General features: G+C 44.4%; 1 protein-coding gene and 1 long non-coding RNA gene across 3 annotated transcripts; both read left to right on the top strand.

The window, feature by feature from the left end:
• Positions 1–146,459: 146,459 nt before the first annotated feature.
• On the top strand, positions 146,460–160,156 carry LOC123407129 (serine/threonine-protein kinase STY13-like). Of its 2 annotated transcripts, none has more exons than XM_045100194.1 (3): positions 146,460–146,675; positions 147,025–148,017; positions 159,567–160,156. In XM_045100194.1, the coding sequence occupies exons 2-3, from the start codon at positions 147,107–147,109 to the stop codon at positions 159,904–159,906; spliced, it is 1,251 nt and encodes a 416-aa protein (XP_044956129.1). In that variant the 5' UTR covers positions 146,460–146,675; positions 147,025–147,106; the 3' UTR covers positions 159,907–160,156. The 2 variants fall into 2 exon arrangements, with proteins under 2 accessions (XP_044956129.1, XP_044956130.1); XM_045100195.1 differs by having other exon boundaries at positions 146,465–146,680.
• Positions 160,157–535,274: 375,118 nt separating this feature from the next.
• LOC123411134 lies at positions 535,275–539,792 on the top strand. Its single transcript, XR_006613193.1, has 2 exons — positions 535,275–535,590; positions 539,338–539,792. It is a non-coding gene; the product is annotated as an uncharacterized LOC123411134 (long non-coding RNA).
• Positions 539,793–576,716: the final 36,924 nt, after the last annotated feature.

The raw sequence follows: 576,716 nt of genomic DNA, 5'->3' as shown, positions 1-576,716 counted from the left end.
AATAGTGTGCATGGTTACGAAGGTTATTTGGAGTACCGGATGAGATCCCGGACGTCACGAGGAGTTTCGGAATGGTCCGGAGGTAAAGAATTATATATAGGAAGTGAGGATTTGGTCACCGAAATAGTTTCGGGCGACACCGGTAATGTACCGGGACCACCGGAAGGGTTCCGGGGGTCCACCGGCAAGGGCCACCAGCCCCAAGTTGCTAGATGGGCTAAGAGTGGGTGGGAACCAGCCCATATGTGGGCTGGTGCGCCTCCACAACCAGCCCAAGGCGCACAAGGGGTGGAGAGAGGGGAAACCCTAGGCGTGGGAGGCCACCTTGGGCCTCAAAGGCCCACCCTAGGGCCCTCCACCCTTAGCCGCCGCCCTCCTTGGCCTCTAGGGCTGCCGCACCCTTTAGGGTGGGAAACCCTAAAAGGTGGGCACCTCCTCCCTCTCCTCCTATAAATAGTGGAGGGTTTGGGGGTGATTTGAGACAACAATTGCCTCTCTCTCGGCGCAGCCCTACACCTCCTCCTCCTCGTCCTCCATAGTGCTTGGCGAAGCTCTCTCGGAGTATCACGTAGATCCACTGTCACCACGTCGTCGTGCTGCCGAAGCTCTCCCACAACCTCTCCTCCATCCTTGTTGGATCAAGGCGTTGGAGACATCACCGTGCTGCACGTGTGTTGAACACGGAGGCGCCGACGTTCGGCGCATAGATCAGAATCCACCGCGATCTGAATCGCTGCGAGTACGACTCCATCAACCGCGTTCTAGCAACGCTTCCGCTTAGCGATCTTCAAAGGTATGAAGATGATGTACAACCTCTCTTGTTTCTTGTTTCTCCATAGATAGATCCTTGTATGGCGTAGGAAATTTTTTGAAATTACTACGATCCCGAACAGTGGCATCCGAGCCAAGGTTCTATGCGTAGATTCTATGCACAAGTAGAACACAAAAGTTTTGGGTGCTGATTTTGTCAATTTCTTGTCGTTACTAGTATTATCTTGATTCGGCGGCATCGTGGGATGAAGCGTCCCGGACCGACTTCACACGTACACTTACGTGAGACTGGTTCCACCGACCGACATGCACTAGTTGCATCAGGTGGCTAGCGGGTGTTTGTCTCTCCCACTTTAGTCGGATCGGATTCGATGAAGAGGGTCCTTATGAAGGGTAAATAGCATTGGTATATCAACATTGTGGCTGTCACGTAGGTAAGAAGCGTTCTTGCTAGAAACCCTAATTAGCCACGTAAAACTTGCAACAACAGTTAGAGGACGTCTAACTTGTTTTTGTAGGGTATACTATGTGATGTGATATGGCCAAAAGGATGTGATGTTACATATGTGATGTATGAGATTGATCATGTTCTTGTAATAGGATTCACTACTTCCATGTCGATGAGTATGACAACCGGCAAGAACCATAGGAGTTGTCTTAATTTATTGTATGAGATGCAACGCCATGTTGATTACTTTACTTTATCGCTAACGGTTATCTATAGTAGTAGAAGTAATAGTTGGCGTGACGACTTCACGGAGACACAATGATGGAGATCGTGATGATGGAGTTCATGGTGTCATGCCGGTGACAATGATGATCATGGTGCCCCGAAGATGGAGATCAAAGGAGCAAGATGATATTGGACATATCATGTCACTATATGATTGCATGTGATGTTTATCATGTTTTTAATCTTATTGCTTAGAATGACGGTAGAAAAGATAAGATGATCCCTCATTAAAATTTTGAGATAAGTATTCCCCTAAGTGTGCACCGTTGCAAAGATTCGTTGTCTCGAAGCACCACGACATGATCGGGTGTGATAGATTCTAACGTTCGCATACAATGGGTGTAAGCCGGTTTACACACGCAAAACACTTAGGTTGACTCGACGAGCCTAGCATGTACAGACATGGCCTCGAATACTGGAGACCGAAAGGTCAAACATGAGTCGTATGGTTGATACGATGAGCATGGAGATGCTCACCATTGATGACTAGTCCGTCTCACGTGATGATCGGACACGGGCTAGTCGACGTGGATCATGTAACACTTGGATGACTAGAGGGATGTCAATCTAAGTGGGAGTTCATTAGTAATTTGATTAGATGAACTTAATTATCATGACCTTAGTCTAAAATTCTCTTTACAAATATTGTACATCCAATGGACAACGCAAATATCACATTCAACTTCAACGCGTTCCTAGAGAAAACCAAGCTGAAAGACGATGGGAGCAATTATGCGGACTAGACTTGTAACTTAAAGCTCATACTCATGGATTCCAACAAGGCATATGTCTTTGATGCACCGCTAGGTTATCCTCCTGTTCCCGCAGCAGACCAGGATGCCAGGAACGCCTGGCAGTCGCGGAGTGATGACTACTCTCTCGTTCAGTGCGCCATGCTTTACAATTAAGAACTAGGGCACCAAAGGCATTTTGAGCAACACGGGCCATATGAGATGTTCGAGGAGCTGAAACCGTTTTTTCAAGCTCATGCCCGGTCGAGAGGTATGAAGTCTCTGATAAGTTCTTTAGCTGTAAGATGGAGGATAATAGTTTTGTCAATGAGCACATACTCGGAATTTCAGGGTTGCACAACCGCTTGACTCAGCTAGGAGTTGAACTTTTGGATGATTCGGTCATTGAAAGAATCCTCCAGTCGCTTCCACCTAGCTATAAAGGCTTTGTGATGAATTGCAACATGCAAGGGATGGAAAAGACTATTACCTAGTTGTATTCAATGCTGAAATATGCGGAGGTAGAAATCAAGAAAGAGCATCAAGTGTTGATGGTCAATAAGACCACCAGTTTCAAGAACGGCAAGGGTAAGAAAAGCTTCAAGAAAGACGGCAAAGTAGTTGCCGCACCCGGTAAGCCAGTTGCCGGGAAGAAGTCAAAGAAAAGACCCAAGCCTGAGACTGAGTGCTATTACTACAAGGGAACTGGCCACTGGAAGCGGAATTGCCCCAAGTACTTAGCGGACAAGAAGGCCGGCAACGTCAAAGGTATATGTGATATACTTGTTATTGATGTGTACCTTACCAGCGCTCGTAGTAGCTCTTGTGTATTTGATACTGGTGTTGTTGCTCATGTTTGCAACTCTAAGCAGGAAATGCAGAACAAGCGTAGGCTGGCTAAGGACGAGGTGACGACGCGCGTCAGGAATGGTTCCAAGGTCGATGTGACCGCCGTCGGCAAGCTACCTCTACATCTTCCTTCGGGATTAGTTTTAAACCTTAATAATTGTTATTTTGTACCAGCTTTGAGCATTAACATTGTATAGGGATCTTGCTTGATGCAAGATAGCTACTCATTTAAATCTGAGAATAATGGTTGTTCTATTTATATGAGTGTTATGTTTTATGGCCATGCCCTGCTGGTCAATGGTTTATTCTTGATGAATCTCGATCGTGATGTTACACATATTTTCATAGTGTGAGTACCAATAGATGTAAGATTGACAATGATAGTCCCACATACTTGTGGCACTGCCGCCTTGGTCATATCGATGTAAAGCACATGAAGAAACTCCATACAGATGGACTTTTGGAGTTACTTGATTTTGAATCATTTGACACATGCGAACCGTGCCTCATAGGCAAGATGACCAAGACTCTGTTCTCCGAAACAATGCAGCGAGCAACCAAATTGTTGGAGATAATACATACTGATGTATGCGGTCCAATGAGTGTTGAAGCTCGCGGTGGCTATCGTTATGTTCTCACCCTCACTGATGATTTAAATAGATATGGGTATGTCTACTTAATGAACCACAAGTCTGAAACCTTTGAAAAGTTCAAGGAATTTCAGAGTGAGGTGGAGAATCAACGTGACAAGAAAATGAAGTTTCTATGATCTGATCGTGGAGGAGAATATTTGAGTCACGAGTTTGGCACACACCTAAGCAAATGTGGAATTGTTTCATAACTCAGGCCGCGTGGCACACCGTAGCGTAATGGTGTGTCTGAATGTCGTAATCGCACTATATTGGATATGGTGCGATCTATGATTTCTCTTACCGATTTACCGCTATCATTTTGGGGATATGCTTTGGAAACCGCCGCATTCCCTTTAAATAGGGCTCCGTCCAAATCCGTTGAGACGACATCGTATGAATTATGGTTTGGCAAGAAACCTAAGTCATCGTTTCTTAAAGTTTGGGGCTACGATGCTTATGTGAAGAAACTTCAACCAGAGAAGCTCGAACCCAAAGCAAAAAATGCGTCTTCATAGGATACCCTAAGGAATCTATTGGGTACACCTTCTATCTAAGATCCGGCAAGATCTTTGTTGCCAAGAACGGATCCTTTCTAGATAAAGAGTTTCTCTCGAAAGAAGTAAGTGGGTGGAAAATAGAACTTGATGAGGTAATTGTACCTCCTCTCGAAATGGAGAGTAGCGCAACGCAAGAAAATGTTTCTGAGACGCGTGCACCAGCTAGAGATGAAGTTAATGATGATGATCATGAAACTTTGGATCAAGTTACTATTGAACCTTGAAGGTTGACAAGGGTACGTTACGCACCAGGGTGGTATGGCAACCCTATCATGGAAATCATGTTGTTCGACAACAGTGAACCTTCAAACTATGAAGAAGCGATGGCGGGCCCGGATTCCAACAAATGGCTTGAGGCCATGAAATCCGAGATAAAATCCATGTATGACAACAAATTATGGACTTTGGTGGAATTACCCGATGATCGGTGAGCCATAGCAAATAAATGGATTTTTAAGAAGAAGGCTGACGCGGATGGTAATGTGACCATCTATAAGGCTCGACTTGTCGCTAAGGGTTATCGATAAGTTCAAGGGATTGACTACGATGAGACCTTCTCAGCCGTAGAGATGCTAAAGTCGGTCTGAATTATGCTAGCAATTACCGCATTTTATGATTATGAAATGTGGCAAATGGACGTCAAAACAGCATTCCTGAATGGCTTTCTTAAAGAAGAATTGTATATGAGACATAAGGAAGGTTTTGTCGATCCTAGCAATGCTAACAAGGTATGCAAGATCCAGCGCTCCATCTATGGGTTGGTGCGAGCATCTTGGAGTTGGAACATTCGCTTTGATGAGGTGATCAAAGCGTTTGGGTTTGGACAGACTTACGGAGAAGCCTGTATTTACAAGAAAGTGAGTGGGAGCTCTTTAGCATTTCTCATATTATACGTGGATGACATATTGTTGATGGGAAATGATATGGAACTATTGGAAAGCATCAAGGCCTATTTGAATAATAGTTTTTCAATGAAGGACCTTTGAGAAGCTGCTTACATATTAGGCATCAAGATCCATAAAGATAGATTGAGATGCCTCATAGGTCTTTCACAAAGCACATACCTTGACAAGATATTGAAGAAGTTCAATATGGATAAGGCTAAGAAGGGGTTCTTGCCTGTATTACAAGGTGTGAGGTTGCGTACGACTCAACGCCCGACCCCTGCGGAAGATAGAGAAAAGATGAGTACCGTCCCCTATTCTTCAGCCATAGGCTCTATCATGTATGCCATGTTGTGTACCATACCTGATGTGAACCTTGCCATAAGTTTGGTAGGGAGGTACTAGAGTGATCCAGGAGTGGATCGCTGGACAGCGGTCAACAATATCCTAAAGTACCTGAAAAGGACTAAAGATTTGTTTCTTGTTTATGGAGGTGCCGAAGAGCTCGTCGTAAAGGATTACATCGATGCTAGCTTCCACACTGATCCGGATGACTCTAAGTCACAAACCGGATACGTGTATCTTTTGAATAATGGGCAGTTAGCTAGTGCAGTTGCAAGCAAAGCGTCGTGGCGGCATCTACATGTGAAGCGGAATACATAGCTGCTTCGGAAGCAGCACAGGAAGGAGTCTGGATGAAGGATTTAATCACTGACCTAGGAGTGTTTCCAAGTGTGTCACGTCCGATGACTCTGTTCTGTGACAACACTGGAGCTATTGACATTGCAAAGGAGCCCAAGATTCACAAGAAGACCAAGCACATCAAGCGCCGCTTCAACTCCATTTGTGGATACATCCAGGATGGAGATATAGATATTTGTAAAGTACATACGGATCTGAATGTCGCAGACATGTTGACTAAACCACTTCCACAGGCAAAGCATGATGAGCACCAGAACTCTATGGGATTCGATTCATCACAATATAACTAGATTATTGACTCTAGTGCAAGTGGGAGACTGTTGGAAATATGCCCTAGAGGCAATTATAAAGTTGTTATTATTATATTTCCTGTTAATGATAATTGTCTATTATTCATGCTATAATTGTATAAACAAAAAACCGTAATACATGTGTGAATATATAGATCACAATGTATCCCTAGTGAGACTCTAGTTGGCTATCTCATTGATCAATAGATGATCATGGTTTCTTGATCATGGACATTGGATGTCATTGGTAACGGGGTCACATCATTGGGAATGATGTGATGGACAAGACCCAATCCTAAGCATAGCACTAGATCGTGTTGTTCGTCTACTAAAGCTTTTCTAATGTCAAGTATCATTTCCTTAGACCATGAGATTGTGCAACTCCCGGATACCGTAGGAGCGCTTTGGGTGTATCAAACATCACAACGTAACTGGGTGATTATAAAGGTGCACTACAGGTATCGCTGAAAGTGTCTGTTCGGTTGTACGAATGGAGACTGGGATTTATCACTCAATGTGACGGAGAGGTATCTCTAGGCCCACTTGGTAATCCATCATCACATTGAGCTCAGTGCGACTAAGGAGTTAGCCCCGGGATGATGTATTACAGAACGAGTAAAGAGACTTGCCAGTAACGAGATTGAACAAGGTATAGGGATACCGACGATTGAATCTCGGGCAAGTATCATACGGTAGACAAAGGGAATTGCATACGGGGTTGATTCAATCCCCGACATCGTGGTTCATACGATGAGATCATCGAGGAACATGTGGGAACCAACATGGATATCCATACCCCACTGTTTATTATTGACTAGAGAGGTGTCTCGGTCATGTCTGCATGTCTCCCGAACCCATAGGGTCTACACACTTAAGGTTTGATGACGCTAGGGTTATAGGGAATTAGTGTATGTGGTTACCGAATGTTGTTCGGAGTCCCGGATGAGATCCCGGACGTCACAAGGAGATCTGGAATGGTTCGGAGGTAAATAATTATATATAGGAAGTGAGGATTTGGTCACCGAAATTGTTTTGGGCGACACCGGTAATGTACCGGGACCACCAGAAGCGTTTCGGGGGTCCACCGGCAAGGGCCACCAGCCCCAAGTTGCTACATGGTCTAAGAGTGGGTGGGAACCAGCCCATATGTGGGCTGGTGTGCCTCCACAATCAGCCCAAGGCGCACAAGGGGTTGAGAGAGGGGAAACCCTAGGCGTGGGAGGCCACCTTGGGCCTCAAAGGCCCACCCTAGGGCCCTCCACCCTTGGCCGCCACCCTCCTTGGCCTCTAGGGCTGCCGCATCCTTTAGGGTGGGAAACCCTAAAGGGTGGGCACCTCCTCCCTCTCCTCCTATAAATAGTGGAGGGTTTGGGGCTGATTTGAGACAACAATTGCCTCTCTCTCGGCACAGACCTACACCACCTCCTCTTCGTCCTACATTGTGCTTGGGAAGCTCTGTCCGAGTACCACGTAGCTCCACCGTCACCATGTCGTTGTGCTGCTGGAGCTCTCCCTCAACCTCTCCTCCATCCTTGTTGTATCAAGTCGTTGGATACGTTACCGGGCTGCACGTGTGTTGAACGCGGAGGCACCGACGTTCGGCGCATAGATTGGAATCCACCGCGATCTGAATCGCTGCAAATACGACTCCATCAACCGCGTTCTAGCAACGCTTCCGCTTAGTGCTCTTCAAAGGTATGAAGATTCTCAAAAACCTCTCTTGTTGCTTGTTTTTCCATAGATAGATCCTTCTATGGCGTAGGAATTTTTTTGAAATTACTATGATCCCCAACACTTCTTCCTCGACGTCCGTGACAACCGGTGCTTGGGCCACCTCCAGCGACTCTTGTGCAAAGAACCTTGACGTCATCGCTGCAATTTCTCTCCTGTGTGTCGGGATCTTTCTCCTCTGCCCCTCGGTGAGTGCCTCCTCCGCTTCCCCTTGCCCTGTCTCCCTGCGTAGTGTGCTCATCGTCGCCCATGCTACCTCGAGCGTTGCATCATCGTAGTTGCACAAGCGCTGCTGCACTGGTGCACCCCGTCGTGTTCATGCATCCATGGGCTTGCAGTTCCCCCTGCATCGTAGACGCGTGCACCCCTGCGTAGCGCCCCGTTCGGCCGATGCAAGGGTGCACCGACGAGGTTCATCGTCGGCGCCTCTCTGTTGAACACACAAGGTGCCCTCCCCTTTCTTTGCATGTCGTCTAGAGTGGATCCCCTCTCTGAGCAGATCCACCACCCCTAGCCCAGTGGCAACTGATACGTGCAAAACGTATCTATAATTTCTGATTGTTCCATGATCTTTTGGGTGACATTGTTATATGTTTTGCTACACTTCTATATCATTTTACACATATTTGGACTAACCTACTAACTCAGTGCACCCAGTGCCAGTTTCTGTCTACTGACGTCTATTTTGCAAGGGCTTTTACCCAATTTTCCGAAGCTCGAAAAATCCCGAGAAAAATATATAAAAAATCACCGTAACGAAAGCTTCCAGATCATCGAAGATGGGCCAGAGGGGGGCCAAGGGCCGCCCAGGCGACCTGTGGGCGCGGCCTACCCCCTGGCCGCGCCAAGAGGCCGCCTGGGTGGGTCCCACATCCTCTGGTGCCCTCCTTCGGCCTATATTTACTCCTCCGAGAGAAAACCCTTCCATTGGATACAGAATCGCGAATTTCTCCATCGTTCCGCCGCCACAGCGCTTCCAAGATTGGGAGCGTCAGGAGACCTATTCCCGACACCCTGTCGGAGGGAGGATTGACCTCCGGGAACTTCTCCACCGCCATGGATGCTTCCCGGACCTGCCGTGAGTATTCCTCCTTGGACCATGAGTCCATGACCAGTAGTTATGTGATGTCTTCTCTCTAATTTTGTGCTTCAATGGTTAGTCCTTGTGAGCTGCCCTACATGATCAAGGCATCTATGTAATTCTCTTGCTATTGCTATGCTCGGTTTGTTGGGATCCGATGGGTTATGAGATTATGTTCAGATTGTTATGAGTTGTATGTTTGATTATCCTTTTATATTATGTTCCTTAGTGATTCATGCATGTTCTCCCTTTCTCTTTATTGCTTTGGCCGAGTAGTAGATTGTAACTCCAAGAGGGAGCGTTATGCATGATTGTGGGTTCATGCCCCTCGATGTCTAGCTTGAGTGACAGAAACATGAGACTAGGGGATGTGCTGTTGCCACAGGGAGAAAACAACGGTGCTTGTGACCACGGTTAAAAGGATCTTTTTACCTTACGCATATCTTGTTAATGCAGTTGTCCGTTGCTTTGAGTTTACACTTTGGGTGGGGCTCGCAACTTAATACCGGCAAGATGTTCTGGATAGATATCTCAAGGTGGATAATTAGTAAGTAGATGCTGATGAATAAACGGTCTACTTTTCTTGGCGTATTGCCCATTACTATTGAACCTCTAACTATCAAGTAGCATAATTAGCATTGCGGTGCGTCCATAATTTTGTCAATTGCCCAACTGCAATTTATTTACCCAAGCATAGTTATTTTTCGTCTTCTGGGAGAGAGACATCACTAGTGAACATCATGTTACTCCGGTCCATATCACCATCATTGTTTACACCTCCATCATTTACCGCTTTCATTTACTTTTCCGTTGAAATCACTATTACATTCCCGCTTGTGTTTTGATCCTTCGCAAACTACAAGGCCGGAGAGATTGACAACCGATTTGTATTCGTTGGGAGCAAAGTTATTTGTTGTGTGTGCAGGTCCACGTCTTCTGCTAGTGCCAGGGTAGGAGACACCTACTTGTTGAGCCTAGGAGTCCTCCTAGTTCGATAAACCTTACAGTCTCCGTGTAAGGGAAAACTTGCTGCTGACTACATCTCAACCATCCACTTGGGGTAACCAACGAGGTGCGAGAAGTATATACATCATCTTGTCATCAAGCAAAGTTTTCTGGCGCCATTACCAGGGAACTCAAGTCTTCAAGATCGGGGAGTTGCACTCTATCCTATACCTTTGCTTTTTAGTCTTGTTAGTTTGCTTTTTAGTTTTTTGCTTTAGAGTATTATAGCAAAAAAACCACCCAAAAAATAGTTACTTTGCTTTTAGTTGTCAAAGATTGTTAGGATTTGGTGCTTTGAGGGAATCTAAGGTCCTATATTTCCATCAAAGGGTTGGAGAAGATGTGAAGGAAGCTTGGGATAGATTTTCTGAAGCACATAAAAGAATTATGCCTTGGATCCCTATCAAAATTGTGCTTAGAAATTTTTAGCATGGTCTTTTTAGGTGGTGTCAACACTCTGTTGATATTAAAGATGAAGGAAAAAATATACAGAGTGATGAGGCTAGAGCTCTTGATATTATGCATGGTCAACCCAATTACTTTGTTTATGACCATGTATTTGACACTATTATAGACAAACTTGCTATCATTGAAAGAAGAATAGATGCTATAGACTTAAGAGAAAGAGAGAAACCCATGGTTGATAAGGAAATAATTCTGAAAATAGCTGATGACTCGGAGCCTTTTGTTAGAATTAGCATCTCTAACCAAGACTTCCTTGCTTATTGTGATATTGGATCCATGGTTTCTACAATGCCAAAAATTGGGACATGCTCTCGAGAAACAGATTCGGTCTACCTGACAGAAAAATTCGCCAAAAATCACCAGATCCTCTTTTTGATCTGAATTGTTTTGACACCAAGATTTATATAATTGTCTTCGTGGCATATGTTCTGAGTTTTTTGATTTGGGTTGCACAAGTGGCCCGAATGAATTAATTACCACCTGTTGTTCTGTTTTTCACAGATTCTGCCAAGTTTTGCGTTTTCATCATTTTCCAAATCTTAATTCCAGTAGATTTTCATGAAAATCATTAATTCCAGTAGGAAATGAATTATTTTATTAAGGGCACTAACCACTCTAATCAGCTTATGATGAGTTTCGTATGAAGGGAGTTTTCAAGTATGCGATGGGAGATCATGAAATAAGATACATGAGTGTCAAGCGCTAAAGCTTGGGGATGCCCCCATGCACCCCAAGAAATATTCAAGGAGACTCAAGCGTCTAAGCTTGGGGATGCCCCCGTTCATCCCCTTCTCTATCAACAATCATCAGTTCGTCCATCTCCATGTTATATTTTTATCACTTCATATGTTATGTGCTATGCTTGAAGCGTCCCGCTCTTTAATTTTTAGTTTGTTTTAGTTTTGCTTGCTGTTCATAACATGTCGGAACCTAGCCTACCTTGTTTGGGAGAGAAACACGCTCTATTCCACTCTAGAACACAACATAGGTTTTCATGCTTACCTTTTTTGTGTGTTCTCTATCTCTACATAGCTATTGTCATGCTTAGCTCTTAGTTTTAGTGCTATATCTTTTTAAGAGCTTTTATTTAGGTTGCTTTTGGAACTCTCTTGAGTTATCTTGCTTATCTTGTCTAGAGAGTTGGCTCGTTGCACTGAGTTGTGTGTCTTGCATGAGTAGGTAATTGAGGTTGCTATTTAAGTATAGTGGTAACTTGCAATAGTTTTGAGGTATTGATTTGAGTAATGTTTGGACTATCGGTGCCAAGAGCTTGAGCCTATTAGTGATAGGTGTTGTATTTTGGGAAATCCATGTGTTTTTCAAAAACTAAAAAATAGTTGAGAACTCTAGCTACTAAGTTCATCGCTAACCTCTGGAGGATGCGCAAGGATAGCCAAACCCCCAAACACTCCTCCTCAGGGTACTTGTCTCTTTGTGAATTTCCTAAAAGATAGAGAGTTACCGATAATAAGTGTATGAGTTCTTCGTACTAATGTGAGTATTAGATTGTTGGCACTTCCACCATTCATATTTTGCTAGCCTCTTCGGTACCGTGCATTGCCCTTTCTCACATTGAGAGTTCGTGCAAACTCCACCGGTGCATCCAAACCCATGACATTATACACTCTGTCATACATAAGCCTCATTATATCTTTCCTCAAAACAGCCACGATACCTACCTATTAAGGAATTCCATAGCCTTTCCAAGATACATTGCCATGCAACATCCACCATCAACAGATCAGCGCTGGTCAAGCTGAATTCATTCATCCATGGCTTAAACGCATTGAACGTGAAACTGCTAATTCTACACCAGAATCATCAAATGCTTCAATTGCTACAAATTCTTCAACTGCTCCTGTAGTGTCAAATTCCTCACTTGAGGAAAACACAAAGGTCACCAATGAAAATGCAGGGCTGAAGGAATTGTATGTGACAGGCATATAAAAAAGCCTCAAAGGACATCAAATCCTTTGTGATGTGCTCAAAAAGCAGATCTTGAACAGGAACCCGAGGAAAGAAGGAATTGCCTTTGAGAGGAAATTGAATGCTGATGGATCTTATTGGAACCTGAGCAGTATCCCAAAACCTCATGGGTTGCTGCTACTGGGCCTCCTTTTGATCCATCCAATCTAACTGGCTTTTCATGTGAATTATCCTATTCCTCAGATGAGTCATTTGACTCCAACTATAAACTGTTCAAAAAAATATGGTGAAGTATTTGCTCGATATGTTGGAACTAACTGCAAGAATGGCCCTCCCTTGAGGAAAATCTGGGTTCCCAAAAGTTTTCTTGGAAATCTTCAGGTCAATGTCCTCATGACATCACCGATGAAGAATTTGAACCCCAGATCAAATTCCTCAGGAGGACCAAAATCCTCAACTGGTCAAAATTATGCTCGTACCCATGCTAATGCTTCTAACATGCAGGGAAACTACAAGGAATATGAATATGAGTGTTACTCTTCAAATCATTATGTTCATAAATCCTCAAACCAGTTCTCTGCATATTCATATGAGTACTTTAACCCCCCTACTGCTAAGAGAAGTTCATTAGCTTCAATGCCTCATTTCTCATATGGTGCTTGCGGGATGATGAATGCTTTACCACCCCTTCAGATGTGGGTGGTGAAGAAATTGAACTAATCACTTGTGCAGGTCAGGTCTCCAGATGAAAATCATCATCTGAAGAATTTGCTGGAGACCTGAGGAAATGCTTGATAGGACGCAAGCTAATATTGATGAAATAGAAATATTTCACACGTCCTTATAGTTCTGTTATGATGAAATTGATATCATATTCTTCAAATCTGAAATATATGAGATGGTAAGCTGTACTAATTCATCTGCAGGATGACAAACCCAAGAGTACTGAGTGGGTTCTTGATAGTGGCGGCACATATCACATGACTGGTGATAAAAGCTTGCTGATGAATATGCCACTAATTTCATAACCTCTGAAGCAAATCACATATGCTGACAAAGGTAAAAGCAAGGTATTGGGACTTGGCAAAGTGGCTATTTCCAAGGATAGGCATACGGACAAAGTGATGCTTGTTGAATCCCTTGGATTTAACCTCATGTCAGTCTCGATGCTTTGTGATCTTGATATGATTGTTATCTTTGGTAGATATATATGTGTTGTGATCATGGAATCTGACAAATCCAAAGTCTTCGAAGGTGTCAGAAGAGGGGATTTGTACATTGTTGATTTCTCTACAGGTCCTCAACCAGCCACTTGCTTACTAGCAAAAACCTCAGAAGGGTGGATGTGGCATAGAAGACTCGGTCATGCAGGCATGAGGAATTTGCACACGCTCGCGAAGAAGAAGCATGTCATCGGTATCGAATCAGTCAAATTCCTCAAGGATCATCTCTGCGGTGCATGTGAATCTGGGAAAATGACCAGATCCAAGCATCCCTCGAAGATTATCATGACCACTACTCGTCCATTCGAATTGCTTCACATGGATCTATTTGGACCTACTCACTATGCCACACTAACAAATGCAACATATTTATATGGCTTCGTCATAGTTGATGATTACTCCAGATATACATGGGTGCATATCATCTTATATAAAACTGAAGTGCAGGAAATATTCAAACGATTTTCTTCAAGGGCCTCGACGAACTTCGGCATCAAGATCAAACATATCAGGAGTGATAACGGAACAGAGTTCAAAAACACTGGTCTTGATGATTATCTTGATCAACTTGGTATTACTCACGAATTATCTGCTCTGTATACTCCTCAACAGAATGGTGTCATCGAAAGGAAGAACATGACTCTGGTTGAGATGGCAAGAACCATGCTTGAATAATATCAGACTCCTCGTCGCTTTTGGCCTGAAGCAATCAACACTGCATACCATATCATCAACAGGGTATATCTTCACAAATTCCTCAAGAAAACCTCATATGAACTCCTGACTGATAAGAAACCCAATGTAAGTTATTTCAAAGTCTTCGGTGCAAAATGTTGGATTAGAGATCCTCACCATAGCTCAAAGTTTGCACCTATGGCACATGAGGGTTTTATGCTCGGTTATGGAAAGGACTCGCACACCTACAGAGTCTTCAACAACTATCACAATAAAGTTGTTGAGACTGTAGATGTGTGGTTTGATGAAACTAATGGCTCGGAAAGAGAGCAATTGCCTTCTGATCCAGATAAGTTGTCTCCTGAGGAAGCAATAAATCTCAAACCTACTGAAAACATTGTTCCCACTGAGGAAATTGATGAAGAAATCATCCCCATCACTGATGAAAATCAAGAAGGTGCTCCTGAGGAAATTGCTCCAGAACCAATTCGTCAGCCCAGCCGAAATCCTCAACCTGCTCATCCGAGGATTGCAAATGAAGTCGAACTTCACAAAATCCTCAATGACATCAATGCGCCAGGTCCTCTCACTCGCTCAAAAGCTTCACACTTAGTTAACTTTTGTGGGCATTTCTCCTTTGTATCTGTCACAGAACCCTCAAAAGTTGCTGAGGCTTTCCTAGAACCGGAGTGGATCCAAGCTATGCAAGACAAACTTCTTCAATTCAAGCTGAATGACGTATGGGAGCTCGTCAAACAACCAGATCCTCGCAAGCACAATATCATCGGAACCAAGTGGATTTTCCGAAACAAGCAAGATGAGGATGGTCAAGTGGTGAGGAATAAGGAACGACTTGTAGCCCAAGGCTACACCAAGTTGAAGGAATAGATTTTGATGAAACTTTTGCACCTCTTGCTAGACTTGAAGCTATTCGAATACTACTTGCTTATGCTAATCATCATAACATCATCTTATATCAAATGGATGTGAAAAGTGCATTCCTCAGTGGTAAGCTTGAGGAAGAAGTATATGTTGCTCAGCCCCGAGGTTTTGAGGATGCAAAGAATCCAGACAAAGTCTTCAGACTCAAAAAGGTGCTCTATGGTCTCAAGCAAGCCCCTCGGGCATGGTATGATACATTGAAGGAATTCCTCATGAAGAAAGGCTTCAAACCTGGTTCACTCGATCCAACTCTTTTCACTAAATCCTATGATAATGAGCTATTTGTGTGCCAGATATATGTCGATGACATTATATTTGGATGTACTCACAAACGATACAGTGATGAATTTGCTTACATGATGAGTGAAGAATATCAGATGTCTATGATGGGGGAGCTAAAATTTGTCAACAACGCAATGGCATCTTCATATCACAGGAGAAATACCTCAAGGATGTTCTGAGGAAATACCTCAAGGATGTTCTGAGAAATTCGACATGCATGAATGCAAAGGTGCGAATACTCCAATACCTACCAACGGCCATCTCTGCATTGACTAAAATGGTAAAGAATTCGATCAGCAGGTATATCGCTCTATGATTGGCTCTTTATTGTATTTATGTGCATCTAGGCCATATATAATGCTTAGTGTTTGCATGTGTGCATGTTTTCAAGCAAAACCGAAGGAATCACACCATAAGGCTGTGAAACATATTCTTCAATACTTAGCTCACACACCAACACTAGGATTATGGTACCCCAAGGGCTCAAATCTTCATCTCGTAGGCTATTCTGATTCTGACTATGCTGGTGACCGTGTGGATCGCAAGTCAACCTCTGGCACATGTCATTTCCTCGGAAGATCACTAGTTTGCTGGTCCTCAAAGAAGCAGAATTGCGTATCACTCTCCACTGCTGAAGCTGAGTACATTGCTGCTGGTTCATGCTGTGCTCAGTTGCTATGGATGAAGCAAACCCTCAAGGACTACGGCATCAACATGAAGAATGTGCCTCTCTACTGCGACAGTGAGAGTGCAATCAAGATTGCATACAACCCAGTACAGCACTCGAAGACCATGCACATCCAGATTCGTCATCATTTTCTTCGGGACCATTTCCTCAAGGGAAATATCCTCATCGACCATGTGAAGACTGATGATCAACTGGCAGATATCTTCACTAAGCCCTTGGATGAGAAAAGGTTTTGCAAGTTGCGATGTGAGCTAAATATCTTAGAGTCTTCAAATGTTTTGTAAAAACATGCACACATCCTAACACTTATCCAGAATTGATGACTTAGATGTGCAACACATGATGAATCGATTTTCTTCAACTAATGAAGAATATCACTCTGAGTGTGAAGAAATCAACGAAGAAATTGATTGTTAGGGCCCTACGACAATTGTATGCGGCGTCTGTAATCAACATTCTTATATGGTGGGTCACGCCACCGCCAACGTGAAATTCCTCAAGTTGAATTTCTTCAAAGTTTCATTTCTTCAAAATTTGATTTTCTTCAAAACAGTTGTTCCTCAAAAAAATCATTTTTCTTCAAAACTGAAATTCATCATAGTGATGATTTTCGTTTACCTAGATAGACTCAGATCTTAAGTCCGCAACAACATTCACTTATAGCTATTTCTTCAAGTTTATATTTCATCTAAGTGAATGTGATTAGACCCTACTTTCCCTCTATGCTATTCTCATCCAGTCTATTCAATTCTTCTTATGCGTTCTACTTGAAAGTTTGTTCAAAATCCTCACTGCATCCTTGTCAGCTGATGATTTTGTAGCAAAATCCTCAAATCTTCCAAAATGTTTTTTTAATGCATAGTAACTGAACCCCACTTTCCTCGTTCGGATAACCACGATCTCCACCACTTCTCTCGTGAGCTACACGTGTCCCGCGGAGTCGTATAGGCAGGGGCTATTTGGTCCGATATTTCCGTGCCAACAGTTACCACATGGCTATAAATATGTCCCCATCTCCCTCGGTAAAATCTTCTTCGTTCCATCGCCCTCCTGCTACAGCAAAGCTCCGAACCCTAGCGCCACCGTTGGAAGTCTCGACGCCGGTGAAGAAGAGCTTCACTGCCTCGACTTTTCCGTCGCTGAAACCACGCCGGAGTCGGACCATCCTCATCCGCCGCCGCCGTAGACGTCCTCTGCTGCCGAGTTAGGGCACATTGGACATGCACCGAAAGAGCTTCTACTGCTACTCTTCTCTGTTCTTCGTGCGTGCCATCTAGGGTAAATAAAAACCCTATTTTTACAGCAAGTTTGATCTACTATTTTACCTCTGAGATGTGAAATCTGTTTTTCCTCAAGAATCCATCCGTTACTTTCCCTCAAACACTGCCTATCACCAAACTATTGATGAACTTCACTAAGCATCTAAGATTTTCATGAGATTCCTCAGTTGTGCGAATTTTCGGATATGTACAACTCTGGAAGCCAAGAACAGTATGCTTAGGAAAATTCCTCAACCACTGGTCAAATTCCTCAACTGTCAAAATCTTTCATTTTCTTCAAATCTGAGAACGCATATGACCTCTCCAAATTCCTCGCAACTATACTCTGTTCACAGGTACACACATGTCAGCTGATGAATCTCTTGGTTCTCATCAAATTAACTCATTTGCCGCATTTCTTGAAGAAAATCTTCAAGTCTCATCAGAATCCTCAAGAGTTCAATCTCATCAGCAAAATCCTCAGCTGAAGGAAATGGAGGATGAAAGGAAGCAAAAGGGAGGCAAGAAACTTGAGCAAAACACTATCATAGATATCCCTGAGGATATATACCTGGATTACTGCACTCTTGATGAAAATGAAACTATGCCCAAGAGAAAAATCAGGCTTCAGAAGATAGAACGCCGATGGGCTAAGGAGTGGAAGGAGTACAGATTCGTCACTCCCAAATATGCGAAGAAATTCGCTCTGAAGCCTCCTGGCAAATGGGCTCCACTTGAGGACTTTCAAGCAGCAGATCCCTCAAGCCTCAAAACACTTGATGATTATCCTGATGAAAAGGCAAAACACTTGTCAAAGCTCAAGAAGCAGGCATAGGCTGCTGTGAGGAAATTCAACGAATCATCTGCTGCTGCTTCAACTGCCGCTACTTCCTCTGCTGCTGAGACTTCTGGTACGACAATTCCTCAACAGAAGTTTGTGCCACCAAAACCAAAGGCTTCAAAGCATCAAGAGAAAACAGCTCCAGCATCAGCACCAACACCATCAGCGCCAAAACCCTCAGCACCACCACAGGCTTCAAAGCCTGAACAGAAGCCGATAGTGAAGCCACTGCCCGCTGCCTCCAGCTCCTCACTCCCATCTGCAACAAGCTCGGAGACAAAGTGTTCACCAACTCCTCTGAAGACTAAGGTGACTGCTCGGAGAGGAACAAGATCGAGCCCAAGAAAAATCATCACGGTCCCTTCTGCATCAGAAGGTAGTGATGAATTTGATGATGAAACTCTGCAAGCAATGATCAGAAACAAGCAAGAGAGGATAGCTCAAGCTTCTGGCAGCTCCATTCCTCTGGCCATGGACCCAAAAGTCCTCTTCGACTACATCAACATCTGGTATGAGGACCCCAACACTCCACTTGATGATTTGAAACTTCCCCCACGCATCAGCCACATGGTGGCCACATTCATCAACGAGGCCAAGTGGAAGGAGCAGCAAGCCAAGCCGGCCAAGGTTGCCAAGCTCAAAAAGGAGAAATTCCTCAGGAAGAATCTCCTGAACCTGACGCCAGATGCCCTTGTGTCAACACAGGCTGAGTTGAAGACTTTGACAGACAAGTACTCCAAGCTTTCTGACTGTCCAAGTCTCAAAAGCAGTTTCATCAAACTTGCCACTGAAGCTATTGACAACTGCAACAAGAAGGCTGCCCCTCCAGTACCAACTCCTCAGCCTCTGATTGAAGAACCAGTTGATGAAACTGCTCATGCTGAGGAAATCCCTCAAGGAAGCCGTGTGGATGAACCAGCAATTGAGGAAATTACCACGGAAAATCCAGCTGATGAATGTGCTACAGCTGGTGAGACTAACTCTGCTCCAGCTGCTGCTTCAAAGGTAGCTGATGAATTTGTTCCAGCTGCTGCTTCAAAGCCAGCTGATGACTCTGCTCCAGCTGATTCCTCAAAGCGAGCTGATGAAAATGTCTCTGCTGAGAAAACACCTTCACCAAAAGCTTCAAAGGTGAAGAAGATGACTCCGTCTACATCAGACGTGAAAAAGACAAGGGCTGCTGAAAAGGAAGCCACGAAGAGAAAAGCCTCTTCAGCAGAAGAACACACTGAGGCCAAGCGCCTCAAAGCACTTGAAGAAAATGCTCCTCTGGATCATGTGCCTCTTAACAGCACTCCTTACCAAATGGTTACCTTCGCAAGCGAAGACCAGGAGCAAGGGCCAAACGAGGAAATGAAGGATGATGAATCTGAGGAACATACTGACGAGGAGATTCGCATTGACGATAGTCCTCAGCCTTCCATTCCTCATGAGGAAACTGCACAAGGATTAGCTGCACCAACTGATGAATCTGGCTCTGTCACCAAGCAAGCTGAGGAAGAACAAAGTGAAAATCCTCAGCCTGATGAAAGTCACGGTCCTGAGCAAAATCCTCAACCTGAGGATCAGGTTGACCCAACTCCTCCTCCTCGTGAGAAAAATCCTCAAGCTGAGGCTCAGGATGAACCCATTCCTCCTCCGGAGCAAAACCCTCAACAGGATGCTCCAATTGACGACATTCCTCAACGTGAAGTCCTCAACGTCCTTCATGAAGCTGGACTCTCCCCAATGTGCTCAGATATCTGTGATTGGAACAGTGAGCTCATTCTTCAATTTTATGTCACTCTTCACATATCAGGAGATCCCACAGACATCAACACATGGGTGTTTGACTGGATGACGCAAACAACACACTACAAGGCTCCTGCCATTGAGCTATTGCGTGAACTACCAGTGTCAATTCCCTCAGAGCAGGCCGTGAAGCTTTATGATGAGCGTGAGCTGCCTAACAAGATGATGGAAGTCCTCATGAAGCATTTGGCTAAGGGGCAACCACCAAGAACAACTTTCCTCATCCATGAGCTCAAATATGAACCAAGGACTGTTTACAGAATCCTCTGCAGTGTTCTTGCGCCGATCAAGGGCCATGATGATGACGACGATGTCGTAGGCATCATGAAGAATATCCTCTTCAACATTATCCATGGTATTCCCATCAACATTCATGATTTCTTCTTGAGGACTTTGGCCGACAATGCAATGTGTCCTTTTGACCACAAGACATATGCTCCATGGATCATGAGATTCATCAGAACAAGGTCAGGCATCAACTATCACGCTGATTTCAACAACCATCTTGGTTATATGCCTCCTATCAGGGTCAACAAGAAGACTTTTGAGCCTGTTGAAGGAAAAGGCAAGTCTGTCATCGATGAAGGCCGTAGGCCCCTTGATGGCCAGTTCAGAGAGCCCGAAGCATATTCTTCATGGGATGACACTGAGACTCATGTTCCAAGTCATGTTTCTCCTCGGGTGTTGAATACCAGAGAGCTTCTTCTCAGTCTTCACCGGAAGGTGGATCGGAATCACAAGTGGGTCAAACACCAATTTGGGACCATTGTGAAAACCCTCAATGAAACGCAGAATGCTATGAAGCTTAACCATCATTATCTTCATGAGGTTTTTGATCGCACCTGGGCCACACTTGCTCATCTGAAGACTCCGGCAGAACATGAAGAATTGGAGTTTGTGCGAGCCTTTGACTGGTCGTGGCCACCAAAGAAGAAATTCAGGCCAATTCCAGTTCCAGACCTTGAGGACAGTTCTTTTTCTTCATTCCGCACTGCTAAATCTGATGAAGAACAACAAGACACTGCCACCGGTCCAAGGAAGAAGACTGCTCCCAAAAATCCTCACGCATCTTCATCAACTGCCAAGGAGTGAAAGTCTTCACGGGCGTTAGTCCTCAGTTTGTCCCTTTTTGTCACTTGATGACAAAGGGGGAGAAACTTGAGAGTTAGTCTTCATGCGGGATATTTTGGGGCTTATGAACTATATTTAAGTTACAAACTCTTGGCTCTTCTGAAGTGTTTATGTAATGAGTTGTAACTTAAGCCCGATGGTACTCTAACGCTTTTGAACGTTTTTCTTCGCATGCTTATTCCTCAAAATTTTAATGCACGCATGCTGGAATTCGTCAGATACCATTTGTCATCATGCATCCTCAATTTCTCCATACTATATGTCGTATGTATGCATGGTTTACAAGACTTAGGGGGAGATCTCCATGATATAAATCATCAATGTGCATTTGCTGTGAAAAGAAAAATCCTCAAGATATGCACATCTTCAGGGGGAGTCTCTCTGAATCTTGATTTACACTTCCTATTTTTATCCCTGTTGAAGACTTAACCTAATTGTCATCAACCACCAAAAAGGGGGAGATTGTAAGTGCATCTAGTGCCCCTTAGTGATTTTGGTGGTTTGAAGACTTATAGGTTAAGTATCTAATGTGTTCTTGAGTGTACACAGGATCTATTTGAGGAGGTTGAAATATTTGATGAATATCAACCCCTAAAAATGTATATCTTCGGTTGAAGAAATTGGTCTGAAGCTGAAGATTTGAATCGTGAATAATTTGTGATGAAATTGATATTCCTCATAAAGGTATTGAAATTGAGGAATTCAGTGTGTCCTGAAGAAAATCATTCTGAAGACTTTGAAGCATGAAGATTTACTCTTTCTGTTTTGTTTTCTTCACACTTGAGTAATAGGAACACCGTACTGTTAAAGGGGGTCAAGGTAACACATTGGAATGAATTTCCTCATGATGCTTAATCCAAGCCTAATCCTACCAAAAGCCTCAAGTGAGGAATATGAGTGACATGAGGACTCTCACAGTTGAGGGTCCCGACCGTTTCGATAGCCACGCCACATCATTGGTCTTATCCACACCAACGGTCATATTAGTTAAGGGCATTAATGTCAAATCATGTCGGGATGCTCCCAGGCTATAAATAGCCGCCCCCCACAACCATTAGCTGGTTGGCTGCTCCGTTAGAAACTGACACTTGTCATAAGAGCAACCCAAATTCCTCAGAGTCGTCGAGAGTAATTCATCAGTGAGGAAATACCCCAAACACCAAACCACAAACCGAAAACCAAGTGATTGAGCATCACTGAAGAAGTTGTTCCTGTGTGGGACTGAAGCCTTTTACCTTTGAGGACTGTGCATCCTCCAGACGGTTAGGTGTCATGGTCTAGAGCAATCCAGCAGTCAATTGTGGATCGCCGGGTGACCAAGTTTGTGAGGGTTTGGAAGTCTGCCCTGAAGACTTACCACGAGTGTTGGGCGAGGACTGTGTGTTCTTAGCCCAAGGAGAATACGGTAGGGACTGTGTGTCCCGGGACTGTGTGTCTTTTGGTTTCAATACCAAGCTGCTCCAAACCAGATGTACAACTGTCACAGCAGTTGGAACTGGGTCATCAACTACTGTCTTCGCTATGAAACGGGTTCTAATTCCTCAACTCTTTGTATTCCTTAGATTATGTGTTGATGATTTTCACTGTCACTGTTTGAAGAATTTGCTGAAGACTTTCTCTGAAATTCCTCAACCCCAAATTCTTCACGCAAGTTAATCCTCATCTGTTTTCTGCATGCCTGCTTACTGTGCAAACTGTTTTCATATTCCTCATCCTGAAAAACTGTTGTAGTGAAACTTTGCACTCCTGATCCTTTGTTGTTTCCACTGTAAGTTAGTCATCCGTGAGGAATTTCCTCAAAAGGAATTTCCTCGGTCATGAAATTCTAAAAATCTCCTATTCACCCCCCCCCCTCTAGTCGATATAACGCACTTTCAGTACCGCTCCCTCGGAGATCCTCGGGGCGATAGTACCGCTCTGAGCAATGGTAGTACCGCTCTAGTCGGGCTGTGAGTGGGGGTAACGATTGGATTCGTTCCCCCACTATATAAAGGAGGTCTTCTTCCCCATTGGACCTTATCTATCCGTTGAGCTCGTGTTCTTCCCCCATTGTTGACCTTGTTAGAGCTTGCTAACTCTCAATCCCTTCAGTGATTCTTGCTAGTTCTTGAGGGGAAAGAGAGAGGAGATCTAGATACACATCTCCACCAATCACTTTCTCCTGTATGTGAGGGGAACCCCCTGGATCTTGATCTTGGAGTTCTTTGTGAGCTCCTTGTTCTTCCTCTCATATTTGTCCATAGCTTTTGTTGTTGTGGAGGGATTTGAGTGTGATGGACTTGACCACTTCATGTGTTCTTGTCATTGCATTAGTTGCATCGGTTTGAGTTCTCCATGGTGATACGTGGAAGTGAGAAGTTCATAAGCTTATTACCCTTGGGTACTTGGTACCCCTAGAAGCTTGGTGGTGCCTCGGAGCTCAATCATTGTGGTGTAAAGCTCCGAGCAAGTGTCGGGGTCTCCAATTAAGTTGTGGAGATTGCCCCAAGCATTTGTGGTCACCTCGAAGCCATATGCCATTTTGGTGAAGCTTCTTGGTGTTATTGGGAGCCTCCAATTGAGTTGTGGAGATTTCCCCAGCCTTGTTTGTACGGGTTCGGTGACCGCCCTCAAGGGTCCCTTAGTGGACTCATGGCATCTTGCATTATGCGAAGGCGTGAGGAGATTACTGTGGCCTTAGTGGCATCTTGGGGAGCATTGTGCCTCCACACCACTCCAAACGGAGATTAGCATCTGCAAGGGTGTGAACTTCGTCATACATCGTCGTCTCCGCGTGCCTCGGTTATCTCTTACACTAACCCTTTACTTATGCACTTTACTTTGTGATAGCCATATTGTTTCTTGTCATATATCTTGCTATCACTTAGTTGTTTATCTTGCTTAGCATAAGTTGTTGGTGCACATAGGTGAGCCTAGTTGTTTTAGGTTTTGTGCTTGACAAATAAAACGTTAGTTTTGTTCCGCATTTGTTCAAGCCTAAACCGTAATTATTTTAAAGCGCCTATTCACCCCCCCTCTAGGCGACATCCACGTCCTTTCAATTGGTATCAGAGCTAGGTCTCTCTTTATTAGGTTTAACCACCTAGAGAGTAAGGATGTCAACTAGGGGTTTAGGATTCTCTGACACTCTTAGTTTTGATGGCACAAATTTTGATGTTTGGGTAATTCACATGCTTAATCACTTTAGGGCCATGGACCCAAATTTGGAGCAAATTGTAGATATGGGTTTTTCTCCTCCAAAGGATTCTCAAAATATATCTTCAGAGGATGAGAAAAATTCTGATCTCAATGCTCAAGCTTCTAATGTGATTTTTGAGTGCTTGCAGATTTTACCTTGTTGGAAACCACTTGTCAGATCCTTCTGCTCCTCGTTGGGTTCGACACTCTTACTTATCGAAAGGACTACGATAGATCCCCTATACTTGTGGGTCATCATGAGCCTTCCCGCGATATCGGCAAGGCATTCAGTCCAGATCTTCATGCCTACCACATAGTCATCATGAGCACCGGAGGCACTCTCGAGCAGGGCCTTCTCATCATGGAGATCTTTGGTCAAGGCCCTTTCACGAGCCTTGCCATTCTTGAGGGCCTCTTCTAGTGTGGTCAGCTTCAGCTACAGATCGGCAATGGAGGTATTGCCTAAGTTGAGTTGCGTGGTCTTGTCAGATACCGCGGTTTGCATCTCCACCAAGCTAATGAGAGTCATCTCTCTTTCGGCCGTGAGCGTCGAGATCTCCTTGCCTAACCTTCAAGATCCATATCTAGCCTCTTCACCTTGTCAGCAAACTCGTTCTTGGTGGCATCAACGGCTTTGTTCAGCTTGCCAGCATGATCAGTAGCCTGAGCCGCAAGGATCTCCTTATGGTTTTGCTCCAGCTCTTCAATCCATTGCGCGACAAGTCTTTGGATTTCTTCCTCCTTGATGCGAAGCTTGTCGGTGAGCGCCTTCTCGCGAGCGGCAAGATCCTCTTCTTGAGCATCAAGTCCGACGCAGAGCTGCGTTAGGCGGGCTTCCTCTGCCGCAGCCAGTTGTGAGGCCTCCTGTTGCGCCTAATGTCAGATGCTTCAAGAGGAGCTCCTTCCGGTCTTCATTTAGCTGTTCCCGACCAGATTTTAGATCTTGGAAGGCTTCGGCGAACCAGGCTTGTGCTTCCTCGACCCGCTTCTGGAAATCCGCCTCCGCTGCTTCCACGACTGCTGCCCTAGAGTCCAAGTTCTCTTTCTCGGCATACTGGAGTGCCTAGAGATGATTGAAGTTCTTGATCATGGCTTGGAGTAGCTGTTCTTCCTTGGATTTGCTGCCGCCAGCTGTTGGTTCGCCAATGATCTTGAGCCATGCATTAGTAGTGATCTCATCGTCAAAGGTTTCTCCTTTGATGGGCGCCCTAGAACTTGTCGCTCCTGGCATGTTGATGAACATATTCTTGCCAGCTTTGAGGTAAATGCTGGGAGAGGGGGCTTCGGATTTTTACGGAGGATCCTCAGCATCCGCCCCACCAGCAACTCAGGGCTTTGTGGCTGGCGTAGCGCATGGCGCTCCTGCGACAGGAATGTTGTTAGTACGGTCACTGGACTCCTTCTCGGCCCTCTTCGCGGACCCCTTGGCGGCCTCCTCCCGTACATCCTTGTCTGCCCTCTTCGCGGACCCCTTGGAGGCCTCCTCCCATACATCCTTGGCGGCCTCATCAGCGGCAACACTATTGGCCTCGGCGGCACCATCCCTAGCGATCTCCTCGATGACAGCATCGACATCCATGTGTTCCATGAGAGGGGGATCTGAAAACCAAAAGAAGGGGAGCAAGGTGAGACCAGGATAGAAGTTCCAGAAGACAAAAAAGACATAGAGACATAATAACAAGTACTTTGGGGCAAACGGGTTACCTAAGCCAAGCTGTTGAGAGGCTGCTGCTCCTTTCCCAGCAACATCGGTTGCCGATGTAGGAATGTCGGCCCTACGCTTGTCGGATCATCCTCAATAAGGATGGGTTCGCTGGCGGAAGCCCTTGCCGAAGATCCGTCTCTAGGCAGCACGGTTGATGGAGGTGGCACGTCAGGGGCAGCCTCTGATGGCTCTCCTTGTCTCCGATCTTCTCCTACAATTCCGGCGATGTCAGTGGAGAAGAGAGGCACCCCCAACACTCAGTAGTGGTAAATGAGTAGTGGACCCACACTTGGGGCTGCGTTGAGGACTTCGTCATGGGCAGAGCACCGGGCTGATGGAAGTTGCCTCTGGCGCACCTGTGGTGCTCGCCGAGGGCTCATTGCTCGTCGAGGTCTTTGCCTTCTTCGCCATCCTCTGCACCAATGTTTCCTATCCCTGCGGAGACAAACCGAAGCAAGATAAGCAAACTAATCAAAACCGGAGACTCGTAAGTTAAAAGACGCGACAGGGCTCTTACTCTTGTTCTTCCGAGCTGAAGGAAGAGAGGTCGAGGTCAACTTCCGCCATGGTATCCATGTGAGGAGGTGGAGGGGTAGCTCTGGGACGCTTGGCTGAGCGGAAGGTTGCTGGACCAGGACACCAGAGGTGGCTTTCCGGAGAACACACTTCTTCTTCGGAGCTGGGGGCTCCTCGTGCAGCTCCTCCTCGGTTGTGTCTTCGGTAGAAGGACCCCCGCAGCTGCGCCACTATGCTCCCCGGCAACCTCCTCCTGTCTGGCAGGTGTTCCCTCTGACACCGTTTACTCTTCACTAGATTCTCCTCCCATGAAGCCAATGCTGCCAGGCTCCGCGGCAAGAGTCACCTTCTCGACCCTCCTCGCGATGTACGCCACTTCTTCCTCAGTGGTGGGGCAGATGAGGTTCGTTTCTTCCCGGAAGGCTTTCTCCCACAAGTTGTCAAAGAACTAGTGTACCTGCTCTGCGGGTGGCTCATCCCAAGTGTTGTCGAGGCCATGGGTGTTACACATCGGCATCATTTCGACGATTGAGCTCATGGCATTGTTGTTGCACAAGGGAACTATTCCTCCCGGCAGCTTGAATTTCCCATCAGTCCTGAACAACTTGTGGCAGAGGGTTGTGTGTTGCACGACCTTCAGGTTGCTGTTCAGCCCAGGGCGCAGCCTCATGATATCTGCCGCATTCTTGAATTCTCGAGCTGGCCTCCCTTTGTTCTGTAGAGGGGCAATGCGTCGGCGAAGGAAATCGGCGCCCACCATCTCTATCGTGAGCCCGTCACCCTTGAGGAGCGTGATTCTGGTAATTGCGGTTGTGAGCTTCTCATTTGAGGATCGAAAGCGCTCCAGTCATTGTCGCGCATCATCTTGGTTGTCCGGGGCAAGCAGAAAGGTTGGGGTTCCTCCTCCCGAATCCAGCACCACTTTCCTCGCCATTCTTCCCACTTCTCGCAGAAGACCCCGTCTCGGTATATCTCCTTGTTCCATGCCCTTGGGATCCGGGTGATAGAACCAGAAAGGGCATCTCCCATTTGGATGGGGTGAAGGAAGTAATGGCAGAAGAGGGCTGTGTTGGGGGTGACTCCGGCAAAATTCTCCCAAAGGTGGGTGAAGACTGACATGCATGTTACCGCATTCGGCGTAAAATCCAAGAGTTGGAAGTCGTATGTGTACATGACGTCGACAAAGAAATCGGAGAAAGGGGGACAATGACCACAGTAAAAATAGTCAGCAAAGAAAAGGTATTTGTCCGGACCACCACCGGCAGAACCTGGATTCACGCGGGTAGCGGGGTGCACCTTCGTCCCCCTCGCCCACATGAACAGATACCGATCCCTCAGAGTTGTCGCATCAATCCGTGGGGGGAAGACAGCAAGCTTCTTCCGCGTCTTCACCAGCTCGTTTTCCGTGACGACACCCTTCCCCTCCTTGCCCTTGCTTTCCTTTGGCGGCACGGCGACGATGGGAGCAGAGGCCGAAGATGGCGAGGGATTGGAAGCAGTGGATGGATAGGGAGGCTCTATCTCGCGCTTGAGGAAGAAGACGACGGTGGTTCCAAGATTGGAAAGGGGCACGAGGTAATAGGTAAGCGCCTCTGCAGTTTCCTCTTTATGGGGAGAATGCGGGGCCGCCTCTTGGCTAGCCAGAAAACGCATGTGCATGCAGGCAGTCATTTCAGCCGCTCCGCGCACGTCTCCCATGTCGCTCATTCAATGTGTGTCGTGGGGGAAGGGGTGAAGTAACTGAAATGATTGCAACCGCAGACTCCTGCCATGTGTGCCCGTTCACTGTTTGGGCCTAGCCCAACAACGCCTCGCATCCATGTATGGCCTAGGACCGGGGGCTCCTGTCGGTGTACTGAACTTTGGGCCTTTAGTACCCCTTACTTGTGCATGGGCAGTTGTAGCCACAACCGTGGCAAGGCCTGTCGGGGGACAGCTGAAGGCAGATACTAAGATGTCAAGAAGATGTTCAAGCCCACAACCATAAGACCGAAGACTGAAGACTCGGATCCCGGCAAGATCCTTGTCAGGGTAGCCAGCGGAAAACCGGCAAGACGTGCACCTGGCAAGATCCCACCAACCTGCCACCGCTCCAGCGCAACGACCAGCTATCGATCCTCGTGGATACGTGTCGAACAATGGTGGGGATCGAGCAGTGTCGATGGGACGCTTCCCTATCCCATGTCACAAAGGGTCAGGGACGCCTAACAGAGCATTCAATGCGTCTGTCTTAAGACGCCAATAAACACGGTAAGTTGTGCACCCCGTGTGTGCCCTGCTTACTGCGTTTGTCTTAAGATGTCAGTAAAAACTGTAAACTGTGCACCCCGTGTGTGCACATTTCGCCACTGTTGGTGACCGCTTTGACATATAAAAGCTGGCCCAAGGTGTAGCTACAAAGGATCGGAGTTTTAGACTTTCATACTCAAGGGTTTTAGACTCTCTCTGCGTAGCTGTTGTGTACTACATAGCGCTCATGTATCTAGAGCCGTAGAACACACATAATACACCTAAAGCAGGAGTAGGGTTTTACGCTTCTCAGCGGCCTGAACTTGGGTAAAAACTCCCCTCGCACTGGTCGTTGGTTCTGCTCTTGGTGCAATCCTCTGTCCCCGCCGAACCATAAAGGGATCCTTGCGGTCCCATAGGTGTTCGTTTCCCCGGAAAAACGACATGAGGCACTACACTCATTTCTTGGGACAAAGTATGCCTGCCAAAAGATAGGAGATGTTTGGTTGTTCTAAACTTGGCATCACACAACAAATGTTTACTCATGAAATATCTTCACAACTTCTTTAACACTGAGGATCTTCCTTGGGCTAAGCTCATTTGGAACACATACTACTCTGATGGACCGGTGGTCCCAAAACCTAGAGGATCTTTCAGGTGGAAAAGTATTGCTAGATTTTAAAACAATGTCATAAGGAGTCATTGGATAGGGAACCACTATTCTCCTATGGCAAGATGATTCGGGACAAGGCAATCTCATAAACAAATACCCCGAGCTTGTCTCCTTTTTCTCCAAAGAGCACATTTCGATCCTAGATTTCTGTCAAATCTCTGAGATTAGACAACACTTTCATACACCACTCTTTGTGCAAGCCTTTCAGCAGCTTCTGGAGCTACAACAAATTACCCAAAACATATAGTTCTCCAACAGTATGGTTAATGGATGTATCCCTCGGGAGGATTTAATTTTTCTTCTATGAAACTATACAAGAGATTAACAGTTGAGCAATGGCAGACCAACTATTCAAAGCACTATGGAAGAGTTCAGTTATTCTCAGATATAAGATTTTTTTTCTCGCTCATCCTTCATGGCATAGCGAGCACAAGAAATATTCTTCATAGTAAATCCTTAAACCTACCTTCATACAATTGCGAAATGTGCCATGAAATCATAGAAGAAACATTCCTTCATCTCTTTTGGGACTACCCATTTGCTTTAAACTAATGAGGTTCCATTTGGGGACTCAAGAATAGAGTAATTTCAGTCTTTGATGAGATCAATATGGCCATACAAACACTTCCCAATGGAATTGCAAATGAAATCATAATTATGGGGTGTTGGCATATTTGGATGCAAAGAATAGTAAGATTTTTAGAGTTATCAACCCATCAATCAACTCCTGGAGGTCCGTGTTAAAGTCGGCTTGTTGCTATTTCAACACAGAATCAAGAACAAGTTCAAAAATCTATTGCTTAGCTAGATTGAACAACACTTATAGCCTATCACTTTAATCATGAATTTTCCTAGAGTTGGCATTGTATGAATGTACAAATGGACTGATAGACTATTTTTTCGTTTTCTCTCTATATATGTGCCTTTTATTAATATATTTGTCGTAGAAAATTTGTTCTATGGTTTCTCTTCAAAACATTAATAAACAACAAGAGCTGCCTCATCTCCTCGTCTTCGTGCTCCTACTTGGTGGCACTCTACTGCAACTGGGATGCAGCAAACTTGACAATACTTGCATCAACATGGGCCTCCATTAGCATTGTAAAACTACACCTTGGGGACGACGCCCGCATCTTTAGCAGTTATCCTGACTCGGAACCTAAACTTCCAAGCAAGCCAACTACAAAACCGTTCAGATCTAAGTCGCTAGATAGGAAGTAGTGCCCCCACCTTTGATGCATGTGATGTCGAAGGACAATGCCGACAATGGCATGCATCGTTCGCCGAAAGGTTGATTAGACACTAGGGCCTATTGACTTCGGCGGGGAGTATCCCTTGCTAGCGGCGATCATGTGCATCCTGGCCGGCATCAATGCACAGATCTCTTCCTCCTCTCTATACAGATAAATAGAAGAGTATAAGAATCATGAAGGTTGTTGTGAAGATTTATTGATGGAAGATGAAGTGAACTATCATACGATCAATGAGGCCACAAGTAGAATAGCCAGAAGAGACACAACGCCTCAGAAACAAAATGATAAAGGGTAAAAAATCATTATTCTTCTAAAAAATTGGAACAGATTAATTTGCTGTTGTGGAATGCTAAATTTTAAAAAGGGTTTGATCAATGTTCACGGCTCGAAACTAAATGTAGCATGACGCGACAACATGCATGTAAAGAGGTGTTGATTTGGCTGAATTGATAATGCGAAGGGATTACATGTTAAGATAAATTAAAATAGTAGGGGTCATCTCTTAGGTACTACTATATAGAATGTATGCAACATCAAGTATATAGTGGTTGAATTGCATATGTGTTAGTTGTGAATCGTTTTCTGTGCAACGTGGTCATTTACCTATAAATGTATATAGTACTTCTTTACGATGAATAAGCGTATAAATAAATTCACTTAGGCCCGAGAGGCATTACACACAATTTACAGCTAAATCTACTATATCACAATTATTTTTTTAGAAAAATAGCGTTCACTAGGGACATTGAGTTTGTGCTCCCGAGATCAAATGCTCCCACATGAACACCAAAATCGAGAAAAAAAATAGTACAAATATTTAAAACACTCTGATTTTTTGTGGTAAACTTTAACAAATGTTTTGTATGCTTGCAAAATTTCAGCACGAAATGACATTAGTGGAAGTCATGGAAAAATATCGATGCTCCAAAAATGCTAGTTTTAATGCATTTTGGACTACCAATTTTGTTTTTTCCGTCACGACTTCCATGCATGTTATCTGATGATGAATTTTGATATGGGCAACGCTCTGCGCGAGCACGCTGGCCCAATACTTCGGCCAGTCAGCCTGGATCCGTTTGATTTGCATGCGCATAGCCGTCAGATATCCCCCTCCTCTTCCACATCCTATCTTAAACCTCCCACACGGAAGAAAGAGAGAAAAAGGTGGACGCCGCCCCTACACGCACTGCACCCCACACCTAGCCTCCTCATCTTATCTCACCATCGGTCATCCCTGGTCGCCGCCCCTCGTCGTCAATCGCGGCCCTCGTCATCGGTCCCAGCTCCGCCATGATGCATGTAGAAAAATACCTCTTTGGTTGTAGCAAATCCGAGGGGATAGTTGCAACAAAAAAAGGCATCACTGTAGTAGGTCGCAGCTCTGTCGTGACGGATGTAGCAAAGTCCATCATCGGTAGTAACAAAATTAGACGACGGCTGCAGCTTTTGGATTAGCTGGTTGCAGCTTTCAGGGTGGAGGTTGAGGGATCGATAGAAGATGTGTCTAGAGGGGGTGAATAGACTACTTTTCAAGATAAAATTCCTAGCCTAACCCAATTTCACAGAAGGCAGAAATCTAGCGGTTCTAACAAGTCTAGTACACCTTACACATGCTAGTCAACATACATGGCAGTAGAAAAGTAAAGACTTTACACATGTAAAGGAGTAGAGTTTACAAGATCAAACGCCAAGAGGTGGACACAACGAATTTTAGGCATGGTTCCGATAGTGGTGCTATCATTCGTCCATGTTAATGGAGATCTAAACACACGAAGGGTAATGGTTGTGAGAGTCCACGGAGGGCTCCACCCACGGAGGGTCGACAAAGGAGAGGCCTTGTCTATTCCACCACGGCTTATGTCCATGGAGTACTAGCCTTACTCACGGTAGATCTTCACGAAGTAGGCGATCTCCTTGCACATACAAACATCTTGGTTCAACTCCACAACCCGAAGTAGGAGGCTGCCAAGCGACACCTAACCAATCTAGGAGGCACCAGCCTTCAAAAGGTAATAGATGTGGTAGATCAATGAACTCCTTGCTCTTGTGCTTCTAAAGATAGTCTCCTCAACACAAAATCACTCTATCACAGAATATGCATGGGTAGGAGAGATTGATTTGGTGGAAAGCTGTTTGGGGAGGCTAGAGATCAAGTTTCAAATGATTGGATTGGAATATCTTGGTCTCAACACATGAGTAGGTGGTTCTCTCTCAGAAAATGGATTTGGCAATGAAGTGTGTATTATGAGTGCTTCTCCCAGGAATGAGAGGTGGGTGAAGGGGTACATATAGGCAGCACGCAAAATCCAACCATTACACACAAAGTGGCAAACTCGGTGACACCAAAGTGAAAAACTCGGTGGTACCGATTAGCACAAAGGTAGCAACTTTTGAATCTCGGTGAGACCGATATATGAAACTCGGTGGCACCGAAAATATGGCTAATGTTCAGATGGCCAAACTCGGTAACACCAATAATCAAACTCAGAAATTCTGATTTTGTGTACCGAGGCACCCAAAAGTCGGTCACCCAAACTCGGTAGCACCGATATGGATTCGGTTGCACCGATTTGGTGGGAATGGCTAGGTTTCCTGTCTAAGGTCAAACTCGGTGGGTCCGAAATATGGAAGTTGGTGACACCGAATTTGTGTATATGGAATTGGACAGAATGGATATGTGGGAAAATGACTGAGTATTTTTGTGGCTAATTTTGTGCACTTTGAGCAATCAGTTCATTTAACTACCTCACCCCCTTTTAATAGTATTGGCTTTCCTATGGACTCAAAAGTGATTTCTCACAAATGTAAAATGAAGAGTCTTCTAGCTTCAAGCTTGAGCCAATCCTATTCATTTTCTTGCATCAAGGGGCATCTCCACATGTAACGCCTGAACACACCCGCCGGCGGTCGTTACTCCTGGCGGGATCTAGACTGGCCCCAAATATCAATACTAGTCTTTTATGCGCACTTTGTACTCACTCATGCGCACCCGGGATCAACTTCCCGGGTCGGTCACCCATCCTAGAACTACTCCAAGCCGAGCACGCTTAACCTGGGAGTTCTCTTCGAATGGGGTCCCGGAATAGAAGGAATTCCTTATTGATATGAGTAGTCTATCATCCCTAATAAGCTAGGCTATAACATACACCACCACTGAGAGGAACCGACGTCCTCGTCAGGCCACGAGAGCATTCCCTCTTGGCACAAACGTCTCTGTTTCTAGTCCATTACATGTGTTATGTCGTGTGCCACGATAGGTCACAAACATCATGAACAACATGACCGCACACGTGACCGCAAACATCCACGTAACCGTGAGGGTCGGCTCTAATACTAACTTGTAACGCCAAGATGTGATCCTATCCTTATTTTTGGCACGATGGCCTCGACACGGATAAAAGCGCATCTCGTCGTTTCGCAAGAATGGATATTGTTACAAGTACATATACAGAAGAGGTGAGTTTATGGAATTGTCTTACACTCGCCACAAGCTACAACAATATCACATCAATTCAACAACATAATCAATCATCGTGAAGAAGATGTGATATTGTTGTAGGTTGTGGCGAGTGTAAGCCAATTCCAGATACTCACCTCTTCTGTACATGTACTTGTAACGATATCCATTCTTGCGAAACGACGAGATGCGCTTCTATCCCTGTCGAGGACCTCGTGCCAAAAATAAGGATAGGATCGCATCTTGGATGTTACACCACATAAACCTTTAGCCAAAGCTCTCCATGGTCTATTCCTGAAATATCTAGGTAAAAGTGTTAGTCCAAGAGACAATATATGTTGTCATGAATTATCAAAATCACCAAGGGAGCATCTGTGCTTTCAATCTCCCCCTTTTTTGTAATTGTTGACAACATACAATCAAAGCTTCAAATAAAGATAAGCATAAGAATATGACAGCTTTGAAAGAAACATGACTAGTACACCCCCTAAATGTGTGCAATTCCTTTAAAGGATAGTTGCTTTAGAATGCATGGGCACACACAAGGTAGAAGGACAAGACAAGTCAAATACATCCTGGCTATATGCATCAAACATATGTGAATGAAAGACTTTCATGTTCATGACTCCCTCTTGTAAACAATATGTGCAAGAAACAAGAGGTCATCATGAATAAGGATATGATGCATATACTTACCTTGAGAATCTTGAGCGTCTTAACATAGGAGTACACTTGGGAAAACAAATGTTAGATAACACAAGAGTATCCTATTGTAAATATGCAAAGAACTTCAAAAGTACCAAGATATTGAAGACATATTGAAGATAAGATTTGATGAAAGGATATGTATCCAAAGGAACAAGAATTTTTCTCCCCTAAGGATGAATATGTAAGATTTCATCTCCCCCTGAATCAGAGCATGTAGATATTGGGAGTAGATTGGGTAAGATAAGTTCAAAGCAGTAACAGAATTTTATCTCTCTCCCCCTTAATTTAAGGTTTGATATATCTCCTTTCAGGTAGATTTACCTTGAGGTAGACCTTCCTTTAGGAGCATACATCTTCCCGATTGATATTTCTCCCCTTTTGTGTAAGCTTCTAGGTGGTATCTCTCCCCATATAAATAGGTTCATTGAATGGAAGCTTTGATAATAATATCCCCCCTTTGGCACTAATTTCCAAAAAGGTCAGAGGGTAAGGGCTCGCTGAGAGAAAGGAATCGTGGATACGTCTCTCTTTTATAAGGGTTCCTTGAATTGGTTTTTTTCTCTCCCTTAGATAGTCTGTAGGGTTCATCAAAGGTTCTCCCCCTTTCATATGGATAAGAGTTCCTTGAACTATCTCCCCCTATGATAGGGATCCTAGATGATTCCCCCCTATTATATTGTATGGGATCCCTGAGATTTTTCACCTACAATGGTTAGTCACCCAAGCAAGACTAACCATGTAGCATATTTTCCCCCTTTCATATGAATGATGTTGATGACGTAGCATGTAGGTGAACTTGTTGTGGATGCTCAAAGTTTATGAAGATCATCTTGAGTTGGGAGCTATCCATGTCATTTTGGTTCACTTTTCACCTACAATGGTTAGTCACCCAAGGAAGAACATAATATATCCAAATGAAATGAGAGAAATTCAATATCATAGAATTGTCAAGGATATGATTTTGTTGTCTTCTTCCTCCATCTTCGAAGAAAAGGTTGTTGATACTTGGCCATGTCAAGATTGCTTTTGATGTGAGTTGATTGCAATCTTGTGGAGTGTATTTCTTCTAAGTGCCTACAAAAGTGTTAGATGCAATACAAGGGAGCATAGTTTCCAAGATATAGGATAGTCTTATCAATGGCATCATGGAATGGGCAATCAAGCTCATGCCCTTGCATGCATCCGAGTGGGTCTAGCTTAGGTTTGAAGCATCACTGATGTTCAACTCACTCCTCAAATGACAGAACACTTTCTCATCAAGAGCTTTGGTAAAGATATCAGCTAGTTGTTTGTCAGTACGAACATGCTTAAGATCTATATCTCCTTTACCAACATGATCACAAATGAAATGATGTCACACTTGGATGTGTTTAGTTCTACAATGTTGCACATGATTATAGGAAATCTTAATAGCACTTTCATTGTCACATAACAATGGAACTTTTCTAACATGGATGCCATAATCCTCAAGAGTTTGAGTCATTCAAAGTAATTGGGCACAACACGGTCTAGCGGAAATGTATTCAGCTACGCAGTAGATAAGGATACCGAGTTTTGTTTCTTAGACGACCAAGACACAAGAGATCTCTTAAGAAATTGTCATGTACCCGAGGTGGATTTTCGATCAACCTTGTCTCCAGCATAGTCCGACTCGGAATAGCGAACAAGATCACAAGAACATCCCTTGGGATACCATATGCCAAAGTTGGTTTATGTATAAGGTATCTCACTATCCTTGTCACGGCCAATAGATGACACTCTTTTGGTGCTGCTTGTTATCGGGCACACATGCAAATGCTCAACATGATGTCAGGACGGGAGGCACATAAATATAGCAATGAACCAACCATTGATCGATAAACCTTTTGATCAACTGATTTGTCCTCCTTAATGAGGTCAAGATGTCCACTAGTAGGCATGGGGGTTGTCATACCTTTGTATTCTTGCATGTTGAACTTTCTGATTAAGTCCTTGGTGTACTTGGTTTGAGAGATAAACATACCTTCTCTCGATTGTCTGATTTGCAATCCAAGGAAGAACTTCTGTTCACACATCATGTGTGTCAAATATGCCCTAGAGGCAATAATAAATTAGTTATTCTTATATTTCCTTGTTCATGATAATCATTTATTATCCATGCTATAATAGTATTGATTGGAAACTCAAATACATGTGTGGGTACATAGACAACACACTATCCCTAGTGAATCTCTAAAGGACTAGCTCGTTGATCAAAGATGGTCATGGTTTCGTGACCATAGACATGAGTTGTCATTTGATAATGGGATCACATCATTAGGAGAATGATGTGATGGACAAGACCCAAACTATGAACGTAGCATGTGATCGTGTCAGTTTATTGCTACTGTTTTCTGCATGTCAAGTATCTGTTCCTATGACCATGAGATAATGCAACTTCCGAGCACCGGAGGAGTGCCTTGTGTGTATCAAATGTCACAACGTAATTGGGTGACTATAAAGGTGCTCTATAGGTATCTCCGAAAGTGTCTGTTGGGTTGGCATGAATCGATATTGGGATTTGTCACTCCCTTTGACAGAGAGGTATCTCTAGGGCCCACTCAGTAATATAACATAACAATGAGCTTGCAATGAATGTGGCTAAGGAGTTAGTCACGGGATCTTGTATTTCGGAACGAGTAAAGAGACTTGCCGGTAACGAGAATTAACTAGGTATGGAGATACCGACGATCGAATCTCGGGAAAGTAACATACCGATGGACAAAGGGAATTGTATATGGGATTGATTTAATCCTTGACGTCGTGGTTCGACCGATAAACATCTTCGTAGAATATGTAGGAACCGATATGGGCATCCAGGTCCCGCTATTGGTTATTGGCCTGGGAGTGTATCAGGTCATGTTTGCGCACTTAAGGTTCGGTAACATTTCGGTATAGTTCAGTTATGTATGTTGGTGACTGAAGGTTGTTAGGAATCCCGGATGAGATCCCGGACGTCACGAGGAGCTCCATAATGGTCTGGAGGTAAATATTTATATATGGGAAGTCATATTTTGGCTACAAGAAAAGTTTCGGGTTTTTTCGATATTGTACCGGGAAGTTTCTAGAAGGTTCCAGAAAGTTCCGGAGGAGTCCGGAAGTCCACCAAGGGTTCTACCGCATCCCAAGGGTTTGCATGGGCTGAGGGGAGACATTTTGTCCTTATTAGTCCAAGCGCACAAGTCCCTCAACGCCCATGCAATTGGGAAAGGTGGAAATTCCACCTTTGTATGGAAGGGAAGGAAGGGGACTAGGATTTCACCTCCTCCCCCCTTGGCTGCGCCCTAACGCTTGGAGGGGATGTTCTCCATGCCCCTCCACCTATATATTGAGGGGAGGGCACCCCAAGAGGACACGCGAAGCCCTTGGCGCCCCTCTCTCTCCCTATATCATTTTCTCCTCCGTTCGCGGTTTCGATAGCGCTAGGCGTAGCCTTGCCGGGAGAGCAACACCACCAACACCGTCACGTCATCGCTCTGCCAGAGAACTCATCAACCTCTCCATCCTCGCTTGTTGGATCAAGGAGGCGGATAACATCGTCGAGTTGTACGTGTGCTGAACATGGAGGTGCCATCCGTTCGGCACTAGATCGGGACGGATCGTGATGCGATCGGAGGGACGGATTCCAATTTTGATCGCGGAGACGTTCGACTACATCAACCGCATTATATATGCTTCCGCTTAGATATCTACAAGGGGATGTATATGCACTCCCCCTCTCATAGATGTTAGTCTCCATAGATTGATCTTGGTGTGCGTAGGAATTTTTTTGTTGCTAATGCGACGTTCCCCAATAGTGGCATCATGAGCTAGGTCTATGCATGGATGACATCTCGAGTAGAACACAAAGGAGTTTGCGGGCGTTGATATTCAGATTGCCTCCCTCCTTAGTCTTTTCTTGATTCGGTGGTATTGTTGGATGAAGCGTGCCGGACCAACCTTACTCGTACGCTTACGAGAGACCGGTTCCATCGACTAACATGCAACTTGTTGCATAAAGATGGCTGGCGGGTGTCTGTTTCTCCTACTATAGTTGAATCGGATTTGACAGAGGTTGTCCTTGGAGAAGGTTAAATAGCAACTTGTATATCACCCTTGTGGTTTTGCGTAGGTAAGAATTGTTCTTGCTAGATACCCATAGCAGCCACGTAAAACATGCAACAACAAATTAGAGGACGTCTAACTTGTTTTGCAGGGTATGATGTGATATGATATGGCCAAGTACATGATATTATATATTTGGTGTATGAGATGATCATGTTGTAATAGTTAAATATCAACTTGCATGTCAATGCTACGGCAACCCACAGGAGCCATAGGGTTGTCTTTAAGTTACTTTGGCGCTCGGTGATGCTTTACTTTATCGCTAGTTCGGTAGCTTTAGTAGTAACATCATAGTTGGCGCGACAACCTCGATGGAAGAACAATGATGGAGATCATGGTGCGGCGCCGGTGACAATGGAGATCATGTCGGTGCTTTGGAGATGGAGATCAAAAGCACAAGATCATGTCACTTATGATTTGCATGTGATGTTAATCCTTTTATGCACCTTATTTTTCTTAGGACGACGGTAGCATTATAAGGTGATCCCTCACTAAAATTTCAAGATAAAATTGTGTCCCCCCCAAGTGTGCACTGTTGCGACAGTTCGTAGTTTTGAGACACCACGTGATGATTGGGTGTGATAGACTCTACGTTCACATACAACGGGTGCAAGACAGTTTTGCACATGCCGAACACTCGGGTTAAACTTGATGAGCCTAGCATGTACAAACATGGCCTCGGAACACGAGAGACCGAAAGGTCGAACATGAGTCATATATTGATATGATAAACATGAAGATGTTCACCACTGAAACCAGCTCATCTCACGTGATGATCATACTTGGGTTGGTGAATTTGGATCATGTACCATTCGAATGACCAGAGGGATGTCAATTTGAGTGCGAGTTCTCAAGTAATATGATTAATTGAACTCATTATCGTGAACATAGTCAAATTATCTTTGCAAATTATGTTGTAGATGATTAGCTTGCGCTTTAGCTCCCCTGTTTTTGATATGTTCCTAGAGAAAACTAAGTTGAAAGATAATAGTAGCAATTATACAGACTAGGTCCGTAAACTCGGGATTGTCCTCATTGATGCGCAGAAGGCATATGTAACGACTATGATGCGGCCCTTTCCTTATTTGGGGGCGAGGCCTCTAAAGGGAAAGGGGCACATCTAAACATTTCGCAAGCGAGATAATCATAACATTACATAATTGAAAGAGTGACAAGTACGGCATACACTTGCCATCTGATAAGAGTATAGCATAAAGCTTACAGGCACACATTATTCAGAGCATAGTTTAATCCAGCTACGGACAATCATGAAAACAGATAAAGCTATGAAATCCCGCATGTTGGCCCCAAGATCAGGACCACGGCCTCTAGTCCTCCGATTAAGTCACGTACAGTCTGCTAGAGTCCTCATCAAACTCCCACTTCAACTGGCTGTCATCAGGATCTCCTGCGTCAGGCGTACCTGTACCTGTGGGTGTTTGTTGTAAAATGTGAGCCACAAGAACTCAGCAATCGAATGACCTTGGTATTGGATCTAGACAAGTTAATGGGTGAGGAAGGTTAAGTGTATGGATTTGCAGCAAACTAAGCATAATTGGTGGCTACCTTACAGTGATCAGAGTAAACATATGGTGGTCTACGCAAGTCGGTCGAAAACTAGACTGATCACTAAGTGATCCTGAACACCTACTTACGTCAGACATAACCCCACCATGTTCTTGATCAGAAAACGATCTCCGAAAGAGACAGTCACGGTTACGCACACCGTTGGCAGTTTTATTAGAATTACTTTAAGTTGTCTAGAATCGGTTGTTAACAAAATATCCATATTTGCCACATAACCACGGGCACGGCTTTCGAAAGATTAAAACCCTGCATGGGTGCTCCAACTAGTGCATCACAAACTGCCACAGGCTGCAAAGTAATCCTCTATCACGAAACTCGTGATCTCGTTAGATTCCTTAGAGGAAAACCTCAACTTTCAGGCGACCCAAAGTTTCACCGGAATCCCTATGCGCAAGATACCTCGTAAAGGTAAAACTAATCCAGCAAGGCCGCCCGTCGTGTCGACGAACCAGATAGGAGCCGCGTATCTCGTTCTCAGGACACGACGGATGAGCTAGACGTTGGGTTGGCTAAACCCTGGGTGACCACGGGGCGCCGGACATCACTTAGTTTGGACCAACACTGAAGAGGAGTATTGGCTCGGGTTGTTGATTAATTCCTCGGGGTAGTTATTCCCTATGCAGTTTTATTAGTTATTAGCAGATTAAAACCAAGGTTGAGCCTGGCTGGAAAAGTTTTAATCTAGAACGAGTTATCAAGGGGGTCCCCATAACAACCCCGAACGTGTTAAGGGCGCTCAGTTATGGAATAAAACACCGGTAGCCGAAACTAAGACGGCAACAACGAAACAAATCACCCGGCAAAAGGCTAGGCCTTCTGTTATTTACCAAGTATATAGGTGCATTAAATAAATAGCATACAATCATAATGATATCAAAATGCCCATGTTATCACATGGACCAACTGGCACGTGCAACTAACAAAGCTATCCATTAGAGGTTGACCAAGCCTACTTAGCCAAACTATATTTGCTAGGAGAGGGAAGTGTTTGGGGTTCATGGCAAAGATAGGTGGAATTTATATCAAGTGGTAGGCAGCGAGCATGTAATGAAGGAAACATGATTCTAAGCATAACAAAGCTAGAAACGGTGTCAAGATCGCGGTCATCTTGCGTGTGATTTCTTCAGCCTGGAACTGCTCTTGTTCTTCCTGCACGAACACCCCAGAATCCACGTACTCACTCTCCGTTCCCGAAGCTACCCAAGATAAGATAACAGCAAATAAAAGCAGCACAACAACAATGCAACACCCAATATGATGCATGTGTGAAGAAGGAAGCTTGTATCACTATGCTAGTCACTTTCATATGCATTAGTTGAGTTAATTAAATTCTGTACAGAACCTCATATTAAGTTATCTTGACATGCATGACCATGTGCAACACGAGAAAACGATGCAAAATCATATAAAGAACTTTGTGAACGGAGTCACGGATCAACCAGAAACTACGAAACAAGTTACAAAGGCCTATGGGTTCAAAACTGCCATAAACACAAACATATGGGCACTCACTGGTGTACCCAGGTTGTCAAATGAACAATCATCAAAATACAAGTGAAATGGTGCTTAAGAACACACCACACCATCAACATAGGCTCACACAAGCTCTAAAACCATATAAGCATATAATCTGTTTTTTAGCAGCAACATAGCAGTTTGACTACGAGATCTACAGCAGCTACAACCCTCTAAATAAATCAACCAAGACATGAAACTGAAGCCACCCAAAAGCATTACAAACTATAACAAGAATCTACGGCAAAGGAATCGCCCATGAGAAGATAAACATCCTCTAACTTGGACAAAAATATCACAAATTGGGACTTAGTGAAAATTACAAATTTTCACCAGCTGCTTATGCTCTGAAGCATTTTGGCAGACTCCAAAATGGTGTCTACGCGAGGTGTATAAGCATGAAAATTTACAGGGAGCTATACAAACATAACAGCTAACAAATATTAGTTTGTTGCATGGGCTAATTCCCAACACAGGAACAAAGACACACAAGACAACACGGGAAGAAAAAAACTCCAGATTCCCAGACTTAGTGAAATTCTCAGGGTTTCTCAGGGAACAAATACACACAAGACAACACGGGAAGATTCAGTCAAGTGCCCACTTTGGCAGGGCACAATAGGTGCATACAAAAACCTAAGAACAAAATGAATGCCCCATGTTGTAGAAGGGTTCACCCACTACCATTCCATCAAGGAATCATCCACAAACGATGAAAGCACCACCTGATATAAAGCTCTAAACAGGGCATCACAGCAGAAAATAGCAGTTTTATGAAGTTACCCTAAAGTGAAATCTGATTGCACCAATAGATTCTTGGGATGATTCTACCATAAAACCATATATCATAGTGCCAACTTTGTGTACCAGAAAACTCCACAACAACTAAACTTAGAACAGATAAGAATCAAACTACAGAACCTAATCTAGAACACAGGTTGTTCTTGATCCAGCCCAAAATGGCAAGTCCAGAATGGGCACTTCCCTTTTTGGGCATATTCCAAAACTGGCATCAACACACTCATGCTTAACAAAAAAAATTGCATGCCCTCTGACAGAAGGACCCCACTGGTCATAGACACCAGGGCCCTAGAGCATGACAGGTGGACCCTGTGGCCCACTTGTCAGTGCCTCACTACCACGAGCAAGGAAAATAAATGGGAGTAGCGGGGTTCGAACCCACCACCTGCCCCTACACGTGAGGTGCTCTGGCCACTAGGCTATGCGTGTGTGCCTGATCCACTATAGGCGTCAAACGAGGTGAACCACGTGTCAAGACGGCGACTAATCCAACGGAGAAAAACAAAAGGGGCGCCCGGGGGGGTCAAACCCGTGACCTCAGGGTCACCGTGCGATCGTTGAACTAGTCCGGCTAGGTGGGTGATCTGTCCCAGGCATGGATCCTTACCTAGGCGACAAGGACAGAAGTGGTGCCTTCTCTTTTAACCAGAGAAACGCCAGCGACGAGCTCGTCGGTGCACAAGCACATGAACACACACTCCCTACACGGGCACGCAGCGGGGAAAACCCTGCGGCTGTCGCTACTTGCCCAACTGCTGCCGCTATAGCTAGCTACTGGCACTGCACGCACTGCCGCTGCAAGCTACTGCTGCACCCGGTAGCCAAAGACCCATGAGCATGGGGCACGTCCTGTCGCCGGCCACGCTAAGCAGGAACACGAGAGGGATGGAGGCATGCTCACCACTACAGAGGTGAGGTGGCCGTTGCCGGAGAGGAGGAGGTCGTCGGTCGTCGAGGAGGACACCGGAAGCAAAGGAGTAGTCAAACATCGAGGAGGGCGTCGGGAGCAGACTCCACGCTAGCTCTCAATGGGAATGGAGTCCCACCATGCTCTGCATCCGCCTGGACCGGTCGGGGAAGGAGAGGAGGCGATGATCTGCCGGCGACGCCTCACCAGCTGCCAGCCATGGCGACGAAGCAGCTCGGGATCGCCCCCGACGGTGCCAGGGAGAGAGAGGAGGGGAAAAATGGAAAGCCTAGGGTTGGAGGGGAGCGTTGGGCTGCTTAAATGGCCTCGGGGCATGCGCTTCGAACCACTAGATCAAAGAGGAGATGGAATCAGCGGCTGCAGAGACGTCGTACAGCGTGACATAGTGAGGAGGAAGAAGAGGGACGCGACGCAGGCCTCACTATCGGCAGGGAGAGACGGGCCAAGGAGGGAAGGAGGGAGCCGACCCACCTGGCTCTCTCTTGCACACGGCCAACTCAGCAGGGAAAGGTTTGCTTTTATTTTAAATAAGACTAGCAACAAAATCCCAAACAGAGGCAAGCAAAAGGTTTTGGTAAAAATAAAAATAGGTAGGGCATGAGGGAATTATGCCCTATTTATCAAAAATAAATACCAGATTTTTAGGGCAAGATAATTCACACCTAGAACAGAAACTAAACGTTGTTTTGTTTTAAAACCCTCATTAAACCAAAGTCTAAAATAACAATGAGAGCAAGTCCTACATTCAAAAATAATTCCTCTAAAGCCTCAACATTTTTATAACAGGTTCAAACAAGGTAAAAACACAAGTTAAAATAAATGATGGGATGAGGTTTTTTGCAATATTTTGAAAACACCACACTCATCCCAAACACTCATATGCACACTAGCACTTCCAAGATGGACCAAGCACTAGCAACACAAGAAGGGGAATTCAATGAATGCAAAAGAATGCCATGATGCAAGATGATGACATGGAATGATGGCGACATGAAATGATAGCCTCCTTATAACATCCATACATGATTCAACAATGTCTCCACAAACAAGGAAAGGAGTACAAATATGGAAAGGGAAACATCTGGGCTATTACAACTCTCCCACATTACAAGAGGATCTTGACCCGAGATCTAGGACTGAAAGAACTCTGGAAATTCAGAACGGAGGTGATCCTCGCGCTCCCAAGTGGCCTCTTTGTCGGAATAATGTGACCACTCCACTTTGAGAAACTTGATTGACTTATTGCGGGTCTTGTGCTCAGTCGTTTCAAGAACTGCCATTGGATGCTCACCGTATGACAGATCAGGTTGGAGGTCGATGTCATGAAGATAAACTATGCGCTCGGGAGTCTTGAAGCATCTCCGGAGTTGTGAGACATGAAACACGTCATGCACATTTGAGAAGTTGGAAGGGACCTCTAACTGATAACCAAGGTCGCCTCTCTTGCCAACAATTCTGAAAGGCCCAACAAAACGAGGAGCAAGCTTTCCTTCGATGCCGAAGCGTTGAGTGCCCTTCATGGGAGACACTTTGAGATAGAAGAAATCATCGAGCTGAAAAGTCATGTCACGATGCTTGCTATCGTAGTAGCTCTTCTGACGGGACTGCGCTGCTTTGAGATTATCCCGAATGACACGACACATTTCTTCTGCTTCAGCAATCATGTCATTCCCAAGAATCTGACGCTCACCAGTCTCTGACCAATTGAGCGGGGTACGGCACTTCCTGCCATAAACAATCTCGAACGGATCCTTGCCTGAGCTAGCCTGATAGCTATTGTTGTATAAAAACTCAGCACAAGGTAGCCAGTCTTCCCACTTCATGCCAAAGGAAATCACATAGGCTCATAGCATATCCTCGAGGACATGATTGACTCTCTCAACTTGCCCACTAGTCCAAGGATGGAAGGTTGTACGAAATCGAATCTTAGTACCCATCACAGATTGAAATGAATCCCAGAACATGGAAGTAAAGATGCTTCCGCGATCCGAAGATATCAGCAATGGAACACCATGCAATGAGACTATCCTTGACGTATATGATGACCCACAAGTGTAGGGGATCTATGGTAGTCCTTTCGATAAGTAAGAGTGTCGAACCCAACGAGGAGCAGAAGGATCTGACAAGTAGTTTTCAGCAAGGTATTCTCTGCAAGCACTGAAATTATCGGTAACAGATAGTTGTGTGGTAAGATGATTCGTAGCAAGTAGCAAGTAACAATAGTAACAAAGGTGCAGCGAAGTGGCCCAATCCCTTTTGTAGCAAGAAACAAGCCTGGACGAACTCTTATAGGAGGTAAAGCGCTCCCAAGGACACATGGGAATTTCTGTCAAGCTAGTTTTCATCATGTTCATTTGATTCGCGTTCGCTACTTTGATAGTTTGATATGTGGGTGGACCGGTGCTTGGGTGCTGCCCTTACTTGGACAAACCTCCCACTTATGATTAACACCTCCCGCAAGAATCCGCAACTACGAAAGAAGAATTAAGACAAAGTCTAACCATAGCATTAAACTAGTGGATCCAAATCAGCCCCTTACGAAGCAACGCATAAACTAGGGTTTAAGCTTCTGTCACTCTAGCAACCCATCATCTACTTATTACTTCCCAATGCCTTCCTCTAGGCCCAAATAATGGTGAAGTGTTATGTAGTCGATGTTCACATAACACCACTAGAGGAAAAACAACATACAACGCATCAAAATATCGAACAAATACCAAATTCACATGACTACTTATAGCATGACTTATCCCATGTCCTCAGGAACAAAAGTAACTACTCACAAAGCATAATTATGTTCATGACCAGAGAGGTATTGAATAGCATCAAGGATCTGAACATATAATCTTCCACCAAGTAATCCAACTAGCATCAACTACAAAGAGTAATTAACACTACTAGCAACCTTACAAGTACCAATCGGAGTCGCGAGACGGAGATTGGTTACAAGAGATGAACTAGGGTTTGGAGATGAGATGGTGCTGATGAAGATGTTGATGGTGATGAGTCCCCTCCGATGAGAGGAGTGTTTGTGATGACGATGGCGACGATTTCCCCCTCCGGGAGGGAAGTTTCCCTGGCAGGACGACCGTGTCGGAGCTCTAGACTGGTTCTGCTCAAGTTCCACCTCGTGGCGGCGGCGATTCCTCCCGAAAGCATCCTCTTGATTTTTTCTGGAACGAAACCCTCCTAATAGAAAAAGAGGGGAGCCAGAGGGCCAACAGGGACCCCACAAGCCCCCTAGGCGCGGCCAGGGGGGTAGGCTGCGCCTAGCAGGCTTGTGGCCTCCTGGTGGCTCCCCTGTGGTACTTCTTCCACCCAATATTTTTTATAAATTCTAAAATAATTTCTCGTTGATTTTCACGGCTTTTGGAGTTGCGCATAATAGGTATCTCAAACTTGCTCCCATTTCAGGCCAGAATTCAAGCTGCCGGCATTCTCCCTCTTCATGTAAACCTTCTAAAATAAGAGAGAAAAGGCATAAGTTGAAAGGACGTGGATGTCGCCTAGAGGGGGGTGAATAGGCGCTTTAAAATAATTAAGGTTTAGGCTAGAACAAATGCAGAATAAAACTAACATTTAATTTGTCAAGCACAAATCCTACAAACAACTAGGCTCACCTATGTGCACCAACAACTTATGCTAAGCAAGATAAACAACTAAGTGATAGCAAGATATATTACAATAAACAATATGTCTATCACAAAATAAAGTGCATAAGTAAAGGGTTCGTATAAGAGATAACCGAGGCACGGGGAGACGATGATGTATCCCGAAGTTCACACCCTTGCGGATGCTAATCTCCGTTGGAGCGGTGTGGAGGCACAATGCTCCCTAAGATGCCACTAAGGCCACCGTAATCTCCTCACGCCCTCGCACAATGCAAGATGCCGTGATTCCACAAAGGGACCCTTGAGGGCGGTCACCTAACCCGTACAAATGGCAAACCCTGGGGGCGGTCACCGAAGCCGTACACGTGGCAACCCTTGGGGGCGGTTACCGGTACCCGTACAAATTGCTCGGGGCAATCTCCACAACCTAATTGGAGACCCCGACGCTTGCCCGGAGCTTCACACCACAATGATTGAGCTCCGAGACACCACCAAGCTTCTAGGACGCCAAAGCATCCACGAAGAACAATATCTAGGGTACTAAGTACCAAAGGTAATAAGCTTCTCAACTTCTCACTTCCATGTATCACCGCGGAGAACTCAAACCGATGCAATTAATGCAATGTCAAGAACACACGAAGTGGTCAAGTCCCTCACACTCAAATCCCTCCACAACAACGAAAGCTATGGAGAAATATGAGAGGAAGAACAAGGAGCTCACAAAGAACTCCAAGATCTCGATCCAAGGGGTTCCCCTCACATAGAGGAGAAAGTTGGTGGAGATGTGGATCTAGATCTCCTCTCTATTTTCCCTCGAGAACAAGCAGGAATCATTGGAGGGATTGAGAGTAAGCAAGCTCTAAGAATGTCAACAATGGAGGTACAACAAGAGCTCAACGGATGGATAAGACCAAGGGGGAGAAGACCCCCTTTATATAGTGGGGGAAGGAATCAGACCGTTACCCCCACTTACAGCCCGAGCCGAGCGGTACTACCGCTCGCTCCAGCGTTACTACCGCTGACCCTCCGGCGGTTCTACCGCTGGCTGCAGCGGTACTACCGCTGGCTCCAGCGGTACTACCGCTGAGCCCATGGTAGTGCAAAGATACTACCGGGCCAACCACCGCCAAGAAAGTCTTCGCAAAAAGTCCGACGCAGTACAACCGCAAAGATGACGGTACTAAAGTCCTAGAGCGGTACTACCGCTGACCAGAGGCGACACTACCGCTAGGTCCAGCGGTACTACCGCTCGCCACTGAAACAGCCATAACTTTCGCATACGAGCTCCGAATCGAGCAAACCCAAGCTTGTTGGATTCAGGACGACAAGAGCTATCCAAACAGCGATGTGAGTCCATGCAGATATGAAAATGCCAATGATATAGAGATGTGAGTCCTCTATGAATGAAGAACCGGTAGAAACTCCAACATCGAAAACATCATAGTAGATGCATATGGACTCCGTTTTCGATGAACTCGAGCTTGTCATGAAGATGACCATAAGCTCTAAAACTCACAAAGAGAAACACCAAACAAGAACCAAGAAGTATGATGCAAGGATGCAAATGGTTTGAGCTCTCAACGAACGATACGATCAAGCTACTCACTTGAGAGCCCCCCTTAACAGTACATCAATCTATCCTAAACAGAAAACTTATCAAGGGCAAACCTATACCTTGCACCTCGTCCTCTTGAGCTAGATGATGATGATCTTGGCTTCCTCAAGATGGACCACCTTTCTTGATTGCGTTGGCTTGATGAAGACTAGTTGATTGCTCCCCCATACTTACTATGGGTGAGCCACTCTTCAGCATATCTTCACAAGTCCATTGCCACCACAATGGACGGCAAGCTTCAAGCATGATATCTTCGTGTTGATCCACTTGAACTTGCACACCGCAATCTTGATGACGATCACCACTTGACATCATCCTTCATGGGTTTTATGAGATCTTCCTTTTGATGCAAGCCCATGGAAACACACCTAACCCACACATAGAACTCTCACGAAGACCATGGGCTAGTACACAAACATGTAATGGACAATGCTTACCATACCATGGGATCACTTGATCCCTCTCGGTACATCTTGTACGCTTTGTGTGTTGATCATCTTGATTTACTCTTTGTCTAAGATCTTGATCAACCTTGTATCTCTATGACCATTCTTTGGATAATACCTTGAATACCATCTTGGTCATCATATAAACTCCTTGAACCCAATAGATGGACTTCAAGAAGTGCCTATGGACAAATCCTATAAATATAACTTAAGGCAACCATTAGTCCATAGGAATTGTCATCAATTACCAAAACCACATATGGAGATATATGCTCTAACATAAGTGTTGTACCATGAAGTGTAATATCAGCCCATAAAGCGATAAATATCAACATAAAACCATGATGCAAAATGGACGTATCAGTATACAGCTCTGCAAACTGAGCTGCCGAGATAGACTCCTTGACTGGAAGGAAATGAGCGACTTTGCTCAACTTGTCGATGACGACGAAGATGGCATCGTTACCTTTCTTGGACTTCAGAAACCCGGTGACGAAATCCATCTCAACATGGTCGAATTTCCACTCGGGAATGAGCAAGCGATGCAAAAGACCTGTTGGGCGTTGATGCTCTGCTTTCACTCTTTGACAGACATCACATTCATTTACGAACTGAGCAATTTCACGCTTCATGCGAGTCCACCAGAATGTGTGTTTCAGATCCTGATACATCTTGGAACTTCCTGGATGTATCGAGAGAAGAGAGTTATGAGCTTCTTCCATGATAACCTTCCTGAGATCCCCTTTCGGAACGACAAGGCGATCCTCAAAGAACAATGTATCTCTGTCATCAATGATGAAGCACTTATATTTGGAAATGCTCTTTGCCAAGCCAATCTTGACTTTCTTCACCATTGCATCAAGAAGTTGAGCTTGCCGGACTTGGTCTTCCAAGGTAGGAGAAATCTGGAGATTAGCAAGAAATCCCTGAGGTACTAACTGAAGGTTGAGCTTTCTGAAAGATTCACAAAGATCAGGCTAGAGAGGCTTCAAAATGAGACTGTTGTAGTAAGCCTTTATGCTCAAAGCATCTGCAATGACATTAGCTTTGCATGGAGTGTAGTCGATGCTCGGATTGTAATCTTAGAGCATTTCCACCCAACGAGTTTGCCGAAGATTGAGGTTAGGCTGGGTGAAGATGTATTTGAGACTCTTGTGATCGGTGTAGACCTCAACTCGTCTGCCCAATAAGAGATGTCTCCAAGTCATCAAAGCATATACCACCGCCGCCAACTCAAGATCATGAGTGGGGTAATTCTTCTCACTTGGCTTCAACTGCCTCGAGGTATAAGCTACCACTTTCTTCTCTTGCATCAGAACTGCACCAAGACCTTGAAGAGAGGCATTGCGTAACACTTGATAAGGTTTGGAATCATCAGGAGAAATCAAGACTGGAGTATAAGTGAGCTTCTCTTTGAGTGTGTCGAAGGCCAACTGACACTCTGGAGACCAGACATACTTCACACCCTTCTGAAGAAGACTTGAGAGAGGCTTAGAAATATTTTAGAAATTCTCAACGAATCTTCTGCAATAGCTTGCAAGCCCGAGAAAGTTTCGAAGCTGCTTCACATTCTACGGAGGTTCCCACTCAACAATGGCCTGCACCTTTGATGGATCAACTTTGATGCCCTCGGCAGAGATGATATGCCCAAGGTACAGAACTTCCTTCAACCAGAACTCACATTTGGAAACCTTAGCATAGAAGTTATGCTCTCTTAGCTTATCAAGCACAAGCCTGAGATATTCTTCATGCTCTTCCTCAGTTTCCGAAAAGACCAGAATGTCATCAAGATACAACAAGACAAACTCATTCTTGAATGGGGAGAAGATATAATTCATCATCCGACAGAAGGTCGGTGGAGCATTGGCTAGACCGAAAGACATCACCGTGTACTCATATGAGCCAAAGCTTGTCTTGAAAGCAGTCTTGGGAATGTCCTCTTCGCGAATGCGAATCTGATGATAACCCATCCTGAGATCAAGCTTCGAGAAGATCTTAGCCCCTTTCAATTGCTCAAACAACTCATTGACGTTGGGAAGTGGATACTTGTTTTTTATCGTCTTCTTATTCAATGGACGGTAATCAACACAGAGTCGGTCCGTGCCATCCTTCTTCTTGACGAAAAGAACTCCACAACCCCAAGGAGATGAGCTTGGTCTGATCAGACCCAGACGATCTTGCTCATAAAGTTGTTTCTTCAGCTCCTTCAGCTCTTTTGGACCCAGTTTGTACGGACGCTTGCACACTGGTTCAGTACCCGGTTCAAGCTCAATTACGAACTCAACTGCCCGGTGCGGAGGCATTCCTGACAGTTCTTCTGAAAAGACATCTTCATACTCGCTGTCCACTGGGACTTGAAAAATGGGAGAGATCTCACCCTTCTCATTCAAGGAAAACAGACGGACTGTGTCATCACGCGCCGCGAAGATAATCACTTCCTCCAAAGAATGAGTTAGCTTCACTTCTTTAGCTTCACAATCAATAGACGCCTTGTTCATAGCCAACCAATCCATTACAAGGATCAAATCAATATCAGACTTGCCAAGGACAATTGGAGAAGCCAGAAAGGCATAATCGCCCATCTTGACAGAGACATCTGGGCTCGAGTACTTGCATGCATGAACTTGCCCGGAGATACTACTGACAACGGTCTAGGCAGCTCCTCTACATGAAAATTATGCTTGGATGCAAATGGAATGGAGAGGAACGAATGCGAAGCACCAGAATCAAACAAAACCTTTGCAGGAAAATCATTAACCAGGAGATTACCCATAATCACGTCTGAGGAGTTGTCTGCTTCAGCTGCATTCACCATATTGACTCTCACAAAGCTGGGGTTGAACTTCACCATAGCATTGCGTTGAGGCTTCCTAGGAGGAGGGGGCGGAAGATGCTACTGAGAGGTGCACTTGTTGGAGTAGTGACCCTTCTGCCCACACTTGTGACAAGTAACATCAAACAGCGGACGGAATTGCACCTGAGGATTCCCTTGCTTCTACTGTGGAAACCTCTGCTGGAAAGTTCGGTTGGGTGGGTGGGAAGAACCACGACCACCTAACTTCTTGAACTATTGAGTCTGCCGAGAGGAGGAGGAGGCACCCAATATTTGTGCTGCTTCTGGACCACCTGAGTTGAGGGCGATGAGATGGAATCTCTGAAACGCTTCCTCGAATTCTCCACTCTGAGCAAAACTGCCTCAGCCCTGAGAGCCAAGTTATAGAACTTATCAAACTCATCGGGATCGTGCAAGGCAAGGGCCAGCTGCAAGTCCTCTCTGAGACCACCTGTGAACTGATAGATCTTGCTCTTCTAATCTGGAATGTCCTACAAGGCATATCAAGCCAGCTCATGGAACTCGGCGTTGTACTTGTACACAGAGGATACTCCTTGCTTCAAGCGTCTGAACTTCTCATGCATCTCTTCCACAAAGCTAGAAGGGATATAGTGAGACCTGAAATCTTTGCAGAAATCATCCCAACTGATCATTCTGCCTCCCCTGGAGTCCTTCAACTGCTGCCACCAAACTGTTGCCTGCCCCTTGAGGTGAAACGTTGCAAACTTGACGAAGTCCTCTGGACAGACATTGTTGCACTCAAAGTGTTTAATCATGTCCCGAATCCAGTCCTCAACGTCGAATGGCTGGTCACAAGATGTGAAGGACTTCGGCTGGTTCGCCAGGAATTGATTCAGAGATACAAACTAATGAGCACCATGGTTGAAATTGCCCTCCTGCTGATTGGTCCTCTCTTGCAATAGCTGAATTAACATTTGGGTGTTAGCATTTGTTGCAGCCATCACCGCTTTCCATGCCTCTGCAGGAGGAGGCGGAGGAGGCGGTGGTGGAGCATCAGCACCCTCGCGACCCGGATTCTGGCGAGTTGGTGCAGCCATCCTGAAGACGGACAACACATTAGCCCAGAGAATAACATTCAAGGTAAAGCTGAATCAGTAGGCAAAAATATCTGAACAAGAATATTTAGCAATTGCACTCAAACAAAATAGTAAGAATGCTTCCTCAAAGTGACTGTCGACAACATCTGATTAAAGACCACTTCAAACCAAGTCTGAGCTAGAACTGCTCAGAACAAACGTATGACTGATACGTCCATTTTGCATCATGCATTCATGTTGATATTTATCGCTTCTTGGGCTGTTATTACACTTCACGATACAATACTTATGCCTTTTCTCTCTTATTTTGCAAGGTTTACATGAAGAGGGAGAATGCCGGCAGCTGGAATTCTTGTCTGAAAAAGGAGCAAGTTTGAGATACCTATTCTACGCAACTACGAAAGCCGTGAAAATCAACGAGGATTTATTTTGGAATTTATAAAAAAAATACTGGGCCGAAGAAGTACCAGAGGGGTGTTTAGCAGATCTCTGGCAATGGCTAGACAAATGCTATTCTAGATTTCTCAACAATTAGAAATTGTCTTGCAATGACCCACCAGCGCGTGGGATCGAGGCAATTTTCGAGGGTAGAGTATTCAACCCAAATTTGTTGATTCGCCAGTCAGGAAGTGAGAGGATACTCTCAAGTATTAGCAGTTGAATGTGTCAGATTCAACCACACCTGAAAGATTAGTATCAGCAAGCAAAGTATCAACGGAAAAGTAATATGATAACAACGGTGCCAGAAATGATCTGTTGACGGTAGACTATTCCTAACGATTGTATCAATGGCACCAGAACTTGTCGGTAGACACGAAATATTCTTTCCCGTCAACAACGTGCGAACCAGTATTGTAGCAGGTAGCAGCAGTGTAACGAGTAGCAGCAGTGGCAAGGAACAACAGTAGTGACATCAGTAGCAAGTAGCAACAGTAGCAAGTAACAGTAGAGCAAATAACAGCAGCAGCAACAGTAGTAACAGCAGCAAAGCAAAACAAGTAACAGCAGCAGCAACAGTAGTAACAGCAGCAGAGCAAAACAAGTAACAGCAATAGTGGGACAAACTCGTAGGCAATGGGTCGGTGATTTGTTTGGATGATATTCATCATGCAACGGTTATAACACGGAGAGATATGTGGCTAGCTCCCGTTCGTCAATATGATGTAGGCATGCATTCCGTGTGTCGTCATACGTGCTTAGGGAAAAGAACTTGCATGACTTCTATTGTCCATCCCTCCCGTGGCAGCGGGATCCAAAAGGAAACTACGGGATATTAAGGTTCTCCTTTTAATAAAGAACCGGACCAAAGCATTAGCACTTGGTGAACACATGAACTCCTCAAACTATGGTCATCACCGGGAGTGGTTCCGGTTATTGTCACTCCGGGGTTGCCGGGTCATAACACATAGTAGGTAACTACAACTTGCAAGATCGGATCTAAAACACACATATATTGGTGACAACATAATAATTTCAGATCTGAAATCATGGCACTCGGGCCCTAGTGACAAGCATTAAGCATGGCAAAGTAGTAGCAACATCAATCTCAGAACATAGTGGATACTAGCGATCAATCCCCGTCAAAACTAACTCGATTACATGATAGATCTCATCCTACTCATCACCGCCCAGCGAGCCTACGAATAGATTACTCACGAACGATGAAGAGCTTCATGGAATTGGAGAGGGAAGAAGGTTGATCATGACGATGGCGACGATTTCCCCTCTCCGGAGCCCAAATCGGACTCCAAATCTGCCCTCCAAATGAAGAACAGGATGTGGCGGCGCCTCCGTATCGCAAACGCGATGAAATCTTCTCTCTTTATTTTTTCGGGGACGAAAGTGAATTTATAGAGCTCAGTTTGGGGGCGGCAGGGCCACGTGGGCCCCACAAGCTTGCTAGCCGCCACCAGGGGGTGGAGGCTACAGGGCTTGTGGCCCACTGGCCCATCCCCTCCGATGGACCTTTGCGTAGGTATTTTTCATATTTTCCAGAAATATTCTCCGCAAATTTTCAGGACGTTCCGAAAACTTTCATTTCTGCACAAAAACAACACCAAGGCAATTCTGCTGAAAACAACGTCAGTCCAGGTTAGTTCCATTCAAATCATGCAAATTAGAGTCCAAAACAAGAGCAAAAGAGTTTGGAAAAGTAGATACGATGGAGATGTATCAACTCCCCCAAGCTTAAAACCTTGCTTGTCCTCAAGCAACTCAGTTGACAAATGAGAGAGAAAGGAAAACTTTGACAAACTCGGTTTGATCTTGTTGTTGCAACTATGTCTAACTCATAACCAGAACTTCAGCAAGATCACAAGTTAACCACATAAGCAAGTGACACAAAGGTTTCACGGTAAACTAATATCGATGGCATAATCAGCTAAAGAGCAAATAATAATGAGTATTAAATACCAACAATTCAATAGAACAAGCATGAAGCAATATGAATAGGTGGTATCTCGCTAGCTCTTTCTGAGACCGCAAAACATAAATGAGAGCACTTTCAAAGATCAAGGGCTGACTAAACATTGTAATTCATAGCAACGAAGATCTAGTCATAGTCATACTCAATATCAATCAAAAGCAAAGCATAAAAATGACAGAGGTGCTCTCTAATTGGTGCTTAAATAAGAAGAGGATGACTCAATGGGAAAATAAATAGACAGGCCCTTCGCAGAGGGAAGCATTGATTTGTAGAGGTGCTAGAGCTCAAGCTTTGAAAACAGAGATAATAATTTTGGGTGGCATGCTTTCATTGTCAATGCAATGACCAAGAGTTCTCAATATCTTCCATGCTACTCATGCTATAGGCGGTTCCCAAATAGAAAAGTAAAGTTTTAACTCCCCCACCACCAATCTATCACACTCCACGGCTAGCCGAATCCTTGGGTACAGTTCGTACTAACATCATTCCGGGGGGAGTCTTGTTTTACAGTTATGTTTTCGATTTAAGCATGGAATTGGGCATTCCAATTACTAGCCCCTTTCTCATGAATGATAGTGATTAAACACATGTCGAGGATAACACGCCTAACATGGAAGATACCAATAGCCCCTTGTCACCACATGAGCGGTTCGGGCATGCAAAATAGATTATTTCTTGAAGGTTTAGAGAATGGCACATGCAAATTTACTTGGAACGGCAGGTAGATTCCGCAAATAGGTGGGTATGGTGGACTCTCATGGAAAAACTTTTGGGTTTATGGAAGTGGATGCACAAGCAGTATTCCGCTTAGTAGAAGTGAAGGCTAGCAAAAGACTCGGAAGTGACCAACTAGAGAGCGACAACAGTCATCAGGGTGCAAGAGTTTGACTAACATGGAATGCAAGCATGAACAAGATATAAATCACGATGAACACGAACATCATAGAGGCTATGTTGATTTTGTTTCAACTACATGCATGAACATGTGCCAAGTCAAGCCACTTGAATCATTCAAAGGAGAATACCATCTTGTCATACTACATCATAGTCATCTCAAAATCTATGTTGGCATTCAAGACAAACCATTATAAGCTCTCAGCTAATTAAGCATGGCATCAGAAACTATGATCTCTAAGTTGTCATTGCAAACATGGTTCTCTCACAACAAAGCTGAATCTGGCATGACAAGCTAGTCATATTTACAAAAACAAAATAGATAGAGTTCATACCAGCTTTTCCAGTCTCAGTCACTTCATCATATATCATCATTATTGCCTTTCACTTGCACGATCGAACGATCTGAACAATAATAAGAGTGCTCGTGCATTGGACTAAGCTGAATCCGCATGCAAACACAAAGGAGAAGACAAAGTAATATGGCTCTTTGAAAGCTAAACAGGTATGCATGCAAGAGCCACTAAACATTGTAACCAAAATCTTCTACCTTGACCCAAAGAAAAAGAAAACTATATACACGGGAAAGCTCCCAACAGGCAAAATAAGAAAGGAAAATCTTTTTTGGTTTTCTCAAAAGGACACAAAACAAGAAAATAAGAAAACGAAAATAAACTAGCATGGATAATACAGTGGCAAAGTGTAAGCACCGACTAACAAAGTGAAAGCATAAGCATGAATGTAGGGTCGATGAGAACACGTACTCCCCCAAGCTTAGGCTTTTGGCCTAGCTTGGTCTACTCCCAAGGATGGTCCTGGCGAAACCCAAAATCATAATGGGTGCTATATGGGAGTGCTGCAGCCACTGCCTGAATAGCTGCCTCACGAAGTCTTGCAGCCGTCGCCTCCCTCTCATACTCCTCTGCCTCTCCTATGGTTATGTAGTATCTTCGTTTTACCTGAAAGTCAAAGAAAGCAGGAGCAGGAAGGGTAATATGGAAAACACGCTACCGGTTAAATATCAAACGGTATAGGAGGGATCCATCGTCCCTCTCAAGGAACTGGTAGCGTGTTAGAGCGACACGATCAAGGTAGGTTGTATGGAGAGGGGGGTCTCCTGAACGGATGAATACTCCAAGAAAATTTGCTAAGCATGTAGCATAAATTCCACCAAAGAAATCTCCCTCAATGGCATTATTATTCAGCCTCCTTGTTATTATAGCTCCCATGTTGAAGCTCCTGTCACCTGTTACTGTGCTCTTAAGGATACTAAGGTCGGAAGCGCATAGGTGACAATGTGCACCCTTGCCGTTAATGCACCTACCTATGAAGAGTGCAAAGTAGTGCAAGGCAGGGAAATGAATGCTTCCTATGGTAGCTTGCGTGATATCTCTAGTTTCTCCAACAGTTATACTGGAGACAAAGTCTCTGACTGAAGACTTAGAAGGATCATTAATACTACCCCCATCGGGTATCTTGCAAATCCTATTGAAATCCTCCAAATCCATGGTGTAGGATTTATCATACAGATCAAACAGTATGGATGAGTCACGACCAACTGAAAGTTTAAATCTATGCACGAAAGAGGCAGTGAGCATAGCATACTGTTCACATTTATCTGAGAGGAATTCTTCTAACCCGGCATTGCGAACAAGTGTATCAAACTCATCCTTGAAGCCTGCTTCGATCATGAACTCATCGGAAGGCCATTCACATGGTTGTACTTGTGCGTCCCTTAGTTGATAAGGTTCGGGCTCCCGAAAAGAAAGACGGGGACTCTTCTTACTTGAGGAACCACCATCAAACTTCCTCCTGGACATAATTTCTCTTTGCTGAAATTTTGAAGTTCAAGAGAAAAGTGAATAAAGACCAACCACACCTTGTAGCAATTACTCCTACTAGTGTCTAGAGACCGTATCACACGCTAAAACTACTTGGGACCAGCTAAAATCAACATTTCAAGCTCAAGAATAGGATCACCAAGGTAGCAAGAATATGTGAAGGATAAAGCAGTAGAGCAAAAACTAATTGGACCAATGGAGGAGTCACTTACCAAGGAGTAATTTCCCCAAAACGGTTCGGAGAATGGTGCTTTGAGCAAGGAGATCGAAAATCATAGCCAAATGAGCAAGAACACGGGTTTGAGCTGCGAAACAATTTTTTCTAGAGGTGGAAGAAGAGGATGGGAGCTGGAATGAGTGGAGGGGGTCCCTGTGGGCCCCACAAGCTTGCTAGCCGCCACCAGGGGGCGGCGGCTGCAGGGCTTGTGGCCCACTGATTTGGCCCCTAGGCCAGCTCTGAGGCCCAGTATTTTTTAAATATTCCAGAAAAAATCATAATAGATTTTCAGGACCATAGGAGAACTTTTATTTTCAGGGTATTTTTCTCCAGGACGCTAAAACAGAAAACAGGAAAAGCTAAACTAAATCTATCATTTTTCTTCTAAGCAACAGAAAGTGAAAGCTTAAAACAGAGGTATGTGACTCTTTGATTCATCCATTTCATGGTCATCGAAAGAAATCCATCAATGGGGTTGATCAAACCCTCATGACAAAACCTTTTCGAATCGCAAGAAGAAACGGAGAATTGTCGAATAGCCACTAAGTCACCTCAATGGGGATATGTATCTCCCCAACAAGCAAATCATACTTCATCTTGACACGAGGAATAGGGCATTCAAAGCTCCCAATAAGAATCGATGAAGTCTTTTCGATAGCATTGATGCAATGTACTTGATATCGTTTCTTCGGAAAGTGCACTTTATGCTCATTACCGTTGACATGGAAAGTGACATTGCCTTTGTTGAAATCTATAACAGCCCCTGTCGTGTTTAAAAAGGGTCTTCCAAGGATGACAGCCATGGCATCATCCTCGGGAATATCTAAGATAACAAATTCTGTTAAGATAGTGGTGTTAGCAACCACATCAGGCACGTCCTCACAAATGCCGATAGGGAAAGCAGTTGATTTGTAGGCCATTTGTAGAAAAAATTCAGTGGGTGTCAACTTATCCAATTCAAGTCTACGATAAAGAGAGAGCGGCATAACACTAACACCGGCTCCAAGGTCAGATAAGGCAGTTCTTACGTAGTTTCCTTTAATGGAGCAAGGTATAGTGGGCACTCCGGGATCACCCAGTTTCTTAGGAGTTCCACCTTTGAAAGTGTAATTGGCAAGCATGATGGAGATCTCAAGATCTGGTATCTTCCGTTTATTGGTCGCGATATCTCTCATGTACTTGGCATACGGAGACATTTTGAGCATATCAGTTAATCGCATCTGCAGAAAGACGGGTCTTATCATCTCAACGAAGCGCTCAAAATCCTCATCATCCTTTTTCTTGGAAGGCTTAGGAGGAAAGGGCATAGGTCTCTGAACCCATGGCTCCCTTTCTTTACCATGCTTCCTAGCAGTGAAGTCATTCTTATCGTATCTCTTAGGTTGTGGGTTATCAGGATTAACCGTAGGTTCAATCTCCACATCCTCATCATTGCTAGGTTGAGCATTATTATGAACATCGTTGTCCATATTATCACCAGGTTCATGTTCATCACCAGATTGTGTTTCTGCATTAGACGCAGAAATATCATTAGGTTCTTCAGGTGTGACAGTATTTGGTGAACTGGCATGTAGATTTCTATCATCCTTCTTCTTCTCCTTAGGATGACTGGGTGTATCAGCATTAATTCCTTGAGAATCTTGATCAATTCTCTTAGGATGGCCTTCAGGATACAAAGGTTCCTAGGTCATTTTGCCTCCTCTAGTAATGACTCTGTCAGAGTTGTCATTTAATTCATTGAGCAAGTCATTCTGAGCTTTATGTACTTGTTCTACCTGAGTGGAATCATAGAGGCATGTTTACTCAGAAGCTTCAGATCATTGACATTTATGTCTACACAAGCACTTAAATGGCTAAGCATAAGAGTACTTTGTTGCAAATGTCTGCTAACATAATCATTGAAACTCTGTTGTTTGGCAACAAAGTTGTCAAATTCATCAAAGCATAGGCTAGCAGGTTTGTCAAAGGGATATCACTCTCATCAAACCTACACAGAGAATTCACTTCTACTACTTGTATCGGGTTATCGAGACCATGGATCTCTTCGATAGGTGGTAGAATTTTGACATCTTCAGATCTAATGCCTTTATCTTGCATAGATTTCTTGGCTTCTTACATATCTTCGGGACTGAGGAATAGAATACCTCTTTTCTTAGGAGTTGGCTTAGGAGGTGGTTTGGGAATAGTCCAAGCATTATCGTTGATCAAGATGTTATTTAGAAGGATCTCAGCTTGTTCGATAGTTCGTTCCCTAAAAACACAACCGGCACAACTATCTAGGTGGTCTCTAGAGGCATCGGTAAGTACGTTATAGAAGATATCAAGTATCTAGTTCTTCTTAAGAGGGTCATCAGGCAAAGCATTCTATAGCTGGATGAGCCTCCCCCAAGCTTGTGGGAGACTCTCTTCTTGGAGTTGAGCAAAGTTGTATATTTCCTGCAAGGCAGCTTGCTTCCTATGGGCAGGGAAATATTTCTCACAGAAGTAATAGACCATATCCTGGGGACTACTCACACATCCAAGAGAAAGAGAGGTGAACCAGGCTTTAGCGTCATCCTTTAGAGAGAAAGGAAACAACTTGAGGATGTAGTAGTAGCGGATCTTCTCCTCACTAGTGAAAAGGGTGGCTATATCGTGTAGTTTGGTAAGATGGGCTACGACCGTCTCAGACTCATAACCGTGGAAAGGATCAGATTCGACTAGAGAGATTATCTCAGGGTCGACAGAGAATTCATAATCCTTATCGGTGATAAAGATAGGTGAAGTGGCAAACTTTGGGTCGTATTTCATCCTAGCTTTCAGAGATTTTTCCTTCCACTTGAGAAGTAATTTCTCAGTGTCATAGGCATCCTTACACGCAAGAAAATCCTTAGCTATCTGTCCCTCCATAACATAACCCTCAGGTATATCAGGCAATTCATATCTAGGAGAGCTAGATCTAGCAGGAGCAAAAGCAGGTTCTATCTCAATAGTATCGGCAGTTTCAGAAGCATCACGAGCATTGGCAGTAACTCTAGCAATATGAGCATCAAGGAACACCCCTAGTGGCACATCAGGCAAAGTAGTATCTCTAGCAGTATCAAGCATAGCATCATTAGGCAAGGCAGTATCAGGCATAGCATCTCTAGCAGTATCAGGCATAGCATCTCTAGCATTATCACGCATAGCATCTCTAGCACTATCAGGCATAGCATCTCTAGCAGTATCATAAGCATCATCAAGCACAGGAGACATATCAAGATTTCTAGCAGGAGGTGATGTCGCAAACTTACTCATAACTGAAGGTGAATCAAGTGCAGAGCTAGATGGCAATTCCTTACCTCCCCTCATAGTTGAGGGCAAAACTTTGGTTTTTGGATCTTTCAGATTCTTCATAGTGATCAGCAGATATAAATCCCAAGTGACTCACAGAATATAGCAATCGCTTCCTCGGCAACGGCGCCAGAAAAATGTTGTTTAGCAGATCTCTAACAATGGCTAGACAAATGCTATTCTCGATTGCTCAACAATTAGAAATGGTCTTGCAATGACCCACCAGCGCGTGGGATCGAGGCAGTTTTCGAGGGTAGAGTATTCAACCCAAATTTGTTGATTCGCCAGTCAGGAAGTGAGAGGATACTCTCAAGTATTAGCAGCTGAATATGTCAGATTCAACCACACCTGAAAGATTAGTATCAGCAAGCAAAGTATCAACAGCAAAGTAATATGATAACAACGGTACCAGAAACGATCTATTGACGCAGACTATTCCTAACGATTGTATCAATGGCGCCAGAAGTTGCCGGTAGACGGGAAATATTCTTTCCCATCAACGACGTGCGAACCAGTATTGTAGCAGGTAGCAGCAGTGTAACGAGTAGCAGCAGTGGCAAGGAACAGTAGTAGTGACAGCAGTAGCAAGTACCAACAGTAGCAAGTAACAGCAGAGCAAGTAACAGCAACAGCAATAGTAGTAATAGCAGTAGAGCAAAACAAGTAACAGCAGCAGCAACAGTAGTAACAGCAGCGGAGCAAAACAAGTAACAGCAATAGTGGGACAAACTCGTAGGCAATGGGTCGGTGATTTGTTTGGATGATATTCATCATGCAACAGTTATAACACGGAGAGATATGTGGCTAGCTCCCGTTTGTCAATATGATGTAGGCATGCATTCCGTGTGTCGTCATACGTGCTTAGGGAAAAGAACTTGCATGACATCTATTGTCCATCCCTCCCGTGGCAGCGGGGTCCAAAAGGAAACTACGGGATATTAAGGTTCTCCTTTTAATAAAGAACCGGACCGACGCATTAGCACTTGGTGAACACATGAACTCCTCAAACTATGGTCATCACCGGGAGTGGTTCCGGTTATTGTCACTCCGGGGTTGCCGGGTCATAACACATAGTAGGTAACTACAACTTGCAAGATCGGATCTAAAACACACATATATTGGTGACAACATAATAATTTCAGATCTGAAATCATGGCACTCGGGCCCTAGTGATCTGAAATCATGGCACTCGGGCCCAAGTGACAAGCATTAAGCATGGCAAAGTAGTAGCAACATCAATCTCAGAACATAATGGATACTAGGGATCAATCCCCATAAAAACTAACTCGATTACATGATAGATCTCATCCTACTCATCACCACCCAGCGAGCCTACGAATAGATTACTCATGAACGATGAAGAGTTTCATGGAATTGGAGAGGGAAGAAGGATGATGATGACAATGGCGACGATTTCCCCTCTCCGGAGCCCAAAAGGGACTCCAAATCTGCCTTCCAGATGAAGAACAGGATGTGGTGGCGGCTACAAGGCTTGTGGCCAACTGGCCCATCCCCTCTGGTGGATCTTTGCGCAGGTATTTTTCATATTTTCCAGAAATATTTTCCGTAAATTTTTAGGACGTTCCAAGGACTTTCATTTCTGCATAAAAACAACACCAAGGCAATTCTGCTGATAACAGCGTCAGTGCAGGTTAGTTCCATTTAAATCATGCAAATTAGAGTCCAAAACAAGAGCAAAATAGTTTGGAAAAGTAGATACGATGGAGACGTATCAAGGGGCGCCAGTAGGAAGCCACAAGCCTGCTAGGCGCGGCCTCCCCCCTGGTCGTGCCTAGGGGGCTTGTGGGCTCCCAGATGGCCCTCGGGCCCCACTCTTTTGCTACAAGAAGGGTTTCATTCCAGAAAAAATGGAGAAGAGGCTTTCGGGAGGAATCGCCACCGCCACGAGGCGGAACTTGAGCAGAACCAATCTAGAGCTCCGGCAGGACGATCCTGCCGGGGAAACTTCCCTCCCGAAGGGGGAAATCGTCGCCATCGTCATCACCAACACTCCTCTCATCGGAGGGGACTCATCACCATCAACATCATCATCAGCACCATCTCATCTGCAAACCCTAGTTCATCTCTTGTAACCAATCTCCGTCTCGCGACTCCGATTGGTACTTGTAAGGTTGCTAGTAGTGTTAATTACTCTTTGTAGTTGATGCTAGTTGGATTACTTGGTGGAAGATTATATGTTCAGATCTTTGATGCTACTCATTACCTCTATGGTCATGAATATGATTATGCTTTGTGAGTAGTCACTTTTGTTCCTGAGGACATGGGATAAGTCATGCTATAAGTAGTCATGTGAATTTGGTATTCGTTCGATATTTTGATGAGTTGTATGTTGTCTCTCCTCTAGTGGTGTTATGTGAACGTCGACTACATAACACTTCACCATTATTTGGGCCTAGAGGAAGGCATTGGGAAGTAGTAAGTAGATGATGGGTTGCTAGAGTGACAGAAGCTTAAACCCTAGTTTATGCATTGCTTCGTAAGGGGCTGATTTGGATCCACTAGTTTAATGTTATGGTTAGACTTTGTCTTAATTCTTCTTTTGCAGTTGCCGATGCTTGCGAGAGGGGTTAATCATAAGTGGGATGCTTGTCCAAGTAAGGGTAGTACCCAAGCACCGTTCCACCCACATATCAAACTATCAAAGTAGCGAACGTGAATCATATGAACATGATGAAAACTAGCTTGACAGAATTTCCCATGTGTCCTAGGGAGCGCTTTACCTCCTATAAGAGTTTGTCCAGGCTTGTCCCTTACTACAAAAGGGATTGGGACACTTTGCTGCACCGTTGTTACTTTTCTTACTTGCTACTTGCTACGAATCATCTCACCACAGAACTACTTGTTACCGATAATTTCAGTGCTTGCAGAGATTACCTTGCTGAAAACCACTTGCCAGATCCTTCTGCTCCTCGTTGGGTTCGACACTCTTACTTATCGAAAGGACTATGATAGATACCCTACACTTGTGGGTCATCAAGACTCGTTTCTGGCTCCGTTTCCGGGGAGTGAAGCGCCTTTGGTAAGTGGAATTTGGTAAGGAAACATTTATATAGTGTACTGAAATTTATTGTCACTTGTTGCTATGGAAACTAATCCTTTGAGGGGCTTGTTCGGGGTATCTTCACCTCGAACGAAAGCACAAAGAGTTGCTCCTCAACCTTCTGCACCTACTGAAAATATTTGCTATGAATTTCCTTCGGGTATGCTTGAGAAACTGCTGGCTAATCCTTTTAGAGGAGATGGGACATCACATCCAGACTTGCATCTAATCTATGTAGATGAAGTTTGTGGTTTATTTAAGCTTGCAGGTTTGCCCGAGGATGAGGTCAAGAAGAAGGTCTTGCCCTTATCTTTTAGGGATAAGGCGTTGACATGGTATAGGCTATGTGATGATACTGGATCATGGAACTACAACCGGTTGAAATTGGAATTTCATCAAAAGTTTTATCCTATGCATCTAGTACATCGTGATCGGAATTATATTTACAATTTTTGGCCTCGTGACAAAGAAAGCATCGCTCAAGCTTGGGGGAGGCTTAAATCAATGTTATATTCATGCCCCAACCATGAGCTCTCGAGAGAAATTATCATTAATAACTTCTATGCTCGGCTTTCTCATGATGATCGCACCATGCTTGACACTTCTTGTACCGGTTCTTTTATGAAGAGAGATATTGACTTCAGATGGAATTTATTGGAAAGAATTAAACGCAACTCTGAAGACTGGGAGATTGATGAAGGTAAGGAGTCAGGTATGAATTTCAAGTTTGATTGCGTTAAATCCTTTGTGGAAACAAATACCTTTTGTGATTTTAGCGCTAAGTATGGACTTGACTCTGAGATAGTAGCTTCATTGTGTGAATCATTTGCTGCTCATATAGATCTCCCCAAAGAGAAGTGGTTTAAATATCATCCTCCCTTAGAAGTCAATGTAGTTAAACCCAATCCAGTTGAAGAGAGAGTCATTACCTATAATGATCCTATTGTTCCCAGTGCTTACATTGAGAAACCACCTTTCCCTATTAGGATAAAGGATCATTCTAAAGCTTCAACTGTGATACGTAGGGGCTACATTAGAACACCTACACCCCGTGGGCAAATTAGAGTTGAACCTAGCATTGCTATTATCAAAGACCTCCTGTCCGACAATGTTGATGGCCATGATATTCACTTTTGTGAAGATGCTGCTAGAATTGCTAAACCACATGCTAGAGACAAACATAGGCATGTTGTTGGCACGCATGTTGTTTCCGTTAAGATAGGAGATCATTGTTATCATGGTTTATGTGACGTGGGTGCTAGTGTTAGTACAATACCTCAATACTTATATGATGAAATCAAAGACGAGATTGGACCTGTTGAAATAGAACCTATTGATGTCACTATTCAGCTTGCCAATAGAGATACTATCTGCCTTGTGGGAATTGTCAGAGATGTTGAAGTCTTGTGTGGTAAAAGGAAGTATCCTGTTGATTTCCTCGTTCTTGCTACCACACAAGATAGCTTTTGTCCCATCATATTTGGTAGACCTTTTCTCAGTACTGTCAATGCTCATATTGACTGTGAGAAGCAAACTGTCACTGTTAGCTTTGAAGGAGTGTCACATGAGTTCAATTTCTCCAAGTTTGGTAGACAACCTCATGAAAAAGAGTTGCCTAGTAAGGATGAAATTATTGCATGTTGGCTTCTATTGTTGTGCCTCCTACTGATCCCTTAGAGCAATACTTGCTTGAGCATGAAAATGATATGCATATGGATGAAAGGGATGAGATAGATAGAGTTGTCTTAGAACAATATCATATCCTTAAGAATAATTTGCATGCTGAATTGCTTGGAGAACCACCCCCACCAAAGGGTGATCCTGTGTTCAGTCTTAAACAGTTGCCTGATACTCTTAAGTATGTTTATCTCGATGAAAAATAGATATATGTTGTTATTATTAGTGCTAGCCTCTCAGAGCATGAAGAAAAGAAGTTACTAAAAACTCTGAGGAAGCATCGTGCTGCTATTGGATATACTCTTGATGATCTTAAGGGCATTAGTCCCACTCTATGCCAGCACAAGATTAAAACTGATCATGATTCCAAACGAGTTGTTGATCATCAAAGGAGATTAATCCTAAGATGAAAGAGGTAGTAAGAAAAGAAATACTAAAGCTCCTGGAAGCAGGTATTATCTATCCTGTTGCTCATAGTGATTGGGTGAATCCGGTGCATTGCGTCCCTAGAAGGGAGATATTACCATAGTCCCTAATGATAAGGATGAATTGATCCCACAGAGGATTATTACCGGCTATAGGATGGTGATCGATTTTAGGAAATTGAATAAAGCCACTAGGAAAGATCATTATCCTCTGCCTTTTATCGACCAAATGCTAGAAAGACTATCTAAACATACACACTTCTACTTTCTAGATGGTTATTCTGGTTTCTCCCAAATACCTGTTGCACAATATGATCAGGAGAAAACCACTTTCACCTGCCCTTTCGGTACCTTTGCTTACAGACGTGTGCCTTTTGGCTTATGTAATGCACCTGCCACCTTTCAAAGATGTATGATGGATGTATTATATGACTTTTGTGAAAATATTGTTGAGGTTTTCATGGATGACTTCTCCGTTTACGGGTCTTCTTTTGATGATTGCCTCAGCAACCTTGATCGAGTCTTGTAGGGATTTAAAGATACCAATCTTGTCTTGAATTGGGAGAAGTGCCACTTTATGGTTAATGAAGGCATCATCTTAGGACATAAAATTTCTAAAAGAGGTATTGAAATCGATAAGGCTAAGGTTGATGCGATCGAGAAAATGCCATGCCCCACAGATACCAAAGGATAAGAAGTTTCCTTGGTCATGCTGGTTTCTATAGAAGGTTCATTAAGGACTTCTCTAAGATTTCTAGGCCTCTTACCAATCTCTTGCAAAAGGATATTCCTTTTGTTTTTGACAATGATTGTGAGGAAGCCTTTGAAATACTTAAGAAGGCTTTGATAACTGCACCTATTGTTCAACCACCTGATTGGAACTTACCTTTTGAAATCATGTGTGATGCTAGTGATTATGTTGTTGGTGCTGTCCTAGGACAAAGAGTTGATAAGAAGTTGAATGTTATTCACTATGCTAGTAAAACTCTAGACAGTGCCCAAAGAAACTATGCTACTATGGAAAAAGAGTTTTTAGCAGTCGTGTTTGCATGTGAAAAGTTTAGATCTTACATAGTTGATTCCAAAGTCACTATTCACACTGATCATGTTGCTATTAAGTACCTCATGGAAAAGAAAGACGCTAAACCTAGACTTAGCAGATGGGTTCTCTTGCTACAAGGATTTGATTTGCATGTTGTCGACAGAAAGGGTGCTGATAACCCAGTAGCAGATAACTTGTCTAGGTTGGAGAATGTTCTTGATGACCCACAACCTATTGATGATAGCTTCCCTGATGAGCTATTGAATGTCATCAATACTTCACGTAGTGCACCGTGGTATGTTGATTATACAAATTATATCGTTGCCAAATATATACCACCTAGTTTCACATACCAGCAAAAGAAGAAATTCTTCTTTGAATTGAGACATTACTTCTGGGATGATCCTCGCCTTTATAAGGAAGGAGTAGATGGTGTTATTAGACGCTGTGTACCTGAACATGAACAGGGACTGATCCTACAGAAGTGTCACTCCGAGGATTACGGAGGACACCATGCGGGAGATAGAACTGCACACAAGGTATTGCGATCAGGTTTCTATTGGCCCACTCTCTTCAAGGACGTCTGTAAGTTTGTCTTGTCTTGTGACGAATGTCAAAGAATAGGTAATATCCATAAACGTCGGGAAATGCCTATGAACTATTCACTCGTCATTGAACCATTTGATGTTTGGGGCTTTGATTATATGGGACCTTTTCCAAAATCCAACGGGTATACTCATATCCTAGTTGTTGTTGATTACGTCACTAAGTGGGTAGAAGCTATCCCAACTAGTAGTGCTGATCACAACACCTCTATCAGGATGCTTAAAGAAGTTATTTTCCTAGATTTGGAGTCCCTAGATATCTAATGACCGATGGTGGTTCACATTTCATTCATGGTGCTTTCCGTAAAATGCTTGCTAAGTACGATGTCAATCATAGAATTGCATCTCCCTATCACCCTCAGTCCAGTGGTCAAGTAGAGTTAAGCAATAGAGAGATTAAACTAATTCTGCAAAAGATTGTCAATAGGTTTAGAAAGAATTGGTCTAAGAAGCTCGATGATGCACTGTGGGCTTATAGAACTGCCTATAAGAATCCTATGGGCATGTCCCCGTACAAAATGGTTTATGGCAAAGCATGTCATTTACCTCTTGAGCTAGAGCACAAGGCTTATTGGGCAATCAAAGAGCTCAACTTTGATTTCAAACTTGCTGGTGAGAAGAGGTTATTTGATATTAGCTCACTTGATGAATGGAGAGCTCACGCATATGAAAATGCCAAGTTGTTCGAAGAAAAGGTTAAGAGGTGGCATGATAAAAGGATACAAAAGCGTGAGTTCAATGTAGGTGATTATGTCTTGCTATATAATTCTCGTTTAAGATTTTTTGCAGGCAAGCTTCTCTCTAAATGGGAAGGTCCTTACGTTGTTGAGAAAGTATATCGTTCCGGTGCCATCAAAATCAAGAACACGGAAGGTAATTTTACGAGAGTGGTAAATGGGCAAAGAATCAAGCATTATATCTGAGGTACTCCCATAAATGTTGAAAGCAATATTATCAATACCATAACTCCGGAGGAGTACATAAGGGATATTTATCACCCTGTTTCAGACTCCGAAAACGAAGAGGTATGTGATTCGGTAAGTAAACAAACTCCAAAACTTTTCCAGTAGGAATTTTTCTCCGTTTTGGAATTTTTGAAAAAATAGAAAAATTTAAAGCAGTCCGAAAAGCGCACGAGGAGGCGACAAGCCTGCCAGGCGTGGGCCACACCCCTGGCCGCGCTTGGGGGGCTTGTGACCACCTCGTGTGCCTCCCGGACTCCGTTTTCTTGCGGAGTACTCCTTCTGGTCAGAAAAAATCATTATATATTCTCCCGAAAGGTTTGACCCTCGTATCACGCAAATTTCCTTTGTTTTCGTTTCGAGCTTGTTTCTGCTGCAGATCTAGATCTCTATGACACCCCCAAAAGCTCTGAAGGACAAGATCTTCGAGAAGATCATCAATCCCTACCTCGCGGGAGTGCTGCAACACCCTCAATCAATCGAGATGCGTGCGGGGATGTTGCACATCTGTGATGTTGAGTGGCCCAAGAAGACCGGAAGCGTGGAGGTGAGGCTCGAAGCAATGGAGCAACAAGTCTTCAAGTGCCAAGGGATGGTGGAGCGTGGACTCAACGCCAACCACATGATGATCACGGAGTTAACCAACAAGCACAAGATCGATGCTAATGACATCGGGAAGCACCTTTCCAAGCTCTATGACAGAATTGATCACCTCCAAGCCCAGATCTATGACCTGTAGAATCAAAACATTGAGTATGAGTACAGATTTAAATCAATACGGTTGGCTGCAGATTTGAGGATTTTGGAGACTCGTTCATCTTTCCATGATGGAGCACCTATGCCTTGGAAGACGGAGGATCAAACCCATGTTGCAACAACCCCACCACCATCACCTCCAAAGGAAGACAACTAAGCACGGGTATGGGCAATCCCCTTGGCTTGTGCCAAGCTTGGGGGAGTTGCCCCGGTATCGTATCATCATCACATATTTTGCCTTTACCTTTCTTAGTTCGTTCCTTTTTAGTTTTCTCTTTCTCAAGTAGATTAAAGTTCTTAGTGTTTTAGGCTTGAGTTTTGCTTTGTGTCACCCTCGACGTATTCGAGCTCGTGAGCCATATAATAAAGAATGTCTTAGCTAAGGGCCTTGCCTCATGCCATGATCAAGAGAATGATAAAAGAACAAAAGCATGAAAGATCATGTAATGATCTTATGGAAAGTGATGGCTTCACATATAAAAATAATGTTGATTGAAACTTGCTAAAGGTGGACAAACGTACACCTTAGTCATTGTTGCAATTAATAGGAAGTGATAAAGAAGGAGAGGTTCACATACAAATATATCATCTTTGATACCATCTATGATTGTGAGCACTCACTAAACTATTACATGCTTAGAAGTAGATGTTGGACAAGGAAGACAACATAATGAATTGTGTTTGCTTGGTTCCGAACAATGTTATATGACTAGAGATCCCTTAGCATGTGATGCTTGCTTCCACCTCATATCAGCCAAAACTCCCGCACCAAGTAGAGATACTACTTGTGCATCCATAAACCTTCAACCCAGTTTTGCCATGAGAGTCCACCATACCTACCTATGGATTAAACAAGATCTCTCAAGTAAGTTGTCATCGGTGCAAGCAATAAAAATTTCTCCCTAAATATGTATGATCTATTAGTGTGTGGAAAATAAGCTTTGTACGAACCTGTGATGAGGAAGACATAAAAGCGACAGACTGCATAATAAAGTTCATTATCACAGGAAGCAATATAAAGTGGCGTTCCTTCACACTAAGAGGACACACATCCAAACCTCAAAAGCGCATGACAACCTCTGCTTCCCTCTGCGAAGGGCCTTTCTTGTACCTTTACTTTTTGCCCTTGAAAGAGTCATGGTGATCTACACCAATTCCTTATTTCGCCTTTATCTTGGCTAACGCCATATGCTAGGGAAAGATCTATATTCATATGTCAACTTGGAAGTAAGTATTCATGAACTATTATTGTTGACATTACCCTTGAGGTAAATAGTTGGGAGGCGAGACTATAAGCCCCTATCTTTCTCTGTGTCCGACTAAAACTTTGATCTCATGAGTACCACGTGAGTTGTAGCAATTGTAGAAGACAAAAGGATGATTGAGTATGTGGATTTGCTTTACAAGCTCTTATTTGACTCTTTCTGATGCTATGATAAATTGCAATTGCTTCAATGACTAAAGGATATCGGTTGTTAATTCTCGGTAAGGTTCTTGATCCATACTTTACTTTGTGAAGGAATTGTCACTTTAACATAAGAGATGATATGATGATATTGTTGTTCTGAATATGATCATGATGCATGCATGTCCGTATCTTGTTTTGTCAGCACCTCTCTTTCTAAACATGTGGGCATATTTATTGATCTCGGCTTTCGCTTGAGGACAAGCGAGGTCTAAGCTTGGGGGAGTTGATACGTCCATTTTGCATCATGCTTTCATGTTGATATTTATCTCTTTTTGGGCTACTATTACACTTCACGGTACAATACTTATGCCTTTTCTCTCTTATTTTGCAAGGTTTACATGAAGAGGGAGAATGTCGGCAGTTGGAATTCTGGTCTGAAAAAGGACCAAGTTTGAGATACCTATTCTGCGCAAATCCAAAAGCCGTGAAAATCAAAGAGGATTTATTTTGGGATTTATTAAAAATACTGGGCCGAAGAAGTACCAGAGGGGCGCCAGCAGGAAGCCACAAGCCTGCTAGGCGCGGCCCCCCCTGGCCGCGCCTAGGGGGCTTGTGGGCTCCCAGCTGGCCCTCTGGCCCCCCTCTTTTGCTACAAGAAAGATTTCGTTCCAGGAAAAATGGAGAAGAGGCTTTCGGGAGGAATCACCGCCGCCACGAGGCGGAACTTGAGCAGAACCAAACTAGAGCTCCGGCACGACGATCCTGCCGGGGAAACTTCCCTCCCGAAGGGGAAATCGTCGCCATCGTCATCACCAACACTCCTCTCATCGGAGGGGACTCATCAACATCAACATCTTTATCAGCACCATCTCATCTCCAAACCCTAGTTCATCTCTTGTAACCAATCTCCATCTCGCGACTCCGATTGGTACTCGTAAGGTTGCTAGTAGTGTTAATTACTCTTTGTAGTTGATGCTAGTTGGATTACTTGGTGGAAGATTATATGTTCGGATCTTTGATGCTACTCATTACCTCTCTGGTCATGAATATGATTATGCTTTGTGAGTAGTCACTTTTGTTCCTGAGGACATGGGATAAGTCATGCTATAAGTAGTCATGTGAATTTGGTATTTGTTCGATATTTTGATGTGTTGTATGTTGTCTCCCCTCTAGTGGTGTTATGTGAACGTCGACTACATAACACTTCACCAATATTTGGGCCTAGAGGAAAGCATTGGGAAGTAGTAAGTAGATGATGGGTTGCTAGAGTGAAAGAAGCTTAAACCATAGTTTCTGTGTTGCTTCGTAAGGGGCTGATTTGGATCCACTATTTTAATACTATGGTTAGACTTTGTCCTAATTCTTCTTTCGTAGTTGCGGATGCTTGCGAGAGGGGTTAATCATAAGTGGGATGCTTGCCCAAGTAAGGGAAGTACCCAAGCGCCGGCCCACCCACATATCAAACTATAAAAGTAGCGAACGTGAATCATATGAACATGATGAAAACTAGCTTGACAGAATTTCCCATGTGTCCTCGGGAGCGCTTTACCTCCTATAAGAGTTTGTCCAGGCTGGTCCCTTCCTACAAAAGGGATTGGGCCACTTTGCTGCACCGTTGTTACTTTTGTTACTTGCTACGAATCATCTCACCACACAACTACTTGTTATAGATAATTTCAGTGCTTGTAGAGACTACCTTGCTGAAAACCACTTGTCAGATCCTTCTGCTCCTCGTTGGGTTCGACACTCTTACTTATCGAAAGGACTACGATAGATCCTCTACACTTGTGGGTCATCAATGACAGAGATTCCATCTGATATCTTCGTGGATATGATCGCACAGGCTCGAATTTACAGTAGCCATCCTGTGCAAGACAGTGCACACGATATACGAAGCGTCCCTGAGTCATAGCAAGCTACAAGGACTCATAAGACAGAACGAGAACCGATGTAAGACGACCGTGAACAAACGTGCCCACTGAATGTTGAATCCCAACCTCACACCATGCATTTGTAGGAAGATTGCCCTATAAGTCACTACGTGATATCCCACCTATGAATTCCCGAAATATCTGGTCATGCAATCTGGTCCACGGATAAAAGGAGTAATATGTCACACAACTCCTATACTAACAACGTCCAGTGTATCACATCCGTCAACACATAACCAGAATCTCGTAACTTCATCTAACACAGACCCTCGTATTCACAACGATATAAAGTGTGGCGATACATCCGGAACTCTCTGCACCAGTACTGGGGAAGCCGGACTCCTCTCGTCATAACTAGTATTGAAGCAATTACGAACATCCTCCGTCCTGAGATACGAAGAAATCTGAATGATAGCGATGTGCTCAAGAATCCTCGGAGCTTAACTCCCCGGAAGAAATCAAGTCAGACAGGAGGCACCAAGACAGAACTCTGTCACATCGACATCATATAGATTCCAAAATATCTGCATGATCCTAAAAAAATTGAGCGAGAAGAGGAGTAGAATTAAGATTTCCTAAGTCGTGAACCTCACAAGATCATAGAAGAGGAGAAAAAGAAACCTACTCTCCGATATAACTAAGACTCAAATAGTTTTACTAGACTCGACTCGGCCAAGTTCGATCACACAAAGGATCCTATGGTCGTAAGGCTCTGATTACCAACTTGTAACGACTAAGATGCGTCCCTTCCCTTATTTGGGGCGAGGCCTCTAAAGGGAAAGGGGTGCATCTAAACATTTCACAAGCGATATAATCATAACATTACATAACTAAAAGAGTGACAAGTAGGGAATACACTTGCCATCTGATAAGAGTATAGCATAAAGCTTACAGGCACACATTATTCAGAGCATAGTTTAGTCCAGCTACGGACAATCATGAAGACAGATAAAGCTATGAAATCCCGCATGTTGGCCCCACGATCACGACCATGGCCTCTAGTCCTCCGGGTAAGTCACGTACGGTCTGCCAGAGTCATCATCGAACTCCCACTTCAGCTGGGTGTCATCAGGATCTCCTGCGTCACGCGTACCTGTATGTGTGGGTGTTTGTAGTAAACCATGAGCCACGAGGACTCGGCAATCGAATGACCTTGGTATCGAATCTAGCCGAGTTAATGGGTGAGGAAGGTAAAATGTATGGATTTGCAGCAAACTAAGCATATTTGGTGGCTACCTTACGGTGATCAGAGTAAACATATGGTGGTCTACGCAAGTCGGTCGAACACTAGATTGATCACTAAGTGATCCTGAACACCTACTTACGTCAGACATAACCCTGCCGTGTTCTTGATCAGAGAATGATCTCTGAAAGAGACAGTCACGGTTACGCACACCGTTGGCAGTTTTATTAGAATTACTGTAAGTTGTCTAGAACCGGATGTTAACAAAATATCCATATTTGCCACATAACCGCGAGCACGGCTTTTCGAAAGATTAAAACCCTGCAGGGGTGCTCCAACTAGTCCATCACAAACGGCCATAGACCGCAAAGTAATCCTCTATCACGAAACTCGTGATCTCGTCGGATTCCTTAGAGGAAAACCTCAACTTTGAGGCGACCCTATGCGCAAGATATCTCGTAAAGGTAAAACTAATCCAGCAAGGCCACCCGTCGTGTCGACGAACCCGATAGGAGTCGCGTATCTCGTTCTCAGGACACGAGGATGAGCTAGACGTTGGGTTGGCTAAACCCTGGGTGACCACGGGGTGCCGGACATCACTCAATTTGGACCAACACTCAAGAGGAGTATTGGCTCGAGTTGTTGATTAATTCCTCGGGGTAGCTATTCCCTATGCAGTTTTATTAGTTATTAGCAGATTAAAACCAAGGTTGGGCCTGGCTAGAAAAGTTTTAATCTAGAACGAGTTATCAAGGGGGTCCCCATAATAACCCCGAACGTGTTAGGAGCTCTCAGTTATGGAATAAAACACCGGTAGCCGAAACTAAGGCGGCAACAACGGAACAAATCACCCGGCAAAAGGCTAGGCCTTCCGTTATTTACCAAGTATATAGGTGCATTAATTAAATAGCATCTAATCATAATGATATCAAAATGCCCATGTTATCACATGGACCAACTAGCACCTGCAACTAACAAAGCTATCCATTAGAGGTTGAGCAAGCCTACTTAGCCAAACAATATTTGCTAGGAGAGGGAAGTGTTTGGGGTTCATGGGAAAGATAGGTGGCATTTATATCAAGTGGTAGGCAGCGAGCGTGTAACGAAGGAAACATGATTCTAAGCATAACAAACCTAGGAACGGTGTCAAGGTCATGGTCATCTTGCCTGTGATTTCTTCAGCCTGGAACTGCTCTTGTTCTTCCTGCACGAACTCTCCAGAATCCACGTACTCACTCTCTGTTCCTGAAGCTACCCAAGATAAGATAACAACAAATAAACACCAGCACAACAACAATGCAACACCCAATATGATGCATGTGTGAAGAAGGAAGCTTGTATCATTATGCTAGTCACTTTCATATGCATTAGTTGAGTTAATTAACTTCTGAACAGAACCTCATATTAAGTTATGTTGACATGCATGAACATGGCATGAACATGTGCAACACGAGAAAACGATGCAAAAGCATATAAAGAACATTGTGAACGGAGTCACGGATCAACCGGAAACTACGAAACAAGTTACAAAGGCCTACGGGTTCAAAACTGCCACAAACACAAACATGGGCACTCACTGGTGTAACCAGGTTGTCAAATGAACAATCATCAAAATACAAGTGAAATGGTGCTTAAGAACACACCACACCATCAACCAAGGCTCACACAAGCTCTAAAACCATATAAGCATACAATATGTTTTTTTAACAGCAACATAGCAGTTTGACTACGAGATCTACGGCAGCTACAGCCCTCTAAATAAATCAACCAAGACATGAAACTGAAGCCACCCAAAAGCATTACAAACTATAACAAGAAGCTAAGGCTAAGGAATAACCCATGAGCAGATAAACAGCCTCTAACTTGGACAAAAATATAACAGATTGGGACTTAGTGAAAATTACAGATTTTCACCACCTGCTTATGCTCTCAAGCATTTTGGAAGCCACCAAAATTGTATCTACATGAGGTGTATAGGCATGAAATTTTACAGGGAGCTAAACAAACATAATAGCTAACAAACATTAGTTCGTTTCATGGGCTAATTCCCAACACAGGAGCAAATACACACAAGACAACAGGGGAAGAAAAAAACTCGAGATTCCCAAATTCTCAGGGTTTCACAAATCTGACAGATTCAGTCAAGTGCCCACTTTGACAGGGCACAATAGGTGCATACAAACACCTAAGGAAAAAATGAATGCCCCATGTTGTAGAGGGGTTCACCCACTACCATTACATCAAGGAATCATCCTCAAAGGATCGAAGCACCACGTGATATAAAGCTCTAAACAGGGCATCACAACAGAAAATAGTAGTTTTATTAAGTTACTCTAAAGTGAAATATGATTGCACCAATGGATTCCTGGGGTGATTCTACCCCAAAACCATATATCATAGTGCCAACTTTGTGTACAGGAAAACTCCACAACAACTAAACTTAGAACAGATAAGAATCAAACTACAAAACCTAATCTAGAACACAGGTTGTTCTTGATCTAGCCCAAAATGGCAAGTCCAAAATGGGCACTTCCCTTTTTGGGCATATTCCAAAAATCTCATCAACATACTCATGCTTCACAAAAAAATATGCATGCCCTCTGACAGGGGTACCCTAGTGGTCATAGACACCAGGGCCCTAGAGCATGACAGGTGGACCTTGTGGCCCACTTGTCAGTGGCTCACTACCTTCCCCTACACGCGAGGTGCTCTGGCCACTGGATTATGCGCGTGTGTCTGATCCACTATAGGCGTCAAACGAGATGAACCACGTGTCACGACGCCGAATAATCCAACGGAGAAAAACAAAAGGGACGCCCGGGGGGTCAAACCCGTGACCTCAGGGTCACCGTGCGATCGTTGAACTAGTCCGGCTAGGTGGGTGATCTGTCCCAGGCATGGATCCTTACCTAGGCGACAAGGACAAAAGTGGTGCCTTCTCTTTTAACCAGAGAAACGCCAGCGACGAGCTCGTCGGTGCACAAGCACATGAACACACACTCCCTACACGGGCACGCAGCGGGCAAAACCCTGCGGCTGTCGCTACTCGCCCAACTGCTGCCGCTATAGCTAGCTACTGGCACTGCACGCACTGCCGCTGCAAGCTACTGCTGCACCCGGTAGCCAAAGACCCATGAGCATGGGGCACGTCCTGTCTCCGGCCACGCTAAGCAGGAACACGAGAGGGATGGAGGCATGCTCACCACTACAGAGGTGAGGTGGCCGTTGCCGGAGAGGAGAAGGTCGTCGGTTGTCGAGGAGGACACCGGAAGCAGAGGAGTAGTCAAACATCGAGGAGGGCGTCGGGAGCAGACTCCACGCTAGCTCTCAACGGGAATGGAGTCCCACCATGCTCTGCATGCGCCTGGACCGGTCGGGGAAGGAGAGGAGGCGATGATCTGCCGGCGACGCCCTCACCAGCTGCCAGCCATGGCGACGAAGCAGCTCGGGATCGCCCCCGACGGTGCCAGGGAGAGAGAGGAGGGGAAAAATGGAAAGCCTAGGGTTGGAGGGGGGCGTTGGGCTGCTTAAATGGCCTCGGGGCATGTGCTTCGAACCACTGGATCAAAGAGGAGATGGAATCGGCGGCTGCAGAGACGTCGTACAGCGTGACATAGCGAGGAGGAAGAAGAGGGACGCGACGCAGGCCTCACTATCGGCAGGGAGAGACGGGCCAAGGAGGCAAGGAGGGAGCCGACCCACCTGGCTCTCTCTTGCACACGGCCAACTCAGCAGGGAAAGGTTTGCTTTTATTTTAAATAAGACTAGCAACAAAATCCCAAACAGAGGCAAGCAAAAGGTTTTGGTAAAAATAAAAATAGGTAGGGCATGAGGGAATTATGCCCTATTTATCAAAAATAAATACCAGATTTTTAGGGCAAGATAATTCACACCTAGAACAGAAACTAAACGTTGTTTTGTTTTAAAACCCTCATTAAACCAAAGTCTAAAATAACAATGAGAGCAACTCCTACATTCAAAAATAATTCCTCTAAAGCCTCAACATTTTTATAACAGGTTCAAACAAGGTAAAAACACAAGTTAAAATAAATGATGGGATGAGGTTTTTTGCAATGTTTTGAAAACACCACACTCATCCCAAACACTCATATGCACACTATCACTTCCAAGATGGACCAAGCACTAGCAACACAAGAAGGGGAATGCAATGAATGCAAAAGAATGCCATGATGCAAGATGATGACATGGAATGATGGCCACATGAAATGATAGCCTCCTTATAACATCCATACATGATTCAACAATGTCTCCACAAACAAGGAAAGGAGTACAAATATAGAAAGGGAAACATCTGGGATGTTACAGCTTATGTCCTTAATGCACCGCTCGTTGAACTACCCCAAGCATCATCTATAGATGTTGCGAACATCTGACATACATGTTTTGATGACTACATGATAGTTCAGTGTGTGTTGCTTTACAACTTAGAATTGAGGCTCCAAAATCTTTTGAACGTCATGGAACATATGAGATGTTCGAACAGCTGAAATTAGGATTTCAGGCTCGTGCCCGTGTTGAGAGGTGTAAGACCTCCAATTAGATTCTTTGTCCGTAAAGTAAAGGAGAAAAACTCAATCATTGAGTATCTGCTCTGATAGTCTGGGTGCTGCAATTACTTGAATCAAGTGGGAGTTGATCTTCCAGATAGGAAAGTGATTGACATAGTTCTCCAAAGTCACTGCCACTAAGCTACTGAGCTTCGTGATGAACTATAGCATACTAGGGATGGAGAAGATGATCCTTGAGTTATTCGTGATATTTGACACCGCGAAGGTAGAAATCAAGAAGGAGCATCAAGTGTTGATGGTTAGTAAAACCACTAGTTTCAAGAAGGGCAAGGGAAAGAAGGGAAACTTCGAGAATGACAAGTTGACAAGAATGGCAAGGGAAAGAAGGGGCAGTGAGCTGGTGCAGCAGCAAGCAAGAAGTCGTGGCAGCATCTACATGTGAAGCAGAGTACATAGTTGCTTCAGAAGCGGCTCATGGAGGAATTTGGATGAAGGAGCTCATCACCGACCTTGGAGTGGTTCCAAGCGCGTGGGTCCAATGACACTCTTCTGTGATAACACTGGGGCCATTTCCATAGCCAAGGATGTAACGACCAAACCTCGAAGGATTTGAGTCTCTGTGCTTTACTGTGCTAGTCCCTGGATCGACTCGCTAGCACACACAGTATAGATGAAAACCAGATATAGCAAGTGCATCATTTATAATAACGTATGATCCAGAATTTATAAAATATAACAATCTGCATAGCACTTAGCTAGCTTTATACTAATAAACAGCGGAAAAGTAGCAGAATAATAACGATGAGTCCCATCATAGCCCACTGGCGATGTTGAGTGAAGACTCGCGACCCTACCGGTACCTTACTCCTCGTCTGAATATCCTGCAACATGATACGTTGCAGCCATATAGGTCAATACTTTGAATGTATTGGCAAGTTACACAAGAAAAGATAATATAACAGACCTACATGTATGCATAGTATAACAAAAGAAAGGCTGATGGTTATTTTGCAGAAAGCTGATTTTATCCTCATAGCTACCTAATAGTCAAGTTTTAATTTGTTTGCTACAATACTTATATATGGTTGAATTGGCATCTCCAACTCCAACCTATTACCATCATTAAGTTTCCCATCAAGTTTTATTAAGTGTGTCATCTGTCAAGATCATCCAACAACTGTAATGGCCTAGCTGCTCAAAATTGTCCATAACCGGGGACACGGCTAATCATGATTAGTTTATACACTCTGCAGAGGTTAGTACGTTGTACCCAATGGACCCAACCCGAAGATTGAGACGAAGTCTTTCAGAAGCAGTCACCTAGTCCCACAGGAGGCCCATCCCACCTATCATAGCTACATCAGCTGGCACATCCGGGTAAGGTTTCCACGACTGATCAACTAAGCCAGAGCCCATAATAGCCAGTGGTCGCACAAGGAAGCTACTAGTCACTAAGTCTGTTTGATCTTTTTGAACCTGGGCGGCATCCACTTACATTCAGAGGGTAGAAACCATGATGTTCTTGAAACCACCCAGCAATACCATATCCGCCCAGAGGTGTATTATATCCTGAATTACTACTCAATTTATTTTGTAGTAATCCTCACATAAACTCAATGAATACAGAAACCAATCCCCGTCTACATAGCATAGCAAAATATATCTAACACGATCTTCAACGACGAGGGGATATAGCTCAATAGCATAGCAATAATAATATTCCTATACATGCATAACTTTCATAGGGTGGTATAATACTACATGCATAGAAAAATAATAGGTAAAGGATGATCAACATGTAACTTGCCTTGATTCTGATTCAGAAGGTCACACTCCTGACAATAGTTTGCGTCGCACTCCGCACAATCTACACGTTGCAAACAATCACACCAATCAATCACCACAATCACATAACACCAAATAAAACGATCGGCGATAAAACAACTTGTTTAAAACCAAAGCATAAATAGCATGGCAGCAGGTGTAAAATTATCTACACGCTGATACGATGACAATGCAAAAAGAATCAACTAAACCGGGTGATCGGTTTGCAAAATATGGCCTCCGATAGGTTAAAATAATCTGTTTTAACAAAAAAAAATCGTAAAACTGAAAACTACTGGTTCTAACATGTTCTACTCATCAATACGAGATCACAGGAAAAAGAATTTCCTGAACCGGAGTTACGAGTAAAAAGATAAACGCGTTTCAAAATTATACCGAGAATCTGACAGAGTTAAAAACAGATTAAAAACAGATTGAATTTCGTCCTGAAGCTGCTCATCAGGACTTGATGAATCGCTCGTGCGTGCGTCCTCACCACGAACAGCGGGGAAAAACGGAACCGTCTCGGTGTGGCTCCTCCGATGGTGCTCCGGTGGTGGTCGAACGGACTCCCGTGACGGCGGCTCCGCAAACTCCGACGAACACGGATGAGCTCCGGCAACACGGGCGAACTCCGACGTGACGACGTGCTGCTGCAGGGTGCTTCGGTGATGGTCGAAATTGGAGCAGCAAGAGATTGGGATTGTGGAGAAAACGAATCTAAACAGAGACTTTCCGATCACGTGGAGAAATAAAAAGCCCTTGCAAAGCAAAGCTCGTTCCTGGCTCGGTTTAGTTCCTCAAGCACAAGAAGGACTCGGTATAAAATCCTCTGGCGCTGGAACGGTGGGGCCTGGGGCTGCTCGTGAGAAGTCCTGCTCGTGCACGGTCTCGGGAAAGATCGCGTGAGCTGCAGGCCCCCCGTGGTGGCAGTGCTCCTGGCGCTAGGAGCAGGGGCCGGCTCGGTCCTAGAGCAAGGGGCTGTGGGTCCCTGGAGCCTAGCTCGGTTTAGGGCAGCTCACGTGCCTCCTTGCAACCGTGATGTGAGGCTGAGCCTCCTGGCTTTGTTTGGTGCGTTGGGGCTGGCGTGCCAGCTCGGTGCTGGTGGGTTGGCCCCTGATGGTTCTTTTTTTTTAAGTCAAGAAGAAAGGAAAAAAAACACATAAATATATATTTTCTAGTAAAATAAATACCAGAAAATATATAAAAAATAAATACTAAAAGAAACAGAAAACAATACACTACTAATATACATTAAAAGATATATATATATAATACATACACACATATACAAATAATATACGCATATAGTAATATATATATACACATATAAATATATATAAATATAAAATAAATCCACCTAATAACTAATAAAGGAACCTAGTTCCACCTAATGCAAATATTTTGAAAATAGTTTTAATGCAATAGGCCACACAAATAGCATTTAAAAACTTAACTAAAAATAATTTCGGGCATTATAAAAACTTGCAAAATCAAATTGGATAACCCCAAACGACATTTTAAATATCACAAACTTTTTATTTCCCACGGGAGAAGTCATATTATCTCCACTCAAATAAATTGCCCGAAGTTGCAAAATGAATAAAATTCTCAGAAGAGCAAATAATGCATAAAAATATGAGATGCATATGAATGATCTATTAACATCCGAATTTAGGAAAATTGGGATGTTACAAACCTACCCCCCTAGGATGAATCTCGCCCTCGAGATTCGGGTTGGCTAGCAAATAGGTGTGGGTGCTCCTGCTTGAGATCCTCCTCTCGTTCCCAAGTAGCCTCTTCTTCGGTATGATGATCCCACTGAACTTTGCATAACCTGATTGTCTTGGTGCGAGTAACTCTCTCTGCTGTCTCCAGAATCTTAACAGGCTTCTCCTCATATGTCAAGTCAGTCTCCAACTGAATTGCCTCAAGTGGCACTGTATCTCTCAAAGGAACATCTGCCATCTCGGCATGACACTTCTTTAGCTGGGATACGTGAAACACATTATGAACTCCTGACAAAGCTTCTGGCAACTCCAGCTGATAAGCTACTTCTCCTCGACGCTCCAAGATCCTGTAAGGCCCCACAAAGCGTGGTGCTAACTTACCTTTGATTCCAAACCTCTTAATTCCACGAAGTGGTGAAACTCTAAGGTATGCACGGTCTCCTACCTCATATGTCACCTCCTTGCGCTTTGCATCGGCATAACTCTTTTGTCTGGACTGTGCTATCTTTAGCCTGTCACTGACCAACTTGACTTTCTCCTCAGCATCTCTAATCAAGTCTGGTCCAAAGAACTGACGCTCTCCAACCTCATCCCACATCAATGGTGTCCTGCACTTCCTACCATACAAAAACTCAAACGGTGCCATCTGCAAACTAGCCTGATAACTGTTATTATATGAGAACTCTGCATATGGTAAATTATCATCCCAACTGGACCCGTAGTCCAAAGCACAAGCTCTCAACATATCCTCCAATATCTGATTCACCCTCTCAGTCTGCCCATCTGTCTGTGGATGGAATGCTGTACTGAACTCCAGTCTAGTACCCAATGATTCATGCAACTGACGCCAAAATTTAGAAGTGAACTGAGTACCTCTATCAGACACTACCTTCTTTGGAACTCCATGCAGACAGACAATTCTGGACATATAAATCTTAGCTAGCTTAGCACTGGTATAGGTAGTCTTTACCGGGATGAAGTGAGCGACTTTAGTCAAACGATCAACAACTACCCAACTAGAATCATAACCTGATCGAGTCCTGGGTAATCCAGTGATGAAATCCATTCCAATCTGATCCCACTTCCAATCAGGTATAGGCAATGGTTGTAACAAACCTGCTGGTTTCTGATGTTCTGCTTTAACTCTCTGGCACACATCACATACCGCAATATACTCAGCAATTTCCCTCTTCAGGCTAGGCCACCAAAATCTCTCCCTCAAATCCAAATACATCTTAGTATTACCTGGGTGGATAGAATAAGGTGAATCATGCGCCTCCTGAAGAATCAACTTCCTTATATCTGCATCCTGAGGTACACAAATACGCTTCTCAAACCATATGGTTCCATGTTCATCCTCATGGAAATCCTTTGCTTTCCCTTTTAGCATATTCTCCCTTATCTCAGCAATATACTTATCACCCTTTTGAGCTTCTCTAATTCTATCAAGCAAAGTAGGCCTTACCTCAAGTGTAGCCAAATAGCCTCTAGGGACCATATCCAATCTCAGATTTCTGAACTGCTCACATAACTCTGGTGGCATATCCTCAATATCAATTGCATTAGCATGGCTCCTACGACTCAATGCATCAGCAACAACATTAGCCTTACCAGGATGATACTGTACATTCAAATCATAATCCTTAAAAAGCTCCAACCATCTCCTCTGTCTAAGGTTCAACTCCCTCTGAGTAAATATGTACTTCAGGCTCTTATGATCAGTAAATATATCACAATGATTACCAACAAGATAATGCCTCCAAGTTTTCAATGCATGCACAACTGAGGCTAACTCCAAATCATGTGTAGGATAATTATGCTCATGATTCTTAAGCTGGCGTGAAGCATAAGAAACAACTTTACCTTCCTGCATCAAAACACTCCCAAGTCCCTGACGAGAAGCATCACAATATACCTGGAAGTCTTTATGTATGTCTGGCAGAGTTAAAACTGGTGCTATGACTAAACGTTGCTTCAACTCCTGAAAGCTAGCTTCACAATCATCAGTCCAAACAAACTTACTTCCCTTCTTCAACAATTCAGTCATAGGCTTTGCAATCTTTGAAAAATTCTCAATAGACCTCCTGTAATAACCTGCTAAGCCCAAGAAACTGCGAATCTCACCAACTGACGTGGGTGTCTCCCACTCTGTAACAGTAGCAACCTTGGATGGATCAACTGCAACTCCATTACCTGATATAACATGGCCAAGGAATGCTACCTCATCCAGCCAAAACTCACACTTGCTGAACTTGGCATACAACTGGTGCTCCCTCAGTTTCTCCAACACCAAACGCAAATGCACTTCATGCTCTTGCTTATTCTTGGAGAACACCAATATATCATCAATGAAAACAACCACAAATTTATCCAAGAACTCCATAAACACCTTGTTCATCATATTCATGAAGTATGCTGGGGCATTAGTCAATCCAAATGACATAACAGTATACTCATACAGCCCATACCTCATAGTGAAAGCAGTCTTTGGAATATCTTGCTCACGAATCTTTAATTGATGATAACCAGAACGAAGATCAATCTTAGAAAACACAGTAGCTCCCTCCAACTGGTCAAACAGATCATTTATCATAGGCAAAGGATACTTATTCTTAATGGTTACCTCATTCAGAGAACGATAATCAATACACATCCTCAAGGTTCCATCCTTCTTCTCCACAAACAAAACAGGGGCTCCCCAAGGTGATGAACTTGGGCGAATAAATCCTTGTGCCTGTAACTCCCTCAACTGCTTCTTCAATTCCTCCAACTCTTGAGGAGGCATTCTGTATGGTCTCTTTGCAATAGGCCCAGTACCAGGAATCAAATCAATGAGAAACTCAATATCTCTATCTGGTGGCATACCTGGCAACTCCTCCGGAAACACATCTGGATAATCCTTCACAATTGGCACCTCCTCCAGGCTACCCCCCTTAAGAGCGTTCACTTGCATCCTCTTATGCTGGTACTTACATATATATTTGATTCTTTTCCCTCCTGGTGCACTGAGAGAAATAGATCGACTAGCACAATCGATAACTCCTTCATATAATTGTAACCAGTCCATACCCAAAATAATATCCAGACCTTGTGACTTCAATATGATCAAATCTGTAGGGAACTCATGCTTCCCAATAGACAAGTTTAACTGATGACAACCAACACCTGCTATCATCTCAGCTCCTGGGGAACTCACTCTAATAGGCATACTAAGGGTTTTGGTTGGCAATCCATGTTTATCAACGAATACCCTCGAAATAAATGAATGCGATGCACCAGTATCAAAAAGAACAAGAGCGGGTACTGAATTGATCAAAAACTTACCAATCACTGCCTCTGGCTCATTATAGACCTCCTCCACATTAACGTGGTTGACATGACCCTTTTGAAAGGGGTTTGGCTTGATGACTCTAGAATTCCCATTACCATTATTGCTCTCTGGGCATGCATTGGAGTAGTGGCCCATCTTTCTGCACTTGAAGCACTGGACCTGATTAAGGTCTCTCTGCACTGGCACATTCTGGCGGTTCTGGTTATTGTTACCTCCATTACCATTACCACTACCGTTGCCATTGTTGCCCTTGTGTCCATTATGATGATGGTGGCCATTATGATTGTGGCCATTACCTCCATGATGATGATGCCCATTACCTCCATGGTGATGATGTCCATTACCTCCATGATTATGATATGAAGTGCGTGGCTTCTGCTGTGGTCCTGAATTAAACTTGTTGTTGCTATACTTCCTCTTGCGGTTCTCTATTGCCTGATGCTTTCCCTCAAGCACAATAGCCTTATCAACAAGCTCCTGATAATTGCCAAAAGTGGCCACAGTCAACTGAACTCCCAAATCATCATTCAGGCCCTCCAAGAACTTCTCTTGTCTAGCTGCATCCGTGTTAACATCATTAGGAGCATAACGTGCAAGTTTGTTGAACTCCTCCACATACTCATTAACTGAGCGACCTCCCTGACGCAAGCTGCGAAACTCCTTCTTCTTTAGACTCATAGCGCCAGCAGACACATGTGCGGCGCGGAAAGCTGCCTCAAACTGCGCCCATGTGATAGTATCAATGGGATAGGTGACCAAGTAGTTGTCCCACCAAGCTGCGGCAGGACCCTCCAATAGATGTGAGGCAAACCTCACCCTCTCTGCATCTGTGCATCCAACGGTCTGCAGGTTCCTACCAATAGATCGAAGCCAATCATCCGCCATAATAGGTTCAGGGCTGCTGGAGAACCTCTGAGGATTCAACCTCAAGAACCTAGTGAGCATATCCATAGGTGGCGGAGGCGGTGGGTTGTTGTTGTTATTGTTGGCCAAACTCTGTGCAAGCAACTGGATCAACTGGCCTTGTCCCTCAAGTATCTGCCGCACATATTGCGGTGCATCATTGCCATTGCCATCATTGTTGCCTGCTCCTGCATTCCCGTCCCTAGGCTCACGTCTCGGCCGCATCTGGTGGGCAAGAATAGATAAGAAAATAGATAGAATAGGTCTAAAGGAATATAGATATTCTACCCATATGCATATTATGATCAAGGTAATATATATGAGGCAACAAAACATCATAACAAATAACACAAACAAGTATAACAATAATCAAGCATATCTATATATATAGTCGAATAATTCCAACAAGATCCTAATTTAACAAACAAGTAAGATAACAATCAAGCAAGCAACCTAGTATCGTCATGCCACAAAGCGGGCATAATCAGATACGCTAACACGTTAATAGCGCAAATAAAACAAGATAAGTGGTGGTCTCAACACTAGTTCCTACTTAAGCTGGTCAAGATACTAGGGTGGTTGTTTAATGAAAGAGTAAGATGTAGACAGAGTGTATAGAATAAATTTAGACTCCTATGGCTTTTCTAATCCATTTTCTAGGGTCACGACCTACAGTCAACGCATTGCTCTGATGCCATCTGTAACGACCAAACCTCGAAGGATTTGAGTCTCTGTGCTTTACTGTGCTAGTCCCTGGATCGACTCGCTAGCACACACAGTATAGATGAAAACCAGATATAGCAAGTGCATCATTTATAATAACGTATGATCCAGAATTTATAAAATATAACAATCTGCATAGCACTTAGCTAGCTTTATACTAATAAACAGCGGAAAAGTAGCAGAATAATAACGATGAGTCCCATCATAGCCCACTGGCGATGTTGAGTGAAGACTCGCGACCCTACCGGTACCTTACTCCTCGTCTGAATATCCTGCAACATGATACGTTGCAGCCATATAGGTCAATACTTTGAATGTATTGGCAAGTTACACAAGAAAAGATAATATAACAGACCTACATGTATGCATAGTATAACAAAAGAAAGGCTGATGGTTATTTTGCAGAAAGCTGATTTTATCCTCATAGCTACCTAATAGTCAAGTTTTAATTTGTTTGCTACAATACTTATATATGGTTGAATTGGCATCTCCAACTCCAACCTATTACCATCATTAAGTTTCCCATCAAGTTTTATTAAGTGTGTCATCTGTCAAGATCATCCAACAACTGTAATGGCCTAGCTGCTCAAAATTGTCCATAACCGGGGACACGGCTAATCATGATTAGTTTATACACTCTGCAGAGGTTAGTACGCTGTACCCACTGGACCCAACCCGAAGATTGAGACGAAGTCTTTCAGAAGCAGTCACCTAGTCCCACAGGAGGCCCATCCCACCTATCATAGCTACATCAGCTGGCACATCCGGGTAAGGTTTCCACAACTGATCAACTAAGACAGAGCCCATAATAGCCAGTGGTTGCACAAGGAAGCTACTAGTCACTAAGTCTGTTTGATCTTTTTGAACCTGGGCGGCATCCACTTACATTCAGAGGGTAGAAACCATGATGTTCTTGAAACCACCCAGCAATACCATATCCGCCCAGAGGTGTATTATATCCTGAATTACTACTCAATTTATTTTGTAGTAATCCTCACATAAACTCAATGAATACAGAAACCAATCCCCGTCTACATAGCATAGCAAAATATATCTAACACGATCTTCAACGACGAGGGGATATAGCTCAATAGCATAGCAATAATAATATTCCTATACATGCATAACTTTCATAGGGTGGTATAATACTACATGCATAGAAAAATAATAGGTAAAGGATGATCAACATGTAACTTGCCTTGATTCTGATTCAGAAGGTCACACTCCTGACAATAGTTTGCGTCGCACTCCGCACAATCTACACGTTGCAAACAATCACACCAATCAATCACCACAATCACATAACACCAAATAAAACGATCGGCGATAAAACAACTTGTTTAAAACCAAAGCATAAATAGCATGGCAGCAGGTGTAAAATTATCTACACGCTGATACGATGACAATGCAAAAAGAATCAACTAAACCGGGTGATCGGTTTGCAAAATATGGCCTCCGATAGGTTAAAATAATCTGTTTTAACAAAAAAAAAATTCGTAAAACTGAAAACTACTGGTTCTAACATGTTCTACTCATCAATACGAGATCACAGGAAAAAGAATTTCCTGAATCGGAGTTACGAGTAAAAAGATAAACGCGTTTCAAAATTATACCGAGAATCTGACAGAGTTAAAAACAGATTAAAAACAGATTGAATTTCGTCCTGAAGCTGTTCATCAGGACTTGATGAATCGCTCGTGCGTGCGTCCTCACCACGAACAGCGGGGGAAAACGGAACCGTCTCGGTGTGGCTCCTCCGATGGTGCTCCGGTGGTGGTCGAACGGACTCCCGTGACGGCGGCTCCGCAAACTCCGACGAACACGGATGAGCTCCGGCAACACGGGCGAACTCCGACGTGACGACGTGCTGCTGCAGGGTGCTTCGGTGATGGTCGAAATTGGAGCAGCAAAGCAAAGCTCGTTCCTGGCTCGGTTTAGTTCCTCAAGCACAAGAAGGACTCGGTATAAAATCCTCTGGCGCTGGAACAGTGGGGCCTGGGGCTGCTCGTGAGAAGTCTTGCTCGTGCACGGTCTCGGGAAAGATCGCGTGAGCTGCAGGCCCCCCGTGGTGGCAGTGCTCCTGGCGCTAGGAGCAGGGGCCGGCTCGGTCCTAGAGCAAGGGGCTGTGGGTCCCTGGAGCCTAGCTCGGTTTAGGGCAGCTCACGTGCCTCCTTGCAACCGTGATGTGAGGCTGAGCCTCCTGGCTTTGTTTGGTGCGTTGGGGCTGGCCTGCCAGCTCGGTGCTGGTGGGTTGGCCCCTGATGGTTCTTTTTTTTTAAGTCAAGAAGAAAGGAAAAAAAACACATAAATATATATTTTCTAGTAAAATAAATACCAGAAAATATATAAAAAATAAATACTAAAAGAAACAGAAAACAATACACTACTAATATACATTAAAAGATATATATATATATAATACATACACACATATACAAATAATATACGCATATAGTAATATATATATACACATATAGATATATATAAATATAAAATAAATCCTCCTAATAACTAATAAAGGAACCTAGTTCCACCTAATGCAAATATTTTGAAAATAGTTTTAATGCAATAGGCCACACAAATAGCATTTAAAAACTTAACTAAAAATAATTTCGGGCATTATAAAAACTTGCAAAATCAAATTGGATAACCCCAAACGACATTTTAAATATCACAAACTTTTTATTTCCCACGGGAGAAGTCATATTATCTCCACTCAAATAAATTGCCCGAAGTTGCAAAATGAATAAAATTCTCAGAAGAGCAAATAATGCATAAAAATATGAGATGCATATGAATGATCTATTAACATCCGAATTTAGGAAAATTGGGATGTTACAAAGGAGCCCAGGTTTCACCGGAAGACCAAGAACATCAAACGCCGCTACAACTCCATCCAGGACCATGTCCAGAGTGGAGTAATAGATATTTGTAAAGTACACACGGATCTAAATGTTGCAGACCCGTTGACTAAACCTCTTCCTCGAGCAAAACATGATCAACACCATAATGTTATGGGTGTTCTATACATCACAATGTAACTAGATTATTGACTCTAGTGCAAGTGGGAGACTGTTGGAAATATGCCCTAGAGGCAATAATAAAATGGTTATTATCATATTCCCTTGTTCATGATAATCGTCTATTGTTGATGCTATAACTATATTAACACGAAACAATAATATATGTGTGAATAAATAGATCACAATGTGTCCCTAGCAAGACTCTAGTTGGCTAGCTCGTTGATCAATAGATGATCATGGCTTCCTGATCATGGGCATTAGATGTCATTGATAATGGGATCACATCATTGGGAGAATGATGTGATGGACAAAACCCAATCCTAAGCATAGCACTAGATAGTATTGTTCGTATGCTAAAGCTTTTCTAATGTCAAGTGTCTTTTCCTTCGACCGTGAGATTGTGCAACTCCCGGTTACCGTAGGAGTGCTTTGGGTGTATCAAACGTCACAACGTAACTGGGTCACTATAAAGGTGCACTACGGGTACCTCTGAAAGTGTCTGTTGGGTTGGTACGAATCGAGATCGGGATTTTTCACTCCATGTGACGGAGAGGTATCTCTGGGCCCACTCGGTAGAACATCATCATGAGCTCAATGTGACTAAGGAGTTAGTCATAGGACGACGTGCTACAGAACGAGTAAAGAGACTTACCGGTAACGAGATTGAACAAGGTATAGGTATACCGACGATCGAATCTCACGCAAGTTCTATACCGACAGACAAAGGGAATTGTATACGGGATTGATTGAATCCTTGACATCATGGTTCATCCGATGAGATCATCATGGAACATGTGGGATCCACAATGGGTATCCAAATCCCGCTGATGGTTATTGGCCAGAGAGTGTCTCGGTCATGTGTGCATGCCTCCCAAACCGTAGGGTCTACACACTTAAGGTTCGATGACGCTAGGGTTATAGGGAATTGTTATACGAGGTTACCGAAGGATGTTCGGAGTCCTGGATGAGATCCCGGACGTCACGAGGAGCTCCGGAATGGTCCGGAGGTAAAGATTGATATATAGGATGGATGGGTTTGGACGTCGGAAATGTTTCGGGCGTCACCGGTAGCGTACCGGGACCACCGGGACCATCGGAAATGGTTTCCGGGGTCCACCGGGAGGGGCCACCAGCCCCAAGAGGTAGCATGGGCCAAAAGGTGGAGGGAAACCAGCCCAAAGTGGGCTGGTGCTCCTCCCACATAGGGGCCCAAGGCGTAGGAGGTGGAGAGGGGGGAAACCCTATGCGCTGGTGGGCCTAAGGCCCACCTAGGGGTGCGCCACCCCCTCCCCCTCCCCTGGCCGACGCACCTCCCATCTGGGGGGGCTTCCGCACCACCTAGGGTGGGAACCCTAGGGGTGGCATACCCCCTCCCCTCTTCCTATATATAGAGAGGGTTTTGGGGCTATTTTGCACACAGTTTTCCCTCTCCCTCGGCGCAGCCCTGCTCCCCTCCTTCCTCCTCTCCCACGATGCTTGGCGAAGCCCTGCCGGGAGACCTTGTCTCTCCATTGACACCACGCCCTCGTGCTGCTGGAGATCTTCCCGAACCTCTCCCTCCTCCTTGGTGGATCAAGGTGTGGGAGACGTCACCGGGTTGCACGTGTGTTGAACGCGGAGGTGTCGTGGTTCGGCACTAGATCGGAATCACACCACGATCTGAATCGCCACGAGTACGACTCCATCAACCGCGTTCTAGCAACGCTTCTGCTTCGCGATCTTCAAAGGTATGAAGATGCACTCACACCTCTCTCGTTGCTGGTCTCTCCATAGGAAGATCTGAATATGGCGTAGGAAAATTTTGAATTTATGCTACGTTACCCAACAGTGGCATCCGAGCCAGGTTTTCTATGCGTAGATTCTATGCACGAGTAGAACACAAAAGGTTGTGGGCGATGATCTGTCAATTGCTTGCCGCTACTAGTCTTATTCTTTTCCGGTGGTATTGTGGGATGAAGCGGCCCAGACCGACCTTACACGTACGCTTACGTGAGACTGGTTCCACCGACAGGCATGCACACCGTGCATAAAGGTGGCTAGCGGGTGTGTGTCTCTCCCACTCTAGTCGGATTGGATTTGATGAAAAGGATCCTTATGAAGGGTAAATATCTTTGGCATATCATCGTTGTGGCTGTCATGTAGGTAAGAAGGCGTTCTTGCTAGAAACCCAAATCAGCCACTAAAACTTGCAACAACAATTAGAGGACGTCTAACTTGTTTTGCAGGGTTTGACATGTGATGTGATATGGCCAAAGTTGTGATGTTGCATGTGTGATGTATGAGATGATCATGTTATTGTAATAGGATTCACGACTTGCATGTCGATGAGTATGACAACTGGCAGGAGCCATAGGAGTTGTCTTACTTTATTGTATGAGATGCAACGCCATGTGTTTACTACCTTTTACTTCATTGCTAACGGTTAGCTATAGTAGTAGTGGTAGTAATAGTTGGGGTGACGACTTCACGGATACACGATGATGGGGATCATGGTGTCACGCCGGTGACAATGATGATCATGCGATGCCTGAAGATGGAGATCGAAAGAGCAAAGATGATAATGGACATATCATGTCACTATATGGTTGCATGTGATGTTTATCATGTTTTTCATCTTATTGCTTAGAACGACGGTAGCATAATAAGATGATCCCTCTTAAAAATTTCAAGAACGTATTCCCCTAAGTGTGCACCGTTGCGAAGGATCGTTGTCTCGAAGCACCACGTGATGATCGGGTGTGATAGATTCTAACGTTCGCATACAACGGGTGTAAGCCAGATTTACACACGGGAAACACTTAGGTTGACTCGACGAGCTTAGCATGTACAAACATGACCTCGAATACAAGAGACCGAAAGGTCGAACATGAGTCGTATGGTTGAATACGATCAGCATGAAGTTGCTCGCCATGATGACTAGTCTGTCTCACATGATGATCGGACACGGGTTAGTCAACATGGATCATGTATCACTTAGATGACTAGAGGGATGTCGATTTAAGTGGCAGTTCATACCTAATTTGATTAAATGAACTTAATTGTCATGAACTTAGTCTAAAAGTTGTCTTTATAAATATTGTAGATGGCCAACGTCAACCTCAATTTCAACGCATTCCTAGAGAAAAACAAGCTGAAAGATGATGGTAGCAACTATGCGGACTGGGTCCGCAACTTGAAGCTCATCCTTGAAGCAGCTAAAAAGGCTTATGTCGTTGATGCGCCGCTAGGTGACCCTCCTGCTCCTGCAGCAGCCCAAGACATTCTGAACGTCTGGCAAACACGGAGTGATGACTACTCTCTGGTTAGGTGTGGCATGTTATACAGTCTGGAAACGGGGCTCCAAAGGTGTTTTGAGCAACACGGTGCATATGAGATGTTCCAAGAGCTGAAACTAGTTTTTCAAGCTCATGCCCGTGTCGAGAGATATGAAGTCACTGAAAAGTTCTTTAGGTGTAAGATGGAGGAGAACAGTTCTGTCAGTGAGCACAAACTCAAAATATCTGCGTTACACGGTCGTCTGACTTCACTTGGAGTCGAACTTCCAGATGACGCTATAATTGACAGAATCCTCCACTCTCTCCCACCAAACTACAAAGGTTTTGTCCTGAACTACAACATGCAAGGGATGGAGAAGACCATTCCCGAGTTGTACTCGATGCTCAAGTCTGCAGACGTAGAAATCAAGAAAGAGCATCAAGTGTTGATGGTCAATAAGACCACCAGTTTCAAGAAGGGCAAGGGTAAGAAGAACTTCAAGAAAGACGGCAAAGCCGTTGCCGCGCCCGGTAAGCCAGATACCGGGAAGAAGAAAAAGAATGGACCCAAGCCTGAGACTGAGTGCTTCTATTGCAAGGGAAAAGGTCACTGGAAGTGGAACTGCCCCAAGTACTTAGCGGACAAGAAGGCCGGCAACGTTAAAGGTATATGTGATATACATGTTATTGATGTGTACCTTACCAGCGCTCGTAGTAGCTCGTGGGTATATGATACCGGTGATGTCGCTCACATTTGCAACTCAAAGCAGGAACTGCGGAATAAGCGGAGACTGGCCAAGGACGAGGTGACGATGCGCGTCGGGAATGGCTCCAAGGTCGATGTGATCGCCGTCGGCACACTACCTCTACATATACCGTCAGGATTAGTTTTAAACCTTAATAATAGTTATTTAGTACCAGCTTTGAGCATGAATATTGTATCAGGGTCTTGCTTAATGCGAGACGGCTACTCATTTAAGTCAGAGAATATGCCCTAGAAGCAATAATAAATTAGTTATTATTATATTTCTTTGTTCATGATAATCGTTTATTATCCATGCTATAATTGTATTGATTGGAAACACAATGCATGTGTGGATAAATAGACAAAACACTGTCCCTAGTAAGCCTCTAGTTGACTAGCTCGTTGATCAAAGATGGCCAAGGTTTCCTGGCCATAGGCAAGTGTTGTTACTTGATAACGGGATCACATCATTAGGAGAATCATGTGATGGACTAGACCCAAACTAATAGACGTAGCATGTTGATCGTGTCATTTTGTTGCTATTGTTTTCTGCGTGTCAAGTATTTGTTCCTATGACCATGAGATCATATAACTCACTCACACCGGAGGAATGCTTTGTGTGTATCAAACGTCGCAACGTAACTGGGTGACTATAAAGATGCTCTACAAGTGTCTCCGAAGGTGTTAGTTGAGTTAATATGGATGGAGACTGGGATTTGTCACTCCGTGTGACGGAGAGGTATCTCGGGGCCCACTCGGTAATACAACATCACACACAAGCCTTGCAAGCAATGTGACTTAGTGTAAGTTGCGGGATCTTGTATTACGGAACGAGTAAAGAGACTTGCCGGTAAACGAGATTGAAATAGGTATGCGGATACTGACGATCGAATCTCGGGCAAGTAACATACCGAAGGACAAAGGGAATGACATACGGGATTATATGAATCCTTGGCACTGAGGTTCAAACGATAAGATCTTCGTAGAATATGTAGGATACAATATGGGCATCCAGGTCCCGCTATTGGATATTGACCGAGGAGTCTCTCGGGTCATGTCTACATAGTTCTCGAACCCGCAGGGTGTGCACACTTAAGGTTCGACGTTGTTTTATGCGTATTTGAGTTATATGGTTGGTTACCGAATATTGTTCGGTGTCCCGGATGAGATCACAGACGTCACGAGGGTTTTCGAAATGGTCCGGAAACGAATATTGATATATAGGATGACCTCATTTGATTACCGGAAGGTTTTCGGAGTTACCGGGAATGTACCGGGAATGACGAATGGGTTCCGGGTGTTCACCGGGGGGGCAACCCACCCCGGGGAAGCCCATAGGCCTTGGGGTGGTGCACCAGCCCTTAGTGGGCTGGTGGGACAGCCCAAGAAGGCCCTATGCGCCATAGGAAGAAAATCAAAGAGAAAAAAAAAGGAGGAGGTGGGAAAGGGAAGAAGGACTCCACCTTCCAAACCAAGTTGGATTCGGTTTGGAAGGGGAGACCTTCCCCCCTTGGCTCGGCCGAAGTCCTTGGGGGTCCTTGGACCCCAAGGCAAGGCTCCCCCTCTTCCCCCTATATATACGGAGGTTTTAGGGCTGATTTGAGACGACTTTTGCCACGGCAGCCCGACCACATACCTCCACGGTTTTTCCTCTAGATCGCGTTTCTGCGGAGCTCGGGCGGAGCCCTGCTGAGATAAGATCATCACCAACCTCTGGAGCGCCGTCACGCTGCCGGAGAACTCTTATACCTCTCCGTCTCTCTTGCTGGATCAAGAAGGCCAAGATCATCGTCAAGCTGTACGTGTGCTGAACGCGGAGGTGCCGTCCGTTCGGCACTAGATCATGGGACTGATCGTGGGACGGTTCGCGGGGTGGATCGAGGGACGTGAGGACGTTCCACTACATCAACCGCGTTCACTAACGCTTCTGCTGTACGGTCTATAGGGGTACGTAGATCACACATCCCCTCTCGTAGATGGACATCACCATGATAGGTCTTCGTGCGCGTAGGAAAATTTTTGTTTCCCATGCGACGTTCCCCAACAGTGGCATCATGAGCTAGGTTCATGCGTAGATGTCTTCTCGAGTGGAACACAAAAGTTTTTGTGGGAGGTGATGTGCGTTTTGCTGCCCTCCTTATTCTTTTCTTGATTCCGCGGTATTGTTGGATCGAAGCGGCTCGGACCGACATTACTCGTACGCTTATGAGAGACTGGTTTCATCGCTACGAGTAACTCCGTTGCTCAAAGATGACTGGCGGGTGTCAGTTTCTCCAACTTTAGTTGAATCGGAATTGACCGAGGAGGTCCTTGGATGAGGTTAAATAGCAATTCATATATCTCCGTTGTGGTGTTTGCGTAAGTAAGATGCGATCCTACTAGATACCCATGGTCACCACGTAAAACATGCAACAACAATTAGAGGACGTCTAACTTGTTTTTGCAGAGTATGCTTGTGATGTGATATGGCCAACGATGTGATGTGATATATTGGATGTATGAGATGATCATGTTGTAATAGTTAAAATCGACTTGCATGTCGATGGTACGGCAACCGGCAGGAGCCATAGGGTTGTCTTTAAACTAACGTTTGTGCTTGCAGATGCGTTTACTATATTGCTAGGACATAGCTTTAGTAGTAATAGCATGAGTAGCACGACAACCCCGATGGCGACATGTTGATGGAGATCATGATGATGGAGATCATGGTGTGACGCCGGTGACAAGAAGGTCGTGCCAGTGCTTTGGTGATGGAGATCAAGAAGCGCATGATGATGGCCATATCATGTCACTTATGAATTGCATGTGATGTTAATCCTTTATGCACCTTATCTTGCTTAGAACGACGGTAGCATTATGAGGTGATCTCTCACTAAAATTTCAAGACGAAATTGTGTTCTCCCCGACTGTGCACCGTTGCGACAGTTCTTCGTTTCGAGACACCACGTGATGATCGGGTGTGATAGACTCAACGTTCACATACAACGGGTGCAAAACAGTTGCACACGCGAAACACTCGGGTTAAGCTTGACGAGCCTAGCATGTGCAGACATGGCCTCGGAACACATGAGACCGAAAGGTCGAGCATGAATCATATAGTTGATATGATTAGCATAGAGATGCTTACCACTGAAACTATTCTCGACTCACGTGATGATCGGACTTGAGATAGTGGATTTGGATCATGTACCACTCAAATGACTAGAAAGATGTACTTTTTGAGTGGGGGTTCTTAAGTAATATGATTAATTGAACTAATTGTCATGAACATAGTCTAATGGTCTTTGCGAATTACGATGTAGCTTGCGCTATAGCTCTACTGTTTTTATATGTTCCTAGAGAAAATTTAGTTGAAAGTTGATAGTAGCAAACTTTGCAGAGGATTGTCCTCGTTGCTGCGCAGAAGGCTTATGTCCTTAATGCACCACTCGGTGTGCTGCACCTCGAGCGTCGTCTGTGGATGCTGTGAACATCCGACATACACGTTTCTGATGACTACACGATAGTTCAGTGCAAAATACTTAATGGCTTAGAAGCAAGGCACCGAAGACGTTTTGAAACGTCACGGAACATAAGTGATGTTCTAAAGAGATGAAATTGTAATTTCATGCCCGTGCCCTTGTTGAGAGGTACGAGACCTCCGACAAGATTCTTTGCCCACAAAGTAAAGGAGAAAATCTCAATCATTGAGCGTGTGCTCAGATTGTCTGAGTACGACAATCACTTGAATCAAGTGGGAGTTAATCTTCCAGATGAGATAGTGATGGTTCTCTAAAGTCACTGCCACCAAGCTGTGAGAGCTTCGTGATGAACTATAATATATCAAGGATAGATACAATGATCCTTGAGCAATTCGCGATGTTTGACACTGCGAAAGTAGAAATCAAGAAGGAGCATCAATAGTTGATGGTTTGTAAAACCACTGAGTTTCAAGAAAGGCAAGGGCTAGAAGGGATACTTCGTGAAACAGCAAAATAGTTGCTGCACTAATGAAGAGACCCAAGATTAAACCCAAACCCGAGACTAAGTGCTTCTGTAATGAGGGGAACAGTCGCTGAGGCGGAGCAACTCTAGATACTTGGTAGATAAGAAGGCTGGCAAAAGTCGAAAGAAGTATATTTGATATACATGATGTTGATGTGTACTTTACTAGTACTCCTAGTAGCATGAGGGTATCGGATACCGGTTCGGTTGCTAAGTGATTAGTAACACGAAATGAAAGCTACGGCATAAACGGAGACTAGCTAAAGGTGAGGTGACGATACGTGTTGGAAGTGTTTCCAAGGTTGATATGATCAAACGTCGCACGCTCCCTCTACCATCGGGATTGGTGTTAAACCTAATTAATTGTTATTTGGTGCTTGCGTTAAGCATGAACATGATTGGATCGTGTTTATTGCAATACGATTATTCATTTAAAGAGAATAATGGTTACTCTATTTTCTTGAATAATCACCTGTTGGAATTATGCCCTAGAGGCAATAATAAATATAGTTGTTATTATAATTCCTGTATCAAGATAATCATTTATTATCCATGCTATAATTGTATTGAATGAAGACTCATTTACATGTGTGGATACATAGACAAAACACTGTCCCTAGCAAGCCTCTAGTTGGCTGGCCAGTTGATCAAAGATGGTCAGTGTTTTCTGATTATGAACAAGGTGTTGTTGCTTGATAACTGGATCACGTCATTAGGAGAATCACGTGATGGACTAGACCCAAACTAATAGACGTAGCATGTTGATCGTGTCATTTTGTTGCTACTGTTTTCTGCGTGTCAAGTATTTGTTCCTATGACCATGAGATCATATAACTCACTAACACCGGAGGAATACTTTGTGTGTATCAAACGTCGCAACGTAACTGGGTGACTATAAAGATGCTCTACAGGTATCTCCGAAGGTGTTCGTTGAGTTAGTATGGATCAAGACTGGGATTTGTCACTCCGTGTGACAGAGTGGTATCTCGGGGCCCACTCGGTAATACAACATCACACACAAGCCTTGCAAGCGATGTAACTTAGTGTAAGTTACGGGATCTTGTATTACGGAACGAGTAAAGAGACTTGCCGGTAAACGAGATTGAAATAGGTATGCGGATACTAACGATCGAATCTCGGGCAAGTAACATACCGAAGGACAAAGGGAATGACATACGGGATTATATGAATCCTTGGCACTGAGGTTCTGTAATGCCCCAAGTGTAGGACTTTCCCTTTTTGTAACCTTCCATGTGGGGCCACCTTGTCAGAGTTTGTGATGATATCATTTTGTGCCATGATTTCATGTGTGTTCCTTAGTACTTACTTCCCTTGCATCCATGCACAACATAGCATTCCTTGCCTTACCTTATGATTGCATGCCATGATCATGTTGCATTTGTTCTTACTAGGAGTAGTGTTGTGGTGTTGTGAGTGCATGTGTTCTTGCTAGGGTTAAGTGGTGGTATTGCACTATCTTGTGATGCATGTGATAATGGTGTGTGTAATGTAGGAGTGAGTGCTAGTCATTTTAAGCTCTTGCTTTTTAAACTCCTTTTCCCTCCTATTTTTCCATGTCAAAATTCCTTCTTCCCAAAAATGATTCTAAAATGTCTGGTGATTAGATAAAAATGTGTTTATGAGGAGGTGCAATTTTTCTGGCTTGTTCTTTGATTTTTAGAGGTGCAAATAAACTCAAAACAGTAAATTAATTACTGTTTTGCATTTATTTCAAACAGCTCCAAATTTTGCTTTCCTATTTTTCCCTATTGGGCCATAATTCCTTATGTCCAGCAGGTATTTCCTTTTGAATTTTTGCCACAGTAGATTATATGTGGGTTATTTTTTCCTCTGTGTGTGTTTAAAACTAAATAGGAATTCCCTCCCCAGCATTTTTCTTTTTCCTGGACAGCATGGGCCTCCTTCCTTCCTTCTGGCCCAGCTGCTCCCTCCAGAGAGAGCCCACGCGAGAGCCCCCTCCTTTCCTTTCTTTCCTGACGGCGTCCTTCTCCTTCCCCCGCTTTCTTCTTTCCGTCAGCACGTGTGAGAGAGACAAAATTGACGGCGCCGTGAGCAGCACGTCGAGGACCCCTATAAGATGTGTTGGCGTCTGTGCCAGAAGCCTAGGGTTCCTCTTCTCCCCTCAGCCGCCGCCGCCACCTCTCCCAACCCCATCTCCATCTCTCCCTTCCTCCCCAGGTAACTTCTGTAGGAGGATCCGAAGAGAGGACAGCAGCTTCTCGCCGGCGTCCGCTGCGTCTCCATCGCCGTTCGTCGCCGTCGTCATGCCCGGGAGCTCGGGGTGGATCCCCGCGATCCATTCCCAGCGCTAGGGGCCCCGGAGGCCGACCACGTCGTCGGGACCGAGATCGTCTAGGGCGTGCCCGCGGTGTCCTCCAGCTCTCCTTCGGTTCTGCAGTCGGGGCCTTCTTCTTCGGCGTCTTCTTCCCCGGTCCGGCGCTCCTCCTCCCCGTTCGGCGCCCCATCTTCCCCCAAGGTGAGGCAGCGCTTCCCCCTTCCTTCTTCCACCACGGATCGGCTCGGTCCCGTCGGGTGCGTGCTTTCTCTGTTCTTGAGCAGCAGCATGGAAGGGTGCGGTAGTATCGGTTGTTCTGCGTAGTGTAGCGTTCATGGGGGTGCCGCGCAGAGGAGGGCTTCCTCCCCCCCCTCGCGACAGCCTCGCCGTGGCCAGAGAGACCTCCTCGCCGCCGGTAGCTGTGGCTCCCTGTCGCCTCGTTCCCGGTAGAAGCACGGCAGTAGCGTAGAGTTTGTGCGGTTCCTCCGTCAGTCTAGGGCGCCATGCGGGCGTGCTCTAGCAGCAGCGGGGATTCCTTCCCGCGTAGATAGTTGTTCTTCGGGTGCGGTTCCTCCTCGTCGTTGGTTGCGCAGCGCGGCAACACCGGCTAGGGAAGCCGTCAGGTTCCCTGTCGCTGTCGTTCCCAGTAGACAGACAGAGGGCGATTTCAGATAACTATCCCTGTATGGGCATCCCTCTCTGACAGATCTCTCTTCGTAGCCCGGTGGTCGATCTTATGCATGCGCCTGTGGGAGGGCGTGGGTTCGAGTCCCCCCCTCGGCGCCTTTTTGCTAAGTTTGTTCGGATTATTTCGGTTCAGTGGCTTGCAGACGACTTACCTTACAGTTTCTCTTCTCGTGGCAACAACTAGTGCAGTAGCGCAGTGGAGTGTTGCTGTTGCTGGACACCAGGGGTCTGGGTTCGAATCCCAGCAGCCCCTGTTTCTATTTTTGCTTTCTTTTCTTTTTCTGCCTATTTAAATTCTGTTTTCCTAACTCCTATACACAAGTGGCTTGTTAGTTTGATTATTTCTGTTGTTTTTTTAACCCCTTCACACAGTGGTGTTGGTCCTGTTCCTGCTAGCATAGTGGAGTAGATATAATGGTGTGTGTGTTTTGCACACTAAGAGGTGGTGAATGATCTTGCTATACTTGTGATGTTTATGGTGGTTGCACCTTAGTGAAGTGGAGTTAACCTTGATAAGTGGATGATGCTAGATGCCTTGACAATTGTGTGTGTTGTGCCTTGAGGTGATAAGATGCACTAGCTACTCTTGTGGAGCCCATCTTTGGAGTTTTAGTGTGTTCTAAGTTGATCTTGTAGTTTCTCTTGCTAGCATGGGTGTAGTGGGGTAGAAGCCTCCCCCCTCTCCACATGTACTTGAGGTGATGAGTTGCACTAGGTAGCTACCTATGTTAGCATTGTGAGGGTGTGTATTGTTGTGGTGGTTGCATATTGAGGATGACATGATTCCTAGGGTGTTCCTAGAATGCATGTGAGATAGTGTACCATCACATGCCCATATGTGGGGGTGCATACTCTCTTGATAGCCTAGGGTCCCATTGTGATGTGCTTGATCTAATAATATTGTGATATGGGTGTGGGTGTTGTTGATGTGCATGACACAAACATGGGGTTCAAACCCCCATGTCACTTTGTCATTGTGCACATAAGATTCACCTATGTATTTTTCATCTTAGAAGCATACCTTGTGGAATTGCATTTGCACTTTGTTGAAAGTTTGGGCTTTGTTTCCATGGTATAGTTGGAGCCCAAGGGCATGGATCTTTGTGTGTTAGTAGTAGGGGTTTGTGCTCAACACCATAGTGGTGTCAATCACCTCTTGGTGACATGTGTGTGCAAACTATGCCTAGACAAAGTGGGCATGTGGCTCGAAAATTCCAGATTTTTGAACTCTAAAAATTTCACAAAATCTGGAATGCTGGAAACATTTTCTTCCCCTGTAGATGAGGATGTCTGGTCATTCTGTTAAGAACTGGACTTAGTTCAGTGCTAGTGTTTTGAACCTGGTATGTTTTTGAAGCTTCCTGTCAATTTTAAAGTTATTTGGAGTCCAGTATCTTGTGTTTTGATTGCTGTCAAAAGGCTTCAGAACAGAAACAGAAACTCAGGTGCAGGAATTTTCACTAAGTCCCTGAGAACTGATGGTTTTGGGAAAGTTTGTGGCCTTGTATCTTCTAGAGTTTAATTCCTTTTGCTGTGATTCTTGCTGGAGCTTGTAGTGTTCTTGGTTGGCAACAGCCACATATATTATTTGTCATATTTGAAGACCTGTAGCTATGTTGCATGTTGCTCACAAACAGCTAAGATGCAAAAACTGGCAGATTATGTAGTTTTGCCATTTTGTTCAAAGTTTGTGTTTAATTGTTGTTGGGGTGTTCTACCTTGCTCCATTTCATTCATGTTGGGTTAATATATGTCTTGGCAACCTGGGAACACCAGATTTGTGCCAAATGTGTGTGAGGTGTTGAATCTTCCACGTAGGGCTTCATATCGTGTTTCGTCGATTCCCGTTGATCCGTAGCTCCGGTTGCAAAGTTCTTTATATGGTTTTGCACCGTTTTTACGAGATGCATCTGTTCATATCATTCCCGTGCATGTCCAAATAAGTTAGTGCAAAGTTCTGTCCAGAAACTTGCTGTAGTTTATTTTGCTTGTGCTAGTGATAGAAATAGTGATGCATGCTCAACTTTCATCTCATGCATCATGTGATTGTTGCATTTTGTGGTGCTGCTGTTCATTGGTTGTTATTCTTGTGTTGGGTAGCACCGGGAGCGGAGAACGAATACGTGGAGTCAGGAGAGTACGTGCAGGACGATCCAGAACCATTCCAAGCTGAGGATATCACAGGCAAGATGACATGACCTTGATCCCATATCTAGACTTGTTATGTTAGTTTCGATTCCACGTCTTATTGCTTGCTGCCTACCATTGAAAATATATTGCCTCTTCATATGCCATGAGCCTAAACACCTTACTCTTTCCTAGCAAACTTGCATGGCTAGGTAGGCTTGCTCAACTACTAATGTTAGCGTTGTTAGTTGCAGGTGTTTTTTTATCTCATGTGATGACATGAGCTTGATACCATCATATTAATTTATGTTATTTAATTAATGTATCTATATACTTGGTAAATGACGGAAGGCCCAGCCTTTGCCGGGTGTCTTGTTCCGTTATTGCCGCCTTAGTTATCGGTTACCGGTGTTTGATTCCATAATGATCGCTCCTAACACGTTCGGGGTTGTTATGGGGACCCCCTTGATAAATCGCGTAGTGCTAAGGCTTGTCCGGCAGGACCCAACTTTGGTTTTAATCTGCTAATCACAAAATAATCTGCATAGGGAATAGCTACCCCGAGGAATTTAATCAACAACCCGGGCCAGTGCTCCTCATGAGTGTTGGCCCCACCTGAGCGATGTCCGGGGCCCCACAGGTCACCCAGAGGTTTAGCCATCCCGACGTCTAGCTCATCTGTCGTGTCCTGAGACTGAGATACGCGGCTCTTATCAGGGTCGTCGACACGACGGGAGGTCCTGCTGGTCGTGTCTTACCTTAGCGGTATATCTTGCGTATAGGAATCCCGGTGAGGCTTTGGTATTCCCCAGAGTTGAGGTTTTCCTCCAAGGAATCCGACGAGATCACGAGATTCGTGATAGAGGATGCCTTTGCGGCCTGTGTTCGTTTGTGATGGACTAGTTGGAGCACCCCTGCAGGGTTTAATCTTTCGGAAAGCCGTGCCCGCGGTTATGTGGCAACTTGTAATATTTTGTTAACATCCGGTATTAGAGAACTTAAACATAAACTAATAAAATATGCCAACTGTGTGCGTAACCGTGACTGTCCCCTCGAAGACCTCTCTTCGATCGGGAACACGGTGGGGTTATGATTGCCGTAGGTAGGTGTTCAGGATCACTTTCTGATCGAGTATTCACGATCGTTAGTGTAGACCACTATCACTTCTCCTTCGCGTAAGCTAGCCACTTATTCAATCATAGGTTGCAGCAGCCTAAAACACTTCACCCCTCCTTACCCATTAACATGACTACTTCTGGCACCAAGGTCTTAGACTGCTGAGTCCCCGTGGCTCACGGATTCCTCCGAAACTTCCAGCAGGTATAGGTACCCCAGAGTCAGATGATCCCGACGGCACCCAGCTGGCGTGGCAGTACGACAAGGAGACAGATCGCCTTTACGTGAACTATCCAGAGGACTGAGCCGTGGTCGTGATCGTGGGCCTGCAGCGGGTAGCATAGCATTTTCCTTGTTTTGTAGTCCGTACCAGAACTACCTTGTTTGAATCTGCGTTGTACTTTGTATTATTAATAAGAAGACAGTTGAATCCCAGATTGTCTACTGTAATTATTATTATGTGCTATGTTTACTTGCTTGCGAAACACTTAGATGCGCTTCTTTCCTATTCGGGGGCCTCGACCCCCAGATCGGAAAGGACCGCATCTTGGTCGTTACAGGTTCAAACGATAAGATTTTCGTAGAATATGTAGGATCCAATATGGGCATCCAGGTCCCGCTATTGGATATTAACCGAGGGGTCTCTCGGGTCATGTCTACATAGTTCTCGAACCCGCAGGGTCTGCACACTTAAGGTTCGACGTTGTTTTATGCGTATTTGAGTTATATGGTTGGTTACCGAATGTTGTTCGGAGTCCCGGATGAGATCACGGACGTCACGAGGGTTTCCGAAATGGTCCGAAAACGAAGATTGATATATAGGATGACCTCATTTGATTACCGGAAGGTTTTCGGAGTTACCGGGAATGACGAATGGGTTCCGGGAGTTCACCGGGGGCAACCCACCCCGGGGAAGCCCATAGGCCTTGAGGGTGGCGCATCACCCCTTAGTGGGCTGGTGGGACAGCCCAAAAGGTCCCTATGCGCATTGGAAGAAAAATCAAAGAGAAAAGAAAAAAAAAAAGGAGGAGGTGGGAAAGGAAAGAAGGACTCCACCCACCAAACCAAGTAGGACTCGGTTTGGGGGGGAGTCCTTCCCCCCTTTGGCTCGGCCGTCCCCCTTGGGGCTCCTTGAGCCCCAAGGCAAGGTCCCCCCTCTCCCACCTATATATACGGAGGTTTTAGGGCTGATTTGAGACGACTTTTCCACGGCAGCCCGACCACATACCTCCACGGTTTTTCCTCTAGATCGCGTTTTTGCGGAGCTCGGGCGGAGCCCTGCTGAGACGAGATCATCACCAACCTCCGGAACGCCGTCACGCTGTCGGAGAACTCTTCTACCTCTCCGTCTCTCTTGCTGGATAAAGAAGGCCGAGATCATCGTCGAGCTGTACGTGTGCTGAACGCGGAGGTGTCGTCCGTTCGGCACTAGATCGTGGGACTGATCGCGGGACGGTTCGCGGGGCGGATCGAGGGACGTGAGGACGTTCCACTACATCAACCGCGTTCACTAACGCTTCTGCTGTACGGTCTACAAGGGTACGTAGATCACACATCCCCTCTCGTAGATGGACATCACCATGATAGGTCTTCGTGCGCGTAGGAAAATATTTGTTTCCCATGCGACGTTCCCCAACATCACCTTCAATGGTTTATTGAATCTCGATCGTAGTGTTACACATGTTCATGATATTGGTGCCAAAAGATACGAGGTAATGATGATAGTACCACTTACTTGTGGCACTGCCGCTTGAGTCATGTTGGTATAAATTGCATGAAGAGGCTCCATGTTGATGGATCTTTATACTCACTTGATTTTGAATCATTAGTGACATGCAAATCATACCACATGAGCAAGGCCTTGTTTTCATTGAGATGAAATAAGATAGTAACTTGTTGGAAGTGATACATTTTGATGTATGCAGTCCAATGGGTGCTGAGGCACGCAGTGGATATCATTGTGTTCTTACTTCAATGACGATTTGAGTAGATACTAGAGTATTTTGCTTAATGAATCACAAGTCTGAAATATTGAAAAGTTCAATTCTGTTTCGGAGTGAAGTTCGTCATAACAATAGGATAAACTATCTACGATATGATCATAGAAATGAATATCTGAGTTACGAGTTTTGGTACGCAGTTAAGACAATGTGGAAATTGTTTCGCAGTTCATGCCACCTAGAACATCATAGTGTGATGATGTGTCTGAACGTCATAGCCACACACTATTTGGTATGGTGCATGCTATGATGTCTCTTATCGAATTACCACTATCGTTTATGGGTTAAGCATTAGAGACAACTGCATTCACTTTAAATAGGGCACCACGTATTTCCGTTGAGATGACACAGTATAGACTAAGGTTTAGAGAAATTTAAACTATCGTTTCTTGAAAGTTTGGGGTTTCGACACTTATGTGAAAAAGTTTCAGTCTGATAAGCTCGAACCCAAAGCGGATAAATGCATCTTCATAGGATATCCAAAACAGTTGGGTACATCTCCTATCTCAGATCCGAAAGCAAAGTGTTTGTTTCTAGAAACGGATCCTTTCTCGAGGAAAGGTTTCTCTCGAAAGAATTGAGTGGGAGGGTGGTAGAACTTGATGAGGTTATTGAACCATCACTTCAACCAGTGTGTAGTAGGGCACAGGAAGCTGTTCCTGTGGCGCCTACACCAATTGAAGTGAAAGCTGATGATGGTGATCATCGAGCATCGGATCAAGTTACTACAAGCCTCGTAGGTTGACAAGGTCGCATACTACTACAGAGTGGTACGGTAACCCTGTCTTGGAGGTCATGTTGTTGAGCAACATGAACCTACGAGTTATGGAGAAAGCAATGGTGGGCCCAGATTCCGACAAATGGCTGGAAGCCATGAAATCCGAGAGAGGATCCATGTATGAAAACAAAGTGTAGACTTTGGAAGAACTACTTGATGGTCATAGGACTATTGAGTAAAGATGGATCTTTAAAAGGAATACAGACGATGATAGTGATAAGTCACTATTAAGAAAAGCTCGACTTGTCGCAAAGATGTTTCCGACAAGATCAAACAGTTGACTATGATGAGACTTTCTCACTCGTAGCGATGCTAAAAGTCTGTTAGAATTATGTTAGTAGTTGCTGCATTATTTATGAAATATTGCATGTAGGATGTCAAAACATTGTTTCCTCGACGGTTTCCTTGAGCAAACATTGTATGAGATACAACCATGAGGTTTTGTCGATCCTAAAGATACTAGCAAGTATGCAAGCTCCAGTGATCCTTAAATGGACTAGTGCAAGCATCTCGGAGTTGGAATATACACTTTGATGAGATGATCAAGGATTTTAGGTTTGTACAAGGTTTATGAGAAACTTGTATTTCCAAAGAAGTGAGTGGGAGCACTATAGAATTTCTGATAAGTATATGTGGTTGACATATTGTGGATCAGAAGTGATGTAGAATTTCTGTAAAGCATACAAGGTTGTTTGAAAGGAGTTTTCAAAGGAATGCCTGGATTGAGCTACTTGAACGTTGAGCATCGAAGATCTATGGAGATAGATCGAAAGCGCTTAATGGAAGTTTCAACAAGATGCATGCCTTGACAAGTTTTGAAGGAGTTCAAAATAGATCAGCAAAGAAGGAGTTCTTGGTTGCGTTGTAAGGTGTGAATTTGAGTAAGACTCAAAACCCGACCACGGCAGAATAAAGAGAATAGACGAAGGTAGTCTTCTATGCCTTAGCCGTAGACTCTAAAGTATGCCATGCTGAGTACCGCACCTAATGTGTGCCTTGCAGCAAGTCTATTAAGAGGTACACACAGTGATCCAGGATTGAATCACTGATCAGCGGTCAAAGTTATCCTTAGTAACTAAATAGACTAAGGAATTTTTCTCGATTATGGAGGTGGTTAAAGAGTTCGTCGTAAAGGGTTACATCGATGCAAGCTTTGACACTAATCCGAATAACTATGAGTAGTGAAACGGATTCGTATAGTAGAGTAGATATTTGGAGTATTTCCGAATAGCACATAGTAGCAGCATCTATAAGATGACATAAAGATTTGTAAAGAACACACGGATCTGAAAGTTTCAGAACCATTGACTAAAACCTCTCTCATGAGCAAGACGTGATCAGACCCCATGACTATATGGGTGTTGGATTCGTTGGAATCACATGGTGATGTGAACTAGATTATTGACTCTAGTGCAAGTGGGAGACTGTTGGAAATATGCCCTAGAGGCAATAATAAATTAGTTATTATTATATTTCTTTGTTCATGCTAATCGTTTATTATCCATGCTATAATTGTATTGATTGGAAACACAATGCATGTGTGGATACATAGACAAAACACTGTCCCTAGTAAGCCTCTAGTTGACTAGCTCGTTGATCAAAGATGGCCAAGGTTTCCTGGCCATAGGCAAGTGTTGTTACTTGATAACGGGATCACATCATTAGGAGAATCATGTGATGGACTAGACCCAAACTAATAGACGTAGCATGTTGATCGTGTCATTTTGTTGCTACTGTTTTCTGCGTGTCAAGTATTTGTTCCTATGACCATGAGATCATATAACTCACTGACACTGGAGGAATGCTTTGTGTGTATAAAACGTCGCAACGTAACTGGGTGACTATAAAGATGCTCTACAGGTATCTCCGAAGGTGCTAGTTGAGTTAATATGGATCGAGACTGGGATTTCTCACTCCGTGTGACGGAGAGGTATCTCGGGGCCCACTCGGTAATACAACATCACACACAAGCCTTGCAAGCAATGTGACTTAGTGTAAGTTGCGAGATCTTGTATTACGGAACGAGTAAAGAGACTTTCCGGTAAACGAGATTGAAATAGGTATGCGGATACTGACGATCGAATCTCGGGCAAGTAACATACCGAAGGACAAAGGGAATGACATATGGGATTATATGAATCCTTGGCACTGAGGTTCAAACGATAAGATCTTCGTAGAATATGTAGGATCCAATATGGGCATCCAGGTCCCGCTATTCAATATTGACCGAGGAGTCTCTCGGGTCATGTCTACATAGTTCTCGAACCCGCAGGGTCTGCACACTTAAGGTTCGACGTTGTTTTATGCGTATTTGAGTTATATGGTTGGTTACCGAATGTTGTTAGGAGTCCCGGATGAGATCACGGACGTCGCGAGGGTTTCCGGAATGGTCCGAAAACGAAGATTGATATATAGGATGACCTCATTTGATTACCTGAAGGTTTTCGGAGTTACCGGGAATGTACCGGGAATGACGAATGGGTTCCGGGTGTTCACCGGGGGGGCAACCCACCCCGGGGAAGCCCATAGGCCTTGGGGTGGCTCACCAGCCCTTAGTGGGCTGGTGGGACAGCCCAAGAAGGCCCTATGCGCCATAGGAAGAAAATCAAAGAGAAAAAAAAGGAGGAGGTGGGAAAGGGAAGAAGGACTCCACCTTCCAAACCAAGTTGGATTCGGTTTGGAAGGGGAGACCTTCCCCCCTTGGCTCGGCCGAAGTCCTTGGGGGTCCTTGGACCCCAAGGCAAGGCTCCCCCTCTTCCCCCTATATATACGGAGGTTTTAGGGCTGATTTGAGACGACTTTTGCCACGGCAGCCCGACCACATACCTCCACGGTTTTTCCTCTAGATCGCGTTTCTGCGGAGCTCGGGCGGAGCCCTGCTGAGATAAGATCACCACCAACCTCCGGAGCGCCGTCACGCTGCCGGAGAACTCTTCTACCTCTCCGTCTCTCTTGCTGGATCAAGAAGGCCGAGATCATCGTCGAGCTGTACGTGTGCTGAACGCGGAGGTGCCGTCCGTTCGGCACTAGATCGTGGGACTGATCGCGGGACGGTTCGCGGGGCGGATCGAGGGACGTGAGGACGTTCCACTACATCAACCGCGTTCACTAACGCTTCTTCTGTACGGTCTACAAGGGTACGTAGATGACACATCCCCTCTCGTAGATGGACATCACCATGATAGGTCTTCGTGCGCGTAGGAAAATTTTTGTTTCCCATGCGACGTTCCCCAACAAGTGGATCGGTGATGGATGAGTGTGACGGATGTGATTCATCATGTAATAGCTATAACACGGAGATATATGTGGCTAGCTCCCGTTCATCAATCTAATGTAGGCATGTATTCCGTATGTAGTCATACATGCTTAGGGAAAAGAACTTGCATGACATGTATTGTCCATCCCTCCCGTGGCAGTGGGGTCCTAATGGAAACTACGGGATATTAAGTTTCTCCTTTTAATAAATAACCGGACCAACGCATTAACATGCGGTGAATACATGAACTACTCATACTATGGTCATCTCCGGGAGTGGTTCTCGCTATTGTTACTCCGGGGTTGCCGGGTCATAACACATAGTAGGTGACTACAACTTGCAAGATAGGATCTAAAACACACATATATTGGCGACAACATAATAGATTCAGATCTGAAATCATGGCACTCGGGCCCTAGTGACAAGCATTAAGCATAGCCAAGTAGTAGCAACATCAATCTAGAACATAGTGGATACTAGGGATCAATCCCCGTCAAGAACTAACTCGATTACATGATAGATCTCATCCAACTCATTACCGTCCAGCAAGCCTACGATGAGATTACTCATGAACGATGAAGAGCATCGTGGAATTGTCGATGGAGAAAGGTTGATGATGACGATGGCGATGATTTCCCCTCTCCGGAGCCTGAAACGGACTCCAGATCTGCCCTCCAGATTAAGAACAGGATGTGGTGGCGCCTCCGTATCGCAAAACGCGATGAAACCTTCTCTCTGATTTTTTTCTAGGCGAAACGGAAGATAGAGATTGGGGCGGTGGTGCCACGTGGGCCCCACAAGCCTCCATGGCGCGGCCATAGGGGGTGGATGCGGCCTGTGGGCTTGTGGCCCACTGGCACGCCCCCTCCGGTGGATCTTTGCGTAGGTATTTTTATTTTATTCCAGAAAAAGTCTCCGTAAATTTTCAGGACGTTCCGAGAACTTTCATTTCTGCACAAAAACAACACCATGGCAATTCTGGTGAAAACAGCGTCAGTTCGGGTTAGTTCCATTCAAATCATGCAAATTAGAGTCCAAAACAAGGGCAAAAGAGTTCGGAAAAGTAGACACGACGAAGACGTATCAACTCCCCCAAGCTTAAAGCCTTGCTTGTCCTCAAGCAACTCAGTTGACAAACTGAGAGAGACAAAAGAAAAACTTTGACGAACTCTGTTTGATCTTGTTGTTGCAACTATGTCTAACTCACAACCAGAATTTCAGCAACATCACAAGCAAACCACATAAGCAAATGACATCTAGGTCTCACGATAAACTCATATCAATGGCATAATCAACTAGCGAGCAAATAATAATAAGCCTCAATGTCAACACTTCAATCAAAACAACATGAAGCAGTACGAATAGATGGTATCTCGCTAGCTCTTTTTGAGACCGCAAAACATAAATGCGGAGCACCTTAAAAGACCAAGGGCTGACTAAACATTGTAATCCACGGCAATGAAGATCCAGTCATAGTCACACTCAACACAGTTAAAAGCAAAGCATAAAAATGACAGAGGTGCTCTCTAATTGGTGCTCTTGTAAGAAGAGGATGACTCAACAGGAATATAAATAGACAGGCCCTTCGCACACGGAACCAGTGATTTGCACAGGTGCCAAAGCTCAAGCTTTGAAAACAGAGATAATAATTTTGGGTGGCATGCTTTCATTGTCAATGCAATGACCAAGAGTTCTCAACATCTTCCACGCTACACATGCTATAGGCGGTTCCCAAACAGAAAAGTAAAGTTTTGACTCCCCCACCACCAATCAATCACACTCCACAGCTAGCCAAATCCTCGGGTACCATCCAAACCAACATCAATCCTGGGGGAGTCTTGTTTGCAATTATCTTTTCGATTTGAGCATGGAACTGGGAATTCCAATTACCGGCCCCTTTCTTGTGAATGATAGTGAATAAACACATATCGAGGATAACACCCCTAGCATGGAAGATACCAATAGCCCCCTGTCACCACATGAGCGGTTCGGGCATGCAAAATAGATTATTTCTTGAAGATTTAGAGAGTGGCACATGCAAATTTACTTCGAACGGCAGGTAGATACCGCACATAGGTAGGTATGGTGGACTCATATGGAACAACTTTGGGTTTATGGGAGTGGATGCACAAGCAGTATTCCCGCTTAGTACAAGTGAAGGCTAGCAAAGACTAGGAAGCGACCAACTAGAGAGCGACCACGGTCATAAAAATGCATTGAGATTAACTAGCATTGAGTGCAAGCATGAGTAGGACATAAATCACCATGAACATGAACATCATAGAGGCCATGTTGATTTTGTTTCAACTACATGCGTGAACATGCGCCAGGTCAAGCCACTTGAAACATTCAAAGGAGGATACCATCCTATCATACTACATCATAGTCATCTCAACATTCATGTGGGCATCCAAGACAAACCATTATAAGCTCCTGGCTAAGTAAGCATGGCATAAGCAACTATGATCTCTAAGTTGTCATTGCAAACATGTTTCCCTCACAACAAAGCTGAATCAGGCATGATGAGCTAGTCATATTTACAAAAACAAAATAGATCGAGTTCATACCAACTTTTCCAGGCTCAGTCACTTCATCATATATCATCATTATTGCCTTTCACTTGCACGTAAGCGTGCTCGTGCATTGGACTACGCTGGAATCTGTAGGCAGACACAAAGGAGAAGACAAAGTAATATGGCTCTTTGAAAGCTAAACAGGTATGCATGCAAGAGGCACTAAACATTGTAACCAATATCTTCTACCTTGACCCAAAGAAAAAGAAAACTATTTACACGGGAAAGCTCCCAACAAGCAAAAGAAGAAAAAGAAAATCTTTTTGGGTTTTCTCAAACTAGACAGACACACGAAAGGAAAACGAGAAAATGAAAATAAAACTAGCATGGATGATACAGTGGCAAAGTGTGAACACCGGCTAACAAAGTGAAAGCATAAGCAAGAATGTAAAGTCGGTGAGAACACGTACTCCCCCAAGCTTAGGCTTTTGGCCTAACTTGGTCTACTCCCAAGGATGGTCCCGGTGAAACCCAAAATCATAATCGGGGTTATACGGGAGCGCTGCAGCCACTTCCTGAATAGCTACCTCATGGAGATGAGCAGCCGTCGCCTCCCTCTCATACTCCTCTGCCTCTCCTCTGGTTATGTAATATCTCTGCTTTACCTGGAAGTCAAAGAAAGCAGGAGCAGGAAGGGTAATATGGAAAACATGCTGCCGGTTAAATATCAATCCGTACAGGAGGGATTCATCATCCCTCTCAAGGAACTGGTAGCGTGTCATAGCGACGCGATCAAGGAAAGCTGTATGGAGCGGGGGATCTCCTTCATGGATGGGTACTCCAAGAAAATTTGCTATGCGAGTGGCATAGATCCCACCAAAGAAATCCCCATCAATAGCATTCTTATTCAGCCTCCTTGCTATAATAGCTCCCATGTTGAAGCTTTTGTCACCTGTCACTGCGCTCTTAAGGATACTAAGGTCGGGTGCGCAGAGGTGACAATGCTCAATCTTGCCATTAATGCATCTTCCTATGAATAGGGCAAAGTAATACAAGGCAGGAAAATGAATACTCCCCGTGGTAGCTTGTGTAATGTCTCAAGTTTCTCCAAACGTAATACCAGCGCAAAAATCTCTAACCGAAGATTTAGGAGGATCACTCAGGTTACCCCAAATAGGTATTTTGCAAATTCTACTGAAATCCTCTAAATCCATGGTATACGATTTATCATAGAGATCAAACAGTACCGATGTCTCACAGCCAGCTGAAAATTTGACTCTACGAACAAAAGAGGCAGTGAGAGCAACATACTGTTCACATTTATCGGAGATGAATTCTTCGAGTCCGACGTTGCGAACAAATGCATCAAACTCATCTTTGAAACCTGCCTCAATCATAAATTCATGAGAAGGCCATTCACATGGTTGTACCTGCGCGTCCCTAGGTTGGTAAGGATCAGGCTCCCGAATCGCAAGACGGGGACCTCTCTTGCTTGAAGAACCACCATGATAGTTTCTCCTGAACATCTTCCTTTTCTGAAATTTTCAGTGACCCAAAGGAAAGGTGAACAAGGTTCAACTAAACTTGTAGCAACTACTCCCACAAGTGCCTAGAGACCATATTACGCATCAAAACTACTTGGGACCAGCTAGAATCAGCATGCAAAGCTCAAGAACATGGTCACCAAGGCAGCAAAAATACGCGGAGTATAAGGCACTAGAGCAAAAACTAATTGGACCAATGGAGGAGTCACTTACCAGGGAGTAATTTCCCCAAAACAGTTCGAAGAACGGTGATTTGAGCAAAGAGATCGAAAATCCCAACAAGAGGAGCAAGAACATGGGTTTGAGCTGTGAAACGGTTTTTTTGGAGGTAGGAGAAGCGGATGAGAGCAAGAATGAGTGGAGGGGGTGCCTGTGGGCCCCACAAGCCTGGGTGGTGCGGCCAAGGGGATGCCCGCGCCCCTAGGGCTTGTGGCCCACTGGTGTGGCCCCCAGACAGACTCTTTGTCCCAGTATTCTTCAAATATTCCAGAAAAAATCATACTAGATTTCACAGCGTTCGGAGAACTTTTATTTTCATGGTATTTTTCTACCGGACGCTAAGACACGAAACATGGAAAACTAAACTAAATCTATCATTTTTCTTCTAAGCAACCTAAAGTGAAAGCTTGGAACAGAGATTTGTGACTCCTTGATTCATCCATCTCATGGTCATCGAAAGAAATCCATCAATGGGGTTGATCAAATCCCCTCGACAAAACTTCCTCGAATCGCAAAAGAAGACGGAGAATTTTCGAATCATCACTAGGTCACCTCAATGGGGATGTGTATCTCCCCAACAAGCAAATCATACTTCATCTTGACACGAGGAATAGGGCATTCAAAGCTCCCAATAAGAATCGATGAAGTTTTTTTGATAGCATTGATGCAATTTACTCGATATTGTTTCTTCGGAAAGTGCACCGTATGCTTATTACCGTTGACATGGAAAGTGACATTGCCTTTGTTGCAATCTATAACAGCCCATGCAGTGTTTAAAAAGGGTCTCCCGAGGATGACAGCCATGGCATCGTCCACGGGAATATCCAAGATAACAAAGTCTGCTAAGATAGTGGTGTTAGCAACCACAACAGGCACATCCTCGCAAATGCCGATAGGGAAAGCGGTTGATTTGTCGGCCATTTGCAGAGAGATTTCAGTGGGTGTCAACTTATCCAGTTCAAGTCTATGATAAAGAGAGAGAGGCTTAACACTAACACCGGCTCCAAGGTCGCATAAAGCAGTTCTAACATAGTTACCTTTAATGAAGCAAGGTATAGTGGGCACACCGGGGTCACCTAGTTTCTTAGGAGTTCCACCCTTGAAAGTGTAATTGGCAAGCATGGCGGAGATCTCAAGATCAGGTATCCTCCTCTTATTAGTCACAATATATTTCATGTACTTAGCATACGGAGACATTTTGCGCATATCTGTCAAACGCATCTGCAGAAAGACAGGTTTGATCATTTCAACAAAGCGCTCAAAATCCTCATCATTATTTTTCTTGGATGGTTTGGGAGGAAAGGGCATGGGTTTCTGAACCCATGGCTCCCTTTCTTTACCATGCTTCCTAGCAGCGAAGTCATTCTTATCGTATCTCTTAGTCTTAGGTTGTGGGTTATGAAGATCAACAGTTTCAATCTCCACATCCTTTTCATTGCTAGGTTGAGCATCAACATGAACATCACTATTGATATTATCATTAGGCTCATGTTCATCACCAGATTGTGTTTCAGCATCAGAGATAGAGGCATCGTTTGGACTCTCACGGGTAGCAGCATCAGGGTTGCTAGCGTGCAGGTTCCTATCATCTTTCTTCTTTTTTCTAGGATGACTAGGTGCATCAGTGCTAACTCCTTGAGACTCTTGTTCAACTCTCTTCGGATGACCCTCGGGATACAGAGGTTCCTGGGTCATTCTATCGCCTCTAGTAACGACTCTGACGGCATTGTCATTCAACTCATTGAGCAAGTCATTCTGAGCTTTAAGTACTTGTTCTACCTGAGTAGTAACCATAGAGGCATGTTTACTCAGAAGCTTAAGATCATTGACATTTCTGTCCACACAAGCACTTAAATGACTGAGCATACGAGCATTCTTTTCCAATTGTCTGCTAACACAATCATTGAAACTCTGTTGTTTGGCAACAAAGTTATCAAATTCATCCATGCATAAGCTAGCACGTTTATCAAAAGGAATATCACTCTCGTCAAACCTACGCAGAGAATTTACTTCTACTACCTATATCGGGTTATCAAGACCATGGATCTCTTCGATAGGTGGTAGATTTTTGACATCTTCAGATTTAATGCCTTTCTCTCGTATAGATTTCTTGGCTTCTTGCATATCTTCAGGACTGAGGAATAGAATACCTCTTTTCTTCGGAGTTGGCTTAGGAGGTGGTTCGGGAATAGTCCAAGCATTCTCATTGCACAAGATGTTGTTCAATAGAATCTCAGCTTGTTCTACGGTTCGTTCCCTAAAAACACTACCGGCACAACTATCTAGGTGGTCTTTGGAAGTATCGGTAAGTCCATTATAGAAGATATCAAGTATCTCATTCTTATCAAGAGGGTGATCACGCAAAGCATTCAGTAGCTGGATGAGCCTCCCCCAAGCTTGTGGGAGACTCTCTTCTTCTGCTTGAGCAAAGTTGTATATTTCCTGCAAGGCAGCTTGCTTCTTATGGGCAGGGAAATATTTTTCAGAGAAGTAGTAGACCATATCCTGGGGGCTACGCACACATCCAGGAGCAAGAGAAGTGAACCAGGTCTTAGCATCATCCCTTAGCAAGAAAGGAAACAGCTTGAGAATGTAGTAGTGGCGGATCTTTTCCTCACTAGTGAATAGGGTGGCTATATCATGCAGTTTGGTAAGATGGGCTACAACCATTTCAGATTCATAACCGTGAAAAGGATCAGATTCGACAAGAGTGATTAACTCAGGGTCGACAGAGAATTCATAATCCTTATCGATCACAAAGATAGGCGAAGTAGCAAACTTCGGGTCGTATTTCATCCTAGCGTTCAGAGATTTTTCTTTCCACTTGCGCAGAAGTTTCGCAACATCATAGCTATCCTTACATGCAAGAAAGTCCTCAGCTATCTCTCCCTCCATAACATAGCGTGTATCAGGCATAGCTGGCAATTCAGGCATAGTAGCAGGTTCTACTTCAGTAGCATCAGCAGTTTCAGAAGCATCATCACATCTAGCAGCAACTCTAGCAATATGTGCATCAAGGAATGCACCAAGTGGCAAAGCAGTAGCAGGCATAGTATCAAGCATAGCATCATCATGCATAGTATCAAGCATAACATCATCAGGCATAGTATCAAGCATAGCATCATCAGGCATAGTATCAAGCATAGCATCATCAGGCATAGTATCAAGCATAGCATCATAAGCATCATGGGCAGCAGAAGTAGCATCATCAAGCACAGGTGACATATCAAGATTACTAGCAGGAGGCGAAGTCGCAAACTTACTCAAAACTGAAGGTGAATCAAGTGCAGAGCTAGATGGCAGTTCCTTACCTCTCCTCGTAGTGGAAGGCAAGATTTTAGTTCTTGGATCTTTCGGATTCCTCATAGTGATCAGTAGACGTCAATCCCAAGTGACTCAGAGAATATAGTTGTGCTTCCCCAGCAACGGCGCCAGAAAAAGTCTTGATGTCCCACAAGCGTATGGGATCACAGCAGTTTTCGAGGGTAGAGTATTCAACCCAAATTTATTGATTCGACTCAAGGGGAAGCGAAAGAATATTCTCAAGTATTAGCAGTTGAGTTGTCAATTCAACCACACCTGAAATATTAGTGTCTGCAAGCAAAATATCAGTAGAAAGGTAGTATGATAGCAACGGTGCCAGAAAAAAGCCTTGGTTGACGGGATGTTAGTACCGCTTACCTAGCCCCGGCAAAGGCGCCAACAAAGTCTTGCAACAAGTAACAAGGGAGTAGCAAGGAACAGTAGTAGCAGCAGCAACAAAGTAACAAGTAACAGCAGTAGTAACAGTAGCAACAAAGTAACAAGTAACAGCAGTAGCAACAGTAGCAGCAAAGTGACAACAGCAACAAAGTGGCTCAATCCCTCTTGTAGCAAGGGACAAGCCTAGGCAAAGTAACGTAGCAAGGACCAGTAGTAAAAGACTCGTAGGCAGTGGATCGGTGATGGATGAGTGTGACGATGTGATTCATCATGTAACAGCTATAACACGGAGAGATATGTGGCTAGCTCCCGTTCATCAATCTAATGTAGGCATGTATTCCGTATGTAGTCATACGTGCTTAGGGAAAAGAACTTGCATGACATCTATTTTCCATCCCTCCCATGGCAGCGGGTCCTAATGGAAACTACGGGATATTAAGGTTCTCCTTTTAATAAAGAACCGGACCAACGCATTAACACGCGGTGAATACATGAACTCCTCATACTATGGTCATCTCCGGGAGTGGTTCCGGCTATTGTCACTCCGGGGTTGTCGGGTCATAACACATAGTAGGTGACTACAACTTGCAAGATAGGATCTAAAACACACATATATTGGTGACAACATAATAGGTTCAGATCTGAAACCATGGCACTCGGGCCCTAGTGACAAGCATTAAGCATAGCCAAGTAGTAGCAACATCAATCTAGAACATAGTGGATATTAGGGATCAATCCCCGTCAAGAACTAACTCGATTACATGATATTTCTCATCCAACTCATCACCGTCCAGCAAGCCTACGATGAGATTACTCACGAACGATGAAGAGCATCATGGAATTGTCGATGGAGAAAGGTTGATGATGACGATGGCGACAATTTCCCCTCTCCGGAGCCCGAAACGGACTCCAGATCTGCCCTCCAGATGAAGAACAGGATGTGGCGGCGCCTCCGTATCGCAAAATGCGATGAAACTTCTCTCTGATTTTTTTTTCCGGGCGAAACAGAAGATATAGAGCTGAGATTGGGGGCGGTGGTGCCACGTGGGCCCCACAAGCCTGCATGGCGCGGCCATAGGGGGTGGCCGCCGCCTGTGGGCTTGTGGCCCACTGGCACGCCCCCTCCGGTGGATCTTTGCACAGGTATTTTTCTTTTATTCCAGAAAAAATCTCCGTAAATTTTTAGGACGTTCCGAGAACTTTCATTTCTGCACAAAAACAACACCATGGCAATTCTGCTGAAAACAGCGTCAGTCTGGGTTAGTTCCATTCAAATCATGCAAATTAGAGTCCAACACAAGGGCAAAAGAGTTCGGAAAAGTAGATACGACGGATACGTATCAGGGAGGTACCAAAGTGATCCCGGTATGGAACACTGGACAGCGGTCAAGAATATCCTTAAGTACCTGAAGAGGACTAAGGAGATGTTTCTCGTTTATGGAGGTGACGAAGAGCTCGTCGTAAAGGGTTATGTCGATGCTAGGTTCGACACAGATCCAGATGACTCTAAGTCACAGACCGGATACGTGTATGTTTTGAATGGTGGGGCAGTGAGCTGGTGCAGCAGCAAGCATGAAGTCGTGGCAGCATCTACATGTGAAGCAGAGTACATAGTTGCTTCAGAAGCGGCTCATCAAGGAATTTGGATGAAGGAGCTCATCACCGACCTTGGAGTGGTTCCAAGCGCGTGGGTCCAATGACACTCTTCTGTGATAACACTTGGGCCATTTCCATAGCCAAGGAGCCCAGGTTTCACCGGAAGACCAAGAACATCAAACGCCGCTACAACTCCATCCAGGACCATGTCCAGAGTGGAGTAATAGATATTTGTAAAGTACACACGGATCTAAATGTTGCAGACCCGTTGACTAAACCTCTTCCTCGAGCAAAACATGATCAACACCATAATGTTATGGGTGTTCGATACATCACAATGTAACTATATTATTGACTCTAGTGCAAGTGGGAGACTGTTGGAAATATGCCCTAGAGGCAATAATAAAATGGTTATTATCATATTCTCTTGTTCATGATAATCGTCTATTGTTCATGCTATAATTGTATTAACACGAAACAATAATACATGTGTGAATAAATAGATCACAATGTGTCCCTAGCAAGCCTCTAGTTGGCTAGCTCGTTGATCAATAGATGATCATGGTTTCCCGATCATGGGCATTATATGTCATTGATAACGGGATCACATCATTGGGAGAATGATGTGATGGACAAGACCCAATCCTAAGCATAGCACTAGATCGTATTGTTCGTATGCTAAAGCTTTTCTAATGTCAAGTGTCTTTTCCTTCGACCGTGAGATTGTGCAACTCCCGGATACCGTAGGAGTGCTTTGGGTGTATCAAACGTCACAACATAACTGGGTGACTATAAAGGTGCACTACGGGTACCTCTAAAAGTGTCTGTTGGGTTGGTACGAATCGAGATCGGGATTTGTCACTCCGTGTGACGAAGAGGTATCTCTAGGCCCACTCGGTAGAACATCATCATGAGCTCAATGTGACTAAGGAGTTAGTCATAGGACTATGTGCTACGGAACGAGTAAAGAGACTTACCGGTAACAAGATTGAACAAGGTATAGGTATATCAACGATCGAATCTCACGCAAGTTCTATACCAACAAACAAGGGGAATTGTATGGGATTGATTGAATCCTTGACATCCTGGTTCATCCGATGAGATCATCGTGGAACATGTGGGAGCCACCATGGGTATCCAGATCCCGCTGATGGTTATTGGCCGGAGAGTGTCTCGGTCATGTCTCCATGCCTCCCGAACCCGTAGGGTCTACACACTTAAGGTTCGATGACGCTAGGGTTATAGGGAATTGTTATACGAGGTTACCGAAGGATGTTCGGAGTCTTGGATGAGATCCCGGACGTCACGAGGAGCTCCGGAATGGTCCGGAGGTAAAGATTTATATATAGGATGGATGGGTTTGGACGCCGGAAATGTTTCGCGCGTCACCGGTAGCGTACCGGGACCACCGAAAATTGTTCCGGGGGTCCACCGAGAGGGGCCACCAGCCCCAAGAGGTAGCATGGGCCAAAAGGTGGAGGGCAACCATCCCAAAGTGGGCTGGTGCGCCTCCCACATAGGGGCCCAAGGCGCAGGAGGTATAGAGGGGGGGGGGAAACCCTAGGCGCTGGTGGGCCTAAGGCCCACCTAGGGGTGCGCCACCCCCTCCCCCTGCCCTGGCCGCCGCACCTCCCATCTGAGGGGCTGCCGCACCCCTCCACTCTTCCTATATATAGAGAGGGTTTTGGGGCTGTTTTGCACATAGTTTTCCCTCTCCCTCGGCGCAGCCCTGCTCCCCTCCTTCCTCCTCTCCCACGGTGCTTGGCGAAGCCGTGCCGGGAGACCTCGTCTCTCCATCGACACCACACCGTCGTGCTGCCGGAGATCTTCCCCAACCTCTCCCTCCTCCTTGCTGGATCAAGGTGCGGGAGATGTCACCGGGCTGCACGTGTGTTGAACACGGAGGTGTCGTGGTTCGGCACTAGATTGGAATCACACCACGATCTGAATCGTCACGAGTACGACTCCATCAACCGCATTCTAGCAACGCTTCCGCTTAGCGATCTTCAAAGGTATGAAGATGCACTCACACCTCTCTCGTTGATGGTCTCTCCATAGGAAGAGCTGAATATGGCATAGGAAAATTTTGAATTTATGCTACGTTACCCAACAGTTTGTCTATCTAAATTACGCAAGGGGTGCTTAAATAGGACTAGGGGTTAGGGTTAGGGGGATTTACACCGTTTTTGGACCCTCCGATCATGATCGGACGACACCGATCACGGGAATAGTTAGGTGGGCTTAGTGGTTGTGTAGAGGGGGTGTTGGGTAAGATGATAGGGAGATTTGTGGCCCGGCAACGAGATTTTTTAAACACTGAAAAACGTCCGACGATAAACCGATGACCGTGCAGCTATGGTCGAGCGTTCGGGTATCAAACGGACTCCCATTGCGACGAAATTTGGCAGGCGGCCTACCTACATTAAAATAAGACCGCATACCAAGTTTCAATCCAATCCGAGAATATTTTATACACACTTTTAAAAACATTTTTTTATTGATGACGCGGACGCGTGTGTGTGTGGTTGGTCTCAGAACGGTCAACGACATAAATGGGGAGAACCAGGAACTAATTATGGATGCGGGCTTTGAAATCTGATGGCAATGGAGTGTCGATGCAATGCAGATGATGAGCATGATGCAATGATGAATGCGACAAACAATCTAATCACACGGCAACAACTGAATAAGAGGGGAATCTTCTAGAGCGTCAGTCTCGGCTGTCACAACTCTCCTACACTAACAAGAGATCTTGCCCCGATATCTAAGAATGAAAAGGGGGAGGAAGAGCAAGAGCAATAGGTAAAACTTAGTCGCTTCTTTGACAAACGAGTGAAACGAATGAATCTTGAAGGTTGCAAAGAGATGAAGAATGATATGAGAAACAAGCAAGAATTCAAACAAAATTTCGGCAGCACTTCGGTCAGAAAAGAGGGCAAAATTTGATAAGATGGAAAGATCTTGAGAAGATTCACAGCAAACTAACTAATTTGAATAAGCAAGGAGAGAACATGAACTTGAAAGAACAAGATGATAGAATGAAGAGAGCAACATCACAACAACTCCAGAAAAATAGAATAGAGACTAGATCATTGGGAAGAAAGAATGAAGAAGAAAATGAAAACTAATATCACAATTGAATTTGACAAGCATCCTTGCAAGAAGAATTGAACAGAGTTGTTGGCAAACCAACAATGAAGAGAACAAGCTTGTTGTGGACTTATGAAACCATCTCAAATAATGAGTTGGCAACCAGCCACTAACGAAACAGGGATTGCTTGGCAGCAACAAGAGATGCAAAACTTCTTTCACCAAGAGGAAACATTGAGAACTTGGATCCACGATAATCACCATAAAGCAACAATCCTTAGAAAAAATATTTAGGTGAAATCTAATCCAAGATAACTCAATGAGTAAACCATTCATTGAAAATATCTCAAGATTGAAGGAATTGGTGGGTTTAAGTATCTCATTCTTGAAGCAAATTTTCTTCGAGACTCCTCCACTAACAAGAATGATATAACACCACCTCAAAGTATAAAGGAGGAAGAATTGCACTTTGAAATGCAAGACTAAAAATACTTGATGTTCTCCCACAAGAATCTTGAAGGACACCTTGAGAATGAATAGATCATGATACACCTAGAAGAAACTTGAACAAGGCACCGAAATAATTGAGAGACGAACAAAGAGACACAATTGAGAAGAATTTGAGAATGAAAGCTGAAAGCTAAGAACGAATAAATCTTCTCAAATTATGGCCTTCGGAGGATCAAGAATGAAAACAAATATGAAATTCACCGGATAGCAAGAAAGGGACTACTCATGATAGGAAATAATTAAGAAGATAACACGAAGCTGAGATGATAATCATCAAAAGAATGGACCAAGATTTGAGAGAAACATTCCTTCGGTCTTCCAAGATGAAAATGATGAGGAGAACACCACCAAGAATAACTAAGACACTACGAAATAAGAGTATCAAAAGTTGAGTCAATGATGAAATAATTCAGATTGACCTTGAGGAAGGAATATGACTGATGGAATCCATTCTTACGTCACACTTGAAAGGATTAAGAGATCTCCGGAAAAGATTAGAAGAGCCAGGTAAGATCCTGGGAAACCTGTGGGTTATGGGCCCGCTAAAGGAAAACACCGTTGGAACAATTGATTAGAAAGAGAGATTGCACCAGTAGAAGTTAAGAATTTGATGAGGTCGAGAGCCTTGAGACAATTGAAAGGTTGAAAACAAGAAACTTCTAAGATATCTTGAACACTCCGGATAGAACAGAGAGGGATGAATGAATACGAAAAAATTGAATGAGAATTGCCAACATAGAAATCATATAGGAAGGAAAGGATATGATGAACACAGATAGCTTGAATTGAATTCACCGGAGAAGAAAACAAGAATTAAGAAATGATGAATTTGAAACTCGTGAGAATTCTTCACAATCAGTCACCGGAACAAAAGAAAAGAAAAGATAGCAGAAGCAATAATGAAAGGAAAATATTGGATGATAATTGAAACATTAAAGAAAAAGGGTGGGAGGGCGAGGAAAAAACAAGACAACTTGGAACAGATGAAACAAACTCCAGAAGAAATGAGAGATTGATCTAGCAAGCATTGGAAAGGATTAAATTCACTTGAAGAGAAGCACACAGTTTGAAAGGAATTAACATGACAACTCCGGTTAAGAAGAATTGAAAACACAACTTGATTTAGCAAAAGAATTTACATTCCCACAAAAATATGAGAACACCTCTTGGCAAGATATGAATTCACCACTTGACGTCGAAGCAACTCAAATTACCATACCCCAACAAAACGAAGGATGTGGCTTGCAAATTAGCTAGAACCAACATATGATAGAGATTTCGTCCGATATTTTTGTGGATAGGATCGCACGGTCTCTATCCAACAGTAGCCATCATGTACAAGGCAGTGCACATGACATACGAAGCATCTCCGAGTCGTAGCAAGCTACAAGGACTCTTTAAGACACAACAAGAACCGCTATAAGACGACCGTGAACAAACGAATCCACTAGATGTCGAACCCCAACCTCACATCATGCATCTGTTGGAAGATTTTCCTATAAGTAACTACTTGAATTCCCACCTAAGAACTCCCGAAATTTTTGGTCATGCAATCGGGTCCACGGATACAAGGAGAAATTCATCACTCAACTCCTATCAATAACACTAATCCGTCCAGTGTATCACATCCGTCAACACATAACTAGAGATCTCGGAAACTCATCTATCTCAGATCCTCGAAAACACAATGATACTAAGTATGGAAGTACCCCCGAACTCTCTGCACCGGTACTGAGAATGCCGGGGTTATCTCGCCACTACTAGTATTGAAGCAATTTCGACCATCCTCCATCCTGAGATACTAAGAAATCTGAATGATAACGATGTGCTCAAGAATACCTTGGAGCTCAACTCCTCGGAATAAAATCAACACAGCAGGAGGCACCAAGTCAGAACTCTGTCACATCGGCATCATATAGATTCCAAAAATATCCGCGTGATCTTAAAAAAACGAGTGAGAAGAGGAGTAGAATTAAAATTATTACGTCAAGATTCCTCACCACAGCATACAAGACGAGAAAAAAGAATCCTACTCTCCGATATATAACTAGACTCAAAGTAGTTTTTCACTAGATTCGACTCGGCCAAGTTCGATCAATTAAGGAGGCTCCTAGGTCGGTATTGCTATGATACCAACTTGTAACGCCCAAGATGAGGTCCTATCCTTATTTTGGTGCGAGGGCCTCGACAGGGATAGAAACGCATCTCGTTGTTTCGCAAGAATGGATATCGTTACAAGTACATGTACTGAAAAGTTGAGTATAAAAGGTTGGCTTATCCTCGTCACAAGATACATCAAGATCACATCAATACAACAATATACAGTCATCATGAAGAAGAGGAGGGTCCGACTACGGACGAAAACAAACTATAAAAGAATGACGTACATCCTTTCTATCCCAGGTTGCCGGCCTGGAATCTATCCTAGATCGATGAAGAAGAAGAAGAAACTCCAAATAGCACAATTAGCGCGCTCACGTCAAAGTAACTCTTTACTTGGACCTGCAACTGGTGTTGTAGTAATCTGTGAGCCACAGGGACTCAACAATCTCATTTCCAAAGGTATGAAGACTAGCAAAGTTTAATGGGTGAGGTATGGTTAAGTGGTGAGGCTGCAGCAAGCGACTAAGCATTTATTTGAGGTGGCTAACTTACGAGCACAAGAAATAAAGGGGGATGATCTACACACAGCGAATGTGAACTATTGATGATCAAATGAATGATCCTGAACACCTACTTACGTCGGACGTAACTACACCGTGTCCTCGGTCGGAGAAGGAGCTCACGAAAGAGACAGTCACGGTTACGCACTAACTTGGCAAGTTTTAGTTAAGTTTACTTCAAGTTATCTAGAACCAGATGTTAAACAAAGTTTTCCACGTCGCCACATAACCGCGGGCATGACTTTCTGAAAGATTTAACCCTGCAGGGGTGCTCCAACTAGTCCATCACAAACTATCACACGCTGCGACGGAATAACCTCGATTAGGGAAAACTCGTGATCTCCTCAGGTTCCTATTGGAAAACCTCAACCTGGAGATACCCAAAGTATCCTCGGAATCCCTCGCATGAGATGCTCGAGAAAGGTAAAACAAATCCAGCAAGGCCGCCCGGCGTGTCGACGATCCCGATATGAGCCGTGTATCTCGTTCTCACGACATGACAGATAAGTACAACGTACGATGGCCTGATAGAAATCTCCCGAGTTGCCCCGGGTTGGCCCCGCAAATGGCTCTATTTTGGACCAGCAGCACTGGCCCCCTGTATAATGTTGAATTACTCCTCGGGTTCATGACGCCCTATGTTTTCAGTATTAACAGAATAATTATGTTGGGCAAATTTAGTACCATTGTTGGGCCTTGCCAGACGAGCTTTATCCCAAAACGTAAGTCAAGGGGGTCCCCATAACAACCCCAAGCATGTTAGGAGCGCTCATTTATGGAACATAACACTGGTAGCCAAAACTAAGGCAGCAAAGGTGGAACAAATCATCAGGCTAGAAGGCCAAGCCTTCCACCTTTTACCAAGTATATAGGTGCATTAAATTAATTAGCAATAATATGGTGATATAACAAGGAACCCATGTTATCACATGGAAGCAAATGCACCTGCAACTAGCAACGCTAACACATGGTTAAGCAAGCGGTAACATAGCCAATCAGTGGTTTGCTAGGTTGTAGGAAGGTTGAAGGTTTCATGGCAATGTTGAGAGTCTGACATTTAACAGGTGGTAGGCAACGAGACATAACGAAATAAATGAGACAACTAGCATGGCATTGATAGTAATGGTATCTAGGTAAATGTTCATCTTGCATGTGATCCCGCTTGGAAGAAGAACGACTCTGTGAAGGAGACGAACCGACGTAGTCGAACGGATCCTCACATTCTGACACACTTGCGGAACTCTCTCGAGTCGAAGCAAACCGGAAACAAGAATCAATACACGATATTCACCACGGCACATGCACAACACATATGATGCATGAACGGTTTAATTATGCAAGGCATGGCATGGCAATTCACAACAATCGAACATTACACATTAAGTGAAGATCAATATGGAATGAGTTGCATATTGGTGAAACTCCACAGTTGAATTACTTAGTTCACTCCCGTTTAGGTACACGTCAATATAAAATGTTGTTAAACATGGCAAGGGATGAAGCGTAATTAAACTACCTATCTAGGCATTTTAAATGAGACCGGAAACGACATATAGCATCTCCGAAATGATCCCACGCATTAACTTCGTAACCTGTCCAGATCTGTCCTAACCGCATTTTATGTTTGTTAAACGGCAAAACAAAGTGGTTCACGTGATTCTACTCGTCGTTCTAGTCCGTTTACATATATGTCTCATCTCCAACAGAACTACGAACAATTAACTACGAACTAAACCGTTTCTATCACGTTGACACGTAAACCAATGCAAACAACATGGCAAACAACTTTAAATATGCATGGGAGTTGGAAAATATTAATGTGTGCGAAATTCTACATGTTTTACATATACAACTTGTTGTGATCCGACACACGGTTTAAAAGTTACGCGGGTTTCTAAAATCATGCAATTTTCTGAAAATAACAAATTCGCATGACCTAAAAAAAACTATTCGGGCCAGAATCTGCTACAAGCCTAAATAGAGGCATGTGCAGGATAACTATAACACTCACATGCACTAGATAGGGCAGCGGGGGGTGTCGGCTCACCTTGGGCCTTCGGGCCGGCTGGAGAGGAGGCCGGTGAAGTGGAGCGGGCCGGTATCGGCTCGAGGAGGCCACACAGATGGGCCAGCTCATGGGCTGGGTGAGGCCCACCACACCGACGCAAGCGGTGGCCCACATGGCATGAGGCGGGGAGCGGGCGACGTGCTCCTCCCACCCCGATTGGGAGCAGGCAGGACCACCGGCAGTGACGGATAAAGGTGCCGACGGGGAGGCCGTCGGTGGCTGGGACAAGGGACGGATCTAGGGCGGGGCGACTCCGGGGCACGGGATCTAACCGGAGTTGGCCGGAGCATGGGCTCTACGTGGCTCGTCGGCAGGGCTGGCAGGAGCTGAGTTGTTGTGGCTCCGACAACGGGAGCTGCTCGGGGAGGAGCGGGTGCAGCTGGCACGTCGTGCTCGAGCGAGGGGGCATGGCAGTTGCTGGCGGCTGCAGCTCCGATGGCCGGCCAATGAGGTCCCACGGGAGGCGAGGCAGCTGGATCGGGGCTCCTCCCGATCTGGCTGCAAGGGGGCGCTGCAGCTCGGGCCTCGCGGGCCCCGAGCGGGTGTGGGCGGGCCGCGACGGCCCGAGGGAGGAAAGGGTGCGCTGCGGCGGCTGGCTAGGTTTTGGGGGCGCGGATCCCGAGGAAGGGTGGTTTGGATGTCTAAATTAGGCATGCGGTGCTTAAATAGGCTTAGTGGCTATGTAGATGGGGTGTTGGGCTAAGATGAGAGGGGTATTTGCGGCCCGGCAATGAGATTTTTTTAAACACCAAAAAATGTCCGACGATAAACCGATGACGGTGCCGCTACGGTCGACCGTTCGGGTATCAAACGGACTCCGATTGCGATGAAATTTGGCAGGTGGACTACCTACATTAAAATAAGACCGCACACCAAGTTTCAACCCAATCCTAAAACATTTTATACACACTTTTCAAAATAATATTTTATCGATGTTGTGGGCGCATGCGTGTGTGGTTGGTCTCAAAACGGTCAACAACATAAATGGGGAGAACCGAGAACTAATTACGGATGCAGGTTTTGAAAACTGACGGAAATGGAGTGTTGATGCAATGCAGATGATGAGCATGATGCGGTGATGAATGCGACAAACAATCCAATCACACGGCGGCAACGAAATAAGAGGGGAATCTCCTAGAGCATTGGTCTCGGGCTGATACAGCTTATGTCAAAAGGCTTTAGCCTGATAAGCTCGAACCCAAAGCGGAAATTGCATATTCATAGGATACTCAAAGCAATCACTTGGGTATACCTCCTATCTCGGATCCAAAAGCAAAGTGTTTGTTGATGAAAAACGGGTCCTTTCTCGAGAAAGAGTTTCTCTCGAAAGAATTGAGTGGGACGATGGTGAAACTTGATGAGGTTTTTGAACCGTCACTTCAACCAAAAAGTAGAAGGGCGCAGGAAATTGTTCTTGTGGTGCCTACACTAGTTGAAGTGGAAGGTGATGATGGTGATCATGAAAGCTTCACATCAAGTCACAACCAAAGCTCGTAGGTCGACGAGGACATGTACTGCTCCAGAGTGGTACGGTAATCTTGTCTTGGAGGTCATGTTGCTGGCAACAATGAACCTACGAGCTATGAAGAAGCGATGGTGGGCCCGGATTACGACAAATGGCTGGAGGCCATGAAATCCGAGATAGGATCCATGTATGAAAACAAAGTGTGGACTTTGGAAGAACTACTTGATGGTTGTAAGGCTATTAAGTACAAATGGATCTTTAAAAGGAAGACATGTGATGATGGTAAATGTCACCATTTAGAAAAGCTTGCCTTGTCGCAAAGAGGTTTCTGATAAGTTCAAGGGGTTGACTACGATGAGACTTTCTCACCCGTAGCGATGCTAAAGTCTGTTGGAATTAGATTAGGAATTGCTGCATTTTCAATTATGAAATCTTGCATATGGATGTCAAAACATTGTTTCCTTGACGGTTTCTTTGAGAAAAGGTTGTATGGGATAGAACCAAAAGGTTTTGTCGATCCTAAGGATGCTAACAAGTATGCAAGCTCCAGCGATCCTTCTATGGAATGGAGCAAGCAACTCATAGTTGGAATATACGCTTTGATGAGATGATCAAAGCTTTTTGGATTATACAAAATTTATGAGAAACTTGTATTTCCAAGAAAGTGAGTGGGAGCACTATAGAATTTCTGATATGTATATGTGGTTGACATATTGTTGATCGAAAATAATGTAGAATACTGTAAAGCATATGGGGTTGTTTTAAAGGAGTTTTTCAAAGGAAAACATGCATTAAGCTACTTGAACACTAAGCATCAAGATCTATAGAGATAGATCAAAACGCCTGATAAAAACTTTCAATGAATACCTACCGTAACAATATTTTAAAGGAGTTCAAAATAGATCGGTAAAAGAAGGAGTTCTTGACTATATTGTAAGCTGTAAATTTAAGTAAATACTCAAAGATTGACCACGACAGAAGAAAGAGAAAGGACGATGGTCGTCCCCTATGCCTTAGCCGTAGGCTGTATAGTATGCTATGTTGTGTACCGCACCTGATGTGTGCCTTGCCATGAATTTGTCATGGGGTACAAGAGTGATCCAGAATGGATTACTAGACAGCGGTCAAAATTATCCTTAGTAACTTGAGGACTAAGGAAATACTTCTCGATTATGGAGGTGATAAAAGAGTTCATCATAAACGGTTACGTCGATGTAAGCTTTGACACCAATCCGGATGTCTGTGAGTAGCAAACTGGATTCGTATAGTGGAGCAGTCATTTGGAATAGTTCCAAGTGGAGCATGGTAGTGGCATCTACAGTATGAGATCGAAATTTGTAAAGCACACACGGATCTGAAAGGTTCAAACCCGTCGACTAAAATCTCTCTCACAAGCAAAACATAATAAACCCGGGAACTTATTGAGTGTGAATCACATAGTGATGTGAACTACATTTTTGACTCTAGTGCATGTGGGAGGCTGTTGAAAATATGCCCTAGAGGCAATAATAAATTAGTTATTATTATATTTCCTTGTTCATGATAATCGTTTATTATCCATGCTATAATTGTATTGATTGGAAACTGAAATACATGTGTGGGTACATAGACAACACGTTGTCCCTAGTGAACCTCTAAAGGACGAGCTCGTTGACCAAAGATGGTCAAGGTTTCCTGACCATAGACATGAGTTGTCATTTGATAACGGGATCACATCATTAGGAGAATGATGTGATAGACAAGACCCAAACTATGAATGCAGCATGTCATCGTATCAGTTTATTGTTACTGTTTTCTACATGTCAAGTATCTGTTTCTATGACCATGAGATCATGCAACTTCCGGGCACTAGAGGAGTGCCTTGTGTGTATCAAACTTCACAACGTAACTGGGTGACTATAAAGGTTCTCTACATGTATCTCCGAAGGTGTCTGTTGGGTTGGCATGAATCGTTATTGGGATTGGTCACTCCGTATGACAGAGAGGTGTCTCTAGGGCCCACTCGGTAATACAACATCAGAATGAGCTTGCAAGCAGTGTGACTAAGGAGTTATTCATGATTTTTTTTATTACGAAATGAGTAAAGGGACTTGCCGGTAATGAGAATGAACTACGTATGGAGATACCAACAATCGAATCTCAGGCAAGTAACATACCGATGGACAAAGGGAACGGTGTACGGGTTGATTGAATCCTTGACATCGTGGTTCGATCAATAAAGAGCTTCGTAGAATATGTAGGAGCCAATATGGGCATCCAGGTCCCGCTATTGGTTATTGGCCGGAGAATGACCCACATCATGTCTGCATAGTTCTCGAACCCGCGGGATCTGCACACTTAAGGTTTGATGACATTTCGGTATAGTTGAGTTATGTATGTTGGTGACCGAAGGTTGTTCGGAGTCCCGGGTGAGATCCCAGACGTCAAGAGGAACTCCAGAATGGTCTGGAGGTAAATAATTATATATGGTAAGTCATATTTTGGCTACCGGAAAAGTTTCGGATTTTTTCGGTATTGTACCGGGAAGTTTTTAGAAGGTTCCGGAAATTTTCGGAGAAGTCCGGAAGTCCACCAAGGGTTCTACCACATCCCAAGGGTTTGCATGGGCTGAGGGGAGACATTGTGGCCTTATTGGGCCAAGCGCACAAGTCCCTCAAGGCCCATGCAGTTGGGAAAGGTGGAAAGTCCACCTTTGTATGGAAGGGAAGGAAGGGGACTAGGATTTCACCTCCTCCCCCCTTGGCTGCACCCTAAGGCTTGGAGGGGCTGTTCCCCACGCCCCTCCACCTATATATAGAGGGGAGGAGCGTCCCAAGAGGACAGACGAAGCCCCTGGCACCCCTCTCTCTCCCTAGATCGTTTTCTCCTCCGTTCACGGTTTCGGTAGCGCTAGGTGTGGCCTTGCTGGGACAACAACACCACCACCACTGCCACGCTGCCGGATAACTAATCAACCTCTTCGTCCTTGCTTCCTGGATCAAGGAGGCGGAGAACGTCATCAAGTTGTACGTGTGCTGAACACGGAGGTGTCATCCGTTCGGCACTAGATCAGGATGGATCGTGATGGGATCGCAGGGACGGATTGCGATTTGGATCACGAAGATGTTTGACTACATCAACCATGTTATATATGCTTCCGCTTAGCGATCTACAAGGGTATGTAGATGCACTCCTCCTCTCGTAGATGTTAGTCTCCATAGATTCATCTTGGTGTGCGTAGGAATTTTTTTGATTCCCATGCGACTTTCCCCAACATCATGGACATCTCATACTTCTACGACATCAAATTTCCAAAGTTTTCACTAAAATGTGGGTTCTCCATTAAGTCTTTCAGTGAATAAGGTTGCATCAATTTTACCAATCTCAAAACCCTTTTCAATGAGAAACTTTGTTAGGCATTTGTACCAAGCTCTAAGAGCTTGTTTAAGACCATATAAAGCTTCACGAAGTTTGTAGACATGATTAGGTTTCTTAGGGTTCACAAATCCAGTAGTTTGTTTAACATAAACTTCCTCCTCAATTTCTCCATTGAGAAAGTCACTTTTGATATCCATTTGGTAAAGAGTTATATCATGGTGATTGACATAAGCTAGAAGAATGTGAATGGTTTCAAGTCTAGCAACAGGATCATGAGTCTCACCATAGTCCATACCTTCGACTTGCATGTATCCTTGGGCTAGGAGACGTGCCTTGTTCCGTACAACTTGTCCATCTTCATCTTGCTTGTTTCAAAACACGCATATTGTACCAATGATGTTCTGCTCGCCTTCAGGCTTTTCAACAAGTGTCCATACTTGGTTCCTCTCGAAGTTGTGTATATCTTCATGCATGGAATTCACCCAATCTGTATCTTGAAGGGATTCTTCAACCTTCAAAGGTTCAATGCTAGAGATGAAAGAATAATGCTCACAAAAGTTAGCTAAACGAGATTTAGAGTGAGTGATTCTCCCGGTTTTTATGTCACCGTAGATTTGATTCACGGATGATCTCTATCCACTCTTGCTCTAACTCTTGGCACCTTCTTCTTGTTGGATGGTGGAGCTTCTTCTTCATCATCACCATCTTGAACGTTGTCGTTGACGTCATCATCTCCTTGAGGTGGTGGTGAGGAAGGTTGAGGTGGATCATCACGATGTTCTTCTTCCTCTTCTTCATCATGTCGTGTACCGCTTGTGGATGCTTCCATGTCGTTTTGTGGTTCACCTTGACGCAAAGTAGGAGCTTCCACTGGAGTTGATGAAGTGCTTTCCTTCACCTTCATGGGACGAATCTTGCCAATGGACAAGTCTTTGATAGCTTTCGAAGGTTCCTTATCTCCTACATCAATTGGCAATTTTTCGACTTGCGAACCGTTAGTCTCATCAAACTTCACATCTACCATCTCTTCAACTTTTCGAGTGAAGTTGTTGTAGACACGATAAGTGTGAGAGTTCGATCTGTAACCGAGTAGGAAACCTTCATAAGATTTAGGTGCAAATTTAGATCGACGATGCTTATCAAGAATATAGCACTTAGAGCCGAATACCCGAAAGTATCCAACTTGGGGTTTGTTACCGGTGAGTAGCTCGTATGTTGTTTTATCGAGAAGTTTGTGCGGGTAGAGTCGGTTTATCACATGGCAAGTTGTTTCCACGACTTCTTCCCAAAAGTGTCTTGGAGTCTTGTATTCGTCAAGCATCGTTCTCGCCATTTCTATGAGAGTTTGGTTCTTCCTCTCAACAACTCCATTTTGTTGAGGTGTGTACGTTGCTGAGAACTCATGTGAGATACCTTATTCGTCGAAAACAATATCCACATTAGTGTTCTTGAACTCTGTTCCATTGTTGCTCCGGACCTTCTTGATCTTCACTTCAAACTGATTTTGAGCTTTTCGAGCAAAGTTCTTGAAGATCATTTGTACCTGCGATTTATCATTAAGAAATAATACCCACGTAAATCTGAACAAATCATCAACAATGACTAAAACATAAGAATTTCCACCGAGGCCCTTGTAAGTATTGGGACAAAGAGATCCATGTGAAGCAGCTCGAGGGGTCTTCTGGTAGTCATGATGTTCTTCATGGGATGACTTTCACCAACTTGCTTTCCTGCTTGACAAGCACTACAAAGTCTATCTTTGTCAAAGATAACATCTTTAACACCAATAATATGATCACCTTTGATAAGTTTGTCAAGGTTACACATACCTACATGTCCTAACCTTCTATGCCATAACCAACCTTTAGAAGATTTTGCAATAAGACATGTACGGGGTTTGGATATTTCAGAGAAGTCAACAATGTATAGATCACCTCTACGGAAACCAGTAAAGAGAATTTTATGGTTGTCGCTGCGAAACACTCGGCATTCAACTTTCGTAAATAGCACATCGAAACCAAAGTTTGCTAGTCTATATACAGAAAGAAGATTGTAGCCAAGGGATTCAACAATCATGACATTTTGAATGGAACTATCATGAGATACGACCACCTTATCAAGACCAAGTACCTTACCCTTGGAGTTATCTCCAAAAGTAACATACCTTTGAGGTCCATGGTTTGGTGTGATCTCATGGAACATGTCTTTATCTCCGGTCATGTGATTGTTGCATCCAATGTCGAGAACCCACTCCTTACCACCGACCACGTAGTCTCTAAGGTTCGCCATAATACTAAGTCTCCTCATGGTCTTCTCATACTCGATTTCAAAGTCCTCATCTTCATCGTAGTAGCCATTCTCCACATAATCATCATCGGATGAAGTTCCCTCATAAGAAACAAGAGTTTCATCAGAATTTTGACTATGACAATTTTCATGTTTATGCATTCTAATGGCTTCAACAATGATATTGTTAATACTAATGACATCTCCTTTGGCACGCATGAGGTCACGAAGCTCAAATAGGCATTTATCAAAATTAGGACCGGTTGACTTCATTTTGTTAAAGGCAATGAATTTGTGGACAATGATATCAAGATTTTTCAAGGAATAATTTGGGTATCTTTTCTCTAAGTCTTTCCACAAGGTATGAGCACACTCAAAGTTTTGTAACTAATTAAGCATATTTCTTGGTAATCCTTTAATGATTAGATTGACAGTGTTAAGATTACCAAGCATTTCAATTTCATCATCATGAGAAGGGTGTATGGGATCAATGAGAGGTGCATAGGGATATTCAACATACTTGCGCAAATGGAACTCATCAAGTATATCAAGCATTTCATCTTTCCATTGTCTAAAGTACTCCCCATAAAGAATAGACACTCTACAACTAAAAATCCCGGAACTAGTCACACTCATCTTCCTCCAATGGTGATTAAACCAAGGTTTTGGAGACCTTGATCTGATACCAATCGAGGGATCGATAGAAGATGTGTCTAGAGGGGGTGAATAGACAACTTGTCGAGATAAAATTCCTAGCCTAACCCAATTTCAGGGAAGGTAGAAATCTAGCAGTTCTAACAAGTCTAGTACACCCTACACATACTAGTCAACATATATGGCAGCGGAAAAGTAAAGACTTTGCACATGTAAAGGAGTAGAGTTTAGAAGATCAAATGCCAAGAGGTTGACAAACGGTTTTTGGCATGGTTTCAATATGTGGTGCTATCTTACGTCCATGTTAGTGGAGACTTCAACCCACAAAGGGTAACGACTGCGAGAGTTCACAGAGGGCTCCACCCACGGAGGGTCCATAAAGAAGCGACCTTGTCTATTCCACCACGGCTTCCGTTCATGGAGGACTAGCCTAACTCTTGCGAGAGTTCACGAAGTAGGCGATCTCCTTGCCCTTACAAACATATTGGTTCAACTCCATGACGCGAAGTAGGAGGCTCCCAAGCGACACCTAACCAATCTAGGAGGCACCACCCTCCAAAAGGTAATAGATGTGGTAGATCAATAAACTCCTTGCTCTTGTGCTTCTAAAGATAGTCTCCTCAACATAAAATCACTCTCTCACAGAATATGCATGTGTAGGAGAGATTGATTTGGTGGAAAGCTGTTTGGGGAGGCTAGAGATCAAGTTTCAAATGATTGGATTGGAATATCTTGGTCTCAACACATGAGTAGGTGGTTCTCTCTCAGAAAATGAATTTGGCAATGAAGTGTGTGTTTTGAGTGCTTCTCCCACAAATGAGAGGTGGGTGAAGGGGTATATATAGGCAGCACGCAAATTCCAACCATTACACACAAAGTGGCAAATTCGGTGACATCAAAGTGAAAAACTCGGTGGTACCGATTAGCACAAAGGTAGCAACTTTTGAATCTCGGTGAGACCGATATATGAAATTCGATGGCACCAAAAAGGTGGCTAACGGTCAGATGGCCAAACTCGGTGGCACCGATACTCAAACTCGGAAATTCTGATTTTGTGTACTTAAGCACCCGAAAGTTGGTCACCCAAACTCAGTAGCACCGATATGGATTCGGTTGCACCGATTTGGTGGGAATGACTGGGATTTCTGTCTGAGGTCAAACTCAGTGGGTTCGAAATATGGAAGTTGGTGACATCGAATTTGTGTATATGGAATTGGACAGAATGGATATGTGGGAAAATGACTGATTATTTTGGTGGCTAACTTTGAGCACTTTGAGCAATCAATTCATTTAACTACATCACTCCCTTTTAATAGTATCGGCTTTCCTATAGACTCAAAAGTGATTTCTCATAAATATAAAATGAAGAGTCTTCTAGATTGAAGCTTGAGCTAATCCTATTTCTTGCTTGCATCAAGGGGCATCTCCACATAAACCTTTAGCCAAAGCTCTCCATGGACTATTCCTGAAATATCTAGGTAAAAGTGTTAGTCCAAGAGACAATGTATATTGTCATGAATTATCAAAATCACCAAGAGAGCATATGTGCTTTCACAGGCTCGGCTCGTCGGAGCGGAGTTAAATTGATGGACGAAGTGCCTGGTTGAAGCTTCCTCTATTGCCGGTTGAAACATTTTTCATATACCGTTGAAGCTTTGTGTGTCAACGGTTGCAACAAACGCGAGCATGGTTCCCCAGCTGGCCATGGTGACCATCAAAGCTCTCCGCTCTACGAGATGCAACTACGTCAGCACCAAGCTGGATGCAGCTTGGCACCATGTCGCACGCCCCCTTGCAACACTGCGCCCACTTGCCGCCTCGTATGTGGTCAGCCAGCCTTGCGGCAGCTCCCTCGTGAGTCAAGACAAAGCTGGACTAGGTCAACGCAAGCTCTACTTTGCGTGTTGTGAGTAAGAAGGAACAAATGAGGACGAACAACGAAAACATAAGGTCACATTTAAAAAAAATGATTTGCATGGACCTACATATGTCCAGCATGAAGGATGCAAGGTGCACGATCCAAAGAATCCCATGGCCTACGAGCGTCCAGCGCGAGTTTCGGCGGGCACACCGACGATAAATGTTTACCTTTTGATATGCATGTAAAACATTTGTCAAAGTTTATCATAAATAAATATAGTTATTTTATGTTTTTACTATTTTTTCTATGGTATGTTGACGAGGGAGTATTTGAGGTCGGGAGCATAATAAGACTTGGGCAATGCTAGGCGCGGCGCGCCGGCCCAACAGTTGGGCCGGTGTAGTCCTAGCCACTCGATGCAACGATTAAATACCGTCAAATCTGTTCCATCGCTTCGTCCTTCTTGCGAGTCAACGCCGGGAGCGACAGCGACACTCCGCACTGCGCTTGAAGCACCATCGTAGCGTCCTCGTCGCCGGTCGGTGCCTCGCCAGCTGTCCTCCTCGTCTGTCGTCCCCATCCCTGGCTCTACCCATGCAACAGCCGCACCCTCTCGATTGCAGCTCCGCGTGTTGCTTGAAGTTTTTTTCCCTCTCCGATCCAGCATCGCCATGCCGTTGGCTTGCAGATCCCGAATGTCATCGCTCCCACAATCGCCGGCATGCCGTATCGGTTGAAGCTTTTTTTACATGTCGCTTGAAGCTTTTTTCACGACAGTTGAAGCTATTTTCACAAGTTGAAGTTTTTTTGCTGCAATTTGAATCTTTTTCCATCAACGAATGTAGCAATTCTATGTGCTGGTTGTAACATGGCGTGTCAACGGTTGTAGCAATTTTTGACACTGGTTGTAGCAAAATTGGTGAATGACTGTGGTGATCGGCGAGCCATGATGCTCCGCCGGCATGAGGTTGTAGCTTTTTTCGTTGCTGCTTGTAGCAAAATTGACAGCCCATGATAGCTTTTTCTGCTGCCGGTTGCAACAAAAATCGCAGCACCATCGTCGCACCATAAACTTCGTCGTGGCCGTTGGAGTAAATCACGTCATCAGATGTAGCTTTTTTCGTTGCCGGTTGAAGCAAAAACCGCAAAGCCATGTGCGATGTAGCAAAATGCGATACCGGTGGTAGCACATAGTGAAAGGACGTGGATGTCACTTAGAGGGGGTTGAATAGGCGCTTTAAAATAATTACGGTTTAGGCTTGAAAAATGCGGAATAAAACTAACGTTTAATTTATCAAGCACAAAACCTAAAACAACTAGGCTCACCTATGTGCACCAACAACTTATGCTAAGCAAGATAAACAACTAACTGATAGCAAGATATATAACAAGAAACAATATAGCTATCACAAAGTAAAGTGCATAAGTAAAGGGCTCGGGTAAGAGATAACCGAGGCACGCAGAGACGATGATGTATCCCGAAGTTCACACCCTTGCAGATGCTAACCTCCGTTTGGAGCAGTGTGGAGGCACAATGCCCCCCCAAGAAGCCACTAAGGCCACTGTTATCTCCTCACGCCCTCGCACAACGCAAGATGTCGTGATTCCACTAAGGGTGTGACGCCCTCGGCTTAATCGTACGCTAATCATACACGCAAATGCGTACGATCAAACCCAAGGACTCACGGGGAGATATCACAACACAACTCTAGACACAAATAAAATAACATCAGCTTCATATTACAAGCCAGGGGCCTCGAGGGCTAGAATACGAAAGCTCGATAAACACACGAGTCAGCGGAAGCAACAAATATCTGAGTACAGACATAAAACATGGGGTGCCTTAGAGAAGGCTAGCACAAAAGATACAACGATCGAACGAGGCGAGGCCTCCTGCCTGGGAACCTCCTAACTACTCCTGATCATCAGCGGCCTCCACGTAGTAGTAGGCACCGTCGGGGTAGCAGTCGTCGGCGACGGGGACCTCCATCTCCTGGGCTTCATCATCTGGTCGCAGCAAACGGATCAAGGGAACAAGGGGGGAGCAAAGCAGCGGTGAGTACTCATCCAAAGTACTCGCAAGTCTTACATCAGAACTATTCTAATAATGCATCAGTATCAAAGAAGGGGGTTATATGTGGACTGACTGCAGCAATGCGAGAATAGAGAGAGAAGGCCTAGTCCTATCGAAGACTAGCATCTTCAGGGTCTTGCAGCAATAGACGAGAGTAGAACAGGGGTAACACAATAATAGTCATATTGTTGCAGCAATATTAAAGTGAGGTCACGCCTAAAGATCCTCCCTCGACTCCTACGAGGAAGCAATCCCGAGGCAAACTAATTCCAGTTAAGTAACAATTGTAGTTGTAAAAGATCGGGGCACAACTCCAAGTCGTCCTGTAACCGTGGACACGGCTATCCGAATAGTTAATTTTCATCCCTGCAGGGGTGCACCACATGTCCCGTCACGCTCGATAACACTCTGGCCGGACATACTTTTCTGGGTCCTGCCCGGCCTCGGAATATCGACACGTCGCAGCCCCACCTAAGACTAATCAGAGAGGTCAGCCCGCCGGTCTAAATCCTAAGCACAAAGGGTTCATGGGCCCAGTTCCCCTTCACGCTCCTGCACGTGGCGTGGGCGGCCGACGTCAGTCCTAGCATCCCTTAATCACAAGCACGATGCATCTCGGGACCACTCGGGCGCGCGCCGCTACACTGTTGGCATCTGAAAAGCTTCGGCTGATACCGCGACGCCGAGTACCCATAATTCTTCCCGCGTAGCCGGTTAGTGCGAAAAGGTCTCCGACCAACCCAGATCAAATACCCAAATCCATTAGCATTTTAATTAGGCCAACAACACAGTCTCACGGGAATCCACCCGGCTTACAACTAATCACCAATGAACCCAGTAACATGGTCGAGTAACTGTGTGGTTGTAACATCGGGGGGAATCCGAGGAATCACCCTCGTTGGATCCCGAACGATGTACCCGTCAAGGTGGGCTTAGAGGAATCACCCTCGGGGGTCCCACACTCGCGGGGTTGCACGACAGAGGCGTCATCGGGAATGGTGAAAGAGGAATCACCCTCGATAACCACGACCGACTAGCTATACTACAGAGATATCATCAGGAGTACTTAGCGAGGTGTCACCCTCGGTACCCGACAGTATCCCTGTAGCGTCGTACAACGAAGGGGGGTGAACGTGCTGTGTCGGGTCTGGCTCGTCGATCGGAGATTGAGATTGAAAAACAAGCGGGGCAACTGAACTACGGGGTCAGAGGGGATGACTGCTCCACCTATACTAAGCAGGTTAAAAGTACAGGACTGAAAGTAACAGTTCATCAAAAACAGGCTATGCATCAGATATAGGAGCTAACTACAACAGTAGCAAAATACTAATGCAAGCAGTAGAAAGAAAGACATAGGCGATATAGGAATGATCAAGGGGAGTTTGCTTGCCTTGCTGCTCTACGGCAAAGGACTGATCGGCAGGGTCGTAGATGTACCCGGCAGCAGCGTCAGTCTCGGGGTCTACCGGTAAGAAGAGAGGGAAGAAACAATAAATAATAGCACCGATGCAACACAAAGCATGACATGGAAATATGCAGGCTAGACATGAGCTAACGCAGCAACATCCGTCATAGACGGGTCGGAAGAATATCTGACGATATTTTCCGGGTCTCGGGCTACTACCAGTTACACTGGAAACGATGGAAAAGTTCCATGTTTACTATGCTAGGGACGCGTGACAGACGAACGGGCCGTGTATCCGGGTTCGTCTCGCTTTGCTGATCAACTTTCATGTTGAAATTATTTCGATCTGACTTACGGATTATTTAATATTAATTTTTAAAGTTTTATTAATTATTTAAGAATTAAAAACAGATTTAAAAGATTTAGTAAAATCCTATTATGACATCATCGCGATGTCAGGCTGACATCAACGTTTGACCGGTCAACTGACCAGCGGGTCCCGAACGTCATAGGCACAAGTTTTATTAAGATTAATTATTTATTAATCAGATTAATTCAACGAGGGACCCACGTGTCATACTCTAATTATGTTAATTAATTATTTTTAACTAATATATCTATTTCTTTATTTAATAAAACATTATTATTATTATTATTATTTACATTAACTACCGCGTGGGGCCTCCCTGTCATAGACAGCGGGTGCACTGGCCCCACCGGTAAGTGACCTAAGGCCAAATTCACATTTTAATCACAAATAAATAGACATACAAATGTCGTATCCCTCCACATGCCTATATACGCAAATACATACATAATAGGGTATCGAATACATACATACATACATACATACATACATACATACGGCATCTAATACATCTCTTATTTTTATTCATTTTTCTTTAACTCTCATCTCTGCCCTCTCTGTTCATCTGTTCATCTCTCAACAGAGAGGAATGGGGCAAAACTCCACCACCCTACGAGACCTCAACGGCGTCGGAAAAGGGAACTAATCTCCGGAACGGATCCGGGGCGGAAAACTGAAGGAGAGGGTGGGAGGAGCCCGTAAAAGGGCTCACCGACGGTGACGTGACGGCCCGGTGAAGCCGGAGTTCGCACGAAGGTGACGGTGGAGACGGCGTGGTTGCGGTGACGGTGACGGTGACGATGGTGGTGACGTGCCGGCGAGGGGGAGACGGTCGGATCCGGTCGGATCCGGTGAGTTGGTGATGTCTCCCTGCCCGGTCCCTCCCGGACCGAGCGGAAGATGGCCGACGGGGGCCGGGGCTCGCCGCGGGGAGGAGGAGGCCGAGGGGCGGCCGGGGCTCACCGCGGGAGGAGGTGGCCGAGGGGAAGGAGGCCGGCGGGGGGGAGGCGAGGAGGCAGTGAGGGGCGGGGCCGCCGGGGGAGGAGAGGAGCCGTGGGGGGGCGGCTCGCCGACGTGGTGGGGTGGCTCGGTGGAGAAGCTCGCCAGCGGGAGACAGGGGAGGGGCCGCCCGGGGGTGAGGGGGATGAGGGGCCGCCGGGGTAGGGGCGGTGGAGGGAGAAGGCCGGCGGGGGAGGATCTGGGAGGGGAGGCGAGGTGGAGAGGAGGGGGCGACGGGGGGGAGAGGGAGTCGCCATGGGAGAGGAGGGAGATCGTGGGGGTGGGGGCTGTCTCTCGTGGGGTGGGAGGACCGAGAGAGAGAGGGAGTGTCGGTGGGGGGGTGGGGCCCCCCACGAGGGGGGGGGGGGGGTGGCTGGCGGCGGCGTGGGAAAGGGAGGGAGTAGCGAGGGGAGGGGGCGGCGGCTCCCAGGGGGATTAGGGTTGCGGGATGGAGGTGGGGGCCGGCTGGGCCTTGAGCCCAGTTGGGTCAGGGGGGGTGGGTTGCTTTCCCTTTTTTTTGATTTGTTTTTATTTTGTTTTACCTTTTCCCTTTTTTATTATTTCTTTCTTTCAGTTTTCTTTCTTTCTTTTATCATTATTATTTCTTTAATACTTTCCTTTTATATATATATCCTTTTAATACTTGTAATGAACCGATAAAGTGCTTCCCTTTGCTTTCAAATCATCGATCCGGACAGACGCGAATCCACGCGGGTCTGAGATGGGAATTCGATGACGTGGCATCATTAGCGGTTGATCACTGTAGCTTAATTACAATCACTACTGTAGCAAAAGTCGAGGATGTCACAAAGGGACCCTTGAAGGTGGTCACCGAGCCCATACAAACAAGGTTGGGACAATCTCCACAACTTAATTGGAGGCTCCCAACAACACCACGAAGCTTCACCACAATGGACTGTTGCTCCGGGATGACCTCAAATGCTCGGGGTAATCTCCACAACCTAATTGGAGATCCCGACGCTTGCCCGGACTTTTACACCACAATGATTGATCTCCAAGGCACCACCAAGCTTCTAGGATTCCAAAGAACCCAAGAAGAACAAGTATAGGGTACCAAGCACCCAAGAGTAATAAGTTTCTCAACCTTGTCTCTTTATGACCAATCTTTGGATAAAACCTTGAATGCCACCTTGGTCATCATATAAACTCCTTGAAACCAACGAGTGGACTTCAAGAAGTGCCTATGGACAAATCCTACAAATATAACTTAAGGCAAACATTAGTCCATAGTGATTGTCATCAATTACCAAAACTACATATGGAGAAATATGCTCTAACAGATAGCGATACCGGTTGTAGCAAATTTGTGATGCCGGTTGAAGCATGTAGCAAAAATCAATGTTGGTTCCAGCATCCCTGTGTCATGGGTGTGCCTCGCCATCGCAGTTATGTAGCTTGTCCGCCAGAGCTGGGAAAAGAGGTGGTCATGCTCGTGGGGACGGGCGAAACGACAACCTCGCCGGGGCTGGGCGCCGTTCACCGGGGCCGGTGGCTATCGCCGCTCGCCGGGTTTGTGCGCCCGTCGCAGCTCGCCGGTGCTATTCGCCGTCGCAGCTCGCCGTCGATGTGGGGTAGACGGCGTCCTCGCCGGGGTCGTGCGTCGTTGCCGCTCGCTCTCCCGTACTGCTCGCCGCCGTAGTGGTGGAATCGAAAAAGGCAGGAGCGCGCGGTAGGAGGAGGTCCGTCGAGAGAGAGTTGGGAGCTCACGTGTGACCACAAATTTGTGCGATGGGATAAGGGTGCGAGACGAGATACGAGCCGCTTGATCTAGTCGCATGAGACGACGCGAGATGGACCGACCGAAGCGTTCGACCGACGCGCCGACTGTAAACGATTCCCATAACCCTCTTTTGGGTGTAGGAAAAACTAGCTCGAAATTGAATTGGACTGGAATACCAAATCCAAGATGGAAAGGAAATGGCCTCTAATTTAAATTCTGTTGTTTGGATGTGCTTGATATTTGTTGTTGGAATCAAAGGCTAGCACCTAATTCCAGATCATGTTTGGATGTGCAAACCATGGAATTGCTCACGGAGCAGCCGAATACGGGGGCGGAGGTGGTCGGATGCGGCGGCTATGAAAGTGGCCAGAAGGCGGTGGCGGCGGCGGGGCTTCAGGTCTCGCTCGAGGCAGAGCAGCTGTGGCGGCTCAGGGCGGAGCAGTCGGATGGAGGGTGGAGGTGGTCGGATGCGGGGGTACAGGTGGCCGGATGCGGCGGCCACGGAGGACGCCGGATGCGGGGGCGGAGGTGACCGAATGCGACGGCGACGACGGTGGTCGGATGGCAGCGGCGGCGGCCGGATGGCAGCGACGGCGGCTGGGGGGCTTCGGGTCTCGCACGTCAGCGAAGGGGTGCGCGGGGTAGAAAGCGTTTCCGTGCGATTCCGATGTGCGAGGCTCGGAAACTTGTCGCACCGGACGGACACGCGCGAGGGCTGGTTTGGAATTCAACTGCGTTTCTATAGGTCAATTCTGTAACCATCCTAAACAACAAAATCGATCCATAAATTCTAAATTTCCAATTTCAAGCCAATTTTTCATTCAAAGAGGGTGTAAGACTTTCGGTTCAGCAGCTTTTCCTACAGAATCGCACCCTGTGTTCGGCGACTCACTACTCTCTCGCTTTTGATAATTTCTATCTTCTCTCTCCGTCATAATCCCCCCCCCCCCCCCCCCCCCCCCGCCCCACCCTGCCCCTCATCCCGACGCCGCGGCTCCGGGGGCTCCCGATCGAGGCCCTGATCGCCGGAATCCGTGCGGCGCCGAGAAGCAGCGAGTTGTACTTCCGGGCCCGAAAAGCGGGCAGTTTCGGGGTAAGGTTTGGCTCGCCATCTCGTGTTTCGTTTGGGAGCTTGATTTGGTCCTGGATGCGGTTTGGTGCTCCGGGTTCCTTTGGTTTAGGTCGCTGTTGGGGGTTCGATCTGGTCTGGGCAAGGGTCTATTCGGAGCGAAGTCTGATGCTGTAAGGATTATTTTGGGTGTTATTTCAGGGATCAGGGTGTTCCTCGTCGTGGATTTTGTGCGTTTCTTGCTGTATCATATCGTTTTTAGTTGATTTTATGCTTGTGTGCTGGCAGTTGTGACAATTGTATGCTTGCAGGATGAAGACGAAACTTTAGCTTGTTGTTGCTTTTGATCTCCGTTGCGTTCTCTCTGTTGCAGGTAAATAGCCTTTGGGTGGACTGTGTGAGGGAGAAAGGAAGAGCGGAAAGGTTGCCGGAGCTCAGGCTTTGGTTATCTGAGAATGATGGAATCGGCCAAGTTCCCCGGGATCATTAGTGCCGTAAGCGGCCAGGACGGTGGCGTCAACTTCTGTGACATGGCATACTACCAGAAGCTAGGGGAGGGCTCCACCATGTCCATTGATAGCCTTAACAGCATGCAAACCAGCATGCACGGTGGTTCCATAATGTCTGTGGACAACAGTAGTGTTGGTTCTACTGACTCGCGTACTGGGATGCTTAACCATCCTAGCCACAGGGGACCTGTTGCTGTGGTCAGCTACTCGGTTGGGAACAGCATTTTCCGTCCTGGGCGTGTGTCTCATGCTTTGAGTGATGATGCGTTGGCACAGGCTTTGATGGACACTAGATTCCCGACTGAGACACTCAAGGATTATGAGGAGTGGACCATTGATTTGGGGAAGCTCCACATGGGATTGCCCTTTGCACAAGGCGCATTTGGGAAGCTATACAGGGGGACCTACAATGGGATGGATGTTGCCATTAAGCTTTTGGAGAGGCCCGAGGCCGACCCCCCACAAGCTCAGCTGCTGGAGCAACAGTTTGTGCAAGAAGTTAGGATGCTTGCAGAGTTAAGGCATCCAAATATAGTTAAGTTTGTTGGCGCATGCAGGAAGCCAATAGTTTGGTGCATTGTCACAGGGTATGCAAAGGGTGGATCTGTTAGGAATTTCCTGAATAGGAGGCAGAACAGGTCTGTTCCACTGAAGCTGGCAGTGAAGCAGGCACTAGATGTTGCACGTGGCATGGCTTATGTTCATGGCCTTGGGTTCATCCACAGAGATCTCAAGTCAGATAACCTCTTGATTTCTGGTGATAAATCGATCAAGATTGCTGACTTCGGAGTTGCTAGGATTGAAGTGAAGACCGAGGGGATGACACCTGAAACAGGAACATATCGTTGGATGGCTCCGTAAGTTGAAGAAACTGCTCTTTATCTTACTTATTTCTGTTAGTAATGATGTTACTCTAAATAGGCAATTATGCTTCATTTCCTGACATTGCCATCACTCAAGACCATAGTTTGGATTTAATTATACCTTCTTTTGATACTGAAACATCTGCAGGTTCTTCTTGCTCTTATTGTTCTAATAGAATTATGTTCTTAATTTAGTTCTGGTGGTTAGTTGGTTACCATTAGTTTCATAGCTCCTGAGCTGCATACTATACATGTACTCTAGCTATATGGAGTGTTGTTATGGTAGCCAGAACTGCTTACTTTATCATAATCTGTAATAACTGAATTGCTATTTCAGTTTGTTACATGTTTCTCCAAATAAATAAATTATGTAAGCACTCCCTGATATGCATGTACTAATTGAGTTGCACAAAAAATGTGGTAGTATGAATGTAAAATTCCCTAATGTTGCTGTTCAGAATTGCCATTTTAGCATTGAACATTTTTATTTCGAAATTCTCCACCGTAAGCTGACTTGGTGGATCAAGTATTTGTTTATGTAAAATAAGCATTCTGCTGCTGGAGATGTTATGACAATTGCCAGTATTGCTTATTATGTGGACATAGCCCCCCCCCCCCCCCCTCCCACCCACCACACACACAACACATGCACAGAACCAAATGCAAGTGATATGTGAAGTGTAACAATGTTGACAGTATTTACAGGGTACAGAGGATGTACCTGCAACTTGCTAAGTGCATGTAGAAGATATAGAGGCTAATTGATTTGATTCCAACATTTGGCAAAACCAAAAGCTGCCAAAAATTGGCAACTTTTTGTGAGATGAGCAAGAACCAATTGATAGCCAATTTTCTAGACTTGCCAATAATTGGCATGCCAAAATTGGCATCAAACCAATTAGGCTTATATTACCTGCTGGTATATCTCAGCCAGGAATATTTGGTTGGTCTTGACTAGAGGATATTTCAAACTGATTTTGTTCATAATATTCTACTACTATGAGATGAATAGAATGTTACTATGGTTTGCTTTAGGTCATTCTCTTATTGCTTTGACCTTATCATTCTCTCATTAGCTCTTGATGCAAAACTAAGCTATCATTCTAATCCACTTTTAGGGAGGGGAAATGGCCATTGCAGGGCCATTTTATCTTTACATCTGAATTTAGTCACTAGACATGTAAAACTTATTTGCTAGATATGTAGGACTTATTTGGCTTTCTTGCAATAAGCGATTATCTCTTGTTTGGTTGACCAGCTATGCTTGTTCAATCTTGTACACTCTTGCTGTTATTACCCAGTTTTTTTAGTTTTTCCAAGAGTGGAGATCCATTTCTGGAAGACACTAAAAAGTTAAATGCAGGTCCTGTGTAAAAAGGGGAGTTGGCAGTATCTGATCAAATAACTCAACTCTTTAGACTTAGGTTTTTCTGTGATCAAAATTTTCTCTTTTGGGTCTTTCAGAAGTCACCTTAACGTGTGTATTACCATGCTTGTTTTGTTCGCACAAATATGACCACTATCTTCTCCTAACAATGGAACAAAAATCTTGTGAAACTTTCTTTGTTTCCCTTTGCATGTTCCCATAGTTTCAGACTGAAAATCTGTACGACCCCGTGACCATTAGAATCTAGCACAGGAAATCATATGGGAAGGCGAGATTGGCGCTTGGAACCAACCACATTGCCAACTGCCATCTCCTCTCAAAGAGCCTGGAATCATTGGTTCATCAATCCCCATCAGGAACCACATCCGACAAGGGAATCACGATCCCCACACAACTTCTAGAGGATATGGGCGATGGAATCCCATACAATAGAATGAGTTGCTCCACTCGGTAATTTGGATAACCTGCGTAACGGTATGAAGAATCTACCCACAGCGTACACTTCATAACATAGACGCTCTGCCCACGTTGTGGGGTATGAATAAAGTCGGTATCACAACATTACCGCTGCCGCCAAGATATTATTATAGCAAAAGCTCATACGTGGAGGAAGATAGCAAATTTATTACATATAGAGATCACATGACCTAGCATCTCATCATACATTAGCGGAAAGGAAGTAGTGTCTAAGTACAGCCAAATTTAATTGCATTTGCGTAAGAGGCTGAAAGATAAACAAGATCTCATCCATGTTACTAACAAGTCATTAATGATTAGTTGAAGTTCTATGATCGAGTACAAAATCTCCAAGCCGTCCATAACCGCGGACATTGTTTATAAGGCGTCTCACCTTGGATACTTAGGCAGTAAGGCGCCTTGCCGACGCCTTACAGTATGCCCTCTTTAAGCGCTTAGGTGCCAGAGCACTTGGTGCTCGCCTTAGGCTGCCTTCCTGCCTTGTAAACAATGACCGCATACATGGCTATTCGAATAAATTTATCCCTTTAGGGGTGTATCAAGTTATTCATACGTTCAATCATCCCTTGATGCCTACGGGTAGCACACCTCACGTTGTGAGCCAACGGAGGTGATTGACTCGACACTTTCCCTTCATTGCAGGCAAATTAAGGAGGCCACCCAAACTGAGTTGTACCCGAACCGAGAGTCCGACCGTAGCTATGAGTCGGATCCAGACGGTGTGAGCGGGAACCGCATGTCGTGCCACGTTCCTATATGTATGTATTGTACCATTCACCATCTTCAGCGTAACAAAGATAAAAAACATGCAAATGCAACTATGTGTGTGCCAAATGGATATCTCGAACTAGGTGTGGCCTCTAGATAGGTCTGGTAAGGTAGTGGGCCGAGTGTCAGCGTCCAAGGGGACGTGGTCCATGTTAACATGGGATGACCTCAACGTTGTGGCAGCCCAAGGGGTGCGGATGACTCAGTAGGTTGGGGCCTGGGGTAAGCTCACGTAGGGGTGGGCGTTTGGTTCCCCCGAACAGTTCGGTTCGGTGCTTCAGTACTTTTTTATTTTCGGTTCTCAAAAAATATGGACCGATCGGTCTCTACCAATTAAAGTAACCGAGAGTTCGGTCCCTGGATCGTTCGGTTCGGTCCTTGGTTCTGCACCGAATATACGATATGGGATAGCTGACCTGCTACTGGAAAGATGGGCGTTGGGCCTGGTTGGGATGGTCGGCTAGAATATATTATATATATAGCTGCTATGGATAGCTGTAATAGAGACAGGCACGGATGCACAACTTCCTCTCATAAAAAAAGTTCAGACAACCACAAACTGCACCAACAGAACATGCAGGCTTACAGACGATCAACTACAAATTTTTACAGCAAGCGATCATCTGCAAATTATGTACAGAAAATCAGGTAAAAAAATTATGTACAGAAAATATTGTGAACATACAAACTGTACCTTCTCTAACAAAACATGAATGACAGTAAAAAAGTGATAGGGAGTAACTTTGAGATGATTAACACAAACTGGGCATGAACATAGCAGATTTGACTAAACAAATTGTATGCAACAGCCACCTATAGATTAACACAAACGACACATTGACAAGTGTAACTTAACACTTAAGTTCGATAAAACGAAATAGAAGCAGTCAATCAGAGGAAGCCTTTTGGACAGGATCGATATTTCCTCACCGGTCGCCGCTGCCATCTGCTAGTCTCCCATATTATAAACTTCAAGCTTTATTGCTTATTCTTCAACCTTCATCTGTCCCGAAAGACATCTATAACATAAAGCAAAAGGTTGGTTCAGACAGGAATAGTACGCATCAGAACTAGGATCAAATCATGAACTTGGATCTGGATTGAATCAAGAATATGACCGAATGGAATCAACTACTTACATCGTAACCTCACAGGCAAGCAGCAGCAAATCCATGCATAATTCATACAGCCGTTTGATGTGGCTTGCAGCTGCCAAATTTCTTCTTCCCGTGCGGAGATCGACCAGACGTCGTGGCCCGAGGCCAGGGATTTAGGAGGGCGAACGGGCAACATAGATGAGATGCATCCGGCTGCGGCAATTCACCACTCAAATAGGGTGCTCGAGAGACAAGAAATCAAGCGCAAATGAAGGTATAAATCATGCACGAGTCTCGAGGAGGGCAAGGATCGATTTCTGCCACGAATTTGGGAGGAGGAGATTTGGGACGAGCACCCTTTTGGGACAGGGCAGCGCAAGTTCTGCAGACTGCGGGTGGCCGTGTGTGGGACTAGGGGATGCGGCTTGCGGGAGTTGGAAGAGAGTAATTAAGGGGGTAGGGCGTCATCAGTGCTTCGGTTAGTTCGGTGCACCGAGGGTACATACCGAAATCACCGAAGTTAATTCGGTTTCTTAGAAATGCTAACCGAGCTTAATACAGAAAGTTTCGGTTTTGGTCACTTTGGCTTCGGTCCAGGTTAAATCGGTTCGGTAAATCAGTGTTCGGGTTATATGCCCACTCCTAAGCTCACATGCCCCGAGCGCTTGGGTGGTCGAGCACCCAAGCGTCTTGCCATGTCCGGCAAGCCGTTGTAGCATGTGAATAGTTTTGCTTCCCTGCTGCAACCCATGTTGCGTAGGGACCATGATGACGAGCACATGATGGCTGGTGATGCTCCAACATTTGGACTTGCCACCTCTCGGACATGTCCGTCAACTCCTTCTGGCTTCAGTCGACCCCAAGGACGACATGACCCATCCAGCCCGTCCTCGATGTTGGAGTGAATCCAGCGACATAGTAGGCGGTATGGCAATACGTCACTACAGGGCGATGCCACCAACTGCTGCCAATTACGCCGAGTCCATGCTGATGGGACCCGGTCAAGTGGCTGGAGGACCCTGGTCTGGGCACGCCCCGTGCATTGAGTGGAAGGGCGTTGTTGTCTCCCCAAGGAAAATATAAGGGATGAGCCGAAGTCAAGAAAAGGGGAGGACTCATCCTGTAATACACACATATTAGCAAGAATATACACACAAGATGTAGGGTGTTACACCTTCTTGGTGGTTTGAATGTAGATAAACAAAGCCTCCCTCTCTGAAGTGATTTGAAGTGTTTTGAGCCTGGCCGAACATATAAAAGGGGATCTCTCTGATATCGACGATCACTCATCTACACCTATGCCCCCCATTAAACCTCTCACGAGTGGTTATCGCCCTCGGTCTTGGATCAAGATAACAAGAACTCAGGTCCTACTGTCGGCCCAAGTGGAACAAACTACCGATGCATATTGAATGGCCTCCCACCTTTGCCTTATTATGTTTGAGCCCTGGCCGAACATAATCATCTCCAGAAGCACATCATAACATGTATCAAGGTCAGGTTACAACTACCCATAAGCAACATAGCTAGAAGATAACATGATTCAAGCATAAGCCCTTAGCATGCATACTATGATACAACAAAGATATCATGGCATAACACAAGCAGGTAACATGGCTAGAGCAACATAGCTAGAAGATAACATGACTCAAGCATAAGCCCTTAACATGCATACTATGACAAAACAAATATATCATGGCATAACACCAACATGTAATATGGCTTGCTAGGAATAGAACAAAGGCATTAAAATGGTGATAAGTCAGGCTATGCATCAGATAGGCATCGAAAGACTACTATAACATCGTTAACCCTAATGAAAGCAACAAAGGGAAGCATGGGTGAAGATATGATCAAGGGGTCTTGCTTCCTTTTTGGCTCAACAACCTGGTCCTCAGAAGTGGGGTCACAATTGTCGCCAACAACTTAGGCACCCGAGTCTATCGTGAAGAAGCAAATACCGTCATAGAAGGAAAATAAAACAACCAAAAGCTGCAATGCAATGCCCAAGCAATTATGACGCGTGACATTTGGAAAAAGTTGTACCGGCCTACAACTACACTACTCAAATTAAAAAGAGGTGCAAATCATAATGCAATTGTTTTCCAGAACAACCCCATATGCAATTCAAAGTTTAATTGTATTAATACTAAACAAGAGGTTAAAGTTTTTTTAATAATGCATGAAAATGGTATAAATAGTTACTATGCATTTTCTGACCAAAAAATATTTTTCTGAGTTATAATTATTTTGTTAGGATTCATGCTAGTTATTAATGCATTGATGACATTATTAAATGCATGCATTTTGAAGTGCTCATATCCGCAAACAAGTGACAAACAGTTGACGGATTTGAGATCTAACATTTTTCTGATGCAAATGAACCTATCATTTGTATTGAATTTTTTTTTATATGGATTTGATTTGATTTTGAAAAAAATTGAATTGCAAAAGAACAAAACAAAAGGAACCGCCATTAATGACCTCTGGTGGATAAGAAAAACTTACATGTGAGTAAATTAAAGTCGATAAAAGGATGTCTCGATGGCTTGGCACTTTGAGCTTCAAATCACAATTTAGTTTGGTGTCACCAAAAAATAACTAAGACCTAGAGGCAGCCCAATTCCAGCAAGATCTAGACATCCACTAGACCTATGGGTACGACGATGAGTTTAGGCCCAAAATGGACAAGTCTTTTTGCTAGCTCAACCTGGGCCTAGCCTAATAAAAAAGGCAGCCCGGTGCATGTAGCTCCCGCTTGCGCATGGTCCGGGGAAGGGTCCAACCTTGACCTAGGCTAGCCTTCCTATCTACTCCCTTCGGTCCTAAATATAAGTCTTTTTAAAGGTTTCATTAGTGGACTACATATGTATGTATATAAACATACTTTAGAGTGTAGATTCACTTATTTTGCTCCGTATGTAGTCCCCTAGTGAAATCTCTAAAAAGACTTATATTTAGGAACAGAAGGAGTAAGTGGAAAAGTTATTGAGCAACGTAGAAGGAAATTAATTATACTTCACGCAAAGCACTCGACAAATCGCAATCATCAAATACTCCTTTACCAAGTCAACCCATTGTTATCTACACCTACAACATATGGTCCCCTAAGTTGGTTTTGCTATTGTTACTTACGGATGATATGGTGATGATGACTCCATAAGTAAGTAATAGATTTTGCATCTTATTATAACTATTTTCATTGTTTAGGGATTTAAATAAGCACTTGATCAAAGTTCAGGGGTAATATACTACCATAGGAACATGTACTTCTTCCAAAGCAAAGCTGAGCTATTGGTGGAATTTGTATCTCGTTTCACCTAACCAGATGTCTTAAGCTTCGCTGTAGTCTACGAAATGATCGTAGCTAACACCCTCTTTAAAGAGAGAATCACCAATAGAGAATCACATCTAGTGACTTTTAGTAGTGGTTAACACTCTAGCCAGATTGATTTCGTTCTTTCTAGAAGAGAAGATGGGCGTGCTTGCCTAGATTGTAAGATGATACTTGGAGAAAGTTTTGTCCCTCAACATAAGTTGTGGTGGCTGACTTTCGCTTCCGGATTCGTGTCCGGCGGGATAAACGTGCCAAAGTCGCTAGAACGAAGTGGTGGAAATTCAAGGGGGAGGCAGCTCAGGCTTTCGAGGCGATGGTCTTTAAGGAGGGTCCTTGGGAGGAAGGAGGTGATTCAAACAATATGTGGATGAAGACGGCGACCTGAATTCATAATGTGGCTTTAGAGGAGTTGAAGTGACCAGGGGAAGTAGAAGCGAAGCTAAAGATACTTGGTGGTGAAACGATGGTGTCCAGAAGGCTATTAAGGAGAAGATAGACTGTTTTAGACAACTACACCTGGATAGGAGTGTAGACAACATAGAGAAGTACAAGGTGGCAGAGAAGTTCACAAAGCGAGCTGTGAGTAAATCAAGGGATCAGGCATATGAGGACTTCTCACATCGCTTAGATGCGAAGGAAGGGGAAAGGGACATCTATAAGATGGTCAAGATCCAAGAGAGGAAGACGAGGGATGTCAACCAAGTCAAATGCATCAAGGACAGAGCAGACCGGCTCCTGGTGAAGGACGAGGATATTAAGCATAGATGGTGGGAATACTTTGACAAGTTGGTCAGTGGAGAAAATGGGAGCTCTACCATTGAGTTGGACGACTCCTTCGACGATACTAGCAGGCGTTTTGTGTGATGAATCCAGGAGTCTGAGATAAAGGAGGCTTTAAAAAGGACGAAAGGAGGCAAGGCGATGGGCCTTGACTATATCCCCATTGAGGCGTGGAGAGGCCTCAGAGACAACAATAGTATGGCAAACTAAGCTTTTCAACCTAATTTTTCAGGCAAACAAGATACCAGAATGGAGCGGAGTATACAACAACAACAACAACAAAGCCTTTAGTCCCAAACAAGTTGGGGTAGGCTAGAGGTGAAACCCACAAGATCTCGCGACCAACTCATGGTTCTGGCACATGGATAGCAAGCTTCCACACACCCCTGTCCATGGCTAGTTTTTTGGTGATGCTTCAATCCTTCAGAATGGAGCAGCGTATATTAGTACCAATTTTCAAGAACAAGGGGTATGTTTAAAGTTGTACTAATTGTTAAGCTTCATGCACTAGCCAATGCAACCAAAAGTCCAAACTGATGGAAAGGGCTAGTGCAATTCACATATACTGTAACACCCCCTCTCACGTGTGACGGGGAAGACAAGTCAACACGTGCAACCGATAGAGAGCGACGGCGCGCGAAACTCAAGTATGACTCAAGAGGCCTCTCCGTGGACATAAAGGGGGGCTACCAGCAATTTTTTAAATAAATTGCGAAAGCCAGGACTTGAACTCAAGACCTTGGCTCCGATACCATGTTAAGCTTCATGCACTAGCCAATGCAACCAAAAGTCTTAACTGATGGAGAGGGCTAGTGCAATTCACATATACTGTAACACTAATTACCGTGGAATTAAGCTGATGAGCCATACAATGAAGCTATGTGGGAGTCATTGAGCACCGCTCAAGAAGAATGACAAGTGTGACCAAAAATCAATTTGGTTTCATGCTTGGGAGGTCGACCATGGAAGCCATTTTGTTGGAACGACAACTTATGGAGAGATACAGGGAGCAAAAGAAGGTCCTGCATATCAATTTGGTTTCATGCTTGGGAGTTGGGAGGTCGATCATGGAAGCCATTTTGTTGGAACGACAACTTATGGAGAGATACATGAAGCAAAAGGACCTCCATATCGTGTTCATTAACTTGGGGAAAGCCTGCGATAAGATACCATGAAATGTCATATGGTGGGCCTTGGAGAAACACAAAGTCCCAACAAAGTACATTACCCTCATCAAGGACATGTACGATAATGTTATGACAGGTGTTCGGACAAGTGATGGCGACACTCATGACTTCCCAATTAAAATAGGAATGCACCAATGGTTAGCTTTGAGCCCTTATCTTTTTGCTTCGCGATGGATGAGGTGACAAGGGGTATACAAGGAGATAGCCCATGGTGTATGTTCCATGTAGATGATGCGGTGCTAGTCGAATAGAAAGTTAGAGCTATGGAGACAAACATTGGAATCAAAAGTTTAGGCTTAGTAGAACTAAAACTGAGTATATGAGGTGTGGTTTGAGTACTACTAGGCACAAGGAGGTAAGCCTTGATGGGTAGGTGGTACCTCAGAAGAACACCTTCTGATAGTTGGGGTCAATGCTGTAGATGGATGGTAATATTGATGAAGATGTGAGCCATTGAATCAAAGCCGGATGGATGAAATGACCAGAGAATGCCACAAAGCTAAAAGGCAGGTTTTATAGGACAACGATTCGACCCGCAATGTTGTATGGTGCTGAGTGTTGGCCGACTAAAAGGTGACATGTTCAACAGTTAGGTGTAGTAGCGGAGATGCGCATGCTGAGATGGATGTGGGGCCATATAAGAAAGTTCGGACCCGGGATGATGATACCTGAAAGACTGGAATATCACCAAAGAACTAGCCATAGAAGGGCGCGTGGAACTTAGCTATCCACGTGCCAGAACCATGAGCTGGTTTCGAGATCTTATGGGTTACAGCTCTAGTATACCCCAACTTGTTTGGGACTGAAGGCTTGGTTGTTGTTGTTGTTGATTACCATACCAGAGCAGCTATGGATGCAAACAAGTCAAGTTTGAGCAAATTTGACTTGGCTCTGCTCTTGTTTGCACTGAAAACCTACCTAGATCTAGTTGGGTCGGGTCAGTCGTCACGCTAGGGAGCGGGCTTATGCTCAGCTCGTACCATTCTCAAGCTGAATTCAAATTATAATAAATAAATGAAGATCCATAGAAACATTTCGATATGAGTTGAATTATGGGGGTAGTATCCGTACATAGTTGGGTACATGGAAGCGATAAATTATTGTAACGGCCAAGCTGGTAAAACCAATAAAACTAATCCATGAACTGCCCGAAAAGATTATTGATTAGTTCTTTCATAGTGCTAACATATTTCTTCTAAAGAAAATTATACTCCCTCCGTCCCAAAATAAGTGTCGCAGATTTAATACTAAATTAGTACAAATTTTGTACTAGATCAACAGTATTTATTTTGGGACAGAGGGAGTAGGTCTTAACTAGGTTTCCATTTATTGAACAAGAAAAGATTGCATAACTGGGAACTGAGACAACCATGCATGCTAAAATTAGATGCTTATTTCATATGTGCAAAAATGTCAAGTTTTCCTTGACAGACTCCGCTGTCCAGCCTAGGCTCAATCTTAGCTTGCTTTTAAACCAATACCAAGTTGGAGAAGTGCTCAAGCTTGTTATTTTGCGTGTCTCTTGCTGGCAAGCCCTTTTTTTTCAGATCTAAGTATATGAAAGTGGGCATCCTGATATACCAGAACTCCGGTGGCAACATGTTTCTGATAATAAATTGCATAAATGGCAAGAGACTGACTACGGTACATATGTATGTAATTAGACTTTAAATGCATTTTCACAGTACCCTTTAAGTATCCTACAAATATGAGCGACGGGGAGTGGGGGAAACAGTGAGAAAAACTTACTAAAAGTTGTATGTACCATAGCCATGTCCAAAATCAACCATGCATTAGTTTGCTGTATACAATAATCTGACTATGTAGCTCAGCTAAGTTCTTTGAGCAAACTACCTGGGAACTCCTGAACTGGTATAAAAAGTAAACATCGTGCATTTAGTAGTGATAATATGTCTATGCAGGTGCACTTTTTTTTGCATCTCATACTAAAATCATGTTTGTCTGTAGATTGAAATTCTCTTGTTCGTTAGAACTTGTCTTGAATTTTGAGAAGCTTTTAAGTACTCCATGCTTGAAAAGAAGGCCTGCAAGTTTTTTCTGAAGTCAAACAGTGCAAAGTTTAACCAAGTTTATAGGAAAACTATCAAGAACTACACGCAGGGAGGTAGTAGCATTTTTACTAATCACTATTGCAGTGCTAGTCTGATGTCGATGAAACAGCGTGTTAGTGGTTTTTATCCTTAGCATCAAATTCGTTCCTCTAATGTTCATGTGGAAATTTAGCAATGTGTTAAGTTGAAACAAGGAACACCTTGAGCATATTCGTTTTTTTGTGGACCCATCCCATTGGACCATTGTATTCCCGAGGAAATGTAAAATTAATATGTATGGTGTTGCTGTGATTCTGCATGATCTGGCTCCAACTATATAGCTTTGTGCAATACTGCAATTGGATGAACTATTTCTTATTGTGTTTTATTTTGCTAATTTGGATGTGCTAACTTATTCTGGATGAACTGTTTCTTATTGTTCTTATTTTGGGGTTGCAGTGAGATGATCCAGCACAGACCATACAATCAGAAAGTAGATGTCTACAGTTTTGGCATCGTCCTGTGGGAGCTAATAACTGGGACCCTTCCTTTTCCAAACATGACAGCAGTGCAAGCTGCATTTGCTGTGGTGAACAAGGGTGTCCGCCCAGCCATACCCCATGACTGCCTCCCTGCCCTTGGGGAGATCATGACGAGGTGCTGGGATGCAAACCCCGATGTCCGCCCCCCTTTCACTGATGTTGTGAGGATGCTGGAGCGTGTGGAGATTGAGGTCCTGAACAATGTTCGCAAGGCCAGATTCCGGTGTTGCATCTCCCAACCCATGACCTTAGACTAAGGCAGGCAGAATTCAAAAGAAAAGAAAGCAATTTGGAGAGAAGTTAAATCCCATGTATTTATTATATTAATACTTTTGATACAGAAGCAGAAAAGCCCGCCTGAGCATACGTGTGTGCTCGGGCTTCACATATTTATCTTAGACCATACCATAGTCCCCGTCCTCGTCTTAAAACTGTCATTGTACTAGAAACAGTTTTATCCTTAACATTGCCAAAACATCGTCATGAGGTTTCCTCTGGTTGCACCGACGGCATGCTCCTGCTGCTCTGTTCATGTGTTTTATATAATCATCACCCTGCAGGGCATATGCAAGCTTGAACGCTTGTTTGTACTCCTACCCTAACCTATAACCTATAAGGAGGGTAGCCGACCCCTCCACGGAGCTCCCCTGATTTTGTGCATTTTGGACCGCTAGATTTGGTCCATCTGGTCTTCAAACTGTCCTGGGTACCTGTGGATACCATACTTGCATGGACAGGGTATGATTCCTGGGTACCCGTGGAAGTTGATGGCTCCGGGATGTTCCTCATCTCAACATGATCTGATTATCTCTGCTCGGCTGATGGAAACAAGGAGATTGTTGTCAAAGCTGGAATTTTCTTTTCTCCGTCTCTTCCTTTGTTCCTTAGGACATGCTGTTCAGTAAGGATCTGGGTCCTTGCTCTCTCATATGTCTATATTCAGCTCTTTTTTTCGTTACATGTGTAGTTCTTCTTTTCTCTATTTTCTGGCAGATGGTGTAATCTTGTATGTACAATGGTCTGTGGGCTGAATATATTGGCACCTTCAGGTGCCTTTCTCTGTTCAAAAAAAAAAAACCCATACGCATGGGTTCATATACACGTGCATACATTCATGCCTATGAACGTACACACACATCCTATCTTTATGAGCACCTTCGAAAGACTGAATCGGTATATGATCTTGAGATTTACGAGGTCACCGTAGGCGCTTTGTCGTTGATGGAGACGTCTCCTCCAATTGAAAATGTATCACTAAAAATTCTAAAATAAATTTAGGAATAATGCAAGCATCAGGACTTGAACCCTGATGGGCTCACACACACATCCTATCCTTATGAACACCTTCGAGAGATTGAACCACCATATGATCTTGAGATTTATGAGGTCACTGTAGGTGTCTCATCGTCGGCGGGAACGTCTCCTTCCACTGAAAGTGTATCGTCGGAAATTCTGAAATAAATCCAGGAATAATGCAAGCACCAGGACTTGAACCCTCGTGGGTTGGAGATAGCCCTAGCCCTTTAACCATTCAATCGCATGTTGGTTTGCCATGTATACCATACTTGGATGGATAGGGTATGGATGTAATTTTATACCTATGGATAGTATTCGTATCCTGTTAAGTCATGGATAGGGGTCATGGATAGGGCATTGGCAGGGGCGGACCCGGAACCAAAATCACCCGGTGTCCAAATGTACATCAAACTCAACAACCTATAATCTTCCACGATAAAAATTCTTATACAACAAAGTGTTTCACTTCAAATTGTAGTTGATTATGTAAAGTTGTACAGTAAAACATAGAAGCTCCAAACAGTAGAAACAAACATAATAATGATGATCAACTATGGCAATATGAGTTTGCTATTATTTTTTGATTATTATATATCACAAGTGCAAAATGAGTTATATTATGTTTGTGGATTCAAGGAAATAAATAATAAGTAAAGCATATTAATGTACTACTGTGGAATTAAACTTGATTGACAGCGTGCCTTACGGTCGAGAATTAATCGAAAATTCCAAGTAGGTGTGAATCATTAAGGGAAAAATATCAAATCATAGAAATCCGATTATCGGTTGTGATACCCTTAAATTTGAAAACGTTAAACATATAATTTAGGCTACAAAAAGTTGAGATATATACAGTTGTTGAGTTGTTGAGGGAGAGTCGTACATATTTCCTTCCAAATATTTAGCGGTCTATAGCGGCCAGCAGACGAAGTCACGCGGATGATGTCATTCTGGGCGTCGACGCGTTGGCTAGGCAGCTGGGATAGCTACCAATCCACCGGGGTTCGAGCCTCGGCTCTAACTCGCGGCGTTCGTGGAGTTTTTTCTATAAATAAAAACCAACAAGGGTTAGCTCTTGGGCTGGTCTCATTTTTTTAACCAAAAACGGGCTCGTGACTAGCGAGTGCCGAGTAGTCGAGGGGCAAGCATGCAACAACACAATTAGTGCATGTACAAAGGGCATCAAACATCGTCAGAAAGAGACGATCTGATCCATCGTTACAAGTGCTCCACAACCTAGATGACTCACTGCTATTAGATGGGTCATGCCTGTGCGCATTCTCGTTATGTCTCTCGTTTCAAGTTCCAAAAGGTGTCTACGTATAATTTTTACCGGTGTCCAGGTCCAAAATACGGAGTATATATAACGCAAGTTGAGTTTCTACCCGGCGTGCAGTGACACCGACCGAGTCAATGTAGGTCCGTCCTTGGCCATTGGTATAGCCTTGTATCTATAGATATACCCATACCCTACCTATTTATAGTGACATGTGGACTTTACCTGTGGAGCTTCAACATATGTGCAAGGATCGGTGGCATGATAGGACTTGGGCGACCCAACTACTTCCGTAATTAAGCCTCACGCCTATGTTAAAGTTATTATCAATTGTTGATTTCAATTGAGATAATTGTCATGTACTCATCTATCTGTTATTGCGTTGATATAATTAATTATTTTGTTAAATATGCTATTGATGATGTAAAATTGTCAAAATTTTGTGTACCATTTGATCTATCAGTTTAGTATCCAATGGGTATGGGAATCCATCGGGTATGAATACGGGTAAAGTTTCACACCCGTGGGTACCAATATGATAGAAATTTGTATACATTGATTACACGGGTATGGTATGATATTTTATGTGCCCCATACCCTACCATTGCCATCCTTAATCATAACTATGCGCTTTTCCATCGATTGTTCAACAGTAATTTGTCTATCCACCGTATTATGCTTATACGAGAGATGCCTCTAGTGAACTCTATGACCCATGGATCCACTTTTCATCTTAAATACCAAAAATACAAATTACTTACTCATATAATTTACTTTCAGATTATTTTATTGTTTACCTATCACTATCAGATTTAATCCTTGCAATTAGCGGGTGAAAGGTCGTGGGTGTCGCCTAGGGGGGAGGGGGTGAATAGGCGCTTTAAAGAAATTATGGTTTAGGCTTGAACAAATATGGAATAGAACTAACGTTTAATTTGTCAAGCACAAAACCTTAAAAAACTAGGCTCACCTATGTGCACAAACAACTTATGCTAAGAAAGATAAACAACTAAGTGATAGCAAGATATATAACAAGAAATAATATGGCTATCACAAAGTAAAGTGCATAAGTAAAGAGCTCGAGTAAGAGATAACCGAGGCGCGCAGAGACGACGATGTATCCTGAAGTTCACACCCTTGCGGATGCTAATCTCCAGTTGGGGCGGTGTGGAGGCACAATGCTCACCAAGATGCCACTAAGGCCACCATAATCTCCTCACGCCCCCGCACAAGGCAAGATGCCGTGATTCCACCAAGGGACCCTTAAGGGCGGCCACCAAACCCGTACAAACAAGGTTGGGGCAATCTCCACAACTGAATTGGAGGCTCACAACAACACCACGAAGCTTCACCACAATGGAATATAGCTTCGAGGTGACCTCAAATGCTCGGGGAAATCTCCACAACTCAATTGGAGACCCCGACGCTTGCCCGGAGCTTTACACCACAATGATTGAGCTCCAAGGCACCACCAAGCGTCTAAGATGCCAAAGCATCCACGAAGAACAATCTCTAGGGGTACCAAGCACCCAAGGGTAATAAGCTTCTCAACTTTTCACTTCCACGTATCACCGTGGAGAATTCAAACCGATGCAACTAATGCAATGGCAGGAACGCACGAAGTGGTCAAGTCCCTCACACTCAAATCCCTACACAACAAGAAAAACTATGGAGGAATATGAGAGGGAGAACAAGGAGCTCACAAAGAACTTCAAGATCAAGATCCAAGGGGTTCCCCTCACATAGAGGAGAAAGTGATTGGTGGAGATGTGGATCTAGATCTCCTCTCTCTTTGCCCACAAGAACTAGCAAGAATCATTGGAGGGATTGAGAGTTAGCAAGCTCTAAGAAGGTCAACAATGGGGGGGGGGAACTCGAGCTAGAAAGATGGGGAACCATTGGGGAAGAAGACCCCTTGAAATAGGTCCCCACGAATGTGATCGTTACAACCGTTTTTACACGGCACCGGTACAACCGGTTGCCAGGGAGGTTGTGACAGCCCGATGCCGACGTTCCCGAAGATTCCCCTCTCTTTCCGTTTTCGTCGTGTGTCTATTTTTATTTGTCGCATCATCATCGCATCATGCACATCATCTGCATTGCATCGGCGTCTCCGTTGCCGCCAGTTTTCAAAACTGCATCCGTTATTAGTTGTCGGTTATGTCCGTTATCGTCGTTGCCCGTTTGAGACCAATCACACACACGCGCGCCCGCGACATCGTTAACTCTGTCGTCGGGTTGCCGTTTCCCTCTCATCCCTTCCTAGCCCCTCTGCACAGTGCACCGACCCTACGCGCAGCCTAGTCCGAAAACCTCCTGGAACCCGAACCCTATGATCATGACCGTTGGGTCCGGATCAACACCGTTTTACCGCAAAACGTCATCAGTTTGTCCATTGGACTCCCTAACCTCATTATATCGACCATCCGATCTAAATCGGAGGGTCCAGATAAACCTAGCCCCAACCCAGCTATATAAATAGCATCCAACCCTAAATCATAGGCAGTTTGTCCCTCCACCGCCGCCACCTGCTATCTCCCACCTCGGGATTCCCCATATCCAACCCCAGCGTTTGACCCTGCGCCTCATCCGCCTGAGCCTGAGCGCTCGTGCACCAGCCTCGCGCCTCCCCTGTACCACCACGTCCGAGCCCGTCCTCCCGGGCGACCAGCTCCCATCGCCCGCGGCCAGCCCCGAGTGCCGCCCGAGTCCGCTCCTGCTCCTCGCGCCCAAAGCTGGACGCCGTTGGACGCCCCTCGCCAGAGCACTCGACGCCGGCAACGACCTCCAGCAGGCCCGGCCGCCCCTCTCCTTCCCCCATGCTCTCCCCCTCCCTCCAGTTCTCTCTCTCCTCGTCTCTGCAGGAGCAGCAGGAGACCACCATGAGCCCGAGATCGAGCTTCTCTCCGCCGTTGGACCAGCCATGGCGACCTAGCGCCCGAGCATCTCGGACTCGTGCCTCCCGACGGGCCTCCCTTGCGCTGCCCGCCCTCGCCGTCCTCTCAACGGTGAGCCGTCGTCGCCTCTTTCCCGTCTCCCCTCTTTCTCTCCTCTGAATCTTTAGTGACTCCCATTTACAGAGACTCCCCATGGCCGCCTCTGTCAGCCATCGTCCCGTCGCTGGATGGAGCTCCTGTCGCTGTGAACGGATCAACCCCGACGCCGTCTCTAGACACCACCGCAGCCTCGTGCCTCCCGCGACCCACGCCAGGGCGGCAGGGCCCTTCTCTGCATTTTTTTGCCATGGCCGCAACCTCTTCTTCTCCTCTGTAAGAAAACCCCCTCCGTAACTGAACCTCTGTTCTTATTTCCAGATCTGTTTGGGCACGTTAGCTTATTCTGTATAGCCTCAATTTGTTCCACGAGCACGTTAGTAGCCCAGTTGGCTAGCGCAATAGTTCTGCACCCTAGAGATGCAGGGTTCGAGTCCTAGCCGAGCCCCATTATTTTGCTTATGATTTTCGTTTTCAAGCGCGTGGGCCGAAAGCTCCCAGTGTCTGCAGCCCAGTGCACAGATTTGGCCCATACGTATTTTTTTATTAACCTGCGATTTTATTAATTTCAGAAAAATTGCATGTTTTAAAAGGCCCGTATCTTTTAATCCGTGTGTCGGATTGTGACAAGTTATATATGTAACTTGGCTAGAATTTCGCGTAGAATAATATTTTGTAACTCTCATACATATTTAAAACTGTTTAGCATGCCGTGTGCATCGGTTTGTGTGTCATCGTGTTAAACGGTTTAGGTCGTAGCTAATTTTCCATAGCTCCGTTGGAGATGTGCCATATATGTAAATGGACCAGAACGACGAGTAGAATCACGTGAACCACTTTGTTTTTCCGTTTAACAAACCTAAAATGTGATTAGGACAAATCTGGACAGAATTGTAAATTAACTTGTGAGGTCGTTTCGGAGATGCTATATGTCGTTTCCGGTCTCATTTAAAATGCCTAGATAGGTGGTTTAATTTGTGCTTCACCCCTTGCAATGTTAACAACATTTTAAATATTGCCGTGTACCTAATCGGGATAGAACTAAATAATTAACGTGGAGTTTCGTCAATATGCAACACTTAATGTGTAGTGTTTGATTGTGTGGATTGTCATGCCGTGACTTGCATGTTTTCAGCTGTTCATGCATCATATGTGTTATGCATCATGTGGTGAAAATCGTGTGTTGATTTGTGTTTCTGGTTCGCTTCGCCTCGATAGAGTTCCGCAAGCGTGTCGGAAAGTGAGGATCCGTTCGACCATGTCGGTTCGTCTGCTTCACGGAGTCATTCTTCTTCCACGCGGGATCTCAGGCAAGATGATCATTTCCCCAGATACCATTACTATCATTGCCATGCTAGTTTCACCGCTTCTATCGTTTATGTCTCGTTGCCTACCACTTGTTAATATCAACCTCTCAACAATGCCATGAAACCTTCAACCTGTTCGACCTAGCAAAGCACTGATTGGCTATGTTACCGCTTGCTTAACCATGTTGTTAGCGTTGCTAGTTGCAGGTGCAGTTGCTTCCATGTGATAACATGGGTTCCTTGTCATATCACCATATTTAATGCTTTTTAATTTAATGCACCTATATACTTGGTAAAAGGTGGAAGGCTCGGCCTTTCTAGCCTGGTGTTTTGTTCCACCTTTGCCCCCTTAGTTTCGGCTACCGGTGTGATGTGCCATAAACGAGCGCTCCTAACACGATCGGGGTTGTTATGGGGACCCCCTTGATAATTCGTTTTAGATTAAAGCTAGTCCGGCAAGGCCCAACATTGGTTCTACATTTTCCCAACATAATAATTTTGTTAATATTGAAATGCATAGGGCGTCATGAACCCGAGGAGTAATTTTACATAAACAGGGGGGCCAGTGCTGATGGTGTTGGTCCCAAACAGTCTTCCTGCGGGGCCACCACGGGGAAACTCGAGGTTTGGCACCCGTAGCTAGTTCCATCCGTCGTGTCCTGAGAACGAGATACGCGGCTCCTATCGGGATCGTCGACACGTCGGGCGGCCTTGCTGGATTAGTTTTACCTTTGACGAGATATCTTGTGCATCGGGATTCCGGTGATGCTTTGGGTAATCTCAGAGTTGAGGTTTTCCACTAGGGAATCCGACGAGATCGCGAGCTTCGTGATTGAGGATTTCTATGCGGCTTGTGGTAATTAGTGATGGACTAGTTGGAGCACCCCTGCAGGGTTAAATCTTTCGGAAAGCCGTGCCCGCGGTTATGTGGTAACGTGGAAACTTTGTTTAACACTGGTTCTAGATAACTTGAAGTTAACTTAATTAAAACTTGCCGACTGTGTGCGTAACCGTGACTGTCTCTTTCGTGAGTTCCTTCTCCGATTGAGGACACGGTGGGGTTATGTCTGATGTAGGTAGGTGTTCAGGATCATTTATTTGATCAACACTAGTTCACATCCGCTATGTGTAGATCTTCCCCCTCTTATTTCTGGTACTCGTAAGTTTAGCCACCAAATATATGCTTAGCCGCTGCTGCAACCTCACCACTTAACCATGCCTCACCCATTAAGCTTTGCTAGTCTTGATACCTTTGGAAATGAGATTGCTGAGTCCCCTATGGCTCACAGATTACTACAACACCAGTTGCAGGTACAGGTAAAGGTTACTTGACGCGAGCGCGTTGATTGTTCATTTGGAGTTGCTTCTTCTTCTTCTTATTCTTCTTCTTCTTCATCGATCTAGGATGGGTTCCAGGCCGGCAGCCTGGGATAGCAATGATGGACGTCGTTCTTCTTTTGTCGTTTGTTTTCGTCTGTAGTCGGACCCTGCTCTTACTTTTGATGATTATGTAATGTACTGATGTGACTCTGATGTAGCTTGTGGCGAGTGTAAGCCAACTCTATATATATCTCTTCTTTTCAGTGCATGTACTTGTAACGATATCCATTCTTGCGACACGACGAGATGCGCTTCTATCCCTGACGAGGCCCTCGTGCCAAATTGAGGATAGGGTCGCATCTTGGGCGTGACAAGTTGGTATCAGAGCAGTACCGACCTAGGAGCCCCCTTGATTGATCGAACTTGGCCGGGTCGAGTCTAGTGAAAAACTATTTGAGTTTAGTTATATATCGGAGAGTAGGATTCTTTTTTCTCCTCTTCTATGCTCTCGTGAGGAATCTTGACGTAATAATTTAATTCTACTCCTCTTATCAATCAATTTTTTTTAGGATCACGCGGATATTTTTGAGATCTATATGATGCCGATGTGACAGAGTTCTGTCTTGGTGCCTCCTATCTGCTTTGAGTTTCAGGGGAGTTGAGCTCCAGGGGATTCTTGAGCACATCGTTATCATTCAGATTTCTTAGTATCTCAGGACGAAGGATGTTCGTAATTGCTTCAATACTAGTAGTGGCGAGATAACCCCGATGCCCCCAGTACTGGTGCAGATTGTTCGGGGGTACTGCCATACTTTGTATAATTGTGATCACGAGGGTCTGTTGTAGATGAAGGTCCGAGATTCTGGTTGTGTGTTGACGGATGTGATACAGGTGACGGGTTAGTATAGGAGTTGTGTGATATTACTCCTTGTATCCGTGTACCAGATTGCATGACGAGATATTTCGGGAATTCATAGGTGGGAATTCTAGTAGTTACTTATAGGACAATCTTCCAACAAATGCATGATGTTAGGTTGGGGTTCGACATCTAGTGGATACGTTTGTTCATGGTCGACTTACAGCGGTACACGTTGTGTCTTAAAGAGTCCTTGTAGCTTGCTACGGCTCGGGGACGCTTCGTATGTCGGGTGCACTGCCTTGCACTTGATGGCTACTGTAAAATCGAGCTTGTGCGATCCTGTCCACGAAAATATCGGACGAAATCTTTCTCATGAGTTTGTTCTGGCTTGTTTCATAAGCCTCTTTGTTTTGTTGAATATGGTAATTCAAGTTGCTTCGATGTCAAGTGGTGATTTCAGATCTTTCCTAAGAGGTGTTCTCATATTTTTATGAGAGTATTAATTCTTTTGCTCTATCAATTCTCTTATCAATTCCTTTCAACCGGAGTCATCGTATCAATTCCATTCAACCGGTGTGCTTCTCTTCAACTGAATTCAATCTTATCTAATTTTGCAAGATCATTCTCTCTTTTATGCCGGAGTTCATCTCATCTGTTCCAAGTCGTCTTGTTTTCCCCCACCCTCCCGCCCTTTTCTTCAGTGATTCAATTTTCATCCAAGAATTTTCATTTCATTGTTGCTCCCGCTATCTTTTCTTCCGTGTCCTATCCGGTGTTCCATTGTGAAGATTCTCAGGAGATTCGTGTCATATTTGTTCATTCTTGTCTTCCTTACCGGTGATTTTAATTCAGTATCCGTGTCATCATGTCCTTTTCATCTTTGTAATTCTTTCCTATTTGGGAATTTTTATCAGCCTATCTTGTTATTAATTCCTCTCTCTTTCTATCCGGAGTGTTAAAGATATTTCAGAAATTCTTGTTTTCAATTCTTTCATTTCTTTCAAGGTGCTCAGCCTCATCTAGTTGTCATTTATACCGGTGCAATATCTCTCTTCTAAGCAATCTTTTCAACGGTGTTTTCTTTTCAGTGGGCCCATAACCCACAGGTTCTTTCCCAGGATCTTTTCTGGCTCTTTTAATCTTTTCTCGGAGATCATTAATTCTTTTCAACTATGACGTAAGTATGAATTTCATCAGTCATATTCCTTATCCAAGGCCTATTTGAATTAATTCTCATATTTGGCTGAACCTTTCATTCTTCATGATTCCGGAGTGTCTCAGTATTCTTGGTGTTGTTCTCATCATCATTCTCAGCTTGCAATCCGAAGGAGTGTTTCTCTCAAAACGAATGTGATCGTTACAACCGTTTTTACACGGCACCGGTACAACCGGTTGCCAGGGCGGTACAATCGGTCATCCTAATTTAGCGGAACAACCGGCCAGCCACCGCCCAACAACCGGTCCAAAACAAAGACTTGGCCCGATGTTCCACCTGCCATGGCCACTGGGCGTGGCTAAGTCCCAAGCGGTACAACTGCTTGGAACACCGATAGTACCGACTATACTTAATATAGTGGTGCAACTGGGCCACCACCGCTGAACCACCGCATCACAACAGAACCGTGTCCGATTGTGGACTGGTGCTAGGCCAGTTCAACTGCCTAGGGGTTGGGCGGTACAACCGCCCTAGGCAGCGGTACAACCGGTCAGTCAGGAAGAAAACAGGAAAACCAGAACTGCCATAACTTTCACATACGAGCTCTGAATTGACCAAACTCAAGCTTGTTGGATAGCACACTACAAGTACTACCCAAACAACGTATGGTTATCTTAAGAACATGCAGTTATGAAAGTGCCAATGATATAGAGACGTGAAATGTAACGACTAAGATGCGACCCTTTCCTATTTTGGGGGCGTGGCCTCAAAAGGGAAAGGGTCGCATCTAAACGTTTCGCAAGCGAGATAATCATAACATTACATAACTCAAGGGGTGACAAGTAGGGCATACACTTGCCATCTTATAAGAGTATAACATTAAGCTTACAGACACACATTATTCAGAGCATAGTTTAGTCCCACTACAGACAACATGAAACAAGTAAAACTATGAAATCCCGCATGCTGGCCCCACGAACACGACCACGACCTTAGTCCTCCTGGTAGTTCACGTACAGTCTGCCAGAGTCCTCATCGAACTCCCACTTCAGCTGGCTGTCATCAGGATCTCCTACGTCAGGCGTACCTGTACCTGTTGGTGTTTGCAGTAATCTGTGAGCCACGGGGACTCATCAATCGAATGACCTTGGTATCGAGTCTAGCCAAGTTAATGGGTGAGGAAGGTTAAGTGTATGAGTTTGCAGCAACCTAAGCATGTATGGTGGCTACCTTACGGTGATCAAAGTAACATATGGTGGTCTACGCAAGCGATCGAAGACTAGATTGATCACTAAGTGATCCTGAACACCTACTTACGGCAGACATAACCCCACCGTGTTCTTGATCAGAGAACGATCTCCGAAAGAGACAGTCACGGTTACGCACACAGTTGGCAGTTTTTATTAGAGTTACTTTAAGTTGTCTAGAACCGGATGTTAACAAAATATCGACATCTGCCACATAAGCGCGGGTACGGCTTTCCAAAAGATTAAACCCTGCAGGGGTGCTCCAACTAGTCCATCACAAACTGCCATAGGCCGCAAAGTAATCCCCTATCACGAAACTCGTGATCTCGTCGGATTCCTTAGAGGGAAACCTCAACTTTGAGGAGACCCAAAGTTTCACCGGAATTCCAATGCGCAGGATATATCGCTAAGGTAAGACAAATCTAGTAGGACCGCCCGATGTGTCGACAACCCCGATAAGAGCCGCGTATCTCAGTCTCAGGACACGCCGGATAAGCGAAGCATACGGTGGCGTGATAGAGATCACCCGAGTTTCCCTGGATTGGCCCCACACGGTGCTCTAGTTGGACCAACACTCATGAGGAGCACTGACCCGAGTTGTTGATTAATTCATCGGGGTAGCTATTCCCTATGCAAATTATTATTAGGTTATTAGCAGATTAACACCAATGTTGGGTCCTGCCAGACAAGCCTTAACACTACACGATTTATCAAGGGGGTCCCATAACAACCTCGAACGTGTTAGGAGCGATCAGTTATGGAATCAAACACCGGTAGCCGAAACTAAGGCGACAACAACGGAACAAAGCACCCGACAAAAGGCTAGGCCTCCCGTATTTTACCAAATATATAGGTGCATTAGTTAAATAGCAGTTAAACATAATGATATCAAAATACCCATGTTATCACATGGGACAGCTGGCACGTGCAACTAGCAAAGCTATCCATTAGAGGTGGAGCAAGCCTACTTAGCCAAACAACATTTTCTAGGAGAGGGAAGTGTTTGGGGTTCGTGGCAAAGACAGGTGGCATATATATCATGTGGTAGGCAGCGAGCATGTAACAAAGGGAACATATCTCTAAGAATAAGAAAGCTAGAAACGGTGTCAAGGTCACGGTCATCTTGCGTGTGATGTCTTCAGTTTGGAACTGCTCTTGTTCTTCCTGCAAGTACTCTCCAGAATCCACGTACGCGCTCTCCGTTCCCGATGCTACCCAAGATAAGATAACAACCAATGAACACCTGCAAAACATAATGCAACAATCAATATGATGCATGTGTGAAGAAGGAAGCATGCATCACTATTCTAGTCACTTTCATATGCATTACTTGAGTTAATTGTATTCTAGACAGATACTCATATTAAGTTATCTTGACATGCATGAACATGGCATGAACATGTGCATCACTAGAACACGATGCAAAAACATATAAAGAACGTAATGAACGGAGTCACGGACCAACCGGAAACTACAAAACAAGTTACAAAGGCCTACGGGTCAAAACAGCCACAAACACACACTAATGGTACTCACTGGTGTAACCAGGTTGCCACATAATCAAGCAACAAGCTATAAGTGGAATGGTGCTTGGGATCACACCACACCAACAATCAATACCCACCCAAGCTCTAAAATCACATAAGCATACAATCTGTTTTCAACAGCAACATAACAGTTTGTCTCCAAGATCTAGAGTAGCTACAACACTCTAAATAAATCAAACAATGCATGAAACTGAAGCCATCCAAAATCACTACAACCCTGGACAAGAAGCTAAGGTAAAGGAATCATCCATGAGTAGATCTATAGCCACTAACTTCAACAAAATATCACAGATTGGGACTTAGTGAAAATTACATATTTTCACGAGCTGCTTATGCTCTGAAGCATTTTGGCAGCCTCCAAAATGATATCTACAGGTGGTGTATAAGCATGAAATTTAACAGGGAGATAAACAAACATAAAATCTCACAAATATTAGTGTGTTGCATGGGTTAATTCACAACACAGGAGCAAATACACCCAAGACAACAGGGGAAGAAATTAACTCCAGATTCTCGGACTTAGTGAAATTATTAGGGTTTCACAAATATGACAGATTCAGCCAAGTACCCACTTTGACAGGGCACAATAGGTTCATACAAGAACCTAAGAACTAAATAAATGTCCCATGCTGTAGAGGGGTTCACCCACTACCACTCCATCAAGGGATCATCCCCAAAGGATCAAAGCAACACCTAATGTAAAGCTCTAAACATGGCATCACTTCAGAAAGTAACAGATTTATAAAGTTGCTCTAAAGTGAAATCTGATGGCACCAATGGATTCCTGGGATGATTTTACCCCAAAACTCATATGAATACATAGTACTTGCATGTAACAACAAAGCACAAAGCTAGCTAGAAAATATCACAAAGATTCCTATAAGCTACAAGTGACTTATTGTCACATGTATAAGCCATGCTATTTGGGAACATCTACACATGCACACTCACTAAGACAAGTTCAACCTATCTAGGCAAAGCATGGAACCATCAACAAGGTTACACTAACATGGAGAAATGTGTTCATCCACACACACACACACATGTGCACACACGTACACATGCACATGTATATGTGGACTCACACCACACCACATTCACCTACACATGAACACACACAAGGAATTACTCACCCACATACACACATAGAAGAATCACCCATCCCACTATATGTGGAGATGCACACATGTATGCGTTTGTGCACACTTGCACGAGTGTGTGTGTGTGCAAACACATACACACATCCACACACATCTCCATCTAGACACACGTACACACATTACAATCTCTAGGCATCAGGAGAAAGGACAAACAACAAGAAAAAACCCCTGGCAGTAAAATGAAACAAATCAAAATAAAAGCAAAAAGGAAAAAAAATAAAAGGGGGGATGTGGGATCGAACTCACAACCTGTCGGTTGCACCCCGAGAGCTACACCACTACGCTATGCGCTCGAAGCTTAACAGAGAGGGGCTACAGAGAAGGTAAGCCACCTCTCTCGCGCTGCACAGGAAAAACAAGGAAAAGAAAAGAGCGCCAGGGGGGATCGAACCCGCGTCGCTGAGATGGAACGAGGCTCGGTTGCCACTGCTCTAGTCGATCGGATCTGAACGGAGAGGGGGGTGTTGCTCTTTTGAGCAGCCCCCTCTACTCTACCTGCAACTACGCGGCCGGAATAGAGGAACCGCTCCGGTGACCTACTCGTCGCGGCGATACTTGGCGCTTGACCCGGGATCCGTGGGGAATCCATTCCCCGGCCCAGATCGGCGGGAGGGAGCCCACAACGATGGATGGCCAGCGCAGCCTCTTCCTGTCACGGCGGCGACAACAAGGCGGTGAGTTCGCCTATGGCGCTACTACGGGAGAAGGAAGAGGGGAAAAGAGACGGCGTGCTCACCGTGGACTCACACGTAGTCGTCGGAGGGGGAAGAAGGGTTGGGGAAGATGCCGGAGCCGAAGCAGGTCTACCACGGGCGGAGCAGCACGAAGGCGACGTTCGCGAGGATGTAGCCGTCTCCGTGAAGGATCTCCGGGGCTCCTAGCGCCAGGAACGGAACGTTAGGAGCCTCCACGAGCCCCTGGACATGCTTGCCCACGCCAAAGACGACGACAATGCGGAGGGAGACGGGGCAAACTACTCTCTTTCTAGGGACTGCTCTCTGTAACCTACAAAGACTTACCTAGGAGGGAGAGAGATGGAGGAGGAGGAGGAAGAGAGTGGCGGCGCAATGGGGAATAGGGGGAAACCCTATCGGGCACGCATGCCGAGGGGGAACTAAATAGGGGAAGGAAGGGACGGCAGACGACGTTGCACGACCTCCCTCTCTCTGTGAACTCTGACGGAAAGCAACGCGAGGGAGACGACGTTAGAAGGAGGAAGAAGGAAAGGGGAAAGGGCCATGCGAGAGAGAAAGGAGATATGGGCCTAGGTGGAGAGGAGGGAGCCGGCCCACCTAGGCTTCTCTAGCGCCGGTTAAGCAGGGGAAAGAAAAGTTTTTTTTAATAAAGTTCAAACCTAAAATTTAAACAGAGGCAAACAAAAGGGATTTGGAAAAAAATAAAAATAGATAGGGCATGAGGGAATTATGCCCTATTTAATAAAAATATAAACCAGATTTTTGGACAAAAATAAAATACACCTAAAACAGGAATTTAAATGCTGTTTGTTTTTAAAATTCTCATTAACCAAAGCCCAATCTAACATTGAAAGTAACCCCCTCAACCACAAATAAAACCTCTACTTGATTAACATTTTTAAAACATGACCAAGCAAAGTCTAACACACAAGTTAAAATAATCAAAGGGGGAGGTTTTTTAGCATTGTTTTGAAAATACCATTGTTTATAAAAACCACATAAAACACACACACTTATATTCACACTAGCACACCCATGGTGGACCAACCACTAGCAACACAAGAATGGAATGCCAAGAATGCAAATGAATGTCATGATGCAAAATGATGACATAAAATGAAGCCACATGAAATGATAAACTCTATATAGCATCCACACATGAACAACCATGTCTCCACAAAATAGGAAAGGAGTACAAATATGGAAAGGAATGCATCTGGGCTGTTACAACTCTCCCACACCACAAGAAGATCTCGACCCGAGATCTAGGACTGAAAGAACTCTCGAAATTCGAAACAGAGGTGATCCTCATGCTCCCAAGTGGCCTCTTTGTCGGAATGATGTGACCATTGCACCTTGAGAAACTTGATTGACTTATTGCGGGTCTTGCGCTCAGTCACCTCAAGAACTGCAACTGGATTCTCAAGGTAGGACAAATCGGGTTGAAGGTCGATATCCTAAAGATCAACTGTGCTCTCGGGAGTCTTGAAGCATCTCCGGAGTTGAGAGACATGAAACACGTCATGCACATTTGAGAAGTTTGAAGGGAGCTCTAGTTGATATGCAAGGTCGCCTCTCTTGCCAACAATTCTGAAAGGCCCAACAAAACGAGGAGCAAGCTTTCCGTTGATGCCGAAACGCTGAGTGCCCTTCATGGGAGACACTTTAAGATAGACGAAATCATCGAGCTGATAAGCCATGTCATGATGCTTGCTATCGTAGTAGCTCTTCTGACGGGACTACACTGCTTTGAGATTATCCCGAATGACACAACACATTTCTTCTGCTTCAGCAATCATGTCATTCCCAAGAATTTGACACTCACCGGTCTCTGACCAATTGAGCAGGGTACGACACTTCCTGCAATAAAGAATCTCGAACGGAGCTTTGCCTGAACTTTCCTGATAGCTGTTGTTATATGAAAACTTAGCAAAAGGTAGGCAGTCTTCCCACTTCATGCCAAAGGAAATGACACAGGCTCTTAGCATATCCTCGAGGACCTGATTGACTCTCTCAACTTGCCCACTAGTCTGAGGATGGAAGGCTGTACTGAATCGAATCTTACTACCCATCGCAGACTGAAATGAATCCCAGAACTTGGAAGTAAATATGCTTCCTCGATCCAAAGGAATCAACATTGGAACACCATGCAATGAGACTACCCTTGATGTATAGAGCTCTGCAAGCTGAGCTGCCGAGATAGACTCCTTGACTGGAAGGAAATGAGCGACTTTGCTCAACTTGTCGATGACGACGAAGATGGCATCGTTACCTTTCTTGGACTTCGGAAACCCGATGACGAAATCCATCTTAACATGGTCAAATTTCCACTCGGGAATGGGCAAGGGATGCAAAAGACCTTCTGGACGTTGATGCTCTGCTTTCACTCTTCGACATACATCACATTCATTTACGAACTGAGCAATTTCACGCTTCATGCGAGTCCACCAGAAGGTCTGTTTCAGATCCTGATACATCTTGGAACTTCCTGGATGTATCAAGAGAAAAGAGTTATGAGCTTCTTCCGTGATAACCTTCCTGAGATTCCCTTTCGGAACGACAAGGCGATCCTCAAAGAACAATGTATCTTTGTGATCAACACTGAAGCACTTATATTTGGGGACTCCCTTTGCCAAGACAATCTTAACTTTCTTCACCATTGCATCAAGAAGTTGAGCTTGTCGGACTTGGTCTTCCAAGGTAGGAGAAATCTGAAGATTAGCAAGAAATCCCTGAGGTACTAAGTGAAGGTTGAGCTTTCTGAAAGAATCACAAAGATCAGGCTGGATAGGATTCAGAATGAGATTGTTGTAGTAAGCCTTTCTGCTCAAAGCATCTGCAACGACATTATCTTTGCCTGGAGTGTACTCAACGCTCGGATTAAAATCTTGGAGAATTTCCACCCAACGAGTTTGCGAAGATTGAGGTTAGGCTGGGTGAAGATGTATTTGAGACTCTTGTGATCGGTGAACACTTCAACCTTTCTTTCCAACAAGAGGTGTCTCCAAGTCATCAGAGCATGTACCACTACCGCCAACTCAAGATCATGAGTGGGGTAATTGTTCTCACTTGGCTTCAACTGCCTCGAGGTATAAGCTACCACTTTCTTGTCTTGCATCAGAACTGCACCAAGACCTTGAAGAGAGGCATCACAGAACACTTGATAAGGTTTGGAGTCATCAGGAGGAACCAAGACTGGAGTAGAAGTGAGCTTCCCTTTGAGTGTGTTGAAAGCCAAGTGACACTCTGGAGACGAGACATACTTCACACCCTTCTGAAGAAGACTTGAGAGAGGCTTAACAATCTTGGAGAAATTCTCAACGAATCTTTTGCAATAGCTTGCAAGCCCGAGAAAGCTTTGAAGCCGCTTCACATTTTGCGGAGGTTCCCACTCAACAATGGCCTGCACCTTCGACGGATCAACTTTGATGCCCTCGGCAGAGATGATGTGCCCAATGTACACAACTTCCTTCAACCAGAACTCACATTTGGAAAACTTGGCATATAACTTATGCTCTCTTAGCTTATCAAGCACAAGCCCGAGATGTTCTTCATGCTCTTCCTCGGTTTTCGAAAAGACTAGAATATCATCAAGATACAACAAGGCGAATTCATTCTTGAATGGGGAGAAGATATAATTCATCATCCGACAGAAGGTCGGTGGAGCATTGGCGAGACCGAAAGACATCACCGTGTACTCATACGAGCCAAAGCTTGTTCTGAATGCAGTCTTTGGTATGTCCTCTTCGCGAATGCGAATCTGATGATAACACATCCCGATATCAAGCTTCGAGAAGATCTTAGCCCCTTTCAATTGCTCAAACAACTCATTGATGCTGGGAAGTGGATACTTGTTTTTGATCGTCTTCTTGTTCAATGGACGGTAATCGACAAAGAGTCGTTCCGTGCCATCCTTCTTCTTGAGGAAAAGCACTCCACAACCCCAAGGAGATGAGCTTGGTCTGATCAGACCCAGATGCTCTTGCTCATCAAGTTGTTTCTTCAGCTCCTTCAGCTCTTATGGACCCAGTTTGTACGATCGCTTGCACACTGGCTTAGTACCCGGTTCAAGCTCAATTACAAACTCAACTGCTCGGTGCGGAGGCATTCCTGGCAGTTCTTTCGGAAAAACATCTTCATACTCGCAGACCACTGGGACTTGAAAAATTGGAGAGATCTCACCCTTCTCATTCAGGGAAAACAGACGGACCATGTCATCACGCGCTGCGAAGATAATCACGTCCTCCGAAGAATGAGTTAGCTTCACTTCTTTAGCTTCACAATCAATAGACGCCTTGTTCATCGCCAACCAATCCATCCCAAGGATCAAATCAATATCAGAGTTGCCTAGGACATAAGGAGATGCCAGAAAGGCATAATCGTCCATCTTGACAGAGACATCAGGAACCACAGAATTTGACCTCATCTGCGCACCTAGAGAAACAACACCCAAAGGTCTATCCAAATTTGCAGAGGGGAAATCATGCTTGATGAAAAATGATTTTGACATAAAGCAATGCGAAGCACCAGAATCAAATAAGACCTTTGCAGGAAAATCATTAATCAAGAGATTACCCAATATCATGTCTGAGGAGTTGTCTCCTTCAGCTGCATTCACCATATTGACTCTCGCACCTGGGGTTGAACTTCACCATAGCATTGCCTAGAGGCTTCCCTGGAGGAGGGGGCGGAAGACGCAGCTGAGAGGTGCACTTGTTGGAGTAGTGACCCTTCTGCCCACACTTGTGACAAGTAACATCTGACAGCGGAAGGAACTGCACCTGAGGATCCCCTTGCTTTTGCTGCTGAAACCTCTGCTGGAAAGATGGGTTGGGTGGGTAGGAAGAACCACGACCACCTGATTGCTTGAATTGCTGAGTTTGCCGAGGAGGAGGAGGAGACACCGAGTATTTCTGCTGCTTCTGGACCACCTGAGTTGAGAGCGATGAGCTGGAATCCCTCAAACACTTCCTAGAATTCTCCACCTTGAGCAAAGCTTCCTCAGCCCTGAGAGCCAAGTTATAGAACTTATCAAACTCATCGGGATCGTTCAAGGCAAGGGCGAGCTGCAAGTCCTCTCTCAGACCACCTCTGAACTGATAGATCTTGCTCTTATGATCTGGAATGTCCTGCAAGGCATATCGAGCCAGCTCATGGAACTCGACGTTGTACTTGTACACAGAGGATCATCCTTGCTTCAAGCGTCTGAACTTCTCACGCATCTCTTCCACAAAGCTAGACGGGATATAGTGAGACCTGAAATCTCTGCAGAAATCATCCCAACTGATCATTCTGCCTCCCCTGGAGCCCTTCAACTGCTGCCACCAAACTGCTGCCTGCCCCTTGAGCTGAAACGTTGCAAACTTGACGAAGTCCTGTGGACGGACATTGCTGCACTCAAAGTGTTTGATCATGTCCCGAATCCAGTCCTTAGCGTCGAACGGCTGGTCACAAGACGTGAAAGACCTCGACTGATTCGCCAGGAATTGATTCAGAGATGCAAACTGATTACCACCATGGTTGAAATTGCCCTGCTGCTAATTGCTCCTCTCTTGCAACATCTGAATCAACATATGGGTGTTAGCATTTGTTGCAGCCATTACCGCTTGCCAAGCCTCTGCACGAGGAGGCGGCGGTGGAGGAGGAGGCGGAGGAGGTGGCGGCGGAGCATCAGCACCCTCCCGACCCGGATTCTGACGAGTTGGTGGAGCCATCCTGAAGACGGACAACACATTAGCCCAGAGAATAACATTCAAGGTAAAGCTGAATCAATAGGCAGAAATATGTGAACAAGAATATTTAGCTATTGCACTCGAACAAAATAGTAAGAGTGCTTCCTCAAAGTGACTGCCGACAACATCTGATTGAAGACCAATTGCAAACCAAGTATGAGCTAGAACTGCTCGGAACAAACGTATGACATAGATTACATCCAATATCTTCGTGGATATGATCGCATGGCTCGAATTTACAGTAGCCATCCTGTGCAAGGCAGTGCACACGACTTACGAAGCGTTCACCAGTCGTAGCAAGCTACAAGGACTCTTTAAGACACAACGAGAACCGCTGTAAGACGACCGTGAACAAACGTACCCACTGAATGTCGAATCCCAACCTCACATCATGCATTTGTAGGAAGATTGCCCTATAAGTCACTACCTGATATCCCACCTATGAATTCTCGAAATATCTGGTCACGCAATCTGGTACACGGATACAAGGAGTAATATGTCACAGAACTCCTATACTAACCCGTCCAATGTATCACATCCGTCAACACATAACCAGAATCTCGGACCTTCATCTAACATAGACCCTCGTAATCACCACGATACCAAGTGTGGCGATACATCCGGAACTCTGTGCACCAGTGCTGGGGAAGCCGAACTCCTCTCGTCACTACTAGTATTGAAGCAATTATGAACATCCCCCGTCCCGAGATACCAAGAAATCTGAATGATAGCGATGTCCACAAGAATCCCCTAGAGCTCAACTCCCCGGAAGAAATCAAGTCACACAGGAGGCACCAAGACAGAACTCTGCCACATCGATATCATATAGATTCCAAAATATCCGCGTGATCCTAATTTTTTTTGAGCGAGAAGAGGAGTAGAATTAAGATTTCCTAAGTCGAGAACCTCACCAGAGCAGAGAAGAGGAGAAAAAAGAAACCTACTCTCCGATATAACTAAGACTCAAGTAGTTTTACTAGACTCGACTCGGCCAAGTTCGATCACACAAAGGCTCCTATGGTCGTAAGGCTCTGATTACCAACTTGTAACGACTAAGATGCGGCCCTTTCCTATTTTGGGGGCGAGGCCTCAAAAGGGAAAGGGGCTCATCTAAACTTTCGCAAGCGAGATAATCATAACATTACATAACTAAAAGAGTGACAAGTAGGGCATACACTTGCCATCTGATAAGAGTATAACATTAAGCTCACAGACACACATTATTCAGAGCATAGTTTAGTCCTGCTACAGACAACATGAAACAAGTAAAACTATGAAATACCGCATGCTGGCCCCACGATCACGACCACAGCCTCAGTCCTCCGGGTAGTTCACGTATAGTCTGCCAGAGTCCTCATCGAACTCCCACTTCAGCTGGCTGTCATCATGATCTCCTGCGTTAGGCGTACGTGTACCTGTTGGTGTTCGCAGTAATCTGTGAGCCACGGGGACTCAACAATCGAATGACCTTGGTATCGAGTCTAGCCAAGTTAATGGGTGAGGAAGGTTAAGTGTATGAGTTTGCAGCAACCTAAGCATGTATGGTGGCTACCTTACGATGATCAGAGTAACATATGGTGGTCTACGCAAGCGATCGAAGACTTGATTGATCACTAAGTGATCTTGAACACCTACTTACGGCTGACATATCCCCACCGTGTTTTTGATCAAAGAACGATCTCCGAAAGAGACAGTCACGGTTACGCACACAGTTGGCAGTTTTTATTAGAGTCACTTTAAGTTGTCTAGAACCGGATGTTAACAAAATATTCACACCTGCCACATAACCGCGGGAACGTATCTCTAAGAATAACAAAGCTAGAAACCGTGTCAAGGTCACGGTCATCTTGCGTGTGATGTCTTCATCTTGGAACTGCTCTTGTTCTTCCTGCACGTACTCTCCAGAATCCATGTACTCGCTCTCTGTTCCCGATGCTACCCAAGATAAGATAACAGCCAATGAACACTGACAAAACATAATGCAACAATCAATATGATGCATGTGTGAAGAAGAAGCATGCATCACTATTCTAGTCACTTTCATATACATTAGTGGAGTTAATTGAATTCCGGACATAACCTCATATTAATTTATCCCGACATGCATGAACATGGCATGAACATGTGCATAACGAGAAAACAGTGCAAAAATAATATAAAGAACGTAATGAACGGAGTCACGGACCAACCGAAAACTACAAAACAAGTTACAAAGGCCTACGGGTCAAAACAACCACAAACACACACTAATGGCACTCACTGGTGTAACCAGGTTGCCACATACTCAAGCAACAAGCTATAAGTGAAATGGTGCTTGGGATCACACCACACCAACAACCAATACTCACCCAAGCTCTAAAATCACATAAGCATACAATCTGTTTTCCACAACAACATAGCAGTTTGTCTCCAAGATCTACAGTAGCTACAACACTCTAAATAAATCAAACAAGGCATGAATCTGAAGCCATCCAAAAGCAGTACAACCCTGGACAAGAAGCTAAGGTAAAGGAATCATCCATGAGAAGATCTATAGCCACTAACTTGCACAAAATATCACAGATTGGGACTTACTGAAAATTACAGATTTTCACCAGTTGCTTATGTTGTGAAGCATTTTGGCAGCCTCCAAAATAATATCTACAGGAGGTGTATAAGCATGAAATTTAACAGGGAGCTAAACAAACATAAAATATCAAAAACATTACTTTTTTGCATGGGATAATTCTCAACAGAGGAGCAAATACACCCAAGACAACAGGGGAAGAAATTAACTCCAGATTCCCAGACTTAGTGAAATTATCAAGGTTTCACAAATCTGTCAGATTCAGCCAAGTACCCACTTTGATAGGGCACAATAGGTTCATACAAGAACCTAAGAACTAAATAAATGTCCCATGCTGTAGAGGGGTTCACCCACTACCACTCCATCAAGGGATCATCCCCAAAGGATCAAAGCAACACCTAATGTAAAGCTCTAAACATGGCATCACTTCAGAAAGTAACAGATTTATAAAGTTGCTCTAAAGTGAAATCTGATGGCACCAATGGATTCCTGGGATGATTCTACCCCAAAACTCATATGAATACATAGGTACTTGCATTTAACAATAAAACACAAAGCTAGCTCAAAAATATCACAAAGATTCCTATAAGCTACAAGTGTCTTATTGTCACATTTAGAAGCCATGCTATTTGGTAACATCTACACATGCACACTCACTAAGACAAGTTCAACCTATCTAGGCAAAGCATGGAACCATCAACAAGGTTACACTAACATGGAGAAATGTGTTCATCCACAGACACACACATGTGCACACACGTACACATGCACATGCATATGTGGACTCACACCACACCACCTTCACCTACACATGCACACACACAAGGAATTACTCACCCACATACACACATAGAAGAATCACCCATCCCACTATATGTGGAGATGCACACATGTATGCGATTGTGCACACTTGCACGAGTGTGTGTGTGTGCAAACACATACACACATCCACACACATCTCCATCTAGACACACGTACACACGTACACACACTACAATCCCTAGGCATCAGGAGAAAAGACAAACAACAAGCAAAAACCCCTGGCAGTAAAATGAAACAAATCAAAATAAAAGAAAAACGGAAAAATAAAATAAAGGGGGGGGGGATGTGGGATCGAACCCACAACCTGTCGGTTGCACCCCCAAAGCTACACCACTACGCTATGCGCTCGAAGCTTAACAGAGAGGGCCTACAGAGAAGGTAACCCACCTCTCTGGCGCTGCACAGGAAAAACAAGGAAAAGAAAAGAGCGCCAGGGGGGATCGAACCCGCGTTGCTAAGATGGAACGCGGCTCGGTTGCCACTTCGCTAGTCGATCGGATCTGAATGGAGAGATTGGTGTTGCTCTTTTGACCAGCCCCCTCTGCTCTACCTGCAACTACGCGGCCGGAACAAAGGAACCGCTCCGGTGAAGCTCCGGTGACATGCTCGTCGCGACAATACTTGGCGCTTGACGCGGGATCCCTGGGGAACTCATTCCCCGGCCCAGATCGGCGGGAGGGAGCCCGCAACGATGGATGGCCGGCGCAGCCTCTTTCTGTCACGGCTGTGACAACAAGGCGGCCAGTTCACCTATGGCGCTACTATGGGAGAAGGAAGAGGGGAAAAGAGACTGCGTGCTCACCCTGGGCTCACACGTAGTCGTCGCAGGGGGAAGAAGGGTTGGGGAAGATGCCGGAGCCGAAGCAGGTTGACCACGGGCGGAGCAGCACGACGGCGACGTTCGCGAGGATGTAGCCGTCTCCGTGGAGGATCTCCGAGGCTCCTAGCGCCGGGAAGGGAACGGGGGGAGCCTCCATGAGCCGCTGGACATGCTTGCCGACGCCGGAGACGACGGCAACACGGAGGGAGACGACGGCGAACTACTCTCTTTCTCGGGACAACTCTCTGTAACCTACAGAGACTTACCTGGGAGGGAGAGAGATGGAGGAGGAGGAGGAAGAGAGTGGCGGCGCGATGGCGAATAGGGGGAAACCCTATCGGGCACGCACGCGAGGGGTAACTAAATAGGGGAAGGAAGGGACGGTAGACGGCGTTGCGCGACCTCCCTCTCTCTCTGAACTCTGACGGAAAGCAACGCGAGGGAGACGACGTCAGAAGGAGGAAGAAGGAAAGTGGAAAGGGCCGCGCGAGAGAGAAAATAGAGATGGGCCTAGGTGGAGAGGAGGGAGCCGACCCACCTAGGCTTCTCTAGCGCCGGTTAAGGAGGGGAAAGAAAAGGTTTTCTTTTTTAATAAAGTTCAAACCTAAAATTTAAACAGAGGCAAACAAAAGGGATTTGAAAAAATAAAAATAGATAGGGCATGAGGGAATTATGCCCTATTTAATAAAAATATAGACCAAAGTTTTGGACAAAAATAAAATACACCTAAAACAGGAATTTAAATGCTGTTTGTTTTTAAAATTCTCATTAACCAAAGCCCAATCTAACATTGAGAGTAACCCCCTCAACCACAAATAAAATCTCTAATTGATTAACAATTTTAAAACAGGACCAAGCAAAGTCTAACACACAAGTTAAAATAATCAAAGGGGGAAGGGTTTTTAGCATTGTTTCGAAAATACCATTGTTTGCAAAAACCACATACAACACACACACTTATATTCACACTAGCACTCCCATGGTGGATCAACCACTAGCAACACAATAATGGAATGCCAAGAATGCAAATGAATATCATCATGCAAAATGATGACATAAAATGAAGCCACATGAAATGATAAACTCTATATAGCATCCACACATGAACAACCATGTCTCCACAAAATAGGAAAGGAGTACAAATATGGAAAGGAATACATCTGGACTGTTACATGAAACCTCTATGAATGAAGAACCGACAAAAAATCCAACATCTAAAAGATCATAGAAGATGCACATGAACTCCGTTTTCGATGAACTCAAGCTTGTCATAAAGATGACCATATGCTCTAAAACTCACAAAGAGAAACACCAAACAAGAACCAAGAAATATGATGCAAGGATGCAAATGGTTTGAGCTTTCAATGAATGATACAATCAAGCTACTCACTTGAGAGCCCCCCGTGACAGTACGACAATCTATCCTAAAATAGAAAACCTATCAAGGGTAAACCTATACCTTGCACATAGTCCACTTTAGCTAGATTATGAAGATCTCGACTTCTCAAGATGTACCACCTTTATTGATTGCGTTGCCTTGATTAAGACTAGTTGATTTCTCCCCCATGACATCTTCACAAGTCAATTGACACCACAATGGACGGCAAGCTTCAAGCATGATATCTTCGTGATGCTCCTCTTAAACTTGCACACCACAATCTTGATGGCGATCACCACTTGACGTCATCCTCCATGGGTTGTATGAGATCCTCCTCTGGACTCAAGCCCATGGAAATACACCTAACCCCACATAGGACTCTCACGAAGACCATGGGTTAGTACACAAAGCGTAATGGACAATGCTTACCATACCATGGGATCACTTGATCCCTCTCGGTATATCTTGTACGCTTTGTGTGTTGATCAACTTCATTCACTCTTTGACTTAGTCTTGATCAACCTTGTGTATTTATGACCATTCTTTGGATAATACCTTGAGTACCACCTTGGTCATCATCTAAACTCCTCGAAACCAACAGATGGACTTAAAGAAGTGCCTATGGACAAATCCGTCGAATATAGCTTAAGGCAACCATTAGTCCATATGGATTGTCATCAATTACCAAAACCGCATACAGAGAAATATGCTCTAACAATCTCCACCATTTTGGTAATTGATGACAATCACTACAAGAGAGTTTATATAAAGAAATAAGCATAACCAAACGTACACATACAAAGCAATAATGCATGCGTACAAGATGTAAATGCTTAAGCAATAAAAGCAAAACCATCTAAACATCTCCAAACTAAACTCTCTAAACTTCTCCCCATTGCCATCCATTATCGAAATGGACGAAAAGTTTAGAAAGCATATATAGTAGGTGGACCTTCAAAAACTGTGTACTTCTCAACAAATGAGTGCAAAGAAATACACATATACAATGATAAGTAGTTGGAGGAAAGCGAACTATATCGAGGACCCAAATATTGCAAAAAGGAACGTATGGCACAAAGACATACAAAATAGAGAGGCAAGAAATCAAAAGATACCAATAGAAACAAACAATCACATGGTCCTTTGAACCACATGAATAAAAGATATTATGATATGGGCAAATGAGTGTTTTATCAAAACTAGAGAAGCTCCCCATGATTTGTGCACTAATAATATATTTTTTGTATTGGATACAAGTGCACAAAATAGGATCATTGCTCCCCCAAAATTAAAAAAAAACACAACAAGTGCAAGCAAGTAGATAAGACAATAAGCATATCACTTGCACAAAACATATGGTTGAGCAACATGTAAAAGAGGCAACTTAAGAATTGGCTCAACCAAAATGATGTGTGTGAGTCATGGCAAAGCACTTGAGAAGACTAAGATAAGGATGAGCATTACTCATCAACATAGTCTTGATGAAATGAGACACAAAGTGCAAGACATATCCTTCCCACACACACACTACTAGCAAATGGGTTCACAAGCTTAGTAATAAACAAATTAAGGACCAATGCTCATGAAAATCCATGGTGAATATAGGAAATAATAACCTTGTCAAGAGGAGGGCTACCAATTGAAATGGCAAAACCCTCGTCAAGATAAGCATGAGGAAAAATAATCTTCGCAACCAAAGGGTGCATCAAGATGCAAGGATATAAGATCCGCACTCAAGACAAATCCTTCCACGAAACCACAAAAAACTAAAAAAGGAAAATGGAACGGTGGACGTGAAAGAAAAGAGGATATCAATTAGAGATGTAACTTCTCTTATGTGTAAAAGATTCTAGGTAGAAGAAAATCATGATGATATATATCCACAAATAAGGATGTACACACAAAATTTTTACAAGAAGGAATGAAAAAGATATCCTAAAGGAAGTCATAAACATATGTAGGATCGAAAATATGTCTAGAGGGGGAGGAGGGTGATTAGACTACATGACAAGATAAAAATTTAGCATTTTCCCAATTTTAGTTGAGAGGCAGCTTTGGCAGTTATAACAAGTCAAATACACCTAAACATGCAGTTCTAAGAGTGTAGCATCGGAATGTAAAACATGCAAGTGTAAAGTAAAGGAGTAAGGTAGGTAGATCAAACCCATGAGGTTGACACGACGATTTTTCACATGGTTTCGATATGTGGCGCTATCGTACGTTCATGTTAGTGGAGACTTCAACCCACGGAGGGTAACGAATGCGAGAGTCCACGGAGGGCTCTACCCACAAGGGGTCCACGAAGAAGCGGCCTTGTCTATTCCACCATGGTTTTTGTCCATGAAGGACTAGCCTTACTCACAGTAGATCTTTAGGAAGTAGGCAATCTCCTTGCCCTTACAAACATCTTGGTTCAATTCCACAACACGAAGTAGGAGGCTCACAAGCGACACCTAACCAATCTAGGAGGCACCACCCTCCAAAAGGTAATAGATGTGGTAGATCAATGAACTCCTTGCTCTTGTGCTTCTAAAGATAGTCTCCTCAACACGAAATCACTCTCTCACAGAATATGCATGGGTAGGAGAGATTGATTTGGTGGAAAGCTGTTTGGGGAGGCTAGAGATCAAGTTTCAAATGGCTTGATTGGAAATCTTGGTCTCAACACATGAGTAGGTGGTTCTCTCTCAGAAAATGGATTTGGCAATGAAGTGTGTGTTCTGAGTGCTTATCCCATGACTGAGGGGTGGGTGAAGGGGTATCTATAGGCAGCACACAAAATCCAACCGTTACACCTAAAGTGGCAAACTTGGTGACACCAATGTCATAAACTCGATGGTATCGATTCACACAAAGGCAGTAACTTTTGAATCTCGGTGGGATTGATATACACAACTCGATAGCACCGAAAAGGTGGCTAACAGTTAGATGGCCCTCAATGGCACCGATACTCAAACTCGGAAATTCCGATTTTGTGTACCGAGGCAATAGAAAGTTGGTCACACCAAACTCGGTAGCACCGATATGAATTCGGTTGCATCGATTTGGTGGGAATGGCTAGGGTTTCAGTCTAAGATCAAACTCGGTGGGTCCGAAGTGTGAAAGTTGGTGACACCGAACTTGAGTATGTGGAGTTGGATAGAATGATTATGTGGGAAAAATGACTCAGTATTTTGGTGGCTAACTTTGAGCACTTGAGAAATCGATTCATTTTACTACCTCACCCCCTTTTAATAGTATTGGCTTTCCTATGGACTCGAAAGTGATTTCTCACAAATATAAAAAGAAGAGTCTTCTAGCTTGAAGCTTAAGCCAATCTTATTCCTTTCTTGCATCGAGGGACATCTCCACATAAGCCTTTAGTCATAACATCGTTTGAACTTTTCTGAAATATACTTGGGAACCATATTGGTCCAAGGATACATATGTTGTGATCAATTATCAAAACCACCCTAGGGAGCAAATGTGCTTTCAATATCCCCCTTTTTGGGAATTTATGAGAACATATAAATCAAAGCTTCGACAAAAGATATAATCAATGGTTAGCATCGACGCTTTGTGAAGTATGTGAGAAGCAAGAGCTCCGCCTAAATTTGTGCATTATTTAAAATTTGCATTTGAATGCAAATGCACAATCGATTAGGAGCATGGGTCACTCTTCCATGTCACATACATCTTGGTGGTGCGCATACAAGATAACAATGAATAGCAATGCAGGTGACACCAACAAGATAAGTGAACGATCATCACATAGATAGCTAAAAGGGTAATAACGTAGCATCAACCAAGCAAAGCGTATGATCAAACACATATAACAGTATAAAGTCATCCAAAAGACCAAAGTTTTAAAACCAAATGATAGCAAATAAAGTCAAAAGCTCTCTATCTCTCAAAGTCTATGATCTATACATTTCTCCCTCTTTGTCAACAAGTTACCAAAAATATCAAAAAGTATAGAACTACTCGTCTCTTTGGGCAGTTGATGACGGAGTCGATAGAAGAGCGTCCATGAAGGCATCTGTTGAGTGTCCTAGAGCTGGAGGAGTGGATAGTGGAGGTGATTGAGCTGGAGATGGTGCTGAAGGTGGTGATGCTTGAGCTGAAGATGTCTGTCTTGTCTCTTGAGCAGGAACAACAGCTGATCTAGACTGAGTGTTGAACTGTGTGGTAGTGAGAGGAGGTGACTCTTCTTCATCATCATATTCATCATCATCATCATCATTTGAGTGTGGGATTTCCAATGAGTCAACTTCATGTTGAAGCTATTTGACTATAGTGGTCAACTGAGTTACCTTCACATCCATGTCTTGAAACCTAGTTTCCACGACTCTCTCAAGGATTTTCTGACTTTGTAGTATCTCCTGGATGTTCTTCTCAATACCTTGGAGAGTGCTATCTAGAAATGCCATTTGCTCAGCTTGAGTTTTGAGTTGTGGAACTGGTGGTAACTCATTCCTAGCAGCCTCAACTTCTGCTGCCTCTGCTGCCATTCTTGCTGCAGCTGAGCTGGGATCATTTTCATCCATCACCATAATATTGTCTTCAAATTCTGGTTGAAGGGGTAGATGGGGACGATCAAGGAGATATGCATGCTTTTCTAACTTGGCATTGATAAGCATCTGAATTTAAGGGGCATATCCACATGATCTTTTCTGATCAGCAACAGTCCTCAGATAGTCTCTACTATCAAGTTCATCACTCTGAATCTAGTGTAGGAGTCCAAATGGTGCAGTAGATTTATGGAGTGTCCTCGAATCATCCTATCATCACCTAATTTAGGCATCAAGGTGTGTCTCAGAATGGTTTTAGTGGTGGGTATCCCTACATCCAAAAAGTATATTGAGCCCATCTTGTGTCTAGCCAAATACTCATGAGGAATTGGCTTGTACATATTTGCGATGGTGTTGTGGCTCATCTTTGCTTCAGAATACACATCCACATCACTCTCTTTCTACTTGGGGACACCAATGATAGTGGCCCACTCATCAATTGTAGACTCATATTTGTGACCATCAGTCATCCAGACCAAAGAACCATCTCTATAGAAATGAACAGTTTAGTAAAATTGCATGATCAGCTCATCATTCCATGGGGCCATCTCTTTTCCAACAAAGTCTTCAGTGTCCACTAGCTCGAAATTTTCTTGGACATGGGGAAAGAAATTTTGTTTTTCTTTGATGTAAGCCGAGTCAACATATCTCATATCACTGACAGCTGGACTCTTGTCATACATGACAGTCTCATAGAAATCTTGTTGTTCCTTGGTGTGAAACCTTGGATCAACAACAGTGCTTCTTCTCACATTATATGGGTCTGCAACTCTCCATTTCCTCAAACCTGCATCTTTCCTCTTCCTCATATCTTCTGTTACTGGGTGAGAAACATTGTGTACTGGCAGGGTTGGTCGGAGATTTCTGGGAATAGATGCATTCTCATCTCCTTCGTCCTCTACAGCAAAGGCACTGGAAGCTGGGCCTTTCTCCTTGGTAGCTACAGGAATATCCTTTGTAGTCTTCCTATGAGCTACAACCTTCTTTGCGTGGGATGGAGGCTTAGGGGCAGATTTCATGGCATCAGCCATGAGCTTCTTCTTCTTAGGAGGAACCGGGATCTCGTGTTCATCAGCATCTTCTTCACGATCCTCATACATGGAAGTCTGTCTCCCAACAACACGAACTACCCTCTTCCTTGCTCTCTTCACACTAGCCTTCTTGGCAAGTTTGTCAGTGGAAAGTGCTGTGCTCTGCCTTGCAGATTCAGGTGCTCTACGATGAGCAGGTCTAGCGTATTCTTTCCTGACAGTCTTCTTAGGAGCCTTAGGAGGAGCTGAAGTTTCCTCCGGCACCAAGTCTGAGTCTTCTTCATCCGAGTTCAGTTTCTTCCTCTACTTGGTGGCTGCCTTGGGCAAGCCATGGGAGCTGTAGGATCCAGTGTCAGAGTCAGTCTTCTCGGGACTAGTGTCTGGGTCCATCTCAACACTTGGTTGTCTCAAATCATTCTCACTATCTTGTGATCCACACATCTTGGCACACAAGCAGAAACCCAGCAGCAAACCAACAAACATGTGAAGTTGATATAGAAAGGCACAAGGGTTGAGCATCACAAAGTTCAGATATTTTCGAAAATTTGAACAAAGAAATCCTAAGTTTTAGCTTTCTGCAGATCACATTTCAGTAGCAACGAGTTTGAATTTTTGGAGTCACCGAGACAAATGAACTTATTTACAGAAACTTGGTCATAACTTCGGTGGCACCGGAAGTGACAACTCGATCTCATCGAGTTCATTCTCAGTAGCCCTAGATTCAAATCGGTGTAAACGATTTTTGCAAATCGGTGGAACCGACATGAGTTATGCGGATGGCTAAACCTAGAAAATTTCTCGTTCGCTGATCTACAAGAACATTTAGTGGAAGGATAGGTTTGCACACGGTGGCTTGTAGATAAAAATTATAATGCACAAGAGATTGACCAAGGGAGCGCAAGAGAAAAGCGGACCTGTACCCTAACTTGGCGACGGTCTGGCTACGGTGGCGACGACCGCCTTTCCCAATGGCGGAGGCGCTCGGGGAGGCAAAGGCGACGACCAGGGGTCCAGGGGCAGCTTAGGGCTTTGAGGCAAAACGGTTTTGACGATCTGAATTAAAGAACCTGTCCGCTGGAATATATACCGATTCACTACCGGTGTCACCGAGATTACGAAATCGGTGTCACCTAGTTCCTCTACTGTCAGTTGACAGGGAAACTTGGTGTAACCGAGTTGGTGATTTCGGTGGTACCGAGATTGAAAACCAGATCAACTTTGGAAATTCGGTGGAACCGATTTTGTGAAGTTGGTCTCACCGAAATTTCAAAGAGGTTTTGGAAGACAGCCTTTGACGATACGGAACTCCGAGTGCACCTTCACACAGAGGGATCGACAAGTGCTTGTTCTAGTTTTGTGATGAAGCATGAATAGAACTTGAGATGAGATAGCATAGATATCTAGAGAAGGTCCTAGGCATTATTGTCCATCAAATTGGAAAAAGATGAATCAAGAGCCAAATAACAACAGTTGGATGTCCTCGAATGAGCAAACACATGCAGACCAACATGCTCAGACAATAAAAATGATAGATAAAACATGGTGAACATGCACAAACATCGTAGCAGCTATCAAGTAGTTGGTTGCTGACAAAGTCATCTATATATGAGCATATTGACTTAGTATCCAAGTAAGAATACTTGATCATAGGTCATACTCATCGTCCAACACAAGTGGGGTTACCACTTTTACATAAGCATTAATGTGTTCATATCCTTAGGAGATGCTTATACTCAAGATTTAGAGTAAAGCCCCCCCTTCATATGACATCCCCCCTAAGGGCTTGTTTGGTTAATCCCCATCACAAGGGATTGGAGAGGATTGGAGGGGATTGTGGTGGATTTTGACTTAGAGGGGATTTAATCCTCCCCAATCCCCTTCAAATCCGTTGCAACTGAACAAAGGTTAAGAGGAATAAACTAACCTTGTGTTTTGTCATAGAAGACTTCAAGTAGGTGAATTAGTGGTGGATGCTCAATGTTGATGAACATCATCTTGAGTTGGGAGCAATCATTATTGTTTCTTACTCTTCTCACCTACATGGGTTAGTCCCAAAGCAAAAGGAGCATATGCAAGAATATCTATGGACATGGAGTGAAACACACATGGGATGATGTCCAAGGATGTATTAATTACCTTGTTCCTTGCTTACCTTAAGGGAATGTGTGACTCCTTGAGCTAATGCATATGGTTGAGGTTGATTGCATATAATTATTGCCAAAGTGGATAATAGTGAATTTCATTGGCGGAGTCACCCCTCAAGAACTTTCTTGTTCTTCCTCTTGGGGATACACATCAAATTGATGGGAATCCTTGGAGTTGGGGTAGCGCTAGATGAGGTAGAGATAGTAGTGTCCTTGGGAATCCAGTTGACCTTGACTTGGGGCTCTTCTTCAAATAGGTCAATGTCATCTTGAAGCTTTCCCTTGCCCTTGTGGTCTTGTGGTAGAAGGCCATCTTGTGAGATTGTTCCTTCGGTAGGAGTAGGATCATACTTCTCCTCTTGGGGAAGAAACATAGGAGTGGGGTATGGAGCTTCTTCCCAATCATATCCGTTGATGTTGAAGTATCCAACACCTTATTTCTTCGGATGTCCTCCTTGCTTGCGCACAATTTCCTCAAATTTCTTACTTCCAACAAGACTCTTGAAGACACCTCTCACTATAATCCCTTTCAATAAATCATTTTCTTGCTCAAGTGTAACTTGGCTAAGAGAATCATTAGTGTTAGAGCATATATCTCCATATGTGGTTTTGGTAATTGATGACAATTCCTATGGACTACTGGTTGCCTTAAGTTATATTTATAGGATTTGTCCATAGGCACTTCTTGAAGTCCATCTGTTGGGTTCAAGGAGTTTATATGATGACCAAGGTGGTATTCAAGGTATTATCCAAAGAATGGGCATAGAGACACAAGGTTGATCAAGATCTCAGACAAAGAGTAAATCAAGATGATCAACACACAAAGCGTACAAGATGTACCGAGAGGGATCAAGTGATCCCATGGTATGGTAAGCATTGTCCATTACGTGTTTGTGTACTAACCCATGGTCTTCGTGAGAGTTCTATGTGGGGGTTAGGTGTGTTTCCATGGGCTTGCGTCAAAGAGAAGATCTCATACAACCCATGAAGTATGACGTCAAGTTGTGATCGTCATCAAGATTGCGATGTGCAAGTTCAAGTGGATCAACACGAAAATATCATGCTTGAAGCTTGCCGTCCATTGTGGTGGCAATGGACTTGTGAAGATATGCTAAAGAGTGGCTCACCCATAGTGAGTATGGGGGAGCAATCAACTAGTCTTCATCAAGCCAACGCAATCAAGAAAGGTGGTCCATCTTGAGGAAGCCAAGATCATCATCATCTAGCTCAAGAGGACGAGGTGCAAGGTATAGGTTTGCCCTTGATAGGTTTTCCATTTAGGATAGATTGTTGTACTATCAAGGGGGGCTCTCAAGTGAGTAGCTTGATCGTATCGTTCGTTGAGAGCTCAAACCATTTGCATCCTTGCATCATACTTCTTGGTTCTTGTTTGGTGTTTCTCTTTGTGAGTTTTAGAGCTTATGGTCATCTTCGTGACAAGCTCGAGTTCATCGAAAACGGAGTCCATATGCATCTACTATGATGTTTTCGATGTTGGAGTTTTTCCCGGTTCTTCATTCATAGATGACTCACATCTCTATATCATTGGCATTTTCATATCTGCATGGTCTTAAGATTTCCAACAAGCTTGGGTTTGCTCGATTCGGAGCTCGTATGCGAAAGTTATGGCTGTTTCAGTGGCAAGCGGTAGTACCGCTGGACCTAGCGGTAGTACCGCTAGAGTTGGCGGTAGTATCACTGGCCCTAGCGGTAGTACCGCTGTCCAGCGGTAGTACCGCCCCTGGCCAGCGGTAGTACCGCTCCAAGTTTTTAGTACCGTCATCTTTGCGGTTGTACTGCGTCGGACCTTTTTGCGAAGACTTTCTTGGCGGTGGTATTGCCTTTGCACTACCAGGGGCCCAGCGGTAGTACCGCTGGGACGAGCGGTAGTACCGCTGGAGTGCGAGCGGTAGTACCGCTAGCTGGCGGTAGTACCGCCCCTGGTCAGCGGTAGTACCGCTGCAGCCAGCGGTAGTACCGCTGGGCTCGGGCTGTAAGTGGGGGTAACGGTCTGATTCCTTCCCCCACTATATAAAGGGGGTCTTCTTCCCCCTTGGCCTCACCTATCCGTTGAGCTCTTGTTCTACCTCCATTGTTGACATTCTTAGAGCTTGCTTACTCTCAATCCCTCCAATAATTCTTGCTTGTTCTTGAGGGAGAAGAGAGAGGAGATCTAGATCCACATCTCCACCAATCACTTTCTCCTCTATGTGAGGGGAACCCCTTGGATCTTGATCTTGGAGTTCTTTGTGAGCTCCTTGTTCTTCCTCTCATATTTCTCCATAGCTTTTGTTGTTGTGGAGGGATTTGAGTGTGAGGGACTTGACCACTTCGTGTGTTCTTGCCATTGCATTAGTTGCATCGGTTTGAGTTCTCCACGGTGATACGTGGAAGTGAAGTTTGAGAAGCTTATTACCTTTGGTACTTAGTACCCTACATATTGTTCTTCGCGGATGCTTTGGCGTCCTAGAAGCTTGGTGCTGTCTCGGAGCTCAATCATTGTGGTGTGAAGCTCCGGGCAAGCGTCGGGGTCTCCAATTAGGTTGTGGAGATTGCACCGAGCAATTTGTACGGGTTCGGTAACCGCCCCCAAGGGTTGCCACGTGTACGGGTTCGGTGACCACCCCCAAGGTTTGCCATTTGTACGGGTTCAGTGACCGCCCTTAAGGGTCCCTTAGTGGAATCACGACATCTTGCATTGTGCGAGGGTGTGAGGAGATTACGGTGGCCTTAGTGGCATCTTGGGGAGCATTGTGCCTCCACACCGCTCTAACGGAGATTAGCATCCGCAAGGGTGTGAACTTTGGGATACATCATCGTCTCCCCGTGCCTCGGTTATCTCTTACCCGAACCCTTTACTTATGCACTTTACTTTGTGATAGACATATGGTTTATTGTAATATATCTTGCTATCACTTAGTTGTTTATCTTGCTTAGCATAAGTTGTTGGTGCACATAGGTGAGCCTAGTTGTTTGTTGGTTTTGTGCTTGACATATTAAACGTTAGTTTTATTCCGCATTTGTTCAAGCCTAAACCTTAATTATTTTAAAACGCCTATTCACCCCCCCTCTAGGCGACATCCACGTCCTTTCAATTAGTGGAATCAAGAGAGCTACTAGCAACAATATTATTGGACTTAGATTTAGCATTGTTGTTACTAGATGAAGAAGCTTTCTTTCCTTTGTTACTAGTGTTCCTAGATTGAACTTGTGGAACAAAGTTAGACAAGAGTAATCGTTTGGCTAGATAATAAGAACTCTTCTTTCGAAGATCATCATTGATCGCTTTTAGGAACTCATGCTTTTGCTCCAAATTAAGCTTCTCAAAGTGTATCCTCTCATGGGTTCTTGCAAGCTCTCTATGATCTTCCAGAGTAGTCTCATGAGCTAACTTAAGAGTTTTTAATACTTGAGTTAGTCATTCAATTTATTTCTTATCATCATCACTCAATTTCTCTTGACTAGCATGATAATTAGCAAGTTCATTTTCATTGCAATCACTAGTTTTATCAAAGATCAAGTTATCTTCTCCTAACAAGTCATCCTCATCACTATTAAAATCAAGATCCTCGGGGTGTGATACCTTGGGGCCTTTAGCCAGGAAGCAGTTTCCGAACCCCTCATTTGGTGAATCAAATAGGTCGTATGGGTTGGAGGAAACAAGTGCACTGCCAGCAACACCTTCATCTTGACTATAGTCGGAGTTGGAGTGATAACTTCTCTCGGAGTGGTGGTCAGACTCGGAGCCAAAAACCCATTCACCAACATGAGCTTGATGTCTTCTTCTTGAGATGCTCTTGGTGTATTTGTCCTTCTTCTCCGATTCCTTGCCTCTGTGTGAGTCTCTTCGTTCATAACGATCTTCTCTACTGCTTCTCTCTGTGTGAGGTGACTCATCTTTTGAGCTTCGTCTTCTAGGTGACTATTCTCTTCATTTGTAGGGAGCCGAGCACTCATTGGAGTAGTGTCCGGGCTTCCCACAATTGTAGCAGTTTCTGTCATGACTGGACGAACGCTTCTAATCATGTCTTGTCCTTGAGCTTCTCTCTTTGCCTCTACTCTTGGAGAACTTATTGAATTTTCTGACCATGAGGCTTATCTCTTCATGAGTGACAAGATTGTCCTTTGAAGTAGCGGGAGCATCACATGAAGCTTTGTAAGCACCGCTTGACTTGTTGTGCAGCTCCTCTTTGTCCTTGAGTGACATATCATGAGCAACAATCCTACCAATGACTTCAGTTGGCTTGAGATCTTTGTAGTTTGGCATCATTTGGATCAATGTGCACACGGTGTCATACTTTCCATCAAGAGCTGTAAGTATCTTCTTGATGATGAATTTTTTGGTCATCGCTTCACTTCCTAAGCCGGTAATCTCATTAGTGATGAGAGCTAGCCTAGAGTACATTTCAGCGACACCTTCACCATCCTTCATCTTGGACATGTCAAGCTGACTTTGAAGCACATCCAACTTAGATTCTTTGAAAAAAACAGTACCTTCGTGCATATCGATCAAAGTATCCGAAATTTCTTTTGAATTATCAAGACGACTGATTTTGTTGAATTCCTCGGGGCATAGATAGTTGAAGATGATTTCGTAGGTTTGAGCATTGAGTTGCAACATCTTTCAGTTCATCAGTTGGCGCATCACGATCAGGTGCATGCCCTTCTCCAAAGAAGTTACCTTGCACACCAACAAGAATAACAACCCAAACATGAGGATTAAAACCAAGAATATGCATTTTCATCTCATTCTTCCAACTAGCAAAATTAGTGCCATCGAAATATGGACCTCTACGGTGATAATTTCCCTCACTAGACGCCATACTCTCCTAGGTTGTGAAACCAATGCAATGGAAACCTGTCTCTAATACCACTTGTAGGATCGTAAGTATGTCTAGAGGGGGGGGGGGTGATTAGACTACTTGAAAAGATAAAAATTTAGCCTTTTCCCAATTTTAGTTGAGAGGCAGCTTTCGCAGTTATAGCAAGTCAAGTATACCCTAGACATGCAGTTCTAAGAGTGTAGCAGCGGAATGTAAAACATGCAAGTGTAAAGTAAAGATGTAAGGTAGGGAGATCAAATGCATGAGGTTGACACGTCGATTTTTCGCATGGTTCCGACAGGTGGCGCTATTGTACGTCCATGTTAGTGGAGACATCAACCCACGATGGGTAACGACTGCGAGAGTCCACGGAAGGCTCCACCCACAAGGGGTCCAAGAAGACGAGACCTTGTGTATTCCACCATGGCTTCCGCCCACGAAGGAATAGCCTTACTCAAGGTACATCTTCACGAAGTAGGCGATCTCCTTGCCCTTACAAACATCTTGGTTCAACTCCACAACACGAAGTAGGAGGCTCACAAGCGACACCTAACCAATCTAGGAGGCACCACCCTCCAAAAGGTAATAGATTTGGTAGATCAATGAACTCCTTGCTCTTGTGCTTCTAAAGATAGTCTCCTCAACACAAAATCACTCTCTCACAGAATATGCGTGGGTAGGAGAGATTGATTTGGTGGAAAGCTGTTTGGGGAGGCTAGAGATCAAGTTTCAAATGGTTGGATTGGAATATCTTGGTCTCAACACATGAGTAGGTGGTTCTCTCTTAGAAAATGGATTTGGTAATGAAGTGTGTGTTCTGAGTGTTTCTCCCACGAGTGAGAGGTGGGTGAAGGGGTATATATAGGCAGCACACAAAATCCAACCGTTACACCTAAAGTGGCAAACTCGGTGACACCGAAGTCATAAACTCGGTGGTACCGACTCACACAAAGGCAGTAACTTTTGAATATCGGTGGGACCAATATACACAACTCGGTGGCACCGAAAAGGTGGCTAACGGTCAGATGGCCAAACTCGATGGCATCGACACTCAAATCGGAAATTACGATTTTGTGTACCGGGCCAACATAAAGTTGGTCACATTGAACTCGTAGCACCTACATGAATGCGGTTACACCGATTTTGTGGGAATGGCTAGGGTTTTTGTGTGAGGTCAAACTCGGTGGGTCCGAAGTGTGAAAGTTGGTGACACCGATTTTGAGTATGTGGAATTGGACGGAATGATTATGTGGGAAAAATGACTCAATATTTTGGTGGCTAACTTTGAGCACTTGAGTAATCAGTTCATTTTACTACATCACCCCCTTTTAATAGTATTGGCTTTCCTATGGACTCAAAAGTGATTTCTCACAAATATAAAATGAAGAGTCTTCTAGCTTGAAGCTTGAGCCAATTTATTCCTTTCTTGCATCAAGGGGCATCTCCACATAAGCCTTTAGCCATAACACCTTTTGAACTTTTCTGAAATATACTTGGAAAACCATATTAGTCCAATGATGGATATGTTGTGATAAATTATCAATACCACCCTGGGGAGCATTTGTGCTTTCAACATACCAACAAGATCTTTGCTTGAAAGCATAAAACATGACCTAATGTTTTCTTATTGTACATAAATGAACTTCCAACTCATGATCATCAAAGAAATCACAATTAGCAATAAGACATCATCGTTGGGATGCTTTGAGAATGGAAACAAGTACCACAAGAACGAATCAAGGAATTCATGCCATGATGCAACCTACAAAAGGTTGAATGCAAGAAATGCACGCATGAAGTAGATAATTGTTACCGAGAAAACATTCGATTGATGTAGTAGATAATTGTTCATTGATCATCCTAATTTGGCTCCAATAAGCACATGGTGTCAACACCTTTCTTATAGGTTAGCCAAACATCCGATGCATCTACAATTGTTCCTAGAACAACAACACAAAAACTGGTGCCCAAACTCATTGCGACCAAAGAGTTAGATAACAAGCAATACATAGGACAAATTCCACATGAATATGTGCATATGGATATGAAATTGAATTTCATGCACACTTTAGCCAATTTATGACAAGGTGGAGTTTCCCCTATATATCGGGTCAAAGAAAGCAAGCATGCAAAAGAAACTATATATAGTAAATATGAATACTCAAGGATTTCAAAAATCAAATCAACACATAGTTGAGAGGACACCAAAAGACGAGGTATCAATTTAGAATAAAATACCAAACGAAAAATTATCACTTTAAGGATACCAACTAAAAGATACAACAAGGAATGAGATATCCATTGGCACATGCATAAAAGGAAACAAGATACCAATTGAAGGAAAACAAACACGTGGTATCTAGTTTCCAAAAGAGATCTAGGTTCCAAACAAACCGAACCCTCGACAAATTTTCATGATGGCACAAAGCACCATAAAGAGAAATACTTTCCTCCCACCAACACACGCTTGATGGGGATCAAAAGATTTTATGATAAACGCATAACGAGGGTGTTCTAAAGGAAATAGGATAGCTCCCCCAAGAGATGTGCATTATATAGAATTTGCATTTAAATACAAAGTGCACAAGATGGGATCATCACTTTATCTATATCAATAGAAACACTTGACATGTTCAAAAATATCCACAAGAGGCAAGGAAGACAAATGCTACATAAAATCCAATGTAAAGATGACTGACAATTTGTACCACATGAGGGGAATACCAATTGTCAAAGGACAAGAAGTATTTGAAAATAATTACCATTGGTAGATTGAAAATATATCCAACATGATCTTTACTCCTAAAACACAAGCATATGACACTTGTAGAGCTAGCATGCCACCTAGGAACAAGATAATTTACAATATCAACACTAAGTGGCAATATCTCAAATATACACATTTTCTAGGATTTTAATATGCACATAACATATTACTCCCCCATAATGTGATAACATCAACATTATTAACAAGTGGAAAATGAAAACCAACAAGATATTATGAATGGACCATTTAGAATTTGAATTTCTCATGAGTAAGACATGCCACATAGAGACTGGATAATCTTGAAATATCAACACTAAGCGGTATTCCTCATGTACACACATATTTAGGATCATGAAGTCAACTAAGCACATCACTCCCCCAAAATGGGATAATCCATTAATCTCCCACGAGAGCCAACAAAGATACAAACAAGATGCAAAAAGGCTCAACACACGATTCACAAGTACATGATGTGCAAACCAATATACACATTCTTGATTACTCAAGATAAGCAAGTTGAAAGCACAACATATACAGACACATGCAAGGTACAAAACCACAACATGCAAAGGGGCAAGTAACTAACAATGTAAATAGTTTAAGTACAAGTTACCGTAAGGAGGCACATTGGATATAAGATAGAAACTCGATAATACAAATGACTTGGCTTGAGATAATATGAATGATGAAGGTCCCCTAATTCTTCATGATGTAGCCAAATCTCCAATGTCCTCCAACATCACCTATTTATAAAGTTTGAGCTTGTTGGTCCCCAACCAAGTTGGGTCCTAAGAGGTTAGTCACAATAGGCTTGGCAACCCAAATGGTAATTTTCTTGACACCACTTTGAGTCCCAACAAACTTGGAAAACACATTGCCAACCTTATCCTTCACAAGAGAATAGATATCATCAATAATGATTGGGTTGGATAAGTTAGCTCTCATGCAAGAAGAAGCGGAGTGACCCTTCTCACGACATAAGTAGCAACATCAATCCTTTACTTTCTTCCCAATTGATTTCTCAACTTGAGGAGTGTCGACTTGCATCATATTGGGAAGAGGACTTTCTTCAACTTGTAGCCGAGTATGTGATTGAACTTGTGGCCGCTTCCCTTGTTGCTTGTGACTATGGGGCTTCTTCTTTAATGGACAAGATCTAACATGGTGCCCTTCAATTTTGCGCTTGAAGCAAACAATCTTGGCCAAGTTCTTGACTTGTTATTGGCCCTTCTTCTTGAAGCTTTTGGATTTCTTCTTCTTGTTGGAGTTGAATCCAAGTCCACCTTTGTCATTTGGAGATTTTTTGCCCACACAAGTTATTGTTTAGTGTGGACATCCCTTGATGACTCTTTTCCAAGTCTTTCTTTAAGGAAGTGACTTGGGCCTTGAGCTCTTCGATTTACTCTACATGGTTAGTATCAACACAAGTACTAGAGGAACTATAAGCATCATTGTTAGAGCAACAAGGCAAGGAAACTAATTCATCACAAGATGTAGCAACATTATGTGTAGATGAATTATGAGGACTAGCACATGGCAAGATAGCATTTTGACTAGAAGTAGTGCTAATGTCCACATGAGACTCACTTGATATTACCTTGGTAGTAATAACCTCATTAGCTAGCTTTAGCACATTATGGGATACTAGAAGATCACCATGAGGGCTTGTGAGCATTACATGACTTTCTTCCATTTTCCCATAATTGCTAGATAGCAACTCAAGTTGAGCCCTTAGCTCAGCATTGTCCTTTAATATGGATGCTTCGCAAGCAATAGAGTTAGTAGCACAAGCATCATCATTAACAACAAGAGGAGAAGGCAACTTGGCAAGCTCTTTAGCATATGAAGCTTCAAGTTCAGCATGAGACTCGGTGAGTTCGATGAGCGAACTCTTAATAGCCCTTGAGCCATTTTCGAGGTGCTCATAGTCCTCAAGGAGTTTAGCATGTGCAACTTCAAGCTTATCAATTTTAGTTCTAAAATCATTAACCACCTCGAGAGTTCTATCATGGGATTCCTTTAATCTAGATAATTCGAGAGCAAAGGTCCCCTCAAGAGATTCCTTGGTGGCATGTTAATTTTCAAGAGCTTGAGATAGCTCCGCGATCTCATTAGCATAATCACGTCCATGACCTTCCATTGTCTCAATGGTGGCCTCATGCTCCTCGAGATGAGCTTCCAACTCCTCAATATATTTCCTGCCCTCGATGGCAATAGACATGATTTCCATGAAGTTGGAACTAGCAATATTATTCTTCTCAAGAGCTTTAAAAATCATTTCAACCTTAATTTTTAAGGATGCAATATTATCACTCTCTTCATCATTATCCTCATCCTCATTATCATCATCATCATCATCATCAAGATATATATTGGGATTCAAGGTAGGGGAAACCTTAGAAGCCTTATCCATAAGACAAAAGTGAGAAACAATAGATGATGATGAAGGATCCCTTGAAGCGTCATTCGAGGCCACATCTTGTGTCACACCCTGTTTTCACTATCACTTTTTCTGTAATTCAAAAATCCGAGTTGATTAAAACTTCTTCAAAACTAATGTTGTGAGTGCCATGATTGTCATTGTTTGCTTGTATGCTTGGTTGTGTGATAGCAAAAACCATATTTCTCCTAACCTAATTATTTTCAAAACCCCTTTTCTTAATTATGCTTAAATTCAAACCCTGCTTTGGGTTGCGCTACAAGTCTTTGATTGCAATAAGTGCTCTTACCGAAAGTTGGTGATTTGGGTCTAACACCATTTTAGTTCACCAAAACCATCAACTAATTATTTTATGAATTATTTTCCTATTTTATTTGCATGTCCATGGAAAAATACTTTTCTGCCTTAGAAAAATCTAACAAAATTTGGAGATACTCACAAGGACTTATATTTTCCATACATAAGATTTTCAACCCCTATTTATATTATAAATGTTTGAGTAAAACCCTGAAAACCTATTCTGTCTGTTTTGACCTTTTGAAATATTTCCAAAGGAAATATTCACAATAAATTCCTAGAAAATTCGAGTGGTCTCCCTAAGTCATATTTGGTGCCCATATAAAGTTTCACCTTGATCCAAGGTGGTTAAGGTCACCAAATAATTCCAAAACCCCTTCTGCTTAGTATGAAGTTAGAGCAACTCTACATAGCAAAGTTTATCCAATGGAGCAGAAACTCTGCAGGAGTGCCTAATACCTCAAATGAGGCCTCCATGCCAAAAAATGGGATTTGTGGGACTTGAGTTTCCCACACTCCCTGTGGAAGGAACAGATCTGGTCATTTAGGGAAGTTTTCAAGTTTACAAAGCTAAACTTGTCCAATGGAGCTCAAACTTGGTGGAGCCCCATATTTTAGCACCAAACCCACTCCTGTTAAGTTGCATAGCCAGTGGTGGGGTGCAACCACCCCAAACCAGTGTGGAGCACGTTATGACAGTTGGGTAAAACCCCTCCTAACCCCAGCTAAACCCAATCACTTTCCCCCAAACTCATAGATTAGGTGGCTGACATCAGTGCCTAACTCGAGTCAAGTGGCCCCTCTCTGGTTCAGAGTAGATAATCCAAAATCTTCAATTTGAGCTTCAGCCCAAGGCTGACAGCACCTGTTTCCCTCTCTTCCATTGACCAGTCGAAGCTCCCATGAGACTCCAACACCTAGGCATCGCCAAGCTAGTGCCCAGGACACGCTAGCCATGTCCAAGGGAGCTCGGAGCGCGCCAGCATGCCGTGGCATGCCAAAGCTGCGCTCTGGGCGCACTACAGAGAGCAACCGAGGTGGGGGCGACCTCCCACGGCCAGATCAAGCCTCCCCACGGTGCCTCTCCTCTCCCCCGTCAGCCCCTCTGCATCAGGAAGCCCTCAGGGCCCCTCCTTTCCAGCGCTAAGATCCGGTGTGATGCGTGCTCGCGTGCACCAGAAGCGGCCAGAGGAGGGTGGCCACGAATGCGCGCCACTCCTCTCTCCCTCTCTCTCGAAGTGAGTCCTGGAGGTCCAAAACCACGCCCTGACACCGTGGTTTCGACCCCATCCACTCTCTATACCCCCATGCACGCCACGGTGGACCACCGGCGCTCCTGAGTCGGCTCACCGTCGCGGGCCTATATATAGCCTCTCCCCTCACTCGAGAACCCCTCACCCCACCTCATCGAGACCTCAATCACCTCCCTAGCCGCCCCATTGAGCAACCAGAACCCTGGTGGTTGAGACCAACCGAGGCCCCTCCGCCTCAGAGCTCCGGTCGATCTCCGGCTACAAGCCGGTTCTCGTGTCCCTCTGCCCACCAGAGCACTCCCTGTGACCCTCGGAAGCTTTCCCCTCTCTTCCCCAAGCGAATCCGTGCCCGTAGCTGCCACCTCCACCTTCACCCGAATCCCCTCCGTCGTGACAACCTCGTCACCGGTGAACCAGAGCTCCTCCATCGTCAACTTGACCACCAGCACATAGGCGATGACGAGCCGGACCCATTCCTGCTGTTGTTAGGGCCCGAGGACGTCGGTAGCCACACCGGCGTGCTCCTCCTCTGGCCAGAGGTAGGAGACGACCCCAACAGGTGTGCCCCACCTGTCGGTGGCCCATCTCTCTCTCCCTCGCTGCCCACAGCCACTGACCGCAGGGGCCCGCACGTCAGGTTCAAATCTTACGGCGCGCGCTTGGGCACGCTGTTTGGCTGGCCACTGGGTCGGCCCACTCCGAGTACAAGCCAGGTCGGAGATGTAGCCCCTTTTCTTTTTTATTTAAACCCTGGTTTTAAATGATTTTTGTAAAAAGATTTATCTAGTGAAAAATTGTAATTCTTCCACTGATATTTTTCTAAAAATGTGTAGTATTTAACAGAACCCTTGGATGAATTTTTGCAACAACTATTCTGTTTTATAATAATAAAAAGGGATAATTTGGAATAGTTTTGCTTCTGTTAAATTGATTTTAAAAATATTCTTTCACCAAAACCAGAGACAAATATTTTTAAAATAAAAAGGTGGATTTATCAGAATTAAACAACATTTTTAAAGTGACTTTGTGAACTATTTTGGAGTGAGCTATTTATTGCTTTTTATTTAAAATGACGATAGAAAACCCGTGTGACGAAGGAGTTGGACTTGAAGACCCCGAAGACCCTGGATACCTAGTAGACCAAGGCAAGCAGCCCTTTGACCATGTCTGAGCATATGTTATGTTGCATGCTAGTTAAGCAAATATTTCTGTTGCATGTGATCATAAGTATCGGTAAATCATTGAAGTGATATTATCGATGGCTCCTCCGGAGCACTTGCATTTTGAGCATGATCCTACTACCTACGAGGGTCACGCTAATATCACGTTGACAAGTAGAGCTAAGCATAGTAGTATGAGCATGATGATGGTATAAATCGAAAGTTTCTGAAAACCCCGTCGGCTGGCACTAATGCCCGAGGGTGATGATGAGTTAGGTGGCCACTTTTGGTGAAGTGGTGCACCGGGTATTTTGTGTGAGTGGTTTCGGAAATGGGGTTATATTTATGATGTGTCGACCGTCCCAACCTTACATGTACGACCATGTTACCCCTTTATGGGACAGGGCTTTGTTGATTACTCTGGTCGGTGCTAGCAAAGAGCCACATTACTAGTGGCGGGAGTGATGTGTGGTCACTCTCGTGATGGGGTCATGCCAGGTAGGGCGTCTATGTCGTTTTTACGTGTTCCAGGAACACTGTTGGTCCCCGCATGGTTGATACTGTCCAGAGTCGGTGCTCGTAAGACGTACAACATGTGGGCTGGGTACCAATCGAGTGGACCTCTTTGTCTAGTATCGTCAGGGGAAAGGCATTGATCGAGTACTTACCTCGGGTATGTTATATACCGTGAGTCGTGGATGAGACGGAAGTTTCCCGGATCTCGTGGTTCTAGCGTACTACCTCTGCAGAGTGTAAAATTATTCGAAGAGCCGTGTCCACGGTCAAGGACAGTTGGGTGCTGCTGCTTAAACTACGTCAAGTTGTTTCCGCATAAACCAAGTGTGAGTGTGTGGTAAATAATGTTAATATGAAACAATTGATATGACCAAGTTTGATGACTTGGCATATAGGGTGAACCCGGAGTGTTCATCCCTTGACAAATATGTTGATATCTGTAACCTGTTCTTCAAATCAACATTTAGCTTATGTTGCACATCCACGATCATGTTTATTTACAACCGAGATGTTATCCACCAAAGATGCATATTACCTGTTATCCTATCCATTGCATTGTTCATATCATGGGCTGTTTGCGAGTACATTCAAAAGTACTCATTGGCTTGCCACTAGTTATATTATTGACCAGACATGGAAGGACTGGAGTTTGGAGAAGAGTACGTCTTCGGAGACGGCCCTGCGAGCTAGGACGCTTCCCAGTCAGAATGTCTGTTGGTATAGGCTGATGGCATGGGCACCCGCTTAGCCCTAAGATTTCCGCTACTAGTTGTATCAGTGTGATTTGGCCTTATAGGCTCTACCTTGTTAACTTGACCATTCGGTCATGTGTTGTAATAATTCGGTACTTGGATGTAAGACTCTTAATATTCAGTATTTGTGTGTTCGGTGAGCATTGATCTCTGGGATCTCTGATCACGTTCATTCGGCGATCTCGACTCGTAAGTCGGGATCCCCACAGAGCTAGTATAAGAGCCATCCTGACTATAGGAAGCCTTAGGTAGCATGGACTATAGCCGAGACGATTAGTACACCTAGCCCTTACCCCTGAGATTTTCTGCACACCAAACTTTCTAACCTTCTCTCCTACATGTTTGTAGATGGACATCGTACCTGAGTTGCTTCTGGAGACGGGCTTTCCCCTACTTTTAGGAGATAGCCTAGAGAAGTGTCAAGTACGCCGCACACCCATCTTCTGCTACTACGAGCACTGGGTCAACGCCGACACCAAGGAATATCACGTGGACGTGATAGTGAAGGCTAATGACTCCCCAACTAGTTGGTTCTTTGAAGGACCACATATGGAGGATCTGATGTTGGCAGTGGAGACAACCGCATGAGAGGCACTCGTCATCTCCGCGACATCCTTCCCGAGATGGCAAACGAGCCAGCTACTCGTCACCTACCTTTTATTAAGGATGGGATTGACAGGAGTTGGACACTCAACCCATCTTTAGAGGACGGGACACCACTCAGGTTTCAGACCTACTTCAGTCTCTCCTCCAACACTTTGACTCACCTTTTCATCAAGGATTCGACGAAGATTCGCCAAGAACTGCACCAAGTCAAGGACCTACTTCGCCTGGAGAAGGTGAAGACCCTCAAGGTCAAGAAGGAAGGAGCACCCGGAGGGCGATCAACCATTGCCTTCTGAGGAGGAGTACCACCGCTTCAGGCAACTCCTATTCCGAGTCGCCGCCCGACCGCGAAAGAGTACACTGAGCTCCTCACTGCTTCGCCAACTAAGAGACGCCGTGATGGACCACTTCCCTCTCCTACTCCTCTGAAGGGGGAAAGCACCGATGAAGATGAAGACGAAGACCCTGCAGAACCCGCCTACGAGACCGAGCAGTCCGTCGCATAGGATTACGGCTTAGGCAATTAGGAGTCTCCCCAAGCGTAGTGAGTTCATGTATCGGTTCATGTGAACCATGAGTGTTGTGTGCGCATGTATGATGCAAACCGCATTTCTGCCTTAGGTAGCTTGTAAGCGACTACATCACTTGTTTTTAAATCTAATGCATTAGCTTTTTCCCACAAACCTTTGGTTTAAAAATCTCACACTAGCACGACACCAAACCCCCTTCATAGAGCATCATCCCTTATGATTCCGGCCAATTCCGCATATTGACCTATCTACTCCCCTGACAGGATGGTGATTTCAACTTGCACCAGCACCTTCGGCAACCCCGGCTCTGCCTATTCAGGCCAGCAGCAGGGAACTGGAGGTGACGCTCAAGCTGGAGATCACCACGAGCAGCAGCAAGGCGATATTGCACCGCCACCGCCTCCTCCAGAAAGCTTGACTATGGCCCAGTTCCTTCAATCTCTCCGAGAGGAACGTCATGCCAGTAATGTCGCTATCCACCAGCTGGCTCAAGTCTTGGTGAACAACCCGCCACAGAATGGGAATGGCAACAGTCGCTCTACTCTATCTGAGTTTATGCGGACTACGCCACCCATATTCACGGAGATGACTGAACAACTGGATGCCGATGACTGGATCCGTACTATCGAAGACCTCCTCGCACTGGTCAAGTGCACTAATGATCGCGAGAAAGTCCTTTATGCTTCTCACTATCTCGGAGGCATGGCCAAAGCTTGGTGGGATGGGTTCCAGATCATGCGAGCAGGACAAGTCTTCACTTGGGCGATGTTCAAGGAAGGATTCCGCGCTACTCACATTCCTCCCAGAATGATGACCATTAAGAAGGGGGAATTCCGAGCCTTAAGGCAAGGCAGTGGAACCGTCAAGGAGTATTTACAGAAGTTTAACCTCCTGTCAAGATATGCACCAGAGGATGTCAACAGCGAGGCCGCAAAACTGGAACGCTTTATGGAAGGAATGCATCAGTCACTCCAGTATCAACTGGTTGATTGTGAGTGTCGAACCTTCCGCGATCTAGTTAATAAGGCCCTTATGTTGGAAGATAAGCGCCTTGCAATGGACGACACCCGTAAGCGCAAGCTGATGGGTAGTGGAGGACCCAATAATCCAAAGCCACGTCCATGGCAGTTAGCTCCAGCAAGACCCAATTATTAGCAGGAGCAGTATAAGGCTCCAAATTTCGCTAGAACTACGAGCCTCAACAGCAAGTCAACACCAAGCCAGCATTCAACCCACCGAACAATAGTGGAGTCAAGACCAACCTTCCAGGACAAATTACCTGTTTTGGATGTGGACAGACTAGGCACTATTCCAGGCAGTATCCTAACAAGAAGCCTACCCTACTTAACGGGCAAATGGCAGTACATACCCTGGGAGTAGTGTTAAGGACTAACCTAGGGTGTAGAGGAGTCGGGATTGTTATCAATGGGATAAGCTTCTCAGCAGATCTCATCGTCATTAAGTCGCAAAGCTTAGAAGTAATCCTTGGAATGGATTGGTTGGCCAAACACCAGAGCATCTTGGACTGTGCCAACAGGGCTATTACCATGACAAGCGACCAAGGGGTCAAAGTCAAGTATGTCTCTGAGCCTATATCCACTCGGGTACCGTAGGTTAATAGCGTGTCGGGAGATGGGTTGGACCGAGTGCTGATAGTCTGTGAGTACCCGGACATCTTTCCTGATGAGCTACCAGGGATGCCTCCCGACCGAGACATCGGGTTCATCATTGAGCTCATGCCCGGATCGAGGCCTATCTATAAGAAGCCTTATAGGATGGGATCCGAAGAGCTAGCATAGCTTAAGAAGCAGCTGGATGAGCAATTCAGGAAGGGGTTCATTCGTCCGAGTGCATTACCTTGGGGATCACCTGTTCTGTTCGTGTCTAAGAAGGATGGGACTATCAGACTCTGCGTTGATTACCGTTCTCTCAATGAAGTCACGATCAAGAACAAGTACCCACTCCCCAAGATTGAAGACTTGTTTGACCAGTTAAATGGAGCCAAGGTATTTTCCAAGATCGATCACCGATCTAGATATTACCAGCTGAAGATCCAACCTGAAGACATACCCAAGACTGCGTTTGTGACTCGGTACGGTCTGTACGAGTACACTGTCATGTATTTCGGGTTGACAAATGCCCCAGCTTACTTCATGTACCTCATGAACAAGGTCTTCATGGAATACCTAGATAAGTTTGTCGTCGTATTTCTCGATGACATATTAATCTTCTCCGAGTCTGAAGAAGAACATGAGCAACACTTGAGGTTAGTGTTAGAGAAGCTTCGAGAGCACCAACTGTATGCCAAATTCAGCAAATGCCAATTCTGGCTGAACGAAGTTGGATTCTTGGGTCATACAATGACGGCAAGCGGATTGGCGGTCGATCCTTCCAAGATTACTACGGTAACCAACTAGGAGTCTCCAATCGATGTGAAGGAAGTCAGGAGCTTCCTCGGACTCGCAGGATATTACCGAAAGTTCGTAGAAGGATTCCCCCGCATCGCACGACCCATGAGTCAGCTCTTCAAGAAAGGCAAGAAGTTAGAATGGACGCCGGAGTGTGAAGCAAGCCTCCAGGAGTTGAAGAAGAGATTGACTACCGCCCCGGTATTGGCTACTCCAAATATCAGGAAGGAGTTTGTGATATATTGTGATGCCTCCAGAACCGGGCTCGGTGGAGTCCTAATGCAAGACGGCAGGGTCATGGCGTATTTGTCACGGCAAGTGCACCCACATGAGGAGAATTATGCCACCCATGATCTCGAGTTGGAAGCAGTAGTGCATGCCCTGAAGACATGGCGACATTACCTTCTGGGGAAGCAATGTGAAATATAGACCGACCACAAAAGTCTGAAGTATATCTTTACTTAGCGGAATTGAATATGAGGCAGAGAAGATGGTTAGAGTTAATCAAAGACTATGACCTCAACATTCAATACCACCCCGGTAAGGCCAATGTAGTGGTTGATGCCTTAAGTCGGAAGGCCAACACCTTGAATATTATCCTCAAGGAAAGGCTACCCGCCTTGTATGAAGAAATGGAAAGCTTCGGGTTGGAGCTAGTTGAACCAGGATTACTGGCTAACCTCGAAGTCAAACCAACGCTCGCAGACGACATCAAGGAAGCTCGGAAGGGGCACAAGAGCATTGAAGGCATCAAGAAGAAGATCCAGGAAGGCAAGGCCCCAGAATTCTCGGTGGATGAGAAGAGAGTAGTGTGGTTTGGGAAACATTTATGCATACCCAACAAGGCAGAACTCAAGGACTTGATCCTACAGGAAGCACATGACACACCCTACTCTATTCACCCTGGTGGTACCAAGATGTATCAAGATCTCCGAGAAAGATTATGGTGGCATGGCATGAAGAGGGAAATAGTGTCTTATGTTGCCAAGTGCGACGTGTGCCAGCGAGTTAAGGATGAGCATCAACGACCTGCTGGACTGCTACAACCTCTCCAAGTGCCTAAATGGAAGTGCGACAAAGTCGGCATGGACTTCATCACTGGATTGCCCAGGTCAAGCAAGGGGCATAACTACATATGGGTCATTGTAGACCATCTGACCAAGGTAGCCCATTTCATTCGAGTCAACACCACTTATGATGGAAGCCAGTTGGCTAGTCTGTACATCCATCGTATGGTGAGTCTCCGCGGAGTTCCCAAAGAGATTGTATCTGAATGAGGCACGCAGTTCACCTCAAGATTCTGGAAGAAGTTCCAAGAAGCCCTCGGAACCAAGCTCTCTTTCAGCACCGCCTTCCACCCACAGACGGGCGGATAGATGGAAAGAGTGAATCATATACTCGAAGATATGCTCCGCGCTTGTGTCTTGGCACATGGTGCCAAATGGGAAGACTGTCTGCTGTTCGCTGAGTTCTCATTCAACAACAGCCACCAGTCCAGTCTCCAGATGGCCCCATTTGAAGTGTTGTACGGACGAAAGTGACGCACCCCGCTCAACTGGTCCGAAACTGGTGAAGGGTTGATTTTCGGGCCGGATGTTCGCAAGAGGCAGAAAGTAAGGTGCAGCTTGTGCGAGAAAACCTGAAGGCAGCCAAGTCGGACAGAAGAGCTATGCGGGTTCTCACCGCAGAGAATTGGAGTTCAACCTCGTATACCAGGTGTACCTCCATGTCACACCTCTCAAGGGAACCAAGCGTTTCCACGTCAAGGGGAAACTTGCTGCAAGGTTCATTGGACCTTTTAAGATCACGACAAGGTGTGGAGAAGTTGCTTACCAGTTGGAGCTACCTCTAGAACTTTCAGGTGTGCACAACGTCTTCCACGTGTCACAACTCTGGAAGTGTCTCCAAGCGCCAAACCGTCCAGATCTTTATAAGGACATTGACCATCACGCCATCGACCTTCAGCCAGATCTCACTTATCGTGAGAGGCTGATTCACATCTTGGATGAAGCAGAGCGTTGCACCAGAAGCCGCACCACCAAGTATTTCAAGGTTGAGTGGAGCAACCACACCGAAGCAGAAGCAGCATGGGAGCATGAAGACTATCTCTTATCTGAGTTTTCGTACCTTTTTAGCACCTAGCTTAGGAATCTCGGGGACGAGATTCTTGTAAGGGGGATAGGTCTGTCACACCCTGTTTTCACTATCACTTCTTCTGTAATTAAAAAATCTGAGTTTATTAAAACTTCTTCAAAACTAATGTTGTGAATGCCATGATTGTCATTGTATGCTTGTATGATTGTATGCTTGGTTGTGTGATAGCAAAAACCATATTTCTCCTAACCTAATTATTTTCAAAACCCTTTTTCTTAATTATGGTTAAATTCAAACCCTCCTTTGGGTTGCACTACTTGATGGCAATAAGTGCTCTTACCCAAAGTTGTTGATTTGGTTCTAACACCATTTTAGTTCACCAAAACCATAAAATAATTATTTTATGAATTATTTTCCTATTTTATTTGCATGTCCATTTCTAAGGCCACAAATGACATTCCTATATGGAAAAACACTTTTCTGCCTTAGAAAAATCTGAGAAAATTTGGAGATACTCAGAAGGACATATATTTTCCATACATAAGATTTTCATCCCCTATTTATAGTATAAATATTTGAATAAAACCCTGAAAACCTATTCTGTCTGTTTTGACCTTTTGAAATATTTCCAAAGGAAATATTCACAATATATTCCTAGAAAATTCCAGTGGTCTCCCTAAGCCATATTTGGTGCCCCTATAAAGTATCACCTTGATCCAAGGTGGTTAAGGTCACATAATTATTCCAAAACCCCTTCTGTCCACTATGAAGTTAGAGCAACTCTACATAACAAAGTTTATCCAATGGAGCTGAAACTTTGCAGGAGTGCCTAATACCTCGAATGAGGCCTCCATGCCAAAAATGGGATTTATGGGACCTGATTTGCCCACACTCCCTTTGGAAGGAACAAATCTGGTCATTTAGGGATGTTTTGAAGTTTACAAAGCTAAACTTGTCCAATGGAGCTCAAACTTGGTGTAGCCCCATGTTTTAGCACCAAACCCAGTCCTGTTAAGTTGCATAGCCAGTGGTGGGGTGCAACCACCCCAAACCACTGTCGAGCACCTTTTGACAGTCGGGTAAAACCCCTCCTAACCCCAGCTAAACCCAATCGCTTTCTCCCAAACTCATAGATTAGGTGGCTGACATCACTGCCTAACTCTAGTCAAGTGGCCCCTCCCTTGTTCAGAGTAGATAAGCCAAAATCTTCAATTTGAGCTTTAGCCCAAGGCCGACAACACCTGTTTCCCTCTCTTCCTTTAACCAGACGAGGCTCCCACAGGACTCCAACGACCAGGCATCACCAAGCCAGTGCCTAGGACACGCTAGACTTGTACAAGGCACCTCAGAGCGCGCCAGCATGCCGTGGCATGCCAAAGCTGCGCTCTGGGCGTGCAACAGAGAGCAACCGAGGTGGGGGCGGCCTCCCACGGCCAGATCAAGCCTTCCCACGGTGCCTCTCCTCTCCCCCGTCAGCCCCTCTGCATCAGGCAACCCTTAGGGCCCCTCCTTTCCCGCGCTAAGAGCCGGTGCGACGTGTGCCCGCGTGCACCAGAAGCGACCAGAGAATGCGCGCCACCCCTCTCTCCCTCTCTCTCGCAGTGAGTCCTGGAGGTCCAAAACCACGTCTTGAGACTGTGGTTTCGACCCTAGCCTCTCTCTGCACCCCCATGCACGCCACGGTGGATCACCGGCTCTCCCGAGTCGGCTCACCATCGCGGGCCTATATATAGCCCCTCCCCTCGCTCCAAAACCCCTGATGCCACCTCACCGAGACCTCAATCACCTCCCTAGCCGCGCCATTGAGCAAGCAGAGCCCTGGTGCTCGAGATCGATAGAGGCCCCTCCGTCTCGGAGCTCCGGTCGATCTCCGACTACACGTCGGTTCTCGCGTCCCACTGCCCACCAGAGCACTCCCCATGACCCCAGGAAGCTTTCCCCTCCCTTCCACGAGCGAATCCGTGCCCGTAGATGCCACCTCCACCTTCACCCGAAACCCCTCTACCGCGGCAACCTCATCGCCGGTGAACTAGAGCCCTTCCATCGTCAACCTCACCCGAAATGGCCCTAACAACGGCAGGCGACGATGAGCCGGACCCATTCCTGCCGTTGTTAGGGCCTATGGACGTTTGTAGCCATGCCGGCGTGCTCCTCCTCCTCTCTGGCCAGAGGTAGGAGACGACCCCGACACGTGTGCCCCACCCGTCGGTGGCCCATCTCTCTCTCCCTCGCTGCCCGTAGCCAATGACCACAGGGCCCCCCGCGTGAGGTTCAAACCTGACGGTGCGCGTCCTTGGGCAGGCTGTTTGGCTGGCCACTGGGCCGGGCCAGTCCCAGGCCAAGCCAGGCCGGGGCTGTAGCCCTTTTTCTTTTTTATTTAAAACCTGGTTTTAAATGATTTTTGTAAAAATATTTATCGAGTGAAAAATTATGATTCTTCCACTGATATTTTTCTAAAACTGTGTAGTATTTAACAAAACCCTTGGATGAATTTTTGCAACAACTATTCTGTTTTATAATAATAAAAAGGGTTAATTTGGAATAGTTTTGCTTTTGTTAAATTGATTTTAAAAATATTCTTTCACCAAAACCAGAGACAAATATTTTTAAAATAACAAGGTGGATTAATCAAAATTAAACAACATTTTTAAAGTGACTTTGTGAACTCTTTTGGAGTGAGCTACTTATTGCTTTTTATTTAAAATGACGATAGAAAACCCGTGTGACGAAGGAGTTGGACTTGAAGACCCCGAAGACCCCGGATACCTAGCACACCAAGGCAAGCAACCATTTGACCATGTGTGAGCATATGTTATGTTGCATGCTAGTTAAGCAAATATTTCCGTTGCATGTCATCGTAAGTATTGGTAAATCATTGAAGTTGAAAGTGCAGTCATGCCCTTAATCGAATTTTGGTGTTAATGACAACACATACATAGGAAACTAGTCTTATTTGTTGAGTGTATCTCAGGATGGCAAGTACTTTTAGTAGATTGAGAATTATGTGCCAAGGTGGTCTGAGAAGATCAGGACTTATATGTCAAGAAGGCTCGGGATTGAGAAAAGATGATGTAGCCTATCCTTTAAATTTACTATTCTTGAGTATAGGGATCCCACACTATTAAGAGGGGATCACAGGTTTTGCAATGAACTTGCACATACTACATCTCTACTTTTCTGCTCATACCACATCTCCACTACTCTGCTTTTATCTCAAAACAGAACCAATGCCTCGGACATCCGGCCTCCTCCGGACGTTTGAGGGCCAGACGTCCGACCTCCTTCGGAAATCCGGAACCTTGCACCAGAGAAACTTGAGCCATATAACTCGGACTTCCGGCTCCTTCCGGACGTCCGAGGGCCGGACGTCCGACCAACTTCGGAAATCCGGAACTTTGCACTAGAGAAAGTTGAGCCATATAACTCGGACTTCCGGCTCCCTCCGGACGTCCGAGGGCCGGACGTCCGACCTTCTTCGGAAATCCGGAATCTTGCACCAGAGAAGTTTGAGTCGAATAACTCGGACTTCCGGCTTCCTCCGGACGTCCGGTTCCTGTTCAACTACACAGTGGTTCCAGATATATTTACATCCCTCGGACGACCGACCCCTGTCGGACGTCCGACCCCTTGTCATTGCAATTATTAGGCTCACGCTCATATTCCGCACCTTTGCCTAAAATTGCTAAGTAGTTATTAAAATTTGGAACTGTACCTATTCACCCCCCCTCTAGGTCCATCTCGATCCTTTTCAATTGGTATCAGAGCCTCGTGCTCTATTCTTGTGGCTTAACCGCCCTAGAGTGAGATGGACGGGATTGCCACTACTGTAGCTCCAGTGGAGAGGGACGGGACTTCCACGGAAGTCAGGTCCTTCACCTCTGAGGACCTGGAACGGGCCCTTGCCAAGAAAAAAGAGGAGCATGATGCTTCTCTTGAGGCCTTGGTCTAACTAAGACTGGCATCATTAACCACGGGGACAGCCACGTCCCCGAGGGCCTCAGGGCAAAATGTGCACGGTTCTTCATTTGGCCAACAACCTCCAAGCAATAACCAAACCAGTGTTCCATGGCTTTATGCTAGATCTCAAGTTGATAAACCTAAGTACAATCCTGGAGGAAAACCTCCTTTGCTTGATGACAATTCCGATTTTGCTTTGTGGAGAGTTGGTATGCAGGATCATCTTAGGTACGCCAATGATGAGATGTTGGACATCCTCGAGCATGGCTACAATCATGTAGATCCAAGGTGCCTCACTCCCAGAGAAACTTATGACAAGCATCTCAACGACACTGCGATTATGTGCATAAGAAAAGGAATGAATGACAAGCAAGGGAGACCTTACATTCACATCACAAGCGCCAAGGAACTGTGGGATAGCATTATAAGGACCAAGACCGGTACCTCCACTCTTTGGCTTGCTCAATATGAAATTGCCAAGGGGCAATTGCAGAATTTCTGTATGGAAAAAGGTGAATCTCCCAAGCAACTGCTAGAACGGCTCATGACTCTCGCCGCAGACATTGAGTCATGTGACTGTGACAAGACGCAAGATGGTTTCAACCTGACCAAGAGATTTCTCGTGGACAAGTTACTTCATGCTCTTGCTCCGTACCACCATCAAATGGTATGGGACATGAGGCAGCACCATGGGTTCAAAGAAATGACTCCAGATGACATCATATCCACTTTCCAATTATTTGAAGAGTCAAAGGCAAATGCAACAAAGCACCTTGCCATGCATGGCACTTCAACATCAAAGATCAATCTTGCTTTGAAAGCCAAGCATGAATGTGACGAAGAAGAAAGTGAAGAAGAAGAGGATGATGATGCCTGCGAAGATGGTGATGATGTTGACTCTGATGAAAGCCCATCTTATGAGGACATTGTTCTCTTTGTAAAGAAGTTTAGTGCAGGAAAATTCAAGGGAAGTTTCCCAAAGAAGAAAGTAAGGAAATGCTATAACTGTGAGGAAACCAACCACTTCTCAAATGACCGCCCCTATGAGAAGAGAGAAGATAAACCAAGGTTTCCAAAGACCTTTGTAAATAAGAAATTGCCAAACCCTATGAACTCCAAGCTCAAGATAAAGAGATGGAAGAGCAATGGTTGCACAAGAAGAATCAGATCCAGAAGACGTTGGTGGGGTTGTTGGAGTAGCTCAGGATACACAAAACACCTTGAGGCTAGTCAAGATAAGTGGTGATGTTGTTCACTACAACTATATGAAAGACTACAAGGGCAACGCCCACAAGTGTTTGATGGCAAAGACTGCCATAGAAGACGAGGAAGACCAAAGCTCCCATGATAAGGTTAAGGTAACTCCACGGTTAAACTCCTTCAGTCTAGCTTCTACCTCACCTGATGAGTACCTTGATGCGGAAGATCACTATGAGGATAATGACTTAGATCATCCTATGTTTGCCAAAAATAAACAAATTTATGTGCTCTCTTAAAGGAAAGAAGCTCACTATGTTTCGCATACTTATGGAAATGGTGAGTAAGCACACCAATACCATCAAGGAACTCGAAATCCTCGTCACTAAGGAGAAGGTAAGAAATGAGATCCTTGAGCAGAAAGTCCTGTATGAGGAAGCACAAAATGATGCATTATGCTCAAAAGTTGGTGAAAACCTTGATAAACATGCTAACGATCTTGCCTCCTTGAAAAAGGCTGAATCTGTGTGCAAAGAGTTATTAAATGATAAAAACCGACTAGTGAACTCTCATGCTTCTCTTTCTAAGGACTGTGAGCGCCTATCCTTGTCTCTCAAGGACAAGGAAGAGAAACTCACTGTTCTTACAAAGAGCTTTGAGGCACTCAAGGTTACTTATCTTGACACTCTAGCTAAGGCTTACTCCTCACCTATTATTAATGTTGATACCTGCACTACTAACTCTAGTAGTGAACTATCATCTATCCTTGAGGAAAACTGTGCGCTAAAGGCACAGCTAGATAGAGGTCTCATGACATGTGCACAAGGACAAAAGACTCTCAATGAGATCTTAAGTCAACACAATGGAGTCTTTGCCAAGGAAGGGCTTGGGTTCAATCCAAGCACCGCCAAGAAAAGTGCATCTCCTCTCAAGTCTACCACTCCGCTTAAAGAAATATTTGTACGAGAGGGACACAAGGAGAAAGGTAAGGTTGTGAGTGGGTCGGCCACTAGGGGTTTGCCCACTCTCAACAAGACAACTGAATCCATGCCACCATCCTATGTACTTCGCAAATCAAAGGAAGGAGAGGTTTATGCTAAATTCGTTGCTCCCCGTAATGCATTCCGGTTTTATGCTATTTGGGTCCCTAAGACTCTTGTAACTAATGTGAGAGGCCCCATGACGAAATGGGCACCTCAAACCAAGTCTTAATTCATTACAGGCTGTTTTCTCCGGAGGAGTCAAATGGGTGATCGACAGTGGATGCACCAATCATATGACCGGAGATAGTAACTTGCTCTATGATTTCATGCAAGCCATTCGACCATACATGAGAATTGTATTTGGTGGAGGGTCGAAAGGGCAGGTAATTGGGTTGGGCAAGGTGGCAATCACTAATGACATGTCTCTTGCAAATGTCATGCTTGTCCAATCTCTTCAATATCATTTACTTTCAGTTCGCCAATTGGCTTCCATTGGTTATGACACACTATTCGGACTAACGGATGTGAAAGTCTTTAAGAGAGACACTCTCGAAGTGGCCTTTGTTGGAGAGTTGGATGGCAACCTTTACACGGTTGATTTCTCGAAAGAGAGCACCTTCCATACAACTTGTCTAATGGCCAAGGCTGCCATGGGATGGCTGTGGCATCGCCGGCTCGCCCATGTCGGCATGAGAAATCTTCAAAACCTCTTAAACGGCAATCACATCCTTGGACTAACCAATGTATCTTTTAAGAAAGATCGTGTGTGCAGTGCATGCATAGCTGGGAAGCAACATCAATCAAAACATGCACCCAAGAACATTGTATCCACTTCAAGGCCGTTAGAGCTCCTTCATGTGGATCTGTTTGGGCCTCCTTCATGGGCAAGTCTTGGTGTAAAAAAGTATGGCCTAGTCATTGTTGATGATTACTCAAGATACACATGGGTATTCTTTCTCAAGTCCAAGGACGAGACGAAGATCACCTTCATTGATTTTGCCAAACAAGTCCAACGGAAGTTTGACAAGGACATAAAGGCAATAAGAAGTGATAATGGCTCCGAGTTCAAGAATTACACCCTAGAAGAATTTCTTAGTGATGAGGGAATTGAACATCAGTACTCCGCACCTTACACCCCTCAGCAAAATGGTGTAGCAGAGAGGAAGAACCGGACACTTGTGGAAATGGCAAGGTCCATGTTAGACGAATACAAGTCACCACATAGTTTTTGGGCTGAGGCTGTCAACACAGCATGTCATCCATCAAACCGGCTCTTCCTTCGATCAATATTGGAGAAGACTCCATATGAGCTCCTAACCGGGAACAAGCCCAATGTTAAGTACTTTCGTGTATTTGGATGCAAGTGCTTCATCCTCAACAAACGGGAACGGTTAGGAAAATTTCAATCCAAAACAACTGAAGGGATTTTTGTTGGCTATGGATCAAACTCTCACGCCTACAGAGTCTACAACAAATCCACCGGATGTGTTATAGAAACATGTGACGTGACGATTGATGAATTTAACCGCTCCCATGGGGAGCAAGTTGATCTAAGTGATGCAGGTGAAGAAGATTCCTCGCAAGATATCTTGAACATGGGTGTAGGTGCACTTCTTCCCATGGAACAAAGACCCCATGATGATGATGAAGATGATGAGAGTATTTCTCATCCTCAAGACAGTTCACTACCCGTACCTCCACAAGATACTAGCACACATATCATGCCAGTTGTTGAGGATCAAGTGGGAGAACATGTCTCTCACCCTGATCACACTCAAGAACAAGTTGATCTTCAAGACCTAGACCAAAGTATGGATATGGTTGATGATGAACCTCAACCGGTGCAACGCGAAGAGGAATATCTTCCACCGCACATTAATGATCCATATGTTGAGGACGTTGATGATGGAAACGAAGTCGAACCTCGTGAAACCCTGACCTCCGTCATGCCACGTGTGGCCGGTCGTGTTGATATTGATCAAATCTTCACCGGCGTGTCGGAAGGTAGAGTGACTCGTAAACAATTAACAAACTTTTGTGCTCACTTTTCGTTTGTCTCTAGTACTGTGCCACATAGGGTTCAGGATGCATTGTGTGACAATGACTGGCTCCTTGCTATGCAAGAAGAGTTAAACAGTTTTACATGCAACGAAGTATGGTCATTGGTAGAACGACCAACTGAGGAACACAATGTCATTGGAACTAAATGGATCTTCGAGAACAAGGAAGATGAGAAAGGGACTGTCCTCCGCAACATGGCAAGGTTAGTAGCACAGGGGTACTCCCAAGTTGAAGGTTTGGATTTCGATGAGACTTTCGCCCCTGTTGCTCGTCTTGAATCCATTCGCATTTATTGGCCTATGCTGCTTTCAATGGTTTTACTTTGCATCAAATGGATGTGAAAAGTGCTTTTCTTAACGGTCCTCTACAAGAAGAGGTATATGTATCACAACCACTTGGGTTTGTTGACCCCCACCACAAAGACCATGTGTACAAACTTCACAAGGCTCTGTATGGCCTCAAACAAGCACCCCGTGCTTGGTATGATCATCTTAAGAAGTTCTTACTCGATGATGGCTTTGTGGTAGGAGTGATCGGTCCCACTCTTTTTACTAAGAGGGAAAATGGTGATTTGATCTTATGCCAAATTTATGTAGATGCCATCATTTTTGGTTCTCCTAACGTCCATTTATGCAAGAAGTTTGCGGCCTCCATGACCAAGACCTTTGAGATGTCACTCAACACGGACTTGAAGTTCTTTCTTGGGTTTCAAATACAACAATTTCAAGAAGGAATTTTCTTGTCTCAAACTAAGTACCTCAAGGACATTCTTGAAAAAATTGATATGACAAATGCTAAACCAATGAAGACACCCATGGCCAAAGATGTCGTTCTAAATGAAGACACCAACGGTATTCCTTTTGACCCATCTACTTACCGCTCTATGATTGGTTCGTTACTTTGTCTTTGCGCATCTAGACTGGACATCATGTTAAGTGTAGGCATATGTGTTAGATTTCAAGATTCACCTAGGGAAATCCATCATATGGCGGTTAAGCATATTCTTAGATACCTTGTTCACACCTCAAAGTTAGGCCTATGGTACCCTAAGGATGCAAAGTTCGATCTTATTGGGTACTCCGATGCGGATTGGGCCGGTGACAAAGTGGGACGGAAATCCACTTCCGGTGCATTTCAGTTTCTTGGACGCTCCTTGGTAAGTTGGTCCTCGAAAAAGCAGAATTGTGTTTCTCTCTCCACGGCCGAGGCCAAATATATTGGAGCCGCAAGCTATGCAACCCAACTGCTCTGGATGAGGCAAACCCTAAAGGATTATGGTATCACGTATCGACATGTGCCTCTTCTCTGTGATAATGAAAGTGCCATAAAGATCTCCGAGAACCCCATTGATCACCCTCGCACAAAACATATTGATATTAGGTATCATTTCTTGAGAGACCATGTGCAGAAGGGTGACATTGATATTGCCCATGTGGGTACCGACATGCAGCTCACTGACATTTTCACCAAGCCACTTAGCGTAGCAAGATTATGTCAACTTAGGCGTGAACTTGGTATCTTGGAGCTTGATAACATAACTTGAAATCCTGTACACATGCACATACTCACATTATGTTCTTGTCTTGATGTCGGCATGCATTTAGGGGGAGTCACTAGGACTTACATCATAATTTTGTGTTTCAATCCTACAAATATGCATAAATCAACTACTTTCCACAAGTAGTATATATAATTCTTGTAGGCAACTATGTTCGGTGTCCCTTGTGATAAACCATGTCCAATCACCTCATCATCCATATCCCAGAATTTGCCTCTGCCTACTCCTCTCTCGGTCGTCCGACGAGTCTCGGACGTTCAACGGCTAAACACACTCCGGACGTCCGACCCATGTCGGTCGTCCGACGGCTAAATACTCTCCGGACGTCCGACGCCTGTCGGACGTCCGACACATCGGGAGCTCTATAAATAGAAGGGCACGGGATGGGCCTTGCCCTAGCCCCCACGCGCCTCCTTTTCTCCCAGCCGCCACCACAGTCGCCGCCGCCAGCGCCAGAGGAGCTCGCCCGCGCCGCCACCGGGGGCCCTACTCCGGGATCTGACTGGTCTCCTCCGCGGGATCCCCTTCCCTTCCTCTCCTCTCTCGATCTGCAGGTATCTACTCTATCCTTTTCGGTCTCTCTCGCGCTTGGTTCCTCTTTCTCACAAGTTCATACGTCGTTCATGTGGCTTGACCGTGACCATTCCCTATTGGGTTTCCAATCGTGTAGGCCTTGTTCATCATGCCCAAGATTAAGCACACTGCCCGGAAGAACTCTGCTGGCTCATCCGCTCGTGCCCCTACTGGCACGGGGTCGGATGACTCCGCGGGGCAACGCCGTCCCTTCAAACGGATCGCCCGGCATCCTCCTCGACAGCTCCACTCCTCGTCTGATGGCTCTGACTTCGAGGATGAGCTTGCAGCTGAGGACCGTGATGCACAGTCCGCCGTTTGGAAGACTATGCCGAAGCCTGGGACTCGCAGGCCCTCCTATATGCCACGGCCTCCTCCTGAACAGCCCGAAGGTGAAGCTCGTCGCATTTCTCTTGAACCTCCTCCTACTCTAGGTCGTGAAGTCAAGGACTTCACCATGGTTCCTAAGTCTTCATACTTCACTTTCCGCCGCGACGTTGACCAATTTTCTGCTGTACGTGACTCTATGGACTCACGTTTCCGCACAAACATCCAAGCGGACATCTTTACTACTGTCATTGTTCCTAAGGGTCTCTCTGTCCATCACTATATTGATCTTGAGCATATTCGCACGCACCCAGCGAAATACCCGGGTGCCATTGAGCTCATTGAGTCATCGGGTCTCGCTGCCCCCTTTGCTTTTAGGTACGATTTTAACGGTGCTGCTATTCATCAATTCTATGGCACATGTTTCTTTGGCTCAAACAACACTGTTAGCTGGATGACTTCTGATGTTCAGTTCACAACCTCTTATGATGAGTTTGTTGCCGCACTCGGTTTCCCCGACTCCGGCTTCAAAATCCATAAGAATGATCCTAACCATGCACATAAGCCAATTGAGGCGTGTGGGTTTCTTCTCAAACCACTTCATGAACTTGATGCAGACGAACGGATGAAGGATCTTAACCAAGTATCCATCTGGCGCTCTCCCTACTTTATCATCTTTCAGTGTCTTATCCGCACCATCTACCCAAGATGGGTGATAGGGGATCCTGCAGTGGCTATTGTATTGACATCATGTCACATTTACACGAGAACCCCAAGCGCAAAATTAATGTGCCTCACTTTCTATGGCATGAGATTCGGCTCGCTAGTTTTCAATACAAGCGAGCCTTCCCTCATGCCCCCTTCATCCAGGCTTTTATTCACCGTGTTGCTGAATTCACTGTTGCTCCTACTCACACGCATCACAAGTGGGTCATTCCCGCCCACATGGCGGATAACTATGCTCCCAAGAAAACCCCACCATCCACCTCCACTCGCCACACTGCTGCGAGGACAACAACCCTTTCATCCAGCTCGCTCGGTCGCTTTGCCAAATTCATTGGCAAGGCACATTCTGCTATGATGAAGGCCTTCTCTTTCCAGTGCGGTCAAACTCATGATGTGGTTTCTCGCCTCGTCTCCTCCAAGAATGCCCTCAAGGCTCGTCTGAGAGACTCGGGCGCTCTTGATGTGAGTGACGATGAGGCCCTTCCTGCTGCTCCTCCTTCTGACTTTGGCTTCCCATCTGGTCCTTAGTGGGCAGATTTTCTTGATGAGGCTGGTGGCACTGGCTTGCCTGACGAGGAGGATGATGATGATGATGATGATGATGATGATGATGATGATGATGCTCTCTGAGCTTAGTTGATGTTGTTGGTGCCTCCCTTTTTGGTACTTGGTGCCAAAGGGGGAGTAATGTATCTCCTAGTTTTTTTAGTCTTTTGGAGTTTACTCTCAATTTGCATGTTTGTGTTAATGTAATGGATAAACGACTGTGATGCACTATGTATGGCTACCTATGAATGTCATGATTGCTATGTATTGCTATGATATCATCGTATGCTATTATGTTTTGCTCCACTACTTCATATGATGATCTATTATCTTTACTAAGTCACATGATATATTTTCGATACACACATTAAAGGGGAGCTCCGATATTCTATCATTCACATACTAAGGGGGAGCTCCGTACTAAACCTCTCCAAAGCTAAAATGTATGTTAAATCTTTTGAGAGCTATGTATATGTTGTCATCAACTACCAAAAAGGGGGAGACTGAAAGTGCAGTCATGCCCTTAATCGAGTTTTGGTGTTAATGACAACACATACATAGGAAACTAATCTTATTTGTTGAGTGTATCTCAGGATGGCAAGTACTTTTAGTAGATTGAGAATTATGTGCCAAGGTGGTCTGAGAAGATCGGGACTTATATGTCAAGAAGGCTCGGGATTGAGAAAAGATGATGTAGCCTATCCTTTAAATTTACTATTCTTGAGTATAGGGATCCCGCACTATTAAGAGGGGATCACAGGTTTTGCAATGAACTTGCTCATACTACATCTCTACTCTTCTGCTCATACCACATCTCCACTACTCTGCTTTTATCTCAAAACAGAACCAATGCCGCGGACATCCGGCCTCCTCCGGACGTCCGAGGGCCGGACATCCGACCTCCTTCGGAAATCCAGAACCTTGCACCAGAGAAACTTGAGCCATATAACTCGGACTTCTGGCTCCCTCCGGACGTCCGAGGGCCAGACGTCCGACCAACTTCGGAAATCTGGAACTTTGCACCAGAGAAAGTTGAGCCATATAACTCGGACTTCCGGCTCCCTCCGGACGTCCGACCTCCTTCGGAAATCCGGAATCTTGCACCAGAGAAGTTTGAGTCGAATAACTCGGACTTCCGACTTCCTCCGGACGTCCGGTCCCTGTTCAACTACACAGTGGTTCCAGATATATTTACATCCCTCAGACGACCGACCCCTGTCGGACGTCCGACCCCTTGTGGGAGTCCGGACATCCGAGAACTGCCGGATGTCCGACCACTGTCAGACTTAAGTGACTCCAACGGCTGTTTTACTCTCCCCACTATATATACCCCCTCCCACTTCGTGAGAGGGTGTTCAGCACAGCTAGAACACTTACAAGAACACCTTTCTCCTCACTCACTCTTGCCTACACCGAATCTTAGATCCCAAGAGCATTTGTGAGTCCCTTTGAGTGTTGTTCCAATCAAAAGATAGATCGTCTCCTTCTGCTCCTCTTTACCAAAGTGATTTGTGATTTGAGCAAGTTTTGAGCAATGCACGTGATCTTGTTACTCTTGGAGGTTGGAGACTCATGGGCGGTAGGAGTGTTCGGAGAGGAATCAAACCATTGTGATTACCCCCGGAAAGTTTGTGAAGGTTTGGAAGCCACCTCAAGGCTTACCACTAGTGGTTGAGGAACGCCTTCGTGGAGTTAGCTCAAAGGGAGAATAGGGTGAGCCTTCATGGTGTTGGTGTGCCTTCGTGTTAACATCCGCCCCTCTAACGGTGATGTAGCTTCCCTCCAAGGAAGTGAACATCGGGATACATCCTCGTCTCTCTTGGAGTTTCGGTTATCCCTAACCCTAACTCTCTACTTGTGTTAATCCTTATTACGTACTTGCATTTGATTATTGTTTACCGATTGCCTTACTTCACTCTAAATAGCTTACTCCTTGTCATTGCAATTAGTAGGCTCACACTCATATTCCGCACCTTTGCCTAAAATTGCTAAGTAGTTATTAAAATTTGGAACTGTACCTATTCACCCCCCCCTCTAGGTCCATCTTGATCCTTTTCAGAAGTGATATTATTGATGGCTCCTCCGGAGCACTTGCATGGTGTAGGCTGATGGCATGGGCACCCACTTAGCCCTAAGATTTCTGCTACTAGTTGTATCAGTGTGATTTGGCCTTCTAGGCCCTACCTTGTGAACTCTTAATATTCAGTAGTTGGATGTAAGACTCTTAATATTCAGTATCCGTGTATTCGGTGAGCATTGATCTCTGGGATCACTGAGCACGTTCATTCGGCGGTCTCGACTCGTAAGTTGGTGTCCCCACATCTTGTTCCATGGAGAGATGGATTTCCTCTACATTGTTAGCACAACAACTCGAGGAAATAGATACATTTTTATCATGGTAACAAGATATAGAAAGCATATCATCATGAGATTTAGTCAAGCAATTTTTACATGATATGCAATGACTATCAAGACAAGCATGTAAAACATTTAGAGTGCTCGAAGTGTTAATGCCCAAAGATGAAGCATTACAATAAGATAGTGATGAAGGATCATCAACAATAAGCCCACTATCATCACTGCAATGATCACCACTATTCACCATATCATTACCTTGTGGCAATCGACATGTAGGTGAAGTAGATGAGGTTGAGAAGACCACACGACCGGAAGTGGAGGGAGAACAATCATCCCTACAAATCTTGTACACACCATATTTATCTTGAAGCTTTGTCCACAACTCACGAACTTCCTGGAATGGCACGAGTTCAAATATATTTACATTGCTCAAAGCATCAAAAAACACATTAGAAGCTTGAGCATTGAGATAATAGTTTTTATCATCCTCTAAAGATATGTTTTGAGAATCCTTCGGAGGAGAAAAACCCAATCATGCGATTAAGCACTCTAAATTTGGGTCCATGACCCTAAAGAGATTAAGCATGCGAATTACCCAATCATCAGAATTTGTGCCATTCAAACTAAGAGTGTTAGTGAATCCCAATCCACTAGTAGACATCCTTAGTCTCTAGGTGGTAAAACCTAATAATGAGAGACCTATCTCTGATACCAGTTGAAAGGACGTGGATGTCGCCTAGAGGGGGGGTGAATAGGTGCTTTAAAGTAATTACGGTTTAAGCTTGAACAAATGCGGAATAAAACTAAAGTTTGATTTGTCAAACAAAAAAATTAAAATAACTAGGCTCACCTATGTGCACCAACAACTTATGCTAAGCAAGATAAACAAGATATATAATAAGAAACAATATGTCTATCACAAAGTAAAGTGCATAAGTAAAGAGCTTGGGTAATAGATAACTGAGGCCCGCAGAGACGACGATGTATCCCAAAGTTCATACCCTTGGGGATGCTAATCTTCGTTTGGAGTGGTGTGGAGGCACAATGCTCCCCAAGATGCCACTAAGGCCACCGTAATCTCCTCACGCCCTTGCATAATGCAAGATGTCGTGATTTCACTAAGGGACCCTTGAGGGCGGTCACCAAACCCGTACAAACAAGGTTGGGGCAATCTCCACAACTTAATTGGAGGCTCCCACAATGGAATATGGCTTCAAGGTGACCGCAAATGCTCGAGGCAATCTCCACAACTTAATTGGAGACCCCGATGCTTGCCCGGAGCTTTGCACCACAATGATTGAGCTCCAAGGCACCACCAAGCTTCTAGGATGCCAAAGCATCCACGAAGAACAATCTCTAGGGGTACCAAGCACCCAAGGGTAATAAGCTTCTCAACTTCTTACTTCCACATGTACGACTGTTTTTACACGATACGGGTACAACGGGTTGCCAGGGCGGTACAACCGGTCAGCCTAATTTAGCGGAACAACCAGCCAACCACTACCCAATAACCGGTCCAAAATAGAGACTTGGCCCGAGGTTCCACCTGCCATGGCCGCTGGGCGTGGCTAAGTCCCAAGCGGTACAACCGTTTGGAACACTGGTAGTACTGGCTATACTTAATATAGTGGTACAACCGGGCCACCATCGCTGAAGCACCGCAGCACAACAGAACCGTGTTCGGTTGTGGACCGGTGTTGGGCCGGTTCAACCACCCAGGGGTTGGGCAATACAATCGCCCTAGGCAGCGGTACAACCGGCCCGTCAGGAAGAACCAGAACTTCCATAACTTTCGCATACAAGCCCCGAATTGAGAAAACTCAAGCTTGTTGGTTAGCACACACTAAGTACTATCCAAACAACATGTGGTTATCTTAAGAACATGCAGTTATGAAAGTGCCAATGATATATAGATGTGAAACCTCTATGAATGAAGAAGCGACAAAAACTCCACCATCGAAAACATCATAGAAGATGCACATGAACTTCATTTTCGATGAACTCGAGCTTGTCATAAAGATGACCATAAGCTCTAAAACTCACAAACAGAAACAAAAAACAAGAACCAAGAAAGATGATGCAAGGATGCAAATGGTTTGAGCTCTCAACGAATGATATGATCAAGCTACTCACTTGAGAGCCCCCTTGACAGTACGACAATCTATCCTAAAATAGAAAACCTATCAAGGGTAAACCTATATCTTGCACACAGTCTACTTGAGATAGATTATGACGATCTTGACTTCCTCAAGATGGATCACCTTTCTTGATTGCGTTGCCTTGATAAATACTAGTTGATTGCTCCCCCATACTCACTATGGGTGAGCCACTCTTCATTACATCTTGACAAGTCCATTGACACCACAATGGATGGCAAGCTTCAAGCATGATATCTTTGTGATGCTCCACTTGAACTTGCACACCGCAATCTTGATGACGATCACCACTTGACGTCATCCTCCAAGGGTTGTATGAGATCTTGCTCTTGACGCAAGCCCATGGAAAGACACCTAACCCCACATAGAACTCTCACGAAGACCATGGGTTAGTACACAAAGCGTAATGGACAATGCTTACCATTCCATGGGGTCACTGGATCCCTCTCGGTACATCTTGTATGCTTTGTGTGTTGATCAACTTCATTCACTCTTTGACTTAGTCTTGATCAACCTTGTGTCTTTATGACCATTCTTTGGTTAATACCTTGAGTTCCACCTTGGTCATCATAAAAACTCCTTGAAACCAACATATGGACTTCAAGTTTCTATGGACAAATCCTTTGAATATAGCTTAAGGCAACCATTAGTGCATAGGGATTGTCATTAATTACCAAAACCACATACGGAGAAATATGCTCTAATAGTGGGAACAAGGGGATTAACAATCCTCTCGCCATTATTGGATGCGAGCATTTGTTTTGTGTGTGTGCAAGTGTTGTTGATGTTGTCTGTGTGGTGTTTCCATTTGGTTCGATAACTTCGGCTTTTAACCAAGCGAAATACTATTTTCTACTACACTACTTCATCCTTTCCTCTTCAGGGAAAACCCAACGCCTACACCAAGTAGGAGAAGTATTAATGGCGTTGTTTTCGGGAGGCTTTACCAAATAACCTAGGTGCCTTCGCACATATTTACCAATTTGTTTGTTTTTATTTTCCATGCTTTTTTTCTTTGTTAGTTTACTTTATAAAAAATAAAAATAGCAAAAGTATTTGTGTTACTATCTTACTTGCTATTATGTCTTGTTCTTCACTTGTTTCCTCCACTCCTGAAAATGAAGCGCTTAATTATAAACATAGGGGTGGAGAGAGTTTAAAATATGCTTGGTATAGAATTTGCGATGCTTAAAATAGATCTATTCATAAGGAATCCCCCACTGTTCTCCTCCAAAAGTTTTATGTGGTTGTTACTACTTGGTATAGATTCGTGACTAACACTATTACTGGATGAATTTTTTTGAGTAGTCTCCCTTTCGATGTTTTAATTCTACGAGGAATTTAGTGGGACCACCACTTATTATTATTAGTGAAACGCCATTAACTCTGGAACACCTTATGCAAATGCTAGATATCATTGAGAAAAAAATGCCAACTATGGAACAATTTGAAAATTTGGATAAAAGGTGCATAATCAAGTGATTAAGTTAGGCTCTTCGGTCGAAAACGCTTTAAAACTACTAAAGGAAAAGGAACCAATTACTGATAAAGTATAACAAAGTCCTGCTAGAATCGATAAGATAGAAAAAGTTGTTAATGCTTTGGGTTCTGGTTTTTTCCTCCATAGAAATACATAGGGAACCTCCTACACACAAAAATATGAACCATGTTTATGTGCGAAAGGTTCCTAAGCCTAATAAGAGTGACACTTCTAGTGAAGGGAAAGAAGATTTGAAAATGATAAGTGTCACCCCAATTTTATGAAGATAAAGAAGGAACCTATCTTTGATACTCACATTTTGAACTAGGTACCCAGGAGAGTTTCCCTCAATGGTATGCTTGCTAAACATCCTAGGAAGTCAAGCCTTATTGAGGAATTGAAGGATAACAAAATGTGAAACTACGCATTATGCCTAGCCAGGGGCACTAAACAATAATGCTTGTCATGTGGCAACTCAATATATATCCTTTATTATCTCTATTTTGTGTTTCAACACAATTATTGAAACTTTAGTAATTATGTTTTTATCTTTTCTTTTGATTTGTGTGCTAAATAAAGCCTTTGGGATAGTTTGAACATGTATTGATTTGTTCTTGTGTAGAAACAGAAATTTTGCGTCCAATATTTGAATTTTTTGTTTTTAAATAGAGCGTGATAAATTTCTGAAATTTTTACATCAGATTGGCTATAAAAGTTTTATGGTTTCCTAAATTTTTTGAATTTCTAAAGTTACAGAAATAAGGTCAAAAAGTACATCCTTACGTATTATTTTGGTTAGAGAGATTCTTTTTTTTATTGCATATTGTGCTTGTTTTGGAGTTTCTACAGATTGTATCGGGGGTAGATATGCTTTTGCCCGCTTCTGCTACTATAAATAGGCGAGTGGGTAAATTTCGGGAAGCTTACCAGCAACACCCATTGTTGGACCGTGCTACTTCTAATTGTTTACGAGTAGCAGCGTTTATTTGCCCACGCTACAACTAAGTAGCGGTAGGGCGCTTGTTTGGGCCGCACTGCTATTAAGCCTCCACCTATAGGCTTTTCCCTAGTAGTGATAAGTCACGGAGATGATAAAATACATTATTTATTATCTAAGAACAATTATGGATCTATTTACGATAGTACCCAAGTCAATGACTTATTTTCTTATAGTAATGTATCACACGAGGTTTTGTTGAGTTTTGTATGATTGAAGTTTTCATGTTTTGGGTGAGATAATGATGGAGAAAATAATAAGGAGCGGAAATACCCTAAGCTTGGGGATTCCCAAGGAACCCCAAGGTAATATGTGACGCCCAAGATGCGGTCCTATCCTTATTTCGGCGCGAGGGCCTCGACAGGAATAGAAACGCATCTCGTCGTTTCGCAAGAATGGATATCGTTACAAGTACATGTACTGAAAATATGAGTATAAGGAGTTGGCTTACACTCGCCACAAGCTACATCAAGTTCACATCAGTACAAAAACATAATCAGTCATCATGAAGAAGAGGAGGGTCCGACTACAGACGAAAACAAATGATAAAAGAACGACATCCATTCTTGCTATCCCAGGCTGCCAGCTTGGAACCCATCCTAGATCAAAGAAGAAGAAGAACTCCAATAGCACAATCATCGCGCTCACGTCGTATTATCACTTTACATGTATCCGCAACTCGTGTTGTAATAATCTGTGAGCCACGAGGACTCAACAATCTCATTTCTAGAGGTATCAAGACTAGCAAAGCTTAATGGCTGAGGTATGGATAAGTGGTTAGGCTGCAACAAGCGAATAAGCATTTATTTAAGGTGGATAACTTATGAGTACAAGAAGAAGAGGGGGATGATCTACGCACATCAGACTTGAACTAATAACGATCAAATGAATGATTCTGAACACCTACTTACGTCAAACATAACTCCACCGTGTCCTCAATCGGAGAAGGCGATCACGAAAGAGACAGTCATGGTTACACACAGAGTTGGCATATTTGAATTAAGCTTACTTCAAGTTATCTAGAACCGGATGTTAAACAAAGTTTCCATGTTGCCACATAACTGCGAGCACGACTTTCTGGAAGATTTAACTCTGCAGGGGTGCTCCAACTAGTCCATCACAAACTACCACATGCTGCAACGGAATGACCTTGATCAGGGAAAACCCGTGATCTCCTCGGGTTCCTATTGCAAAACCTCAACCTCAAGATAACCCAAAGCATCCCCGAAATCCCTCGGACAAGATGCTCGACAAAGGTAAAACAAGTCCAGCAAGGCCACCCAACTTGTCGATGATCCCGATAGGAGCCGTGTTTTTCGTTCTCAGGACACGACAGATGAACGACACGTACAATGGCCTGATAGAAATTTCCCAAGTTGCCCAGGTTTGGCCCCGCACAGTGCTTTATTTTGGACCATCATCATCAGCACTGGCCCTCCCTGTATTATGTTGACTTACTCCTCGGGTTCATGACGCCCTATCTTTTTCAGTATTAACAGAATTATTATGTTGGGAAAATATAGTTCCAATATTGGGCCTTGCCAGACAAGCTTTATCCAAAAACGGAAGTCAAGGGGGTCCCATAACAACCCCAAGAATGTTAGGAGCCCTCATTTATGGAACATAACACTAGTAGCCGAAACTAAGGCGGCAAAGGTGGAACTAAGGCGGCCAAGCCTTCCACCTTTTACCAAGTATATAGGTGCATTAAATTAATTAGCAATAATATGGTGATATAACAAGGAACCCATGTTGGCACATGGAAGCAACTGCACCTGCAACTAGCAACGCTATCCAATAGTTAAGCAAGCGGTAACATAGCCAATCAGTGGTTTGCTAGGTTGTAGAAAGGTTGAAGGTTCTCATGGCAATGTTGGGAGGCTGATATTTAACAGGTGGTAGGTAGCAAGACATAACGAAAGAAACGATACAACTAGCATGGCAATGATAGTAATGCTATCTAGGGAAATGATCATCTTGCCTGACACCCCGCTTGGAAGAAGAACGACTCCGTGAAGTAGACGAACCAACGTAGTCGAAAGGATCCTCGCATTTTGACAGTCTTGCGGAACTCTATTGAGACGAAGCAAACTGGAAACAAGAATCAACACACGATATCCACCACGGCACATGCACGATATGATGCACAACCAAATATGATGCATGACTGGTTTGAATATGCAAGGCATGGCATGGCAATTCACATAGTTAAACACTACACATAAAGTGAAGCTAAATATGCAATTGCATATTGACATAATTCCACATTTAATTATTTAGTAAACTCCCATTTATTTACACGGCAATATTAAATGTTTTTATACATGACACGAGGTGAAGCACAATTAAACTACCTATCTAGGTATTTTAAATGAGGTTGGAAGCGACTTATAGAATCTCCGAACTGACCGCACGTGTTAACTTTGTAATCTGTCCAGATTTGTCCTATCCACATTTTATGTTTGTTAAAAGGCAAAATAAAGTGGTTCATGTGATTCTACTCGTCGTTCTAGTCCATTTATATATATGGGTCATCTCCAACGGAGCTACGGTTAATTAACTACGACCTAGACCATTATTAACATGTTGTCATGCAAACCAATGCAAACTGCATAGCTAACAGTTTTAAATATGCATGAGAGTTGAAAAATATTATTCTACGCGAAAATCTACACGTTTTACATATATAATTTTTCGTGGTCCAACGCACGATTTAAGAACTACGGGCGTTTTAAAATCAATGCCTTTTCTGAAATTAATAAATTCGCAGGTCCTAAAAAACTACACGAGACGACTGTGCAGCTTGTGGGAGAACAACGATGAGCGTAATTTAGCAAAGACCCGCGCGGGCGAAGAATAAGCAGGGCCGCTCACCTCGGGACGGATCTGGCTGCTGGGCCTGGCGGGGCAGAGATGGGCCGGTGGGGTGGAGCTGGGACATGCATGGCCTCGGCTAGAGAGGCCAGCGAAGGCACGGTCAACGACCGAGCGAGGCTCCTCCCGCTGCTCGATCCTGAGCGAAGTACAGGCCGGCGGCTGGATCCATCGGTGCAAGGGGCGAGGGCGGCGAGGGATCCGGTGGCCGGCTTAGCGACGGTGATGGCAAGGGCGTTGAGGCGGCGGCCACCAACGAGGGTTCGGACGGATCCACAGGCTAGACAGCGGCAAGAAAAAGGAGGAGGCCGGAGTAGGCAACCTCCATAGCGGCGACGACGTGGTCGAGCCGCGGCTGCGGGGCTTGCGGCGCGGTGACCTCCGACGGCGGCCGACGGGGCTCCGACGAACCTGCACGGGCGGCGATGCGCGGCTACGAGAGGTTGCGGGGATGGCTCGGGGTGTGTCTGGTCACCCGAGCATGTCCGAGTTGGCCGTGGACATGTCCAGTAGGTGGGGTTTGGTGTGATTTTGGGCCATTGGATGGGGATCCAATGGTCCAGATCTGACCCAGAGATGAATTTCGGGAGAGAGAGGAGGTGGAGCTAGTAGGTGGGATTTTTGTAGGGGGTGGATGCAAAATGGCTAGGGGGAAGCTCTAGTGGAGTGAGAGAGCTCCTTCATGGGGTGAATCTCATATTGGGTTGGGCAATGGTGGGTTGGACATCGTCCGTCCGATCGCAATCAACGATCACGAACGGAGGAAGTGGCTAGATGGCTCTAATGGCTGTGTAGTTGGGATATGTAGGGGTGAGAGGGAAATGGTGCAGCCCGTGACAAAGCTTTTTAAACACCGAAACATCCGATAACTAAACCGGCTATAGTGCCGCTATATATTTGATGGTACGAGTATCAAACAAACTCCGATTGCAACGAAATTTGGCAGGGGCCTACCTACACTATATTAAGACCGCGCGCCAAGTTTCAACCCAATCCGAGAAATTTTTATATACACTTATAAAAACAACATTTTATCGATGTCATGGGCGTGTGTGTGTGTGTGGTCGGGCTCAAAATGGTCAAGGACAAAAACGGAGAGAACCGACAACTAATAACGGATGCAGTTTTGAAAATTGGCGGCAACGGAGTGTCGATGCAATGCAGACGATGCGCATGATGCAATGATGAATGCGACCGACAATCTAACAACACGGCGACAACGAAATAGAAGGGGAATATTTTCTAGAGCGTCGGTCTCGGGCTGTCACAACTCTCCTACAATAACAAGAGATATCGCCCCGATATCTAAGAATGAGAGGGGAATAGGATAAGAAAGCAAGAGGTAAAATTTAGTTGCTTCTTTGGCAAACGAGTGAAACCAATGATCCTTGTAGGTTGGAAGAGATGAAGAATGATAAGAGAAACAAACAAGAATTCAAAAAAAAAAATCGACAGCACTTCGGTAAGAAATTGAGGCAAAAATTTGATAAGATGGAAGATCTTGAGAAGATTCACAACAAACTAACTAAATTGAAAAGGAAGGAAAGAATATGATCTTGACAGAACAAGATGATGGATTGAAGAGAGCAACATCACCACAACTCTAGAACAAGAGAGTAGAAACTAGATCTTTGAGAAGAATAGAATGAAGAAGAAAATGACAATTACTACCACAATTGAATTGAAGAGCAGTTTGACAGGAAGAATTGAATGGAGTTGCTGGAAATCAACAATGAAAGAACAAGCTTGTTGTGGGCTTATGGAAACCCATGTCAATTAATGAGGTGACAACCAACCACTAACAGGAACAAGGATTGACTGGGAGCAACAAGAAAGGCAAACCTTCTTACACCAAGAGGATACATTGAAAACTTGGATTAATGACAAGCACCACGATAGCAACAATCCATAGAAAAAGCTTTAGGCAAAATCTAATCCAAGATAACTCAATGAAGAAACCATGGGTTGAAATATCCCATGATTGAAGGAATTGGTGTATTTAAATATTTCATTGTTGAAGCAACTTCTCTTCGAAACTCCTCCACTAACAAGAATGCTACAATACAACCTCAAGGATAACATATGAAGAGTTGCACTTGAAATGCAAGATAAAGAATATTTGAGCTCTCAACAACAATCTTGAAGAACACATTGAGAATGAATGAAATCTTGAAGAACCAGCATGACAAACCTCCGTCTACAAAAGAATGATGCAAATATATGAAGGATGAAAAGAATAAGATTCACACCCTCCAGGACTTAGATGAAGCTTCATGAATAGATACTTAACAAAACTTGGAACTCCGGAAAAGAAAAGATGAGCACCTTGAGAATGAAGATCCTGAGACGCCTAACAGAAACTTGAATGAGGCACTTGAATAATTGAGAGCCGAACGAAGGGACAACAAATCAGAAGAATTTGAGAACGAAAGCTGAAAGCTGAGAACGAAGAAATCTTCTGAAATGATGGCCTTCAGAGGATCAAGAAAAGAAAACAACACGGAACTGCACCAACTAGATATGGAAGGAATTCTCATGATTGGGAACAATTGACAAGATAACGCGAAGCTGAGATAACAATCTTCACAAGAATGGAGCAAGATTTGAGAGAAACATTTCTTCGGTCTTCCAAGCTGAAAACTACGAGGAGAACACCACCAAGAATTACTGAAACATTCCGGAATGGTGAATAAGGAAAAAGTTGAGCCAATGATGATAATTAGTTTTTGAAGCAATGTTGGAGAAGGAATATGACTGATGAAATTCATACTTACGTCCTAATTGAAAATAATTAGGGATCTCCGGGAAAGATTAGAAGAGCCAGATAAGATCCTAGGAAAAACCTGTGGGTTATGGGCCGAGTCAAAAGAAACACCATTGAAAGATTGCTCAGAAAGAGAGATACTGCACCGGTATAACTGAAAACTTGATGAGTTTGGGAGTCTCAAAATATTTGAAAGGATTGAGAACAAGAAACTCTAAGATATCTTCAGGACTCCGGATAGAACAAAGATGGATGAATAACAAGAGATGCTTGACAAGAATTCCCAACACGGGAATCATTGAACAAAAGAAAAGGATATGATGAACGCCGATACCTTGAATGGAATCCACCAGAAAACAGAACAAGAATGAAAACTGATGAACTTAGAACTCGTGAGAATCTTCACGGTGAATCACCGGGAACAAAAGAAAAGAAAAGATAGCGGAAGCAACACTGAAAAGGAAGGTACTAGGATGATAATCCAATCACTAAAGAAAAGGGTGGGAGGGCAGGGAAAACAAAGACAACTTGGGACAAATGAGATGAACTCCAGAAAGAAATGAGATATTGATCTTGCAAGAATTGGAGAAGATTGAATTCACTTGAAGAGAAGCACACTAGTAAGAATTGATAAGACAACTTGATTGAGAAAAATAATCAGCATTCCCATAAAAATATGAGAACACCTCTTGGAAATTTATGAATTCACCACTTGACATCGAAGCAACTCGAATGACAACACTCCAACAAAACAAAGGATGAGGCTTACGAAACAAGCCGAAACAAATTCATGACAAAGATTTCGTCCGATATTTTCGTGGATAGGATCTCACAGGCTCTATCCTACCGTAGCCATCATGTACAAGGCAGTGCACACGACATACGAAGCGTCCTCAAGTCATAGCAAGCTACAAGGACTCTTTAAGACACAACGAGAACCGCTATAAGACGACCGTGAACAAAGGAATCCACTAGATGTCGAACCCCAAACTCACATCATGCATGTATTGGAAGATTGTCCTATAACTTACTACTTGAATTCCCACCTAAGAACTCTCGAAATTTTCTGGTCATGCAATCGGGTCCATGGATACAAGGAGTAAAATCCATCAATCAACTCCTAGCAATAACACTAAACCATCTAGTGTATCACATCCGTCAACACATAACCAGAGTTCTCACAAACTTATCTACCTCAGATCCTTGTAATCACAACGATACCAAGTATGGCGGTACCCCCAAACTCTCTACACCAGTACTGGGGATGCCGGGCTTATCTCGCCACTACTAGTATTGAAGCAATTTCGAAGATCCTCCGTCCTAAGATACTAAGAAATCTGAATGATAATGATGTGCTCAAGAATCCCCTGGAGCTCAAGTCGTCGGAATAAAATCAACACGGCACGAGGCACCAAGTCACAATTCCGACACATCGGCATCATATCGATTCCAGAAATATCCGCGTGATCCTAATTTTTTTGAGTGAGAAGAGGAGTAGTATTCAAACTATTACGTCAATATTCCTCACCAGAGCGTAGAAGAGGAGAAAAAAGAATCCTACTCTCCTGTGACGCCCTCGGCTTAATCGTACGCTAATCATACACGCAAATGCGTATGATAAAACCCAAGGACTCACGGGAAGATATCACAACACAACTCTAGACACAAATAAAATAACATCAGCTTCATATTACAAGCCAGGGGCCTCGAGGGCTAGAATACGAAAGCTCGATAAACACACGAGTCAGCGGAAGCAACAGATATCTGAGTACAGACATAAAACATGGGGTGCCTTAGAGAAGGCTAGCACAAAAGATACAACGATCGAACGAGGCGAGGCCTCCTGCCTGGGAACCTCCTAACTACTCCTGATCATCAGCGGCCTCCACGTAGTAGTAGGCACCGTCAGGGTAGCAGTCGTCGGCGGCGGGGACCTCCATCTCCTGGGCTCCATCATCTGGTCGCAGCAAACGGATCAAGGGGACAAGGGGGGAGCAAAGCAGCGGTGAGTACTCATCCAAAGTACTCGCAAGTCTTACATTAGAACTATTCTAATTATGCATCAGTATCAAAGAAGGGGGGGTATATGTGGACTGACTGCAGCAATGCGAGAATAGAGAGAGAAGGCCTAGTCCTATCGAAGACTAGCATCTTCAGGGTCTTACAGCAATAGACGAGAGTAGAACAGGGGTAAAACATAAATAGTCATATTGTTGCAGCAAAATTAAAGTGAGGTCACGCCTAAAGATCCTCCCTCGACTCCCTGCGAGGAAGCAACCCCGAGGCAAACTAATTCCAGTTAAGTAACAATTGTAGTTGTAAAAGATCGGGGCATAACTCCAAGTCGTCCTGTAACCGTGGACACGGCTATCCGAATAGTTAATTTTCATCCCTGCAGGGGTGCACCACATGTCCCGTCACGCTCGATAACACTCTGGCCGGACATACTTTTCTGGGTCCTCCCGGCCTCGGAATATCGACACGTCACAGCCCCACCTAAGACTAATCAGAGAGGCCAGCCCGCCGGTCTAAATCCTAAGCACAAAGGGTTCGTGGGCCCAGTTCCCCTTCATGCTCATGCACGTGGCGTGGGCGGCCGACGTCAGTCCTAGCATCCCTTAGTCACAAGCGCGATGCATCTCGGGACCACTCGGGCGCGCGCCGCTACATTGCTGGCATCTGAAAAGCTTCGGCTGATCATTGACGCCGAGTACCCATAATTCTTCCCACGTAGCCGGTTAGTGCGTAAAGGTCTCCGACCAACCCAGATCTAATACCCAAATCCATTAGCATTTTAATTAGGCCAGCAACACAATCTCACGGGAATCCACCCGTCTTACAACTAATCACCAATGATCCCAGTAACATGGTCGAGTAACTGTGTGGTTGTAACATCGGGGGGAATCCAAGGTATCACCCTCGTTGGATTCCGAATGATATACCCGTCAAGGTGGGCTTAGAGGAATCACCCTCGGGGGTCCCACACTCGCGGGGTCGCATGACAGCGGCGTCATCGGGAATGGTGAAAGAGGAATCACCCTCGATAACCACGACCGACTAGCTATACTACAGAGATATCATCAGGAGTACTTAGTGAGGTGTCACCCTCGGTACCCGATAGTATCTCTGTAGCGTCGTACAACAAAGGGGGGTGAATGTGCTGTGTCGGGTCTGGCTCGTCGATCAGAGATCGAGATTTGAAAACAAGCGGGGCAACTGAACTACGGGGTCAGAGGGGATGACTGCTCCACCTATACTAAGCAGATTAAAGGTACAGGACTGAAAGTAGCAGTTCATCAAAAACAGGCTATGCATCAGATATAGGAGCTAACTACAACAGTAGCAAAATACTAATGCAAGCAGTAGAAAGAAACACATAGGCGATATAGGAATGAATAAGGTGGGTTTGCTTGCCTTGCTGCTCTGCGGCAAAGGACTGATCGGCAGGGTCGTAGATGTACCCGGCAGCAGCGTCAGTCTCGGGGTCTACCGGTAGGAAGAGGGGGAAGAAACAATAAATAATAGCACCGATGCAACACAAAGCATGACATGGAAAGATGCAGGCTAGACATGAGCTAACGCAGCAACATCCGTCATAGACGGGTCGGAAGAATATCTCACGATATTTTCCGGTCTCGGGCTACTACCGGTTATACTGGAAACGAAGGAAAAGTTCCAAGTTTGCTATGCTAGGGACGCGTGACAGACGAACGGGCCGTGTATCCGGGTTCGTCTCGATCTGCTGATCAACTTTCATGTTGAAATTAGTTTGATCTGACTTACGGATTATTTTATATTAATTTTCAAAGTTTTATTAATTATTTAGGAATTAAAAACAGATTTAGCTATTTTAATAAAATCCCATTATGACATCATCACGATGTCATGCTGATATCAACATTTGACTAGTCAACTGACCAGCGGGTCCCGAACGTCATAGGCACAATTTATTATTAAGATTAATTATTGGTTTATCAGATTAATTTAATGAGGGACCCGCGTGTCATACTCTAATTATTCTAATTAATTAATTTAACTAATATATCTATTTATTTGTTTATTTAATAAAAACATTATTTTTAATTTTATTTTAACTATCGCGTGGGGCCTCCCTGTCATAGACAGCAGGTGCATTGGCCCCACCGGTAAGTGGCCTAAGGCTATTTACTCATTTTTTTAATCATAAATACGTAACCATACAAATGTCGTATTCCTCTAAATATCCATATGCGCAAATACATACATCGCATCTCATACATACATACATACATACGCATCTAATACATCATTTATTTTTATTCATTTTCTCTCAAAACTCTCATCTCCCTCTCTCTGTTAACAAATAAACAGAGAGGTTCTTTGCTAACTCCACCTAGAAGAACCAAAAGTTCAATCCTTCCCACCGGAGTCTACCGTCGACGGATCGAGGTCCCGTTTGCCGGAACGGAACCGGGGCGGCGAGGAGAACGACATGGTGGGAGGAGGCCGAGGAGGGGCTCACCGACGTTGACGGGAGGGGCCGGTGAAGCCGGAGTTCGCACGAAGGTGAAGGTGACGACGGTGACGCGGTTCCGGTGAAGACGGGCGTGCCGGCGAGGAGGAGCCGGCCGGAGGTTCGCCGAGAGGGGCCCCGGTGAGGAGGGGGCCCCGGAGATGGAGCCGGCCGGAGTGGGTGAGGCCGGCAAGAGGGACCTCAAGGAGGCCGGGGCCCCTGCCGGCGGGGTGGAGGCCGAGGGGGGGCGGCTCGCCGACGGTGGAGGGGGGGCTCGCCGGCCGGGAGAGGGGAGGGGCCGTCGAGGGAGGAGGAGGCCGTGAGGGGGGGCGCCGGGGGAGGAGGAGGCCGTGAGGGGGGGCGCCGGGGGAGGAGGAGGCCGTGAGGGGGGGCGCCGGGGGACGAGGAGGCCGTGAGGGGGGGGGCGCCGGGGGAGGAGGGTCGTGGGGGGAGAGGGGCTCTGGGAGAGGAGGCCACGGGAGGAGAGGAGGGCTCGGTGGGAGAGAGGGAGATTGTGGGGCAGGGGGGTTACGAGAGGTGGAGCGTGGGGGTGCTGTCGGTGGGGGTGGGTAGATCGCGAGGGGGGGTTGGTGGCGATGTGGGGGGGCTGCTGCCCTGGTGGCGGCGCTGGGAAAAGGGGGAGTAGCGAGGGGGGGCTAGGGTTCGGGTGGGGGGCGATTTGGGGCCTGGCCGGTTGGGCCTCTTGGCCCAGCCAGGCCAGGGGGTGGGGGTTGCTTTTTTTCTTTTTCTTTTTTTTGTTGTTGTTTTGTTTTGTTTTGTTTTATTTTGCCTTTTCTTATTATTTCTTTCTTTCCTATTTTATTTTCTTTCTTTTACTTTCTGACATTCTATCATTATTATTTTCTTATATATTTATACCTTTCTGTTCTAACTATATAGGACTTTTAATACAATTAAAAATGTCCGATTCGTTTTTATAAGATATTAGGGAATTTCAACAACTCTCCCGACATTTTTACTTAACATCACGAAACGTTTCTCGTTCGACTTTATTCGTAAATTTCGAACTCGACTGGTTTTTCGACTAACACGAGATCCACGATAGAATTTATGATGACGTGGCTTCACTAGCGTGGGATTACTGTCGCTTGACTACAGGAGTTACTGTAGCACCAAACCGAGGATGTCACAACTCTCCCCCACTAACAAGAATTCTCGTCCCGAGAATTAAGGGGTAGAAGGCAAGAGTTCGGGGTATTCATCACGAAGATGATTCTCGCGTTCCCAAGTGGCTTCAGCTCTAGAATGATTTGACCACTGCACCTTAAGGAACTTGGTGACTTTGCGACGAGTCTTACGTTCGGCTTGGTCGAGAATGCGGACCGGATGCTTCTTATAAGAGATGTCTTGTTGCAGCTCAAGCATACCATGATCCACTGCTCGAATAGGGTCCTTGAAGCAGCGACGGAGCTGAGAAACATGGAAGACATCGTGAACCTGAGAAAGGTTCGCCGGCAGTTCCAAATTGATAAGCCACTTTTTCCTGCCTTTCGAAAACACTGAAAGGACCAATATAGCGAGAAGCTAACTTGCTCTTGATCTTAAAACAATGTGCACCTCTCATTGGTGTGACGTGAAGATCAGCCTTTACGCCAGGTTGATATACCATATCTTGATGATGACGGTCATACCGACTCATCTGACGAGACTGAGCAACCTTCAGATTGTCATGAAAAATGTGGACTTGATCTTTAGTATGTTGGATAATATCCAGACCGAAGGGTGATCGGTACATTGAACGGTGGCTCGAGAATTTCGTACGAAGCCAAGTGTAAAGGATACTTTGGAGTCAAAGATGTACAGGAGAGTCAGGTTTCAATCCTGTGGAACTTTGGGTTATGGGTCCACCATGTGGGCCGAGAGTACACAGAGGGGTGACATATTACATGGTCTTGGTAACAAGTCATGTCAGAGGATAACCTGTCAGTTATGTTGGCAACATCATCGATACCAAGGGCGGGGGACGAATAGAACCATTTTCCTGCTCGTTGAAACGAGGCGGGCCAATAGGCAAGGTTCTGTCCACCAGCGGCTACCGGAATGTTATCCACAATAGTAACACGGTCTTACTGACAGAGTTGTACACCAAGAATTTTACCTAAGCAGGGAATTAACACTGCTTAGATAAGTTATGCCACAATAAAAATCAAACATACCAATGGGAGGGAAAATGTGTTCACACACACACAAGTATTAGAGTATACCATTCCCAAGGAAATCATAGAGTATGGTATACATGATAGGTCATTCAGCACATAACCATCTTGGTAAAGAGACAAGAAGAATCAACATGTTTATCCATACCATGTGGTTTGGATAATTGATCAGGAACAATTTAGCATCGCGCTTCCAATGTTCCTGTTGAAATTTAAATTACCACATTCATGCTTTGGGGTAGTATCTACATGGTCATCAGATAAACGTTGGACTTATGGGTATACAAGAGGAACCAGGAGGGACAACTTACAAAGCTAAGGCATACAATTTCCTCATGGTAGAATGGCGAACCTTACATATGGAAGGATTTATAACAATAGGTCCTCCGACCCAGTGTGCCAGACAAGACATCACTGTACCGGTTTTCCTAAAGACCAAAGTTATAATTATTGGGAAATGTTCCAACCATCATATCTGCCAGAGAATTAGATCTGATTGGTGCCGGGACACCTCACACTCAAGATGACTGAGAAGAAAAATGAAGACGCAAGATTCTCATGATATGAACTACACAAGCAATTCTTGAATCAAGAGTTTGATTTAATACATATGAACACAATGTCAAGACATTCGTGCCCACATAGAATTTGTATGTCAAAATGCAACTCGGTTCTCATTTGGACACCATCATCGAGGATAACAAGGCTCCGTGTGTAAGTATGGATTAGCTCTTATGAAAGAACTCGTTTTCCTTGATCAAATCAGTCAGTAGCTTGACGTGCTAAGAGGAATTATATGGAGTGAGGATAGCAAATCATCAAAACATATAACACTTCGCACATGCGTGAATGATTTGGTATTTCACGAGAGGAAGCGAAACAAAACTTTCCATATTCACGGCGGAAAGAGTGCACGTGAACTTTGGGAAATACACTCCTACTATCCACATATTCTTCATGAGCTAGGCACAAGGATAATGATTTCAAGAGCTTCATCACGAACCATGGAGAACTTGAGGGTGCGGCCGATGGGCTCAACAACAATCCCATAAGATTTAGATAGGGATGAATTTCCAAATTTTATAATATCAAGGAGATAGCATTTGTCAAATCAAATGGTATAATGTCGTATGTTCAAGGGAACAACAACAATTAAACATTGGTTGAATGGTGCGCTCGGAAATACGGACGGAGCAGCACAACCAATGTCAAAAATGATGAGCCTACACCCAACACACTAAGAATGAAACAATCAATTCTTAACCTCAAGGAAAAAGGGTTGCCAGAAGTATTGGAATCACACATCAGGGTTCACTTGTTGGTATTCCGGTCTGAAACAACACGGCACCAAGAAATGAATCGTGATGGTGAGAAGTATTACTATATCAAGAATTCTTAAGAGGTGCACAATTCTCACGACATCCTCGACATAAAGATGGTAATACTCCAAGGTAGAAGATATCATAAGCTGAATAGCAAGGAACTTAAGGGACAACACCAAATACGAACATGTTTGTGTTGGAGGGAAGGCAAAAGGTTGTTGATGAAAACAGAAATCATCGAGGGGCAAGGATGGCATTTCTCATCATGCATCCGATCGGTGCCCTGGAAGAGCTCAGAATGCTAATGATGATCACGACACAATTTTCGAGAACTTCATGAAGATGTAATCAATCAACGACGACATCAAGCAAGGGAAATGGTGAAGCAAGAGGTTGTCGGAATCACAGATAAGACTGCTAGCTTAGAATTGAGATTGCCTTTCAGGACAACCAACATGATGTGGAAAGCTCGATGCAAGCTTAACACACAGTTGGAATTGTGTTCGAGGGATGAAGGGTATAGATAGCATGGTCGAGCTCCAACATGACGATGATGATGTAGCTTAGCAACTTGGAATGACATGATCGAGTACAAACTCGTAAACAAGGAATACTACTAAAAATTGTTGAATTGTAATGCGTACTCGATTCAGTTATCGATGTACTCACGTGTCCAACAACTCAAACACGAGGCAACTGGAATTAAGGAAAATATCATAGTTGATGAGGAGCTCACAAGAAGTTCCATAGCTCCGCGATATCCTCGAGCTACAAGGAATAATACTCGGAGGTAGATCAACTTTACGGTTTGGACCGGCGTGTCGATCTGAAGAAGACAAGTACTTTAACTCGTCCGAGAATGAAATCAAGGTACGAAAACATGGTCGGAACCATGACTGCAAAGGATAAGATCACAGATCCCATATTTAAACTACATAATGAATTGATTATTTATACGAGAAGTTTCTATGATAGGATCAACGTCGTTTCCATGGGCATGAACACAAAGTTCAAGGTCGACTCCCACTTCATCAATGCATCACCTGCCATTTATACCTCGTCTTTGATCAGGTTGTAGCTTTGAAAGAAGATCCGGCATAACACCAGAAGAGTAAGACTCATGAAAACTTTTCGAGTCATATTGATTTAGGAAGGCATAGGTTCAACCCATCGGGGCATCTTAGGAACATATACCATACACCCCAAGAGCAATTAACACATGCTTGAAGGGCATGGCTAACAAATCGTATGGTACAACTTATAAAAGGGAGAAGACACAATTTACCAATGGCATCATGTGTCAGGGGAAGCAATCACAAGAATTTTCTAAAGCAAAGGATGTCGTCGGATAATAACTCGGAATGAGTCTGACAATCCACAAATGATCTGATGTGAGTAACGGTACTCAATCAGAGGGACATAGGATGCAATGCATCGTGTTAATAGAACATCTGAAAAATATCGATACTTAATTACCAAAGGAATTATGATTTCCAGGTTGGCGTATCATAATCAGATGCTCCAATCAAATACAAGTAGGTTGAATGGACTTAGATGGACAACCCACCAAAATTTGATTTGTCGAGAACCAACTCGGTCTGGGAGGACGTTTGAGCCGGTAGATAATTTATGAGCCACAACAGATGATCGTGTGCATTCACAAAAAGGAAGAATCAATAAAATCACAGGAAAATCACAAAGGATTTTAATGAATGCTGCTAGACATATGGATTTAACCATAATGCAAGCGGGTGAGAAAGGTCATGAACATGTGGCTACGGAGGATTTTGGAAGACCGAATAGTAATTCAGAGAGCTATCGGAACCCATGACAACTGATGACGGACAAATCCCCGATAAGGTAATTCGTTGCATCTCGTAATAACAAGAACAATTGGGGAAGATAGTATGAACGACATATGTATGTAGTCATCCATAGTGGTAGTCGGAGGAAAGGAAATCGCAAGAGCGATAGGCACTAGTTCTCGAGATAACATCAGAGAGTAACTTCGGAGTCTTCTGATAGGTCAAGCCATCGTCTGAAATACGAGACTCCCTGGGAGGAAATATTTACACGAACCTAATGTTAGAGTTAGTAAAATCTTTGACCCGAAAGAGAAGAGAAAGTAGAGCCCGGAGTATAGGAAAGGAGTAAAAGATACTAATACCACCCAATTGAGATGTGGGCCCGTAACCCACAGGTCCCAGGATCGAAACCTGGCTCTGATACCAACTTGTGACGCCCTCGGCTTAATCGTACGCTAATCATACACGCAAATGCGTACGATAAAACCCAAGGACTCACGGGAAGATATCACAACACAACTCTAGACACAAATAAAATAACATCAGCTTCATATTACAAGCCAGGGGCCTCGAGGGCTAGAATACTAAAGCTCGATAAACACACGAGTCAGCAGAAGCAACAGATATCTGAGTACAGACATAAAACATGGGGTGCCTTAGAGAAGGCTAGCACAAAAGATACAACGATCGAACGAGGCGAGGCCTCCTGCCTGGGAACCTCCTAACTACTCCTGATAATCAGCGGCCTCCACGTAGTAGTAGGCACCGTCGAGGTAGCAGTCGTCGGCGGCGGGGACCTCCATCTCCTGGGCTCCATCATCTGGTCGCAGCAAACGGATCAAGGGGACAAGGGGGGAGCAAAGCAGCGGTGAGTACTCATCCAAAGTACTCGCAAGTCTTACATTAGAACTATTCTAATTATGCATCAGTATCAAAGAAGGGGGGGTATATGTGGACTGACTGCAGCAATGCGAGAATAGAGAGAGAAGGCCTAGTCCTATCGAAGACTAGCATCTTCAGGGTCTTGCAGCAATAGACGAGAGTAGAACAGGGGTAAAACATAAATAGTCATATTGTTGCAGCAAAATTAAAGTGAGGTCACGCCTAAAGATCCTCCCTCGACTCCCTGCGAGGAAGCAACCCTGAGGCAAACTAATTCCAGTTAAGTAACAATTGTAGTTGTAAAAGATCGGGGCACAACTCCAAGTCGTCCTGTAACCGTGGACACGGCTATCCGAATAGTTAATTTTCATCCCTGCAGGGGTGCACCACATGTCCCGTCACGCTCGATAACACTCTGGCCGGACATACTTTTCTGGGTCCTGCCCGGCCTCGGAATATCGACACGTCGCAGCCCCACCTAAGACTAATCAGAGAGGCGAGCCCGCCGGTCTAAATCCTAAGCACAAAGGGTTCGTGGGCCCAGTTCCCCTTCACGCTCCTGCACGTGGCATGGGCAGCCGACGTCAGTCCTAGCATCCCTTAATCACAAGCGCGATGCATCTCGGGACCACTCGGGCGCGCGCCGCTACATTGCTGGCATCTGAAAAGCTTCGGCTGATACCGCGACGCCGAGTACCCATAATTGTTCCCGCGTAGCCGGTTAGTGCGAAAAGGTCTCCGACCAACCCAGATCAAATACCCAAATCCATTAGCATTTTAATTAGGCCAGCAACACAATCTCACGGGAATCCACCCGTCTGACAACTAATCACCAATGATCCGAGTAACATGATCGAGTAATTGTGTGGTTGTAACATCGGGGGGAATCCGAGGTATCACCCTCGTTGGATTCCGAACGATGTACCCGTCAAGGTGGGCTTAGAGGAATCACCCTCGGGGGTCCCACACTCGCGGGGTGGCACGACAGCGGCGTCATCGGGAATGGTGAAAGAGGAATCACCCTCGATAACCACGACCGACTAGCTATACTACAGAGATATCATCAGGAGTACTTAGTGAGGTGTCACCCTCGGTACCCGATAGTATCTCTGTAGCGTCGTACAACAAAGGGGGGTGCATGTGCTATGTCGGGTCTGGCTCGTCGATCAGAGATCGAGATTTGAAAACAAGCGGGGCAACTGAACTACGGGGTCAGAGGGGATGACTGCTCCACCTATACTAAGCAGATTAAAGGTACAGGACTGAAAGTAGCAGTTCATCAAAAACAGGCTATGCATCAGATATAGGAGCTAACTACAACAGTAGCAAAATACTAATGCAAGCAGTAGAAAGAAAGACATAGGCGATATAGGAATGATCAAGGGGGGTTTGCTTGCCTTGCTGCTTTGCGGCAAAGGACTGATCGGCAGGGTCGTAGATGTACCCGGCAGCAGCGTCAGTCTCGGGGTCTATGGTAAGAAGAGGGGGAAGAAACAATAAATAATAGCACCGATGCAACACAAAGCATGACATGGAAAGATGCAGGCTAGACATGAGCTAACGCAGCAACATCCGTCATAGACGGGTCGGAAGAATATCTCACGATATTTTCCGGTCTCGGGCTACTACCGGTTATACTGGAAACGAAGGAAAAGTTCCAAGTTTGCTATGCTAGGGACGCGTGACAGACGAACGGGCCGTGTATCCGGGTTCGTCTCGATCTGCTGATCAACTTTCATGTTGAAATTAGTTTGATCTGACTTACGGATTATTTTATATTAATTTTCAAAGTTTTATTAATTATTTAGGAATTAAAAACAGATTTAGCTATTTTAATAAAATCCCATTATGACATCATCACGATGTCATGCTGATATCAACATTTGACTAGTCAACTGACCAGCGGGTCCCGAACGTCATAGGCACAATTTATTATTAAGATTAATTATTGGTTTATCAGATTAATTTAATGAGGGACCCGCGTGTCATACTCTAATTATTCTAATTAATTAATTTAACTAATATATCTATTTATTTGTTTATTTAATAAAAACATTATTTTTAATTTTATTTTAACTATCGCGTGGGGCCTCCCTGTCATAGACAGCAGGTGCATTGGCCCCACCGGTAAGTGGCCTAAGGCTATTTACTCATTTTTTTAATCATAAATACGTAACCATACAAATGTCGTATTCCTCTAAATATCCATATGCGCAAATACATACATCGCATCTCATACATACATACATACGCATCTAATACATCATTTATTTTTATTCATTTTCTCTCAAAACTCTCATCTCCCTCTCTGTGTTAACAAATAAACAAAGAGGTTCTTTGCTAACTCCACCTAGAAGAACCAAAAGTTCAATCCTTCCCGCCGGAGTCTACTGTCGACGGATCGAGGTCCCGTTTGCCGGAACGGAACCGGGGTGGCGAGGAGAACGACATGGTGGGAGGAGCCCGAGGAGGGGCTCACCGACGTTGACGGGAGGGGCCGGTGAAGCCGGAGTTCGCATGAAGGTGAAGGTGACGACGGTGACGCGGTTCCGGTGAAGACGGGCGTGCCGGCGAGGAGGAGCCGACCGGAGGTTCGCCGAGAGGGGCCCCGGTGAGGAGGGACCCCGGTGAGGAGGGGCCCCCGGAGATGGAGCCGGCCGGAGTGGGTGAGGCCGGCAAGAGGGACCTCAAGGAGGCAGGGGCCCCTGCCGGCGGGGTGGAGGCCGAGGGGGGGCGGCTCACCGGTGGTGGAGGGGGGGGCTCGCCGGCCGGGAGAGGGGAGGGGCCGCCGGGGGGGAGGAGGCCGTGAGGGGGGGGTGCCGAGGGAGGAGGAGGCCGTGAGGGGGGGGCGGAGGAGGAGGAGGCCGTGAGGGGGGGGCGCCGGGGGAGGAGGGTCGTGGGGGGAGAGGGGCTCTGGGAGAGGAGGCCACGGGAGGCGAGGAGGGCTCGGTGGGAGAGAGGGAGATCGTGGGGAAGGGGGGGTTACGAGAGGTGGAGCGTGGGGGTGCTGTCGGTGGGGGTGGGTAGATCGCCAGGGGGGTTGGTGGCGATGTGGGGGGGCTGCTGCCCTAGCGGCGGCGCTGGGAAAAGGGGGAGTAGCGAGGGGGGGCTAGGGTTCGGATTGGGGTGATTTGGGGCCTGGCCGGTTGGGCCTCTTGGCCCAGCCAGGCCAGGGGGTGGGGGTTGTTTTTTTTCCTTTTTTTGTTGTTGTTTTGTTTTGTTTTGTTTTGTTTTGCCTTTTCTTATTATTTCTTTCTTTCCTATTTTATTTTCTTTCTTTTACTTTCTGACATTCTATCATTATTATTTTCTTATATATTTATACCTTTCTGTTCTAACTATATAGGACTTTTAATACAATTAAAAATGTCCGATTCGTTTTTATAACATATTAGGGAATTTCAACAACTCTCCCGACATTTTTACTTAACATCACGAAACGTTTCTCGTTCGACTTTATTCGTAAATTTCGAACTCGACTGGTTTTTCGACTAACACGAGATCCACGATAGAATTTATGATGACGTGGCTTCACTAGCGTGGGATTACTGTCGCTTGACTACAGGAGTTACTGTAGCACCAAACCGAGGATGTCACATCTCCGATATGTAACTAGACTCAACGTAGTTTTTCACTAGACTCAACTCGGCCAATTTCGATCAATCAAGGGGGCTCCTAGGTCGGTACTGCCGTGATACCAACTTGTAACGCCCAAGATGCAGTCCTATCCTTATTTCGGCACGAGGGCCTCGACAGGGATAGGAACACATATTGTCCTTTTGCAAGAATGGATATCGTTACAAGTACATGTAATGAAAAGATGAGTATAAGGAGTTGGCTTGCACTCTCCATAAGCTACATCAAGTTCACATCAGTACAACAACATAATGAGTCATCATGAAGAAGAGCAGGGTCTGACTCCGGACGAAAACAAACGATAAAAGAATGACATCCATTCTTTCTATTCCAGGCTGCTGGCCTGGAACTCATCCTAGATCAAAGAAGAAGAAGAACTCCAAATAGCACATTTATCGCACACATATCGTTATGTACGTGTACCTGCAACTGCTGTTGTAATAATCTATGAGCCACGGGGAATCAACAGTCTCATTTCCAAAGGTATCAAGACTAGCAAAGCTTAATGGGTGAGGTATTGATAAGTGGTGAGGCTGCAGCAAGCGACTAAGTATTTATTTAAGGTGGCTAACTTACGAGTACAAGAATAAGAGGGGGATGATCTAGTACGCACATCAACCATGAACTAATAACGATCAAACGAATGATCCTGAACACCTACTTACGTCACACATAACCCCACTGTGTCCTCAATTGGAGAAGGAGCTCATGAAAGAGACAATCACGGTTATGCACACAGTTGGCATATTTTAATTAAGCTTACTTGAAGTTATTTAGAACCAGATGTTAAACAAAGTTTCCATGTTGCCACATAACCACGGGCATGGCTTTCCAAAAGATTGACCCTGCAGGGGTGCTCCAACTTGTCCATCACAAACTACCACACGCTGCGACAGAATGACCTCGATCAGGGAAAACCCATGATCTCCTTGGGTTCCTATTGGAAAACCTCAACCTCGAGATAAACCAAAGAATCCTAGGAATCCCTCACACAAGACGCTCGAGAAAGGTAAAACAAGTCCAGCAAGGCCACCCAGCGTGTTGATGATCCCGATAGGAGCCGCGTATCTCGTTCTCAGGACACAACGGATGAGCGACGCGTACAGTGGCCTGATAGAAATCTCCCTAGTTGCCCCGGGTTGGCCCTACACAGTGCTATGTTTTGGACCAACACCATCGGCACTGGCCCTCCCTGTATTATGTTGAATTACTCCTCGGGTTCATGACGCCCTATGTTTTTGAATATTAACATAATTATTATGTTGGGAAATATAGTACCAATATTGGGCCTTGCCAGACAAGCTTTATCCCAAAACGAAAGTCAAGGGGGTCCCCATAACAACCCCAAGCATGTTAGGAGTGCTCATTTATGGAACATAACACCGATAGCCGGAACTAAGGCGACAAAGGTGGAATAAAACATCAGACTAGAAGGCCAAGCCTTCCACCTTTTACCAAGTATATAGGTGCATTAAATTAATTAGCAATAATATGGTGATATAACAAGGAACCCATGTTGGCACATGGAAGCAACTGTACCTGCAACTAGCAACGCTATCCAATAGTTAAGCAAAAGGTAACATAGCCAATCCGTGGTTTGCTAGGTTGTAGAAAGGTTAAAGGTTTTCATGGCAATGTTGGGAGGCTGATATGAAACAGGTGGTAGGCAGCGAGACATAAAGAAAGAAACGAAACAACTAGCATGGCAAAGACAATACTTTTATCTAGGCAAATGATCATCTTGCCTAAGATCCCGCTTGGAAGAAGAACGACTCCGTGAAGCAGACGAACCAACGTAGTCAAATGGATCCTCACATTCCTACACGCTTGCGGAACTCTATTGAGACAAAGCACACCACACACAAGAATCAATACACGATATTCACCACAACATGTGCATGATATGATGCATGACCGGTTTGAATTATGCATGGCATGTCATGGAAATTCAGACAGTCAAACGCTACACATTAAGTGAAGCTCAATATGCAATGAGTTGCATATTGACGGAACTCCACATTTAATTATTTAGTTCGCTCCTATTTATTTACACGGCCATATTAAATGTTGTTAAACATGACACGAGGTGAAGCACAATTAAACTACCTATCTAGGCATTTTAAATGAGGTCGAACACGACTTATAGCATCTCCGAACTGACCCCACGTGTTAACTTTGTAATCTGTCCAGATTTGTCCTAACCACATTTTATGTTTGTTAAACGGCAAAAGGAAGTGGTTCACGTGATTCTACTCATCGTTCTAGTCCATTTATATATATGGCTCACCTCCAACGAAGCTATGGTTAATTAACTACGACCTAAACCATTTTTAACACGTTGTCACGCAAACCAATGCAAATTGCACACCTAATAGTTTTAGATATGCATGAGAGGTGGAAAATATTATTCTACGCAAAAATCTACACGTTTTACATATATAATTTGTTGCGATCCAACGCACGGTTTCAAAACTACGCGTTTTAAAATCAATGCCTCTTGTGAAATTAATAAATCCGCAGGTCCTAAAAAAAACTGGACGGGCGGACTCTGCACCTAGTGGGCCAACAAGGGTGAGCGCAATTTAGCAAAAAACCCGCGCAAGCGAAGAATAAGTAGGGGCGCTCACCTCGGGCCGTATTTGTCTGCTAGGCCTAGCGTGACAGAGATTGGCCGACAAGGCAGAGCTGGGCCGGGCGAGGCCTCGGCTGGAGAGGCCCAATGACGGCGCGGTCAACGATCGAGCGGGGTTCCTCCCGCTGCTCGAACATGAGCGAAGCAAGGGTAGGCGGCTGGCTCCATCGGTGCAAGCGGTGAGGGCGTCGAGGGCTCCAGTGACCGGCTTGTTAGCGGGGATGGCAAGGGCGTCGAGGCGGCAGCCATCAGCGAGGGATTGGCCGGACCCACGGGCTGGACGGCGACGTGGTCGAGCCGTGGTTGCGCGGCTCCGGCCGGCGAGGGCGGCGGTTGCGGGGCTGGCGGCGTGGTGATCTTCGATGGCGGCCGAAGGGGCTCCGGCGAACCTGAACAGGCAGTGGCGCACGGCTACGAGAGGTTGCAGGCATGGCTCGGGGTGCCTGTGGTCGCCGGGACATGTCCAAGTTGGCCGCGAACTTGTCCGGTAGGTGGGGTTTGGGGCGATTTTGGGCCATTGGATGGGGATCCACTGGTCCCGATCTGACGAGAGATGGATTTCGGGAGAGAGAGGAGGTGGTGCTAGGAGGTGGGGTTTTTCTTGGGGGTGGCTGCAAAATGGCTAGGGAAAATCCTAGTGGAGTGAGAGAGCTCCTCTATGGGGTGGTTCTTATATAGGGTTGGCCTATGGTGGGGTGGACCTCGTCCGTACGATCGCGATCCGACGACCACGAACGGAGGAAGTGGCTAGATGGCTCTAATGGCTGTGTAGTTGGGCTATGTAGGGGTGAGAGGGAAATGGTGCGGCCCATGACAAAGTTTTTTAAACACCGAAACGTCCCATAACTAAACCGGCTATAGTGCTGCTATATATTTGACGGTAGGAGTATCAAACGAACTCTGATTGCGATGAAATTTCACAGGCGGCCTACCTACACCATATTAAGACCGCACGCCAAGTTTCGACAGCATCCGATAAAGTTTTATACACACTTTTAAAAACAATATTTTATCAATGCCGCGGGCGCGTGTGTTTGTGGTCGTGCTGAAGACGGTCAACAACAATAATGGAGAGAACCGGCAACTAATAACGGATGCAGTTTTGAAAGCTGGCGGCAACGGAGTGCCGATGCAATGCGGATGATACGCATGATGCGATGATTAATGCGACAGGCAATCTAACAACACAACAATAATGGAATAAGAGGGGAATCTTCTGGATCGTCGGTCTCGGGCTGTCACATAATACTCTAGGTGGATCCAAGCATCTAAGCTTGGGGATGCCTCGGAAGGCATCCCCTCTTTCATCTTTAGTCTATCGGTAACATCACTTTCAGCTATATATTTATTCTTCACATTATATGTGTTTTGCTTAGAGCATTGTGTGTTTTTGTTTTGTTTGTTAGTTTCCATAATAATTGTTTCCTGATCACACCAATTATGAGAGACATATATTCATCGTAATTTATAGAATGCTCATTAAGATTCACTTATATCTTTTGAGTTAAGGCAATTTACTCATGTGCTTCATTAATATCCTTAGAGCACGGTGATAGATATATTTTATTAAAATCATTTTCACTATCATGAGTCACTTATATTTTTTGAGAGTTTACTAGGAAGTGGTAATTTGTATGAGTTATAAGTTTGGTCCAAAAACAATAGGTATAGAAGAGTGGTATGATAAAAACATGCATGTAGATCATTGAATAGGTTACGGTTGATCAACGATACTGAAGTTATAATATGAAGGCTTACTAGTAAACAATCTTGGTGTAGTAAAAATACCTATGGCAAGGTTTGCAATGTCCTGCTCATTAAAATATCGGTCGTGGCATGGCCAAAAAGTTGGAGCATAACTTATCCTTGATTGATATCCCTTGTGTTGTCTGAAGTGATGGTGGACATGGTTAACTCCTCCCAACATCCCTTTCTAGGGGCATGAAAGATTACTTTGCTTCAAGGTCTAATAAAACTTTCACAATAAATACTAGAGTTCTTTATGACTAATGTGTGTTTCTAGACTATAACCTTTCCATATTTTGCTAGCCTCTTCGGTACCATGCATTGTGTGTTCTCACCTCGAGACTTAGTGCAAACTTCGCCAGTGCATCCAAATCCCGTGATATGATACACTCTATCACACATAACCTCATTATATCTTTCCTAAAAAGGGCCACCATACCTACTGCTACTTGTGAGCTGCATTTGGTTTTTCCCCGAAGAGGAAGGGTGAAGCAATATAGTAGCTGATAAGTATTTCCCTTGGTGAGAACCAAGGTTATCGAACCAATAGGAGAACCACGCAAATTCCTTTCTTCAACGGCTACACACACACAAAAGCAAGCACTTGCACCCAACGCGGACAATATAGTTATCAATCCCCTTGAACTCATTACTTGCAAGGATTAATTCAAGATAGTGATAGATTTATTAAATAAAAGTAAAAACAAAGTAACAAAATTATAAAATGGTATTTAGGTTTTTAGCAGTATGATTAAGTAGACCCGACGACCATAGTTTTCACTAGAGTCTTATCTCTCGAACACATATCATACAATGGGTAGACAAATTACTGTTGGGCAACTGACAGAAAAGCGCATAGTTATGATGTTATTCACAACAATGATCATGTATATAAGAATCACGTCCATAAACAAGTCGACAAAAACGATTCTGCATCTACCACTATTACTCCACTTCGAGAGCGCTTTTATGCTTGCCTCTCTAGGTATTAAGTTCATGACAAACAAAGTAATGCTTGAAGAAAGATGACATGATGTAGACAAAGTAAACCCAATCAATATGAATAAACCCCATTGTTGTATCATTAATGGCAACAATACAAATACATGACTTGTCCACTTATGTCACTGGGATAGAAAGCACCGCAAGATTGAACCCATTACAACACACCACCCCAAGTGAAGATATAAATCAATCTAATTGGCCAAACCAAACAGATAGATTGAAGAGAAGTCCGAACTATAAAAATCATGCATAATAAAGTTGAGAAAAGACTCAACTACTTTCAATGAATAATCTGGTCATAAACCCACAGTTCATTGGATCCCAACAAACACATCGCAAAAGAAGATTACATCGGATAGAACTCCAAGGAGATCGAGGAGAACATGGTATTGAAGATCAAAGAGAGATAAGAAAACATCTATATACTAACTATGGACCCATAGGCCCGTGGTGAACTACTCACACATTATCATGGAGGCAACGGGGTTGATGTAGACGACCTCCGTGATCAATTCCCCTCCGGCAGATTACCAGGAAAGGCCTCTCGATGGGATCGCGGTGGAAGAGAGGCTTGTCGCAGCGGAAAAAGATTTTCGGGTGTCTCTCTATTGGTTTTGGCGTATATGGGAATATATACAAGTGTAATTAGGCCGGAGGGCGGCCGAGGGAGCCACGAGCCTTTGTGGCGCGCCCTATCACCCAAGGCGCGCCATGCAAGCTTGTGGCTCTCTCGTGTCTCGTCTGGCCTCCTCCGGAAGCTTCTAGGGTCTCTATATGCCCAAAAATAACCCTCATAATGTTTCATCATGTTTGTACTTTGTTGGTACCGTTTCTCTAAAAGTCCAAACACACGCAAAAAAGAGTAACTAGCACTAGTTTAATAGGCTAGTCCTAGAAAATGATATAAAATAACATATAATTGCATATAAAGTATCCAAGACTGATAGTATAATAGCATGAAAGAATCAAAAATTATAGATACGTTGGAGACGTATCAATTATTTCCAAGCTTAATTCGTGCTTGTCCTCAAGTAGGTAAATGATAAAAACAGAATTTTCGATGTTGAATGCTACCCAACATGTAATCTTAATCATGGTATAGAAATTTAGAACGATGAAGTAATTGACATCAACATAATAATATTAAGAAATATAAGAACATAATCATTACTTATTCAAAAATACGGTCACTAAAGAATGTTTATCCCTACACACTTTATCATATTAGCATGGCATGACTCCATCTTCACCACATAATAATAAATCATGAGAACCCCGGTGTTACATCAGATAATTAGATCAGACTTATAACGCACTTCAACATTTTCAGGTTCATGCAATACATGAGCATGATCCATATACATAGCACTAAAGGTAGAATCACTACTGGAAAAACCTAATTTGCCAACAGCTTTTGGCTTTGCCGTCAGCATTTTGACGGGGCTGACACCATAGAGGCTTTACCCTCAGCCGAAAATAATGCTGACGGCATAGAAACTCTATGCCGTCCGCTCTATCTAAGCCGTCAGCCAGCTGACGGCAAAGGAGCAAAAGACTGACGGCAAAGGGCGGCTAACGGCATAGGGAGGTTCTCGGTCCCACGTTCGACCACGGCATAACGGTAGCCGTCTATGCCTACAGCCAGCTGACGGCAAAGCCTAACGGCTGTCTTTGCCGACAGCCAGCTGCCGGCATAGTTGGGTGGTTATCCCCCTCGTGCCACGACCTAACCCCTCTTCTCTCTCACCTCTCCCACCCTGCTCTCCTGACCCGCCGCCGTCGTCGACCCTACTCGCCCTGTGCCGCCCCGCGCTAGCCCCGCCATCGCCCCGCCCCGAGGCATCGGCCCCCGCGCCGCCTCGCGCCCGCCCGTACTCGCCGGCGCCGCCCCGCGCCGCCTCTGCCCCGCGCCGCCCCTACTCGCCTCTGCCCCGCGCCGCCGCCGCCCCACGCCAGCCCCGCCCCGACTCGCCGGTGAGCTCCTCCTCCCCCTTTTTTATTTTTTTAGTTTATTTTTTCTATGTTAGGGCCTCTTAGATTTACAGGATCGCAAAAACATGGGAATAGGAAAAATGTAGGAAAACTATCGGAACTAGTGATTTGGCAGTCGTTGCATGCTTAGGAAAATACATGTTTTGTTGGTGTGGAAGTCGTTGCATGCTTAGGAAAATACTTTGTGGGTTGCAACTATTTAAGAATAGAAAAGGGTTGCATGCATAGACAATATATTTAGTGGGATTGTAGATTAATTATGTGGCATACATGCATGGTTTGTTGGTGTGGAAGCATTGCATGCTTAGGAAAAATACTTTGTGGGTTGCAACTATTTAAGAATAGAATATGCATGTGTAAAACTGAGGATTGAAAAACAGAGGAAAAGTACATGAATATGAAACAAATGAAACGTTTGAAATGGAGGCCTTAGTTAGATCCTATGGAATTTGCATTCCTGCGTTTTTGTGTTGATTGAGAGTGCGAGTGCGTATTAGTTAGCTTAATTACCGCGAGTGTGTATTTGTGTTGATTGAGTGCATTTAAATGTGCAGTAGCTTCTCCGCGAGGGACTGCTTTTCGACGACCTCCCCTGCATTCGAGAGTGAGCACATTTGTTAACTCCTCCTCCACCCCCTTTATTTTGCTCTGTTCCGGCCTTCGTGCTGATGACACTATCTAGCTAGGTATTTTTAGTATTAAAATGCAAAGGTGTTGCGTAACCAATATGTGTCTCCCGCTCGAAAGGGTTCCTGTCATAAATATGCATGCATTTGCATATTTATAACGGTGATTCTTTCGAATTGTCCAACATTATCCATGGACAGCCCGGGTATGTGTAGATTGGGTCATTTCCCACGCTTTGCTCCGGATCCCATGCAGAGTTTTGACAGCTCCTCCTTGTTGTTCTCCGGGTACACATCCTCTCGGTTAGTTGCCGAGACGTGTATCAGGAGAACAGCGGGGAGGTGCTGCCGAAATTTTGCGTTGGGTCTGGAGCAGAGCATGGGGAAATGACCCAATCTACACATACTCGGGTGGGATTAGGACCCATCTTTACCTAGTAGCTGGTAGGTGTGCATGCCGTGCATCCCAATGTATTAACCATGATTAAAAATGGCCATAATTAATTTAACATACTTGATGAATTGATAATTTATATTGTTTTATATGTGGATACTATGTAGCTAGCTTGCCAGAATGACTGATCGTGAATGGATGTACACCGGTCACCATAGTCAGAGAGATATGACCGATGAATGGTTGATAAAAACCTATGAATTCGTGGAAACGGCGTTTTCTAAAGGCCAGCCAAAAACATGGTGCCCCTGCACTAAGTGCAAGAATTGTTCGCAACAGACAAAGGATGTAATGGGTAAACACCTGCAGATGCGTGGTTTTACTCCTGGCTATACCTTGTGGACATTTCATGGTGAGTCGGCACAACGTAACAGAGACGAGGTGTTGCGTCGGCGCACCGATGATTATGGTACAGGGATTGAAGACATGGTGAATGACTTTGATGATGCTCGGAACAAGGACGAAGAGATGGAGGAATCCGCAAAAGCCTTCTATGCCATGTTGGAGTCTTCAAAACGTCCTCTTCACGAGCACACTAAGATTTCTCAGCTAGATGCCATCGCACAAGTAATGGATCTGAAAGCCCAGTTCAACATTGGAAGAGACCTGTTTGACTCAGTGATGACCCTATTTGGGCGCTTTCTACCAAAAGGTCATATTATGCCTTCAAACCTATATGAGTTAGACAAAATCCTTAGTGCACTCAAGATGCCGTATGAGCAGATACATGCTTGTGAGAAGGGATGTGCCTTATTTAGGCGGACAATACATATTGTCCATTTTGCAAGTCCTCCAGATATGTTGAGGTAGAAAACGGTGAAGGTGAGAAAAAGCAGAGCAAAATCCCCGTGAGTGTCCTACGGTATCTGCCGATCCTACCAAGACTTCAACGACTTTACATGCTCGAAGAAACAGCAAAACAGATGACATGGCACAAACATGGAATTAGGAAAGAATTAGATGAACACGGAGTTCCGATGTTGGTACACCCTTCAGATGGTGACGCATGGAAGGCATTCGATAGTATACATAAGGAAAAAGCTAAAGAACCAAGGAATTGTCGAATCGCCATCAGCCTCGATGGGTTCAATCCTTTTGGTATGACGGCTACCCAATATAGTTGTTGGCCTGTATTTGTCATTCCCCTCAATCTTCCACCATCATCCATTATGCAAAGAAAGCACATATTTTTTACGTTGATAGTTCCAGGGCCAAACTACCCAAGGAAGAATACGAGTGTGTACATGCAACCGCTGATGGATGACTTGAAAGAAGCTTGGGTGAATGGGGTCAACACATACGACGCAGCTAAGAAAGAGAACTTTCAAATGTATGTTTGGTACCAATACTCGTTGCATGATCTACCAGCATTTGCGCTTTTCGTTGCCTGGTGTGTGCATGGAAGGCTCCCATGCCCACAATGCAAGGTAGCTCCTAAGTTTCATTGGTTGCCGGCGGGTGGGAAGTATTCTTGCTTTGACTTGCATAGACAGTTCTTGCCTATGGACCATCCATTCAGAAAAGAGAAGAAGAATTTCATGAAAGGTAAAGTTGTCAAACACTCAGCACCGCCTGCGTTGACGGGGGCACAAATTAATGGACAGTTAAAATCTATGGAGCCTGATCCAAACCGTCCAGGGTATTTCTTGGGTTATAATGGGGAACACGCCTGGACCCACAAGCCATGCATCTGGGATCTCCCCTACTTCGAAGACCTCTTACTTCCACACAACATTGACATGATGCACACTGAAAAGAATATCGCCGAGGACCTTCTTGGCACATTTTTCGGCACTGATAAGGGCAAAGATAATACAAAGGCTAGAGTTGACCAGGAGACTTTGTGTGATAGGCCATCACTAAACATGCGAGAACCGAAAGGAAGAAAAAATTGGTCCAAACCACCTGCCTGGTACAATCTTGAGAAGGGAGCAATAAGGGAAATCCTCTTGTGGGTGAAAAAAAAGTTGTTGTTCCCTGATGGGTATGCTGCGAATCTAGCGAGGGGAGCGAGCATTGAATAAATGAATTTTTTTGGGCTCAAGAGTCATGATTGGCATATATGGCTTGAGCGGATAATGCCGGTGATGTTGCGTGGCTATATCCCCGAGGCTGAATGGCTAGTATTGGCCGAGTTGAGCTATTTCTTCCGTGTTCTTTGTGCTAAAGAGTTGCCGCGTGCCTTGATAGATGACATGGAAGAGTTGGCGCCTGAGTTGCTCTACAAGTTAGAGAAGATTTTTCCACCGGGCTTCTTCAATCCGATGCAACACATGATTTTGCATCTCCCAACCGAGGCAAGATTGGGTGGCCCTATGCAAAATCGTTGGTGCTACGCAACTGAAAGAATGCAGAAGACACTTCGAGGAAAATGTAAAAATAAACGTAGAATTGAAGCATCGATGGCCGAGGCGTTCATTACCGAGGAGGCGGAAAACCTCGTAACAACACACTATGATGCCACTATGCAAAACTTGCATAATCCAAAGCCTCGGTACAATCTGGGCGACCCCAAACGACGTGAATCCAATCTCAGCCTTTTCAAAGGGAAGCTCGCACCTTCTGGTGTGGGAAAACCAAAGTTGTTGTGCGTCGAGGAGTGGCGCACACTAACGATGTATATATTGAACAATTTAACAAAAGTTCGGCCATTCATCGAGTAAGTGCTCTGTACATTGTTTCGCAACTTTTAACAAGTTTTGTGTCTAACAACTATTATTAATTGATACAGTCGATACGTCGAACAATTCTCGAATGGTGTTGCAATCGAAAAAGAATCCATTCTCGAGTATGAACTTCTTGAAAAGACAGGAGGCGGCTATCCCGGTTTCATCTCTTGGTTCAAAAAAACGGTACCTCCCTTATATATAATAAGTGATTTCCTTTGTTGCTATTACTCATGAGTAACACACCAAACTCTATCTTTTCTTAACTTCTAGGCTAATTCAGATGAGCAAGTCGACGATGAATTGAGACAAATAGCTAATGGTTTTGACTTTAAGGTCCGTACATTTCAGAAGTACGACATCAACGGGTATCGCTTTCGTACTGCTAGCAAAGAGATTTCAATGCCCGGTCGAAAAAAAACAATTCTGGTGTCTCTACTATAGGCGAGGGAGGTGTCGAGTATTACGAAAGACTTGAAGAAGTCTATGAACTTCATTATTATGGTGAAAATCCTCCGAACGTTGTTGTGTTCAAATGTCATTGGTTCGATCCTACTAAGACAAGACGGACTCATGAACATCTTGGGATTGTCGAAATTCGACAAGACAGGCAGTTAAGCGGTGCCGATGTCTATATTGTGGCTCAACAGGCCACCCAAGTTTTCTATCTGCCATATTGTCGTCAAAGTGTTAAGAACCTAGAAGGTTGGTATGTCGTGTTCGATGTGCCGCCACATCTTAGACCACCTCCCCCAAATGAAGACGATTATGAACCTTAAATTGACCCAATAACATATGATGGAGAATTCTTCCAAGAATCACGTGGTGTCAGACGTCGTACCCGAAACTGCTCTACGTCCACCCTGAACACGGAGGAACAAGACTCACGTGATGATGAGGAAGAAGTGGAAGTAGAAGAAGTTACCAATGTCGATGAGCTATCAATGCTTGATCGGTTACAAAAAGGCCTTCCACATGATGTCCCTGAACCCGATGACGATATCAGTCATGACGACACGTGTGATACTGATGATGATTTTGCTTTAATTGACCATGGAGAAGAGACAGATGATCCAGACTATTAGTACTTTGTATGCATCCAAACATTGTTGTTTAATTATTCAATTATTAGTTGAATTATTCATGTATTTATTATTGTTCATTTAATTATTGTCCTTGAATTTGTACTAATTATTTAACTATTTATCGTTACAGGTGGTGAGACATGGCAGGCGGGGATAAGTTGAGGATAGCACCTGGGCAGCTACGGAGAACTTTGTTGCAGAGCTTTGCCGAGGAGCCCCGTGGGAGAGGCGTAGGAAAGAAGAGAGGCAGAGGACGTGGTCGTGGGAGAGGGAGGCTGCATGATAGGAGCCAGTCGCCACCACCCTCGGCTACTCCTGTCTCAGCCACTTCACCCGAGCCAGAGTCCTATCGATCCAGAGGCGTTAATGATCTCTGGTGGCGGTAAGAGTCATGGCACGCTGGCCATGTGTGATGGCTTCGTCCCTATCACTGAGACTCTATCTCAGATCAAGTCGAGGCAAACGAGCTCCGCTCCTGAAATACGGCAACGCGCGAGGCCAGTTGATCTAGCCATCGAGGTTAGTTTTCTTCATTATTTCTTTCGTTCTTTTGTCCCTGGATGGATGATGAAAATTCCTTTTGAGGAGTGGTTGCAGGCCGCACTTATGAAGGAGAGGGAGGCCACCAAGCACTTGTTGGAGGAGAGGGGCCGGAATACGCAAAGTTGCTTGAGGAGGAGAGGGCACGCAATAATGCCCATGCGAAGGCCATGCACGACTTCGTTGCGGTGAGTCAGTTGTGTGAGAAGCAAGGCTATGTGTGAGACACAACAAGGCTATTTCTTTGACTCCTCGAAAACTAATTTGCAGGCTATGTGTGAGAAGCAAGGTTTGCCGCCCCCTCTGCCGATGCTTTCTCCGGTGGGAACGGTGAGTTCCCTTTCAATGACCAACCTTGCACGGTCTTATACCATTGTCTATCGCCGTGCTAACCACATATTTTAACTCTTGCCTTGTTGCAGCATCATTCCAGAGTTGAATCCCACGATCCCTTTACTTCTCCTGGTGAGAGCCCTAGCAACCCAGCGACCAACGGAGATGGAGCTTCTCCTCCGTTTCTTAGCATTCGGTAAGTTATTCCTCTCCTTCTTATTCTTCTTATTGTTTAGATCAACTTAGATTATGCCATGCTTTAGTTAGCTTAGTAAATTCTAGTTGATATTAGCCATGGTTTAGTTAGCTTAGTAAATTCTAGTTGATATTAGAGCTCAAAAATGACATAATTAGTTTAGAAAGTTTTAAAAGAAACCAGAAGAGAAGAACAAACAAGAGATGAAGAAATAAGAGAAGAAGAAAGAGGAGAAAAAGATAACTTCTCTTCTTTCTTTTTCTCTATCTTCTTCTTCTTCTTCCACTTCTTCCACTTATTCTTCTTGTTCTTCTTCTTCTTCTTCTTCTTCCACTTCTTCTTCTAATTGCTTAGCTTAATTTAGATAACTTATTTCTTATTGTATTCTTCTTCTAACTTCTTTCTCATTATGCAGATTTTGATAAAGCAGCATGGCATATGGATGGATGCTCGAGGTACTTTGTAATGCACTTGTGTAGTCTTAGATGAACTTTGTAATGCAATTGTATTTGTGGATGCACTTGTGGTGCTTTGTAATACTTTGTGATCTTGTTTGCACTTTAATTACATATATTCGTGCTGTTTGCACTTGTGTTGTGTTGTTTGCACTTTGTGATGCACTTGTGGTGCTGTTTAGGGGCTGGGCAAATATATATATGTTGTTGTTTGTATCTATGTTTTGCAAATGCAGGGAATTAACAGAAAACAAATATGAAAAAAGCAGAGAGGGTCTTTTCCTACAGCTTATTGACGGCAACAGCTTTGCCGTCGGTGGACTGACGACAAAGAAGACACGTGGCGGCAGCCTGTGTATCCTGACAACTCTGGGAATACCAAATTTTCCCAGATTTTCGGCTTTGCCGTCAGCTTTGCTACGGCTGTCGGCAAAGAGGCGACCAAGGGGACCCAGGGGTTTCGGCTTTGCCGTCAGCTTTGCTACGGCTGTGGGCAAAGAGGGGACCTAGGGGACCCAGGGGTTTCGGCTTTGCCGTCAGCTTTGCTAAGGCTGTGGGCAAAGCCTGCCGTTAACCTTCCAACGGGGCTCGGCCTGCGCCGTTGCCGCCACTGCTCTTTACCGTCAGCCCATGCCACTAAGCTGATGGCAAAGTCTTTGCCGTCGGTCGACCTTCAGCTGACGGCAAAGAAGGTGATTGCCGATAAAATCTTGGCCGGTACATTTGCCGACAGCACACTGACGGCAAAGCCTTTTCCATCAGTTAAACTGTCCTTTGCCGTCAGCTCTGGCTGTCGGCAAACCAGCAGATTCCAGTAGTGAATCAAATGCAGTGGTGGATATTAAAGGAAGTAGGAAGAAAGTCTCACATCAACTAGGCGGGTCAATGGGCTATGAATATGCACATCAATCGATATCAATGCGAGGAGCAGGGATTGCCATGCAACGAATGCACTAAGAATATAAGTGTATGCAAGCTCAATGGAAACTAAGTGGGTGTACATCCAACTTGCTCGCTCCTGAAAACATCGGGCATATGAGGAAGCCCATCATTGGAATATACAAGCCAAGTTATATAATGAAAAATCCCACTAATATATGTAAGTGTTAACTCAGAGACTCTATATGAAGAACGTAGTGCTACTTAGAAGCACAGGTGTGGTAAAAGGATAGTAACATTGCCCTTTCTCCCTTTTCTCTCATTTTTTGTTGGGATCTTTGTCCTCCTTTTCTTTATATAGTCCAGAGTCTAATTCTGACTTGTGGGGGAATCATTGTATCCATCATCTTTTCCTCACTAGGGTAATGCTCTAATAATGATGATCATCACACTTTTATTTACTTAACTCGATATTTCAACTCAATAAAATGACTCTATATGAATGCGTTTGGCAGTCTACCAGGACATGTGATGATCTAGCGTAACATTTATAACAATGATGGATGGTGTCTTTGCCACAAATATCATGTCACCTCTATATGATCATGCAAAGAAATATGATGATGAACACACAAGTCATGTGGCGGAATGGTGGAAGCTGCATGGAAATATATCTTGTGATGGCTATGGAAATGCCATCACAGGTATGTATGGTGGCCGTTTTGAGTAAGGTATAAGGAGGTTTGTGTGTGATAGAGCATATCATATCACGGGGTTTGGATGCATCGACTCTCGATGCGAGAAAGGGCAATGCACGATACTGGAGGTGCTAGCAAGTGTGGGGGCATGAGTGCATAATATCCGTGGACTCACTTTAGTCATAAATAACTCATATAGTTATTGTAAAAGGTTTATTAGCCCTCGAAGCAAAGTACTACTGTCATGCCTGTATGGACTTGGTTGGTAGGAGTTAACTATCACGTGCATCCAATTATAACAACACTTAAGGATTTCAATCAAAAATTAAAAAACGCTCACACTTCACCGCCATGCCATGGCCAACACTTAGATGATAAGTTAGTAACAAAATTTAATGATGATATTTCTATTAATCAATGATCATGAACCAACACCCCTTCATGTTATGTCATCAATATAATTAAACCATACATTTTCATATTTATCTACATGAAGGTTTTTATTATAACCCACTTGAATACCTATGCTTTTCGGACTAGTCTTATAACACGTGTATATTGCCATTACTATTTTTTAGACTCTAAAAAATATTTAAGTTAAGGAAGGGAGTGCAATAATTTCTATAAAATATAAGCGTCGTAGTGCTCTCAAAGATATAAGTGAAGCACGAGAGCAAATGTCTAACTCCGAAGATATAAGGGAATAACATAGTGTATTCTAATAAATCATGATAACTAAGTATATGTTTCTCAAAAGGTGTGTCAAGAAAACTATGATTGTGGTAAATTAAAAATAAAATAAACTACAATACATGACTCTCCAAGCAAAACTCATATCATGTGATGAATAAAAGTATAGGTCCAAGTGACATACTTATAGATTGAAGACGAAAGAGGGGATGACATCTAGGGCATCCCCAAGCTTAGACGCTTGGGTTTTCCTTGAATATTACCTTGGGGTGCCTTGGGCATGCCCAAGATTAGGGTCTCGCCGCTCCTTATTCCTTCATCCATTCTTGTCTCACCTAATACTCAAAACTTCAGCACACAAAACTCAATAGAAACCTCATGAGATTCGCTAGCATAATGAACATATATAAGCGTTAGGTACTATTATAAACTCTTTCATATTTTATTAATGTATGATAGCTACTATTGTATAACTTCTCCATGACTTATACCCCTCGATATAATCCATAGCATCATCAATACAAGCAAATTATGCATGAAAATCAGATGTCTAAAATATAACATCTTCTATTGATTTGTACTAAAATTATATTTCTTGAAAAAAATTCTGAAAATTAGTACAACCTCGGAAATATTTATATAAATACCATGTACAGTAATTTAGATCAAAAAGACATTCCAGTAAAATTAAAGAAATTAAATACTGGGAGCAAAAGATTCTATTTTTGAACATGATCAATTCTACTATCATACAAATCATCCCAAAGGCTTTACTTATCACAAACACTAATGAAAACCTAAAAACACAATCATTACAGTAGCAATAATCATGTCATCACACTAAAACGAAAAGTAAAAGCAAAAATTTAAGAGAACTATTGGGTTGCCTTTCAACAAGCGCTATTTTTATGCCCCTAGCTAGGTATAATGCATAGTTTCAAGTATTGTCATACTTCATATTAATTCCATAGGTGGCTCTCATAATAGATTCATTGGTTTAATTGTTTTTCTAGAGAAGTGTTCCATACCTTTATTTAACGGGAATTGGAAGCTTATGTTTCCTTCCTTCATGTCAATAATAGCGCTTATGTTCATAGGAAAGGCCTACCAAGTATTATAGGACAAGACATATTGCATTCAATATCAATAACAATGAAATCCACACACACACATAATTCCTATTACCAAGTATAATCACATCATTACCCGATGGTTTCTTAATAGTGGAATCTGCTAGATGTAAGTTAAGGGAACATTCGTTCACATGAGTGAGACCTAGCACATCATGTAAAAATTTTGATAGGGTAGAGACGCTACCACCAAGGTTACACAAAGCATTACATTCGTAACCCTTACCTTTAATTTAATAGTGGGTTCCCATTAATCATATAATTTCCTAGGTATTGATACCTCCAAATCAAGCTGTTCTTCATGAGGTTTTTTCATAGCTTCCACAATATGTTTAGTAAAAGCTTTATTTTGTTCATAAGCGTTAGGTGAATTTATCATGGATTGGAAGATAGCTGAATCTCCCCAAGTATTTAACACATCATATTGAGGCCCTGCCAAGGCACCACACAAGGTATCATGTTTTTCAGGCATATTTTCCATTTTTCCAGAGTTACAAAAGCCATAAATGACACACATATGGTTGCCTGTGCCCACACATATCATTTTAATTCCTATTAATCTCCTATAAGTTGATGGAATATTATTCAATGACACAAGTATGATTGTTAGAACCCTTTTTACATTCATTTCATGCATATATTGTACGAAATTTAATTATAAGCACAAAGGCCTAGAAAATGCACATGAAAACCTAAATATAGTAAACGAGCCCGAAAAATGACCAATTTGGACACGATGCATTGTAGTGGGTATGATGATCGTAGAAAAGGAATAAAGTTGAAAGGACCAAGGAAATATGGTTTCCCCTTTCAAAACATGGTTATTTCGGTCCCCGAACTATGAAACATCATAGGTGACGGTTCAATTTATGAAGCGTGTGTATGACGACATAAGCCAAATCCCCCCAAGTATTTACTACATCATATTGAGGCCCTACTAACGCACCAGACAAGGTATCATCTTTTTCATGCATGTTTTCATTTTTTGAGAGTTACAAAAACAATAAACGACACATATATGGTTGCCTCTGCCCACACATATCATTTTAATTTCTATTTATTCCCTATAAAATAGATGGAATGTTATTCAATGACACAATTATGATTGTTAGAACCCTTTCTAGCATTTATTTCATGCATCGATTGTCTGAAATTGAATTAAAAGCACAAAAGGCCTAGAAAAATGCAAATAAAAGCCTAAATACAGTAAATGAGCACCAAAAAAATGTCTAATTCGGGCACGGTGCATTTGTAGTGGGTATGATGATCATAGAAAAGGAACCAAGTTGAAAGGACCAAGGAAATGTGGGTTCCCCTTTCAAAACATGGTGATTTCGCTCCCTGAACCATGAAATATCATAGGTGAAGGTTCGATATATGAAGAGTGTGTATGACGACATTAGCCAAACCTCCTCAAATATTTATCACATCATATTGAGGCTGTGCCAAGGCACCACACAAGGTATCATATTTTTTAAGCATGTTTTCCATTTTTCCAGAGTTACAAAAACAATAACTACATATCCGTGGTTGCCTCTTCCCACACCTATCATTTGAAATTCTTTTAATTTCCTGTAAAATACATGAAAAGTGATTCAGTGACACAATTACAATTTTGAACCCTTTTTGAACACCTTTTCATGTACAAAATGTTCGAATTTGAATTACAAGTAGTAAATGCCTAGAAAGTGCACATAAAAGCCTAAATAGAGTAAAGAAGCTCTTAAAAGTGTCAAATTTGAACACCGTGCATTCTAGTGGGTATGTTGATCTTAGAAAAAAATCATGGAGAAACGACCAAGGAAATATGGGTTTTCCTTGAAATTTGTGATTTGTTTAGGCACACGGTTACTTTGTGAAGACCGTGTGCCTTCTGGTGCTGTGTGCGTTTTCTCTGTGTTTTGATTGGACAAAACCCCAACCACACAGATCGCACATGCACACTTTAGGATGCACCGCGATCGAACAACAATCCACAGCTCTCCCATTACACCCGCGATCAATCAAAAACTTGCAATCAAATATTTACAACGATATTAATCACACACGGTTACGCAGACCCTCAAACCCGGTCCTCTCCCCCTTCACCCTCATTCGCACTACTGTATAGTTGCTTGAGCATGTACAAAAGTAATATATATCTATATATATATATATATATATATATATATATATATATATATATATATATATATATATATATATATATATATATATATATATATATATGGATTGACTATTCGTCACCCTCGGTCAGGAATAGTTATTCTTCATCCCCTCTATTTTCATATCAATGCACCGTAATTTTACGTTCCGTAATAATTTTCTCATTTCAAATGTAAAAATAGATCGTAAGAAAATATATAGTCACCATAAAAAATATTTTATATCATGTAAAATTATAAACACAAAAACATAGTGTAAAATATACATAAAATACGATTTTTTGGTCTTATGACATATATTTTTGTTTTCTCATGTCAAACTTTACGTAGTGAATCAATATAAATGTAACTATTTGCATTTCAAATGTAATTTATTTATGAAACAATTATAAGATTATCTCGGGTGAAGAATAACTTATTCTGCATCCTGGGTGATGAATAGACTTTCTATATATATATATATATCCTGGGTAATATTAGGAGAATAGTTTGTAACACGCCAAGACCAACGCTCCAAAAGATTCCCCTTTTTATAATTATTATCGTCGTGTGATTATTTGTTTGTTGCATTCATCATGTCATCATGCCATCATGTCATTTATATTTTGCAACTCAAATAAATAAATTGCATGGATCTTAGATCTATTTAAATTAAGGGATTCACATGGTGATTCTCTTTATAACATGTCCTCCGAATACTTTAGGGAGCTACTATAAAATATACCATTATTTTGGAATCACCCATGCACACACTTACATTTTAAATCCCATGTTTTTCGACTTCAAGTTTGGTCCCTGAATCTTGCATTCATTCTTTCATCTTTTTCCCAAGCTCCACCAACATTCCCAACATTTTTGGACTCTTCAAAAACCTTGTCCTAATTCAAACCATTGGAATTAATTCAAATGAGTTTGAATTCAAAAATCTGGTCTTGATGCAACTTCTATTTTCTTGGGTCAAGCTCATTTTTGTGAGTCCAAGGAAATTATCTCCATGTCTAAATTCTACCCCTTCCTTTCTTCTCTTTTTTCATCTTTTCAATTTTCTATTTTGGAATATCAGAGAGAAAGTGCAGAGAGAGGTAGCCCAGCCACCCATGGCCCAGTCGGTGCACCTAATCCTAACCCTAGCCCGATCGCCAGCCTCTCTCCCTCGATCCCTCTTCTCCCCCTCGTTCCCTCCAGCGCCGCCCCACATGCACACAGATCACAGGAGAGGTGCTCATAGCCCCGATCCTTATGGCTGCGGTCTCCTCCTCCATCGAGCTCGCCCGCCGTGGCCCTCCTCTCCCCCGTGTAGCCTCTAGTGCCTTGCAGCTCTATCGCCGCTCCGCTGGTTCCTCGTCGTGCGCCGCCACCCACACCCACGCATCGCTCTCCCAGCGCCACGAGCGCCTTGCTCGACCCCTAGATCCACTGACCCAGCTATCGTTTGCCCTCGTTGTCTCGCCGTCAGGCAAGCTATGCCGTCGGCTTGGCCACATCCGTCGTGTCCCTCCTCTCTCTTCCTGCGGCCAAGCCCTCCACCCGAAGATTCGGCTAGTTGCTGGCGGCGTCCTCCACCTCGCCCCTTTGCTGTTGCCTTCACCGTTGAGCGCACCTCCAGCCGTGCGTTGCGCCACGACGACAAGGAGGCTGAGCCATCCCCGCGCCCGAGGCCTCCTCCTCTAGCCAGCCCCGCATGCCTCGCTCCCGCCTCGCCCTCGCTCCTGTGTCATCCAGCGCTGATACCCGCTGCTCTCCTAACCGCCGTGAGTGCCTGCGCCTCCTTGTCGCATCATGTGCGCCCCCATTGCCTCCCTGCTCCATGGTCTCGCCTCTGTCCAGCACCCGCGCGCCGCTAGTCGACCCCCCTTCCTGTTGCCACTCCTGAGCTCCCTCGTGTGAGCAGCAGCTCTAGCCGACCCTTGCCTCTTTTGGCCGTGCCTTTCCATGGCACCGATCAACCATTGCCGCTGCGAGCATCCTATCTGCAAGCATTGTTTCGTCGACTGCGACTTGTTCATTTTTATTTTTTGTTCACGGTTGGCCTAAAGCATTTTTGTGCTATTCGATTTTGGGTCCGCAAAAGCTGTCAAGGTTTGTTACACGGACGCAAGTCTCGCAATACTCAAACCTCGATGACCTTTGCCAAGAGTGCGTGAACCACTACCGTCCACCTTCGAAGATCGTGGGTTCGTCAAGTTCGTCACCAACCATGTACGACTATGTCGCCGAAGAACCTTGTACCACTACATCAACGACCGCAGAGGGAATGACTACTTCCCCACGTTCACGACGACCATGTACATCTACACCGCAACGACTCGATCCGCTCTGAATTGCATGCTTTGAAGGTATAACCGTTGAGACGATGCGCGTGGACCGAATGCATGTAATGTATGAGTTGAATCCTATGTTTTGCATATTGAGCTCAATATGCACAACTTAACAATCTGTATGTGCATTAAGTTAAATACCATTAATACAGTGATATAAAAAGGAACACATGTTAACTCGTTGCATATTGAGTTCTACTTAATGTGTAGTGTTTGATTGTTGTGATTTATCATGCCATGCCTTGCAGAATTGAAATGGACATGCATCATATTAGGTTCTGCATCATATCATCCATATGCTGTGGCGAATATCGGGTGTTGATTCTTGTTTTCGGTTTGCTTCGTCTTGATAGAGTTCCGCAAGCGTGTCAGAATGTGAGGATCCGTTCGACTACATCGATTCGTCTGCTTCACGGTTTCGTTCTTCCTGCAAGCAGGATCACATGCAAAATGATCATTTTCCTAGATACCATTACTATCATTGCCATGCTAGTTGTTTCGTTCCTATCGCTATGTCTTGATGCCTACCACCTATTTAATAAGCCTCCCAACATTCGGCTATGTTAAATAGGTGGTAGGCATCAAGACATTTTGTGAGAGGTAAAACTCCTATCATGCAAGATGGTCATTTCCCTATATTTAATAGAACTCCTACCATGCTAGTTGCTGGACTTTTTTACCTCTCACAAAATATCTTGTGCACCGGGATTCCGGTGATGTTTTGGGCTATCTCAGAGTTGAGGTTTTCCACTAAGGAATCTGAGGAGATCATGAGTTTCGTGATCGAGGCTTTTTATGCGGCTTGTGGTAATTTATGATGGACTAGTTGGAGCACCCCTGCAGGGTTAAATCTTTCGGAAAGCCGTGCCCGCGGTTATGTTGCAACATGGAGATAACTTTGTTTAACATCCCGTTCTAGACGACCTGAAGTAAACTTAATTAAAACTTGCCAACTGAGTACGTAACCGTGACTGTCTCTTTCGTCAGCTCCTTCGCCGATCGAGGATACGGTGGGGTTATGTTTGACGTAAGTAGGTGTTCAAGATCATTCATTTGATCATCAGTAGTTCGCGTCCGCTGTGCGTAGATCATCCCCCCTCTTTATTCTTGTACTCGTAAGTTAGCCACCTCAAATAAATGCTTAGTCTCTTGCTGCAGCCTCACCACTTAACCATATCTCACCCATTAAACTTTGCTAGCCTTGATACCTTTGGAAATGAGATTGCTGAGTCCCTTGTGGCTCACAGATTACTACAACACCAGATGCAGGTACATGTAAAGAGTTACTTGACGTGAGCGCACTAATTGTGCTATTTGGAGTTTCTTCTTTTTCTTCTTCATCGATCTAGGATGGGTTCCAGGCCGACAGCCTCGGATAGCAAGGATGGACGTCGTTCTTTTATCGTTTTTTTTCGTCCGTAGTCGGACCCTGCTCTTCTACATGGTGATGGAATATGTTGATGTATTGATGTGATATTGTTGTAGCTTGTGGAGAGTGTAAGCCAATTTCATATACTCATCTCTTCAGTACATATACTTGTAACGATATCCATTCTTGCAAAAACGATGAGATGCGCTTCTATCCCTGTCGAGGTCCTCGTGCAAAAATAAGGATAGGACCACATTTTGGACGTTACATAGTTATTTTGCACATACTTCCCAACTGCACGCTCAACGTTAGTGCACTGCATCTCTATCAAACGAAACACTTCAATGTGACGTGAAAAAACTGCACGCGCTTTTTCAACACTGTTTTGACTCTAGTTTTTAAACTCTTTGTTGCATTGAGGCATATAATGTACCGTTGCATTGCTACAGAAAATTGCCAACTCCGTTATGTTGAACGTTTTTCACGATTCCTCGCGGGTTGAGAGGAGTTTTGAAAATGGTGGGCGCATGACAGGCTGCAGCGAGCATATTTTTGCGATTTTTCAAAACCGCTCGTCGGAATGAAGCAAACTATATGCCGTTGGAAAGATATCGTCGATCCGCATCATTTTCATGTAGATTGCTCTCTATATTTCCTTACAGTTTGAGAGTAATTTTAAATTTACTAAAAAATAGAATTCAGTTTTTTGAATTTTTTGTTTTTTGAACTGTTTTCGCTGCGGTTGTTAAACCGTTCGTCGGAACGAGGCATATGATACGGCTTTGAAAATCTGTAGAATAGACGCAACTTTCATATGTTGGCCATTTGTTGAGAATCCTCGCAGTTTTAAACAAATTTTAAAAACGGTGCCACTACCTACGAGTTGTAGCAAGCGTATTTTCGTATTTTTTTTAGAAACCGCTTGTTGGAACGATGCAAATGATATGGCGTTGGAAAGATATATACGAGACACATCTTTTTCATGTACAACACTCTTTCTAATTCCTTACGGTTTAAGAGCTGTTTTGAAATTACCGAAATACGAACACTTTGTTTTTTGGCGACACCCAAACCGACGAGTGAACCGCATCACACAGGAGAACACACTCCATCGTGCAGAAGACCGCATTGCATCGAACATGCAAGTGAACTTCGCGTAAATTGTTCAAGACAAGGAAGTGGAGTGCACTTCACATCAAGCGTAAGTGAACTCCATCACTATTGAGAAGTGAACCTCATTACTTTTGTTTGTGGTTTGTAACATTTTTATACACTTACTATATGAACAACATCAGACGTCCGACCGCACTCTTTGAGATAAAAATCCCACTGCATTAGACGGGCAAGTGAACTACATGATTTATTTTGTCCTTTTTCTAACTTTTTGGTATGAATGTAGTGAACTACTCTTACAAAAGAAGGGATCCACCATGTTTTTCTATTTTTTATAGAGCGAACCACAAGTGCTAATAAAAATGGACTACATCAAAGTGTGTTGCACGAATGATTCAAAAATACTCAAAACAGATTTAATATAACTTTACACAAGCAAACATCAATATGAAAAGAAAAAAGAAAAGATAATTTACACATAGGTGACTAGAACACACACATCAACAGGACTTCACCCACATACAACAGGACATCAACAGGACTGCACGGTCAACCGCCTCATACTATCGTTTGGTGAGGAGATCGTGAGGGTCATTCCCTCTGCCATGTACTGTACTTCACAATCCTCACACCGCTGCCATTGATGGGGCAGCGACACACCCATGTAGTGCAGCCATAACCAGAGTGCACCGCTAGAGCCCCAACCACCTCCAAACTCCCCAGTCGTGAGACTCGGGGGGAGAGGTGGTCGACAGTGAGCCCCTGCTACAACCCAGCAGGGAATTGCACGCAACGCATCGCGGAACTGCATCGTGCGCTCACACACACTTCAAGTTTGGGGTGCCCCTAAGCTGCACCGCGATGGCGAAATCCAACAGCACGCAAAAGCAAACTAGAATTGCAAATGCACGAGCAGGAAACTGCATCATGTGTGCCCTCGAGCTGCACCGCGATGGTCACCGAACAACAGAGGAGTAGTTGGATCCGGGGGCAGAGGTGCTCGTCGGAGGCCTCACCGGGGTGGAGTGAGGGAGGCCACCCTCTCTCCTCATCGGGCCTTCCCGGGATTGACTTGAATAGGGGCGAGATGTTGCCTGGAGCGAATGGGTCAATGACGTCCCCTTTGTCTCGTTGGATCTCACTGGATCGAGACGCTTGTTGGCTCTGGAGGGTGGTGGTGGAGGTGGGGAGGCACGGGAAATTGGGGGGCGATCTACCAGTATGATGGGCCATGGCGGTGGAGTACACGTGCGGGACACCGTGGCACCAGATCGGGCACCACCCCCGCTACCATCCTCTTGAAAGCACATGTAGGAGGGTGGTCGAGAAGGATCTCATCGGAGGGAGATCCAGGGGTCGGGTGGGAGGTCACCGGGGCGTCGATGGAGACCGGGGCATGCATGGGAGGAGGAAAGTGTAGGAGGTTGAGGATCCATCGTTGGGTTCTGGCGGTGCTGGGTTGGGGGAGGAAGGGGATCGAGGAAGAAGAAAGTGTGGCATCGTGGTAGAGCACGGGGGCGACCGACAAGGAGCAATGCAGCATCGGCGGGAAGAGGTGAGGAGGCAGCGAAGGTTGGATCCCTATTGAGAGCAGCCCCGATGGCGGATGTTGAGGCACTGCGAGGTGGATCCTCGCTGGATCCTTGAGGCATGGCGATGCAGTAGGTGGATGACGACGGGGCGGGCAATGCGTGGTGGTGGCCGGGGCGGGCGGCGCGTGGTGGTGGCCCGTGGTGGGGGCCCTTGGGTGGTGGCTGGGGCGGGCGCCATGGTCGGGAGTAGGAGGGTGGGTGGAGGAGGAAGGCACGGGAGGAGAAAGGAGGAAGACTGTGGAGGTGGTGGGTGAGGATGCGTGGGAGGTGAGAGGATAAGGTGTGGAGGTTGGGGGTGTGTGGGCTGGGGTGATTTTTTTCTTTTGTTTTTTGCAGTTCGGTGGGCCGCTAGCGAATGTGGGATGCGGAATGTTTGGGTTGATTGTTAGCAGAATAAGCAGAAGTGTCAGCAGAATAAGACTTTTAGAATAAGACTTTTAGGGGTGTTTGTAGAATAGGCCCATCTTATATATATATATATATATATATTGGACAGCACATACAATTGACATATTTGGCATGCATGAACAATTCAACTGAGCATTTACATGCTCAAATCTATACAATGCATAGTTGGAAGCGTAATTTACAAAAAAATAGCTCGCTATTTTACAGCAATATAATACATATGAATTGCGCATGCATAAAAGTGGTACTGCCCCTAACTCCGACCCAGCACGCACAAGTGCCATCGTCCATCGATATCGTGTCGTTCCTTGAATCAGGAAGACAAGATGTCACTAAGTTCATGACGTACACCTTGATAGACCAAGGCAGGGCATGCTTTGACTTTCGTGATCACCTGTACTGCCTCGGGCGCATCTCACACTAGGACTGCCGCGTAGTCTGGCGGGTCTTCGTACATCGTCCCGACGGCCGATGAGACCATGACCATCGCCGATGCTACAACAACGGCCGCAAGTCCTCCCCCGGCGTCCGGGGCTGCGTCCTCCTTCATTTGGTACATAAGCATGTTCCTCGTGTGATAGCCACTACCATAGTTTTTCTTGTGGCGTCGCAGTTCTTGCTCCATTGCCCGCACCATCCGATGCACTCTGCACCAAGCTGGCAATATTGCCTGCTCGCGATCCCTAGCTGCTTTTAAGACAACCGTGGCTAACCTGCTGGCTTGGTCATATCGTGATTCCTGCCTCCTCTAGCTGTCGTCAGGAGAGGTAGAAGCATGGCCATCGACCCTCAAGCCGACCATCACGCCGACAGCCTCCATTCCGCCGTCCCTAAACTCCATCCCGTCGTCGGCTATTGGGGGTTTGACGATATGTGTGAAAACTAGCTAGGGGATCATTGACTCGCTGCTGCCGACCATCGTTGTGGTTATATATAGCTAGTTGCTGCCAAGGGGGCTGGAGATTTTACAATTTACCGATGTGGCTGGCGCTTGCTCTTGCGCCGGAAGCATTTTCATAGTTGTTGTATTCTTTTCAGTGCACACATAATTGCACACGGAACAAATATAGCAACTCTCTGTAATCGTGTATATGGTCATAAATAAATATCACCACTCTTCGCTCTCCATCGTCTCTTTCCCCTCTCGCATCCCCCAAATATGACCTTCTTCTCCCCACTCTCCTCACCTGCACAAAATCCTCAATATTACACATGTCATAAGAATCTTTGCCCCGCCTCTCTATGGTAGAAAGCAAACAGTTGAGGAAGATATTTTGCACATAGGAGCTGGTGGTGGCGGCGGCGATACATGTCACTGATGGTCTGGAGGCCTTGTCGGCAAGAGCGAAAAAACTGGAGGCTGCATCAGATCTGTTGCGAGAAAGCACGATTTTGTACGCGGAACCTGCGTCTGTGGCCTCCGAAAGGGCATGATGCGACAATCAGTTCGCCATTGACTTGGCGGCTCACACGGATTTGGACGCGGTAAGGGCAGAACCTCTTAGAGTCTGCTATCTCTCTAGCAGAGCGCACATCTTATGACTTTCTTGTTTACGACAACTTTGAAAATCTCCGTCATGAGAGGGCCGCACACACTACTTTGGCCATGGACGTGATTTTCGATGAGACAAGAGCTACTGTGATGGAGCAGGAGCAGAGTAATGGTCGGGCCTATGAAGCATTCAAGAACATGGTCCTCGCCGACACGGATGTGGATCCTTCTTTCATAGAGAGGATGTTGCATTAGTGGAGATAATATTTCAACTTCGTAGAGCCAACTAGCCGACCACGAAACAACGCCGATGAGTAGCTATTTCCATTTTGCTGTTTTCTGAACCTTGCTTATATTTAATGTCGCTATTATGTCGTTTAGTTGATTATGTAGGAGTACAAACGATAATTTGTGCTATCATTTTTTGAATCAGGTGCTTATTACCAGGAATCGTCTATGTTATTTTCAGTTTGTCCACACTATTTAGTTTATTGACCTATTTGCTAGCCATCACACACATCTTGTGATGCCGAATTGTTTGTGTTATTTTGGCTCATCGCGCAGAGTTCATCCAAGCGCACGGTATGCCATCTGTCACACACATCTTGATCTATGAGACCATTTGTGTTATTTTGGCTCATCGCAAATAGTTCACCCGAATGACCTATGTGCAACATATATGTTGTGTAGACAGAGCAAATCACACTTCACACGGTCTAAACTACGAAACCCATTGGTGATGATTTCATCAATCCCTGACAGTTGTATACCAACAAGCGTTTCCCCACAACACACACAAGTTATTAGCACCAATCATATGTGTTATTTCTGGTGTTCGCACACGATTGCGATTACTCACCTCTTTGATGTATATCGCACACATCTTGTTATGCCGAATCTTTTGTGTTATACTATATCATCACACACATTTTATGGTAGTGAACTATGTGCCCTCAATCACACACATCTCGATCTCGGTAACCGTTTGTGTTATGTTAGCTAATCGCAAACAGTTCGCATGGAAGAACTATATGCCACAAATCACACATGTAAGTCATTTCTGAATCATATTTGATGGGTCCGCCATTGCACATAGTTCGCCTTATTGGCGACGGAGATTGAACTACATTGTTTGGAATTCATGCATCGCACACAGTTTCTTTGAAGGGTCTCTCATTGATGTGTCGACTTTGGACCATCCCGAAGTAGTGTATGTCATTCATAAGCACCTCACATGTATCCTTATACAAGAATCCCCGGGTGGAGCATACAAGCTGCTAAGCTTGAATAAGACACTACAAATCCAAGTGCTCAGCTAAGTTATCCAAGGTCTAAGGTACTGCACTTCTATGCCAAGGAAACACGTATTATATCAATCCAAGATCCTGTTTCCTTCCTACGAATCCGATCAAGTGGTCCTTAAATGCCATCAATCATTACATGACCCACTACTCCTATAAATCCAATATCAATGGAGTTCTACATAATCTCCTAGAGTCCCTATAATCCACAACTCTTTGAAAGGGTTATTATCAAAGTATATCCACCAATTTCCATTATCAGGATCAAGATCATCAGAATAAATACAAATTACCCAAACCATGTAGTCCCATTATCGTCAACACCGTATTAAGATCACCTATTTGATCCAAATTTCGTATGGACGAGAATTCCTACTTGTTGTTCCAAGTAATTATCGTAAAATCGTTAACCCACTATAAATATCACATTCCACCAGGAGTTTCAGCTTGTGATCATAATTGTCCTACTAAATCCATTTTACTCAAAGGAGAAGTAAGTTAGGCTACTCTATCATCTTTGAGCCACCATGTTCACCTATCATCATGAAAACCTCGTAATCTATAAAAAGGGGCTTAGCTATATCCTCAAGACATCTATTATAATCATATCAAATCATTTGTCTACTAGTCATATATCCCTAGACAATCTTCCCTAAGGCATCATCATTTCAAGTGCTGGATCAAGAATGTGATATGTTTTCTCACTATGATCACCAGTCCCATGATGAACCCTAGTGCTAAACTAAGGTTATTGAAGCTCAACAGGAGCTCTGGCAAATCCGTGTATTAAACACGTGATCCAAGGTTTGAGCTGGGGAAATTGGTGAGGTCTAGGTTGACCTAGGAGGGTATTCCTAATATTGAGGGAAAAGCGTATCTCTACTGAGTTGAACTAGCTTGAATAGTTTGTCGTAAAGAGACTTCAGTGATAATTAGTTGCATAGGTGGAATCATTGGTGCTTCTTGTCTTGCTCGTATTCAATTGTCGAGAGAGGTGAGAGAGTAAAGTAGCATAGAGGAGATTGCCTAAGGGGGGTGGTATAGTGCAAGTGCAATCAAACAAGTGCCGAAAAGGCCATACACAATCATTAAGATAAGGTAGGTGATATAATCACGTACTCGTTGCCAGCGAATTATACCAAAGCACAGACAAGCAACACACACCATGGTTCCATTCGAACCATCACACAGACTCGACTTTGCATGGGGGATACACGACTTGTTGATACGTCTCCAATGTATCGATAATTTATGAAGTATTCGTGCTATATTCACCTATTTTTTACAAAAAAATATATGGCTTTTATGCACTTTTGTGATTTATTTAGAAGTAACCCGGATTAGTGTTGTTTTCAGCAGAATTACTGTGGTGTTGTTTTTTTTGCAGAAAATGGAAGTTCTCGGAATTGCTTGAAACATTTTGGCGATTTTTTCTGGAGCATATGAGCAATATTGGAGCAACGAACCACCAGAGGGGAGCCACCTATGGGCCAAAAGGCAACAGGGTGCGGCCACCCCTGGCCGCGCACTGATGCCTTGTGGGGTGCACGTGGCTCCGTTTAGCATGATTCTAACGCCAAAAATTCCTATATATACCAAACCCCTAAAAAATAAACACAGAATTTCCACTCCACCGTTGCAACTCTCTATATCAAAGAGAAACCCATCTGGATCCTTTCCAGTAACCTTCCGGAGGGGGGAAATCATCTCAGGTGGCCATCTTAATCATCCTAGCGGAGACCATGCCGAGGAGGGAGTACTTCACCCTCAGAGCCGAGGGTATGTACAAGTAGCTATGTGTTCATTCTCGCTCTCTCGTGTTCTTGAGATGGCATGATCTTGATGCATCATGGGATTTGTTAATATAGTTGGATCATATGATGTTCTTCCCTTTATATCTTGTTTTGATGAATTGAGTCTTTGTCTTTGAGATCTCGTTATGTCGGATTGAATATTTTGGTTTGAGAATACTTGGTGTATGTCTTGGATGTGTATACCCGTAGTGTCAATGGGGTATTCTTTTGATTCACTCTATATATGTTATGGCATCAACTTGCGGATTTTGATGACCTTGGGGATCTATGCATAGGGGTTGATTGCATGTTTTCATACTATGTTTTTCGATAGTAATCGTGGGGTATGATAACCCACAAGTATATGGGATCACGATGGTTTTCGAGGGTAGAGTATTCAACCCAAATTTATAGATTCAACACAAGGGGAGCCAAAGAATATTTGCAGGTATTAGCAGCTGAGTTGTCAATTCAGCCACACTTGGAGATTTAGTATTTGCAGCACACTGATCAGTGGCATAGTAATATGATAGTTTTTATAGCACTAGTAACATTAGCAGGAGTAACGGTAACAGTGATAGCAGCGTTATAGCAGTTGTAACAGCAGTAGCAACAATAGTAACTTAGCAAGCACAATATGTGGAAAACTAGTAGGCACAGGATCCGTGATATTGCTGGATAATATTCATCATATAACAGTCACAACATAGGGAGACATAGAACTAGCTCCTGTTCATCGGTATAATGTAGGCATGCATTCCATAAATAGTCATACATGCTTCTGGAAAAGAACTTGCATGACATCTTTTGTCCTACCCTCCCGTGGCAGCGGGGTCCATAAGGAAACTAAGGGATATTAATGCCTCCTTTTAATAGAGAACCAGAACAAAGCATTAACACATAGTGAATACATGAACTCCTCATACTACGGTAATCAACGGAAAGAATCCCAATTATTGTCACTTTGGGGTATGCGGATCCTAACACATAGTAGGTGCATATAACTTGCAAGATCAGATCAAGAACATGGATATAATGGTGATAACATAAATGGTTCAGATCTGAAGTCATGGCACTCGGGCCCTAGTGACAAGCATTAAGCATAGCAAAGTCATAGCAACATCTATCTCCGAACATAGTGGATACTAGGAATCAAGGCCTAACAAAACTAACTCGATTACACGATGAATCTCATCCAGCTGTTCACCAACCAGCAAGCCTACGAAGGGATTACTCACTCCAGGTGGAGAGGATCGTGGAATTGGCGATGGAGGAGGGTTGGTGATGACGAAGACTGAAGATTCCCCTCTACGGAGCCCCAAACAGATTCCAGATTAGCCCTCCCGATGAAGAACAGGAGGTGGCGGCGGGTCCGTATCGTGAAATGCAATGAAACTTCCTCTCTAATTTTTTTCTTCAAAAATAGGATTTTAGAGTGCTGGAATTAGGGTCAGCGGAGCCACATGCCCCCTAGACACTAGGCCGCGCCAGGGGGCCCTGACGCGCCCTAATGTCTAGTGGGCGCCTCTGGCCTGCCCTATGGTGGGTCTTGGTTCCATTAACTTCCATTTATTCCAAAAAAATCTCCAAAAAGTTTCGTTCCATTCCGAGAACTTTTATTTGTGCACAAAACAACACCATGGTAGTTTTGCGGAAAACGACGCCAGTCCAGGTTAGTTTCATTCAAATTATGCAAATTAGAGTCCAAAACAAGAGCAAAAGCGTTAGGAAAAGTAGATACTATGGAGACGTATCAACTCCCCCAAGCTGAACCAATTGCTTGTCCTCAAGCAATTCAGTTGAAAATCTGAAAGTGATAAAGAAAAACTTTTATGAACTCTTCTGTTCTTGTTTACATACACATGCTTAGAGAGCACCCATGTTTTCAGCAGAAATCATGGCTAATCATATTGACAATAACCCTTAGAAACTATATTAGCTCATATAAATTACATAATCAACTAGCGAGCAATAATAAGATAACTCAAACATCAACACTTTGTCAAAACAATCATGCTATAATATGACAATAGTGGTATCTTGCTAGCCCTTTCTGAGACTGCAAGACATAAATGTAGAGCACCTCCAAAGTTCAAGCAGCGACTAGACATTGTAATTCATGGTAAAGAAGATCTAGTCATGCTGCAAACAACGACTCACTAGACACAAAGCATGAGTATGACATCAGTGCTCTCAGTTCTGGTGCTTATTTGAGAAGGTGACGACTCAAATAAAAATAAAATAACACGAAAGTAAATAGAAAGCCCCTTCGTGCAGGGAAGCGAAGATTTGTAGTGGTACCAGAGCTCATAGAGAAAATGAGAGATGAAATATTTGGGAGGTGCACCCTTCTTGTCAACGTTACGACCAAGAGTTATCAACGTATTCCATGTTAAACAAATTAGCGGCAGTTCCGAGGTGGTAAAAGTAAAGGTTTACTCCCCCTCCACCAACTAACACACTCCACGGCTAGCCGAATCCATGGGTGCCGTCCATACAAACAACAATCCAAGGGGAGCTTTATTTAATTATTTGAGATTTATGGTTCAGGATTGGGAGTCCCTTTTTACCCGCCCCTTTCATGCAAGGATGAGTGAATAAATAGTCATCATGACAATAACCCTCTTAGCATGGAAGGTACTGACCGCCCTCTATCGCCCCATGAGCGGTCCATGCAAACAAAACAGAAGTTCATTTGAAATATTCGAGGTGGCACATGTAAATTTACTTGGAACAACAGGGTAATACCGCATATAGGTAGGTATAGTGGACTCATCTGGAATAACTTTGTTTCAAGATTTTGATGCACAAGCAGTATTCTCACTTAGTATAGGCGAAGGCAAGAAAATAGGTTGGGAAGCGATCAGCTAGAGAGTGAAGACGGACATGAACATGCTTTATGAATAATTATCGTTGCATACTAGCATGAGTAGGTGCTACTGCAACAAAAGACCTTCCAACGGCGCCAGAAATACGTGCTAACGAGAGAATATTCTTGTCTTGATACTCCTCAGCAACGGCACCAGGAATCTTTCTACTACGGCTACGCCTTAAGGGACTTCCTAGGCAAATATGCAAAGGATTCCCCCGTGGCCTTGGAGCCTTGCATTGGTATTCCCTCGAAGCGGAAAGGGTGATGTAGCACAGCGGTGGTAAGTACTTCCCTCGGTTTTGAGAACCAAGGTATCGATCGAGTGAAGGAGTATCACAAGTACCCGCACAAACACAAAAAGCTTGCTCCCAACGCTATGAAGGGGTTGTCAATCCCCTATAGATTGTTTGCCAAGTGAGAACTAAAAGCAACAAAGTAACAAAGCAAAGTAAAAGCGAAAGTGGAAACGATAGGTGTGAATAGACCCGGGGGCCGTAGTGTTCACTAGTGGCTTCTTTCATGAAATCAAGTAGATGGTGGGTGAACAAATTACTGTCGAGCAATTGATAGAACCGCGCAAAGTCGTGACATCATCTATGGCAATGATTATATCTATAGGCATCAAGTCCAAAACAAGTAAACCGATACTTTCTGCATCTACTACTATTACTCCACACGTCGATCGCTATCCAGCATGCATCTAGTGTATTAAGTCCAAAAGAACAGAGTAACGCCTTAAGCAAGATGACATGATGTAGATGGACAATCTCATATCTACGACAAAGCCCATCTTGTTACCCATGATGGCAACTACACGATGTGTGCCTTGCTGCCCCTACTGTCACTGGGAAAGGTCACCACACGGTATGAACCCAAAACCAAGCACTTCTCCCATTGCAAGAATCATAGATCTAGTTGGCCAAACAAAACCCAAGACTCGGAGAGACTTACAAGGATATCAAATCATGCACATAAGAAATCAGCAAAGACTCAAATATATATCATAGATAATCTCATCACAAATCCACAATTCATCGGATCTCGACAAACACACCGCCAAAGAGGATTACAACGGATAGATCTCCATGAAGATCATGGAGAACTTTGTATTGAAGATCCAAGAGAGAGAAGAAGCCATCTAGCTACTAACTACGGACCCGTAGGTCTGAAGTGAACTACTCACGAGTCATTGGAGGGGTGATGATGTTGATGTAGAAGCCCTCCAACTCCAAAGTCCCCTCCGGCAGGGCACCGGGAAGGGTCTCCAGATGAGATCTCGCGGAAACGGAAGCTTGCGGAGGCGGAAAAGTGTTTTCGTGGATTCCCTGATTTTTTTCTGTATTTTAGGGAATATATAGGCGAAAGAGCTAGGTCAGGGGGGCGCCAGGGAGGCCACAAGCCTGCTAGCCGCCGCCCCCTGGTGGCGGCTACAGGGCTTGTGGGCCCCCTGTAGCTCTCCTGGCTTGGCCCTCAAGCCCCCTGATCTTCTTCCGTTCGGGAAAAAATTATTTCGGGTATTTTACTCTGTTTGGACTCCGTTCCAAAATCAGATCTAAGAAGAGCCAAAAACACAGAAAAACAGGAACTCACACTTGGCACTGAATTAATAAGTTAGTCCCAAAAAAGATATAAAAGGTACATAAAACATCCAAAGATGACAAGATAACAGCATGAAACCATCAAAAGTTATAGATACGTTTGAGACGTATCAAGCATCCCCAAGCTTAACTCCTGCTCGTCCTCGAGTCGGGAAGTGATAAATAATGAATTTTTGATGCTTTCATGCTACCTAGCATAGATGTCCTTTGTAACTCCTCTTATGTGACATGAATGTTCAGATCCATTAGATTCAAAACAATAGTTTTCTATTGACGTGGAAACAATAATACTTCAAGCAAACTAGCAAGGTAATCATGAACTTTCAAAATAACAAGGCCAAAAGAAAGTTATCCCTACAAAAGCATATAGTATGGCTATGCTCTATCATCATTGCACAACGAATTTAAATCATGCACAACCCCGGTATTGGCCAAGTAATTGTTTTCACACCTTTACTTTCTCAAACCTTTTCAACTCTCATGCAATACATGAGCGTGAGCCATGGTTTTAGCACTATAAGTGGTGTGGAGTGTGGTGGAGGTTGCAAGACAAACAAGGAGAAGATGATCACATTAACTAGGCATATCAATGAGCTGTGGAGATGCTCATCAATAGATATCAATGTGAATGAGTAGGGATTGCCATACAAATGATGCACTAGAGCTAGGAGTATGTGAAAGCCCTTAGAGAAAACTAGTGGGTGTGCATCCACCTTGCTTGCTCACGAAGACCTAAGGCAATTTTGAGGAAGCCTATTATTGGAATATACAAGCCAAGTTATGTAATGAAAATTTCCCACTAGCTATATGGTGGTGACAAAACGAGAGACTCTCAATGATGAAGATCATGGTGCTTAATAAGCACAAGTGTGGAAGGATAGTAGCATTGTCCCTTCTCTCTTTTTCTCTCATCATTTTTTTGGTGGGCTCTTTGGCCTCTTCTTTTTTATATATATATTTTATTTTGGTGGGCATCTTTGGCCTCTTTTATTTCCTCACATGGGACAATGCTCCATCAATGATGATCATCACACTTACAACTCAAAGCTTAGAGCAACGATGACTCTATATGGAATGCCTTCGGTAGTGTACCATGACAATGATCTAGCATGGCATAGACATTAATGGAAACATCATGCTAGCTATCTTACGATCATGCAATTGCAATGTAGAAGTGGTGGCACATGTCATGCTGGTAGTTGCATGGCAATATATCTCTGAATGACTTTGAAAAATCCATAGTAGGTAGGTATGGTGGCTGTTTTGAGGGAGGCTAATGGTGGGTTTTGTGCACCGGCGAAAGTTGCACGACACTAAGAAGATAGTGATGGTGGAAGGTGAAAGTGCATCTAAAACATGGACTCAACATTAGTCATGAAGAAATCATATACTTGTTGCAAAAGTTTTATTAGTAATCGAAACAAAGCATTCAACGCATACTCCTAGGGGAAGGGTTGGTAGGTATAAACCATCGCGCGATCCCGACCGCCACGCAAAGGATGACAATCAATAGACTAATCATGCTCAGATTTCATCACATAGCGGTTCACCATACGTGCATGCTACGGGAATAATTAACTTCAACACAAGTATTTCTAGATCCACAACATCTTACTAGCATAACTTCAATATTACCACAACCAGAACTCAAAACTAATTGAGATGAATCAAACTTCTCTAACTATTCAATGCACATGAAGGTGGAAGTTTTCATATCCCTTTGGATAACTACCCCTTTTGAGACTACTTTCATAGCATAGATCAACTACCAAGCCACGCACCGCCGTGCTCTAAAATATATAAGTGAAGCACATAGAGCAAAATCAACTAGCTCAAAAGATATAAGTGAAGCACATGTGAGCTGAATTGTCTACCAAAGGATATAAGTGAATCTCGACAAAATCATGGTGAGTGCATGTCTCTCTCTCTAGGTGTGCAGCAAGAATGATTGTGACACAACAAAAATAAAAGACTCCTACAATACAAGACGCTCCAAGCAAAACACATAACATGTGGTGAATAAAAATATAGCCCCAAGTAACGTTACCGAGGGATTTGAAGACGAAAGAGGGGATGCCTTCCCGGGGCATCCCCAAGCTTAGGATTTTATGGCATCCTGGAATCTCTTGGGGTGCCTTGAGCATCCCCAAGCTTAGGATTTTATGGCATCCTTGAATCTCTTGGGGTGCCTTGAGCATCCCCAAGCTTGAGCTCTTGCCACTCTTTATCTCTTTGTCCATAAGAACTTCACCCAAAACTTGAAAACTTCACAACACGAAACTTAAACAAAAACTCGTGATAACATTAGTATAAGAAAGCAAACCACCACTTCCTTAGGTACTGTAGCAAACTTAAATTCTACTTATGTTGATGTTGGGTTACTGTATTTTGAATCTTCCATGGCTAATACCCCCCGATACTATCCATAGTTTCATCAAAATAATCAACCAACACAACAAAAACAGAATCTGTTAACAGCAGACCAATCTGTGGCAATCTGTATACTTTGTATACTTCTGGTACTTCAAAAATTCTGAAAAATTACGACAGTCTGGAGAATTTGCGTAGCAATCAGCAGCAAAAAGAATAAACTCAAAACCTCTTACAAAAAGAAAATAAAAATTCTTTTCGTGAGCAGAAAGTTTCTGTCTTTTCTAGCATGACCAAACGATCATCCCCAAGACTAATCATAACGGTTTTGCTTGGGACAAACACAAAAATGAACACAAAAAACACAATCATAACAGAATTATGAAAGTGCGGAAAATAGAAAATAGAAAGAAAAAGGATAGATTCGTTGGGTTGCCTCCCAACAAGCGCTTTTGTTTAACGCCATTAGCTAGGCAAAAGGTGATGGAATCACGTATAGTCATCTTTGGTGCTCGAACCATAAGTAGCCCTCATAATAGGTTCATAAGGCAATCTTATTTTCTTTCTAGGAAAGTGCTCCATGCCCTTCTTTAGAGGAAATTGAAATCTAATATTCCCTTCCTTCATATCGATGATAGCACCAATAGTCCTTAGGAAAGGTCTACCAAGAATAATGGGACATGAAGGATTCCAATCTATGTAAAGTACAATGAAATCCACAGGTACATAGTTCTTATTTGAAACAATAAGAACATCATCGATCCTTCCCATGGGTTTCTTGACAGTAGAATCCGCAAGATGCAAATTAAGAGAACACTCTTCAATCTCATGAAAACCAAGAATATCACATAAAGACTTTGGAATCGCGGAAACACTAGCACCCAAATCACACAAAGCATTCCACTCATAGTTTTTGATCTTGATTTTGATAGTAGGTTCCCACTCATCATGAAGTTTTCTAGGTATAGAGACTTCTAGTTCGAGCTTCTCTTCAAGAGATTTCATCATAGCATCTACGATATGCGCGGTAAAGGCTTTGCTTTGGCTATACGCATGTGGAGAGTTTGCAATGGATTGCATCAAAGAAATTCATTCAATCAAGGAGCAATTATCATGATTGAATTCCTTGAAATCCAAAGTGGGACTTTCATTACTACCCAAAATTTTGATTTCTTCTACTCCACTCTCCACACCTTTATCATCAAGATGGGTGGACTCCGAATCATTGGGGCATTTTTCAACCAAAGTGGATTCATATCCAGCCCCTTCATCAATAGGTTTGACACGCGAAAACAAATATTCAAGAGGAATCACACCAAGCACTTTAAGATCTTCGTGATTTGCATCACTAGAACGCACCCTTTTAAACCATTCATGCCTAGCGCGAATTTGGGCGGTTCTTTCTTTGCTCTCATTAATGGAGACACGCATAGCTTTTAAAGTTTCATCCAAGTTGACCTTGGGAGGAGCACATCTAACTTTTAAAGCATCAATATCATAAGACATCCTATCAACGCTCTTAGCCAAATCGTCTATTTTGAGTAGTTTTTCCTCTATGGACGCATTGAAAATCTTTTGAGAGTTGATGAACTCTTTGATATTACTCTCTAAATCAGAGGGTAATTTGTTGTGATTTCCATAAGTGTTGTTGTAGGAATTGCCATAATTGTTAGAGGAGTTACTAGGAAAAGGCCTAGGAACATAGTTTCCTCTAAAAGCATTGTTGTTGCCAAAATTGTTCCTACCAACAAAGTTAACGTCCAAACTAGCGTTGCTACTCTCAATCAAGGAAGATAGTGGCATGTCATTAGGAACTAAAGGAGCGTTTTTACTAGCAACCAAATTCATCAACTCATCCATCTTAGCACTAAGCGAGTTAATTTCTTCTATAGCGTGTACATTTTTGCTAGCGGGTGACCTTTTAGTGTGCCACTGAGAGTAGTTGGTCATGATATTGTCTAGGAGTTTTGTAGCGTCTCCTAACGTGATTTCCATGAACGTTCCACCTAAGGCGGAGTCCAAGATATTTCGAGAAGCAAAATTCAAGCCAGCGTAAAAGATGTTTATAATCATCCACAAACTCAAGCCATGAGTGGGAGAATTTCTAATCATAAGCTTCACCCTCTCCCAAGATTGTGCAACGTGTTCATGTCAAGTTGCTTGAAATTCATGATATCGTTACGTAAGGAGATGATCTTAGCCGGCAGAAAATACTTGGATATGTAAGCATCTTTGCACTTATCCCAAGAATCGATACTATTTTTAGGCAAAGAAGAAAACCAAGTTTTTGCGCGATCTCACAACGAGAAAGGAAAAAGCTTCAACTTAATCTCGTCATTATCCACATCCCTTTTATTTTGCATATCACAAATCTCAATGAAGATATTGAGATGGGATGCGGCATCTTCACTAGGAAGGCAGAGAATTGCTCTTTCATAACAAGATTCAGCAAAGCTGCGTTGATTTCATACGATTCCGCACTAGTGGCGGGAGCAATCGGAGTACTAATAAAATCATTATTATTGGTACTCGAGAAGTCGCAAAGTTTGGTGTTTTCAGCCATGATGACTTCAACAAACAAACAAGCACACAAGCAAGCAAGAAAACCGGCAAAAAGGCAAAAGAAAAAGGCAAAGGGGTAAGGCAAATGAAAACGGCAAATGTGAAGTGGGGGAGAGGAAAACGAGAGGCAACTGGCAAAAAAGTAAATGCAAGAGATGAGTTTGTAAGACCTACTTGGATAGATCTCTCCTTCCTCGGCAACGGCGCCAGAAATACTTCTGCTACTGCAACAACAGACCTTCCAACGGCGCTAGAAATACGTGCTGACGGGAGACTATTCTTGTCTTGATACTCCTCAGCAACGGCACCAAGAATCTTTCTGCTATGGCTACGCCTTAAGGGACTTCCGACGCAAATATGCAAAGGATTCCCCCGTGGCCTTGGAGCCTTGCATTGGTGTTCCCTCGAAGCGGAAAGGGTGATGTAGCACAGCGGTGGTAAGTATTTCCCTCGGTTTTGAGAACCAAGGTATCGATCCAGTGAAGGAGTATCACAAGTACCTGCACAAACACAAAAAGCTTGCTCCCAACGCTATGAAGGGGTTGTCAATCCCCTATAGATTGATTCCCAAGTGAGAACTGAAAGCAACAAAGTAACAAAGCAAAGTAAAAGCGAAAGTGGAAACGATAGGTGTGAATAGACCCGGGGGCCGTACTGTTCACTAGTGGCTTCTCTCATGAAAGCAAGTAGACGGTGGGTGAACAAATTACTGTCGAGCAATTGATAGAACCGCGCAAAGTCGTGGCGTCATCTATGGCAATGATTATATCTATAAGCATCACGTCCAAAATAAGAAGACCCATACTTTCTGCATCTACTACTATTACTCCACACGTCGACCGCTATCCAGCATGCATCTAGTGTATTAAGTCCAAAAGAACAGAGTAACGCCTTAAGCAAGATGACATGATGTAGATGGACAATCTCATATCTACGACAAAGCCCATCTTGTTACCCTTGATGGCAACTACACGATGTGTGCCTTGCTGCCCCTACTGTCACTGGGAAAGGTCACCACATGGTATGACCCAAAACCAAGCACTTCTCCCATTGCAAGAATCATAGATCTAGTTGGCCAAACAAAACCCAAGACTCAGAGAGACTTACAAGGATATCAAATCATGCATATAAGAAATCAGCAAAGACTCAAATATATATCATAGATAATCTGATCATAAATCCACAATTCATCACATCTCGACAAACACACTGCCAAAGAGGATTACATCGGATAGATCTCCATGAATATCATGGAGAACTTTGTATTGAAGATCCAAGAGAGAGAAGAAGGCATCTAGCTACTAACTACGGACCCGTAGGTCTGAAGTGAACTACTCACGAGTCATTGGAGGGGCGATGATGTTGATGTAGAAGCACTCCACCTCCAAAGTCCCCGCTGGCAGGGCACTGGGAAGGGTCTCCAGATGAGATCTCGCGGAAACGGAATCTTGCGGCGGCGGAAAAGTGTTTTTGTGGATTCCCTGATTTTTTTTCTGTATTTTAGGGAATATATAGGCGAAGGAGCTAGGTCAGGTGGGCGCCACGGAGGCCACAAGCCTACTAGCCGCCGCCCCTGGTGGCGGCTACAAGGCTTGTGGGCCCCCTGTAGCTCTCGTGGCTTGGCCCTCAAGCCCCCTGATCTTCTTCCGTTCGGGAAAAAATTATTTCGGGGATTTTATTCCGTTTGGACTCCGTTCCAAAATCAGATCTGAAAAGAGCCAAAAACACAGAAAAAACAGGAACTGGCACTTGGCACTGAATTAATAAGTTAGTCCCAAAAAAGATATAAAAGGTACATAAAACATCCAAAGATGACAAGATAACAACATCAAACCATCAAAAATTATAGATATGTTTGAGACGTATCAGTAGGATATAAACACCATGAACATAAATATCGTGGAAGCTATGTTGGCTTTGATTCAACTACATGCATGAACATGTGCCAAGTCAGGCCACTCAAACATTCAGAGGAGGATAGCATATCATCATACTACATCACAACCACTTTAATGCATGTTGACATCCAAGATAATCATTATCCACTCCTAGCTACTTAAGCATGGCATGAACAACTATAATCTCTAATTGTCATTGCAAACATGTTTGGTCATAATACGCTGAAACATGGATACTAGTCTAAACATATTTACAAAAACAAAAATAAGTTGAGTTCATACCCGCTTCTCTTTGCCACAGTCACTTCATCAAATATCATCATTATTGACTTCCACTTGCACGACCAAACGATATGAAAATAATAATAGTGCAAGAGTGCCATGGACTAAGCTGGAATCTACAACATTTTATTCAAGAGGAGAAGACAAAGTAATATGGGCTCTTTACTAGATCAATAATAATGCATATGAGAGCCACTTAATATTTTCATCGTGGTCTTCCCCTTGGGTATAACTCAAAGAAGGGAAAATAAATTAAGAGAAACACACTAAAATGTTTTTGGAGTTTTTAATTTTTCAAAGCAAATTAAAGAAGGGATAACTAAAACGGGAAAACCTATTTACACGAGAAAGTTCCCAACAAGTAAAAGACGAAAATAAAAATCTTTTTAAGTTTTCTTTTAATTCTACAACTAAGTTACGCTAGAAAGAAAAACCGAAAAGAAGTGAGAAATACTTTTAGATTCTCTGCAAGTTTTTAAACACACAAGAAGAAGGCAAGAAAATAAATATAACAAGGATGGCACCATGAAAGAGTGTGAACACCGACAACTTATATATGCAATCATGAATGTAAAGTCGGTGGAAACACGTACTCCTCCAAGCTTAGGTTTTGTCCTAGCTTGGTAATCACCACCTGTTGTATCCTTGGTAATAGTCAGTGTGGTAACTCATGGAAGCCCTTGGTGGAGCCTCTGTGGCCTAATGGGTGGCCTCCACTGCCGTGTTGTACCCATGCGCGTCCCTCTCATAGACATAATATCTTCCTTTTCCCTGATAATCAAAGAGGGAAGGTGCAGGCAAACTAACATGCACAATAGAGTTCTTATTAAACATTAGTTTGTAGTTATAATCAGTAGCGGTGGCCTTTATGAACTTGTGGAACTTCATGGCCTCAAAGTCTAAATACTCAATAGGAAGAATAGGGTCAGTAGACCGCGGTGACACGCCACACTTCTTAGCTAAACGTGAGGCATAAATTACGCCCTAAAAATTGGCACTATCAGAATTGCATTGCAATCTGCGTGCTACAATTGCTCCAATATTATAGCATTTAATTCCAGTTAACACAGCATGCAAGAGACTCAAGTATGGGGCACATAAAGTACTACAAGCTTGTTTGCCAGTATGCATTTTCCATTAAAGAGTGCTAGGTAACGAATTGAAGGAAAATGTATACTATTTATCCTACCTTGAGTTACTCCCCTATCTTCACCAAAACAAAGACTAGTTAAAAATGCCTCATATTCAGATTTTGGTGGCTGGTCTAACGAACCCCAATGTGGAATTTTAAATACATCAGAGAAATCATCTAGACATGGTGAAGGCATTTTCAAAGAGGTTAAACGAGACTCTGAATTCTGAAGGATAAAATTTTAATACCTTAGTATAAGTTTCAGTAAGATGCTAATGTTGCATGCACTAATCTGCGACGAAGGGTGCGAGCTCATCATTACGAATATATCGCTTATATTCTTCCTTAATGTGTACACCCAACATGAAGTCATCACTTGGCCAAAGGCACGATTTGGCGTGGGCTTCTTGCACCGAACTTTCACTTGGCTAAACATGAGACTCTCGTATTGGAGTCCCACTCAATGATGCCTCCGAGGACTTCCTCCACAAAGAACTTCACTGGAACCAGCTCATTATTCCTACATATTTTTTAAATATTTTTGGGTCAATACTAAATTTAACAAAACTTCACAAGAATGGTAGCAACTACTCATAGGGATGCCTAGAGCCGAAAACAAGCATTCAAACTACATGGAAATTCAAGAATTCAACATGCAAGCTCATCTATAGAAGCACCTAGAGTAGCTAATTACTTCTGATATAAGCCACTAAAGCAAAATATAATTGGAGGAGTGGGGGAGTTACACAACAAGGAGAAATCGCCCAAAACAGTTTCAGAAATGGAGTTTTGAGCAAAGAAATCGAAATCCACAGGTTTGAGAGAAACAACACAAGAGAGAGAGAGAGAGAGCTACACGAATTTTTTTGGAGGTGAGTGACGAAGTGAGCTAAAGGAATAATTGAGGGGACCCCAAGGGGGCCACTAGACACCTAGCCGTGTGAGGGGGGGGGGGCTGGCGCGCCCTGGTGTCCAGTAGCCACCTGGGAAACCCCCTGCAATGTTTTTAGTGCGAGATATTCTAAAATATTCAGAAAACAATCGTGTAAATATTTTAGGTGATTTGGAGAACTTTTATTTTTTGGAACCTTTTTATTGAGTGGAAAATCAAAAAACAGGATAATCATGACATTTATTGCTTTAAAATGGAAATAACAGGAAAAGTGAAACGGAAATAGAGAGTTGTGCGTACTGAATTCATCGACCTCATGCCTCTTGAATACGATTCATTAATAAGGTTGATCAAGTCTTATTAACAACCACTTCCAATTAGCATGATCCCAAAGAATTTTCGTAAAACACTAAGTTACCTCAATGGGAATGTGCATATCCCCGACAATAAGTATCTCATATTTATTTTTGGCTGTAGGTAGAGGTAGTTGAAAACTTTCATTGGTGGTAGTAGGAGATTTTCAGTAACATTAACGCCATTTACTTGAAAAAGTTTCCTCGGAAAATGCACCATATGTTCTTTACCACAGACATGAAAAGTAACCTTGCCTTTGTTGCAATCGATAATAGCCCCTGCAATATTTAAGAAAGTTCTACCAAGGATAATCGACATGTTGTCGTCCCCGGGCATGTCAAGTATAACAAAGTCTATGAAGATAGTAACATTTGCAACAACAACAGGCACATCCTCACAAATACCGATAGGTATGGCACTTGATTTGTGAGCCATTTGCAATGAAATTTCACTGGTGTGAGTTTATTGAAGTCAAATCTTTTGTATAAAGAGAAAGGCATAACACTAACACGAGATCCTAGATCACATAAAGAAGTTTTCACATAGGTGTTTTTGATGGAACATGGTATAGTTGGTATTCGTGGATATCCTAGTTTTTAAGGTACTCCATTCTTAAAGATATAATTAGCAAGCATGGTAGATATTTCAGCTTCAGGTATTTTTCATTTATTAGTGACGATGTCTTTCATGTACTTAGCATAAAGGGGCCATCTTTAAAATATCAGTTAAACGAGTACGCAAAAAGACTGGCCTAAGCATTTCAGCAAAGCGTTCAAATTCTTCATCATCTTTTTTCTTAGTTGGTTTAGGTGGATAAGGCATGGGTTTTTGAACTCATGGCTCTCTTTCTTCACAATGCTTTCTAGCAATAAAATCTCTTTTATCATAATGTTTATTCTTAGGTTGTGGGTTATCAAGATCAATAGCAGGTTCTATCTCAACATCATTATCTGGTTCTTTATTATTGTGAGGTTGAGCATCTACATGAGCATCATCATTATCCTTTTCATTATCACTAGGTGAATGCTCACTACCAGATTGAGTTTCAGCATCATAGATAGAGATATCATTAGCATTAGTAGAAGTTTTTTCTACTTCAGGTTCAATAGAAGTATGCACCTATAACTTTTCTTTTTATTTTTCTTCCTAGAAGGACTAGGTGCATCAACATTAATTCTTTGTGAATCTTGTTCAGTTCTTTTAGGATGACCTTCTGGATATTGTGGATTTTGAGTCATTTTTCTCCTCTAATCATAACTCTAAAAACATGATCATTCATATTATTAGTCATTTCATGAAGTAGCTCACTTTGAGATTTAGCAACTTGTTCTAGTTGGGTTTGAACCATATAAGCATGTTTACCTACACCTCTTACATCATTGGTGATTCTAAATAACAAGCGAGTTAAGCGAGCAATCATATCAGAGTTTTGTTTCATTTGTTTCATAACATAGGAGTTGAAATGATCTTGCTCTATAATATAATTATCAAACTCATATAAGCAATGAACAGAATGTTTATTGTACGAGATGTCACCTTCATCAAACTTTAAAAGAGAATTTACCTCCACCACCCATGGTGGTGTTTTGAGACCATGGATTTCTTCGATAGGTGGTAAATTCTTAATATCTTCTACTTTAAAGCCCTTTTCCTTCATACATTTCTTTGCCTCTTGCAAAGTTTTAGGACTAAGGAATAAGATACCTTTCTTCTTTGAAGTAGGTTTAGGCGGTGGTCTAGGAAGTGTCCATTCATCATAATTCTTCAATATATTAGTCAATAAATCCTCAGCTTGTTCAACAGGTCGTTCCCTGAAAACACAACCAACACAACTATATAGGTGGTCCCTAGAAGCATCGGTTAGTCTATTATAAAATATATAAAGTATCTCATTTTTCTTAAGAGGATGATCCGACAAGGCATTAAGTAATCCGAGAAGCCTACCCCAAGATTGTGGGAGATTCTCTTCTTCAATTTGCAAAAAGTTCAATATTTCCTGTAAGGCAACTTGTCTCTTATGAGCAGGAAAATCTTATTCAAAGAAGTAGTAAATCATATCTGGCGACTATGCACACAACCAAAAGCAAGAGTGTTGTACCAAATCTTAGCATCACCCTTTAATGACAACAAAAGTTATATGAGGATATAGTAGTAGCGAATTTTCTCATCATTAGTAAATAGGGCGGCTATATCATTTAGCTTAATGAGATGTCCCACAATAGTTTCACTTTCGTAGCCATGAAATGGATCAGATCCAACCAAAGTAATTATTTCTGGGTCAAGAGAGAATTCGTAATCCTTATTGGTAACAAAGATAGGTGACGTAGCAAACTTAGGATCACATTTCATTCTAGCATTCAAGGATTTTTTTTTCAACTTGCAGAGTAGTTTCTTAAGGTCTTCTCTATACTTACATGCAAGAAAGTCTAGCAATTTATTCATCCATAACACAACCTTCAGGTATGTCAGGCATTTCAATTCTAGGATAGTCGTGGCTAAAAAGTATTTCAATACTTTCAGTAGCAAAGACTTCATCAGTTTCAATAGTATCATCAGTTTCAGCATGCTCAATTTCTTTAGCTCTAGCAAGTTGTTCATCAAGAAATTCACCTAGTGGCACCGTATCATCAAGAAAGGTACTAGCATCGTCATAAGCATGATTTGTAGAAGAGGTAGCATGATCAATCACTTGCGTCATATCATGATTAATAGCATGTGGCGGTGGTGTTGCAAGTCTATTCAAAATAGAGGTGAATCAAGTGCAGAGCTAGATGACAACTCCTTACCTCCCCTCGCCTTAGAGGGAACAATCTTGGTTCTTGGATCTTTCAGATTCTTAATAGCGATCAATAAATAGACATCCCAAGTGACTCAACAAATATAGCTATTCTCCCACGCAACGAAACTAGAAAACGTTATTGATAACCCACAAGTATATGGGATCGCGATAGTTTCCGAGAGTAGAGTATTCATCCCAAATTTATAGTCTCGACACAAGGGGAGCCAAATAATATTTGCAGGTATTAGCAACTGAGTTGTCAATTCAACCACACTTGGAGATTTAGTATCTGCAACACAATGATCAATAACACTATAATATGATAGTTTTGACAGAAGTGGTAACAGTAGCAGCAATAAAAGTAACAGTGATAGCGGTTTTGTAGAAGTTGTAGCAGCAGTAGCAACAATAGTAACTTAGCAAGCACAATATGTGGAAAACTAGCAGGCACTAGATCAGTGATATTGCTGGATAATATTCATCATATAACAGTCACAACATAGGGCGACATAGAACTAGCTCCTGTTCATTGATATAATGTAGGAATGTATTTCGTAAATAGTCATACGTGCTTATGGAAAAGAACATGCATGACATCTTTTGTCCTACCATCCCTTGGGAGAGGGGTCTATAAGGAAACTAAGGTATATTAAGGCCTCCTTTTAATAGAGAACGGGAACAAAGCATTAACACATAATGAATACATGAACTCCTCATACTACGATAATCACAAGAAAGAATCCCAATTATTGTCACATTGGGGTATGCGGATCCTAACACATAGTTGGTGGATATAACTTGCTAGATCGGATTAGGAACATTGATATAGTGGTGATAACATAAACGGTTCAGATCTAAAATCATGGCACTCGCGCCCTAGTGACAAGTGTAAGAGCATAATCTTACCTAAGTAGTTTTGCTGGTTGATGACAACACCTTTGCACACTAATCGTGTACTTTGAGCTTTTATCAGGTGGCACGAGATGGTTATTCTTCCCCTCAGATGTTAAACGAGAAGACAGAGTACTTCGTATGATTTAGAGTTGGTGGACTTGAGTCATAGGATAATCCGTACTATCAAGAGGGTGTCCGCATTTGGAACGGTTGGGAGAATCTCTCACGTACACATTCATCACCACCTTTCCTCCTCGGTACCTTGGAGTTGTCCTCTTGATCCTTGGGAAGCGCAAGTACTGCTGGGACTTGAGCGGTACTACTGCTTGGGCGGAAGTACCGCTGCCGCTCCCTACTTCCGACCTCACTTCCGCTTATGTTTCCCGTTTTTCGATTCTGCTTAGCAATTAGTTTTGAGCAGAAGTTTGAAGCGGAAGTACCGCCCTGAGCGGTACTTCCGCTTTTCCTCCCCCATTTCTTGATTGGCGGTAGTAGCGCTGGTTGGAGCGGTAGTACCGCTCCTGCACGATTTATGGGCAGAAAATAGTCAGATTTATCCTCCACTATATAAGTGGGTCTTCTTCCTTGTGGAGACTCACCTTTTTTCCATCCACCACTACATTGTTGCTCCCAAACTCATTCTTGCCCGATTTCCTTCCCTAGCGAATGATTCTTGTTGATTTTCTAGGGTTTGGAGGTGAAGGCCTCAATCTACAGTTCCACCAAGAGATATTTGATTCCCCCCACTAACCCTGTGCAGATCTTGTTACTCTTGGGTGTTTGAGCACCCTAGACGGAAGAGGTCACCTCGAAGAATATTCCATTCTGGTGAAGCTTCGTGGTCTCGTTGGGAGCCTCCAATTAAGTCGTGGAGATTTCACCAACCTTATTTGTAAAGGTTCGGTCGCCGCCTTCAAGGGCACCACTTAGTGGAATCACGACACCTCACAATGTGTGAGGGCATGAGGAGAATACGGTGGCCTTAATGGCATATTGGGGATCATTGTGCCTCGACACCGCTCCAACTGAGACGTACTTCCCCTCAAAGGGAAGGAACTTCGGAAACACATTCTCGTCTTCATCGGTTCCACTCGTGGTTATTTCTTACCTTTACTTGTATTTCCTTATTTGTTACTATTGTTGTTGTTAGAACCATATAGGTTGCTCACTTAGTTGCATATATAGACAACCTATTTGTTGATAAACTTAATTTGTTAAAACAAAAGTGTAAAATTTGTTAGTTTCCTATTCACCCCCTTTAGAGAACCACATCGATCCTTTCAATTGGTATGAGAGCCTTGTCTCTTTATTAATGGTTTCACCACCCAAAGAGTATGGTTGACGGCGAGGTTAGACCGGTGGAGTTGCCCGAGGCATCTATTGCAAACTCGGTCTCCCGAGAGGACCTAAATGAGGCCATGTCCACATTTAGATCCTCAGTGGCTATCGTGGTCAAGAACATGCTTAAATATTTCCTTGATAATTTCAAATTGTCTACCGACCCGTTGCATGTGGTTAATTCCACAACTTAGGATACATGTACCAATTCCGAAAAGGAAAATGCAAGTAGTGATAAAGACAAATTGCCCCAAGGAACAAGTGGGGCAAATACCTTTGCCTCGGTTCCCCTAGCCATGGTTTATGGAGAACTGGTTCACCCACCGCATATTATTAACCCGACTCGTACACCTAAGCTCGTTAAGAATGATTTTGCTAACTGGGTTTTTTGTATAAAGGCTCATTTGAATCACATCTCAACACAACTTTGGAGAATCATTGAGAAGGGCTATTATCCACATGATCCAAGAAACCTGACTCCAAGAGAAGAGGTTGACAATCAGCTCAATCACTCCGCATTGTTCATCCTTCAAGCAGCGGTTCCTATTGAAGATCTTGCTCATTTGCGTCCCTTCACTCGTGCCAAAGATTATTGGGAGGACATCATTTCCATGTACAAGGGAAGTTATAGTATTCACCGATCAAACTATGAAGTGATCCTTGATGAGGCTGATGAATTTGTTATGATTGAGGATGAGGATCCTCGTGAGCTCTATCAAAGGGTGAGAACTCTTGCGGTTGCTCTTCAAAATCATGGAAACAAAGATGTGGATGAGAATTGGATCAAGCATAAGTTTCTCAAGGCCATTATGCCGTTCAACAAATCCATGTCCTCCTTCATCCATCAGGGACCACACTTTCACTCCATGTCCTCAAGCGATGTGTTCGATGAGTTCATTGCCATGAACATGTTGAACAAGACCGCTCACAATTCTCTAGCTCGTTTTCAATAGTCAATAAAAAAACCCTCCGAACCTTGCTTTGAAGGCCAAGGCTTCTTTGGAGGAATATGATGAAGAAAAAGAGGAACTGTGCCCCGAAGACACCAAGTACGCTTATCATGAGCGTATGGTTCTTGCATCAAGACAATTTTGCAGCAACAAGGGAAACTCAAGGCCCAACTTCTCCAAGAACAACTCAAATGGGCCCATAGGCAAACAATGTGTGAGGACTTGCTACAACTGTGGCAATGTGAGTCACTTTGTGGTTGACTGTCCTTATGAGAAGAGGGAAGACAATGGTGGCAAACTTATTCGCAATGACAAGGAAAATCCCTTCCCCAACAAGAACAACTTCTTCAAGAACAAGTCCCAAAAGGTGTTGGTGGCACACGAAGAGTATCTATCCAATGAGGATGACGACGATGATGCAAATTATGAAGTATTTGGAATGGCTACGGTGGCCATTGCATCTTCTTCCCCAAGCTAGGTGTCCCTCTTCAACGCCCCCAACATGAACCGCATTGCCAAGTGCCTTATGGCCAAGGCATCCAACAAGGTAACCTCCAATATCAGAACTTGAATTTCCACTATCCCCTCTCCTACGGTTAGTGGAGATGAACAAGAGGAGGTTAATGGTGAAGGAAACCCCTTCGATAGATTCATGAGAAAAATCAAGGGTAAAACCAAGAAACACTTTGTTGCTCTCTAGGAACAACTCAGAGACGCTGATGACCTCATCGAAACTCATGAGTAAACTATTTCTACTTTGCAAGGACATAGTCGTGACTATGCCGATAAGATATATGATCTCTCCATTGCTCTTGAGGAAGACCAAGGGCTACGTTTGACCCTTGAGGAGTCACACAACGATGACCTTGCCAAATTACAAAAAGATCATGATCATGCTATTGTTCTTACTCGTGTGCTTGAATCTTAGAAGGCTGCACCTGGGGTTGACCATGCCAGGCTCAGTAAAGAACTTGACAAGGCTCACAAGGCCTTGAAGAGTACTCATGCTTCATTGAAAGATTCTCATGCTCAACTCCAAGTAAAACTTACTAAGGAGAGAGCCACGTGTTCTCCATTTGTTTTAATTGATAAAGCACATGCTAATAACCCATGCTGTGGTCATGCACATCTTGTGGATGAGAATGCCAAACTAAAGGAGCAACTTGAGAAAGGCCTTGTGACATTCATTTAAGGCGAAAAGAATATTAATTATCTCTTAAGAAATCAAAAGGAAGTGGTTGCTAAGGAAGGAGTTGGGTTTGCTCCCAAGGCAAAGAAGAACAAGAAGATCAAGACCAAGCTGCCTCCCTTGCTTAAAGAATCCTTTGTCAAGGCTAGGGAGGGTACTAACAAAAAGGAGAAGAGCAAAGCTCAGAGTGGTAATTCCAAGAAGGGCAAAGCCCTCCCTCCTAAGAATGTCGACGACTTTAACCCATCTTATGTTTTGTGCCGTGCTAGTGATGGAAACGTCTTTGCTAAATTTGTTGGTTCCCCTTATGAATACATTGAATGGTCTATCTGGGTTCTTAAGACCCTTGTTACTAACCAAAAAGGACCCATTAAAGAATGGGTACCTAAATGCAAGCATTGGTATTATGCAGGAGTTTGCTTTCGTTGGGGTGTCATGGTTTCTTGATAGTGGAGCAACAAATCATATGACCGAAAGCAAGGACTTGGTGGTGGATGTTCATCCCAACCCATCTGTTGCCACGCAAGTGTCCTTTGGTGATGATGCGGTTTCAAAGGTATTGGGTCTCGGAAAGGTGGTAATTTCTCCGGAACTTACCATTCAAAAGGTCATGCTTGTTGAGACCCTCGCATACAATTTACTTCCCGTTCATCAACTTGCACCTATGGGTTTTAGTACTTCCTTTGGCATTGACTCTGTAGCCCTTTTTTGGAGCAATACTCTTAAATTAGCTTTTGTTGGGCATGTCAAGAACGTTCTCTATGTGGTTAACTTTTAAGAGCGACCCTCTAAGACCGCGACTTGCCTAATGGCTAAAGTTGATATTGGCTGGCTGTGGCATCGCCGGCTAGCCCATGCCAATATGAGATCTATGCAAAGTCTCCTCAAAGGGGACCACGTTCTCGGACTAACAAATGTAAGTTTTTCTAAAGATCGTGCTTGAAGTGCGTGCATGGAAGAAAAGATACATGAGATAGCTCACCGCCTCACGACTACCATATACTCGAAGAGTCCCTTTGAGTTCCTTCACATGGATCTCTTTGGTCCTCCATCTTTCGATAGTCTTGGGGGAAGAAAGTATTGCTTGGTGATAGTAGATGATTACTGAAAATATACTAGGGTTTATTTATTCAAGAGGAAGAGTGAGACTCAAGAAACCTTTATTGACTTTGCCAATGAAGCTCAACAACAACATGATGCAATGATATTGATGATTAGAAGTGACAATGTCACCCAGTTCAAGAATTACACCTTAAATAAATTTCTGAGTGATGAAGGAAGCAAGCATCAATACTCTGCACCTTATGTTCCTCAACAAAATGGTGTTGCGGAAAGGAAGAACTGGACATTGATGGACACGGAAAGAACCATGATGCCGAAGTTTAAATCTTTGTATAAGTTTTGGGCTGAAGCTATCAACACCGCATGTCATGCATCCAATGGGCTATACCTCCGCAAAGGCTTGAACAAGACTCCGTATGAAATTCTTACCGGTAACAAGCCCAACCTCAAGTACTTCCGGGTATTTGGTTTTAAGTGTTTCATTCTTAAGAAAGGTGCTCGTTTGTCTAAATTTGAACCTAGAGCTCAAGAGGGCATATTTGTTGGTTATGCTACAAACTCTTATGCTTTCTCTGTTCCAACAAGTCCACTCGACTCACTGAGGAGACATGTAACATGGAGTTTGATGAGAATAATGGCTCCCAAGTGGAGCAAAGTGGTCTTTGTGATGTAGGTGATGAAATTCCTCCTCAAGCTCTAAGAAGAATGGGTGTGGGATACTTGCTACCTATTGAGGAACCCCTTGTGGTAGAAGGAGAAGGACAATGTTCCACTCATGTGGAACCATCACCAACTCAAGCCCACACGCTTCCGTAGAACAATCCGAAGGCCCTCAACCCTGTGATCTTGATCAAGGAGAAGATCAACCTCATGATGGTGCTGCACCAAGTCATGTCCTTTATCAAGCTCACCCCTGTGAGGAGACTCAAGATCAAGAGAAAGCTCAAGATGAAGACCAAGTTCATGATCAAGAGCTAACTCAAGATCTAGACCAAGCTCAAGATCAAGACCAATCTCAAGATCAAGACCAAGCTCAAGATCGAGGGAAAGCTCGCAAAGGTGGTAAAGGTCTCAAAAAGGTTATTTCTTAGCTTACCCCTAAGGAGATTCGAGAAAGACGTGCTGCTAAGGACGCTGCCAAGCTCATAAAGAATTCTCATGTGTTAGAGAATGTCTATGGCAGCTTAAAGAGAGGGGTAACCACTTGTCATCAATTAACAAACTTTAGTGCCCATCATGTGTTTGTTTCTGGCATTGAACCCCTAAAGGTACAAGAAGTTCTCCAAGACATGGAGTGGTTTGAATCAATGCATGAAGAACTGAACAACTTCGAGCGCAACAAAGTGTGGGAATTGGTGCCAAGACCGAAGGATAACCACAATGTCATTGGGACAAAGTGGATCTTTAAGAACAAGTAAGATGTAAATGGTGTCGTCACCTGTAACAAGGCAAGATTGGTAGCACAAGGCTACTTCTAGGTCGAGGGTATCGAATATGATGAAACCTTTGACCCCGTTGCTCGCCTTGAATCCATTTTCATGTTGCTTGCATTTGCTTCACATCAAAACTTCAAAATATATCAAATGGATGTGAAGAGTGCATTTCTGAATGGTCTCCTTAAGGAGTTGGTTTATGTCAAGCAAGCCCCGGGGTTTGAGGATCCCAAGTTCCCTAATCATCTTTATGTTCTCGATAAGGCACTCACTACTGGAAAACAGTTATTTGCCATCTGCTGCTTCTTTGCCGTCTGCTGGCTGATGGCAAAGACCCTCTTTGCCATCAGCTACCAGAAACCAGACGACAAAGAGCAGGCTGATGCCAAAGGTACTATTTGCCATCAGCCAGCTCACGGCAAAGAGCATGCAGGCAGACGGCAAAGAGCATGGGCGGCCCACCCTGCAGCCCCTCTCTCCCCCCTAACGGCCACTTTCTTTGCCGTCTGCCTGCATGCTCTTTGCCATCGGGAGGCGGACGACAAAGAGGGTGCCCCCCTAACGGCCGTTAGCCCCACCGCCACGTGCCTCTCTCTCCCCCTAACGGCCACCCCGACTCCCCTCTTTCTCACCCCCGACACCACCACCGCCACCGCGCCGTCCTCCGGCCTCCCTGCGCCGCACTGCGCCCTCCTCCACCCCGGCCGCCCTGCGCCCTCCTCCTCCTCGGCCGCCCTGCGCCCTCCTCCTCCCCGGCCGCCCTGCGCCCTCCTCCTCCCCGGCCGCCCTGCGCCCTCCTCCTCCCCGGCCGCCCTGCGCCCTCCTCCTCCCCGGCCGCCCTGCGCCCTCCTCCTCCCCGGCCGCCCTGCCCCCTCTTCACCGCCGCCCTGTGCCCCCTCCTCCATCCCAGCCGCCCTGCACCCTCCTCCACCGCCGCCCTGCGCCCCCTCCTCCACCCCGACACCCCTCTCTCTCACCCCCGACACCACCACCGCCGCCGCGCCCTCCTCCGGCCTCCCTGCCCCACCGCCGCCGCCGCCGACGCCATCCCCACCCCAGCGCCCCACCCCATTGCCGCCGCCCTCCTCGCGCCCCTGACCGTGCCCCTCCTCCCCCTGCTGCCCTCCTCCCCCTGCGGCCTCTCCTCCCCCTGCGGCCCTCCTCCCCCCGGTTAGTTTTCTTTCTTCTTTTTTTAATAGTTTTTGTTTAATTAGTTATATGTTTTACTGAGGTTTTGGCTTAGTTTTAGTTTAGTTTAGGTTCAGTTTTAGTTTAGGTTTAGTTAGGTTAGGTTCCTGTTTAATAAAGGAGAAAAGGAGGAGAAGAAGAAGGAGAAAGGAGAAGAAGAAGAAGGAGAAAGGAGAAGAAGAAGAAGGAGAAAGAAGAAGAAGAAGAAGGAGAAAGGAGAAGAAGAAGAAGGAGAAAGGAGAAGAAAAAAATAAGAAGAAGAAGGAAAAGAAGATGAAGGAAAAGGAAGGGAAGGAGAAGAAAGAAGAAGAAGAAGAAGAAGAAAAATAGGAGAGGAAGAGAAGAATAAGAGGAAAAAAGAAAATAAGAAGAAGAAGAAGAAGAAGAAGAAGAGAAGAAAACAAGAAGAAGGAGAAGAAGAATAAGAGGAAAAAAGAAAAAAAATAAAATAATAATAATAATAATAAGAAGAATAAGAATAAGAATAAGAATAAGAAGAAGAAGAAGAAGAAGAAGAAGAAGAAGAAGAAGAAGAAGAAGAAGAGAAAAATAAAATAAGAAGAAGGAGAAGAAGAATAAGAGGAAAAAAGAAAAAAGAAAATAAGAATAAGAAGATGAAGAAGAAGAAGAAGAAGAAGAGAATAAAAGAAGAAGAAGGAGAAGAAGAGCAAGAGGACAAAAGAAAAAGAAAATAAGAATAATAAGAAGAAGAAGAATAAGAGGAAAAAAGAAAAAAGAAAATAAGAGTGAGGTCACATATTTTTTGATTATCTTATAAAAACATCATATTTGTGTTGATCGGGTGAATTTCAATGTGCAGTTGTTCGACGACCTCCACGTGTGTTGGACGAGCTCCGCCCCTATGTTTGTTGGTGAGCACAAATGACTTCTCCTCCTACCCCCTTAATTTGCCCTGTCCCGGTCTTCGTGCCGATGAAACTTGCTGGGTATATATAGGTTTCTTCAATCATGAGTATGCGTGACCAGTATGCGTCTCCCATTCGAAAGGGCGACATCTATAAATATGCATGTCTTTGCATATTTATAACCACCATCCTTTAGAATTGTCCAACATTATGCATGGACAACCCGAGTATGTGTAGATTGGGTTCGTTTTCCCGTATGCTGTGCTCTAGATCCGATGCGGAATTTCGTCAGTGCTTCCCTGTTGTTCTCCGCATTCACATCCTCTCTGTTTATTGCGGAGACGTCTATCAGGAGAACAACGGGGAGGTGCTGCCGAAATTTTGCGTTGGATCCGGAGCAAAGCATGGGAAAACGAACCCAATCTACACATACTCGGGTGGGATTAGGACCTATTTTACCTATTAGCGTGTAGCTTGCCTGGACGTAATAAAAATGGCGAACCTGATTAACCGATGAATATAAATGCTAAATTATATATAAATATATCTCTTCTGTCTTTAGTAGCTACGCAAGATGAGTGATCGTGCGTGGATGTATACCGGTCACCCTAGTCAGAAAGAGATGACGAAAGAATGGTTTGTAAAAACAAAAGAATTTGTGAAAACCGCATTCGCAAATGGCCAGGAAAGAGACAATTGCCCCTGTCCTGGATGCGACAACTATAAAAAGACGACATAGGCTGTAATGATTAAACACCTGCAGAGGAGGGGTTTTAAGCCTAATTATACGGTGTGGACATTTCATGGTGAGTCTATACAACGCACAAGAACTGAGGTGGTCCGTCGTCGCACTGAAGAGCATGGTATCGGGATCGAAGACATGGTGCAAGACTTTGATGATGCTCGGGATTCGGAAGATGAGATGGAGGAATATGCAAAGGCCTTCAATGAAATGTTGGAGTCTTCAAAACGTCCTCTCCATGAGCACACTGAGCTCTGTCAGCTGGATGCAATTGCACAAGTAATGGATCTGAAGGCTCAGTTCAACTTGGGAAGAGAATGCTACGACGCGATGATGACACTATTTGGACATTTCCTACCCAAAGGCCATGTCATGCCTGCAGACCTGTACCAGTCGGACAAAATACTTCGTGTACTTAAGATGCCCTATGAGAAGATAGATGCATGTGAGAAAGGATGTGTCTTATTTAGGAAGGAGTATGCACACTTGGACTATTGTCCCAATTGCGAGTCTTGCAGGTATCTTGTTAGTGTTCTTCGGTACATGCCAAAATCGCAGTTAGTGTTCTTCGGTATATGCCAATCGTACCAAGACTTCAACGTCTTTTCATGGTCGAAGAGACAGCCAGACAGATGACATGGCACAAATTGGGCAAAAGAACCGAACTAGATGCGGATGGGAATAAGATGATGGTACACACATCGGATGGGGAAGCGTGGAAACATTTCGATGTATTGCATCAGGATAAAGCGGCAGATCCAAGGAATCCTCGAGTCTGCGCCGCCACGGATGGTTTTAATCCCTTCGGCATGACGGCAACCCAATACAGTTGTTGGCCTGTATTTGTCATTCCACTCAATATCCCCCCCGGGCAGATTATGCAAAGAAATAACATATTTCTGACGTTGATAATTCCAGGGCCCAATTATCCGGGGAAGAATATGAATGTGTACCTGCAACCGCTTAAGGATGAATTGGAAGAAGCTTGGGATAATGGGGTCAAGACATACGATGCCGCAAGAAAAGAAAACTTTAAAATGCATGTGTGGTACATGTACTCTATGCATGACTTGCGAGCGTATGCGCTATTCTCTGGATGGTGTGTGCATGGAAGGTTCCCGTGCCCCCAGTGCAAGGCAGCTCTTCAGTTTCATTGGTTGTAGGAGGGTCGACAGTATTCTTGCTTTGACTTGCATAGACAGTTCCTGGATCCTAACCATCAGTTCAGAAAAGACAAGAAGAACTTTACGAAAGGTAAAGTTGTCAAAAACTTGGCACCACCTGCGTTCACAGGCCAAAAGATCCTGGATCAGTTAAACGCTCTCGAGCCTGATCAGAAGCGTCCAGGGTATTTCAAGGGGTATAATTCAAAACACGCTTGGACTCACAAGCCATGCTTCTGGGATCTGCCTTACTTCAAAGACCTCCTTCTTCCACACAATATCGACATGATGCACACTGAAAAGAATATCAGAGAGGCTATTTTTGGTACATTGTTCGACATAGATGGGAAGACAAAGGATAATATTAAGGCTAGAGTCAATCAAGAGACACTATGTCATAGACCATTACAAAACATGCGAGAAGGCAAAGGAAAGCAGAAGTGGTCGAAGCCAAAGGCCTGGTTCAATCTTGGAAGGCCAGCTATGAGGGAAATTATGTTGTGGGTCAAAATGCACTTGATGTTCCCCGATGGGTATGCAGCGAATCTAAAGAGGGGAGCGAGTCTTGAAAAATTAAAAATCTTTGGTCTCAAGAGTCATGATTGGCACATATGGCTAGAGCGGGTAATGCCGGTGATGTTACATGGCTTTATTCCGGAGGATGAATGGCTAGTACTGGCGAAGCTGAGCTATTTCTTCCGTGTTCTTTGTGCGAAAGAATTGTCGCCTAGCGTGGTAGAAGACATGGAGGAGTTTGCACCGGAGTTGTTGTGCAAGTTAGAGAAGATCTTTCCACCGGGCTTCTTTAATCCAATGCAACTTTTGATTTTACATCTACCGACTGAGGCAAGATTGGGTGAGCCCATGCAAGATCGTTGGTGCTATGCAACTGAGAGGATGCATAAGACCCTTCGAGCTAAATGTAAAAATAAGCGTAGAATTGAAGCATCGATGGCTGAGGCATTCATTACTGAGGAGGTGGCAAACTTTGTGACAGCACACTACGAAGCCAAAAATCATCATTTGCATAATCCGAAGCCTCGGCACAATGATGCACACCCTAAAAAAGGTGGGTCCAAGCTCAGCCTATTCAAAGGGAAGCTCGCACCAGCCGGTGCTTCGAAACCAATAACGTTGGATGTCGAAGAATGGCGGAACATTTCGTTGTATATCTTCAACAACCTAACAGAAGTGCGGCCGTACATCGAGTGAGTTCTCGGCACATTTTCCCGTAACTTCTAATTCATTTGAACTGCTCTTATTCCCAGATATTTCAAACAGCCGTTACGTCGTCAAATTCTCGGATGGAGCGGTGATCGAAAATGATTCCGTCGAAGAGTATGAGCTTCTGTCAAAGACATGAGGCGGTTATCCCGGTTTCATCTCTTGGTTCAAACAAATGGTAATTATCAATAATGGACCATTTCATTCTTGGTCTAACTTGCGGCTAATGCAACAACCGTTTCGTATTAAACTTGTAGGCTAATTCAGAGTCTATGGACGCCGAATTGAGACAAGTCGCTAATGGTGTTGACTATAAGGTCCGTTCATTTGAGAAATACAACATCAACAGGTATCTCTTTCGTACCTTTGGCAAAGAGCTATCTATGCCCGACCGGAAATCTACAAATTGTGGTGTCTCTGCTATCGGCGAAGGTGTTATCGAGTATTATGGAAGAGTTGAAGCAATTTATGAACTTCAATTCTATGGTGAAAACCCACCGAACGTCGTAGTCTTCAAATGTTATTGGTTCGAGCCGAAAAAGACTAGAAGAACTCATGAACATATAGGACTAGTCGAAATCAATCCAAACACCCATTTAGATGTTCCCGATGTCTATATTACGGCTCAACAGGCGACCCAAGTTTTCTATCTACCGTGGGCATGCCAAACGGATAAGAATCTGGAAGGTTAGTATGTTGTTTATGAAGTGCCACCACATGTTAGACCACCTCTCCCAAATGAACAGGATTATGAACCTCACATTAACCCAGACACATATGATGGAGAATTCTTCCAAGAAACACGTCTTTCCAAGAAACGTTTCAAGAACCTCCGTGCTTCACCCTAGAACATGGAAGTAGACAGCGACAATGAATCCGACTCCAGCCCTGAGCCGGAACCAGAAGACCTGGAACTCGTAGAGGTTGTTGATGCGGATGACCTGTCAATGCTTCAACGATTAAAGGAAGGCCTTTCACAACTTCACGCTGTTGAAACCGACGAGCACGTCATTCATGAAGACATGCGTGATAGTGATGATGATGATGCATTTATTGATGATGATTATTAGTTTGTAAGATTCACAACTTAAATTATATATATTTTAATCTTTATTATTCATGTACATATTATTATTCATGTCAGTTATTCAATTTTTTTATGTTGTACTAATTTCTTTTAATCTTTATCATGGCAGGTCACCAGGTGTGGAAAGATGGTGGGCGCTGGTCCAGATCGCTCGACGGGTTCTTCCCAGGTGCCCCGCACGAGGGGTGGTACTTCCCTTCCACCCCTATCTCTCCGTAGAGACTTGGCAGACAGTCTGTCGACACCACCCGTGGGTTCTTCTTCATCGGCGGCATTGCCCACTGGGAGAGGTGCTGGTCGGGTAGGGAAGAAGGGGAAGGGTACAGGGAGAGGTGGTGGCCACGGAAGATCCAGGAGGACTATTAAGCCGTCCTCGCCACCAACACTAGCTCATTCACCCGAGCATAGGACTAGTATGGTCGACCCGTTTGCGGAGGAGGCTACGGGGACTCCGTTCCAGGAGCCTGTTGTTGACGGGCATTCGTCCCATGAGACTCCGGTCCAGGAGCAGCCTCGGGTCGAGGTGCATTCAGCCCAGTAGCAGCCGGAGGAGACTACAGTTCCGGAGGCTTCACCCGACGTGGAGAGGCCCGGATGGGAGACCTGGCCGGATCGTACCGAGTTGCCGGATTGGACCGAGGGTCCGGGTGGCTCAGGTGGCGGGGTTGGCGGGGATGAGCTTACGGATAGTGAGGGCGATGTGCAGGTGGACAGGGCCAACATGTACAAGCGTGGTAGTACACGTCTCCCGGTCGCGCCGGCTACCCGCGAACACAGGCCGGTGATTAAACCTGAAGGAGATAGGTAAGTACATTCACTCTTTTTTAGCTTTTTCCTTCAAGTTTGTTCAAATATCTAATGCGTTGACCTTATCATACTGCAGGGGATGGGTACACCCTCTTGGAGTCCGCAGGCCGAACTCCATCCTTGGTGTGCTTTGCCGGACAAATTTCCCGGGGTTTGTCACGTTGCCTGGTGAGGGTCAGGTTCCTACACTAGGATTTTCCTGGGAGCACTACCAGGCTGCGCATGCCCCGCTAGAGGAGATTATAGATGGTGTCTTGTGCCACACGAGGGCCGAGATGGTGATCAAGAGCTTTTGGGTAAATTATCCTTTTACAGAATCTAAAATTAACAATATAGCTAATTATTGTACTAATCGGTGTTTTCACGTTTGATTGCATACCTTCTAAAAGTGTGAGGATGGATATGAGGACGAGGCGGCCAGGGTTCTCGAGGCCGAGTGTAGGCGGTTATTACAGAACTTGCGCCACGAGGCTCGGCCGCACGCTATTCGAGATTACTACGCCACACGTGGTATTAAGAAGCAGAAGAAGGATTGCCGCGGAAAGTTTCTGAAGAAGGACCAATACATGAAGGTAATTACCTATTCTTAAGTCCTTCTACGTAGTTTTCTTGATTTCATTCATAGGCGTAGCGCTGAAAATTCTTTCTAATAACTTATAGGTGCCCCCGAGATGGTGTGCGGATAAGATTCATTGTTGGGAGGCGTTGGTAGATGAGTGGTGCACAGGCAGCTGGCGAGCCGTCCACGAGAATGCGAAGGATCGGCGTAGCCAAATGGTTGGTGTGCCACATCATCAAGGCAGCGCCAACTTACTTCAGTTTGGACGAAACTGGGTATGTGATTTGCTTCATGATTCATGCAATTCATTCTTGCTGCTAATATTTTGTTCCTCTCTTTTAGGCGCATCACAATAAGACGAAGATGCCACACTTGTACAACCTTTATGGCATGGCCCATACTGCCTCGTACAAGAAGGCGAAGGCATTCTTTGAGTCTGACCTGGATGATCCCAATAACTTCACCAACATATCATCCCACCAGAAGCTCGTGGCATACAGGGATGCGGGGAAGGCTACAAAAGGGGATGACTTTAACCCTAGCCAGGAACCTTTGGATCCAGAGCTGGTGATGATATCTGGTGGCGGGAGGCCCCATGGCTCGATAGCCATTAGAGATGGGATAATACGTTGTCCACTCACTCTTCCGGAGATCAAGGCGCGCCAGTCGAGCAGCTGTCCTGAGATAACGCGTTGTCCACGGCCAGTCGAACTTGCCACCGCGGTTAGTTGTACGGACTAAGAACACTTTCATCCATTTCATTATGTGTGTCACCATAGATCATTACTATGGTAACGAGGAATGGTGTTTCAGGCTGCTCTTCAGAAAGAGAGAGCGGCAAACCAGGCTGCTCTTGAGAAAGAGAGATTGGCAAGCCAGGCTGCTCTTCAGGCTGCTCTTGATGAGAGGGACCAGACCACGACACGATTGATTGAGGAGGAGAGGGCCCGGAATGAGGCGGGTCAACGGGCCCTGTACGAGCTTTTTGTGGTATGTTTTTTTTCACATTAGCCAAATCATGTGTGTAATGTCTGCTTCATTACTAACTAATACGACCCACTCTTCAGGGTCTGTGCGAGAAGAGCGGTCAAGTCCCTTCGCCGATGCCAGTCTTCCCTTCGATTGGCACGGTGAGTTTCATTATAAACTAGTATTAATAATTGAGTGTCATCATGCTAACTGAGACACTGCAAAATATCTTTTCTGCAGAATAACTCCCGAGCAGCATCGCACGACCCTTCTCCAGGGCAACCGTCTCCAAACGATGCCGCCGCGAGCAACCGTGGTGTTTCTCCTCCTTGATGACCACTACGGTAAGTTTCTTTTCTCCTCTTTCATATTATCCTTGCTTTAATTTCCCCAAAAAGACATAATTAGCCCATTTAGCTCCAAAATGCCATAATAACCTCAAAATGGCATAAGAACCTTGGTTAGCTCATGAATATTATATACTTAGCTTGTTTTCCTCTAAAATGAGATAATTAGCCTATTTAGCTCCAAAAAGACATAATTAGGTAATTTAGCTCCAAGAAGAGGAGAAGAGGAGAATAAATAGGAAAAATGAAAAGAAAGAAGAAGAAGAAGAAGAGAAGAAGAGAAGAAGGAGAAGGAGGAGAAGGAGGAGGAGGAGGAGGAGGAGGAGAAGGAGGAGAAGGCCAAGGACCTTCTAGTCCTTCTCCTCCTCCTCCTTCTCCTCCTTCTCCTCCTTCTTGATTTATTCTTCTTCTCCTCCTCCTCCTATTTCTTCTCCTCTTTCATATTATCCTTGCTTTAATTTCCCCAACAATGACATAATTAGCCCATTTAGCTCCAAAATGCCATAATAAGCTCAAAATGGCATAAGAACCTTGGTTAGCTCATAAATATTATATACTTAGCTTGTTTTCCTCAAAAATGGGATAATTAGCCCATTTAGCTCCAAAAAGACATAGTTAGGTAATTTAGCTCAGAGGAGAAGAAATAGGAAAAATGAAAAGAAAGAAGAAGAAGAAGAAGAAGAAGAAGATGAAGAAGAGAAGAAGGAGAAGGAGGAGGAGGAGGAGGAGGAGAAGGCCAAGGACCTTCTAGTCCTTCTCCTCCTCCTCCTTCTCCTCCTTCTCCTCCTTCTTGACTTCTTCTTCTTCTCCTCCTCGTCCTCTTTCTTCTCCTCTTTCATATTATCCTTGCTTTAATTTCCCCAACAACGACATAATTAGCCCATTTAGCTCCAAAATACCAGAATAAGCTCAAAATGGCATAAGAACCTTGGTTAGCTCATGAATATTATATATTTAGCTTGTTTTCCTCTAAAATGGAATAATTAGCCCATTTAGCTCCAAAAATACATAATTAGGTAATTTAGCTCCAACAAGAGGAGAAGAGGAGAAGAAATAGGAAAAATGAAATGAAAGAAGAAGAAGAAGAAGAGAAGAAGGAGAAGGAGGAGGAGGAGGGGGAGAAGGAGAAGGCCAAGGACCTTCTAGTCCTTCTGCTCCTCCTCCTTCTCCTCCTTCTCCTCCTTCTTCATTTCTTCTTCTTCTCCTCCTCCTCTTTCTTCTCCTCTTTCATATTATCCTTGCTTTAATTTCCCCAACAATGACATAATTAGTCCATTTAGCTCCAAAATACCATAAGAAGCTCAAAATGGCATAAGAACCTTGGTTAGCTCATGAATATTATATACTTAGCTTGTTTTCCTCTAAAATGGGATAATTAGCCCATTTAGCTCCAAAAGGAGATAATTAGGTAATTTAGCTCGAACAAGAGGAGAAGAGGAGAAGAAATAGGAAAAATGAAAAGAAAGAAGAAGAAGAAGAAGAAGAAGAAGAAGAGAAGAAGGAGAAGGAGGAGGAGGAGGAGGAGAAGGAGAAGGCCAAGGACCTTCTAGTCCTTATCCTCCTCCTCCTTCTCCTCCTTCGCTCCGTCTTCTTGATTTCTTCTTATTCTCCTCCTCCTCCTCTTTCTTCTACTCTTTCATAATATCCTTGCTTTAATTTCCCCAACAATGACATAATTAGCCCATTTAGCTCCAAAATACCATAATAAGCTCAAAACGGCATAAGAACCTTGGTTAGCTCATGAATATTATATACTTAGCTTGTTTTCCTCTAAAATGGGATAATTAGCCCATTTAGCTCAAAACAGACATAATTAGGTAATTTAGCTCCAACAAGAGGAGAAGAGGAGAAGAAATAGGAAAAATGAAAAGAAAGAAGAAGAAGAAGAAGAAGAAGAGAAGAAGAAGGACAAGGAGGAGGACGAGGACGAGGAGGAGAAGGAGACGGTCAAGGACCTTCTAGTCCTTCTCCTCCTTCTTCTCGATTTCTTCTTCTTCTCCTCCTCCTCTTTCTTATCATCTTTCATATTATCCTTGCTTTAATTTCCCCAACAATGACATAATTAGCACATTTAGCTCCAAAATACCATAATAAGCTCAAAATGGCATAAGAACCTTGGTTAGCTCATGAATATTATATACTTAGCTTGTTTTCCTCTAAAATGGGATAATTAGCCCATTTAGCTCCAAAAAGACATAATTAGGTAATTTAGCTCCAATAAGAGGAGAAGAGGAGAAGAAATAGGAAAAATGAAAAGAAAGAAGAAGAAGAAGAAGAAGAAGAAGAGAAGAAGGAGAAGGAGGAGGAGGAGGAGGAGAAGGAGAAGGCCAAGGACCTTCTAGTCCTTCTCCTCCTCCTCCTTCTCCTCCTTCTCCTCCTTCTTCTTGTTTTTTTCTTCTTCTCCTCCTCCTCCTTTTTCTTCTCCTCTTTCATATTATCCTTGCTTTAGTTTCCCCAACAATGACATAATTAGCCCATTTAGCTCCAAAATACCATAATAAGCTCAAAATGGCATAAGAACCTTGGTTAGCTCATGAATATTATATACTTAGCTTGTTTTCCTCTAAAATGGGATAATTAACACATTTAGCTCCAAAAAGACATAATTAGGTAATTTAGATCCAACAAGAGGAGAAGAGGAGAAGAAAGAGGAAAAATGAAAAGAAAGAAGAAGAAGAAGAAGAAGAAGAGAAGAAGGAGAAGGAGGACGAGGAGGAGGAGAAGGAGAAGGCCAAGGACCTTCTAGTTCTTCTCCTCCTTCTACTTCTCCTCCTTCTACTTCTCCTCCTTCTCCTCCTTCTTCTTGATTTTTATTCTTCTCCGCCTCCTCCTCTTGCTTCTCCTCTTTCATATTATCCTTGCTTTAATTTCCTCAACAATGACATAATTAGCCCATTTAGCTCCAAAATACCATAATAAGCTCAAAATGGCATAAGAACCTTGGTTAGCTCATGAATATTATATACTTAGCTTGTTTTCCTCTACAATGGGATAATTAGCCCATTTAGCTCCAAAAATACATAATTAGGTAATTTAGCTCCAACAAGAGGAGAAGAGGAGAAGACATAAGAAAAATGAAAAGAAAGAAGAAGAAGAAGAAGAGAAGAAGGAGAAGGAGGAGGAGGAGGAGGAGAAGGATGTCACATCCCTGACACCTTAATCAAGTTAGCTTTGTGCTCATGTTTTCTTTGCATTGCATCTAGGAAATTTTCAACAAGAACAAAGTAAGTGGTGAAGGAAAACTCAACAAACCCTAGCCACCTCTCAAATTAAAGGAAATTTCAAACTAGTTAAAATCAATGAACCCAAAATGGCCTTAAGAAAAGTTCAACTTTTCTGATAAATCATGGAAGCAAATAAGCAATGAAGAAAACCATGTTCATAACACTTTTGGTATTTTAAATAAATGCAAAAAGCTACTGGTTTCAAGTTTAAAATTTGAATTCAAAACTTTAAGTTTTCAAAAATGTTGAAAACTTTAGGAAGGGTTGGATATATTCCAACAAATATTCTGGTGTGTTCAAAATAGTTTTTACAAACTATTTTGGAGCTGAAATAAATAGAAAATCAATTAGTTAGCAAATCAGAAAAAAACAAAACAGAAAAGAAATAAGAGAAAGAAGAGCATACCTCTATCTGTCGCCTGACCCAGCCCACCAGGGGCTCAGGCGTCTTCTTCCTCCTGCCAGAAGGCAGAGGAGAAGCTCGCCACGACGCATGGCCAGGGGCGCCACGCCTCCTGCCTGCCTGGCCTCCCCGCCGACCTGGTGGCTAGGATAAGCTCGGGAGAGCCGTCCCAATCCTCTCCTCCTCATTCCTCCCCCCCGGATCTTTCTGTCACGTCTGTCTCCCCACGCCAAGACCACCGAAGGCCGTCGGAAGTCGACGTCGATCCGCCGGCCATAATTCGTCCTCGAGCCAGCCGCCTATCTCCCTGGATCCGCCATGAACTCTTCTTCCTCCCCCCTTTACGTGGAGCCCCCCTTCCTCTAGACTCCTCCCGCCATGGAGCCCGAGCTCCTGCCGCCGGCCATGGCGCCCCCGTGGCTAGCGCTCCTCCGAGCGTCGCTGCTGAGCACATCAGCGTGCTCAGGGAGCTCCCAGGAACCCGTAGCCACCCCCAATTCTTCCCCCTCGCATCCCTAGCCTCGACCCCATCTTGCCGAGCACGGGCCGCCGCTCCGTCGCTGCTCCTGTCGTCTCTGGTGACCCCCTCGCTCTCAAACCCACGAGAATGGATGCGGCCCAACGCGAGCTACAAACCAGCAACCTAACATGTCCTCCTATGCATGTTAACATCAAGTCGATCTGAGCATCAGGTCGAATCAATTAAAATGGTATCCGAGAATACCTCGTTTGAAGTGGTATTTGAACTTGATTCAAATCAACTTCAAACCTAATACATGTTAGCTATAATAATTTACCATCTTGTATTCTCATGCCATGCTCATGCATCATCTTGATTGCATATGTTTGATATTGGTTGTTGTCATTCCTTTGGGTAGGCTCCGCACCCCCGGATTCCACCGAATATCCGTCTGACGGATATTGTCACTCCTCTAAGCAACAAGGCAAGCAACCATTTTGATCAACCCGATAAATCCCATGTTCTTGCTCCTGCACTTACTTATTGCATTAGGATCAAATGCTTCAAATGCTTTTGCCACGTTAGTTGAACCCACTTCCTTTGCATGACCTATCCTTGCCACAGTAAATAGCTGAACCTTGCAACCTAGCATACCTGGTAGTTGCTTGAGCCATGATGTGCCTTATCCTGCTATGCATGCTATGCTTAGAGTTGTGTATGGTCTGTCATCTGGGAGATGAACAGAATTGTGAGAATGTGTTCGGTAAGCAAAGGTTGTGTGTTGAACCTGATTTGGTAAAGGTACCGGTGAAAGGCTGTGTAGGAGTACATGGCGGGTTGTTTCATTGGAACCGTCCTTAGGAACTGAGTTCCGTGTATGTAATCCAAGACGAGATACTACCACATGCTGGGCCCTGAAATATGACCGCGCTCGACTTATTAACCGCTTAGTACTCGGTCCAGGAGTTGCAAGTAGTTTCTGCTGTTTATAGTCATGCTGGAGGCCGTGCATGGTGCTGACTTGAGGGGTGGGCTGTGATGCGGTAGGCAGTGGCATGGTGTACCAAGTGGCACCCGGATGGTGGGCTTGGGAACCCTGCGCACATCGTTTGGGGCCGTGACGGAAACCTCGGCCGGATTTCCGTACGGGTTACCCTCAGATAGGCGATAGACCTGGACTAGGTACTAATGTGGTTAACGGTCGTGGCCGACTCCTTCGCTGGGCTTCCGCTTGAAGGTTGCCGAGGTGCATGACATGCACATGGTGATAAGTGGTGAGAGCGTGTGTGACGAAGTACATCCATGCAGGGTTATGATCTATTCGAATAGCCGCGTCCGCGGATATGCACTACTTGGAGACATATGTTGTTCATAGATAACTTCAATGGCTACTCATAAAATTGTCAAGATAAGCGTGAGTGTCGTGGACGGCATTTCCGTATGGAGACGGAATGATTCCACGATGATGTATTGTTGTGGTGTTAGTGGACTCGTGTGCGAGAAATCAAGTTGTCAAAATTATTTAAAAATGCAAGTTGTCTAGCCACGAGTCAAATGCTGGCTTTCCGCATGAAACCCCACCATACCTTATTGATACTTTGCATGAGTAGTTAGTTATCCTAAAGTCTTGCTGAGTACCTCCGTACTCATGTTTGCTTAATAAATGTTGTAGAGGTTGCTAATGACCCTAATGGTGGGTTCTTCATAGACATCGACGACGACGAGTAGCTGGTGTCCCAGCTACGATCTGGCCCTAGGTTGGGTCTGTAGTATAGTCAGGCCATGTGCCTTCTAGTTGCACCTGTCTGTACTCAGACAGTTTTAAACACTTCCGCTGGCTTGTAACTGAATGACTTCTATTATGGGTCGTGAGACCCTTACTGTGTAATATTATGTGTGTGGCTCTTCCGAGCCTCTTAAATAAAGCTTGTATGTTTATGGTTATGTTGTGATGCCATCGATGTATCTATACATATCGGTATGACATGCGTACGTGTGTTGTACTTGACATGTATGGGGTTCGATTACCTAGTCGTGAATTTTAGTAGCACTCCTTACAGGGAAATGCCCCTTTGTGATCCAACGAGCCATGGTAGCTCGCTACTGCTCCGGACACATTGGTTGACCGGCATGTGTCCTTCTTAGCTACTTTGCCTGTCCCCTTTGGGGAAATGTCACGCGATGTAATGGAGTCCTTGTAGCTTGCTACGACTCGTCTACACTCGCTGGTGACCGACACCTGCTCTGTTGGGTCATGTATGCCTGTCCTTGTGAGGTACTGCCACTTTGGTTTATGACTAGACTTGTCGATCCGGGTTCTTTGAAATTGGAATGCTAGCGACACTATTGCATATGTGAGTCAAAAGACGCAAACGGTCCCGGTGAAGGTAAGGCTGCAGCCGTGGAGTTAACCGTGCGTGAGACCGCAAAGGGATGCGATGAGTTACAAGCTGGATTCCTATGGCTTAGGATCGGGGTCCCGACAAAGGAGAAGGCGAAGGACCTTCTAGTCCTTCTCCTCCTCCTCCTTCTCCTCCTTCTTCTTGATTTCTTCTTCTTCTTCTCCTCCTCCTCTTTCTTCTCCTCTTTCATATTATCCTTGCTTTAGTTAACCCATTTAGCTCCAAAATGCCATAATAAGCTAAAAATGGCATAAGAATTCCTTGATTAGCTCATGAATATTATATTCTTAGCTTGTTTTCCGCTAAAAATGACATAATTAGTTGAAAAACATCATATTTTGTTTTTCTTCTGACTTTCTTATTCACATTTTTGCAGATTGGATATACTACATGCATGGAAGCTGGCATTCATGGAGTTGAACAATGTCAATGGATGAACTTTATATGTATATCATCTAGTTTTCATTTGAGTTGATGAACAATGTCGAACTATATGTATATGTATATATGGATAAACAGTGCAATACTTTATATGTTGGTTCTTTCGATAAATGGGGATGTACATTGATTTATATGTATATCATATATGTGTGGTGAATTATATATATGTGTTGGCAAGTATATGTGTGGTGAACTATATATCATATATGTGTGGTGAATTATATAAATGTGATGTCAAATATATATATGTGCTGTGAAATAATATAAAACAAAAAAAACATGTACTATATGGGCTCTTTGCCGTCTGCCAGCTGATGGCAAAGACCTGTGCCATCAGCTGGCAGATGGCAAAGGTGCCACATGGCACCCAGCTGTGCATCCTGGGGTGTCTATATAGGCTCTTTGCCGTCTGCCTCCAGGGTTGGCAGACGACAAAGAAGAGGGCACGGATGTGGGAGGAGGAGGAGGCAGACGACAAGGAGTGGAGGGGGAGGGGGAGGGGGGAGGAGGAGGAGGCAGACGACAAAGAGTAAGGGGGAGCAGACGACAAAGAATAAGGGGGAGGCAGACGACAAAGAATAAGGGGGAGGCAGACGGCAAAGCCTCCGTTAACCCCTAACGGAGGCAACGCCTCTCGGCTGCCGTCTCGAGCACTTTGCCGACTTCTCCTACGGAAAGCTGACGGCAAAGAGCTTTGTCGTCCGCTTTGGGGCGACAGACGACAAAGAAGGTCCTATGCCGTCGTAGACTGACGCAAAATTTTTGCCGGCTGTGAGATTCTTTGCCGTCTGTTGTTTTGTCTTTGCCGTCCAGGATTTAGTCTTTGCCGTCTGTGATGGCAGACGGCAAAGAAGCTGATTCCTGTAGTGACTCTATGCCCTTAAACAAGCCCCACGTACATGGTATGAGCACCTTACCGAGATGTTACATGACCGTGGATTTGAAGTTGGGAAAATTGACCCCACTCTTTTTACGAAGAAGGTCATGGGGAGTTTTTCATATGCCAACTATATGTTGATGGTATTATCTTTGGTTCTCCTAGCAAAGCTTTTTAATGTAGAATTTGCCACATTAATGACTAAAGAGTTTGAGATGTCTATGATAGGAGAGTTGAAGTTTTTCCTTGGATTCAAAGTCAAGCAACAAAGTCAAGGAACCTTCACGAATCAAGAAAAATATACTCAAGACATGCTCGAGAGGTTTAAGATGGATGATCTCAAACAAGCCAAGGCAAACACTCCCATGCCTCTCAACTGCTATCTTGATCTCAATCTCAATGGTAAAGCTGTGGATCAAAAGGTATACCGCTCTATGATTGGCTTCTTGCTTTACCTTTGTGCATCTAGACCAAATATTATGTTGAATGTGAAAATTTGTGCATGGTTTCAATCCTCACCTAAGGAAAGTCACTATGTGGCTGTCAAGCGAATCTTTCGATATTTGGCTCATACCCCAAACTTTGGCCTATGGTATCCCAAAGGTGCTGCATTTGATCTGATAGGTTACTCATATTTGGATTGGGCGGGAGACTGGGTGGATAGGAAGTCAACTTTCAGAGGTTGCCAATTCCTTGGTTGCTCTCTGGTAAGTTGGTCTTCCAAGAAGCAAAACTATGTTTCTTTCTCGTCCATCGAGGTCGAGTATGTTGCTACTGCAAGTTGTTTTGCTCAGTTTCTTTGGAGGAGGCAAACTTTAAAGGATTATGGTGTCACATGTGACAACATGCCTATTTATTGTGATAATATAAGTGCTATCTCGATCTCCAATAACCCGGTTCAACACTTCAAGACGAAGCACATTAGTATTCATCACCACTTCATCCGGGATCAGATCAAGCGTGGGGAGATTGATCTCATTCACCTCAATACTAATGATCAGCTTGCAGATATTTTTCACGAAGCCATTGAATGAACCAAAATTTCGCGAGTTAAGGCATGAGCTAAATATCATTGATTTGAGCAATGTGTATTGAAACCAGGCACACCGCACCACTCTCGTCATATTATCTTGTTTAGATGTAGGCCTGAATTTAGGGGAGTGTTGTTCTCTCAATGAACTCTCCCGCCCCTATCATGCATAAATCGATCAAGTCATTCACATAAGTCATAATTTATGAAAATTGTGCTTCAAAGGCGAGTTTTGGTCATGGTCCCAAGGTTAAAATATTCACGGTGCCATACCAACTAACTCAAACATAGGTGGCTTCGGTCCCCGCCCCCAGATTGTTGTCATTTATTTGCAAGGTTACTCCACGACTCATTCTATTTATCGTTTTGCACTCTTCTATGTTGGAGAACCTTCTTGTTTGTGTGTGTCTACTTCTTAGACATATAAGTCTTGTTTTGCTATTTTTGGGGGTTGTTCTTCTGGTTGTAGGCGGTACTAACGCCCTCAGGTCGGTACTACCGCTTCGGCGGTATTACCATTCTGGTCGACGGTACTACCGCCCTCAGTAGTTTGTGGGTGGTTCAAGTAATGGGAAGGGGGATTTCTAACTCCTACATACCCATTCACTTCCCATTCCCCACGACTCTCTCTCTCTCTCTCTCTCTCTCTCTCTCTCTCTCTCTCTCTCTCTCTCTCTCTCTCTCAGGCGACCAGGAGCACCAACGGCGACCGACTCCGGTCCTCCATGTTTTCGGCCAGGGGGATTTCTCCCCCATATTCCTTGTGCCATATCCTTCGATACTGCCCTTGATCTTCTTCTTTGTCATGGTATTTTGTTGAATCGTGATTTAGGGCAATGTTTCAGGATTTCTTGTCTAGTTTGTTTTTCCATGGCATGCGTAGGATGTGTGTTGAATTCTAGTTGCAGTACTTTCGGTAGATGCATCAGAGAGTTGGGAGATTTGATCCAAGAAGAGTTTGTTGTGCTTTGCATGAAGGATCCCTATTGTCCGCCTCGGGATGAAGCACTTGGTGGGCATCCATTCTGGAACAAGACTCGGTCTCTCATTTACTCCAAGATCATCAGGAAAAGGACTAATATCTTTGTGGACGTCAAGAGCATTGATATTGGGCAAATGACCTCCAATCCTCATTCTGCTTATTTTTCTGAAGCTCATGATCTCTGCCAGAAGTGGGGTCTTGGTCCTATTATCAGCATTCACAAGGACTTTGACTGCTAGATCGTGGCTCAATTCTATGCCACTGTTCACTTCCACCAAAATTATGAAGAAAGGCGCACGACCTGGATGACTGGTGGGCGTGTATTGCAGTCCAATTGGAAGACTTTTATGGATTCTCTAGGCTATCCTGACCGTGGTCTGGATGAGCCTATTGGCCCGAGGCCTCACACTGATAGTGTTGCTGCTATTCGTTACTCCAGAATTGTGAAAACTACCAGGGATGACCATATTTAACTCACTCCTTTTTTGGACATCACACACAAGATTTTCCGCAACACTCTCTTTCCTCGTGTTGGAAACAAGGACCAGGTGCATTCCAATCTAGTGAACCTCCTCCTTTTCTGCATGAAGGAGCGAGACCGCCAGTCCACCTTGGAAGTTTCCCACATTATGTTGATGGAGTTGAGGTTTGCATTGCTTGGCAAGAAGAAAGTGCCCATCTATGCTCCATATCTGTTCAAGCTGATTGAGGACACTTGGGATGCTACCTTTCCTAGTAAGCTGTTGGTTACTGATCACATGGTTCATCATGGTGTATTTAAGCTTCGTGTGAAGGTAAATCGGGGAATTCCACCTGCCGTTCAGGATATTGCTCCGACTAACTCGGATGATGAGCCTGAGCCCGATTATGAGTTTGTTCCTAGATCATAGACTGAACCATCTTGGGCCTCCAAGCCCAGGAAGAAGATGATGGCGCTTTTCTGCTTCCAAGCGAAGGGGCAGTACAAGGCACATGTTGATGCAAAGCAGGCTTGCAGTCATGACAAACTGATTATGAGGAAGCTTGGCCTTGATGTCTAGAGCAGATCAAAGGACAATCTCACTAATGAGGAGGACTGGATGAAGGCCAACTGCTAGTGGACGGAGTCTGAGGAAGACGCGTCGGCTAGGAAGGAGGTTTCTACTTTGTGTGACGAGTCAGAGCGTGATGAAGAGAAGGTCTGAGCTCACCACCCTATTTGCTTTATTTCTTCCTCTTTGTCCCTTTTGGTGTCTCGATGCCAAAGGGGGAGAGAGTTGGGGATTTGCCTTGCTGAGCCACGAGTGTGTTTATTTGCATATATTTTCTCTATCTTGTGAACTCGTTTATTGCTTGATTTGGTTTATGTTTGTCCAAGAATCGTGTGAACTGATGAATGGTGTAAGACACATGCTACCCTGTGTTGGGGAACGTCGCAAGGGAAACAAAAATTTTCCTATGCGCACGAAGACCTATCATGGTGATGTCCATCTACGAGAGGGGATTTCTGATCTACGTACCCTTGTAGATCGCACATCGGTAAGCGTTAAGAAATGCGGACGATGTAGTGGAACAACTTGCGTGATTCAAATCACCGTAGTCGTACACTCCATCCCACGATCTCATCACGATCCGTCCCGCGAACTTCATCGCGATCCGTCCCGCGATCTCATCATGATCCTTCCCGATCTAGTACCGAACGGACGACACCTCCGCGTTCAGCACACGTACAGCGCGACGATGATCTCGGCTTTCTTGATCCAGCAAGAGAGATGGAGAGGTAGATGAGTTCTCCGGCAGCGTGACGACGCTCCGGAGGTTGGTGGTGATCTATCTCAGCAGGGCTCCGCCCGAGCTCCGCAGAATTACGATCTAGAGGAAAAACCGTGGAGGTATGTGGTCGGGCTGCCGTGGCAAAGTTGTCACAAATCAGCCCTAATACCTCAGTATTTATAGGAGGGAGGGGGAGGGCCTTGCCTTGAGGCTCAAGAGATCCCCAAGGGGTCGGCCGAAGCAAGGCGGGAAGTCCTCCCCTTCCAATCCTAGTCCAACTAGGATTGGAAGGTGGAGTCCTTCTCCACTTTCCCACTTCCCCTTTTATTTCCTTTCCTTTGGTTCCTACGCATAGGGCCTATTGGGCTGTCCCACCAGCCCACTAAGGGCTGGTGCGGCACCCCTCAGGCCTATGGGCTTCTCCCGAGTGGGCTGGCACCCCTGGTGAACATCCGGAACCCATTCGTCACTCCCGGTACATTCCCGGCTATGTCCGAAAACTTTCCGGTAATCAAATGAGGTCATCCTATATATCAATCTTCGTTTCCGGACCATTCCAGAAACCCTCGCGACGTCCGTGATCTCATCCGGGACTCCGAACAACATTCAGTAACCAACCATATAACTCAAATACGCATAAAACATCGCCTAACCTTAAGTGTGCAGACCCTGCGGGTTCGAGAACTATGTAGACATGACCCGAGGGACTCCTCGGTCAATATCCAATAGCGGGACCTAGATGCCCATATTGGATCCTATATATTCTCCGAAGATCTTATCGGTTGAACCTCAGTACCAAGGATTCATATAATCCCGAATGTCATTCCCTTTGTCCTTCGGTATGTTACCTGCGCGAGATTCGATCGTCGGTATCTGCATACCTATTTCAATCTCGTTTACGGGCAAGTCTCTTTACTCATTCCGTAATACAAGATCCCGTGACTTACACTAAGTCACATTGCTTGCAAGGCTTGTGTGCGATGTTGTATTACCGAGTGGGCCCCGAGATACCTCTGCGTCACACGGAGTGACAAATCCCAGTCTTGATACATTCTAACTCAACCGACACCTTCGGAGATACATGTAGAGCATCTTTATAGTCACCCAGTTATGTTGTGATGTTTGATACACACAAGACATTCCTCCGGTACCAGTGAGTTATATGATCTCATGGTCATAGGAATAAATACTTGACATCCAGAAAACAGTAGCAATACAATGACACGATCAACATGCTACGTTCATTAGTTTGGGTCTAGTCCATCACATGATTCTCCTAATGATGTGATCCTGTTATCAAGTGACAACACTTGCCTATGGTCAGGAAACCTTGACCATCTTTGATCAACGATCTAGTCAACTAGAGGCTTACTAGGGACACTGTTTTGTCTATGTATCCACACAAGTATTGTGTTTCCAATCAATAAAATTACATCATGGATAATAAAGGATTATCATGAACAAAGAAATATAATAATAACTAATTTATTATTGCCTCTAGGGCATATTTCTAACAGTCTCCCACTTGCTCTAGAGTCAATAATCTAGTTCACATCACCATGTGATTTCAATGAATCCAACACCCATATAGTTCTGGGGTCTGATCACGTCTTGCTCGTGAGAGAGGTTTTAGTCAACGGTTCTGAAACTTTCAGATCTGTGTGTTATTTACAAATCTTTATGTCATCTCATAGATGCTGCTACTACGTGCTATTCGGAAATGCTCCAAATATCTACTCTACTATACGAATCCGTTTCACTACTCATAGTTAGTCGGATTAGTGTCAAAGCTTGCATCGACGTAACCCTTTACGATGAACTCTTTAACCACCTCCATAATCGAGAAAAATTCCATAGTCCATTTAGTTTCTAAGGATAACTTTGACCGCTGATCAGTGATTCAATCCTAGATCACTCTCTGTAGCTCTTAACATACTTGCTGCAAGGCACACATCAGGTGCGGTACTCAGCATGGCATACTTTAGAGTGTACGGCTAATGCATAGAAGATGACCTTCGTCTATTCTCTTTATTATGCCGTGGTCGGGTTTTGAGTCTTACTCAAATTCACACCTTACAACATAGTCAAGAACTCCTTCTTTGCTGATCTATTTTGAACTCCTTCAAAAACTTGTCAAGGCATGCATCTTGTTGAAACTTCTATTAAGCGTTTCGATCTATCTCCATAGATCTTGATGCTCAACTTTCAACTAGCTCAATCTAGGTATTCCTTTGAAAAACTCCTTTCAAACAACCTTTTATGCTTCACAGAAATTCTACATTACGTCTCGTCAACAATATGTCAACCACATATACTTATTGATACGCCCATTTTGCATCATGCTTTCATGTTGATATTTGTTGCTTTTTGGGCTGTTATATTACTTGTGGTACCATATTTATGCCTTTTCTCTCTTATTTTGCAAGGATTATTTGAAGAGGGAGAATTCAGGCAGCTGGAATTCTGGACTGGAAAAAGGAGAAAATCCTAGTCCACTATTCTGCACATCTCCAAATGCCCTGAAAATTTACGTGGATTTTTTCTGGAATATATTAAAAATACTGGGCGAAAGAACTACCGGAGGGGGGGCCACCAGGGCCCCACAAGCTTGCCCACCGCCACCACCCCCCTAGTGGTGCAGGACAGGCTTGTGGGCTGCCTGAAGGCCCATTAGCCCCCCTCTTTTGCCATATGAAGCATCCTGGTCTGGAAAAAAATCAAGAGGGATATTTTTCGTGGTTTCGCCGCCACCACGAGGCGGAACTTGAGCAGATCAAATCTAGAGCTCCGGCAGGACGGTCCTGCGAGGGAAATTTCCCTCCCGGAGGGGGAAATCGTCGCCATCGTCATCACCAACACTCCTCTCGTCGGAGGGGTGGCATCTTCATGAACATGTTCATCAGCACCATCTCCTCTCCAATCCCTAGTTCATCTCTTGTAACCAATCTTCGTCTCACAACTCCGATTGGTACTTGTAAGGTTGCTAGTAGTGTTGATTACTCTTTGTAGTTGATGCTAGTTGGATTACTTGGTGGAAGAGTTTATGTTCAGATCCTTGATGCTATTCATTACACCTCTGGTCATGATTATGATGATGTCTTGTGAGTAGTTACTTTTGTTCCTGAGGACATGGGATAAGTCATGCTGAAAATATTCATGTGAATTTGATATTCGTTCGGTATTTTGATATGTTGTATGTTGTTTTTCCTCTAGTGGTGTTTTGTGAACGTCGACTACATAACACTTCACCATATTTGGGCCTAGAGGAAGGAATTGGGAAGTAGTAAGTAGATGATGGGTTGCTGGAGTGACAGAAGCTTAAACCCTAGTCTATGCGTTGCTTCATGAGGGGCTGATTTGGATCAACTAGTTTAATGCTATGGTTAGACTTTGTCTTAATTCTTATTTTGTAGTTGCGGATGCTTGCGAGAGAGGTTAATCATAAGTGGGATGCTTGTACAAGTAAGGGAAGTACCCAAGCACCGGTCCACCCACATATCAAACTATCAAAGTAACGAACGCGAATCTTATGGACATGATGAAACTAGCATGACAGAAATTCCCGTATGTCCTCGGGAGCATTTTTCCTCTTATAAGACTTTGTTCAGGCTTGTCCCTTTCTACAAAAGGGATTGGGCCACTTGCTGCACCATTGCTACTACTTGTTACTTGTTACTTTTTGCTCGCTACGTTTCACCTCGCAACACAATCACTTATTACCGCTACTTTCAGTGCTTGCAGTTATTACCTTGCTGAAATCCATTTATCACAGTCTTCTGCTCCTCGTTGGGTTCGACACTCTTACTTATCAAAAGGACTATGATTGATCCCCTATACTTGTGGGTCATCACTTATCAGAAATTCTATAGTGCTCCCACTCACTTCTTTGGAAATACAAGTTTCTCATAAACCTTGTATAAACCCAAAAGCTTTGATCAACTCATCAAAGCATATATTCCAACTCCGAGATGCTTGCACCAGTCCATAGACGGATCGCTGGAACTTGCATACTTGTTAGCATCCTTAGGATTGACAAAACTTTCCGGTTGTATCACATACAACCTTTCCGTTGAGGAAAACAATGTTTTGACATCCTGTGTGCAATATTTCATAAATAATGCAGCAACTGCTAACATAATTCCAACAGACCTTTTGCATCGCTATGAGTGAGAAAGTCTCATCACAGTCAACTTCTTGAACTTGCCGGAAAACATCCTTGCGACAAGTCGAGCTTTTCTTAATGGTGACGATTCACCATCATCGTCTGTCTTCCTTATAAAGATCCATCTTTACTTAATAGTCCTACGGCCATCAAGTAGTTCTTCCAAAGTCTATACTTTGTTCTCACATATGGATTCTCTCTCGGATTTCATGGCCTCCAGCCATTTGTCGGAATCCGGGCCCACCATTGCTTCTCCATAACTCGTAGGTTCATTGTTGTTCAACAACATGACCTCCAAGACAGGGTTACCGTACCACTCTGTAGTAGTATGCGACCTTGTCGACCTACGAGGTTTGTAGTAACTTGATCCAATGCTTAATGATCACCCTCATCAGCTTCGACATCAATTGGTGTAGGCGCCACAAGAACAAATTCCTGCGCCCTGCTACACACTGGTTGAAGTGATGGTTCAATAACCTCATCAAGTTCTACCACCCTCCCACTCAATTCTTTGGAGAGAAACCTTTCCTCGAGAAAGGATCTGTTTCTAGAAACAAATACTTTGCTTCCGGATCTGAGATAGGAGATGTATCCAACTGTTTTGGATATCCTATGAAGATGCATTTATCCGCTTTGGGTTCGAGCTTATCAGACTGAAACTTTTCACATAAGCATCGCAGCCCCAAACTTTCAAGAAACGACAGCTTAGATTTCTCTAAACCTCAGTCTATACTGTGTCATCTCAACGGAATTACGCGGTGCCTTATTTAAAGTGAATGCAGTTGTCTCTAATGCATAACCCAGAAATGATAGTGGTAACTCCATAAGAGACATCATAGTATGCACCATATCAAATGGGTCGCGGCTATGACGTTCGGACACACCATCACACTATGGTGTTCCCGGTGGCATGAATTGCGAAACAACTTCCACATTGTCTTAACTGTGTACCAAAACTCGCAACTCAGATCTCTACGATCATATCGTAGACAGTTTTTCCTCTTGTTAGAACGAACTTCACTCTGAAACAGAATTGAACCTTTTCAATATTTCAGACTTGTGATTCATTAAGTAAATACTCCTGTATGTACTCAAATCGTGATTGAAGTAAGAACACAATGATATCCACTGCGTGCCTCAGCACCCATTGGACTGCATACATCAAAATGTATTACTTCCAACAAGTTACTATCTTGTTTCATCTCAATGAAAACAAGGCCTTGCTCATGTGGTATGATTTGCATGTCACAAGTGATTCAAAATCAAGTGAGTATATAGATCCATCAGCATGGAGCCTCTTCATGCAATTTATACCAACATGACTCAAGTGGCAGTGCCACAAGTAAGTGGTACTATCATCATTACCTTGTATCTTTTGGCACCGATATCATGAACATGTGTAACACTACGATCGAGATTCAATAAAGCATTGAAGGTGATTATTCAAGCAAATAGAGTAACCATTATTCTCTTTAAATGAATAACCGTATTGCAATAAACACGATCCAATCATGTTCATGCTTAACGCAAGCACCAAATAACAATTATTTAGGTTTAACACCAATCCAGATGGTAGAGGGAGCATGCGACGTTTGACCATATCAACCTTGGAAACACTTCCAACACGTATCGTCACCTCGCCTTTAGCTAGTCTCCGTTTATACCGTAGCTTTCATTTCGAGTTATTAATCACTTAGCAACCGAACCGGTATCCAATACCCTCGTGCTACTAGGAGTACTAGTAAAGTACACATCAATATCATGTATATCAAATATACTTCTGTCGACTTAGCCAGCCTTCTTATCTACCAAGCATCTAGGGTAGCTCCGCCTCAGTGACCGTTCCCCTCATAACAGAAGCACTTAGTCTCGGGTTTGGGTTTAATCTTGGGTCTGTTCATTAGTGCAGCAACTGTTTTGCCGTTTCACGAAGTATCCCTTTTAGCCCTTGCCTTTCTTGAAACTTAGTGGTTTTACTAACCATCAACTATTGATGCTCCTTCTTGATCTCTACTTTCGCAGTGTCAAACATCACGAATCGCTCAAGGATCATTGTATCTATCCTTGATATGTTATAGTTCATCACGAAGCTCTCACAGCTTGGTGGCAGTGACTTTGGAGAACCATCACTATCTCATCTGGAAGACTAACTCCCACTTGATTCGAGCAATTGTCGTACTCAGACAATCTGAGCACACGCTCAACGGTTGAGCTTTTCTCCTTTTACTTCGTGGACAAAGAATCTTGTCGGAGGTCTCATACCTCTGAACAAGGGCACGAGCATGAAATCACAGTTTCATCTCTTTAGAACATATCTTATGTTCCATGACGTTTCAAAACATCTTCGGCACCTTGCTTCTAAGTCATTAAGTATTTTGCACTGAACTATCGCGTAGTCATCAGAAACGTGTATGTCGGATGTTCACAATATCCACAGACGACGCTCGAGGTGCAGCACACCGAGTGGTGCATTAAGGACATAAGCCTTCTGCGTAGCAACAAGGACAATCCTCAGTTTTAGAAACTCAGTCCGCAAAGTTGCTACTATCAACTTTCAACTATATTTTCTCTAGGAACATATAAAAACTGTAGAGCTATAGCGCAAGCTACATCATAATTCGCAAAGACCATTAGACTATGTTCATGATAATTAGTTCAATTAATCATATTACCTAAGAACTCCCACTCAAAAAGTACATCTCTCTAGTCATTTGAGTGGTACATGATCCAAATCCACTATCTCAAGTCCGATCATCACGTGAGTCGAGAATAGTTTCAGTGGTAAGCATCTCTATGCTAATCATATCAACTATACGATTCATGCTCGACCTTTCGGCTCTTGTGTTCGAGGCCATGTCTGCACATGCTAGGCTCATCAAGTTTAACCCGAGTGTTCTGCGTGTGCAACTGTTTTGCATCCGTTGTATGTGAACATTGAGTCTATCACACCCGATCATCACGTGGTGTCTCGAAACGATGAACTGTCGCAACGGTGCACAGTCGGGGAGAACACAATTTCGTCTTGAAATTTTAGTGAGAGATCTCCCCATAATGTTACCATCGTTCTAAGCAAGATAAGGTGCATAAAGGATTAACATCACATGCAATTCATAAGTGACATGATATGGCCATCATCAAGTGCTCCTTGATCTCCATCACCAAAGTACCGGTATGATCTTCTTGTCACCGGAGCCACACCATGATCCCCATCGTCATGATCTCCATCATCGTGCCGCCATCGAGGTTGTCGTGTATGTTATGCTATTACTACTAAAGCTACGTCCTAGCAATATAGTAAACGCATCTGCAAACACAAACGTTAGTTTAAAGACAACCCTATGGCTCCTGCCGGTTGCCGTAGCATCGACGTGCAAGTCGATATTAACTATTACAACATGATCTTCTCATACATCCAATATATCACATCACGTCGTTGGCCATATCACATCACAAGCATACCCTGCAAAAACAAGTTAGACGTCCTCTAATTGTTGTTGCATGTTTTATGTGGTTGCCATGGGTATCTAGTAGGATCGCATCTTACTTACGCAAACACAACAACGGAGATGTATGAATTTCTATTTAACCTCTCTCCAAGGACCTCCTCGGTCAAATCTGATTCAACTAAAGTTGGAGAAACCGACACTCGCCAGTCATCATTGAGCAACGGGGTTGATCATAGCGATGAAACCAGTCTCTCGTAAGCATACGAGTAATTTCGAGTCCGAGCCGCTTCGATCCAACAATACCGCAGAATCAAGAAAAAACTAAGGAGGGCAGCAAATCGCACATCACCGCCCACAAAAACTTTTGTGTTCGACTCGAGATAACATCTACGCATGAACCTAGCTCTGATACCACTGTTGGGGAACGTCGCAAGGGAAACAAATTTTTCCTACGCGCACGAAGACCTATCATGGTGATGTCCATCTACGAGAGGGGATTTCCGATCTACGTACCCTTGTAGATCACACAACGGTAAGCGTTAAGAAACGAGGACTATGTAGTGGAACAACTTGCATGATTCAAATCACCGTAGTTGTACACTCCATCCCACGATCTCATCACGATCCGTCCAGCGAACTTCATCATGATCCGTCCCGTGTTCTCATCATGATCCTTCCCGATCTAGTACCGAACGGACGAGACCTCCGTGTTTAGCACACGTACAGCGCGACGATGATCTCGACCTTCTTGATCTAGCAAGAGAGACGGAGAGGTAGATGAGTTCTCTGGCAGCATGACAGCGCTCCGGAGGTTGGTGGTGATCTATCTCAGCTGGGCTCCGCCCGAGCTCCGCAGAAATACGATCTAGAGGAAAAACGTGGAGGTATGTGGTCGGGCTGCCGTGGCAAAGTTGTCTCAAATCAGCCCTAATACCTCAGTATATGTAGGAGGGAGGGGGAGGGCCTTGCCTTGAAGCTCAAGAGAGCCCCAAGGGGTCGGCCGAAGCAAGGGGGGAAGTCCTCCCCTTCCAATCCTAGTCCAACTCGGATTGGAAGGTGGAGTCCTTCTCCACTTTCCCACTTCCCCTTTTTTTCCTTTGATTCCTGCGCATAGGCCCTCTTGGGCTGTCCCACCAGCCCACTAAGGTCTGGTGCGGCACCCCACAGGCCTATGGGCTTCCCCCGAGTGGGCCGCCCCCCCGGTGAACATCCGGAACCCATTCGTCACTCCCCGTACATTCCCGGTAATGTCTGAAAACTTTCTGGTAATCAAATGAGGTCATCCTATATATCAATCTTCGTTTCCGGGCCATTCTGGAAACCCTCGTGACGTCCGTGATCTCATTCGGGACTCCGAACAACATTCGGTAACCAACCATATAACTCAAATACGCATAAACCATCGCCTAACCTTAAGTGTGTAGACCCTGCGGGTTCGAGAACTATGTAGACATGACCCGAGGGACTCCTCGGTCAATATCCAATAGTGGGACCTGGATGCCCATATATTGGATCCTACATATTCTCTGAAGATCTTATCGGTTGAACCTCAGTGCCAAGGATTCATATAATCCCGTATGTCATTCCCTTTGTCCTTCGGTATGTTACTTGCCCGAGATTCTATCGTTGGTATCCGCATACCTATTTCAATCTCGTTTACCGTCAAGTCTCTTTACTCGTTCCGTAATACAAGATCCCATGACTAACACTAAGTCACATTGCTTGCAAGGCTTGTGTGTGATGTTGTATTACCGAGTGGGCCTCGAGATACCTCTCCGTCACACGGAGTGACAAATCCCAGTCTTGATCCATACTAACTCAACAGACACCTTCAGAGATACCTGTAGAGCATCTTTATAGTCACTCAGTTATATTGTGACGTTTGATACACACAAGGCATTCCTCTGGTACCAGTGAGTTAGATGATCTCATGGTCATAGTAATAAATACTTGACACGCAGAAAACAGTAGCAATAAAATGACACAATCAACATGCTACGTTCATTAGTTTGGGTCTAGTCCATCACATGATTCTCCTAATGATGTGATCCTGTTATCAAGTGACAACACTTGCCTATGGTCAGGAAACCTTTACCATCTTTGATCAACGAGCTAGTCAACTAGAGGCTTACTAGGGATAGTGTTTTTTCTATGTATCCACACAAGTATTGTGTTTCCAGTCAATACAATTACAGCATGGATAATAAACGATTATCATGAAGAAAGAAATATAATAATAACTAATTTATTATTGCCTCTAGGGCATATTTCCAACACCCTGTCTATCCTATTATGTCTACTGTCTTTATGTTGTGAGATCCCGTGTCTCATATGCTTGCTTACTTGTTTTACTCTTCTTCGGTTCAACAAGTATATGGCCTTGTCTATAAAATATAGGGGGAGTGTTGATCCTAGTGTATGCTCTTTGCATTCCAAAAACTTATTCAAATAGAGCACACATCTAGGGGGAGCCCGTCTATATTTTGAAGGTAGTGGGTTTGCCTAACCTTTCCTTACATTCTTGTGGAAAATCTAGTGTTGTCATCTACCCACCAAGAAGTGGGATATTGTAAGAGCATAATCTTCCCTAAGTAGTATTGCTCGTTGATAACAATACCTTTGTGGACTAATCATGTGCTTTGAGGTTTCAGAGGTTATCAGGTGGCAGGAGACGGTTATTCTTCCCCTGAGATGTTAAACGAGAAGATGAAGTGCTTTGTATGATTTATAGTTGGTGGACTTGAGTCATCGGATAATCCATACTATCAAGAGGGGGTCCGCATTTGGAATGGTTGCGAAAATCTCTCACGTACACATTCATCACCACATTTCCTCCTCAACACCTTGGAGCTGTCCTCTTGATCCTTGGTAAGAGGAAGTACCGCTGGTAGTTGAGCGATACTACCGCTTGGTTGGATGTACCGCTAGAGTTGAGCGGTACTACCGCTTAGGCGGTACTGCCTCTCCCAACTTCCAGCCTCACTTCCGCTTACATTTCCCATTTTTTGATTCTGCTTAGCAATTATTTTTTAGTGGAAGTTTGAAGCGTAAGTACCACCCTGAGAGGTACTTCTGCTCTGCCTCCCCTGTTTCTTAAGTGGCGGTAGTACCACTGGTTGGAGCGGTAGCACTGCTCCTGCATGATTTATGGACAAACGGTTAGATTTTTCCTCCACTATATAAGTGGGTCTCCTTCCATGTGGAGACTCAACTTTTCCACCCAAATCTCCATTGTTGCCCCAAGCTCATTCTTGCCCGATCTCCTTCCCTGGCCAACAATTCCCGTTGATTTTCTAGGGTTTGGAGGAGAAGGCCTCAATCTATACTTCCACCAAGAGATATTTGATCCCCCACAGTAATCCCATGCCGATCTTGTTACTCTTGGGTGTTCGTGCACCCTAGACGGAAGAGGTCACCTCAAAGCAATATTCCATTGCGGTGAAGCTTCATGGTCTCGTTGTCAGCCTCCAATTAAGTCGTGGAGATTGCCCCAACCTTGTTTCTAAAGGTTCGGTCGCCGCCTTCAAGGGCACCAATTAGTGGAATAATGCCACCTCACATCGTGTGAGGGCGTGAGGAGAATACGATGGCCTTAGTGGCATCTTGGGGAGCATTGTGCCTCCACACCGCTCCAACGGAGACGTACGTCCCCTCAAAGGGAAGGAACTTCGGAAACACATCCTCGTCTGCATCGGTTCCACTTGTGGTTATTTCTTACCTTTACTTGTATTTACTTCTTGCTTACTATTGTTGTTGTTAGCATCATATAGGTTGCTCACTTAGTTTCATATGTAGACAACCTATTTGTTGCTAAACTTAATTTGTTAAAAGAAAAGTGTAAAATTTGTTAGTTGGCTATTGACCCCCTGTAGTCACCCATATCGATCCTTTCAACAAGCATTAAAGATAGCAATGTCATAGCAACATCTATCTCCGAACATAGTGGATACTAGGGATCAAGCCCAATCAAAACTAACTCGATTACATGATGAATCTCATCTAGCTCTTCACCGACCAGCGAGCCTACGAAGGGTTTTCTCACTCCCGGTGGAGAGCATCATGGAATTGGTGATGGAGGAGGGTTCGTGACTACGAAGACCGAAGAGTCCCCTCTATGGAGCCCCAAACAGACTCCAAATTAGGCCTCCACATGAAGAACATGAGGTGGCGACAACTCTGTATCGTGAAACATGATGAAAGTTCCTCATTTTCCTCTCCAAAAGTAGGATTTTATTGCGCTGGAGTTCGTTCAACGGAGCCACGTGGACCCCACTAGACATCAGGCCGCACTTGGGGCTTCGCACGCCCTCATGTCTAGTGGGCGCTTGTGGCTTCCCCTCTGGTGGGTCTTGGTTCTAGTAATTTTCATTTATTCCATAAAAAATCTCGAAAATGTTTTGTTCCATTCTGAGAACTTTTATTTCTGCACAAAAACAACACCATGGTAGTTCTGCTAAAACAACGTCATTCCGGGTTAGTTTCATTCAAATCATGCAAATTAAAATCCAAACGAAGAGCAAAAGCATTAGGAAAAGTAGATACGATGGAGACATATCAAGGTATTCTTTGATGTTCTTTGTGTTGGATTGAAGATGATGAATCTGAATTTGTTTGATGCATGTCATATAATTAGCCTATGGATACTTGATTTGACATTGGAGTATCTAGGTTACATTAGGGTTGATTCATATGTATCATGGGTGTTATTCTAGTACGAACTATAGGGCTGTTTGTGACACCTATAGGAATTGCCCATAAGACAGATCAGAAAGAATAACTTTGAGGTGGTTTGCTACCTACAACAATTTCATCTTGTGTTCTCAGCTAATTATGAGGTTTGAAGTAATTCTTTGTTACACATTGAGGGATGACCATATGGTTCTACTATGTTAGCATTGTTGAGATACTTCACTAGCGAAAGTATGAACCCCGGGCCCTATTTACAAGCATTGCTATAATATTTTTCTCGTTGTTTTACACTTTCTGCCTTGCTGGTTTTATATTGTCAGATTACAAAAACCTATATCTACTATCCATACTACACTTGTATCACCAACTCTTGGTTGTACTAGTGCGCCTATACAATTTGCCATTCTATTGGGTGTGTTGGCGACACAAGAGTTTCTTGTATTTGATTGTAGGGTTATTTTAGAGAGACCATCTTCACCTCCCGTGGATTGATAAACCTTTGGTCATCCACCTGAGGGAAATTTGCTGCCGTCCTACAAAGCTGTGCACTTGGAGGCCCCAAAATGTCTACATGAATAAAGTTGTATAGTAGACATCGCTTATCCTACCCTAGGGGTTCTCGGACTCAGTAGTCGTGCAGAGTTTTGGAAAGGAGTCTGCTCAGTCTTCTGGGTATTCTTTAGGTGTCCTTATGTCTCTTGTTGTTGTTTGTCAAAATGATCCGGGTTGAGACTGAAGTATCCTTGACAACTACGCATCCGGTGAGTTGATGATGAAGGTGGTTCCTCATGGCTGTCGTTGACACGGTATTCTGTTGTCTTTGTAATTGTGCCAATGCCTTCTTGTCTTCCAAGGCGCCGAGAGTTCCAAGTGGGCAATCCTTTATGCAATGACATCAACAAGGCATGACAGAGTTCCAAGATGTTTGTTATGTTGATGACAATATCGACACCAAGAGCGGGGGACAAAGAGAACCTCTTTCCTGCACACTATGGTGAGGCGAACCAATTGGCGAGGTTCTCATCCATTGGTGGTTCTTGAACTAATGCATTAAGCATCTTCCTTCTCACTATGGTGAGATGGACCAATTGGTGAGGTTCTCATCCACTAGAGAGGCTTCCATCTTCTTCCTGAGCTTTGAAGAAATTTCCAACCGCCGTGTTCCGTTGGGGGTTTATATCCCTTAGGTGTCGGTGACACCGAGATGAAATTTTTGGTGCCATCGAGTTCCACAACTGTCAGATGACAGTGAAACTCGGTCAGGCCAGAAAGTTAAACTCGGTTTCACTCAGATGATGAAACCTGAGCAACCCTAGGCTTCGATGGGACCGAGATTTTGAGGTTGGTCACACCGAGATGCACTTTGGGAGGTTTTGGAATTCAACCCTTGTCGAGATGGATCTCCGAGTGCTCCTCACACAGAGTGTCCCTAAAGTGTTTGCTAAATTTTTGTGATGAATCATGAATACAATTTGAGACGAGAAAGCATAGATAGCTGGTGGAGGGTACTTAGACATTCTTGTATATCCAATTGGCCAAAAGAAAATAGAAATCCAAATAACAACAACTGGATATCCTCGAATGAGCAAAACATGCATACCAACATTCTCACTCAACAGAATGTCAAATAAAACATGGTGAACATGCACAAACATTATAGCATCTATCAAGCACTTTGGCGATGACGAAGTCATCTACATATCAGTATATTGACTTAGGAGCCAAGTAAGAATACTTGACCATAGGTCATACTCATCGATTAAGCACAAGTGGGTTACCACTTTTACATAATGCACTAAAGCCCCCCTATATGTGACATCCCCCCTATATGTGACATCCGCCCTAAGAGGGATAAACTAACCTTGGGTTTTGTTGTAGAAGACTTCAACCAGGTGTAGTAGTGGTGGATGCTCATTGTTGATGAAGATCATCTTGAGTTGGGAGCAATCCTTGTTGTTTCTTACTCTTCTCACCTACATGGGTTAGTCCCAAAGCAAAAGAAACAAATTCAAGGATATCTATGGACATGGAGTGAAGTACATGTGAGGTGATCTCCAAAGATGCATTAATTACCTTGTCCCTTGCTCACCTTTGAGGGAATGTGTCACTCCTTGAACTAATGCATATGGTTGGCATTTATTGCATATAGTTCTTGCCAAAATGAATAAGAGTGAATTTCATTAACAGAGTCACCCCTCAAGAACAAACTTTCTAGTTCTTCCTACTGGGGACCCACATTACCTTGATGGGGATCCTTGGAGTTGTGGTAGTACTAGATGAGGTAGTACTAGAAGTGTCCTTGTGAACCTACTCGACCTTGGCTTTGGTTTCTTCCTCAAATGAATCATTTTACTCTTGAAGCTTTCCCTTTCCCTCGTGGTCTTGTGGTAGAAGGCCATCTTGAGATCTTGTTCCCTTGGGAGGAGTAGGATCATACTTCTCCTGTTGATGAACAAACTTGAGAATGCTATATGGACCTTCTTCCCAAACATCTCCATTGACATTGAAGTAGACAACACCTTGCTTCTTCCTATGTCCTCCTTGCTTGCTCATAAGTTCTTCCAATTGCTTGCTTCTGGCAAGACTCTTGAAGACACCTCTCTCTATAACCCCTTTCAATAAATCATTTTCTTACTAAAGTGTAACTTGGCTAAGAGAATCATTAGTGGAATCAAGAAAGATACTAGCAATGACATCATTTGATCTAGCTTTAGCATTGTTGTTACTAGATGAAGAAAATTTCTTGCCTTTGTTACTAGTGTTCTTAGGTTTAACTTGTGGAACAAAAGTAGACAAGAGTAATCATTTGGATAGATAAGAGGAACTCTTCTTTCGAAGATCATCATTGATTGCGTTTAGAAACTCATGCTCTTGCTCTAAATTTAGCTTCTCAAAGCGTAGCTTCTCACGAGTTCTTGCAAGCTCTCTATGATCTTCTAGAGCAGTTTCATGACCTAAATTAAGAGTGTTTAATTCTTTGGTTAGTCGTTCATTCTATTTCTTATCATCATCATTTGATTTTTGTTGACTAGCATTAATATTTTCAAGTTCGTTTTCAATGTTATCATTAGTCTTATGAAAGAGCAAGTCATCTTCTCCTAACAAGTCATCCTCATCACTATCAAAGTCAAAGTACTCGGGGTGTAATACCTTGGGGCCTTTTACCATGAAGAAATTTCCAATTCCTTCATTTGGTGAAGGAAAAAAGTCGTAGGAGTTGGAGGAAACGAGCGCAATGACGGAAACACCTTCATCTTGACTATAGTTCGAGTTGGAGTGATAACTTCTCTAGGATTGGTTGTCAGACTCGGAGCCGGAAACCCATTCACTAGCGTGAGCTTGATGTCTTGTTCTTGAATTGCTCTTGGTGTAGTTGTCCTTCTTATCCAATTATTTTCCTCCCCGAGAGTGTCTTTCTTCATAATGATCTTATCTACTTCTTCTCTCTGTACGAGGTGACTCATCTCTTGAGCTTCATCTTGTAGGTGACTCTTCTCTCTGTTTGTGGGGATCCGAACACTCATTGGAAAAGTGTCTGGGCTTTCCATAGTTGTAGCTGTTTCGGTCATGACTAGACGAACGCTTCTCATCATATCTTGAGCTAGAGTTTCTTTCTTTTCCTCTACACTTGTAGAACTTGTTGAATTTTCTGACCATGGGGCTGATCTCTTCATTGGTAACAAGGTTGTCACTTGAAGTATTGGGAGCATCGACTGAAGCTTTATAAGCACCGCTTGACTTGTTGTGCCACTCATCTTTGTCTTTGAGAGACATTTCGTGAGCAATAATCCTTCCAATGACTTCAGTTGGCTTGAGATCCTTGTAATTTGACATCATATGGATTAATGTGAACACGGTGTCGTATCTTCCATCCAAGGCTCCAAGTATCTTCTTGATGATGAATTTGTCGGTCATCTCTCCACTTCCTAAGCCAACAATCTCATTTGTGATGAGAGCTAGCCTAGAGTACATCTCAGAGACTCCTTCACCATCCTTCATATTGAACTTGTCAAGCTGACTTTGAAGCACATCAAATTTAGATTCCCCGATAGAATCAGTTCCTTCATGCATATCAATCAAAGTATCCCAAATTTCCTTTGCATTCTCAAGGCGATTGATTTTGTTGAATTCTTCGGGACACAAGCAATTGAACAGGATATCACAGGCTTGAGCATTGAATTGCAACATCTTTAGTTATTCCATTGTCGCATCACGATCCATTTCTTTTCCTTCTCCGAAGAAATCACCTTACACACCAACACGAACAACAACCCAAACGACAGGATTATGACCAAGAATATGCATTTTCATCTTATGCTTCCAACTAGCGAAATTAGTGCCGTCAAAATATGGATCTCTATGGTTATAATTTCCCTCACTAGACGCCATACTCCCCTAGGTTGTGAAACCAATGCAATGGAGACCAATCCTCTGATACCACTTGTAGGATCGAAAGAATGTCTAGAGGGGGGGGGGGTGATTAGACACTTGACAAGATAAAAACTTGGCCATTTCCCAATTTTAGTGATGGGCCAGTTTTAGCAATTATGACTAGTCAAGTACACCCTACACATGCATATCTAAGAGTATAGCAGCAGAAAGTAAGACATGCAAATGTAGTGTAGAGGGTAAGGTAGGGAGATAAAACACAAAGGTTGACGTGATGATTTTTTCGCATGGTTCCGATAGGTAGCGCTATCGTACGTCCATGTTAGTGGAGACTTCAACCCACGGAGGGTAACGGCTGCGAGAGTCCATGGAGGGATCCACCCATAAGGGGTCCACAAAGAAGCGGCCTTGTCTATTCCACCATGGCTTCCATCCACACAGGACTAGCCCCACCATGGTAGATCTTCATGAAGTAGGCGATCTCCTTGCCCTTACAAACATCTTGGTTCAACTCCACAACACGAAGTAGGAGGCTCCCAAGCGACACCTCACCAATCTAGGAGGCACCACCCCCCAAAAGGTAATAGATGTGATAGAGTATGAACTATTTGATCTTGTGCTTCTAAACATAGTCTTCTCAACACTCAAGCACTCTCTCTCAGATTTGGTAGGGCTAGGAGATATTAAAATTGTGGAAAGAAACTTGGGGAGGCTAGAAATCAAGGTTCAAATGATTGTAATGGAATCTCTTGATGTCAACCCATGAGTAGGTGGCTCTCTCTCAGAAAATAGATCTCGCAAGTGTGTGTGTTCTGAGTGCTTCCTCTGCGAGTGAGAGGTAGGTGGAGGGGTATATATAGGCATCCCCCAAAATCCAACCGTTAGAACATTATTTCCAACTCGGTGACACCGAAATGAATCTCGGTGGTACCGAGTTGCACCAAAAGTGGCAACTTTTGAATTCTCGATGAGAGCGATATAGGAATCTCGATGGTACTAATACCATGACCTAGACCAGTTTCCAAATCTCAGTGAGACCAATTTTAAGCTGGGAAATTCTGATTTGTGAAATCTTCTCAAGAAAAAGTTGGTCACGGAATCTAGGTGACATCGATAGGGTTTGGCATAGGTTTTGTCAAGTGTAAGATCGGTAGGGCCCAATGGAAATTGTTGGTGGCACCGATTTTGCTGATTTGTGTTTGGACAGAGATATTTCGTGGAGAGTGGCTGAGTATTTTTGGTGACTACCTCTAAGCACTTCAGAAACGAATTCATCATAATACCCCATCCCCTTTTAATAGTTTTGGCTTTCCTATGGAATCAAAGTGATTTCTCACAAAGTATAAAATGAAGAGACTACTTGCTTGAAACTTGATCCAATCCTATTCCTTCCTTCATCAAGGGGCATCTCCTCACAGTCCTATAGCCAAAGCATCTTGGAACTTCTCTGAAATATACTTGAATAAACTCATTAGTCCCATGATGCATGTGTTGTGATTAATTACCAAAACCACCTTAGGGAGCAATTGTGCTTTCAATAACCCTCATAGGAAGGTAGGATCATGCACAATGCAAGCATCAACGAGGAAACTAACGGAGGTAACCCACCACGGTGGTCACCGTTTCGTGATTCGATGCGACAAAGTAAGTGCCATATGCCATGCAAAAAGAGTTCAATAGACATGGTCAAATGGATGCTTGCCTCGCTCAGCAAAGTCTTCAATGTGTTCACACATTTCTGGTCCAACTCCGAGTACTCCATCTACTCCGTCAATGTAGTGCCCCAAGTGTAAAGCTTTCCCTTTTTGTAACCTTCCTTGTGGGACCACCTTGACATTGATATGAGAGAGTCCTTTTGCATGTATTATTTCATGTGCCCCTTTTGTTCTTCCTTGCATGCATGCATACCATATGTTTCTTGCCATGTCTTGTCCTTGTGTTTGCTTGTGTTATCATGTGATGAGTTGTGGTGTTTGTGATCTTGTGGTTATGTGGTGATAATCATGAGGTGTTGGAGTGTGTAGTAGTTGTGGTGGTTCTCACCTTCAAACCACTTTGGATGGCAAAACCCTTTTCCTTCCTTTTATCTCATGTCCAAAGATTACATCTTCCCAAAAACTGTTTTAAAATGTCTTGTGTATAGAGTTTATTGTGGAGATGTTGGGGTGCAATATTTGGTGATTTGTAGAGTGTCCTAGAGGTGCAAGAGATCAAAAAATAGATAATACAAATGCTGTTTTTTAATTAATTTAATTGCTCCAAAAATACCGTTTGTATTTTATTTAAATAGGATAATTATTTTCATGACCAGGGACATTTTTAGATTGAATTTTCCCACCACAGTTAGCACGGTGTCTTTTCTTTTCTTTCTCTGGGTTTCTTTTATTAGGAAAACAGTCCAGAGGGCCTTTCTTTATCTGGCGTACTAGTTGGGCCTCCTCCCATCTAGTCGGCCCGCTTCTCCCTTGCCTCTCGCAGCCCAGTGGATGTCCTGTAGACGGCGTCCCTGTTCGCCTCCCCCTCCATCAGTGTTCCTCTCCAACAGGTTCAGAGCAACGGAGACCGGACGACGTCACGGACGTCGAGGAACGTTCCTCGCCCCTCCCCTCCATAAAAGGGACCCCCTTGGCGTCCGTGCAATAGGGTTTCCCCTCTCGCGCCACCACCTCCATTCCCTCTCCATCTCTCTCTCTGACAAAGCACACCAGGTAAGGGAAGGGCTCCTCCGCCATGGCCGTGGGTTGAGGTGCTCCTTGACACTGCGTACGAGCCTCTTCTTCCTCCCCGATGACTCGGCGAGCACGCGGGCACATCCAGGGGTCCATCCCCACGGCTAGGTCGACGCGAGCGCCCCTGCATCCTCTTCTCCACGACGGCAACACCCTTCCCCGACGAGTAGACCAGATCAGTGGACACCTCTTCTTCCCCTGCTTCCTCTCCGTTGCGGCCGAGTTCTTCTTCCCTTGGGTGAGCAGATCCATCTCTTACCCCTTCCCTGTTGTAGTTCGTCGAGTAGGAGCCATAGAACGCCGATGAGCTGCTTCCCTGTCACCGGCGCCGCCGCGCACCATAGCTAGGTTTCGTCTCGGGCGGAGTTAGCATAGGAAATGGGTTCGTGGAAGTGTAGGCATCCTTCCTTCCACGAGCCGTTGCTCAATTTGAAATGTGTCGCCGGCGGGACAGCTCCCTTGTTCCGGCCGCCGCGGCTCCCCTGTGTATCTGAGAGGGGGATGTTCAGAAGGGTTAGTGCCCCTTCTTTGTCAGACTTCTGGCCGTAGCGTAGTGGTAGTTGTAGTGGTGCCCTGTTGCGTGTTGGAGGGCATGGGTTTGAACACTCCCCTCGGCAACTTTTTTATTCGTTTATTTCTTTCGGCACAGTAGGGGCAGGGTAAGCCATACCTTGTGAGCACCCCCTGTCTGGTCAAACCAGTGGACGTAGTAGAGTGGTGGCTACCTTATGCTGTGTGTGATAGAGCAGCAGGTCTGGGGTTCGACCCCTAGCACCTCCCTTTTTATTTTTTTCCTTGTTCTTTGTTATTCTTGTCCCTTTGCTGTTTCACTACCTTGCAGCCTTGTTCTTTGTAGTTAGGTAGTCATTATTTTTTTGCACATATAGGTTTGTGTTACCTCCTCTCATAATCTGCATGGTGGTTTCATTGTTGCTGGCTTGTGGACCCTTGGAGATGCACTTGTGTGTGTGCATATGCAGTTAGTAGAGCTTGTAGGTGAATGTGCTTGTATAATCTTGTTCTTCCAAGCATAGTGGAGGTGGTTGTATGTGTGTGGATGGTTTCCACCTCACCACATGTTTTGGTGTGTGAGGGCATGCACAAGTAATGCTTGCTATGATTAGTATGTGTTGGGTTTTGTTGCATGTTGGCTTGGTAGAATCATGTGAGGTGCAGTAGTGTGGGTGTGTGTGGGATCACCCCCACCTACTAGAGTATGGGTGCACCATCACATGTCCATATGTTAGTGGTGCATACCCTCTTGAGTATGTAGGTGAGTATATCATGTGCTTGTTGCTAGAGTTGGAATTGAGGTATGCCATTGCACCTAGGCATGAGGTCTACCCCTCATGTAACCCCCTTGATGTGGTGATCATGTGCACATGCTTGTGTAGGTAGCTCTAGAGTTTTTGCACATGTGATGTAGCACTATTCACTATGATGGATTCTATGTAGTTTTTCCTTCCTAGTTTGAGCACACTTGCTCCAAGCAAGTGCATGTGTTTGATATATGGTTTTGGGGTAGAAAGATCCCAGGAATCCATTGGTGAAATCATTTTTGCCCTTGGAACATTTTTCTGGAAAAGTCATATTTGCATTTTCTTCTAAGTTTAGAGCTTGGTTCCATGAATTGAGATGTGCTCTTGTGTTTGTTTCTTGTTTGTGGTAGTAGAGGGTGACCCCCTCTACCACATGTTGGTTTCAATTCATGATTTGGAATCAATGTGTGCAAGTTGTGCCCATCGAAAGTAGGCATGTGGCTGAAATTCTAGATTAGTGAAAATCTGTGTGAGAATCTGGTTATATTTTCTTCTCCTGTAGATGAGGTTGTGCTGGTCATTGTGTTGTGATCTAGCCCTAGCTTTCAACTAGAAAGTTGGACCTGATATGTTTGTCTAGCTCCCTGTATAATTTGATGTCATTTGGAGCCCTGTAGGTATTGTTTTGGCTGCTGTCAAAAAGCTTCAGAGCAAAGACAGAAAGTTAGGTGCAGGAATTTTCACGAAGTCCCTGTGATTTGATGGTTTTGGGGAAGTTTGCAGCCTTGTATCTTCCTTTGTTTAATTCCTTTTTGTGTGATTATTTCTTGTGCTGGTAGTATTCTTGGCTAGCTACAGCCACATATATTATTTGTCATAGTTGGGTGGCTGTAGGTGCTTTGCATGTAGCTCACAAAGTGCTAAGATGCAGTTTATGGCAGATTGTGTAGTTTCATCATTTGATGATTGTGAGTGCTTAGTTGATGTTGTGGTGTTCTTCTTTGCTCCACCCTATCCATGATGGGTTGTTTTTATGTCTTGGCAACCTGGGAATACCAGATTTGTGCCATTCGAGTACGTGGTGCTGATTTTTACACGTAGGGCTTCATAACTTGTTTCGTTGATTCCCGTTGATCCGTAGCTCCAGTTGTATTGTTATTTATATGGTTTTGCATCGTTTTCACGAGACGCGTCTGGTAATGTCATTCTCATGCATGTCAAAATAGGTTAGCATGCAGTTCTGTCCAGGAACTTGTATTAGCTTCTTTTGCTTGTGCTAGTGATAGAAATAGTGATGCATGCTCATTTTTCATCTGATGCATCATGTGCTTGTTGCATCTTGAGGTGCTGTTGTTCATTGGATGTTATTCTTATGTTGGGTAATACCGAGATCGGAGAATGAATACGTGGAGTCAGGAGAGTACATGCAGGACGATCAAGAACCATTCCAAGCTGAGGATATCCCAGGCAAGATGATATGACCTCGATTCCATCTCTAGACTTGTTATGCTATTTTGCGTTTCCATGTCATATTGCTCGCTGCCTACCACTGAAATATTTGCCTCTTGATATGCCATGAACCCAAACACTGATCCCTTCCTAGCAAACTTGAATGGCTAAGTACGCTTTGCTCAGCTACTAATGTTAGCGTTGCTAGATGCAGGTGCTTTGTCTCATGTGAAAACATGAGCTTGATATCATTATCTAAAATTCTGTTATTTAATTAATGCACCTATATACTTGGTAAATGATGGAAGGCCTAGCCTTTTGCCGGGTGCTTTGATCCGTTATTGCCGCCATAGTTATCGGCTACTGGTGTTTGATTCCATAATGATCGCTCCTAACACGTTCGGGGTTGTTATGGGGACCCCCTCGATAAATCGCGTAGTGCTAAGGCTTGTCCGGCAGGACCCAACATTGGTGTTAATTTGCTAATCACTTAATAATAAACTGCATAGGGAATAGCTGCCCCGAGGATTTTAATCAACAACCCGGGCCAGTGCTCCTCATGAGCGTTGGTCCAACCTAGAGCAGCTTATTATGCTCCCCGGGGCAACTCGGTGTTTTGGCATGGTAACCATCGCTCATCCGGCGTGTCCTGAGACTGAGATACGCGACTCTTATCAGGGTCGTTGACACGTCGGGAGGTCCTGCTAGTCTTGCCTTACCTTAGCGATATATCTTGCGTATAGGAATCCCAGTGAAGCTTTGGTTTTCCATAGAGTTGAGGTTTTCCTCTAAGGAATCCGACGAGATCACGAGATTCGTGATAGAGGATTACTTTGTGGCCTGTGTACGTTTGTGGTGGACTAGTTGGAGCACCCCTGCAGGGTTTAATCTTTCGGAAAGCCGTGCCCGCGGTTATGTGGCAACTTGGAATATTTCGTTAACATCCGGTATTAGATAGCTTAAACATAAGCTAATAAAATTGCCAACTGTGTGCGTAATCGTGACTGTCCCCTCGAAGATCTCTCTTCGATCGGGAACACGATGGGGTTATGAATGACATAGGTAGGTGTTCAGGATCACTTAGTGATCAAGTATTCGCGACCGATAGTATAGTCCACCTTCATATTTGCTCCACGTAAGTTAGCCACCAAATCAAGCTTAGGATGCTGCAACCTTAAACACTTCGCCTTATCCTACCTAATAACTTGACTAGTTCTGGCACCAAGGTCTTAGATTGCTGAGTCCCCGTGGCTCACGGATTCTTCCACAATATCAACAGGTACAGGTACCCTAGAGACAGATGATCCCGACGCCACGCAGCTGGCGTGGCAGTACGATGAGGAGACAGACCGCCTGTATGTGAACTATCCAGAAGATTGAGGCGTGGTCGTGATCGTGGGCCTGCAGGCAGGGTAGCATAGCCTTTCTATGTTTTGTAGTCCGTAGCGGAACTACCTTGGTTTATGTGTGATGTACTCGGAGATATTTATGAGAAGGCAATTGAATCCCTGATTGTCTATCTTTATTATTATGTATGTGTTGTGTTACCTGTTTGCGAGACGCTTAGATGCGCTCCTTTCCAATTCAGGGCCTCGATCCCTAGATCGGGAAGGACAACATCTTGGTCGTTACAGTCAACTAGCATCGAAAACATCCACAATAAGCAACACAAAAAGATGAAAAAATAAAAGTGTTCAAAAATAGGGAGTTCATTTTTTATTGGACACCTATGGGTGTAAGAAAAATAAGCAAGGAGGTTCTATTGGATCTGGATCAACGAGGATTTTTGAAAGGTAAAAATGGAGGCATTATTGACCCTATATGAAGTTTATAGAAAATGTTTTTACAAAAATTAGTGAATGCGCCTATTATATAGGCCATGATTTTAGAAGAATTTAAAAAATTGGTTTCACTGGATTTGGAGTTGGGATTATTTACCTATGAATTTATTAAGATGGAATAAATGGAAAAAGGGGCCTTTTATTGGATCCGACAAAACATACCATGGGAAAATGTTAACCACATGTAGATAAATAGGACATGCTTCTTGTGTCACCCAGGAGTTTGAATCACTCCATTTGGAGCTATAATGGATGCTCTAGTAATTTTACAAAGTGGCTTTGAATTGTTCAAATTTGAAGTTTAAAGTTGAACAATACATAAACGTTTTCTAGAAAAATGGCTACATGTTTGAATAGAGAATGATTTTAGGAACACCTAGGATTTTGAATCACCAGATTTGGAGTTACTATTACTTTTCTAGGATATATCCAATATCTCTAAAAAATAGAAAGAAAAATGTTTAAACCTAAACGAGACACATGTACCGAGCCACACGGCCCATCAGTGTTGAGCAGGGACTAGGCTGTCCTAGCAGCTCACCTATGCGGGTAGGCCGGACATCGTCGAAGGCGTAATCGCCGAAGTCATTTCCACCGCACGGAGGCGGAATTAGCTCGAGCCGTCTCCACTTAAATGGGAGGGGCCCGGGGCAGTAGCCAATTATCAGCGGGCCCCGCTGGTAGGTCTCCTCCTACCTCCCAACCCAAACAGAGGAAGGGTAGGGGAGGCTGACCGAGCCCGTGCTGGTGCCCCGTCCCGGCTTTTGCAGCCACCAGAGTGTTCAGGGAGAAGTGTCGTACCTGTGTAGGTGGCCCTATGCCTCGGGGGAGGTCGAGGTCGACCGAGACATCGGCCATGGCGGAAGCTGCCGTCGGTGTTGATGGGCACGAAGCTATGACCCCGGGAAGAGGAAAATGGAGCACGGGAGGGGCTTGCGGCGATGGAGTAAGCTCTCTGGTGTGTCTTAGAAGAGGAAGGAGTAACCATGGCACTCGAACTTGAGCGGAGGCTAACGTGAGAGACCCGGCCAAGTGAGTGGATGGAGGGCATGAGGGGAGGCTAACGTGAGAGACCCGTCAGCTAGCACATGGCAAAGAGTCGCACATCAGACGACAAAGATGTAGATGGGCCCACCTGACCGCGGGGTGGTTAGGTCAAACTGGAGTCCCTTCTTTGCCGTCTGCTAGCGGACGGCAAAGAGTCCGGAGGCAGACGGCAAAGCGCTAACTCCGTTAACGGCTCCTTCCCCCCGCCCCTCCCCTCTCTCTCTGTAATGACTCACCCCGCGCGCCCCTCTCTCTCTCCCAACCCCCGACGCCCACCGGCCGCTGCCACCACCGTCGCTCCGCCGTCCCCCTCGTGCCGCCGCCCTTGTCGCCCCGCCGCCGCCCCTGTCGCCCCCACCGCCGCCCATGTCTCCCACGCTGCCACCGTCGCGACACCACCACCGTCCCGCCACCACCACCGTCCCGCCGCTGCCCCACCTCGCCCTTGCCCCCGCTGCCTCTGCCCCATCACCGTCGCGCCGCCGCCCCTGGCGCCCCCGGCGCCGCCTTGCCACCCCCAACACCCCCGGCCCCGCCACAGCTGCCCCTCCCGGTGAGTCCCCACACCCCCCCGCACCCGCATTATTTTTTGGAATTAGATTATAACTAGCGGCATGATTTTTTATTGTTGTTGTAGTTGTTGTTCATGTTAGTAGTTTTAGTAGTAGTAGTTTTAGTAGTTGTCCTTGTTAGTAGTTTTAGTAGTTTCTCTTCTTAGTAGTTTTAGTAGGTTTAGTAGTTTTAGTAGTTGTTATTGTTAGTAGTTTTAGTGGTAGATTTAGTTAGTTGGTAGATTTAGTGGTAGATTTTGTTTTGTTAATTAGTGGTAGCTTGTTAAATTAGTTAGGTTAGTTAGTTAGCTTGGTTAGTTATGTGGAGGAGGAGAAGAGGATAAGAGGAGGAGGAGGACGAGAAGAGGAGAAGAAGAAGAGGAGTAGGAGGAGGAGGAGGAGGAGAAGAAAAAGAAGAAGAAGGGGAGAAGAAAAAAATAAGAAGAAGAAGAAGAAGAAGAAGAAGAGAATAAAAAAATAAGAAGGAGAAGAAGTAAAGAATAAGAGAAGAAGAGAATAAGAAAAAAATAAGAAGGATAAGTTAGTTAGCTTGGTTAGTTAGCTAGATTCTTTTTTAGTTACTTAGTGGTAGATTCTGTTTTTTTTATTTTTTTGTTGTTTAGTGCTATCTAGGTTTACGATAGGTTTAGTTAGCTTGGTTAGTTAGGTTAGTTACTTAGTTAGCTTAATAGAAAGAATAGGAAGAAGAAGAAGAGGAGGAGGAGGAGAAGAGGAGGAGGAGAAGAAGAAGAAGAAGAAGAAGAAGAGGAGGAGGAGGAGAAGACAAAAATAAGAAGGAGAAGAAGAAAAGAAGAAGAAAATAAGAAGAGAAAAAGAAGAGAAGAAGAGAAGAAGAATACATTCTCCTCCTTCTCCTTCTTCTCCTCCTCCTCCTCCTCCTCCTTCTTCTTGATTTCTTCTTCTTCTCCTCCTCCTCCTCTTTCTTCTCCTCTATCTTATTCTCCTTACCTTATTTTCCCCAACAATGAGATAATTAGCCCATTTAGCTACAAAATGGCATAAAACCTTGGTTAGCTCATGAATATTATATTCTTAACTTGTTTTCCTCTAAAATGACATAATTAGAATATTTGTGTTGATCGGGTGGATTTACATGTGATAGTTGTCTTGTCGCAGTGAGGTCTGCTGTGCGAAGACCTCCCCGTGCGTTGTACGAGCTCCGCCCCTGCATTCGTGGGTCGGTACAAATTTCATCTCCTCCCCGCCCCTTCATTTACTGTGGCTCGGTTTCCGGATGAAACTTTCTAGATTTAGGTAATTAAATTAATTTATCAGTATGCGTGACCAGTATGTGTCTTCCATTCGAAAGGGCGACATCTATAAATATGCATGTCTTTGCATATTTATAACTGCCATCCTTTCGAATTGTCCAACATTATCCATGGACAGCCCAAGTATGTGTAGATTGGGTTCGTTTTCCCGTATGCTATGCTCTGGATCCAATGCGGAATTTCGTCAGTGCCTCCCTGTTGTTCTCCGGATGCACATCCTCTCTGTTTATTGCGGAGACGTGTATCAGGAGAACAGCGGGGAGGTGCTGCCGAAATTTTGCGTTGGATCCGGAGCAGAGCATGGGAAAACGAACCCAATCTACACATACTCGGGTGGGATTAGGACCTATCTTTACCTATTAGCGTGTAGGTTGCCTGGACGTAATAAAAATGGCGAACCTGATTAACCGATGAATATAAATGCTAAATTATAAATAAATATATTTCTTCTGTCTTTAGTAGCTAGGCAAGATGAGTGATCGTGTGTGGATGTATACCGGTCACCCTAGTCAGAAAGAGATGACGAAAGAATGGTTTGTAAAAACAAAGGAATTTGTGAAAGCCACATTCACAAATGGCCAGGAAAGAAACTATTGCCCCTGTCCTGGATGCGACAACTATAAAAAGATGACAGAGGCTGTAATGATTAAACACCTGCAGAGGAGGGGTTTTAAGCCTAATTATACGGTGTTGACATTTCATGGTGAGTCTATACAACGCACAAGAGCTGAGGTGGTCCGTCGTCACATGGACGAGCATGGTACCGGGATCGAAGACATGGTGCAAGACTTTGATGATGCTCGGGATTCGGAAGATGAGATGGAGGAATCTGCAAAGGCCTTTTATGAAATGTTGGAGTATTCAAAACGTCCTCTCCATGAGCACACTGAGCTCTGTCAGCTGGATGCAATTGCACAAGTAATGGCTTTGAAGGCTTAGTTCAACTTGGGAAGATAATGCTACGACGCGATTATGACACTATTTGGACGCTTCCTACCCAAAGGCCATGTCATGCCTGCAAACCTGTACCAGTCGGACAAAATACTTCGTGTACTTAAGATGCCCTATGAGAAGATAGATGCATGTGAGAAAGAATGTGTCTTATTTAGGAAGGAGTATGCACACTTGGACTATTGTCCCAATTGCGAGTCTTGCACGTATCTTGTGGTAGACAACAGTATGGGTGAGAAGAGGCAGACCAAAATCGCAGTTAGTGTTCTTCGGTATATGCCAATCGTACAAAGACTTCAATGTCTTTTCATGGTCGAAGAGACAGCTAGACAGATGACATGGCACAAATTGGGCAAAAGAACCGAACTAGATGCGGATGGGAATAAGATGGTGGTACACACATCGGATGGGGAAGCGTGGAAACATTTCGATGGATTGCATCAGGATAAAGCGGCAGATCCAAGGTATCCTCGAGTCTGCATCGCCATGGATGGTTTTAATCCCTTCGGCATGACGGCAACCAAATATAGTTGTTGGCCTGTATTTGTCATTCTATTCAATCTCCCCCCCGGACAGATTATGCAAAGAAAGAACATATTTCTGACGTTGATAATTCCAGGGCCCAATTATCCGGGGAAGAATATGAATGTGTACCTGCAGCCGCTTAAGGATGAATTGGAAGTCGCTTGGGATAATGGGGTCAATACATACGATACCGCTAGAAAACAAAACTTCAAAATGCATGTGTGGTACAAGTTTGTTCAAATATCTAATGCATGTGTGGTACAAGTTTGTTCAAAATGCATGTGTGGTACAAGTTTTTAGCTTTTGCCTGCAAGTTTGTTCAAATATCTAATGCGTTGACCTTATCATACTGTAGGGGATGGGTGCACCCTCTTGGAGTCCGTAGGCCGAACTCCGTCCTTGGTGTGCTTTGCCGGACAAATTTCCCGGGGTTTGTCACGTTTCCTGGTGAGGGTCAGGTTCCTACACTAGGATTTTCCTGGGAGCACTACAAGGCTGCGCAGGCCCCGCCGGAGGAGATTATAGATGGTGTCTTGTGCCACACGAGGGCCCAGATGGTGATCAAGAGCTTTTGGGTAAATTATCCTTTTACACAATCTAAAATTAACAGTATAGCTAATTATTGTACTAATCGGTGTTTTCACGTTTGATTGTAGACCTTCTATAGGTGTGAGGATGGATATGAGGAGGAGGCGGCCAAGGTTCTCGAGGCCGAGTGTAGGCTGTTACAACAGAACTTATGCCACGAGGCTTGGCCGCAGGCTATTCAAGACTACTACGCCACGCGTGGTATTAAGAAGGAGAAGAAGGATTGCCGCGGAAAGTTTCTGAAGAAGGAGCAATACATGAAGGTAATTACCTATTCTTAAGTCCTTCTACGTAGTTTTCTTGATTTCATTCATAGGCGTAGCGCTCAATATTATTTCTAATAACTTACAGGTGCCCCCGAGATGGTGTGCGGATAAGATGGATTGTTGGGAGGCGTTGGTTGATGAGTGGTGCACAGGCAGCTGGCAAGCCGTCCACGAGAATGCGAAGGATCGGCGTAGCCAAATGGTTGGTGTGCCACACCATCAAGGCAGCGCCAACTTACTTCAGTTCGGACGAAACTGGGTATGTGATTTGCTTCATAATTCATGCAATTCATTCTTCATGCTAATATTTTGTTCCTCTCTTTTAGGCGCATCACAATAAGACGGAGATGCCACACTTGTACGACCTTTATGGCATGGCCCTTACTGCCTCGTACAAGAAGGCAAAGGCATTCTCTGAGTCTGACCTGGATGATCCCAATAACTTCACCAACATATCATCCCACCACAAGCTCATGGCATACAGGGACGCGGGGAAGGCTACGAAAGGGGATGACTTTAACCCTAGCCAGGAACCTTTGGATCCAGAGCTGGTGATGATATCTGGTGGCGGGAGGCCCCATGGCGCGATAGCCATTGGAGATGGGATAATACGTTGTCCACTCACTCTCCTGAAGATCAAGGCGCGCCAGTCGAGCAGCTGTCCTGAAATAACGCGTCGTCCACGGTCAGTCGATCTTGCCATCGAGGTTAGTTGTACGGACTAAGAACACTTTCATCCATTTCATTATGTGTGTCACCATAGATCATTACTGTGGTAACGAGGAATGGTGTTTCAGGCTGCTCTTCAGAAAGAGAGATTGGCAAACCAGACTGCTCTTGAGAAAGAGAGATTGGCAAACGAGGCTGCTCTTGAGAAAGAGAGATTGGCAAGCCAGGCTGCTCTTGAGGCTGCTCTTGATGAGAGGGACCAGACCACGGCATGATTGATTGAGGAGGAGAGGTCCCGGAATGAGGCGGATCAACGGGCCTTGTACGAGCTTTTTGTGGTAAGTTTTTTTTCACATTAGCCAAATCATGTGTGTAATGTCTGTATCATTACTAACTAATATGACCCACTCTTCAGGGTTTGTGAGAGAAGAGCGGTCAAGTCCCTCCGCCGATGCCCGTCTTCTCTTCGATTGGCACGATGAGTTTCATTATAAACTAGTATTAATAATTTAGTATCATCATGCTAACTGAGACATTGCAAAATATCAATTCTACAGAATAACTCCCGAGTGGCATCGCATGACCCTTCTCCAGGTGTTTCTCCACCTTGATGATCACTACGGTAAGTTTCTCTTCTCCTCTTTCATATAATGACATAGTTAGCTAATTTAGCTCCAAGAAGAGGAGAAATGAAAAGGAAGAACAAAAAGAAGAAGAGAAAGAGAAGAGAAGGAGAAGGAGAACAAGGAGGAGAAGAAGAAGGAGAAGGAGGAGGAGGAGGAGAAGGAGGAGAAGGCCAAGGACCTCCTAGTCCTTCTCCTCCTCCTCCTCCTTCTCCTCCTTCTTCTTTATTTCTTCTTCTTCTCCTCCTCCTCCTATTTCTTCTCCTATTTCATATTGTCCTTGCCTTAATTTCCCCAACAATGACATAATTAGCCCATTTAGCTCCAAAATGCCATAATAACATCAAAATGCATAAGAACCTTGGTTAGCTCATTAATATTATATACTTAGCTTGTTTTCCTCTGAAATGGGATAATTAGCCCATTTAGCTCCGAAAATACATAGTTAGCTAATTTAGCTCCAAGAAGAGGAGAAGAAATAGGAAAAATGAGAAGAAAGAAGAAGAAGAAGAAGAGAAGAAGGAGAAGGAGGAGGATGAGGAGGAGGAGGAGAAGGCCAAGGACCTTCTAGTCCTTCTCCTCCTCCTCCTCCTTCTCCTCCTTCTTCTTTATTTCTTCTTCTTCTTCTTCTTCTTCTTCTTCTTATCCTCCTCTTTATTCTCCTCTTCCATATTCTCCTTGCCTTAATTTCCCCAACAATGACATAATTAGCCAATTTAGCTCCAAAAAGACATTATAAGCTCAAAATGGCATAACAACCTTGGTTAGCTCATTAATATTATATACTTAGCTTGTTTTCCTCTATAATGACATAGTTAGATAATTTAGCTCCAAGAATAGGAGAAGAGGAGAAATGAAAAGGAAGAACAAAAAGAAGAAGAGAAAGAGAAGAGAAGGAGAAGGAGAAGAAGGAGGAGGAGAAGAAGGAGAAGGAGGAGAAGGAGGAGAAGGCCAAGGACCTTCTAGTCCTTCTCCTCCTCCTCCTCATTCTCTTCCTTCTTCTTTATTTCTTCTTCTTCTCCTCCTCCTCCTCTTTATTCTCCTCTTTCATATTCTCCTTGCCTTAATTTCCCCAACAATGACATAATTAGCCCATTTAGCTCCAAAGTGCCATAATAACCTCAAAATGGCATAAGAACCTTGGTTAGCTCATTAATATTATATACTTAGCTTGTTTTCCTCTAAAATGGAATAATTAGCCCATTTAGCTCCAACAATACATAGTTAGCTAATTTAGCTCCAAGAAGAGGAGAAGAGGAGAAGAAATAGGAAAAATGCAAAGAAAGAAGAAGAAGAAGAAGAAGAGAAGAAGGAGGAGGAGGAGGAGGAGAAGGAGGACGAAAAGGAGGAGAAGGCCAAGGACCATCTAGTCCTTCTCCTCCTCCTCCTTCTCCTCCTTCTTCTTTATTTCTTCTTCTTCTCCTCCTCCTCCTTTTTCTTCTCCTCTTTCGTATTCTCCTTGCCTTAATTTCCCCAACAATGACATAATTAGCCAATTTAGCTCCAAAAAGACATTATAAGCTCAAAATGGCATAAGAACCTTGGTTAGCTCATTAATATTATATACTTAGCTTGTTTTCCTCTATAATGACATATTTAGCTAATTTAGCTCCAAGAAGAGGAGAAGAGGAGAAATGAAAAGGAAGAACAAAAAGAAGAAGAGGAAGAGAAGAGAAGGACAAGGAGAAGAAGGAGGAGGAGAAGAAGAAGAGAAGAAGGAGAAGGAGGAGAAGGAGCCCTCATTATTCTCCTTCTCTTCCTTCTTCTCCTATTCTTCTCTTCCTTCTTCCCTCCTTAGATTATTTTCCCCAACAAAGACATACTTAGCTAATTATCATCCAAAATGACATAATTAGCTTAGTTAGGTAAAAACATCATAAGAACCTTGGTTAGCTCAATAAAATGACTAATTAAGCTCCTAAAAGACATAATAAGCTCAAAATGGCATAAGAACCTTGGTTAGCTCATTAATATTGTATACTTAGCTTGTTTTCCTCTAGAATGACATAATTAGCCCATTTAGCTGCAAAAAGACATAGTTAGCTAATTTATCTCCAAGAAGAGGAGAAATGAAAAGAAGGAATAAGAAGAAGAAGAAGAGAAGAAGAAGAGAAGGAGAAGGAGAAGAAGAAGAAGGAGGAGGAGAAGAAGAGAAGAAGAAGGAGAAGGAGAAGGAGGAGAAGAAGCAGAAGGAGCCCTCCTTCTCCTTCTTCTTCTCCCCTCCTTCTTCTCCTTCTTCTTCTCTTCTTCTTTTTTCTTCTTCTCCTCCTCCTTCTCCTTCTCCTTCCCCTCCTCCTCCTCCTCGTCCTTCTTGTTTTTATTCTCCTTGTCTCTTCTTGCTTCTTCTGTTTCTTCTTGAATTTAGCTTATTTGTCATATATATGTTGTTGTTCTTATTCCTCTGACTTTCTTATTCCCATTTTGCAGATTGGATGTACTACATCCATGGTAGCTGGCATTGGAGTGCTTTAGTTCCCATTTTTATTTGAGTTGATGAACAATGTGGAACTATATGTATATGTATATATATGGATGAACAACATATGTGCAACTATATGTATGTATATATGGATGAAACTTTGTATGTGTCGGTTCTTTTGATATATGGGATGTACGTTGATGAACAAATGGCATTGATGAGCTTTATATGTATATCATATATGTGTTGTGACCTATTTATCATATATGTGCCATGACTTATATATATATGTGCTGTGAAATAGAAAAAATAAACAAAAATGTGACAATATAGGGTCTTTGCCGTGTGCCAGCTGATGGCAAAGGCGTTTGCCATCAGCTGACAGACGGCAAAGGTGCCACGTGGCGCCCAGTTGTGCAACCCGGGCAGCAGCAGCTGGCCATATAGTATCTTTGTCGTCTACTTCAAGGGGGGGGGACAGACGACAAAGAAGAGGGCACGGACGAGGGGGAGGAGGAAGTGGAGGCTGACGGCAAAGAAGATGGGGAGGCAGACGACACATAAGAGGGGCGAGGCAGACGACAAAGAAGAGGGGGGAGGCAGACGACAGAGAGGAGGGGGGAGGAGGAGGGGGAGGCAGACGGTAAAGAAGAGGGGGGAGGCAGACGACAAAGCCTCCGTTAGCCCCTAACGGAGGCAACGCCCGCCAGCTGCCATCTCGACATATTTGCGGCAAAGCTCTTTGTCGTCCGCTTCAGTGAGGCAGACGGCAAAGAAGCTACAATGCCGTCGTAGGCTGACGCAGAAATTTTGCCGACAGTGAGATTCTTTGCCGTCTGTGATATACTCTTTGCCGTTTGTGATATACTCTTTGCCGTCTGTGATGGCAGACGAGAAAGAAGCTAATTCCTGTAGTGATTCCTGGTCCTTCAATCATTGAGCAGAAATAATGGGCAGTAGATGTTTCATACGTGTCTGTGCTAGCAAAAGGGTTTCTCTTGCTATGAAACTTAACATGAGTGAAAGATAGATAGAAATGAGGTTGATCACCCATTTTGAGCTCATTTGAAGAAAGTTGTTCATGCAACCTTGGAAAACCCTAGAAATCAGTAGAAACTAATTTTATTAGATCTAGTCATGCATAACTATCCCCTTAATGCACCAATTGGTGTGGTGGCATTATTTGGGGCTTAGTGCATGCCCACAAAATTTAAGAGAAGGAGAAACTTGGCAATGTAAAGTTTCTCAAATTTGGATCTTCACAGAGAGGGTTTTGGGATATTTTGGTGAATCAAGACAATTGGGACTGATATGAAAGTTTGCAAGATCATCACATATGGCATGTGTGACTTTCTGGAAATGTCCTTGATTTATTCGAGAATATTTCTTATAGAAATATTTCAAATGCTTTAAATAGGCAGAAAGGGGTTTGGAGGGTTTTGTCCAATATTTTGAACATCACCATGTGCTTAAACTCTTATATATGGAAAATATATGTCCAGTGAGTTTCCCTCAATTTTCTAAATGTTTTGGAAACACAAAAATAATTTTCCCCTATAAAAGAGCATTTCTGGCCCCTGAAAAAGTTTTTAAATAAAATAAAAAAATAAATTTTAAAATAATACTTTTGTGGTTTTGGGAAATCCTTTTGATAGTAGGATCCAAATAAAATACTTTGGGCAAAACATCCTCCCTAAGTTGAGGACTTGCAGTAGAAACCTCAATTCACGGGTTTTTGAAAACTGAATTAAATAAATCTTTTTTGGTGAAAATAATATGTTGAAAAATTAGTATTATGTGCTATACACATGGCATGGTTATTGGTCAAATATTTGGATCAAGGAGACGAGTTATGAGAGGAGTAGGATTTTTGTGAAAGTACAAACAAGCAAGCAAGCAAACAACATTGAAATCAAGCATGAGAAGCACACACAATAGTTTTTGTTGGCCCAAATTTTTGAGCTATGTTAACTTAGTAGTATAAGGCAAAACTCAGGGTGTGACAACATGTTTGTTGTTGGGCGGATCGACCATAGCACTGACTGGACCTCACTGGGCCAACCTTTGCTGTAGGCTATGAGCTTCTTGCTGAATCTTCTTGTCTTGAGGCCCTTGGGACCTAAACGTTAGCGTGCTCGGACTGGCCATTGCTTCGCGCGTGCACCAGATAGGTGTAGCAGATTTGCATGCCGATGTTAGCATAGTAGGACTTGAAGAAGCCGCTAGTGAATTGTGAGTCGTTGTCGGTGATGATATGGTTGCGGACTCCAAAGCAACACACTAGGCCCTTGATGAACTTGACGGCTCAGGCCGAAGAGATGGTGCGCACATGCTCCACTTCTATCCACTTGGTGAACTTGTCGATGGCAATGTAGAGGAAGAGGTAGTCGCCAGCCACGTGAGGAAAGGGCCCCCAGAATTTCCAGCCCCCAGACCGCGAAGGGCCATGAGAGATGAATGGTTTGGAGTCCTTACGCCCGCCAATGGATCTACTTGGCGTGGAATTGGCAGGCTTTGCAGGATTGGACTAGCTCGGTCGCTTCTTGAAGCATGATGGGCTAGTAGAAGCCGCTACGGAACACCTTGACAGCAAGGGTGCACGATGATGAGTGATAGCCACAGTCTCAACCATGTATGTCGATGAGAGGCTCAGGCCCTTGATCTGCACAGATGCACCGCAGAACGACTCCATTGGTCCGCGTGCGGTAGAGATTGCCATCCTTCAAGTATTAGGACCCAGCCTGGCGGGCCACACTCTCTAGTTAAGTGTCGTCCTCTAGGAACTCGCCACTCTCCAGGTAGGTTGGGAGCTATGTGACCCAGTCCCGAGCCTGTGGATCTAGTGCCAACAACATGCGAGCACCTGAGGGTGGGCCGTAGTCGAGTGCGCCCGTGTACGGTGCGAGCGGCAACTCTTCACAAGGTGCCATAGCACTGGCATATGGTGGCATTGCAGATGGCTTTAGGAGCCGCTCCGTGAAGATGACATGGCTTTGGGGCTTCTGGAGGGACATACGTTTGGCGATATCGTGAGCTTCCTTATTGTCGCCGTGAGGAACAAGTTGGAGTTCCATGTCGAGGAAACGCTTCTCGAGCCTATGCACCTCCTCTAGGTAGGCTGCCATGTGCTCGTCCTTGGGCTTGTAGCTCTTGTTCGAGAAGTTGATGGGAGCTGCGAGTCGGCCTTGATGAGGATGCGCGTGGTGCCCAGAGCGATGGCGGCCTTTAGCCCGACGATGAGGCCCTTTTACTTAGCGATGTTGTTGGAGGCCTTGTCGCCATGCTTGAAGCAGATTTGTATAGTGTAGTATAGTTTCTCTCTTATCAGCAAAGTAAGCACCAAACCATCCTGCACGCCATGTGGGGAGAATGTGCCGTCGAAGTGTATGGTCCAGCCCTCAGGGGCATCCTTTCGTGGCAAGATTGACTCTTCCTCGTGAGGCTCATCTTGGAATGGATCTGTCCAGTCCACGACAAAGTCAGCCAAGGCTGCGCCCTTGACCATTGTTTTAGTGAGGAATTCTAGCTCGATGTTCCATTCGGCAATGTGACTGATGGCGTTGGGGCTGTGCACAACTTGCTCCAGTGGGTAAGTGTTACTACCTTGATGGTATGGCCCTCGAATGAATGGCGCAACTTCCTATAAACAACGAGGAGCGATAGGAGGAGCTTCTGCTATATGGGGTACCTCTCGTGCGGTTCCCGAAACAGTGTGCTGATAAAGTAGATATGGTGCTCGATGAGGCGCGATTCCATGGGATTAATAACTTATGCTTCCGTAGGCTCATCAGGCAGCTCACCAGGGGCTTCCTGAGGAGGCACCTCAACAGGTGCGATTGTGGCCTCTTGAAGCCATGGAGGGCCCTCGGCAGGCGCTAGAAGAAGGGCCTCGCGAGGTGCCGGTGTGGCCTTAGGAGGCACACACACGACTTGTTTCTTCTTGGGGCGGACTTCTTCCTCCCATTCCACCAAAAGAGCCAAGCTGGCTATCTGGGGGGGGGGGGGGAATGCCAAGTATAGGAGTAAAGGCTCATGAGGTCCCGGGTGTCGGTGTTCTGGGAATGGGGATACCCAGACCTGCCTGCCTGTGGCCCAGGGCTGGCCACTTCATGAAGCAAACACGATCGGGCGCGGCACCACTCAAGGCAAGGCCCACGCGAGGGCCCGAGCCTCGCAAGGAGGAGCAGCACCAAGACCCGCAGGGGCCTCATCAGGACCCCTCCGGAGCGGCGGAGATTCGATGACGCTGGGAAAGGACAGGCGAGCAACGAATTGCAGGACAGTGTAGTCTCCCCTTTCGTGCAAAGGAGGGAAGGACGTACGCGGGTTCCCAAGGCATCTTCCAAAGGTTTCCATTCTGGTGCAACAAGGCCATCGCCGCCCGACAGCAGGGCATACGTCATCCCTGGACCTGTCCTTGCAGCGCTGGTAGCTACTTTGTAGGCAAAGACCACCTTTGGACAGGGAGATCACGTTCCCCTGTTCCCCTTCAAATTTGGACATTCTGGGATCCCTTCCTGCCCATGTGATAAGGGAAGAGGACCTGGGCCGCCGCTATATATAGAGGATAGGTTACTTCGTAGAGGGGCTCGACCCGATCCGATCCGCTCATCCGCACACCCACACCACTCGAAGGCCACCCAGCCTCCGGAGGCCCTCGAACACTGTACTAGTTCATCCATCAACCTCCACAAGAGGCAATCCACCAAAGCCGCAGTAGGGTATTATGCTTCTCAGCGGCCCGAACCTGGGTAAACTACTGTGTTCTACGTCTTTCTCACCATCGAGTGAGTTCTTTGCCATCCCATGCGAGTAGCGAGCTAGGTGAGGTGAGCCCATGAGAGATCTTCGTACACGCCCCTGAGTTCGAATCTTTAGGGTTTTGTGGAGCCCGAAATCCAACATGTGGTGCGCCCGTAGGGGCGTGTCAAGATTTCCTACAAGCTCCGCCCTCACCAAGCTTTGTCGCTCCGATGGCTGACGCTCGCTGGGCTCCTCACAACGATTGGCTCCAGCGCATCGAGGAGCTTGTGGCCGCTGCCGGTGATTCTGCGACATTCTCCTGCTAATTTCAACCCCCACCCTCCTTGGTGAACGACGAGGAGCAAGACGCGCCACCCCCACAACCGCAGCATGGCGCGCACCTCGAGCCCAGGCAGGAAGCGCGTCCCCGCGACCGGCCTCGCGAACTCAGGACGGGGCCAGGAGATTAAGCAAGTTGTCAGGTGGTCCCTCAGTCACGCACCGACGCGCGCGCGCTCTTGGCGATGCGAATCCCGCGCCACGAGCATGCCCCGCTCGAAGCAGACCCAGTGGAGCAGTAGGACCAGCTCGCCCCCGTGCCCGCTTCACCCGTTGGTCTAGTGGGGTGCCTCGCCATCGGCCCTGAGATCTACCCAACTGCATGCCCTGCAAGTTCAAGGCCGACCTACCCCAACGCTACGACGACACCTTGGACCCGGCCGAGTTCCTGCAACTCCACACAATGAGTATCAGGGCGGCAGGAGGGGCGACAAGGTCATGGCGTGCTGGTTCCCCATGGCACTCAAGGGCAGCACACTCTCTTGGCTCCTCAACCTTCCAAGGGCGTCCATCACCTCCTCGGATGGCCTCCGTGAATGCTTCATCGCCAACTTCTAGGGCACCCGCGACCGCGCTCCCATCTTGAATGACCTGCGACGCATCAAGCAGCAGGAGGTGGAGACCCTACACAAGTTCATACAACGCTTCACGGCCATGAGCCTAAAGATCCCCAAGCCATCGGACTAGGACATCATCTCGGCCTTCTCCGACGGAGTCACCGACCTCAAGATGAAGGAGGAGCTCGCCATGAGTGATGAAATGAGCACGGAACAGGAAATGTTCAACCTGGCAAACAAGTGCGCCAGGGCTGAAGAAGGTCGCATGTCGCTCCTCGTGCCTCAGGTGGCGGAACCAGCAGAGAAGAAGACCAAGACCAAGGGGGCGAAGCGCAAGGCTTTGGTGTTGCTCGCGGCCGAACCTGAGGCGAAGTACAACCGAGGGGGAGAGCGTCCGTCAGCAGGGGGGCCAACGTGCGTCTTCCATGGCACCAGCGGCCATGATACCTCCAAGTGCCACGAGCTTCGATTGGTCTACGACGAGCACTTCAGCAGCCGCCCCGGGCGGGGAGACAGAGGCCCCACGTGTGGCGGTGGTCGTAGTCGAGGCCGCTGGGATGAACGGGAGCTGCGTCAGGGGTGGCGTGAACAACCTCAGGATAACCGTTGGCGCGGCCATCCTCAAGAGGACTGCTAGCGCGGGCAGCCTCATGAGGACCGCTAGCGCGACAACCCTCAGGAGGGGCAACGACGTGGTCGGCCTCATGAGGTTCTCCCTCGTGAGGCTGGACTGCCTTCGCCACCCAGAAGGAGGGATGAAGACAGGCAGGATGATGGGGTTGGGGGCTTCCAGGAGGTCAGGGCGGTGGCCTCCATCGTCGGCGCCGCCCAGACCCCGTCCTCAAACCGCGCCTTCAAGTAGTTCACCTGGGAGGTGAATGCCGCTCTCCCGAAGCCTTAAGCAATGCGCCCCCTCAACTGGTCCAATACCACAATCACCTTCGACCCAAGTGATCATCTCAGGTGCTCGTTCATGGCTGGCAAACTCCCCATGATGTGCACCCCGACCATCAGCAACGTCCTCGTCACAAATACCCTTACTTAATCCTTGTAGCTTGCTACGACTCGGGGACGCTTCGTATGTCGTGTGCACTGCCTTGTACATGATGGCTACTGTAGGATAGAGCCCGTGCGATCCTATCCATGAAAATATCGGATGAAATCTCTGTCATGAATTTGTGCCGGCTTATTTCGTAAGCCTCATCCTTGTTTTGTTGGAAGATGGTAACTTGAGTTGCTTCGATGTCAAATGGTGATTTCATATCTTTTCCTAAGAGGTGTTCTCATATTTTTATGGGAATGCAAATTCTTTTGCTCAATCAAGTTGACTTTTCAATTCTTCTCAATCGGAGTCGTCACGTCAATTCTTTTTCAGCCGATGTGCTTCTCTTCAAGTCAATCTTATGTTTTTCAAGATAAGCAAGATCTATCTCTCATTTCTTTTGGAGTTCGTCTTATCTGTCCCAAGTTGTCTTTGTTTTTCCCGACCCTACCACCCTTTTCTACACTGATTCAATTATCATCCAAGTGCATTTCATTTCCTTTTTGCTTCCGCTATCTTCTCTTTCGTGTCGTATCCGGTGATTCATTGTGAAGATTCTCAGGAGTTGTGAGTTTATCATTCCTCATTCTTGTTCCTTTTCCGGTAGATTCAATTCAAGCTATCGGTGTCCTTCATATCCTTTTCATCCTTTTAATTCATTCCCATGTTGAAAATTCTTATTCAAGTCTTTCTTGTTTTAGTTTCATCTCTCCCCATTCTATCCGGAGTGCTGAAGATGTCACAAAAGTTTCTTGTTTTCAATTCTTTCAATTATTTCGAGGGTCTCACCTCACCAAGTTTTAATTTCCACCAGTGCAATCTCTCGTTTTCTAATCAATTGTTTCAATGGTGTTTCTTTTGAGTGGGCCCATAACCCACATGTTTTTTTCCAGCATCTTTCCTAGCTCCTCTAATCTTTTTCAGAGATCTCTAATTCTTTTCCACTATGACGTAAGTATGAATTTAATCAGTCATATTCCTTCTACAAGATTGCTTCAAAATTAATTCTCATCTTTGGCTCAACCTTTCATTCTTCATTGCTCCAGAATGCCTCAGTTATTCTTGGTGGTGTTCTCCTTATCGTTTTCAGCTTGGAAGACCAAAGGAGTGTTAGTCTCAAATCTTGTCCGTTCTTTCAACATTGTCATCTCAGCTTCGTGTTATCTTCTCACTTGTTTCCAATCATGAGAAATACCTTCCATATCTATCTGGTGCATTTCAGAATTGTTTTCATTCTCGAACCTCCGAAGGCCATCATTTCAGAAGATTTCTTTGTTCTCAGCTTTCAGCTTTCTTCCTCAATTCTTCTCAATTTTTGTCTCTTCGTTTGTCTCTTGATTATTCCGGTGCCTTGTTCAAGTTTGTTCTAGGTGGATCTTGATCTCTTCATTCTCAAGGTGTTCTTCAGGATTCTTGTTAGACAACCTCAAGTGTTCCTTCTCTTGCATTTCAAAGTGCAATTCTTCCTCCTTTACCCTTTGAGGTGGTGTTACAACATTCTTGTTTGTGGAGGAGTATCGCAGAGAATTGTTTCGACAATGAGATATTTAGACCCACCAATTCATTCAATCATAAGATATTTTCAACCCATGGTTTCTTAATTGAGCTATCTTGGTTTAGACTTCACCTAAAGCTTTGTCTAAGGATTGTTTCTATCATGGTGCTTGTCATTAATCCAAGTTCTCAATGTTTCCTCTTGGTGAAAAAAGTATTGCCTTTCTTGTTGCATCCAATCAACCCTTGTTTCTATTAGTGGCTTGTTGTCACCTCGTTGTTTAGATGGTTTTCATAAGTCCACCACAAGCTTGTTCTTTTTGTTGTTGGTTTGCCAGCAACTCCATTCAATTCTTCTTGCAAGACTGCTTGTCAAATTCAATTGTGGTAGTAGTTGTCATTTTCTTCTTTATTCTTTCTTCCCATTGATCTAGTTTCTATTCTCTCCATCTAGAGTTGTGGTGAAGTTGCTCTCTTCAATCTATCATCTTGTTATATCAATATAATGTTCTCTCGTTGCTTATTCAATTTAGTTGGTTTATTGTGAATCTTGTCAAGGTCTTTCCATCTTATCATATTTTGCCCTCTTTTCCTACCGAAGTGCTGCCGAAATTTTGATTGAATTCTTTCTTGTTTCTCTTATCATTCTTCATCTCTTTGCAACCCTCAAGGATTGCTGGTTTCACTCGTTTGTCAAAGAAGCAACTAAGTTTTGCCTCTCGCTTTCTTTTTCCTCTTCCCCTTTCATTATTAGATCGCGGGGTGAGATCTCTTGTTACTATAGGAGAGTTGTGATAGCCTGAGACTGACGCTCTAGAAGATTCCCCTTTTATTCCGCTGTCGCCAGGTTAGTTATTGGTTGTCGCATCATTCGCATCATCCACATTGCATTGGCAATCCATTGTCGTCTGTTTTAAAAACTTGCATCCGTTCGTAGTTGCCGGTTCTCTTCGTTTGTGGCGCCGACCGTTTCGAGACCAACCACATACGCACGCGCCTGCGACATCGTTAAAAAGAGTGTGTATAAAACTTTGTAGGATTGGGTTGAAATTTGGCGTGCAGTCTCAGTATAGTCTAGGTAGGCCGCGTGTCAATTTTTGTCGCAATCGGAGTTCGTTTGATACCCGAACCGTTAAACCTATAGCGGCACTATAGCTGGCCCATTGTCGTAAGTTTTGTGTTGTTTTAAGCTCTGTCGCAGGGTTGCCCATTTTCCCTCTCATCTCCACCTAGCCCCTCTGCACAGTGCACCGACCTACGCACAACCAGCCCGAAAACCTCCCGAAACCCGAACCCGGCGGTCGTGACCGTCGGATCCGGGTCAACCCTATTTTACCGCAAACCATCTTCGGTTTGTCAACTGGACTCCCTAACTTAGCGATTTCTGACCGTCCGATTTAATCGGCAGGTCCAAATGCCCTAAAAGCTAACCCATTTACTATATATAGATCCACTTAGCCCAAATCAGACCAAAACCTTGGGATCCTCCCCTTGTCCAATCGCTGCCGCCACTAACTCCTGGTCGCCTCCTCTTTCCTCGGGATTTCCTCCCAATCCAGCCGCCTCCCACCTCAAAATTGCCCATCGGTCCAACCACCTCTCCACTCAGATTCCTCCAGCCGTGCCCCGAGCCTTCCTTCCGTGCCATGGCTGCCCGTACCCTGCTTCGGACCTCGAGCATGAGGAACCCAGCCCGACCACCGAGCCTGACGGAGCGCCGTTGAGCTCGAGCTGCTCATCCCCACGCCTCCAACCTTCAGCATCCCTGGTGTGCCCGCTGGAGAACAACAGCAGGTCACGTCGCTGGCCTCCTCCTTGCCATCCTCTCCCTCTCCTTCCTTCTCTCTCTCAGAGCTCTCCCTCTCTTTGTTTTTTTGCAGCTTCAGGAGCCATCGTCGTCGTTGTTGAGCTCCACCCCGCCCCCATCATCTGGATGCCAGATCCGGTGGCCTTGCTTCCGATCCGCCCGTCCAGGAAATGATACGTCTCAAACGTATCTATATTTTTTGATGCTTTTATGCTGTTATCTTGTCATCTTTGGATGTTTTATGTACCTTTTATATCTTTTTGGGACTAACTTTTTAATTCAGTGCCAAGTGCCAGTTCCTGTTTTTTCTGTGTTTTTGGCTCTTTTCAGATCTGATTTTGGAACAGAGTCCAAACGGAATAAAATCCCCGAAATGATTTTTTCCCGAACGGAAGAAGATCAGGGGGCCTGTGGGCCAAGCCAGGAGGGCTACAAGGAGTCCACAAGCCCCCACTCCGCCACCAGGGGGAGGTGGCGGTGGGCAGGCTTGTGGCCTTCCTAGCGCCCCCCTGACCTAGATCTTGTTCCTATATATTCCCTAAAAATTAGAAAAAAATCAAGGGATCCATGAAAATACTTTTCCGCCGCCGCAAGCTTCCGTTTTCGCGAGATATGATCTGGAGACCCTTCCCGGTGCCCTGCCGGGGGGACTTTGGAGTTGCAGGGCTTCTTCATCATCATCATCGCCCCTCCAATGACTAGTGAGTAGTTCACTTCAAACCTACGGGTCCGTAGTTAGTAGCTAGATGGCTTCTTCTCTCTCTTGGATCTTCAATACAAAGTTCTCCATGATCTTCATGGAGATCTATCCGATGTAATCTTCTTTGGGGTGTGTTTGTCGAGATCCGATGAATTGTGGATTTGTGATCAGATTATCTATGTTATATATTTGAGTCTTTGCTGATTTCTTATATGCATGATTTCATATCCTTCTAAGTCTCTCCGAGTCTTGGGTTTTGTTTGGCCAACTAGATCTATGATTCTTGCAATGGGACAAGTGCTTGGTTTTGGGTTCTTACCATGTGGTGACCTTTCCCAGTGACAGTAGGGGAAGCAAGGCACACATTGAGTAGTTCCCATCAAGGGTAACAAGGTGGGCTCTGTCGTTGATATGAGATTGTCCATCTACATCATCTCATCTTCCTTAAGGCGTTACTCTGTTCTTTTGGACTTAATACACTAGACGCATGCTGGATAGCGGTCGACGTGTGGAGTAATAGTAGTAGATGCAAAAAGTATCGGTCTACTTGTTTTGGACGTGATGCCTATAGATATAATCATTGCCATAGATGATGTCACGACTTTGCACGGTTCTATCAATTGCTCGACAATAATTTGTTCACCCACCGTCTACTTGCTTTCATGAGAGAAGCCACTAGTAAACACTACGGGCCCCGGTTCTATTCACATCTATCGTTTCCACTTTCGCTTTGACTTTGCTTTGTTACTTTGTAGCTTTCAGTTTTCACTTGGCGAACAATCTATAAGGGATTGACAACCCCTTCATAGCGTTGGGAGCAGGTTCTTTGTGTTTGTGCAGGCTCTTGTGATACTCCTTCACTGGATCGATACCTTGGTTCTCAAAACAGAGGGAAATACTTACCACCGCTGCACTACATCACCCTTTCCGCTTCGAGGGAACACCAACGCAAGGCACCAAGGCCACGGGGGAAATCCTTTGCATATTTGTCTAGGAAGTCCCTTAAGGTGTAGCCATGGCAGAAGGATTCCTGGTGCCATCGACACACCTATTTCTGGCGCCGTTGGAAGGTCTTTTGTTGCAGTAGCAGAAGTATTTCTGGCGCCGTTGCCGGGGAAGGAGAGATCTATCCAAGTAGGTCTCGCAAACTCATCTCCTGCATTTACTTTTTTGCCAGTTGCCTCTCGTTTTCCTTTCCCCCACTTCACATTTGCCTTTTTCGTTTGCCTTTTCGTTCGCCCTTTTCTCTCGCTTGCTTTCTCATCGCTTGTGTGCCATGTGCCTTTTTTTAGCTTGCATCTTTTCTTGGTAAACATCCATTGATATGGATCCTCATCCACTAGCTAATCTCTTTAAGAGACCCACTTATGTGGAACGAATTGCTAGTGAGTTGAGTGCACTTGACTATATTTGTAGAGTTTTGCTTGAGATGCGTGAATCTAAAAATTGCGAGCAAGAAATTCATAAAGTGATTCACGAGGGCTCCTTGGATGAAAAGCATGATTGCAATGGTTTCACTATAAATTCTATTAGTGACAATCATGCTAAAATTATGCAAAACCCTAAGCTTGGGGATGCTAGTTTTGCTTTGTCCACTACTTGTTGCAATAATCATGATTGGGGTGATGATCTTTCTTTTGATCTTGAAAATTTGGTCAAACCTCATGATGAATATGATATTTGCAATAATATTGAAAGTGGATGATATTGGAGAAGTCATGACTTTAGTTGATGATAATCCCACTATTTTTGAAGAGCATCAACTTTCCATGCATGTGGATCATGAAAAGAATATCCTATGTGATAGTTACATTGTTGAATTCGAATATGATCCCACATGCAATTGTTATGAGAGAGGAAAATATTGTGGTAGAAACTTTCATGTTACCAAATTACCTGTCGTCATGTTGAGATTGATATTGTCTCTTTCTTCTTCCTTGCATACGGCAGCTATTGGTTGTCTTGACAATTTGTTTTCCTATAAAACGACTATGCATAGGAAGTATGTTAGACTTAGATTTGATTTTCACATGCTTTAGGATGCTCTCGTTGTGCTTCAGTTCTTGTCTTTTGTGAGAGCATCATTGAATGCCTAGCTATGGGCGTTAAACAAAAGCGCTTGTTGGGAGGCAACCCAACGAATCTATCCTTTTTCTTTCTGTTTTGTGTTTTACACACTTTCATAACTCTGTTATGATTGTGTTTTTTGTGTTTCTTTTTGCGTTTGTGCCAAGCAAAACCGTTATGATTATTCTTGGGGATGATCGTTTGGTCATGCTGGAAAAGAGAGAAACTTTCTGCTCACGAAAAGAACTTTATTTTTTTCTGTAAGAGCTTTTGAGTTGATTCTTTTTGATGCTGATTCCTACGCAAATTCTTTAGACTGTCGTAATGTTTCAGAATTTTTGAAGTACCACAAGTATAAGAAATGTACAGATTGCTACAGACTGGTCTGTTGTTAACAGATTCTGTTTTTGTTGTGTTGGTTGCTTATTTTGATGAAACTATGGATAGTATCGGGGGGTATTAGACATGGAAGATTGAAAATACAGTAACCAAACATCAACATAAGTAGATTTTAAGTTTTCTTCAGTACCTAAGGAAGTGGTGGTTTGCTTTCTCATACTAACGTTATCACGAGTTTCTGTTTAAGTTTCGTGTTGTGAAGTTTTCAAGTTTTGGGTGAAGTTCTTATGGACAAAGAGATAAAGAGTGGCAAGAGCCCAAGCTTGGGGATGCCCAAGGCACCCCAAGAGATTCAAGGATGCCGTAAAATCCTAAGCTTGGGGATGCCCCGGGAAGGCATCCCCTCTCTCGTCTTCAATCCATCGGTAACGTTACTTGGGGCTATATTTTTATTCACCACATGTTATGTGTTTTTGCTTGGAGCGTCTTGTATCGTAGGAGTATTTTATTTTTATTGTGCACAATCATCCTTGTTGCACACCTAGAGAGAGACATGCACACACCGTGATTTTGTCGAGCTTCACTTATATCTTTTGGTAGACAATTCAGCTCACATGTGCTTCACTTATATCTTTTGAGCTAGATACTTTTGCTCTATGTGCTTCACTTATATCTTTTAGAGTGCAGCGGTGCATGGATTTTCTTTGAAAGTAGTCTCAAAAGGGGTAGTTATCAAAAGGGATACGAAAACTTCCACCTTCATGTGCATTGAATAGTTAGAGAAGTTTGATTCATCTCAATTAGTTTTGAGTTGTGATTATGGTAATGTTGAAGTTATGCTAGTAGGGTGTTGTGGATCTAGAAATACTTTTGTTGAAGTTAGTGATTCCCGTAGCATGCACGTATGGTGAACCGCTATGTGATGAAATCTGAGCATGATTAGTATATTGATTGTCATCCTTTGTGTGGCGGTCGGTTTCGCGCGATGGTTTATACCTACCAACCCTTCCCCTAGGAGTATGCGTTGAATGCTTTGTTTCGATTACTAATAAAACTTTTGCAACAAGTATATAACTTCTTCATGACAAATGTTGAGTCCATGGTCTAGATGCACTTTTACCTTCCACCATCACTATCTTCTTAGTGCTGTGCAACTTTCGCCGGTGCACAAAACCCACCATGAGCCTCCCTCAAAACAGCCACCATACCTACCTACTATGGCTTTTTCAAAGTCATTCCGAGATATATTGCCATGCAACTACCACCATGACATGTTCCACCACGTCTACATTGGCATTGCATGATCGTAAGATAGCTAGCATGATGTTTCCATCGATGTCTATGCCATACTAGATCATTGCCACGGTACCTACCGAAGGCATTCCATATAGAGTCATCGTTGCTCTGAGTTTTGAGTTGAAAGTGTGATGATCATTATTAAAGGACCATTGTCCAATGTGAGGAAATAAAATAGGCCAAAGATGCCCACCAAAAAAAAAAGAGGCCGAAGAGCCCACCAAAAAAAAATATGAGAGAAAAAGAGAGAAGGGAGAGCCCCTTTATTCTTGCTGCATTAAACCATAGGTGGCTATAGAGCCAAGTGATTAGGCCCAACTTAGAATTCTCCTTCACTTTTCTTGATAGGGTATATTATTAGAAGATACCCATATATATCAGTCAACCTAGGGTGCCTCGGCATCGATAAACCCTAAATGATGAAAAATTAACTTAGCATTTAGGGTGCCTCAGCGTCGACAAACCCTAAATTATAAAACCTTGGCTTTTAGGGTGCCTCGGTGTCGATAAAAACCTAAATGATGAAAGCTTAGGCTTTTAGGGTGCCTCGGCGTCGACAAACCCTAAATGATAAAAGCTTAGCTTTTAGGATGCCTCGGTGTTGACACACCCTAAATGATGAGACCATGATCTTGTTCCTTGACAATAACCAACTTTTTGACCAAACGTTTTTCCTATTTAGAGCGAAACATGGCCCACAATGATGAGGCCGGCTGTTCGGGCAAGGCATTCTAGGAGCTGTCCCAAGAGATGGAGGAAGAACCTCACCGCTATGAGGACGCCACGGAAGACATCGATCCCGAGTACACAACCCCTAGTGGCGTCGGGGATGACACCACTGATGGTGCCGTCGAGGATGCCACCACTGATGATGGCAGCGCACGCACAGATGGCAGCCAATCGAAGAGGCAACGGAAGGACCGGCACCCGAACGTGCTCAGCACCGTAAAGGAGGAATTTACCGAAGTGAACTCCGACGGGTATCCAACGGTGCCCAAAGAAATAGTCAAGGGGTACGCGGTTCAGATCGGGTGCATTCTCCGGAGCACTGTCTCGATCAACACCGAGAACCTAAGGCATAAGGACCGAGGGAATTTGCGCAACCTCCTCTTCACGAAGCTGCACGAACGATACAAGTTCCCCGGTGACGTCGCAAACACACGCCTCTCAAGGAATAAAGTGAACAGTGCCGCCCTCACGAAGATGAGCAAGGCCCTGTCTACTTGGAGAAGCGCGGTGAAGAGAATGATTGACAAAGGTGATAGTTATGAGGGGATCAAGGCAAAAAATTTATCGATCAGCGAAGATGACTACAAGGAGTTCAAGATCAAGTGCGAGAGCAAGGCAACCGCGGAATCAAGTCAGTGGGGGAAAGAAATGCGGGAGTTGAACTTAGGGGTCCACCAACTCGGTCTCGGCGGTTACAGAGTGGCGGAACCTATATGGGACAAGGAGGACACGGAGCATGCCGAGCAAGGCCTACCACCCCGCTTCGAGAAATACGATGACAAGCAGACCAGGAACTATGTCAGGGCTAGGTACAAGGTGGACCCGGTAACACAGGAGCTTACCACGGATGCGAAGACCAGGGCGCTTGAGCTTGTTCTGGTAAGGAATACACCCCACGTAATTAGCTCCATATGGTTCCATTCTAATTAATGAAGCCAAATTTCTAAATGGTTCATTCCTTCCGCAGGACACTGAAAGCAGTAGCGCGGGGTCGTCTCAGAGCTCCCATTGGGACACCAATTTAAATAGGGAGTTTAACGTAATGAAAAACAAGGATAAGTCCAGTAAGCCGTCGTCAACTGGTCGTGTGCCCGGCAAAGGCTTGTCTACGAAATGGTCGTCATACTATAACGCTGGTGGGCGAAAGGAGAGAAATAGCAACTTGGAAAGCCAGTCGCACGAGGTTGAAGAACTCAAGGAAAAAGTGGCGTGGAATCCGGAGATGGTCCAAGAGCTAGTGCAACACCAAGTGGGAGGGGTGATCACCGCCATTGTACCTACCTTGATTGAGGGGCTGCAGGCGTGGATTGCGGGCGGCCAACAGGGGCCGCCCCCGATTCCCAGCTTCACGGCCAGCAACTCGCACAATGCGCAGGCGGCGCCATTGGTGTCTCCGGCGCCGGTGCCATTGGTGTCTCCGGCGCTGGCACGGGCATTGGACCTTATTAATGCACCCGGGTGTGCGAAGAATACGCCGGCCGGCACCTCGGTAGCAAGCGGCCCCTCTGTCACTTGCGCGCCCGCCGTTGGCGGTGCCTCGACATTAGCCGAGCTCGACGCCATCACGGTAACTAAGCCTCTCTCGGCCGATGACTTCATCTCCTTGCCTTTGACTAGGCATCCCTTGATGCCCTACATGTTTTCGCAGGGCGACGGCACCGACGTTCTATGCACTCTCCTGCACTTCGTGGGCGGCGAGTTGATCGATGTCGCCAAGGGCAGAATCGTTCAACCGGGCAACCCCGTGTTCCACGGTAAACCGATGCCACCCACCACGTATAGGGTTCAATTGGTTCGGGTGCTCCGAGGCTGCGACGACTTGTTACCTCCATTCCACCCCGTTGGGGCCGACAAAGATGATGTGATGACCCTCAGCGCCTGCTTAAGCTCGCCCTTTCTTTGGCCTAAGAGCCGGATTCATTTGGGGGCGGGGGACACCACCCCACAGACAACACCGCCAGTCGTGCCGGCGCCAAGCCATGGCAAGACCGCCGCAACGCTACCGGACATGCATATGGCACAGGATCCGGACATGCATATAGCACAGGATCCGGACGACGACGACGACGGTACATTTACCAAGGTCGATAAATACTTTGTCGAACATGGGTACGGTGAGGAATTCTTGGGGCCTCCTTCTCAAGAACCCAACCCTGCAAAAGACGACCGCGATCCAGCTGGTACCGCGGAGAAACCCAATTGCAACAGGTATTGTCCGGCGTTTAGTTTTGAGGAGACGCCTCCAGCTGCCGCCTTCACCGAACCTCAGATAGCCGAGGTGTGAAATATTATCAGCCCCAACACACTCAAGAAGGTGGTCTCTGATCAGAACTCGATCCCAATACATCAGCAGAAGAAGGGACGGAAAAGAAAGACTAACAAGGGTGCGAGCCAGCCGGCACCGCGTATGATCCGTGCTCTGGACAGGCCACCTTCACCTAAGGATATCTCGAGGAGGGTGCATGTCGCGGGTAGGACGATGCTACCGACTAATCTGCTCAATGCTGGAACCGGTGCTATGCAGAGTCTGCATGCCAGTGTTCTTTGTTTGGAAAAGCGGCGTCTCTCCGAGAATAATGTGGCATACCCGGTTTTCATGGGCAAGGTGCCAGAGGGCAAGGGCTTTGTCGATAGCGACATCGGGGGTATGATCGTCCTGCGATTTGCTGACATCTTCGCTATGTTTAACCTTCATCCGCTGCACTACACCTTCGTTCGGCTATTTTCGCTGAGTATGGAGATGCGGATCATTAGAGACAAGACCCCGGACCTAGTGATAGTCGACCCCTTCTATATGCGTGCCAAGATCTTGGGCAGCGCTGGGGACCGGCAAGTCGCGGGTTCATACCTCGAAGGCGTCATTCTGGCAAACTCAGATAAGGATAACTTCCTCGTGCCTTACTTTCCCTAGTAAGTTATCCCCTCATCGTCCCGTAACATATGATTTCTTAGATTTTGATTGTCCTTTTTTTCTAACATTCCGTGTTTTGTGCAGTGACACACGTTGCACACTCATCCTCTTATGCCCGAAATATTCCACGGCCAAATATTTCGACTCGGACCATCGGTCAAAAAAAGACTACACAAATATCAAGAAAGTTCTTGATGAAGCTCTTCCCGGCTACGCCATATATAGAGGCACCTTCAGCAGGACAAGTCTTAGGCACGGCAAGCACGTGTTCACCCACAATATGATGTTCCCCTGCGTCAAGCAGCCGCCTGGCAGTCAGAAGGATGCCTACTACGCCCTCCATCACATGCGGGCGATCATACGGGACAGTAATCACCTTCGGCTACCAAATAATCTCAAAGATTGGGCCGCACGCTTGTCGGCAATCCAGGATGCGGACATCAGACAAGAATTCTTTCGCATCTAGTCGGAGTTTGCGGAAATCATCCATCAAGATGTCCTTCGTACCTCGGGGCAGTTCTACCTCAGATCTCAACTGTCCAATAGTGAGATAGATACAACGCTACAAATGCAGGCTGACAACGACCGCAATTTCATGACCATCACGAAAGACGGCGGCTTCATCCACGTTCCCGTGAATTGCTACTAATTCATGTTGCAATATTAAACTTTAATGAACTTGTATGTCTCTTTGGTTTGGACAGTCGTTCAACTTAGATGTAATCAATGCTATTTATTAGTAGGACCATGAATCGTGCTGTTATAGTTGTAATATTAAACTTTAATGAACTTGTATGTCTCTGTGAATTGCTACTAACGTTTTGTTTGGCTAGTGCATAGAGATGCCATCGTATGTCGTGTACAAGGGTAAGGTTCCCGGAGTCTACGACGACTGGGACGAGTGTCGGAGACAGGTTCACCGATTCAGCGGTAACAGTTACAAAGGGTACACCACAAGGGCGGAGGTGGAAGTTAGATATACGCGCTATCTAGCGGGAGAGAGGAGGGAACGTTGGAGGAACCGGATGAAGACCAGTTTTATTGCGATTATGCTCATCGTGATGACCGCAGCTCTATTCTATGTGATGGTAGTTTAGATGGTCGATATCGACTTGTAATGTGAAGACAAACTCGCTACTCGCGGTCTCGAGACTTGTAATGTTCTAACTTTGTTCGGTATTTTAAATTCGGAGACTAATATGATGAATTGTATTCGGAGACTAATCTTCGATTGTATTCGATAAATCTGTTGTTTATATGTTGTGCTCTCTATATTCTGTGCAATAATATGTTTTGTAATCTGTGCAAATATCAGAAAAAAACCTAATATTCATACTAGTGGCGCACCACTCAGCACTTTAGTGGCGCACTGCAAAAGCACACTAGTGGCGCATCGTCAACTAGTGCGCCATTAGTAAGCCATAGCACATGGGTAAATATGGCCCTGGGAGGCATACTAATGGCGCACCATGAGCTATACTAATGGAGCACTTCCTCGTGCGCCATTAGTATACCAGATACTAATGGCGCACCATGAGCTATACTAATGGCGCACTTCTTGGTGCGCCATTAGTATACTAGATACTAATGGCGCACCATGAGCTATACTAATGGCGCACTGCCTGGTGCGCCATTATTATGCCAGATACTAATTAATGGCGCACCTGTGGTGCGCCATTAGTAAAAAATTCTAATGGCGTGATGCTACTGGCGCACCTGTAGTGCGCCATTAGTAGCCAAAACAGGTGCGCCACTAGCATGCCTTTTCCTAGTAGTGATGCTACCACTTTTCCACACTTGTGCATATTAAGCACCATGGTCTTCATGATTGAGAGTCTCTCGTTTTGTCACCACCATATAGCTAGTGGGAAATTTTCATTATATAACTTGTCTTTTATAGTCCAATGATAGGCTTCCTCAAAATTGCCTTAGGTCTTCGTGAGCAAGCAAGTTGGATGCACACCCACTAGTTTTCCTTAAGAGCTTTCACATACTCTTAGCTCTAGTGCATCATTTGTATGGCAATCCCTACTCATTCACATTGATATATATTTATGAGCATCTCCACATCTCATTGATATGCCTAGTTAATGTGACTATCTTCTCCTTTTTGTCTTGCAACCTCTACCACACTCCACATCACCTATAGTGCTAAAACCATGGCTCACGCTCATGTATTGCGTGAGAGTTGAAAAGGTTTGAGAAACTAAAGGTGTGAAACAATTACCTGGCCAATACCGGGGTTGCGCATGATTTAAATTCATTGTGCAATGATGATAGAGCATAGCCAGACTATATGATTTTGTAGGGATAACTTTTTTTTGGCCTTGTTATTTTGAAAGTTCATGATTACCTTGCAAGTTTGCTTGAATTATTATTGCTTCCACGTCAATAGAAAACTATTGTTTTGAATCTAATGGATCTGAACATTCTCGTCACATAAGAGGAGTTACAAAGGACATCTATGCTAGGTAGCATGAAAGCATCAAAAACTCATTCTTTATCACTTCCCTACTCGAGGACGAGCAGGAGTTAAGCTTGAGGATGCTTGATACGTCTCAAACGTATCTATAATTTTTGATGGATTAATGTTGTTATCTTGTCATCTTTGGATGTTTTATGTACCTTTTATATCTTTTTTGGGACTAATTATTAGTTCAGTGCCAAGTGCCAGTTCCTGTTTTTTCTGTGTTTTTGGCTCTTTTCAGATCTGATTTTGGAACGGAGTCCCAACGGAATAAAATCCCCGAAATGATTTTTTTCCCGAATGGAAGAAGACCAGGGGGCTGTGGGCCAAGCCAGGAGGGCTACAGGGAGCCCACAAGCCCCCACTCCGCCACCAGAGGGGAGTTGGCGGTGGGCAGGCTTGGGGCCTCCCTGGCGCCCCCCTGACCTAGATCTTGCGCCTATATATTCCCTAAAAATCAGAAAAAAATCAAGGGATCCACGAAAATACTATTCCGCCGCCGCAAGCTTCCGTTTCCGCGAGATCTCATCTGGAGACCCTTCCCGATGCCCTGCCGGGGGGACTTTCGAGTTGGAGGGCTTCTTCATCATCATCATCGCCCCTCCAATGACTCGTGAGTAGTTCACTTCAGACCTATGGGTCCGTAGTTATTAGCTAGATGGCTTCTTCTCTCTCTTGGATCTTCAATACAAAGTTCTCCATGATCTTCATGGAGATCTATCCGATGTAATCTTCTTTGGCGGTGTGTTTGTCGAGATCCGATGAATTGTGGATTTGTGATTAGATTATCTATGTTATATATTTGAGTCTTTGCTGATTTCTTATATGCGTGATTTGATATCCTTATAAGTCTCTCCGAGTCTTGGGTTTTGTTTGGCCAACTAGATCTATGATTCTTACAATGGGAGAAGTGCTTGGTTTTAGGTTCTTACCATGTGGTGACCTTTCCCAGTGACAGTAGGGGCAGCAAGGCACATATTGAGTAGTTTCCATCAAGGGTAACAAGGTGAGCTCTGTCGTTGACATGAGATTGTCCATCTACATCATGTCATCTTGCTTAAGGCGTTACTCTGTTCTTTTGGACTTAATACACTAGATGCATGCTGGATAGCGGTCGACGTGTGGAGTAATAGTAGTAGATGTATAAAGTATCGGTATACTTGTTTTGGACGTGATGCCTATAGATATAATCATTGCCATAGATGACGTCACGACTTTGCGCGGTTCTATCAATTGCTCGACAGTAATTTGTTCACCCACCGTCTACTTGCTTTCATGAGAGAAGCCACTAGTAAACACTACGGCCCCCGGGTCTATTCACATCTATCGTTTCCACTTTCTCTTTTACTTTGCTTTGTTTCTTTGTTGCTTTCAGTTCTCACTTGGCGAACAATCTATAAGGGATTGACAACCCCTTCATAGCGTTGGGAGCAGGTTCTTTGTGTTTGTGCAGGCTCTTGTGATACTCCTTCACTGGATCGACACCTTGGTTCTCAGAACTGAGGGAAATACTTACCACCGCTGCGCTACATCACCCTTTCCGCTGCGAGGGAACACCAACGCAAGGCTCCAAGGCCACGGGGGAAATCCTTTGCATATTTGCCAAGGAAGTCCCTTAAGGCGTAGCCGTAGTAGAAGGATTCCTGGTGCCGTCGACACACCTATTTCTTGCGCCGTTGGAAGGTATTTTGTTGCAGTAGCAGGAAACCATCGCGCCAACGCCTCGCCGGACCTACAGCTGCACCTGTAGAAGGTCGTGGCCTGCCTGAGTGGCGCCTCCTCTGGTCGTCTCGCACACCTTAGGCTCGAGCAGGAGCGCTCGTGCGAGGCCGTTGACTCGCCCAGCCTCGCACGCGATTCCAGCTCCCGTGGCCTAGTGCCAGACTCCGAGGCGGTTGAGGAGCCACGCCCAGCTGTGCCCGTGGTCAGCCATGGCCCAGCGAGCCTGCTGCACCAGACCCAGCCGAGCGCCACTCACCAGCCTGCACCGCGCCTCCCAAGCGGCCCAACCCACCCTTCGGCATGCCTCGACCGGCTGCACCGAGTCGGCCCAAGTGGTCTTTGGTGAGCCTCAATTATCCCTCGCCCCCTGTGCATTATAGAAATCATGCGCCGCTCTATTCAGCCCACACATTTGGCCCGAATAGGTTTTTTTTGTTTCGGTGAATTTATCCAATTTCAGAAAACGCATATTTTTCAAACACTCGTAGTTTTTAAACCGTGCGTCGGATCACAACGAGTTATATATGTAACTCGACCAGATTTTTGCGTAGAATAATATTTTCTAACTATCATGCATGTTTAAAGATTTTAGTCATGCTGTTTGCATTGGTTTGCGTGTCGACATGTTAGAAATGGTTTAGTTCGCAAATAATTAACCGTAGCTCCGTTGGAGATGAAACACAAATGTAAATGGACTAGAACAATGAGTATAATCACATGAACCACTTTATTTTGCCGATTAACAAACATAAAATGTGGTTAGGACAAATCTGGACAGATTACAAAGTTAGCGCGTGGGGTCGCTTCAGAAATGCTATATGTCGTTTCCGGCCTCATTTAAAATGCCTAGATAGGTTGATTATTTATGCTTCACCCCTTGCCATGTTTAACAACATTTAATATTGTCATGTAAATAAATGGGAGTGAACTAAATTATTAAATGTGGAGTTTCGTCAATATACAACTTGTTGCACATTGAGCTTCACTTAACGTGTAGTGTTTGATTGTTGTGAATTGCCATGCCATGCCTTGCATAATTGAATGGACATGCATCATATTAGGTTGTGCATCATGTCGTGCATGTGCCGTGGTGATTACTGTGTGTTGATTGTTGTTCGGTTTGCTTCGCCTCGATAGAGTTTCGCAAGCGTGTCAGAATGTGAGGATCCATTCGACTACGTCGGTTCGTCTACTTCACTGGTTCGTTCTTCTTCCAAGCAGGATCACACGCAAGATGATCATTTCCCTAGATACCATCACTATCATTGCCATGCTAGTTTTTTTGTTTCTATCATGATGTCTCCTGCCTACCACTTGTTAAATATCAGCCTCCCAAAATTACCATGAAAACCTTCAACCTTTCTACAACCTAGCAAACCACTGATTGGCTGTGTTACCGCTTGCTTAACCTTTGGATAGCGTTGCTAGTTGAAGGTGCAGATGCTTCCATGTGCAAACATGGGTCCCTTGTTATATCACCATATTATTGCTAATTAATTTAATTCACCTATATACTTGGTAAAAGGTGGAAGGCTCGGCCTTTCTAGCCTAGTGTTTTGTTCCACCTTTGCCGTCTTAGTTTCGGCTACCGGTGTTATGTTCCATAAATGAGCGCGCCTAACATGCTTGGGGTTGTTATGGGGACCTCCTAGATTCTCGTTTTGGGATAAAGATCGTCTGGCAAGGTCCAACATTGGTACTATATTTGCCCAACATAATAATTTTGTTAATACTGAAAAACATAGGGCGTCATGAACCCCAAGAGTAATTACACATAATACAAGGAGGGCTAGTGCTGATGGTGCTGGTCTAAAATAGAGCACAATGCGAGGCCAACCCGGGGGAACTTGGGTGATGTCTATCAGGCCACTGCACGCGTAGCTCATCCGTCGTGTCCAGAGAACGAGATAGGCGGCTCCTCTCGGGATCGTTGACACACCGGGCGGCCTTGCTGGACTTGTTTCACCTTTCTCGAGCGTCTTGTGCGAGGGATTCCGAGGATGCTTTGGGTTATCTCAAGGTTGAGGTTTGTTGATAGGAACCCGAGGAGATCACAGGTTTCCCCGATCGAGGTCATTCCGACGCAGCATGTGGTTGTTTGTGATGGACTAGTTGGAGCACCCCTGCAAGGTTAAATCTTTCAGAAAGCCATGCCCGCAGTTACGTGGCAACGTGGAAACTTTGTTTAACATCCAGTTCTAGAAAACTTGAAGCAAACTTAATTAAAACTTGCCAACTGAGTGTGTAACCATGGTTGTCTCTTTCGTGAGCTCCTTCTCTGATGGAGGACACGGTCGGGTTATGTCTGACGTAAGTAGGTATTCAGGATCATTCATTTGATCATTACTAGTTCACGTTCGTTATGTGTAGATCATCCCCCTCTTATTCTTGTACTCGTAAGTTAGCCACCTCAAATAAATACTTAGTCGCTTGCTGCAACCTCACCACTTAACCATACCTCACCCATTAAGCTTTGCTAGTCTTGATACCTTTGGAAATGAGATTGCTGAGTCCCCTGTGGATCATAGATTACTACACCACCAGTTGCAGGTAGATGTAAATGTTACTTTGACGTGAGAGCGCTGATTGTGCTATTTGGAGTTTCTTCTTCTTCTTCTTCTTCTTCTTCTTCTTCTTCTTCATCGATCTGGGATGGTTTCCAGGCCGGCAGCCTGGGATAGCAAGGATGGACGTTGTTCTTTTATCGTTTGTTTTCGTCCATAGGCGGACCCTTCTCTTCTTCATGATGACTGTATATTGTTGTATTGATGTGAACTTGAAGTAGCTTGTGGCGAGGGTAAGCCAACTCCTTATACTCATGTTTTCAGTACATGTACTTGTAACGGTATCCATTTTTGCGAAACGACGAGATGCATTTATATCCCTCTCAAGGCACTGACGCCAAAATAAGGATATGCTCTTTTGTGTGTAACTGTTGGATTTTGGCTGCTAACTATATATACCCCTTCACCCACCTCTCATTCATGGGAGAAGCACTTATAACACACACTTCATTTCCGGATCCATTTTCTAAGAGAAAACTACCTACTCATGTGTTGAGACCAAGATATTCCAATCCAATCATTTGAATCTTGATCTCTAGCCTCCCCAAACTGCTTTCCACCAAATCAACCTCTCCTACCCATGCATATTCTGTGAGAGAGTGATTTGTGTTGAGGAGACTATCTTTAGAAGCACAAGAGCAAGGAGTTCATTGATCTACCCCATCTATTACGTTTTGTAGGGTGGTACCTCCTAGATTGGTTAGGTGTTGCTTGTGAGCCTCCTACTTCGTGTTGTGGAGTTGAACCAAGATGTTTGTAAGGGCAAGGAGATCACCTACTTCGTGATGATCTATTGTGAGTAAGGCTAGTCCTCCATGGACGGAAGCCATCATCGGATAGACAAGGCCGCTTCTTTGTGGACCCTTAGTGGTTGAAGCCCTCTGCGGACTCCCGCAGCCGTTACCTTCTGTGGGTTGAAGTCTCGACTAACATGGCGTACGATACCGTCACCTATCGGAACCATGCCAAAAATCGTCGTGTCAACCTCATCGTTTGATCTCCCTACCTTACTCCTCTATTTACACTTGCATGTTTACTTTCCGTTGCTATAGTATTAGAACTGCATGTGTAGGGTGTACTTGACTTGTTATAACCATCGTAGATGCCTCTCAAGTAAAATTGGGAAAAGGCAACAAATTTATCTTGTCATGTAGTCTAATCACCCCCCTCTAGACATACTTTCGATCCTACAGTATGTGACTCCAAAATACATGAAGAAATTTTCTCTAAAGCCTTCATGCAAAAGGCCTCCTCTGGGCGATCAACAAGCTACTGATACAACAAGCCTTGCAACCATTCACGGCTATCCTGAAGAACATGCCAAGCAGAAGACCAAACTGCAGAAAGTTGCACACCTGGCCGTGAAGAAATTCAATGAGGATTATGATATTGCAGCTGCTGCTGCCTCCTCCTCTGCTGCTGAGGCTTCTGGAACTGAGAATGCTCCAAAGCGAACCATTCTAAAAAAGTCTGATGTCAAACCAAAGTCCTGAGTAGCTCAAACTTCACAGCAAAAATCCTCAGACAGCTGCTAAGGTGGGAGTGAAGTCCTCAACTGCTGCCACACAGTCTTCACCGCTACTGAAGCTAACGACCACTTAGAATCCCTCAGGGCCATGTGCTTCAGGATTTGCGCATACTTCTTCAAGTGCTAATGTGAAGAACAAAATGACCGATGGGCGAGGAAGAAGGCCCAACCCTAGCGAAGTCCTCAATGTCCCTTCTGCATTAGATGAAGAAGATGAAGCTGATGATGAAGTACATGAATCAATCATAAAAAACAAGCAATAAAGGGTCGCACATGCCAAAGGCACTGCCATTCCTATCGTGATGGATCCAAAAGTGATACCAGACTTCATCGATATCAGTTATGATGATACTTAAACACCAATTGACGACTTGAAGCTTCCACCTAGACCAAGTCACATGTTGATAACATTCATCAATGAAAAACATGGAAGGTGCAGAAAAGCAAGCAAGCCAGAAAGGCTCAGACAAATAAAGAGAGTTTTCTGAAGAAGAACCTTCTGACGACGACCCCTCATCAGCTCCTCATTGCTCAAACTGAGATAAAAAACATAAGTGAAGAACACAATCGCTCTAATGAGGACTAGACGGGCACAAAAGTCAGAATCATAAATGTGCCAACAAAGTCATCACTGAACACAATAAGTAGGTTGCAGTCAAGACACAACCTCAAATTCGTCACGCAAAATACATAGTTGAGTTGTCTAACGACTCTGATGATGAAATCCCTCCACCTAATGAACCTACCAGGGCAGGTGAAGAAATGGTTCTGCCTGAAGAACCTGTTACTCCTAGGACGATTTCATCAGTCGTGCCCGAAGAAAATGCTCCTACTCCAAAATCTCCTCAAGTGAAGAAAGTGAAGCTTCCTTCTGCATGAGAAGTGAAGAATACAAAGGCTGCTGAAAAGGAAGCAACAAGGAAGAGAAAAGCGTCAACGAGCTCAAAGTCCTCAGAAGCAAAACCCTTGAGAACTTTGTCAACTTCCTCAACTGTTCCAATTGATGCCACCCCTATGAACGTTGCACCCTCCTATCTGATGGTGCCATTTGGTGTTGAGCACGTCATGCAAGAAGGGGATGAAGAAATGGAAGACACTCAGTCTGCTGCTTCCACACGGATTGATGTGGAAATTGAAGCTGATCCAAATCCTCCAATTCCTCAAGCTTCATCTCCTCCGCTACAGCAGAACACAGATGTGGTAGATGAATACAAGGATGAAGATGTGTACATTGGCTGCACAATACCGATGATCAATGAAGACTACTGGGAACAAGCTCATCCCAATTCACCATTGACCACTCCAATTCTTCAAGTACCTCTGTCCCCTGCAGCAACTGAAATTTAGACAGGGTGTGAAGAAAAGAGCATTCCAGTGAACTCCATCTCGGAAACTAAATGAGTTGCATCAGCTAAAGGCACTGCAAATCAAACAGCTACTCAGGAAACTACTGTGCGAGAAATTGACGAATCTGCACAACATTTTCCTCAAAGTGAAGACACTGCCTATGAACCTCATGTTGATAATCCTCAATCGGCAGTAGTCATGGCTGAAATTCCTCAGACTGAAGATCTTTGAAGACTTGTGGGCTGTTTCAAGCCAAATCTTAAACCGAAGTGTCTTCTGCCTTTCACTGGAACAAAGGGGCCAAAGTTTGACAATGCAAAATTCTTTGATGAACATCACTATTTCATCGGTACAAATCCTTTAGACTCTCCAAGGATCAGGTGCAATAGATTCTAGACTCACAGTGAGATGAACTACTATGGTGCAGTACTCTTCAACAAGGATATGGTGTTTCCTCACTCGCAAATTCCTCATGTAGATATGGAGAACATTACGTGCTTTACTCCAGTTCTTCAAGTTCTTCAAGAAGCTGGACTACTACAGTTCTGCATGGACATCTGTGGCTGGAATGAAGAAATCATTCTTCAATCCTACGCTACATTGCACATCTCAGGAGATGTCTCAGATGTCAACACTTGGGTTATGGACTGGATGACTCAAAATACTCACTACACAACCCGTGCCACAGAATTACTTCGGGCACTTCGAGTTCCACTTCCCTCACAAGGAGACAGATGTGTCCATGAAGAAACTGAACTGCCCAAGCACATGATGCAAGTGCTCATGAAGTCTTTGGCTCGTGGCAAGCCGCCAAGGACTAATTTTCTCGTGAAGGAATTGATCTATGTGCCCAGGATAGTGTACTGCATTTTGTCCAAAACTTACTATAACACCCCAAAATTTTGGCCATGGTTTTATTTATTAAAATTTGGCCACGATTATTTTAAATTTTTATTTTTGGGTTTTTGGCTATTTTAAGACCCTTCTTTGTATTTTTTATAATGAGATCTCTTTCTTAAGTAGGAGTTTTTGAAACATATTATTTGACCTGAGTATTTGCCTCAAATATTTTTCCATTTATTTCCGAATCCAATGGAAGCCTTTTTATAATATTTTATTCTAAGTTCTACTTAGCCAAAGATGGCTTTTAATTTATTTCAAGATCCAATTTGAACTAGAGCCATTTGATAACTTCTTTCAAAAATTCCACCAAACCTTGGAAATAATCTAGTATGTTTTTGAGACAATTTTATCAAATAATCTAGCCAAGTGTTTTGGAATAAGTGAGCACATTATATTCTTTTCATTCCTGATCCAACTTGGTATTTGTACCACAACCCATAGTGAAAACCCTTAACAAATTCTACAAAAATTTGGAGTTGTCAAGGAGTTTATATAAATCACTTTTATGCAAAAACCTAATTTGGTCTTTTGAAAATTTTTAGCACCACTTCTTACTTTCTGTTCCGGACCAGATTTGCACTGCAACCATATTATTTTCTTACCCAAAGCTTTTGAAAATCTTACTACTTACAGAGGACCATTCAAAACCCTTAAGTCTAGAATTTCAACCCGAGTGGCATCGTTTGAGACCATGTTATGGCATCATTTTGTTTGAATCCAGGAAAGAACTTTTGCAAAAATTGCACTAGGAAGTTTATGTTTTGCAAAAATTTAACTTACCTTCTTTGTTAGCTTCCACGAAGTCCTCAACCTGGAAAATTTGGTTGCTAACAAGAATACCTAGAGGCCCCTCACATTTTACCAAACACTCTAGGTGCATAACCTGAACTAGCATACTTTTTAAGCTACATTGTAGAATTATTTTCCCTCCCAAACCAGCATGTCATATAACCCTGTTCCATTCCCATCACTGGATCTGGAGACTTTGGGATGCAACCGATGGCCCTCGCATGCCCTGGCATTGTGTCGAACACCTCACGGGCATGCCAAGAGAGCGCTCCGGAGCGCTGCTCCTACAGCTAGTGTGTCCGAGCCACCGCGTCTCACCTAGACTTGCCCCATAGCCTATGCTCACTTGAAAGGACACTCCCAGACCCCTCCCACTCGCCAGAGACACTTGGCCTCCTCCTGGAGCACCGCAGCCGTGCCGGCTAGCGAGGCCAGCAGCGCCTGCTGCGGCAATGGCAGCGCAACTCTGCCTTCTGCCATGGCCAACACCGCCCATTTGGTCCCCGAGCACTACCTGCCCAGGACCCCCCTTTCCGACATACCATTGCTACCTAGCTCTGCTGCTACCCTCTGCCGTCTCCAGGAAGTGTCGCCGTCGTTCTTATCCGAGACCACCGCGGGAACAGACACTCCACGGCTATAAATGGAGCCCCCGAAGCCTCATTGTGGACCACAAGTCCCTTAGAGACTGTAGTAAGGCTTCCCTAGCTCCAATTTGGCCGGTAGATGTCATCTTCCTCGGTTCCGATGAGCTTTGGCAACCGCAGACCCTGGTCGAATTTGACCAAGGCAGGGCTCTTACTGCCTCTTCCGCGCTGCCATCCGCCTTGCCCCGACCTCGTGGAGCCACCGTCGACCAGGAGCAACCTAGCCAAGCTTTCCCTTCTACCCGAATCCGTCGCCGCCTCGGAGCTCGCCGCTGGCGATTCAGTCCACCCCTCTGGTCACGGCGACCACCTGGAGGACGAGCCCAAAGGGATGGACCTATTCCCCCCCATCGAAAGAACCCTAGGAGGTGTCGTCCGCCAACGAGGACCGCCGGAGCTCCGCCTTCCCCTCGGATAGAGGAGGAAGATGACTGGCTTCACCATAGTCAAACCTTCCCGTGGGCCCTCTTAGTTAGCGACAGGACCGAGCCATTGCCCGGGTAAGTGGAGGCACATTCAAGAGAGTACGTTTTCCCCTTCTCGATAGCGTAATTGATCCCGAACCGTTTTTCGTTTTCTGTTTTATTTTCAAATAAATTTTTGACCAAACTTTGGCTCTCCACAACTTATTAAAATAATAGTCCACATGGGTTGATTCTTTTTCTCACCTCTTTCAAATTTCACTTAGTTTATCTAAGTATTTATTTGAAAATTTTCAAAAACAATTGTCTGTACTGTTTTTAAATTCTTTGTTAATTAGAATATTTTTCAAAGTAGGCTATGGAGAGAGGAGCAAAAACTTCAAAAGTTTTGGAGTGCAGCCTACCTCTCTACACTTGGAAGGCAAGCATTCTGAACCTACATATATCTTGGTTGTGTGCGGGTTTCTTGACGAGAAAAAAATTATGGTTATGTTATGCAAGTGGTGTTATTTCATGTGACAATCATGTAGGTGGCTTCATAATTTGAAAGTACAATTGTTTCATGATTGTGATGCATGGATAGCAGTCACGTCGTCATACCACACATGTCTACCGGATAGGATCCGATGAGAGTCGGTGTCTTGTGGAGACAAGACCTTGGGACTGACATCTCGTGGGACTAGAGTGGTCACCGAGGCTTGTTGGGGTACGACAGGTAGAGACTCTGTCTGCGGTGATAAAACATTTGATTGTGCTAATCATGAAGGGAATAATTTAAAACTCCTGAGTCGATCGTAGATCGAGTCTTTTCAGTATGTAAACTTAACCCTTTGTGCTGCCACAAGTCTTCCTGAAATGAGAATATGGTTCAGTAGGTCATAATCCTATTACCAGGTACACACCAAGTAGAGAGGGTGGGATGAAGGTATCTGGGGCACTGGACTAAATCCAGTCATCCGGTTAGGGGGGCATGGGCATTTCCGGTCTAGGACCTAGAAGGGAAGAGCTCTCCCCTTGTAGCGCGCGGTATAAATTTGATCCTATGCTACTCGAGGTTGGAGCCTCCCCGTCTTATGGTTTTTTGTGGCAGCATAGTCCGAGTGATATTGGTCTTCGCGGGAGAAGAATGGGTGTGTAATGGTTCTGATTGTTTACTTCTAAAATACCGTACGCGCGATTAGTCTAAGAAACTATCAAAACCCGCAGGCTGTGGGTAAAGAGTACACCTTCTGTAGAGTCAAAAATATTCGAGTAGCCGTGTCCATGGTTAAGGACGACTAGTTGACTAGTCAAGTGTCGGTTTGAGTGTCGGTCTTCGAAGGAAGTTAAGAAATCGTGAGACTGATCTGGAAATATGGTGGACGAGCATAAATATTTTTTACTGTGGACTAACCCCTATGATTGTGATTGATGAATATCCCTCGGACGGTTCTACCTCCTGGATATTCATTATTTATTACTGTTTCATATAAGCCCTTTATGTGGCGTCGTTTAGACGCCTAACTGCGGCATGTTTATTATTTCATATAAGCCCTCTATGTGGTGTCGCTTAGACGCCCGACTGCGACATATCTATTATTTCATATAAGCCCTTTATGTGGTGTCGCTCAGACGCCCGACTACGACATGTTTATTATTTCATATAAGCCATTTATATGGTGTCGCTCATATGCCCGACTACGGCATGTTTATTATTTCTTATAAGCCTTGTATGTGGTGTCACTTAGACGCCCGACTGTGGCATGCTTGTTATTATTTTATTCAAGTCGTGTATGTGGTGTTGCTCAGACGCCCGACGGAGGCATATTTTATATCACAGCTATTAATCTTATTCTTAGTGATTGCTTATTACTTTCTCAGTATGATTATAGTTTCATTACTAGTACTTGAGAAGTACATCAAGGTTGACGAAGTATTGTGGTATTATTACGAGTGTATATTAACCCCTGCCAATTTATGTTTGTTTTCATGATGTTTGGGAGTACATTCAAAGTACTCACTGGCTTGTCCGTGGCTATTGTCTTGGCCAGATTGCGTGTTCGGAGAGGAGGAACCCGATGAAAACCCCGAAACCTAGGCATCAAAGACAGCAGCCACGTGAGATAGGAATTATCCTGGTCAGCTGTTCCTGTGGGAAATGGAGTCCCATAGACGCTGGAGACCCCCGAACCTCTTCCGCCATCAACCATTAGAAACCTTTTTGATGTTCTCTATGGATCACCTCGGTCTTGTACCTCAAGTTTGTATTTTTGTTTGGACAAATGTATCAAGGATTTGTGTACCAGCTAATAGTATTCCTGGGGCTGGTAGGCACAAGGGCCATTTTGAAGGGAAATTAATATCCCCAAAAATCGAGTCCTGACAACCTTGGTATTAGAGCCAGGCTAACCATTGGCTAATCCTATCTTAGACGGGTCAATAAACCCTAGGTAACCACCCAGCCAAGCATGCCCAAACCAGTAGCCGAATAGTGTTCGCCAACACCTTTAAGCAGTCGGTGCCCAATCTATCAAAGTAGCCTTGTGGTCACACACCAATGAGTGACGACTAAGTCGTCCTTTTCGCAATCTTATGAGGGAAGACTCTATTTTCCTTTTCTATAAAGGGACCGATTGCACAACACAGCACATCACAGCCACTACCACCTCCCAGGATGCCAGGCCCCATTGTTCGCAATGAGACCACTGTTGCGGACCAAGGAGGTTTTGTAGCCATCCTGGCCAACCTAACCCGTCGTGCCTTTGCCATAGAAGAGCCTCCGGAGTATGTTATGTACCAAGAGCACACGAGTGATCCCATCCATCACTTCTGGGCCACGATACACATCTACAGCAGGAGTATCACTCTAGAGCGTCCCCATCGGTTCACGGGAAGGACAACTTCCTACGAGCCCGAAGCCATCTAGTGGTAGCTCGAGAGGCAATAGTTCAACTCTGGCACGTATTGACAAGAGTTAACCATCAATCGTTCTACTACTATCCAAATCGTGAAGGTTATGGTAGGCCGCTCCAAGTCGCTAGCGGAGACCATGAGACCGACCCCGCCCTGTTATACCTTGTGCGCTACCTGAGAGCGCAAGAGGCATTGTACGACCAGGTCATCCGCGACCTGCTGGCAGCTCATGAAGAGTTGGCCTGTCTTGACCCAAGGAGTAGAGAAGTGGAGCCCGACGCCAGCAACCCTGTAGTTATGTTTGCGAAACCGATTGAGCTCCTAAGGTCTATCCGAGTTGTCGAACCAAATCATGCGCATATCTCCCCGGAGGAGCTTCGCCGCATTTGGGGGATTTCCTCCAATGGAGCAGTAGCCACAACACCCCGCAATGGACACCACCGCTACCCCAGCCTTGTAGCTCCACCTCCTGCCCCGACAAACTGTTACGCCGTGGTTCTATCAAACTCAACGTCCGCAAGACCCACTCACCTAGATGTAAACAAAGTAGACTAAGCCATAAACCGCCTTATTGTTCTCTGATGTGTTATGTATGAGCTGGTATTATCATAAAATAAATGGGCAAGATGTTTTTGTACAACTATTTTTATAAGTACCGCTCATAGCCATGTTTGTGTGCTTTTGGGCCGCATAGCTTATAGTTGGACGTAACCACGGGAAGCCGATTCCCAACCAACCACCACAGTAAGATGTCTGTTTCGTGGACTATTATCTATGGCCCCCACCGAACCACGTTAGAGCGGAGACAACCATCGAGACCAATCCAACGTACGGCTTGTGCCCCAACCCCGCCTATATAAGAGTTAGCAAGTGACTTTTGCAGCATCCCTCACCTTGTGCACTCCAGTCATAGCCTTTTTGACATGCTACCCCGAGGGAGTTGCCTCAGAACTCCGGATACAACTCCGAGTAGTTTTGTTAAGATATTGTGGGATTATACCCGCAATACCATGGTTTCTCCCCTTCCACCCCAGTACGAGTTGTTCAAGTCGAGGATCACTTCCACTACCTCGAAATATTGTGCACTTGTGCACATTTTCCCAGTGGACACTAACCAAGACCCCATAGAAGCCTGCTTCAGCAGAAAATCTATGCCTACCTTGAAATTGGCCATAGAGGTTGCTGCCTACAAAGCGATTAGTCACCTTAGATTTGCAGTACCATATGCCAGTGAAGGGGGGTACTATTATTTTTCGAGCCGTGCAGTGCCCGGAGGAGCAGGCGCTTTTCCAGGAACCTGTGCAGAGAGAGAGACCCCGTGTTGATCAGGCTCGTGCAATATGGCATCGCTCAAGAGCGCTTGACACATCACATGATGGATTTCCTCCATACCCTGCCTGCCCAAAACCCTCACCTCGCCATTGGAGAACCCCTGAGGATAGACCCACTAGGACGCATTTTGCGAGTCCTCCAATCGCTCGCCCTAGAAGAAGAAGTAGATATTCCACTGCCAGGATATATTCCCTCATGACCCTTAGATTTTTGCTTGTTCTGTGAACGCCTTGTTTGTATCTGCTAGTCTAGTCTAGCACTATGTCATGGTTGTACCTTACCTTGTAAATTATTGCATGCAGGTGTCTTATTTCAGTTGTGTGATTTCTGCGATTTTGCATTGGATTGTTTTTCTTAGGACAATCCTTTGTGTGATTCTTCTTTTTAATAAAACTGCTTCAGCAAAGCTTTTTCAACAAAGATTTTATTCGCATACTAACCGGCTCACAACCACACTGGCTCTACCAATGTACTAAGGACAGAACTGCACACACCTAACATCTAGCTAATTGCCTCGCTAGCACCACATCTTTTACGGGAGGAATACATTATGGGTATTTTTATTGTTGCAGAGTGCTAGCAACCACCCATGCTTTTTGCGCGCGCCTAGCGTTCGTGTTCATCGCCACTTCGAAGAGCCGCCACTCGAGCAGCAACATCACGATGATCATCCTGGATCATCACGCATAGGAGTATTGAGAACCCGATCAATGCCGCCATTCCTAAAGCCAGCAGGATTATCAGCCACCCCGGGTGCTCGTCAACCATTTGAGCCTCCCTTCGAGCTCGTGCAACCAAAGAAGAGAGGAGAAAGAAGTAGGAGGGGTGAGGCAGGGTGTGAGGTAGAGGAGAGAATGACGCGATCGTATCATAGCCCGAGTTCGGTGTGCAGTGGATGCAGTCCAACAGCGCCACTCGTCGCTCGATCGCCGGCGTTCGGAGTCGAATCCGCGAGTTGTGCCGACAAAGCGTTGGGCCACAACGTGAGTGCATGCTACGCCGGCAGCTAAGCATGCCGCGCACTACCACGGTACGACCCTAGACGCCTATGCACTAGACGCCATGCGTGGAGAAAGCAACGGAAAGAACGTGAGAGAGAGAAGAGAGAAGAGAGCCGGAGGAAGAAGAAGAGACTGATAGTGGGCCCTGGGTCCACTTATCAGCATGAGAGAGCACCGTGCACCTTGGTACGGCAAGCACAATTCGGGAATTGGAATTTTTCATTTTTCAATTTTTTTGGCATAGGCATCCATAGAAACGCCTCGATTTCCCAACAGTAGAAATTTTCTATAGCATGAGTACCATACCATAGTTGCACCAACAGTCGTTTTTACTCCAATCTTGTTGTTTTTGTGTAGATACTACAATGCGGTAGGAGTTTGGATTTTTGCAACGTCCCTAGCAAATCTCGAGGACAAGATTTTTCTGAAGGGGGTAGAGTCTGTAACATCCCAAAAATTTTGGTCATGGTTATTTTAAATTTTTATTTTTGGGTTTTCTGCTTTTTTCACACCCGTTCTTTGTCTTACTTTATAAAGAGATCTCTTTCTTAAGTAGGAGTTTTTGAAAGATATTATTTGACTTGAGTGTTTGCCTCAAATATTTTTCCATTTATTTCCATATCCAATGAAAGCCTTTTTATAATATTTTCTTTTAAGTTTTACTTAGTCAAAGCTGGCTTTTAATTTATTTCTAGATCCAATTTGAACTAGAGCCATTTGATAACTTCTTTTAAAAATTCCACAAAACCTTGGAAATGACCTAGTATGTTTTTGAGACAATTTTATGAAATAATATAGCCAAGTGTTTTGGAATAAGTGAGCACATTATATTCTTTTCATTTCTAATCCAACTTTGCATTTGAACTACAACCCCTAGTGAAAACCCTTCAAAAATTCTAGAAAAAATTGGAGTTGTTAAGGAGTTTATATAAATCACTTTTATGCAAATACCCAAATTGGTCTTTTGAAAATTTTGAGCACCACTTCTTATTTTCTTTTCTGGACCAGATTTGCAGTTTGCACTGCAACCATATTTTTTTCTTACCAAAAGCCTTTGAAAATTTTACTACTTACAGAGGACCATGCAAAACCCTTAAGTCCAGAATTTCAGCCCCAGTGTCATTGTTTGAGACCATGTTATGGTATCATTTTGTTTCTGTCCAGGAATGAAATTTTGCAAAAAACTGCACTAGGTAGCTTCTGTTTTTAAAAAATTAACCTTACCATCTTTGTTAGATTCCAAGGAGACCGCAAGCTGGAAAATTTGATGGATACAAAGAATACCTAGAGGCCCGTGGCATTTTACCAAACACTCTAGGTGCACGACGTGAACTAGCATACTTTTCAAACTGCATTGTAGAGATCTTTCCCCTGCCAAACCAGCATGTCCTCTAACCCTGTTCCATTCCCATCAGTGGATCTGGAGACTTTGGGATGCAACCGATGGCCCTGGTATGCCCTGCTATTGTGTCGAACACCTCAGGGGCATACCAAGAGAGTGATCTAGAGCACGGCTCCCGCAGCTAGTGTGTCCGAGCCGCCGCGTCTCACCTAGTCTTGCCCCATAGCCTTTGCTTGCTAGAGAAGACGCTCCCTGTCCCGTCCCACTCACCAGAGTCACTCGGCCTTCTCCTGGAGCACCGCAGCCGTGCCGACCGTCGAGTCCAGCAACACGTGCTTCGGCAATGGCAGTATAACTCTGCCTTCTGCCATGGCCAGCACCGCCCATTTGCTCCGTGAGCGCCACTGCCCTGGACCCCCTCTTTGCGACATACCATTGCTGCCCAGCTCTGTCGTCTCCAGGAAGTGTCGCCGTTGTTCTTATCTGAGATCGCCACGGGAATCGACACTCCATGGAGCCCCTGAGGCCTCATTGCAGACCACAAGCCCCCTAGAGACTGTAGTCTGTCTTCCCTAGCTCCAATTTGGCTGGTAGAGGTCATCTTCTCCGTTTCTGACGAGCTTCAGCCGCCGCAGCCCCCGGTCGAATTGGACCAAGGCATTGCTCTTCTCGCTCTTCCTTGCCGCCGTCTGCCTTGCCCCGAACTCGTGGAGCCACCCCCACCTTCCAGTCGTGACCAGGAGCCACCTAGCCAAGCTTTCCCTTCTGCCTGAAGCCGTTGCCGCCTCGGAGCTCGCCGCTGGTGATTTAGTCCAACCCCTCTGGTCACGGCAACCACCTGGAGGACCAGCCCGAAGGGATGGATCCATTCCCGACCTAGGAAGAACAATAGGAGGTTCCGTGCGTCGGTGAGGACCATCGGAGCCTCGCCTTCCCTTTCGACAGAGGAGGAAGACGACACACTCCCATAGTCAAACCTTCCTGTGGGCCCTCCTCGTCAGCGACAAGACCGAGCCACCGGCTGCGTAAGTGGAGGTGCATTCAACAGAGTATGTTTTCCCCTTCGCGATAGCGTAATTGACCGCGAACCGTTTTCCGTTTTCTGTTTTATTTTAGAAGAGATTTTGACCAATTTTTGAGTATCCACAATTTTGAAAATAATAGTCCAAATAAGTTGATTATTTTATTTTAGTAATTATTTCACCTATTTTATTTTAGTATTTATTTGAAAATTTTCAAAGACAATTTTCTGTATTTTTTTAAATTGTTTGTTAATTAGAATATTTTTCAAACTAGGCTATGAAGAGAGGAGCAAAAACTTCAAAAGTTTTGGAGTGCAGCCTACCTCTCTACACTTGGAAGGAAAGCATTCTGAACCTACATATATCTTGGTTGTGTGTTGGTTGCTTGATGAGAATAACATTATGCTTATGTTAAGCAAGTGGTGTTATTTCATGTGACAATCATGCATGTGGCTTCATGATTTTAATGTACAATTGTTGCATGATTGAGATGCATGGACAGGAGTCACATCTTGATACCACACATGTCTACCGGATAGGATCTGATGAGAGTCGGTGTCTTGTGGAGACACGACCTTGGGACTGACATCTTGTGGGACGAGAGTGGTCAGCAAGGCATATTGGGGTACGACAGGCAGAGACTCTCTTTGTGGTGATAAAACGTTTTGATTGTGCTAATCGTGCAGGGAATAATTTAAACCTCTTGAGTCGAGCATAGATCGAGTTTTGTTAGTATGTCATCTTAACCCTTCGTGCTGTCACAAGTCTTCGTGAAAGGGAATATGGTTCAGTAGGTCGTAAACCTATTACCAGGTACACACCAAGTAGAGAGGCCGGGATGAAGTATCCGGGGCACTGGACTAAATCCAGTCATCCAGTCAGGGGGCATGGATGTTTCTGGTCTGGAGCTCTCCCCTTGTAGCGTTCGGTATAAATTTGATCCCATGCTAGTTGAGGTTGGAGCCTCCCTGTCTTATGTTTTTTCTCTAGCAGCATAGTCCGAGTGATATCGGTCTTCGCGGGAGAAGAATGGGTGTGTAATGGTTCTTAGTGTTTACTTCTGAAATACTGTATGCGGGATTAGTCTGAGCAACTATTGAAACCCGCGGGCTGTGGGTAAAGAGTACACCCTCTATAGAGTCAAAACTATTCGAGTAGTCATGTCCACGGTCAAGGACGACTCGTTGACTAGTCAAGTGTTGGTCTTTAGAGGAAGTTAAGAAATTGTGAGACTGATCAGGAAATATGGTGGATGATCATAAATATTATTTTACTATGGACTAACCCCTATGATTGTGATTGATGAATATCCCTCGGACGATTATGTCTCCTCGATATTCATTATTTATTACGGTTTAAGCCCTCTATGTGGCGTCGCTTAGATGCTCGACTACGACATGTTTATTATTTCATATAAGCCCTTTATGTGGTGTCTCTGAGACGCCTGAGTGCGGCATGTTTATTATTTCATGTAAGCCCTTTATGTGGTATCGCTCAGACGCCCGATTGCGGCATGTTTATTATTTCATATAATCCCTTTATGTGGTGTCGCTCAGACGCCCGACTGCGGCATGTTTATTATTTCTTATAAGCCCTGTATATTGTGTCGCTTAGACCCCGACTGTGGCAAGCTTGTTATTAGTTTATTCAAGCCCTGTATGTGGTGTCACTCAGACGCCAATGGAGGCATATTTTATATCACAACCTTTAATCTTACTCTTACTGATTGCTTAGTACTTTCTCAGTATGATTATATTTTCATTACTAGTACTTGAGAAGTACATCAAGGTTAACGAAGTATTGTGGTATTATTACCAGTGTATATTAACCCCTAACAATTTATGTTTGTCTTCATGATGTTTGCGAGTACATTCAAAGTACTCACGGGCTTGTACCTGGCTATTGTCTTGGACAGATTGCGTGTTTGGAGAGGAGGAACCCGACGAAAACCCCGGAACTTAGGCATCGGAGAGAGCAGTCGCGTGAGATAGGAATTATCCAGGTCAGCTGTTCCTGTGGGAAATGGAGTCCCATAGACGTTGGAGATCCCCGAACCGCTTCCGCCATCAACCGTTAGAAACCTTTTGATGTACTCTATGGACCACCTCGGTCTTGTACCTCAAGTTGTATTTTTGCTTGGACAAATGTATCAAGGATTTGTGCACCAGCTAGCAGTATTCCTGGGGCTGGTAGGCTCAAGGGCCATTTTGAAGGGAAATTAAAACCCCAAAAATACGGTCCTAGCACTTTCTGTCCAATCAAGGATCATGACTCCAACGGCAACGAAATGTTGGGCATCATGAAGTACTTGCTCTTCAATATCATTCATGGGATTCCCATCAATATTCATGATTTCTTCATGAGGACTCTGGCCAACACAACACTGTCACCTTTTGATCTGAAGCCTTATGCTCCATGGATCATGCGATTCATCAGGACTAGATCTGGAGTTCCTTATAAGGAACACATTCTAAAACATCACGCCTACCTGCCTCCACTTGAAGTCGTCAAGAAATATTTTGAGAAGATTGAAGTCAAAGGAAAAAATGTGATTGATGAAGGAACTCAACCCCTTGATGGCCAATTTCGCAAAGTTGTGTCATAATCCACTAATGATGACACTGTCTCACAAGACTCACCTACCAGAGCAAAAGCCCCTAGTCCATCTGCACCGTGTGTGATGACTGACCATGAGCTCTTGCTAAGTCTTCATCAAAAGGTTGATCGCAACTACAAATAGCTGAAGCTTAAATTTGTGCCATTATGAAAGACCTCAATGTGACCCAGAATGAAGTGAAGGCAAATCACTATTATCTTCATGAGATCTTCGACCGCACATGGGCTATTCTATCTCGCCTCAAGACTTCTGAGGAACTCACTGAAATGGAGTTACAACAAGACTTTGACTGGTCCTAGACTCCAAAGAAGAAGTTCAAGAAGATTCGAGTTCCTCAAGTGGTGGCCAACTCATTTTCCTCAACGGGCACAACTGATGACGCTGAATATCTTGACGACACTGCTCCGACAAACGACCCCAACGCTCTTCCTCATCAACAAAGTGACATATTTTAATGGCATTAGTCCTCAGTTTCGTCCATTTTCATCACTTGATGAGAAAGGGGGACAAATATGACTTAGTCTTCAAGCGGGTCTACTTTATTAGCTTCTGGGCTATTGAACTATATTTTCTTTAAGTTACAACTCCTGTTCTTCTGAAGTGTTTGGTTGTATGAGTTGTAAACTTATGACCGGTGGTGGTCTGACACATTTGACTGTTTTTCCTCGCATGCTTATTCCTCACGTTAATTAATTCATGCATGCTGAAATTCATCAGACTCCACTTTCCATAATGCATTTCAATTTCCTCAAGTTATATGTCAAATGCGTGCATGGATTACAAGATATAGGGGGATATCTCCATGGTATAAATCCTCAACGTGCATTTGTAGTCCAAAGCTAATTTCTCAAAATATGCACATCTTCAGGGGAGTCTCACTATACCTTGCATTCAGATTCCTCAAACTCTGCACTTACATTTCATATTATTATTCCCGTTGAAAACTTAACCTGTTTGTCATCAATCACCAAAAAGCGGGAGATTGTAAGTGCATCTAGTGCCCCTTAGTGATTTTGGTGTATTGAAGACTTATATGTTAAGAGCCTGATATGTTTGTGAGTGTATACATGCAATATAAGTTGCTGAGGAGTTTGAGTTAGTCGAAGAATATTGACCCCTAAAAATGTATGTCTTCTGCTGAAGACTTTGGTATTTCCTCTAAAGACTTTCAAAGTGAGGAAATTGGTGTGTGTGTGTGTGTGCGACGACTCTGGTATTTCCTCTGAAGACTCTGAAGACTTTGCCCATTACCACTAGTTGGTTGTCTGTTCCACAAGAGAAACTGACACTTGTCATTTAGGAGCAACCCATTCCTCGAAGACATTGAGAGAAATTCATCAGTGAGGAAAACCCCCAAACCCCCAAACCAAAACCCAAAATCCAAAGTGATTGAGCATCACGGAAGAGATTGTTCCTCTGTGCAATTGACACTTGTTACCTTTGAGGAGTGTACATCCTCCATACGGTTTGGCGTCACGCTCTAGAGCACCCAGCAGTGAATTATGGATCGCCGGGTGACCAAGTTTGTGAGGGTTTGGAAGTCTTCCATGAAGACTTACAACGAGTGTAGGGAGAGGACTGTGTGTCCTTAGCTCAAGTAAATACGGTAAGTACTTTGTGTCCTGGGACTGTGTGTTCTTTGGTTTAAATACCAAGCCGCTCCAAACCAGACGTACGACGGTCATAATAATTGGAATTGGGTCATGAAATCGTTGTCTTCATCGAGCACCGGGTTATAATTCCTCAAACCTTTCATTTCTTCAATTGTATGTTGATGACTTTGATCTTTACTGTTTGAAGAATTTGACTAAAGACTTTCTCAATTTCCTCACCCGAAATTATTCACTCAACTTATTCTTCACCTCCATGTCCTGAACACGCTACTTGTGCAATATGAACGTTTTATTCCATTCTGATGACTATGTTATTGCTGTTCTACACATTTGTTTGAGTACTTATTCCGCTGCACTCAGGTCGTGACTCAGGACTTTGCTCACAAGCAATTTCCTCAGTGTCGAATTCATAAAAAATGCCTATTCACCCCCTCTAGTCGATATAATGCACTTCACTTACCTTCTATTTAATCATCTTCTACCCAGCTCCAAATGGATCCAAACCTCACGAGTGTCCTCTAGCACGCATGCCTTGCATGCTAGACATCATAAGCCGACCAAATTGTCTCCCTGGACATGCATTGGCATAGTGACCACACCACTCATATGTAGAAACGATGCTCTGCCACTTGTGCCCCTTGTGTAGCTCGTGTCCAGGAGCGGCAGAGCATCCGAGCATGCCACAGAATCTCTCTCATCCTCACACGCCCCTCCCCAACACTCGCAAGCCTCCAAGGCGGTTGAGACGTGCGTGCTTCGCGCGCCCAGAGCACCCGAGGTGGACTCGAGTTCCCCAAGTCTCCCCTCTACCTTAGAGCTCGTCCACGAGCCCCCCTTGACAACACTCACTCCCCTCCCTCCTAATTACCTCCCGGGTCGCCCCAATGCGCTTCTCGTGCCTCCACTCTCCTCCTATGGCCGATGTTACCCGCCTCGGCCTCGCTCTAATTTGAGCTACTCCGAGCTCCTCCTCTCCCTTGAACCTCACCAATGCAACCCCAGTGCCGCACTAACCCTTTCCACATGCTCCTGTTCTCCTTACGACGGCTGGAGCACCTCCCCCTTGACTATCGTAGTCGGCCTCCGCCGCACCCAAGGCCCCGCTTCCTCCGATGCTTCCCAACGCAAGCAAACCACCAACGCGAGGGCGGCCCGCCGCCCTGCGCACGCCAGTGGCCGGGGCATCACCAGAGCTGGCCGAAGCCATCAGGGCGAGCACCGACGTCGCTCGGCTCGACCTTCCCTGCATCTCCTCATCCCGAGCGAGGGGAATGAGAAGCCCCTGGCGGTAGGCTCCCACGCGCAAGCGGCAACGACGGCCAACGGGGCCTGCCTATCGAGTTAAGTGGATGTGGCTTGTGCCGTTTTTGCTTTTCCCATGGCGGAAGCGGCTTTCCGCAAATGTGTTTTAGATGTCACAATGGCCCCCGTGCGGCTGGACCAACCTAGTCCCCTCTGTGCTATACTGTGCTCAGTGTGCAATTGGCCTCTTGGGTAAAACCCTTTTTCTATTTTCTGTTTTTCCAGAAAATTGTATAATCTCAAGAAAAATCATATTAACTCAAAATTTGTTGATTCAAAATTCGAGGAGTTCCAAAAATAATGGCCTATACAAATATGCACATTGCACATTTTCCACCAAACATTCCTACTATTTTCCAATTCAAATTCAAATTTAAACTACTAAGGTCCTCCTTTGAAAATTCCTAGAGTCCAAACAAATTCCAAATTGAGTGATTCAAATTCCTTGATGTTCTAAAAATGTTGCTTTATTTATCTAGCCTTAGTTTACATTTTCCTATACTATAATTTAGTTGGACGAAATAAATAGCCCCATTTCCATTTATTCCATCTTAGTAAAATCATAGGAAATTCATCCTAACTCAAACTCTAATCAAACCACTTCCAAAATGTTCAAAAATCATTCCCCAATTAATCGAGAGCCTCCACTCATTTTTGGGAAAATATTTTCTATTGACTTCTTGTAGGTCCAGTAATCCCTTCTTTTTCACCTTTCGCAATGGTTAATTTTCTTATAGCCAGAGATGTCCTATAGAAGTAAAACTCCTATTTATAGAACGCTTCTATTATATTATTGTTGTGTTGCTTATTATGGTTGTTTCCAACGGTATTTGAGGAAGTAGACAGACTGCTCGGAGTTGGACCAGAAGATAGGGAAGCCCTCGAAGACTTTGCAGAGCCAAGGAAACAACCCTTTGACCATGTCTAAGAAACCATTTTTATGCATCGCATGTAGCACTTTATTCCATTGCATTGAATCATGATGAATCGGTGATCACCTTGGTGGGTTACATCCGTTACTTTCCTCATTGATACTTGCACTAAGCATGACCCTACCTTCCTATGAGGGTAATGCATGTGGGTAGTAGTTAGGATACTAAGTAGTTGCAAAACAAGTGGGACGAGAATATGCATGGTGTCGGAAAAAGAAATGATTTCAAAGACTTTTCAAGAACCCCGCCGGGTTCCACTAATGCCCGAGGGATATGGTGTTTAGCTAGGTAACCAATTGAGAAGGAAGTGGTGTACCGAGGCAAGTGAGTGTGTTGTTTTCAAAATTGATTGGTTTAAGTTGCGACCGTTACACGAACCTTACAAGTGTAGCCATGATACCCCTTTATGGGACGGGGCTTTGTTGATTACCATGGTCGATGCTAGCAGAGAGCCCACATTACTAGCGATAGGAGATCCGACTCACTCTCTCGACACGGGGCCGTGCGAGTTAGGGTGACCATGGGTTGTTTTCACACACATCGAGCACACCATTTTGTCCCTCAGGGATGGTACGATATTGAGCGAGGCTTTTATGATGTATATCATGAGGACGTGGGCCAACGAGTCGAGTCTTTATATAGTGTCGCCAGGGGAAAGCCATTGTTCGGGTGCTTACACCGGGTATGTAATATAGCACGAGTTGTGGATGACATGGAAGTTCCCGAGTCTTGTGGGTTCAACTCACAACCTCGGCAGAGTGTTAAACTATTCGAATAGCCGTGTCGACAGTCAAGGACAGTTGGATGACCGCTCTTGGGCTATGTCCATTGATACAAAAAAGTGTCTGTGTGTGTGTGAAAGTGGAAACTTGAGATATATCGAATGACTTGACATGATGATTGAACATGGGATGTTCAACCCCTGTTTATATTGATATTTGTAACACGTTCATATGGATATCTGCTACTTCATGATGCATGCCTTCATAGAATTTGATCATGTCATTGCACTTGAAAATTAGGTTTCTTCAACTTACCTACTTAGTTATATGGCATGCATAGTTATTATATTTTTCCAAATATGGGTTTCTTGCGAGTACATTCAGAGTACTCATTGTCTTGGCACTGGTATTTGATTGGTCAGGCATGAAAGGATATGATATGCTTGGTGACGTACATGCGAGCTAGGACGCTTCCCAGTCAGAATGCGTGTAGTGTTAAGGCAGATGGCATGGGTTTACACTATGATTAAAATTTTCATTGCAAATATATGAGATCTTGGCCATAAAGGCCATATTTGAGAAAAAGGTACGTAATGGATGTAAGACTCTTGTTATTCGGTTTATGTGTGTTACGTGAGCATTGATCTCTGGGATCACTGTGCACTTACATTTGGTGATCACGACTTATGAGTCAGGGTCCTCACAGAGTTGGCATTAGAGCCAAGTTGACTATAGGAAGCCCTTAGTTAATATGGACGTTAGTTACGACAAAATTATTATTCCACACCCTTCAAAATAACTTACAAAACCTCTATATTTCCCACCTCTTCTAAATTTTCAAAGGAAGCGAAGGTTTTTCCCTTAGCACTTCCACCCTTATTCTCTTAACTCTCCCCATCGGCCTTTTCAAAACATGCAAATGGTCGCTAGCACCCTTTTGCCCCTGACTACCGGATTCCTTGAAATCCTGGTGGGTAACTTGAAAGGAAGCGACCTTGCAAAATGATCACCCACATATTTGAATACGAGGTTCGCAACGCTATGACAAGACAACATCAACAGATCTACCTTCTCAAGGAATGAGGACATCAAGCCTTGCAACATGGTGACACCCTCGACACTATCCAAGAATGATGCAACCTTGATCTATGATGATCAGGACATAAGATATGCAAGATCAAGGTATGCATCACTACTACAGTGACCCTGTCATTATCGTCGTTGCGTCAACAACCATCAGTGGATGATAATCTTGCCATTTGGTCTGCCTGACCATAGTGAGCAGGAAAACAATTCTCTTCATCCCCTGCTCTTGTTGTCAATGTTCTCATCCACATAACCGACATGTAGGAACTCTATCATGCCTTGTCCATGTCATTGCATAAAGGATTGTCCATTGCAACTCTCGACACCTTGGAAGACAAGAAGACAATGACAAGATTATGATGACAAGAGAAGACCCTATCAACGACAGCCATGAGGAACCACTTTTGCCATCAGCTCACTAGAGAGAAATTGTCAAAGGTTCTTCAGGATCAACTTGGATCATTTCAATGAACAACTACAAGACACATTGTGACACCTGAGGAAGACCCAAAAGACTTAAAGTCCTTCTCGCCAAGACACGACACAAACACGACTACGGAGTCCGAGAACCCTTATGGTAGGATGAGTCATGTATCCCCCATGGGAAGTCGAGTCCATGTTATGGGTCGAATGGAACAATGATGTGTGTTTCTTGTTTTGCCTGTTTTTGTTTTGGTATAAGTCGCACTTTTCCCCTAGGCAACAAGTACGTGACTATACCACCTACCTCATCTTGATGTATGTTTTTGGCCTTTTCGGAACTTATTAGATTACACTTGCACCATGCCATCCACTTAGGCGCTCCCTTCTATGCTACTTTTCTCTCTCTCACCTGTCTCAATAGTTGAGACCACCAACAGAAGATGCACCATGGATCCACATCGACGGACAATTAGCACTGAGGACTTTGACTATAATGTACTCAACTAGACGCAACCCTGAAGAGTTATGCTTTTCCCTCGATATTGGAAACCCCTCCATAGACCAACCTAGACCTCACAAGCTACCCCATCTTAAACCTATGATCACATGTTTAATACACGGGTTTTCCAGTGCACCTGTTGAGCTTCAATAACCCCTCCTTAGCACTTTGTTCATTATGGAACTAGTGATCATTGGGTACTAAGATCCTTCACTCCTAAGCTGTCACTAGAACCTTGGTGGATTACGGGAATTTCCATGGTAATAGGTGACTTGGTGAAACAATTTAATTAAGTAGCACAACCTACATATCCCTGGAGTAAATTGGATTTGGTAGGACAATAGAGATCACAAGTTTAAATACTAGGTGGTATGATAATTGACTTCAACAATTACTGGTTGTGGATTGACGATGTTGCAGTAATGACTTGGAGTAACTGGTAGGAATTTTTGTTAGGCATGAGATTTGAATTTAAATAGGTAATCCTAATAGAGTGTTGGTGTTAAGTAAGTCTACATGGTTCAAAGTAATTTGGATTTAGTCCAATGATCTTGATCATGATACCATGTTTCTCAGTGGATGACAAGGTAAATAAATTGGAGTTGCCAGAATTGATTTAAGGACCCATATAAGCTGAATCTTGGAGTTTACTTGCTCATGATATTGGAAGTTGGTGGATATACTATGATAATAGTCATTGCAATGATACGAGGATTAGGGAAACTCTAGGGGATTATGTAGAACTCCATCGATGTTGGATTGTAGGAGTACTGGGTCAAGTAATGATTGATGGGATTGATGAACCACTAGGTTGGATTCATAGGAAGGAAACAAGATCTTGGATTGGTAAATTATGTGTTTCCTTGGTATGGGAATACATCACCTTAGCCCTAGTAACTTAGCTGGGCAATTGGATTTTTAGTGTCTTAATCAAGCCTAGCGGCTTGTATGCTTTGCCGAGGATTTTTACATAGGGATACATGTGAGCTGGCTATAGTATACTTATGATTTTTGTTTAGTCCTTCTCTCAAACCTTGAAGTTGAATAGCATAAGAGATATTGGAGTTGTCTTATGTGAGATGGTACTTTGATGTAATTGGATGGTTCTATTTGGAGAAACAAGTAGGACTATTGGCATCTACGAATTGTGCTCAAGTATAAGATGATAGACGTTCACTCACATCCTAAGCCCCTTCAAACCCCGAAGCCATACCGAGCCATAATATGGTTGGATTATGACCATATACCTTGGCCCTAAGTCATAATACTATGGCCGATACTCCACCTCGACCACCACTATTGGGGATATTACGTGCGGTGTGACCCGCCCTAATTGGTCCGGGTCAGAGAAGCGGCGACTCATACATGGTTAGTGTAAGCCTTAGCCCAGGACTCAGGCATGTCGAGAGATATTCTTGAAAAGGCCGCCGGGGCACATGAACCGGATGGCGGTTGAGGATTGATGAAGAAGATAAGCCGCCAAAGAGGTTTCCAGGCTTGGAAAACATGGCGACTTAGAGATATGGAAGACCACGATCTGTAACGTGGCCAGGACTTTTGTAAACCCTGGGTCCTCGAGCTGTATATAAAGGCGAGTCTCTGGGTAGATAGATCAAGTTAGAAATCATCGAGAGCTAGGTCAGGCGAGTTACGCCCTCCTTGTAATCGAATCCATCACCAACATACACAAAGCAGGACGTAGGCTTTTACCTCCACACGAGGGGCCAAACCTGGGTAAATCCGAGTCTCGCTTCCGCTCACCCCCTTTGAGTCACCACCAAGGTGCGATGACTCCTTCAGAAAGTTCTTTCACGAGGATATGTGACGTGACAAAACCACGACAATTGGCGCCCACCGTGCGGCGAGCGCACGGTGGAATTGAGTTCTCAAAGGGAGCCCTTCCAGGGTCAGGAAGCTATATGGTCGGCATCATCACGAAGAGCCACCGTGGAAAATACTACAACGATAACTCGTAGTGGGGGCCTGAAGCCAATTCAATCGAATCTGGTTGCAGGGTCCCCTTTGGCAAGATCCACGTATTCATCGGCATGTTTGGGGCTCCTGTACCTGAGCCGGACACCTTCACCGACATCGTCGAGTCGGCCCGGTACGCCCACCCTACTAAACATCAGGACAGGGGACGCCACATTTTCGTCGGCTTTACGCAGGGAGCCAACCTACAGGATGAGCCGGTAGTCCAGGAGATCACCCTCGTCAACTCGGACGACGAGTCATCTATGGGCGACACAGATTCAATTCACCCTCTCTACGAGGGACAACTCGGAGGGTTGCCACGGGCCGCAAACTCCAAGGACTTTGTAGGACCCCATCAACAAGTTGCCATCTACATGGCGGGGGCGGCACCGCCTCAGCCAAAACCGGCGGGCAACAATGAGACTCGCGGGTCGTCAAAAGCTCCGGCTAAGGTCATGGCGGACTTGGCGACAGAGACAACCAAACTCATGGCGATCGTTGTAACAGCAGAGAATCAGGAAACAATCAACGCTGAACTGGTGATGCTACACGAGGAGATGGCAAAGACTCAGCGGGACGTGGAAGCGGAAGCCGCCAGGATGGCTACACAGGAGGCCCAGATCATCGCGGAGACACAGCGGTTGAACACCGAGGGCTGGCGGCTTAAGAGACAGCAGCGGGCTTCCGATGCTATCCACCAGAGGAGACATCATGGGCACCTCCCGGCCGATCTAAATTCGACTCGCCTCTTCGACAACCCGCATACCCCCGGGATGGGACCCGATCAGCCTTGACAGGCCGCTCCAGGGGATGATCCGACTCGCCCGCCGCCTAACCCGCCACCACCTGAGCCAACGGAGGCCCGCGCACCCCGCTTCCAGACAACACGGGGTCACTTCTCGAATCTCGCGGATAACGTGCTGGCGGTAACCCGCCACTTGGAGTCTCTCCCAATTTATGGAAACTCCCCAACTGAAGTGGAGGCGAGAAACGCCATTGAGATGTTGAAAACGGCGGTGGTCCAACATGCGCAATATTCACATAGCCGTGACCGGCTACACTCCACGCCCCTGGCAAGTCGCACCAAGAGTTGGCATGATGATCTTCCCGTGGTAACCAGCGGGCAACGACGTCTTCCACAGACCAACCCGCCCGGGATGCACGATACACGAGCCCATGACCTTGTGGATGCGGTGCGAGCCGCCCGCCTGATGGAGACGATAGCTGCGGTGGGTCAAGGCTATGTGGCTTATGCCCAGTCCCCTCCTGCGTCGACCGATACAGGCGGCAGGAACGTTGGGGTGACCTGTCTCATGCCCACTCTCCGCAATGAGCGTATGCCAAAGGATTTCAGGGGACCGAGAAAGGTACCCAATTACACACCAGATCTTGAGCCAGGGTCATGGATTGAGAGTTATGAGCTTGTAATGGATATGCTCGATGTGAATGAGGCGGTCTGCGCTAAGTATTTTACCATGATGGTCGAAGGAACGGCGCGCACATGATTCAAAAACCTGCCGCCTAACTCCATCAACACTTGGGCAGAGTTGAAGGAACGTTTCGTCAAGAATTTCCGAGGAACTTGCAAACGCCCGATGACCATCATTGACCTACAACACTGCGTCCAACGACCGGGTGAGTCGGCCCATCATTGGAAGCGGGGGGTTGCAGAGGTCATTCATTCATCAGATGGCATCTCGTCGGCTCAGGCAGTGCTAATTTTGGAGAAAAATTGTCATTACGAGCCTTTGGTGCTGAAGATTGGGCGACTCAACCGTAAGGTGCAGGACATGGGCGAGTTGATGGACACCCTGACCAGGTATGCCGAGTCAGATGACACTAAGGATCCTAGGGAAGATGATGACAAGGTTAGCACCGCCAGGAGAGGCGAGTCATCAAAAGGTCACTCCCAGTTCCAGGGGCGGGGCAACCACAACCATGCCAGGCAAAGTAAGAGGAGACACCAAGAAGGTGCCACAGACTTTGTTGCTAATACAAATGCCGGCAACGGGAACCAACGCCAGAAGAAAAGGGGCTTCAGCGGGAAGAAGCCGCGCAACTATCATGAGATGCTCAAAGGACCCTGCCCACAGCACGCCACCGCCGAAGGACCGTCTACCCACTCTTGGGAGGATTGCTACCTGATGCCGGAGTTCCGAGCTGAGGCGCTCAAGAAAGGTCAAGGAGGTGATCAAGGCGGGCGACATGAACAATTCGGCACGCCCGGGTCACACCGAAGCCCTTTCGGTGGGTTTCCTAACCCGGGCCCGCAGGGCGGGTCACAGTCTAATGTCGGACAGTACCAAGTTCAGAATCAACACCGGTACAACCCACATGGCGTGTTTCAGCAACCACCCCCGCAAGGAGATCCCCAGCAGCAGGATGACAATGGCGGCTTTCAAAATAATCCTAAGAAGTTGAACAGTGGACAGTATCACGTGTTCAGCACCCGCACTTGCAAAGGAGACCAAAAGGTGAAACATAGAACTTTTAGCGTGGTTGAGACGATGCTCCCTAGGTACCTCCATTGGTCTGAGAAGCCCATCACCTGGAGTAGGGAAGATCATCTGCCCCGAGTTGTTAACCCTGGCGACTTGGCTTTGGTCGTGGCTCCCCAAGTCGGAGGTTACACCCTTTCCAAAGTCCTTATGGATGGTGGTAGCAGCATAAACATCTTATACTTCGATACCTTTTGAAGGATGAATTTCTCACAGAAAGACTTGATGCCATCTTCCACGGTTTTCCACGGTATTGTTCCGGGTAAGTCGGCATAACCCATTGGGTGGATCAAACTTAACGTAGCTTTTGGCACGGAGTCCAATTATAGGAGCGAGTCCCTCATGTTTGAGGTGGTCAAGACCAAGAGCCCTTACCACGAATTGTTTGGAACGCCGGCTTACGCTCGGTTCATGGCCCGCCCATGTTATGTTTACCTCAAGCTCAAAATGCCTGGCCCTAGGGGAACTATCACAAACAATGGGGACAGAAAAATAGCCCGAGAATGCGAGGAAGGAGATACGGCTTATGCCGAGACAGCTTGTGCGGCCGAGGAGCTCAAGTTTCACCAAGCCAATGTTGACTCGGCAGATATGATGCCGCTCAAGAGACCAACAATCGACTCAGAGCCACCCCTCAAGTGTAAACCCACGGATGACAGAAAAGTGATAGACTTCAGGCGAGGCGACTCAACCAAGCCGTTCACCATTGGGACGGGTCTGGATCCCAAATAGGAAAGCGCGCTCATCGAATTCATCCGTGAGGATCAGGACATCTTTGCATGGAAACCTTCAGACATGCTAGGTGTGCCAAGAGAATCGCTGAGCACCATCTTAATATTGACCCAAAAGTAAAGCCGGTTCGCTAGTATCTTCGTCGGTTTAACGAAGAACGGCGTAAGGCAATTGGAGAGGAAGTCGCCAGGCTTTTGTCCGTCGGGTTCATCATTGAGGTTTTCCATCCTGAATGGTTGGCTAACCCGGTCCCGATGCTCAAGAAGAATGACACCTTCCGCATGTGCATCCACTACACCGACCTCAACAGGGCTTGTCCAAAGGACCCCTTCGCCCTCCCTCGCATTGATCAAATCATTGACTCTACGACGGGTTGCGAGCGTTTGTGTTTTTTGGATGCTTACTCGGGATCCCACCAAATTAAAATGGTTGTGGCGGACCAGGAGAAAACGTCCTTCATAACCACCTTTGGAGCCCTATGTTACGTGTCCATGCCGTTCGAGCTCAAGAGCGCGGGGGTTACTTATCAACGCTATATCCAGAATTGCTTTCATAGCCAGATCAGACGCAATGTTCAGGCCTACGTTGGCGATATTGTAGTCAGATCACAGAAGAAGGAATCACTTTTGGAGGACCTCACGGAGACTTTTGACAATTTACGCGTATACCAGATGAGACTTTACCCTACCAAGTGTGTTTTTGGTGTTACCACAGGAAAGTTGTTGGGTTTTCTGATGTCAGAGCGAGGCATTGAAGCTAACCCGGATAAAATTGAAGCGATCACTTCACTAGGCAAGCCGGCCAATATCAATCCGGTTCAGCGCATGGCAGGCCTCATTGCGGCTCTAAGTCATTTTATAAGTCGACTTGGGGAGAAAGCCATCCCTCTTTATCAGTTGCTCAAGAAAACTAATCGTTTTGTTTGGACAGATGAAGCCAACGAAACCTTCAATTCCCTGAAGCAACAACTAGCTAAGCCACCCGTATTGGCTGCTCCGACTGACAAGGAGCCTATGCTCTTGTACATCATGGCCAATTCTAAAGCAGTGAGCATGGCAGTGGTCGTCGATCATAAATAAGAAGGAAAGGAATATCCGGTTCGACGACCAATCTATTTTATCATCGAAGTCCTAACCCTCTCCAAACAGCGCTACCCACATTGGCAGAAGCTGGTCTTTGGGGTGTTTATGGAAAGCCGGAAGTTGAAACATTACTTTCAAGAGCATCCCATCACGGTGGTTAGTTCAGCCCCCCTCAGTCATATTATACAGAATCGAGAAGCGACTGGACGGATTGCTAAGTGGGACATCGAGTTAGGATCTCACCATGTGCGATATACCCCTCGTACAACCATTAAGTCTTAAGCACTAGTGGATTTCATCAACGACTAGACCGAGTTGCAGATTCCAGAGGACAGCCTGATCACACATACTAGACCATCCATTTTGACGGGTCTAGGCAGCACACGGCTCGGGGGCTGGCGTGGTGTTGACTTCGCCTCAAGGTGACAAATTCTGCTATGTCCTCCGACTCATGTTTCCATGTACCAACAATGCGGCAGAATATGAAGCTCTGCTACATGGGTGGCGACTCGCCAAAGAGATAAATCTCACCCGAGTCAGATGTTTGGGTGACTCAGATCTAGTGGCACAGCAGGTTTCTGGCACTTGGAATTCCAGAGATCCCTTGATGACGGCTTACAAGCGAGCTATGTCGGACGTGGCGGGTCATTTTGATGGTTATCAGGTGGATCACATTGATCGTCGACTCAATGAAGCGGCAGATGCCCTTTCACGTCTCAGTTCACAACGTAAGCCGGTTCCCCCTAATGTCTTTTTGGATGTGTTGCATAACCCATCGGTAAGGCTACCTTCAGAGGAAGATTTGGCGGTGCCAGATCTTGAGTCTCACCTTGTGGCGGCTCTCCGTGCTACCCCGGATTGGGCAGTTCCCTACATGGCATATCTGGCAGGAGGCGAGTTACCCACTGATGAGTTGTTGGCCCGCCAAATCGTCCATCGATGCAAGTCCATGGTCATACATAATGACGAGTTGCATAAGCGAAGCACTTCACGTGTATTTAAAAGGTGCTTCTCTTCCGAGGCAGGATATGCGATCCTCAATGAAATTCATGCAGGCAACTGTGGTCATCATGCCGGGTCATGCTCCTTAGTGTCCAAAGCTTTTAGGCATGGGTTTTATTGGCTGACGGCTCACGCAGATGTTGAAGATATAGTTCGCCGATGTAATGGTTGCCAAAAATTTGGGCGTCAAATGCATGTGTCGGGTCAGGAATTACGGATGATTCCAATCACATGTCCGTTTGCGGTCTGGGGGCCGGACATGGTTGGTCCTTTCAAAATGTCGTCCAACAAAAACACTCACCTATTGGTGGCAGTTGATAAGTTTACCAAGTGGGTTGAAGCAGAACCGTTGAGTAGCTGTGATGCAGACACGACAGTCAAATTCCTGAAAAAGTTATTCTTCCGCTTCGGATATCCTCATAGTATCATTACTGATAATGGTACTAATCTAACAAAAGGCGCAATGCAAGAGTTTTGCGGAAGGGAGCATATCCGGCTCGACGTTTCTGCAGTCGCACACCCGCAGTCTAATTGACAGGCAGAGAGGGCGAATCAAGAAATATTGCGAGGAATCAAGCCCCGGTTTATGGTACCTCTGGAACGTACCCCGGGATGTTGGGTTGAAGAACTGCCCTTAGTTTTATGGAGCATCAGAACCACCCCAAATCGCTCTACGGGTTTTACTCCCTTTTTCTGGTCTATGGGGCAGAGGCAGTACTGCCAAGTGACATCAGACACGATTCACCACGAGTCGTTGCTTATGTGGAATAGGACAACGAGTTAGCACGTCAAGACTCGTTGGATGCTTTGGAGGAGGAGCGAGATTTGGCCGCATCACGATCGGTGATCTATCAGCAAGACTAGAGACGCTATCACAACAGCCGCATCAAGAGCCGAACTTTTCCACAGGGCGACTTAGTGCTCCGGTTGATTCAAGACCACACTGGAATGCATAAGTTATCCCCGCCATGGGAAGGACCATTTGTCATCAGCAAGAATCTCCGGAACGGTTCATATTACTTCGTGGATCTTAGCCCGGATAGGCCAACAACAGAGGTTGAGACAACTCTCCCATGGAACATCGCCCACTTGCGGCCATACTACACTTAGATCCACGGGCTCGTTATGTATTTTGACAATCTCAAATTTTTAATCTTTTATTTATAAAGCAATAAAGCCGGCAGCCACGAACTTTGGGGTCCTTTGCCCTTTTAGCTTCTTAAAAGCATGAGTCTTTATTGATCCATAAGCCGTCCAAGCATGGACGCTATCAGTATCAAAGAGCATAAGTCGTCGTGCTGCACTTATTTCAAAACTGGATACTGAGGACCAAAGTTGCCATGATGCACGGTTCAAACATGGGCGCCTTATATGATTTTGAGAACTAAGTCGGCTTACTTGGGGGCTACTAGCTCCCAAGTTGTTTTGAAGTAAGAGCGGATACGCTTCTGCAATCCTATGTCCGGTTTTTTCCCTAATCACAGGTCACTTGGGGGCTTCCACTCACTGAGTTCAGCCTGAATTCCCTCTTGGCTAGCGAAAAATTACCGCATTACAAATGGTTATACCGGACTATGTGTTCGACGAATCGCCCTATGGACCCATGTACTCTTGGCGAGTCAATCCGCCTTTGGACCCTGAACTTGCCTTGGTTAAAACATGAAAGGTACTGGTAAGAGCCAACACATGGAAAATAGACAAACCATTGGTTCACTGAACCTGCTTCACTGAAGCTTGACTCGCGCGTGATTAGCCAGTCTGAATAACTTGGGTTGTCGCAAATGCTTCTTGGGGTAGCACTAGAGTTTTGGGGTAGCACTAGAGTTTTGCAAACTTGTCCTATCCTGTCGTAAATCATCGAGCCGACAAATTTTATGACTATCTTCGTGGCATTGCCACAAGGTTTCAAAAAACATGTTTATAACTCGTCGCGACTCACCGAGCCAGCTCCTTGTTTATAACTTGTCGTGACCCATTGGGCCAGTTTATTGCTTGCCGTGACTCATTGAGTCAGCTTATGATGTTTTCCCTGGTAAACAGGTTGAAGAAATTTTTTGTCAAATTATGACACATGTTTGGAAAGGGCGATTCATATTACTAAAGGTTAAAACTTCCAAACAACATAAGGTATGGTTGTGACACTGTTTTCCAGATACCTAAGACTATTACATGGCTCACTAGGCCACCCGGGAATCATCTCCCGATCAGAAAAAGATCACCATATTCTTGGAGAGTCGATTTAATGCTCGATCAGTTCAAGCCGCCTTCGAGTCACCCTGCTTCTAGCTTTCTCCATCTTCGATCTGTAAGTCGCCCAGTTTCCAATTGCAATTGGTCAAGGCGATGAACTCTTCTTCATCGCGCAAGATGGCAAACATATTGACATCAAAGTCAAAGGGATTCTTACGGCATCGAGGAGTCAAGCTCGTGACTTCGTACGAAGGAGGAGTCACCATTTTATTGCTTTCATCATAAGCCGGCTGGTATTTTCCTAAGTCCAGGATGGCTGTTAGCTGAGTCGCCGTAGTGCGAGATGCTTTCATACATTGGTGGTAGTCCTCTTTGGTGAACTCCGACTCATCATCCTTCAATTCTAGAAAGCCAGGAGCTACATACTCCGGCTTAAGTTCGGGAGCATATGCCACACACCGGGTTAAAGTGGTCAGCGCTCCTTTCCGGGCGGCTGATCTTTTTAGTTCTTCCACTTGTGGCGGCAATGTTGATAGACAACTCAACATGTGTTTTATGGACTTTATGGGCTCTTTGTTGCCCATCACGGCCTTCATGGTCATCATGCCGCCCGTGTACAACTCCTCTGTGAACGTATAAATCACCTTCAGCTTTAGAATGCAGTCGTTCTGCACGTGAGCGGCTCGCGGACCTATGAAGGACAAAATGAGATAATTAGCATTTGAAATACTTCGCAGCCCTTTTTATATGAGGGGACTTGATCCTTACCAAAGATGGCTTGGGTTATGTTGGGGATATGTTGTTTTAAGCCAGAGAGTTCTTGCAGAGCGGCTTCTAGCTTTTCTTCGGCTTGTTCTGCCCGCTTCACGATGGCGGCTTGATCAGCATGGGCTTTGTTTTCAAATTTCTGATGTTCAGCTTTCATCTTCTCCATTCCAGCAAGGGCCAGGAGGTATTTCTCTTCTGACTTAGCTCGAGCTTCCTGCTGTTCGGCTAAGTTTTCTTTCAAACTGGCCAAGGTTGAGTCGGCCCGAGTCAAGGATTCCTGCAAATAAATTTTGGGGAAGCAAGTTTCGAAACTATTGCAAGCAACATCCCTCACACTTGGGCGCTAATGCATGATTCTTTTCTAGTCATACCAAATTCAAGACTCGGCTCATCTTTCAAAAGATGACCCGACCGTTGGGGGCTACAGGTTGAAGTTTTCTACTAAATTCAGGACCCGGCTCATCTTTCAAAAGATGACCTGGCCCTTTGGGGCTACAGGTTGAAGTTTTCTACTAAATTCAAGACCCGACTCATCTTTCAAAAGATGACCCGACCCTTGGGGGCTATAGGTCGAAGTTCTTTACTAAATTCAAGACCCGACTCATCTTTCAAAAGATGACCCGACCCTTGGGGGCTACAGGTTGAAGTTTTTCACTAAATTCAAGACCCGACTCATCTTTCAAAAGATGACCTGGCCCTTGGGGGCTACAGGTTGACGTTTTTTAACTATATTCAAGATCCGGTTCATCTTTCAAAAGATGACCCGACCCTTGGGGGCTACAGGCAGATATGGGTCTCATAGATAACAAAAAAAAATACAATTCATCAAAGAAAACTAGTCTTCTGGAAGGCTAATGGGTGGAAGTACAAATAACAAAGGACGTACCTCATGTTTGATCCGCATCATATTGGCCAAGCTATTTTCCATTTCATAGCTTGTTTCCAGGCGACTTACAAAACCAGAGTAGAGTTGCTCAAATTCAAGTTTTTCATAATTATGAAGCTTCAGCTAGGTAATGTTTTGTTCTGCAGAAGAGTGGGTCTCTCTGGATGCATGTTTTGTTAACACCGCAGTTGCAGGCTTAGAGTAACCAGTACTAGTAACAATTATGGTATCTGGGTCTTCAGCCGCCTTGGAAGAGTTTGGCGGGTTAGCATTTTCAGTTGCCTCCTTTAGAGGGCTTGAAGGATCAATCGGGACATCAGGAAAATCATCCACAAAGTCATCATGAGTCACCGCTGGTTCTGCACCTAATTCTTGGACAGGGCCGCTCATACCAAATGCTTCACATGCCTTAGGAGCAGAAGATGAGCGGCTAGTTTTCCTTTTATTTTCTTGTGCTCTGAGATGTAAAAGCAACAAAGTTAAGACAGACATCGGTATTGGAAAGAAGGTTGAAGGCTAGTAAAGGAACTTGCCCCTAAACACGAATCATTGGGGGGAGAGTCAACATTAGTGAGTCGCCGGATGAAGGATGTGAAACCTAATGAACGAAAATTCAAGGAGTGAACGAATGGCGAGCAAATCTTATACAAGAAGGAAGAGATACTCGTAGGAACATACCTCACTTTGTCGTTTTCGACCAGTTGCTTTTTCGGGTAACCCAGACATTAAGTCGCCGGAATGGCTTCAGGTATGATGTTTAGGGGTGTAACTCGCCTTCTTCAAAAGGAAATTGGGGTCCAAATGAGCATTCGGGTTAGACATGGGAACTTTTGCACAGATCCGCCTGGTCGGCTTGGGGGAAGAAGAAGTTGAGTTGGAAGAAATTGAAATTACCTCGACAACGTCATCCTGGCTTCTATAGCCATCATCTTACAGACAAAGTTAATGGAGCATAAGTATAAGACAGTATGCAGTAATAAGGAAAAGGTAACTTTTAGCTCTGATTGCTCTTCAACGGTTCGAGACTCGCCAATGATAAATGACTCCTTGGCGGCGGCTTTTCCCTTGTTCTTCTTCTTCTTCGGAGGCGGCTTGGTTGTTTTCTGGACAGTCACTTTGGGCTTTCTAGACCAAAAAGATGAGCCCCTCTGATTGATATAATAACAGTTTGGATCAGGAACATGGGTAAGCATATTGAAAGAATAAAAGGAGGCGACTTAGGTTGTTACGTTGGAGCTGGGTGGGAGAGACACAGAGGCTTGAGCCCAATCTTAGTGCAGTTCTCTAAGGGCTCACTAGTTAACTTCTTGATCATTTCAACAATGTCTTCTTCAGTAAGTCTTGTATGGAAGAAATAGTGGGGGTGGTTCAAGCTACCATCATACTCACACATCAGGCCGCCCCGGCGACTCAAAGGCAGAATCCTCCACTCCACCCAACAACGGTCAATCCCAGTAAGCCCAGTATTGGTCAAAGACCTTAGCTTGGAGAAAGCAGGGATAAATGTTGATTCTCCCTCTTCAGTTAGTTTTTCTTGCAGCTTGAAATCAATGGGCAAGCTTTCTTCTCTGAAACCTGGAAGTGTGTTCACGTTGGGTGGAGATGTGTCGCGACAATAGAACCAAGACTCTGCCCATCCTTTGGGATGGTTGGGCAGAACGACAGATGGGAACCCGCATTCACGATGACATTGAATGTTAACCCCCCCTCAAGTTCCAAGCAGGGCCCGCTGGCGAACTCGGTCTGGCGGTTCAGATGCAAAAACTTCCTAAACAGTAACATCGTGGGTTCTATCTGCAGATAAGCTTCGCAAAACACTTGGAACTGGCAGAGATTGCTGATGGAGTTTGGCCCCAAGTCTTGGGGATGAAGGTTGAAAAAGTGCAAAGCATCTCTGAAAAACTTGGAGCCATGCGTCTTGAAGCCTCGTTCGAAGTGATCGGCGAATACAACTACTTCTCCTTCGGTGGGTTGAGGAATTGTCTCGCCAAAGGCAGTCCGCCAGCCAACAACTTCTTTGGGGTCAAGATAACCCGCCAAAACAAACTTATCAAGATAAGCATCATTAACTTTGGTTGGCAGCCAGTTGCATTTTGAGATAGTGCCCATAACTACAAAGGAAAGGAGCAGGGCGGGTTATCAGAAACCACGGAATGTTTAACTTGCCAGCTAAAGTGACCAAAGATATATCTATGGGAATGTTCTAACTCGCCATGGTGAAGGATGATGAGGGGCGGCTCTAAAAAGGGTATTTCCTTAGGAACATTCTTGATTGGAGACAAACATGTTTCTAACATCAAATGGTAAATTTCGGATCTACGAGCGTTTCCAGCGAAGAAAAAATAACCTGGCCGTAGGTTCGGACACTTCAAGAACGCGGAAGAAAACTATGAAAAATGGTGCGTAGATCTATGAGCTGCGGGGAAACAGCGGCTTGACAGGAGATTTAACAAGAACTGACGCATTCGTTATTTCACGGCTCTACGATGCTGCATCTAGGTTTGACGAAACGCAAAAACACGAGGCATTCAAGAAGTTCTAATGGCATCCTAAGAAATATGAAGGCTCAGATCTACCTCTACTGAGAAAGGGAGGTTTACCTGGAGGAAGAACAAGATGCCCGACGAGGAAGACCTGCAACGTCGGCCGCACCTTCGACTGGGTCAGGAAGGCATAAATGGAGACTAGCTAAAGGCGAGGTGACGATATGTGTTGGTAGTGTTTCCAAGGTTGATATGATCAAACGTCGCACGCTCCCTCTACCATCGGGATTGGTGTTAAACCTAAATAATTGTTATTTGGTGCTTGCATCAAGCATGAAACATGATTGGATCGTGTTTATTGGAATACGATTATTCATTTAAAGAGAATAATGGTTACTCTACTTGCTTGAATAATCACCTTCAATGGTTTATGAAATCTCGATCGTAGTGTTACACATGTTCATGATATTGGTGCCAAAAGATATGAGGTAATGATGGTAGTACTACTTACTTGTGGCACTGCCGCTTGAGTCATGTTAGTATAAATTGCACGAAGAGGCTCCATGCTGATGGATCTTTATACTCACTTGATTTTGAATCACTGGTGACATGCAAATCATACCACATGAGCAAAGCCTTGTTTTCATTGAGATGAAACAACATAGTAACTTGTTGGAAGTGATACATTTTGATGTATGCAGTCCAATGGGTGCTGAGGCACGCACAGGATATCATTATGTTCTTGCTTCAATGACGATTTGGGTAGATACAAGAGTATTTACTTAATGAATCACAAGTCCGAAATATTGAAAAGTTCAATTCTATTTCAGAATGAAGTTCGTCGCAACAAGAGGATAAACTGTCTACAATATGATCATAGAAATGAATATCTTAGTTACGAGTTTTGGTACGCAATTAAGACAATGTGGAAATTGTTTCGCAGTTCATGCCACCTGGAACATCATAGTGTGATGATGTTTCTGAACGTCATAGCCACGCACTATTTGGTATGGTGCATGCTATGATGTCTCTTATCGAATTACCACTATCGTTCATGGGTTATGCATTAGAGACAACCGCATTCACTTTAAATAGGGCACCGCGTATTTCCGTTGACATGACACAGTATAGACTGAGGTTTAGAGAAATCTAAACTGTCGTTTCTTGAAAGTTTCGGGCTTCGACACTTGTGTGAAAAAGTTTCAGTCGAATAAGCTCAAACCCAAAGCGGATAAATGCATCTTCATAGGATATCCAAAACAGTTGGGTACGTCTCCTATCTTAGATCCGAAAGCAAAGTGTTTGTTTCTAGAAACGGATCATTTCTCGAGGAAAGGTTTCTCTCGAAAGAATTGAGTGGGAGGGTGATAGAACTTGATGAGGTTATTGAACCATCACTTCGACTAGTGTGTAGCAGGGCACAGGAAGTTGTTCCTGTGGCGCCTACACCAATTGAAGTGGAAGCTGATGATGGTGATCATTGAGCTTCGGATCAAGTTACTACAAACCTCGTAGGTCGACTAGGTCGCGTACTACTACAGAGTGGTATGGTAACCCTGTCTTGGAGGTCATGTTGTTGAACAGTAATGAACCTATGAGCTGTGGAGAAGCGATGGTGGGCCCGGATTCTGACAAATGGCTGGAGGCCATGAAATCCGAGAGAGGATCCATGTATGAAAACAAAGTGTAGACTTTGGAAGAACTACTTGATGGTCATAGGACTATTGAGTAAAGATGGATCTTTAAAACGAAGACAGACGATGATGGTGATAAGTCACTATTAAGAAAAGCTCGACTTGTTGCAAAGAAGTTTCCGACAAGATCAAACAGTTGACTATGATGAGACTTTCTCACTCGTGGCGATGCTGAAAGTCTTTCAGAATTATGTTAGTAGTTGTTGCATTATTTTTGAAATATTGCACATAGGATGTCAAAACATTGTTTCCTCGACGGTTTCCTTGAGCAAACATTGTATGTGATACAACCAGAAGGTTTTGTCGATCGTAAAAATACTAACAAGTATTCAAGCTCTAGCGATCCTTCAATGGACTGGTGCAAGCATCTCGGAGTTGGAATATACACTTTGATGAGATGATCAAAGATTTTGGGTTTGTAGAAGGTTTATGAGAAACTTGTATTTCCAAAGAAGTGAGTGGGAGCACTATAGAATTTCTGATAAGTATATGTGGTTGACATATTGTTGATCAGAAGTAATGTAGAATTTCTATGAAGCATACAAGGTTGTTTGAAAGGAGTTTTCAAAGGAATACCTGGATTGCGCTACTTGAACGTTGAGCATCAAAGATCTATGATGATAGATCGAAAGCGATTAATAGAAGTTTCAACAAGATGCATGCCTTGACAAGTTTTTGAAGGAGTTCAAAATAGATCAGCAAAGAAGGAGTTCTTGGTTGCGTTGTGAGGTGTGAATTTGAGTAAGAGTCAAAACCCGACCCCGGCAGAATAAAGAGAATAGACGAAGGTCGTCTTCTATGCCTTGGCCGTAGAATCTGAAGTATGCCATGCTGGGTACCGCACCTAATGAGTGCCTTGACTCAAAGTCTGTTGAGAGGTACAGACAGTGATCCATGATTGAATCACTAGCAACGGTCAAAATTTATCCTTAGTAACTGATGGACTAAGGAATTTTTCTCGATTATAGAGGTGGTTAAAGAGTTCGTCATAAAGGATTACGTCGATGCAAGCTTTGACACTAATTCGAATAACTATGAGTAGTGAAACGGATTCGTATAGTAGAGTAGATATTTGGAGTATTTCCGAATAGCACATAGTAGCAGCATCTATAAGATGACATAAAGATTTGTAAAGAACACAGGGATCTGAAAGTTTCAGAACCATTGACTAAAACCTCTCTCACGAGCAAAACGTGATCAGACCCCATAGCTATATGGGTGTTGGATTCGTTGGAATCACATGGTGATGTGAACTAGATTATTGACTCTAGTGCAAGTGGGAGACTATTGGAAATATGCCCTAGAGGCAATAATAAATTAGTTATTATTATATTTCTTAGTTCATGATAATCGTTTAATATCCATGCTATAATTGTATTGATTGGAAACACAATACTTGTGTGGATACATAGACAAAACACTGTCCCTAGTAAGCCTCCAGTTGACTAGCTCGTTGATCAAATATGGTCAAGGTTTCCTGGCCATAGGCAAGTGTTGTCACTTGATAACGGGATCACATCATTAGGAGAATCATGTGATGGACTAGACCCAAACTAATAGACGTAGCATGTTGATCGTGGATAGAGAGGACCCAAACTAATCATTTGTTGCTACTGTTGATCATGTGATGGACTAGACCCAAACTAATCATGTGATGGACTAGACCCAAACTAATCATTTGTTGCTACTGTTTTCTGCGTGTCAAGTATTTGTTCCTATGACCATGAGATCATATAACTCACTGACACCGGAGGAATGCTTTGTGTGTATCAAACGTCGCAACGTAACTGGGTGACTATAAAGATGCTCTACAGGTATCTCCGAGGGTTTTCGTTGAGTTAGTATGGATCGTGACTGGGATTTGTCACTCCGTGTGACGGAGAGGTATCTCGGGGCCCACTCGGTAATACAACATCACACACAAGCCTTGCAAGCAATGTGACTTAGTGTAAGTTGCGGGATCTTGTATTACGGAACGAGTAAAGAGACTTGCCGGTAAACGAGATTGAAATAGGTATGCGGATACTTACGATCGAATCTCGGGCAAGTAACATACCGAAGGACAAAGGGAATGACATACGGGATTATATGAATCCTTGGCACTGAGGTTCAAATGATAAGATCTTCGTAGAATATGTAGGATCCAATATGGGCATCCAGGTACCGCTATTGGATATTGACCGAGGAGTCACTCGGGTCATGTCTACATAGTTCTCGAACCCGCAGGGTCTGCACACTTAAGGTTCGACGTTGTTTTATGCGTATTTGAGTTATATGGTTGGTTACCGAATGTTGTTCGGAGTCCCGGATGAGATCACAAATGTCACGAGGGTTTCCGGAATGGTCCGGAAACGAAGATTGATAAATAGGATGACTTCATTTGGTTACCGGAAGGTTTTCGGGCATTACCGGTAATGTACCGGGAATGACGAATGGGTTCCGGATTTTCTCCGGGAGGGGGGACCACCCACCCAGGAGAGCCCAAGAACCTTGGGGGTGGCGCACCAAGTAGGTGGGGTCAGCCCAAGGCTGTCTTGCACAATAGAAAGAAAAACCAAAAGAAGAGAAAGAAAAAAAAGGAAAGGTGGGAAAAGAGAGAAGGACTCCACCTTCCATTCCTAGTTGGACTAGGATTGGAGGAGGACTCCTCCTCCCCTTGGTGGCGCAGCCCTTGGGGCTCCTTGAGCCTCAAGGCAAGTCTCCCCTCCCTCCTCCTATATATATGGAGCAATTAGGGCTGATTTGAGACAACTTTTTCAAGGCAGCCCGACCACATACCTCCACGGTTTTACCTCTAGATCGCGTTTCTGCGGAGCTCAGGCGGAGCCCTGCCGACATTAGATCACCACCAACCTCCGGAGCGCCGTCACGCTGCCGGAGATCTCATCTACCTCTGCGTCTCTCTTGCTGGATCAAGAAGGCCGAGATCATCGTCGAGCTGTACGTGTGCTGAACTCGGAGGTGCCGTCCGTTCGGCACTAGATTGTGGGACGGATCGTGGGACGGTTCGTGGGACGGTTCGCGGGGCGGATCGAGGGACGTGAGGACGTTCCACTACATCAACCGCATGCACTAACGCTTGTGCTGTGCGATCTACAAGGGTACGTAGATCGGAAATCCCCTCTCATAGATGGACATCACCATGATAGGTCTTCGTGCGCGTAGGAAATTTTTTGTTTCCCATGCGACGTTCCCCAACAGTGGTATCAGAGCCAGGTTCATGCGTAGATGTATTCTCGAGTAGAACACAAAAGTTTTTGTGGGCGGTGATGTGCGTTTTGCTGCCCTCCTTAGTCTTTTCTTGATTCCGCGGTATTGTTGGATTGAGGCGGCTTGGACCGACATTACTCGTATGCTTACGAGAGACTGGTTTCATCGCTACGAGCAACCCCCTTTGCTCAAAGATGACTGGCAAGTGTCGGTTTCTCCAACTTTAGTTGAATCGGATTTGACCGAGGAGGTCCTTGTATAAGGTTAAATAGCAATTCATATATCTCCATTGTGGTGTTTGCGTAAGTAAGATGCGATCCTACTAGATACCCATGGTCACCACGTAAAACATGCAACAACAAAATTAGAGGACGTCTAACTTTTTTTGCAGGGTATGCTTGTGATGTTATATGGCGAACGATGTGATGTGATATATTGGATGTATGAGATGATCATGTTGTAATAGATAATATCGACTTGCACGTCGATGGTGCGGCAACCGGCAGGAGCCATAGGGTTGTCTTTAAACTAACATTCGTGCTTGCAGATGCGTTTACTATATTGCTAGGACGTAGCTTTAGTAGTAATAGCATGAGTAGCACGACAACCCCGATGGTGACGCATTGATGGAGATCATGCTGATGGAGATCATGGTGTGACGCTGGTGACAAGAAGATCATGCCGGTGCTTTGGTGATGGAGATCAAGAAGCACATGATGATGGCCATATCATGTCAGTGATGAATTGCATGTGATGTTAATCCTTTATGCACCTTATCCTGCTTAGAACGACGGTAGCATTATGAGGTGATCTCTCACTAAAATTTCAAGACGAAATTGTGTTCTCCCCGACTGTGCACCGTTGCGACAGTTCTTCGTTTCGAGACACCACGTGATGATCGGGTGTGATAGACTCAACGTTCACATACAACGGGTGCAAAACAGTTGCACACGCGGAACACTCGGGTTAAGCTTGACGAGCCTAGCATGTGCATACATGGCCTCGGAACACATGAGACCGAAAGGTCGAGCATGAATCGTATAGTTGATATGATTAGCATAGAGATGCTTACCACTGAAACTATTCTCGACTCACGTGATGATCGGACTTGAGATAGTGGATTTGGATCATGTAACACTCAAATGACTAGAGAGATGTACTTTTTGAGTGGGAGTTCTTAAGTAATATGATTAATTGAACTAATTGTCATGAACATAGTCTAATGGTCTTTGCGAATTACGATGTAGCTTGCGCTATAGCTCTACTGTTTTTATATGTTCCTAGAGAAAATTTAGTTGAAAGTTGATAGTAGAAAACTTTGCAGAGGATTGTCCTCGTTGCTGCGCAGAAGGCTTATGTCCTTAAATGCACCACTCGGTGTGCTGCACCTCGAGCGTCGTCTGTGGATGCTGTGAACATCCGACATACACGTTTCTGATGACTACACGATAGTTCAGTGCAAAATACTTAATGGCTTAGAAGCAAGGCGCCGAAGACATTTTGAAACGTCACGGAACATAAGTGATGTTCTAAAGAGATGAAATTGTGATTTCATGCTTGTGCCCTTGTTAAGAGGTACGAGACCTCCGACAAGATTCTTTGTCCACATAGTAAAGGAGAAAAGCTCAATCGTTGAGTGTGTGCTCAGATTGTCTGAGTACGACAATCGCTTGAATCAAGTGGGAGTTAATCTTCCAGATGAGATAGTGATGGTTCTCCAAAGTCACTGCCACCAAGCTGTGAGAGCTTCGTGATGAACTATAACATATCAAGGATAGATACAATGATCCTTGAGCGATTCGCGATGTTTGACACTGCGAAAGTAGAAATCTAGAAGGAGCATCAATAGTTGATGGTTAGTAAAACCACTAAGTTTCGATAAAGGGAAGGGCTAGAAGGGATACTTCGTGAAACGGCAAAACAATTGCTGCACTAATGAAGAGACCCAAGATTAAACCCAAACCCGGGACTAAGTGCTTCTGTAATGAGGGGAACAGTCACTGAGGCGGAGCAACTCTAGATACTTGGTAGATAAGAAGGCTGGCAAAAGTCGAAAAAAGTATATTTGATATACATGATGTTGATGTGTACTTTACTAGTACTCCTAGTAGCACGAGGGTATTGGATACCGGTTCGGTTGCTAAGTGATTAGTAACACGAAATGAAAGCTACGGCATAAACGGAGACTAGCTAAAGGCGAGGTGACGATACGTCTTGGAAGTGTTTCCAAGGTTGATATGATCAAACGTCGCACGCTCCCTCTACCATCGGGATTGGTGTTAAACCTAAATAATTGTTATTTGGTGCTTGCGTTAAGCATGAAACATGATTGGATCGTGTTTATTGGAATACGATTATTCATTTAAAGAGAATAATGGTTACTCTACTTGCTTGGATAATCACCTTCAATGGTTTATTAAATCTCGATCGTAGTGTTACACATGTTCATGATATTGGTGCCAAAAGATATGAGGTAATGATGATAGTACTACTTACTTGTGGCACTGCCGCTTGAGTCATGTTGGTATAAATTGCATGAAGAGGCTCCATGCTGATGGATCTTTATACTCACTTGATTTTGAATCACTGGTGACATGCAAATCATACCACATGAGCAAAGCCTTGTTTTCATTGAGATGAAACAAGATAGTAACTTGTTGGAAGTGATACATTTTGATGTATGCAGTCCAATGGGTGCTGAGGCACGCAGTGGATATCATTATGTTCTTGCTTCAATGACGATTTGGGTAGATACAAGAGTATTTACTTAATGAATCACAAGTCCGAAATATTGAAAAGTTCAATTCTATTTCAGAATGAAGTTCGTCGCAACAAGAGGATAAACTGTCTACAATATGATCATAGAAATGAATATCTTAGTTACGAGTTTTGCTACGCAATTAAGACAATGTGGAAATTGTTTCGCAGTTCATGCCACCTGGAACATCATAGTGTGATGATGTTTCTGAACGTCATAGCCACGCACTATTTGGTATGGTGCATGCTATGATGTCTCTTATCGAATTACCACTATCGTTCATGGGTTATGCATTAGAGACAACCGCATTCACTTTAAATAGGGCACCGCGTATTTCCGTTGACATGACACAGTATAGACTGAGGTTTAGAGAAATCTAAACTGTCGTTTCTTGAAAGTTTCGGGCTTCGACACTTGTGTGAAAAAGTTTCAGTCGAATAAGCTCAAACCCAAAGCGGATAAATGCATCTTCATAGGATATCCAAAACAGTTGGGTACGTCTCCTATCTTAGATCCGAAAGCAAAGTGTTTGTTTCTAGAAACGGATCATTTCTCGAGGAAAGGTTTCTCTCGAAAGAATTGAGTGGGAGGGTGATAGAACTTGATGAGGTTATTGAACCATCACTTCGACTAGTGTGTAGCAGGGCACAGGAAGTTGTTCCTGTGGCGCCTACACCAATTGAAGTGGAAGCTGATGATGGTGATCATTGAGCTTCGGATCAAGTTACTACAAACCTCGTAGGTCGACTAGGTCGCGTACTACTACAGAGTGGTATGGTAACCCTGTCTTGGAGGTCATGTTGTTGAACAGTAATGAACCTATGAGCTGTGGAGAAGCGATGGTGGGCCCGGATTCTGACAAATGGCTGGAGGCCATGAAATCCGAGAGAGGATCCATGTATGAAAACAAAGTGTAGATTTTGGAAGAACTACTTGATGGTCATAGGAATATTGAGTAAAGATGGATTTAAAAGGAAGACAGACGATGATGGTGATAAGTCACTATTAAGAAAAGCTCGACTTGTTGCAAAGATGTTTCCGACAAGATCAAACAGTTGACTATGATGAGACTTTCTCACTCGTGGCGATGCTGAAAGTCTGTTAGAATTATGTTAGTAGTTGCTGCATTATTTTTGAAATATTGCACATAGGATGTCAAAACATTGTTTCCTCGACGGTTTCCTTGAGCAAACATTGTATGTGATACAACCAGAAGGTTTTGTCGATCCTAAAAATACTAACAAGTATTCAAGCTCCAGCGATCCTTCAATGGACTGGTGCAAGCATCTCGGAGTTGGAATATACACTTTGATGAGATGATCAAAGATTTTGGGTTTGTACAAGGTTTATGAGAAACTTGTATTTCCAAAGAAGTGAGTGGGAGCACTATAGAATTTCTGATAAGTATATGTGGTTGACATATTGTTGATCAGAAGTAATGTAGAATTTCTATGAAGCATACAAGGTTGTTTGAAAGGAGTTTTCAAAGGAATACCTGGATTGCGCTACTTGAACGTTGAGCATCAAAGATCTATGAAGATAGATCGAAAGCGCTTAATAGAAGTTTCAATAAGATGCATGCCTTGACAAGTTTTTGAAGGAGTTCAAAATAGATCAGCAAAGAAGGAGTTCTTGGTTGCGTTGTGAGGTGTGAATTTGAGTAAGACTCAAAACCCGACCCCGGCAGAATAAAGATAATAGACAAAGGTCGTCTTCTATGCCTTGGCCGTAGAATCTGAAGTATGCCATGCTGGGTACCGCACCTGATGAGTGCCTTGACTCAAAGTCTGTTGAGAGGTACAGAGAGTGATCCATGATTGAATCACTAGCAACGGTCAAAATGTATCCTTAGTAACTGATGGACTAAGGAATTTTTCTCGATTATGGAGGTGGTTAAAGAGTTCGTCGTAAAGGGTTACGTCGATGCAAGCTTTGACACTAATCCGAATAACTATGAGTAGTGAAACGGATTCGTATAGTAGAGTCGATATTTGGAGTATTTCCGAATAGCACATAGTAGCATCATCTATAAGATGACATAAAGTTTTGTAAAGAACACACGGATCTGAAAGTTTCAGAACCGTTGACTAAAACCTCTCTCACGAGCAAAACGTGATGAGACCCCATAACTATATGGGTGTTGGATTCGTTGGAATCACATGGTGATGTGAACTAGATTATTGACTCTAGTGCAAGTGGGAGACTGTTGGAAATATGCCCTAGAGGCAATAATAAATTAGTTATTATTATATTTCTTAGTTCATGATAATCGTTTATTATCCATGCTATAATTGTATTGATTGGAAACATAATACTTGTGTGGATACATAGACAAAACACTGTCCCTAGTACGCCTCCAGTTGACTAGCTCGTTGATCAAATATGGTCAAGGTTTCCTGGCCATAGGCAAGTGTTGTCACTTGATAACGGGATCACATCATTAGGAGAATCATGTGATGGACTAGACGCAAACTAATAGACGTAGCATGTTGATCGTGGATAGAGAGGACCCAAACTAATCATTTGTTGCTACTGTTGATCATGTGATGGACTAGACCCAAACTAATCATGTGATGGACTAGACCCAAACTAATCATTTGTTGCTACTGTTTTCTGCGTGTCAAGTATTTGTTCCTATGACCATGAGATCATATAACTCACTGACACCGGAGGAATGCTTTGTGTGTATCAAACGTCGCAACGTAACTGGGTGACTATAAAGATGCTCTACAGGTATCTCCGAGGGTTTTCGTTTAGTTAGTATGGATCGAGACTGGGATTTGTCACTCCGTGTGACGGAGAGGTATCTCGGGGCCCACTCGGTAATACAACATCACACACAAGCCTTGCAAGCAATGTGACTTAGTGTAAGTTGCGGGATCTTGTATTACGGAACGAGTAAAGAGACTTGCCGGTAAACGAGATTGAAATAGGTATGCGGATACTGACGATTGAATCTTGGGAAAGTAACATACCGAAGGACAAAGGAATGACATACGGGATTATATGAATCCTTGGCACTGAGGTTCAAACGATAAGATCTTCGTAGAATATGTAGGATCCAATATGGGCATCCAGGTCCCACTATTGGATATTGACCGAGGAGTCACTCGGGTCATGTCTACATAGTTCTCGAACCCGCAGGGTGTGCACACTTAAGGTTTGGCGTTGTTTTATGCGTATTTGAGTTATATGGTTGGTTACCAAATGTTGTTCGGAGTCCCGGATGAGATCAAAAACGTCACGAGGGTTTCCGAAATGGTCCGGAAATGAAGATTGATATATAGGATGACTTGATTTGGTTATCGGAAGGTTTTCGGGCATTACCGGTAATGTACCGGGAATGACGAATGGGTTCCGGATCTTCACGGGGAGGGGGGACCACCCACCCGGGAGGGCCAAAGGACCTTGGGGGTGGCGCACCAAGTAGGTGGGGTCAGCCCAAGGCTGTCTTGCACAATAGAAAGAAAAATCAAAAGAAGAGAAAGAAAAAAAAGGAAAGGTGGGAATAGAGAGAAGGACTCCACCTTCCAATCCTAGTTGGACTAGGATTGGAGGAGGACTCCTCCTCCCCTTGGTGGTGCAGCCCTTGGGGCTCCTTGAGCCTCAAGGCAAGCCTCCCCTCCCTCCTCCTATATATATGGAGCAATTAGGGCTGATTTGAGACAACTTTTTCAAGGCAGCCCGACCACATACCTCCATGGTTTTACCTCTAGATCGCGTTTCTGCGGAGCTCAGGCGGAGCCCTGCCAAGATTAGATCACCACCAACCTCCGGAGCGCCGTCACGCTGCCGGAGAACTCATCTACCTCTCCGTCTCTTTTGCTAGATCAAGAAGGCCGAGATCATCGTCGAATTGTACGTGTGCTGAACGCGGAGGTGCCGTCCGTTCGGCACTAGATCGTGGGACGGATCGCGGGACGGTTCGTGGGACGGTTCGCGGGGTGGATCAAGGGACGTGAGGACGTTCCACTACATCAACCGCGTTCACTAACGCTTCTGTTGTGCGATCTACAAGGGTACGTAGATCGGAAATCCCCTCTCGTAGATGGACATCACCATGATAGGTCTTCGTGGGCGTAGGAAAATTTTTGTTTCGCATGCGACGTTCCCCAACAAGGAAGTGGCTGGACGGCAATGGTTTGCGGCAGGGCTCCGACGGCGACGAAGCAGTCGAGGGGCGTTTGAAGAAGATGATGCGTCTGGACGAAGGAAGTGGGGGTAGGTGGCGTTGCCTCCCCCCCCCCCCCACGGCTGTTTAAAGGCTTGGCACTGGAAACAGAGCGGCAGGTGTGGGAATAGAGGCGACAGATTGAAAACAAACAATGATGGCGCCTAGATTTTCGGGATAACAGGGTGAGGACGAAAAAGATCCGATGGGAATTATGCCGAAAAATCCAGGAAATGGAGGAAAAGGTGATGTCATCAATAACTAACCTCGCGGCTTAGACAATTTGTTAGTGATGGCGGCTTGTCACTTATCAAGGGATGGAAGTAGTATGAGTCGCCCAGAGTGAGCGTGGAAGTTTATTGGCATGAATAAATTCAAGTCAATCTGGGGCCTAATGTTGGGGATATTACCTGCGGTGTGACCCGCCCTAATTGGGTCGGGTGAGAGAAGCGGCGACTCATACATGGTTAGTGTAAGCCTTGGCCGAGGACTGAGGCGTGTCGAGAGATATTCTTCAGAAGGCCGCTGGGGCCCATGAACCGGATGGCAGTTCAGGATTGATGAAGAAGATAAGCCGCCAAGGAGGTTTCCAGGCTTGGAAAACCCGGCGACTTAGAGATATGGAAGACCACGATCTATAACGTGGCCAGGACTTTTGTAAGACCTAGGGCCTCGACCTGTATATAAAGGCGAGTCTTTGGGCAGATAGATCAAGTTAGAAATCATCGAGAGCTAGGTCAGGCGAATTACGCCCTCCTTGTAATCGAACCCATCATCAACATATACAAAGCAGGACGTAGGCTTTTACCTCCACACGAGGGGCCGAACCTGGGTAAGTATGAGTCTCCCTTCCGCTCACCCCCTTTGAGTCGCCACCAAGGTGAGATGGCTCCTTTGCTAAGTCCTTTCACGAGGACATCTGTCGTGACAAAACCACGGTAACCACCAACCATGTCCATTAGGAAGGTGGACATGATAAATTGTATTAAGTTGGACCACAAACCCCTGGAAAAGTGACCACTCGGAACAAATCCCCGCTCCTCTCACATATCCCATGAGCAATGGCCTTTTGTGATGCTTGGATAAATATGTTGGTGTCCTCATGGATGACATACTTATTTACCCAATAACAGAAGGAACACCCTAGTCCCATTTGGATAAGCCCTAGAAGCACTGATTGTCGTTCTTCTCAAGTGTATGGTTTTACCTTGAAGAAGTAGACTCCTCGAAGCACCCTCCAAGCAGCAGAAGACAATCCTACCCAAGCAAGATGAAGAACCACTACAGTTGGAAAATGGCGACGATGACAAAGAAGCAATAGGAGTTAGCTACCACTCCTCTACCAGCTACATCAACTAGACTATGTCAAAAAGCACCGGCAATCTAGGACTATGAAACCTTTGGACATTGAGAGAAATTAAAGAGCCCCTTTTTGGTCCAATCAAGGGCGTGAATCTTGACTGGACCATGACGAAACCCTGTCAAAGGTGGTTTACCCCATTTTCCAGGCCTCAGACCTTGGGGATTAGATGGATGGTCCATATGTTTGGGTAGTTAGATTATCTAGGACCTCTCAAATACCTTACGTGGTAGAGCCCATTTTAATACAATGTCTCTAAACTTAGTCTTAGGGATGAGACTCAACCCATAATTTTTCCCCAGCAGCAATGAAGAGGCAAGAATACCAAACACTCGAAGACAAGCCAGAAACGAGCATTCGTGATCATCAGACCAATGACCGAAGACAAATGAAGAACATACCTAGGCAGCTTACTCAAGATCTCGACGAGAAGCCTACATTGGCACACTTCAACACTCCCAGGGATGAAGACCACCTCGACTGAAGATCACCTATTATTAGAAAGTCATGTATTTTCCTGTCGATAGGAAGCTACACCAAGACTTGACCCTTGTAGTCTAGCACGAGACATCTAGGTTTTACAAACCAACATGAGTAACTTAGGACTAGCACGCAGACACACTATTTTGCCCCCCGTATTCCGACTTTGGAGTACACGCACAAGCCAGACCCTTACGAAAACCCCGTTCACCCCGAGTCGAAGCCAAGCAAAGCACTCGAAGTTGTATCATCAAGCACTACAAGGTCAAATGGAGCAATCACATCGAAGAAGAAGCAACACGGGAACGTGAAGACTACCTCAACCCGAATTTCTGTATCTCTCCAACGTCGAGCCTAGGAATCTTCGGGACGAGATTCTCGTATGGGGGTAGATCCGTCACATTCTATGTTTGGCGTGTCCTAACTAAGTCAACATACGTAAAAAATTAGGGCAAACAAAAACTTTTTGTGTGTGATGTGATGCTTGAGCTGATTTCTATTTGCTTGCTTGTTTGATTGTCTTTTAAATCAGAAAAGTATTCTTCTCTCAAGACTCATCTCCTTGCTCCAAATCCTTTCCCAATCACCATACCATGTGTATGGGCCTTAAAACTATTTTTATACAACATTATTTTTACCAAAATCATTTATTTAATTTAAGCATTCAAAACCCCCTCAATTGAGGTTTGTACTACAAGTCCTCCAATTAGGAGAGATGTTTTAAGCCAAATGTTTTATTTGGATCCTACTATCCTAAATACATCCCAAACCCAGAAAATAATTATCTTAAAAGTTATTTTCCTATTTTATTTAAATACCTTTTTCTACTGCATGAAATGGTCTTTTATAGGGAGAAACTATTTTTATGCTTTCAAAATATATGAGCAAAATTAGGGAAACTGAGTGGACATATATTATCCATATATAAGAGTTTCAACACATGATCATGTTCAAAATATTGAAAAAACCTCTCAAAACCCTATCTGCCCATATCAAGATTTTAAAATATTTCTATAAGAAATATTCTCAAATAATTCCAGGAAAATTATAGCGAGTCACACATGATATATGTGATGATCTTGCTAAGTTTCATATCAACCCAAGTTGATTTGGTTCTCCAAAATATTCCAAAACCCTCTTTTTACAGAACCAAATTTAAGCAATTGTACATTGCCAAGTTTTCCCAATTGAACCCAAAATATTTGGGCATGTTCTAATCACCAAATAATGAGTTCACACCAAGTTGAGCATTAGGAGTAATGGTTTTGCATGGTTGGATCTACATAAACCCATTTCTTGAGATTTCTTGAGTTTAAGTTTACATGGAAAATTTCATGAAATAATCTCAATATTGTTGATCAGGACCAATTGCTCTTACCATTTACCGCGGTAAATCTCAGCGCCATTGGATACCCCTAGATGCCCTAGGACAACATCAAACACCTTCAGCCATAAGCTTGTGGACAAGAAAAGTTAACACAAGAAGATCTTCCTTATTCTCAATTTTTTTGCCATGGCCTCTGCTCAATTATTTGGGAGATAACTCCCTCACTTCCCTCTGTTTCTACCATGGCAGTGCCTTTTCTTGCACTCTCCTATAGTTCTGCTCATACCAATTCCCCCAAGATTTACCACAACTTCATTTACATGGTAATACATCAATCCAAACCCAAACCGAAGCTGGCCAGAGCCACCGGGGCGGGCATCGTTGTCACTCGGCTCAACTTTCCTTGCCTCTCCTCTATCTGAGCGGGAGGAAGGAGAAGCCATCGCGGGTGGCTCCCACCTGTAAGAGGTAGTGGCAGCCAACCGGGCTCGCCTGTCGGGTTAAGTACATGCCGCTTCTACCGTATTCGCTTTCCCGCGGCGGAAGTGGCTTTCTGAAAATGTGTTTTCGACGTAACCACGGCTGTGGTGCCACTTGTCTGTCCATGTCCCCTCTCCGCTATATTGCAATCAGTGTGCAGTTGGCCCATTGGGTAAAACCCTTTTCCCATTTTTTTGTTTTTCTAGAAACTTGTATAATCTCTAGAAAAATGTATTAACTCCAAATTTGTTGATTCAAAATTGTAGGAGTTACAAAAATCGTGGCCTATCCAAATATGCGCATTGCAAAATTTTCAACCAAACTTTCCTACTGTTTTCAAATTTAGATTCAAATTTAAACTACTAAGGCCCTCCTTTGAAAATTCCGAGAGAGTCCAAATAAATTGCAAATGGAGTGATTCAATTCTTAGATGTTCAAAATATGTCGCTTTATTTATCTAGCCTTAGTTAACATTTTTCCTATGCTATAATTTGGTTGGACGAAATAAATAGCTCAATTTATTTTTATTCCATCTTAGTATATTCATAAGAAATTCATCCTAACTCCAAATCCAATGAAACAACTTCCATAAGTCCTCAAAAATCACGCCCCATGAAACTAGTGCCTCCGCTCATTTTTATGAAAATATTTCTTGTTGACTTCTTGTAGGTGCAGTAATCCATCCATTTTCACCTTTTGAAAGTCCTTGTTTATCCAGATCCATTGAGATCCATTTGGTTATTTTTCTTATAGCCAGAGGTGTCCTATAAAAGTAAAACTCCTATTTATATAACAATTTTATTATATTCTTGTTGTGTTGCTTATTATGGTTGTTTCCAACGGTATTTGAGAAAGTAGACGGAGTGCTCGGAGTTGGACCAAAAGATTGTGAAGCCCTCGAAGACTTTGCAGAGCCAAGCAAACAACCCTTTGACCATGTCTAAGAAAACATTCCTATGCATGGCAAATACCACTTTATTCCATTGCATTGAATATGATGAATCAGTGACAAGCGTATTGGGTTACATTCATTACTTTCCTTATTGATACTTGCACTGAGCATGACCCTACCTTCCTATGATGGTTGTGCGGGTGGGTAGTAGTTAGGATGCTAAGTAGTTGCTACACAATTGGGATTGGAACATGCATGGTGTGGGAAAAAATGATTTCAAATACTTTTTGGAAATGCCGAGGGAGATGATATTGAGCTAGGTAATCACTTGAGAAAGAAGTGGTGTATCGAGGCAAGTGAGTGTGCTGTTTCAAAAACAGAATGGTTTAAGTTGTGATCATTGCTCCAACCTTACATGTGCAACCATGATATCCCTTTATGGGGTGGGGCTTTGTTGATTACCTTGTTCGATGCTAGCAGAGAGCTTGCATTACTAGCGGCGGGAGAGCCGAGTCACTCTCTCAATACGGCGTCCTGCCAGGTAGGGCGACCAGGGGCTGTTTTCATAGACACCGGGCACACCGTTGTGTCCCCTCATGGATGGTATGATCATGAGCAAGGCTCATATGATGTACATCATGAGGACGTGGGCCAAGGAGTGGAGTCTTTGTTTAGTGTCACCAAGGGAAATGCATTGTTTGGATCCTTAACTCAGGTATGTAATATACCGTGAGTCGTGGATGACACGAAAGTTCCTCGGGTATTCTGGGTACAGCAGACAACCTCTACAGAGTGTTAAACTATTCGAATAGCCGTGTCCATGCTCAAGGACAGTTGGATAAGCTCTCTTGGGGTACATCCATTGTTACAAAACTATGTAGGTGGGTGGGTGTTAGAAAGAGGATACTTGAGCTATGTAAAATGACTTAACATGATGATTGAACATGGGATGTTCAACCCCTGTTTATTTTGGAACACGTAACATGTTCATATGGATATCTGCTACCTGATGATGCACGCCTTCATAAGATCTTGATCATGTCATTGCTCTTAAAAATTAGCTTTCTGCAACTTACCTATTAAGTGCTATATCAGGCATTGTTATTGTCTTGTTCCAAACATGGGTTGCTTGCAAGTACATTCAAAGTACTAATTGGCTTACCATTGGTTATTTTATTGGCTAGACATGAAAGGACATGATATGATAAAGAGTACCTTGGTGACGTACATGCGAGCTAGGACGCTTCCCAGTGGAACACCTTTAGGGTTAAGGCAGATGTCATGGGTTCATGCTATCATTGAAGATTTCCGCTGCAAATATATGAAGATTTGGCTATAAAGGCCATATTCGAGTAAAACAGTACCTAATGGATGTACGTATCTTGTTATTCGGTTTCTGTGTGTTTAGTGAGCACTCATCTCTAGGATCACTGTGCAATTACATTTGGTGATCACGATTTATGAGTCAGGGTCCCCACAACAGCAGCCCCCATTATAGCAAGGGACACCGCTAGCAAGGGTGGCACGGTTCTGGCACCCAACCACCGTGATGTCTTGGAGGGTGCGATTCTAGCGCTTGCACTGCCTTTCGAGGATCACGCACGTGTTTGGAGGATGCAGAGAGTGGGTGAGCGCCACGGCGTCTGCAACGATGTTGACAAGCTCAGTGATGCATGCATGCCAAGCATCATAGCTAGCTACGGTGGACCATAGCGCTGCAGATCGCGTGCTATGTGCAGCACAGCTTGCGGGTCCGTCTAGTCATGACGATCGTGTGAAGATTCGCTGACGGTGCGCGCGGGTGGCGGCTGCTATGCATGCACGGACGAGTGTAGAGAAGAAGCCTGCTCCTCTCCAACAGTGGGCTTGGTGGCAGCACCAGCTGCCTACAATAGTTGTCGTTGATGATGAGTTCCCTGCAGACTTGCAGGTACCACTCATGTAGCAAGTCAGACATGTTGATGTCAAGGACGAAGACGCGAAATTTAAAGACCCCCCTACCCGGTGCTCCAAATGTCGGAGAGTGGTTTTGAGGCCTAAGGGAAACCCTCCAAGAACCCTCGTTCAAACACTGGGATCTTGCCAGCTACCTTAGAACCCGACGGTGACCTTGGCCTAGCTATGGCGAGTGGAGCTTCGCAAGGACATGCAGAGCTACCCAAGTTCGGGCCACCAAGAGGTGTGTCACTTTGGTCTTCTTGCGCCAAAATGCCAAGTCTTGGAACTCGCTTTCGGGGAGGACAACCGCCTGCTGCCCTTTCATCAAAGAAGACGAAATCCTCTCTATCCACGCTCTCTAGCATGGCATTTATTCTCCTGGCCTACATGCCACGTCGCCCACGTGATGGGCATGCCATTGCGCGATCCATGCCACGCGGTCCCTCCAGGTGGAGGGCTTCGCTGGAGGCCTCCTCACCAGGACGGCCAAACTAGGATGCCCGCTATCATTGAAGATCGTCTTGTAGAGCCCCCTCTTGAAGAGAGGGGCCTCGCGAAGCCATGCCCTTGTGAGGTATCTTGCACTTGTGGAGGTCATGAGTGGGCGGCTTTCAGAGTTGGTCCGTTCATGGCGTCACTGACTCAACTCGGACAGACGGGCCGTGTTACCCTAGTTTCCACTTAGCCCACATTGAATAACATCATGACTATGCACTTTTCTGTCAATTGCCCAACAGTAATCTGTCTACCCAATGTATGATATTTTTGAGAGACAAGCCTATAGTGAAAACTATGGCTTCACATTCTACTTAATAATGTTGCTAAAAACCGAAATACCTTGATGCAATTTTGTAAGTGTGTTTTTACTTTTCTTTTATTATTTATATCACTATTAGAATTAATCCTTGCAAGTAATGACTTCAAGGGGATTGATAACCCTCTTGCATGCATTGGGTGCAAGTGTTTCCTTCTGTGTGTGTAGTTGGTGAAGATATGAATTTATGTGGTTCTCCTATTGGTTCGGTAATCTTGGTTCTCAGTGAGGGAAATACTTATCAGCTACTATATTTCTTCACCCTTCTCTTCAGGGAAAAAAACCAAATAAGCTCACAAGTAGCAAAGTTTACCATAATGGTTGGTAGATCATGTACTAAGCTAAATCTGATTCTAGGCCGTGGAAATCTTGCATATCATGAAGGCGATCAGTGTCGCCGTCTTGGTTTTTTAGTGGGGGTTTGGCATGACTTTTTTATGTTTGTAGCTTGATGTCTTAGCCCCGAGGTTAAATTACGTCGCATGTTGTTGACATTGGGGGAATGCGTACGACTGGTGTTGAGAGTTTTTGTGCGGTTGCTCGAGCTCAAACCACTCTAGGCAACATGATGTGTGGGGGCGCCACGATGACCGTCACCGCCGAGCACTTGCCTAAGGTCATCACAAGACCGGTATACTCTAGATCCGAGTTGCTTGTTGCGTCGTGATCAATCCTGATCATTTTATAGCATGTATGAAGCAATTCACTCAACCCGCCCACTGTTTTGAGGAAAGGGATCAACTACCGGATCCAGAGTATGGCTCCTGCACACTCACGCTTCATGAGTTAAAATCCGAGTTTTGCTCCACTGATAATCCCCAAGTGCAAGGAATCATCGTAGAAATTTCCATAGGTGGAAGTGATAAGTATGGAGTGTCGAACCCACAAGGGGCTAAAGGTAAGAGCAATATTCTCTCAAGTCCTATCTGCCACAGATACAACTCTACGTACGTCGAATGTTTGCTTCCAACTAGGAACGCGAAATAAAACTATGTTGTGGCTATGAAGAGAATAGCTCTGCATGACATCGGAGAACTAAAATATAAAATAGGTTTTGTTATCATAAAGTTAGAATATATTACAATATATTACAAAAAGCGAGTGTGAAATAATGAAAGGTCGGTGTGCGGAATTATCCTAGGCAATTATTAACAAGACCGGTAATCATTATTGCTATTTTAGATGAAGGAGAGGCATAAGCTAACATACTTTCTCTACTTAGATCATATCCACTTATGATCGGAACTCTAGCAAGCATCCGCAACTACTAAAGATCATTAAGGTAAAACCCAACCATAGAATTAAAGCATCAAGTCCCCTTTATCCCATACGCAACAACCCACCTACTCGGGTTTATGCTTCTGTCACTCAAGCAACACACTATAAGCGAATCATGAACGTATTGCAACACCCTACAACGGGAATCCCTCACGATTGTGCTACACGGAGAGCACCATAGGAGAACACCAATAATAAAGAATGCAACTCAAACCAATCTAGAACATCAATCAACCCATAAGACAAAGGGAATCTACTTCAAACATCATAGGGTGGAAACACATCATTGGATCATAGTATGGGTTATAAAGCACCATGTTCAAGTAGGAGATTACAGCGGGGTGCGGGAGAGCGGACTGCTAAAAGAATATGAGGATGCTGATGAAGAAGGTGATGTTGATGAAGACGATCACCGCGGCGATGGTTACCCCGGTGGCACTCCGGCACCACCGGGAGAGAGGGGGAGAGGGTCTCTGTTGGAAATGTGCCCTAGAGGCAATGATAAAATAGTACTTATTATATTTGTTGTTGCAAGATAATCGTTTATTATCCGTGCTATAATTGTATTGAATGAAAACATAGATACATGTGTGGATACATAGACAAAACAATGTCCCTAGCGAGCCTCTAGTTGGCTAGCTAGTTAATCAATGATAGTCAAGGTTTTCTAACTATATGCAAGTGTTTTCACTTGATAACTGGATCACATCATTAGGAGAATCATGTGATGGACTAGACCCAAACTATGAACGTAGCATGTTGATCGTGTCATTTTGTTGCTATTGTTTTCTCTGTGTCAAGTATTTATTCCTATGACCATGAGATCATATAACTCACTGGCACCGAAGGAATACCTTGTGTGTATCAAGCGTCACAATGTAACAGGGTGACTATAAAGGTGCTCTACACGTATATCTGAAGGTGTTCGTTGAGTTAGTATGGATCAAGACAAGGATTTGCCACTCCGTGTGACACAGAGGTATCTCGGGGCCCACTCGGTAATACAACATCACACGCAAGCCTTGCAAGCAATGTGACTAAGTGTAAGTCACGGGATCTTGTATTACAAAACAAGTAAAGAGACTTGCTGGTAACGAGATTAAAATAGGTATGCGGATACCGACGATCGAATCTCGGGCAAGTAACATACCGAAGAACAAAGGGAATGACATATAGGATTATATGAATCCTTGACCCTGAGGTTCAACCGATAAGATCTTCGGAGAATATGTACGATCCAATATGGGCATCCAGGTGCCACTGTTGGATATTGACCGAGGAGTGTCTCTGGTCATGTTTACATAGTTCTCGAACCCGCAGGGTCTGCACACTTAAGGTTCGATGATGTTTAATATAGTTGAGTTATATGTGTGGTTACCGAATGTTGTTCGGACTCCCAGATGAGATCACGGACGTCACAAGGGTTTCCAAAATGGTCCAGAAATGAAGATTGATATATAGGATGGTTTCATTTGGTCACCGGAAAGTTTCGGGCATTACCGGCAGTGTACCGGGAGTGACGACTCGGTTCCGGGTGTTTACCGGGAGGGGCCCACCCACCCGGGAGTGAGACAAAGGACCTAGGGTGGCGCACCAAGTCCTTAGTGGGCTGGTGGAGTCAGCCCAAGAGGGTTGTGGTGCCACATGTAAAAATTCCAAAGGAAAAGAAGAGGAAAAAGGAAAGAGGGAGGTGGGAAGGAAGAGGAGGACTCCTCCTTCCCAAACCGAATTGGAGGAGGAGTCCTCCTCCACCCTTGCGGCCTGCGCAGCCTTGGGGCCCTTGTGCCCCAAGGCTAGCCCCTACACTCCTCCTATATATATTGGTGGTTTAGGGCGTTTTGAGACACAACTTTGCCACGTGCAACTCAAGCCTATTCCACATAGTTTTGCCTCTAGATCGGATTTCTCCGGAGCTCGGGCGGAGCCCTGCAGGAGTACATCATCACCACCACTGGAGTCATGCTGCCGGAGAACTCATCTACTTCTCTGTCTTGCTTGCGGGATCAAGAAGGCCGAGATCGTCATCGAGCTGTACTTGTGCTGAACGCGGAGGTGCCGTCCTTTCGGCGCTAGATCGGAACCGTTTGTGGGACGGATCGTGGGACGATGGTGATTTGAATCAGGAGGTTGTACCACTACATCAACCGCGTTTCTTAACGCTTCCTGCTGAGCGATCTACAAGGGTACATAGATCTAATCTCCTCTCGTAGATGGACATCACCATGATAGGTCTTCGTGTGCGTAGGAAATTTTTCGTATCCCATGCAAGGTTCCCCAACAGTGGTATTAGAGCTAGGTCCATGCATCGATGTTATCTCGAGTAGAACACAAAAGGTTTTGTGGACATTGATTTTTGATTTGCTGCCCTCCTTAGTCTTATCTCGACTCGGCGGTATTGTTGTATGAAGCGGCCCGGACCGATATTACTCGTACGCTTACGAGAGAATGGTTTCATCGACTAACATGCAAACTCGTTGCATAAAGATGACTGGCGGGTGTCGGTTTCTCCAACTTTAGTTGAATTGGTTTTGACTGAGGCGGTCTTTGGAGAGAGGTTAAATAGAAATTTGCACATATCCATTGTGGTTTTTGCGTAAGTAAGATGCGATCATAGTAGATAACCATAGAAGCCACGTAATAATACAACAACAAATTAGAGGATGTCTAACTTGTTTTTGCAGGGTATGCTTGTGATATGATATGGACAATGACGTGATGTGATATATTGGATGTATGAGATGATCATGTTGTAATAGTTAATATTGACTTGTATGTCGATGCTACGACAATCGGCACGAGCCATAGGGTTGTCTTTAAACTAACATCTGTGTTTGCAGATGTGTTTACTATATTGCTAGGCTTAGCTTTAGTAGTAATAGCATAGATAGCACGACAACCTCGGTGGCGAGACATTGATGGAGATCATGGTGTGGCGTCGGTGACAAGAAGATCATGCCGGTTCTTTGGTGATGGAGATCAAGAAGCACAAGATGATGGACATATCATGTCACTTATGAATTGCATGTGATGCAAATCCTTTTATGCACCTTATTTTGCTTAGAACGACGGTAGCATTATAAGGTGATCTCTCACGAAATTTCAAGATGAAATTGTGTTCTCCCCGACTGTACACCGTTGCGACAGTTCATCGTTTCGAGACACCACGTGATGATCTGGTGTGATAGACTCAACCATCACATACAACGGGTGCAAAACAGTTGCACACGCGGAACACTCGGGTTAAACTTGACGAGCCTAGCATGTGCAGACATGGCCTCGAAACACATGAGACTGAAAGGTCGAGCATGAATCGTATAGTTGATATGATTAGCATAGAGATGCTTACCAATGAAACTATTCTAAACTCATGTGATGATCGGACTTGATTTAGTGAATTTGGATCATGTACCACTCAAATGACTAGAGAGATGTACTTTTTGAGTGGGAGTTTTTCAGTAATTTGATTAGTTAAACTCTAATTATCTTAAACATAGTCTAAGTCCACTTTGCCAAATTTGTGTTGTAGATCAATGGCTCACGCGACAGTCACCGTGAATTTTAATACGTTCCTAGAGAAAGCTAAGTTGAAAGATGATGGAAGCAACTCTGTAGACTAGGCTCGTAATCTTAAGTTGCTCTGCAATCTGATAAGATGGATTTTGTCCTTAATGCTGCGATAGGAGATAAACCACCCGCTACGGCTGACCAAGATGTTAAGAACGCCTGGTTAACACATAACGAGGACTACTCAGTAGTTCAATGTGCAGTCGTGTACGGCTTAGAGTCGGGACTTAAACGTCGCTTTGTGCATCATGGAGCATATGACATGTTCCAGGATTTGAAGTTTATCTTTCAGAAGAACGCCCGGATCGAGAGGTATGAGACCTCCGATAAATTCTATGCTTGCAAGATGGAGGAGAATTCGTGTGTTAGTGAGCATGTGCTCAAAATGTATGGGTACTCAAACCGTCTAGCTGAGCTGGGTATTGAACACCCGCAAGAAGCTATCACTGACAGAATTCTTCAATCATTGCCACCTAGCTATAAGAGCTTTATGTTGAACTACAACATGCAAGGGATGAACAAGTCACCCGGCGAGTTATTCGCGATGCTGAAAGTCGCAGAGTGAGAACTCCGGAAAGATCATCAAGTGTTGATGGTCAATAAGACCACTAGTTTCAAGAGAAATGGCAAAGGCAAGAAGGGTAACTCCAATAAGAGCGGCAAGCCTGTTGCCAATCCGACGAAGAAACCCAAGGTTGGGCCTAAGCCTAAAAGAGAGTGTTATTATTGCAAGGGATTGGGTCACTGGAAGCGCAACGGCCCAAAATATTCGATATACATGTTATTGATATGTACTTAACAAACTCTCGTATTAGTGCCTGGTATTCAATACCTGTTCTGTTGCTCATATTTGCAACTCGAAGCAGGAACTACGGAATAAACGAAGGCTGGTGAAGGATGAACTGACGATGCGCGTGGGAAATGGTTCCAAGGTTGATGCAATCGTCGTCGACACAGTTTCATTTCAGTTACCATCAGGATTAGTTATGAACTTAAATAATTGTTATTTAGTGCCCGCGTTAAGCATGAACATTATATCTGGATCTTGTTTATTGCGAGACGATTACTCGTTTAAGTCAGAGAATAATGGTTGTTCTATTTCTATGAGTAATATCTTTTATGGTCATGAACCCAATGTGAGAGGATTGTTCATATTGAATCTTGATAGCGATGATACACATATACATAACATTGAGACCAAAAGATGTAGAGTTAACAATGATAGTGCCATGTTTTTGTGGCACTGCCGCTTAGGTCATATTGGTGTAAAGCGCATGAAGATACTCCATTTCGATGGGCTTTTGGAGTCACTTGATTTTGAATCACTTGACATGTGTGAACCATGCCTCATGGGCAAAATGACTAAGACTCCATTCTTCGGAACAATGGAGCGTGCAAGTGACTTGTTGGAAATCATACATACCGATGTGTGCGGTCCGATGAGTGTGGAGGCATGCGGCGGATATCGTTATTTTCTCACCTTCACTGACGATTTGAGTAGGTATGGATATATCTACTTGATGAAGCACAAGTCTGAAATGTTTGAGAAGTTCAAGCAATTTCAGAGTGAAGTTGAAAATCATCATAACAAGAAGATCAAGTTCCTACGTTCTGATCGTGGGGGTGAATATCTGAGTTTCTAGTTTGGTGCTCACTTAAGACAATGTGGAATTGTTTGACACTTGACACCGCGTGGAACACCACAGTGTAATGGTGTGTCCAAACGTCGTAATCGTACTTTGTTAGAAATGGTGTGATCTATGATGTCTCTTACCGATTTGCCGTTATCGTTTTGGGGTTATGCATTACAGACAGTTGCATTCACTTTAAATAGGGCACCATCAAAATCCGTTGAGACAACACCATACGAACTATGGTATGGCAAAAGACCGAAATTGTCGTTTCTTAAAGTTTGTGGATGTGATGCTTATGTCAAAAAGCTTCAGTCTGAAAAGCTCAAACCCAAAGCGAAAAAGTGCATCTTCATAGGTTACCCAAAAGAGACAGTTGGGTACACCTTCTATCTCAAATCCGAGGGAAAGTGCTTGTTGCTAAGAACAAAGCTTTTTATTGAGAAGGTTTTTCTCTCGAAAGAATTGAGTGGGAGGAAGATAGAACTTGATTGTCGAACCTCTAACCCCTCTAGATGGTGGCGCAGTGTAAGGGGAAACCCTTGTCGTAGCGATGCCGGTTGAGGAGGAAGTTAATGATGATGATCATGAAACTTCGGGTCAAGTTCCTATCAGACCTCGCAGGTCGACAAGATCACGTACTACTCCTGAGTGGTATAGTAATCATGTCTTATCAATCATATTGTTAGACAACAATGAACCTACGAATTATGAAAAAGCAATGGTGGGCCCGGATTCCAACAAATGGCTGGAGGCTATGAAGTCCGAGATAGGATCTATGTATGAAAACGAAGCGTGGACTTTGGAAGTATTACCTGAAGGCCGCAAGGCTATTCAGAACAAATGGATCTTTAAGAAGAAGACGGACGCGGACGGTAATGTGACTGTTTATAAAGCTCGACTTGTGGCAAAATGTTTTTCACAAGTTCAAGGAGTTGACTACGATGAGATGTTCTCACCAGTAGCGATGCATAAGTCCGTCCGAATCATGTTAGCAACGGCTGCATTTTCTGATTATGAAATCTGGCAGATGGATGTCAAAACGGCGTTCCTTAACGGTTTTCTTAAGGAAGAGTTGTAGATGATGCAACCCGAAGGTTTTGTCGATCCAAAGAATGCTAACAAGGTATGCAAGCTCGACCGATCCATTTATGGACTGGTGCAAGCATCTCGGAGTTGGAATAAGCGCTTTGATGAGGTGATCAAAGCATTTGGGTTTATACAAGTGGTTGGAGAATCTTGTATTACAAGAAAGTGAGTGGGAGCTCTGTGACGTTTCTAATATTATATGTGGATGACATATTGCTGATTGGAAACAACGTGGAGTTTTTGGAGAGCGTAAAAGATTACTTGAATAAAAGTTTCTCTATGAAGGACCTAGGAGAAGCTACTTACATTCTAGGCGTTAAGATCTATAGGGATAGATCGAGACGCCTGATAGGACTTTCACAAAGCACATACCTTGATAAAGTTTTGAAGAAGTTCAAAATGGAACAGTCCAAGAAGGGGTTCTTGCCTATGCTACAAGGAATAAAATAGAGTAAGACTCGGTGCCCAACAACTGCGGAAGAGAGAGAACAAATGAGTTCCGTCCCCTATGCTTCAACCATAGGTTCTATCATGTACGCAATGTTGTGCAGTAGACCAGACGTCAGCTTGGCCATAAGTATGGCAGGCATGTTTCAGAGTAATCCATGAGTGGATCACTAGACAGCGGTCAAGAATATTCTGAAGTACCTGAAAAGGACTAAGGAAATGTTTCTCATTTATGGAAGTGACGAAGAGCTCGTCGTAAAGGGTTACGTCAATGCAAGCTTTGACACTGATCCGGATGACTCTAAGTCTCAAACCGGATACGTATTTATTCTCAATGGGGGTGCGGTAAGCTGGTGCAGTTCCAAGCAAAGCATCATAACATATTCTACATGTGAAGCGGAGTACATGGCTGCCTCGGAGGCAACTAAGGAGGGTGTCTGGATGAAGCAGTTCATGACGGATCTTGGAGTTGTGCCAAGCGCACTAAATCCAATAACTCTGTTCTGTGACAACCCTGGTGCCATTGCCTTAGCAAAGGAACCAAGGTTTCACAAGAAGACCAGGCATATCAAACGACGCTTCAACCTCATCTGCGACTACGTTGAAGGAGAGGACATAAATATTTGCAAATTGCACACAGATCTGAATGTACCAGAACCGCTGACTAAACCACTTCCACGGGCAAAACATGATCAACACCAGAACTGTATGGGTGTTAGATTTATTATAATGTAAATCGCATGGCGATGTGAGGACTAGATTATTGACTCTAGTGCAAGTGGGAGACTGTTGGAAATGTGCCCTAGAGGCAATGATAAAATATTTATTATTATATTTCTTGTTACAAGATAATCGTTCATTATCCATGCTATAATTGTATTGAATGAAAACAAAGATACATGTGTGGATACATAGACAAAACAATGTCCCTAGCAAGCCTCTAGTTGGCTAGCCAGTTGATCAATGATAGTCAAGGTTTTCTAACTACATGCAAGTGTTGTCACTTGATAACTAGATCACATCATTAGGAGAATCATGTGATGGACCAGAACCAAACTATGAATGTAGCATGTTGATCGTGTCATTTTGTTGCTATTGTTTTCTACGTGTCAAGTATTTACTCCTATGACCATGGGATCATATAACTCATTGGCACTGGAGGAATACCTTGTGTATATCAAACATTGCAACATAACTAGGTGACCATAAAGGTGCGCTACAGGTATCTCCAAAGGTCTCCGTTGAGTTAGTATGGATCAAGACTGGGATTTGTCACCCCGTGTGACAGAGAGGTATCTCGGGGCCCACTCGATAATACAACATCACACACAAGCCTTGCAAGCAATGTGACTATGTGTAAGTCACGGGATCTTGTATTACAGAATGAGTAAAGAGACTTGCCGGTAACGAGATTGAAATAGGTATGCGGATACCGACAATCGAATATCGGGCAAGTAACATACCGAAGGACAAAGGGAATGACATACGGGATTATATGAATCCTTGACACTGAGGTTCAACCGATAACATCTTCGGAGAATATGTAGGATCCAATATGGGCATCCAGGTCTCGCTATTGGATATTGACCGAGAAGTGTCTCGGGTCATGTCTACATAGTTCTCGAACCCGCAGGGTCTGCACACTTACGGTTCGATGATGTTTTAGTATAGTTGAGTTATATGTGTGGTTACCGAATGTTGTTCGGAGTCCCGAATGAGATCACAAACGTCACGAGGTTTTTCGGAATGGTCCAGAAACGAAGATTGATATATAGGATAGATTAATTTGGTCACCGGAAAGTTTCGGTCATTACCGACACTGTACTGGGAGTGACGAATGGGTTCTGGGTGTTTACCGGGAGGGGACCACCCACCCGGGAGTGAGCCCAAGGCCCTAGGGTGGCGCACCAAGTCCTTAGTGGGATGGTGGAGTCAGCCCAAGAGGGCTGTGGTGCCACATGTAAAAATAGCAAAGGAAAATAAGAAGAAAAAGGAAAGAGGGAGGTGGGAAGGAAGAGGAGGACTCCTCCTTCCCAAACCAAATTGGAGGAGGAGTCCTCCTCCACCGTTTCGGCCGGCGCACCCATCGGGCCCTTGTGCCCCAAGGCTAGCTCCTCCCCTCCTCCTATATATATTGGTGGTTTAGGGCTTTTTGAGACACAACTTTGCCCCGTGCAAGTCAAACCTATTCCACATGGTTTTGCTTCTAGATCGGATTTCTGCGGAGCTCGGGCAGAGCCTTGCAGGAGTAGATCATCACCACCACCGGAGCGCCATCATGCTGCCGGAGAAATCATCTACTTATCCGTCTTGCTTGCTGGATCAAGAAAGCCGAGATCATTATCGAGTTGTACGTGTGCAGAACGTGGAGGTATCGTCCGTTCGGCGCTAGATCGGAACCATTCGTGGGACGATGGTGATTTGAATCACGAAGCTGTACCACTACATCAACTGTGTTTCTTAACGCTTCCCGCTGAGCGATCTACAAGGGTACATAAATCTAATCCCCTCTCGTAGATGGATATCCCCATGATAGGTCTTCGTGTGCGTAGGAATTTTTTTGTTTCCATGCCACGTTTCCCAACAGTCTCCCCCTTGTGCCTCCTCATCCATGGTGATGATGGCCCCTCCGACTTCCTCCTCCATGGTCTCAAGTGATGGTGCCCCCCTCCGGCAGGGTGCCGGAGAGTGCCAAGATTGGTTTTTCGGGGCTCTGGAGGCTCGCGGCTGCAGAACTACTGATCTAGGTTTCTTTGTGGGGGTTTTGGACTTTATAGGAATTTTTGGCGTTGGTCTGACGTCAAGAAGGTTCCCGAGAAGGTCACAAGCCACAGGGGTGCGACCTAGGGGGTGGCCGCACCTAGCAAGCTTGTTGCCTCGTCATCCACTTCCTAGCCCGGCTCTTCGCTCTAGTATTTTTTATATTTTCCAAAAATATTCTCCGTAGATTTTCAGCCCATTCCAAGCACTTTTATTTCTACACAAAAACAACACCATGGTAGTTCCGCTGGAAACAACATCAGTCCGGGTTAGTTCTAATAAAATAATACCAAAATCATATGAAATTATTGTCAACATGGCATGAATACTTCATAAATTATAGATACATTGGAGACGTATCAGCATCCCCAAGCTTAATTCCTGCTGATCCTCGAGTAGGTAAATGATAAAATAAGTAATTTATGAAGTGTGAATGCTAGCATAGTGCATAAATTTGATCAATGATAGTTCCAAACACTTTTTATAGCATCATTATAAACCATAAATAGTAGCTCATCTCACAAAACTTCTCATGATGAAGTAACAAGCTATTCACGTGGTTAAGTGTAGACCATAAAGTTTCTTGAGAACTAACAAACTATGCTTTCAGTCACCAAACAGTTGCAATTCATCTTATTTTCACGAAGGGTCTATGTAACAGATTTGATTTAGCAAATTCCACATACTCAACTATCATATAGTCTTTCATGATTATTGACACACAAAGCATATTTTTAGAACAAATAGCATCCATTGAACACAGAGAAAGATAGGGACTTAATGTTTCACCTCCCAACTTATTTATCTTTTAGATAGTTGTCAACAATAATAATTCATGATCAAATATATTTGTGTGGATATATATGACTAGATCATTCCCCAAGACATGACGCTTGCCAAGAAAAAAAGGCGAAATATAGGAAGTGGTGAAGATCACCATGACTCTTTCATAAAGGTAAGTACAAGAAAGTAAAAGTTAGGCCCTTCGCAGAGGGAAGCAGAGATTGTCATGTGTTTTTTTGTTTTTGGATGTGCAAACACTTAATGCAAAGGAACGTCATATTGTATTTCCCTTTGTGACAGCAACCTTTATTATGTAGTCCATCACTTTTATTTATTTACCATCACAAGTTCGTACAACGCTTATTTACCCTTACAATAAAAGATCATACATATTTAGGAGCAATTTTTATTGCTTTTTGCATCGATGACAACTTACTTGAAGGATCTTACTCAATCCATAGGTAGGTATAGTGGACTCTGATGGCAAAACTGGTTTAAGGGTGTTTGGATGCACAAGTAGTATTTCTACTTGATGCGGAAGTTTTGGCTAGTATGAGGTGGAAGCAAACACCACATGTTGGAGGATCCATAACAATATGACTTCTATACAAATATACCCAAGCATAACTCATTACGTTGTCTTCCTTGGTCAACTTCAACTAATTTTCTGAAGTCTGAAAATAGTTAACGGGTATTCACAATCATAGGAGATTTCCAAGATAGTATGTTTATATGTGAAATCTATCTTCCTTCAATATTCTTTCATGAATTGTTCAAGTGACCAATGAGGTGTTTGCTAAATTTCAATAAATTTTACCACCTATACTTCTTATATGTGAAGTCATTACTCGCCATGGAATAATTATATGAAGCATATTTAATTTCATATTTATGACATTCAATTCATTAAACCATTTACTCATACGATATAAGTGAAGACCGAGATTAAATGACTAAACTATTCCAAAACATATAAGTGAAGATCAACGAGTAGTCAAATAATTAAGTAGCTATGTGAGGACTTTCTCTCTCTCTCTCTCTTAACAAATATTTTCAGATCTGAGTATTTTATTAAAATGGAAAGCAAAAGAAAAATAGCACTCCAAGCATAGGATGCATCATGTGAACGAATAAAAAAATTTAGGCTCAACATAAGCTAACCGATAGTTGATGAAGAGACATGGGATGCGTAGAATCCCCAAGATTAGATGTTTTAGAGTTCTTGAAATACTTAGTTGGGGTGCCTTGGCAATCCCCAAGCGTGAGCTTTTGTACCTTGTTCAATCCTCTCATATCATGGTTTCACCCATTCTCAAAAACTTCATCCACACAGAGCTCGAAAAGAACTCGTGAGATAGGTTAGTACACAATAATAAATAAACTCTTCATGTACTGCCAAGACAAGCTGTATCATAATTTCCAAACAACATCTAATGTTTACTACTGTTTTCACAATTTATATCTACCAATATAGGCTATGGAAACTATAGGATAAGTAAATAACAAAACTATGACAACTATTTGTCCAAACAGAACAATCTGTAGCAATTTATGAAAACAGTGTACTTATGTAACTGAACAAAATATTACAATTTAAGACATGCCATCAAATTTAAATGAAAACGCTGTGTAAAAATTTCAGAAACTTTTCACGTTCCAGTAAAATAATAAAATTCAAACACTACAACACCAGTTTCTTTTTTTACACAACACCAACCAAAGCATGCATTGCAAGCATCCTAATGCAATTCGTGGAACTTTTTATTGAAAAACAAGATTATAAATAACACCTAATAGATAACAACAAAATAAAATGACGCTCCAAGCAAAACTCATAATATGTGACGAATAAAAATATAGCTCCAAGTAAAATATACCGATAATGTTGAAGACGAAAGAGGGGATGGCTTCCGGGGCATCCCCAAGTTTAGGCGCTTGAATCTTCCTTGTATATTACCTTGGGGGTGACTTGGGAATCACCAATATTAGGTTCTTGTCACTCCTTATTCTCCTCATATCGGTTTCTCACCATTAACTTGAAAACTTCTATCACACAAAACTTAGCGGAACTTCGTGAGATGGGTTAGTATAATAAATAATGATCGTTCACTTAGGTACTGCCAAGAAAATATTCATATTATTAACACATGGTACCTACTGTATTCTACTATTCCCATAATTTATATCACTGAATATAAGCTATGGGAACACTCAAACAAGCAAACTATGCATGCAAAACAGAATCTGTCAAAAACAGAACAATCTGTGAAGATCTGTAGTGTAACCTTACTTCCCTGTCTCTAAAAATTCTGAAACATTAGCACAACCATAAAAATTTGTATATAAATATTTTGTAAAAATTTCAGATCATTATCATGCTCCATTAAAAATTGAAAATTCATGTACTAGAGTCAAAAGTTTCTGTTTTGGTTCAGCATCAATTCTACTCATCTTGTGAGTCATCCCAAAGGCTTTACTTGGCACTTTATTGAAATAAAAGACACAAAACATGATTACTATAGTAGCTTAATCAGGTAAACTCATAAAAACAGAAGGTAGAAGTGTTGGGTTGTCTCCCAACAAGCACTTTTCTTTAATGCCTTTTAGCTAGGCACGGTTATTTCAATGATGCTCTTCCAAACCTAATTCCGATGATGATTTTATTCATACTCTAGAAGATATAAGTGAAGTTCATAGATAATTCTACAATTAATATAGATAAACCAATATCCAAGATCAAAATATATAAGTGAAGCACACGAAGCATTCTAAAAGGCCATACTCAAAAGATTTAAGTGAAGCATGAAGAATATTCTATAGAGCCATACTCAAAAGATTTCAGTGAAGCGCATGAAGCATTCTTGTCGGCGATGCTAGGTCGACACCTATGGTATCAACGTGAAACCCTTGTGATCGTAGGGCGGGGAAAGGTGACATCAAGAGCAGAGCAAACGTTCAGCACCCGACAAGCCTTTTTACCCAGGTTCGGGCCGCTTACCCGTAAAACCCTATGTCCTGCTTGTCAGATTGTATTAAGCGTTTTGTTGTTGATTATTACAGTGGATGTTGATAACCTTCTTCTGGGCGAATGTCCAAAGAGTCTAACCCCTTTGTGAATGAGCTAAGGGCCTCCTTTTATAGGCAAAGGGGTCACCTAAAGTGCTTGGTGGTAGGTTCATGAGAAGTTACAGTGAACCTAGGGCGGTGCTTATCTGTCTACCGCTGTCAGGTGCATTAAATGCACGTCTTGTCCTTGTCAGCGATGTGCTTGTGAAGACATGTATCCAGGTGTTTCGACACCTGGATCTGCGCTGGCGCATCTGGAATGCGCTGGAACTTGGGGGCGGTGGTACTGTAGCAAGGGCGGCCGCCCTCCAGTGCCTAGCCCCGCCTTGCCGGGGCCTTGGGTCCTTGTCCCGGCAAGGGAGCTTGACAGGGGCTTTAGTCGTCATCCCGACAAGGGAGCCTTGCCGAGGTCTTGTACTTGATGAGTTCATCACGTCCACCAAATGGGTGTGCCCTTGGTTATCTTCCCGGCAAGGCAGGCTTGCCGAGGCCTTGGTAATCTTGGGGGTTGTATCTTCTTTGTGTCCTGCCATGCCCTGCTGGTAGGGGCTCTTTGCGCCCGTGCACAAGGGTGTGGCACTAGGGACCCCAGTCTTTAGTGCACCGACAGGAGCCCCCGGGCCTGGGCCACACACGCGTGCGAAGCATTGTTGGGCCAGGCCCAAAGAGGTGCACGGGCCTTCGTGGCTGTATATTGCTGGCGGTTGCTTTTCCCCACGTCACGCATTGAACGCGCGGGGTGGGGTGTCATGTGCGCGGTGGCCTAGGCGGCCGCGGGCGTGGGGAACCGTTGGTTGAGTAGGCAAAGGGTCGGCCCGAGTCTCCATAAGAGGGGAAATACTAGCCCTCCTATCCCACTATTCCCAGTCCCTTTCCAATCTCAAATACCGCCGCCGTCACCTCCCTTGTCCAGAGATTCTCCACGCCTCTCTTCCCTCCCTGAGGTTCTGCTTCGGGCGACAACGTCCATCTTTCGCCGTTGCTATGCCTCCCAAGGCCTCCAAGGGAAAGGGCGTCGCTACAGAAAAGGAGTTGGCTAGGCTGCGGAAGAAGTACGCCTGCTTCCCCAAGGGTCTGGATATGGCCACTCTAAAGAGCCGTTACCAGATCATGTGGGTTGTCGAGACGAAGGCGCATCCGGCCACTTAGGTGCTCCCCGGGACGGGAAGTGGGGGCCCGGACCAGTTCCCCTTCTTTGCCGACTACTTCTTCTGCGAGCTTTGCCCACCATTCTCAGAGTTCTTTGTCGACCTCATGCACACCTACGGCTTCCGCCTCCTCGACTTTATGCCGAACGCGGTGATGTGCATGTCCATCTTCGCGCACCTGTGCGAGAACTTCGTCGGGATCACTTCCAACACAGCCCTCTTCCGCCACTACTTCACTCCTCGTATCCAGGGCGGGCATGCCCTTTCGGGCTCCATCGCCTGGGTCCCAAGGACTGGCTGCAAGGAGGCGTACCCGGGTGGTACCCTCCACGAGAAGTGGGAAGTGTGGCGGGGGATATGCTGTTGGATTCATCAGGAGGGGTACGTGCCCTGTTGCGAGCCCAGGACCTCTAGGATTGGGTCCCGGGGAGAGGGCTGGAGCGATTTGTCCCCTGATGATTGTAAGTTGACCATCGCCACCACCAGGATCCTGCGCCTCAGGGACGAGGGGTTGACGATGGATAAGGTGGCCGCCGATTTTATCCACAGACGCATCGCCCCCCTCCATTACAGGGGAGGGAAGCCGGCTTCGGCCTTTGTGAACGCGACATATGTCATGCGCCTGCGACCGGAGGTGGACAACAATCTGACGACCGTGGAACTTGGGTACTTCTGTCAGAAGTTGTTTATCTCTGAGCTGAAGATCCGATTGTCGTGGGGGGTCTTTCCGTTGTGCAACAGCTCGGCCTGAGCAGCCTCTCGGCGATGATGCCGGATTGTGATGCTCACGGCGTGGTCGCAACCTAGCTAGAGCCCGCGGCGGAGGTGGTCTCGTCTTTCTTTGACGAATTGTCGGAGGTCTCCATCCGGGAGGAAACCGGCCTCGTCCGCGAGACCACCGCCGAGGAAGAAGCGCACATCGCCCGCCGGGTGGAGGAGCATACCCTCGCCTTCGGGGCTGGGGATGCGGGCTTCCACGACGGGGAAGTGTAATGACTAAGATGCGGTCCTTTCCAATTTAGGGGGGATGCCCCAAAATGGAAAGAAGCGCATCTATGCGTTTCGCAAGCAAGATAAACATAGCACATACATAATTAAAGAATGACAAAAAGGGAATCGTTTGCCATCTCACATAGATAATATCAGAGTTTACATCCACACATTTATTCAGACAAGGTAGTTCCGCTATGGACTACATAACATAAGAAAAGGCTATGCTATCCCGCATGCTTGCCCACGATCACGACCATGCCTCAGTCTTGTGGATAGTTCACGTACAAGCGGTCGTTCTCCTCATCGTATTGCCACGCCAGGTGCATGCCATCTGGATCACCTGTGTCGGGCGTACCTGTACCTGTTGGGGTGTTGAAGTAATCTGTGAGCCACAGGGATTCAACAATCTATGACCTCGGTACCGAAACTAGTCAAGTTATTAGGTGAGGAAGGTACAGTGTTTAGGTTGAAGCATCCTAAGCAATTTTGGTGGCTAACTTACGTAGAACAGAGTTATAAATGTGGTGGTCTACGCGAGCGGTCGAAGACTAGACGATCACTAAGTGATCCTGAACACCTACTTACGTCAAACATAACCCATCATGTTCCCGATCAAAGAGAGGTCTTCGAAAGGGACAGTCACGGTTACGCACAGGGTTGGTAGCTTTATTAGAATTAGTTCAAGTTATTTATTACCGGATGTTAACAAATAATCCATGTTGCTACATTACCGCGGGCACGGATTTCCGACAGATTACACCCTGTAGGGGTGCTCCAACTAGTCCATCACAAACGGTCACGGGCCGCAAAGTAATCCTCTATCACGAATCTCGTAATCTCGTCGGATTCCTTAGAGGAAAACCTCAACTCTGGGAGAACCAAAGCTTCACCGAGATTCCTATACGGAAGATATATCGCTAAGGTAAGACAAGACTAGCAGGACCTCCCGTCGTGTCGTCGACCCCGATAAGAGTCGCGTATCTCAGTCTCAAGTCACGACGGATGAGCTAGAAGTCGGGATGACTAAACCTCTGGGTGACCAGGTGGGCCCCGGACATCGCTCAGGTGGGACCAACACTCATGAGGAGCACTGGCCCTGGTTGTTGATTAAAATCCTCGGGTTAGATATTCCCTATGCAAATTATTATTATGTGACTAGCAAATTAAAACCAATGTTGGTTCGTGTCGGACAAGTCTTAACACTACACGATTTGTCAAGGGGTTCCCCATAACAACCCCGAACGTGTTAGGAGCGATCAGTTATGGAATCAAACACCGGTAGCCGGAAACTAGGCCAGCAAGAACGGAGCAAAACACCCGGCAAAAGGCTAGGCCTCCCGTCATTTACCAAGTATATAGGTGCATTAATTAAGTAGCAGATTAAAACATAATGATATCAAATTCTCATGTTAACACATGAGACAGGTGGCACCTGCAACTAGCAACGCTAACGTTAGAAGCTGAGCACGCCTACTTAGTGTGACAACATTAGCTAGGAGGGAATAGTGTTTGGGTTTCATGGAAATATCAGGAGGCAATTATATCAGTGGTAGGCAGCAAGCATATGACGAAGGAAACGTGAATCTAAACATAACAAAGCTTGAGACGACATCAAGGTCACGGTCATTTACATGTGATGTCTTCAGGTTGGAACTGCTCTTGTTCCTCCTACACGTACTCTCCCGAATCCACGTACTCGCTCTCCGATCCCGGTGCTAACCAATATAAAAACAACAGCCAATGAACAACAACACAACATGATGCCACAAACACATGATGCATGAGATGAGAATGAAGCATGCATCTCTAATCTAGTCACTTGCATATGCATGAGAAGAGAAGATAAACTACTGGACAGAACTTCTCACTAAGCCATCTTGACATGCATGAAGATGCCATGAACAGGTGCATCACAAGAAAAAGATGCAAAAACATATAAAGAACGTTGGGAACAGAGCTACGGATCAACCGAAAACTACAAAACAAGATATGGTGTCCTACGGATCAAATCCACCACAAGCACACTCCAATGGCAGACTTCTGGTATTCCCAGGTTGCCACATGACCAAACAAACAAGTATAGGTGGGTGGTGCAAAGAAACTCACCACACCACCAACTATGCACTCACAAGCTTCAAAACAACAAATCTATGCAATTTGTCCTAAACAGCAACATAGCAGTTTGTGAGCAACATGCAAAGCACCTACAGCTACCCAAATGTGCCAAACAAGATATGTGGCAAAAGCTATTCAAAATCTCTACAAGCATGAGCAAGAAGATAATACAAAGGAGTTACACACAGAAAGATCTACAGGTGCTAACTTTGACAAATATAACAGATTTCAGGGACTTAGTGAAAATCTTAGATTCTCACCAACTGTTTATGCTCAAAAGTATTTTGACAGACCCCAAAACAATATCCACAGGAAGTAAAATTCCATCAAAATTGACAGAGAGCTAGACAAACACAAAAGCTCCAACTCTCTAGTTGATTGCAAGGGATGATTCCCAACACATGAGCTTTTGCAACCACAACTACAAGGGAAGAAAAGAACAGCAGTTTCTCAGACTTAGTGAAAATCACAGATTTTCACCAAGCTGATAATTTCAGCCACATGCCTACTTTGACAAGACACAACTTGCACATACAAACTCCTAAGCATGAACCAAAACCACCATGCTGTAGAGGGGTTCACCCACTACTGCCACATCAAGGAATCATCCTCTTAGGGTCATCACACCACATGGCACCAAGCTCTAAACATAGATCAAAACAGAAAAATGACATTTCCAGCAATTGTCCAAAAGGGAAATCTGATTTCACCAATGGATTCCTGGGATGATTCTACCCCAAAAACATATAATACCTAGGTAATTGCATAGAACAAATAGACACAAAGTTGAAAGGAAAAACTACATGGAATCACATAGATGCAAATAGTGTCATATCATATGTGATGCACACTAGTTCATCACCTACACATGCACTTGCACACACTCACGACTCCAATGGTGCACATGAGGGGTAGTCCTCATGTTCATGTGCCTTAGCACACCAGCACACACACACATACATCAAGCATACACAAATGCTCATGCACACACACCTACACATGCTAGTCTCCACACACACACATACTTACACTCACACCAGTATCACTAACACAAGCACACATTCATGCTTTCACAATAGCATGCCTTGGGCATGTGGGTGTCACACACACACATGCACACACACACACATACAAGCACACACCATATGTAAGTTGCACCACATGATCACCTATACACATATACAAACATCACTAACTCCCTACGCAAGCACACTAACTAACACAAGGTGAAAACCTACTGGTATAGATATTTTAGGCAACAAAACATGGCTTCCCAAGCAAATAACAAGCCAACAAACTAAATCTGCAAAAGAAAAAAACTAACAAAACAAAAGGGTGGCTTGGGGGTCAAACCCAAGACCTACTGCCACCACACACACATGCACAACCACCGGGCTCACTCCTCTGGCTCGACAGAAGAGAGGTAGTAAACAGGGTAAGCTTCCCCCTGTGCTACTATGCCACAAAATCACAAAAACAGAAGGGGCGCCACGGGGTTTCGAACCCACTATCAACTCCTGCGCAAAAAACCACCTACCACTCTGCTAGTCGCGCAGAAGTTACCAGAGAGGGGGGCTCTGCCCTTTTGAGAAACCCCCTCTGGATCTGCTACAGCCCGATGGTGGCTGGAACAGAGGAGGGTCACTGCCGGCGCTACGCTTCAAATTGGACATGGGCTCGTTGCTGGAAGGGAGAGGGATCTCCCACGGTTCCATTTCGCCACTAAGCTCGACGCGACAAGCCCTACAACTATTGCTCCACGAGCACGCGGCGACGCCGGCGACAAAGATACACGGCGGCGTTGCAACGGCTCTACGCGCGATCTGTCGACGGGGGAAGGGGGAAGAGACTTGCTGCTCACCCACTGGTCGAGGAGGGCACGCCTCTCGGAGAGGAAGAAGGGGACGATCGTGGAAGAAGCCGTTGCGGAGGTGGTCGTCGGAGCGGAAGAGGTCGTCGGCGAAGTAGTGGAAGGAGGGCGACCGGCGATGATTAGTTGCGGGAATGGACTCCCCAGACGTCATGCGTGCTCGTGGAACACTTGGAGAGGAAGGAGGTGTACAGCAACGACGGCGAAGAGCTCTTCACGGATCGGCCATGGCGGAGGAGGAGCTCGCCTACCTGCTGTCGACGATGGAGAGGGAGGAGGAAGATGGGAAAGGAGGTGGCGGCGCTGCGGAGGAACCCTAGCACACTGCCCGGACGCCAAGGATTAAATAGGGGGCGAGGGAGGCCGCCTCGACGTCCGTGAGCCACGACGTCGACTCTCTGTCTCGCGCTCTCTCTGACGAACTGACGGAAAGGTGCGGGAGGAGGGAGACGGCGTCTACACGAGAGGGAAGTGAGTGGGCTTCGCACGGGGGGGTTACTGGGCCAGCGAGGAGGAGGAGGCCCACTCCGAGGCGCTAGGTAAGAAAAGAAAAACCCACTAGGGTTTTTCTATTTAACAACAAAACAAAGACAAATAAAAATACATAGGCAACACTTTTGACCCTAAAATAAAACAAAAATGCCCCTGGTCATAAGGGAATTATGACCCAATAAAATAAAAAGAAAAGAGGATTTTTGGAGCACTTAAATATTTACAAAACAGAATTAAATAACCTGTTTTGTGAATACCTACCCCACTCAGTCATAGATTCAAAACACATTAAACCTAGCATCACATGCACCACAAATCACCCTAAATGATCTACATTTTTGAACCAGGGTTAGAGCAAGTAAAACTTGAGCTTTGAGAAATAGAGAAGCGTTTTCTTTTGAAACCTAGTTGAAAACTAACATAGTTGAACCCCACTTTCAAATACACCACTTCATCATCACATAGCACATCAACATCACAACCACCTACATGGATCCACAACAACAACAAACACAAGAAGGCATGGATGATATGGATGCATGAATGCAAAGGGGGAGACAAGGTAAGATCACATGAAATAACACATGCATATATCTCACAAGGCAATGACATCATGGACCCACATACATGAAGGTTCCAAATATGGCAAGTTACACTCTGGGGCATTACAAACTCTCCCACACTACAAAAAGATCTCGCCCCGAGATCTAGGACTGAAAGAACTCCGGGAATTCGGAACGGAGGTGATCCTCGCGTTCCCAAGTAGCCTATTTATCGGAATGGTGTGACCATTGCACCTTGAGAAATTTGATTGACTTGTTGCGGCTCTTGCGCTCAGTCGCCTCCAAAACCGCAACTGGATGCTCACGATAGAATAGGTCGGGTTGAAGGTCGATGTCTTGAAGATGAACTGTGCGCTCGGGAGTCTTGAAGCATCTCCAGAGCTGAGAGACATGGAACACGTCATGCACATTTGCAAAGTTGGAAGGGAGCTCAAGTTGATACGCAAGGTCGCCTCTCTTGCCAACAACTCTGAAAGGACCAACGAAACGAGGAGCAAGCTTTCCTTTGATGCCAAAACGATGTGTGCCCTTCATAGGAGACACTTTGAGATAGACGAAGTCATAGAGCTCATAAGACATGTCACGATGCTTGCTATCATAGTAGCTCTTCTGACGGGACTGCGCTGCTCTAAGATTATCCCGAATGACCCGACACATCTCTTCAGCTTCTTTTATCAAGTTATTCCCAAGAATCTGACGCTCGCCAGTCTCGGACCAGTTGAGCGGGGTACGGCACTTCCTGCCATAGAGAATCTCAAACGGATCTTTGCCTGAACTAGCTTGATAACTGTTGGTATACGAGAACTCAGCGAAAGGCAGGCAGTGATCCCACTTCATGCCAAAAGAGATAACACAGGCTCTCAGAATATCCTCAAGGACCTGATTGACTCTCTCCACTTGCCCACTAGTCTGAGCATGAAAAGTTGTGCTGAAGCGTATCTTCGTACCCATCGCAGACTAAAAAGAGTCCCAGAACTTGGAAGTGAAGATACTTCCATGATCTGAAGAAATCAACATAGGCACGCCGTGCAAGGACACTATCCTGGAAGTGCATAGGTCTGCAAGCTGAGCTGCCGAGATGGATTCCTTGTCTGGAAGAAAATGAGCCACTTTACTCAACTTGTCGATGACGACGAAGATGGCATCGTTACCCTTGTTGGACTTCGGAAACCCAGTGACAAAATCCATCTCAGTATGGTCGAACTTCCACTCGGGAATGGGCAATGGATGCAAAAGACCTGTTGGACGTTGATGCTCTGGTTTCAGCCTTCGACATACATCACATTCATTTATGAACTAAGCAATCTCACGCTTCATGCAAGTCCACCAGAAGGTCTATTTCAAGTCCTGATACATCTTGGAACTTCCTGGATGTATTGAGAGCATAGAGTTATAAGCTTCTTCCATGATAACCTTTCTGAGATCACCATTCGGAACGACAACACGATCCTCAAAGAATAACATGTCTCTGGCATCAACATTGAAGCACTTATATTTGGGCACTCCCTTTGCCAAGCCAATCTTAAATTTCTTCGCCATTGCATCAAGAAGTTGTGCTGCTCGGACCTGATCTTCCAAGGTAGGAGAGATCTGAAGATTTGCAAGAAATCCCTAAGGTACTAACTGAAGGTTGAGCTTCCTGAAAGATTCACAAAGGTCAGGCTGGAGAGGTTTCAGAATGAGATTGTCGCAGTAAGCCTTCCTGCTCAAAGCATCTGCCACGACATTAGCTTTGCGTGGAGTATACTAAACGCTCGGATTAAAATCTTGGAGCATTTCCACCCAACCAGTTTGCCGAAGATTCAGGTTAAGCTGGGTGAAGATGTACTTGAGACTCTTGTGATCAGTGAACACTTCAACCTTTCGTTCCAACAAGAGGTGTCTCCAAGTCATCAGAGCATGTACCACTGCCGCCAACTCAAGATCATGCACAGGATAATTCTTTTCACTTGGCTTCAAGTGCCTCGAGGTATAAGCTACCACTTTCTTCTCTTGCATCAGAACTGCACCAAGACCTTGAAGAGAGGCGTCGCAGAACACTTGGTAAGGTTTGGAGTCATCAGGAGGAACCAAGACTGGAGTAGAGGTGAGCTTCTCTTTGAGTGTGTCGAAGGCCAATTGACACTTTGGAGACCAGACATACTTCACACCCTTCTGAAGAAGACTTTAGAGAGGCTTAGCAATCTTGGAGAAGTTCTCAACGAATCTTCTATAATAGCTTGCAAGCCCGAGAAAGCTTCGAAGCTACTTCACATTTTGCGGAGGCTCCCACTCAGCAATGGCCTGCACCTTCGACGGATCAACTTTGATGCCCTCGGCAGAGATGGTGTGCCCAAGATAGACAAGTTCTTTCAACTAGAACTCACATTTCGAAAACTTGGCATAGAACTTATGCTCTCTCAGCTTATCAAGCACTAGTCTGAGATGTTCTTCATGCTCTTCCTCGGTTTTTGAAAAGAGCAGAATATCGAGATACAGCAAGACGAATTCATTCTTGAACGGAGAGAAGATATAGTTCATCATTCGACAAAATGTCGGTGGAGCATTTGCCAGACCAAAAGACATGACCGTATACTCATACGAGCCAAAACTTGTCATGAAACAGTCTTTGGAATATCCTCTTTGCAAATGCGAATTTGATGATAGCCCATCCCGAGATCGAGCTTGGAGAAGACCTTAGCCCCTTTCAACTGCTCGAACAACTCATTAATGCTAGGAAGTGGATACTTGTTTCTGATTGTCTTCTTGTTCAATGGACGGTAATCGACACACAATCGGTCCGTGCCATCCTTCTTCTTGACAAACAGCACTCCACAGCCCCATGGAGAAGAGCTTGGTCCGACCAGACCCAGACACTCCTGCGCATCGAGTTGCCTCTTAAGTTCCATCAGCACTTCTGGACCCAATTTGTACGGCCGTTTGCACACAGACTCAGTACCCGGTTCAAGTTCAATAACGAATTCAACTTCTCGGTGCGGAGGCATTCCTAGCAGCTCTTCTGGAAACACATCTTCATACTCGCAGACCACTGGGACTTGCGAAATTGGATTAATTTCACCCTTATCATTTAAGAAAAATACACGGATTGTGTCATCGCGCGCCGCGAAGATAATCACGTTCGCCGAAGAGTGAGTTAGCTTCACTTCTTTAGCTTCACAATCAATCGATGACTTGTTCATAGCCAACCATTCCATACCAAGGATCAAATCGATGTCAGACTTGCCAAGAACAATAGGAGACGCCAGAAAAGCATAATTACCCATCTTGACAGAAACATCTGGGGCTCGAGTACTAGCATGCATGAACTTGCGCGGAGAAACTACTGACAACGGTCTAGGAAGCTCTTCGACATGAACATTATGCTTGGACACAAATGGAATGGAGAGGTACAAATGTGAAGCACGAGAATCAAACAAAACCTTAGGAGGAATATCATTAATGAGGAGGTTACCCATAATCACATCTGACGAGTTCTCTCCTTCAGCCGCACTCACCATATTGACTCTAGCAGACCTGGGGTTGAATTTCATGATAGCATTGCTTAGAGGTTTGCCTAGAGGAGGAGGCGGAAGACGTAGCTGATAAGTGCACTTGTTGGCATAGTGACCCTTCTGCCCACACTTGTGACAAGTAACATCTGCCGGCTGATGGTACTGTGTATGAGGAGGCCCTTGCTTCTGCTGCTGAAACCTATGCTGGAAAGCTGGGTTGGGTGGGTGGGAAGAACCACGGCCACCTGATTGCTTGAACTGCTACGTGTGCCGAGGAGGAGCAGGAGACACCCAATATTTCTGTTGCTTCTGAACCACCTGAGTTGAGGGAGACGAGCTGGAATCTCTGAAGCGCTTCTTTGAATTCTCCACTCTGAGCAAAGCTCGCTCAGCCCTGAGAGCCAAGTTGTAGAACTTATCGAACTCCTCAGGATTGTGCAAAGAGAGGGCTAGCTGCAAATCCTCTTTCAAACCACCTCTGAATTGATAAATCTTGCTCTTCTGATCAGGAATGTCCTGCAAGGCATATCGTGCTAGCTCGTGGAACTCGACGTTGTACTTGTACACGGAGTTACCACCTTGCTTCAAGCGCGTGAACTTCTCACGCATCTCCTCCACAAAGCTAGACGGGATGTAGTGGGACCTGAAGTCTCTGCAGAACTCATCCCAAGTGATCACTCTGGCACCCCTGGAATCTTTCAACTGCTGCCACTAGATCGATGCTTGCCCCTTCAGCTGGAATGTTGCAAACTTGACGAAATCCTCCAGACGGACATTGCTACACCCAAAGTGCTTGTTTATGTCGCGAATCCAATCCTTAGCATCAAACGGCTGGTCACACGACGTGAAGGTATTCGACTGATTTGACAGGAACTGACTCAGATTAGCAAACTGATTGCCACCATGGTTGAAGTTGCCTTGCTGCTGATTAGTCCTCTCTTGCAACAATTGTATCAGCATCTGAGTGTTTGCATTTGTAGCAGCCATCACTGCTTGCCAAGCCTCTGCAGGAGGAGGCGACGGCGGAGGATTTTCTAGTGGAGGGTGGTGGCGGCATCTCAGCACCCTCACGACCTGGATTCTGACGAGTTGGTGGAGCCATCCGGAAGACAGACAACACATTAGCCCATTGAATAAATTGAAGGTAAAGGTGAATCAAAAAGGTAGGAATATGTGAACAGGAATATAGCAATTGCACTCGAACAAAATAGTAAGGATGCTTCCTCAAAGTGACTTCGACAAAATTCTGATTAAGACCACTTGCAAACAAGTATGAGCTAGAACAGCTCGGAACAAACGTAAGATCGAGATTTCATTCGATATCTTCGTGGATAAGATCGCATGGGCTCAATTTACAGTAGCCATCATGTGCAAGGTAGTGCACACGACTTACGAAGCATCCCTGAGTCGTAGCAAGCTACAAGGACTCTTTAAGACACAACGAGAACCGCTGTAAGACGACCGTGAACAAACGTACCCACTGAATGTCGAATCCCAACCTCAGATCATGCATCTGTAGGAAGATTATCCTATAAGTCACTACTTGATATCCCACCTATGAATTCCCGAAATATTTGGTCATGCAATCTGGTACGCAGATACAAGGAGTAATATTCACACAACTTCTATACTAACCCGTCCAATGTATCACATCCATCAACACATAACCAGAATCTCGGACCTTCATCTACTATAGACCCTCGTGATCACAATGATACAAAATATGGCAGTACCCCCGAACATTCTGCACCAGTACTAGGGACATCGGGGTTATCTCGCCACTACTAGTACTGAAGCAATTACAAACATCCTTTGTTCTGAGATTCTCAGAAATCTAAATGATGGCGACGTGCATAAGAATCCCCTGGAGCTCAACTCCTCGGAAGAAATCAAGGCACACAGGAGGCACCAAGAGAACTCCGTCACATCGATATCATATAGATTTCAAAATACCCGCATGATCCTAAAAAAAATTTAGCAAGGAGAGGAGTAGAATTAAGATTTCCTAAGTCGAGAACCTCACCAGAGCATGGAAGAGGAGAAAAAAGGAATCTACTCTCCAATATAACTAAGACTCAAAACATTTTACTAGACTCGACTCCGCCAAGTACGATCACACAAAGGAACCTATGGTCGTAAGGCTCAGATTACCAACTTGTAACGATTAAGATGTGGTCCTTTCCTATTTAGTGGGCGATGCCCCAAAATGGAAAGAAGCGCATCTATGCGTTTCACAAGCAAGATAAACATAGCACATACATAATTAAAGAATGACAAATAGGGAATCGTTTGCCATCTCACATAGATAATATCAGAGTTTACATCCACACATTTATTCAGACAAGGTAGTTCCGCTACGGACTACATAACATAAGTAAAGGATGTGCTATCCCGCATGCTTTCCCACGATCAAGACCATGCCTTAGTCTTCTGGATAGTTCACGTACAGGCGGTCGTTCTCCTCATCGTACTGCCACGCCAGCTGTGTGCCATCTGGATCACCTGTGTCGGGCGTACCTGTAACTGTTGGGGTGTTGAAGTAATCTATGAGCCACACGGACTCAGCAATCTATGACCTCGGTACCGAAACTAGTCAAGTTATTAGGTGAGGAAGGTATAGTGTTTAGGTTGCAGCATCCTAACCATTTATGGTGGCTAACTTACGTAGAACAGAGTTATAAATGTGGTGGCCTACGCGAGAGGTCGAAGACTAGACGATCACTAAGTGATCCTGAACACCTACTTACGTCAAACATAACCCCACCATGTTCCCGATCAAAGAGAGGTCTTCGAAGGGGACAGTCACAGTTACGCACACGGTTCGCAGCTTGTTAGAATTAGTTCAAGTTATCTATTACCGGATGTTAACAAATAATCCATGTTGCCGCATAACCGCAGGCACGGCTTTCCGAAAGATTAAACCCTGCAGGGGTGCTCCAACTAGTCGATCACAACCGGTCACGGGCCGCAAAGTAATCCTCTATCACGAATCTCGTGATCTCGTCGGATTCCTTAGAGGAAAACCTCAACTCTGGGGAGAACCAAAGCTTCACCGGGATTCCTATACGGAAGATATATCGCTAAGATAAGACAAGAGTAGCAGGACCTCCCGTCGTGTCGACGACCCCGATAAGAGCCGCGTATCTCAGTCTCAGGACACGACGGATGAGCTAGACGTCGGGATGGCTAAACCTCTGGGTGACCAGGGGGGCCCCGGACATCGCTCAGGTGGGACCAACACTCATGAGGAGCACTGGCCCGGGTTGTTGATTAAAATCCTCGGGGTAGCTATTCCCTATGCAAATTATTATTATGTGACTAGCAAGTTAAAACCAATGTTGGGTCCTGCCTGACAAGTCTTAACACTACACGATTTATCATGGGGGTCCCCAGAGTAACCCCGAACGTGTTAGGAGCGATCAGTTAGCGAATCAAACACCCGTAGCCGGAAACTAGGGCGGCAATAACTGAACAAAACACCTGGCAAAAGGCTAGGCCTCCCGTTATTTACCAAGTATATAGGTGCATTAATTAAGTAGCAGATTAAAACATAATGATATCAAATTCTCATGTTAACACATGAGACAGCTGGCACCTGTAACTAGCAACGCTAACAATAGAAGCTGAGCACGCCTACTTAGCCAGACAACATTAGCTAGGAGGGAATAGTGTTTGGGTTTCATGGCAATATAAGGAGGCAATTATATCAGTGGTAGGCAGCGAGCATATGACGAAGGAAACGTGAATCTAAACATAACAAAGCTAGAGACGGCATCAAGGTCATGGTCATCTTGCCTATGATGTCTTCAGCTTGGAACTGCTCTTGTTCGTCCTGCACGTACTCTCCCGAATCCACGTACTCGCTCTCCGATCCCAGTGCTACCCAATATAAAAACAACAGCCAATGAACAACAACACAACATGATGCCACAAACACATGATGCATGAGATGAGAATGAAGTATGCATCTCTAATCTAGTCACTTGCATATGCATGAGAAGAGAAGATAAACTACTGGATAGAACTTCTCCCTAAGCCATCTTGACATGCATGAAGATGCCATGAACAGGTGCATCACGAGAAAATGATGCAAAAACATATAAAGAACATTGGGAACAGAGCTACAGATCAACCGGAAACTACGAAACAAGATATGGTGTCATACGGATCAAATCCACCACAAGCACACTCCAATGGCACACTTGTGTTATTCCCAGGTTGCCACATGACCAAACAAACAGGTATAGGTGGGTGGTGCAGAGAAACTCACCACACCACCAACTATGCACTCACAAGCTTCAAAACAACAAAACTACGCAATTTGTCCTGAACAGCAACATAGCAGTTTGTGAGCAACATGCAAAGCACATACAGCCACCCAAATGTCCCAAACAAGATATGTGGCAAAAGCTATTCAAAAGATCTACAAGCATGAGCAAGAACATAATACAAAGGAGTTACACACAGAAAGATCTACAGGTGCTAACTTGGACAAATATACCAGATTTCTGGGACTTAGTGAAAATCTCATATTCTCACCAGCTGTTTATGCTCTAAAGCATTTTGACAGCCCCAAAAACAATATCTACATGAAGTGAAAGTCCATGAAAATTGACAGAGAGCTAGACAAACACAAAAGCTCCAACTCTCTAGTTGATTGCAAGGGATGATTCCCAACACATGAGCTTTTGCAACCACAACTACAAGGGAAGAAAATAACAGTAGTTTCTCAGACTGAGTGAAAATCACAGATTTTCACCAAGCTGATAATTTCAGCCACATGCCTACTTTGACAAGACACAACTTGCACATACAAACTCCTAAGCATGAACCAAAACCACCATGATGTAGAGGGGCTCACCCACTACTGCCACATCAAGGAATCATCCTCTTAGGGTCATCACACCACATGGCACCAAGCTCTAAACATAGATCAAAACAGAAAAATGACATTTCCAGCAATTGTCCAAAAGGGAAATCTGATTTCACCAATGGATTCCTGGGATGATTCTACCCCAAAAACATATAATACCTAGGTACTTGCATAGAACAAATAGGCACAAAGTTGAAAGGAAAAAATTCATGGAATCACATAGATGCAAATAGTGGCATATCATATGTGATGCACACTAGTTCATCACCTACACATGCACTTGCACACACTCACAACTCCAATGGTGCACATGAGGGGTAGTCCTCATGTTCATGTGCCTTAGCACACCAGCACACACACACACACATACATCAAGCATACACAAGTGCTCATGCACACACACCTACACATGCTAGTCTCCACACACACACACACATACCTACACTCACACCACTATCACTAACACACACACATTCATGCTTGAACAATACCATGCATTGGGCATGTGGGTGTCACACACACATACAAGCACACACCATATGTAAGTTGCACCACATGATCACCGACACACATACACAAACATCACTAACTCCCTACGCATGCACACTAACTAACACAAGGTGAAAACATTGCTGCCCAAGAAACTAACAAGCCAACAAACTAAATCTGCAAAAGAAAAAAAATAACTAAACAAAAGGGTGGCTTGGGGGGTCGAACCCAAGATCTACTGCCACCACACACACATGCACAACCACTGGGCTAACTCCACTGGCTCGACAGAAAAGTGGCAGTAAACAGGGTAAGCTTCCCCCTGTGCTACTATGCCACAAAATCACAAAAACAATAGGGGCGCCACGGGGTTTCGAACCCATGATCAATTGCTGCGCAAAACACCACCTACCACTCTACTAGTCACGCAGAAGTTAACAGAGAGGGGGGCTCTGCCCTTTTGAGAAACCCCCTCTGGATCTGCTACAACCTGATGGTGGCCGGAACAGGGGAGGGTCACCGCCGGCGCTACGCTTCAAATTGGACACGGGCTCGTTGCTGGAAGGGAGAGGGATCTCCCACGGTTCCATTTCGCCACTAAGCTCGACGCAAGTAGCCCTACAGCTACTGCTCCATGAGCACGCGGCAACGCCGGCGACAAAGATACGCGGCGGCATTGCTACGGCTCTACGCGCGATCTGTCGACAGGGGAACGGGGTGGAGACTTGCTGCTCACCCACTGGTCGAGGAGGGCACGCCTGTCGGAGAGGAAGAAGGGGAAGAAGCCGTTGCGTAGGTGGTCGTCGGAGCGGAAGAGGTCATCGACGAAGTAGTGGAAGCAGGGGCGATCGGCGATAATTAGGTGCGGGAACGGACTCCCCTGACGTCCCGCGTGCTCGTGGAACGCTTGGAGAGGAAGGAGGTGTACAGCAACGACGGCGAAGAGCTCTTCACGGATCGGCCATGGCGGAGGAGGAGCTCGCCTACCTGTTGTCGACGATGGAGAGGGAGGAGAAAGATGGGAAAGGAGATGGCGGCGATGCGGAGGAACCCTAGCACACTGCCCGGACGCCAAGGACTAAATAGGGGGGCGAGGGAGGCCGCCTCGACGTCCGTGAGCGACGGCGTCGACTCTCTGTCTCGCGCTCTCTCTGACGAACTGACGGAAAGGTGCGGGAGGAGGGAGACGGCGTCTACACGAGAGGGAAGGGAGTGGGCTGCGCGCGAGGGGGTTACTGGGCGAGCGAGGAGGAGGAGGCCCACTCGGAGGCGCCAGGTAAGAAAAGAAAAACCCACTAGGGTTTTTCTATTTAACAACAAAACAGAGACAAACAAAAATACACAGGCAACATTGTTGACCCTAAAATAAAACAAAAATGCCCCTGGTCAGAAGGGAATTATGACCCAATAAAATAAAAAGAAAAGAGGATTTTTGGAGAACTTACATATTTACAAAACAGAATTAAATAACCTATTTTGTGAATACCTACCCCACTCAATCATAGATTCAAAACACATTTAACCTAGCATAACATCCACCACAAATCACTCTAAATGATCTACATTTTTGAACCAGGGTTAGAGCAAGTAAAACTTGAGCTTTGAGAAATAGAGAACGTCTTTTTTTAAACCTAGTTGAAAACTAACATAGTTGAACCCCACTTTGAAATACACCACTTCATCATCACATAGCACATCAACATCACAACCACCTACATGGATCCACAACAACAACAAACACAAGAAGGCATGGATGATATGGATGCATGAATGCAAAGGGGGAGACAAGGTAAGATCACATGAAATAACACATGCATATATCTCACAAGGAAATGACATCATGGACCCACATACATGAAGGTTCCAAATATGGCAAGTTACACTCTGGGGCATTACAGGAAGCGACTGGTGGAGAGACGCCACCGCAAGCAGAATTCACCGGGGCTGTCGGCAGCTCGGCTATTGGGGGTCTCCTAGAGGAAGGGGCGCGTGCCGCCAGGGCCTAGGAGGAGGAGGAGGAGATGGAGGAGCGCTTGGCTCGCCGGAAGCCCAAGCGAGTGCTCCGTCGCGTCAACTCGAACATCCCGGTCCGCCAAGGCCCGCCTGCCGCACCCGCCAAACATCCGAGGGTGGCGCCCCCCTCGGCGAGTGTTGGGGCGGAGGTGAATTATGATATCTCGGCCCTGAGTTCGGAGGAGGAGGAGGACGAGTAAGAGTTCGATCTCCCGTCTCCCTCCATCCTTACTTTCTTGGTGCTTTTACTGATTTGATGTCGTCGTCCACCTGTAGGGACACCCAGACGGTGGCCCAAAGGTTGGTGAAGAGGTCCAGGGTGTCAGCCTCCAGCGAGCCATTGGCGAGGGCGGACACATCGGCTGGTGGGGTGCCCCCGGCAAGCCCCAGGTGGCCAGCCGATGGCGATCCCTTGGTGGACGCGGATAGGCTGCCCGGTGATGGGCCCCCGGCAGGCGCAATGGAGCCGACCAGCGACAACCCCTTGGCGGACGTTCCGGAGGCTTTGCTGGCGCTTCCGACCACTCCCGTGGCCAACCCCCGGCAAAGCCCCCAGCGCGCCTCACCGGAGCCTGTGGAGTTCGAGGACAAGCCCCACCTCGGCGAGTGCTGGGGCGGAGGTGGATTATGATATCTCGACCCTGAGTTCGGAGGAGAAGGAGGACGAGTAAGAGTTTGATCTCCCGTCTCCCCCCCATCGTTACTTCCTTGGTGCTTTTACTGATTTGATGTTGCCGTCCACCTGCAGGGACACCCAGACGCTGGCCCAAAGGTTGGTGAAGAGGGCCAGGGTGTCAGCCTCCGGCGAGCCGTTGGCGAGGGTGGACACGTCGGCTGGTGGGGTGCCCCCGGCAAGCCCCAGGCGGCCAGCCGATGGCGATCCCTTGGTGGACGTTGATGCGACGGCCGGAGATGAGCCCCCGGTAGGCGCCATGGAGCCGACCAGCGACAACCCCTTGGCGGACGTTCCGGAGGCTTCGCCGGCGCTTCCGACCACTCCCGTGGCCAGCCCCCGGCAAAGCCCCCAGCGTGCCTCGCCGGAGCATGTGGAGTTCGAGGACAAGCCCCCGGCAATGGACGTTCCTGGGAGGTGGAAACTACCATCCGTCAGTAGGAGGAAGGTAAGCATCTGTCCACGAGCATCCGCAAGTTGGGCCTTGATTTCTCTCCTTGATTAATTTGCCTGATATTGATTATTCATCTTCTCTTCGTGTCCCCAGATCCTTCTCCCGCGAAGGAGATGGACGTTGACACCGTGGTCATGGAGGTTGCCCGTAAAGCGGCATTTGAGGCCGCCGACGCCATGGCATGTGAGGTCGCCCACGAGGAGCAGGAGCAGGAGCGGTATATCCAGGAGACTGCACAGGGGCCCGTTGAGGGACCGGAGGCGCATCCCGACGACTCTTCGCTTGCCAGGGGCGAGGAGACTGCGAGGGGCAAGGAAACCCAGCCCGCCGGAGGAGAGGCACGCGACGGTCAGCCTCCCAGGCCCGAGGATATCCCGGGCAGCGCGTACCTCCACGTCGGTGAGGAGACGTTCGTCGTCCCGCCGGGGGCGGAGCGGTCAAGGATCTTGGTGGAGTGGGAGAGCGTTGATGCGGAGGTTTCTGCCGACGTTGGTCCCGATGCCCCGGTGGGGCTGAAAGATGTCGGTGGAAAGCTCAGGGAGGAGCAGCTCTTCATGTCCATAAGAGACCACGTCGGCCAGCTCCAAGCCTTGTATGGCGCCAGGAGGGAGAAATTGGACTCCCGGGAGGCAGTCATCAAGGCGACGGAGAAGGCGTTTGAGAATCGTTTCGAGGAAACGCGGGCTCACTTCGACGAGGCCTACAACGCGCTGCAGAACGAGCGCGAGAAGCTGAAGGCCGAGGACCAAGCGCTCAACCTTTGGTCGGATGACGTCTAGAAGGAGGAGGAAGAGTCTCAGCGTCGAACTTCAGCCGAGGAAGCCTGCCTCACCAACATTCGGATCGGCCTAGAAGACCAGGAGAAGGAGTTTGCCGCTCGCGAGCGCGCGGTCAGCGAGTGGCTCCGTGCCAAGGATGAGGAGGTTAAGAAACTGGTGACGCAGCGTAATCAGGAGCTAGCAGACCATTTCAAGAGCGACCTCGATGCACAGGCTTCGGAGTATACCGGCAAGCTCTAGGAGGTCACCGACCGAGCATCTACCTCCCAAGTCGCCAAGGATGGGCTCACCGGGGTGGTGAAAGAGCTCGATGGCGTCCGTGACAAGGTATCGACGCTTTCCTCCATGAGGGACAAGGCCCTCGCTAGCTTGAAGGATGCCAAGGATGCTGCGGCTAACAAGACCGCCCAGCTTTGTAGCACCAATGCCTCCCTGGACGCCCTGCAGAACAAATTGACTCCTATGGAGGAGGCACTCAAGGAGGGTGCGGCCCGGGATGAGCATTTGACTCGGAGGCTCCAGGTCACGGTGGAATAGCTCGATACCGCCTCCGTCAGCCACAACACGTACGTGAAGACCGTCAAGTTGTGGACGGAGCGCCTTGTTAATGCTGCATCCGCCATCGCCGACCAGCTGGCCACCATGGATCTCGAAGGTCCTGGCTATTCTCCTTCTCCCGGGGCTCCTCCAAGCGTCAATTTTCCTTTTTTTCTTTCCAAGTCTGACCGACGCCCTGAAGCGTCTTCAAACCGACGAGGCGACGCGAGTGACGAGCGAGGACCGACGGCTGTGCCGGAACGTCCTCCTCAAGGTGCTCACCAAGCTGGCGTACAGGAACCCCGATCTGAATCTCTCCATGGTATGCCTGCCAAAGGACGTGGACCCCAAGCCCTTTGAGGAGAAGGTCATGCCTATCATCGACAGGGTAGACAAAGTTAAGAGGGTGCAAGGTTCACGTCGGGACTAGCCCATGTGCCCCCTTGTTAATATAATATGTGCTTTGTACATAATTATTGTTATCAGTAGTATACTCAGTGCTTTGTTCGAGAGAGCAGTGCTTCTCTTCCTCCACAGTCCCTTTCTCTCTTTTTTTATCGTGTTCTCCCTTTGTGTGTCTGCTGGGGAATCGTTGGCGCAATCGGCCTTGTCATGAGCACCTTGGGGCTGGGGCGATACCTTGCCGGAGCCGTCACTACCGATAGGGTGTTCAGCTCCCTTCCGGGCCTTGCCATGGGTCGCCGAGCACGCTTTTTTCAAAAGTGGTATGCCGGACAAGCCACCTTGGTTGTTGAGCGCGCTTCGAGACGATGTCTGGAAGGCTTGTGACAGTGGTACCCAGCACACAGGTTTTTCCACGTGAGAGAATCAAGGACGTTTAGAGAGGAGAGGGACGTACTCACCCAATGACTTACTCGCGGTGATTGCGACTTATCTGTCGGCTGCGTTTACTTTTTTCGGCCTCGAGTGGATCACCTTGGATCGTGCTACTGCTGTGGGCGTCCGCACTATCTCCCCCCCGGCAAACTTGTGCGCGGGGTTGTACCTGTCTTTCAAAGGAAAGAAGAAAGGGAAAATATCTGCCAGGGCTATGGTCCCCTTGTTAGTTTATGCGTTTCAAAAAATCATAGATGCATGCGTGTTTTCTATCATGAGAATCTATATGATGATGCGGAATGCTATGCTTTATTTGACTGCACTCAGGGTCTTCGCCTGGCTTTGTACAAAGTATTACATGCAACTTCGGCAAGACTTGTACAAAAGGTGGTCGCCGATCAGCCCGGCAACCTCTCCCTATGGGTAGAACTTTCGAAGATGCTCAATGTTCCAGGAGTTGCTCATCGGTAAGCCATCTTCGGTCTCCAGGCGGACAGCGCCGGGTCTTGTGACTTGCACTACCCGATATGGGACTTCCCACTTTGGCGTCAACTTCTTTTTATTCTTGGCCGACTGAACATGCCGAAGAACAAGGTCGCCTTCCTCAAAACTTCTGGCTCGTACCTTGCGGCTGTGATAGTGGCGCAAGGCTTGCTGATAGCGAGAGGCTCGCACAGTCGCCTGAATCCGGCTATCCTCGAGGAGCACTTAATCATCTAGACGCAATTGCTCTTGCTCAAGATTTTCATAAGCGAGCACCTGAGGTGATCCATAAATGAGTTCCGTGGGAACAACTGCTTCTGCCCCGTAGACCAGGGAGAAGAGTGTCTGTCCGGTGGCTCGATTTGGCATCGTTCTGACCGACCAAACAACCGACGGCAGTTCATCAATCCAGTGCTTTCCATGCTTGCGTAGCTTGTCAAAAGTCCTGGTCTTGAGCCCGCGCCGTACCTCGGCATTTTCTTTTTGGGCTTGACCATTGCTCCTTGGGTGAGCGACGGAAGCGAAGCATATTTTGCCGTCGAGGTCCTCGGAATATTGCATGAAGATTCGACTCGTGAAATCGGTGCTGTTGTTGGTGATGACCGTATTCGGGACGCCAAAGCGACAGACTATCCCCTTGAAGAAGTTGATGGCTGATTGCGCTGTCACCTTTCTCACTAGCTCCACTTCTATCCACTTTGTGAACTTGTCGATTGCGACATACAAGTACTCAAAGCCCCCGGTGGCGCGGGGGAAGGGCGCGAGAATATCGAGCCCCCAGACCGAGAATGGCCATGAGAGAGGGATTGTTTGGAGAGCTTGTGTTGGCTGATGAAGCTTTCTTGAATGGAACTGGCACGCTTCAAAGTTGGTTACTAGTGCAGTTGCATCCTGGAGGGTTGTGGGCCAGAAGAAACCTTGTCGGACCGCCTTGCTGGCAAGGGCCCTTGACCCTATGTGGGATCCACATATTCCTCCGTGTATTTCAGCCAACAGCTCCAGTCCTTCCTCCTGGGGAATGCACTTCAGCTTCACGTCGTTCAGTCGTCTTCTGTAGAGTGCATCATCCAGGAATTGGTATATGCTTGACTGGCGGGCTACTTTTTCTGCTTCTTCTGGTTCTTCGGGCAATTCCCCAGTTTCGAGGTATCGGACTATGTGATGCGCCGATGCCGGAGCGTGGGGCTCGACGGCGAGGAGTAATGGCATGTCTTCTTCGGGTCCGGCCACTTCTTCCGCGGAAGGTTCTTGCCGGGGCTCCTTGGCAGGTCTGCCGGGAAGTACTTCCCGGAGTTAAGCTTTTTCCTTTTGTCTCGATTGGTTGGTGGTGCCATAGAGGGTTGAGTCAGTCGTAGCACGAAAGTTCCTGGTTCCACGGGAAGTTTAAGTGATGCGCGCTTTGACAGGTCATCTGCGATGGTGTTTTCGGCACGAGGTACGTGCTCCATATGTAGACCATCAAAGCGTTCCCCCAACTTTCTCACCTCCTCCATGTAGGCTTCTATCAACGCGCTCTGATAGTCTTTGTTGACTTGCCGGATGACCAGCTGGGAGTCACCTGTGATGATGAGCTTCCGAATTCCAAGATCTGTCGCGATCCTGAGCCCGACAAGCAGCCCTTCATACTCTACGGTGTTGTTGGTTGACTTCTCCTGGGGTAAATACATCTGGATCACATACTTGAGATTCTCTCTGGTTGGCGCGACTAGCAGTACGCCAGCCTCGGCGCCCTGGAGGGAGAACGCTCCATCGAAGTACATGACCCATTCCTGATCTGATTCTTTGCTCGGGAGGGTTGATTCTGGTGTTTCTTCGTCCGGAATCGGGGTCAGTTCTGCAATGAATTCCGCCAAGGCCCTGCTCTGTATGGTCGAGGTGCTCTCAAACTTGAGGCTGAAGCTAGACAAATCCAATGCCCACTCCACTATCCTGCCAGTCGCATCGGGGTTTCGCAGAACCCTTTGCAGCGGGAAGCGAGTGACAACGGTAATCTCATGTGCTTGGAAGTAGTGGCGCAACTTTATTGAGGCCATGAGGAGGCCAAAAAGCAGCTTGTGCATTCCAGAATACCTCGTCCTGACACCTTGCAGGAGGGAGATGACGAAATAGACCGGGTGTTGCACCAACTTCTTCATTTGCACAGGCTCGCCGGTTGGCGAGGACTTCTCTTGGTTGCCCCCTGATTCCGTAGGGGGCCCTTGTGCGCCTCGTCCGCATCCTCATTGAGTGGCGTCGCCTTTGTCGGGGCTTCATCGGCTTCCTCCCTCCGCACCACCAAGGCAACACTGACCACCTGGTTGGTCGCCGGCATATACAAGAGCAGGGGGTCTTGGGGTCTAGGGGCCACCAGCACGGGTGCGGAGGAGAGGTACTTCTTCAAATCTTGTAGTGCCACTTCCGCTTCAGGAGTCCACTTCATCAGCCCCACCTTCTTCGGGATTTTGAACAAGGACAGGGTGCGCTCAGCGGACTTGGAGATGAACTGGCTGAGGGCATCTACACAGCCGGCTAGGCGTCGCAAATCCTTGACGCGTTTCAGTGCATCAATCTGTTCGATGGCCTTGATCTTGTCGGGATTGGCTTCGATCCCATGTTGGGACACGAAGAACTTGAGAAGCTTGCCAGATGGGACACCGAAGATACATTTCTCGGGGTTGATCTTGAGGTTGATTTTGCGCAGGTTGGCAAACGTTTCTTCTAGGTCTTGTGCAAGAGTCGACCTGTGCTTGGTTTTGACCACTATGTCATCCATATAGGTTTCCAGATTTCTATGGAGTTGGGGTTCAAAACCAATTTGGATCGCCCTTGCAAAAGTCGAACCGGCGTTCTTTAACCCGAAAGGCATTCGCACAAAGCAGTACGTGCCACACGGGGTGATGAACGCGGTCTTTTCTTCATCTTCCTCGGCCATGTAGATGTCTGCTGCCTCTTGAGCTTGCGTTGGTTTTTCCCTTGAATAGGAAAGGGTGATGCAGCACAGGAGCAGTAAGTATTTCCCTCAGTTTTGAGAACCAAGGTATCAATCCAGTAGGAGAATCGGGCCAAGTGTCCAGAGTACCTGCGCAAACACAAACGAGCTTGCACCCAACGCTATAAAGGGGTTGTCAATCCCTTCAAGATTGATTGCAAAGTGAGATGTGAAGGCGGAAAGTGCAACGAAGTAAAAGTGTAAGGCTGAAAATATGGTGTGAAGTAGACCCGAGGGCCATAATGTTCACTAGAGGCTTCTCTCAAAATAGCAAATATTACGGTGGGTGAACAAATTACTGTCGAGCAATTGATAGAACCGCGCAAAGTCATGACGATATCTAAGGCAATGATCATACATATAGGCATCACGTCCGAGACTGATACTTTCTGCATCTACTACTATTACTCCACACATCGACCGCTATCCAGCATGCATCGAGTGTATTGAGTTCATGACGAACACAGTAATGCCTTAAGCAAGATGACATGATGTAGAGGGATAAACTCAAACCAATGATGTAAACCCCATCTTTTTACCCTTGATGGCAACAACACAATGCGTGCCTCGCTACCCCTTCTATCACTGGGTGAGGTCACCGCACGGTATGAACCCAAAACCAAGCACTTCTCCCATTGCAAGAATGATAGATCAAGTTGGCCAAACAAAACCCACAACTCGAAGAGAATTACAAGGATATGAAATCATGCATATAAGAGATCAGAAGAAACTCAAATAAGATTCATAGATAATCGGATCATAAATCCACAATTCATCGGATCTCGACAAACACAGTGCAAAAGAAGATTACATCGGATAGATCTCCATCAAGATCATGGACAAGTTTGTATTGAAGATCCAAGAGAGAGAAGAAGACATCTAGCTACTAGATATGGACCCGAAGGTCAATGATGAACTACTCACGCATCATCGGAGAGGCCATGGTGTTGATGAAGAAGCTCTCCGTATCCAAATCCCCCCTCCGACAGGGCACCAGAACGTACCCCAGATGGGATCTTGCAGAGACAGAAGCTTGCAGCGACGGAAAACTATTTTCATGGATCTCTCCCTCAGTTTTCGATTTTTAGGGAATTTGTAGGTGGAAGAGGTAGGTCAGAAGAGCCACAGGTGGGCCACAAGCCTGCTGGGTGCGGCCCCCCTGGCCGCGCCTAGGGGGCTTGTGGCCTCCCCTGGTGGCCTCTGCCTTGGTTCTCACGTCCCGTGCGTATCTTCTGTTTCGGAAAAAATCTTTTTGGAAGTTTTATTCCGTTTGGACACCGTTTAAAATCCTCCTCTGAAAAGGGTCAAAAACACGGAAAAAACAGGAACTGGCACTTGGCACTGAGTTAATAAGTTAGTCCCAAAAAAGATATAAAAGGCATACAAAACATCCAAAGTTTGACAAGATAATAGCATGGAACCATAAAAAATTATAGATACGTTGGAGACGTATCAATGTCACATCCCTAGCTACCCCTTTGAAGTCTAGCAAGATTGTGTTCGTATTTTTATTCTGGCATTAAAAGTGAAAATGGAAATCAAAGAGAAAAACCCTAGCAACTCTATATTCAAAACAATTCAAAGTTGTGACAAATCAATGAACCCAAAATGGCCTTCATAAAAGTCCATCATTTTTGATAAATATTGGAAACAACAATTCAGGGGTGGATTTCTTTTTAAAAATACTTTTGGCATTTTATTTTAAACACAAAAGACACTGAAATCAACTATATATTTGATTTTCAAATATTTCAGAGTTTCATAAAATGTTGATTCTTTTATATGGGGTTGTAAATATTCCAAATAACACGGGAGAGTTTATTCACTATTTTAGAAATAGTTTGGAGCCAAAAATAAAATCAAACAAAAGTCTGAATTGTTTTAACAGAAATACAAATGAAAAAAAAGATGAAACAGCTTACGTGACGCTCAGGCCTAGCCCAGCTTCCTCCCTCGCTGTCATCTTCCTCGCGCCAATAGGCAGCAGGAGGTGGCTGCCGCTCCCTCCGGCGCGGCCACGCACCTGCGTGCCTGCCTGGACCCTTCGTTGTGCTAGCCACGGATGGATAAGCCTCCACGACCCATTCATGCGCTCTCCCTCTGCCCATTCGGCCCCTTTGTGCCTCTCCTCTCGGCCGCCATTGGAGCGAGCTCGAGCTCGAGCTCACCGTCATCTCCGACCACCTCTAGCCTCCCTGAGCACGCGGTTCTCTCCGCCCTAACGAGCACGTCGTCCCTACCTAAGGAAAGGAGCCCCCGAGCCCTGCATCGCATCCATCACCGTGGTCTTCTATCTTCGGCCACCGACAAGCCGTCATCGATCCATCGGATCCAGCGCCTCCCCGAGCAGCCTGAGCCTTCCATCGACACTGCAGTGAGCTCCTAATGGTTTCCCCCTCGATGCCATGCCCTAGCTCCGATTCCACCGGAGCCCGATGAGATCCGCCGTGGGAGCTCGTCGCTTGTGATGCTCCGGTGACCGGTTGGTCGATCTGAGGCTGCCATCAGCTTGAGCTCGACAAGTAGGTGCCGTAGGAGCCCAGCCCCATGCGTGATAGGCCCCGTAGCATCAATCTCGATAATGCCCGAGCTCCGGCAGCCGCCGAGCTCGTCGCCGGCATTAGCTCCGGCCATTTCATCTCCTGAGCATAGCAATAAAGGATGTGCCATCGAGTGGCCGATCCCCTGGTGCCCTCTGTCGTCCTTTTGGTCGCCGGAGGAGCAATCCCGAAGCCCTCCGCCGGCTCTGGAGCCACCGGAGGCTCGCCGCCGGTGGGTTTGACCCCATCGCCGTTGGGTTTGACCCCCTGGGTGTATGACAGGTGGGGCCAGCCCCCTGACTAATTAACTTTAGGTTAATAAAAATAAATGATTAATTAAAACCCTAAATAGTCACTGACATGTTGGTCAGACTCTGTTAAATAACTAATTAACTTAAAGTTTAATTAAAATATGGCCAGAGTCACTAACAAGTGGGTTCCACTAGTCAGGTTTGACTTTCAACGGCCAGTTGGACCTGCTGATGTCATGATGATGCAGTAACTACAACTCTAATTTAATATAATTCCTGAAAATGCTAAAACTTTGGAAATTGACAAATTTGACAAATAATATATGAAAATTGAACAGAAAAATTCAATGAACACAATGGTGCTACTTTCATGCATGAAAAGCAGAGTTATGAAACAGCATCACGTCAAATCAATTAAATGAATTTGATAAATATATTACTTTAATTAATATTTGAATTTAGAATTCAAATCAGATTCATACTGAGGTTGATAGCCACACTAGCCCATGCTACATATCATTTCATGCCATGATCATGCATCATGTTGTTGCATATGATTGTTATTGATTGATTGTTATTATTTCGGTAGGGTCTGCCCTTTCGGATACGTCCGATATCCGACTAACGGATTTAATCCCTCTATTGAGCAACAAGGCAAGCACCCTTTTGATCATCCTGATATAATCCCATGCTCTTTCTCCTGCTCCCACTTATTGCATTAGGACAAAATATTTCAAATGCTTTACTTTGATAGTTGAACCTATTCCTTTGCATGACCTGTCATTGTCACAGTAAATAGCCAAACCTTGCAACCTAGCATACCTGGTAGTTGCTTGAGCCATGATGTGCCTTTTCCTGCTATGCTTTCTATGCCTAGAGTTGTGTCAGGTCTGTTTCATTTGGGTGATGAACAGGAATGGATGAATGTGTTCTAGTGACAAAGAATAAATGTGGAACCTGATTTGGTAAAGGTACCGATGAAAGGCTATGTAGGAGTACATGGCGGGTTGTTTCATTGGAACCATCCTTAGGAACTGAGTTCTGTGTATGTAATCCAAGACTAGATACTACCACACGTTGGGATACTTAATTGACCCTCTCGGCTAATTAATCGCCTAGTACTCGGTCCAGGAGTTGCAAGTAGTTTCTGGTGTTTATAGTCATGCTGGCGGCCGTGCATAGTGCTGACCTTAGAGGTGAGCTATGATGTGGTAGGTAGTGGCACAGTGTACCAAGTGGCACCCGGACGGTGGGCTTGGGAACCCTGCGCACATCGTTTGGGGCCGTGGCGGAAACCTCGGCTGGACTTCCGTGCGGGTTCACCCTCAAATAGGCGATAGACCTGGACTAGGTATTAGTGTGGTTAACGGTCGTGGGCGACTCCCTCGCTGGGCTTCCGCTTGAAGGTTGCTGAGGTGCATGACGTGCACATGGCGGTAAGTGGCGAGAGCGTGTGTGAAGAAGTACACCCCTGCAGGGCTATGATCTATTCGAATAGACCCGTCCGCGGATATGGACTACTTGGAGACATATGTTGTTCATAGATAACTTTAATGGCTACTCATAAAAGTATCAAGATAAGCGTGAGTATCAGGTATGGCATTTCCGTAGGGAGACGGAAAGGAGTTCATGCTAGTGTATTGTTGTGGCGGTAGTGGACTCGTGTACGACTTATCAAAGTTGTTAAAACCATTTAAAATTGTAGTTTAGTCTAGCCAAGAGTCATAGCTGGCTTGCTGCATGAAACACCACAACCCCCTTTGTTGATACCTGTGCATGAGTAGATAGATCTGTTCTAAAGTCTTGTTGAGTACTCTTGTACTCATGTTTGCTTAATAATTGTTGTAGAGGATACCCACGAGCCAACAGGTGGGTTCTATCTAGAAATTGATGATGACGAGTAGTTGGTGTCCCAGCTACGACCTGACCCCTTTCAGAAGGGATCTGTAGATAGTCAGGCTTTATGCCTTATCCTTTCAACTGTCTGTACCCAGACAGCTTTTATGCTTCAGTTGGTTTGTATAACTCTGCTTGTATGACTTGAGTGTCGGTTCATGTGACCCCTGCCTGTATGAACATATTATGCAAGACTCTTGCGAGTCTTCTAAATAAATGTTGTGTTGTTGTATGGTTATGTTGTGATGCCATTGTTGTATATATGCATATCGAGTATGTCATGCGTACGAGTGATGCACTATGATATGTATGGGATTCGACACCTAGTCGTATGCCCTTAGTATCTCTTTATACAGAGAAATGCCCCCTTTGTGATTCCACTGAGCATTGGTAGTTCGCTACTACTCCGGACACATTGGTTGACCAAGATGTATCCTTCTTAGCTCTTGTGTCTGTCCCTACGGGGAAATGTCACGCGGTGTAATGGAGTCCTTGTATCTTGCTACGACTCGTCTACACTCGCTGATGATCGACACCTGCTTTGTTGGGTTATGTATGCATGTCTCTGTACAGTCGAGCCACTTGAGTTTATGACTAGATATGTCGACCCGGGTTCTTTGACATTGGAATGCTAGCGACACTAATGCATACGTGAGTCAAAAGGCGCAAACGGTCCCGACTAAGGTAAGGTGGCAGTCGTGGGGTTAACCGTGCGTGAGACCGCAAAGGGATGCAATATGTTACAGGCTGGATTCCTATGGCTTAGGATCAGGGTCCCGACAGTAGATCTGGTGATAACCGGAGTAGGCATCGAGGAAGGATAGCAGGTCACAGTGGGCAGTGGAGTCAACAATCTGGTCGATGCGCGGCAAGGGGAAGGGATCCTTGGGACATGTCTTAGTAATGTCGGTGAAGTCAATACAAAGCCACCACTTCCTATTTGCCTTGCGCACAACGACCGGATTGGCCAACCAAAGTTTCTATTTTTGCACTTCACACACCAAACAAGCAATCTGATCATCCTAAAGGCAAATCTTGGCACATTATTTTTATAATACAATGGATATATACAAGGGGATAATTATTTTTTAGAAACTTCCATGAAAAATTGTACATTGCTTCCATGAGCATGAACACAAGTGTTCAAGGTCGACCCTCACTTCTCCAATGCACAACCTTCCAATCACTTCTCTTTTTGAAAACTTCTTAGGCGTAAGAGGCAAGTTATTCTTTTTGTATTTTTCAATCTTTATTTTTTTGTTTCACCCACAACTAAATAGAGAAAAAAGGGAAAACAAAATCTACCTAGTGAAGAAAGCAAACAAGCACACACGAGAATATCAACCCCATGCTATTGCTCCCCGGCAACGGCGCTAGAAAAAGAGCTTGATAATCCCCAAGTCCAAGGAATCATCGTAGAAATTTCAAAAGGTGGAAGTGATAAGTATGGAGTTTCGAACCCACAAGGAGCTAAAGGTAAGAGCAATATTCTTTCAAGTCCTATCTGCCACTGATACAACTCTACATACGCCGAACGTTTGCTTCCAACTAGGAACAAGAAATAAAACTACGTTGTGGGTATGAAGACATTAGCTTTGCATGACGTCGGAGAACTAAAATATAAAATAGGTGATGTTGTCATAAAGTTAGAATGTATTACAATATATTACAAATAGCGAGTGTGGAATAATTATGGGTCGGTGTGTGGAATTGTCTTAGGCAATTGTTAACAAGACCGGTAATCATTATTGCAATTTTGTATGAGGGAGAGGCATAAGCTAACATAATTTCTCTACTTGGATCATATGCACTCATGATTGGAACTCTAGCAAGCATCGCAACTACTAAACATCATTAAGGTAAAACCCAACCATACCATTAAAGCATCAAGTCCCCTTTATCCCATACGCAACAACCCACCTACTCGGCTTTATACTTCTGTCACTCAAGCAACCCACTATAAGAGAATCATGAACGTATTGTAACACCCTACAGCGGGAGTCCCTCATGCTTGCGCGACACGGAGAGCACCAGAGGACAGCACCAATAATAAAGCATGCAACTCAAACCAATCTAGATCATCAATCAACCCATAAGATAAAGGGAATCCACTCAAAACATCATAGGGTGGCAACACATCATTGGATCATAATATGTGGCATAAAGCACCATGTTCAAGTAGGGGATTACAGCGGGGTGCAGGAGAGTGGACCGCTTAATGAAGATGAGGATGGTGATGAAGAAGGTGATGTTGATGAAGAGGATCACCGCGGCGATGGTTCCCCGGTGGCACTCCGGCACCACCGGGAGAGAGGGGGAGAGAGTTTCCCCCTTGTACCTCCTCCTCCATGGTGATGATGGCCCCTTCGTCTTCCTCCTCCATGGTCTCTAGTGATGGTGACCCCCTCCGATAGGGTGCCGGAGAGGGCCAAGATTGGTTTTTCGTGGCTCCAGAAGCTTGCGGCAGCGAAACTCCCGATCTAGGTTTCTTTCTGGGGGTTTTGGAATTTATAGGAATTTTTGGCGTCGGTCTCACATTAGGCAGGTTCCCGAGGAGGTCACAAGCCACATGGGCGCGGCCTAGGGGGGTGGCCGCGCCTAGTAGGCTTGTGGCCTCGTCATCCACTTCCTCGCCCAGCACTTCGCTCAAGTATTATTTATATTTTTGAAAATACTCTCCGTAGATTTTCAGCCCATTCCGAGAACTTTTATTTCTACACAAAAAACAACACCACGGTAGTTCTGCTGAAAACAGCGTCAGTCTGGGTTAGTTCTAATAAAATCATACCAAAATCTTATTAAATTATCGTAAACATGGCATGAAAACTTCATAAATTATAGATACATTGGAGACGTATCAGCCACCATGAAGTACCAAAAACTGAGTTGTGTGCAGGGACACCCTCTCGCTCGACATGTATCACAGAGATATTTGACACTGGCAGATGGTTTGTCAGGTGCCCCTTAGAGGTTAGTGCAATGCTCATCCTTGAAGTTGAGTGAATGCACCCATTCATCCTGGATATTTACCATTTGCAGTGATATGAGACTTGTGCCTTTGTTAAGTGGTTGGATGATGAATTGCATGGCAGGACTCAGAGTGTTATTACCAAGCTTACCAAGATGGCAGGACTGAATCACTACAATGAAGCAAGAAAGAAATAATCACAAGAAACAGATGAAAGCAAGAGACAACAAGGAACTAGCATGTGTAGCTATAGTTCTTGCATCAACCATCTTCTATGGGCTGTTTGCAATGATGATTAGGGGTTTTGTTAGATTCTTACTGGCTACATCAATAAGCAGATCCCGTCTATTGCTTCCCAATTGTCCTATGTTAAATGCTTCTTTCACACATGTTGTGTTTCATATAAGTGTGTGCATAGTCAAACAATGCATCTAGAGAACCCTCTAAATTGCTAAAATGTACCATGTTAAACAGTTGGCATATTGCACACATTTGGACGCTCCAACTTGTGTGTGTAGTTATCACATTGAGAACAGCTCAACCACGAGAATTTAGAGCGACGAGGTACTAATAATTGCAGTTGATTATATCAGAATTCTAACCGCTTGTCGAGACGCAAATATAATCCATCAATCCCCTGCTTCAATTGACATTCCTCTTTTCTTCATACCCCACTTCAGTCACCACCACCCTCATCATATCGACCGTTTGCAGAACACACTCACACACACTCTATAATCTCGCTTTCTCTTGGTTTTTATAGGTAGCACAAGTATGTCGAGTGACAATGAGGACAATAGTTCCACCTGTCTTGTGACTTATCTAATATAAACCTCAGAATCATCGCGATCGTCTTCCATTAGTCCGCTGTCGAGCCCTGACCTCCATTATACTCGGTTAATGGAAGGAATACCACTGCCTGACTCATTGGATGATGACCAGAAGAACATTGATGAGCCTCCGAAGGATGAAGAGGAGGATGGTGTCCATGATGATGAGGAGGAATGGTGAAACAAGAAGGAGGACGACAAGTAAATCAAAACCGACAACGACGAGGAGGATGAAAAGATAATGGTCAGCGGCAGGAAGTGTCCATGCTAAGATGATGCCGCGAGGCCTTCGAACAATAACAAGAAGAATAAGTAAAGCACATTGTATATCTCTATTGTTGTTTTCTCATATTAATTCCATATTTCCGTTTCCCCTATAAAACTCACCGCAAATCGTTAGTAGTAAAGAGTCGACAATGATGTTTCACATTATTGCATACAGTTTGTTTCTTCAATTGCGTGCCCTTTCGAGCACACAATTCATAAAATAAACTCATATGTGCTGTCTAGAATTATCCAGACAATTTTGATTACCGACTTGTTTGCCAAGTATCACACACATCTTGTTAAGCCAAATCGTGTGTTTATTCTGGATCATAAAAAATTGTCTATCGCACACATAATGATCTGGGTAACCATTTACATTATTCTAGATTATCGCAAATAGTTCATATGAGTGAATTGTGCGCGGTCTATCACACACATCTATATTTTGCTAACTGTTTGCATTATTTTATCTCATCGCAGACAGTTTGTATGTATTAGCCCTATACCTTGTATCACACACACAACTCTTACCCGAATCGTGCATGATTGATCATCCATCGCACACATTTCGTTTTATTGCTAACGATTGTAGAACTATGTCGTTTTCTATTTATGCATCGAACATAGTTTGGTTGAAGTATCTCCTATACATGTGATGTCTTAGGGCCTTCCTGTAGTAGTGGGGAGGACCCTTATGCGCCGCTAGACAAGGTCACACCATACCCCCCGATGGAAGTGTGGTTTTGCGGCCAGTCGGATCTGGCTATGTGGAAGGCGCTACTACCAGCTGAGAGAGCTAGGCAAGTGGCATTCAAGGAGTTGGCGGAGGAGCGCGCCAGGTACCTCACAGCCTGTGATGCCCATATGGCTGCATGGGAAAAGGAGCATCTGGAGCTTAGCTTGGGAGTGCGTCGAGGAGCAACAGATGTGCATGAAGACGACTGATCCTAAACCATGAGGCTAGAGGTGCTAGGAGGTTCATGACTACGTGGAGGTGGGTCGTAAGCTCGCTCGTGCCACCAATGAAGAAGCTCCATCTGTGCCCAGTGAAACGGTCAGTTCGGTCACATGCGTTTGCCAGCAAGAGGCTGATCGACACACTGGGTGCTGCGAGGCGCAGGATGCGGCGATCTCCCTCTTTGTTGAGAAGCTGCCACAAACCAGTGGGCTAGTGGCGAGCAGCTAGCGGAATACTAGTCTGTCAAGGAAATAGTTAAGTATCATCACGTATATGTGATGATATATTATATCTACAATGAAGTATTAAACAGTTAATATATGTATATATATATTATTAGTTTCACATTTATATTTGTTTTCCCTACACATTTCTTGCTCTAGCTGTTACACACATTGAAACATAACAACAGAAATCATACACACACTATAACATAGCAAAATTACGATGCAGACATTGCGAACGACATCAAAACGAGATTCAACAAAATAAAGTACGTCCATGACTAACACCCTTGCCTACAGAAGCTCTTATCTTTATCTGAACACGTGCAGGCGTTCGTCCAAACAATGGACATGCCCGCGGTACAGTCGGACCGCGACCTCGAGTTCCAACCTGGCCATTACACTAGAGATGACCATATCGAGGATACGACGAACATGTTCTTCTACTACTCCTTATTGGACACCTGGGCCAAAGCGGAGCTCGAGCCTATCAACCAGCGTGTTCTCATGAAAGGGGGCGCGGACAAGGCGAACAACATTACCCATGCGAACGGCGCGTCCGACATCCAGTGGAAGTACGTTGCGATTGGGCTCTGGGGAAAGTACAGCCCATATGGTCGGTGCCCATTCCTGGCGAGGAATCGAGCTACTTACGGTCCTTGGACATAGCTGCAACGCCCTATCGGGTTAGAGAACAGGAAAGCGGTGATGGACCCCTTCTTGCTCCACCATGCGTCATGCCTCTCGCTCTACTACCCTCCATCGGTCTGGACGTGTGACACGCCTTGACCTCTCGGTGCAGATGTGCATATTTTGCTCTACAACGTATCACGAATGATCTTGTTGTCTAGCATTCTGCAGCCTCTCAGTGGTGACACACCTATCGTGATCCACGGTACTATAGCACCCTGCTCAAAGGGTCTGCTCAATCTCGGCGATGACACACAACACAATGTTTTCTGACACGTTTCCCGGGACGTCTACGGCCTCGACGGGCCATTGAGCCTGCACCAGATCATTTTCCTCCCTGAGGAGGTCGGGGAACAGGTGGCACTTTGTTTGGTTGGTATGCTTTGAAATGGTAGTGGGATATAGGCTGCACTATGTGTGGCTCCGTGTGTGTCGCGCACTGCCTAGGTTTATTCTCAGTCACTTGTGGTAGGAAATCGATGGGGAAGTGGCGAGAAAATGGTGCCATGTTCGGATAGCGAAGTCAATGGAAAACTTAGGAAAGAAGGAAACCCTAAGTGTGTGTCAATTGGAGGGTGGCATGAAACGACACGGGTCCGACCCATCCCGAGCCCATGCTCTCTGTTCAGTTGCATCTGGTATCGGCACGCAGTGGTTCCCCCCGACCGAGTATTCGGCCCAGATGCGGAATGATGTATTACCTCGAAAACGGTCGGACCACGCGGAACGGCTGCCTCCCTCGCACTCGCCTTTGCTCCCAGGTGCTTTGCCTCCCACTCCTCCCTCCCCTCGTCCCTTCCCCTCCATGGATCTGAGCTGCATCGGTGCTCCACCCTTCTCATCGACTCGCGGCTGCCTCCCCCTCCTCCCTCCCCCTCCCCTCCTATCCTCTCCTTCCTCACTCCATGGACCTGAGCTACAGCGGCGGCTGGTCGCCCCATCCCAAGCGTCTGGTTCCTCGCATCCCCGCCGGCCCATGGTCGCTGTAGTGGCGGCTGGTCGCCCCATCCCCGGTGGCTGGTTCCTCCCATCCCCGACGGCCACTCGCCCCATCCCCGGCGGCTGGTTCCTGCCATCCCCGCCGACCCATGGTCGCTGTAGAGGAGGCTTGTCGCCCCATACCTGGTAGCTGGTATTAGAAAGGAATTGGCATCCGGCGGCTATGCGGAACTGAATTAGGCGCTGCATCGTGCTCCTTCTTGCAACTTGTGTTTGTTCACGTTTTTGCAGTTTTTCTATCCCATTCCATTCAACCAACTAAACATGAACATGCGTTCTATTCCATGTCATTGCATATACCGAACAGAGAGATGGAACCATTTCATTCTTATGGAATGAAACCATTCCATTCCATTCCACTTGGTTCTTCAACTAAACACACTCTAAAAGGATGGATTCGTTGGGGATTTGCCTAGAAGGGCGGGGAGCTTGCGCGAGAATGGGCTTGCTGACTCTACTTCAAGCCGACTCTTGGCCAAATGAAACACATGTGTGGTGCTCAAGCGTGCATTGGAATTCTCTAGTGGGAATATAGTGACAAGATGTGCGAGAGGAGGATGGGATCACGCATAGGCATATGAGTAATAATAAAAAACAACTGCAATTTTACTACATAGCAAATAGTCGTTCCCCACACAGCATGAGTAATGATTTTATCTATCGCACACAATTGTTTACCAGCAAGAATTTTCCCACAACACACACAACTTGTTAGTAGGAAACATCTATGTTATTTCTTGTGTTCACACATGAATCAGATTACTAACTTGTTTGCTGGGTATGACACATATCTTATTACGCCGAATCTTCTATGTGCTACTGGATCATTGCAAATAGTTTATCTGGGTGATATGTATGCACTCTATCGCACACATGTAGATATATATATTCCGTTGTGTTATTTTGGCCAACCACAACAGTTCATGTAGATCAACTATATGCGACATATCACACATGGAAGTCTTATCTGAATCATACTTGACGGATCAGCCATCGCACATAGTTCATTTTAGTGGTGACATTTTTATTAGCATTAAGGGGACACTAGATGCACGTATAGATTCATGCATCACAAAAAGTTTCGTCGAAGAGTCTCCTATACATGTTCCATATTAAGAACTTCTAGCACTAGTGATTGAACTAACTACCATGCACCACTCCCTCCGAAGAATTACCTATCCATCTTGGTCATAGAAGACAAATAACTAAGAAAGAATACATATCTACTGAATTACTAATCACAAAAAACTTCAAAAGATTAAAATATATTCGATGGACAATCTTGTCACGAATCAAGAATGCATCAGATCCAAACAAACATAACATACTAATTACATTGGATTAATCTCAAAGTAGAACATGGTATTGAAGATCCAAGAGAAAGAGAGACATATATATATAGAGAGGGAGAGAGAGAGAGAGAGAGAGAGAGAGAGAGAGAATCCATCTAGCAAATACTATGGACCCGTAGGTCCTGAAGGTACCACTCACACATCATCATGGAGGCAACACGGTTGATGAAGAAGCCTCCCGCATTGGGCCCCCCTCTGGCAGAACTCTGGGAAAGGGTTCTAGATGGGATCTCTTTGAAACATAGGCTTGTGGCAGCGATTTTTTTTAAAGGAACGATGAATGGTTTCGTTATTTATAGGAACTCATGACGATGGAATAAGTTAAAGGCGGTAACGAAGGGCCCTACAGGCCCAGATGGCACGACCACCCCCTGGCCATGCCACCTACCCTTGTTGGTACATGGTGGGTCCCCTCGATGCTTCCCAAAGCTTCAAGTGTTACTTTTTCTCCATAAAAATCGTCAAAAATAGGCATCATGTTTGGATCTTCCTAGGTATTGACTTTCCCTAAAGCGAAAAACAAGCAAAAGAGAGGAACTAACATTAAGCACTAAGTTAATAAGTTAGTATAGAAAAACAATATAAAATGGTAATAAAAGTATATATAAATGATCATATAGTAGCATGAAATAATTAAAAATTATAGATACATTTGAGGTGTATTAGCATCCACAATATTAATTCATTCTCGTCCTCGAGTAGGGAAATCATAAACAAAGATAAATTTTGATGTCGAGTACTACCTACCATGTTTTTGATCAAATGTTCGAACAATTGTGGTGTGACCTTAGGAAAAAAGTACTTCAAAGCAATAGACTAAAATTGAAAATAAGCAAGTAACGTCAATATGTGTAAAACAATACTTTTGCTTTTCATGGATTGATCTTTGCGAGTAATAGCAATTAGTACTCGTTATGTCATATACATGTCCCCAATTGTTCAAGGTTTTATCATATTCAAACATATTCCCATAACACGGCCAAGATCTTGAGTCAAGCAGCCAAATTTGGGACACGCCCTTTTCAAGTACTTAGCACTTCGCTTAATGCTCAATTCACAAGCCTTGATCTTAACACTTAGGATGCAAATAGGTTAATGATGCAGATTTAATTGAGAACAAAATAATAAATATAAAGTTGCACATCAATGTGGATTGATCGTTGAGCAATGGAGAGGCTTTATAATCGATATAAATGCGAGGAGTTGGGATTGCCATGCAACAGGTGCACTAGAGCTATGTAACACCCAAGATGCAAGCCTATCCTTATGTTGGCACAAGGGCCTCGATAAAGATAGAAGCGCATCTCATTGTTTCGCAAGAATGGATATTGTTACAAGTACATGTAAAAAATAGATGAGTATATGGAATTGGCTTACACTCGCCACAAGCTAATCATGATCATCTCAATACAAACTTACATTTAGTCACGAGTCAGAAGAGGAGGGTTCGACTATGGCCAAAATCAAACAATAAAAACAACATCCATCCTTGTTATCTGAGGCTGCCGGCTTGGAACCCATCATGTGATCGATGATGAAGAAGAAGAAGAAACTCCAAATAGAACAATCATCACGTCACGTCAAAGTATCACTTTACGTGTACCTGCAACTATTGTTATAGTAATCTGTGAGCCACGGGGACTCAACAATCTCATTTCCAAAGGTATCAAGACTAGCAAAGCTTAATGGGTTGGCATGGTTAAGTGGTGAGGCCGCAGCTAGCACTAAGCATTTATTTTTGTGGCTAACTTACGAGTACAAGAATAAGAGTGGGTGAATGATGTCCCACAAGCGTATGGGATCACAACAGTTTTCGAGGGTAGAGTATTCAACCCAAATTTGTTGGTTCACACAAGGGAAGTGAAAGAATATTCTCAAGTATTAGCAGCTGAGTGTGTCAGATTCAACCACACCTGAAAGATTAGTGTCTACAAGCAAAGTATCAGTAGCAAAGTAGTATGATAGCAACGGTGCCAGAAACAATTTGTTGACAAGGCAGACTATTCCTAACTGTTGTATCAATGGCGCCAGTAAAAAGCACGTTGACGTGGGATTATTCTTGAGAAGAATGCTTCCCCGGATACGGCTCTAGAAAAGGTCTTGCAACAAGTAACAACAAAGTAGCAAGGAACAGTAGTAGCAGCAGTAGAAACAGTAGCAGCAAAGGGGCCCAATCCCTTTTGTAGCAAGGGACAAGCCTAGACAAAGTAACGTAGCGAGAATCAGTAGTAAAAGACTCATAGGCAGTGGATCGGTGATGTATGAGTATGACGGATGTGATTCATCATGTAACAGCTATAACACGGAGAGATAAGTAACTAGCTCTCGTTCGTCAATCTAATGTAGGCATGTATTCCGTATGTAGTCATATGTGCTTAGGGAAAAGAACTTGCATGACATCTATTGTCCATCCCTCCCGTGGCAGCGGGGTCCTAATGGAAACTACGGGATATTAAGGTTCTCCTTTTAATAAAGGACCGGTCCAACGCTTTAACACGCGGTGAATACATGAACTCCTCATACTATGGTCATCTCCGGGAGTGGTTTCGGCTATTGTTACTCCGGGGTTGCCGGGTCATAACACATAGTAGGTGACTACAACTTGCAAGATAGGATCTAAAACACACATATATTGGCGACAACATAATAGGTTCAGATCTGAAAGCATGGCACCCGGGCCCTAGTGACAAGCATTAAGCATAGCCAAGTAGTAGCAACATCAATCTAGAACATAGTGGATACTAGGGATCAATCCCCGTCAAGAACTAACTCGATTACATGATAGATCTCATCCAACTCATCACCATCTAGCAAGCCTACGATAAGGTTACTCACGAACGATGAAGAGCATCATGGAATTGTCGATGGAGAAAGGTTGATGATGACGATGGCGACGATTTCCCCTCTCCGAAGCCCGAAACTGACTCCAGATCTGCCCTCCAGATGAAGAACAGGATGTGGCGGCAGCTCCGTATCGCAAAATGCGATGAAACCTTCTCTCTGATTTTTTTCCGGGCGAGACGGAAGATATAGAACTGAGTTCGGGGGCAGTGGTGCCACGTGAGCCCCACAAGCCTGCACGGCGTGGCCTAGGGGGTGGCCACGGCCTGTGGGCTTGTGGCCCACTGGCACGCCCCCTCCGGTGGATCTTTGCGCAGGTATTTTTATTTTATTCTAGAAAAAATCTCCGTAATTTTTAGGACATTCCGAGAACTTTTATTTCTACATAAAAACAACACCATGGCAATTCTGCTGAAAACAGCGTCAGTACGGGTTAGTTCCATTCAAATCATGCAAATTAGAGTCCAAAACAAGGGCAAAAGAGTTCGGAAAAGTAGATACGACGGAGACGTATCAACTCCCGCAAGATTAAAGCCTTGCTTGTCCTCAAGCAATTCAATTGACAAACTGAAACAGACAAAAGAAAAACTTTGACAAACTTTGTTTGGTCTTGTTATTGCAACTATGTCTAACTCATAACCAGAATTTCCGCAAGATCACAATCAAACCACATAAGCAAATGACATCTAGGTCTCATGATAAACTGATATCAATGGCATAATCAACTAGCGAGCAAATAATAATAAGCCTCAAGTGTCAACATTTCAATCAAAACAACATGAAGCAGTACGAATAGATGGTATCTCGCTAGCTCTTTCTGAGACCGCAAAACATAAATGCAGAGCACCTTCAAAGAACAAGGGCTGACTAAACATTGTAATTCAAGGCAAAGAAGATCCAGTCACAATCATACTCAACACAGTTAAAAGCAAAGCATAAAAATGACAGAGGTGCTTTTGTAAGAGGAGGATGACTCAACAGGAACATAAATAGACAGGCCCTTCGCAGAGGGAAGCATTGATTTGCAGAGGTACCAGAGCTCAAGCTCTGAAAACACAGATAATAATTTTGGGTGGCATGCTTTCATTGTCAACGCAATGACTAAGAGTTCTCAACATCTTCCACGCTACACATGCTATAGGCGGTTCCCAAACAGAAAAGTAAAGTTTTGACTCCCCCACCACCAATCAATCACACTCCACGGCTAGCCGAATCCTCGGGTACCGTCCATACCAACATCAATCCTGGGGGTGTTTTGTTTGCAATTATCTTTTCGATTTGAGTATGGAACTGGAAATTCCAATTACCGGCCCCTTTCTCGTGAATGATTGTGAATAAACACATATCGAGGATAACACGCCTAGCATGGAAGATACCAATAGCCCCCTGTCACCACATGAGCGGTTCAGGCATGCAAAACAGATTATTTCTTGAAGGTTTAGAGAGTGGCACATGCAAATTTACTTGGAACGGCAGGTAGATACCACATATAGGTAGGTATGGTGGACTCATATGGCACAACTTTGGGTTTATGGGAGTGGATGCACAAGCAGTATGCCCGCTTAGTACAAGTGAAGGCTAGCAAAAGCCTGGGAAGCGGCCAACTAGAGAGCGACAACAGTCATCAAAATGCATTGAGATTAACTAACATTGAGTGCAAGCATGAGTAGGACATAAATCACCATGAACATGAACATCATAGAGGCTATGTTGATTTTGTTTCAACTACATGCGTAAACATGCGCCAAGTCAAGTCACTTGAAACATTCAAAGGAGGATACCATCCTATCATACTACATCATAGTCATCTCAACATTCATGTGGGCATCCAAGACAAAAAATTATAAGCTCCTAGCTAAGTAAGCATGGCATAAGCAACTATGATCTCTAAGTTGTCATTGCAAACATGTTTCTTTCACAACAAAGTTGAATCAAGCGTGATGAGCTAGTCATATTTACAAAAACAAAATAGATCGAGCTCATACCAGCTTTTCCACGCTCAGTCACTTCATCAGATATCGTCATTATTGCCTTTCACTTGTACGACCGAACGATGTGAACAATAATAAGCATGCTCATGCATTGGACTACGCTGGAATCTGCAGGCAAACACAAAGGAGAAGACAAAGTAATATGGCTCTTTGAAAGCTAAACATGTATGCATGCAAGAGCCACTAAACATTGTAACCAGTATCTTCTACCATGACCCAAAGAAAAAGAAAATTATCTACACGGGAAAGCTCCCAACAAGCAAAAGAAGAAAAGAAAATATTTTGGTTTTTTTCTCAAACTAGACAGACACACGAAAAGAAAACAAGAAAAAGAAAATAAACTAGCATGGATGATACAGTGGCAAAGTGTGAACACCGGCTAACAAAGTGAAAGCATAAGCAAAAAACGTAAAGTCGGTGAGAACACGTACTCCCCCAAGCTTAGGCTTTTGGCCTAACTTGGTCTACTTCTAAGGAGGGAAATAACCAGCTCCGGGGTACTCCGGAGTGGACTGAGGATGCCATTGTTGTGTGAGCTCCTCTGGCTCCCACTGATAAACTGGCGTCTGGTACTCGACTGGTGGCTCGGGCACGACCACCTGTGGTTGGGCCAAGCCCCAATATGCGTAGATGTCCGAGGGCATAATAGTGTACCTGCCTGCATGAAGATTGAACAAAGAAGGAGCAGGGAAGGTAATAGTCTCACGAGTACCCTGACTAAATACCAGGTTATAAATCATCCTTCTACTTATATCTCTATCAAGAAAGTCATGGCGAACCATGCTATCGTAATCTAGATATCTCTCGGGAAGAAGAATCTCTTCTTCCTCGTCCAGTCTAATAGGTATATCAAAGTGTTTGGCAAGACGGGTAGCATAGCCACCTCCATAGACAACACATTTAGAACGGTTCAGGTTCAACCGTTGAGCTACTATAGCGCCTAAGCTATAAGTTTTATCGCTATAAACGGCTTCGCGCAAGACCGCAAGATCTAGGGAACTAAGTGACCCAGCTTTCCCACGGCCAATCAAACATTTTCCCACAAATAGTGAGAAGTACCGAAGCACGGGAAAATGAATGCTAGCAGCTCTAGCGCAAGACACTCCTCTCTCCTCTCCTACAGCAATTGTACCGATGAAAGCTTCCAAGTCCTGTGGATGAGGTTCATGAATATCCCCAACATAAGGTAATTTGCAAACATTGCAAAAATCCTGGAGTGACATGCGCTGGGGGATATCATAAAGTTTAAACTCAACCATAGGAGGATTCTTCCTCGGATAGAAGTTAAAGCTTTGTACGAAGATATTAGTGAGGAGGAGGTATTGCGGACACTTATGTTCAATGAAGGATGTAAGGACTGCGTTCTCCACCAAGTGATAAAAGTCCTCATAAATTCCAGCGGCGCGTAAGAACACGTCGCTTGGCCACTCGCACGCTCGAACTTCGGCGACTCGAGGGGCCTGATACTTGGGCTTCTTCTCACTCCCATCATCCTTGGTGTCACGGCTTGAGGAGCCTCTTACGAACCTCCTCATCTTTTCCCTTTTCTATCTCTAAAAATTTCTGAATTTTTTAGTGATTCTAAGGAGAAGTGAATAAGGCTCAATGAAACTTGTCGCAACTACTCCCACAAGTGCCTAGAGGCCATATTAGGCATCAGAACTACTTGGGACCAGCTAGAACCAGCATGCAAAGCTCAAGCACATGGTCACCAAGGCAACAAAAATACGCGGAGTATAAGGCACTAGAGCAAAAAATAATTGGACCAATGGAGGAATCACTTACCAAGGAGTAATTTCCCCAAAGCATTTCGGAGAACGGTGATTTGAGCAAAGGGATCGAAAATCCCGGCAAGAGGAGCAAGAACACGGGTTTGAGCTGCGAAATGATTTTTTCTGGAGGTAGGAGAAGCTGACGAGAGCAAGAATGAGTGGAGGGGGTGCCTGTAGGCCCCACAAGTCTGCGTGGCGCAGCCAGGGGGTGCCCGCGCCCCTAGGGCTTGTGGCCCACTGGTGTGGCCCCCAAACAGACTCTTTGTCCTAGTATTTTTCAAAAAATCCAGAAAAAATCATACTTGATTTTCACAATGTTCGGAGAACTTTTATTCTCGGGGTACTTTTCTACCGGACACTAAAACAGAAAACAAGGAAAACTAAACTAAACCTATCATTTTTCTTCTAAGCAACCGAAGGTGAAAGCTTGGAACAGAGGTTTGTGACTCCTCTATTCATCCATCTCATGGTAATCGAAAGAAATCCGTCAATGGGGTTGATCAAATCCCCTAGACAAAACTTTCTCGAATCGCAAAAGAGAATGGAGAATTTTCGAATAGTCACTAGGTCACCTCAATGGGGATGTGTATCTCCCCAACAAGCAAATCATACTTCATCTTGACATGAGGAATAGGGCATTCAAAGCTCCCGATTAGAATCGATGAAGTTTTTTCGATAGCATTGATGCAATGTACTCGATATTGTTTTCTTCGGAAAGTGCATCGTATGCTCATTACCATTGACATGGAAAGTGACATTGCCTTTGTTGCAATCTATAACAGCCCCTACAGTGTTTAAAAAGGGTCTTCCGAGGATGACAGCCATGGCATCGTCCTCGGGAATATCCAAGATAACAAAGTATGTTAAGATAGTGGTGTTAGCAACCACAATAGGCACATCCTCTCAAATGCCGATAGGGAAAGCAGTTGATTTGTCGGCCATTTGCAGAGAGATTTTAGTGAGTGTCAACTTATCCAGTTCAAGTCTACGATAGAGAGAGATAGGCATAACACTAACACCGGCTCCAAGGTCGCACAACGCAGTTCTAACGTAGTTGCCTTTAATGGAGCAATGTATAGTGGGCACACCGGGATCACCTAGTTTCTTAGGAGTTCCACCCTTGAAAGTGTAATTAGCAAGCATGGTGGAAATCTCAACCTCAGGTATCCTCCTCTTATTAGTCACAATATCTTTCATGTACTTAGCATACGGAGACATTTTGAGCATATCTGTCAAACGCATTTGCAGAAAGACAGGTCTGATCATTTCAACGAATTGCTCAAAATCCTCATCATCCTTTTTCTTGGATGGTTTAGGAGGAAAGGGCATAGGTTTATGAACCCATGGTTCCCTTTCTTTACCATGCTTCATAGCAGTGAAGTCATTCTTATCGTATCTCTTATTCTTAGGCTGTGGGTTATCAAGATCAACATGTTCAATCTCCACATCCTTTTCATTGCTAGGTTGAGCATCTTCATGAACATTACTATTGATATTATCATTAGGCTCATGTTCATCACCACATTGTGTTTTAGCATCAGAGATAGAGGCATCATTTGGACTCTCAGGTGTAGCAGCAACAGGGTTGCTAGCGTGCAAGTTCCTATCATCTTTCTTCTTCTCTCTAGGGTTGTAGTAGCATCAGTGCTAACTCCTTGAGAATGTTGTTCAATTATGTTCGGATGACCCTCAGGATACAGAGGTTCTTGGGTCATTCTACCGCCTCTAGTGACGACTCTAGCAGAATTTTCATTCAACTCATTGAGCAAGTCATTCTGAGCTTTAAGTACTTGTTCCACGTGAGTAGTAACCATAGAGGCATGCTTACTCAAGAGCTTAAGATCATTGACATTTCTGTCTACACAAGCACTTAAATGACTAAGCACACGAGCATTCTTTTCCAATTCTGTGCTAACATAATCATTGAAACTCTGTTGTTTGGCAACAAAGTTATCAAATTCATCCATGCATAAGCTAGCAGGTTTATCAAAAGGAATATCAATCTCATCAAACCTACACGGAGAATTTACTTCTACTACCTGTATCGGGTTATCGAGACCATGGATCTCTTTGATAGGTGGTAGATTTTTGACATCTTCAGATTTAATGCCTTTCTCTCGCATAGATTTCTTGGCTTCTTGCATATCTTCAGGACTGAGGAATAGAATACTCTTTTCTTCGGAGTTGGCTTAGGAGGTGGTTCGGGAATAGTCCAAGCATTCTCATTGCACAAGATGTTATTCAGTAGAATCCTAGCCTGTTCTACGGTTTGTTCCCTAAAAACACTACCGGCACAACTATCTAGGTGGTCTTTAGAAGAATCGGTAAGTATAGAAGATATCAAGTATCTCATTCTTCTCAAGAGGGTGATTAGGCAAAGCATTCAGTAGCTGGATGAGCCTCCCCCAAGCTTGTGGGAGACTCTCTTCTTCAGCTTGAGCAAAGTTGTATATTTCCTGCAAGGCAGCTTGCTTCTTGAGGGCAGGGAAATATTTTTCTGAGAAGTAGTAGACCATATCCTGGGGGCTACGGACACAACCAGGAGCAAGAGAAGTGAACCAGGTCTTAGCATCATCCTTTAGCAAGAAAGGAAACAGCTTGAGCATATAGTAGTGGCGGATCTTTTCCTCACTAGTGAATAGGGTGGCTATATCGTGCAGTTTGGTAAGATGGGCTACAACCGTTTTAGACTCGTAACCGTGAAAAGGATCAGATTCGACCAGAGTGATTAACTCAGGGTTGACAGAGAATTCATAATCCTTATCGGTCACAAAGATAGGCGAAGTGGCAAACTTCGGGTCGTATTTCATCCTAGCGTTCAGAGATTTTTGTTTCCACTTGCGCAGAAGTTTCTCAACATCATAGCTATCCTTACACACAAGAAAATCCTCAGCTATCTCTCCCTCCATAACATAGCGTGTATCAGGCATAACAGGAAATTCAGGCATAGTAGCAGGTTCTACTTCATTGGCATGAGCAGTTTCATAAGTAGCATCACATCTAGCAGCAACTCTAGCAATTTGTGCATCAAGGAATGCACCTAGTGGCAAAGCAGTATCAGGCATAGCATCATCAGGCATAGTATCAAGCATAGCATCATCACACATAGTATCAAGCATAGCATCACCAGGCATAGTATCAAGCATAGCATCATAAGCATCATGGGAAGCAGAAGTAGCATCATCAAGCACAGGGGACATATCAAGATTTCTTGCAGGAGGCAAAGTCTCAAACTTACTCAAAACTGAAGGTGAATCAAGTGCAGAGCTAGATGGCAGTTCCTTACCTCTCCTTGTAGTGGAAGGCAAGATTTTAGTTCTTGGATCTTTCGGATTCCTCATAGTGATCAGCAGACGTCAATCCCAAGTGACTCAGAGAATATAGCTGTGCTTCCCCGGCAACGGCGCCAGAAAAAGCCTTGATGTCCCAAAAGCATATGGGATCGCAGTAGTTTTCGAGGGTAGAGTATTCAACCCAAATTTGTTGGTTCACACTAAGGAAGCGAAAGAATATTCTCAAGTATTAGCAGCTGAGTGTGTCAGATTCAACCACACCTAAAAGATTAGTGTCTGTAAGCAAAGTATCAGTAGCAAAGTAGTATGATAGCAACGGTGCCAGAAACGATCTGTTGACAAGGCAGACTATTCCTAACTTTTGTATCAATGGAGCCAGTAAAAAGCACGTTGACGGGGGATTATTCTTGAGAAGAATGCTTCCCCGGCTACGGCTCCAGAAGAGGTCTTGCAATAAGTAACACCGAAGTAGCAAGGAACAGTAGTAGCAGCAGCAGCAAAGTGACGGCAGTAGCAACAGTAGCAGCAAAGTGGCCCAATCCCTTTTGTAGCAAGGGACAAGCCAAGACAAAGTAACGTAGCGAGAACCAGTAGTATAAGACTCGTAGGCAGTGGATCGGTGATGGATGAGTATGACGGATGTGATTCATCATGTAACAGCTATAACACGGAGAGATAAGTAACTAGCTCCCGTTCGTCAATCTAATGTAGGCATGTATTCCGTATGTAGTCATACGTGCTTACGGAAAAGAACTTGCATGACATCTATTGTCCATCCCTCCCGTGGCAGCGGGGTCCTAATGGAAACTACGGGATACTAAGGGTCTCCTTTTAATAAAGAACCGGACCAACGCATTAACACGCGGTGAATACATGAACTCCTCATACTATGGTCATCTCCGGGAGTGGTTTCGGCTATTGTCACTCCGGGGTTGCCGGGTCATAACACATAGTAGGTGACTACTACTTGCAAGATAGGATCTAAAATACACATATATTGGCGACAACATAATAGGTTCAGATCTGAAATCAGGGCACTCGGGCCCTAGTGAAAAGCATTAAGCATAGCCAAGTAGTAGCAACATCAATCTAGAACATAGTGGATACTAGGGATCAATCCCCGTCAAGAACTAACTCGATTACATGATAGATCTCATCCAACTCATCACTGTCCAGCAAACCTACGATGAGATTACTCATGAACGATGAAGACCATCATGGAATTGTCGATGGAGAAAGGTTGATGATGACGATGGCGATGATTTCCCCTCTCCGGAGCCCGAAACGGACTCCAGATCTGCCCTCCAGATGAAGAACAGGATGTGGCGGCGCCTTCGTATCACAAAACGCGATGAAACCTTCTCTCTGATTTGTTTCCGGGCGAGACGGAAGATATAGAGCTGAGCTTGGGGGTGGTGGTGCCACGTGGGACCCACAAGCCTGCACGGCGCGGCGTAGGGGGTGGCTGCAGCGTGTGGGCTTGTGGCCCACTGGCACGCCCCCTCGGGTGGATCTTTGAGCAGGTATTTTTCTTTTATTCCAGAAAAAATCTCCGTAAATTTTCAGGACATTCCGAGAACTTTTATTTCTGCACAAAAACAACACCATGGCAATTCTGCTGAAAACAGCGTCAGTCCGGGTTAGTTCCATTCAAATCATGCAAATTAGAGTCCAAAACAAGGGCAAAAGAGTTCGGAAAAGTAGATACGACGGAGACGTATCAGTGAACTATGCATAAATAGCCATGAACTAATAATGATCAAGAAGTGACCCTGAACACCTACTTACGAGTCAGGCATAACCCCACCATGTCCTGTCTTGGATTAGAACTCACGAGTAGATACAGTCAAGGCTAGGCATAGAGTTGGAATGTTTTAATTGAGTTTACTTCAAGTTTGCTATGACCGGGTGTTAAACAAAATTTCCAAGTTGGCACATAACCGCGGGCATGACTTTCTGAAAGATTTAACCCTGCATGGGTGCTCCAACTCATCCATCACAAACTAGCCACAAGCTGTGAGGAAAACCTCAACCAGGGAAAACCCATAGTCTCCTCGGAATCCTTGTGGAAAATCTCAACCTCGAGATAGCCCAAAGTACCCTTGGAGGCCCGGTGCCCAAGACATTCGAGAAAGGTAAAACAAATCCAGCAAGACCGCACAACGTGTCGACAAACCCTATAAGAGATGTGTATCTCATTCTCAGGGCTTGACAGATGAGCGGCCAATCCCTAAGTTGCCCCGGGCAGCGTTAATAAGCTGCTCTGGGTTGGACCAATACTCATGAGGAGCACTGACTCGGGTTGTTGATTAATCTACGGGGTCTCGAAAGTCCCTATGCAAGTTTATTAGTTATTAGGCAAATGTAGTACCAATGTTGGCCCTTGCTAGAAGACTTTTATCCCAAAACAAAAATCAAGGGGTTCCCCATAACAACACCAAGCATGTTTGGTGCACTCAATATGGAACAGAACATTGATATACACGTATCTATGGCGGCAACGGTCGAACCAAACACGGAGCAAATGGCCATGCCTTCCACCTTTTACCAAGTATACATGTGCATTAAATTAAATAGCAATAATATTGTGATATCTTAAGATATCCATGTTGTCACATGGAAAACGACTTGCACCTGTAACTAGCAACACGATAATAAGGGTCGAGCAAGCGGTAACATAGCCAAACAAAGTTTTGCTAGGATGTGGAGGGGAGTTAAAGGCTTTTCAGGGCAATGTTTGGAGGCTTGATACTCAGGTGGTAGGAAATGAGACATAACGATAGAAGCGAGACAACTAGCAAACCAATGATAGTAGTGGTATCTAGGGAAAGGGTCATCTTGCCTGAGATCCCACTTGCAAGAAGAACAAATCTGTGAAGTAGACGAACCAACATAGTCGAACGAATCCTCACCCTCCGACACGCTTGCGGAACTCTATCGAGAAGAAGCAATCCAGAAACAAACAATCAACACACGATAACACCACTACGGATTCATGACATGATGCACACTCAAATATGATGCATGTCCATACGATTACGCTAGGCATGAGAAAGCACTACAATAAATACTACACATTAAGTGAACTTCAATATGCAATGAGTTGCATATTGACGAAACTCCACATTGGAATCACTTAGTTCACTCTCATTCAGGTACACAACAATATTAAATTTTATTAACATGCAAGAGGTGAAGTATAAATAAACTATATATCTAGGCAGTTAAATGAGGTCGGAAACAACTATAAGTATTTCCGAAGTGACCCCATATGTTAATTTCGAAATTGTCCAGATCTTAACTAAACACATTTTACATTTGTTATACAGGAAAATAAAGGGCACCATGTGATTCTACACGTCATTCTAGTAGATTTACATATATATATATATAATCTAAAACGGAGCTACGATCTAAAGGATATGACCAACACACGATGACCCCATATGCTATGTATGCAAAATGTATGCAGATGACAACCACAAACATACCAAATCATGGATGCAACAAGATATTATGAAACTACATGAAATTCTAGGCAAGTTTCATATATGGCATGTTCAAAAAGGAGCAACGGTTATACAAGTACACCCAATACAAGATATAGTGATAATCTGCCTAAAACAACAACATGGCATTTTACACAAACCAAAACATCAGGCTACAGGATTCTAAAATGCATAATTAAGACACGGGGTAGTAGTTTACGTGAAGCACAATAATTCATCTCATGACAATAAATTGAATAGAAGCATGGATCACTAGGAAATGAGCTCACAAGATGGCTACTTGAACATAGTTTGGGACTTAGTTAAAATAACCGTTTTTTAACATAGCAGTTTTATTATGAAGGCATATTGACAACAAGAAAAACATATTCTTCGCGACTTATAATGGCATGAAAATCTATAACATGGTAGTAGGCATGTTGCACTTCATTTCATCCCATACTAACAAGGTCTGATTATGCACACAATCATGGCTAGCTACCACCCCACATGGCAATTAGAACTAAGCACATTCTCACACTTTGAAAATTAACATGGTGTAAGGAACGCTAGTTTTATCAGATTTTCATTTTGCCATCAAAATTAACTATGATGCAAAACCTATACTTGAAAACTAATGGCACAAACTAACATAGGATAACATCCTTTACAATTCCCCCATTGCACCAACCACAAAGGGATTGTAGATCACTTGCTAAAGGCATGGAAACAAAGCAACAAAATATAGCAGATTCCAGATGAAAGCACAATTGCTCCCTAGGGTGGTTTTGATAATTGATCGCAACATATGCATCATTGGACTAATATGTTTATCCAACTATATTTCAGAAAAGTTCAAGAGATGCTCTCGCTAAAGGCTGATGTGGAGATGCCCCTTGATGCAAGAAAGGAATAAGATTGGCTCAAGCTTCAAGCTAGAAGACTCTTCATTTTATATTTGTGAGAAATCACTTTTGAGTACATAGGAAAGCCAATACTATTAAAAGGGGGTAAGGTATTAAAATGAATTGGTTGCTCAAGTGCTCAAAGTTAGCAACCAAAATACTGAGTCATTTTTCCCACATAACCATTCCGTCCAATTCCACATACTCAAATTCGGTGCCACCAACTTTTGTATTTCGGCCCCACCAACTTTTACCTGAGACAAAACCCTAGCCATTCCCACCAAAATGGTGCAACCGAAACAATATCGGTGCTACCGAGTTCAGGGTGACCATCTTTCTGTTGCCTCGGTGCACAATCGGAATTTCTGAGTTTTAGTATCGGTGTCACCGAGTTGTGTCATCGGACCATTAGCCACCTTTTCGGTGCCACCGAGTTGTGTAAATTGTTCCCACCGAGATTCAAAAGTTGCTTCCTTTTGTGTGAGTCGGTACCATCGAGTTTATGACTTCGGTGTCCCCAAGTTTGTCACTTTAGGTGTAATGGTTGGATTTTTTCTGCTACCTATATATACCCCTTCACCCACCTTTCATTCGTGGGGGAAGCACTCAGAACACACACTTCATTTCCAGATCCATTTTTTTATAGAGAGCCACCTACTCATGTGTTGAGACCAAGATATTCCAATCCAATCATTTGAAACTTGATCTCTAGCCTGCCCAAACTGCTTTCCACCAAATCAATCTCTCTTACCAATGCCTATTCTGTGTGAGAGAGATTTTGTGTTGAGGAGACTATCTTTATAAGCACAAGAGCAAGGAGTTCATCGTTCTACCACATCTATTACCTTTTGGAGGGTGGTGCCTCCTAGATTGGTTAGGTGTCTCTTGGGAGCCACCTACTTCGTGTTGTGGAGTTGAACCAAGATGTTTGTAAGGGCAAGGAGATCGCCACCTTCGTGAAGATCTACCGTGAGTAAGGCTAGTCCTTCGTGGGAGGAAGCCGTGGTGGAATAGACAAGGCCGCTTCTTCATGGCCCCTTGTGGGTGGAGCCCTCCATGGACTCTCGCAATAGCGCTACCTATTGGAACCATTCCAAAAATTGTCGTGTCAAGCTACCATACTCCTTTACTTGACACTTGCATGTTTTATATTCCGCTGCTACACCCTTAGAATTGCATGTGTAGGGTGTACTTGACTTGTCATAACTGCCAAAAGTGCCCCTCAACTGAAATTAGGAAAAGGAAAAAAAATTATCTTGGCAAGTAGTCTAATCACCCCCCCCCCCTCTAGACATAATTTCGATCCTTCACCAAACTTGGAATTATTTTTAGCCTTCAAACAACAAATTTTTCATGGCATATTCACATGATGAAAACTAGAGCTAAACATGACATCCATGGCATGGAAAACCTGCTAATAACAAATTGACATGGCATATTACAAATAACTCCATTGTCACACATTCAAAAGAGGCATGGTTTGCTTAATTCGAGCTTCGCAAAACGGAACTTCATGAAAATAGATTGGCAGTTTTAACATGATATCACATTTAAAGAAATAAACAAACAAGCTAATGATGATTTACATGTCAACCAGAACCATGGCATCAAAGTCGACAACTCACTGAACAAATCTCAAGATGGTACCACGTGCAAAAGACCTACGGATTAGTTTCAATCATCCTCAAAACTTTGAACAAAATAACAGATTTTCACATACCATGGGATGCACTTTTGCAATAGAATTATGATCATGTATATGATTCCTAATATGCATGCAAATGCCACCATGTTGTAGAGCACATAATGTAGATGATTTAGCATGTTAAGATTATTTTCATCCGATGCACGATTTGCAAGATATCATCACCACAAAATGCTATCATGCTGAAAACGGGCACGTTAGGGACTTAGTAAAATTACTACTCGGGCGAATCTGGACGAGGCAATGCAGGGACGGGGTCGTGCAGGGCGTTTGGATCGGGGGCGCCCGGGTCCTGGGGCGAGGTCGTTGATACGTCATTTTGCATCATGTTTTATTTCTGCTATTTATGAAGTTTTTGATAAATATAACACTTCATGGAGTATTTTTAATGCCTTTTCTCTCTTAATATGCAAGATTAAAGAAGGAGGGAGAATGCGAGTAGCTGGATTTCACGGCCTGAAAAAGCTACAACACAGATACATATTCCGCACATCTCCCAATGGGATGAAATTTCACACAAAATTATTTTGAATATATAAAAAATATTGGGCCAAAGATGTTGTGTGGAGCCCCTGGCCCATGTCTTGCCTCCTCCTTCTCTTTTATTAGTCATTTTACCCTAAAACATTTATGAAGATACTTTCGGGACGAGGCGGAACTAGAGCAGGAGCATGTTTGCTCTCCCGCGAGCAGATTCCGCCGGGGAAACTTCCTTCCAGGAGGGGGAAATCGAAGCCTTTGTCATCACCAACAACCTTCTCATCATGGGGACAAATCTTCATCATCACCATCAACAACACCACGTCATCTCAAACCCTTGTTTATCTCTTGTATTCAATCTTTGTGTCACAACTTCAGATTAGTACATGTGATTGGCTTGTAGTGTTGATTAATTATCGTAGTTGATGCTAGTTGGGTTGCCTCTTGAGTTATTAAATTTTCAGATCATTTAGGTTATTAAATACCCCTATGATCTTGAACACCACGATGATGAGTGAGTAGTTACTTTTGTTCTTGAGGACATGGGAGAAATCTTTTTATAAGTAATCATGTGAATTTGGTACTCGTTCGGTATTTTGATGATATGTATGTTGTGATTCTCTTAGTGGTGTCATGTGAACGTCGACTACATGACACTTAACCATTCATGGGACTAAGGGAACTCATTGTGGAGTAGTAATTAGATGATGGGTTGCTAGAGAGACAGAAGCTTAAACCCGAGTTTATGCGCTATTCTGTAAGGGGCTGATTTGGATCCAAATGTTTCTTGCTATGGCCAGACTTTGTCTTTATTCTCTTTTCATAGTTGCGGATGCTTGCGAGAGGGGGTAATCATAAGTGGGACGCTTGTTCAGGTAAGAAGAGCACCCAAGCGTAGGTCCACCCACATATCAAATCATCAAAGTAGCGAACGTGAATCAAAAGAACATGGTGAAAGTTACTAGATGAAATTCCATGTGTCCTCAAGAACGTTTGCATCACTGTAAGTACTTGTTCCGGCCTGTCCTTTGCACTCTAAAGGATTGGGATATCTTGGTGCACTTTATTTACATTTGTCCCTAGTTAGTCGCTACAAATTATCTTGCTACCAAACTATCTATTGCCGCTTGTTTCCGTGCATGCACAAACTACCTTGCTGAAAACCACTTGTCATTTCCTTCTACTCCTCATTGGGTTCGACACTCTTACTTATCTAAAGGACTATGATTGATCCCCTATACTTGTGGGTCATCAAGACTCTTTTTTGCGCCGTTGACGGGGATTGAAACGCCTTTGGTAAGTGGAAATTGGCAAGGAAATATTTTTTGTTATGTGCTGAAATTTATTGCTACTTGTCACTATGGAAAGTAATCCTTTGAGAGGCTTGTTCGGGGTATCTTCACCTTGACCTAAAACCACTAGAGTTTCCTCTCCACCACCTACTGAAGCTATTGAAGATATTGTTTATAAAATTCCTGCCCGTCTTATTGAGAAACTTTTAGCTAATCCTTATGCATGTGATGGAACTAAACATCGTGATATGCACTTAATTAATGTGGATGGAATTTGTGGATTTTTTAAGCTTGTAGGTTTATCTGGAGACATGGCTAAGAAGAAAGTGTTCCCTTTATCTTTGGCGGGAAAATTATTGACATGGTATAGGCTATGTGATGATACTGACACATGGGATTGGAATCATTTGAAACTGGAGTTCCACCAAAAATTTATCATATGCGTTTGGTTCATCTTGATCAAAATTAATATTTATAACTTCTGGCCTCGTGAAGGAGAAAGTATTGCTCAAGCTTTGGGAAGGATCAAGTATATGCTTCACACGTGCCCCAATCATGAGCTCTCAAGAAAAATAATTCTTCAAAAAATTTATGCTCGACTTTCTCATAATGATCGAAATATGATTGATTATTCTTCAACTGGTTCTTTTATGAAGAAGACTATTGAATTTAAATGGTATCTTCTTTAAAAGATTAAGCGCATCCATAAGGATTGGGAGATCAACAAAGGTAATGAGTGAGGTATAAATCTTGAGTTTGATTGTGTTAAATCTTTTATGGAAACAGATGCCTTTCAGAAATTTAGCACCAAGCCTGGACTTGACTATGAAATAGTAGCCTCCCTTTGTTTATATTTTGCTACTCATGTTAATATTTCTAAGGAGAAGTGGTTTAAAGACCATCCTCCTATAGCAATTAAGGAAAAAACCTCCTGAGATTAAAGAAGATAAAACTATTGTCTACAATGTTGATCCAGTTGTTCCGACTACTTATTTTGAGAAACCACCTTTTCCTGATAGAATTAAAGAGAACTCTAAGGTTTCTTCTGTAGTTAGGATAATTTATGTTAGAACACCTACACGTTCTGACGAAATTATGGTTGAACCTAGAATTTCTGTAGTTAAAGATCTTTTAGTTGATGAATTGGATGAACATGTTATTTCCTTCTGTGATAATGCTTCTAGAATTGCTAGTCCTGATCTTAAGAATAAAAGTAGACCCGTACTTGGCATGCCTGTTATTTCTGTTCAAATTGGATAACATTGCTATGATGGTTTATGTGATGTGGGTTCTAGCATAAGTTCTATTCCTTTTACTTTATATGAAGAAGTCATGAATGATATTGCACCTGCTGGGATTAAGGATATTGATGTGAGTATTAAGCTTGCCGACAGAAATACTATTTCACCACTTGGTATTGTCAGAGATGTTGAAGTCATATGTGGTATGATCAAACACCCTACTGATTTTCTTGTTCTTGGTTATCCACCAGATAGCTTTTGTCCAATCATATTTGGTAGACCTTTCTTGAATACTATTATTGCTCAAATTGATTGTGCTAAAGAGACTGTCAGTGTCAAATTTGGTGGTGTGTCTCATGAATTTAATTTCTCTAACTTTCGTAGACAACCACATGATGTAGAGTTGCCTAGTAAATATGAAGTTGTTAGTCTTGCTGCTATTGATGTGCCTCCAACCGATCCTTTGGAACATTATTTCCTTGAGCATGAGAATGATTTGCATATGAATGAAAGGAATGAAATAGATGAGGTTTTCTTTAAGCAGCCACATATCCTTAAGCATAATTTGACTGTTGAAACTTTGGGAGGTCCTCCTCCACCTAAGAGTGATCATGTGTTTGAATTGAAGCAATTGCCTGATACTGTGAAATATGCTTATCCTGATGAAAAGAAAATATATCCTGTTATTATCACTGCTAACCTTTCAGAGCATGAGGAAAATGGATTATTAAAAGTTCCGAGGAAGCACCGTGCCGCTATCGGATATACTCTCGATGATCTTAAGGGCATTAGTCCCACTCTATGTCATCACAAGATTATTATGGAACAGATGATAAACCCGTTGTTGACCACCAACGACGTTTAAATCCGAAGATGAATGATGTGGTAAGAACTGAAATATTAAAGCTTCTCGAAGCAGGTATTATCTATCCCATAACTGATAGTAGATGGGTGAGTCCAGTTCATTGTGTTCCTAAAAAGGGCGGTATTACTGTTGTTCCTAATTATAAGAGTGAACTTATTCCGCAAAGGATAGTAACTTATTATAGGATGGTGATATATTTTGGAAAGTTTAATAAAGTTACTAGGAAAGATCACTACCCTTTACCTTTTATTGATCAAATGTTCGAAAGGTTTTCTAAGCACACACACTTTTTTTCTTGGATGGTTATTTTGTTTTTTCTCAAATACCTATTGCACAATCTGATCAACAGAAAACCACCTTTACCTGCCCTTTTGGAACTTTTGCTTATAGACATGTGCCTTTTGGTTTATTCAATGCACCTGCTACTTCTGAAAGATGTATGACTGCTATCTTCTCTGATTTTTGTGAAAAGATTGTTGAGGTTTTCATGGATGATTTCTCCGTATAGGAAACTTCTTTTGATGATTGCTTAAGCAACCTTGACCGAGTTTTGCAGAGATGTGAACAAACAAATTTTGTCTTGAATTCGGAGAAGTGCCACTTTATGGTTAATGAAGGTATTGTCTTGGGCCATAAAATTTCTGAAAGAGGTATTGAGGTTGATAAAGCAAAAGTTTATGCTATTGAGAAGATACCATGCCCGAAGGATATTAAAGTTATAAGAAGTTTCCTTGGTCATGCTGGTTTCAATAGGAGATTTATTAAAGACTTCTCTAAAATTTCCAGGCCTCTTACCAATCTTTTGCAAAAAATATGTTCCTTTTGTTTTTTATGATGATTGTGTAGAAGCCTTTGAAACTCTTAAGTCAGCTTTAATTTTTGCACCTATTGTTCAGCCACCTGATTAGGACTTACCTTTTGAAATTATGTGTGATGCTAGTGATTATGTTGTTGGGGTTGTTCTAGGACAGATATTTGATAAGAAGTTGAATGGTATTCATTATGCTAGTAAGACTTTGGACACGCCCAAAGGAATTATGCTACCACTCAAAAAGAGTTTCTAGCAGTTGTATTTGCTAGTGATAAGTTTAGATCTTATATTGTTGATTCCAAAGTTACTATTCACACTGATCATGCTGCTATTAAGTATCTTATGGAAAAGAAACATGCTAAGCCCAGGCTTATTAGGTGGGTTCTTTTGTTGCAAGAGTTTGATCATCATCTTGTTGATAGGAAAGTGGCTGAGAATCTCGTGGTTAATGGCTTGTCTAGATTGGAAAATGTGCTTGATGACCCACAACCTATTAATGATAGTTTTCCTGATGAGCAATTAGCTGCTATTAATGTTTCTCATAATACTCCTTGGTATGTATACTATGCTAATTATATTGTTGCTAAGTTTATACCTCCTAGTTTTACTTACGAGCAAAAGAAAAGTTCTTTTATGATTTGAGACACTATTTGTGGGATGACCCACAAGTTTATAAAGAATGTGTGGATGGTATTGTTAGACATTGTGTACCTGAGCATGAAGAGGAACAAATTCTTCGGAAGTTTCATTCCGAAGCTTATGGAGGACACCATGCAGGAGATAAAACTGCACATAAGGTATTGCAATCCATTTTTTATTGGCCTACTCTTTTCAAGGACGCTCGTAAGTTTGTCTTATCTTGTGATGAGTGTCAAAGCATTGGTAATATCAGTAGATGTCGGGAAATGCCTATGAATTATTCTCTTGTTATTGAACCATTTGATGTTTGGGGTTTTGATTATATGGGACCTTTTCCTAAGTCCAATGGGTATACTCGTATTCTTGTTGTTTTTGATGGTTGAGGCCATCCCCACTAGAAGTGTTGATCACAACACTTCAGTTAAAATGCTTAAGGAATTAATATTTCCAAGGTTTGGAGTCCCTAGATATATTAATACTCATGGTGGTTCACATTTTATTCATGGTGCTTTCCGTAAGATGCTTGCTAAATATGATGTTAATCATAGAATTGTGTCTCCCTATCATCCTGAATCTAGTGGTCAAGTTGAATTGAGCAATAGGGAGATAAAGTTGATTTTGCAAAAGACTGTCAATAGATCTAGAAAGTATTGGTCTAAGAAATTATATGATGCTTTGTAGGCTTATAGAACTGCTTATAAGAATCCTATGGGTATGTCTCCTTATAAAATGGTTTATGGAAAAGCATGTCATTTACCTCTTAAACTGGAACATAAAACTTTTTGTGGTGTTAAAGAACTTAACTATCACTTCAAGCTTGCAAGTGAAAAGAGGTTATTTGACATTAACTCACTTGATGAATGGAGAACCCAGGCCTATACTAATGCCAAGTTTTTTAAAGAGAAAGTCAAATGATGGCATGGCAAGAGGATCCAAAAGAGAGAATTCAAAGTGGGTGAATATGTTTTATTATATAATTCTCGTATTAGGTTCTTTGGAGGTAAACTTCTCTCCAAATGGCAAGGACCATATATTATCGAAGAAGTTTATCGTTCCCGAGCCAGAAAGATCAATAATGTTGCGGGTACTAACCTGAAGGTGGTAAATGGACAAAGGATCAAGCACTACATTTTAGGTACACACATTAATGTTGAAACTTATATTATTGAGACTATTACACCGGAGGAACATATCAAGGAGCCCTTCCGGAACAATCCAGAATACTCAAAAAGGAATAGGTACGTGATACAGTAAGTAAATGGACTCCGAAAATTCTGCAAAAATATATTCTGTCAGTTCTGTAATATTTATAAAAATATAAAAACAAAAGGAAGTCGAGAGGGTCCACCAGGTGCCCACACAGCAACTGGGCGCGCCCCGTGGGGCGCACCCTGATGCTGTGTGCGGCCCTGATGCACCTTCCCGACTCCATTTTGCTCCCTTTTTACTTGTTATGCAATATAAAAAATCTATATATACACCCCGGATTGATTTGACCACCGCATCGCGAGATGTCTTCTATTCTTGTTTCTTCTGTTTTTTGGCACATCCAAAAATATGTCGTCCTAGGAATCCATCGGGGAGAGCCATGTTCCCCAAGCTTATGAAGGAACGGATGCTGATGTGAAGAGGGTGGATGTTATGGAGGTCAAGGAAGAGTTACTCAAGAAAGAAAAGGGCAAGATGGAAGCATAGAAACAAGACCCAAAAGGAGGACAATCTGCTTTGAAGGAAAAGGATGTGGAGGAAGAGGATATCCTTCAACCATATTATCACCTTCTACCCCCATCTCTTATCGTGGCCTTGAGGTTATGTGAAATAACTTGTGTTCATAACACTTATCTCACCCTGAAGTTATTTTGTTGGAGGAACACATCACAGCCCTCAGAAGCGTGAACCGTAGATTGATTGCTCTAATGGATCTAAAAGACATGACTGCTTCATCACCACCACCAACTAAGGAGGAAGCTTGATCATATGGGTATGGACACTCCCCTTGGCTTGTGCCAAGATTGGGAGAGGTGCCCCGATATCGTATCACCATCACTCTTATTATCTTTACCTGTTTTCAATTTGATCCTTAGTTATTTCATGATCTAGTAGAATAAAAGTTTAGTATGATCTATCTTTGAGTTCTAGTTTCTTTCCATCTATCTATGTAATCGTGTGTGAGTTATATAATAAAGAGTAGTTTGAGTTTTTCTTCTTTACTCTTCTGCTCTAATCCGAAGCAATGAAATAATGAAAAGAAAACGATCATATTCTAATCTTATGGTGAGTAATGACATCACATAAGGAAGAGTATTAGTGTTAAAATTTACTGAAGGTTGGCAAACATAGCATTGGTCAATGATGCAATTCATGAAAAAGTTAATAAGGAAGAGAAGATTCAAATGCAAATATACTATCTTGGGCATCTTTTATGATTGAAAGCAACCATTAAATATTATATGCCAAACAGTTAATGTTGGACAAGGAAGACAACGTAATGAGTTATGTTCGTTCATCTTCATATAGAAGTTATATTGTCATGGATCCTCCAACATGGGGTGCTTGCCCAATACCTTCTAGACAAATACTCCGCACTAAGTAGAAATACTACCTGTGCATCCAAAACCCTTTAACCAAATACATGCCATAAGAGTCCACCATACCTATCTATGGATTCAGTAAGATCCATCAAGTAAGTTGTCATCGGTGCAATAAAGCAATAAAATTGTCTCCTAAATATGTACGGTATTTTATTGTAAGGGAAAATAAGCATGGTACGACCTTGTGATGGCAAATAATAAAAGCGAAAGACTACATAGTAAAGGTTGCTATCATAAGGGGCAATATCACGTGATGTTCCTTTGCACTAAGAGTGATTGCATCCAAAATTAAAAGTGCATGACAACCCCTGCTTTCCCTCCGCGAAGGGCCTATCATTTATGTTATGCAAAGAGTCAAAGTTTTCCCTCTATTCCTTTTTATTTTATCCTTTGGCAAGCATCATGTGGTGAGGAAAGATCTAGGCATATATATCCAGTTAAATGTGGGTGAGCATGAGTTATTATTGCTGACATCACCCTTGAGGTGAATAAGTTGGGATTCCTATCTTCCTCTATGTCCGGCTTTAACTTGATGCTCCATATGTATGGAGTGAGTGTTAGCAATCATGAAAGACTAGATTATAGATGAGTATGTGGACTTGCCAAAAGGCTCCTACATGTGACCCTTCGTGAAAGTACAATGAATTGCAATTGCATTGTTGACTAAGAACATAGTTTGTTAGTTTTCAAGAAAATTTATGCTTCATACTTATATATTGTGGTGAATTGTTACTTGCTCGTGAGAATTTTATGATGATATTTATTGTTGTTATGTTATTGTTCATGATGCTTCCATGTCTGTATTTTATTTTTGTCGACACCTCTCTCTCCAAGCATGTGGGCATGTTTTTCGATTTCGGTTTTCACTTGAGGACAAGCGAGTTCTAAGCTTGGGGGAGTTGATACGTACATTTTGCATCATGTTTTATTGCTGCTATTTATAAATTTTTTTATCAATCTAACAGTTCATGGAGTATTTCTAATGCCTTTTCTCTCTTAATATGCAAGATTTACACAAGGAGGGAGAATGCCGACAGCTGGATTTCAAGGCCTAAAAAGTATATAGCACAGACACCTATTCTGCACATCTCCAAATGGGCTGAAATTTCACGGAGAATTATTTTGTAATATATAAAAAATACTGGGCCAAAGATCCACTAGAGGAGGGAAGCCAGGTGCCCACACAGCACCAGGGCACCCCCCTTGGGCACGCCCTGATGTTGCGTGGAGCCCCTGGCCCACGTCTGGCCTCCTCCTTCTGGTTTATAAGTCATTTTACCCTAAAACTTTTATGGAGAGACTTCCGGGACGAGGCGCCGTCGCCATGAGCTGGAACTAGAGCAGGAGCACTTTTGCTCTCCGACGGGCAGATTCTGTCGGGGACACTTCCCTCCGGAGGGGGGGGGAATTGAAGCCTTCGTCATCACCAACAACCCTCTCATCATGGGACGACCAATCTTCATCATCACCATCAATAGCACCATCTCATCTCAAACCCTTGTTTACCTCTTGTATTCAATCTTTGGGTCAGAATTTCAGATTGGCACCTATGATTGGCTTGTAGTGTTTATTACTTATCATAGTTGATGCTAGTTGGTTTGCCTCTTGAGATACTAAATGTTCAGATCCTTTATGTTATCCAATACCCCTCTTATCTTGAACACCATGATGATGAGTGACTAGTTACTTTTGTTCTTGAGGACATGGGAGAAGTCTTGTCATAAGTAATCATGTTAATTTGGTATTCATTCGATATTTTATTGATATGTATATTGTGATTCTCTAAGTGGTGTCATGTGAACGTCGAGTACATGACACTTCACCATTCATGGGCCTAATAGCACTAAGTAGGTAAGTTGCAGAAAGCTAGTTTTGAGTGCACTATCAAGATGAGTCAACTTATAAAAGCATGCATCAACAGGTTGCAGATATCCATACGAACAAGTTATAGATATCATCATAAGTAGGGGGTTGAACAACCCATGTTCATTCACCATGTCAAGTCATACGACTTAACTCAAGTATCATCTTTCTCACACGCACCCACCATATTCGTGAAAACATCTGGACGTACTTTAAGAAGCACCACCCAACTGTCCTTGACCGTGGACACGGCTATTCGAATAGTTTTACACTCTCAGAGGTTTGCACACTTTACCTACAAGACTCGGGAAACTTCTGTGGCAATACTCGACTCGCAGTACTGTTCATACCCGAGGTAATTAACCGAACAATACCTTTCCCATGACGATAATAACAAAGAGTCCACTCGTTGGTGCCATCCCCCATGATATACATCACAAGTACCATCCATGAGGTCACGCAACGGTGTGACCGGTGTCTGTAAAAACAACCCATGGTCGTCCTTCCTTGGCACGAGCCCGTCTCGAGAGTGACCACGTCACTCCCACCACTAGTATGGCGGGCTCTGAGCTAGTGCCAACCATGGTAATCAAGAAATCCCCGTCCCATAAGGCATATTGTGGTTGTACATATAAGGTTGGGATGGTCGACAAATCTTAAATCTATTCCGTTTTCGAAGACACACACACAACTTGCTTCGGTACACCACTTCTTTCTGAAGTGGTCACCTAGCTCAACATCATCTCCCTCAACGGGGTTTCCAAAAACTCTTTGAAATCATTTCCTTTTTCTATCAACATGCATATTCCCATCCCATTTGCGTAGCAACTACTCAGCGACCTATCGACATCCCACCCACACAACTCTAAGCACAAGTAGAGTTATGCCATGCAAGTATCAATGAGGAATTAAATGAGTCAATCCATATAGGTGGTCATGATAGTCACCATGATTCAATGCAACAAAGTAAGTTATATATGCATGCAAAAAGGGTTTCAAGTCATGATCAAGGGGCTACTTGTCTGGCTCAACAAAATCTCGAGGATCTTCAAAGTCCTGTCATCCAACTCCTTCGTCAACAACGCAATCTATCATTGCAACTATAAGATGAATACTAAGACCACGGTAAAAACATAGAAAATAAAGTCTTCCTAAAAATATCACACCATATTTGTAAAATTGTAGGGTAATTATAAGCTTTATGAAAATTATTGGATTTTTGATTCGAAGTGTAAAAATTATCAAAAAGCATTTTAACAGATAGTTAAAATATTTAAAACTAGGTTTTAAAATAAAACAGTGTAAAAAACTTTATGTGCAAATTACACTAGTTACACCATTAAATAGTTTAGGTTTTTATAAAATTTTAGGATTTGGAATCATTGTGTTTGGGTGAATACTAAGACCACGGTAAAAACATAGAAAATAAAGTCTTCCTAAAAATATCACACCATATTTGTAAAATTGTAGGGTAAATATAAGCTTTGTGAAAATTATTGGATTTTTGTTTCGAAGTGTAAAAAGTATCAAAAAGCATTTTAACATATAGTTAAAATATTTAAAACTAGGTTTTAAAATAAAACAGTGTAAAAAACTTTATGTGCGAATTACACTAGTTACACCATTAAATAGTTTAGGTTTTTATAAAATTTTAGGATTTGGAATCATTGTGTTTGGATCAATATTTAAATCTAGGTAATTTTTGCAAGTTCTGATAAAATAGGAAATAAAAAGGGGCACTGTGCCTACTGGGCTAGAACCAGCGCCGCCGAGTCGGCCGAGAGAGGAGCCGTTGAGTTTGGGAGACATGGGCGGGAGACAGGGGAGACGATGACAGGTGGAGCCCACCTATCATCTCCCTCCTCGCAACAGGGAGGAGTAGGTTCTCACTGGCGGCGATTCTAGTGGCCATTCGATGAGTGGGTGGTATGGTTGGGCTCAGGGTTTCACCGCACGTCGGATGGTGGTGGAGAGGGACGTCAGAGAGCCCCTATTCGCCGGCGACAAGGAGTCAAATGGTGATGCTTTGCGAAGATGAAGCTCTGGTCGCCCTATGCACCAAATGGAGGGAAAATAGAGGGGAATGGGTGAGGAGGTCAAGGTGGCTCTAGATCGAGGAAAAGGAATGACGGGGAGGGTCCTCACCGTGGCCGGTGGACTAAGGCGGCGAGCTCCGGCTCGATCCCGAGCATCTGAGATCCAAAATGAAGGGGAAGAGGTGCGGAAGTGCGATTGGGAGGAGTGGGAAGCACGTAGAGAGCAAGGGGTAGCCACGGGAGAATTTTATAGGCGAGGCCATGGCTCACCATGAGCTCTCCCCAGGGGCGTCCATGGAAATGGCCAAGGTGTCCACGAGAGGATCGTCTTTGAGCTAGGGGTGCGTCGTGGGCGTGGTTCGCGTTGAGAAGAATAAAGAGAGGGAGCGGGGCAAGGCAAGAGGGGCTCGCGCGTGTGAGGACCTTAGTTGACCGATCTCGCGGCGCTCGACACACATGGGGGTGATATAAGGTGGAGGAGAGAAGAGAGGGTTGACCGCGTGTCATGTCACAGATGTCGAGGGCACCTCTGGGGACACAATGGGGAGGATCGAGGCTGTCGGTAGAGGTGATTGGGCGGCGACTATAGTGCAGGAGTGCAGTATAGCATGCTCCAGAGCGTTATTTTGGCAATGCCATGACATGCCCATGGTGTCATGGACGCAGCCTCCTCTGTCTATGGAGTCTAGGGGATAAACTAACAGGAAAAAGTCCTTGTATGCTCTGGGAGCTTACTAGAATATGAGGGGAGTGGGGAGGAATGTAAAAACTTGCCGTCGAGGGGTAGAAATGAGGGTTTTCACCCCCAACCATAGAGCCATGGCCATGCAAGTCTTACTGGAGCCAAAAGATAATAATGTGGGGTTCTGGTAAAAGTTTGGAGTGAAGGCGAGTAGTAGAAGTTGTTGAAACCTATTTTTTTTTACAAAACCACTAGAACGTGTTTGATATTGTTTTGAGAAAGACATGCTTACCCACTTGCTATGGGCATGACAAGATTGAATGGTGGGTAAAAATAAGAGTGATCACAAGGTTTGAGCTCATTTGAGCAATGTTGACAATGTAAACATGAAAAACTATGGAAATGGATAGAATTGGGTTTCTGTAGACTTAGTTGGGCAACTCTATCCCCACAAATGCACAACTTGGTGTAGCATCCTTATTTGGGGGCTATATCACTTCTACATATTTGAAATAGACAGAAAGGTTTTGAGGGGTTTTTGTTCAATATTTTGAACATGACCATGTGTTGAAACTCTTCTATATATGGAAAATATTTGTCCACTCACTTTTCATAAATTTTGTCAATTGTTTTTTAATCAAGAAAATAATTTTCTGTCACAAAAGACCATTTCTGGCCTTAGAAAAAGGTGTTTAACTAAAATAAGAACATAACTTTTAAAATAATTATTTTGCGATTTTGGGAAGTCTTTTTGATAATAGGATCCAAATAAAATATTTTGGGTAAAACAACTGTCCTAAATTGAGGACTTGTAATACAAATCTCAACTCAGGGGTTTTTGAAAGCTTAAACTAAATAAATGCCTTTTGGTTAAAATAATATTTTATAAGAAATAGTTTCTGGTCCTATACACATGGCATGATAATTGGGCAAAGGTTTGGGGTCATGGAGATGAATTATTGAGAGAAGAATATTTTTTCTGATTTAAAACACAAACAATCACACAAGAAAGTAGCAACGAGATCAAACATCACAAGCACACAAAAAGTTTTAAATGGTCCTAAATTTTGTGAAAACATAATGTGGCAAGGGGGTACAAACACAAGGTGTGACATCCGGTCACGGGGATTGGCCATGATGGGTTAGTAGGTTGTGTAGGAGGGGTTCGGCTGAGAATAGAGGGAGGTTTGCTGCCCGTCACAAGTTTTTATAAACCAAAAACGACCGACGTTTTTCCCATCTATAATGTTGTGGGAATGATCATGAAAATACTAACACGGGTACAAACGAGGGGGCGAAGTCTAGCTGCGACGCCATGGTTACACTCAGATGTATGAGTTCACGCCCCAGTCGGGGGTGGTAACGACCCTACGCCTCGAGCCCAATGGCTAGTGTTTTCTTATGGGGGTGTGAGATTACAGAATGCTCAACCCTTGTCTAGGAGCTCGGGTCTGTCTTATATAGAGTGTGTCACGACCGGCCGAGCGGCATTACAAGGGTGAGTTAATGCTATTAACTACGGAAGTTACTAGTAAGAGTAGCTATAACTCAAGCGTTAATGTTGGTCTTCATTGCACTTCATGTCGTAGTCTAAGTTTGTGACCATTGTAGTCCCTTCGTCGTGTACACCTTGTTGTAGTCTGAGTGACAGGGCATGTCTAACTGACTGAAGATGGTCCGTGTGACCTTGTGCAACCGAGTGAGAACCTATTTGACCGAGTGAGACCAAGACTGCAGCGGTAGCTCTGAGGACATTGATGTTCATGTGGGGCCTTAGGTGGGCCCTGGGAATACAGGTCTGTGGCCCTAACCCTAATGAACAACCCCATTAGTAGCCCCTGAATCGGTGGGGTTTTACTGGTCGAGGGAAAGGCACTTCTTAGTGTCCTTGTTGTCTTGAAGATGTCGGTGTCGTAGCTCATTGCTACTTCACTCGGACTCAGAGTAAACCCTTACGGATTCAGGAGTGAAAAATTCCGAGTGTTCGAGCATGCCCACATGCTTGCAATCTTTAGCAGTTGTTTATCTTTTGCGAAGATAAGTTGTTGATTTGGACCGTGATCTCGGAGCTCCGAATGCCTAGCGGCGAGTTAGGACGGATCCCACTCACGCTATGGTAAGGGTGATTAGTTCACCCTCTCGTTTATCCGAGTGACTGGAATCCCGTAGTAAGACGAGCCACTGGATGTTCGACTCACTTCATTCTGAGCCGTGGATGCAAAATCCATTCGGTTTGTGAGTGAGGCAGTATTTTTGCATTTTTTTTTAATTGAGGGAACGCGCAAGTGGGAGCAAAAATGGTAAATACGTGGGAAGTGAAGGAAGTGGTGAGGTCCCTTGATTGTCGCGCCAGATATGTAGTTGTCGTGGTGGTGGTGCAGGCACACTGTCCTAGGTATCCTGCGGATCCCCTACTCATAGGTGAATTACTAGATGGAGAATCCATGGGTGGCGTATAAAAGTGGCAAGACAGAGAGACGAGAGGATCAAGCTTCTGATCCGCGACATTTCACTCCTCTCCCCAATCTCTTTGCCGCGACCGAGAGTTCTTCCCCGTCTACATCCTTCTGCCGCCTCGACCATCTCGTTGTGCGACATGGTGAAGAGCATGACAGCAAAGGCCGAGTGATCCAAGAAGGGCTCACGCGGGTCCTCGTCGAGTGTCATAGCGCTCTCGCCGGCCTGGATCCAGGGTGATTGGATGACGTCCCGTGTTTCCAAGGGCCGCTTGTTGGAGCTAGAGAGGGAGGGGCTTGTTGCCCGAGAGTGCTGGCAACTGCCAGAAGAGGGCGGGCGGGAGCCCGCACTGGGAGGGGACAAGTGAGTGCTCCTCGTCACCCATGTGGAGAGAGGTTTTTCTATGCCCCTGCATCCATTCGTTCGTGCGTTCCTTTGTTTCTTTGGCGTGCAGCTTCATCATCTCCCCCCATGTTGTCTCCTATTTAGCTTCTTTCGTATCTTCGTGCGAGTACTTCTCGGATGCTATCCGCGCTAGGGATTGTTCAAGCACATGTTCGCTTGCCGAGTGATGATGATGAACAAGTCTTCTCAATCAAGGGGACGAATATAGTGTATCTCTGCGGGGGTTTAGGAATAGATCTTATGAAGAAGAGTAGTTTCCCCGAGATGTCCTTCCCTAATTCTGTGAAGGGTTGGCAGGACTCCTGGTTTTACTGCCAGGACGTCCCAGTCAGTGAGGAGTCGGTTCTTCCACCTTACTCGGCTAAGCGAGTACAGTCGGCTCCTTCTTTGACCATGTCGAAAGTGGAGAAGGAAGATGTAGACATCCTGGTGATCGCGCTAGTTGCGCTATTGCGGAAGGGTGTCATCGGAATGCATCTTCTGGAAGCCTTCTTTCAGTGGAGGATCCTACCCCTCCAGGCCAGAGCCCACCCCATGTGGAGGTACGGAGTACCGAATGACCCAACCCACATTCACTTTGAGGAATCAGGGCGGAGGTTTTGGAGAACAAGCACAAAACCATAACCCCCGTGTGTGACAACCCTAGGGGCACCGGCTGGTGCCCCCTCTCTTGGAGGAGAATTTCACCGAATGAGGTAAACTTTCATACGTTCAATACAAGTGAACTTCATTGTTGATGTCTTCTATCTTTGTTTTTGAACTTGTTTTCCCCATTCGACAGGCCTTTATGGCATTGGTCAGTTTCGTGCCGACGATCGATCACACGTCGATTGATGTGGAGAGTAACACCAAGCATCCAGAGGGCTTGGACGGTGATGAAGATTATGACGATGAAGATGAGACCGAGGAGGGTGACTGCGACGACGAACCCGAGGACGAGGCAGAATCTTCTCCGTTCGATGAAGTCCTGACTGAGGCTCGCACCAAGGCACCCCAGGACCTTGGATTCCGTGTTGGGCGCGCCAAGACTCTGAGAGTGACAAAACCGACTGTGTCACCCATGTCGACCCTCAGTTCCAAATGGGGTCGTAGGGAGCCTGAGGTGTTGCCACAGAAGGTCGCTTAGCAGCCCAAGACTATGGTTTCCAAGCCTCGGAAGGCCATCCAACCGCGCATAAAGGTTTACGTGCCACTGGCTTCGACGTAAGTATTTTCGCCAAGTGATTTTTTAATCGAGTAAGGTACTTCTAGTGATGGTTGATTTCTTTGTTGGTTTGTTGCAGGCCTCATACATCGACTGCATTGTGGAGCCCATGACTACACGTAAAGGACAGGCTGACACCAACGTTGCTTCCTCCAAAGGCAATTCTTGAACTCATTTGTTTTTCATTCGGGACTTGTGATTTTGCCTCCAAATGATTCTTCGAATGCCTTTCGACAATTGCGGGGCCGCGAGACGTGATCGAGCTTGACCCGGCCAGTCCTCCGGTCGTTGATGAAGTACCAAAGCAAGACTCGACTCTTAGCCAAGTGGCTAAGTACTCGGTTGCCAAGGTTGTGACTCCCGTGGTTCGGGGGACTACCTCAACTGGGGCGTCACTCGAAACTGGTGTGACTGCCACTCCGTCGCCTCCTCCCATAGCCAATATTTTCCACCTCACCATATCCCGGAGGACCAAGAAGGCGCACAAAAGGATGTCCTGGCCCAGCTGGGGCTAATGGTTGGACCATTGAAGGAGTCATATGATGGCAGCGAGGCTGTGGAGAAGAACATCCAGGTAAGTTCTTTTGTAGACATCGCTCCAATCGGGAATTGGAATATTTCCTTTGAATACATTTTTTGGTTTGTGATCCCAAGTGGGTTAGCTCCGGGGCACACCCACTAGCTGTTCACTTTCAGTGGGGGCGCACTGAATGCACCCACTGGGTATAGTCCTCGAGACTTCCATCGACTGAAGCCATCAGCGGTAGTCTTAGCTGCTATGTTCAATCGAGAGTGGTTGATGGGGTACGGGGCCCCTTGTCCCTCTTCTTATCCTTCCAATGGGGGCATGCTGAGCGCACCCACTGGATGTAGTCCCCGAGACTGCGATGACTGTGTCAGTCGGCGGTAGTCTTAGAGTTATCATTTATGTACTTCATATAATTGTGTTTATTGATGGCAGACTACGTGTGGGCTCGGGAGCCATTATGACGCCTTGGAGCGGGAGGTGTACGACCTACTTCTCGGTCTTGGTGCTGAAAAGGTTAAGAGTGAACGCCTAGAACAGGAGAAACATGCATTCGAAGGTAAACCTTTCCCGTGCAACTATCTTATAGTTCAATCTTTCTCCCCATCCATCTGAGGTTATATTACTAGATCGCATTTCTGAGAGGGTAAATACTTTTATTTCGTTAGTTACCATAAAGAAGTCCCGAGAGAAGAGGGATGACGATCTGGCATCATCCTGGAAGGAGGCCAACCAAAAAACCAGAGCAGCTGAAGCCAAGCTCAAGATAGTCGAAAAGCTTGAAGAGGAAGACCAGCTCCTGAAGGTTGTTGCAAAGAAATTTGGTGAAGAATTTGAGCAGCTGAAGAAGCATTATGCTGAGTGGGAGACCAAGTTCGAGGAGGTCACCACCAAGAGGGTTGAGTTGGAATAGTTTGTCGAAGACTACGACAAAGAGATGAGCGAGAACCTTAAAGGTATGGTGTGAATCTGAATGACCCCTTGTAGTAACTTTATGATTTGTGTGTGATGTTTCAAATCCTTTGATTTTCGTCTGCATACAGCTTTCTGTGTTGATGTCAATGAGGAGACCGGGAGGATTGAGAAGGAGTTGGATCCAAAGCAAGGGATCTTAAGGGATAACAATGCCAAGTGGCTCCAATAGGCCGTCTCGGAGATTTATCAAGAGGTTACCCCTAGTGAATAACTCCCCAAGGACGCTCAAGTCATTGTGGACCGAGTGAAGACAGTCCCTAGGAGACTGCAATTTGGAAGAAATCAGCGGCACGGGTCGTTGCTGACATCACCCTCTGACTCGTCCACATCCATTGCAAAGCAACAGACGAAGAGAAGTTGAAGAACCTCAAGCTCGTCAACTGGAAGAGCGCCAAGCTTGAGGACTACATGGAGATGTTCATGGTGGCTACCACTCGCATTGTTGATGGTATCGACCTCGACACCTTCGTTGAAGCTGTGGAGTCTTCGTCTTCTGAATGATGCTCGAAAAAAACATAAGTTTAATTTGCCTCGAAATGCCGAGTGGTTAATGTAACCTTCAAACTTTAATCGATCCTTGGGCTCCCTTTATCCACACTTTTTGCTTGAATGAGAACGTGGTTTCATTTGCTACATCTTCATTCGAATTTCGGTCTTCGAACTGTTGATGGATCTGTCCATCTTGACGTTCGAGTGTGGATTATTCCTTCATTGGAATTGTTTCTACTTTGGTGAAAGAGGGTTCGCAGCCTAGTTCCCGAGCATGGAGGTAGTCCTTGCCCGATGCAGGTTTTGGCTTAGGCGAAAATAGGTTCGCTGCCAAGGAATGATTGTCATGTTCATGTTGGCGTCCGAGTGAGGGTTGTGCTCACACTTGGAACCATTTTTACTTAGGCAAAAGCGGGTTCGCAGCTAAGCCCCCAAGTGTGGGAGTCGTCCTCACTCTTGGTGGGTTAGGACTTAGGCGAAAACATGTTCGCAGCTAAGGAATGTTTGTATTGTTCATGTTGGCAGCCGAGTGAAGGTCATGCCCACAATCGGAACAATTTTTACTTAGGATAAAGTAGGTTCACTTCTATGCCCCAAGCGTGGAGGGTTGTCCTCACTCGGAGTTGGTTTTAACTTAGGCAAATTATGATTGGCAACCAAGAAGTGAAGGTAGTCCTTGCGGACTAAACGATGGTCCTGTCCATCGTGGTATCTGAATGTGGGTTGTGCCCATAGCCCCCGAGTGCAGAGCTTTTCCTCACTCGAGGTAGGTTTTGTCTTAGGCGAAAACAGATCCACAACTAAGGAATGATTGCCCTGTTCATCTTGGCAGCCGAGTGAAAGTCATGCCCACACTTGGAACCGTTTGTAATTAGGTAAAAACAGGTTCACTGCTAAGCGCGTGATCATGGATGTTGTCCTCACTCGGGGGCAGTTTTATCTTAGGCGAATTATGATTCACAACCAAGAAGTGAAGGTAGTCCTTGCAGACTAAACGATGGTCATGTTCATCGTGGTATCCGAATGTGGGTCGTGCCCGCACTCGGAACTGTTTGTAGTTAGGTGAAAGCAGGTTTGCTGCTAAGCCCCAGAGTGTTGAGATCGTCCTCACTCGGGGAAGATCTTAGGGGAGATAGGGAAGGATGTTTCATCGGAGTGAGATGTTTAACGAAAAGGTGAAGAAGGAAAACACTTTATTCATCAAATCATTCGGAACTCCTACAGGAACTAAGATACATGTTCTATAGAACTTGCAGAGCAGATCCGCATTCCAGGTTCTGGGCTCTTCCATCTCATTTCTTAAGTTGTAAAGCCGATAAGCTCCATTGTGTAGGACCTTGGAGATTGCAAGGAGACCTTGCCATGGAGGCACCAGCTTGTGGTCCTTTTGATGGTCCACCTGGAGGACCAGATCACCCTCGTGGAAGGCTCGCCCTCTGACTTGTTTATCATGGTAGCCCCTTAGATCTTGCTGATACAGCGTGGACTGAATGAGGGCTAATTATCTCTCTTCTTCCAAGAGATCCAGACTATCTTGATGTGTTGCCTCGGCTTTAGCTTCAATGTATTACTCCACTCGGGGGGAGTTGTGATGTAAGTCACTCGGTAGAACACCTTCACATCCATACACCATGAAGAAAGAGGTACGCCTGGTGGAACGATTTAGAGTCGTCCGCATACCCCACATGACGGATGGCAGTTCTTCTACCCATGCACATGCGGTGTACTTGAGATCCCTCATCAATCGGGGCCTCAATTTTCGCAGTATCATACCATTCGCTCGCTCTGGCTACCCATTCGACTGCGGGTGAGCCACGAAGGCGTAATTAAGCTGCGTGCCTTGGGAATGGCAGAACTCATAGAACTCATCTGAATCGAAATTGGATGCATTGTCGGTGATGATATCATGAGGAACTCCGAATCTGAAGATAATTTGCCGAATAAAGCTGATGTGAGTTGTTGAATCCAGGATTTTGATGGGCTTTGCTTCGACTCACTTGGTGAAGTTATCCATCGCTACTAGCAGGTGGGTGAATCCACTCGACAAAATCCGTAAAGGGCCGACCATGTCGACACCCCACACGACAAATGGCCAGGTGAGCGGAATCATTTTCAACGCGGATGCAGGCTTATGTGACTATTTTTTTAGAACTTACATGTGACGCATAGGTCAACCAAGTCTATTGCTTCCTCATTAGCTCAGGGCTAATAAAAACCCACTCGGAAGGCCTTGGGCACTAGTGTCCGAGACGACGGGTGATGACCACAGGTTCCCGAGTGGATCTCGTGCAAGATTTGCAGTCCTTCCTGTGGGGAAATGCACTTCTGACTAACTCCTGTAGCACTTTTCTTGTATAGTTTGTCTCCCAAAACTTTGAAAGCTTTAGGCTGCCAAACTCCTGTAGCACTTCGACCGGCTTCCTCTTTGTCTTCAGGAAGTCCTTGCGGGAGCAAGTAATCCAGATAAGGCTGAGTCCATTCGGGCGTGATGACGAACATCTCATGGACGAGGTTAACCATGGCCGGGACGTTGATTTCAGTCGATTTGCAGCACCGACTGCATGTGGGGGTACCTCTGTAAAAGTATCTTCTCTAACCGAGGGGCGCGTAAATGTTCAAGGAACACGCCTTTTGTTATAGCTTGCCGAGTGGAACCGATCTTGGCCTAGTCATCAGCCGCATGATTCTTTGTTCGGGGCACATGGTGCAACTCTTACCCTTCGACATTCTTCCCTAGCTTCCTGACTGCATTGTAGTAAACCATCATGGACGGGATCCAAATGTCCCATTCCTTCATCACTTGATTGATGACAAGATCCGAGTCTCCGTAGACCATCACACGTCAGATACCAAGTGAGATGGCCATACGGATCCAGTACGGGAGGGCCTCGTACTCAGCCTCATTGTTCGATGAATCGAAGTGGATTTGGAGCACATAGCTCAATTGGTCTCCCGTGGGTGAAATGAGGACTACTCCTGCCCCCAAGCTATGGAGCATCTTGGCCTCGTTGAAGAACATAGTCCAATGCTCGGGGACACTAGGAGCCGACTGCTCTTGTTCTATCTATTTGACCAGGAAGTCCACGAGGGCCTGGGACTTGATATCTTTTTTGGCTTCAAATTTGATCTCCAACGGGAGGAGTTCAATTGCCCATTTGGCCACTCGGCCCATGGCGTCTCTATTGGCAGGATTTTCGACAAGGGGGCATCACTGATAACTATGACCGAGTGATCTTGGAAGTAATGGACCACCTTCTTCAAACTCGGGTAGATACCATAGGCAAGTTTTTGGTAATGTGGGTACCTTTGTTTGGAGTGTGTCAGGACTTCTGGGATGTAATAGATGGGCCATTGAACCTTGTATGCTTTGCCTTGTTCCTCGCGTTGTATGGTGAGAACTATGCTAACCACTTGGCTAGTGTATCATCCATGTGACGTGTTTGAGAAGTTCCCCAAACAGATGAATGAAAAGATTGTTTTCCCCTTTTCCGATTTGGTTCTTTGTATGATTTGTTCTTTCATATCTGGGAGCTTGCCGGCGACTACCGGCAAGGCTCCTTGCCGCGTTCGGTGCAACCATGGAAATCGCCAAGCGTAGCTTGAGACGAAATCGGGTGCTACGTAGTCGCTTGCTGTGTTGATCAGGTTCGCAACTGTTTGAAGGCGCTCTGTGGCCGTTCAGGTTGTTTGAACGAGTTCTAAACAAAGGCAAGGTGCACCGAACTTTGGGAAGGTCCCAGTACGCGCAAACTCCTCACACAAAGATTGGAAACTTTCGAAGGGAAAAAGCAAAGAATCTATCTACTTCAAATTTGAATCTCAAAGTCAAGAACTTATCTGTCTGCGCTGTGGTTGCGACGCGCTCGGATCTTTCGCCGCGGCGTAGGAGCCCTCGACGAGCAGGGAATCACCGCTCTTGGCAGTCTCTTCTCCGGCAAGGACCTCTTGCCGACAGTCCGTGACCGTCGCTTGGAGAAAGAGCCAGCCAGGGTGTGACCCCTTTGCTTTTCTCTTGCTAGGAAGTTCTTGCAGAGCCCCCGAGCGCGTCTTTGGGCGACGATGCGATGCTGTCAGGGGCGCAACACTCGCACTGGAGCGTGCGCCGGGGCTTCGGGACCGTGTGGCGCATCCTCAACGACTATGCATCGCTCCGCGGAGGTGCGTCCGCCGGAGTATGCGTCGGGGCCTTTGTGAAGCGCCCAGGCACGCCCTCGACAGCTGTGCGTTGGCCCCCGAGCGACGCATCGGCCTGACAATGCTGATCTTGGAACCTCCGCCTCCGTGCCCCGGTCGTGCATGTAGCAACGCGCTCGCGCAGGCCTTGGGAAGCCGTAGCAGAACAGGGCGCCAACCACGGTACCCCGTTTCCGGGGGAACGTGGCATAGCGCCCAAACTTCGATGGAGCCGGTGTTGAGCTTGCTCCAATTCACGCGTCTCTCCCCCCGCCCCTTACCTGGCGCGCCGAAGATGTCGGCGATGCTAGGTCGACACCTATGGGGATCAACTGATACCCTTGTGATCGCAGGGCGGGGAAAAACAACGTCAAGAGTAGACCTAACAATCAACACCCGGTAAGCCTTTTTACCCAGGTTCGGGCCTCTTACGCGTAAAACCCTACGTCCTGCTCGTCTGGTCGTGTTAAGCATTCTTTTGTTGTTCATTACAGTGATGATAACCGTCTTCTTGACCGATCTCCAAAGAGTCTAACCCCTTATGAATGAGCTAAGGGCCTCCTTTTATAGGCAAAAAGGGTCACCTACAGTGCTCGATGGTAGGTTCACGAGATGTTACAGTGAACCTAGAGCGGCGCTTATCCATCTACCGCTGTCAGGTGCATTAAATGCACGTCTTGTCCTTGTCAGCTAAGTGCTGGTGAGGACATGCGTCCAGGCGTTTCGACACCTGGGCGCCCCGCTGGCACATGCGGAATGCGCTGGAACTCGGGGGGCGGTGGCACTGTGGCAAGGGCCGTCGCCCTCTAGTGCTTTGCCACGTCATCCTGGTAAGGGTGCTTGCCCGGGCCTTGGATCTTCGTCCCGGCAAGGAAGCTTGCCGGGGGCTTTGGCTGTCTTCTCAGCGAGGGAAGCTCGCCAGGGTCTTGTGCTTGGTGCGTTCATCACGTCTATCAAACGGGCGTGGCCTTGGGCGCCTTCCCGGCAAGGTAGGCTTGCCGAGGGCCTTGGATATCTTGGGGTGCATCTTGTCTGGGCTCTGCCACGCCCTTCTGTCAGGGGATCTTCGCGCCCGTGCACAAGTCTGGGACACTAGAGACCCCAGTCTTTAGTGCACCAACACGGTGACAACTATCCAAGCCCACTCGGTGACTCCGAGACGCACAAAGTGGAGACCTAACCCTAAATTGTTTTGTTCGTCTACTCTATGAGATTCAATTTGTGGTTGGAGACAGTGAAATCCATGGATGGTTAATGGGCGCAAACTCATGCCCAAGAATCATAATCAATGATCGCAAGAGGAGTCTGAACTTTACCCTAACTTGGTGAAGTCTCACTATGGCGATGGCGGTGGCGTAGATTGCTGCCAACAATGAAGGAATGTGGTGGCGAGGTTGTGCTGGAGATGAGATGGTGGTCCATAGACAAGAGAAGTGGCATCACACAGGTACAGATGGCCGAAGAGTTGAAGTAATTTTCAATCTTGGGTCCACAGAGGTTATATACCCTGTAGCTATGAGTGACACCAATTCAGAAATGTATGCGCCACCGAGTTTCCTAACTGCCTAGGGCAAATAAACTCGGTGAGGTCAAGATTGGTTGTACCGAGGTTCAAATACAAGATCAACCCTAGTGCTTCGGTGAGACCGAGTTTGTGGAGTTAGTCACACCGAGGGGCGTGTGGGAGGTTTTGGAAGTTAGCTCTTTGTCGAGACGGATCTTTGAGTGCTCTTCACTCAGAGTATCTGAAAAGTGCTTGGTCAAATTTTGTGATGAAGCATGAATAGAATTTAGGATGAGAAAGCATAGATACCAAGAGAGCTGTACTTAGGAATTCTCGTATATCCAATTGGCCAAGGAAAATGAAAATCCAAATAACAATAATTGCATATCCTTGAATGAGCAAAAATATGCATACCAACATGCTCACACAATAAGATGTCAAATTAAACACGGCAAACATGAACAACCACTCTAGTATCTACCAAGAAATTTGGCAATGCCAATGTCACCTATATGTGAGTATATGGAGCCAAGCAAGAATACTTGATCATAGGTCATACTCATCGGTTAAGCACAAGTGGGGTTGCCACTTTTACATAAAGCATTCAATGTGTTCACATCTTTAAGAGGTGCTTTAACTCAAGTCTTAGAGTAAATCACCCCTTGATGTGACATCCCCCTAAGAGGGATAAAATGACCTTGGGTTTTGTTGTGGAAGACTTCATGTAGGTGTAGTGGTGGTGGATGCTCAATGTTGATGAAGATCATCTTGAGTTGGGAGCAAGCCTTTTGTTTCATACTCTTCTCAACTACATGGGTTAGTCCTGCACGAGGAACAAATACAAGGATATCTATGGACGTGGAGTGAAGTACATATGAGATGATGTCCATTGATACTGTATTTACCTTGTCCCTTGCTCACCTTTGAGGGAATGTGTGACTCCTTGAAATAATGTGTATAGTTGGAGTTGATTGCAAATAGTTCTTGCGAAAATGAATAAGAGTTAATTTCGTTGGCGGAGTCACCCATCAAGAACTTCTATAATTCTTCTTTCTAGGGACCCACGTCAACTTGATGAGGATCCTTGGAGTTGAGGTAGCACTTGTTGAAGTAGATCTAGTGGTGGCCTTGGGAATCCAATTGATTATGGCTTGTGATTCATTTTCAAATGAGTAAATCTCCACTTGAAGCTTGTCCTTGCCCTTGAGCTTGTGGTCTTGTAGTGGAAGCTCATCTTGAGCATTTGTTACCTTGGGGAGAGTAGGATCATACTTCTACTTTTGGGGAGCAAACTTCGGGTTTGGGTATTGACCTTCTTACCATTAAACTCCATTGGCATTGATGTAGCCAATTCCTTGTTTCTTTCGATGTCCTTGTTGCTTGTATACAATCTCCTCAAATTGCTTACTTCTGGCAAGACTCTTGAAGACACCTCCCTCTATAATTCATTTCAATAAATCTTTTTGTTCCTCAAGTGTAACTTGGATAAGAGAATCATTAGTGTAATCAAAAGAGCTACTAGCAACATCATCATCAGATTTAGCATTAGTGTTGTTATTGCTAGATGAAGAAACTTTCTTGACTTTGTTACTAGTTTTCTTAGATTTAACTTGTGGCACAAAAGTAGACAAGAATAATCATTTGGCTAGATAAGTAGAACTCTTCTTTCAAATATCATCATTGATTGCTTTTAGAAACTCATGCTCTTGTTCTAAATTTATCTTCTCGAAGCATAGCTTCTCATGAGTGCTTGCAAGCTCTCTATGATCCTCTAGAGTAGATTCATGGGTTAACTTAAGCGTGTATAATTCTTTAGTTAGACACTCAATCTCCTTCTTATCATCATCACACAACTTATCTTGAATTGCATGATTATGATCAAGTTCATTTACATTTTTAGTACTAGTTTTATCAAAGAACAAGTAATCATCTCCAAGTAAGTCATCCTCGTCACTTTTAAAGTCAAAGTATTTGGGTTGTGATATCTTGGGGCCTTTAGCCATGAAGCAGTTTTCGATACCTTCATTTTGTGAATCAAATAAGTCATAGGAGTTGAAGGATACGAGTGCAATACCGACAACACATCCATCTTGACTATAGTCACAGTTGGCATGGTAGCTTCTCTCGGACAGGTTGTCAGACTCGGAACCGGATACCCACTCACTAACATGACCTTGATGTCTTCATCTTGAGTGGCTCTTGGTGTACTTGTCCTTTGTAACAGCCCAGAACCGACGCTCGAGAATATTCCTCTTTTATTCCATTGTTGCAGTGTGATTTACTTGGCTGTCGCATTCATCATTGCATCATGTGCATCATTCGCATTGCATCGGCAATTCATTGCCGTCATTTTTCAATACTTGCATCCGTTGTTAATTGTCAGTTCTCTTCATTTTTATAGTCGACAGTTTCGAGACCAACCACACACGCACACGCGAGTGTCATCGTTATATATTATTTTTTAGAGTGTATATAAGGCTTTCTCAGATTTGGTTGAAAGTTGACGTGCAGTCTTGTTTTAGTGTAGGTAGGTCGCGTGCAATATTTCATCACAATCAGAATCCGTTGGACACGTGAATCATTAACCTATAGCGGCACTATAGCCCCTCATCACAATCAGAATCCGTTTGACACGGAAAGTTATGAGACGTTTTCCGTTTTAAAACTCAGATGTCGGGCTGCTCATTTTGTCTCTCATCTCCACCTAGCCCCTCTACAGAGTGCACCGACCTGCATGCAGCCTAGTCCAAAAACTTCCTCGGACCCGAAACGTCAGTCCATGACCAATGGTTCTGGATCAACCCCGTAATATCATAAACCATCATCGATTTTTAATTAGATTACCTTACCTATTTATTTGGATCATCCGATATAAGGGTCGCTTTTAGGTCTAAGCTAGCCATCCTACGTGTATATATAGCAGTCCGATCCTAATTTCTAGGAGAGACGTCCCGTCCACTCATCCGGTCGCACACCCGCGTGGCCGCGTCTTCTGCATCCAGCCACAGCCAAGGGTTTCCTGGTTGACATGTCAAGCCCCGCCGGCGGCCACAAGCACCGGAGTTCCACTGGTGATGCGTGTCACGCCCCATGAACCTTCTCCTCTTGCTCTCACCTCTTTCTTCCCTGTCCCTCACCTCTCTTTCTCTCTTTGTTGACAGGAACACCCATGGCGCCTCTACTTCGAGGCCTCGCGCCACGACCAGGTGCCCCATCAACCCTGACCTGCCCGTCGGTCCTCTCCTCCCCACCTCGCACCGCAGCTCGTGCACCACCGGCGACCAGTAGGGGTCCGTGCTATCCCCACGCCCTTGTTCCTACTTCCTCTCCTGCTATCATGTCTCTCTCGCTCTCTACAGCAAGAATGCTCGCCACCTCCGTTCGAGCACCGCAGCAGCCGTCCGAGCCCCTCCCAGCCGGATTTGCACCCGAGCACTCCCGTGTATCCATTCCCGGCCTCCGAGATCTCCGTCATCGCCGGCGCATCGCGCCGCTTGCCTCTGTACCCTGATGATGTGAGGGGGAACGGAGGGGATTGGGTTAAGCAAACCCCTCCTACCAAATGGGCGCGCGAGAATATGTGGGGTTTCTGGACCCCTGATGATTTTTCTCTCAAATCCTCTCCAGTCCCCCTTAACCAAACGAGGCCTAACTGAAAGTATTCTAGATCCGTTCTCACAGTCCATGTTATTTAGGGTTGGCACTACTTCTGGTAAGGAGCATATCGTAGCCAATCTGGTGAGGCAAGCGAGCTAGCAAGCTGGATGTCCCAAGTTCGGGTCCAGGGCTGGCCCCATTTTTGCCCAGTGCCATGTTTATTTTGCACACCACACTCCTGTCACTTGGGCCTGATCTATTCCTAAGCTGCTGCACTATGATGCTTGAGGCCTAAGCATGTTTTCTTTTCTCGGATGTGTAGATTTTGGCCTTTTCCAGCGCATGCATATTTGTAGAAAAATACATCATTTCAAAATACTAATAACTAATTAACTGTGCATCATATGTAAACACTTTATATATGCAAGATGTTCAGAATTTTGTGTACATTAAGAATATTACACTTTCACACATGTTAAAATAGTTAAACTTGGTGTTTGCACTGTTTTGCGTGATGCCATATTTAAATGATTTAATTCATAGCAAAATAACCGTGTATCGGATATAAAAACCTTATACATGAACAATACTTAGAATTTTGTGTAGAATCACAATATACAACTTTTGACCATGGTTAAAATGTTTAAACTTGCTATTTAATTAAATTTGGATAGATGCTATGTAAAAGTTGTTTAATTCATACCTAATTAACCGTAGATCCAACTAAAATATTCCACATATGTACCTTGACTTGAAAAATGTGTGAAATAATATGGTGACATTTATTTCGGTGTTTAACAAATCTAAAATTGTGTTATAGGCGGAACGGTACCGAATCTTAATTTGCATATGGGACTTTCCGGAATTGTTATTCCGGCCTTATTTAAACTTGGCTAGAATTTCATGTAGTTTCATAATATCTTGTTCATCCATGTTTTAACATGCTTGTGGCCATTATTTGCATACATTTTGCATTCATGGCATATCATCTTGTGTTGCTCATATCTTTTAAACCGTAGCTCCGTTTAAATGATTTATACATGTAAATCGACTAAAATGACATGTAGAATCACATGATCCACTTTATTTTGCTGTTTAATAAATATAAAATGTGTATTTTTCAGATCTGGGCCAATTGTGAAATTAACATATGGGGTTATTTTGGAGATGCTATATGTTGTTTCTGGCACCATATGAAATGCCTAGATATATAGTTTATTGTGCTTCACCTCTTGCCATGTTGAACAACGTTTACTATTGTCATGTACCAAAACGGGAGTGAACTAAGTTATTCAAATATGGTGTTTCGTCAATAAGGAACTTGATGCATATTGAGCTTCATTTAATGTGTAGTGATAAATTGTTGTGCTTTGTCTTGTCGTGCATAATTAAATGGACATGCATCATATTTGATTATGCATCATGTCATGCATATATTGTGGTGTTTATCGTGTGTTTATTGTTATTTCCGGATTGTTTCTTCTCGATAGAGTTCCGAACCGCTTTGGAGTGTGAGGATTCGTTCAACTATGTTGGTTCGTCTACTTCACGGATTCGTTTTTCTTCCAAGCGGGATCACATCAAAGAGGATCATTTCCCTAGATACCATGCTAGTTGTCTCGTTTCTATCGCTATGTCTCACTGCCTATCACCTGTTATGTCAAGCCTCCCAACATTGCCATGAAAAGCCTCAAACTCCCTCCATATACCAGCAAACCTCTGTTTGCCTATGCTACCGCTTGCTAACCTTTTTATAGTGTTGCTAGTTGCAGGTGCAGTTGCTTCCATGTGAAAACATGGATTCCTTGTTATATCACCATATTATTGTTGTTTAATTTAATGCACCTATATATACTTGGTAAAAGGCGGAAGGCTTGGCCTTCTAACTCGGTGTTTTGTTCCACCTTTGTCGTCCTAGTTACTTGTGTACCAGTGTTATGTTCCATAATTGAACGCTCCTAACATGCTTGGGGTTGCTATGGGGACCCCCTTGGTTTTTGTTTTGGGATAAAACTCTTCCGGCAAGGCCCAACATTGGTACTGCATTTGCCTAATAACTAATAAAAAGCATAGAGACCCGCCGGCAACCACGGATAATTAATCAACCCCCGAGCCACTCCTCCTATGAGCATTGGTCCAACCGAGAGTACTGTGCGGGGCCAACCAAGGGCAGCTTGGGTGATTTCTATCAGGCCACCATACACTAGCTTATCTGATCATGTACTGAGAATGAGATATGTGGCTCTTATCAGGTTTGTCGACACGTTAGGTGGACTTGCTGGATTTGTTTTACCTTTCTCGAGCATCTTGCGCGAGGGATTCTGAGGATACTTTGGGCTATCTCGAGGTTGAGGTTTTCCACCAGGAACCCGAGGAGATCACGGGCATTTTCGTGGTCGAGGTTTTCAACGAAGCTTGTGGTAGTTTGTGATGGACTAGTTGGAGCACCCCTGCAGGGTAAAATCTTTCTGAGAGCCATGCCCTCGGTTATGTGGCAACTTGGAAACTTTGTTTAACACCTGGTCATCGCAAACTTGAAGTAAACTTAATTAAAATATTCCAACTATGCGTGTAACCATGACTGTCTCTTCTTGTGAGTTATGCATCCGGAACAAGACATGGTGGGGTTATGTCTGATCTAAGTAGGTGTTCAGGATCACTTCAAGATAATTATTAGTTCACGTCCATTTGTGCGTAGATCTCTTCTTTAATTCTTGTATTCGTAAGTTATCCACTCAAATAAATGCTTAGTTGCTTGCTGGAGCCTCTCCACTTAACCATACCTCACCCATTAAGCTTTGCTAGTCTTGATACCTTTAGAAATGAGATTGTTGAGTCCATATGGCTCACATATTTCTACAACAATAGTTGAAAGTAGAAGTAAAGCGACACTTTGACGTGAGCGCGGTGGTTGTTCTATTTGGAGTTTCTTCTTCTTCTTCTTCATCGATCATAGGATGGGTTCCAGGCTGGCAGCATGGCATAGAAAGGATGGACGTTGTTCTTTTATCAATTGATTTCATTTGTAGTCGTACCTTTCTCTTCTACATGGTGTTTGAATGTATTGTTGTATTGATGTGTTCATGTTGTACCATGTGGAAAGTGTAACCCAATTCCATATACTCATCTCTTCTGTACATGTACTTGTAACGATATGCATTCTTGCCAAACAACAAGATGCACTTCTATCCCTGTCGAGGGCCTCTTGCCACAACAAGGATAAGATCGCATTTTGGGTGTTACAAGTTGGTATCAGAGCAGTACCGACCTAGGAGCCACTTGATTGATCGAACTTGGTCGAGTCGAGTCTAGTGAAAAACTACTTTGAGTCTAGTTATATATCGGATAGTAGGACTCTTTTTACTCCTCTTCTATGCTCTAGTGAGAAATCTTGACGTAAGAATTTTAGTTCTAATCCTTTTCTCATGCAATTTTTTTAGGATCACACGGGTATTTTGGAGCCTCTATAATGTCAATGTGATGGAATTCTGGCTTGGTGCCTCCTGTCTAACTTGATTTCTTCCGGGGAGTTGAGCTACAAAGAGTTCTTGACACATTGCTATTGTTCAGTTTCCTTAGTATATCAAGACGGGGGATTTTCGAAAGTGCTTCAATACTCGGTCTTTCTTACAATAGACAATCTCAATATGTATTGTCAGATATGCTCCATCAAGCCTTGTAGTTCTCCACGCCTAGGGAGCGTATTCGGGCATCATTTCAATATGACAATCCAATGTACGATCGAGCCCGTGCGAACCTTACCACAAAAATATCGAGCGAAATCTCTGTCGTATATTTGTTTCCGCCTTGTTTTGTAAGCCTCATCTTTTGTTTTATTAGAGTATTGTAATTCCGGTTTCTTTGATGTCAAGTGGTGATTTCATATCTTTTTTTAGTGGTGTTCTCATATTTCCATGTCAGTGCTAATTAATTCTTTTGCTCAATCAAATTGTCTTATCAATTCTTTTTAAACCAGAGTTGTCATGTCAATTCTTTCGATCCGGCGTGCTTCTCTTCAAGTTAATTCAATCTTCTCCAATATTTGCAAGATCAATCCTCTTATTTCTTTCCGGAGTTCATCTCATTTGTCCCAAGTTGTCTTTTGTTTTTCCCCGCCCTCCCGCCCTTTTGGTTCAACTATTAAATTTTCATCCAAATGCCTTTCTTTTTAGTTATCCTTCAGCTATCTCTTCGTTCGTAATGTATCTGGGGATTCTTTGTGAAGATTCTCAGGATTTTCGAGTTCATCAGTTCTTCATTCTTCGTTTTTGTTTTCTTCTTTGGTGAATTCAATTCAATCTTTCTGTGTTCATCATATCTTTTCATTCGCTAAATGCTTTCCCGTGTTGAAAATTCTTATCCAAACCTCTCTTATTTATTCATCCCTCTCTATTCTATCCGGAGTGCTGAAGATATCACAAAAGACTTTCTTCTCCATTCATATCCTCCTAAATTATTTCGAGGGTCTCACCTCATCTATTTTAATTCATACCGGTGCCATCTATCTTCTAAGCAATCTTTTCAATGGTGTTTTCTTTTGAGTCGGCCCATAACCCACGGGTTTTCCTGGATCTTACCTCACTCTTTTAATCTTTTCCAGAGATCTTGATTCTTTAAAATGTGACGTAAGAATGAAGTCCTTCAGTCTTATTACTTCTCAAAGATCGTTTTCAAATATTTTCTTCGTTGGCTCAACTTTTCCTTATCCTTTGTACTGGAGTGTGTCATTAATTTTGGTGGTGTTCCTTCTCATATTCTCAGCTTAGAAGACCGAAGAAGTGTTCCTCTTAAATCTTTGTCCATTCTTTTGAAGATTTGTTGTCTCAGCTTCGTGATCTCTCTCATTTTTTTTCAATTGTGAGAAATTCCTTCCATATCTATCTGCTGCATTTCAAGGCCATCATTTCAGAAGATTTCTTCGTTCTCAACTTTTAGCTTTCGTTCTCAAATTCTTCTCAATTGTGTCTCTTCATTCGTCTCTTAATTATTCCCGTGCCTTGTTCAAGTTGTTTATTAGGCGGATCATGATCTATTCGCTCTCTTGTATCTTAATTCATTCAAGTTTTCTCATTCGTTTCAATTCTTACCGGTGTTTCATTGAAGACTTGTTCAAGTTTGTTCTCTCCATCTCCAATGTTTCAAGAAGAATAAGTGGTATGCTAAATTTTTCATCAATTTAACCTGATGAAGGATAAGCATAACATAGTTCTTATTCTTCTTTGATCAAAGTGATTTCAATCTTTCTTCCAGAGTTGTTCATGATATCTAACTCTTTATCCCAAGTGTTCTTATCTTTTCTTTTACAAAGTTCCATGCATTTGTCAAGTGTCACTTCACGAAGTTCCATCGAAATTTTTGCAAGTCCACAATCTATTATTTTCAACCTTCATTTCATTTTATTATTATCTTGTCCTGCAGGCTCTTCATGGTGGTTCTTCAAGGATGTAAATCATTCTCAAGGTGTTCTTCAAGATTCTTGTTGGAGAACCTCAAGTGTTCTTTCTCTTTCATTTCAAAGTGCAATTCTCCCTCCATTGTCCTTTTAGGTGGTGTTATAGCATTCTTGATTATGAGGAGTCTCTAAGAGAATTTGTTTCAAGATTGAGATATTTAAACACACTGATTCATTCATTCATGAGATATTTTAAACCCATGATTTCTTCATTGTAGTATCTTGAAATGGATTTCACCTAAAGCTTTTCCTAGGGATTGTTTCTATTATGGTGGTTATCGTTGATCCATGTTCTCAATGTATCCTATTTGTGAAATAAGTTTTGCATCTCTTGTTGGTCCCAAGCAATCCTTGTTTCCGTTAGTGGTCGGTTGTCACCTCATTATTTGAGATGGTTTTCATAAGTCCACAACAAGCTTGTTCTTTTCATTGTTGATTTTCCAACAACGTCGCTCTATTATTCTTGTAACGATGCTTGTCAAATTCAGTTGTGGTAGAAGTAGTCATTTTCTTATCCATTCTTTCCTTTCTAGTGATCTAGTTCCTATTCTTTTGTTTAAGAGGCGTTGTGATGTTTCTCTCTTTGAATCAATCATCTCGTCTTATCAAGATCATGTTCTTTCATTGCTTATCCATTTAGTCGGAGTGTTGTGTTCTCTCAGGTTCTTTCCATTTGTCAAATTTTGCCACTATTTCCTATGGATGTGCTGCCGAAATTTTGTTTGAATTCTCGCGGTCCTCATGTATTTTTTCATGGCAACCTCCAAGATTCATTGCATTCGCTCGTTTGTAAAACAAGCAAGTAAGTTTTTACCTGTTCATTATCTCATCCACTTCCCCCTTTCAGTCTAATATCTCAGGTCGAGATCTTTTGTTAGCGGAGTAGAGTTGTAACATCCCAGAACCGACGCTCCAAAAGATTCGTCTTTTATTCCATTTTTGTTGTGTGATTTATTTGGGTATCACATTCATCATCGCATCATGTGCATCATTCACACCGCATAGGCACTTCATTGCAGTCATATTTTCAAAACTTGCATCCGTTGTTAGGTGCCGGTTCTCTATGTTTTTGTTGTTGGTTGTTTCGAGACCAATCACAAAAGCACGCGCCCGTGGCATCACTATATATTGTTTTTAAGTGTGTATAAGACTCTCTCGGATTGGGTTGAAAGTTGGTGTGTCGTCTTGTTTCAGTGTAGGTAGGCAGCGTGCCAAATTTCATCGCAATCAGAGTCCGTTTGACACCTGACTCGTTAACCTGTAGCGGCACTATAGCCTGTCAAATTATGACAAAATTTTGGTTTTAAAACTCTAATGTCGGGCTGCCCGTTTTCCCCTCTCATCTTTGCCTAGCCCCTGTGCACAGTGCACCAACCTACGCGCAACCTAGTCCAAAAACTTACCCGGCCACGAATCGCCAATCCATGACCAGTGGGTCCGGATCAACCCCGTGATACCCCAAACCATCATTAGTTTTTAAATTGGACTCCCTAACCTATTTATCCGGACCATCTGATCTAATTGAAGGGCCGCTTTTAGCTCTAATCTAGCCATCCGACCTATATATAGCAGCCCAACCCTAATTTCTAGGAGAGATGTCCCGTCCATCCATCCCATTGCACGCCAGCGTCTTCTGCATCCAGCCACTGTCAAGGGTTTCCTGGTTGCCATTTCAAGCCCTCCTGGCGGCCACAAGCAGCAGAGTCCCCCAGTGATGCATGTCACGCCTCATCAACCTTCTCCTCCTGCTCTCACCACTTTCTTCTGTGTCCCTCACCTCTCTCCCTCTCTCGCTATTGACATGAATGACCATGGCGCCTCTGCTTTGAGGCCTTGCGCCGCGACCAGGTGCCCTATCACCCCTGACCTGCTTGGCGCTCCTCTCCTCGCCACCTCACACCACAGTTCGTGCGCCGCAGGCGACCAGTATGGGTCCGTGCTCTCGCCATGCCCTTTCTTATTTCCTACTTCCTCTCGTGCTCTCATGTCTCTCTCCCTCTCTGCAGCAGGAATGCAAGCCACCTTCGTTCAATTACAGAAGCAGCCGTCGGAGCCCCACCCAGCAGGAACACTATCTTGAGGTTGAGATTTTCCATCAAGAACCCAAGGAGATCACGAGTTTTTCCGTGGTTGAAGTTTTCGACAGAACTTGTGGTAGTTTGTGATGGACTAGTTGGAGCACACGTGGAGGGTAAAATCTTTCTATGAGCCGTGCCCGCGGTTATGTGGCAACTTGGAAACTTTGTTTAACACCCGATCATAGCAAACATGAAGTAAATTTAATTAAAATATGCCAACTGTGTGTAAGTGTGACTGTCTTTTGTCGTGAGTTCTGCATCCGGAAGAGGACAGGATGGGGTTATGTCTGACATAAGTAGGTGTTCAGGATCACTTCGAGATCATTATTAGTTCACATCTGTTTAAGCGTAGATCACCCCTTTAATTCTTGTACTCGTAAGTTAGCCACTCGAATAAATGCTTAGTTTCTTGTTGCAGCCTCTCCACTTATCCATACCTCACCCATTAAGTTTTGCTAGTCTTGATACCTTTGGAAATGAGATTGCTGAGTCCATGTGGCTCACAGATTACTACAACAACAATTGAAGGTAGAGGTAAAGCGACACTTTGACGTGAGCGCGATGATTGTTCTATTTGGAGTTTCTTCTTCTTCTTCATCGATCATAGGATGGGTTCCAGGTCGGCAACCTGGGAAAGAAAGGATGGAAATTTTTCTTTTATCGTTTGATTTCATTCCTACTCGGACCCTGCTCTTCTACATGGTGTTTGAAAGTATTGTTGTATTGATGTGTTCAAGTTGTAGCGTGTGGAGTGTGTAGGACAATTCCATATACTTATCTCTTCTACACAAGTACTTGTAGCGATATCCATTCTTGTGAAGTGACAAGATGTGCTTCTATCCCTGTTAAGTGCCTCGTGCCAAAATAGGGATAGGATCGCATCTTGGGCGTTACATGCTTCTTCTCTGATTCCTTGCTTCTCTCGGACGGTCTTTGTTCATAACGATCTTCTCTACTCCTTCTCTCTCTTCGAGGTGACTCATCCCTTGAGCTTCATCTTCTAGTTGACTCTTCTATTATTTTGTGGGGGGAGAGTACTCATTGGAGTAGTGTCAGGGCCTTCCACAATTGTAGCAGTTTCGATCACGACTAGATGAACGCTTCTCTTTGTATCTTGAATTGGAGCTTATCTATTTTCCTCTACTCTTGTAGAACTTGTTGAATTTCTTGACCATCAGGATTTTCTCTTCATTTGTGATAAGGTTATCATTCGAAGTAGTAGGAGTATCGCTTGAATCTTTGTAAGAACCGCTTGACTTGTTATGAAGCTCTTCTTTGTCCTTGAGTGACATTTCATGAGCAACAATCCTTCCAATGACTTCCGTTGGCTTGAGATCTTTGTAGTTTGGCATCATTTGGATCAATGTGCCATTGTGTCGTACTTTCCATCCAAGGCTCTAAAGCTGTTCTTGATGATGAATTTGTCGGTCATCTCTTTGCTTCCTAAGTCGACAATCTCATATGTGACGAGACCAAACCTAGAGTACATATCAGCGACTCCTTCACCATCCTTCATCTTGAACTTGTCAAGCTGACTTTCTAGCACATCCAACTTAAATTCCGTGACGGATTCGATTCCTTCGTGCATATGAAGAAAAGTGACCCAAATTTTCTTCGTATTCTCAAGACGGCTAATCTTTTTGAACACTTCGGGGCATAAGCACTTGAACAGAATGTCGCATACTTGAGCATTGTATTGCAACATCTTCAATTCTTCTGTGATCACTTCACGCCCTAGTTCCCTTCCATTACCAAAGAATTCACCTTGCAAACCAACACGAACAACAACCCAAACGGCAGGGTTATGACAAAGAATATGCATTTATAATCTTATGCTTCCAACTATCAAAGTTTGTAGCATCAAAATATGGAGCTCTACGATGGTAATTTCCCTCACTAGACGCCATACACACCTAGGTTGTGAAACTAATGCAACGGAGACAAAGCTCTAATACCACTTGTAGGATCCGAAGTATCTCTAGAGGGGGTGATTAGACTACTTGAGCAAATAAAAACTTAGCCTTTTACCAATTTTAGTTGTGGGCATGTTTTAGCAATTGTTTCAAGTCAAGCACACTCTACACATGCAAGTCTAAGAGTAGAACAGTGGAAAGTAAAGACATGCACATGCAAATAGAGGGTAGGGATAGGAAGATCAAACAGAAAGATTCACATGATGATTTTTGGCATGGTTCCGATAGGTGGTGCTATCGCATGTCCACATTGATGGAGACTTCAACCCAGAGTGGGTAACGGCCGGGAGAGTCAACGGAGGGCTCAACCAACGAAGGGTCCACGGAGAAGAAACCTTGTCTATTCCATCATGGCTTACTTCCACGAAGGACTAGCCTCACTCATGGTAGATCTTCAAGAAGTAGGCGATCTCCTTACCCTCACAAACTTCTTGGTTCAACTAACAGGCAGTAGGAGGCTCCCAAGCGACACCTAACCAATCTAGGAGACACCACCCTCCAGAAGGTAATAGATGTGGTAGTACGATGAACTCCTTGCTCTTGTGGTTCAAAGATAGTCTCCTTAACACTCAATCACTCTCTCACAGATGTGGCATGGGTAGAAGAGATTGATTGGGTGGAAAGCAACTTGGGGAGGCTAGAAAGAAAGATTCAAATTATAGGATTGGAATATCTTGATCTCACCACATGAGTAGGTGGCTCCCTCTCAGAAAAATGGATATGGCAAGTGTATGTGTGGTCTCAATGCTTCATGTGTGAATAAGAGATGGTGGATGGTATATATAGGCACCTCCAAAAATCCAACCGTTACAACATTATTGCCCAACTCGGTGAAACCAAAGTAAAGCTCAGTGGCACCGACTAGTGCATAATGTAGCAACTTTTGTGTTTTCGGTGAGACCGATATACAAATCTCGATGGTAAAGATATGGGTGTCCTAGGCTGTTTCCAAATCTCGGTGAGACCGATTTCTAAAAATTGGAAATTCCGATTGTTGAAAATAGCTAACCACAAAGTTGGTCACTGATTTAGTGGAAAACTGAAAGGAATATTCATGGCACCAAGATGCTAGGGTCTAGCATAGGATCTGTTTGGTGGAGAACTCGGTACGGCCGAATGGAAAGTTTGTGGCACCGAATTTTGGACTTTCTGGATTTTGACACAAGATTTGTGGGATAATTTCATGAGTATTTTTTGTGTCTTCTCTAAGCACTTGAGCAACCAGATCATTATAGTCACCTCATCCACTTTTAATAGTATTGGCTTTCCTGTGGTCTCAAATGTGATTTCGCACAAAATATAAAATGCAGAGTCTTGAAGCATGTTGCCAATAGATTTTCCTTGAATCTTGGCCAATGCATCTTTAAACTTTTCTGAAATATACTAGATAGAATCATTCATTCAATGCACATATGTTGTTACTAATTACCAAAACCACCTAAGGGAGAAGTTGTGCTTTCAATAGGTATGGTGGCTGTTTTGAAAAGATATAATTAGGTTTATGGATAAGAGAGTGTATCGTTCCATGGGATTGGATGCACCAACGAAATTTTCTCCATGTCTCAATGTGGGAGTGGGCAATGCACTGTACCATAGAGGCTAGCAAAATATGAAAAGTGGAAAGTTTTAAGGACCGCAACTCATAAACCAAAACACCTCAATAATAATTCATGGTCTATATCACATAACTGCCAGACTGGATCTCTCCAAGGGGTGAGTTTGACGAACTGGACCCGCTAGGCTTCCTGACCATTCTACAAGGCGGTTACTTCTAATGTACTTAATTTTAGACCCCTCACAACCAGTCTCACTTAAACAATAACAAGTACTAACATGTATGGCTTTATGATACCTTTCCAGTACTTCAGCCAAGTCCTTAAGGCTTGCTACTTGTAAATTGTGTTGGGCTTTTCCCTGAAGAGGAGAGGAGATGCAGCAGATTAGAGATAAGAATTTCCCTTAATCAGAACTAAGGTTATAAAACCAATAGGAAAACCACAAAAAATCCCGTCTTAAATGCCTACACACAAAAGAGCACACACTTGCACCCAACGCGGGTAAGAGGGTTGTCAATCCCCTTGAACTCGTTACTTGCAAGCAATAATTAGTGATACATAGATAACATAAATATAAAATAAAATAGCAGAAAGTAAATGGCAGTAATTTTTTTGGTGTTTTTGTACTATGATTTATGAAGACCAGCGGCATAATTTTTGCTAGAGGCTTCTATCTCAAAGAAAGTATATGGTGGATAAACAAGTTACCGTTGGGTAATTGATAGAAAAGCACATAGTTACGAAATATTTTATTCACGACAATGATCACATACATAGGCATCACGTCCAAAAGCAAGTATACCAACTCTTGTCTACATCTACTACTATTACTCCACCCATCAGCTGCTATCCAGCATGCATCTAGAGTATTAAGTAAAAACAGAGTAATGCTTGAAGAAGATGACATCATGTAGACAAAGTAAACTCAACTAGTATGAATAAAACCGATCCTTTTTATCCTTAACGGAAAGAATAAAAATGCATGTCATGTCCCCTTCAGTCACTCGGATTGAGCGCCACAAGATTGAACCCATTAGAACGCATCATTCCAGCTCAAGGTAAATCAATCTAGTTGGACAAACCAAACCAAAAGATCAGAGACAAATACAAAGATGTAATAATCATGCATCTAAGAAACCAACAAAGACTCAATATATTTTCATGAATATTCTGATCATAGGCGCACAATTCATCGTCTCCCAACAAACACACCACAATGAATATTACATAGGATAGATCACCGCGAGAATCACAATGATCTTTGTGTTGAAGATCATAGAGAGAGATAGCCATCTAGGTACTAACTATGGACATGTATGTCTGCGGTAGACTACTTACACATCACCATGGCAATAGCAAGATTGATGTAGAGGCCCTTCATGATTGATGCCCCCTTCGGTTGGGCACCGAAATAGGGCTCCAGATAGGATCACGGCGGAACAGAGACTTGCAGGAGTTGAAAAAGTATTTCAGGTGGATGTCTGGTGTTTATTCCAACATATTAGGATTTATAGAAGCGGAGTTCGGCCAGGACGTTGTGGGAGGTGGTCCCAAGCCATCAGGGCACGACCAACCCCGGTGGGCGTGCCCTGTTGGCTTGGTGCAACCTGTGTGGCCTCTAGTCTCCCTCCGAAGCTTCTAGGTCTAATTTTTGTCCATAAAAAATCATCAAAATGTTACGTTGCATTTGGACTTCCTTGGTACTTTTTTCCTGAAATGTCAAAAACACGCAGAAAACAACAACTAGCGCTGAGCAATGGGTTAATAGGTTAGTTCCGAGAAATGATATAAAACTGCATATAAAATATCCAAGATTGAAAATATAATAACATGTAATAATAAAAAATTATGGATACTATGGAGACGTATCAGCATCCCCAAGCTTAATTCTTGCCCGTCCTCGAGTAGTTAGATCATAAAAACAGATTTTTTGATGTGACATGCTGTAAGAGCTGAGACTAAAGCTCTAGATGCCTTCGATAAATCTCGTTAGCGCCGTGTGTTTTGTTTTTTTGTAGCATTAATCATCGTATCATTGCATTTTGTCGGCACTCCGTTGCCGTTATTTTTCAAAACTTGCATTCGTTCATAGTTGCTAGTTCTTCGCATTCTTGTCGTTGACCATTTCGAAACCAAACATACAAGCACACGCTCGCGACATTGTTAAAATATTATTATTACTAAACTGGGAGATAAGCGTTTGCGAAATGGGTCAAAAGTTGGCGAGTCGGTCTTATTATATTTTATTTAGACTAGATGTCAAATTGCATCGCATTCGGAGGTCGTTTCATATCCCAACAGATAACTATAGCAGTAGTATAGCCGGTCAAATCGTCGGACGTTTTCGTTATTAAAACTTGTTGCCGGGCTGCCCGCACTTTTCTTCTATACTATGCCTAGCGTCTCTCCACAGTGCATATGACCCTCGTGCGTGTCCGATAGCTTCCCCAAACCCGAAATGCTAGTCTGTGACCAGTGTGTCCGAATCAACCCTCAAATACCCAAAAACATCATCTGTTTTCAATTGGACTCCCTAACCTATTTATCTGGACCGCTTGATGTGAATAGAGGCTGCAAATAGTCTCACCTTATACCATCTACTATATATATCGGGACAAACCTAGATGTGTCGCATCCATCCGATCCCACCTTAGCCACCGCCACCCACACCACTCTCTCTTTCTCTCGGGATCCCCACCAAATCCACTATTTTCCTCCTCGTTTTCCTCCATGGACCAACAACCGCAGCCTCCTCAAACCGCAATTGCAGTGCGCCTCCACCCCTGGTCCTCCTCATCTTGCACGCCTATCCATCCAACGCTCAACACCGCTTCCTTGTCTGCCCGAGCACACCCCTCGAGAGGAGTACGAGGTCCTCATGTGCCGCCGTTTTCTATGAATCGAGCAACAACTCCAGAGTAGAGCACACGCCCACGACACATCAAGCGCCATCCACCCCGCCTCGACCACACACCCCATGCCCTCCTCCTCCGGCAGCTAGCTCTCGCTGGTGAGCATCTCTAGCCACCGCGCCCCATTCTTCCCTTCTTTCGATTTCTCCCTGTTGACGTCACCCATCTCTCTCTCTCTTCTCTGTGTTGCAAGCAGGAGCTGCCATGGAAACGGCCACCTTCCTGACCTCGAAACCATACGGATACGGCAAGCCCCTCCCTTTGCCGTGGCCATGCAGCTCATCGGCGTCGTGCGCGCATCGCCATGCCTCGAGCCACCCCGCTGGCGCCCTTTAGCTTGGGAACGAATGCACAATGTGTTGACCGCCCCTACTCCAGCCAGCGGCAAATCCTATTTGGCGTTGTAGGTGCAGGTTAGGTTAAAGTGCATTTTTCTTAACCAGCACGTGTAGTGTTCGGTCATGGGCTAACCCATCGGGAGGGGGTTCCGGTTTTGTGAAAGTTCCGAAAGCTTCTTAGATGGGTTTTTTCATTTAGGTTTTTTTAAGACTGGTTTTTCTTCGGTTTATCTTTTTATCTTTTTTCTTTACTCAATTTATTAATTTTTCATTTTCCTTTTAATTTTTATATAATTTTTCATTTTTCCAAAAAACGCAGCCATTTTTTGATTAACTTTTTTTCAAACGAACAGATATTTTTCCAAATCAATGAACCCGTTTTAGAATTTTACAAATTTTTGTATTAAAATTCTATGAACTTTTTTGAATATCGATGAACTTTTTTCAAATTATGATGAACTTTCTGAGATTTGATTAACTTTTTTTGAAATGGATGAACTTTTTCAAAAATGATAAACTTTTTTATGATTTGTGAACTTTTTTCAGTTCAACGAAATTTTTAAAAACGTTTTTCAAATTGATGAAATAATTTCCAAAATCCATGAACTTTATAAAAATTTGTAAACTATTTTTTCAGATCCAGTGAATTTTTTCAAATTCGTGAACTTTTTGTTTCAAATTTTGTGAACCATTTTTTGCTTTTGTGAACCTTTTATGTTCATGTTTTTTTTGCTTTTTTGATTTCTTATAAAAAAATCCGCCCGAAGACTGGGCCGGCCCATTATGATGGGCGTGTGGGCGCTGGTTCTCCTAGCCGGCGCTTAAGGCACCGACTAGGAGCTCCCTCAACCAGCGCCATAAGCCTCGTTCGCATCCTCGCGTGGGCTGCCTCCCCCGCTCGTGTGGGCCAGATGCCTCCTCCTAATCCCAGTCCGCCCATAACTCCTCTGGCCCAAGCCCATCACGAGCAAGCTCTAGCAAAAAACGCTCATGTGTGCACTTTAGTACCTATCTTTGACTGAACTGCTCATATTCGGCTTGATATTGTTTTTCCCAGTGTTGCGATTTTAACATTAACCCATGAATTGTGTTTTCAAAAAACCCTTCAATTTTCATGCATACAATAACTAATTAACCGTGCATCGGATTAAAAATATTTATATATGTAAAATGCATAGTATTTCGTGTAGTTTCACAATATCCAAGTTTCACCCATGTTAAAAATGATTAACTTGTTGTTTGCATTTAATTTGCATAAATGCCTTAGTAAAACAGTTTAATTCATATCTAAATAACTGTAGCTCCTATGCATGTGGTAGCTTCATGTGATTTTGTCTCAGTGATGTGCTCTATCATGCCACACCATTATTTTCCACGTAAAACTTTTCTAGCATTCCCATTTGATGCACTTAAGAGGCCTCCATATTAAAACTATTTTTCTATCAATGAAAAGTACCATTTTGCAAAAATCATATTAAGTAAAACCATGCATCCTATAAAATTGTGCGAGGGAGTAATTTTTAGTATGTCATGTCTAATTGTTGCTAGTATTTTTTCCATGCCAAGAAATCCATGTTTAGCTACAGTTTTCATCATGTGAACACGCCTACGCAATGTTGCTCTTTTGAGGTAGCTGAAATAATTCTAAGTCTCAAGTCTATTCATGAACTTAGTATTTTGTCTTGTTAATTGCCATGGATCTGTCTTGTTAACTGCCATGGATCTATCATGTCTTGTTAATTGCCATGAATCTATCTTGCTTAAATAATTCTTTTGAGTATGCTCACTTTGGATGTTTGGAAATGCATGTTATGGACTATCATGTTGTGCCATGTGTTGCCATGAAAAGATTGTGCATCATATTTAATTCTAGCCTCAAAGATGTCAACTTGTGAAAAACTACTACTTATGTCTACCCTAATTTTCAAAAAGTGTGAGAATCTGTAATTTTCAACATTGCATCTTTTGTGGATAATAGCCATGTTTATGTGAATATTTTGCTCATGCTTATATTGAATGAAATGAAGTCCATGTGGCCTACTACCACGCTGTGGTATTTCATGACATGAGAAGTCTTGTAGCTTATTTAAATCTTGCCATGAATATTCCTTCATGTTAACTCTCTTTCTGAAAATTTGTGATTTTCAGTAAGTCCTTATCTGCTAAATTTTCTCGCCATGTTGTGAGCATCCTAGCAATTAATCCAAGACTCTTTTCACCATGCCTCATTTCGATGAAATGAAGTGCATATAACATACTACTGCCCCATGTCTTGTTTGTGATTGTACATTCTTGTAGCTTGTAGTTTTGATGGATGTAAATTTCTATGTTGCTGTTTTGGAGGGATTATAACAAAACTTGTGTTGATTGTTATTGTTGAACCATGGTTCCATTTTGAACATCTTGTGTATGAAGCTTCCCTAGAATTCCATGTAGTTTCATAATATCAAGTTGCATCCATGATTTAAATGTTTGTGGTTGTTTTTTGCACGCATTTTGAATTCATGAATATTTTTATCTTGTGTTGATCATATCTTCTAGGACATAGCTCAATTTTAAATGATCTACATATGTAAATCGCCTAGAATAACGAGTAGAATCACATGGTGCACTTTATATTTCATGTTTAATAAATATAATATATGTCTAGTTCCGATCTAAAACAAGTTCAAAATTTGCATATATTGTCATTTCAGAAATACTACATGTTGCTTTTGGGCTCATTTAAATTGCCTTAATAGATAGTTTATTTGTGCTTCACCTCTTGCCATGTTTAACAACAGTTAAACTTGTTGGGTACCTAAATAAGAGTGCACTAATTAATACATATGTGGAGTTTCTTCAATATGAAAATCATCGCATTTTGAACTTCACTTAATGTGTAGTTTTTTCGCTCTGTTTGCCATACCATGCATATTTGTATGGACATGCATCATATTTGTTTGTGCATCATGCCATGAAGATGTTGTGGTGTTTATCATGTCACTTGTTTTTTCGGATTTGCTTCTCCTCACTAGAGTGCCAAAAGAATTTCAGAGTGTCAGCATTCGTTCAACTACGCCCGTTCGTCTTCTTCCCGGATACATTCTTCTTCCAAGCGAGACCTAAGGAAACATGATCATTTTCCTAGAAGCCACTACTATCATTGCTATGCTAGTTGTCCCATTTCTATCTCTATGTATCACTTCCTACCACTTGTTTCTCGAGCATCCCAAAATGCCATGATAAGTCTTTAACCCTCGACGTCCTAGCAAACCGATGTTTGGCTATGTTAGCGCTTGCTCATCCCTTCTTATGGCGTTTCTAGATGTAGGTGAAGGTTGTTTCATGTGATGACATGGTTATCTTGGGGATATCACAATATTCTTGTTGTCTAATTTAATGCACCTATATACTTGGTATAAGGTGGAAGGCTTGGCCTTTTGTTCCGTGTTTTGTTCCACCTTTGCCACCCTAGTTTTTGTTTACCAATGTTAAGTTCCATATTGAGCGCTCCTAACATGCTTGAGGTTGTTATGGGGAACCCCTTGATTTTTCTTTTGGGATAAAACCTTACAACAAGTCTCAACATTAGTACTATTTCCTTAATAACAACTAAAACTTCCATCAGGCATGATCACCCCGTGGATAATTAATCAAGAACCCTCGACGTTTTCTCCTCAGGAGTGTTGCACCACCTAGCTGGCAGTCGGCAGTTCCACCTCCGGGCAACTCGAGGAATTTTCTTTGGCTACCGTCCACTTTGCGTAGAGAGATGATGCCCATAGATAGAGAGCGACTCTAGATGTAGATCTGGCTTTCCGGGAGGACTTTCTGGATTTGTTTTACCTTTAACCAATGTCTTGTGCGCTCGGATTCCAACGATACTTTGGTCTAAGTCGAGGTTGAGGTTTTCCACCGCAGCTTGTGGCTAGTTTGTGGTGGATCAATTGGAGCACCCCTGCACGGTTCAATCATTCGGAAAGTCGTGCCCGTGGTTATGTGGCAACATGGAAATTTGTTGAACACACAGTTTTAGTAAGCTTGAAGCAAACCCAATTAAAATATACTAAGCGTGTGCGTAACCGTGACCATTTATCCTTGTAAGGTTTAAACAAAGAAGAGAACACGATTGGGTTTTGAATGACTCGTAAGTAGGTGTTCAGGATCACTTCTTGATCATTATTAATTCATGTATGTTTATGCATAGATCATCTTCTTATTCTCAGACTCATAAGTTATCCATATATCAAATGCTTAGGGCTGTTGCAACCTCACCACTTAACCATACCTCACTAATTAAGCTTTGCTAGTTTTGATATCCTTGGAAATGAGATTGCTGAGTGTAAAACCCAAGATGTGATCCTATCCTTATTTTGGCTTGAGGGCCTCGACAGGGATAGAAGAGCAACTCGACATTTTGCAAGAATGGGTATCGTTACAAGTACATGTAAAGAAGAGATGAGTATATGGAATTGGCTTACATTGGCCACAAGCTAATCATGATCATCTCAATACAAACATACATTCAATTACCATATAGAAGAGCAGGGTCCGACTACAGACAAAATCAAACGACAAAACGACGTCCATCCTTGCAATCCTAGGCTACCGGCCTAGAACCCATCCTATGATCGATGGAGAAGAAGAAGAAGAAACTCCAAACAGAAAAATCATCGTGCTCACGTCAAAGTATCGGTTTACCTATACCTGCAACTATTATTGTAGTAATCTGTGAGCCATAGGAATTGAGCAATCTCATTTCCAAAGATATCAAGACTAGCAAAGCTTAACGGTTCAAGTATGGTTAAGTGGTGATGCTGTAGCAAGCACTAAGCATTTTCTTGAGTGGCTAACTTACGAGTACAATAATAAGAGGGGGTGACCTATGCATAATGGACGTGAACTAATAATAATCCATAAGCCCACCCTGTCCTCTCTTGGATAACTTCTTGATCATTATTAGTTCACGTCCACTACCCATAAGCCCACCTTGTCCTCTCTTGGATTCAGAACTCACGAGTAGAGACAACCACAATTGTGCACATAGTAGGAATGTTTTATTTGAGTTCACTTCAAGTTTGCTATGACCGAGTGTTAAACAAAGTTTCCACATAACTGCGGGCATGGCTCTCAGAAATATTTAACTCTACAGGGGTGCTCCAACTCATCCATCACAAACTAGCCACAAGCTACGTGGAAAACCTAAACAATGGAAAACCCGTAGTCTCATCGGAATCCCGGTGGAAAACCTCAACCTCAGGATATCCCAAAGTATCCGCAAATCCCGATGCACAAGATATTTCGTAAAAGGTAAAATAAATCCAGCAAGGCCGCCCGACATGTCAACGAACCCGATAGGAGCCGCGTATCTCGTTTTTAGGACATGAAGGGATACACTAGTGTACAGTGGCCTGATAGAAATCACGTGAGTTACCCCGGGGTGGCCCCATACAGTGCTCTAGTTTGGACCAACACTCATGACAAGCACTAGCCCGGGTTGTTGATTAATTGTCCACGGGGTCCGGGAAGTCCCTATGAATTGTTATTAGTTATTAGGCAAATGTAGTACCAAAATTCGGCCCTGTCAGAAGAGATTTAACCTAAGAAGAATTATCAAGGGGGTCCCCATAACAACCCCAAGCATGTTAGGGGTAGTACATATGGAACGTAACACCGGTACACAAGTAACTAGGGCGGCAAAGGTGAAACAAAACACCGAGCCAAAAGGCGAAGCCTTCCAACTTTTACCAAGTATATAGGTGCATTAAATTAAATAGCAATAATATTGTGATAAATCAAGGAATCCATGTTGTCATATGGAAAGGAACTTGCACGTGCAACTAGCAATGCTATAAGAAGGACTAAGCAAGCGGTAACTTAGCCAAACAATGGTTTGCTTGGATGCGGAGGGTGTTAGAGGCTTTTCATGGCAATGTTGGGAGGCTTGACATTTAAGTGGTAGGTAATGAGACAACTAGCATAACAATGATAGTTGTGGTATCCAGGGAAATGGTCATCTTGCGTGAGATCCCGCTTCGAAGAAGAACGAATCCATGAAGTAGACGAACGACATAGTCGAACGAATCCTCACACTCCGAATCGGTTTTCGAACTCTATCAAGAAGAAATAATCCAAAAACAACAATCAACACATGATAACACCACAATGTATGCATGACATGATGCGCCAAAAATTATGATACATGTCCATACGATTATGCAAGGCATGACTAAGCACATCAATAAATACTACACATTAAGTGAAGTTCAATATGCAAGAGTTGCATATTGACAAAACTCCACATTTTAATTACTTAGTTCACTCCCGTTTAGGTACATGACAATATTAAATGTGTATAAACATGCCAAGATGGAAATAATAAATAAACTACAATATCTAGGCATTTTAAATGAGCTCGGAAACAACTTATAGTATTTCCGAAACGACACCATACTTTCGAAATTGGTCGAGATCTGAACTAAATATATTTTATATTTATTATACAGGTAAAAAATGCACCACATAATACTACACGTCATTCTAGTCAATTTACATATATAGTTCATCTAAAATGGAGGAACGGTCTAAAAGATGTGACCAACTCAAGATAATACGTCATGAATAAAAAGTGCATGCAAATGACAACCACAAGCATGTTAAATCATGGATGAAATAAGATATTATGAAACTACTAGAGATTCTAAGAAAGATTCATATATGGCATGTTCAAAATGGAGCAATGGTTCCACAAATACAACCAATACAAGATATAGCTATAATTTATCCAAAAACAGGAACATGGCATTTTACACTGAAAGCACAATTTCTCCCTAGGGTGGTTTTGATAATTGATCACAACATATGCATCATTGGACTAACATGTTTTTCCAAGTATATTTCAGAAAAGTTCAAAAGATGCTTTGGCTAAAGGCTTATGTGGAGATGCCCCTTGATGCAAGAAAGGAATAAGATTGGGTCAAGCTTAAAGCTATAAGACTCCTCATTTTATATTTGTGAGAAATCACTTTTGAGTCCATAGGAAATCCAATACTATTAAAAGGGGGTAAGGTAATGAAATGAACTGGTTGCTCAAGTGCTCAAAGATAGCCACCAAAATACTTAGTCATTTTTCCCACATAACCGTTATGTCCAATTCCACATACTCAAATTCGGTGTCAGCAACTTTCACACTTCAGACACACCGAGTTTGACCTCACACAGAAACCCTAGCCATTCCCACAAAATTGGTGCAACTGAATCCATATCGGTGCTACCGAGTTCAGGGTGACCAACTTTTTGTTGCCTCGGTACACAAAATCAGAATTTCCAAGTTTGAGTATCGGTGCCACAGAGTTTGGTCATGTGACCGTTAGCCACCTTTTCGGTGCCACCGAGTTGTGTATATCGGTCCCACCGAGATTCAAAAGTTACTTCCTTTCGTGTGAATCAGTATCACCGAGTTTATGGCTTCGTTGTCACCGAGTTTGCCACTTTAGGTGTAACAGTTAGATTTTGCGTGCTGCCTATATATACCCCTTCACCCACCTCTCACTCGTGGGAGAAGCAATCAGAACACACACTTCATTGCCAGATCCATTTTCCGAGAGAGAACCACCTACTCATGTGTTGAAACCAAGATATTCCAATCCAATTATTTGAAACTTGATCTCTAGCCTCCCCAAAGTGCTTTCCACCAAATAAATCTCTCCTACCCATGCCTATTCTGTGACAGAGTGATTTGTGTTGAGGAGACTATCTTTAAAAGCACAAGAGTAAGTAATTCCTAGATTTGTTAGGTGTCGCTTGGGAGCCTCCTACTTCATGTTGTGCAGTTGAACCAAGATGTTTGTAAGGGCAAGGAGATCGCCTACTTCGTGAAGATCTACCGTGAGTAAGACTAGTCCTTCGTGGGCGGAAGCCAAGGTGGAATAGGCAAGACCGCTTCTTCGTGGACCCCTTGTGGGTGTATCCCTCCATGGACTCTCGCAGCCGTTACCCCCCATGGGTTGAAGTCTCCACTAACATTGACGTAGGATAGCGCCACCTATCGGAACCATGCCAAAAATCGCATTGTTAACCTCATGTGTTTGATCTCCCTACCTTGCCTCTTCACTTTACACTTGCATGTTTTACATTCCACTGCTAGACTCTTAGAACTACATGTGTAGGGTGTACTTGACTTGTTATAACTGCCAAAACTGCCCCTCGACTAAAATTGGGAAAAGGCCAAAATTTCATGTTGTAAGTAGTCTAATCACCCCCTCTAGACATACTTTCGATACTACATACACGCACCAAAACTACAGGCTACAAGAATGTAAAATGCAGAAACAATACATGAGGCAGTAGTTGACATGATGCACAACAATTCAACTCACAAAAGCAATTAAATAGACACATGGATTACTAGGAAATGAAATCACAAGATGGCTACTTGAACACAATTTCATACTTAGTGAAAATAACAATTTTTAACATAGCAGTTTTATTGTGAATGCATATTGAGAGAAACAAAAACATATGTTACAAGTCATATAATGGCATGAAAATTTACCGCATGGTAGTAGGCATGATGCAATTCATTTCAATCCATACTAAAAAAGGTCTAATTATGCACAAAATCATAGATTGAATCACCACAACATGGCATTTTGAAATAATCACATTCTCAGACTTAGAATTATTTTGACCCTACTAACAACAACATTTTTATGGCATGTTGGATGCTGGAAAATAACGTCTAAACATGCATTTTCATGGAAAAAAACACTAGGGGCTAGTGCACATCACAAAGGCCACATCTCAGGTTCAATAAAATATCGTATGATGCATGGATTAAATCACACAAAAATAAGAAAAGTGCATCAGAGCAAGAATAGCATGCACACAAACTTGCTCAATGACAAAACTAAATGCACCTATGTATTCTATGAATTTTCATACCCCAAAGTCATATATAACATGTGGATATTTAGTTTGGAAAAAATGACACAACAATTATGCAAGATTATGACATTTACGCAAATTACCTTAAAACAACAAGTTAAACAATTTTTATCATGCATTAAACTTGGATATTATTAACCTACACAAAATTCTAAGCATTTTACATATATAAAATATTTTCATCCGATGCATGGTCATTTATCTATGAGCAATGCAAAAAAAACATAGCATTTCTGTAATTCCAAAATCTCCAAGTTAATAGGCAAATTCGTGGAACCTAAAAATAAGACTACATAGGGATGAAACTAACTTCTAGGCTACAACAATGGGCGAGCGCATGATAAAAAATAATACATGGGGCGAGGAATAGATGGGGGAGCTCATCTCGGCCTTGGGCTGGTAATGAGGAGGTCAACCAGGATAGCGTGTGGCGCTGGTCGGTTCACGCGGCCCACACATAGGCTGAATTTCATTTTTATTATCGGTTTGAACCTTGTAATCTTTGAATTTGAGCCTTGTAATTCTGGAATTTGAATCTTTGTACTAGTTCTGTCATTTGTGATACAATCATTCAAATGGCATCGTATGAGACTCATATTTTGGTAGTACAATTGTTTTCCATAGTATGCAATGTACGATTAATATTTGGACCTTAAGATGCAATTGATGATTAGTATCTGGAACTTAAGAAGCACAACCACGACCGAGGGTACCCAATGCGGCTCCAATGGCCCTCGTAGGGGATACCGACGACGAGCGCCAGTTCAACATGCATGTTGTAGTGAACACGAACAAAAGGTTCACATACGGGGGCTCTCGATGGTGTACACCAACCATCCAATCTCGGTGGAGAACTCCAACGTTATGGTCCTGTTGCTTGACAAGGACAAGTATAAAATGCTCTGGTTCGACCTCGCATTCCTCCTAGCACTCTTCTCTTGTGTCCCTTCACATGCGCTGCTCTCGTGCCCCTCCGCACACGCTCTACCAGCGGTTGGGGCCTGCCCACGATCACGTTCGGGGCTCCGTCTACATGTGGTTGCGCCACGCGTGTCGCCCCATGCATTTACGTGCTCCACGACTGAATCATGCATTGCAAAGACTGCCATCTGTACATGCCGGATGTTCGGCCCCCATTTTTACTCGGGTCCATTAACCATAGTGTCTTCATGCTTTCGATCGCACCCCACAACACAATAAGCACACCCTCAACGATACTATAAGAGGCGCTCCAATGGAGTTCAGCGTGCACCATGTGGACACCCACTTGAGGAAGACAGGCCTCATGGTGGTGTCAACCGATGACCCGGTCATGGTGGAGAAGTCCATCAATACAATGGAGCGGTTGCTTGGTGCGGATGACAAGTACAAAGTGGTCGGCTTTGACCTCGCATACACCGGCGATCGTGCCGGGCATGATCATAAGGTTGCCGTCTCCCAGTTGTGTGTGTGCCATCATTTCCTCCTCTACAATACTGACTGGCCACTAGGCCTTGCGAGCATTTCACCAGGTTTTTCAACAGCCTCGACTACAGGTTTGCTACGATGGATGCCACCAATGATCCAAAGGTGCTCAAGACTTCGGTCTTGGCATGCCAGTACCTTGTCGACATCCCATGTTGACCTCGATGTGGCCATCATCAACCCCTACTATAGAGACATGAAGGATGAGGGTGAGAAGAATAAGCTTGTCTGGCACAAGCGGGTGAAGAGACTGGATGAATATCACATCCAGACCGCAGCCATGGAAGCGTACACATGCTACAGAAGTGAGGAGGATCGTTGACATGAGGAAGTGCCTCCTATGTGAAGAAGACGAGGGATCGAGCAGCAAGCAGAGCAGTGGCGGCAAGCGTCACAAGAAGTAGATGATTTGATGATCGTTTCTCATAGTTTATTACGCAAGTAATAGTTTATTGAGGTGTGCGCCAATGTTATGTGTGTAGTCACTTATGTATTTGCATGCTTAGTTAGGTTATGCAATCATGTTGTTATGTGTTTAATTTTTTATTAAGGTGTGCTAATGTTATGTGTGTGGTCACTTATGTATTTCGATGTTTAATTTCGTTATGCAATCACATTCTCTGTTTGTGTTATTTTGGCTCATCACAACAATTCATCTGAGTTATCTGCATGTTGTTTATCACACACATCTTCATCTGTGCAATAGTTTGTGTCAAAATTTCTCATCGCAAATAGTTCATCCGGGCAACGTGTTTGTCGCCTATCTCCCACATCTTGATCTGGGTGATCGTTTGTGTTATTTTATGTCATCACAAACAGATCATCCATCTCACATTTATGACATTGATCGCACACATAATCATCTGGACAATCGTTGGTGTTCTGCTATATCAGTGCAAATAGTTTATTAGAGTTAATTGTAAGTCGTACATCGCACACACTTGTATTCAATTAACCATTTTCATTATTTTAGTCCATCACAAACAGTCTGCGCTGGTCAACTGTGTGCCATAGATCGCACAAGCAACTCTTTTCTTAACCATATTTGATGGTTCCGCCATCGCACACAGTTCTTGTCATTGGTGTCGGAGCTTTAATTATACCTTTTGTGATTCATGCTTTGCACACAATTTGGTCAAAGGGTCTCTGATTGATATGTCGTTTTGGACCATCCTTCAGTAGTGCTCTCTTCCTCGCCCTCTCTGAGTTTAACACCTAGGGCACGCCTGTCAGATTTAAACCCGGATGGCACGCGCGCCCTGGCTCGCACACACTTGGTTTGGCTGTAGGTCGGCCCAAGAGTGCCCGATCAAGCCTAGATACTCAATAGATTTTCTCCTTATTTTGTTTTAAGTGGCTTTCCAAATATTCCTCATTACAAAATATTTGTGTGAATGCTATGATTTTAATTTCTAAAATCTTTTTAAATCACAATTATTTAATGGTTCAACTCTTACTCCATTTGGACAACCTTTACTACACTGTCCAAATTTAAATCCATTTTTACGTATTTAAATCCACCTTCCAATATCCAGATCCTTGTTTATGTTAGCGCAACTACAAAACCAACAAATATGATATTTTTAGTTTTTAATCTGCTATTTAACAAAAATAGGTTGACATTTTTCTTAGTGTTTCTATATTTTTTGTGGCTATGGCCTTATTTAAGTTCCATTATTTTGCGACGTTAGATCATGTTGTTGAAGGAGTTAGAGGAGAAGCTTTTGAAGACCTCGAAGTCTTCGCTGAGACGGGCAAGCAACCCTTTTCCATGTTGATGGAACTACTATGTTCATGGCATTATAGCATTTTACTTGTTGCATTCAAAAGCATGATGAAGTGGTGACAACCTTGCTAGGTTTTCCCTCGTGGCATTCCTCATTGATACTTGCATTGTGCATAACTCTATTTTCCACTTAGATTTATGTGGGTGGGAAGTAGATCGGCGCAAATAGATGGCTACACAAGTGGGACGGGGATATGCATCACGAGGAAAAGATAAGTGTTTTCCAAAGGACTTTCAAAAACCCTGCCGAGTGCTACTAATGCCAGAGGTAGATGATGAGTTAGGTAACCATTTGATAAGGTTGTGGTGTATCGAGACAAGTTGAGTGTGATGTTTGCAAAAATGGATTAGATTTCAGATTTGTCGACCTTCGCAACCATACATGTACAACCACACTACCCCTTTTATGGGATGGAGCTTTATTGAGTACTTTGCTCGTTACTGAAAAAGGAGTTTACATTACTAGTGGCGGGACTGGCGTGGTCACTCTCGATACAGGGTCGTACTAGAATGGATGACTATGGTTGTTTTTACAGACACTGGACACACCATTGAGTCCCCTCATGTCGTTGTGTTGTTGGTATTGAACAAAACATATTTGTCCGCTCGCTTGAGGCATGTATTTGTCCTATCGTATGGGGTCTTGACACGAGGGCCAGGTACAAGTGAATGGACTCGATGCTAGTAGCGTCTGGGGAAAGGTATTGTTCAGGTGCTTACCTTGGGTAATAAATGTACAACGAGTCGTGGGTGACATGGAAGCTCCCCTGTATTGTGCGTAAAGTGTGCAACCTTTGTATAGTGTCAAACAATACGAATAGCCATGTCCTTGGTGAAGGACAGTTTGGTAGTGTTGCTTAACCTATGTCCACTGTTTTACAAACTTAGGTGTGGAAGAGAAATCCTTGAACTAAGTCAGATGACTTGCTGAGATGATTACATTTGAGTTATTCAAACTCTTTTTAAATTGATATATGTAAGCTCATGATGCATGATTTAAAAAATGATAGGACATGATATTACACTCAAATATAGCTTTCCACAAAAATAACTATTTAATGCTATACCATGCATTGTTTACTTTGTTCCAAACATGGGTTTCTTGTGAGTACGTTCAAAAGTACTCACTAGCTTGTCCCTAGCTATTTACTTGGCTAGGCATGGAAGAGCAGGAATTTGAAGAAGAGTTCTTTGGTGAAAAACATATGAACTAGGACACTTCCCAGTCAGAATGCCTTTAGGGTTAAGGAAGATGACATACGTCCAAGTTATCGTCAAAGATTTCCAATGTGAGTGTTTACTTGATATTGGGACTTCTTGGGCCTATCTATGTAAGAATTTACCATAATTGTCATATTTATGTAAGACAGTATGTAATGGATGTTATACTCTTGATTATTCAGTTCTAGTGTTTAGTCATCATTGATCTCGGGATCACTGTACACGTGCATTCAGAGACTTCGACTTATAAATCGAGGTCCCCACAAAGATGGTATCAAAGCTATCCTGAGTTTAGGAAGACTTAGTTAGCGTGGACATTAGATAGTATAAAAGTATTCCCAAAAACTATACCTAGTGACATTATTCGAGAGTTTCTATACTTCTTATCTCTTCCAGTGTGTTTTCAAAACTTCACTACCTTCCCTCCCCGTAAACCTTGTACATGGATGTCATACCCAAACACTTCCTAGCCACCATCTTTGCCCTACTCCTTGAAGACAGCCTTAAGAAGTGCCAGTTTAGCCAACCGCCAATTTTCCTCTACCACGAGCACTAGGTTCATACCACCACGAAGGAGCACCACGTTGATGTGGTCGTTATGGCAAACGACTCCCCTGAGAGTTGGTTATTTGAAGGACCACATATGGGGACCTTGGAACAGTCGAAATGGCAGCACGGAAGGCACTCACTCACTGTCGGGGTACGACAATCTATGGGACATGCGAGGCCCCTTTGCGGTTCAACTATGGGGACACGCGGGCACAAAGAGCATCACCAACTTCACACGTGCTCGGGGGTTTAGACAAGTTTAAGCCGCTCGACAGCGTAAAATCTTACGTCCTATTTGTTATAGATTATATTGGTCCAAAATAGATGAGCGCAACAGCCCAACAAGAATGCTCGACGAGTACAACTACGCGTGCAAATAGACAAAGCATCGACCCTTCTAAAGGTAGCCATGGACCTCCTTTTATAGGTAAAGGGATTACCACAATGGCTCAAATGGTAATTACATGGGGTAAATAGTATGTCCTGTGGCTGCCAAACTACTGACACGATCTACAATGGAAAATATCTAACCCTGACGGATTAGGACATGCACTTTAAATGTGCCGTGAGGAGTGACGCTAGCAATGTCTCCCGATAAGGATTGCCTCTCGTTCTTTGCCATTTTCCCAGCTACCTCTTATTATCTTGCCACCCTGTGGGATTGGTGTCATTAAAGTTGCTGCAAATCCCTTGGGCTGACACGTGCCTCTCACAAGGTTGACCTAACTGCATGCCTACTTGATACCTCGTTGATGTTGACAATCAGCCTGATGAGGTGGGGTGGTGATGTGGTAGTGGAGTCCTTGCTGAGCATGGTGGGTCCTCGGTCATCTTCACTGGCAAGGCGGCTTGTTGGTTGCTTGGCCTTGATGCCTGGTGTTTTGTTGGACACATAGTCTCCTCGCAAGGCTTGTCAGGCAGGTGGCCGCTGTCGATTTGCACAAGTCTGGATACTAAGAAACCCGTTCTTTAGTACACCAAAAGTATCCCCTAGTCCTGGGCTATACCGAAGCCCAAAGCAGTGCATAGATACGTGCCCGATTTTGACTGCGGTTGTGGTGATGGTTTTCATTGTTTTACCATGATGCGCGTTGAATGCGGGTCATGGGAGTGGTGGATTAAAATGGCACCTGCATTGTGTGTCTTGGGAAGCGTGGGCACGTCAGACAAGGAGAGGTGAACCGTGAACATTTCGCCCTTGTATGATAAAAATAAGGGCAAAAATTTGTAGGGGCGGTACTCATCTCGGTCCAAATTCCTCTACTCGCAATCCCATCCGTTAATGTGTTATTTATGAGGCGTGCTGCATGCGAGGCATGGCATTGGTAGAGAGGCGTGGCCGCTGGGGGGTGAGCTTGGCAATGTGCAGTCACTTCTCAGAATAGTAAAGAGCCAGCCCCCACTTCCTCCATAAAAAAGGGAGGTCACGGGAAGCATTGCTCATTCACCTCTTCTTCCACCCGACAGCCAGCCACCATCGCCCTTCTCCTTCATCTTCTTTCTTTCCTCCGAAAGGCCGCCATTGCAATAGCGAGGGGAACGGGTCATTGTTGAGCCTGAGCATCCTTGGACGCTTCGAGGGCTACCCCCCAAACGCGCATCATGGTTATGGCAGCGGGGTCTTGATACGTCTCAAACATATCTATAATTTTTGATAGTTTCATCCTGTTATCTTGTCAACTTTGGATGTTTTATATACCTTTTATATCTTTTTTGGGACTAACTTATTAATTCAGTGCCAATTCCTGTTTTTTCTGTGTTTTTGACCCTTTTCAGATCTGATTTTGGAACGAAGTCCAAACGGAATAAAATCCCTGAAATGAATTTTTCCAGAACAGAAGAAGATCGGGGGACTTGAGGGCCAAGGAAGGAGGCCCACAGGGGGCCCATATCATCAAAATATCGAACGAATACCAAATTCACATGATTACTTATAGCCAGACTTATCCCAGGTCCTCAGGAACAAACGTAATTACTCACAAAGCATATTCATGTTCATAATCAGAGGAGTATTAATAATCATTATGGATCTGAACATACGATCGTCCACCAAGTAAACTAACTAGCATCAACTACAGGGAGTAATCAACACTACTAGCAACCCACAGGTACCAATCTGAGGTTAGAGACAAAGATGTATACAAGAGAGGAACTAGGGTTTGGAGAGGAGATGGTGCTGATGAAGATGTTGATGGAGATGGACCCCCTCTCAATGAGGGGATCATTGGTGATGACGATGACTTCGATTTGCCCCTCTGGGAGGGAAGTTTCCCCGGTAGAATAGATTCTCCCCGAAAGCTATGATATGATATTTTCCAGGTCAAAACCCTTCATATAGAAGAAGATGGCCACTTGAGGCCTGCCAGGGGGCCCACAAGCCTGCAGGGCGCGGCCAGGGGTAGGCCGCGCCCCTAGCTTGTGACCTCCTGCTGGGTCCCCTCTGGTATTTCTTTCGCCCAATATTTTTTATATATTCCAAAACAATGATCCGTAACTTTTTAGGACTTTTGGAGTTGTGCACAATAGGTCTCTCATACTTGCTCCTTTTCCAGTCCAGAATTCCATCTGTCAACATTCTCCCTCTTCATGTAAACCTTGTAAAATAAGAGAGAAAAAGGCATAAGTATTGTACCATAATGTGTATTATCAGCCCATAATGTAATAAATATCGATATAAAAGCATGAAGCAAAATGGATGTATCAACTCCCCCAAGCTTAGACCTTGCTTGTCCTCAAGCGAAAACCAAGATCGATAAATATGCCCACATGTTTAGAGATAGAGGTGTCGATAAAAATAAAATACGGACATGAAGGCATCATGGTTATCTTTACAACATCAACAAAAATTGACATATAATTTCTTATGCTAGAGTAACAATTCATTCACAAGGTAAAATATGAATCAAGAACTCTATTGAGAACTAACAAACTATGATTTCAATCGCTGAAGCAATTCCAATTTATCACAACGTAGGAAAGAGTCACTATAAGAGCTTGTAAAGCAAATCCACATACTTAATCATCTTATAGTCTTTCATAATTGCTAACACTCACGTGGTACCTATGAGGTCAAAGCTTCAATCGGACACATAGAAGGATAGGGGCTTATAGTTTTCCTCCCAACTATTTACCTCAAGGGTAATGTCAACAATAATAACTCATGATCACCCACATCTCAGTGGATATATTGGTCTAGATCATTCCCCAACACATAACGCTTGCCAAAAGATGAAGGCGAAATAAAGGAAATGGTGAATATCACCTTGACTCTTGCATAAAGGCAAATACCAGAAAGTAAAGGTAACTGATAGGCCCTTCGCAGAGGGAAGCAGAGGTTGTCATGCGCTTTTATAGTTGGATGCGCAATCCCTTAATGCAAAGGAACGTCACTTTACATTGCCTCTTGTGATAAAGAACATTATTATGGAGTCTGTCGCTTTTATTTATTCCATATCACAAGTTCGTATAAAGTTTATTTTCCTCGCACTAATAAATCAAACATATTTAGAGAGCAATTTGTATTGCTTGCACCGATGACAACTTACTTGAAGGATCTTACTCAATCCATAGATAGGTAAGGTGGACTCTCAAGGCAAAACTTGGTTAAAGGTGTTTGGATGCACAAGTAGTATCTCTACTTGGTGCGGAAGTTTTTGGCTAATATGGGGTGGAAGCATGTGGCACATGTTGGAGGATCTATAACCATATAACTTCTATTCGAAAATAAGCAAACATAACTCATGTTGTCTTCCTTGTCCAATATCAACTTCTTAACATATAATATTTTAATGAGTGCTCACAATCATAAAAGGTATCTAAGATAATATATTTATATGTGAACCTCTCTATCTTTATTACTTCCTTTTAATTGCAACAATGAGCAATATCTTTGTCTGCCAACTCACAACAAATTTCAATGGACATACTTTTTATATGTGAAGTCATCACTCCCCATAAGATCATTATATATACTATTTTGCTTTTATTATCTACTTCTTTCTATTTCTATTTATCAAGATCATAGAAAGCAAGCAAGTCCCTCAACTCAAAACTACTCTTTATTATATAACTCTTGGACTTGCTTACATAGGGGAACATAAAGCAAAACTAAAAACTAGATCACACTAAAACTTTATTCTACTAGAGCAAGATATAACCAAAGGGATCGAACGAACAAAAATGAAGAAAGTAAAGGTGTGATGGTGATACGATACCGGGGCACCTCCCCCAAGCTTGGCACAAGACAAGGGGAGTGCCCATACCCATGTGTTTAGTTGTCTTTCTTCGGAGGTGGTGATGTTGGAGTTGTTGGTGAGGTTGAGGTCTTGTCCTCCGTCTTGCAAGGCATGGGATCGCCATCATAAAAAGATGAATTAGTCTCCGTGATCCTCAAATCTACAACCAAACTAATTCTCTTAAATTTTATTCATACTGACAGTTTTGCCTTTGCAGGTCATAGATCTGGGCTTGGAGATGCTCGATTTTCTCGTAAATCTTTAAGACGTGATTCCAGATGTCCTTGGCGTCTAGCTTGTGCTTATGGGTAAACTCCGCGGTCATCATGTGATTGGCATTGAGTCCTCATTCCACCATCTCTTGGCACTTGAAGAGCTGTTGCGCCATTACTTCCAGCCTTGTATCCACGCTTCCGGTCTTCTTTGTCCCCTCAACATCACGGATGTGCAACACCCCCTCATGCATCTCAATGGTTTGTGGGTGTTGCAGCACCTCTGCAAGGTAGGGGTTGATGACCCTCTCAAAGAACTTGTCCTTCAAAGCACTTGAAGACGTCATGTTGATCTAAATACGCTGCACAAACAGCTCAAAACGAAAACAGGAGATTTTGTCGTGATACGAAGGTCGAAACCTTCGAGAGATTATATAATGATTTTATTCTGACCTGAAAGATTATTCCACAAGAAAATGGAGTCCAGAAGGTACACGGGGTGGCCACAAGCCCGCAAGGCGCGACCAGGGGGTAGGACGCGCACTCCTGGCTTGTCGCCTCCTCGTGCACTTTTCGGACTACTTTAAATTTTCCTAGTTTTCTAAATATTCCAAAACTTATAAAAATTTCCATTGGAAAAGTTTTAGAGTCGGTTTGCTTACCGTAACACATACCTATTCCTTTTTGGAGTCTGAAGAGTTATGATAGGTCTCCCTAATGTACTCCTTCGGAGTTATGGTATTGATAATATTGGTTTCAACATTAATGGGACTACCTGAGATATAATGTTTGATTCTTTGCCCATTTACCACCTTCGGATTTATGCCTTCGGCGTTGTTCATCTTGATGGCACCGGAGCGATATACTTCCTCAATAATGAAAGGCCCTTACCATGTAGAGAGAAGTTTTCTTGCAAAAAATCTTAAACGAGAGTTGTATAGCGGGACATGATCACCTACATTGAATTCACGCTTTTGTATCCTCTATCATGCCATCTCTTAACCTTTTCTTTAAAAAACTTAGTGTCATGGTTTTTTCACGGCAGATGTCCTCGTGAAAGGACTTAGTATTGGAGCCATCGCACCTTGGTGGCGACTCAAAGGGGTTATACGGGAGCGAGACAGAGATTTACCCAGGTTCGGCCGCTCTTGAGGAGGTAAAAGCCTAGGTCCTTCTTGGTGTTTCTATTGATGGTGTCTCGATTACAAGGGGGCGTAACTCGCCAAGACCTAGCACTCGATGATTTCTAACCTCCCCTCTCCTTCCCTGGGACTCGCCTTTATATACAGGTCGAGCCCTTAGGGTTTACAAGAGTCCTTACCTTTACATAAATCGTGATTCTTCCTATCTCTAAGTCGCCATCTTTCCAAGACTTGGAGATCTTCCCAACGATGGATTCTTCCCGAAGGTCCCGAACCGCCATCTGGCTCCCGGCCTCACTGGGCCAAAGCCGGAACCACTTGAGGATGAGTCGCCAACTTTGGTGACCCGGCCCAACTAGGGCGGGTTACCCAACAGATAATATCCCCAACATTAGGCCCCAGATTGACTTGAATTTTTTCACGCCAATATCCTCACCCAGTTAGGGGCGACTCATCTCACACTTTTTATGCACCATGCACTTAAACCGCCGTCTGTTGCAGAAATACCCAAGTCGCCGAAACACTTCTTGTTGGCTTCTTCTTATCCCTTTAATCTTGGAAGAGATAATGACGTAATCCCCAACGGATCCTTCGGCATTGATATCCCGAAAATTTTGGGCGCCATCATGGCGAATCTTTATCTTTTTGGCAGTTCCCGCTCGTGGCGCCTCGATCCCAGCGCCTGACCTGATAAATAGGCGGGAGGAGGGGACGGGGCACATTTCCACCTACCCGTCTTGTCGCCCCCATCTTCCTCGCCACCGCACCGAGAGCTTCGTCGGCGCTCGAGAGCTTCGTCGCCGCCCGAGAGCTTCATCGCCGACCGAGAGCTTCATCGACGTCCGAAGACCTTTGTCTCCGACTACCGCATCCGACGCACTCCGACGCCCGCTGAATGCGCGACACTCGCCACGGATCTTTCCTCGGTCGCCTCCAGCCGCCATTACCAGGTCAGCCTCCCGCCATTAGAGGCAGATTTTAGCTCCTCCAGGCTCATGTCCGCCATTTCCTTAGAACACTTTGAACAGCTGTGTAATCGCCGGTTAGTTCATGATGACGAAAGTGAGCACAACAGCATTCTCCATACCCTTAGTTGTCTAGCCTTGGTTTGAAGATCTAGAAAGGGTTTCGCCAGATAAACTGTACTGTTTTCACCCTAGCCATAGGCTGTTTTATCCAGGCTTTTCTCATTCATTTTTGCCTGCTCCGTAGATCCATATATCACTGCCTGTCGTATGAAACCTGTTTGTAGATCCATATTTCACCACTTTAGCGAACACCTCTGAAGCTCTGAACCATCTTTCTTTAAGTAGTAAGAAATTCATAAGTCGCCCTGGTATTCTGACCCGACCCTTTATCGGCGAGTCAATTAACTCCCTTAGCTATCAGGCAAATTTTTTGGCGAGTCAATGGATCTGTTTTACCATTTAGTAAGCGCTTGGCGAGTTAATTTACCCGTAATTTCTCCCTTTGTAGCATGGGCACCGTCTTCAAAAATGATTGGCTCCCGACCAAGGTTGATGAAACTCTTCTCAACAACTGTGTGAAAACGGGGAATTTGGACCCCAAAGAAGTTATCGGCTGGCGTTCCGGGTTGGGAGAAGAGATCCCCAACCCGAAGGAAGGAGAAATAGTCATTTTTGTTGAGCACCTCGAACGGGGTTTTAAGCCGCCTGGATCAAAATTCCTCTGAGACGCCATGACCTTTATGAATGTCCGCCTCCAAGACTTAGGGCCTAACTCGATGAGCAACCTATGTCACTTCCAAGTGTTCTGTGAGGCCTATTTGCGGATGGAACCTTCAGTTCCTTTATTCTGGTACTTCTTTAATTTGAATCGCCAGACAGAATTTTCCAACGGCCCTAGCTTGGAACTTGGAGGCGTCAATGTTCAACGCCGTAGGGACAGTCCATTCCCGTCACTCGCCATGCCAAGCCATCCCAAAGGCTGCGGCGAGTCTTGGTTTTACTGCCAGGAAACTTCTCCTGAGGGTGAGAACAAGCTCCTTGGCTATAGGGAGGAGCGCCTTCCAACAAACTTCAAACTCCCAGACAAGCTTACCGAAGAAGAGGAGTCAGATCTTATCCCAGTACTGTCCGAGTTAAGATCTCTGACAAACAACGGCCTTACTGGGGTCGACTTAATCCGCTGCTGGGTTGAATACCGCATCCTCCCCTTAAGTCGCCGGGATGGATTAATGTGTGAGTTCGATGGCACTTTAGACCATCCCCAGTGTTATTTCCATACAGCACTGACGGAAAACGACATCGTCTCTATCATCAAGAAATTGACCGGCGAGCCCTTGGCCAAGTGTGGCCAAATAGGTCTCAAGCCGTTTTGCAAGATCAACCTGGCGCCAAAGGTAATAACTTAAGCCGCCTTTACTTTGTTCCTCCCGACTTATTTGAGCTATGATTCTCATAATAAAGACGCCATCTCAGAAGGGCGACAAATTCTGGTCCAGAAGGCCAAAAAAGATGGCCCTGAAGCAAGCCAGGCCGCCCCCAAAGAAGAAATCCAAGGGTAAAGGCAAAGCCGTCGTTACTTTCAGAGGTAAAAATCCATCTTCTTTAACTTGCCATTCATTGTTATAATTTTGTGTTTACACCTCCGTATCTCTTGTGTACAACGAGGATAATGAAAGCCAGGAAGACTCCGTAGAGGTAATTTCTGTTTCCTCCGACTCATCTTCTCCTCCACCTAAGCCGGCCAGGCGGATTTGTGGGAAAGTTCCCTTCTCTCACCCAAATGCTTGTTTGGATCCTAATTTACTTTTGAAGAAAGCGCGACATGCTTCCAATCGGAAAACTCGGAGTCATTCTGGAGACTTGGTGTCCGGGTTACCAACAAAAACCAAGAAGAGGCAAAATGGGGTACCTTTTTAATAGCATCTTTTTTCATTTCCTTTTGGATCATATTTATAACTCGCTCATATCTTGAGGTGTTACTTTTGTAGAATTCTCCTCCTTCATCAGGCGACTCACTGATGTCAGTGCTTCCGCCGATGATCCACGTTCCAGGGTAAGTCCTTTATAATACTTACATTGTCCTGATGATAATAAATTCTGTTTTTTAAGTGCACCCCCTTTTCCTTTTAGGGCACAAGCGAAGAAGAGGAAAACTGGCGGGTCAACTACCATTACAACTTCAGATCCTATTGAGAAATCTGCACCGATTCAGGATAACCCGGCCGAAGATAAGCCTAAAGATCAAGTGGATCTCCCAAACTCGCCCAAGGAAACCATCGAAACGCATAATCCGCCAAGTCCATTGAAAGCGGCAGAAGATCCAGATGCTGTGGTAATCACTGGTACTCGCTTTTCTAAGACGGCCTTAATAGTTCTGTCCAAGCATGTATCATCATCGACTCATCCTTCTATTGAGTATGAACTTTCCAAGGCTAAGCTCTCCCAGTATGAGAATCTTGAATTCAGAGAACTTTGCTGCGGTTTTGCAAGTCGCCTGGAGGCGAGTTACGAAATGGAAAAGAGTCTGCTCCTCATGATGAAAAACAGACATGAGGTATGCCTTACTGCATACTGTATTATCCTCATTAACCCCCAAGGGCCGAGTCATCTGCAAAAAGATGAGCCGGGTCTTTGATAGTAAAAGAACTTTCAACTTGTATTCCCCGAGGGCCGGGTCATCTGTGAAAAGATGAGCCGGGTCTTGATAATTTGGAAGAAAACTTTCGACCTGCAACCCCCAAGGGCCGGGTCATTTGTGAAAAGATGAGCCGGGTCTTGATAATTAAAGAAAACTTTCCACCTGTTACCCCCAAGGGTCGGGTCATCTTGTGAAAAGATGAGCCGGGTCTTGATAATTAAAGAAAACTTTCGACCTGTTACCCCCAAGGCCCGGGTCATCTGTAAAAAGATAAGCCGGGTCTTGATACTGTATAATTTTGTCTAAAAAATTATACATTAGCCCCCAAGTGTGAGGGATGTTGCTTGCAATAATTGTGAGACTTGCCCCTTGATAATATATTTCGACAAGAATCACTTACCCAAGCTGAATCAGCATTTGGCGGTTTAAAGAAAAATTTAGCCGATCAGCAGGATGCCCTGGCAAAATCAGAAGAGAAGTGTCAAATGATCTTATCTGAGATGGAGAAGCTGAAAGCCGACTTAAAAAAGGCTCAAGCTGATCAAGATGCCCTGGTAAAGCGAGCAGAAAAAGCTGAAGCTAAGTTGGATACCATGCAACAAGAGCTGGCCGGCTTAAAGCGACATATCTCCAACATGGCACGGGCTGTCTTTGGTAAAAAACGATACCCTGACCTTGCACTTTGTAAATAAATAACTTAGTATGAAGAAGTTGTTGACCATCGTTATTCCTTATGTAGGTCCGAGAGCCACCAATCTTCAGAACGACTGTGTCCTGATGCTGAAGGCGATTTACACGTTAACGGAGCAGCTATATTCCGGAAGTGTGCTGACCGTGAAAGCAGTGATGGGTGCCAAGGAACCCATGACATCAATCAAGAAGATGCTTGGCTGCTTATCTACTCTTCCTCCTCAGATTGGTGAGCTAACCCGGTCAGCTTCCCGAAAAGGGGCACTTACTACGCTGAGTCGGTGTCTGGCGTATGCTCCAGAATTAAAACCTGAAGAAGTAGCGGCAGGCTTTCCCCAGCTCAAGGATGACGGGTCAGAATTTGCTCAAGAGGATTACCAGCATGTTGTCAAAGAATCCCATTTGGCGGCGACTCAGCTTGCAGCAAGCTTGGATTTATCAAAATATCAAGCCGCCTATGACGACAAAAACAAGAAAATTAATCCGCCAACCTTTGTGACAACCATCTTGACTCCGCGTTGACCCAAGAACCCTTTTGACTTGGAGGTGGATCTCTCATCAGTGCTGAACGATGAAGATGAGTTTGGCGCATTATCCAAGTGTAACTAGGTATTGGGCGACTTGCAAATTGAAGTCGGCCAGAGCTCGAAGAAGGCTGACCCGAGGACATCAGTAGAATAATCCTTCATGGATTTGGCCATAAGATCCATGTAATAAGTCTTCTATAGAGATCAAACTGCTTCTGTGATGTCTTGAAAACCCTTATGTTGCCCTTAGGGTGCCTTAGAATGCTTGACCCGCCCTCAGGGCGTTTTTATGAAGCTTGACCCGCCGTGGCTATAATGATTTTGATCATCAACCTGTTAGGCTTAAAAACATATATCAAACCATCTCAGTGAGTAATGGATGATAATAAATAATAACCGACCCAATATATTTAAGGGGAGTCAGAAAAAATCTGAAAAACCTTGTGGCAGTGCCACGAAGGTAAAAAATAACAATTTCATCGGCTCATCAGGTCGCGACATGATAGAACGAGTTATATAAACGGAAGTGCTACCCGAGGGAGACTTTTGTATAAAAAGCTCAAGTATTTAGACCGGCTGATCAGACACGAGTCAAGCTTCAGTGAAGCGGGTTCAGTGAACCAATGGTTTCTCTATTTTCCATGTGGGGCGCTAGCTGGTACCAGACATGTTTTAACCAAGGCGAGTTCAGGGTCCATAAAGCGGAGTAACTTGCCAAGAGTTCATGGGTCCATATGGCGATTCGGCCGACACACAGTCCAGTATAACCATTTGTAATGCGGTAATTTTTCGCACGCCAAATGGGTAGTAAGGTTGATCTCAGTGAGAGGAAGCCCCCAAGTGACCTATGATTAACGGAAAGACCAGTCATAGGATTGTAGAAGCGTATACGCTATTACCACAAAATGACTTGAGAACAAACTGTCCCCAAGTAAGCCGGCCTAATCCATAGAATCATATAAGGCGCCCATGTTTGAATCGCGCGCCTTGTAGCGACTTCGATCCTCTTTGGCTTATCAATACCCAGTTTTGTAATAAGCGCATCATGGTGATTTATGCTCTTTGGTATGGATAGCGTCCATGCTTGGGCGACTTGTTGAAGAGAAAAATAAAGATCCATACTTTCAATAAGATGAAAAAGCAGGAAAGCCCCCATGCTTGGAGGCATCAATTTTATTGCTTCATAAAAATGAAAAACTTACAAAAAACGGAGCTAATAGCTCAAGTGTAATTAGGCCGCAAGTGGGCTATGTTCCAGGGGCGAGTTGACTCAGCCTTCGTGGTTGGCCGATCAGGCCACAGATTCACTAGATAGTACGACCCATTGCGAAGGCTTTTGCTGACGACGAACGGTCCTTCCCATGGTGGTGATAACTTATGCATGCCAGTGCGATCTTGTATCAATCGAACCACTAAGTCGCCCTCCTGAAAGGTCCGACTCTTGACCCGGCGGCTGTGATAACGCCGTAAGTCCTGCTGATAAATTGCCGATCGAGCGGCAGCCAAATCGTGTGCTTCCTCCAAAGCGTCCAAAGAATCTTGACGCGCCAACTCGTTGTCCTGTTCCACATAAGCGGCAACTCTGGGCGAGTCATGCCTAATGTCAGTGGGAAGAACGGCTTCTGCTCCATATACCAGAAAAAAGGGAGTAAAACCCGTAGAACGGTTTGGGGTGATCCGGATGCTCCATAGTACTGAAGGTAATTCCTCAACCCATCACCCTGGGGTGCGTTCCAGGGGAACCATGAGTCGGGGCTTGATTCCTCGCAACACTTCCTGATTCGCCCGTTCGGCCTGCCCATTAGATTGTGGATGAGCCACTGCACAGACATCAAGCCGGATGTGCTCACGATGACAAAACTCCTACATTGCCCCTTGTGATAGATTAGTACCATTATCAGTAATAATGCTATGTGGATATCCGAACCGGAAGATCAACCTTTTCAAGAATTTGACCGCTGTCTCCGCATCACAAGCACCAACAGGTTCTGCTTCGACCCACTTGGTAAATTTATCAACCGCCACCAGCAGATGAGTTTTTTTGTTGGACGACATCTTAAAGGGGCCAACCATGTCTAACCCCTAGACTGCAAAAGGCCAAGTAATAGGTATCATCCTTAGTTCTTGAGCCAACACATGGGCCTGTCGTC

This window comes from Hordeum vulgare, chromosome 7H (assembly GCF_904849725.1).
Source record: "Hordeum vulgare subsp. vulgare chromosome 7H, MorexV3_pseudomolecules_assembly, whole genome shotgun sequence".
Lineage (NCBI taxonomy): Eukaryota > Viridiplantae > Streptophyta > Magnoliopsida > Poales > Poaceae > Hordeum > Hordeum vulgare.
This window is presented reverse-complemented; position numbering and strand designations above follow the sequence as displayed.

Excerpts from the sequence above, each read along its gene's own strand:
- LOC123407129 (XM_045100194.1), top strand. The coding sequence starts at position 147,107 with ATGATGGAATCGGCCAAGTTCCCCGGGATCATTAGTGCCGTAAGCGGC. Across the intron at positions 148,018-159,566 it reads ACATATCGTTGGATGGCTCC|TGAGATGATCCAGCACAGAC; the intron begins GTAAGTTGAAGA and ends TTGGGGTTGCAG.